Source organism: Crinia signifera, chromosome 4 (assembly GCF_055691185.1).
Source record: "Crinia signifera chromosome 4, ASM5569118v1, whole genome shotgun sequence".
In the NCBI taxonomy this organism is placed as follows: domain Eukaryota; kingdom Metazoa; phylum Chordata; class Amphibia; order Anura; family Myobatrachidae; genus Crinia; species Crinia signifera.
The window spans coordinates 285,300,288-285,831,210 of NC_139220.1; the positions used below are offsets into that span (position 1 = coordinate 285,300,288).

General features: G+C 45.6%; 5 protein-coding genes and 1 long non-coding RNA gene across 19 annotated transcripts; 3 read left to right on the forward strand and 3 right to left on the reverse strand.

Moving 5' to 3' along the window:
* Positions 1–36,461: 36,461 nt before the first annotated feature.
* GPAT4 (glycerol-3-phosphate acyltransferase 4) lies at positions 36,462–56,517 on the forward strand. Of its 2 annotated transcripts, none has more exons than XM_083184862.1 (13): positions 36,462–36,576; positions 38,308–39,135; positions 40,508–40,577; positions 41,709–42,000; positions 42,080–42,154; positions 43,537–43,626; positions 45,268–45,361; positions 45,440–45,555; positions 46,438–46,493; positions 48,071–48,156; positions 48,243–48,371; positions 55,357–55,436; positions 55,522–56,517. In XM_083184862.1, the coding sequence occupies exons 2-13, from the start codon at positions 38,971–38,973 to the stop codon at positions 55,628–55,630; spliced, it is 1,362 nt and encodes a 453-aa protein (XP_083040988.1). In that variant the 5' UTR covers positions 36,462–36,576; positions 38,308–38,970; the 3' UTR covers positions 55,631–56,517. The 2 variants fall into 2 exon arrangements, with proteins under 2 accessions (XP_083040988.1, XP_083040989.1); XM_083184863.1 differs by having other exon boundaries at positions 36,527–36,676.
* A 136-nt stretch (positions 56,518–56,653) lies between these two features.
* LOC146075538 (inositol polyphosphate-5-phosphatase A-like) lies at positions 56,654–111,096 on the forward strand. Of its 3 annotated transcripts, none has more exons than XM_083184866.1 (20): positions 56,654–57,505; positions 58,854–59,009; positions 60,239–60,322; positions 60,429–60,489; positions 68,698–68,787; positions 75,214–75,255; positions 75,351–75,451; positions 77,012–77,099; positions 96,297–96,360; positions 98,241–98,344; positions 102,220–102,272; positions 104,291–104,410; positions 105,885–105,963; positions 106,053–106,124; positions 107,041–107,115; positions 108,785–108,858; positions 108,941–109,052; positions 109,139–109,207; positions 109,288–109,344; positions 110,913–111,096. In XM_083184866.1, exons 5-19 carry the CDS (start codon positions 68,731–68,733, stop codon positions 109,339–109,341), a joined length of 1,164 nt encoding a protein of 387 aa, XP_083040992.1. In that variant the 5' UTR covers positions 56,654–57,505; positions 58,854–59,009; positions 60,239–60,322; positions 60,429–60,489; positions 68,698–68,730; the 3' UTR covers positions 109,342–109,344; positions 110,913–111,096. The 3 variants fall into 3 exon arrangements, with proteins under 3 accessions (XP_083040992.1, XP_083040993.1, XP_083040990.1); XM_083184867.1 differs by having other exon boundaries at positions 60,429–60,484; positions 68,716–68,787; XM_083184864.1 differs by lacking the exons at positions 56,654–57,505; positions 58,854–59,009; positions 60,239–60,322; positions 60,429–60,489 and adding an exon at positions 66,645–67,699.
* A 6,672-nt stretch (positions 111,097–117,768) lies between these two features.
* On the reverse strand, positions 117,769–126,742 carry NKX6-3 (NK6 homeobox 3). Its single transcript, XM_083184868.1, has 3 exons — positions 123,114–126,742; positions 121,215–121,384; positions 117,769–118,711 (listed from the first exon to the last, which is right to left on the reverse strand). Exons 1-3 carry the CDS (start codon positions 123,481–123,483, stop codon positions 118,481–118,483), a joined length of 771 nt encoding a protein of 256 aa, XP_083040994.1. The 5' UTR covers positions 123,484–126,742; the 3' UTR covers positions 117,769–118,480.
* A 4,668-nt stretch (positions 126,743–131,410) lies between these two features.
* ANK1 (ankyrin 1) lies at positions 131,411–405,365 on the reverse strand. Of its 9 annotated transcripts, XM_083184877.1 has the most exons (46): positions 404,976–405,365; positions 402,820–403,150; positions 257,443–257,544; positions 230,778–230,876; positions 230,588–230,686; positions 230,362–230,460; positions 224,362–224,547; positions 224,156–224,254; positions 223,959–224,057; positions 223,527–223,625; positions 223,242–223,439; positions 222,867–222,965; positions 222,626–222,724; positions 222,349–222,447; positions 219,778–219,975; positions 219,253–219,351; positions 213,906–214,004; positions 212,873–213,070; positions 209,434–209,532; positions 208,734–208,832; positions 207,566–207,664; positions 207,191–207,283; positions 200,796–200,868; positions 200,591–200,614; positions 194,357–194,450; positions 194,194–194,272; positions 192,631–192,728; positions 190,928–191,152; positions 189,985–190,139; positions 188,119–188,330; positions 186,896–187,100; positions 186,716–186,812; positions 186,403–186,631; positions 185,835–185,960; positions 180,436–180,555; positions 178,853–178,937; positions 176,414–176,488; positions 168,025–168,156; positions 166,206–166,379; positions 157,883–158,191; positions 157,719–157,791; positions 156,942–157,113; positions 154,347–154,430; positions 151,182–151,334; positions 148,541–148,708; positions 131,411–132,800 (listed from the first exon to the last, which is right to left on the reverse strand). In XM_083184877.1, exons 2-45 carry the CDS (start codon positions 402,943–402,945, stop codon positions 148,610–148,612), a joined length of 5,580 nt encoding a protein of 1,859 aa, XP_083041003.1. In that variant the 5' UTR covers positions 402,946–403,150; positions 404,976–405,365; the 3' UTR covers positions 131,411–132,800; positions 148,541–148,609. The 9 variants fall into 9 exon arrangements, with proteins under 9 accessions (XP_083041003.1, XP_083040996.1, XP_083040997.1 ...); XM_083184870.1 differs by lacking the exon at positions 148,541–148,708 and having other exon boundaries at positions 404,976–405,363; XM_083184871.1 differs by lacking the exons at positions 148,541–148,708; positions 404,976–405,365 and adding an exon at positions 404,461–404,672 and having other exon boundaries at positions 194,357–194,447.
* Positions 298,774–414,268, forward strand: LOC146075541 (uncharacterized). The gene is made up of 5 exons (XR_014473590.1): positions 298,774–298,980; positions 353,902–354,004; positions 391,286–391,463; positions 392,323–392,396; positions 413,460–414,268. It is a non-coding gene; the product is annotated as an uncharacterized LOC146075541 (long non-coding RNA).
* A 25,348-nt stretch (positions 414,269–439,616) lies between these two features.
* Positions 439,617–491,074, reverse strand: KAT6A (lysine acetyltransferase 6A). Of its 3 annotated transcripts, none has more exons than XM_083184880.1 (17): positions 490,827–491,068; positions 488,503–489,307; positions 461,606–461,714; positions 459,209–459,324; positions 458,308–458,389; positions 458,032–458,167; positions 457,650–457,933; positions 456,630–456,736; positions 452,702–452,817; positions 451,878–452,019; positions 451,118–451,279; positions 449,102–449,195; positions 448,667–448,898; positions 448,366–448,558; positions 447,303–447,836; positions 445,238–445,517; positions 439,617–445,122 (listed from the first exon to the last, which is right to left on the reverse strand). In XM_083184880.1, exons 2-17 carry the CDS (start codon positions 489,082–489,084, stop codon positions 442,592–442,594), a joined length of 5,700 nt encoding a protein of 1,899 aa, XP_083041006.1. In that variant the 5' UTR covers positions 489,085–489,307; positions 490,827–491,068; the 3' UTR covers positions 439,617–442,591. The 3 variants fall into 3 exon arrangements, with proteins under 3 accessions (XP_083041006.1, XP_083041005.1, XP_083041007.1); XM_083184879.1 differs by having other exon boundaries at positions 445,238–445,520; positions 490,827–491,067; XM_083184881.1 differs by lacking the exons at positions 439,617–445,122; positions 445,238–445,517; positions 447,303–447,836 and adding an exon at positions 447,838–448,185 and having other exon boundaries at positions 490,827–491,074.
* Between the last annotated feature and the right edge of the window lie 39,849 nt (positions 491,075–530,923).

Below are 530,923 nucleotides of genomic sequence, written 5' to 3' on the forward strand. Positions count from 1 at the left end.
TCTGACTCAAACCAATGCCTTAACATCTAGGATTAAAGATAATGTTGCAGAGAGGATGACTTTTGTTAGCACTTATTCCATTGCTTCAAAAAGGATCCGTGAAGTTATACTCAATCACTGGCACATTTTGCAACTTGACCCAATCATGAGCCACTTCTGCCAATCGACTCCTATGTTCTGCTATAAAAGGTCGAAGAATATTAAGGACACCATAGCCAAGTCTGACTTGTTGCCTCCTAAAACCAGGACATGGTTGACACCCAAAAATGGCAGCTTCAAATGTGCTAAGTGTGTGAATTGCCAATTCTTAATTGTTACTCCAACTTTCCAAGATCCACGATCTTCTAATTCTTATCCGATTAGACATCATTTGGATTGTGATAGCCGCTATGTGGTTTATGCCATCATCTGTACTTGCAAGCTGGTGTATATTGGCAAAACGATACGGACATTAAAAGAAAGGATTGCCATGCACCGCTCATCCCTTAAAAAAAGCTCTCATCTCCACTGATGCCACCACTCCCCCAGTGGCTAAGCATTTTTCTGAGAAAAACCATACTATGAAGGACTTTCGCTTTCTCCCTCTAGATCACATCCCCCCATTGAGGAGAGGAGGGGACCGTGGGACTTTGCTTTTACAGCGTGAAAGTTACTGGATCCACCAGTTGGACTGCATCTCTCCAAATGGACTTAACGAGGAACATTCCTTTCATTGCTTTTTATGATATGTGACTTATTTTTCATTTATGATATTATTATTTCTTGTTTTGCAATTTTTGCTTTCATCATGCACCTTCTTCAGTTATATTTGGATGTTATACAATCATGTCATCATTTTTTCATGTCGACTGTACTATACTCACCTGTGAACCAATAGGGGGAACTAACAGCGTGCGCTCCGTCCTACACCAAATACATGTCTGACCACACTGACATTGGATCTTAGGTCCAGATTCAGTGTGTATAGTCTGATACATGTAGCCCTGTCCTGCTACGCAATATACAGCTAAGTTGCGGCGGTGGATGATTTTATTTTTGTTTACCGCCGTCTCAGTAACTGTTATGCTTCAGGAGACGCACTGTTTGACAGTCTCCATGGTGACGCACGGCTGTTGGGGGTAGTTCCCTTCCAGTCGTCGCGTCGCGTGTGATGACGCCTACAGTGTGAGCCCGAGGTAGCCGCCCCTTGGATCCACGTGGTGACCGGCGTTTGCCGTTTCCTACGTGATGCTCCATAGGCTGCACTCTGAGCATGGCTGGTATGGACGTGTAGCGCAGCGATGTGATCCCGCCTTGATAGTCCAGGTATGTGCAATTAACCATGATTGTTTGCCCTATATATATCTGTATTGGGGAATGGTTTACTCATGCTCCTGATGACGGTGAGACCCCACCGAAACGGCCGTCGGGCATGAGTTTCCCACTTCCAAGATCTCCATGGCTGACTTCATCTCTGTGAATATAAGTATTACTATGCTTCTAACTGCTGTATCGCCTGTATGGAGACCTGTGGTGTCGTTTTCAACATATTGAATATAAAAGACTTTTTTCCTGTTTAAAAGGAATTTGGATGTGCTGGCTTCTTTCTTTACCTTATTGATTACCAGTATGTGGCTACAGCACTTGACCTATTGCTTCTGAAGGTGTGCATCAATGCTTTTTGACCTATATATGTGTATATATATATATATATATATATATATATATATATATATATATATATATATATGGGCATCAGGGTGTGCAGCATATGTATAATGGGCATCACGGTGTGCGGCATATGTATAATGGGCATCTGTGTGCGGCATATGTATAATGGGCATCTGTGTGCGGCATATGTATAATGGGCATCTGTGTGCGGCATATGTATAATGGGCATCTGTGTGCAGCATATGTATAATGGGCATCACGGTGTGCGGCATATGTATAATGGGCATCTGTGTGCGGCATATGTATAATGAGCATCACGGTGTGCGGCATATGTATAATGGGCATCACTGTGTGCGGCATATGTATAATGGGCATCTGTGTGCGGCATATGTATAATGGGCATCACCAGGGCTATTTTTGTGCAGGCTCCAGCAGGAACTGTGGCCATTATTCTAGTTCACTCTTTCTGACAAAATATTTGTTAGATGGACAAAACCATTTGCACTGCAGGTGAGGCAGGTGTAAAACCCCACCCAAATCTAATTATCTCTGCACAAGTAACACCTGCCTCACCTGCAGTGCACATGGTTTTGTCCATCTAACAAATATTTTCAGAAAGAGTGAACTAGAATAATGGCCACAGTTCCTGCTGGAGCCTGCACAAAAATAGCCCTGGGCATCACGGTGTACGGCATATGTATAATGGGCATCACTGTGTGCGGCATATGTATAATGGGCATCTGTGTGCGGCATATGTATAATGGGCATCTGTGTGCGGCATATGTATAATGGGCATCTGTGTGTGGCATATGTATAATGGGCATCACGGTGTACGGCATATGTATAATGGGCATCACGGTGTGCGGCATATGTATAATGACATCACGGTGTGCTGCATATGTATAATGGGCATCACGGTGTGTGGTATATGTATAATGGGCATCACGGTGTACGGCATATGTATAATGGCATCAGGATGTGTGGCATATGTATAATGGGCATCGCCGTGTGTGGCATATGTATAATGGGCATCGTGGCATATGTATAATGGGCATCACTGTCTCCCCTCCCTGCATCCTCCACCACTTTGTGACTACCCTCCCTGCATCCCCTGCCACTCTGCATTCCCCCTCCTACCCTGCATCCTGTGCCACCATGCCCTCCTCACACTCTGCGTCCTGTGCCACCCTGTGTAAGTCCTCACTCCCTTCGTTCTCACACTCTGCATCTCCCCTCCCAGCATTCTACGCCACCCTCTGTCCCCCCCTCCCTCCCTGCATCTTCTTCCACCCTGCCACTCTACTGTGTTGGGAGACCCCCTGTCCCCACCCCCTGTCTCTATCTCCCCAGCCCCACAGGCTGCAGAATAAACGCTGTACGCATGCGCCTATTCTGCAGCCTGAGGGGCTGGGGACATAGCCAGCAGCTCAGAGAGCCACTAGCCATACCCTTACAGCGGCAAAAATTGGGCGTGGCCTCGTTGAAATAGGCCACACCCCATATTGATAGACCACGCCCCCTAAAAAATCAAACGCGCCTTCGGCGCGCAACAACACTCCCCCCGTTGGGGCTGCTTCAAGATATTTCCCGGGCTGGTTTTAATTCCCAATCCGCCCCTGGGTGGGAGGCATTCTTCACAGGAAGTGGAGCAACAGAACACGAGGACATGCACTGAAATTAGAGGGAGGAAGATTCAGGGGAAATGTGAGGAAGAATTCACAGAAAGAGTAGTAGATAAGTCATACCTCCCAACTGTCACGATTACAGCGGGACAGTCCCGATTTCGGGTCCTGTCCCGCTGTCCCACCCGCGGCAGGCATTGTCCCGCTGCGGGGGGTGGCAGTTGGGAGACCCCCCAATCTAGTAGAATAGATGCTGTGCGCATGCGCACAGCGTCTATTTTCGTATGAAAATGAGGTCGCGGCTAATTAGCATAAGCCGCGCCCTCATTTGCATACGGCCCACCCCCTTTCCGGGCACTCACGCAGCTTCGCCGCGCGAGTGTCCCTATTTCATCACGGCAGAAGTTGGAAGGTATGCATAAGTGGAATAGCCTACCATCAGAGGTGGTAGACGCAAATACAGTAGTACAATTTAAACATGCTTGGGATAAGCATATTGATATCCTTACAAAAAAATAAGGATCAAATATGGTTTGAGGTAACATGTTTAAAAAAAGGGGGCAGACTAGATGGGCCAAGTTGTTCTTATCTGCCGTCAAATTCTATGTTTCTATGTTCCTAACTCCATGCAGCATATATATATATATATATATATATATATACAATATTCTGTGGGAAACGCACACTTTCCAATGTAATTCAGGCAGGGGTTCAAGGTCTGAACAAATAGATATAGTAAGCCAGCCAGAGAGACCCTCAGTCTCCTGGAACGACAGGACCAGCACACCCTTATATTAGATGCAAAAAGTGTATTTATTGAAGCATCGTGTCAATCATCATCAAAGAGATAAAAATTCATCATACTTAGCAGTGACTGGCCAAGGACTGAAGACAGCAGCATACAATCATGCACAAGTGCCCTATATATATATAGTCACAGTTCGGGTGAGCACACCACCATACCTCCCAACTTTAGCAGCTCAGCAGGCGGGGGGGCCCTAATTTGGGTGCGTGGCCTATACTCGCGGCTCTCCCGTGAGGCCACGCCCCCATTTTGCCGCTATGGGGGCATGACCCAGAGGCTCTGTGAGCCTCTAGCCATGCCCCCAAGCGTTTATTCCCCGCTGCTTAGCAGCTGACAGGGGGGACTCCCAACAGCCCCCCCACACCGCGGGACACTGCCGCCCGCGAGTGGGACAGCGGGACAGGCCATGACAATCGGGACTGTCCCGATAAAATCGGGACTGTTGGGAGGTATGCACCACAACAATAACTCACTTGGGGTGCCTTCACCTGGATACTCCCAGCAATGGGGTCCAATAATAGCGTGTTTGTAAGGCGGCACTCTCTTCAAAAACGATTCTCAGAAGCGGATGTATAATCGCGGGGCTCGCTGCGCTAGCCATGCTTCAGGATTGTTTTCCGCGTCCCCTTGCGGGGCCTGCTGCACTCGCCACGATTGGGGCTCGCTGCGCTCACCACGCTTTATAAAATCAACTCCACACAGCATATATATATATATATATATATATATATATACATACAATATATACACTTAACATCGGCACTCACCTTTCCTAGTTTTGGGGTGCCCTATGGCTTGTGACCACATTGTTTAAACAGACATTGGAGGGGCTCTGCACACACAAAATTAACTGATAATAAATAGTGGAGATTTGGTTCATGAATTGATCAATGCATTTAAGCCTGCAGCCCCCGTCAAGGGACCCCACTGTTCTGCAGGTCCTACCACTATCGCTGAAAATGGCTACAATATACATAGCTATCACATCAATGTTTGATACCAGGCATGCTATCTGGTCTGAGGCTCACAGCAGACTGTGCTTTTATAGGTGAGCAGCTACCAACACACCTGTCACTAATCATCTAGGGAAATGGCTAACATAAGCTATGAAATCTTAGTTAAAACATGGTGCATGAGAGAATGTGACCACAATAAGACTAATTAAAAAAATGAATCTAATAAACAATATATACACTTAACATCGGCACTCACCTTTCCTAGTTTTGGGGTGCCCAGTTAATTTAGTGTGTGCAGAGCCCCTCCAATGTCTATATATATATATATATATATATATATATATATATATATATATATATATATATACATTCTAAACCATGAATCAGGCCCCAGTAAGTATGAGAATCATGCAGAATATTACGTGGAACCTGTGGCATGTGAAAGGTGTCAACAGGACACTTGGATGCCGTTATCTCCTAATGACTAAAACCCATTTATCTCATTATAGGGTTTCTTGGTTATGTAACCAGTGTTACTGCATGTGGCAGTGACAGCTCCCCTTTAATTAGCTTCATTAGCTAATTATTACAACGCTGTCATCCTGTTTACGTTTTTTTTCTAACACACAGATGGAAACGTTTTCCTGCAGTCCCCTTATCTTCTCTGCACAGAGATATCCACCAAGGTTATTTAAATTAAATTGTACTCTCTTTTTAGCCAGATCTGCTAACTTGTGGCACATTGTTAAGCTGGGTACATATTAGTAGATATAGCTGCAGATCAATCGATCTGCAGCTATATCTACAGATGGATCGGGCAGTGTGTTTTCCATACACGCTGCCTGGTCCAACGGCACTGACATCCCGCTGAGCTGTCGATCACCGGCGGCTCCCAGCTCGGCTGTATGGGCAGTCGGCGGATCACCCGTTCACACAGCAGGATGCGACGATATATCTTTAGATATATTGGCCATCGGCTGTGTTGCACATCCGACTTAATATATCTGTAAACAACGCAGATATATCGATGGTACACACTGGCCGATGGTGCTGTTCAATCGAACGCCGGATATGTGGGCCAGTGTGTATGCACCTTAAGAAACTGTGAGTGGGGGAGAGGGTGCATGATTCCATCATTGCAGCCAAGGCCCTTCTATATAATAATAATAATAATTCAGTGCAAACTGCATCATCGTCCACCTGGTCGGTCCACTTTACTCGGTAGGTGGCAGGGTTAGCGCTGCTTTGGGAGTCTTGTCCACTTTGCATCACACAATTTTTGGTGAGTGTCACAACCACAACAGCATCATGTCTGTGACATTCCTATAACATGCACATGCTTCTGCTAAAGATGTTTACACATGTATACACATGGTGCGATTTTAGGCTATGTACAATTATGACTATACTGATGTAATGCCGGGGGGGAGCGAGGCGGCGGGCAGTATTTGTTATGCAGGGTGGGGGGGCTCACCTGCTCTGCTGCCTCCAGGTGGGGAACGGGGGCAGTGGGAGCCCGCGCTGGCGCCGCCACACACGAAGTCCCATGGGAGGTGCTGTGCGCTATCGCGCATGCGCAGCAGCCCTCCCGTGGCCATTTTGGATGCCCAGACAAGGGAAGAGCGGCTGGCCCATTTTTACGGTGTTTTGGGCCTGCCTACCGGGAAATGGCCCGGTTTCCCGGTGGGCCAATCCGCCCCTGGTATCCCTACAATACCAATTACAGAGCAAAGCAAACAAAAGGTAAAGATGTTCCCTCCAATAGCGCCTTTAATGGAAGATTACGTCCCTGTTAATAAAGGAACAGTCCTCTTCTCTGTAATCAATATGATTATGTACAATACCACACGCTCCTTTTAGTCAGATAATGTCTCCGCTTCTCCGCACAAATAGACAGGCAATATGAAATGATGGATCCATCATTAACAGGGATGTAATATTCCATTAAAGGCGCCTTTGGAGGGAACATCTTTACCTTTTGTTTATTTTTTCTGGCAATCCCGACCACACGGGGACGTGCATCGGCATCACATGCTGTATCCACAAAGTGCAATATGAACTATGTTTTTTACCAATATGGACTATTATCAGTAGTTCATATCGCACCATTAGTCACCGCTCTATCTCCAGTACATTTCCAGGTCGTTTCTGAGACCGTGAGTCTCAGTGGCAACTGTGACTTATGCTGCCCATACACTACACCAACTTCCATCCAACTAGTAGTTTGGTTGGACTGAAAATCTAGTACTGTATGGGAGCAAATGACAATTAGCAATTTGCTCACAATCCCAGGGAAATGAACAAAAACATTCAGTTAAATTGTATAAATCAAACAGATTCAGCTACAGCGTGCAGGACCGGGACCACGCACCCGTCCTCGCACTGGGGGGAGTGACATCATCAGACGGCAACCGCAACCAAGCGGCGTCAGCCTGGAGACAGCAGGGGGAAATCACCATGGAAACCACTAAACAAAAAAGGAAATATATACAATAATAAAAAGAGTACAGTATACAAACAGGTACATGCAATATATATAATATGATACAAATAATGATCTAATCAATATACTAAATATGCAAAAAGAAGCCTTAGCAGTTCTATATCTATAATCTATATAATATACAAAAAAATTACACTCAGAAATAAAACTATCAAACAGTATTAATAAAAAAAATTGGACCTTTAAAGCATGACACAGTGACATCTTGTGGCAATTTTCAAGGCTGCAGTCACTAGTATACAATACCATACCTCCCAAACTTGATGAAGGAGGAGTGCGCCCAAAATGTTTTGGGGTGTGGCCTATACTCACAACACTTCGGTGAGGCCACTCCCCATTTCTGCCACTGTGAGGCGTGAATAGACGCTGTGCATTTTGCTCAACCTAGTGGGGACGTAATACCATCTATAAAGTAACAAATCTCTACCCAGTCCTTATCAGATGAGGGAGAATTAAGGTCAGTTTCCCATGCACGCTCACTTAAGGTGCGTTGAGGAGAAGAGTCCCTAGTCATTAACATCAGGGTTGCCGACCCTCCCGCATTTAGAGGGAGTATCCCGCTTTTTGATCCTTTCTCCCGGTCTCCCGGCAATATGTTGGATCCTCCAGGCTTTTTAGCCTGCCTGGCAAAAAACAGTGATTGTGTATGCGCAAGTCACGAAGTGCAGGGGCTGACCTCGCGGCTGTCTGACTTCTGTAGGACGTGGTCATAGCCCTGGCAGTGACCACAGCAGCAGCGCAGCATGGGGCGGCCATGGGAGCTGAAGCAGCATGAGCAGCATAGAGGGAGCGGCATAGATAAGATGGTAAGCTAGCGGCTGGCTGCCTCGGTGCTTCTCTCCTGCTTACTCCCTCTGCTCCCCGCTGTTTTCTTTAATAGAGTTCCTTCCTTGGAAGATGTAGTGCTACTGTACTCTCTCAAAATTAAATTTGGATCGCTCCACCCATAACCCTGCCCCATTTATGCGCCGTAAAAAAGTGGCGGGCCATGGGCGGAGCTATGCAAATTACATTTGAGAGCTCCCACTCCCCGGTCTCCCGCAAAGGGGAGCTGAGTAGTCGGCAACTATAATTAACATATAGAGGAGGGATATTAAACCTTTTAATAGAAGTGTGATGATAGCATAGAGCTTCAAAAGTAGAGAGAGGTCTATTGGATAAAATATGCCCCTTTTTAGAGTGGAAATGCCTGATCTGTAAATATTGATAAAACAACTAGTCTGACTTGTCCTAAGGAGTTTGCCCTTGAGAGCCCCCCGGCAGCTCCCTGGGAGGCTGCTTACGATTTTGAATTTGAAAACATTTTGAAAAGACTGTCCGGACCCTGATTGGCTGAATCTCAGCCGCAGCAGGTTCAATCTGTAGGGTCCGACCCGATGCGCATGGGACTGCGCATCGGGGCACATGAGATGTCAAACATGTTCAATTTGGCTCGATTTCTCGGCTGGATCCATCTGGATCTGGCAAAATCATCCCAAATCGGACAAGTGTATGGGCACCTTTAGAAAATAAAATATTTTCATTCTCCTTGATAATTTATTCATGCCATGGACCTTTTTTAAGCAGTCAGTGTCCCCGTTATTGCATACAGGCTGCAAACATGTACATAATTGTGAAAAGGTTGAGATAACTTCATTGGGCATCTCTTCATTTCTGGACGGCAACGTTTCTTGCTGGCCTAGAAAATCTCAATTGTATTGGCACATACTTTCACAATTGCCTACCCTCCTGCATTCTGCAGGAGACTCACTGAAATAGTAGTAATCTCCCTGCCTCCCCGAACAGTCTATCAATCTCCCTCATTTCCCTTAGCCGATATTACAGGGTTGCCGACTTTTAGATTCTCCTCTCCGTGAGAAGCCCTGAGAGCAGACTTTCAGCAGCCGTTCCGTTGAGCGTGACGTCAATAAGCCCCGCCCCCAGGCAAAATTCTACTACCAACTATAATCTCCCTGAAACTAGTTTTCAAAAGTAGGCAGGTATGAATTAGGCCCTACTCTGCAGTGTTTTCGGGGGCCGTGTTTGCCATCATTAAGCCCCACCCCTTTCCTGTAAATGCTATTATTCGCAAGTCTTCCTGGAGGGGGTGGTACTAAATGACGCAATTTGTGTCATTTTAGCCCCTCCCCTTCCCCAAAAAGCCCCAAATGATGTATTTGACTGTCGGGGGGGGGGGGGGGGTGCACGGGCTGATGTGGGGCTAAATGTGGGAGGCTTGCCCACCCTTCTGGGTGAGTATGATTACATATATGCCCATATATATGGGACTAGACACACCCTTTGGGTGGAGCATGACATATATACTATCTATAATGTCTCTGAAATTAGTTTTTAAAAGTAGGCAAGTATGATACTTCCATATCGTCCCGGAACAGCTGAGAGGCTCCTGAGAATCAGGTGGCCCTCCCAGCCACCTGGAAAGGTAGGCAAGTGCCCCACATCCTTACTAGTCTCCTGCATCCCTCTCTGCACCCTTGTCAAATACTGGCAAGCGTGGAGATATTGAGGAGAAGGAAGGGCTAAAATTATGCAAATTGGGTGCGTCATTTAGCCATGCCCCTCTTCACAGACCCAAAAATCACACCATTTGGCTAAAATGGGGGTGTGGCTTGATAACATCAGAGTCCGTCCCAGTCCCCCCAAAGTTCACTTTGGTGTCTCCTCTCCGAACTTCTTGCGGAGTGGAGCAATAAAACGTAGGTAAATATATATTAGCGAAGTACAACTCTGAATCAAACCCATTGTTTTATTCTATACTAGCTGGAGTACCTGGCGTTGCCCGGGATTTTAAGAATGTTTGGTTACAAAAATCAATTTAAATATTAAACACACAGTATAGATCCGGAAGCTCTGGTAACAGCAAGAGTTGTGCGATTACGTTCTTGCCTTGCATTACTCTCTTGCTCAGATTCTGCAGTACTGGCAACAGCATGAGCTGCGCAATCAGCTTCCAGCCTAGCAAATCTTTCTTCTGGAGATTCCTCAGCTCTGGTAACAGCATGAGCTGTGTGATTACGTTCCCGCCTTGCATTTTTCTTTTCCTCAGATTCTGTTAGGCATTTCTGTATCCCTGTATATCACCACTAGGGGCATCAGGCACCTGTGGACTTGTCTCTCTGTCTCCAGACTCTGAGGAATCAGGTGCCTGATGATTGGAGACAATCAGCTCAATTGAACACCTGTGAGCGGCCTATTTAGTCCTCCTCAGACCAGCACTCAGGGCTGGTCATTGTTTCTATGTTCCTGTTGTGGAAAGGAGTGTTTCCAGCTCGTGTCCTGTACCTCAGCCTCAGCCTCCTTCAGCCATTGCCTCGTGTCCTGTGTTTCATGTCCTGTGCCTCAGCCCCCTTCAGCCATTGTCTTGTGCCTCAGCCTCCTTCAGCCATTGTCTTATGTCCTGTGCCTCAGCCTCCTTCAGCCATTGCCTCGTGTCCAGTGTTTCATGTCCTGTGCAAGGCACCAAAGCGCCCCAGGCAAGTCAGGGTGGGGGCGCCCCGGTGTCTGCCGCCCGGGTACCTGTCCTGCGGCAATGTAAAGCTGGCGGCGGCGGCAACGGGGGGTCCCTGCAGTCAATAATAAATAACGAGCGCTATCCGCCGGGCTATGCGGAAGCCCTGCGCAGCAGCAGCAGCGCCGGCCTAAAAGCTGGCGGCGGCGGCAGCGGGGTGTCCCTGCAGTCAATAAGAAATAATGAGCGCTATCCGCCGGGCTATGCGGAAGCGCTTCTGTTTTGGAAACACTGGCCGCACGCTGATTGGCTGAGATTCAGCCAATCAGCGTGCGGCCAGTGTTTCCAAAACAGAAGCGCTTCCGCCAGGCTATGCGGTCTCTGACTTTTGGCTCATACTGTGGAGAATAATGTGAATTTTGAATCATACCCTGTGGTAAAATGTAAATTTTGGCTAATATTGTGTGGCATAATGTGAATTTTAGCTCATATTGTGTGGCATAATGTGAATTGTGGCTCATATTGTGTGGCATAATGTGAATTGTGGCTCATATTGTGTGGCATAATGTGAATTGTGGCTCATATTGGGCCTTATTTTGGTTCATTCTTTCTGACAAAATCCTTCTTAGATGGACAAAACCATGTGCACTGCAGGGGGGGCAGATGTAACATGTGCAGAGAGAATTAGATTTGGGTGAGTTATTTTGTTTCTGTGCAGGGAAAATACTGACTGCTTTATTTTTACACTGCAATATAGATCTCACTTTGAAGTAAAATCCCACCCAAATCTAATTCTCTCTGCACATGTTACATCTGCCCCACCTGCAGTGCACATGGTTTTGCCCATCTAAGAAGGATTTTGTCAGAAAGAATGAACCAAAATAAGGCCCATTGTGTGGCATAATATGAATTTTGTCTCATATTGTGTGGCATAATGTGAATTTTGGCTCATATTGTGTGGCATAATGTGAATTTTGTCTCATACCGTGTGTCGTAATGTCATACATGTTAAGCCTGGATTTGGAGTGGACTTGACATTCTCAACACGCATGCAAAAGCGAAATTGTAAACAATGTAAACAATAACATAAAAAGGTATTTCCACAAATTACAACGTGTCATTCTAATCCATTAAATGCGCAGACACATGGATGGATCAATGTGTAATCTATGTCATTGTAAAGTAGCATCTAGGAAACCGCATATTATGGCTGTTTAGCTCCAATACAATTACCATACGGATTACAGTATAATATGACTAGGTACAGCAATCAGTAACACAAAGTATAAAAGCAGATATTATGGAAAGTGACGTACGCTGTACTATGTGGGTTAGAGACAATAGAGAATGTTGAGGTATTATCAAAGAAAAAAATCTGAACAGTAGGGCCGCGCATATGGTAATTACTCTGATTATCTTCTCCAGTAATTAGCTCATATGTGATCAGGGAGACTTGCAGAGGGGAGTTGAGGTAAAGGGCATCTTTATGCTAAGATCAGACGTCAATTGTGTCTTGATCCTATATAGACTGTAAGCTGTCATGAGTAAGCCCCTGTCACTCTTATCTATTGGCTCTATCTGTACACCAATGCTAATACAGGCTATACTATGGGGAGGGGGCACAATACAGGCTATACTATGGGGAGGGGGCACATTGCAGGCTATACTATGGGGAGGGGCACATTGCAGGCTATACTGTTGGGAGGGGGTGCAATACAGGCTTTACTATGGGGAGAGGGACACAATACAGGCTATACTATGGGGAGGGGGACACAATACAGGCTATACTATGGGGAGGGGGACACAGTACAGGCTATACTATGGGGAGGGGGCACAGTACAGGCTATACTATGGGGAGGGGGCACAATACAGGCTATACTATGGGGAGGGGGCACAATACAGCTATACTATGGGGAGGGGGCACAATACAGGCTATACTATGGGGAGGGGGCACAGTACAGGCTATACTATGGGGAGGGGGCACAGTACAGGCTATACTATGGGGAGGGGGACACAGTACAGGCTATACTATGGGGAGGGGGCACAATACAGGCTATACTATGGGGAGGGGGACACAATACAGGCTATACTATGGGGAGGGGGCACAATACAGGCTATACTATGGGGAGGGGGCACAATACAGGCTATACTATGGGGAGGGGGCACAGTACAGGCTATACTATGGGGAGGGGGACACAATACAGGCTATACTATGGGGAGGTGGCACAGTACAGGCTATACTATGGGGAGGGGGCACAATACAGGCTATACTATGAGGAGGGGGCACAATACAGGCTATACTATGGGGAGGGGGACACAATACAGGCTATACTATGGGGAGGGGGCACAATACAGGCTATACTATGGGGAGGTGGCACAGTACAGGCTATACTATGGGGAGGGGGCACATTGCAGGCTATACTATGGGGAGGGGGTACAATACAGGCTATACTATGGGGAGGGGGACACAATACAGGCTATACTATGGGGAGGGGGACACAGTACAGGCTATACTATGGGGAGGGAGCACAGTACAGGCTATACTATGGGGAGGGGGCACAATACAGGCTATACTATGGGGAGGGGGCACAATACAGGCTATACTATGGGGAGGGGGCACAATACAGGCTATACTATGCGGAGGGGGCACAGTACAGGCTATACTATGGGGAGGGGGACACAGTACAGGCTATACTATGGGGAGGGGGCACAGTACAGGCTATACTATGGGGAGGGGGCACAATACAGGCTATACTATGGGGAGGTGGCACAGTACAGGCTATACTATGGGGAGGGGGACACAATACAGGCTATACTATGGGGAGGGGGCACAATACAGGCTATACTATGGGGAGGTGGACAAAATACAGGCTATACTATGGGGAGGGGGACACAATACAGGCTATACTATGGGGAGGGGGCACAATACAGGCTATACTATGGGGAGGGGGACACAATACAGGCTATACTATGGGGAGGGGGCACAATACAGGCTATACTATGGGGAGGTGGCACAGTACAGGCTATACTATGGGGAGGGGGCACAGTACAGGCTATACTATGAGGAGGGGGCACAATACAGGCTATACTATGGGGAGGGGGAACAATACAGGCTATACTATGGGGAGGGGGACACAATACAGGCTATTATTCCTTCCGGATTCCAACTTCCAATCGCCCAATCGTCCAATTGTCCAATCATCCAATCTTTCATTCAATTCTTCAATCATCAATCCAATCATCTTTCCAAGTATATTCTTCAGTTTGATTATTCATGTTTACGCTTCTTATCCAATCTACACTTCAAGCCATCTTCAGATATCAACCTCGTGCTCCACCCACTACGAACTTTACAATAACTTTTATATATCCTTGACTTTGGTTATCGCATATCTTCAGTATTACCTTTGTGCCACTTTTCATCTCCTGTATTACAGTATCTTTTTTAAAACTGGTTTTCTTTTATCCAATTGCATCACTTCCTTCTGTCATTTATGCAAAAACCTTACATCAAGGCACCTAGCCTCTGTTACACTCCAGCTGGTGCCACTGCTAGCGTGACAATTTGTCTTTAAAATATCAGAACATACTATGCAACAAGGTATAAGCTACTATAGACATAGGTTGAGCTATACTATGGGGAGGGGGCACAATACATGCCATACTATAGGGAGGGGCACAATGCAGGCTATACTATGGGGAGGGGGGCATAATACAGGCTATACTATGGAGAGGGGCACAATACAGACCATACTACGGTAGAGGGGGTGTGGCACCCCACTGCAGTGGTGCCCCTGAACTGCCCCTGCACCCAAATGGAGTCCACAATGGTGGCCAATGCTGCAGGTGGGACCCTGTTCCTACTGTCCGGTACTGAGGGGGGTTAACCAGGCCAGCGAGCGCCCCAGCTCCCTTTCACATGCTAGGAGCCTGTCTTGTTCTTGATTGGCTGGCTAGAGAGCGCGGAGAAGAGGAGGTCAGAGGTGAAGGGGACGGCAGAGCTGAGCAGCGTGAAGGAGGAAGCATGCTGAGGGAGAGGAACGCGGCTAACCTGTTTTCGCAGAGCGGTGCACAGCGGGCGCCTGGAAGAGGAACAGTGTGCAGCTGGAGTCAGCAGGTAGAAGAGCGGTCACCGTTGCGAAGTCCAGGCTGGTGATTGACAGCGGGCGGAGACAGCGTCGGGCCACGTAGCTGAACAGAGCCGGGAGGAGAAGGAGACACTGGCCGCTCATTGATCCAGGAGGCGGCCACGGGCAGCAGAAGCCGCAGGCCAAGACCCGGGCGCAGGAGAAGTGTTACAGCAGGCACCCGCAGCCGCGTAGAGTCAGGAGAATCGTTACCGACCGGAGTCGGCATCTGTAGCATCAGGTACACAGGGTTCAACCACACTCAAGGTAACCTAAGGCCTCCCAGAGCACCCATTTAGGCCTCCGGCCCCCCTGTCACCTTGACCCAGCCCTTATGCAGGACAGTGTGTTATGCTCAGGTAACGGGACCCGGAGCAGGCTGTTCTGCATCACCCCTTTGTCAAAAAGAGACTGCCCTAGCACTACCTCCGCATCAGCCATTTAGTGAGGCGGGCCTGTCGCCCTCAGTCGCAGCCCCACAGACCCCGGAGTACAAAGGGGCTTCACACACCTGGTCCAAGAGAGGCCACTGAAGGACCTCATTGTTTTTAGAGAGTACCAGCAGGATCCTTGACCCCATCTCAGGGTACATTGTAGAGTAAGACTTCCTTACTGTCAGTCTGGCGCATTTATTACAATGAGCTGCCCCAGGTAACTGGAGCTTGCTTGTCCCTCTGTAGAGGTTGTTGTTCAGTTTAAATCACCTTGGAAGGCCATTGCATCCCCAGCAGGGAGTCACCCTATATAACGGGGACTTGCCTGCTTTAGGCAGCTGCCTAGGGCGCCAGGTTCAAGGGGGGGCGCCACCAAGTCTTCCTATAAAAAAAATCAAGGATGTCTACTTAATACAGGTGGCAGCTGTGAACTTCTAAGACCTCACCTCCTTACTTTCCCTTTAAGCATACTTCCCGACTTTGCTGCCCCCTCCTGCTTGTACTCTATTGTGGATGGCAAATGGGGGGCCTCCAGGGAAAGCAGGGGACTTGCCCACCTTCCCGGGGGGCTGGGTGGACCACTTAATTTTTGGGAGCCTCCATGCCATCGCAGAATATTAGGAAAGTATGCCTCAAAGGGTTGCAAAGTGGGCATTGGTGGCAGTATGGGGGGGGGGGGTGTAGGGTGAAGTTTTGCCTAGGGTGCAGAGAAGCCTTACACCGGCCCTGCTTGCCTGTACCCCTTTAAAAGGGGACTGTTGACTGGTTCTAGCCAGAATCATAGTAGTGTGCAGACTAAGGCAGGGCCCACCCTTCCCCTGAGGATTTATCTTCGTGGGACCTTTGTTTGAACTCAGTGACTGTGTATTGTAGCTGGGACTACAGTGTTAACATACACTTGTGTAAGGTATAACGCCACCTGGCAGACATTTAGAGGTGGGACAGTTTATTTACAGTAGCGTGTCTTATTTATTTACGTAAATGCTAGTCTTATTCTTCTTGACATAATTTTTCTCAGAGTGTCTTCTTTAATTACGTCATATAGTAATATCTTTCTGAAGTCATTGGGCAGTATTCAATGTGAAAGTTCTCCGTTCATGGAGAGCGTTTTATTTCGCTCTCCATGCACTCTCCGTGTTTTAGCGGAGATTCTCCGTGTTCCGGAGCCTCCTGCTCCCACTATTCAATGTGGCTGATGCTCGCCGCCACTCGCGGCGAGTCTTAACCCCTGCAGCGGACGAGCGTCCGCTGCAGGGAGCTTTCAGGGAGCCGGGGGATGGAAGCAGCCAGAGAGATTAAAGTCTCCCTGGCTGCTCCAGAGGAATGTGGAGGGGAGGTGGGCTCCCCTGGACCCAGGCAGCACAGGCTGCCCCCCCTATAGCCAGCGGGGGACCCAGTATTCACTGCACCCGATCGTGCATATTAACGATCGGGTGCAGTGAATATATGAATATCTAATGAGCGGCTCGAGCGCTCGGGCCCCCTGCTGGCTGCACTGTGTAAAAAAAAAATAAAGTAAAAAAAAAATAATTTTTTTTTTTTTAAATTAAATATATATTCATGTGCTATAAGCACATGAATAAAAGCAACATGTCGCTTCACAGAAAAAAAAACTGATTTTTTGACACCAACATTTTTAAAAAAAACCTTTTAGTTTAAAAGTTCACAAGTTCACAGATCTCCATCAAAAGATGGAGAATTGCTACACGGAGAGAGACGGAGAAAATCACTTAGAAAGACGGAGAATATTTCACATTGAATAGGGTTGCTCGCTTTTGGAGAGCAAAATGCTCCGTCCAAGGCGAACAAAGCACAAATTCTCCATAAAACACGGAGAACTTTTCTCATTGAATACTGCCCATAATGTTATGTCATTGCATATACAACAGGTGAATGCTATTGTCTTTTGATAAGGAATCATAAATGAGCATTGCAGATTAGCCATTGACTTTTCTGAGGTGTTCATTGGCTACTAAATTCAGACAGAAATCATTAAGTGTCTTTTCTTTCATGTGATGTTTGCATTAAGTCTTTGAAAGTATCGCAGCAATTGCACTACGTCTTTTATTAATAAATACTCATTGCTGCTAATCGTGGTTGCCATCTTTTCTTGGTGGGTTTTCCCCGGGGTGTCCCATCTCTTGCCTCCAGTGTCGATCATCGACTAACAAGGGCTGTGAAGAAACCCGCATTCCCTGCCGTTATCAGACCCAGGTACGTGGTGATACTGACCGCACTCACAGGGGGCTCCTGTCACAGGCTATACTGTGGGCCATACTATGGGGAAGGGGGCACAATGCAGGCTATACTATGGGGAGGGGGTACAATACAGGCTATACTGTGGGGAGGGGGCACAATGCAGGCTATACTATGGGGAGGGGGTACAATACAGGCTATACTGTGGGCAGGGGGCACAATGCAGGGTATACTATGAGTAGGGGGACAGAGTACAGGCTATACTATGGGGCAGTGGCGTAACTAGGTTTTGGGCCCCCCCCCCCTGCCGTTAAAAGGGAGTATAGGCCACGCCCCAAAATCAGGCCACGCCAGCTATGTCCTGGCTCCAGCGCCCAGAAAGTTGACGGTGACGTCACCGGCGCACTCGCACACTCGTGCAATGCATTCCTGGGACCGCTGGAGACCCTGGAGAAGATGCCGGAGGCCTGCTGTGGACGCCTGGGGACTTGGTAAGTATGAAAAGAGGGTTAGGGGGGTTAAAAAAATTTTTTTTCGAATGATTCCAAAAACCACGGTTTTTGGAATAATTTGGATAAGGGATGTACGGATACAGGCGGGATACTCAACCTGTACTATGGGTAGGGGGCAGAGAACAGGCTATACTATGGGAAGGAGCAGTCTACAGGCAGAGGGATCAATTAATTTACATACAAAAATTTGTATTATTCATACAAATTAATAGAACTGGCATAGCCGTTGTATTGCATTTACAAATTCGTATTCCGGAGGGAAATTTTCTAATCACTGGTATTTGACTGATTCGTATTTTCCACTGGCGTATAGATTTGTTATTTTCCAATACGAATTCGTATTTTAAATACAAATTTGTATTTTAAAATACAAATTCGTATTGGCAGCCTGCATGGATCATTCAGATCCGTGCAGGCTGCAGTGTAAAAAAAAATAGAAAAATAAATAATTTGAAAAAACGGCGTGGGCCCCCCCATGGCCGTAACCAGCCCCAGTCTCACAAAAAGTCCTGGTTTTAAAAAATCAGGAAACCAACCTAGTAGGAGTTTCCCCTAATTATTTAAAACCAGCACCAGGCCCTCAAAATACAGGGGGGAAAAATGAGTAGGGTTCCCCGTATTTTAAGAATATATACAAGTCCCCCCGGCCAAAGCCTTAACCCCCTGATCGGTTAGCCTGGGCAGGGGTCCCGGGGAAGCAGAGCATTTTGTACCTAATGCAATGGGTTACGTTGGAGGGTAAAGGCATGGCATCACTGCTGAACCCCTGTTATTTGTCACTGTGGGGGTACAGGAAATGCATACCTGCATACCTCCCAACACGACCATCTCCAGGAAGGACAGAATGCCCTGTTTCTGGACTTATCTCTTAATTTATTATTGCCGTCACCTGTTTTGAACAGGTTAATTGTGTTTAAGGTGTTTCAACACAGGTGATGGTAATCATACACCAAGAGGGGAGTCCAGGAACAGAGCAATGTGTCCCTCCAGGAGAGGGTCATGTTGGGAGGTATGTACCCTCCAACATGACCCATCCCATTAGGTACAACATGTTCTGTTCCTGGACTTCCCTGGTAATTTATGATTGCCGTCACCTTTGTTGAACTAGTTCATTTATAATTCTGTGGTTCTAGGGGGTTGGTCTTGCGCTCCACTATTGGTACTGTGCTTCGTGGTGCAGCAGATTCTGGGTTCTTTCGCCTATTGAACCCTGGGGTAAGTATTGCAATGTTTTGTGAATTGCGCACTCACTGGTGATGTTGTGGACCTCTTGTTGATGTTTAAACAAATGTAAGGCAACACTGTTTGTAAATAAAATTGTATTTATTAATACTTAAAAGGTGCATACACTCTGATGGTGCGGGGTTAATGGGGATGGTGGGTGTCCCTGTTGTAATATTGTCACAGGGACCTTCCAAGCTGCAGATCTCACTTTGTGTCTTCTGCAGAATGGTGTGGGGTATTGCAGCTGTGCTGCAGGGTTTGATTCACTCAGCAGGATCCCGATGGTTTGGCAATGCACGGGGTCTTTTCTCTGCTGATGTGTGGAGCCTGGGTGGGGGGTTATTAGGGTAACTTGCAGAGCAAATCGGGGTGTGGATGGGTAGCAGCAGGTCAGCAGGATCCCGTGGTTTGGCAATGCACGGGGTCTTTTCTCTGCTGATGTGTGGAAGCTATATGGGGGGTTGAGAGGGTAACTTGCAGGGCAAATCGGGGTGTGGATGGGTAGCAACAGTCCTTTGGTTTCAGCGGGAGTCTCTTGCAGGAAAAAGAAATGTCATTGAGGTCAAGGCAAGTGTATGGTGGTACCGGGGGCTGGCGTCCCTAACCCACCGGTGGTGCACCGTGCACTTACCCGATACCTGGGCTTGCTTCCTGCAGGGGATAGGAACCGCGTCTTCTCCTTAGGTGTTCGCCGGCGTCCTCACTTCCTCGCGATCGCCGGCAGTGGATCCACACAGCTGTTCCGGTTACTCGCGGCACTTCCGGGTTCGGCTTTGCGGCGTCGCCCGGGGTGTCGTGGGTCCCGTTTGCTGTGTGTGCTCAACTCCTCCTGGAGGAGACTGGTGTGTGGGTGAGTGGATGCAGGACTTGGTGTCCTTAGGTCCAACGCGTTTCGGCACGTTTGTGCCTTTGTCAAGGATGCAGTATGATTCCAATGTTCCTGTATTTCTACCCGCCTTCCTGTAATGTCATTGGATGGGGATACGTTTGTGGGCGGGGTTGATATCTGTCAGCTGTTATGCTGCTGGTCTGTATAGTGACACGGCCAGTTGTGTTGCGTTAGCGGGATTTGCTGTGTAGACCCGCTCTTGCATGTCGACTGTGTTGACATGTGTGTTGGATCAGACTAATTCAGTTGCCCAGTTGTCTGTATGCTCTATTACTGTTAGTCAAGCATTAAATAAGATCATATGAGGTCTCAACATCGGCTGTGATAAGAGTGCTAGGGTTGGAGTGCTTAAGTTAAAACAAAAAAAAAAAAAAATATAAATTTTTTTTTGTGATTTGAGCAGGTTATAGATAGGATGATGAAGGTTGGTGTGTGGTAGATGTGGTGACTCCTACAGACAGTATGAGGTTGGTATTTCTAACCCAAGGACAGTGGGTTAGCATATGCTATACGGAGATGGGTTGACCTGTTGCAATCCATAATATATGGGTGGTCGTACCTGGTGGTGGGATACTGAGACGTTGTTCTAAAGTTTTATAGTTATATTCTTAAATGGATGCTTGTTAGCGAGTGTGCATTAATGGAATTGGATACACTCTCATCTCTACATACCTGTGTGTACCCTAGTGTGGGTTATGTGACATGTACACAGTTGTGTATATTTTCTAGTCCTTCAATATTTGTACCAGTGTGTTCTGACCTATACCACGTCACTAATATTAAAGTCTAAGTTATGTCCTTTGGGTTTCATTGTTTGTAATTTGTAGATCCACCTTAATTCTTCTTTGTTTATTTTCTTGAAGTAGTCCCCCCCTCTCCAATTGTGTGGAACTTGGGTGATGGCAGTGAATGTGATCCCTGTGGGATCTCTATTGTGTATTTCGTGAAAATGTTGCGACAGGCTATGTTGTTCCAATCCTTTTTTAATGTTGCGGATGTGCTCGTACATTCTTGTCTTTAAGGGTCTTATTGTTCTCCCTATATACTGTTTATTGCAAGGGCATGATATTAAGTATACCACCCCTTTTGTGTGGCATGACATTTCTTGTTTAATGGGGTAGGTCTGTCCCGTGGTGTGTGACGTTATGTTTGTCACTTTTCTCTGTCCTTTTTTATCTGCTGTTCTACAGGCTATACATGTCCCGCAGTAGTGGAATCCCGGTGTTTGGGATTTCCCGTCAATTTTGCTTTGTGTGAGGTTTCTGGGTGGTATATGGTTGTGTACCAATTGTTTTTTAAGATCAGGTGCTTTTCTGTATACTATTTTCGGTTTCTCCGTTAGTGTCTCTGCTAGTACGTCGTCTTGTTTTAAAATGTGCCAGTGTTTGTTTACTATTTGTTTAATCTGTTTGGCTGAATCGTTATATTGGGTGATGAAAAATGGGCCTTCTTTTGTCTTGGTGTCTACTGTCTTCTGGGTTTTATTTATGAGTGTCGATCTGTCTACTGTCAATACTTTGTTGTAGGCCTCGTCTACTGTCTGCAAATTATATTTCTTTTCAATGAATTTGTGTTTGAGTTCTTGTCCTTGTTGTTTGTATTCTTCTATTGTGGAACAGTTTCTCCTGATGCGTGTGAACTGTCCAACTGGTATGTTGTTGATCCAGTTGGGGTGGTGACTGCTGGTAGATAAGATGTAGCTATTGACATCCACAGGTTTGTGAAATGTCCTGGTGGCTAATGTGTTATTATCAATGTATATTTCTAAATCCAGAAATTCTACCTTAGATTGGCTGTAATGTGTAGTGAAGGAAAGGTTGATATTGTTACTGTTGAGATGTTTGTTGAATTTGAGTAGTTCTTCCTCTGTCCCCTCCCATATGAACAGTACATCATCTATGTACCTGCGCCAGAGGACGAGATTTGCCCCGAAGTCATGCCCCCTCCATATGTTCTCCTCTTCCCACTTACTCATAAAGAGGTTGGCATAGCTCGGGGCAAACCTCGTCCCCATCGCTGTCCCCTTTACCTGTAGATAGAATTGGTTATCGAACCAAGTGTAATTGTGGTTGAGTATGTAATTGATGGAATCAAGAATGAATTTGGTCTGCTCCTGTGGTATGGTTTTGTCTGATTCCAAAAAGTGTCTGGCTGCGTCTATTCCATGTGTGTGTTCTATTATTGTGTAGAGGGAAGTGACATCGCTTGTAGCTAGCCACATTCCCTCCTTCCATTGTATTTCTGAGAGTGTCTGTAGTGTGTGAGTGGTGTCCCTGAGGTATGATTTTTGTATGCTGACATGTTTCTGTAGGAATGTGTCTATGTATCTTGACAAGTTTGATGTTATTGAGTCGATGCCTGATATTATGGGTCGTCCCGGTGGGTTTATGGTATCTTTATGAATTTTTGGTAGCTGATAGAAAACTGGTATTACTGGGTTGGTGGGGTTGATGTAGTCAAATTCTTTTTTGTTTAGTATGCCTAGGCTCAATCCCTCATTTAGTAGTGCTTTTAATTCCTCTTTGTATTTTGATGTTGGGTCTCCTTTGAGTGTGTGGTATGTTGTCTTGTCTCCTAGCAACCTGAGTGATTCTTCTGTGTATTTTGCTGTGTCCATGACGACAAGTCCCCCCCCTTTGTCTGCGGGTTTCAGTGTCAGTTCTTTGTTGTCCCTTATTGATATGATCGCTTCTCTCTCTGCTTTTGTGAGGTTGGGTTTAGTCTTGTTTTTGTTTGTGGTGTCTAATTTCTCCATATCTGAGATTACCATTTGTTCGAATGTATTTATGAGGTGTCCCCTTACGTAAGTCGGATTGAATGTTGATGGTTTTTTAAGAGTTGTGTGTTTGTAGGGGTCTTCCGGGATTTTGGGTGTGTATTGTACGGTCTCTCTGGCATAGTATTTTTTAAGTGTGAGTTTCCTGGTGAATGATTTGATGTCAAGGTATGTTTCGAATTTGTCTAATTTATGTGTTGGGGCGAATTTGAGGCCCTTTTGTAGGGCTGTTTTGGCAGGTGTGGTCAAATGCGTACTACTCAGGTTGAATATGCCTTTGTTCTCATTAGAGTTATGTGTTTGTTCTACTGGTTCTCCGTGGGGTTTCTTGGTCTTGTTGTGTTGTCCTCCTCTACATCCTCTCCTATGTCCGCTAGTTTTCTTTTCTGTTGTGCTGTGCTTCTCATGGGTGTTTGTGTCTGGCAGGCGGCAAGGCCTGCCTCTATGTCTAAAAAATTGATATCCCATTGTGGTTGTTTTGTGGCGTCTTCTTGTGTGTGATCTACCTCTATTTGTTGTGTTTGTCGGTCTCCTCCCCCTTTTCCTATGTCTCTGGGTCCTGTATCCTCTCCTCTTTGTTGTGTGATACACCCCATTCCTAGTGATTGTCTCGCTGTCTCTGCGTAATCTATCTGTTCTACTCCATGTATTGAAAAGGAGGAGTCCCCCTCTGAAGCACATGTTTCCTCAGAGTGTTCTTCCTCTGTCTCTATCTCTGAATCTCTCTCAGTGTTAGTGTGTATGGCTTTCATGTATTGTTGGTATGTTAATTTGACGTTGCTACTGGGGTGTCTGTATATCTTAATTTGAGTATTTGAGGGGTTTGTGAGGAGGTGTTTTTTGATGTTTGTTTTCTTGTTTTTATTTTTATTATGTGCTGCGGTCTGGTGCCTTATGGGTGATGTTTTATTCTTTTTGTCAGTATTCCTGGTTTTAATCCCCCATTTATCCCTGAGGAATTTGGATTTTTTCTTTGCTATTATGCTATCTTCTCCTTTGTTGAGTCTAGCTTTGGTAATCTGTTCTATGGTCTTGTAGTCTCCATCAGTCGTGTGGGGTTCCAATGTTTTGTGTAACTGATCTATTTCTGTGTCAAGTTGGTCTAGGTCTTTCTCGTGTTGTTCTATCAGAAGTTTGACTAATTGTATGGAGTTGTTTTTGAGAATGGTGTTCCATTTATTCATAAAGTCCTCATTGTCTAGGTTGCAAGTGGGTTTCTTTTTAATCTGTAAACCTTTTGGTAGCGTGTTTTGGTCTAGATACCACTGTAATGCAAAGGTATCCCACCACAGTTTGGACTCTTTGTTAAGTAATTTCTCTAATTTAAAGATACGTGTCTGTATGTCTTGTCCCTTTGTCAGTACAGATGCAGTCTGGTCAAATTGTGCAAAAGTGTTTTTGGCCCTATCTATTCTGTTATTCCTGAGGTCAAGGATTCCCATTAGAGTCTATGTTGGTTCTCCCCTTATGTGTGATTAGTGTCTGCTGCAAGAACCGTAGGCAAAATAAACAATTCTGTGGTTCTAGGGGGTTGGTCTTGCGCTCCACTATTGGTACTGTGCTTCGTGGTGCAGCAGATTCTGGGTTCTTTCGCCTACTGAACCCTGGGGTAAGTATTGCAATGTTTTGTGAATTGCGCACTCACTGGTGATGTTGTGGACCTCTTGTTGATGTTTAAACAAATGTAAGGCAACACTGTTTGTAAATAAAATTGTATTTATTAATACTTAAAAGGTGCATACACTCTGATGGTGCGGGGTTAATGGGGATGGTGGGTGTCCCTGTTGTAATATTGTCACAGGGACCTTCCAAGCTGCAGATCTCACTTTGTGTCTTCTGCAGAATGGTGTGGGGTATTGCAGCTGTGCTGCAGGGTTTGATTCACTCAGCAGGATCCCGATGGTTTGGCAATGCACGGGGTCTTTTCTCTGCTGATGTGTGGAGCCTGGGTGGGGGGTTATTAGGGTAACTTGCAGAGCAAATCGGGGTGTGGATGGGTAGCAGCAGGTCAGCAGGATCCCGTGGTTTGGCAATGCACGGGGTCTTTTCTCTGCTGATGTGTGGAAGCTATATGGGGGGTTGAGAGGGTAACTTGCAGGGCAAATCGGGGTGTGGATGGGTAGCAACAGTCCTTTGGTTTCAGCGGGAGTCTCTTGCAGGAAAAAGAAATGTCATTGAGGTCAAGGCAAGTGTATGGTGGTACCGGGGGCTGGCGTCCCTAACCCACCGGTGGTGCACCGTGCACTTACCCGATACCTGGGCTTGCTTCCTGCAGGGGATAGGAACCGCGTCTTCTCCTTAGGTGTTCGCCGGCGTCCTCACTTCCTCGCGATCGCCGGCAGTGGATCCACACAGCTGTTCCGGTTACTCGCGGCACTTCCGGGTTCGGCTTTGCGGCGTCGCCCGGGGTGTCGTGGGTCCATACAATTAGTCAAACTTCTGATAGAACAACACGAGAAAGACCTAGACCAACTTGACACAGAAATAGATCAGTTACACAAAACATTGGAACCCCACACGACTGATGGAGACTACAAGACCATAGAACAGATTACCAAAGCTAGACTCAACAAAGGAGAAGATAGCATAATAGCAAAGAAAAAATCCAAATTCCTCAGGGATAAATGGGGGATTAAAACCAGGAATACTGACAAAAAGAATAAAACATCACCCATAAGGCACCAGACCGCAGCACATAATAAAAATAAAAACAAGAAAACAAACATCAAAAAACACCTCCTCACAAACCCCTCAAATACTCAAATTAAGATATACAGACACCCCAGTAGCAACGTCAAATTAACATACCAACAATACATGAAAGCCATACACACTAACACTGAGAGAGATTCAGAGATAGAGACAGAGGAAGAACACTCTGAGGAAACATGTGCTTCAGAGGGGGACTCCTCCTTTTCAATACATGGAGTAGAACAGATAGATTACGCAGAGACAGCGAGACAATCACTAGGAATGGGGTGTATCACACAACAAAGAGGAGAGGATACAGGACCCAGAGACATAGGAAAAGGGGGAGGAGACCGACAAACACAACAAATAGAGGTAGATCACACACAAGAAGACGCCACAAAACAACCACAATGGGATATCAATTTTTTAGACATAGAGGCAGGCCTTGCCGCCTGCCAGACACAAACACCCATGAGAAGCACAGCACAACAGAAAAGAAAACTAGCGGACATAGGAGAGGATGTAGAGGAGGACAACACAACAAGACCAAGAAACCCCACGGAGAACCAGTAGAACAAACACATAACTCTAATGAGAACAAAGGCATATTCAACCTGAGTAGTACGCATTTGACCACACCTGCCAAAACAGCCCTACAAAAGGGCCTCAAATTCGCCCCAACACATAAATTAGACAAATTCGAAACATACCTTGACATCAAATCATTCACCAGGAAACTCACACTTAAAAAATACTATGCCAGAGAGACCGTACAATACACACCCAAAATCCCGGAAGACCCCTACAAACACACAACTCTTAAAAAACCATCAACATTCAATCCGACTTACGTAAGGGGACACCTCATAAATACATTCGAACAAATGGTAATCTCAGATATGGAGAAATTAGACACCACAAACAAAAACAAGACTAAACCCAACCTCACAAAAGCAGAGAGAGAAGCGATCATATCAATAAGGGACAACAAAGAACTGACACTGAAACCCGCAGACAAAGGGGGGGGACTTGTCGTCATGGACACAGCAAAATACACAGAAGAATCACTCAGGTTGCTAGGAGACAAGACAACATACCACACACTCAAAGGAGACCCAACATCAAAATACAAAGAGGAATTAAAAGCACTACTAAATGAGGGATTGAGCCTAGGCATACTAAACAAAAAAGAATTTGACTACATCAACCCCACCAACCCAGTAATACCAGTTTTCTATCAGCTACCAAAAATTCATAAAGATACCATAAACCCACCGGGACGACCCATAATATCAGGCATCGACTCAATAACATCAAACTTGTCAAGATACATAGACACATTCCTACAGAAACATGTCAGCATACAAAAATCATACCTCAGGGACACCACTCACACACTACAGACACTCTCAGAAATACAATGGAAGGAGGGAATGTGGCTAGCTACAAGCGATGTCACTTCCCTCTACACAATAATAGAACACACACATGGAATAGACGCAGCCAGACACTTTTTGGAATCAGACAAAACCATACCACAGGAGCAGACCAAATTCATTCTTGATTCCATCAATTACATACTCAACCACAATTACACTTGGTTCGATAACCAATTCTATCTACAGGTAAAGGGGACAGCGATGGGGACGAGGTTTGCCCCGAGCTATGCCAACCTCTTTATGAGTAAGTGGGAAGAGGAGAACATATGGAGGGGGCATGACTTCGGGGCAAATCTCGTCCTCTGGCGCAGGTACATAGATGATGTACTGTTCATATGGGAGGGGACAGAGGAAGAACTACTCAAATTCAACAAACATCTCAACAGTAACAATATCAACCTTTCCTTCACTACACATTACAGCCAATCTAAGGTAGAATTTCTGGATTTAGAAATATACATTGATAATAACACATTAGCCACCAGGACATTTCACAAACCTGTGGATGTCAATAGCTACATCTTATCTACCAGCAGTCACCACCCCAACTGGATCAACAACATACCAGTTGGACAGTTCACACGCATCAGGAGAAACTGTTCCACAATAGAAGAATACAAACAACAAGGACAAGAACTCAAACACAAATTCATTGAAAAGAAATATAATTTGCAGACAGTAGACGAGGCCTACAACAAAGTATTGACAGTAGACAGATCGACACTCATAAATAAAACCCAGAAGACAGTAGACACCAAGACAAAAGAAGGCCCATTTTTCATCACCCAATATAACGATTCAGCCAAACAGATTAAACAAATAGTAAACAAACACTGGCACATTTTAAAACAAGACGACGTACTAGCAGAGACACTAACGGAGAAACCGAAAATAGTATACAGAAAAGCACCTGATCTTAAAAAACAATTGGTACACAACCATATACCACCCAGAAACCTCACACAAAGCAAAATTGACGGGAAATCCCAAACACCGGGATTCCACTACTGCGGGACATGTATAGCCTGTAGAACAGCAGATAAAAAAGGACAGAGAAAAGTGACAAACATAACGTCACACACCACGGGACAGACCTACCCCATTAAACAAGAAATGTCATGCCACACAAAAGGGGTGGTATACTTAATATCATGCCCTTGCAATAAACAGTATATAGGGAGAACAATAAGACCCTTAAAGACAAGAATGTACGAGCACATCCGCAACATTAAAAAAGGATTGGAACAACATAGCCTGTCGCAACATTTTCACGAAATACACAATAGAGATCCCACAGGGATCACATTCACTGCCATCACCCAAGTTCCACACAATTGGAGAGGGGGGGACTACTTCAAGAAAATAAACAAAGAAGAATTAAGGTGGATCTACAAATTACAAACAATGAAACCCAAAGGACATAACTTAGACTTTAATATTAGTGACGTGGTATAGGTCAGAACACACTGGTACAAATATTGAAGGACTAGAAAATATACACAACTGTGTACATGTCACATAACCCACACTAGGGTACACACAGGTATGTAGAGATGAGAGTGTATCCAATTCCATTAATGCACACTCGCTAACAAGCATCCATTTAAGAATATAACTATAAAACTTTAGAACAACGCCTCAGTATCCCACCACCAGGTACGACCACCCATATATTATGGATTGCAACAGGTCAACCCATCTCCGTATAGCATATGCTAACCCACTGTCCTTGGGTTAGAAATACCAACCTCATACTGTCTGTAGGAGTCACCACATCTACCACACACCAACCTTCATCATCCTATCTATAACCTGCTCAAATCACAAAAAAAATTTTATATTTTTTTTTTTTTTTTGTTTTAACTTAAGCACTCCAACCCTAGCACTCTTATCACAGCCGATGTTGAGACCTCATATGATCTTATTTAATGCTTGACTAACAGTAATAGAGCATACAGACAACTGGGCAACTGAATTAGTCTGATCCAACACACATGTCAACACAGTCGACATGCAAGAGCGGGTCTACACAGCAAATCCCGCTAACGCAACACAACTGGCCGTGTCACTATACAGACCAGCAGCATAACAGCTGACAGATATCAACCCCGCCCACAAACGTATCCCCATCCAATGACATTACAGGAAGGCGGGTAGAAATACAGGAACATTGGAATCATACTGCATCCTTGACAAAGGCACAAACGTGCCGAAACGCGTTGGACCTAAGGACACCAAGTCCTGCATCCACTCACCCACACACCAGTCTCCTCCAGGAGGAGTTGAGCACACACAGCAAACGGGACCCACGACACCCCGGGCGACGCCGCAAAGCCGAACCCGGAAGTGCCGCGAGTAACCGGAACAGCTGTGTGGATCCACTGCCGGCGATCGCGAGGAAGTGAGGACGCCGGCGAACACCTAAGGAGAAGACGCGGTTCCTATACCCTGCAGGAAGCAAGCCCAGGTATCGGGTAAGTGCACGGTGCACCACCGGTGGGTTAGGGACGCCAGCCCCCGGTACCACCATACACTTGCCTTGACCTCAATGACATTTCTTTTTCCTGCAAGAGACTCCCGCTGAAACCAAAGGACTGTTGCTACCCATCCACACCCCGATTTGCCCTGCAAGTTACCCTCTCAACCCCCCATATAGCTTCCACACATCAGCAGAGAAAAGACCCCGTGCATTGCCAAACCACGGGATCCTGCTGACCTGCTGCTACCCATCCACACCCCGATTTGCTCTGCAAGTTACCCTAATAACCCCCCACCCAGGCTCCACACATCAGCAGAGAAAAGACCCCGTGCATTGCCAAACCATCGGGATCCTGCTGAGTGAATCAAACCCTGCAGCACAGCTGCAATACCCCACACCATTCTGCAGAAGACACAAAGTGAGATCTGCAGCTTGGAAGGTCCCTGTGACAATATTACAACAGGGACACCCACCATCCCCATTAACCCCGCACCATCAGAGTGTATGCACCTTTTAAGTATTAATAAATACAATTTTATTTACAAACAGTGTTGCCTTACATTTGTTTAAACATCAACAAGAGGTCCACAACATCACCAGTGAGTGCGCAATTCACAAAACATTGCAATAGTTCATTTATAAGAAAGGTGTGTCATCACAGTTGATGGCTGTAGATGTGTGCGTATCAAGGAAACTCACGGACACCTGTGCAGCTTCAATCAGGTGCGTATTTATTCCAGCTCCGGCTAACACTGACTGCCCGGCCAGCCGTGTGACCGGAAGTGATGTCAATACCTGGGTACTACAAAGACCAAGATGCATCAGATGCATCTACATCCCCCCTTTTAACTGAGAGGACACAACATGCATGGATATAACAATTGTGAACAACAATAAAGATAAAGATGCAGGAAAATACTAAATAACAAAGTCTTGGAACTTGGGATTGGGCTTGGACACCCTCCTGTACCTGGTGATGGTGTGCTGTGAACCCATGGGATTGTCCTCAACAGTTTGGGAGGGCTCTGCCACCGGTAAGGTCTCTGGTATGGAATTGTCCAAATTATGTGAATCATCACTAGCATTGGTTGAAGCAGTGGCAGTAACTGATGGACCCGGCTGTGCAGAGTCCTCTTCAGCTGTGCTCAGTAGGTGCCGGCGGTTGCGCTCATAAAAGGTATTGTTAGACTGCACCACATAACTATTAGGACGCTCTGCTGGACGCTGCACCACTGCTGTTCTATCAAAGCCTTGCTCAGTCTGTATGCGAACAGGTTGGCCTGGAGAAAGTGGTGGCAGGCGATGTGCCGATCTGTCGTAGGACGCCTTGGAGCCTGCTCTGCGTCTGTTGATGCAATCACTCACTTGGGATTACACTCTGGGCTGCAGGAGCTGCTTTGCCATGGGAAGTGCTGTGCGGGTGCGCCGTGCCAACAAACACTGTGCAGGGGAGGGTTACCCGTCTCTGTGTGTGTTTCTCAGGTTGAGTAGGGCTAGGTATATGTCTGAGCCATCTCGTGCACACTTCTCCATTAAGTGCTTTGCTGAGCGAACTGTTCGCTCCACCAACCCATTGGATTGTGAATAGTGGGGACTACTGGTGATATGCTGACAGTCCCAAGTATTGGCAAACTCTGCGAACTCTCTGCTCTTGAATTGCATGGCATTATCAGTGATGAGCTGCTGTGGAGTGCCATGTGCTGCAAAGTGCCTTTTCAGTTTTGAAATTACCATCAGGCTTGTGGTGGTGGTGAGGTAGTTTATTTCGAACCAGCCTGAGTAAGAGTTCACAAGCACCATGTACTCCTTCCCCCTCCATTCAAATAAGTCAGCTGCCAGGATGGACCAAGGAAGGTCCGGGATGTCGTGGAGCAGCATAGGCTCCCGTGGCTGATGTGGACGCAGTGCATTGCAAGGGGCACAAAGAGACACGGACCGTTCGATGTCACCATACATAGAGGGCCAGAACGCAGTTTCTCGGGCCCTTTGCTTGGTGGCTTCCAGGCCTACATGGCCCTGGTGCAACTGCTGGGTGTATGAGGACTGTAAAGCAGCTGGGATCACAAAGCGGTGACCTCGCATAATGACACCATCAACTATGGTGAGTTCATCCCTCATGCAAAAGAAGGGACGTAGACAGTGGGGCAAGTCTCTGGATGAGGGTGGTCAGCCATTGAGGATGATCAGCAAGACGCTGGAAGAGCTCATCTGTGCTAGTGGCTGCACGCAGCTCCTCCATCCGTTTGCAGGGGCAAACACAGGATTTTCAGAAGGGGGTTTCCAGAGGGGCGGAGCAAAGCACGGAGATGGATACTTAGGTGACCCAGTATATGCCGGGTCAGTTAAAGTATTATAGATAGACCAAATGTATATAAATAATAATAATATATATATTTATATATATATACACACACACACATACAGGGGCAGCAACAGCAGTGTAGATCCCTGGGCATAGCAATGTATTGGGGCCAGGGCAGGCGACAGGGGGGTCAAAGGGGAAAAGTGTGACGGGCCCCAGCAATCTCAAGGGCCCCAGAGCTTCCATGCCCCATCACAGCCGCTGGCCTGTCAGTGACCCTCGCGGCCAGGCCGTCTACTGTGCACCATCTGTGTGTGGCTGAGTCTGACTGACTCACTGTGAGACACTGCTGTCTACTGTGTGTGCGCCCTGCCGTTCGGTGCTCAGAGCCAACTACTCTGTGTGTGCACATGGCCTGTGGCCGCAGGCACACAGCCATACCCACCGCTGGCACTGTAGCCTCAGTCTCTGGCTCCTGTACTCAGTGGCGTAACTATAGCTCCGCAGCCCCCGCGGTGGCGGGGGGGCGCAGAGAAATTGGGGGCGCCACCAGAGGGGCTGCGGGGCTATAGTTACCCGCGGTCTGCGTCTCGCCCGGCTCTCTGTCGGGACCTTCCTGACCGTCACGGTCCCGGCCGGCTCCTGCTGCAATGAAAACTGACAATTAGAAAATGGCTGCCCCCATACTGCAGACAGTTTTCTGTCTGCAGTATGGGGGCAGCCATTTTCTAAGAGTCCGTTTTCATTGTAGCAGCAGGAGCCGGCCGGGACCCTGACGGTCAGGAATGTCCCGACAGAGAGCCGGGCGAGACGCAGACCGCGGGTAAGAAGGGGGGGCAGGTTAGGTGTGTGTGTGTGTGTGTGGGGGTGGGCGAATAAATGTGCGGCGGGGGGGCGCTAAATAGTTAGTTACGCCCCTGCCTGTACTTTATAGCACATGCACGAGTCGTCTGTTCCGTGCCTGCTCGTAGTGCTCGGTCGTCTTTTGTGAAAGTGACAGGCCAGCAGAAGGCAGCAGCCAGGAGCCAGGCCAACAGGACTGAGAACGAGAGAAGTCTGCACCTGAAAGCAGGATCTGGAGCAGCAAAAGGTTAAATGAGGCTCGTACAGAAGAGGGTTGTGTGGATTTGGCATTAGGTGGGGGCCCCAGAAATATAATTGTACAGGGCCCCAAGATTTCTGTTGCCAGCCCTGATTGGGGCCCCTAACTATCCTCCAGCGGTAGGGGTAGGGGGTGCTATGAGCGGAAGCTTTGATGTCCCGCGGGTGTTAGGGGGTATTATATCAACCGCTTAGCATTTAGGGCCTGGATCAGTAATTTCCACTAATTACCCCTTTACTGCACAGATGGTGGGAGATGGGGTGTGAGAAGGGGGCATTGGGCTGAATGAAGGAGCCCTGATACATAACTTCCAGGGTGGTAGAGGATGTTTAATACGCAGAGGAGGGGTGTATAGTGGAGTGGGCTTATTATTCACAATTTTCTGGTGGGAGGACAGCTTGCTTGACTGCAGATATCTCCAGTTCCCGGAAATAGATTTCTTAGATTTTAATGGAATTGAAAATTAGAGAATCCCACCTACCAAATGGTACTGGGACTGGGGGATCAGAGTTCAGGAGGCAGAGCAATCTGCCAACGAGTATATAAAACTACATACCAGGTGTGTGGAGCTGAAGCAGTAACCAGCTGCTGGAAGGCTGATATCTCTGGTTCTGAGAACAGTAGAGACAAGCTAATAGTGTCCATCAAAGGGGGAGAGTCCCAGCTTTTGGAATATACCCTTTAAGTCAGACAGAACCTGAAATATCTGACTGGGAAGAGCAATTAACAGGCTTGGATGGGGACCACTGCTTTGAAGTCAGATATCTCCGGTTCCCAAGAGCCGATTTTTTAAAATTTTTCTACCCATGGAAAGAGGAGAGCCTCAGCTTTCAGCCTAGGGTCCTTAGACTCCTGGGGGGGTTTCTGGGTACTTAGAAACCCCCCTGCGTGCGCTACTGGTTTGGTGGGAAGGACTTCCACAGCCATGACCTCGAACTCGTCCTCAGTGCTGCCCAAGTCAGTGGAAGGCAGGAATGCCCTGGACAGTGTGTCAGCAACATACATTTCTTTACCTGGCTTGTAAATAACATCCAAATTGTACCTTTGGAGCTTAAGCATCATGCTTTGTATGCGGGATGAGGCAGAGTGTATGGGTTTCTTCAGGATGGTGATGAGGGGTTGATGATCTGTTTCAATCACGACAGGATGGCCATAGATAAAGTCATGAAAACGTTTGCAAGCAAAGACAAGCGCCAACAGCTCTTTTTCAATTTGTGCATATCTTGTCTCCGTGTCGGTGAGGGCCCTGGATGCAAATGCCACCGGTTTGCGGTATTGGAGGCAGACAGCCCAAGGCCATTTTGTGAAGCATCAGCAGCAAGGACAACAGGATCATGCACATTGAAGTACTGCAAGACCGGTGGGTGTGTGAGCATGGTCTTGAGTTGGTTGACAGCAGCTGTGTGTGTGGGTCCAGCCAACACCATTTAGAGTCCTGATGCAGTAACTGCCGCAAAGGTGCAGTGGTATCGCTGTACTGTGGGAGAAACTTGGATAGGTAGTTCCTAGGAAGTGCTGGAGTGCCAATTTGTCCACTGGGAGGGGCATCTGCAGGACGGCAGAGACCTTGTTTGGGTCTGGCAGGATGCCCTTGTCAGTGAGGATGTGGCCCACGTATGCCACCTCCGTGACTCTGAACCTCCACTTGTCAGGGTTGAGCTTGAGGTTGAGGGCGCGAGCCCGTTGGAGTACCTGGTGGAGGCATTGATCATGCTCCTCTCTGATGCGGCCCCAGACGAGGATGTCATCAACGATGATGTCACAGGGGTAGCCAGCGAACAGTTGCTCCATGCATCGCTGGAAAACTTCGCTGCCGTGGTGATGCCATATGGTATGCGGAGGAAGACGTAGCGCCCAATGGGGGTCATGAAGGCAGTAAGCAAGGAAGAAGCTCTGTCCAGAGGGATCTGCCAAAACCCACATTTGGCATCCAGGGTGCTAAAGACGGTTGCACCTGGCATGTCGGCAATCACCTGCTCGATGGTGCGGAGTGGGTGGTAGGGGCGTTAAAGTGCCTTGTTTAGGTGTACTGGGTCAATGCATAACCGTACAGTCCCATCTATTTTTTGCAGCTGCTACCATTGCAAACACCCATTGTGTTGCTTCTTCAATTGGTGCAATGACACCCAGTCGCGTCATTCTGTGAGGCCCTTCTCCCTTAGCAGCTGTGCACGTACCTTGTCGTTTCTAATGCCACACACAATTCTGTCAAGGATGAGTTCATCTGTGAGTGTCCCAAAGTTGCACTTCTTTGCCAGTAGTTTTAGTGTGGAGGCGTATGATTGCACCGTATCGTCGCCCTTTTGACTCGTGCAGTTGAATATGTGCCTGTCCATGATGACATTCTTTACCGCCATGCAGATCTCCTCAAACTTAGCAAGCAAGACCTCAGGCTCCTCTCTGTTTTCTGTGTCTGCGTAAATGAATGCCTCTGATTTGTCCACGGCGTCTGTGCCTGTGAGGTTTAGCAGCGTGTATGCTTGTACCTTCTTTGACTTTTCTGATAAGCCCGCGATGCAGTACACGTGCCACTCTCTTTTGAAGCGGAGCCAGTTGTCAGCGATGTGTTCATCGAAAACCAATGGGTCAATCTTCCTCAGCCCATGTGCCATGTTGATTCCGCTTCTGACACCATGTAGATGTGTGCGTATCAAGGAAACTCACGGACACCTGTGCAGCTTCAATCAGGTGCGTCTTTATTCCAGCTCCGGCTAACACTGACTGCCCGGCCAGCCGTGTGACCGGAAGTGATGTCAATACCTGGTACTACAAATACTAAGATGCATCAGATGCATCTACAATGGCAATCATATAAGTAAAGGTGCCCATACACGTCCCGATGCGGGAGTGCGTTTTGAGCTTAAATAGCACGCATCACATCGCATTGCATACCTTGTGCATGCGTTGTGCATGCAATGCAATGTGATGAAAAGCAAGTACAAAAAGTATGTGCAGCACATACTTTTTGTACTGTGCGATGAGATGCCACGGGAGCGCGCACCTCAAAGCAAAGATCGCACCGCCGCATCGGGACGTGTATGGGCACCTTAAGAGGCTCCTACACAGGGACACGGACAGGAGCCAGGTTCTGCACTAAGTAGCCCATTTATCCTATGATATTTGCGGCTAATTAATACTTAAAAGCCACAAACATTAATTATAATTATAAATTAAGAGCATTGTGTCCCTCCTGGAGTGGGTTATGCTGAGAGGTATGTTATTATTATCATTATGCTCACACCTGCACTGCACCTAGGAACCTCTTGGTGGCGCGCACGCCCAGTTCCGTTATGTGTTGCCTAGTTCCGTTATGTCGTGCATCTCTATTGTTGTCAGGCCGTGCGCGTTCCCGGACCATCGTCCGATGACGTCGAAGTGGAGAGAGGAACGGGAGCGCGCAAGTTCGGTGACTGACTAGCGGGTGAGAGACGGAGGGGACCCGGGCCTGTGTGTGTGTGTGTCCATGTGGCCGACCTCCGGGCTGTGTGTGCGGGGGTCTGAGCACTGTGTGACGTAGACTGGTATGTATGTGCTGAGTGATATCCGAGGGGGGTACAAGACGTCACACCTGAGTGCTAGCCCTCTTGCCCAGTGTGCTGTGACCCTCCCTGTCTCCTCACACCCCATTGCCAGCTGTCACAGGTGTGGGCATTGGGGCACCAGGGCACTGAACAGCCGTCTGAGAGTGGCTCTGGCTGGTCACTTCCACTAGTTCCCTATCTGTAATGTCATCAAGTATTTTACTTTCTATGTAGAAATGTGCTTAATGCTTCTTGGCTGTCTGCAAATTTTTATTTTCTGCTTCACAAGAACCCAGGATGGGTCACACAAGAAGTCTAGATATATTTTTGGTACTTGTTTCCTAGAACGGCCACAATCGTGAGTGATCGTGGCTCTTAATTAAGGGACACGATCCTCACGATGTGGCCAATTTTTTACAATTTTTTCACTTTGATTGACAGAAATCGGGTCAATCGGTCGCGACCAATTAAAATCGGCCGCGATGCGACCGACCGATTGACCCGATTTTTCCATAGACTTCAATGTTAAAAAATCTTTTAACATTGAAATCGGTCGGTCTTGTGCCATTATAATGGCACAAGATGAGATGGACTTGATTAAGTCCATCTCACATAGGGAAAAATGATAAAAAAGGTGAAATGGGCCAATATGACCCATTTCACATTTTTTATGTGCCCGCCATGACCCCACGATAGACGTGAACCCGAAGCGTGGCGAGCGCAGCGAGCCCGCGAGGGGCGGCGGTGCGCGTCCTCCGACCTTTTCATTCCCCCTACTATCCACTAGGGCGTGGAGTGAGAATAGAATAGTGTGGCGAGCGGACGCGTATACCTGTGAAGTTAGACGCGTCCCCTCGCGGGGCTCGCTGCGCTCGCCACGCTTCGGGCTCGGTGGCTCGCTGCGCTCGCCACACTATTATATTCTCACTCCACGCCCTAGTGGATAGTAGGGGAATGAAAAGGTCGGAGGACGCGCACCGCCGCCCCTCGCGGGCTCGCTGCGCTCGCCACGCTTCGGGTTCACGTCTATCGTGGGGTCTAGCACACTTATTAACATTTGGGGGGGCAATTGAAACAAATCTGGTGAAAAAAAAAAAAATCGGGTGAAAAATCGGGTGAAAAATCGGTCGATCGGATCGGTCGCATCGTATGCGACCAAATCGCATGCGATGCGATCGATCCGATTTTTTATCTTACGACCACAACGATCTAAATCGTTGTGGCCGTTCTAGGAAACAAGTACCATATTTTTATTTAGTTTTACATACAAACATTTTATGCTGCTATTAAAAAAATACGTGGAGACCTAATGGGTGCCGTACTGACTATGCGCATCCCAGGTTACAGTAACAAGTCCTATGACTTTATAAAGTCTAATATTTGCATTTCGATGTGTGTTCATTTAGCCACAGGTTAGTGGAATTGTTGGTAAATAAGAGCTGACGCTCACCTGATGTACTAGCATGCATCGTGTGATGTCTTGTGACCTATTTTCCTTTGATACCACTCTCTTTCCCTTTGTTGCTGCCCCCTCCCTGCATCTATTTCTTGTTTTTCCACTCTTTTTCTCCTTTTGACCCTGAATCTTGGCTGCAGTCCCTTAACCGGCTGTCTGTGTCTGTCTCATTCAGGCTGGCAGTTACATCTTGCATTCCTGCCCAGGAGTAGGAGGAAGGAGGCTCGGCTACAGCCAGCGTATGCCCAGTGAGGGGAGGAATCCCACGCCCCCAGACCCTTACCACCGAGAGATGCCTATGCCAGCACGGGTTCATTTAAGACTGGACTGGAGAGTGGACTTTGGATTTGGGAGCCAGGGTTAAAGGATTGAACTTGGTCATGATGAGAAGGCATCACCGATGAGAGAAAACACTGTCAATGGTCTCCATCAAGAAAGGACAGGGATATTGGTGTTACAGACACACACATCATAAAAACCTAGCTGGTGGACCAAGGAGAATTGAACCACTGTCCACAAGCATCACATGTATGCTAACGTTGTACTGCCAGAGGGGACGCTGGAAACCTGGTACCACTGAGGACACATTCGAGCATCACTTATAAGCCATTTAAATCTGAATCTCGACTCCTGCTGAGGATGTGCACCTTATAAATTATTTCTAGTCCTTGGCAAGGGTGTGTCCTCGGGCATGGCTACCCTCCAGCGATCCTTATGAAGAAGTAGCAAAGCCAGTGAGCCCCCAAAAGACTGCCGTTTCTATTTTATTCTCGGTGTTGTCGTTGTCCCCCCGCCCCCCAACACAATCCCTGGCCTACCTCCTATTCGCTCACACATCATGATCTCCCTGCTCCCATTTGACAGCTTGCTATGTAACCTGTTGGGCCTGTCCCTTACATTGTGGTTTACCCTTCTCCTCGTCTTCATCATCGTACCAGCTATCTTTGGGGTCTCCTTCGGCATCCGCCGTCTGTACATGAAAACTTTGCTTCGCATTTTCACGGTGAGTCTACACGAGTTATATGAGGTTACATATAATAGGTAACATTGGGCCTTATTCTAATTCACTCTTTCTGACAAAATCCTTCTTAGATGGACAAAACCATGTGCACTGCAGGGGGCAGATGTAAAAATGTGCAGAGAGAATTAGATTTGGGTGAGTTATACCCCTTTCAGACAGAAAAGTCTGAAAATCCCGGCAAATACACGGCATTTCAAATGCAGTGTCAATTTGCCGGGAGCAGCCTGACCCCCCTTCACACAGAAGAACAAAATTACCGGGTTGAAAATTTCTACCTGGTAATTTGCTGAATAACACGGGTATTTCTTCTGTGTGAAAGGGTCAACACGGGTCATAAATCCCGTGTCCTCGACCCTGGTCATTTCCCGGGTCGGAGACACGGGATTTACGACACGGGTGTGCCCTTTCACACAGAAAAAGGACCCGTGTATTTAATGAAATTCCCGGGTGGAACTGCTTCACCCGGGTATTTCATTTTCTGTGTGAAAGGGGTATTATTTTGTTTCTGTGCAGGGTAAATACTGGCTGCTTTATTTTTACACTGCAATATAGATCTCACTTTGAAGTAAAACCCCACCCAAATCTAATTCTCTTTGATCATGTTACATCTGCCCCACCTGCAGTGCACATGGTTTTGTCCATCTAAGAAGGATTTTGTCAGAAAGAGTGAACTAAAATAACCCCCATTGTATTGCTGTGTATGGTATTTCTGTGTTTGCACAGTGTCAGTGAAAGGGTGTGAGGTTCTGTGCGTGCATTTGAAATAACTTCATCCCTGTAGCTGACCTGAAATGCAGCACAGTAATTATCTTCTCCTTGAAGTCTGTGTCATCTGACCTGCTGACCTAGAACTGAAAGTCTTTGCTGTGTACAGATGACGTGTGATAACGACACACATGGGATCCTGCCAATTAAAATGACAGGGCGGGAATGATTTGCTGCTTTATATTACTTGGCCCCAGAAGAGATTAGCGGGTAGAATTTTGATCATCTTTGAAAATTTTGGTGCAATCCGGCATGAGACCTCTTTTAGATTAGGGTCCCTACCTGGCTTATTAAAGGGTTGGTGACATCACTGGAGACAGGTTATGAACCATCTGTTCTATTGCTGTGAACGGGTCCCTCCAACCTGCTTACCTGTTCACACTGCATCACGAACCAGGTTGCTGAGGTGTGGGATGACCCGGGATATTTATGGTAGTAAAAATCTTGATCTTGGAACCCTAAATGTAAATGGCATTGTCGACTCTATGAATTTTGGCAAGTTACCGTGTACCTGTTCTGGTTGAACTCTACAACTGTACAGTTGTGGACACTTTCTAGGTTATTAATGGCATGTTTGTATTTCACGCAGTGGGCAACCTTACGAATCGAGCGCGGAGTAAAGGAAAACAGTCACGCTCTATATAAGCCTCTGACCAATGGTATGTGTATGTGTATGTGGTATGGTGTCTGCATAGTTCTTTCTTCCACTACGGCTTTTCTGTACGTCAGCATTTCTCACCATCTGACACCATACTGGTTGGGTACAGGACGTCTGCAATCACTGTGGGGTAAATTTACTAAGATGGGATGTTGCCCATAGCAACCAATCAGATTTGATCTATTATCTTCTAGACAATGCAAAAAAAAAATAACAAGTAGAATCTTTATGTTGCTATGGGTAACATCCCATCTTCATTAGAACTACATCTTAGTAAAATGACCCCTGTATGTATAGTGAGTATGTAGACCCCACAATACTAGCGGTGGAACCTCTTCTCAGAGCGTTTCACCTGTGCCAGTGATGGAACTTTAAACATGTCTCTAAATGTCAGGGTCACTCGTTGTGTGTGATCCGAATTTGGCCCCAGCGGTCAGGATTTGCGCATACTCGCCGGGCCATTTGCTGCGTGGAGGGTGGGTTGGGGGGGGGTTTCTGCAGGGGAACAGCCAGCGTGTTATGGTTCTCCCCATTAAAATGCTGGGTGTTCCCCTGGGAGTGCAAGCGGGCCGATGCCTGCCAGGGGCGGGCAGCTGACGTCACATGAAATCAGCGCCTCCCCTCTCTTTGGAAGTCAATTCAAACTGACTTATTTCCAAAGGAAAGAGACGACCATTGAATGATTTCTCTCCCCTCCGGTCGCTTGCGAGGGGATGTGTTCATGTACATCCCCTTGCATGGTACCGAGGGGTTGCTGGGGGCAGTTTGGGGCGGGTGGCCTTTCAGGGCTCGCTAAGCAGTGAACAACCGATGCATAGCGAGCCTTGCTGAATCAGGCCCTTAATGTCTACATAGTGATTGCATATTTCAGTTACTCCTATCACACTATCTTCCACTGATCTGACACTATCTTCGCTTGCTGTACTCTCTTTGCTAACCATCTGTCACTGTCTTCTTGCACTGCTGCTGCTTCTCTACCTCATCTCCATCTCAGTGCTTTCTCTGTCTTCTCTTTGGACAGCAGTTTCTCCCAATCCTCTCCCTTTCTGGTTATGGTCTCCTCTGTTTCTTCTTCCTTGCGTATAACACTTTCTGTCATTCCTTTTTAATTGTTCTCTTTCCTAATTTACAGGTATTATTGCTAAGGAGAGCACGTCCCTGGAGGAGGGTATATGGGAACTACGTGGCAATGGGCGATCTGGGGGTAAGCCGGAGTTCGAGCTGTCGGACATCTTTTACTTCTGTCGGCAAGGCATGGAGCGCATTATGGACGATGAGGTGACCAAACGCTTCTCGCCAGAAGAGCTGGAGACGTGGAACCTGCTGAGCAGAACTAACTACAATTTTCAGCACATCAGCCTCCGTCTCACTGTGCTCTGGGGGCTGGGCATGCTGGTCCGTTACACGTTTCTGCTGCCACTCAGGTGACTACATGGCGTGTGTGGTGCATATGTGCCAGCGTGGTCGGGAGACAGTCACTCACCTATGATTGTGCCTTTGTAGGGTCGCTTTGGCTGTTACGGGGATCAGCCTTTTGGTAATTGGAACTACAATAGTTGGATACCTACCTAATGGCCAGTAAGTAGAATCTTATGTATATGTTGTGTTGTATGTTCTGGTGCTCTTTTTTTATTCTATTACTAGCCAATGTAATGTAAATGGCTCATGTCTTTTTTTTTTTTTTTTTCTAGTATTAACTTCTTTATTTTTAGAACCCTATTTATATGCGCCAAGCGCCTTCCTCTTTCCACTGTGTCAGACTCCCTTGCCTCCAGCCCATTTATCTTCTGTTCTCTCCCTTCCTCCAGAGCTGCAATCCTGGCAGGTTTATCAGGCAGTTGGTCTGTAGTTTTCCACAATTGGATGTAGACCTGTGTGTGTCACTGAAATGCTCCACCCCTGGGCAGAACAGCACAGTATTATCTAGTGCAGGGGTAGCCAACTCCAGTCCTCGAGAGCTACCAACAATTAATGTTTTCCAGATCTCCTCACAGAATCACAAGTGAAGTAATTAGCTCCACCTGTGGATCTTTTAAAATGTGTTAGTCAGTAATGAGTGCACCTTTATACCTACGAGGTGAGCTGGAAAACGTGAACTATTGGTAGCTCTCGAAGACTGGAGTTGGCTACCCCCTGATCTAGTGATTATATTGCGCAGAGCATGGTCTGAGGGGACAGGTTAGCCTGTTTGTGGCTAGTAATAGGGTCAGGAAGGCCAGGCAATTATATTTGTTTTCCTTTATTCAGTGAGGGATTGGTACGGTTTCTCTCTGTAACAGAGGTTGGTACACCTACTGCTGCGGAGCTACACCTCCCAGCATGCCTTGCCACAGTGTTACTATTAGGACGTGCTAAAACTGTGGTAGGACATACTGGGATGTGTAGTTCCACCGCTGCTAGAGTTTTACAGGTTGCCTAACAGGGATTTATTCAGCAAGCAGCAAAAAGAGTGGAGACGTGAACTAGTGCAGAAGATGCCCATGGCGAGATGCAGTTAAAATCCCGGCGGTCGGAATCCCGGCATTCAAAATCCCGACCGCCGAAATCCCGACACTTTCTCCCTCCGTGGGTGTCTACAACACCCATAGAGGGAGAATAAATTAGTGTGCCGAGCGTAGCGAGGCATCGGGACCACTGCTTGGCGAGGGCAGTGAGCCCACAAGGGGGGGTGATCCACGTCCCCCCACCTTGTCGGGATTCCGACCGCCGGGATTTCATACCAATCCCCCCATTGCAACCTTTCGGTTTTGAGGTAACATTTATCACGTGCATGCTATAATATTCTACATAGCAGCTGATTGGTTTCCATGGGCAGCTTCTTCACTGACTCACTTCTCAACTATTTTCTCTGCTTCATGTATTGACTCAATTGTTGTAACAGAATGTTGTGCAAGAACCTGTAAAGAAAGACTATCGCCCCCTGGTGTCAGAATGTCTCATACTGTATACTGTTGCTTCAGGTATAAGGAGTTCCTCAGCAAACACGTGCATCTTATGTGTTACCGGATCTGCGTGCGCGCCCTTACAGCAATCATTACATATCACGGCAGGTAAGTTGCCTCCACTTACCTCAGAGAAACATGCAAAAACATTCCCTACAGTTCATGGTCTTCAGATTATCTGCATTAGATTAGAAATGAGTTCACTAAAGAGAATGTTTCCTCGACATCACTATTGTCAGACAGGTCCCCTATATTTCCCTATGTGTAATGTGAGGTGCAGGTTTCTTAGGGCAGTATTCAATGAAAAAAATTCTCTGTGCATGGCGAGAGATTTTTTCTCTCGCCATGAACTCTCCCTGTTCCGGAGCCTCCTGCTCCCACTATTCAATGGGCAGTATTCAATGAGAATACCTGCGAGGTGCAGCGAATCCTTTTTAGGATTCGCTGCACATTCGCCACGTTCCGGAGCCTCGCCGGCTCCGGTATTCAACGTGTCAGGGGCTCGCTGCCCCTGACTGGTGAATATGAGCTCCTGCCGCGAATGCCGCAGGGAGCCTGAGGACGGTGGCAGGCAGAGAGATGGAAGTCTCTCTGCCTGCCCCAGAGCGTATGTGGGGGGGAGGTGGGCTCCCCGGGTGCCAGGCAGCACAGGCTGCCCCCCGGGGGTGCCAGCAGGGGACCGTATATTCACTATACCCGATCGTAACGATCGGGTGCAGTGAATATATGAATATGTAATGAGCGGCTCGGCTCCGGCGCCCCCTGCTGGCTGCTGTGTAAAAAAAAAATAAAAAATTTTTTTTTTTTAAATTAAATATATATTCATGTGCTTACAGCACATGAATAAAAATAGCATACTCCTCTTTAGAATAAAATTCCTGATTTTTTTGACACCAAATGTAAAAAACAAAACTCTTTATTTTAAAAGTTCACATTCCACTTCTCCATAAAAAGATAGCGATTGCTACTCGGTGAATCATGGCGAAAAAAACCTTCAAATGTATTTGCCATGTGGTCATTGAATAGGGTGATTCACCGTTTTTGTCAAAAATTCGCCAAACAGCACAAATTCGCCATAAAAACATGGCGAATCAGGCTCATTGAATACCGCCCAATGTATTTAAGCTTTCAGGGAGCCGGGGGACGGAAGCAGCCAGAGAGATTAAAGTCTCCCTGGCTGCTCCAGAGGAATGTGGAGGGGAGGAGGGCTCCCCATGACCCAGGCAGCACAGGCTGCCCCCCCCTATAGCCAGCGGGGGACCCAGTATTCACTGCACCCGATCGTGCATATTAACGATCGAGTGCAGTGAATATATGAATATCTAATGAGCGGCTCGAGCGCTCCGGCCCCCTGCTGGCTGCACTGTGTAAAAAAATATATATATTTTTAAAAAATATTTTTTTTTTAAATTAAATATATATTCATGTGCTATAAGCACATGAATAAAAATAACATGCCCCTTTACAGAAAAAAAATCCTGATTTTTTTACACCAAAATTAAAAAAATTACCCTTTTAGTTTAAAAGTTCACATTCCAGCTCTCAGATCAAAAGATGGAGAATTTCTACACGGAGAGAGACGGCGAAAATCATTTAGAAAGACGGCAAATATTTCACATTGAATATGGTGGTTCACTTTTGGAGAGCAAAATGCTCCGTCCAAGGCGAAAAAAGCAAAAATTCTCCATAAAACACGGAGAATTTTTCTCATTGAATACTGCCCTTAGCCTGCGTTCTACCTCTTTGCAGCGAGAACAGACCCAGGAAGGGAGGCATCTGTGTGGCCAATCATACCTCCCCCATCGATGTCATCATCCTGGCCAGTGACGGGTACTATGCTATGGTGAGTGGTGGTATCTACAGATTACTGGGCCTGTTGTGATCAATAGTACGGTGTTCTAGTCCTTTCTCCTTGTTGTAGGTGGGACAAATCCATGGGGGACTAATGGGGATTATACAGAGAGCCATGGTTAAGGCCTGTCCACATGTCTGGTTTGAACGTTCAGAAGTCAAAGATCGTCACCTTGTGGCTAAAAGGTAAGGCAGCGAGGAGCTGACGATCTAATATACAGATAATAAAATTTTGCCTGTAGATTATACATATCTATAGCTAACCATACTATTCAGTTTATATACTAATATACCTAATCTCACAGTGTATATACTCCTATACCTACTGTACCTAACCTTACTATTCAGTGTACACTATGTACTTATATACCTAACCTCACAGTGTATGTGCTCCTATACCTACTGTACCTAACCTTACTATTCAGTGTACACTATGTACTAATATACCTAACCTCACAGTGTATGTGCTCCTATACCTACTGTACCTAACCTTATTATTCAGTGTACACTATGTACTTATATACCTAACCTCACAGTGTATGTGCTCCTATACCTACTGTACCTAACCTTACTATTCAGTGTACACTATGTACTAATATACCTAACCTCACAGTGTATGTACTCCTATACCTACTGTACCTAACCTTACTATTCAGTGTACACTATGTACTAATATACCTAACCTCACAGTGCATGTACTCCTATACCTACTGTACCTAACCTCACAGTGTATGTGCTCCTATACCTACTGTACCTAACCTTACTATTCAGTGTACACTATGTAATCATCTTACCCACTGTACTGTAGATTCTTTGTGCTTTCATATTATCTACTCCAGTGGTTCTCAAACTCCATCCTCAGACAGGTCACGTTTTCTAGGTTACCTAGCTGTACACAGGTGTATCACCAACTGTCCGATAAAGATCCACAGGTGACCAGGAAAACATGAACTGTGTGGTCCTGAGAACTAAGTTTGAGAACCTGGTCTATTCTGTCTCTTCATGGGCTCTGGTCACCTCACTGTCTTTCCTTCGTCATAGCTCCTAACAGTCCTTTCCTTTCCCCAGGCTGACTGACCATGTGCAGGACAAGAGCAAGCTGCCCATCTTAATATTTCCTGAAGGTAAGACAGGAGCCGGGCTTCCTCCTGCAGCCGGGAGTATACACCTTGCCTATAATTTTACATGTACGTCATGCTTCATCTATATGTAGGCTGCTAATTTTGTGGAGAAGCAAATATGGTAATTGCCATTTACTACTAATTAATGTTAATCAGTCCAGTTTAATCCTAGAAATGCAATTATTTTTCTACAGTACGGACGGTGTAATGGTTAGCATTACTGCCTCACAGCACTGAGGTCATGGGCTCGGTTCCCACCATGGCTCTAACTGTGTGGAGTTTGTATATTCTCCCCGTGCTTGCGTGGGTTTCCTCCAGGCACTCCGGTCTCCTCCCACAATCCAAAAATATACTGATAGGCTAATTGGCTCCCAACAAATTAACCCTAGAATGTCTGTGTGCGTGTACATGTGGTAGGGAATATAGATTGTAAACTCCACTGGGTCAGGGACTGATGTGAGTGTTCAAATATCCTCTGTAAAGCGCTGCGGAATATGTGTGCGCTGTATAAGAAACTTAATAAAAAAAATAAAAATGCAGACAATGTATATAGTTACCTTCCAGCCACTAAACACACACATTCTGATATTCATACAATACCGTCAGATAGCCATATAAACATTTGGATAGGGATGATTATACTTATCTGATCATAGTATAAGACAGAGCATTTACACACACACACACACACACACACACACACACACTCTCCCACCCCCCTATGTGCAGAGAATGCATAAAATCATGCTGATATGGTCAATAGGTTGAGTTATTTAGACCAACAGTATAATACATGTGATTCAAGTGACAGTATGTGGAGGCACCTTTTTAAGGGTAGCCAAGTACTAACTATGTTTTTCTTTTAGTGGCTATTTGTCATACTGCCACGTGTCCTTGTGTTTAGTTCTGTCACTGTGTGCATGTGTTGAATTTGTACGTTCTCCCCATGTTAGGGTGGGTTGTTGTCTGGGTTCTCCAGTGTCCTCCCAAGCAGATTTTTCGCTGGATAGCTTCTGGTTAAACTTGGTTTGCTGTGGACCTGCTTGTACCCATGGTTGGCACATGACATTGTAATGTCTTTTAAGCAGGTACAGATGTGTCTGGAATATGTAAATGAGGAATTAAGTATGTTTACAGTGTGATGAGCCGCAGGGAACGTGTTATCTTATCTGAACTATCCTGTGTTACTGTGTAAATAGTGTTCTGTAAACAGGCTGAGCCGCTATTAGAAATCCTTTAAATGTAGTGCTGAGAAAACATGTATGTGTGTGTGTGTACAATGTGTATTCTACACATACATGCACACCTATGTCATGCTTATGTTGTTTGTATTGGCATCACTGAGCCAATAAAAATACGCGGTGACATGTAACTAGAGACAACCTAACCAACTTTACACACTGTGACTTTGAAGAGGGGATTATATACTGGATGCAGAAACAAATGAGTACATTTGATTGGCTGTGGGTATAAAATAACTAGCACTTTTGTATAATCTCTCAGTCCAATGATTCACAGTCATTAAGGTCCTGGTATGTGTAGATAATGCACCCCTTACAGCCCATTCTCTCTACTGTCAGGCACCTGCATCAATAACACGTCTGTAATGATGTTCAAGAAGGGAAGCTTTGAGATAGGAGCCACGGTGTACCCTGTGGCAATCAAGGTGAGTTGAGGTGGGGTCCTGTGTAAAAGCTCTTACTGTATGTAGTGAATTGTGCAGCAGCTGACTGTTCTCCTCTCTCTGTATAGTATGACCCACGCTTTGGTGATGCCTTCTGGAACAGCAGCAAGTATGGGATGATCACCTACCTCCTAAGAATGATGACCAGCTGGGCCATAGTGTGCAGCGTCTGGTACCTCCCCCCTATGACACGTCGGGTGAGCTCCCACCTTCTATGTCTCAATGTATTTCAATTTGTGAACCGCTTTAATAGAATTTATGGATATCTGGCTGGGTTTGTGACCATATATAACATTCAAACCCCCTCAGCGCACTACCTACTGGAATATATCCTTGCAATTGATTCTGAGTTGGGAACAAAGTAAGAGACTTCACCTGGGCAAGCCATGTTGCACTAGAAGACCAAATACATGCATGTGTTTTTGCTTGCAGGGTAAATACTGGCTATTTTTGCATGTAGCCCACAAATGCCGGGCAGCTGTTTTTAGATTTCAGTTTGGGCACACCCCACCCAATTCTAAAGCTGGTACACACCTAAAGATTTATCTGTCCAATCTGTGTGGTGGCAACAAAAATCTGTTAATACATGGGAGCAAATGACAATTGAACATTTGCTTTGGAACACTGGAAAACAGACACTGGTTGTTACAAATGGATTTAACAAATGTGTCCGAGCAATCCTTATTTAAACGTTTTCCAAGTTTTCGGAGCAAATTGTTAGATTTGCTCCCATACTTCTAAAAGAGAGAGATAAAATCTGCGCTGGGGACTATACTTAATACTTTCAATAAACACTCATCTCGTAGGCTCTGGCCAAAAAACAAATAATATTCATGAATTAATAATCAAACCCATCATAGCAAATCTAATTATTAAACCATAATATTGCACTTTACTCCGGTTTTAAAAGCTTAATTTGTTTCTTTGCCAATGGCTTCCTCAGAGGTATAAGCATGTACTGCTGCTGTCCTCACTTGGAATGCACGCACGTGTTATTTCTATATTTCATTCTGGGCAATTCCTTCTGCGCCTGCGTTGTGTGCTCAAGCCGCCAACCCTTGCTCTGTCTTTGGAATGCACCCGCGTCGGATGCCGTTCTTTCTCCAGGGTGGATCTGTCATAATTGGTATTGCTGCACATGCGCTATGGTCTCTGCTGAACTTTTGTAACATAAATAGAAATTATATATATATATATATATATATATATATATATATATAATGTCCACTGGTAGTCGGCACTCACTATAATAGTGAACCCAGGTGCACTTCCACAATAGAAAATAAAAGTCCAAAATAAAGAGGCACTCTGATATGATGAAACAAATGAAGGCTGTATTGTAGCGCCAAGCGCTTTCGGGGTCCAAAGCCCCTTCCTCAGGGCACAGCAACAACAACCAAACATACCCACAAACCCCAAATAAATACCCTTACCTGTCCTGAAGCCATCCGTTTTCGATGACCTGCCGGAAGTCGTCATCTCTGCACTTCCGGTGACACGCAATCACAGCTGACGGGCTGCGTTCCACCCGTCTTCCTGTTTGCGTTCCACTGTCGCCAAGGACGCGAACAACCCGGCTGGATCCTGATGACGGGAGGAGTCCCGAAACGCCGTTGACATAGGCCATTAAACTTCTTTTGATGAAGACCCAGGAGTGACGCAGTTATTCCCTTGTATATTTGGAGCATATTGTGTTCTGATGTGCGTGCACCCGGGCAAACGTTTACATCAGCCATTACCTGTTGGCGGAGGAGTGCCAGACCACCACCCTTGTGTGTGTGTGTGTGTGTGTGTATATGTATATATATATATATATATCTATATCGATAGATACAGTTATGCGCAATATCAGGCAGTAGATGTTGCGTAAAATAAATCTCAGTCTACAGTTTATAAGTGAAGGTCATACTTCCTCCATCATAGACATATTTCAGAGTATGTTTAATTCTTTTGTTAGAGAGAATAAAAATGTCAGGATGACCAAGTATACCAAATTGCACATAATAGATACAAATAAGTGAATAAATAATAATTATAAAACCACCCTGAAAGATAAGTCTTTAGGGGTGTACCCAGCTGAAATCTCACTGCCCCACCTGCAATGCATCATGGTTATACCCAGGTGCACAGCTACTCGCTCGTTCTTATTTATTCCCAACTTAGAACCTGGACCCCGGTTGTGGCAGTTTCAGCATAATAACAGCAGCGACCTGTATCTTAAATTCCACATACAGGCAGAAGAACTGTTTATGGGTCACAGGGTCGACAATATGAAGGTCCACCACTGAAGGCCTTAGGTGGACACATGAAATAGGTCGACAGGCCTAATGTCGATGCAAGCATTAGGTCGACAATGGGAAGGTCAACAGTCAAAAGGTTGACATGGATTTATCACGTTTTTTGGGTACTGAATGTAGCTGTTATTCCACATGGACACCTTATCAATGTACCACATCCCCTCGCATGTGTCACTGCGCTGGCTATGCTTCAGGCACGGTGCCGGGTGCATTATTATATTCCTCCTCCATGACCTAGTGGATGGTAGAGTACGACGTGCCGCCTGCTTTGGAGAAAAAAAACATGAAAAACTCTTTTTGAGTGTCAACCTAATGCTTGTGTCAACCTTAGGTCGACCTTCTGACCCTGTCGATTTAATGTATGTTGATTTTCATTCTGTTGACCTAGCGACTGTATCCTGAAGAACTCAGGTTATTTATTGTTGAAAGATATTTTACCATATATTTACTACATTTGTCTAATGGTCAATTGTATAAAATATTCTTGTTCTAGGAATTTATCCAGTTTCAGTGTTGTTGCTCCCTAAATTGAACTGCAATGCTCCCCGTTTAGTACCAGCTTCATTGTTTACCCTCAATTACCCATAATCCTTCTCTCCTCACAGAGCCGTCCTATTCAGTTTATTGATATGTGATTATCCTCTCATAATGTAACAGGATTTAGATCATTTAAAGAGTTGGCTGGCACGATCCCGAGTCTGTTCATAACTGGCCCTGATGTGTAACAGAGTTTCCTAAATGTGGTCCTCAAGGCACCCTAATGATCCGTGCTCAGCCACAGGTGACTTCATTAGTACCTCAGACAATTTGAGTTAAACATCTGTGCTGAGCCAGGAATATCTTTATAACCTGGACCATTAGGGTGCCATGAGGGAACGCGTTTGGTAAGCTCTGTCTGTATTCCCCAATATTAGAACACGTGTGAGGATGAAAGACAGGAGGGACATACTACGTAGGGCATCTGGTTTACATAAATGCCAAGAAACCCTTTTTTTTTCTCCGCAGTAACCAAATTTGAGATCCTACAGGCATATCCAATGGCCTTCTTAAGGTGCCCATACACTATGCAATTTTGGGCCGATTTCACCCGATTTTGGCACTTTGGGCGTGAAATCGTTCAAAAATCGCATGTGTGTGACATTTGATCTGATGGGGGGACCCCTTTATTGGGGACCCCCAATAAAGGGTTCCCCCCTCCAGGTTAACACCAGCCCAATGTAGTCAAAATCACTTAGAACAATCGCCTAGTGAGTGTCACATATTCTATTTTTTTCTAGCATAAACAACGGTACTTGTGGAGTATCACGGCTCCCACGACCTTCATCGTATGCTGATCGTATGCTAAAAAATCGCATCGCATACGATCAAATCGCATGCGATGCGATCGCACCCGATTTTGCACTGAAATGCAGCAAAATGCATTGAAATGTGTATTAAACTTGTGAAATGCCCTCAAATGCCATTTTTCATAGTGCACCACCCCCACTATCAACGTCAACCCGAAGCGTGGCGAGCGCAGCGGTATGCGTCCTACGACCTTTTCATACCCCCACTATCCACGTCGGCGTGGAGTTGAGAATAGAAAGTATGGCGAGCGTAGCGAGGGGACGCGGATACCTTCACAGCTATACGCGTCCCCTCGCGGGCTTCACAGGTATCCGCGTCCCCTCGCGGGGCTCGCCACGCTTCGGGCTCGGTGGCTCGCTGAGCTCGCCACACTTTCTATTCTCCACGCCGACGAGGATAGTGGGGGTATGAAAAGGTCATAAGACGCATACCGCCGCCGCTCGCTGCGCTCGCCACACTTCGGGTTGACGTTGATAATGGGGGTGGTGCACTATGATAAATGGCATTTGGGGGCATTTCACAAGTTTAATACACATTTCAATGCATTTTGATGCATTTCAGTGCAAAATCGGGTGCCATCGGATGCCATCGTATGGCATCCGATGCGATCGCATACGATTTTTGAGCAAAAATGCTCAAAAATCTGTAAAAATCGTATGCCACTACATATGGCATACAATGCCATACGATGGGAGCCGTGATACTCCACAAGTACCTAAACAACTAAATTGTCCCATGAATAATAATGTGTATCTATTTTATTCTTACTGTTAAAAAACATTATTACATAAGAATCCCTTCAATCATATATGTTAAATATTCTGTTTTTATTCAAGACTTTGTCATGACAACAGTGCTCATTTGTACAATATTGTTACTAGAAATTACTATTGTAAGTTATCATAACTTACCAATTGTCCTCTAACTTTTAAAGCTAACACTTTAGTATTATGTACACTTATACTGTACATCATACGATAAAATATGCTTCAATTAAAAAAATAAATTAAATAAAAAGGAAATGTGTGCGGTTACCATCCTGGTCACTTCATTACACAAGAGCACTGAGCAGCTGGGAGTACATCAGACTTGGAGCGCTGATCCCTCCCCTTTTCTCCTCCTCCCATACGCCCCTGTCCAGACACAGATCTCCAGACGTGTTTGTTTGCTCTGCAGTGGATCAATCGGAAGGCAAATAGGCAAAGGTTCAACGTCCAGGACATATATCATTATTTCCCACAAAACTCCCTGATTAAATAAAATGAGACTTCCTGCAGCAAAAGTACATTCGTTATTACAATGAAATTATTAGCTACTACACTTTCAAAGTATTGAAATGTGTGTGTGTGTGTGTGTGTATATGTCTGTATGTATGTGTATATAATACACTCACACTCTTCTCCATTAAAAAAGCCATTTGGGATGATATCTCACTGGAAACAGTAGACACAAACACAAAGTTGATCATTCTGGTGTATTGGGGCACATGTAATAAGTCTGGTGATGAGATAAAGTGGAAGGTGAGAACGCACCAGTGGAAGGTGAGAACGCACCAGCCAATCAGCTATGTTTGAAAAATGGCAGTTAGGAGTTGACTAGCTGGTGCATTCTCACCTTCCACTTTATCTCTTCACCAGGCTTAACACATGTGCCCTATTGTTAGAAGTGTAGTATATTGGGGTGACTGGTAACACAGGTAATCACCCTGCAGCTAGTCCACTTCATTATGTTACTCTGCATAGAACATGTATGGTCACACAGTATAACAAGGCGATCTGTGAGAGGAGAACCGTGATGTGCAATGATGTATACTAGGACTGCCAGTGGATGAAGACTGTGTGATATAATTGTGTACTAATTGTATAGTAATATGACAAACAGTCCATACACTACATACACTAGGGCGACTTGTCCTAAGGACAAGTCAGCCCCGATTTCCCCGGCAGCTCCCTGGGGGAGCTTGATAAGATTTGGCACTTGATGTGCCATTTTTTACATGTGATAAATCGGATGTGATTTATCACATGTAAAAATCCTGAGAGCTAGCGGTCCGGGAGAGCGGGGACCGGTCCGAGGAGGGGGAGAGCGGCAGGAGCAGGCTGGGAGTGGGGACGGGTCCGGGGGAGCGGCAGGAGCAGGCTGGGAGTGGGGACCGGTCCGGGGGAGCGGCACGAGATGTAGCGGCAGGCAGGGAGCGGGGACCGCAGATGCAGAGCAGAGTTCCCAGCCAATCAATGGCCGCCCAGTCTTTTGAATAGGATTTCTTTCTATTCTCCCGCTGCGCCCCCGGTCTCTGCTCTGCCGCTACATCTCGTGCCGCTCCCCCGGACCAGTCCCCACTCCCAGCCTGCTCCTGCCGCTTCCCCAGACGGCTGCACATGATTTATCTTATGTGCAGACCGTCCAACATCCGGATCTGATCCGATGCGCACAGGACCGCGCATCGGATCAGATCAGATGTCATACCCTACGCAATTTGGCCAATTTCACCCGATTTCTCGGCCCAATCCTCCAGAATCGAATGAAATCGGGGCCAAATCTCGTAGTATATGAGGGGCTTAAGAAGGCCTGAAGAAAACTATACTTATCCGAAGATTCATTTTTCAGAAGAATGTGATCCAGTTAGATTATCTCTCTCTCTCTCGATCGATCTCTCTCTCGATTTCTCTCTCTCTCGATCGATCTCTCTCTCCATTTCTCTCTCTCTCTCGATCGATCTCTCTCTCGATTTCTCTCTCTCTCGATCCATCTCTCGATTTCTCTTTCTCTCTCTCTCTCTCAGACCTGTATTGCTGCACTGGACAGCTGTGTTAGTACGTAAGAGATGTAATTATTTCTATATCATATATGGTGTCCCAAGGGATCTGTATTGCCCAATGACCTAAACATATGAACAAAACTATGATACAATGACTTACAGTTCAAGACAATAGAGGACAAGTACAGGGTATATATACTTGGTTGCATCAGCAAATGACTCTGGAACGACTCTGTATTAGTGTGGCAGAATACCAAGGGATTTGGTGCTGTAGAAGATGGTTTTAATAAGAGATGAAAAAGCACATGAGTGAAGAGGGCCCTGCTTGTGAAAGCTTACATTCTAAAAGAGGGGCAGACAGATCTGGGTGCTACGGATGGGGTAAATAGTGAACATGGAACAGAAGGTTAGGAACGAAGAGGACAGGCGAGAGTGTAAAGGATGATGAGGCCAAAAATGTAAACGGAAGAGTGAGTGAGAGCTTTTTCAATACAGAAGGAGAGGTTGGTCAAAAGCAGGGGAGTGGTCAAGGAGAATTAGTAGAGTAGTGACCCTTGGATTTAGGAGCAAGGAGGTTATTACAGTCTTTTGTGAGGGAAGTTTCAGTGGAGAGAACGGAAGCGAGACTGGAATGGGTCAAGCAGTGAGTGGGAGGAATGAAGGGCAGTAAAGGTGGTTGTAGACATTTGGGAGATGGGAGCATGCTTGAAGGCAGAGGAGACAGGTGTATGGAGAGGATATTACCTGCCCCACTCTCACATTTAATCTTTGGCCTCACAGGAGAATGAAGATGCTGTGCAATTTGCGAACCGGGTGAAGTCTGCAATCGCTCACCAGGGTGGACTTGTTGATATGCTGTGGTAAACCTTGAATATTTATTACTTTTTATTATTGGTCATCACACTATCACAGCAGGTTGCTTATGCGCTTGTTTTTCCCCTGCAGGGATGGGGGACTGAAACGTGAAAAGGTCAAAGATGCATATAAAGAGGAACAACAGAAGTTATACAGTCGTATCATCTCTGGAAGCCAGGAGAACCGAAGTCGCTCCTGAGCCCTAGGATCAGGGAGCAGGCTCTTACCTGGACCACACTGCTGCTCCAAAGCCACGGGAAGAAGGCGCTGAGCCGCTCGATTCCAAGCCATGGAGGTAGAGCCGAGGGAACACAAGAAAAGGGAGCAAATCTGGATTTAATAATGTGTTATCAACTGAGGAACTGAAAGAGCGAGAGCCATAGGACAAAGCCGGTCCTTCTAAGAACGAATAGCTGTGTCCATGGGATCCGTAACACTCTCAATTACTGTTTCAGACAGTTTCTGAGGGGTGCAGTCCTCTTAAGTTTCCAATCCCAATAGTGGCCAGAAGGTCTGTTGAATGTTTTGGAACCACAAATTGTTTTTGTAGAACCTGAATGGTCATTGCAAAGTATGTTACATCGGTTAGACTTCAAACTGTTACAGACTGAAAGGCACCTGAAGCCGAGTCTTGCCCCACCATTGGATAGACAGACAGAACAGATTCCAAGTTCTGTAGTCCATTGGATCTTACACCAGGCCAAAGGTTAAAGGTCATATTCACCTGCAGGAATCAATGTTAGGCCAGCAATGCGTGGACCTCGTACAGCTGTTGTGGCCTAGACCCTCCAAGACCCAAATTAATTTCCTGAAATATGGCTTCTTTATGACTTCCCTGTACAGCCTGGTCCATAATCTCACTCATTTACAGTTCCTGCTAGTCACACAGGTGACTGGCTCCAAATATCCTGTAATCAAAACTGGGGGGTTAATGATGCCACTGTTGGAGACCCTGCCAGATACCATATTACATGAGACATGTGCCTCCCTTTTTATCTGTTACACCCTGTCCTGCATGGGCTTTGGGCCACGTTCCTTGTTTTGTTTTTATATAGTCAATGAAATAAAATATCTTAAGAAAAACAATTCTGTTCTCCCATGGTGAATGGTGTCAATAACCAAAGGTCAATCAGCTAGGACAAAATAAATGAAATAGGCCTCAAACTCTTTAGGGAGCTTTCTCCTTTCGCACGTTCTCCCCTCCACAGCCTGGGGCACGTGACCTTTTACAATGAAGGCCTGGTCGCTACAGTAGACTTGATTTATAATGCCGCTATAGCCAGCAGCTGCAGTTCCCTCTATGGGGGCCGATCCTTTCACATGTTGTTTAGATTAGGGGTGACCTAATCTATATATAAAAGGCTAACTACACCTCGCCTCTGAGGTGAAGTGCCACCAGTGACCACTAGAGAACCCTCGCTCGATCAAATTACTCCTAAAATATGTTATAATATGAAAGCAATTTTGGCAGGGACACTGATCTGTTTCAAACATTTTGGAAAATGAGAGAGTGAGCTGTGAAGACAGAAATCGGAGGTAGGAGCAGATAGGGATTGAGCATGGGGTGGAGAGTTTCTGGGCTAAAAATTGTCACCGCTCAAGTGAAAATATTTAGCGAAAGACGTCATTTTGACAGGCTTTTAACTAGTCAAGTATAAATGTCATAGTTGCCTACCCTCCTGCATTCTGCAGGAGACTCCCTGAAATAACAGCAATCTCCCTTTATCCCTCATTAGTCTAGCAATCTCCCTCATTTCACCTAGCCCACATTATGTAGCTGTTACATTTTTTGGGGAAAAAAGGAATGAGTGATGGGATACATTTACATTGAATCATTTGCACCATTTCCCAGCACTTTACCATCTACATTTGGATAGGTCATTTTAAAAGATTCCTCTCAGATGTAGCAGTACACACTGACGCTTCTAGGTGCCACGTTCACAATCTCTTTTCACAATCTCTCCATATTTGGAACTAGACACGCCCTTTGGGAGGAGCATGACACGCCCCCTCAATGGGGCGCTGTGCAAAATTCTACTACCAACTATAATCTCCATGAAACTAGTTTTAAAAGGTAGGCAAGTATGAAATATGTTGTTTTACTGTAATTTACCATTATGGGAAACTTTTTTTTTTTTTCAACAAAGTTATGGTCATGTTATTTTTCCAAACTCTTCTAACCTATAATATTAGAAGACAAGCTTTTATGCTTTTAGATCATGTAACAAAAAATATTTTTAATCCAGGGCCATAAATTCAGCGTTGATCAATTTCCTTATTTATTATTAACCCTTTGAGTGCCAAGAGAATCTGTCAAAATAGATGTGAGATTGCCAAGCAAACTTTTCATTAACCCTTTTAGTGCCGACGTTGCTGTGGAGAGCTTCTCAAAATATCTGTTAAAAATGGCAGCGCCGCTCACAGCGACTGTTCTCTCTTTGCGGTGCAGTATTTAACTAAACTTCAATGCATTGGCTTGGCTGTGTATTTATTTATGTATACTAAAAGAACAGTCAGTCGCTGTGAACGGCGCTGGCGTTTTTAGCAGATATTTTGAGGATTGCTCACAGCCTGGGCACTCAAAGGGTTAAAATTATCCTTTTATTTATATGGCTCCACAAGGGACCTGTAGCGCCCAATCGCAGAGTACATAAATAAACAAAACAGGACACAGGGACTTCCAGTTGGATACAATATAGGACAAATACAGGGTGGGTACATAAACATAACTACATCAGTAGAAGGCATTGAAATAAGTATCAGGGTGGCAGAAGGCCACTGGATTTGGGGCCATTGTGAGAGCTAACAGTCTAAAGGGGAGGGCCAGACAGACCAAGTGACACAGATGAGGTTGACAGAGAGTTTGGAACAGAGGGTTTGACTGAGTTGGCTGGGTTTGGTTAAGAAGTGGGTGTTGAGAGCCCCTTTGATGTTTTGTCAAGGTTGATAGCCTGACTGGTAGAGCATTACAGAGATAGGGAGCATCCGAAAGGAGGGAATCCCCACAGCCTGACCCTAACCCCCGCCCTGCAGCCTAACCCTACCCCCCTTGTTAGTGCCTAAACGTAATCCGCCCCACAACCTAACCCTAACCGTTCCCTTTTAGCAGCCTAAACCTAAAACACTTCCTTGGCGTGACACTAACATCCAATCAGTTTCAGTTGATAGCTGCTGATACAGTAGGTTGCTATGGATCACCTCACCAATGGTCCACTCTTTTAACTGCTTGATACATTATCCACATCGTCACATAAATGAAAACCAGATCTCTCCAAACCCATCTTGCTATCCCAAAATATGTTTTAATGAGGTCATTATAACCTACTGTTTTGGCATTTTTAATGACTGCATTTTCTTGCTAATTGTGGCCTTTAACGAAGAGTTTGTATTCATCTGAATGTGGAATCTTGTGTTTCTGAAAGGGGTTAACTCCTCCCAGCTGCTGTGAGGACAGGAAGCAGTCTTGTTTATTATAAGTGAATTTCCCTGCCCCCATCCATCCAGTGATAAAATGAAGTGTATAAAGCCACAGGAACTTCTGAGCACTGCCATTTCTGGAAACGATTGCCCGTCAGATGGTAATGTCATTTTTTTTGCCTTCTGTATATTAGGGGTTTGCATGGGACATACACACAGGACGACATTATTATATGTAAGTTTACAAACAAAAACAGACTGAATACAGTACATGCAACCATTACTGTAGAAGGATTTGCAACTGAAAAGGTCAATAGACAGTTCCACTGTTGTCATATAGTAGGTAACAGTAACCTGCTGCTGCTTAAAATTTACTTTGTAATACATGTATTTTGTGCCTTTGCCAGCCAATTCCATTACTGATCTATGATGGGCACTGTTATGTTTTAAACAGATTTGTATTTACATTTAAGCTGTCATTTTTTCGGAATAAACCGAACACCAGCATACAGCAGTGTTACAGTGCCACCCAGTGGCCAAATGACAATAAACAGATAGTTTACCAAGCACCAATGAGTACCATGTGCATTTTATAACCTATGTAAGTTTGATAGAGAAGGTGGGTTCCTATAGCAGCTGCACACCCAGCACCTGTGGTAGTAACACCCCTGGGCATTCCTGGACAGCCTCATGATTAAGGGACACTCTGGAGAGGCTGTGTAAGATTATTTGCAGTTGACACGGCAATAACTGATACCACTGCTGGTTTGTGGTTCTTCCAAAGTCCTCAAATATCCATTTTTTGGAGTCCCCTGAGCAGACGATCCTCACATGATGGTGCTTGTAGCATCCATGGTGGCAGCTATAAGAGTGGTTCTATTAATTCAGATAAACTTTGACCCACTATAGAAAAAGCTGCTGAAGGTGTGAGGTAGGTTGCTAGCATTCACATGTTATGTACCCTAACACATGGAAGTCCTGATACCTCTCATCTGTCATATAGACAAATAATGATGATCCTAGACAAGAAGCTAGTGCTCCTCTAGGCCAGTCTCCTTCACTGGAGAGTCAGCTGGCTTCCCCTAAGAACTTAGGATGTTTCCAATCTGGTGGAATAGTCGCCCATCAGAGGCAGGTCCCGGATGGCCTCTCTATGGTCAGTAGACTGACGTCGGAATTGCTATACCACCCTCAGAGACTGTAGGGGCTAAGACAATAGTACTAAATAAACATGATTGCAGTAGGCATAAAGCTATCCTTCCAAAGGCCTAAAGAACAGAAAGGCATGATAAATGGAAAAGGGCAGACTACAGTATATGGGCCATGAGGTTCTTATCCGCCATCACATTCTCTGTTCCACATGATTGTAGTTGTCTGTTTGAACCATCAGGTCAGCTCTTGCAGTGCGTCAGCTGGTGCAGAGAAGATCTAGCTTTGTAGTGTATACAATATACTTCCCAGGAGTGGCCAATCGGTAAGTAGGTTGTTACTATACCTGCTGCAATAGGTTGTGCCGTTTCTATCCTCCAGTGAGTGAGAGAACTAACTATAGATTATTCTCTGCCCCTTAAATGCTTCAGCAACAGACCGAGTGCCGCCATTGTGACCCTGATACGTTGAAGCAGACGGCGGAACTGTAATGTACGCTCTTTATTTAATCTACAATCATAAGTTATGGTATAAACACTGAATACAATATCACAAAAGTACTATACTTGGTGCCATAAAATATGACAGGTGCCATGCAGCCTTTATTTGTAAATGCCCAGTACCCACTTCCTTTTTCACACGGGGACACCTTGGGAATGTAGGACTTGCTGTCACATGGCTATCCTCACTCTTGCATCCCGTATGAAACCAGTAGAAAATTCTTGGGATAACTGCTAGTGCCAGTTACATATCCTGTCCCCGCTAGTGCCAGTTACATATCCTGTCCCCGCTAGTGCCAGTTACATATCCTGTCCCCGCTAGTGCCAGTTACATATCCTGTCCCCGCTAGTGCCAGTTACATATCCTGTCCCCGCTAGTGCCAGTTACATATCCTGTCCCCGCTAGTGCCAGTTACATATCCTGTCCCCGCTAGTGCCAGTTACATATCCTGTCCCCGCTAGTGCCAGTTACATATCCTGTCCCCGCTAGTGCCAGTTACATATCCTGTCCCCGCTAGTGCCAGTTACATATCCTGTCCCCGCTAGTGCCAGTTACATATCCTGTCCCCATTAGTGCTTTTAACCAAGAAAAAAAAAACACATTCCGCAAACTATGGTTTTTGGAATTATTGGTATAACCGATCTATAAGGGATACTCAACCTGTATTATGATCCGTGTCAGAGTGATCTATCGTTAGATATATTGCTTAATGTGTTCCCCATCTTACTCTGCATTCTTTGACTGGCTTGAGAAAATGTATGTGTATATTTATATATAATATATTCTGTTTGTAAATAGTTTTTTAATGTACACCTATTGCATACAAGCAGCATGGGGCCTAATTCAGACCTGATTGCATGGCAAATTTGTTCTCAAAATTGGCAAAATGCTTTTGCACTGCTGGTGGGGCCAATGAAACATGTACAGAGAGAGTTAAGCTGTGTACACATGGTGAGATTTTAACTATATAGTCAAAATCGAATCAAACTGGAATGGACATCAAACTATTTTCTGCCACATTCGGTGCCAATCTGATCCCAATGTGTGCTCCCATTTGGTGTAAATTGAACAGTAAAATAGACTGTGTAGGCAAGACTATATAATACAGATCTTTACTATTTAGTCCAATTTGAATGCGTTTTGCTTGCCCAATCAAATCGCACGCAAAATCGCTCAGCGTCAACACACTTTTAGTTTTGGGTGTTGGGTGTTCAAACTGGAATCTAAATTGCAGTGTAAGAATAAAGCAACCAGTATTTACTCTGCACAGGAAAAAAATAACCCACCCAAATCTAATGCTGGGTACACACCAGAATGATTTGGAATAAATCCTGTCAATTTTGCTGCAATTTCGACCGATTGTATGTAAATTGGGCATGTTTTGATCCAATGCACGTCCCCTCTGGTTGTTGGGTCATTTTGGAGATCCTACCTGCTGCAGTCAGGATTTGTCGAAGATCCCTTCTGCTGGGTACAGATCGTGAGCAGATGGTGTGCTCCATACAGATCGCGCGACCATTGATCATGATCGATCTGGTGTGCACCCTAAATAACTCTCTCTGCACAGGTTGTATTTTCTCCACCTGTACTGCACATGGTTTTGCCCATTTTGAAAACAAGTTAGTCCTGCAATCCGGTCTGAATTAGGCCCAATGGCAGCTATTCTCTGCCACACACGGGATATGCAGTTAGCAGGTCGACAATAAAAAGGTAGACAGTCAATAGGTCAACCACTATTGGTCGACAGGCTGCAGGTCTACACCTGAATAGGTCAACATACCTTAGGTCGACATGAGATTTTTTTTCTTCATATTTTACTATCCAAGTGGACACAAATTTATAATAGTGTGTGAGGCACCGAGCAAGGGGACGCATTACACGTATATGATGATGTCGACGTACGTCGTCGGGCACCCAAAAAAAGTGAAAAACTCATGTCAACCTTTTCGAAGTCGACCTATTGTTTGTGTCAACCAAAGCCATGCCATCCTTTTAAGGTGTTGACCCTATGAACCATACCCCACACACAGCTCCCCCTGCAGGCTGCTATAAGGGAATTTACACCTATTGCATAACTAGCAGCGATATCGGCCATTCTCTGGCACCCATAGCTCCCCCTGCAGGCTGATATAAGTGTATAAGGGTATGTACACCTATTGCATAACTAGCAGTGATATCGGCCATTCTCTGGCACCCATAGCTCCCCCTGCAGGCTGCTATAAGTGTATGTACACCTATTGCATAACTAGCAGTGATATCGGCCATTCTCTGGCACCCATAGCTCCCCCTGCAGGCTGCTATAAGTGTATGTACACCTATTGCATAACTAGCAGTGATATCGGCCATTCTCTGGCACCCATAGCTCCCCCTGCAGGCTGCTATAAGTGTATGTACACTTATTGTATAACTAGCAGCGATATCGGCCATTCTCTGTCACCCATAGCTCCCCCTGCAGGCTGCTATAAGGGTATGTACACCTATTGCATAACTAGCAGCGATATCGGCCATTCTCTAGCACCCATAGCTCCCCCTGCAGGCTGCTATAAGGGTATGTACACCTATTGCATAACTAGCAGTGATATCGGCCATTCTCTGGCACCCATAGCTCCCCCTGCAGGCTGCTATAAGTGTATGTACACCTATTGTATAACTAGCAGCGATATCGGCCATTCTCTGGCACCCATAGCTCCCCCTGCAGGCTGCTATAAGTGTATGTATACCTATTGCATAACTAGCAGCGATATCGGCCATTCTCTGGCACCCATAGCTCCCCCTGCAGGCTGCTATAAGGGTATGTACGCCTATTGCATAACTAGCAGGGATATCGGCCATTCTCTGGCACCCATAGCTCCCCCTGCAGGCTGCTATAAGGGTATGTATACTATTGCATAACTAGCAGGGATATCGGCTATTCTCTGGCACCCATAGCTCCCCCTGCAGGCTGTTATAAGGGTATGTACACCTATTGCATAACTAGCAGCGATATCGGCTATTCTCTGGCACCCATAGCTCCCCCTGCAGGCTGCTATAAGGGTATGTACACCTATTGCATAACTAGCAGGGATATCGGCCATTCTCTGGCACCCATAGCTTCCCCTGCAGGCTGTTATAAGGGTATGTACACCTATTGCATAACTAGCAGCGATATCGGTCATTCTCTGGCACCCATAGCTCCCCCTGCAGGCTGCTATAAGGGTATGTACACCTATTGCATAACTAGCAGGGGTACTTATGTAGTATCTGGGCTGCCGATTTTTTTAATTGTATGTCTTAAGTTAAGGCATACAATCAGATGCGATGCGATGCGATATCGCATCGCATCGCATCGCATCCGATATCGGATGCGATGACCCGATTTTTCCATAGGAATCAATGTTAAAATGATTCCTATGGAAAAATGGGTCCTTTTCATACCCCTACTATCCAAGTGGGCATGGAGTTGGATATAAACCTGTGGCGAGCGTAGCGAGCCACCGAGCCCGAAGCGTGGCGAGCGAAGCGAGCCCCGCGAGGGGACGGTATTCGTCCCCTCGCGGGGCTCGCTTCGCTCGCCACGCTTCGGGCTCGGTGGCACGCTACGCTCGCCACAGGTTTATATCCAACTCCATGCCCACTTAGATAGTAGGGGTATGAAAAGGACCCATTTTTCCCATTGAATTCCATGTTAAAATGGACTCAGTCCATTTTAACATTGATTCCTATGGAAAAATCGGGTCATCGCATCGCATCGCATCGAATCGCATGGTCGCATGCGATGCGATGCGATCTCCCGATCCGACCCGATTTAGAAATCGGCAGCCCAGATACTACATAAGTACCCTAGCAGGGATATCGGCCATTCTCTGGCACCCATAGCTCCCCCTGCAGGCTGCTATAAGGGTATGTACACCTATTGCATAACTAGCAGCGATATCGGCTATTCTCTGGCACCCATAGCTCCCCCTGCAGGCTGCTATAAGGGTATGTACACCTATTGCATAACTAGCAGGGATATCGGCTATTCTCTGGCACCCATAGCTCCCCCTGCAGGCTGCTATAAGGGTATGTACACCTATTGCATAACTAGCAGGGATATCGGCTATTCTCTGGCACCCATAGCTCCCCCTGCAGGCTGCTATAAGGGTATGTACACCTATTGCATAACTAGCAGCGATATCGGCCATTCTCTGGCACCCATAGCTCCCCCTGCAGGCTGCTATAAGGGTATGTACACCTATTGCATAACTAGCAGCGATATCGGCCATTCTCTGGCACCCATAGCTCCCCCTGCAGGCTGCTATAAGGGTATGTACACCTATTGCATAACTAGCAGCGATATCGGCCATTCTCTGGCACCCATAGCTCCCCCTGCAGGCTGCTATAAGTGTATGTACACCTATTGCATAACTAGCAGCGATATCGGCCATTCTCTGGCACCCATAGCTCCCCCTGCAGGCTGCTATAAGGGTATGTACACCTATTGCATAACTAGCAGGGATATCGGCTATTCTCTGGCACCCATAGCTCCCCCTGCAGGCTGCTATAAGGGTATGTACACCTATTGCATAACTAGCAGCGATATTGGCTATTCTCTGGCACCCATAGCTCCCCCTGCAGGCTGCTATAAGGGTATGTACACCTATTGCATAACTAGCAGCGATATCGGCCATTCTCTGGCACCCATAGCTCCCCCTGCAGGCTGCTATAAGGGTATGTACACCTATTGCATAACTAGCAGGGATATCGGCCATTCTCTGGCACCCATAGCTCCCCCTGCAGGCTGCTATAAGGGTATGTACACCTATTGCATAACTAGCAGCGATATCGGCCATTCTCTGGCACCCATAGCTCCCCCTGCAGGCTGCTATAAGGGTATGTACACCTATTGCATAACTAGCAGGGATATCGGCTATTCTCTGGCACCCATAGCTCCCCCTGCAGGCTGCTATAAGGGTATGTACACCTATTGCATAACTAGCAGGGATATCGGCTATTCTCTGGCACCCATAGCTCCCCCTGCAGGCTGCTATAAGGGTATGTACACCTATTGCATAACTAGCAGCGATATCGGCCATTCTCTGGCACCCATAGCTCCCCCTGCAGGCTGCTATAAGGGTATGTACACCTATTGCATAACTAGCAGCGATATCGGCCATTCTCTGGCACCCATAGCTCCCCCTGCAGGCTGCTATAAGGGTATGTACACCTATTGCATAACTAGCAGCGATATCGGCCATTCTCTGGCACCCATAGCTCCCCCTGCAGGCTGCTATAAGTGTATGTACACCTATTGTATAACTAGCAGCGATATCGGCCATTCTCTGGCACCCATAGCTCCCCCTGCAGGCTGCTATAAGGGTATGTACACCTATTGCATAACTAGCAGGGATATCAGCTATTCTCTGGCACCCATAGCTCCCCCTGCAGGCTGCTATAAGGGTATGTACACCTATTGCATAACTAGCAGCGATATTGGCTATTCTCTGGCACCCATAGCTCCCCCTGCAGGCTGCTATAAGGGTATGTACACCTATTACATAACTAGCAGCGATATCGGCCATTCTCTGGCACCCATAGCTCCCCCTGCAGGCTGCTATAAGGGTATGTACACCTATTGCATAACTAGCAGGGATATCGGCCATTCTCTGGCACCCATAGCTCCCCCTGCAGGCTGCTATAAGGGTATGTACACCTATTGCATAACTAGCAGCAATATCGGCCATTCTCTGGCACCCATAGCTCCCCCTGCAGGCTGTTAGACGGCGATACCAGAGGGCCATAACCGGTGGGAGCTATACAGTCATTTTTTAAATATAGGAAACATTTATGTATTACTTTCCTTACATACTAAGTCTGAACGCGCTAATCTCAAATAAGTTTTTACTATTCTGTAGTGAAATTCTCGAGGAAGGTTTAGGTATATTAACCATCGGTCTATCCCGTATGGTCACCGAATAATAACAATTTTAATAAATAAAGTTTATCATTGCTACTTGCACCCGTGGGGAGGTACGCGGTGCTCGGCCATGTTCCCGTGCGAAGCAGGGCCAGGTCGCTAGGTACCTATAAAAATTTCCCTTAAATAAGATGAACTTTTTACTGCCAATATCATGTTCATTGTGTTATTTATTAGTTATGCAGAGATGATGGATTAATGCGATGGGGACCACTCTAGCTTCCATGTGAAGTTTGATGGAACTTGGTATTTTCTGAAGTTCCAGTTGATGTCTAAGAAGGGTACAACAAAGCCCAAACCCCAGAGCGGTGCAGTCCCCTGGGTGGCTGCAGGGAGAGGTCCCGGTGTTGTCTGTGTAGAAGTGTGCGCTGTAGCTTTCTGGTACCTTGTTTTCTGATGGAGCCGCTCTGTTGGTTTTTGTCTCTGTATAGCGCTTGTGGAGGGTTTTGGGGCATGAACCCTACTGGTTGCGCTGCCACTTGATGCCTGTGTGGTCCTAGCTCTGGAACGGGCAGTTTTTTTTCCAGAATTATTCCCTCCTTTTCTTGTTTGTTTGTTTCTGGAGTAATGCTTTGCAGACTTCTTGTTACCCGTCGCCTTATTATGCTGCACAAGTTTCTTGGTATAGAGATGGGATTGTTTCTGTGGGGCACTAGATGACCTACGCACCCTCTTAGATGGTGGTTGGCTGTCCTCGGTAACTGTCTCCTTTCTTTTAGAGCCCGGAGCTTTTAGAGACGAGGTTGATAGACCGTTGGCATGTTTGTGGCGTCCAACTTGACCTCTAATGTGGGATTGTTGTGACAGTCTGTTGCTGAGATTTGGAGAGGCTGTTTGTCTCTGGCCACTGCTCACAACGAACTCTATTGTGCTCAGCGTAATCCCACTTGTACTTGGCTGCTGTTCAGGAGTGTGGTTACTGCGTTCAGGTACCGCCATCTTCACACCAGATCTCTAGTACTGTTTAGATGTTTCTGCTTTCTGGACAATGAGCATCCTTCACTCTGAATACCTGCTCAGGGCCCCCAGCTCTGTCTGTGCTCTACACTAGTGCTGACATCACAATGCAGTTATGCTAGGTCACAATGGAACTGCTGGGGTCAGGTTTCTCAGCTTAATGCCTAAGTTGAGTTAGTGGAAATATACACAAGCACAGCTTGTGCAATAGCTAAAGGGAAGTGCAGTACACAACTGTGCGAGGTTAACAGAAATGAATGCAGCAGCATAGGTTGTATGCGAGGCAGTAGGGCTGGTTCTGGCTTGGAGGTACAGTAATAAGGTGACTAGATGGGAAGACTACAATAGTCGTGGTTTACAAATGAAACCTACATGTAGAATTTCAGTTTCCTACTTCTTGTAACTTGACACTCTGTGACAGACTCAGCCACACAGGACACACAGAAGAGAAGAGCTGGAGGTTTGAGGATACACTGCAGGGGGGGCCGGAACCTGCAAATGTGTTTGGTGGGTGGGGCAGGTGCTGTATGTGACACCTGATCAGTGGGAGGGAGGTTTCAGACTGACACACCTGGCTCAGGAAGGAGGGAGATCAATGGATTAGCAGAATGGAGCTGAGATATATACATATATAAACAGAATCCGATACTGGGATTTGTAGACCGCTTTAAATCACGTTGTTGACACAGTCCAGATTAATGAATATCCTGCCAGTGATCCAGACAGGTTAATTCCTCTAAATACCACAAGTGTGCCTCCTATGTCATGCTTTGCATACGATTTACCTGTGTCCTCTGTTATAAACCTCGGCCAGTCTCTGCTTGTGCGTCTCTCCGTGTCTGACACCTGTCTGTCCCTTGTGATATCTTATTGTGGTGTCTGCTGTTCCACTTACCTCTGCATAGTCTCTTATACTATCTGTGGATATCCGTCCTCTTGTGTCAGTCGCCTGTACTATATACAGTACCTTTCCCAGGTCTGTTGTTATCTTTCCCCAGCATCCCGGGTCTTTTATTCCTTTCCTGTTACAGTGGTGGTCTCCCCTATGTGTCACTGTCTGTCACTGTGTCCCTCTGAGTGCATCGGCCCTAATGTGGCTGTGCCCCTGCTTTCCTCAATTGTGTTCTCTTTAAAGTGTATCCTCCTATTGTAATCTGTGCCTCATAGGTTCTCTCTCTGTATTCTGTCACTGTGCCTCAGTCTCTCTCATTGTATTGTGTTGCACTGTGCATCGCAGTCTGTCTTACTGTATTGCTGTCGCTGTGCCTGGCAGTCTCATTGTACTTGTTTGTGTAACTTTCCATCAGTGTCTCCTGTGCCGGCAGTCTGTGATCTCAGCCATGGAGAATCCAGGAGTCCTGCTCATCACCTCCAATATTGGTTCTATGTCCGATGAGGTGAGTATGAACCCACACCGACATGTTTCTGCTGTTTCTCTCAGACAAGTAGATATTTCCACATAATAACACTTCTGCTTCTCATACTGGTTAAGGCCAGTCATCCTCCACGGTGGTCATTTCCCATTCAGCCTATCCCCACTACGCTCATTTGCATATTGCAGCTGCCTTGGAATATTCAAAAGTTGATGCTCGTTTCCTGTTGTAAACCACAAAACATAAATCCTATACATAAACTTATTACCTACTCCATTCCTGACAAGTAGCTGCATTGTGCTGCTGATCTAAAACAACAAATGTATTAAGCTCATATATGGGTGAATTATTACCACCAGTTGTATTGATGCTGATTTTATGACCAGGACTTATACATTTGTATTTCAGTCAAGCTTTTTTTTCATCAGTAACCCACTTTGTATATATGTTTGAGCTTTATCTTATTAAGGACATCACATTATGGGGCAGTTGTATTAAGCCTGGTAAAGGGATAAAGTGGAAGGTGATAATGCACCGGCAGCCAATCCGCTGTTTTTAAAAAAAATAACAGGAGTTGATTAGCTGGTGGGTTATCACCTTCCATTTTATCCCTTTACTAGGTTTAATACAATCTGCCCCTGTATGACATTTATTATAATGTGCACCCAGGTCCCAAAATATAAGAATCCGATTCCTTACTAAGGCAATAATGATTATTTTTTGGCTAAATCTATTTCTTGAAGTCACCGGGACACCATCTTTTATAGGTGTCCACCCCAGGGATCATTAAGTAGATCAGTAAGTAGCACAGGCAGCACATATGGTGTAGTGGGCAGCCATTGTTGGCATTACTACTACACAGCACTGAGGTCATGGATTCGTTTCCCACCATGGGGAGTATTCAATCCCGAATTCGACTGACGGGACGTTCCGAACCGCCGGATTCGCATCTGTTTCCGACACGTACCGACTGTAACTTGACAGCCGGTATTCAATGTTCCGACTGTCGGAATGACAAGGCTTTGTCCAAAAAAGCTGCTAAATTGTCAGAATCAGACGGGAAGTCGACAGTTAGCGTCCATTTCCCACTATTCAAATTCGAGAAAAAAAAAGCAGAATCTGAAAGCCTTCAATACTGTCGTAAACAGCAGCACTGCAGGTGGGGCAGATGTAACATGTGCAGATAGAGTTAGATTTGAGTGAGGTGTGTTCAAACTGAAATCTTAATTTGCAGTGTAAAAAAAAAAGCAGCCGGTATTCATCCTGCACAGAAACAAAATTACTCCCCCAAATCTAAAGGCCCCCATACACTTGTGGGATATGGGCACTTTTCATGAGAATAGGAGGCATTGTTGCGACGAATCGCATGAAAAGTGTAATCTCACATGTCCTTTTTAACAGTGGCTGCCACAAGGATAGATTGGACCCCACATAAATGGATGGGAACGACTACCATACATGGTATGTAAAAGGCCCCACATGATGTATCGTATGCGAACCAGCTGCCTGTTGAGTTGGCGGGGTACCGCATGCAATACCTCACACTAGTGGATGGGGGCCTTAACCCTCTCCGCACATGTTACATCTGCCCCACCTGCAGTGCAGCATGGTTTTATCTATCTGCTAAAATTGCAGCCTTGCTAACAGGTTTGGGTACTTGTGTACTTTCACGGCTCCCATCGCATGCCAAATGTAGTGGCATGCGATGGGATGCGATTTTTGCAGTTTTAAGCATTTTTGGAAAATCGCATGCGATTTTTAACAGAAATGCATCCAAATGCATTGAAATTAGTATCAAACATGTTCAATGGCCCCCAAATGTCATTTTTGAGGCTGTACCACCCCCACTATCAACGCGAACCCGAAGCGTGGTGAGCGGCTGCTGTACGCGTCCTACAACCTTTTCATACCCCCACTATCCACGTCGGCGTGGAGTTGAGAATAGAAAGTGTGGCGAGCCACCGAGCCCGAAGCGTGGCGAGCGCACGCGGACACCTGTGAAGCCCGCGAGGGGACGCGTATACCGGTGAAGGTATCAGTGTCCCCTCGCTGCGCTCGCCACGCTTCGGGCTCGGTGACTCGCTGCGCTCGCCACACTTTCTATTCTCAACTCCACGCTGACGTGGATAGTGGGGGTATGAAAAGGTCGTAGGACGCATACTGCCGCCCCTCGCGGGCTCGCTGCACTCACCACGCTTCGGGTTCGCGTTGATAGTGGGGGTGGTACAGCCTCAAAAATGACATTTGGGGGCCATTGAACATGTTTGATACTAATTTCAATGCATTTGGATGCATTTCTGTTAAAAAATCGCATGCGATGCGATTTTTTACCATACGATGGACATCGTGGGAGCCGTGATTGTACACAAGTACCCAGGTTTGAATCAGGCTCATTCCGCAGACTTTACAGAGAATATTTGTCACATTAGTAACTAAATATACAGCATGTCCAGTTGTGTCTTTGATCAGCTGGGGAATTTGTGATGCTAACTAATTATTGTATGATCAGGATGGGGGAGAGGAAGGATTGCTGCTGACTGTACAAGTTCTAGTAGTCCCAGGCGCAGTTAGCAATACCCCAGGGATAGGATTCAGCAGCTCCGGTTAGTATTACTGTGTTGCTCACTGTTACATAGAACTTGGTTGTGATGTCTCCTGACAGCGCGGCCCTTCAGCTATGAGCTTGGCCCTATTGAGAACTCCACTTATGGTCATTGTATGAGCGTCCTGTCTCAGCATAGTCTCAGTGTACAAGGGTCCTTTGTGTTCGTGGAACAATGTGTTGTTTCTTTATATGACCGACTGGCGCTCTGATGATGATGATGAGCTTATTCAGGAGCAAGTATGAAGTATGTGTCGGGGAATAGTGTGAGAAACGTCTGTCTGATGGGTACAAAACCCTCCCAGCGTCATAGAGAATGTGGTGACCAAGCAGTGAGACCAGTCCTAGATGCTTTGCATGTTCCAAATGTAAATGAAGTGGTCAGGGTACGTTCTAAGCTAGGATCAAATCCTGATTTATAATCTCTATTGTTTTCTATCTGCCCCATGGAGACTTCAGAGAGCTTCATTAAAAAAGCCCCACGTTCGGTGTTCTGGGCATATATTGATTCTATCATGGTCCGTATCTTGTTACCATGCCCACGAGCATCCTTCATGCTGACCTGTACAAGTCTCCGAGGCTTAGCGCTTATTGTAGTTGCCTATAACACCTGGGCAGCGCCTTACATGCAAGACTTGGATACATTTGCTTAGTGTGATATTCCAGGAGCAACACCACATGAGCTTTTAGGGGTTTCCCATGTTTTAGTGTCATTGTTTCCTACTAGTGTACGTCCATTTACATTACAGGTCAACATGGTGGTTGTAATGGAGGGTATTGATCTTTATTGCTAAAGATTTAAGTGGTTGTTGGGGTGCAGTTTGGGTGGGAAAGGGTTGGGGAGTGGGGAATGAGCAGTGCCTGGACTACCAGGTTGCTTAGTAAATTCTGACCGACATCCTGTGTAGGTGGCAATTTTTGGGCTGTGCAGTATAGTATTTAAAATAGTGGAGTAGAATTTAACTTTGAATGTGGAGGCTCCTACCTGCCTGTGACACAGCGGCTCTGACCCTAGCGCTTACCACCCATTGCATCGCCCATCGCACCATGATGAAAGGTGCAAACCACATTCCATGTTGGGGAGAAAAAAAAAACCCTGACAGCAGCGGCGGTTATGCACACTAACAACTTTGGAACCTTATGGCTGGTGGGGGAGACTTACGCATGCTCAACCGCACACTCCCTTCTTCCGGCTTCTTTAGATTGCCTCGGCCTAGAAGTACAACAGAGCTGGCAGCAATTCTTCCAAATGGAAGCCATACCTGCCAATCACAGTACTGCAAGTGATTAGCAGATACACTGGTGATGCCCAATTTTTACTGGAGGTGGTTTACCTAGGCTGCCCCTAGGTAAAATCTGCCACTAGTTTCTTAATGTATGTATACAGTATGTATCTGTATATGTGTGTTTATATGTATGTATATACATATGTATATGCGTCTATTTAGCCCATCGCTGTAATGTGCTCAGTCTCTTCACTCCTGTGACAAGACTTCTGTGCATGCATATTGGCCATTATTCCCGGTAATATTTGCAATGCTTAGCCCATAGGCTACAGCAACACAATGCCATCTTCAGATGGCGGTAGGTGCATGGAGCCAATCTCCAGAAAGCTTCACATTCTGGAATTTGTAGATTTGGCAGTATCACATCTGCCATAGAAACCTATGGGGGGCTGTGGCTGCTGGTGATAATGGAGGAATCCCATCCGTCAGTAGTGTGAATATCAGTGCAGAGTCCCAGTACAGTATATAAAGCAGAGAGTAACGAACAATCGATTTGTAAAATAGGCCATAACTCGCCATTTCACATAAAACCTTCAGAAACCGTTGTATCTGATGTTAAACCATGTTGAAATGTAGGAAACTTAAAAATTATGTAAAAATATGTTAGAGAAGCATGTAATACAGTTCATGTGACATGTTTTGACCAATAGGGATGCTTTTGTAGACTCTGGTCCAGTTTTGCTTCTATTGACAGTGAATTTATTTGGTTTATGTACAGTTTCTTATAAAGCGCAGCAGATTCCGTTGCGCTTTACAATAGTAGACAGTGATAAAACAAACTGGGTAACAGACAGACTTGGAGGTTAGAGGGCCCTGCTGCAAGCTTACAATCTATAGGGACATAGGAGGGAAGCACAAGGACAGGCACCAGTAATAGCATAGCAGTCCCACCAAGTTACAAGTCCAGAAGGGAAGCTATATAATACATATGTGCCTCAGAGGGTTATGCGCGTAGAACTTAAATATGATAGGCTTGCCTGAAGAGGTGAGTTTTCAGGGAACGCTTGAAGGTTTGGAGGCTAGTGGAGTCTTATTGTGCATGGAAGGGCATTTCATAGGATGGGAGCAGCCCGATGAAAGTCCTGTAATAGGGAATGGGAGCTAGTGATCCGTGCAGAAGAGAGACTCAGATCTTGTGCAGAGCGGAGTGGCTGAAATGGGAGATATTTTGTGATAAGTAATGTAGCTTTATATGTGAGTAGATGTATTTTATATTGAATAGGAGAAGAGTTTGTTAGTAAAATCAGAGACTGAGCATAGACTGGTGAAAACAAGGTCAAGGCAGTGGCCCTCCTCATGAGCAAAGGAGTCAGACCACTGGGAGAGGCCGAGATAGGAGGTTAGAGAGGGGGGTTTGGAAGCATGCAGAGATTGTTGAATAAAACACATTCAGAAATTCAAATAGAACCCAACGGATCATTGAATTCAGGATGGAAAAAAAAAAAATCAATTGCTTGTAAATGATCTATCTGGAATAGAAAGACTATGGTTGATTTTACGTCTATGTTGATTAATTTGATTTATTGATTTTTTTTTTTTGTTGATTTACAATCAGTCTGTAGTAAGTTTACCTCACAAGGTGGAAACACATGCACAGGTCTCTAAACAATCAGTCTCTGTAATTCCATTTGGTTGTCTGCTATGTATAAAGCCTTATTATTTGCAAGGGCAGTGAATGTGAGGTTGGGTATGCTTCCAAGTGTGCCAAGTAGAAAGGTACCCACTTCTTGCAGACTGTGATCACGAGACTATATTACCAGAGTATTCCTAACTGGGAAAGGAGCCCTATAAACACAATGCTAGTATACCATGCATCTAAAGCAATCTAAGGGCTGGCTTGTGTGGGCTTATTACCTCTAATCTGCAAACAGAATGGCTGCATATTCATTATTTCATGTGCCTGAGATGTACATATGCACCTCCAGGGGTTATGTGGGGTGATTGCAGTGCTGTATCTAAACATTTTGGTGCCATATGCCAGAAAGTGAATTGGTTTTACTCCCCCACAAATGCAAAAAAGGCATAACCAAAAATAAAGGGTGTGTCATTGTGTGGGATGGATGTGACCACAGCATAGTATAAATTCACATTGTGTCCGTTATGCCGGCCAGTGCTAAAGGTATTGCCGTAAACAACGTTTTATTTTTGATTTTCCCGGTCTTAGGCTGCTCTGGGGCCACTATGCTTGTGGGGCCCCGAGCAGTAGCCCAAGAAGCCCATTGTGAAAGATGGCAATGACCAAAGTAAGACAGAGAGGACAGGAGAAGGACATGGGTGACAGGGCCATGACAGAACAGAGGGGACAGGGGAGATAGGTGTTGGGAACAGTTCAGAGATAACAGGAACAGCCCAGGGAGAAATTAGAAATGGTGATTAGTTTGTCTTCACCTAGTGTTACACCCTCAGTCAGTGTCATTGTCCTGTGTCCTGTAGGCAAACTTATGTCACTGTGAGGCAAGGTCAGGCTCACTGTACAAAACATGTGGTCATCTAGGCTTTGTGCGCTGACATCACATCCATTACATTTCCATATCTGAGGTTTTCTATCTCTCATACTAACAGCCTGGAGAGATTGAGAAGAACTGGCTTCAAGAATTCCATAAGGTATTATAAGAAAGACCATAGTGTGCCATATATATACAGTATATATGTCACCCTCGTCTCCATCCTCACCTGTATCTGCCTTCTCTGCCAATCAGACGGTTCAGGACCACCGGCCGGCCTTCATCGCTATTCATCTGCAGGAATTTGGGGGCAAGAACTACCATGAGAACATGGGCTCTGCTGAACACTTTATCAGGTAGCCACTAGAGGAACAGCTAAATCTAATGTATTGTTTGGGATAGAAGATGGTTCCACTATTGTCACCAGATTACGTCTCATAGAAGCAGGCCACTGAAAGCCCTCGCACCCCTACTCTTACATGGCTGTGAGGTAGATACATGGTTGGTGGTGCTAATCATGGCATCTAATGCTAATAATAAAATAGAGCACAGAATTATTTTGTAGTGACTACCCCCCCCCCCCCCCCCACACACACACACACATCACTGAATAGTTATTATAGAGCCTGTTAGTTTTACTGATCGGTTCTATTTAGGTAGACTGCCTGCAGTCCCAGCTAGAAATGAGAAGAACTAGGCCTTTCCTATGCAAGTATATCAATGTGAAGGCGAAGCCCCATCCTATTCCCACCGGTCTATCCTGATATACAGATGGGGCCTCTCTTGTTGTGGCTGCTGACGCACCATCCACAGGTTTCTGGTGGATGGCTTTCCATGGTCTGGGGACAGGACATGGGCGAGGGAGCGTCTCACGCGCTCGCCCGTCTATTTCCAAAAATGGGACGCACCCAATTCTGGCATACGGCGCAGGTCGACGGCGCAATGGGAGCCGCTCTGAGTTCCTCACAAATTTGTGTGGGATAACAGATTATGGTGCTGACCCAGAGATGTACGCTAATGCATTCTAATGTATGCTGCGGCTCTGCGGAGATATATACTAATGCTGCCTGGACAATGTTTGAGTGGCCGACCGGCAGCTTCTCAGATCCAAGTAACTGTACAAACTAGAGATGTGCGGGTTCGGTTATACTCAGATCTCAAAGCGAGAACTTATTGGCTATTCAAATCACATGACAGCCGATAGCGAATTGGAAAAATCGAAACTTGCGATAAGAAACAAGTTACTCGGAACCTGCACATCTCTAGTACAAACAACCAACGTCGGTCATAGATGTCATCTGGGTAACCCTATAGCTGAGGGATTGGTGACCACGGAAAATTGCTGTGATGCGTCTACATTTTTTCATACATCCCTGTTACCTCCCCCAAGTGGTTTCTGATTATTAATCATGTTGTAAAAAAATTCCTGATCGCAAGCAACATAGCTAAAGTACCGTGGCGTAGGCAGAGTGCCGCCATGGCGTATTGTACAGGGGGCTGTTAATCGCAGAATTCCATTAATATTGGCATTATGCACATCTCAGAATACGGCCCAGTGAGCGCTACAGATATTTATCAAACCTTCTAGATCGGAAGCTTAAAGGTGTAACAGCCAATCAATCAAAGTCTGGCTATTCTTTATGTAGGTTATTCTATAAAATGATAGGGGGACATTGACTAAGATGACAGTTCTATTTCAGATGGGATGTTGCTATGGGCAACCAATCAGATCCTATCTATTATTTTGTAGAGGGTCCTAGATAAATAAGACGTAGATTCTGATTGGTTGCCCATAGCAACAGCACGTGTGAAATAGAACTCCCATCTTTCCCCCCTAGAATCTAACTGGTTGCTATTAGCCATGTGTTGTTGTATGTCCTCTAAGTGCCAGGTAAATAACTATGGCTGATTTGCAGGAAGCTGATGATGAGTGAAGAACTGTCTCAATACAACTGCGCTCGAGCCTTCATAGATAACGACTTTGCCCAGGCAGAGAAATTCACAGTGAGTATATGTCCAATACCATACAGGGTAGTAGGCACACAGGGCAGAGGAATAGGGCAGTATTATCGGACAGGGCAGTAGGCACGCTAGGCAGAGGAATATGTGTGCAATATATAAATAACTGGTAATAGATAGATAGATGTACCTTCCTGTACTGTATGTATGAACTTTGAACGAGACATAACTTTGTTTTACCACAAGGTGGCAGAATTCTCTCATCTTTCACCATGAAGCTTTGTACTGCTGTGCCTGCTTACCTCTGTAGCCTTCTGTTACTGGTAGTGACATTGCAGTTCAACCATCATTAGTGGGATACTGAATTATTTCATTAACGTCACACACATTCAGGCCTTTCTTCTGCCCCCCCCGCAGTGCACATGGTTTTGTCCATTTGAGCAGGAATTTGCCTTTGCGAGTGAACCAGAATAAGGGCCTCAGTCTCTCACCGTCAGTAGAACTGGTAATATAACTAAATGAGTTCCCTTGGTTCTCTTACACACAGCACTGGCAGCTATTGTGGGCGTTAGGAGTACAGCCTATTGATTACCTATAAAGCAGAGACATTACTGAGGTCCTTGCTGGGAAGTCTGAATAGTTCTTTAGCCCCAGCATGTCTTTATATAAGATGGGCATCCATAGTGAGACATAAGAAAGACAAGGGACGTCATCACAAGAACAGAAATATACAATTGAAAGCACAATAAAAAATATTTTTATCTGCAAATCATAGGATATAAAGTCTTGTAATGACAATTATTACTTTCCCGACCTCACACTGTGCGGCCCTACCTAACACACATTAACCTTAGTCATTGCATTTATGAGAATGGAAAGGATTGTGGCCAAAATGCATTTCACAGGGTTTACTCTAAGCATAGGAAGCCTAGGGGCCCATTTATTATTGAAGCCTAGGGGCCCATTTATTATTGAAGCCTAGGGGCCCATTTATTATTGAATCTTGCATGCGATCCTAGGCTGTAAATGTACATAACATTCAATCCTTTTGTCCGAATATATGAGTCCCTGCCCTCGTGTGCCGGGGGGGGGGGGTGTCTGCTCCCATGGGCAGTGCAGACAGTAGCCCATCTCAGAATGGCGGTAGCACAGGGACCCATTGCGATGCTGCCCGATGTTGATACATCAGGCAGCATTGCATCCCCCATAGTAACATATGGGGGAAGCGGCTGACGGTGGTGCAGGAGGGATCACAGCCGGGATCGTGACTCCTGCTGCGGTCCCCCTTGAATACATTCAGGAGATACTTAATGTTTGTGGCTAACCCCTGTTTTGGGGAATTCGCTTCAAATATTATATGATAAATGGTCCCCCTAGGCATTTGCCACCAGGAGGTGCTAGCGGGTACAGGGTCTCTCCAGGAAGCTGCTGTAGCTTTACTGCACCTGCATTTGAGTGGTCCCAGCAATCCAGCACCTGTGTCCTGTCATACGGTCATAGAAATATGTGTTGAGTAATTGCAAGAAAGCCCTCTGTGCTGTATAGTTAGTGTGCAAACATACTGCACGATATATGGATGGAACATCGGCCAGTGTGTACCAGCGATATATCTGTGGACAGCGTCGTTCAGATATCTGATCGACTCTACAACGTAGTTGAAGGCAGATATATTAAAAAATGTATCGGCTCATCATGCTGTGTGTATGGGAAGATAATGGTGATTGACAGCTCAATTGGGCACCCAGTTGTGACCTCTGAATTTGGGGGCCATCTTTAGAGGAGCTGCCTGGTTATGCCTCCCTGTCAAGCCCTGGGCCTCCTCTACTCATTCCTCCAACTCGGGTGAGCCTGCACTTGTCTTTCATCACTCATAAAGGAGATCACTCTATGTAAATATGCGATTTAAGCAGCGAGCCCAAATGTTCCTTTTTTTCTAATTTACTTCAGGCTGCTGCTGAAGATATGATTAATAATAATGATTCATTATTCTGAACTACCCTGGCAAACACAGTTACATTATTTAAAGAGCAGAGAAGCATTTCAGCTCAAAGCCGACCAGTGTGTATGCCCTGGCGATGAGCGGTGATGCGCGCTCCCGCATCATCGCCGGGAAAGCCGTTCATCTGCTGGTATTACCAGCAGATGAGCGCATGGCTTTGAGGACGGCTTTGCATATCGCTGTGCAATGCAAAGCCGTCCTCTCCCCCCCGCTGACGATGCCGGGCAGGGGGAAAGTCGCTCAGTGTGTATGCACTGAGCGGCTTTCCCCCCATCGATGATAGCGATCTTCGCTGTCCATACACGCTGGGCAGAGTCACACAGTGTGTATGGACCATTCCATTCCATGGCATGCAGAAATCTGTGATCCCGATAACCATTTTTGTCTACCAACCAGCTAGCTGTTGTATTAGAAAATAGAAACTCAAAAAGCCGATCAGAAACATACTTAAAAGGTACTTAACCTGCTTTTGAAGAAAATAATAGACATATTTTATATGGGATTGCTGCTTTAAAAATGGGATGGTTTTCTAATTGCCTAAATTAGCTTTCAAGTACTGTGAGTTATAAACTTCAGTGAGTATTAACTCTACTTCACTGGTTATACTGCACAGAGAACATGGCATGTGTGCGAATCTGGCTTGCTGGATTGTTTCCTTCTTTAGAGGTAAGAGCCCATGTTGCTGGCAATAGCACTATTTATTTATTTATTTACAGTTTCTTATATAGCGCAGCAGATTCCGTTGCGCTTTACAATAATAAACAGTGATAAAACAAACTGGGTAACAACAGACAGACTTGGAGGTAGGAGGGCCCTGCTGCAAGCTTACAATCTATAGTTATAATAGGGTGGGAACACAAGGACAGGCACCAGTAATAGCATAGCAGTCCCACCAAGTTACAGGTCCAGAAGGGAAGCTATATAATACATATGTGCCTCAGAGGGTTATGCGTGTAGAACTTCAATATGATAGACTTGCCTGAAGAGGTGAGTTTTCAGGGAACGCTTGAAAGTTTGGACACTGGTTGAGAGTCTTAATGTGCGTGGAAGGGCATTCCATAGGATAGGAGCAGCCCGATGAAAGTCCTGTAATAGTGAATGGGAGCTAGTGATCCGTGCAGGAGAGACGCAAATCTTGTGTAGAGCGCAGTGGTCGAGATGGGAGATATTTTGAGATAAGTAAAGATATATAAGCTGGTGCAGTATGGTTAATAGCTTTATATGCGAGTAGAAGTGTTTTATATTGAATACGGTAATATACAGGCAACCAATGGAGGGACCGGCAGAGTGGATCAGCAGACGATGAGCGTCTTGCAAGGAAGATCAGCCTAGCAGCAGCATTTAAAATGGATTGTAGTGGTGAGAGTCTGTTCTTGGGAAGACCAGTTAGGAGACTATTGCAATAATCAATTTGGGATATAATGAGTGCATATACTATCTATACCTAGCTCATAACTGTGATCCTCACCTGTCAACTACATAAATGCGCAGACCCCGTGTTTTGGTTTGTTATAAATCATCTGGTTTTGGTTTGGATCTGGATTTCTTTTAAAAAAAAAAGCTAAATTCATGAAATTTAGACGTGTTAGTACCTATAAAGTCTTAACATCATTTCTAATGTAAAATAGGTCCTAAAATCAAGATGAAGGGATTAACATGCAAGGTTCATATTTTAGAACTGAGAACCAAACTTGTCTCAGGCAAGGAATCTGTTCAACTTGGGACCACAAAGTTCAGATGTGTTTTGTTTTCAGTAAAACCGAACTACTGATCTCTAGTAACAAGTTACAACATGGTGCAAAGTAAAGTTTGTCAGTATTTCCTATGCATGACCAACTCGTTTGCCCTCCCCTTTGGTTTGTGAAATCCCTGACATTCTAAAACAAAATGTGAGAATAATTAGCCTATATACAACTCGCCTGAGTGATATGACGCTGGGCTGTGCTCGTAAAACCGTTATCTGCTCCAGGTTTATCATTTCCAGCCTGATAAGCGAATCTGGCCTCATGACCACTTATCTGCAATGTAATGAGAGAATTGCACATTAAGGGACCTCAGCAAGTATTGTAGAACTGTTACAAAAGTCAGTTGATGGTAAGATTGTGTTGGACATAGGAGCATACTCCAGGTTCTGGATGTACTCTTTAAACCAGGGTTGCCTACCCTGCCGGAATGATCGGGAGGCTCCCGAAAATCAGATCACCCTCCCAGCCCCCCGGAAAGGTGGGCAACCCTCCCGGATACGCCCACCCCGTATCTCTCCCCCGTATCTCCCCCACGGCAGCGTTCATTTCCTGCGATTCGCGGCATTTCGGGAGAGGGACAGGGTAAAGAGGCAAATTGCATCATTTAGCCCCTACCGCTCCTCGAAGAACCAATAATTGTGGGATCTATCTATCTATCCTGTGTGTTTTTATAATTTTAAAACCAGAGCCCTTCATGATGAGACTCAGAGGTCAGATGTATCAAGCTTCAAAAAGTGATCAAATGGAGTGATAAACAGCCAGTCAATCAGCTCCTAACTGCCATGTTACAGGCTGGGTTTGAAAAATGACAGGTAGGAGATGATTGGCTGGTTATTTATCACTCTCCTCTTTATCACTTTTTGAAGCTTGATACATCTGGCCCTAAGGCAGTGATTTCCATACTGGGTGCCATGATATATATATATATATATATATATAATTTCACAATAAGAAACTTTTGGACTAGGGGTGTATTGAAAAAAGTGACAACTCAACTAAGGGCTTATTTATCATTAGTGGAGGCCTGGAAAAATAATCACTTTTCGTTGCACAGCGATAAGGACTTTTGTTTACCAGCAGATGATTGCACAGTGATCCTGCACATGCTCATACCCACAGTAGGAGATCCATCTACACACTTCCAAACAATAGTACCACTTATACACAGAATGCAACATAGTACCCCTTGTACACAGAAAAAATGTCTGACAAGTTGTGTCAGTCACTGCCGACTTGTGCAGATGTATTATTATTCTAATCTAGAAGCACTGTAGTGGTTTTTATTTGTGTATTGTGTGTAATCTGTGAGGAAACAGTTAGGGTAGGTGTAGAGATCAGTGAGTGTAGACAACAGTAAGGAAGGTTATAAGGAGCAGTGACTGAGGGTCGGTGCATAGCACAGTAATGGTGGGTAGTGAGCATGAATGGTCAGAATAGAGGATGGGTATAGTCATACTTGCCTACTTTTGAAAACTAGTTTCAGGGAGACTATAGTTTGTAGCAGACTTTTGCACAGTGTCCCATTGAAGGGCATGTCATGCTCCACCCAAAGGGCGTGTCTAGTTCCTTATATGGAGAGATTGTGAAAAAAGATTGTGAACGTGGCACCCAGAAGCGTGGGTGTGTACTGCTACATTTGAGGGGAATCTTGTAAAATGACTTACACTATATACAAATGTAGAGGAGCCCCAAAGCAAAGCATTTTAGTAAGAGCTACTATACTTGGTAAAGTTCTGGGAAATGGTGCTGATGATACAATGTAAATGTATCTGTCTCTCATTCCTTTTTTCACCCAAAAAATGTAACAGTGTAATGTGGGCTAGGGTGACATGAAGGAGATTGCTAGACTTATGAGGGAGATTGTTGCTATTTCAGGGAGTCTCCTGCAGAATGCAGGAGGGTAGGCAACTGGGTATAGGAAGCACTAGGCTGAGGAGTGCCTCTCCTGCCTTGTGCTTCCCCGCTCTGCAGATAGGTGTGTGCCAGTGGTGCGGCACTGCTGGCACAAGCCTACACACCTGAATGGGTGCAATACATCGTGGGTGCTAAAAAGCTGATGGCTGCAAATACGATTTATCTTATGTGCAGCCCGTCCGACCTCCAACTCCAGTCCGATAAGTATATGACCGCGCGAATCAGATCAGATATTATACACATGCGCTTTGGGAAGATTTCACCACAGTTTATGATGCAGTGAGGAATGGTCAAAGGAGCAGTTAGTGCGGTTTGTTGTAGAGAGCAGTAAGGGAGGGTGATAGTAGGAAGCACTGAGGGTGAGTGTATGGGATTAGTGAGGGTTTATCAGTGTGAAGTGCAGTAAAGGCCCCCATAGACTAGTGTGATTGCTCCCAATTTCACCCGATTCCAACGGCAGCGGCACATCGTGGGTGGTTCTTAGCACCCACCATGCATCGCATCAGCTTCCTTTGAACTCCTTTGGCAGCTCCCCAGGAGTCTTTCAAGACAAGTCAGATTTACGTATGGGGGCCTTTAGGAAGGATGCATGGGGAGCACAAAGGATGGACGCAAAATGCAAAGTAAATGAACAGATAAGAAATCAATCAAATGACCACCAATGCCTTTAAAGCCACATTAATCTTTCTAGGTACACCTGCACAAAGTCAATGATAGTAGTCAGGTGTATGATTATACCAATATTCTCACACCTTGACAAAGGGCTACAGTGACCCCGAAACTTTGGTACTTTTTTGTGTGTTCTCAATACACTTTTATGGAATAAATATCTCTGAGTGTCGCTGCTTTCTGCCTGTACTGTCCGCCATCTTTAGATGAAAGCACCGGAGAGGCTGTGGAGGTCAGACCATAATCTTTATACACTGGGGGTCATTCTGGTTGACACGCAATGCTGCAAATTTCGTCCTCCTATCGTCGTTACTTGACGCATGCGCAGAAAGCTTTTTGTGCCCTAAACCTGCAAGTCATATTCCAGAGGACAGCTTTTACCGCACGAGCGTCCATTGTTCAAATATTCCCGCATACAGTGTATGGAGAGTGGCGGGAATGCAATGCTTTCTGCATCCTCCCATTATAATGATTTGTTACTGCATACACTAGGTGTAGGGGGGATGCAGCCAATTGTTAACAACATTGCGCAGCCCAGCATTAATGAATCCATTTAGCTATGGAGGTCAGAATGTTGTAGTACGAGCTGCAGTGTATACTGACATCATAAAATGAGATCAATGAGAATTAGATAAATGAATTGACCCATTTGATTATAAATGCAAATCAATAGTTTGCTTTGTTCTACAGGCGCGATGTAATGGATCATGAATAAACAAAAAAACACATAATATAATGTATGAGGCAGGCGTTGTAGAGAAGAGGCGATAATCAGAGATATAAATGAGATCATTGTTTAAGTTATAAGAAAAATCAATGTGTTGCCGTGGAGACACATGGCTCCTCATATATACACAAAGCTTTCTGTGCCCCCAGTCCTGGCTCCCTCTCTCCATCTACTATGAGGGTTCTCCGCTCTGCGTCAGATCAGCTGGTAACATATCTGCAAAAGGTCCCCCCAGATCGTCATCACACGGAGCGTCATCACACAGATCATCATCATCATCATCACACAGATCATCATCATCATCATCATCACCACCACACAGATGACCATCACCACACAGATGACCATCACCACACAGATCATCATCACCACACAGATCGTCATCACCACCCAGGTGATCATCATAATCACACAGATCATCATCATCATCATCATCACACAGATCATCATCATCATCATCATCATCATCATCATCACACAGATCATCAGCATCATCATCATCACACAGATCATCATCATCGTCACACAGATCATCATCATCACACAGATCATCATCATCATCATCACACAGATCATCATCATCATCATCATCATCACACAGATCATCATCATCATCTCACAGATCATCATCATCACCCAGATCATCATCAGCATCATCATCACCACACAGATCATCAGCATCATCATCACACAGATCATCACCACACAGATCATCATCATCATGACACAGATCATCATCATCATCATGACACAGATCATCATCATCATCATGACACAGATCATCACACAGATCATCATCACACAGATCATCATCATCATCATCACACAGATCATCATCACCACCACCACCACACAGATCATCATCATCATCATCATCATCATCATCATCATCACACAGATCATCATCATCATCACACAGATCATCCTCATCACACAGATCATCATCACCACACAGGTCAAAAAGTCTGAAGAACACACAGTAATCAATGTAAAACATACAGCAACCTATGTAATGTTCTATATGTAAAATACAGTACACACATATAGATATAGAGCGCACACTTCAACAGATCTGCAATATGCAGTATATATAACATGTGAAATACATTTCAGTATATACATAATGAACCTCATTTATGGGGCTGATTCAGATTTGCTCATTGAGCAGCGAATTCGACCCCGTCTCCGATGGTGGGGGTCAGTGCATGCACATAGGTGCTAATGTGCGCGACTATAGAAATGCTGGGCAAGCCCTAGGGAACGCAGGCGGTACCCTGCCTGCTTAGGGCAGGTGGATGACAACATCAGCGCCCGCCCCCAATTCAGCAAAAACTGTGCTTTTCTGCTGCAATCAGAGGAGAAGTCATTCAATGTTGAGCAACCATCAAATTATTTCTCCTCTGTATGGGCGCTTGTATACACATCCGCTCACAGCGATGCCAGGGGATCCGGCGGGAGGGGGGGGGCACAGGGCAAGACCACCCATCATATAAAGGCCCGCCCTGCGATCACAATATAAATTATTATTATTATTATAATTTTATTTATAAGGCGCCACAAGTGTTTCGCAGCACCGTACAAAGGAACAATACAGGGAGACAAAACTTGGCATAACATTGAATAAATAACAAAAATACAGTACAAATAAAGAGCACCACAGTTCAATACACATTACAGCTTAAATGTAAGTAGTGAGGACCCAATCAACATACAACTTGAGGCCAATGATGGAGATGAGTATGAAGATGGTCACTGAGTGTTGGAGTAAAGGAGAGCTGTGAGTGAAATGAAATCGTATCCCGGAGATCTATGCTACCATCGCAGTAACAGTTTGGGTTGCCCCCTCCCTTTGCAGTTTGGCTGCGAAGGGGTGGAATACCACCGCCATGTTTTGCGTCACAGCGGCTGCTTGTGATATTACACAGCCGCCTCAAAAACTGTCCGGGCAAGCTTGCGTTGTGTGGACCATGTCCCCTAAATGCCACGTCACCACTCCCTCGCTGTTACGTTACTCAAATTGCAATTTCATCTTTCCAGGATGCAGTCACACTCTGAGGTTTTGCGCATGCCCGCTGCGGCCGCTGCGCATGATCAGAAGTTTTATAATCGCCTCATTGTGATTTTTTCTCTTCTACGACTGAAGCTGACTCAGTCCCATTATAATGGTCTCATTGTTCATGATAACAATGGGATTGTAGTAATTATCTATATTCTGATAGTATGAGGAGCATGATTGTAGTGCTGACTAAATGCTGCCTCTGCCAAGGCCGAATTATTCCCCTCTTCTGTCATTGGTATATTACATGCCTGATACTTACATGCACAACACAAGGGTCAGTGGATCATACAATTTATAATCAGCATATAATCCATCTGTGTCAGAGAGATCATCCACTTTCATGAAGCCCAACACACAGGCAGCCAGTCCTTCTCTATCATTTCGCACTTCAGCTCCCATGAGGAATGGATACTGGTGACACCGAAAGTAGTCACTCTAATGTACACTACATGCACTGATACCTGAGGCAGTCACTTCTATGTACACTGCATGCACTGATACCTGAGGCAGTCACTTCTATGTACACTGCATGCACTGATACCTGAGGCAGTCACTTCTATGTACACTGCATGCACTGATACCTGAGGCAGTCACTTCTATGTACACTGCATGCACTGATACCTGAGGCAGTCACTTCTATGTACACTGCATGCACTGATACCTGAGGCAGTCACTTCTATGTACACTGCATGCACTGATACCTGAGGCAGTCACTTCTATGTACACTGCATGCACTGATACCTGAGGCTGTCACTTCTATGTACACTGCATGCACTGATACCTGAGGCAGTCACTTCTATGTACACTGCATGCACTGATACCTGAGGCTGTCACTTCTATGTACACTGCATGCACTGATACCTGAGGCTGTCACTTCTATGTACACCATACTTGCCTACTTTTGAAAAACAGTTTGAGGGAGATTATAGTTGGTAGTAGAATTTTGCACAGCACCCTATTGAGGGGGCGTGTCATGCGCTCCAATAAAAGGGCGTGTCTAGTTCCATATATGGAGAAATTGTGAAAACAGATTGTAAATGTGGCACCTAGAAGCGTGGTTGTGTACTGCTACATCTGAGAGGAATATTTTAAAATGATTTGTATCCAAATGTAGATGAGCTCCAAAGCAGTTAGTAAGAGATACTGTACTTGGTAAAGTGCTGGGAAATAGTGCTGATGATACAATGTAAATGTATCTGTCTCTCATTCTTTTTTTCCCCCAAAAATGTAACAGTGTAATGTGGGCTAGGTGAAATGAGGGAGATTGCTAGACTAATGAGGGAGAGAGGGAGATTGCTGCTATTTGAGGGAGTCTCCTGCAGAATGCAGGAGGGTAGGCAGCTATGATGTACACTGCATGCACTGATACCTGAGGCAGTCACTTCTATGTACACTGCATGCACTGATACCTGAGGCAGTCACTTCTATGTACACTACATGCACTGATACCTGAGGCAGTCACTTCTATGTACACTGCATGCACTGATACCTGAGGCAGTCACTTCCATGTACACTGCATGCACTGATACCTGAGTCAGTCACTTCTATGTACACTGCATGCACTGATACCTGAGGCAGTCACTTCTATGTACACTGCATGCACTGATACCTGAGGCAGTCACTTCTATGTACACTGCATGCACTGATACCTGAGGCAGTCACTTCTATGTACACTACATGCACTGATACCTGAGGCATTCACTTCTATGTACACTGCATGCACTGATACCTGAGGTAGTCACTTCAATATACACTGTACCCACTTATATCTGAGGCAGTCACTCCAATATACACTGTACCCACTTATACCTGAGGCAGTCACTTCGATGTACACTGTACCCACTTATATCTGAGGCAGTGACTTTGAGGTACACTGTACCCACTTATATCTGAGGCAGTCCGATAAATACTGCATGCACATATACCTGAAGCAGTCACTTCAATGCACCCAAATACATCTGAGGCAGTGACTCCGATGTACACTGCACACACTTATACCTTAGGCTCTCTCTCCAATGTATACTGTACCCACTTATATCTGAGGCAGTCACTCCGATGTACACTGTACCCACTTATACCTGAGGCAGTCACTCCGATGTATACTGTACCCACTTATATCTGAGGCAGTCACTCCGATGTACACTGTACCCACTTATACCTGAGGCAGTCACTCCGATGTATACTGTACCCACTTATATCTGAGGCAGTGACTCTGATGTACACTGTACCCACTTATATCTGAGGCAGTCACTCCGATGTATACTGTACCCACTTATATCTGAGGCAGTCACTCCGATGTACACTGTACCCACTTATACCTGAGGCTGTCTCTCCAATGCATACTGTACCCACTTATACCTGAGGCTGTCTCTCCAATGTATACCTACCCACTTATACCTGAGGCTGTCTCTCCAATGTATACTGTACCCACTTATATCTGAGGCAGTCACTCCGATGTACACTGTACCCACTTATATCTGAGGCAGTCACTCCGATGTACACTGTACCCACTTATACCTGATGCTGTCTCTCCAATGTATACTGTACCCACTTATACCTGAGGCTGTCTCTCCAATGTATACTGTACCCACTTATATCTGAGGCAGTGACTCTGATGTACACTGTACCCACTTATATCTGAGGCAGTCACTCCGATGTATACTGTACCCACTTATATCTGAGGCAGTCACTCCGATGTACACTGTACCCACTTATACCTGAGGCTGTCTCTCCAATGCATACTGTACCCACTTATACCTGAGGCTGTCTCTCCAATGTATACCTACCCACTTATACCTGAGGCTGTCTCTCCAATGTATACTGTACCCACTTATATCTGAGGCAGTCACTCCGATGTACACTGTACCCACTTATATCTGAGGCAGTCACTTCGATGTACACTGTACCCACTTATATCTGAGGCAGTCACTCCGATGTACACTGTACCCACTTATACCTGATGCTGTCTCTCCAATGTATACTGTACCCACTTATACCTGAGGCTGTCTCTCCAATGTATACTGTACCCACTTATACCTGAGGCAGTGACTCTGATGTACACTGTACCCACTTATACCTGAGGCTGTCTCTCCAATGTATACTGTACCCACTTATACCTGAGGCAGTGACTCTGATGTACACTGTACCCACTTATACCTGAGGCTGTCTCTCCAATGTATACTGTACCCACTTATACCTGAGGCAGTGACTCTGATGTACACTGTACCGAGGAGAACAAAATTCCCAGACATTAAATACAGCTCAGAATGAAGTGTCTTAATGCTGGGATCAGGCCATCCAGTTACTGTAGATTTCCTTAGATCCCATTCTTACATGCCTCAAGGTCGACATGGGGTTAGGTTGACATGTTGAAGGTCGATAGTCAAAAGGTTGACATGGGTTTTTCACTTTTTTTTTTCAGCCGAGATGTGCTGACAGGCGGTATTTCATGTCCTACCATCCAGTAGGGTGTGGTGGGAGAAGAGACTAGTGTACCGAGCGTAGTGAGGCACCGTGCCCCGAAGCATGGCAAGTGGACGCGGGGTTTACTGTCCATGTCGACTGTGTTGAAATTCGGGTCAAAAAAAGTGAAAAAACCCCATGTCGACCTTTTGACTGTCGACCTAATGACCCTGTCGACCTAACCCCATGTCGACCTTGTGGTGTCGACCTAGAGACTGTCGACCTAATGCTTGACTGTCCAATGATCCCATTCCACCCTTAGATCACTCTGCCTTACGTTTCCTTACAGGTGGAGCACTGCTCAAACACATGGACCTTAGATCTAAATATTTCTATGTCACCCCAGCTCAAATCTCTGAACCCAAATCATGCACCACCACAATTTGACGTGAACCTATAAAAGAAATGAGTCCACACCCAGATACACAGCAGCCAGGAACGTCTCCGCCATGCGCGGTGCAGGTAGTGCTTGCCACCACACTGCAATGTCAGTGAGATAGGTGCAACAGATAATGACCTGTACATAGAAACTTTGTGCCCACCCTGAAGATAGTGAAGTTATGTAGTGTGTGTGTGTGAGAGGGAGAGAGAGGCAGGGGTCACATTTATCTCCCCTGCTGTCTACCATAGTTAATAAATTTAGCTCTAGATTAAAAGTATTGATCGTGTCAGGTTGATAAATACAGAAAGGGAGGGAGATAGAAAGAGGTGTGAGGTGTGTGTGTAAACACTGTATGCAAGATACAGATTAAGTCATATACAGAATGTGTTTTATAGTGGAAAAGAAAGAGTGCATTATGGTCATATTTAGCGTATGTATTGTCCGTGTTACCGATGCTTGTCCAGTTCTGTTCAGCTGGGAATTTGCAGTGTAACGAGTATGCAGGGCCTGATTAACCAATAGGCAGATTAGGCTGCAGCCTAGGGCATCAGGACTGGGGGGTAGAAATCACCCGTCCCAATGTACAGTGAGGGGTAAATACCAAATGGCTGTGCCAACGTAATTTACTGATTGTACAGCGCCAGCTGAGCAGTCTAAAGCAAATGTTTCCTTCCCACGCTACATGCCAGTTGTATAACCTTTGTTACATGCACATGGGCAGTATAACTGGGGAGTCCCTGAGTGCCCATATACAGGTGTTTAGCAGCATTACAAGGAAAGCTACATGTGTATCAGCCTAGGGCACTGGGAACTTCAGTCAGGCCCTGCATGTATCCATATAACAAGTGTAACATGTATTTGTATGTAATGCATATGATATTGTTACCGGTGTGATTTGTCTGCATCTTTTGGTGGTCGCAGATGCTGCTAGAAAGCCCTTCTCTGGTGTACATCCGTGCTTATGAATGTGAAGGGAATGAGACAAACCCACTATGTGATATGATAAACTAGTAGAAGAAATTGATAGCTCGCCCACTCTCCTAAAATCTGCGGAGACCCTCAGCTTTCCGGAGAGTGGTGTTTGTGGGTAGTGCCGCTACCCCAGAAGAGTAGGCAGATTCCCTGCATCCCACCCTCTTAGTGATAGGGACACAATACAAGTCTTAGGTTGGTGTGGAGAAAGTGGGAGTAAAATTATCCACCAATCAGGTTTGTATGGTAGAGTGGCCAGGCGGAAGCCACTCCTCAGTACAGAGCACATGGCAGCCTGCCTGGAGTTTCACAAAATGCACCTGAAGGACACTCGGACCATGAGAAACAAAATTCTCTGGTCTGATGAGACAACGATTAAAGTATTTGGTGTGTATGCCAGGCTTCATCTTTGTAGGAAACCAGGCACCGATCATCACCAGGCCAATACCATCCCTACAGTGAAGCATGGTGGTGGCAGCATCATGCTGTGGGGATGTTTTTCAGGGGCAGGGACTGGGGCACTAGTCAGGATAGAGGGAAATATGAATGCAGCAATGTACAGAGATGTCCTGGATGGAAACCTGCTCCAGAGTGTTCTTGACCTCAGACTTGGGTGACGGTTCATCTTTCAGTAGGACAACGACCCTAACGCACAGCCAAGATATCAAAGGGGTGGCTTCAGGACAACTCTGTGAATGTCCTTGAGTGGCCCAGACAGAGCCCAGACTTGAATCTGACTGAACATCTCTGGAGATTTCTGAAAATGGCTGTGCACCGACTCTTCCCATCCAACCTGATGGAGCTTGAGAGGTGCTGCCCCAAAGATAGGCGTGCCAAGCTTGTGGCATCATATTCAAAAAGACTTGAGGCTGTTATTGCTGCCAAAGGTGCATAGACATAGTATTGACAAAGGCTGTGAATGCTCATGTGCTTTCTTCAGGTTTTTTTTATTTGAATAAATTTGGTTAAATCTCCAAAAACCTTTATTCACGTTGTCATTATGGGGAATTGTGTGTAGAATTTTGAGGGAAAGGATGAGTTTATTTCATTTTGGAATAAAGCTGTAACATAACAAAATGTGGAAAAAGTGAAGTGTTGTAAATACTTTCCGGATCCACAGTGGAGTGGGACCCCAACTTTATAAAGTGAGGCATCCCTGGCCCCCACACATTCTTTTACTGAGCGCGATTACTCAAAATATGTGTGTATCTCACCAACGTACAGAACCTTGCCATAGGACCAGCTGTACAATCTAAGCAAGCCATGTGCCCCACCCTGAGGGTATCCATGGTTGTCCGCACACACACTATGCTATCACGTCACCCATGTCATTGGCAATGTAACTGTAACAGTACTGTACCATAGACACTAATAAAAACTAATATGTCTACCTGCAGATCCTACTAAACCATCTACCCCCTCATCTCTGCTCTTGTGTTCTGGGGTGTCTCATTGCTCTGTTCATGGTTCTTGGATATCTTTTTCTGATCACCAATATTTCCTGAACATTCCCTTGTGCTGCCCTTCCAGTTCCACACCACGGAGTGAGCTTTCACTAAATAATACTGCTTTCACATTGCAACCCTACTTTCAACACATTTTTGTAAACATTTCATAAAACTGGTCAAAAGCCAGTTAAACCCCTTCACATTGCATGTTGTAATCAGTATATTACTGTTTATATACCGTTTTTGTACCTTTCACATTTAACCCGTTTCACCCATAAAAAAAACGACTTCTTTGCAATAAAACTCTATTGTGCAATTCCTGCTTGGGGGCGGTGACAACATGCAGGGAGACAACCAATGACCCTTGTGCAGATTATCATGTGTAGTTTATACCGGTTCTGGGCCATTCAGACTGCAGGAAAAACGGCTCTGAACCGTGTAGGATCCTGCTTTTGAAAAGTGTTGAAATACCGGTATTCTCTAACCGGTAAATTGCCTGGGGAGCGTTCACACTGCAGCTGGTACCGTTTTAAAATACTAAATAAAACGGCAATATACCGGCTTACAAGTGCGATGTGAAAGGGGTTTAACACTCCTGTGTTTGTCTCATTCTCCCTCCAATCAGTGGACTCTCTTCCATCAGTTAAGTCTGTCTGTTTCAAATGTACTAAGCCTTGTAGGCCAATAACTAGAAAAAGATAATCTACCAACCAATCAGCTCCTGTTATTTTTCAAGCACAGCCTTCAACATGGCAGGTGATTGGTGGTACTGTATCTCTCTCCAAGGTTTAGTACATGTGCCCGTTATCTTTATTTCTCTTCCCTGGATAATGTCTGTGCTATATTGTTCTCTTTTGCAGTCAGTCAGTTTTATCTGCCGTCAGTTTCTCGCTTTTCATAATCTGTTTATTCAGTAGAAAGACACCTGTCTTAGGGGACATTTCACATGGGATGTTGCCCAGAGCAACCAATCAGATTCTACTTATTTATTTAGCACCTTCTAGAAGATAATAGATAGTATTTGATTGGTTGACAAAACAAAATCCCATGTGAAATACATTCTCCCATCTTAGTAGATTTCCCCCTTTGACTATTCCCTCTCCGGCAGCTGTCTCTCAAGCCCAATTCCCTCTCCAGCAGCTGTCTCTCAAACCCAATTCCCTTTCCGGCAGCTGTCTCTCAATCCCAATTCCCTCTCCAGCAGCTGTCTCTCAGGCCTTCTTCTCTCTCCAGCAGCTGTCTCTCAGGCCTTCTTCTCTCTCCAGCAGCTGTCTCTCAGGCCTTCTTCTCTCTCCAGCAGCTGTCTCTCAGGCCTTCTTCTCTCTCCAGCAGCTGTCTCTCAGGCCTTCTTCTCTCTCCAGCAGCTGTCTCTCAGGCCTTCTTCTCTCTCCAGCAGCTGTCTCTCAGGTTTTCTTCTCTCTCCAAGCAGCTGTGTCTCAGGCCTTCTTCTCTCTCCAGCAGCTGTCTCTCAGGCCTTCTTCTCTCTCCAGCAGCTGTCTCTCAGGCCTTCTTCTCTCTCCAGGCAGCTGTCTCTCATTCTTTAACTTGCTCTCGATTTATTTTCTCTTGCCATACTTTCCTCTCTAGACTCTAGACATTCTCCATCCAGCTGTCTCTTTCATCAGTCTGCTGTCCCTCTCTCCTGTCGGCTGTCTCTCCCTCACTAGATTGCCCCTATTTTCTTTCCATTCTGCTGTCTTTTCGCAGTGATCTGCTTGCTGCCTTTCTCTCCCTAGGCAGCACTGTCTCTTTCTTCTCCCTCCTGGTTATTAACGCTCTTTTGATAGGCAATTATTTGGTACTCTATATTTTTGCGACTCTTTCGTGCGAGACTCTGATTTATGAACATGTCTGTGAGTCTCTGCAACCCTCCTGTGGCGCATCACCCTGTTAACCCCTCCCCTGCCTGAGGATTATACAATATCTCCGTACCTGTCCGAGGAACCAGTCACCCCAACACTTACCTGCACCCCACTGTGCCAATTACTGCGTAATACAACTTTACCAGAATATAGCGCTTTACTATCGTAGCTGGATTCCCCACTTTTAACCCTTGGATCATGTATAAATAAACGCATCAATAGTTATATCCTGCTATGCAGCAGGGGGTTGCTGGCAGTAAAGCCTGATCTTCCATTTTTGCCACCTAGATCACGGTCTAAGGCAAAGGTCAGGGATCTTTTTTACCTTTTTCTCCAAAATATATTTAGATATGCCAACATTACCCCCTTCATTTGAAAGGAAGGGAACCATATCATTGTAATATACACTGTACCCCCAGAAATTGTTGATATATCCTGCTAAAATGGTGCACAGCCTGGCAGCCATTGATGATGAAGATGATGATGATTACCATGTAGGGCTGTGTGTGGTACAAAATTTGTACCGCACACAACCCTAACATGGTAATCTTCATCATCAATGGCTGCCAGGCTGTGTGTGGTATAGCCATTGATAATGTGATGTCCAGGCAACCATTAGTGTCAGTATTACAAGATGATATAGTGACAGTCTGTGCGTTAGACTAGACTAGAGGTGGGTATACCTTGACAGGAGCCTATAACCAGGCAGAGAAGCTCAGCACCGCAGCGGCAGCACAGACTGCGCGCTGCCGAGATGGCGCAACATCTACTGAATTCTACAGAAGAAGCAGGTGGACATGGAGGCAGGGCCTGGGGCATCACGCAGGGAAACATGGTATACACAAGGGCCTGACGCACTGCACTGCACTGCGTCAGGTCCTTGTACACTACACACAGCCAGGCATGCATATAGATTCATATACATGCCCAGCTGTGTCTCGGCAGCGCAACCGTCCATTACCTCCAGGAATTCCATTTTTACCCCATTTGGGGTAATTTACCGCTGTTTCCCGACCACTGGCCTAAGGCCTCATGTTCTGTAGAGGCTCAGGTTACTTTATCCTGTCTTTGTTTGGTTTATTTTTTTTAAATAAATAGGACACAATGGGGTCTTTGGGGTCTATTTACTAGAGAGAGAAAGTACCAGCCAATCGGCTCCTAACTGTAAGGATACAGGCTGTGGGGCAGATGTATTAAGCCTGGTGGAGAGATAAAGTGGAAGGAGTGGAAAGTGGAAGGAACTCCTAACTGTCATTTTTTTAAACAGCAGATTTGATGATGCGTGGTCACCTTCTAATTTATCTCTTCACCAGGCTTAATGAATTGGCACCTGTTTTGGAAAATGACAGGAGCTGATTGGTTGGTAGTTTATCTCCCTCAACTTTATCTCTCTCCAAGTCTTAGCACATAGACCCCTTGATCTGTATCTGGCAGGCAGCCTAAGATAAAGGTTTTGCAGAATGAGGGTAGTAGTAGCTGTGGAAGGTGACATCACTGGGTATCTGGCATTCTGTTACACTTGTAGGTATGATAAGATCTGCAAAGTTAAGGCACAGGAAGGCTTGGTGGGCCGCCATCCCTTACTGCTCTTGAATTCACATTCTGTGTGCTTAGTACTGCTGAGCTCCCCCCTCCTCCTCTGCTTGCTCCCCTCCTGTCCTGTCTCTGTGGTATCCCTCTCTGACACCGCTCCAGACAGCTGTTAAACGACTTAATCTCTTAAAAATAGTTTTAATTTTCTGCCTCCTATTGATCGCCGGCTCCCAATTAATCAGCCGAGTGGAGCTGTGAGGGTGGGAGGGGCCCTTGTGCCCCTTAGGACCAGGTGGGGGTTGGTGGGTTCACCTGTGTGCTTGTCCATCTAGCAGACTGTAGGAACCTATAGGTGCTGACTTTATTAACCCCTACAGTGCCTGAAATCCCATCATCGCCATATTACCCCTTCCTCCTCTGTCTACACAGTATTGTTTTATTAACTCTGCGTATATATGTTTTACTTGCAGGCACTTGGCTCTGTCTATTTCATACATGATTCCATTCATAGTGTTCAGATCTATGACTTTCAAGGTAAGAAATAAGGAGGTGGCATTGCTATAGTGTATGAGCGGTAACAGATGGCACTGTCTCTATATAGGCATTGTACGCTTGGCAGGAGTGGGGCAGATGCCCTGTGACTACCACTGAACTCATTCTATGCATGCTCAGACTGCCATCTGCCTCCAGCGGCTGGGTGGGTGTGATGGGCACTGATAGGCTGGCGGAGACCTGGTACAGTATAGGCATAGGGAGACAATTGCAAGTTCTTTGGGGTTTCCTGGTCATCTCTTTAATAAGGACCGCATATGAATTGTGTACACTGAATAGTAGGAATATGGTTTACCCTCTGTGTACATTGGGATTCTGGCATACCCTATGTGTACACGGTGTATAATAGGGGTCTTGTATACCCTACAGATGGGGCCAGGTTTAGTGTTGCCGCTAGACTGCTATCCACAGGTTTCCGGCGGGTGGGGATCTGACGGAATGGGACAGGACACAGGTTGTGCGCACGTTGAGACGCTAATGCGACCCATTCTCGGCATTGGACATGGGAACGTATAAGATGTGCGCTTGCCCCCCCCCCACTTTGGTGCTGGGTGGCGCACAGCGTGATGGGAGCCACTCTGATGAGAGCGGCCCCCTCTGTATGTCAGACATTCCCAACCTCGGTCCTTATGGCAGACTAACAGTGCAGGTTTTAGTGATATCCAGGATTGAGCACAGGTGAGTTAATTAGTACCTGAGTTATTTTGATTTAAGCATCTGTGCTGGATATCCCTAAAACCTGTAGTGTTGTGTTTCACACATCAAATACAGGGTTGTACTAGTGATTTGGACATGGTTACGTTCCAGGACGACTCAGCATTTGCAAGGTGAAGCTCCCCCATGAGACCAGTTAATAAGCTGGGCCACTGATGCCACATGGGGAGGGGGCGGAGCGGTGGGGGAGGAGGCAGTTCTTGGAGCTGACGCTACCTTCTCCCTATATGTAGTGTAATTGGGACCAGGGTCTCTTGACCCGCGTTACTCATTTTCATTGCCCAGTAACCTGGTTAAACTCCTCTTTTCCCCCGGGTCGGAATACAGCACAAATAAACCGGACCCAGGTTATTTGTGCGGTGTGAAAGGGGTATAAGTGTGATTGAGGACCATGGTTGGGAATGCCTGCCCTCTGTGCACACTGTGTAGAATGGTAATGTGGTATATACCTCTGTGTACACTGTGTATAATGGTAATATGGTATATACTGTACATTGTGTATAATGTTAATATGTATAGACCCCTGTGTACACTGTGTATAATGGGAATATGGTATATACCCCTGTGTACACTGTGTATAATGGGAATATGGTATATACCCCTGTGTACACTGTGTATAATGAGAATATGGCATATGCCCTGTGTACACTGTGTATAATGGGAATATGGTATATCCCCTGTGTACACTGTGTATAATGGTAATATGGTATATCCCCTGTGTACACTGTGTATAATGGTAATATGGTATATACCCCTGTATACACTGTGTATAATGGTAATATGGTATATACCTCTGTGTATAATGGTAATATGGTATATCCCCTGTGTACAATGTGTATAATGTTAATATGGTATATACCCCTGTATACACTTTGTATAATGGTAATATGGCATATCCCCTGTGTGCGATGTGTATAATGGGAATATGGTATATAGCCCTGTGTACACTGTGTATAATGGGAATATGTTATATCCCCTGTGTGTAATGTGTATAATGGAAATATAGTATATCCCCTGTGTGCAATGTGCACACAGGAAATCATCATACACTGTTTATACCGCCAGACGCTGGTTGTGGCACACACCCATGCATATCTTGGCCTCAATGTCTTAATGTCAGCAGCTTTTGTCTTCTCTTTGTCTCCCAGAAAGGCGGTTTGTGTCTCTCTCAGGCCATGCTGCATGGGTTAGTTCTCTTGAGGATTGTCCCATTGTGCACAAGGAGAGATTCCCACAGGACTTCTGGCCAGAGGTACAGACATGAGTACAGCGGGTTCACACCTTGCAATATTATATACAAAGTACCCACAGTGGTACCTGTGCAGTTCCACATGCTGACACGTGTATAACTTCCGGTATAGAAGTTACCTTCTCATAAGCTCCAACAGAGCCATTCATTTGTCCCGTCCTTTGCTTCCAGAACTATGTCTGGTAGGCTGCTGCTAGTAGTCCTTTATTAGAGCCTTGATTTCAGTTGGCACCATGGCACATGTCAGGTGCTCTCAGTCTAGCTGGGGCCTTTGCAATTAGATTTCTCATGGTTTCAGTATAAATGTATAATGTTAAGTAATGATAGGGGTTAGTAACCACAGCCTGCTCGCCCTTTACTGATTCCCAGCATGCTGAGCAATTTACTGGTGTGCTGTAGTTCCTCCTCCATCCCCTTTTCTGTTTTGTTGTGCATGACTATTTCAGAGGACTATCCAGGATATGGGTTTAGAGCAGGCGTGTCCAACGTTGGCCCTCCAGATGTTGTGAAACTACACATCCCAGCATGCTTTGCAATAGTTTTAGCATTCTCTAATAGCAAAACTGTGGCAAAGCATGCTGGGATGTGTAGCTTCACAACATCTGGAGGGCCAACGTTGGACATGCCTGGTTTAGAGTATGGCAGCCCACTGTTTGTAGGGCAAGTGGTAGGGAGGGAAGGCAATTTGTCACTCAATGAGCCTGTACAAATGGTAAGGGCGAGTGTTCAGTATCATGGTCCTTGACTTGGAGATAAAAGACAAGTGGCATGGATAGTGCCAATTGACTAGTGGCCACCGCTTCTTTGATACTTGTAACATTCTCTTTGGCCGCCTCCTCTTCCATCCTCTCTCACTGCCATTGAATTTGCCTCCTCTTCCAAAATTGAGGCCAACCGCCATGAAATCTTTTCATCCTGCCTTCCCTCAGAAACTCTGTTGCCTCTACCATCCTCTCCCTCCAGCAGTCCCACCTTGTGCTCCTTCCACCTCACCACAGGCAAAGAAGTCCTCTACCTTATCCTACCCTCTCCCCCTTTCACCTGCCCTGTTAACCCCTTCCCTTCTTGTCTTCCTCACCCCTCTCCCCCACTGCATGCTCTCACCATGCTCAATTATGCAACCTTTCACTCTCTACTGTCATCTTTCCCTCGCCATTCACACATGCTCTTGTCTCGTTATCTATTCTTAAAAACATGACATTGACCCTTCCTCATCCTCTAGCTAGCACTCCGCCTCTCTTCTCACCTTTGCCTACAAACTACTTGAGCGGCTTGTATACAGCCCTCTCACTGGTTACCTCTTTGGTAATTCCATCAGTTTGGCTTTCGCCCACCCCACTGAAACTGACCTGATCAACGTCACCAATTACCTGCTTTTCGCCAAAGCCAGGGGTCACGTCTTTCTACTTATTCTACTGCATATTTCTGATGGCAGACTGTTGGCCTCTCGGGCACTGTTCTGGCCTGGTTCACCTCTATGCCGATGACATGCAACTGTACTTCTCTCCTGACCTCTCCCCCTCTGTCCTCTCCCGATGTCAGAGCTCTCCCTGAATCTCTACATGGACAAAACCAAACTCATCATCTTTCCTCCATCCTCAGCCCCCCCCCCCCCCCTTCCCCCAATATCTCCATCACTGTGGACAACACCATCATCTCCCCCATTTCCTAACTCCACTGCCTGCATTCCACTCTTGACTCCCACCTTCCTTTGCCTTCCTTGTCCAATCCCAGTTGATTTCAGCTACACAGCATTGCTCGCACCAGGCCATTTCTCTCCCAGAGTGCCACTAAACTTGTTCACTCGCTGGTCATTTCACGGCTCGAATACTGCATCAGTCTTCTTACTGGCCTCCCACACTGCCAGCTCACTCTCCTCCAGTCTGTCCTAAATTCTGTAGCCAGACTTGTCTTCTTCTCCCACCTCTCCACTTGTGCCAAGCCCCTTCAAGAAAATCTATACTGGCTCGCAATTCTCTACAAAATCCTCTTCAAACTCCTCACCCTCACATACAAAGCCCTTTCTAACTCCACTGCTCCCTCTATCTCCAACCTAATTTCCGTGAACACTCGCTCCCGCCCACTCCAGTCAGCCAATGACCATCGCCTTTCCTTCCCTGGTCACTGCTCCCTTTCTTTATTAGACTCCACCTGACCTTGCAATACTTTTACAAAACATTTACTGAAAACCCACCTGTCCATCAAAGCATACCCTTCTGCATTATCTAGTACCAAGGCCACTCTGTACCTGCTTTCTCATGTCCTGGCCATCCCTGCCATGGTCATTTCTTGCCTTCAGATCTCCTTTCCTTCACCTCATGTCGCCTGTCTGTCTCTCCCTCCCACTAGACTGTAAGCTCCTTGGAGCAGGACCCTTTTTCCTCCTGTTCTCACAGCCCTCTTCTTGCATCTCAATTACAGCTCTCATACTCACCTACCATCTACAGTATACCTGCATCTTCTCTCACCTGTGTTCATCCATCTCTACCAACCATAACATGCCCCTTGGTAACATACAGACTGCTCCTCTGCTTCCCTACATCCCAGCTGTTCTGTGCACTGACTTGTGCTGCTGATTGTTACCTGTGCTCTGCTTTAGTTCTTCAGTTACTGTTATGTTTAGTCCTGTGTACCCTGTATTGTTTTAATGTGTGCCCTATGTACGGTGCTGCCATCCATTGTGGTACCTTAGAAATAAAATCTAATAATAAGGAAGGGTACTCTTTACCTAGCACGGCGCCCGCGATTACAATCGCGGGCGTCGGGGGTAAAAAATCGCGGGCATCGCGGGTAAATCAAAAACGGGTGCGACGCGATGCCCGCGATTTTCCCATAGGGATCAATGTTAAAAGTCAGATTGGTCGCGATTTTAGCGTTAATTGGCTCAATGCCCGCGATTTTTACATAGGAAACAATGTTAAATGGGCCACAGAGCCCTAATAGTCCCCCTGAAGTGTGAAATGGCCCCCACAATTTTTAACGCCACCCCACGATCAACGTGAACCCGAAGCGTGGCGAGCGCAGCGAGCCCGCGAGGGGCGGCGGTACGCGTCCTCCGACCTTTTCATACCCCCACTATCCACGTCGGCGTGGAGTTGAGAATAGAATAGTGTGGCGAGCGCAGCGAGCCACCGAGCCCGAAGCGTGGCGAGCGCAGCGAGCCCTGCGAGGGGACGCGGATACCTTCACAGGTAAACGCGTCCCCTCGCGGGCTTCACAGGTGTCCGCGTCGCCGCGGACACCTGTGAAGCCCGTGAGGGGACGCGTATAACTGTGAAGGTATCCGCGTCCCCTCGCGGGGCTCGCTGCGCTCGCCACGCTTCGGGCTCGGTGGCTCGCTGCGCTCGCCACACTATTCTATTCTCAACTCCACGCCGACGTGGATAGTGGGGGTATGAAAAGGTCGGAGGACGCGTACCGCCGCCCCACGCGGGCTCGCTGCGCTCGCCACGCTTCGGGTTCACGTTGATCGTGGGGTGGCGTTAAAAATTGTGGGGGCCATTTCACACTTCAGGGGGACTATTAGGGCTCTGTGGCCCATTTAACATTGATTCCTATGTAAAAATCGCGACCAATCTGACTTTTAACACTAAAATCGCGACCAATCTGATTTTTAACATTGGTCCCTATGGGAAATCGCGGGCATCGCATCGCACCCGTTTTTTAGTGCATGCGATGGTCGCGATGGGCGCCGTGCTAGGTAAAGAGTACCAAATGAAGGAACCAGGGGGATGAGGGTCCTGCCATGTGACCTTCCATGCTAATTGTATGGGTAAATAGATATTTATGCATACATATGTGTATGCCATTGTGTCTTTATATACATGACTAGTATGTGGCATAGTGCGTGCTTTAACCTGCTCCTGTTACATTTGCAGTTTGCATGGACCCGCAAAGGATTCATGAGGACACGGTGGCTGATGCACAACCGGTATGTATATGGCAGTGTCCTGCTAATGGCTTCCTGCTAATGACACAAGCTGCTGTAACACATGCACGTAACAACAGCCAAACCCTCCCCATTCTGTGGCTCAGATCAGTACGATTGTGCTGCAGCAGGTTGGCAATCACGGTGATAAATGTGTTTGTATTTGACTCATATCTCCAATAATGAGCAACCCTTGATCCTAATACTTTCCTGAGCTTGATGCACTGCAGACCTGTCTACTCGCTCCAGTGTACGAGTCAGAGCTTCCCTGGTGCCAATTAATTCTGCCCTATGTACAGGGGAAGGGGGGGGAGGCACACTAATCATTATGTTATTTTGAAAGGGGTAGAGATATTATAAGAAGGTTTTATTTTCAACAGTTTAAGTAATATTTTACATTATACCCATAATTCTATAATTTAGCAGATTCCTTGGACAAAACATTTCTCTAATACAGGTGCATCCTGTCTTATATATATATATATATATATATATATATATATATATATATATATATATATATATATATATATATATATATATATATATACACAAGGTAGCAGGGTCTGGCACAACCTCCAAACATACGTAATTCTCGGGTGCCTCCAAACGGGGATAGACAGCCAAAAAAGAACAAAGTGGCACTCCGGAGCTTTGAAGCTAATCGAATTTAATTAAGCAATATAACACCAACGTTTCAATGCCTACTTGGGCATTTTCATCAAGGCTTACAAGAATACAGACACAGTCCTACCTTATAAGCATCTCAGAACTCCACAATGCCGCGAACGGGACCACGCACCCGGGCGGCGGCGCAGGAGGAATGACGTCATTCCGCTGACGCTTCTCCTAGCGTCGCATAGCAACCCTGCAAACAGTGAAAAAAAGGAAAAAAACACATTAAGAGAATGACATTTAAAAACCAACAAATACACACGACATGGCATGATATAACACCATACAAGTTAAGGCAACCAAGTATGATGCCTGAATGACTAGAATGAATTAATAGCAAAAGCAAGTATGTTACTGCGTAATACGGGTATTCACTATCAAACCCAAAAAAGCAAAGAGCTGATGTGTGAACCACTAAACGCTTTGTTTGGTGAGGGCATCTAATACCCTAGCATAAAAAGTAAATAGCACAAGGAAAAAAAAAAATTAAGCAAAAATGTAAAAGAGACAAATAATTTTTCAAACAGTATTAACAAACCAACCTATTGGGATTTAAAGAGACAGTACGCTGATATCAGAATGGTCATTTAGCCCATTGGGGGTTACTGTCCCCAATCTAAGGATCCACCTAGCTTCACTTTTTAATAGGCCAAGACCCCTATTGCCACCCCTCAGGGACCCTGGCACATGATCAATCATGCGATATTTAAGTTGAGACATTGTGTGGGAGGCAGTGACCCAATGTAGGGCCACTGGTTGTTCACTTTGGCCAGTCAAGAGAGCATTCTTGATTGCTTACCTGTGGGCTGCCATACGTTCCTTGAAGGATCGTTCGGTCTTACCGATGTATGACAGCCCACAGGGACATACTATTTGGTACACCACATACCTTGTGTTACATGTAAGTGTGTGATTGATATGCATACACTTTCCGGTTTGTGGGTGAGGGAAAGTATTCCCTACCATTAAAAAGCGACAGGTAGTACAAGTACACCGAATATTACCTTTTTTGGAATTCCTAGTGCTCACACACTTACATGTAACACAAGGTATGTGGTGTACCAAATAGTCTGTCCCTGTGGGCTGTCATACATCGGTAAGACCGAACTATCCTTCAATCAAGAATGCTCTTAAAGTAATAGACCAATAATATTTCATCATTCATATGGCTTATTGACACATTTAAGATAATGTACTGTATTCTGTAAAAATCTGCATAAAGCCATAGGAATATAAAGGAGCAGGTTCCTGTAATTTCTTGTGCGTTCTCCATGTTGACTGACTGGTACACTGTTCTGTGACCAATCGCCAATTGTACCATTCTTTGTGCTGCTTTTTTTTTTAAGGATATTTGACCTTGTTAATCTTCACCTCTTCCACGATGCCTCAAATCTTGTGTCCTGTGACTCCTCCCCATCCGTGTACAGCTCCAATCGCAGAGGAGCGTTATACCATGTGCTGACCAGGTACCGGATATAACTTGGATGTGAACGAGATCATATGTTGAGTGAATCAGAAGTAGCGATTTACCTTTCCTGATCACTTTTTGAGAATCTCAATGTAATTCGATTATATAGAACACAGGTTCTCAAACTCTGTCCTCAGGACCCCACACAGTGCATGTTTTGCAGGTCTCCTCACAGAATCAAGTGAAATAATTGGTACTCTTTACCTAGAACGGCGCCCATCGCGGTGATCGCGACATCGCGGGCAGTACATAAACGGCCGCGACGCGATGCCCGCGATCACCGCGATTTTCCCATAGGGAACAATGTTAAAAAGCCTAATTGACCGCGATTTTGCATTCAATGCCTCAATGCCCGCGATTTTCACATAGGAATCAATGTTAAATGGGCTACAGAGCCCAAATAGGCAGAATTAACCCTTAAATGTCCCCCCAATTTTTGTACGCCACCCCACGATCCACGGCAACCCTAAGCGTGGCGAGCGCAGCGAGCCCGCGAGGGGCGGCGGTACGCGTCCTCCGACCTTTTCATGCCCTACTATCCACGTCGGCGTGGAGTTGAGAATAGAATAGTGTGGCGAGCGTAGCGAGCCACCGAGCCCGAAGCGTGGCGAGCGCAGCGAGCCCCGCGAGGGGACGCGGATACCTTCACAGGTAAACGCGTCCCCTCGCGGGCTTCACAGGTGTCCGCTTTTCGCCACGGATACCTGTGAAGCCCGCGAGGGGACGCGTATAACTGTGAAGGTATCCGCGTCCCCTCGCGGGGCTCGCTGCGCTCGCCACGCTTCGGGCTCGGTGGCTCGCTGCGCTCGCCACACTATTCTATTCTCAACTCCACGCCGACGTGGATAGTAGGGCATGAAAAGGTCGGAGGACGCGTACCGCCGCCGCTCGCCACGCTTCGGGTTGGCGTGGATCGTGGGGTGGCGTACAAAAATTGGGGTGACATTTAAGGGTTAATTGTGCCTATTTGGGCTCTGTAGCCCATTTAACATTGATTCCTATGTGAAAATCGCGGGCATTGAGGCATTTTAAAGTAAAATCGCGGTCAATCAGGCTTTTTAACATTGTTCCCTATGGGAAAATCGCGGTGATCGCGGGTACACGATTTTTATGTACCCGCGATTTACCCGCGATGCCCGCGATGACCGCGATTTTTTACCCCCGACGCCCGCGATTCTAATCGCGGGCGCCGTTCTAGGTAAAGAGTACCAAATAATTAGCTCCACCTGTGGATCTTATAAAATGTCAGTCAGTAATGAGTGCACCTGACCTGGAAAACGTGAACTGTGTGGGGTCCTGAGGACCGAGTTTGAGAACCACTGATATAGAAAATTGGGAGGAGAAGGACCATTGCTGACATCTAGGTTTATCTTACTGTTTTGGGGTAATATCACCCCATTATACCCTCCCTTCTGTCTCTGCTTTCAGTAGGCGACATCACACATGATTGTTTGAACTCTCTTCTTCCCCAGGTTACGGGATGACTGTGATGCTCCATTTTACTTGTTTGGAGATTTTAATTTCCGTTTAGATTTGAAAAGCCTCATCCAGGTGGGAATATCATTAATACGAGTGGCTGCAATGATGTCCACTGTGCTTTATAGATACTATGTGATAGAACACTGTATTGCCTGTTGTAGGCCCAGGGCTGGCCCCCGAGTGTCACCGGCGAGACAAATGGACAGACCATTGCCTATGAGCAGGATGGAGAGGTCAGACTTTCCCTATCACTTGTATACTAATCACTGTCACACTAACTTCCAAAGCTCTCTGATCATTTAAACATGTCATATAATACATTATTAAATAGTTTATTATTATTTACACTCATTGGGTAATATCTAATAGCGTCCGAATGCGGGATGTTATACGAACTCAGGTTTTTTTTTTAAGTAGCAATCATTTAGAAGGCATGAAGGCATGGTTAGCCCAGCTTCCCACACCTCTGGTGAACTCAGACACTACTACATAATGCCGCATAGGGGCGGATGTAGAGATTGTTCCAAACTGTCTGTAAGACCCAACCAGGACACATCTCCCAGCAGCCCCCTCCCCATTTGGAATATGGAGGGGAGACCACCAGGAGCTGCAGGGAGCACCAGACATCCCCAGTTGCAGTGGTTTTTGTATTTAGTTTATGTGCTGAAGTGTTTTCAGTACTTACAGTAACTCGCAGCCGTTATAGGATTACCATGGGTATGCATGCTCCCGATACCTGCGGTATCCAATAAAAAACTGGTTGCAAGATTTTCAGGGCTGCATAAAAAAGAAAAAGAAAAAAAAAACTGCTCAGGGCTCTTGGCAGTATTTTTTAAATATAAATTCTGCCCCATCGCTTTTCCAGTTATATATATGGAGAATTCTGTTCATTAAACAAAATAATTAAAGGGTAATACTAAAATAATGTGAAAAGGGTATGAATACACAGTTGTTCACATCACTATAGTTAAAGAATTGTTAACAAATCTAACTCTTTAGAGATCTTCATTTGGCTTCCTCCCATATCCCTCACCTTTAACCCCGCTTGTTACTCAGCCCTTCCCTGTTGCTTCCCTCATATATGTGTTTTCAGCACTCCTGTCCCCCCCTACTGATGTCTGCCATCTGGGCTTCTGCCATTCTCCTCAGGTTCAACTTATCATGAAGATGAAGATGTTTGAGCATCAGAACGCAAAGATTTTTCAGGATGACAGTGTACATATGGTGAGAAATAATCATTTCTCTAGGAAAGTAGATGACAGGGTGCTATAGTGTGGGGAGATGATAGCTACACAGAGAATACATCCTTTAGGTAAACAGGGAAAGATTATACAGGACATGAAACTCATTTAAAGCAAAAATACAATGAACTATATTCAAATCTATATACATTTCACATTTTAAACCATGCCAGACAAGGATACCTATATACTCATGAGTGACGTGGTATAGCTAACAATGCCAACAGTCATTAGGTTAACAGCAAAAGGTCAACGCAAGCAAAAGTTCGACACGTAAGAAAGTTGACATGACTTTTTCAGTTTTTTTTATGCCAATGAGCACATGGACCCCCAATTAGTATACCGCGTCCCTTCGCATGGCTCCCTTCACTCACCAGCAATGGTGCCAAGAGGGGGAGGAGGGAGTATTAATTACCTGGGCCCAGGTCTGATGGCCTGGTCAGGGGCCCTTGTTACCTGCCGGCAGCTGCTGTGAGCTTTGCTGCTGTGTGCTGAGCTGCTGTGCGCTGTGCTGCTGTGTGCTGAGCTGCTGTGTGGGTATTTACTCTAATAGGGTGTACACACGGTTCGATTTAATCTATTTTTCTCTTTGATTTTGCTTAAATAGGCAAAATCGAATCACAATCGAATGCTTTTCAGCCGCATTCGATGCTGATTTGATCCGATGCACGCTACAGTTTAGTTTATATCGAATAGAAAAATACACTGTGGAGGCAAAACTATATAGTACAAATCTGTGCAGTCAAACTCGAATGCATTTCCCGTGCCGTGCAATTAGATGCCGATTCAATCAAGATCTAATTGCATAGGAATCGCACCGTGTGTACACCCCTTAAAGGTGCATGGCCACCGGAATAGTACTTAAGCTCTTTAAGGCCCGCTCGCCAGAGGTGCCTTGCTTTGCCTACCGCTGCTTCTCACACTTTACCATTGCCAATCTGGATCCATGTGGATAAGTATGGAAAAAGTAAAATAAAAAACGAAATTCCCCCAAAAAACTCATGTCGGCCTTTTGGTAGGATAAATCAGAGCATTTAGGGTCAGCATTACCGAATATTACAGCGGTGACCTTGCCAAGATAACCTCAAGAATCTCCCCATGCATAAAGCACAACAGGTGATAAAGATGGGGCATTCAATTTCAATCAATGGAACTTTATTTGTTTTTTTATAGTATGTGGGACTGCTCGGATGGTAGCTATCTGAGGGGGAGATGGATGAAGCAGTGAAAAGAGTGGAGAAGTTGTTTTTGGAAACCAATCGGCTTTGAAGTAACATTTATCAAATCAATTCTATAACATTTATAGGTAGCAGCTGATTGGTTACCACGGCACCCTATCCAGTCTTTTCACTACTTCGTACATCTCCCCCTGAGATACTTCATTTATGTACACGAGTAATTACCATTTGTGTATACATTTATTATAGCAGTTGTGTTAGCTAAACCAATGTTAATGAGAACGCAGCCTGTCTACTCATATGGAACCAGCTACTGAGGGAAATCATATATCCAATAGGTCTATGGTCCTAGTTATAATGCAACCTACAAATGTTATACATCTAATAGGTATATGCTGATGCAAGAATTATAGTTTTAGATTACGCCGCCATTATGGAGATACTGTCACTCTACCCATACACTTTTCTCCCTAGCTGCTCAGATTTGACCATGAACCAATCCCCTTCCTGAATGACCTGACAGAGATCCAGATCTCCTTTCCACCCACGTAAGATATCTGCTGATTAGTTATACCTGGTGATATTACATACACATTATTGTCATTGGGACTTTGCGGTTTACGTTCCCAGTTACCCGTTCAGTGAAAATGTGATGAAACCCTCGGAGTTCATGGGTACGCGATGCCCAGCATGGTGTGACCGGGTCTTCATGTCTCATGCTGCCAGAGGTCTCCTGAGCAAGGTCAGGAATCTCGCTGTTCTGCTTTCTCTTGCTATAATCATATCTCTACCTCTGTGATCTCTATGTCATTGTCCTGTCCCCCTCAGGGCAAAGATGGAGAAGACTGTGTTCGGTACGGACGGATTGGAGGAAGTGTGTGTATGGGGGATCACAAGGTGAGGATGAGGAACTTTCTAGAATTGCATCTATATTTCATCTGCCACACAGTTAATGGGTCTTTTATTCTTCCATCTAGCCTGTGTTCCTCTACTTCAAAATGGAGTCACAATTAGAACTGCCTGAAAACTGACAGGTAATATGTTACTGCTCTCTCTGCACCCCATTATGAGAGAAACTTCTTCACTATGAGATATACAGTACGTACTAAGCCAAGGACAGAGATAAAGTACCAGGCAACTAGTAAGCCCGCTCGAAGCAAAAGCTTTGAAAGCTAGTCTGCTACCTTCTGTGTTTGTGCATGTGTGAGAAAGAGATGTAGTTTCACTCTCTGCCAGCAGATGGCAGTGTTTCGGAGACTCACAGACACTAGACATACAAGGGTGGATCAATAAGTATCTGTGTTTGAAGATACGTGGCGTTGCTGAGGAAAGTTGGTATCACTATCGTGTACTGCCATCTTTCAAACAACGCCATACCAAATGTCAGAATGATTCATAGGTTAGTTTTTGTTTCCACCATGACAATGCACCAGCTCCCTCATCCGGAAGTGTTGCAGCCAAATTGCATGAAGTACGCTATCAATTGTTTTTTATTTTCCCACGAGCCATGTTTTCAGGTGAGGGAACAGAAAGAAGTCGCAGGGAGCCAAGTCAGGCGAGTGCGGTGGATGCGGCGAAAATTCATAGCGCAATTCATGCAATTTGGCTGCAACACTTCCGGATGAGGGAGCTGGTGCATTGTCGTGGTGGAAAAAAAAAACTAACCTATGAATCAATCTGAAATTTGGTACGGGGTTTTTTGAAAGATGGTAGTACACGATCGTAATACCAACTTTCCTGTCTTGAAACACAGGTACTTATTGATCCACCGTTGTATTAATAGATTATCAGCTTGTAACTGCCCATTTATCAAGGTGTTTTAGCTATTTAAAACTCAATGGGGCAGATGTATTAAGCCTGGTGAAGATATACTGTGGAATTTGATAACAATCAGCCAATCAACTCCTAATTGTCATTTTTCAAACATAAACTAGGCAAGATACTGGTTTGGAGTCTTCCTCCCTCCAAACAATCCATAGCATAATTTTTTGCCGCTGAATGCAGAAGGCAACGGTAGAGTACCTTGGCTTGTGCACAGTCTACTGATAAACGCTCAGTTGCATAATAATAATCGATATGCATAAAATTCTGGACTTTTGGAATCAGGGTTAATAACAGTCCACTGACTGCCCACACACAGTGGTGACAACCAGAGGAAGTGACTTTGGGAGTGTATGCAGGTCCTTGTGATGTCACAACGGCCTGCGGTAGTCCCACAATGCTCCTCTGGGAACATTTTGAATGGACAGGTAATCATAATGGAGTCCCTTAAGACCTGCTCCTCCCTAGGGCGCCTTGTGGAAAATACGCCACTGACAGCTAAGTTTGAAAAATGACAGTTGGGAGGTGATTGGCTGAACTTTTCCTGATGCCCTCTGCCTGAATCCTAATCCCAGCAACATCACTGACTGCAATACAAAGTATCCTGCTTTACTAATATACTGAGCAAATACTGAGAGGCTGACTGCAGGCTACATATTGACTATGACAGCCACGTGGTTACCATGCGTATTAATAAATTATTACTTAGGGAATTTGACTGAAATGTGGCCAGATTGCACCCACCAATAAAAAAGGAACATCACTATTTTATTTCCAACAGAGGTGACCCTGTCTGCAAGGCCCTTCTACCAACAGACAAGAAAAGAACATGACTGTATATTATATTGAACATTTTATTTGACTTTCTTTCCTCAAAAAATGTTTTTTCGATTGTAAGCTCTGCAGACATCTGTAACAATTTTTATATTTTATTTAAATATTATTTAAAATGCAGCTTATATAAATTGCAGTTGTTGTACATAGTGTGCAGTGTGCTTGTTATTTCTGCACATCAGTAACAGGCATATACATTCATACACGCATTAAGCTGAAGGAGGTAATAGCCGAGTGGTGGACTCTGGGCGCGGTGTAGCGATAGGTTTATAGCCAGTGACAGATGGGCTGACTGACTGCTTCTTAATCTGCTGTCAGGTCCAGAGTTTGCCTTTCCCACAAAGTACATGAGCGTCAAGGACTGAAGAAAGTGCATATAGAGAAACCACCATAATGTGTGTGTAGGCCACAAAACCAAGACCTAGCTGCAATCGTTATCTGCTATCCATAGGAACATGAACACTAGTTAGGCTTTATAAATTCCGGAAGGCTAAGTAGGAAGATAGGCGCACAGGTTACACTGTAGAGCCAGAAAATGGAATTACTGAATAAGATGCTGGAATTGTACCCAACCCCTATTTCAGGCACAATATGCCATTTTTTACACTGCAGCCCTGGGTCTGTCCCAGAATTTGGAACACAAGTTCCAAACCAGAGTAGACCTGAAACAAGCCCTTTCACCCTGCGGCGCTGGCTAGGGTTATTCCTGAGTCTGCGCCATTCACACTGCTCAGGGGTGCAGCACCAGCGCTTGGAGAGGATCATTTCCTTGCGCTGGGAAAATGGTTCTCCCGATGCTGTGAACAGATCCTGAATTGAATGACCCGGGTTATCCTAGCTTTAACTACAGCTCACCCGGGGCTTGCTGGGTAAAACCCTGCAAGCCGCGAGGGCTGGTCACCCAGCTGACTGGTCCTTGGTGGACCCTTTTCCACTGACCAAAATCCCATCTTGATGCGCGTTGAATGTTATTGTGCAGTTGATCATTAGTGAATAAGGGCCAGATGTATCAAGCTTCAAAAGTGATAAAATGGAGAGTGATAAACAGCCAGCCAATCAGCTCCTGCCTGACATTTTTCAAACACTGTCTGTGACATGGCAGGCAGGAGCTTATTGGCTGTCTGTTTATCACTCTCTATTTTATCACTTTTGAAGCTTGATACATCTGGCCCTAAGAGGACAGAGTCTAGGGACACAGCCATACAACCTGGTGCTCTCCCTGTACATGAGTCACTGACTCTATCAATCTCCAGGCCTTTGAGTATGGGGACATATGAAATTATAGTGAGGGATGCTGGTTGGTCTAACGCTTTATGGAGCATGAGACCATTGGGTCGATTCAGTCCTGCTCGTAGCTGGTCTGAATTCTCACCCTCTGGTGATGGTTGGGGTCTGCGCATACGTATTGTCGGCAATGCACATGTGCAGGCTCCGGCTGCGAGTGCCTTTGCCTAATTTTTCTTCACCAAGGTGCTCACAGCTAGCCAAAGGTTCATAGGCGTGGCCACAAAAATGGTGGGTGCGCCCATTGGAATGCAGGTGTTCCCCTGCCTGCTTGAGGTGGGTGGATGGCATAAACGCCCACCCCGATTTAGTGTCGGTTACAAGCAGCCGCCAAGTGACTCCTGGGTCATGCGGTGGCAGTGAGAGGCGGGCAGAGGAGGAGAAATCATTTGATGATAACTGATCATCGAATGTTTTCTCCTCCTGTGCAGGCGCTTGTGAATGGATGTATACCCGTACACCTCTGCTCGCAGCCCTGAAGAGGGATATGTTATCATGTCTAAAGCAATGGGGATGATTCAGAGGGATGTACACAATGGCTTGAGCAGTGTATGTGCGGAATATGCTAATACACGAGCTGCTGTCTATTGTACAGGGGTGCCCACTGCCTGTGCCTCACGTCCACTGCCGGTGCCTCATGTCTACTGCTCATCTACAGGAAAGGAAACTTCAGACCTCTGAGCAAGTCAGTAGTATCTCAGAGTGTCTCCCCTAAGACACCTGGCCCTCTTCTGCTGCCAATGAACACCACATAGATATGCCCAGAAAGCTGTCCCAACACACCTTGGTGACCTTATCTAATAAATAAATGTTGGATCACTCCAAAAGTTACGTTTAGGTCGGTACTTATGTATTATCTGGGCTCCCATGTTAAATGCACCCCATATTTTCATACCCCTACTATCCAACTACGCATGGAGTTGATTTTATATAGCGTGGCGAGCGCAGCGAGCCACCGTGCCCGAAGTTTGGCGAGCGCATGTGATCTCATAAGAAAAACGGGAGCCCAGATATTACATAAGTACCTTTAGGTCAACTGTGTTGGACACAACTGGATCTAGAATGCTTTCCAAGAAGGACTGAAAGCTTGGACTGAGATCTGGAAGGCACGGCTGGGAGGTCATAAGCAAACTGGCTTCTATTGACTGCTGGCACCTTCTATGCTGGCAGGATGCCTGGGAACACATTGAAAGAAGACAGAAAATATTTACTGCACATAAATGTGTAATATGCCCTTCTTCCATGTACCTAAACCCCAGCTCAGTAGAATGAGATTAAATAAAAAAAACGGATGGAACCTGGAACCTGGAACCTGCAATGTAATGTTCTCTAACACCTTCCGGAAACTCATACACCAAGCATGAAACACTGTAGGTTGTTATTTTAAATGGTATGTTCAAAATTTAAGAAACCCATTGTCCACAACACACGGAATACACATGACAACTATAGCAGCAATCTAACCTGCGGTATACAGTAGAACTTCCCGGAAGCCACCTTTGTATCTGGGACACATGAAATATTTGCTTAGAAATGTAAAAAAAAACAATGTTTCACTAAATGGACAATTGCGTGTCAGCTGGGGACAAGGCGCACGCTTACAGTTTTAGTAATGGACTGTGAATTGAAAACTTCTACATCAGGTCACTGGTGTCTTAAGAATAAAAAATACTCATTATAGCGAAAGGTCAACATGAAAATAAATTCTAGCCTCAAACATAAACTCTGTAAATATTGACACATTGGGCCTGATGTAGGTGCGGTTGTAGACAGCAGCTAAGCTAACATATGGTAATGCAGCAGGAGGCGTCTGGTATAAGTAGATGTCTCCTGCATGCATGTATGATCCTATGCTGCTCCAAGGATGCAGCACTGGATCACCTGTGACACCATTGGCCGGCTTAGTGAACCTGAGGTTATGTAGACCAGTGCCGCAGCTCAGTCATTGAAGTCTGGAAATGTCCATTGGAATACAGAGACCCTGGCGTTGACAATGCAAAACCATCACACCTCCTCTCCGCCCCCTAAATGGCTACAGGCATTGATGATGCTGCTGCTAAGACAGCTGAGCCTGAGTGATGAGGAGGGACCTTGCTGCAAATCCCCCATTTACATCCCTGTGGGGGTGTGGTCTATGAATAGATGGCGAGCACATTACACAGCAATTATACCGTTCACACGGAGGAATGGCCAATGATGCCATTGCCATTGATGGTTGTCACTGATGGCAACAGTGAAAATGACTATCGATGGTAGCATACTATGTGATGTACTGTATGACCATCGCTTGATTTAACTATTGATGGCTATCCCTTTTATATGACTGACTGGCCCATGGTCATATCAGAACCTGGGGGCTGAGCTTTACAGTGTCGGGGGACAGCGCTATGCTCCGTGTCTCGGCCCCTTGGCTAAGAAAAAATAACTATTCGGTTATGCTTTGACATCGATGGAGGGAAACCATCTGGTTCTCTCCCATCAATGGCAAACTAAATTTGAATCATCGATGGTTGTTGAATCGATGGCCATCCCTAGTCAAACGCATTCACAGTGACCGTGCTCCCACTGCAGTATGGGACAGTCCCAAAAATAATGGTACTATCCCGCTGAAAGTAGAACATTTGGGAGGTGTAGTGTTTGCGTTGTGCTGCTGCATAGCCTCTTGCCAGAGATCCTTCATTCTCAGTTACTCCATTAGCAGCATTAATATTGAATCTTATCGGAGGTTCTATTTGTTTTGCTTATTTGTTACACCAGATTGTGTTTCATTTATCCTTTAGAATGACACTAAACATTGATAAACTATTACTACTCAAGGTGAAGTCCTTTCCGTATCTAAGTAACGATAAGCATACCTGACTTTATGGGAAAAGGCGGCTTCTACATATGGTTTGGTTCTAAAGGATTATCTGGAGGTTATACTGTAAGTGTGATTCATAACACTATCCAAATCAACAGCCCTAACCCAGAACCTATCTCAAGACTAGCCCAAGGCTAAAGGTGGCCATACCTCTACAGATTGACTGTCAGATTGGGCTGGTTGGAACAAAAACCTGGTAGTATCTGAATGACAGTTTTTGGCAGTTTTCCAGCATTTCAAAGCAAAAGGTCAACTGTCATTTGCTCTCATCCATTACCAGGATTTTGTTCCAAACAGCCCAATCTGACAATCGATCTGTAGATGTATGGCCAGCTTAACTCTAACATCTCACCCAAATGTCTTATGACTCTGATCCTAGCCCTTCTATCTCAGGGCCTGTCCCAACTTCTAACCCTTGACCTATTGTAGTGAAAAACACTCATCTAAAGCTGGCCATACATCTACAGATCGATTGTCAGAGGCTAACTAAATATTGTGACAGGAAAAAAATAAAATAAACCTGTGTAATAAACATAAGTGCTCATCACCTTCCTCTATTTGATGCAACGTGTATGTATGATATAACTATTCTGTTAGACCCATAGAGCCGTCAGACTGTCGGGCAGATCTCCTCTCATTCTCTGCCATGCTCTGGCATTGATGGCACGGCATCTGGCTATGTGCCTTGTTGCAGACGGGCTGCCGCTGCTGTGTCAGACCTGCTGGTGAAGAGCCCCCACAGCTAATTTACTCATTTTGTTATGTAACACTAGTAGCCAAACACACACACACACACACGTGTATAAATATATACTTGTATTTAATGAATAATGATGTCATCATTTACAATTGTCTCCATCATCACATGACACAATGAAGTCAGAATTTTGCAATGGTAAAACACCGGAATATGATGAATATTTTATTTTGCTCCATCTCTGCCCATGACAGCTACAGAACCTCCCTGGTGCCTTCCTGCTGTGTATGTAGCTCTGCCACCATCAGATTATAGACACGATATGGGGTAAACTTACATAGCAACCACATCAGATTCTATCAATTTCCAGGATGCAATAGAGCATGCATGGATGAACTGTGACCCTTCAGCTGTTGCAAAACTACACATCCCAGCATGCCTCGCCATCGTTTTAGCATTCCCTAATAGCAAAACTGTGGCAAGGCATGATGGGACTTTTAGTTTCATCACAGCTTGAGGGCCATAGTTTGGCCATGCCTGCAATAGAAGAAATGAAGCTAGAACAGAGTTGCCGACTTTAATATTCTCCTCTCCGGGAGAAGCCTGAAGAGGAGAGTTTCAGCAGCGGCTCGGGGGCGGGGCTTGAGCGTGACGCCACTAAGCCCCACCCCCATGAGGTTAAACATGTGACTTTGCGGATCTCCGTGAGGAGGGGGGGGGGGGGGGGGCAAAAATGGCGCAATTTTGCCATTTTAGCTCCACCACCCCCTCCTCTGAGACCCGCGGATTGCGGCATTTGAATGCCGCGATCTGGGGCGCAGCGGGGGTCCCCACTGAATCCGGGAGGGTTGCCCACCCTTCCGGGGGGCTGGGAGGGGGACACGATTTTCGGGAGACTCCCGGCCATTCCGGGAGGGTAGGCAACCCTGAGCTAGAATCTAATCCCCACTTTTCATTTTTAGAAGCTTTAGAAAATGTGCTATACCTATATCTGTAGGTCATATTGTACCAACAGACTAGTATTGCCCACCATAGGAGAACCTATGCTGTATAGGAATTGTTATTGGGATAGTGATTTGTCTTTTGTATATAATATTTCATTAACCGTAGTTAATGTCTGAACAGGTTGAAATATGTCAAAGCTGCGGTTGTGGCTTTCATGTAAAACAATGTGATATAAGTGTACGATCATGTAAAGGTCATTGCCTGTTGTCAGCGTGTTAAATGGCAGAATTTACACCTCTCTTTATCAGTCTCGGTGTCATTAAGATAAATAACCTCTCCCTGTTTCTTCATTCTCCTTCCACACCCTTGCATGCCCCAAACAGGTGTGTCTCACGGTCACCCCATTACCTCTTCCATCCACAGGTGTAATGGTCCCTGGCGCAGGATATGTACTTACCTTGTAAACCCCTACACAAATATCATTATACATGGCAGCTGCCTCTGAATTGTGGCTTTACAGCAGGAATGGGGAACCTTCGGCCCTCCAACGGTTGTTGAACTGCACATCCCAGCATGCCCTGCTACAGTTTTGCTATTTGGCCATGCTAAATATGTTGCAGGGCATGCTGGGATGTGTAGTTCAACACCAGCTGGAGGGCTGAAGGTTCCCCATCCCTGCTTTATAGATTCTAAAGTGAAAGATCCATCAGATTGCTTCTGCAAGTGGTACGACTCATAGCGACAGTGCATCGCATCAGACCTGCTGTCAATCATAGCATGAGGGGGGATCGGGGGTGACTTCTACAAGAGGAGAGGCGCCCTAGTGTATGTCCTACTTAACCTTGCACTTTAGAATCTATAAAGCAGGGATGGGGAACCTTCAGCCCTCCAGCTGGTGTTGAACTACACATCCCATCATGCCCTGCAACATATTTAGCATGGCAAAATAGCAAAACTGTAGCAGGGCATGCTGGGATGTGTAGTTCAACAACCGCTGGAGGGCTGAAGGTTCCCCATTCCTGCTGTAAAGCTTAAAGTGGACATCCAGCCACAATTCAGAGGCAGCTGCCATGTATAATGATATTTGTGTCATTTCTCGGATATTGCTGGTCAATCAATCAGTGTAAATAGCATAGGTTATGTAAGCCAATGATACAGTCATAGGAATATTGTATACTTAGAATAAGATGTCCAGTCTGTTAGATATTAATGTAATTCTGTATCAAGATTCACTGCCTGCAATGCAGATAGTATGGGTAACTGAGATATTGGGGTTCAGTGCAGGGTTCGGGTAATATAATGAAAACTTCAAAAGCTGCAGCCTGTGGAGTCTGAGGGTTCTCCCTAAGTCAATGACTGGCACAGAGGCAGCATAATAATGTACCAGCTCGCTGCATGAAAGTGCTCAACGCAGATGTTAGGGGAAAGGGACCCAGCAGTAAGAATGTGGCGTGTTCCATTGTCTGATGCACACTTCTGGCTTACTCGACTCCATCACTGTCACATGTGTACTGTGTCACCTATAGCATACAGGAGTCCATGTGTCTGCCTTACATGAAGCACAACATTTCCCCATCAGAGGTGGCAGAATACTGTGTACTCCGCAGCATGCTTGTCCATTATTTGGCAGTATGTTTTGTAGCTGATGTTTGGTTTTGTGATGTCTTTTAATAGTCTAAAGTTCTTTTCCGTCCCATCAAAGCTTCTGGATTTGTTGTGTCATTCCGTGTCACAGGTTGTGAGGTGCCAGGCTAAGCACAGAGAACGCTGCCCGGTGTTTCCTCAGTAACAGCCGAATCTTCTCATCATCGGAATCTGGATCCAATGGTTTGCTGTATTCATCATCCTCATTCTCAGAGGGTGTTAGGTCCCCAGGGGCCCGAGAGCCAAGGGAGGGTGGTCCGGAGGGTTCTACAGTGGTCTTTTTACGCCACTTTGTGCGTCGGTTCTGAAACCAGACCTGGGGGGATAGCAATATACATTATATTTGTTTACATTTGTTAATATAGTCATATTATATTTATATTTACCTTGCTAATGTCTATCTAGATAATTGTATCATATCTATATTTCTCATAAAGTCTTATCTATATATCTATATCTAATCCATCTGTCGTCTGTCTTATTATGCTTATCTATCGGTCTATCTAATATATCCTATCTATCTATCTATCTAATATATCTATCTATCTATCTATCTAATATATCTATCTATCTATCTATCTAATATATCCTATCTATCTATCTATCTATCTATCTATCTATCTATCTCTTATCTTTCTGATGATTTCCTATCTACAGAATATAATATCTGTGACATAAATATATCTATCACTGTCCTATCAGTGTTAATTTAATTGACAAAGGTTTTTTCTGTGACTAAAATGTGACGATAAAGAAAATTGGAATTTTTTAACAATAAAAATAATGTCTAAATATTCGTCATGTTGTCATGACTAAAATTGAATAGACGAAAATGCTGAATCATTTTTTGAGTGAGTGATTTGTTGGATTCTTTAATTAATAATCCTGTATTTTATACCGTTTTATCCATCCTCTCTGGCCCTAGATTTACTAACTTGCGCTGCAGCTGCACAACAGAATCACTCAGTCAGCCTCTGTAGCTGGCTCATTAGTTACCTTTAGCTGAATATTTATATATTATAATATGCATCCTTACAGCTTCAGTTTATTTAGTAGACTAGTACTGTACTACTTACTTGTATTAGGTAGGTTGTATTTTTCTTTAATTATTTAATTGAAAACATTTAATTAAAATAAAATAATTTCCTTGAATTGATATTTATGGAAAATAAATGACTGACTGTGAAGGAAATCACATTTGTGTTGCACTTGTTTTTTGATTAACAAACACATAGTAGGTATTCAAAATAAATGATAGAGAAATGATCTTCATCAAATCTATTACAGTATTAATAAACTGCAAAGCTATGACTAAATCAGTGACTAAAATTAGACGAAAATGTAGTCAAGATCCACTGACTAAAACTTATGATGGCATATATCTATCTATCTATCTATCTATCTATCTTTCTATCTATCTATCTATCTAATGATGGCATATCTATCTATCTAATGATGGCATATCTATCTATCTATCTATCTATCTATCTATCAATGGCATATCTATCTATCTATCTATCGATGGCATATCTATCTATCTATCTATCTATCTATCATAAGGCATAATCAGATACAAATAGATAAAAAGATATGGCATAATCGGATATCTATATATCTATCTATCTATCTATCTATCTCCATGTCTTATATCTATCTCATTTTCCATCTGTCCCCACCTTTGTACCCCCTGGCTGCCTATTTGCATAATTTATACCCCTAACATTTTCACAGCAAAACTTTTTTAATAGATATAATTGCCACTAGAGCAAATGATCACGCAGCACTATATATAAAAGCTATATGTGTACAATAATGTGCACTACTATAAACACGATTTACAAATAGACTACATTATAAATATGTTACTCGCTCGCTTAAGATAAATGGAAAATTGACAATAAAATGACATTCCACGTATACGTTATTTATGTTACAGCTGTATTATTACTATCCATTACAGGGATATACATTTTATATGTTTTACTCTAATTATTATTATTACTATATGTTGAATGAAACAGAAGCTGCTGAAGCATATTTTACTTAAGATAGGCAGAGTTCTGACATTAGGGTTTGGTGTCCAGTTATCCGAATCTCTTTTTTTGCCGTTCCCACTAGAGCCCAAATCTTCGGATCACTGTATCTTCTTACATGTTATCAGGTTCCTACCTTGGGCCAAATGTAATAGGGTGAGTTTCAGAAAGTGAGAGATTTTGGGAGAGTTTTCCCATGTTTTTTTTAAAGCAGCAATCAATTACACTGCAAAATCAGGTTGATTGTGCCTTGTAATTGATTGCTGCTTTAAAAAACATGGGAAAACTCTTCCAAAATCTCTCACTTTCTGAAACTCTCACCCTATTACATTTGGCCCCATAAGTCATGTGGCTAGGTACACCTAAGACACTGCATTCCCTGTGTGTCTAGTGATCTCTCAGATGTACTCCCACCAATACAGAATATTTTACTTGTACTTCAGGTTGAGATCCGCTGTTCTATTTATTTCATATATATTTAAATGTTTCTCCTATATACCTGTCTGTCATACTTCCTGTGTGTCTTATATCTTAAAAAAACTATTGTACTATTATAAAGTAGATTACATCTGAGAATCACCAACTTTAAAGTTATTTCTAACATTCACAGTGCATGTTTTCTAAGATTTTTCATAACCATCTGGCCACTAGGTGGCTCTGTTCTGTTTTAGGAATATGCCTGGCAGTAAAAACAACACATCAGCTCCCATTTATTTTTAATAATCATTGGAAAGAAATGCCTTCTGTATGTGGAATATTTTCCATGGAATAGAATACAGAACTCACCTTCACCTGGGACTCACTCATGCCCAGACTGAAAGCCAATCTCGCCCTTTCTGGGCCTGCCAGGTACTTTGTCTGTTCAAAGGTCTTCTCCAGGGCAAATATCTGATGACCTGTGAAAGTGGGTCTGGTGTGCTTCTTCCTGGTGGAAACTTCTACGCTCCCTGTGGGGCCTGGAGAACAATAAGGAACGTAGAAAATAGTATATGATGGTTTTTAATGGTAATGCAAACCTACTACCCCTACATGATAGAATGTAGAATAAATGCCAGCATTAAAAATCGGTTGATATAAGGAACAGAATAAAAGATGTGTAAGAAAAACTTTATTGTACTGAACATAAACATGTTGCTCCCGACTTTACAGCATAAAGATAATGTCCAAACTTTATCTGTGGTGACTGCAGATAAACACAAACTTGTCCCGTGTTTGTAAAGCTCATTGTACAATAATGCCGTTTTTTTCCCTTTTTAAAACGTTTAAGGGTGCACTGTGAATGCACCACAGGCAATTTACCGTTTTAAGTTAACTGGCATTTCGAACCGTGTAAAAAGCAGAGTCCTACACGGTTCCTTGCCGTTTTTTGTGCAATGTGAATGTGTGCAGTATGTCTGAAACGGTATTTCAGGCAAACAACACAAGCACAAGCACTGATAGCCGCCGCCCCCCCCCCCCCCCCCCGGACAACATATATCCCAGCACTTGCCCGATCATGGCTGGAACTTCCTGCAACATACTGTATATCCCAGCACTTGCCCGACCATGGCTGGAACTTGCTGCAACATACTGTACTGTATATCCCAGCACTTGCTCGGCCAAGGCTGGAACTTGCTGCAACATACTGTATATCCCAGCACTTGCCCCCCCCCCCCCCCCCCCCCCCCGTTAAAAGACCTCCCCGGGAGCTGGCAGGGGGTCCGTGCGGCGCGGAGGTACCTGTTAAGGGAGAGCCTGGAGGTCCCTGCGCCTGCGGCGCTGAGTATGATGCTGCCGGGGTCCCTGCAGTGAAGTGGAAATAACGCGCTATCTCCGCTGGAGATAGCGCGTTATTTCCACTTCACTGCAGGGACCCCGGCAGCATCATACTCAGCGCCGCAGGCGCAGGGACCTCCAGGCTCTCCCTTAACAGGTACCTCCGCGCCGCACGGACGAGCACCGGGGATGGCGCTGATCAGTGCATTACACTCTGCCTTGAAACGTGTTCAGATTGAAACGTTTCAACTGCAATGTGTAATGACACTGAACCTGCTTTTAAAACGTTTAATCTGGCCACTATTAAGGCTCTGACCCGTTTTAATTACCGGTTTAAAATACCGGTTTTTAAAACGGGTCTGCGATGTGAAAGTGGTATTAGAATTTGATTTTAGCAAAACGATGGTCCTGCTTTCATAACATTAGGAAGGGAATTTGCAAAATATCTCTCCATAACTGCAAGTGACATTTAATCCAACCCTCTTTGGTTGCTGCAGCATATGATATTCTATGTCCAGTTTGATGAACTTTACATGTAGAAATTTCAAATTAAAAGTATTAAGGCAGCATTACGATCAATCGGATTGACAATAATTTCTATACTGTAAACTTTTTCAAGTGTCATTCACATTACGCTGCAAAAATAATTAGTGCCGGCTGTACTGCATCTGCGCTGAGAGGAACCTCTGTTACACACATTCATTTATCTTTCCCTCATAACTGATAGGGACTATTTTTTAAGTGCACCCAACATTTGCTGTATATCTACTATTTTATAATGGTTGTTACCTACTGCATTACACTCCCACAGAAAGGAAAATAATCTAATTATATCTTTATTTCCCCTTTAGATTCCTTAAATGTTTAATCTCTGTGCCTGGTTTGTTACCTTCCCATCTTGTCTCTTTAGGTTTTCCATATGTTACTTACCATTACCAAGTGTCCTGTTGCCTGCTCTCCAGTCCTGCCCGATATCCATCCAGTCACCCTGGTTCTGATTGCTGTATGGGCTTCCACTTTTGGCAACAATGCCGCCTTGTTCTGCAAAACAGCCCCCGGTAGCTGAAGCTCTTCCATATCCTGGCATAGTAGGGTATGCTGGCAACATGCCACCATGTGGAGAGGGTAGCGGTCTCCCAAGAATGTCTGAGATGCCGTGCGGTGTCCCTGATGGAAGTTGGTATCCCAATACGGAGCTGCTCAGCTTGTGAAAGGTGGTGTGGGCAGGGAACTGGCAACCAGAGGCTTTAATGTTGGAGTAAGGGGGCAGCATAAAGGCCCCAGGATGGTGAGTCTCCATATCCTAGATTTCCTTAGATCACCTGCTCTCCCAATATGGCACCAGCAAAAAAGCTGCTGAAATTTTCACAAAGGGTCAGACCCATGGAAAGGTGCTGGGACTCACACCTCAATCTGGGACGTTCTGGTGGCTGACCGTCAGGTGGGTAAAACAGGATAGGGTGCCAGGGAGTCTGCTGCAACACCCAGAACAACTAGTCTCCAGGCTGACTTTTCTGTTGACCCTAAACTCTCACTTTCTCCTTATACCTCCCCACCCGTCACTTCTATCTATTTTTCTTTCTGTGTAGATTTTCTATTCACTTTGTCTGCGCTCCTAGTTTATCTTTTCTCTGCCCCACTCTTCATTTCTTTCTTCTCTCTGGTTTGCTGTCTCACCTTGTTCTCTCTCCCTGCCCCACTGTATGTACGTTCCTAACTATTTCTCACTCAGTCAATGTCTCTCTCAAACTCTCATTTCTCATCTCCCACACTCCTTCGGTGTCTCTCTAGTCCACTCTCTCTTTTTCTTGCCCCCTCTATCTTGTTCTCTCCCTCTATTGAGTTCCACTCCATCTCATTTCTTCTGCAATCATCTTTTCCTTTGTTCACTTTCCTTTCGTCTATTTCTCTACTTCTATTCCCCCGAGCTTGCTCTCCTTCGCTGCTGGTTTTCTCAGATTTTATTATATAAGTCCCCTCTAATACAATTTGCCTTTAGAATCCCCTTTTCTAGTCTCAGTGCTTCAGCGCCTCTACTTTCTTTCCCTGCCTTATAACCAACATTACTCACACCTTTCCCTTAATAGCCTCCTCTGTAATCTTAATAAGTTTCTGCCGTCTTATAACCCTGCTCTCCAATTGATAAGGATACCATGCAGGTGAGCCTACACTTCACATTGACTCACCTCCCCCCTTATCCCTATCACTCAGTTATTGGCCGAGGCGATGGGTGATGGCCAATTATTGGCTGTTCCCCACAGCCTTCACACCCTGCCGGATATTCCTAGATAAATTGAACTTTAAGATAGGGAATTAATGAGTTTGATTTTTCCACAGAGATGTTTGTCCACAAACTGACGCTGCCTATCCCCTCCACAGACAATGGGATTTATGGCAAGCTGAAAGATTGCAGCACTTGGTCTCTTATCGCCAATTTTGTGTTTTTATTATTTTAACTGTTTAAAGTTATATTTTTGTAAAAAACACTCTATGGGGGCCTGTTTTCACTTGCTGATTATAAAGCTCATATTTCAAGGAATTATATTCTAAAATTATCTTAACAACTAATAATCATATCTCAGCCAATTAAGATATGACAATTGGTGATAAGATGTAGTATATTGCATAAAAGAGAAGAAAAATAAATCTAGGAATGATGTGAGGTGCAAGTTTTGGGCCTTCTAATGTCGCTATTCATATACTGCTTGGTTCTTACAGTGCTGGGGTAAATACGACTAGTCCAGTATTTGGCTTGTGAGGGAGAATTGTCTCCAAGGTCATTGTAGAAATAGATTTTTTTTTTACAGGAAGCTAATGAGACTAAATAGAGCAATACCAGGGAGTTATTCCCTGACTAAGTGCCCGATTCAGGCCCGCTCACTGGGCTGCGAGTTAGCAGCCAGAGCGATTATTGAGCGACCTTGCATGGGCACGGTCCACGGTGCGATCACAGCCAGTGCGCTGTTTGCACATTGATTGTCAGGTGCAGGGCATTTGGGGGACGAAACATCGGAGTTGTCTGGGAGTGCCCCAGAAAACGCAGGGGTTGCCTGGCCGTTGGGCGGGAGGGTCGCTGATGTCAGCAGCGGCCTACTCCCCATGGCCATCGCAGGCTCAGCGCTACAATCAAGGGGGGAAACCATTCTATGATGAGTGATTGCGAAGGGTTCCCCCCCCCCCTATGTAAACCGCTGCTAATGTATACGCGGTTGTGCATGTGGGTGGGATTTCGCGTCTGCGTGGCGGCGTTGACATGATCGCTGGGCTCCGAACACTCACAGCCAGGCGATCATGTCTGAATTGGGCCCTAAGGGGTCTATTTAGTAAGCTTTAAAGAGAGATAAAGTGGACAGAGATAAAGTATGAGCCAATAACTTTTAACTGCAATGTTGCAGGCTGTTTAAAAAATGACAGTTAGGAGCTGGACGGTTTATCTCTAGACAAGGCTTAGTGAATAGACCCCATGTGGCTCTTTCCTAGCCTAAAGCTAACAGAGAGATAAAGTACCAACCAGAGAGTTCCTAAATGATAATTTTTAAAACACACCCTGTAACATGACAGAACTGATTGGTGGATACTTTATCAAAGGTTTGATAAAAATTTGCCTAAAGTACTTGTGAGATGTGAAAGCAGAGAACCGTATAGCACTGCACACTGAAGAAATCCGCATGTTTACAAACTTGTGGAGTGCAACAGAGGCCACTAGAGAGCCAGGATCTTCTACGACTACAAGAGTTTTCACCGACTGCAAGCTGTTGTTGGCACAGTCCCATTCCTGATAGATGAGTACTGTGGCCGAACTGTGTATAACTTCACTGAGGACAATATTGCTACCATGCTGACCTTATTTGAGGAGGACACCAGTGTGACTATGGTCCAGCTAGAGAAGTTAGGCATCTCATCGGGATCCATCTGCTTGATACTCCATAAAATGCTTAGCCTGACTCAAGAGCAGAACATGCTGGCCAGATTTAATGGCAGTTGCTCAAACTCTGTCTAGGAGACCATCAGTGGCGATTCATCCTGGTTGGAGTTTCAACCCAAGACCAAACAACAGTAGGCCCAGTGGACCCCAGTTGGAGGTGCACCGCCACAGAAATTCCAACATGTGCACAGCATGGCCAAGCAACTAGTGGCTGTTTTTGTGGTCAAGACTGGCTGTGCAAGAGCTCGTGCTCATGGTGCCATTCTTCATCATGACAATAACCTGACCACAAGTCCAGTAGTGATGGCTAGACCGTGAATCTATTAGCTCGGTCATCTGCTGTATAATCCAGACCTGACCACCTACAACTTCTTTGTGTTCCCACAAATCAAGTGCAAGATGCGTATGATTCATTTTCAGTCAGCGGAAGATGCAGTGGAGACCTTCATCAAGCATGTAGAAGACATATAACTGCTTCAAACTGGTCTAGCTTCTTCAGCAAGTGGTGAAAATGATAAAAGTGTTTTTGCATAGAGCAGTGCTGTCCACAAAGATACCTGTACATGAACGGTACCAGGGGCGGATTGGCCCGCTGGGAAACCGGGACATTTCCCAGTGGGCCGGCCCAAAACTCATAAAATACGGGCTGGTCGCGCCCCCCCCCCCCCCCGGGCTGGCTGGGCACTTTGCCCAAATCCAAAATGGCCACAGTAGGGCTGCTGTGCCCAGCCCCTGCTCCCCCTCCGCCTGGCTGCAGAAGAAGCTCCGCCCCGGCATCTGGAGCCAGCAGAAAGCAGCAGGTGAGCCCCCACATTACATACACCCCGCCCCCCCCCCCGCATAACATCTGCCGCCACCGACAACTTCCCCCCCCCCGCACATTACATACACCACTGCCCCTGCATTCTGAATCAATTTGCTTCCGGGTCAAATAATCCTACTCTGTGGGATATGACTGCCTTCAGCAGTGCAGCCTCTGAATGGGAATCTATGGGCCTAATTCAGACTTGATCGAAGGAAAAATTTGTTCTCAAAATGTGCAAAACCATGTGCACTGCAGATATTTAGATTTGGATGAGGTATTTTGTTTCTGTGCAGAGTAAACACTGGCTGCTTTATTTTTACACTGCAAATTAGATATCAGTTTGAACACACCCCACCATCTAACTCTCTCACATGTTACATCTGCCCCACCTGCAGTGCAGCATGGTTTTGTCCATTTTGAGAACAAATTTGCACTGCAAACCGGTCTGAACCTTGCAGAATACATACATTGAAGAGATGTATTAAACCTTCAATGAGACGTTGACCAAAGCAACTAATCAACTTTGAGCCACAGAATCATTTCCTTCTACTCCTATCCCTTTAATTCTCTGAGTATGATTAAAAGAATATGTGATATACATTTGCTTTGGTTCTTAGTTGGGCCACATCTGGACAACCCTGACATACCAGTATACATATCTCCCAACTTATTGAATGGCTGTAGCGAAGGCACGGGCCCAAAATTCGGGGGCGTGGCCTGCCAGGAAGGGGGTGTGGTCTGCAAATCGTGTCATTCTATGAGGCCACGCCCTGTTATGCCGCTGTGGGGCATGGCCCAGAGGTTCTGCGAGATTCTAGCCATGCCCCCAGTCATCTTGCTGCGGGAATAGACGCTGTACGGCTGACAGGGAGGTCTCCGAACTGCACCCTGTTGCGGGACACTGCCGGCCCTGGGCGGGACACAGAACATCCCCAAAAAACGGAACATTTCTGTAGAGAGCGGGACAGTTAGGAGGTATGCAGTATATACCAACCTGGCTCAGTGTTATGGGTGCAATTCAGACATGATTGCACATTTGCAACCCCCTGGAGCGAATGCCTTTGGCGAATTTCACACTCGCCGGGGTGTTAGCACAATTGTGGGCAGGAAGGGGGCGTCACATGACATCAGCACCCTCCCCCAATTCGGCGTATAGCGGTCATCTGAATAGTGAGTATAGACTTACTTTATAGAGCGAAGGCTGGAAAACTCATTCGTTGGTGAGCAACTATCGAATAATTTTTCCTCCATGCAGCCGCATGCCAGTGGATGTGAAGGAGTACACATCCGCTTGCATACTAGTGTGGGGATTTGGTTGGGGGGGGGGGAGGGGGAGGTTTTACCTGCTCACTAGGCAGCAAATATATGCAGCCTAGCGACCAGGTCTGAATTAGGCCCTATGTTTGAAGTTTTTTTTTACTATACATATTCCCAACATCTTCTCCGGTGCCTACCATAGCCGACGTGGTGAAGCCGACACTTCCTTCAATCTCCTAAACCTGCTCCTAGACTCTCATTGGCTACTTTCACAATGTTGGTCAGATCAAATGTTGGGAGTAGCGATGCCGATCCCGGGGGCATTATTTTCATGTTCAATCATTCGTGTCCTAACGTTCGTACGGGTCCGAATTCTGCACCGTTTTCAATGTAGGTGTGTGCGTGTGTGTTTCCCAAGTGTCTTTATTCTGGTAGGACATGAATGATTTGGGGTAAGGACTATTTGGTGACTGCGGAGACCGCGAGGAGCTATGTTCTGCTGTTTACGCTATGGCTGATTTAGAGCTGGACACAAATGCTGCCACTGCTGCTCCTCTGTACTCCGGCAGGTGGATCTTGTGTAAAGAGATGCCCACTGGAAGGCTTCTCTGATCCACTGATATTCAGAATGTCCACTGCATCCAAGCTTCTGAAGCCAGTATCTATGCATGGGAAGGTACAGACACCTGGGCGTTCTTTGTGCTCCTCATGCATAGCTCTGTGACTAGCCGTCTCTGTTTACAGCTCTCTGCAATACGCTGTACTGCAGGCCTGCTTTTCTCACACTAGTCCTCTCTCCAGATCTCAGACATGGGTGCAGCCATGTTGGAAGCAGTCACCTGACCATTCCTTAGCCACTCCCAACAGCTGACGACTGGAACTAATCACAGAACACTGATACATATAAGAGCCTGCACCACTCCCAAATTGCCAGTACAATGTTGTTTCTTGGTGGTCGCTGTTCTGAGCTCTTTGACCCCAGTGTCTGGCTGAAACCGATTCATCTCTGAAGTCCCCAATGCTGTTCTCCTTCTGGTCCTTGTCCGGTTCATCTTCAGACTTATTTTCAAGTCTCCTAACAGGATATTATTCTGGTTTGTATGAAGGACAACATACATTAGGTTGACATCTAAAGGTCAACATGGGCTTAGGTCGACAGGGTTGGAAGGTCAACACAAGCATTAGATCGACAATGAGAAGGTAGACAGTCAAATGATCGACATGAGTTTTCACTTTTTGTCCCAAATTTCGGCATAAGTCAAAATGGACCCCATATCAGTGTAGTGCGTCCCCCTGCATGGCTCCCCATTCTTCAGGCACAGTGCTCTGTCCTCACTGCGCTCGGCACACTATTGGGCTACTAATGAAATACTGCCTGTCGGCTCAAAAAAACATGAAAAACTCATGTCGACCTTCCCATTGTCTACTTGTGTTGACCTTCTGACCCTGTCCAACTTAGCTATGTCGACCTCCCTGAAAGGTGGGCAACTCTCACAGTTTCTGGGGGACCCCCGCTCCCCCCCTGTTCCCGGCTATCTCACACCTGACCTCAGCATTTTAAAATAACCGGATTGGCTAATCTCCGATGAGGGGGCGGGGCTAAAGTGTCAGAATCGCATCATTTTAGCCCAGTCCCCTCGGCAGCGATCGGCAAATCGGGTCATTTCCCACCATGGGGGCGGGGCTTAATGACGTTATGCTCAAGCCCCGCCCCCGGCTGACAGTACAAGTGATTCTTAAATCAGTCGCTGCAACGTTTTGTAATAAGGAGCAGTTTGGGTACTTCATAAGGTGTTGCACTAATAGAGCAGGGGTAAGAAACCATTTACCCTCCAGCTGTTGTTACACTACATATCCCCGGAGTTACCATGCCACGGTTTCTACATGTAAAATGATGGCAGGGAATGCTGACATATGTAGTTCCATAGCAGCTGGAATACCAATGTAATAAAGAATCAAAACACACCTACAGTATGTGCTAACAGACATCGTTGTCCTATCACTGATTGTATGCAGATGTTTGCTGAGTATTACATTACAAATGGAATAAATGTTCTATAAACGATAACTTTTTGTATTTTTCAGTGTACATTACTCGAGCTTTCTAAGTCCAAGCATATGCCAACTTTTGACTTGCAGGCCATGTGGGACTTGTAGTTCTATAACAGTGGAGGGAGAGCAAGCTGATAGGCCTAATTCAGACCTGATCGCAGGACAACTTTGTTCTCAAAATGGGCAAAACCATGCTGCACTGCAGGTGGGACAGGTGTAATAGGTACTGAGAGTTACATTTGGTGAGTTATGTTTCTGTGCAGGGTAAATACAGGCCGCTTTATTTTTACACTGCAATTTAGATCTCAGTTTAAACACACTTCACCCAAATCTAAAGCTGTGTACACACGGTCCGATTCTGGGTGCGGGTGTACGATATTGCCCGCCGATATGGTTAACAGTGGTGCCGATATGGTTAACAGTGGTGTCACCGGGACCGGCTAAACATGCAGGTCACTTGGCTATATCGACAAATTGTTTAGAAGACATCAATCATTGTTAACGATATGGAGTGTCCACACTAGATGATATTATGAATAATATTGCCCAGAAGTCCCTTCTGATATTGCTAATACTGCCTAGTGCAGCATTTTTCAACCACTGTGCCGTATTACACTAGTGTGCCCCCAGATCTAGAGATGCCCAAACCAGTTTACAGCCACCACCAGTTCAAATGTTATTTACTGGTCTCTTCAATGCATTTTATTTTTGTTACCTGTGGGGACCAGTGTGATTGTTTTTTTATATGCGGGCCAATAGGTTTGTTTGTTTTTCCTGTGGGTGCCAACGTGTTTTGCCCTGTGGGGATCTCATGGTGTGCCTTGGCAATTTTAAAATCTTATTTAGTGTGCTGCAAGGTAAAAAATAACTGGTCTAGTGTGTATGGGGTTTAAATCTAAAGAGCAGTTAGCCAAAATCGAATAGTGAAATCGAATCACACTGTGAGTCCACACCTTAGCTCTCTCTGCACATGTTACATCTGCCCCACCTGCCGTGCACATGGTTTTGCCCATTTTGAGAACAAATTTGCCCTGCGATCACCTTTGAATTAGGCCTGATGTCCTTTCCATTCTGCAACCTCTATTACAATAACCTTAGAATAAACATTCACTACAACAGTGCCACTGTGTGGTAATTCTGAATACTGAAAGTTCTCCCAGCACTTTGCACAGATTGAATTGCGCCAAGTAAGATTATATTGCATAGTATTTATTTCCATATGAGCAGTTATTGTACAATCAGCTTCTTATGCATATCAGAAATTGCATCTAAAAAGAGCGCTGGAGAGGTTGTGAAGGTGAGTGCGTTCTCTCTCTCTCCAGAGCAGGGCTGGAGGGACTGGACTAGGGATAACTGTAGTGGGGAGGGGGTAGGCTAAATCCTTAATATATAGAATTCTCCCCTCCCCCCCTAAAGCTGGAACCACATTCCTGAGTCAGGGGGGCAGTTTCATCCCCCTACCCCCTACCTCTAATAAATAACATTCTGCACTATATAAAGATATAGAATCTTTCTGCACTTTCAGCCCCTGATAATGAACATGCTCCACTGTATAATTATATTGAGTATCTCTATACACTCCTAGCCCCTGATTATTAACATGCTGCCCTGCATAATGATTCTGATTATATCTATACATTTCCATCCCCCTATTATAAACGTACTGCACTGTACAATAATGCAGACTACCTTTATGCACTACCAGTAGCTTGAGAATAAGCATGCTGTACTGTAGAACGGTGTCGAGTGCCTCTATAAATGCTTAGCCGCCTGAAAAAAAAAAAAAAAAAAAGAACATGCCGCGCTGTATAATGGTACTGAGTATCTACATACACTTTTGTAGCCCTCTTCAAGTGAAGACACGTCCCTGCATAACGATACTGAGTATCTCTAACATGTAGCCCTTTCGCTTTGAAGGAAATTGAACACAAATTAACTGCAACATGCAGAACCCTTGCCTGGTCTGCCCGGTCGACATTGTGCTGTGCCCTGTGGCCTGTAGGACAGTCCTTAGGCTGAGGGTTACTCCTATTGCTGTTTGTCGATGGGCAGCCAATATATTGAGAAGAACTGGGGAGGGGCTCCCTTTAAGCTGCGGAAGAGTGTATAGACATACTCAGCACTGATAAACATGTAGTATCTGAGACACAAGCATTTTGCAGCTGGGATAGGTGAAGGAGGAAAAGGATAGTGTCATCCACTTTCCAATCTGATTCCATAAATGCCCCCCCCCCCCCCCCCCGATGGACTTTAAGAAGATAGAGGGTCAATGGAAATGGGATCTGCATGGTGGGAAGTAGGGAGGGGGGCAGCTCTGTCCTCTTCCCCAATGTCATCTCATGCACATTACTCTGTAACATGCAGGGTGCAAGTCTTCATGCCGTGAGCATACAGGGGGGTGAGCGTCTGTTTCGGACTTTGGAGGGGGAGGGACGCCTCAGTTTTTTATTTTTCCGGGAAGGGAAGAGTCTGCTTATAGATGAGCAAGAAGAAATTCCTTTCTGTACTGATTGGTATTCTGTGGGGTGCAGTAAATGGCAGTCAGGTCGTTTCAGTAGCTTGTACTTGAGGTGTAGTTCTGAGGAACAGCAGCCGGGAGAGAAAGAAAGAGAAAAAATACAAATGAATGATTCCATTATAGATGTGACTAACACGCAATAAAACAATACATTGCTGTCTAATTCAATACCTGCTTGCAGTCATGAGTAAAATGCAGCTGTAAGGCTTCTTACTGACAGATCTTACTATATATAGCAGGAGTAATGGCGGAGGCTGGGCCAGTATTACAGTTGCTATTGTCTTGCTAAAGTACCAGCCGCACTGTGGCACAGAGCTGACAAATACGCTCTTCATAGTAATTAATCATGTTGTGTCTGTGTCCTTTTTCTGTCCTATCTCTTGTTCCAAGTGTGTCCTTCCTTTTCCGCTTCAATTACAAACCTTGTTTTCTGCAAATGAACCTTAGCCAGCCCTGTTCCTGGTATCTGTAGTGTTGTAGAGCACAGTATATGTATATCGCAGCACAGTACATCCCTATTTGTCTCAGACCTTGTCCGCATGCCCTCTACCCTTCCAAGCCCTTAGTAACACTTGTTTCCCAGAGGGACACCGTGTGAGAAGACACAAAGTACTCAGGCCCTGGCATACCTGGGGCCTCAGTGGTGGCAGCTTACAGTATAATGGGTTACATGGGGTAAGTGCCATCACCATGGGGCTAAGAACAACAAATCAATGCCCAAGTTTCCTCGGTGGCCCTGTCTGTTTGTTTCAAGGGTAGTCCAGACTTTCCCACATACCATGGTAACCCTAGTCTTGGTTTTACCTTCATAAGCTTGTATTGGATATTGCAGTCTCACCTGAAGGTGTTGTCCACCTGTATTTCCCCAATATAACCTCAGTATCTGCTGTTCTCTATATCAATCCACAGATACGGATTCCATTTTGACACTCTATGATTTAGCACAGTGACTCGTAATCACAGCGGGCTGTGGCATAACTGGCAGACAATGTCTAGGTCAACAGTCAAAAGGTCAACAGTCAACAGTCAAAATGCACAACGTTGACACAGAAATGGTCAACATGAGTTTTTCACTTTTTTTGGTGTCAATGTCAACACCTGAGCACGTGGACCCCCAATTAATGTACCAAGTCCCCTCGCAGGAGCCTCTCTGCTCTCCGCCCACTGTGCTGTTACCAGAGCCTGTGTGGATGGTAAGGTATGATAAAGGCGATCAAAGCTGCAAATTCATTAGCATACGTCTCTGAAGCATGTCCTAGTTTAAAGCCCCATACACTAGGTCGATTCACATGCAATTTGGGCTTTTTTCTTGCGAATGCTGCAATCAGTCGCATGAAAAGCGCCCAAATTGCATGGGATTGACAGCAGGTCCGATGCGACGCACAGTCATGTGTGCATTGCACTGGAGCCTGCGAGTCGCACCGGCTACAGAAGCATCTGTTGCAATCTGTTGGATTGCTTCCAAGCTGGGCAGGCTTGGCTGGAATCACATGCTATATATCGCATTCAAAAGGACCACATGCAATATATCACATGTGATCCTGTCCCCTGAAAAAGTCCACAGCGACTCAAGGGGGGATGGCGGGCGACTTCTGTATGGAGAAATTACATATTTCATGTTGTGTCACTAGAAGTTTTATTAATAGATTTATAACAATTACTGTACTGTATTTTTTTATTGCAGTTTATTATATTGTAAATCAAGTTAGAAAAAAGTTCAAATCTACAGGAAACTAGAAACTGACAGTGGGGTGTGACAGGAGTTTTCATTTTGCTCAATGGTAAAAGATATTAGAGTAACAAGCCAGAATTGCAAAATGCTGATAATAAGGGATTTTTTTTTGTAAATATATAACAAAGTATTGTGGATAACTGTATTGAAAAAAGATCAAATAGCCCAAAATATCTAGACATTTGGCATAGAATGATCCGGACCAAAATGTGCAAATGTAAAAGTGCCTGAAATTTGGGAGCAGCTACAGAATAGGCATGACAGCAAATCTCAGCAATCGTGTGTATTTTAATTGTACAGTACAAAATGCACAGCACACAAAATCGCAATGTGTATGGGCTCCTTTAGACTACATAAAGAGTCAGAGTACTGTAGCAATGTTTGTACTGTATGCCACAGTGACATTCAGAAAGGATATACTGTACAATGCTGCACTAAGGCAGAAATGTGGTTATTGATAGGTATTCTCTGTATCTCAGATGGCACACACTCTTACAGGCTAACTGCAAGCTTAATGAGAAATAAGGAAAAAGAGCCAAGTGACACTTACATTTAATTAGACTATCCAGCTATGGAAGGAGGGTGAGTAGTGTCACCTTACCTTCACTTCAGGGGCCTACACACGTGGCGATGCTGCAGAGCAATCTGAGTGATGTTATATTGCTTTGCATTACGGTGTGCTGAGCAATCTGTCAGGGCCGGTGTTCTCCGGTGAGAACACTGACCATCTGGCTAGATTTATCATGCATTAATGATCTACATCCCTACACATGGAGCAATGTAGGGTAATTTTTCTAAGCAATCTAGTCAAACTAAGTCAGATTGCTCAGAAAATGACAGAAATCGCTACGTGCGCAGGACCCATTAGTTCTACAACATGGAACAGGCGCTTTCCAGTCAAATGAATCCTAAATGATTTAAGCGTCACTGCAACATCAGCCATGTTGTTAAGAAAGAGAAGCAAATAACGCCAGACCACCAACAGCACATGGGGTGAAACGGTGGTAAAACTTTCTCGGCCATCACTGTACCTCATTTACCGGGGATACTGCCAGCGAGCCATGAGGAGCAGGGGCGGATTGGCCATTAAACTTACCGGGAAGTTTCCCGGGAGGCCGGCCAACCCTGAGGCCGAAAGCTGCAGGTGGCTCTGAATCCAGGTCACCCGAATAACAGAAAATATATCCCCCACTGTAATGCCCCTTCGCTAAGGTAATAGGTCGGGCCATGGCAGGAAACAAGGGGCCGGCCACTGCGGAGTTATGGGTAGCAGTGGCCGCGCCCGGAAGCAGTTCCCCGGCTCCAGCAGTGAGACGAGTGTGCTGCTCTAAGCTGCTCCTCCTCCTGGTCCCCGCATACAGCGAAGGAGCGAAAGGAGGCCAGCTGGAGACAGAGCTACAGTAACTCCAGCAGCAGCAGCAGCTCATCGGATGACAGCGGGGGACTGGGCATAGCAGGAATGGAGCCCTCCGTGAAATACAGCAGCTGGAGGAGCAGAGAAGTCCCTGCAAGCAGAGAAGGTAAGGAAATGGGTAACAGTGTGTTGTCTCTGTCTTCCTAAATTCCTACAGTACAGCCCCGCAAATCGCGGTAAAACGCCGTGGGGGGAGGGGCCTAATTATGTAAATCGTCTGGTCACTGCTCTGAGCAAACATAAATTCTGCTGCTCTGAGTGCCAAATTGTGTGTGTATGTGCATATATAAGTGTGTGTGTGTGTGTGTGTATATATATATACCTTGTGTGTATGTGTGTGTATATATATATATATATATATATATATATATATATATATATATATATATACACATATATATATATATATACATATATATATATATATACATACACACACACAGGCTTACATTTTTGCCGGGGGGTGCTCCCTTCAGTCCTGGCTTCGCCGCAGGGGGTCCTGGCAGCGCCACAGCAGGGTCCCAGCAGCGGATATGCCGTCAGCAGCGGGGGTCCCTGCGGAAGATGGGAACTAGCAGAGGTATTAATACTGCTACTAGTTCTTATCTGCCGCAAGGACCCCCGCTGCTGACTGCATATCCGCTGCTGCGGCGCTGCCAGGATCCCCGTGGGTGCTCCTCACCTTCCGTATACATAAGTGCTCAAAGTGGGCCGGTATACACCGGTATGGTATACCGCCACTTCTTCGAGCACTGCTTTCTTTTTTTATTGCCACGCTGAAGGCTTTGACCTCCCGAGTCCCCACCCCTTCAGTGGCTAATAGCAGCATGCAGGATGCGGGGCATGTGTGAAACCGAGCTGCTCCTGTCACTACGCAGGAGGCCGGGCAAGATGGCAGGGCCGTCCGGATCACTGTCCTGCTGATGCGGCGTGCACGTCGCCGTCCACATGGGATGCTCTGTGCGCTCTGCTGCTAGGTGGAACTACCATCGGTGGAGTGCACCGGGACCCTGATGTCAGCGCTGAGGCTGAGACCCTTCTCCTACCGCAGCCTAGGTCAGGACCCTGACGCCACCAGCACTGAGGCTGAGACCTTACTGCTGCCAGTGCTGTGGACAGGGGGACCCGCTGCTTACTTACTAGGTACACCTCTCCCTGTGCCCCTTCTCTCTATCTATCTATCTATCTATCTGTTCTCTCTCTCTCTCGCTCTCTCCTCTCTCTATCTTCTCTCTCTCTCTCGCTCTCTCCTCTCTCTATCTGCTCTCTCTCTCTGCACTAACTGCCCACTGGGGTAAGGAGGAAGAGATAATTGTGCCCAGTAGGTCTGATGTTTGGTACATACATGGGGGCAAGTGGACAGTAAAGCCCTGTACACACGGGGCGATATATCGCTCGGTGTCCCGTTTGCATCAGCGACCAGAGATGGTCGCTGATGAAAAAGAAACTGCTGGGGGAGCCTGGCAGTGGAAATCAGCTGGTCGCAGGAGCATGTTCCTGCGAGCAGCGATCACTTTGGGCAGAAAACGGGAGCGCGCACCCGGCAATATATCGCCGGTGCACACTCCCATCGCTGGCAATATGGTCGCTCAGTGACCATATTTCCAGCGATATTTGCAATAATCGCCCCCGTGTGTACGCACCATTAGTGAGTGCATATATGGCCATGGTTAATGGATGCTATCTGTGTTCTTTAAAGCAATGCAGGGATGCAGTTTACACACCACGGCAACTGCTGAAGCCAGGGGCTTAGATCCGCCATTGCCGGACACAGTACACCTGCCACCACCACTGCCGGAGCCTGCTGGAGTAGAGGAGATCCACAACTTCCAAAGCAGGTGAGAAATAGACCTGTCTGTCCTTGGAGGGAAGAGAGGGGAGTTAAAGTGATGCCTGGCAATTCTTTTAAACCATGGCACGCCCCCTCTTCCCCTCTACCCCTCTCCCAGCTCCTTCTCACCCTCATCAGCACTATAGGTGGCATCCAAAACTGACGGCATTCTCTTAATAATGGAACAACTTGCTCCCGGTGCCCGAAGAAATACATACAAATCCAATCCCCAGCAGTGCTGTCAATTGGATGCAATAAAATGCCCATCATTATGGTGCTGATCTGCGGTAAGGTCAAGGTGATTGCCCTGGGGGGGACTACGGGAACACTTTTGTGTCCTGAGTTCCCTAATGGCATTCCCACGACTACAGCGGATCTTAGCGCTCTATGGTATGGAGCTATTTTGTGTCTAGTGACAGTATGCATTTTTTGCTATACCGACACCTGGGACACACAGCGTGATCTCTGCCGCATGTGTCTAGTGAGCGTTGTCAGCCTGTCTCTCCGCATCCGTGACACGCATGCATTGAGTTGCCAAGCAACCAGCTGCGTGTCTGGGCGGAAGCAGGCAAGGATGACAGCTTCCGGCCATGACGGAGGGGTGCGCCTGGCGTGTCCTGAGTGTCGGAAGGTGCTTGTGTGTAAGTATATATGTGTGCACTTTTATTGTGTATATATTGCTGTAGGTTGGAGCTGACGAAACGTTCTCCCCCATATTTAATATATATGATCTTCTGTGATTGAACGTCTCCTGAGTGCCATTATTCCCCTGCTGGGGATTGGATTTGTATGTGTATAAATATATATATATATATATATATATATATATATATATATATATATTAGTGCGAAAGCACATTGGGCCAGATGTACTAAGCTTCAAAAGTGATAAAATGGAAAATGATAAACCACCAGCCAATCATCTCTCAACTGCCATACTCCATGCTGTGTTTGAAAAATGATAGGTAGGAGCTGATTGGTTGGTGGTTTTTCACTCTCCATTTTATCACTTTTCAAAGCTTAGTACATCTCGGTTTATCTGTGATTAAAAATGTTAATGTGGGGGGCGTGCGGTGGGGGGACGGAGTGGCGTTGAGGCGGTGTGGAGTCTCTAAGAGCATTACAGAGACCCTGTGCCCCTCCAAAAATGGCCATCACCACAGAGAAGAGATGCTAGAAGTACTCCTGCACCTCTAGCGGCTGTCTCCTTTGCTACGGTGGCCATCTTTTGTCAGAGACGCGGCGCTGATCCCCCCTGCAATGAAAAGATCTTCCCCCTGAAGCATGTAATCACCCCTGGCAACGAGCATGGAACCCCTGGCAGGGGCAGATTGGCCATTATATCTACCGGGAACTTTCCCGGGAGACCGACACTAGTGTGGCCGCTGCAAGTTGCGCATACGCACACTGACACAAATATAGTGACGGGGCAGAGGTGCTGCTCAGCCACTCAGTGGCAGGTGGCGTCACTGGAGGTGGGTGGCTGCAGTCAGAGCTAGTGGCCCCGCCTCCTCCTGCCCACTGTTCTATCTGAGGCTCTCTCAGAGCGGCGCTGTCCACTGCATTGCCCCTCCTCCACAACATGGACCATGCTGCCAATAATCAATAATGCATGATCACATAAATCTATAAAATAAAAATGAGTCCCTGATGGGTGGCAGCAGCGCACACTACTGTATGTGGGCCGCATCCTCCCACCCGCTGTTCTCCGGGACTCAGTCACTCGGAGAACAGAGGGCAGGAGGAGGCGGGGCCGCATATAGTAGCATTGCACTGTGGGGACTCATATTTTTAATTTATACATTATGTGATCATGGAATTATTGATTATTGGCAGCATGGTCCATGTTGAGGAGGAGGAGTCATGAAGCTGCTGCTCCTCTGCCCCTGTCCCGCCGACACGCTAATGCAGCTGCCGCTCCTCTCCCCCTGTCCCCACAGAGCCAGCCAAGAGCCTGCCGCTCCCCTCCCCCCCCCCCCCCCCCCCCCCCTGACTAGCCATGATGTTGCCCCCCTCTCCATCCAAGTCATGAAGCTGAAGCTCCCTACCACCAGCAGAGCAAAGGACCCAGTGTCAGCTCTGGACTTCTCTCCTTCCATGAATGCCTGATACCAGCCTGCAAAAAAGTAAGCATTACTATTGTAAGGGGCACTACTGGTGGCATTATGTATCATGGACTAAACTGGGGGCATTCTGTATAATGGACACTACTGGGGACATTGTGTGTAGAATGGGGGCATTAGGTGCTAACTGTATAAGTGAAGCATTACAGTAGCATAATGTGTAATGGGCATTATGGTTTGCAATGTAATGGGCATTACAATGTGCAGCGTAATGGGAATTACAGTGTGAGGCATAATATGTCATGGGCATTATGGTGTGCAACATAATATGGAATGGGTACTATGATGTGTAATGGGCATTACGTTGTGTGGCATAATGTCATGGGCATTATTGTGTGCTGCATAATATGTAATGGGCAATACGGTGTGCGGTATCATGTGTAATTTGCATTACAGTGTGTGAATTTGTAATGGATGCTACAGTGTGTGGCATAATATGTAATGGGCATTATGGTGTGTAGCATAATATGTCATAGGTATTATGGTGTGCAGCATAATATGGAATGGGCACTACGGTGTGCAGTATAATGTTTAATTTGCATTATGGTGTGTAACAATGTGTAATGGGCATTACTGTTTGCGGCATAATATGGAATAGGCACTACGGTGTGCGGTATAATGTGTAATGGGCATCACGGTGTGAATGTGTAATGGTCATTACAGTGTGTGAATATGTAATGAGCACTACAGTGTGTAATAGGCTTTAAATTTGAAGTAAACAAAACAAACCACAATGTGGGGGTTTTTTTTGTGTGTGTTTGGGGGGGCCCAAACCATATTTTTGTACCTGGGCCCACAACTCGCTTGATCCGCCTCTGGAGAGGGCAGTGCAGTGGACAGCACTGATCGGCGACGGCTGGGCCGGGGACTCATTTTTATTCTATTTAACATAACATGGCCTAGAGCAGTGGTAGCCAACCCTAGCCCTCGAGAGCTACCAACAGTTCACATTTTCCAGACAACTTAGCTGCTGCACAGCTGCACTCATTAATCGCTGACACATTTTAAAAGATACACAGATGGAGCTAATTAGCTCACTTGTGATTCTGTGAGGAGACCTGCAAAACATGCACTGTTGGTAGCTCTCGAGGACTAGGGTTGGCTACCCTAGGCCTAGAGAGTCAGGACAGTAGCCGCTTGGAGAGAGGACGCATCAAGTAGCAGGCAGGGTACTGTTCCACTGTTCGCCGGGGAATGCACTGGGAGGAGGCGGGGCAGCGGACTCTGGACTGACAGTCTCACTCTGAGTCTGTGATTATATGTGCGTTGGGGCGTCATGACGTCACCGCGCACATTACAAGAGGCTGGGGCCGGGTGGGAGGAGGAGAACGGGAGAAGCCTGTGTTGTGCAGCAGTTGGAGTCCTCAGTCATGGCTCCTGCTGTCCTGCCCTGAGTCCGCTCACAGCAGCAGAAGACTACTCTCAGCAGTTCAGTGGTTGTGGCATCAACTAACTGTATGTAACAGCACTGCCAGCAGCCCAGCATCACTGAATATGCAAAATTATTGTCTCTCTGCCAGGGCTGCATGTATGTGCATTAATACAGGATTACGGTGTGTGCACTAGCGTAAGGGAGGGATGGGATGAATGGGAACAGTATGTATGAGAGTGGCGGTGTTGTATGTAAGACAGTGGTGTATGTATGAGATTGGTGTATGTATGAGAGTGGCGGAGTATGTATTAGAACGGTGTAAAGTATGTATGTATGTATGTATGAGAGTGGCGGAGTATGTATGAGAGCGATGTATGTTTTAATACAGGATTACAGTTAAAAAAAAGTCTGCAATAAATTGCTTTGTTGGCTAGCATTAAAATCATAGGTAACACTAACAACGGTTCTTGTACGGCACTAGCCGTAGTGTAATCGTTAGTTGGGGGGGGGCTACCACCAGCAAGCCTGGCAGGCCATCGTTGCATGTGGTATACTATGTAATGGGTGTGTGACGTGTTATAGGCATTACGGTGTGAATTTTTGGCGCACTATCCCTGTTGTCCCTACTTTGCGAAAATTTGTAAAGCCATGACATGATGTGTAATGGGTATTACGGGGTATGGCATTCATTTTGCCTGTCAACAATGTATCTATGTATAGTGATATAATAATCCCGCCTACTGTTATGTTGGCTCCTCCCTTTATTGATTTGTTGCCGCCCACATGAGGCCACTTTCAGAAATTTTCCAGGGCCACTTTTAGTCCCCAATCCGCCCCTGATGAGGAGGGTGGGTGGCAGCAGCAGAGGAGCCGGTGATCCAGTAGCAGAGGCAGCACGGGAGCTGGGAGGAGACCCAGCTGGAACCAAGGATGCCGCCGCCAATCAGTGGAGGGGACCAGCAGAACCATTTCTGTGCATGTCTGTATGCAGGGAACGTGCAAACTCAGCAAGAAGTCCGGTCGCCGAGTGCTCACTCCTGGCTTTCCGAGCAGGGGGTGGAGAGGGGTGTTGCGGCCTGATCAGGGTCATTACCATGTGCCCATGCCCTGTGTTTCATGGGCGTTCCCATGAAAATGCAGGGTGTGCATATGGAAATGCGGTCGTGGCGTGCGTGCGGGGGGTGGACAGCTGACTTAACCGGATGTCAGCTGTCTTCCCATATCCCTGGTTTTCTTCACTCATATATATGAGTGGTCTAGACCACTCATGCATGGGCGAGTGCTTTCCACATCATTCGATGGTTGGCGAACATCGAATGATGGGGGAGGTTCCCACAGGCATGCGAATGGATGTTCACATAAACATAAGAGCGGCCAAATTTGGCGTGCGAATGGGCAGTGCGCACGGTCTATTCGCTAGGCGCGGTTTGGTACATACGCTTCGGCCCGTGCACGTGTTTGAGTGAAGCAATCTGAATAAGGGCCTATGTCCATAAGAGAGAAGCTATGTTCTGTAAGAAGAAGACATATCGGCTGACACTAATCATAGGTCTATATTTATCTCTGGGAAAGGTCTGCCTGTCCCTGTCAGTGTCACACATATGATCGGTGATGGGAGTAGTAGGACTAGCTTGCTGATTGGTTGGTTGGTTGGAGAGCAGAGATCACCGGCAGATTATCAGAGGATAAATCAGTGACAACTGGAAACTGAGGAGGCAACTTTCAGAAACACCCAAATATGAAAGTGCACAAATATTTCTGTATTTTTAGACCACAGGTTCTCAAAGTCGGTCCTCAGGAGCCCACACAGTGCATGTTTTGCAGGTCTCCTCAGAGAATCAAGTGAAATAATTAGCTCCCCCTGTTGATATTTAAAAATGTGTCAGTGAGTAATAAGTGCACCTGTCGGGTGACATGGAAAACGTGAACTGTGTAGGGTCCTGAGGACCGAGTTTGAGAACCACTGATTTAGACCATACTTTATGGTGTATTACGGAGAAGGGCCACGAGTAAAGGGATTATAGGTTTAAAAGCATTTGTGTGACAGTTTGGGCCATCTCTGGACAACATGAGTCAAATTCCCACCGAGAGTTTATATGTTCTCCAAGTGTTTCCTCCCAGACTCCACAGTCACACTGGTATGCTAACTGTATTCTGACAACATTCACCCCACAGCGTGTGTGTTTTGTGTATGGTTGTGTGTCAGGGAATCTTGACTGTAGCGTTACTAGGGCAGGGACTGATAGATAAACTAGAATAGTCTATGAAGATGCAAATGATGTAAGGCACCACTTTTCTACGCATGCACTAATTTCACTTAAAAATGCATGGTGTATAATAACTATTTATATAACTTTGTCCATAAAGCTGCATAATGTCAGCCTGCTGTGCAAATAATGCAGCTATTTTTGTGCTTCTGGGAAAGGAGAGTGCCCACTTATGGGTCAATATATGAGTAAGGCTTTCTTATTGCAAAAGGGTTTGGGATTCACACATCCACAAAGGTGACAATTGGATATCTGTGCACTGTTACTAAGGAAACTCTACGAACAAGAATGAGTGAGTCTGGAGCTACTAGATGTGTGTGGCATATACTGTAGCTGCCGTTACGTGCAGGATGAGCTCACGGCATCGACCCACAGTATTTCTGGGAAAAGTTTTTAGTGATAGAGTGGGCCTAAAGCGGTCGTACAAAGTGCTTCCATTTAGTTTTCTGTACATTTTACAAGAGACAGTCCATAATAGGAATGTTTGTTTCTATGTATGCGTTATATGGACAGTGTCTCCCACGCAGGGCATTCTGGGACTGAAGCGCTAAAACCCAGGAAACCGGTCTATGTGCAGGCTTTAGAGTTGGATAAGTACAGGCTTATTATTTTTATTGATACCAGTAAAAGGGAAAATCGAACTATCCCAGTGGGTAGTGCTGCAAGTGTTATAACCGCTTTCCAATGTGGCATTTAATGAACTTGTAATGAGGTGATAATTTCTGTGTAAAATCAGCCTTGTGTATACCCAGCACTAAGCACCCGGCAGAGCAGAGGTGCCCTTGAACAGCGAAGCTCTGGGCAGCTGCCAATCTTGTCCTATTATTAAAACAGTTCTCTGCGAGCTTATTGGCCGGTATATAAATACAGTACATACCGCTCACATTTCTCTTCAGGATGAAAATCCCCTTATACTGTACGTTTCACACAATGGCTCTCTCTGTGTTCTCTAAACCAACCAGCAAGCCACTATATTTGTATCTCTATGGTCTTTCAGAGAAATAAAAAAACATTGGCATAAAACTCTTTAAAGCAGTAAATAGCATAGAACATATACTGTAGTACGCAGGGCCGGATTTTTTTTTTTTTAGCTAAAGGTTTTGTGCATGGGAGTGGGGTAGTGCTTCAGCTTCACCTATCTGCCAATGTGACAATGATTAATGGTGCTGAGCATTGGGAGCCAAGCATGCAGTGCATTACTGGGAGTTGACCAAGTCCCATGACACCTTGCACCAGAGGACAGAGGCTGAGAGGTTTGTGCTGAGCTCTGATTGGTGGAGCTCATTACATGCTTCTCAGGCCCATGGAGAACAGCAGCAGCAGCTTAGTCATGGGAGGGTTTTTAATCAGAGGCAGCACTAGGACTGTGAGTTTTCCTACAGAGTAAAGTGCAGAGGGACAAACACAGGCTTTTCATGTGGTGTGTGTGTGTATATATATATATATATATATCTCCCCTGCAGTTACCGATTGACCAAGTTTATTCTGCCTTTACTCTGTGTTTTGACAGTGTAATATTCTCCCATGCAGTTTGCGGCCAGTAATGACAAGTGCTAGGGGGCCCCCCGGTCTAAAGTACCCCGGGCCCCCCGAAGGCTTAATCTGGCACTGGTAGTACGGCACCAGCGGAAAACTTTCCATATTCCGCCTCTGTCTATAAACTGAGAGGCCACATGTGGTTACATTTCTGTCCAGGGACAAGAGTACTAGCTTTAGGACCTTATTCTGGTCTGTTCGAAAAGGGCATTCGTTCACACAGGGACCGATGTTTTGTTAATTGCGCATGCGCATTTCTGCACATCTGCATACGCACACGCACTAGTCGGTTTGCTGGATGGGGGGGGGGTGGAGAGGGGCGTGGGGCGGCTCTATTAGCATATGTGAACGCCCAGCCTTATATGGGCGTTTCCATGAGAATGCTGGGTGTTCTCATGCTAAGGGAGCCATCATGCGGGCGCCGGGGGCGGCCAGCTGACATCACCAGATGTGAATTGCCCGCCCACTTCCTTCTGAACGTGCACACTTATGTAAGGGTGCCTCAGAGTACCCTTACATATGCGTGCACAGTCCACATCATTCGATGGTCGCTGACCATCAAATGATGTGGGTGTTCCCCTGCACACTGCGAATGGATGTTTATGTAAAACATCGTGCGAATGTATGCGCCTTGCGAATGATGTACCACCGGCGTACCACCATTCGCAAGTCGGGGTTAAGGTGGTCTCGCAAGGATGCGAATAAGCATCCGAGTGAATCAAACAGAAGAACCCCTTTAGTACAAAGCTCATTCCCTACCAAGCACCTACAGTACGTTAGATTTCCATTGCAGTGGTAGGACATAAGACTATGAAATCATTCTTTACCATGAACTCATACCAAGTTACTGCCCTGCGTATCACAGCCCCATTCCATCGGCGCTTGTGCTTCCTCTATAGTCAGACCAGAACAGTTAAAAGAGAAAGCAAATCTAAAAAGGAATAACTGTGGTAACACTGGCTACAGTATATAGGCACACACACTGGCTACAGTATATAGGACACACACATCAGTTGTGAGGTTTGTGGAAAGGTACAGGAGCGATGTATGACCAAGACAAGAGGACCATGATGAGGTGAATAACAGTAGGACAGAGATTGGTGCAAAATGACAGAATAAACCAAAAGCTTGAGTAGAAAAAGTGCTAAATATGAATAAACATTTCAGAGATCTGGGGATAGTACCAGAATGAATGAGAGGACACATGCTAGGAATGAATATATGATGCGTTTAGATCACACAGGGACTGGGGAAAGGTGTATAAATGAATGCAAGGGAAGGCAACTGAATGAATGAGAGGCCAGACTATGAAAGTGTACAAGAATGTGGTAAGATAGGACAGAAAACATGCAGTGTATATATATATATATATATATATATATATATAACCTCCAAATAACGGGCGTCACTCCGGGGCTTGTGAGTCAAAACAAGGTGAAGTTTATTTCTTCTAAATGGTTTACGCCGTTTCGGGTATTAACCCTTCGTCAGGACCAGAAGACAATTCAAAGTGCAACAACTTGTGGTCCTGACGAAGGGTTAATACCCGAAACGGCGTAGACCGTTTAGAAGAAATAAACTTCACCTTGTTTTGACTCACAAGCCCCGGAGTGACGCCCGTTATTTGGAGGTTGTATTGGTGGCTGCACTGCCACAGGGGAAGGCACCCGGGCCCCACGTATCACCAGCAAGCGGGGAGTGCCGGACACACAAAGGTTCTATATATATATATATATATATATATATATATATATATATATATATATATATATATATATATAATGAAATAGAAAGAGTGGCCGTGGTAATATAGGAGAGAGATGAAATGCAGGTAACAGAATAAATGAGTAGCCTCAATGACAGACCGAATGAGAAAACCATGCTAGGAAACAGTATAAGATGTGATTAAATAGATCCTACATATTGGTTATGTAACAGAACAAACAGGAATGACTTAACTAGGAAAAGAAGAACAATATGATGACACTGTAGGGCAGAACAGGAGTGAAGGTAGCAGAATTAACCCTGGCATGAAAGTGCCAGGTGTGTAGGACTGAGATTTGGAGGAAGGATCATGCAATTACATTGACATACTGTATGTGAGAGATACTACAAGGAGTGTAGAGATAGGAGTGGGAGATGTGCCTCTAAATGATTGCAGTATTATTGTGATGTAGCCTGTACTAATACAATAAGATGAATTAAAATAAAACCTTCATTGAGTAACTAAGATTTCAGATGCAAAGTTTCAAGACTGTAATTCTCAAAGCTTGCAGTTAATTATTCTTTAATTACCTAGTAAAGAATTTTACTTAATCCCACATTCACTTATTTTGCTCAGCATGATTAAAAAAATGTATTTCCTAGGACGATGCTAGGTCAGGATGTCAGATGGTCGGGGATAGATGAAGGAGTGCTGTGTTACTGGATGGAGTTCCTCAGAGACAAATAGGTCAATTTACTAAGACGTCTACAAATTCTGTTTCTCTATTTCATCCCAGAATCTGATTGGTTGCTACAGGCAACATCACCTCAGAAGGGAGTAAATAGATGGTTATAGGTACTTGGCACAAATCCAAAATACAGGTAGGACATATTATGAGAACGCTCCCTTATAAAACTATGGGCCTGATTCAAAGTGATTGCAAATGCACAGTCTTTCTTAAATGGGCAAATGTAACATGTGTAGATAGAGTAAGATTTTGGTGAGTTGTTTTGTTTCTGAGCAGACTAAACACACCCCACCCAAATCTACAAGCCTTTTGCATACGATGTATCGTAAGTGATCCATAAGTTATCCAAGCAAGGCCTGCTGAGTCAGATAAATCTGTAGTGCAGGCCTTGTGATCTCTGATACCATGCACTCGGGACCGCAAATTGGAATTTGGAGATGAAACACATCCAATTTACCACTGTTAATCTAATTTCTCCTCCTGATCCGTCAGAATCAGATGAAAAGTGTCCTAGTGTATGGGGGCCTTAGGCTGGTTTCACACACTCCGGCTCCTGCCGGACGGCGAAAACACGTACGGCCAGGAAGCCGTGCAGCACACACTAGTTAATCATGGCGGGGATGGCCACAGCCTGGCAGCCGTCCCTTCCAGTGGTGGGATCCGGCTGCAGCCGTGAGGCCGGGCCGTGGCCGTCCCATGTGAATGGACACAATAGTGTCCATTCACAACTAATGTGTGCGGCACGGCTCCCTGGCCGTGCGGGATTTCACCATCCGGCAGCAGCCGGAGTGTGTGAAACCGGCCTTAACTCTCTCTACACATGTTACATTTGCATGGTTTTGTCCGTTTGAGATATTGCTTTTGCCATAGACTCTGAATCAGGTATGTCAGTGTTTTGAGGTGTCTCTGATGATAATGGAGTTACTAGCTTATGAGTTACTAGCTTATGATGTTATTTCATGGTTGGTTAAGGTGAATTAACACAGATCTAAGTTAGCCAATTTTAGGGTTTGATTAGGGTTGTCCATGTTAGTTTAGAGCTGCTATTTTTTCTTTTAAAAGAAAATGTTACCTGGGGTTTCCCTGTGATTTGTATTACCTGGGCGTTTCCCAGTATTTTGGGTGTCCCAGTTTTGTGGTCTCACTGTTGCACCCGTTTAGTGCCGGCTCGTTTCACAATCTGTGCCCCTCTCCTCCCGTCTCCGAACTCTGACCTGAGAGAGTCAAACTCGTCCTCTGCCTGCCAGGGGCAGCCGGAATGGGAACAGAGGTTTAGGAGTAGGAAGGGCACGGAGGATAGGGGTTAAAGGTCACAAGTGGACAACAGAGGCAGACATGAAACAATGACACAAGAGGATAAAAGAACAATAAAATGGGACAGAGAAAAAGATGGTAAATGAAAAAACCAGCACAATATATGAGTATGGAAGACATGAAACAAGTCGACGACAGGGTTTCAGTTAAAAAAGAATGATAGTGATTTGATAAAATAATAGAATGCATTGTTCAAGTGGGATGCAGTAATAATCCCAGCGGATGGGTTGCCAGCTGCCAAAATCCCCTCTGCTGCCAGAACAACTGCACTGGAACTTTGACATGGATTACTATGCCAACAACGGAATCTCAACAGCCGGCATCCCGAACATAAGTCTTAGATGGCAATACAGGGATTAGGGTTAGGCACTAGCAGGGAGAGTTAGGCTGGGTGAAGGGGGGAGGAGGAGAGGGTTAGGGCACTTATACCCCTTTCACACTCGCAAGAATATCCCGGGTTTGATGCACATGAACGTGCATCAACCCGGGATTTATCGCAGTGTGAAAGGGTCTACAAAGAATATGCCGGGATGAGCATTCCGGGATTCCTACCCAGGTCCTGACCTGGGTAGGTTCTAGGATCAACACGGGATGCTCAAAAACCGGGATATTCTTGCGAGTGTGAAAGGGGTATTATGGAGCCCCTGTCGGGATCCTCTGTATCGGGATGCTGTGTCAGTCTTTTGAACATTGCCATCCCCACACAGCTAGGATTCCCAACAAGTACTTTGTTCATTTCCACACACAATTATTGGATTAAATCAAAACACAGATAAAACTGAAAGCCTCAAGCTAAATGGTCAACACTATTGTATGGATAGTCGTATGATGGTAAATTATGTGTCCATTTCACAGTAGCTCTTTACAAAGCGAACAGATGCCAACAGTCCTGTGTCTACAGCAACAAGTTGGCCCCTGATTGTGGACAGAATGCATCTGTTCACCACGGCCTGAGCGATAGGATCACCTCCGGGAACAAATAATGGCCCTAATACAAGAGGATCATAATTGGGCACTTTGCTTGTTTTTGGACCACACTTGTGATGCCGGTCACATGCTTCCTCCTGAAGCCATTATGTGATAAAAGGTTATGTTTTTTTTTGTTTCACTTTGAATATTTTACTTACCTTTAACAGCTGTATTTGTTTTTTTTTATGTTTGTTAAATATTATTACATGCTGTCTGAGAGTTGTAAGGGAGCACAAGTTGGACCTGATTGACTCGAGATTTATCCTATGTGCGGGAAGATCAATCTCTTGCAATGTCTTGGTTATACCCAATGGCACGGTATTGTGCATTGGGTCCTACACATCAGGCACATCAGATTTTGTCAGATAAATTGACCCAATCCACCTGAATTGGGTCAAATCTGACAAAATCTCACAAGTAGTACCCTCTGTCTTCTCCTTGCTAATACAATGGTTGCCTTCCCTCTGAGCTTAAAGAAAGCAAAATGGCATTGGCGCCTGTAATGGGGAGGGGCACACTGGCACACTGTTTCAGTGTATGAAAAAATGAGAAGCAGAATGCTGAGTGTATGCAAGTATGTCCTCCCCCTCCCCTCACGTTATGAATGGGGGTTCGGGATGACATGACCTGCTAGGTTGGGCCGAGCATCTCTTCACCCATAAAATGTGAGAGCCTTGCCACCAGTTCTTTCCTTACCCGAATATCCTGTACGTAGATGAATAAAGCTGTGACTGATTTGAGTGCTTTGCTTTTTACATTACTCAATCTGATACACTACACTGCAAGGGAATAGTAAGTCTCCACTGCAAGCTACTACTCAAGTGCCTGTATGGTGAGAAAAAGCTTAATAAACCTTGATGACACATGTAACTCAGTGTAATGGGGCGTACACACTGGGTGATTTACGCCCTATTTCTAATCGCTTAGAAATTAAGCATGGATCGCTCCATGTGTACACCCCAGAATTATGGCGATGCACGGTCCCACATGTCGCCATCACTGTCTATCCTGCAGTGTTTTGCCTGTAAGCATAGGCAAAGCACTGCTCCACACAGACCGCTCAGCACACATCGCAGGGGCACAGCATGTGTGCAGTGGTGTGTGCTGAGTAATCTGTGCTAGCCAGCTCGCACAAGATGGGGCACCTGTTGCCTCCTGTGTATGGGGCTTAAGGGGTTAATCCAATATCAGCAATGTTCTGACCCCTGTGGGTTAGTGCGGCAACTGACGCACTTTACAGCAGCTCGGACTCGCACAATTTTGCAGCCCCATTCAGCATTGTGCAAATTCGGGGTGACATCAGGCAGCAAAGGGTACAAGGTGCCGTGCAACAGCAACTCGCACCCTTCACCCACAACTGGATTACTCTCCGAGGCTTCTGCTGGTAAGAAGAGATGAATAATAAAATAACCGTATACTGTATAGCATACCTCTCGGTGCAGCACTGCGTATTTCAGGTAATTGGGAGTCTCACTCTCGAGTTCTTCTGGCTCTTGCAATGTTCCCTCAATGATCAAGTCCTCATTGTCTCCAAGATCTGAGGACTCTGGGGCTCCCACCCTGCGCAGGACCTTCCGTACTATCTGTAGGTGATAGCAGATGTCATATTAGCAGAAGGAATGGTACACAATACTGTCACTGTGCCTTTAAGTGCAATTGTTAGTATTATAACCACAGTTCTTGCTGAAAAACAAGGTTTACAGTCCATTCTGACATTCCTGGGCTTCTTGGGATCAGTCCACAACAATCACATCACAAACTAGGGTGACTGCAAACATGCCAAGTATTGCACATATCAGGCCTGATGAAATTGCATGTTCACAGAGTTCAGTGATTTTCTGGTACTGTACGCAGAGGTGTGGTTGCAATGGAGATACATAGTAGTACATTTACTAAAATGGGAGTTCTACTGAAGATAAGATTTTGCCCATAGCAACCAGACTCTGGCCCTTATTCTGATCGGTGCGGCCGGATCCAAATATGCGGCCAGGACCGTGCGTGCGAAACCCCGCCTTCCGTACGGATCGCCAACTCCGTCCGTACGCGGTAAGAAGCTGGCCGAACGGACCGCACGTGTATTTTTCATGGAATACGCCTCCTCCATCTCAGGGAACCTCCCCCATCATTCGATGGTCGCAGACCATCGAATGCAGGACCGAATGGTCCACCAGCTCCCGCAACCTCAGACCACACAGGCATTTTTCGGTGCAAAAGCAGGAATCTGGGCGGGCAGCTGACATCCGGCGATGTCATATGTCCGCCCCCTACACGTGCGTCACGGCCGCATTACCATGCGTACGCCCAGCGTTTGCATGGGAACGCCCATGAAACGCGGGGCGTATGCATATTGTAATGAGCCCAAATAGCCTTTCACGCCCCTCTCCACCCCCTGTTCGGAGTGTTCACATTTCATGCGGGATTTGGCCGTACGCCCCGCTCGCACATGCGCAGAGACGCCTCTGCACATGCACAGACACATAACATCGGCGGGCCGAACGCACGCGGATATTACCGCACCAACCAGAATAAGGGCCTCTATTATCTTCTAGAAGGTGCTAAATAAATAAGTAGAATCTGATTGGTTGCAATGAGCAATATTCCACTTTAGTAAATTTACTCCATAGGGCCTTATTTTACATTTGCACCCTAAGCGCATGCACGCAGCGAGCTGATGGCATGAAGTATCCTATATTTCTTAGATTTATAGGTATGACGCTGTAGTCAGTATCCTTGTACACTGTATCAACATCTGATAGATTAATCAGCTACTCCGTATAGGGTTGCTAAATACAGGGATTCTTATGTGTAATGGTATAGTGGATCCATTTTACTGCTTTTATACAGCAGCTAGTGTATTGATGTATCTAAGCTTTATCAGTTATGCAAGTGTTAGGTCTCATATCTGATCACTATGTATATGGTTAACAGATATCATTTACGTGATCCGGACTGCGGAACGACGGACTACAGATTGACAATACCATGGTCGACCATGGCTAGTTAGACGTCTATACTTGGTTGTTGGCGTTTAGATAGACAGTGACGGGAGATCGAAGGAAGGTAAGCACTGATGGGAACCTGGTCGACAGTAGCAAGGTCGACACGGGTTTTTTGTCTCTTTTATGGTGCTGGTCCACTTGGTTCCTACTATCAAAGAGGGCATAGAGAAGGAATATAACAGTGTGCTGAGCGTAGAGCGGCACTGCACCTGAAGCATGGGCAGCGCGCCATGGGAGGGGACACTGTGAACATACACAGTGTCCACGTGCATCTCGCTGACATTCGGCATCAAAAAAGACTAAAAACCCATGTCAACCTTGATACTGTCGACCAGGTTCCCGTCAATGCTTATCTTCCGTCGATCTCCTGTCTCTCTAAACGCCGACGTCCAACTATAGGCATCTAACTAGCCATGGTCGACCTGTAGTAGTCGACCAAGATATTGTCGATCCACAGTCCGTCGATCCTAAATACTATAACCATAATTTACTCTTGTGGATCGTCAATGAATCTGTATCATTGCTATGCTTATACTCCATAGATTATGGCAAAGACAAGGTTTATTTATATTATGTTAGTACACAGTGGGGGTATTCAATTGTTGTTTTGTTCTCCCTTTTTTTCACAACTTCTACAGTATATGTCGTGATATTAGTGTGGTTTTCAATTCTTCCCCTGACAGTTTTTTTGAACATCTTTTATTTCACAGTCATTTTAATTGGGCTTCCTATTTAAATGTTTGGTGATAATTTTCACACTTTTTAATAGTCGTCTAAACTTGGTAATTTTCCCGACTTTTTATTCACCTGGGTGTCGGGTGGTTATAAAATTGTTATTTATTTTTTCTTTAAAAATGACATTTTTATAGAATGAGATTTCCTTTTTTATAAAGGGTTAAGTCAGTGGTTCCCAAACTGTGTGCCTAGGCACCCTGGGGTGCCTCACGACACTTGCAGAGGTGCCTTGGGTTGGTGGACCAGGATCAATTCATATTATTAATGGTCAACGTAACAGGAAAAACCAGTGCTTGTGGCTGCCAATCATAATATATGTGGACAAACAGAAGCAAATCCTGTCCCTCACCAGATAACTGTGACATATAAACACAATGCACTTCATTTAATATTTTTTTTCTGAATTTCTCGATAAGAAGCATTTGGCCTAGGGGTGCCTTGAAAATATTTTGATGCTCTAGGGTGCCGTGATTCAAAAAACTTTGGGAACCACTGGGTTAAGATAAGTCTGTGGTAGGCAACAAGATTGTATACACACAGCTGGCAGAGTTTCCAGCTTGGCTTCATCATTCAGCCTCTGAGCCTTCCCTTCTCAGTAATAAGACATTCTGTAACTGAAGAGGGGAGCGCATAACCCCAAAATTCGCCTTCACAATCACTTATATTACATGCAAATAATACAGGTAAATAGCCAGGAAGAAACAGAATGTAATTACAGACAGATAGCACAAACCACGGGCAATTTGTCTGTCAGCTTGTGTAAAAAAAGATCCACACCCTTAAATAAATTGACACCATAACATCAGTCAAAGTACTAGAGCACGACACCCCTTTGTGGACACAATACAGGAGCACACCCACCTTCTTTGTTACGATGTTCCCCTGCTCATCTGTGAATTCCTCTTCCGTCACCTGCTCCCCAGGAATATCTGACACTTCATTTCCCTGAAACAAATGAGAATATACAGTAATACTATGGTTATAACACACACATATGCAGTCTCCAAACACTTCAGTTATTTCCCAAACTTAACTCAACACATACAACCTTTATGACAACACAAGCACTCTTGGAAATCAGCCAATAACATCACAACATTATCCAGAACCAAAAATGGATAACTGTACAGAAGGAAAGGTGACGGCATCTCAAAAAGTACAGTAGTAAAGATGAAATGAAAAAAGGTCATTTTATATCATAAAATTCAATGCTGATAAGAGAAATAGATGAGGTGTAGAGAGTATATACACAGAGATACAGACCAGAAAAACATCTTATAAATTGTATAAATGAGATATATACACTTTGGACTGCGTCCTATATACTGATATACAGACCAGAGACACGTCCTATGGTATAAATGAGATATATACACTGGGGGTGCATCCTATATACTGATATACAGACCAGAGACACGTCCTATGGTATAAATGAGATATCTACACTGGGGGCTGCATCCTATATACTGATATACAGACCAGAGACACGTCCTATGGTATAAATAAGATATATACACTGGGGGCTGCGTCCTATATACTGATATACAGACCAGAGACACGTCCTATGGTATACATGAGATATATACACTGGAGACTGCATCCTATATACTGATATACAGCCCCGAGACACGTCCTATGGTATAAATGAGATATATACACTGGGGGCTGCGTCCTATATACTGATATACAGACCAGAGACACGTCCTATGGTATAAATGAGATATATACACTGAGGGCTGCGTCCTATATACTGATATACAGACCAGAGACACGTCCTATGGTATAAATGAGATATATACAATGGGGGTGCATCCTATATACTGATATACAGACCAGAGACACGTCCTATGGTATAAATGAGATATATACACTGGGGGCTGCGTCCTATATACTGATATACAGACCAGAGACACGTCCTATGGTATAAATGAGATATATACACTGGGGGCTGCATCCTATATACTGATATACAGACCAGAGACACGTCCTATGGTATAAATGAGATATATACACTGGGGTGCATCCTATATACTGATATACAGACCAGAGACACGTCCTATGGTATAAATGAGATATATACACTGGGGACTGCGTCCTATATACTGATATACAGACCAGAGACACTTCCTATGGTATAAATAAGATATATATACACTGGGGACTGTGTCCTATATACTGATATACAGAACAGAGACACTTCCTATGGTATAAATGAGATATATACACTGGGGACTGCGTCCTATATACTGATATACAGACCAGAGACACGTCCTATGGTATAAATGAGATATATACACTGGAGGCTGCATCCTATGTACTGATATACAGACCAGAGACGCTTCCTATGGTATAAATTATATATAAACTGGGAACTGTGTCTTATATACAGAGATACAGTATAAAACAAGAAACAGGTGTATGAGGTGTTGCATACTTGCAATTAATAATACACTGAGATTACTATTTTATAAAGCGCCAACATATTACACAGCACTGTACATGGAGAGATTCAACCATACGATAGGACCCCGTTTACCTGGACGATCACTCTCCGACGCACCACCTTGGTGGTCAGTGTCTCCTCGTCGTCCTCCTCCCCTCCTTCACCCAGCTCCCGATCTAGCTCATTGTGCAGTCGACGCAGTACAAACTTTGCCGCTCCACGTACAATGTGCACCACATTCTGACAGCTCACCACAAAAAAGCCGATCAGGACTATGCAGACCCCCAATTCTGTCAGGAAACCCCACATTCTACCCAACTATGTCACCCACTTCTTCACAAGAAGGTTATGAGCTATGTTTTGATCCCTGGATCACCTTGTTGAAATAAATCTATGTTGTTCTTGTTCCCCAATGTGAGAGTTTTGCATATTCTGAACTTTTTCCTAACTATACAAACAAAACCTAGCCTGAAAATAACCCGTACTTTAATATGCCAATATATATATATATATATTTACAGAATAAGGATGATAACAATGTCTATAATTCACTATTATAAATGATGCTTTGAAAAATAACCCTCCCAATGGCTTATTCCTCTAAATATCTACTGATTCCAGGAAAGGGTCTTGCTGCCATAAATCCCCTGATCAGCACTTCTTTCACAATCCAAAGGTCAGTCCGGAAATCAGCAAATGCTTCTCCCCATGGTCAGTGTCTGGGGGCCGGGGGGAAGCCCCATATGCTAGCTCCCAGGAAGATGTCAGTCTGTGCGTCTGACCATCTCAGCTGTCTAATGGGAGGGTCTGAAATAAGACCTGATGGTGAAGATGGAGGGACATGTAATGCCTATTAAAAAGGGAAGGGAGGGGGTAGGAAAGAAAGGAGGTGGCAGTGGGGTGATGTATAACCTCAGAGCTGTACTGAAAGTCACCGGGAGACAGAAACTCTCACCACCTTAAATGTGTCTCTGAATGCCCAGGAGGGAGGGTTCCACCTGCAGCACATTTACCTCTCCCAGCAGACTGGCGCTGTACACAGTGCTCTGCTGTGTCACTCGTATCCTTGCACTTCCCTTAAACGTCGGGTGCAGATCTTCATATGCCAGGGGTGCACCATTATTATGGTGAAGAGCTCGCCGAGGAGTAGATGGCGCAGGGGCATCGGCACTCCAGTCCAGTACCCTGTAAATCAGAGAGATAAATATAGTATTGTGCTCTGTGTATGTTGGGGATGGGGGGATTACTGACCTCTAATGTACAGTGAGAATGCGGAACTATTTCTAGCACTACAGGAAGAAGCTTTGTGAAGCGGCTTATGCTTTCTGTGGGATCTTGTGGTTTAAGTACTATACAAGGGAAATCACATCAGCATACAGTACTGGTCTGTGACATTAATATGTCCTTAAGACTAATACTCTTCAATTTGGCCAGGCATATTAATATGTGATACTCTGTTATGTTCATGCAGACACAGAATATTACAGATACAGTATTGCTATTAGCATGCGGGCAGAATTGACTGTTATCTTTAACGAGAACCTTTTCCATGTATGTATGCCAGTAAGCAAGTGTTCTAATCATACACATATATATATATATTGTTTACTACCAAATGTACAGCACAGGAGAAATAGTAATCATGCCCCTATATGCTGGGTGAAGAATGATATGGCTGGTTACTGAAAGGGGTCACACCAGATGAACTCACCTGTGGCCTGTTACTGAGCTTTGTGAACTAGTCTGAGGGCAGCTGTGTTACATTGATAAACCTCTAAGAGATGACTTACCTCTCTACACTACCCCCTGTCACTCTGCACGTGGTGGGGGTCTCAGTAATCCTGGCCTGGACCCGTTCTGGTCCTGAAATAAGACACACGGACAGGTTGTTTAGAAACCATTGTCCAACCTCTCTCTCATTTGTTTTCTCCCACCACCATCTTTAACCTCTGACCTCCAGCTTCAGACTCCTCCTCATCCAGATCAGGGGAGCCCGAAGATGGACGTGGCGGGGCATCCCACTCATCCTCGGCTTTGCTGCATTCCAGGGATGAGTCTTCAGGAGCCACGAGGGATGGGGACAGGCCAGAGGCCCAGAGAGGAAGGTCAGGCAGGTCAAGCAGACCGTCAGGCTCAGCTGTTGCCATGGGAACTCCATCCAAAATGGACGCTTCGCTCCAATACTGCTCCAGTCGCAATGGGGAGGGTAGGGAGTAGTTGAGAGAGGCCGGGGAAAGCAGCTCATCCTGCGTCATGGGGTGACCTATGGGAGGGGAGGATGGGGAAGGGGGTGTCACACCCACTCACTCTAAATACAAGTAGTTGCAAACATTTCCTTACCTCCCACATCTATGAGTACCATTATATAGTCCAATGTCAATCCCCCATGACAACCATAGCACTACACAGATCCTACTATTATATATATATATACAGCTGCATAATTAATTACCAGGTCAAAAATCAGAATTCACTGTTATGGTCCATAAATGAAGATACAAAAGCAAGAAAAACAAAACAACCCCATTGCACTCTTCTCTTTCTCCAACCTTCATTACCTTGCTGTGCATGGAAGACTGACTGCCAATGTGATACCATCACATCAACATGTGTGTGAAAGGGAAGTTAGAAAGTGACATCATGACATGCAACTGTGACACGTTTAATGAGTCGGTTCTGTATTGGAACCTGTTGAATTCATGAAAATGGCATGTGATGAGTTATGTGTACGTTCCAGTCTTCCAAGGGTTAAAGAGTTAGGGGGGTATGCAATTTGGGATAACGGCTGTCGGCGGGGATCCTGGCCTATTTGCGGTCAGATCGACGCATAACGACAGACGGGATTCAATGTCCCGTTCTGCCGTGATCCCGCATTAATGATGTCATTAATGACAGCACTGAATAGGGAGCCGCCGCTATTTCCCACGTCAGAAATAGCGACGGCACATTGCATACCCCCCTAAGGCTTTTACTGTGCAGGTAAGGCAGCCATTTCCTGTGAAGAACTGACACAAAAGAGTGACATCACTGAAGTACTTCCTGTTGCCGTAATGTCACTGCTTTCTTGTGAGTAGAAGATCTTAATGAATTTGTATGCTGTACAGTATCTATCAATTTTGGATTTACCTCACACAGTGGCTGCCTGTGCTGTGTGTAGGTTTTGGGTGCATACTCAGTGTGCGCTAACAGTGAGCAGGATGTGTTTACAGGAATAAAACACATTTGCTTGTTTTGTTTTCTGTGTAAATAATACATAGAGGAATCGGCTGAAGGTACAGTACCTACTTACAGTGAGATATATTAGGGTTAGGTCCCTATATAGAGTGTATGAGACAGCCAGCTGTTTGAGCCATCAGGAGTGACAGCCGTCCTGCCACGTGTCACACCCTGTCTGCTACTTTTAGAAATATGAGACCCCCCACGAGGGGAGGGAGAGTGGTGCCTTAGCAAGAGAAACCCACCATACTATGCCTCCTCACACACTTGGTATTTAGACATCAGGATAATAGTAATCAGCAAAGAAACACCACAGAGATGTAACCAGTAGGGTGTAAAAAATAAAGTAGGCTATTGGCAGCACATCAGGGGATCCCTTCCGCCCAGCCAAAGCTTTACAAAGCACAAACCCACAATCTACACTGCCACAGATACACCACAAGTCACAACGCACATACACACAAACAAGACATACACATACGATTAAACACAGCAACCTGATCTCCATGTGCAAAGTTACACCATGAGGGTCATGTACAAAAAGAAAAAAATGTAGATCTGCAGCACTAAAAGGCCTGTCCATCTGTCCATCCAGCTTTGCGACATCATACATTTTCCTTTACGTCATTGACCCATAAATCTATAGGCAGTTGCGGCTGCCATTGGGAATGAAGGGATCGCAGCAGATATCAGTAATAGATTGCGGCGATACTAAGTATTTGTGGTTGCTCCAAAATTTTTATATGGGCCCCTTAACGTCTAATAGCAGAGACTATATATATATATATATATATATATATCACTTAAGCATAGTGGTACTCACATTCCTTGTTCAAATAACGACAGTGACTACTGTATTGTCATCACGTTTCTGTTAATTTAATAACCGTCATCAGTCATCCTGATGACGGTTATTAAATTAACAGAAACGTTGATGACAATACAGTAGTCACTGTCGTTATTTGAACAAGGAATGTGAGTACCACTATGCTTAGGTGATATATGTGATTGCTGGGCGTCAGGCTAGTGATTATAGGGGGCACCAGCTCAAGCTATTTTACATTCGATTGAGTGCCGGATATTCTAAATTGATTATATATATATATATATATATATATATGAGAAAATGGAAAGTACCTAACTGTCCGCGCCCTAGTAGTAAGTAGCAGCAACTCTGAAAGTCCCCTGTTAGCCGGGACTCAAGACAGATAGAGATACAAAAAGGGAACAGAGTGCGCTTAGAGGTGAAGGTACACAACTTTTTTCCTCAGTTATAAAATGTATTCAATAAAAAGCCAACACTTCGGCTTATATAGCATACACAATACATATAGTCATTTTAACAATTGACACAATGTACAATTTTCCAATACAACAGCAGACCCAACGCGTTTCGTCAGCTACGTGACTTCATCAGGGGCATTCGATGACTTAGTTGACTGCTTTTGGATGCTTTTGGATACACTAGAGGTTACTTCCTGGTCACACAGCCTTATCTGACCTGGATGTTGACATCTGCCACTGAGCGGGTGTACTCAGTGCTATTGGGACATAATACTGTTTGTTTGTATGGGCCAGTTTTAACAAGAGCGCTGTTAACTGGTGAAACATATATTCCTGCAAAAAAACATTCTCTGTACCCTTTTCATTTTTGAGATACTACATAAAGTGCAACTGTATCTGTGTCAACTAAGTCATCGAATGCCCCTGATGAAGTCACGTAGCTGACGAAACGCGTTGGGCCTGCTGTTGTATTGGAAAATTGTACATTGTGTCAATTGTTAAAATGACTATATGTATTGTGTATGCTATATAAGCCGAAGTGTTGGCTTTTTATTGAATAAATTTTATAACTGAGGAAAAAAGTTGTGTACCTTCACCTCTAAGCGCACTCTGTTCCCTTTTTGTATATATATATATATATATATATATATATATATATATATATATATATATATATGTAAATGTATGTGATGCTTTACATTACTTAAACCAAAGTTTGCATATAAACACAATTGTATCTGTTTTATACCCCATTCAGATTGCAAATACGGGTCAGACCCTTGTTTGCAATCTTGTTATAACTCGAGTCGAATTGCCAGGGTCCGATGTGTGTTGTGAAAGGGGTCATAGTAAATACATATCAGTGAACAATTGAGGACAACTCTGCAATAGCTTCTAAATCCTCAAAAAAGGAGATAGCAAATATGAATGTCCTCTAATATAGATGTACTGGGGGGGAAAAATCTCATCAAAATTGTAACATGTATTTATATGGAATGAAGACTTTTCTTTATACATCGGAATTGGTGAAAACATCCATCTTTGTAATGGTCGTTTCCAGCTGGAAGGAACTTACTATGACAGATAAGTCAAAGCAAAATGAAAGACCGTACATAAAAATGTGCAACAGATTCTTCTTTTTTTTTCAATTGAGTAAATGACCCCCGTTATGTATTGTCAGATGATCATTTTATATACATTGCTTCCCACTGGTCTCTTGTTTGTGATTGTAAGTTACATAGATAGCAAAATATTCTACTTCTCCTAAGTGGATAACAGACAGCAAAGTATACTTCACCACCAAGAGAACCAGGAGTCGCTGTAGGTTTGCGGTACACCACATGAAATTCAAAATATGTCCAATTAAATGAAATCTAAATTAGACATTTTTTATGTATATGTTTAATATTTGTACATGTGAGAGTGTGGTCCATATGAATATTAAAGGGTCACAGATACACACATCCCGCAGGATATGGGTGGGTTAGAGGATGAGAGGGGCACCTGGTCCTGACTGAAAGAGGTAGGACGGTAGCATGAGGAGGTCAGAGGTCAGAGGTGAACGGAGAAGCTCAGCAGAGGAGTGAGAGAGAAAGAGAAAGGAGAGAGAGGGTGAGACGTACACACATTGACTATAGCCCCCCCAGTACTTCTCCTAGGGGGTAGGGAGGAAGATGGGATAAGACATGGACCATACAACTTAGAGGGTTAGAAAAGGAGGCATAGATCTGGGTGTGCAGGAGCAGGCAGGCCTCATACAGGGGCTGATTCTGAGTCACATGCAGTTGCGGACAGTCGCAGAAGCCAGATTCATTAACTAATGCTAATGGCAGATTCCATTCTGCTTATGCCAGGGTGTGTGTGCATCTGCAGGCGGAAAGCTCTGTTGCCCATTTAATGTTACGCCAGTCGCCGCACATATTACTATTAGTCTTGCCACTTGCCAGGCATGCTCTTTGGAAGAGATCTGCCAGAACCAGGCTGCCTTTCCCCATACGCACCACCTACAGTCGCCCATGACCCAGCACTACAACATGTCAGGGTGTTTCCGTATGATCGCATTTTTGCTGCCTTGTCCCCGTCCTGAAACACTCAGACTTGTGGCGCCATATAAGTAAACAATAATAATAAAAGACGGAGTAGGGTGGACATAGGCAGAACGTATAGAACTGCACTAGCGCATGGACTGTATACAAATGCTCCAACTGCATCTGTGTCTGGAGATCTGTCTGACTCAGAGTCAGCCCCAGGGTATCTCTAGGTTACAGCTGTGTTAGTGAATGTGGAATCTGGAATGAGCCCCCTGATTCCGGTGGATGTGATCGTCCCTTTAAACTGGCCCCATTGCGTGCACACAGTGGCGGTGGTCACGTCACTGTCTGATCAAATATTAACAGGAACTTATCTTTTGAATTCACTAGAACAAATATAGGGCCTGATTCAGTATAGATCGCATATGCGACCCATAGCAATGCGAATGCAGTAGGAGGGGCATATCGGAGGTTATTCTAGTTCACAAATTCGCAGCTTTGTGTGTGCTTGAAACGCCGCCCACCAGCCACGGGAACGCTGGCCCCCACCTTGCACGTTGAGTTCCCCCACACGTGTGCAAATCCATTCACCATATGCGTGTAGGGAGGAAATCATTCGATGGTCGCCGACCATCGAATGATTTCTAAGGTACACGCAGGTTTGTGTGCTCCCTGTACAGGAAGAGGGCAGGCAGCTGACATCCGGTGCCGTCAGCTGCCCGCCCCGGGCACCCGCTTCATTGTCAAACTTCCATGGGAATGCCAGGCGTTTTCATGGTCGCTAAACAGGGGATGGATGGGACCTGAACAAGGTAAATCACCTCCTGCCCGCATATTCTATTGATGAAAACTGAGATCCGATTGCAGTTGTAGAGGAACATTGCGACCCGCTCCTCTGCGACTGCAGCCTGAACAAGTCTCAACTTATGCCCCTTTCAGACCGCACTTTTAAAACGGTAAATTGACGTTTTTTTACCGTTTTAAAACGGTAATGTGTGCGGTCTGAAAGGTCCAGTCCCACTTAACCGGTTAGAAAATGCCGTTTTTTCTAACCGGTTAAAATGCAGGGTCCTACCCGTTTCTGAACCAGTATTTTAGCGCAAAAATCGGCTCAGAAACGGTATTTAGGACCCAGCCAATGAGCTGGGTCCTAAATTCAGCACAGTGAATACTTAATGAGCGCTCATTAAGTATTCACAGCACTGGAGCCCCCCCCGCGCGTGTCGACACCCCCCGCGCGCGTGTCGACGCCCCCCGCGCGTGTCGACGGCCCCCCCGCGTGTCGACCCCCCCGCGCGTGTCGGCGCCCCCCCATGTCGACTTACCCCATGCCGGTATCTCCGTTGTGGTTCCCGGCACTGCAGCTCAGTATGCTCGGAAAGCACTTATGAAAAAAGTGTCTTTCAGAAAATGGCTGCCCCCCATACGGAAGACAGTTTTTTTAAACAGGGTTTCCTATGGGGCAGCCATTTTCTGGAAGACACTTTTTTCATAAGTGCTTTCCGAGCATACTGAGCTGCAGTCCACAACGGAGGTACCGGCACGGGGTAAGTCGACACGGGGGGGGGGGCGCCGACACGCGGGGTGGGGTGGGGGGGCGTCGACACGCGCGGGGGGCGTCGACATGCGCGGGGGGCGTCGACATGCGCGGGGGGCGTCGACATGCTCTCGGTCGACACGCGAGGGGGGGGGGGGGAGCTGCACGGAGGGGAGGGCTGAAGGCTGCACTGGCTTTGACCCTGTATTTGGAAAGTTTCCAAAAACGGGTCTGCCAGTGTCAAAAAATCGGCACTTAAACGGTAATATACCGTTTAAGTGCTGCGGTGTGAAAGGGGTTTTATCTGGCAGACCCGTTTTTGGAAACGTTTCCAAATACAGGGTCAAAGCCAGTTATGCGGTCTGAAAGCAGCATTATTTAGGCTGCCCGGCGCAGGTTTCCTGGGACACCGGCTGCCCCCATCCCTCCCATTGGTGCCTCTGCCTGTCAATCAGGGTGAGCTGTATACAAAGCTATGAATCGATCACAGGACCCGTCCTGCACATGCATAGAACGGGGCCTGCGCATGCACAGTTTCTCCGCCATTGGGAAACTGTGCTGCAGATCGCACCGGCTAACCATACTGCATCAGGCCCATGGTGTTTAGTAAAATGATGCCTCCTTGTGAATACAGGCTCGATCCGAAATTTAGCCCCAATGTGATACAGATTATGTAACCTGTGTTCCCATAGAGCATATGTAGAAGTACCTTTTAATAAGCATATATTAATTAGCAATGACTGAAAGAGCTACAAATAGCAGACATATTACATATTACATATTACATATACACAGACATCAAGCTCATTGACTGCAGAACTAACTGTTATTATTTACAGCAGTGGTTTCATGTAACCAACAACGGCTCAAGTTTTCTGGATCTCTGTAATCAGTCACAGGTGAGTTACTGTAACGTATGTTGCTGGATCTGTAAGTATCTCACCTGTTTACTCAAACAGACATCCTGAAAACATGACCTGTTGGGAAAATGTGTTGGTGTTGAAAACCACTGGTTTAAAGAATAAGTGTTAAAGCAGTAAAAATCCTTAATATGCTGCAATAGTTTTACATATAGCCCCAGAAAGAAACACATCTAAAACAATAATATAGCAAATAAGCACTTTAAGGTACCCATCGGGTCGTGTAAAACTGCATATATTATAGATGTGGATAAATTAGGAGAGATACGACACCAATGATTAACATACAAGAGTGGTGTCAAACTCATGGCCCTCCAGCTGTTGTGGAACTACATGTCCCAGCATGCCCTGCCAAAGTTTTAGCAATCCATTATATAAATTCTATGGCAGCGCATGCTGGGATGTGTAGTTCCACAACAACTGGAGGGACATGCGTTTGACACCACTGACCTACACCTTGCAGATTTGCCACCACCAGGGGACATCAGGATACGTTTTATGTGTACTTACAGTGATTTCTGGATGTCTCCAACTCTCTACAGTCCTCTATGTGGAACTGTAGCTATTTACTTTGAAATCAAACTTATTATGAGCATATGCCCAATATATCATCCCGGGTGTAGTTCCCATGTAAAGTGGTCAGCAATGGCAAATGAAGATATCTTACTCCCATCCCTCTCTCCATTGTACACACAGACACTACCGTAAGTATTCTAGTACTGGGGCCACCACCATTTACTCAAATAAGCAAGGTCCCAATATTTACACTTAGCAAGAACCTCTGCTTTGGTTCATATCTATGGGGATTATTTATGCAACCTGGAGCATCTACAAATGTTTATGCCCGATGTTTAAAATAGGAAATACTTTTACTACCAAGACAGGGATAAAATAAGCATTGCCTTTTAAATGACGTTTATAAACACGATGAGAAGCGCTATGTTTCACAAGCCAACACTTTGTAAATAAATGCCTATGAGCGCTGGAGAAGAGGAAACAGATGATCACCGGTTTCCTGACTGGATGAAAATGCGCTTAGATTCCTTGCTCCTCCGGCATCCATTTATAGAAGCCTTCCAGTACAAGTCTTTGATGATAAGTTCAAAGAATCTTTTGTATTGATCAAATTACAGGAGTCCCAGCGAGGCACCCTAACTCTGAACTCATAGGTGTCAGCATTATGAAACAGAATTTCACATCGACTTTTCGGCTTACCTACTCTATCTAATAATAATCAAAAAGCAAGACCAAATATGCCCTATATTTCATATGTTGTACATGTCCACTTACCTGGGGAGGACCCCCACGGGATCGTACCATTCCTTTGAGAGGGGGAAATGGATCCATCACTGTTTGTGTTACGGTGATCACCCTTCAGAGATCTACTTTGCCGCCCAGAGCCCTCCAACATGGTCACAATCTCATTGCGGTCAATGTTGCGGAGAGCTGTGTATAGGTCTTCCACTGCAGGATTTAATAATAGATTGTGCGCTATTAACAACTGACATCACGGTTCTTTCTATTACACAAAATGATGGACTGTTTTGGCTATGCCTAGTTCATGGGATCTTCAACTGTGGGGCCTAACCCAAATATATGGGTGAGGTAGCACGGATGGTGTAATGGTTAGCATTACTGCCTCACATCACTGAGGTCATGGGTTCGATTCCCACCATGGCCCTGTGCAGAGTCTGTATATTCTCCCCACGCTTGCGTGGGTTTCCTCCGGGTACTCCGGTTTCCTCCCATAATCCAAAAATATACTGGTAGGCTAATTGGCTCCCAACAAATTTACCTTAGAATGAATGTGTGTACATGTACATGTGGTAGGGAATATAGATTGTAAGCTCCAATGGGGCAGGGACTGATGTGAATGTTCAAATATTCTCTGTAAAGCGCTGCAGAATAAGTATGTGCTATATAATAACTGGTAATAAATATATATAATCACCACACTGTTTATGGTGGCTTAGAGCCAGCCAGGCCTGGCTTTGTCTATGGGCCACAGAGTGGGAGGAGGCCCGTAGTTTCCATATTACAGTAGGTCACATTTTCTTCTGTATCGGTAAGTTCCCACACTTGGTATTAATTCATAAATTAATATGTTTCTATAAGTAAACTGCTGTTCATGAGGAGACAAGTGGGGAAGCAATGTAAAAATGCATGATTAATATAATAGGGTGAAAAGACAGGTATTTATTTTGTACCGATGGAAAGTAACGGAGGTAGAGCAGGCGGAAATATATCATGTAGATCTGGGCACAGTTCTAATAAAGAACTATTTATGAACAATAATGTAATATACTGGAATATATTTTATTAAAAAGTAAACAAATTGGTGTTTCCAATGTCCCCCAGTGGCTGTTTGAGAACAGTAAGTACAATATTAATTCAAAACAGAACCAAGGCCCTAGAAAATGACTTCAAACTCGGTGTAGCAGAGAGGCTAAATAAATTGTAAACTCCTGGCACAGGGATACTGCCTATAAGGATACATTTTATAGTCCCGTCTGTGATTTTAAACAATATGATTTCGCAATTGCAGGGCTGCCACAAGGCCATGACTGGGGTCGCATACCATACACTGTATGCAAAAGGACCGCATAAGATATATCGTATGAGGTCTAACCGCCCGGGAGCAGCTAGTGGATGAAGGCCTTTAAGAGCTGTTGTTAGCATGCAGGAGTCCACCCCAAATTCCGGGTCCCTCCCCACGATGTGATTGCCAAATTTGGCAAGAGCATCAGTATTATGTGAGTGCTTTGCTATACAGCGAAGTGCTTGCATGTTAGGGGTAGCCCCCTGGCTGCACAGCCAAGCTGCAAAGCCAGTTGCTGAGCCGCCATGTTTTGGCCTCTCTATGTTTCTATATCATAACTACACACACAGGTGAAATCATTGTGTTGGGCCCAACCAATATTCAAGAATAGAAACTAGTGGTATCAGTGAGGCATTCTCATAAATAGTGGTTTAATCCTGGAGTATGGTGACTCCACCAAGTGCAGGGTATCCTTCAAATAGTCTTTGATCATACACTAATACACAGATGAAGCAGCCAAGTCTCACTGACAGCAGGGTGGCCGGCCGCCGCCGCTCAGAGTGTACCTACGCTTTGCGTTGGAACCCTGCCGTGATATCCAGAGTTCTAGTAAAGCTATGCTCTGCTCCAGCAAGGAGTTTGGGTTCTCCACCCGGATTCTGTTGATATCATCCATCTCAAACTGTAGCTCCCGGGCCAACTCTGCAAATAAGACAGTCCGGTTGATTGTACACTTTTATTATCAAAGAGATAAAGCAACGGTTCAGTAAATGTAACATACCAAACAAGGTAAGTGCATCAGTGACAATAGCATAAGCCTCTCTATCTCTTGTTACAAATGATGAAAGGTAACAGCAAAGTGTGAGAAGCAGTGCAATCATTTATATTATACGTAGACCAAGCACCTATACCCCAAGCAGTCCGGGGAGAAGTCTGTAGGCAAGGGGAATTTTCTACTGCAGGGCATATTAACTATACCAGGGGCTATTGTGGTCAGCAGATGGCACCTACGTGGCAGCATTGTGGAGGCACAAAACGATGCGAGGAGTCTGAAGTTACAGACAATTCAACTGATTTTTCAGACTCTTTTTGAATCACTGATCGAGAGATTAGAGACGTCATCAGCCTGATGCTCAGCAACCTAGAGTCACGACCCCATCCTGAGATTGTCGTGACCCACTTTGGGGCCAGGACCCGCTGTACTACACCATTGTTGTGGATTCTATGAAGAATATCAAGGAGACCTTGCATAATAAATACAATTTGATCCTTTCTAGTGTTTTATATATCGATAGTTAATCCAAAATATATGCAACAGTCTTATGTCTGGGGCTGAATTACAATATAAATCAGCAACTGCGTGTCACATCTCCCATTGAGGTAAAGTACCCCTTCGCGGACCATTAATTAAAAGCAAAAATGTTTAATAATGGCAATTATCCAATGATGCCTAGATAATGTCTAAAAACTCCAGTTGGAATTTTAAATAAAGTGTCTACAGTGCAGGCAGCAATTTTGTACTTTTTGTAGGTTGAACAGAAATCAGCCGACCAATTCTCTAGCAGTGCCTCGTTGTTGTGGTGTCAGCTGTCTCTATGGCATACTTGCCTACCTGACCCTCTCCTTCAGGGAGACAATTCTCTGCTCCTGGACTTCCCTGGTAATGTATGATTGCCATCACCTGTGGTGAGCTAGGTAATTGATAAGAAAGGCGTTTCACCACGGTAAGATTTGGTTTCCGATGTTCCCGATATAGGGACATCGGAAGCCAAATCGCATGTTTTTTTAGGGCTTGCGAGCCCGATGCGCTGCCGATGCGCGCTCCCGTGTGAGCGCATATCGGCAGCCAGATAGAGAGGGCAGGCAACAATATATAGTGCAGATCTGCACTATATAGTCTAAATTGTGCCCCTCTAGCATGCCGTGAGATGCGAGTCCCGATGCGATCTGATCGCGTTGTGACTCGCATCTCATGGCAGGATCTGCCGTGTGTACACACCATTAGATTTGTGTGAGTTATTTTGTTTCTGTGCAGGGTAAATACTGGCTGCATTATTTTTACACTGCAATTTAGATTTCAGTTTCAATACACCCCACCCAAATGTAACTCTCTCTGCACGTTACATCTGCCCCACCTGCAGTGCACATTGTTTTGCCTATTTTGAGAACAAATTTCTACTGCGATCAGATCTGAATAAGAGCCAATGACTGCCTCACTGCTTGTAGCTGTGTGTTAGGGACAAAAGCCCTGCAGATCAATGAAACCCAATCACAGACGTATACAGTATCTCCCACTATATTTCCAAACTACAAGTCCTAGCAGACAACCTGTAACATAGTAACATAATAACCGGTCCGGGGGAGCGGGGACTCACTCCCCACTCCCAGAAGAGGCAGTGTCTCACTGCATCTTCTCTCCCATCGCGCCTGCCCCTTCCGGTGATGTTCCTGCCTGCCCCTTCCGGTGATGTTCCTGCCTGCCCCTTCCGGTGAAGCGGATGTTCCGGCTTCTGCTACTGGGGGAACACCAGAAGGAGGAGCACAGGTTTAGCACAGCGCGTCCTCGGGGACCCCTTCAGTTTTAAAAACTGAGTCCCCGGGGACCGTTTTAGGGTAAAATACGCGCTATAGCGCGTTTTTGCGAACCCTGGTCTTTTTTCAGCCTTGATTATTATGTTACTATGTTACAGGTTGTCTGCTAGGACTTGTAGTTTGGAAACATCATGGGTGCTAAAAAGTACCCACAATGTGCCCATGATGGGTCAGATTCCGATATATCGTATGTTCAGCAGGTCCGACGCCCTGATCCGATCCGATGTGCGCGGGAACGCGCATCAGATCGGATCAGATGTCACAAACTTCAGATTTTGGGCCGATTTCACCCGATTTGTCGGCCAAAAGTGCCAAAATTGGGTGAAATCTGCTCAAAATCGCATAGTGTATGGGGTCCTTTAGACTAGAGACGTGTGGGTTTAGTTTTACTCGGTTCTACTTGGTTTTCCAATCGATAGCCAATATGATCCCGATTTGAGAACCGAGTATATCTGAGTAAAACCGAACCAGCACATCTCTATTTAAGACCCACCAAAATCTTGGTATTTTGTAGAAGTATCTTGTTCGAGTTTGTGTAGCTGTCCCGTGCGTCACTGAGAATCGCCCATTAAACACATTACCTCATCCTTACTAGACACATCACTCCGTCCACTCTATATATACGCCACTCCATCCATGTTAGGACACCCCTGTCTGTCCATGACAGACTTGTCATCTTGCCTATGATAGATACACCACACCATCCAAGCTAGATACTCCCCCAACCACTAATGCACTATTAGCCAGCGCTCTCTGTCCACTATAGATACACCATATTAGACACAGCTCTTTTATGCCAGATACACAATCCTGTCAGGTGTGGATTAAAAGGTCGACAGTAAAAATAAAATCATGACAAACTTGTCCACCTTTCCCTGTGTTGACCATTGACATGTCAACATTTTTCTTGTGTAGACAATGTCGACCTTTCTCATGTGTCGACTTATTATCTTATTATCGACTTATTATCTGTTGACTGATTGACCTGATCCCATCCTGTCCATGTTAGACAAACCACTCCATCCACTCTAATAGATGCACCAAACTGTCCAAAATAGGCAAATAAGCCAGATCATACCAGACACAACAATTACTGATGTAATTACCACTACTCTGAGTTCACTGTACATAAAAATGTTCCTAACAATAATCCCAAATATAGGATACCTAATCCCTCGTGATGCATCAGGTTCTTAACCCTTTGAGTGCCACCATCTCTGTGCGAGACGTGCAAAATATCGGCTAAAAATGCCAGCAACACTTACATTTGTTATATAGATTCAAATAAAAAATGTGTAAAAACCGGCGGGTGTGGGCGCAGCGGAGGAGTGCGCGGCCTGCACCTTTTATCTGCACCGGCCGCTGCTGTCTTGGAGGGCTCCTTTGGAATTGGACCAGCATGGCTCCTAATCTCTCCTGTGGTGGGAGACGCACAGTGGGGACTGTAATATTCAGCGGGTTCACGGGCACCCATTATCTTGCTGCGCGGGGGATGCTTTTTTTGAACCACCTGTGACACTCCACTTGGGACTAAGCGCCATCTTGAGAGCTCCATGCTGTGGCGTAGTCCTCCAGAGACTGCCCTGTCGTGCTCTCTTTATACGCTCTGCTACAAAATCGGACAGAGGTCCTTGGGATGGTGTTGCTTTGCTGACAGGACTCCATCTCATCTGACCATCCTTCTTCAACTGCACTCCAATGTGGGACTACTGTTTAATTGTATACCTGTCATCTGCTGGTGTTGGAGGTATCATTCTTGTTCCTATACCACGATGTCTACATCTCTGCAGTCCATACTTCAGGCCATTACTGCATCTACTCAGCGGCTCCTTCTTGCATTTGAACTAGTGGAAGCTACACTTCTATATCCTGTAACCATGGTACACATTCTACCTATGCCCCCACACCCTCTGGACTTTTCATCTCAGAAGGTGTTTTGTACCACGTCTGTTACTACTCCTACTTTTGTCGCTGGAGACTACTATACAGATGCAAGGGACAAATTCAAGCTCCAGAACTATATTCCTAAGTATCTCCTATGCATGTGTGTGCAATTTTAGTTACAGCCTTACCTTGGCGATATCTGGGCTCACAAACTACTTTCTCCTGAGACTTTACACTTCAACAAAGTAGAATATTGGCCGGACTAATATATGATATAGATTAGTCTTTTTGGTTCATTTTAGCTAAAATGGTAGCAGTCCTATCCTGTTGTCGCAGTTTAATTATGGCTAAGGGCTACTAGTATATTGCCTCCTGTTATATGATTATAGTTAGTGGGGGTTTTAGGGGATCCAAGTATGCCTTGAGTTGGGTTAGGTTATACAGGGTAGGGCATGGGTCCTCAAACTGCGGCCCTCCAGATGTTGTGAAACTACAAATCCCAGCATGCCTTGCCACAGTTTTGCTATAAGGGAGTGTTAAAACTGTGGCAAGGCATGCTGGGATTTGTAGTTTCACAACATCTGGAGGGCCGCAGTTTGAGGACCCATGTGGTAGGGGGTTATGGGGAGGTTTATTTGGGGTTTATTGGGTTGTTAGGGAGGTTTACTTTCATATTTAGGATGTAGTTTGTAGCAAGACGAGCTTTTCATTATGGTACAGATCTACCCCTTTTTTATACTGTATGTAGTTAGTGGAGAGGCTGCACTTATACACTTTAATGCTGTACTGTACCATTTCATCAATACCCCTGCCAATCTTTATTTTAGTTTACTCGAATGGCGCCTTCGGGTTATATACGATTTTGTCTATCCTATGAGCGGGTTATTATACTATGCTACAAACTCAGTATACTCGTATGTGATATCTACTACACTGTATTATTTTATATACTCAATGTGTGCTCTCTTGCCTCATATGTTTTTTTTGTATTACTATACAGATGTAGCAGGTCTCATCCTGCCGGGGGGATGGCGAAACTATCGTCAGTCCCGCCAGGGCGCATGCGTGCACGAGGCAGCGGGGATGGTCTGGCGAGAGCCGGCCAATAATGAGAGGGGCTCCATCTGTATATGCTCTGTCTTGCTACCCTGGGTTTTGTGTTACTTAAAAACTTTAATAAAATAAAAATTACTCAATTTAAAAAAATGTTTGCTTGCCCATTTTCAGACCAATTTCAACAAATTCACTTGCCACTCAAAGGGTTAATATGCTGCATTGGACATGAGGCATTGACATTGCTGCTGCTGGGACTTTATTTTAATTTGTCTTCATTCTAATACAATTGTGATCTTGTGAATGGCATTAGTATATATCTGCCGGCGTTTAAGGGCTTGTTTAATTATTTTGTGATCGCATTATGCATGGAAGGAGGGGGCTGAATTCTGGCTCCGCATGCTGCAATAAATATGTTTAATATGACTGAGGAATGCTGATATCTGGTTGGCTGCTTTTTGTTACAGAGCATCATCACTTTGCTAATCATGTTACTAAATTAGCCGCAAGCTTTCGATTGAGGTTCGCTGGTCTCTTTGTGGAAATGTGATCGTAGAAAATGCCTCATACAGGAGACAAAATGTGTTGATTGTCTATGAGGAGGAGATGCTATTTCATACAGAATAGTTACCAGGCTGCAAATTTTCACTTATGCTATTTGCACAAAATGTATGTATGTAATGTATTAATAAAAAAATATATATATACTTTATGGTTTCTATTTTTTTTTAAATAAATACTGACATGCTTTAATGGTCAGGGAATGCTGGGCCTGTGTCCAGGTGAGTCCATTTACACCTATAATGAAATTGTGGCAAGTAGCTAAAATTGCACTATGGACTTTGTTACTTAGCACCGCCGAAACAATAATCCAATGTACCTAATAGGGGAAATTTACTTAAGGAAATTTGTAAAAAATAGGTGTATTTGTATCCAGAAATACACTTATTCTTGACATTTACTATCCCGAAAATACGGCAATTCGTATTCGTATTGATGTGCTATCAATACGAATACGAATTGCCGTATTTTCGGGATAGTAAGGGGGATATTCAATCGCCGTCGAGCATCTCCCGTGGGGGAGATGCTCGACGGGCCCTATTCAATGCTGTCTTCCCCGACAGCATTGAACAGTGTTTCCTGGCAGAACGAGCCCGACATCTCTAGCTGTCGGGCTCGTTCTGCCGAGAACAGCCGGGAAGTGACGAGCTGCCGGCTGCATCTCGTCACTTCCCGGCCACAACTCGCGGCCACGCCCCCTTCTCGTCCCGCTGCAGGCGGGACATTGAATCCCACCTGCATGTTCTCGGTCGAGCTGACCGAGAACGGGACTGGGTCACGGCAGGCGAGCAAGCTCGTCTGCCGTGACCCGTAGATTGAATACCCCCCTAAATGTCAAAAATAAGTGTATTTCTGGATACAAATACACCTTTAGTAAATTTCCCCCAATGTATCTATGGTCTATGGCAGAGGTGGGGAAACTTTTTTGTGCCAAGGGCCGTTTGTATGGAGGAAAAAATCCTTCAGGGGCCATACTGTATGTAAAAGTGTCTCTTACAAATTGTCCTGCTGCAGCCGTCCCACGCTCCGGCGGCTGCCGCTGAATAGGACTGACCGTCATACGGCCCCCGGGCCTGAGGTTCCCCACCACTGGTCTATGGGATTGAAGGTGTCAGTGGACAACCTGTCTTTTTAAATGGACAGGAATCAAGGTCTGCTGTTCACAACCTATATTTGTGGACGTGTATAATGCCCCCCACATAGGAGATTTCTGAGAACCTCAGAAGAAGCAATGCTAATCAGGCTGTAAAAGGCTAAAAACCATCTCTAAAGAGTTTGGACTCCACCAAACAACAGTCAGATTGTGCACAAATGTAGATTTCAGACCATTACTACCCTCCTTAGTAGTGGTCGACCAATAAAGATTATGCCAAGAGCAAGGCTTTAATAGTTTGCAAGGTCACAGAGGACACCCAAGGTAACCTCTATGCAACGGAAGATCTCTATCACATTAGCTAATGTTAATGTTCATTAGTCCACTATCAGGAGGACATTCAGCAACAATGGTATGAATAGCAGGATTGCAAGGAGAAAGCCACTGCTCTGTCCATCTGCAATTTCCTAAAAGCCAGAAGGCTCTTGGAACAAAGTTCTATGGACAGATGAGACCAAAAGAGAGCTTTTTGGTTTAAATGAGAAGCACTATGTTTGGAGAAAGGAGAACACTGCATTCCAGCATAAAAACCTCATATCATCTGCGAAACACGCTGGTGGTGGTATCATGGTTTGGGCCTGTTTTGCTGCACCTGGCCCGTCCCGACCTGGCTTGCTATCATTGATGGGACATTATTTCTAAATTATACCAGAATGATTTAGAGGAAAATGTAGGGAAATCTGTCCATGAGCTGCATCTCAAGAGAACATTGGTCATGCAGCAAGGCAAAGAATCCAAAGGACCAGTTATTGGACCATAGAATGGTTAAAGAAGAATACATTTAAAGTTCTGGCATAGCCAAAATGTTTTTGAAAGGAAATAAAGCAAGAAGTTCATGGGAGAAACCCCAACACCATAACAGGGTTGATGCTGTGGGGTAAAATTCCTTGAAGCCAATGTTCAGGACTAATCAACAATTGCCAGAAATGTTTAGATGCAGTTATTTTTGCCCAAGGGGGTCAGACCAGATGCTAAAAAGCAAATGTTCACATACTTTTGCCACTCACAGATATGTGATAGTGGATCATTTCACTAAATAAAAAAATTAGCACATCTAATGTTTGTGTCTCAGTTGTTTGATGTGGTTCTCTTTATCTACTCTTAGGACTTGTGTGACAATCTGAGGTAGTTTGAGTTCAAATTTCAGCACAAATATAGAAACTTCTGAAGGGTTCACAACTTCCCAAGCACCACTGGAGCCTGGGATTGTACCAAAATGAAATGTGCAGTACACATCTATAGCTCCATAACAACTGGAGACCCACTGGTTGCCTATTTCCCATTATATGATTAAACTGATGAACCTTCACACAGCCCATAGAATTTGTACTGTACCCTGTGACTGAATTTGGCAGAGAAAAATGTACCAACAATAAACCAGTTTAAAGGCAAAAACAGAGCTTCAAGCTGCAAGAAGTTACAGCACCTATATCACATAACTACACTACTTATGTTTTACCAATACTGTCGCTCTGGAATACTGAAAATGCATTTCGTTGGTAGGCAGATCCTTTAAGCATAAGGATAAATAATGGACCATTTTCATATTTAATGTATACATATACTTTTAGTGAGTGCTCTATTTAAATTGCACTGCATCTTATATTTGATTTCTTTAGAGGTGTAGCAAAGGAAGGATTTATATCACTGTATTATCACTGTATTATGTATAGTTATGGGAGGGGCATATCTGGGTGTGTTGGTATGTAAGCTCACCGGCCCAGCTCAGACCCAGGTGCTCTGATATAACAGCCATCTTCATTTCAATACGATCTGTGCCACTGAGAGATCCTGGGGAGACAGGGAACATGGAGGTGACATTGGAAGAGTAAAGAAAAAGCAAAAGAGAATATTAAGAGCGGAGTGGAAAGAGATGAGAAAAATCTAATTGAGGCAAGAGAGTTGTATAGAACTAGAATGAGAGACTACTGTAAATGCTAATTTGGTGAGTAAGAGAGGAGGGTGAGAATGGAGTATGAGGGGAGGGTGGGAACAAGCAAGAAGGGAGTGTGAGCAAAAGTTACGGGTTTATTTTCTAAGATTCACTTTGTAAATCTCAGGGCTTCTTATCTTGGTCATGCCTGAAATTGGAAAGGCAATGCTTTTACTGGTTGTGTTTTGCTACTAAAAGAATTGGCCTTTTACATTTCTGAGTTTTAGAGCTCCATGCTTTGTAAATAAACCCCTAAAAGTGTGAGTGTGAGAAGACAGTAGTGAGATAATTGTGAAAAGATAGTAAGGGGGAGTGTGAGAATAGAGTAAGAGATGAGTATGAAGAGACAGTAATGGAGTAGTGTGAGAAAAAAGTAAGGGAGAAGTGTGAGAAGAGAGTAAGGGAGAAGTGTGAAAAGAGAGTAAGGGATAAGTGTGAAAAGAGAGTAAGGGAGAAGTGTGAGAAGAGCATAAGGGAGAAGTGTGAGACGAGAGTAAGATGAGCATGAAGAGAGTAAGAAAGGAGAGAGAGAGGAGAGTGAGAATATAGTAAGAGAGGAGTATGAAGAGAGTAAGGGGAATTTGATGAGAGTAAAAAGTGTAAAAAGAAAGTAAGGGAGGAGTGTGAGAAGAGTGTTAAGATAGGAGTATGAAAACAAAGGGACATTTGAGAAGAGAGTAACAGGGACATGTGGAGTGAGTAAAGGAGGCATGTGAAGAGAATAAGGGGTACATTAACTAAGATGGGAGTTTTACTGAAGATGGGATGTTGCCCATAGCAACCAATCAGATTCTATTATCTTCTAGAAGGCTCTAAATAAAGTAGAATCTGAGTCTTAGAACTCCAATATTAGTAAATTTACCCCTTTCTCATCTCACACCCCCCTCTTTCTCTTTTGTTCTAATCTCACACTCTCCTTCTCATCTCACCATCCCCTCTTACTCTCATCATCTAATTTCTCACTCCGCTCTTACCTTGACTTTGTTTATTACAATTCTCTCTCTCTTCTGTTCATCTCACATCTTACTCTGCTACTCATCTTACACTTCCCTTATGCTTTTGTTCTCTCATACTCCCTCCCCTCTTATACTCTAATTTTTATCTCCCACTCCCCTCTTACTCTCCTTCTCATATCACACTCTCCTCTTACTCTCTTCTCATATCACACTCCCCTCTTACTCTCCTTCTCATCTCACACTCCTATCATACTCTCCTTCTCATCTCACACTCCTATCATACTCTCCTTCTCATCTCACACTCCCCTCTTACTCTCCTTCTCATCTCACACTCCCCTCTTGCTCTCCCTCTCATCTCACACTCCCATTTTACTCACATAATAATCTCACACTTACATCTTATTTTCCTTCTCATATCACACTTTCCTCTTACTCTCCTTCTCATCTCACACTCCCCTCTTACTCTCCTTCTCATCTCACACTTCCCTCTTACTCTACTGCTCATGCCACACTCCTATCTTACTCTCCTTCCCATCTCACACTCCACTCTTACTCTCCCTCTCATCTCACACTCCCATTTTACTCACATAATAATCTCACACTTACATCTTATTTTCCTTCTCATATCACACTTTCCTCTTACTCTCTTCTCATTTTAAGGATAAAAGGTGTGTTTTGCAGGTAAATGTTACATAAAGACTGGGACAGGGGAAAAATAAGACAATAAGAGGCGTGAGGAGAAAAGGATGAGGCGTGATCAGACATGAAACATTCTCATTCCTAAAACAAAGACTTGGGACCTTGCTGTTACACCCGAATATTCTGCATGGGCTCACATCTCCCAGCATCTCTAGCTGTGTTATTTCCCAGTGTGTTTATTTTTAATGGTACATATTGGAATGCAACAAGAATAAATCTCCATGTGGATGAGCCCTGTCTATTGTATTGATAGTGGTTTTGCTAATAAGTTGATTCACTGGGTTCCCAATTGACGAGGTGCCAAGCTTTGCTCATTTATATACATTGTATCATAATAAGAGTATAGTATGCTTTAAGTACTTTCATTTATTTGTATATTAGTGTTCCTTTCTAAAACATTCCTCTTTAGACTCCCTGCTGATCCCATACTTTCCCTCATATACATGAATAATAGATAAGCTCCGTCTTCCCATTTGCCCATTTACCCTGCACCCGCATCTCACGCCTCTCCATTCTTATCACATGTTCTGCCCCCCTGAGAACCACCTACTCTCCCATCTGTCTCACCCCTTGTGCTGTCATTCAGAAGGCTGTACCGCTCTCTTAGAGCTAGTGGGGTCAGCGTCCTCCTCCTGTCCAGGCTGCCTGGGCCCTGTGATAACACAACTCAGTTTTACACCACTGCACAATTATACAAAATGGCGACACAAAGTGTAACAGCCACAACAAGCAGAAAAAGGACATAAACACAAGCACAACATGACACAATGTAAAAATAACAAAATCAGACAACACGCAATAACAAAAGAAATAGACAATAATACAGCAACTACACAATAACAACAACAACAACATAAAATGTGGCAAATGTACAGTAAAACAATATGCTTATATCGTAATAGCTATAAATGACAGCAAAATGACATAATGTACACAGACACGACACTATGACACAACACAAAGACAAATAGACAATGAATAAGTACTGAACAACTATATATAATTATATAGCAACAAATACAATTCTTCTACTTACACAAAACCATTAACACAACATTATGTCATGGTATCTACCCATGAAATTATAAATCAACAGATGGAACAAGCGGGAGATCCGCTTACATATAAGATCACTGGTAAAGGAAGCCTGGTTTTATTTGTAAATGTACAGACTTAGGGGGATATTCAATCCCCCGCCGCCATTCCCGACGGGGAAAATGGTGGCGGGGCCCTATTCAATGCTGCCTTTCTTGACAGCATTGAACAGGGATCTTGGCAGAACGTGCCCAACTGCTTGTGAAGTACTGCCGAGAACGGCCGGGATTTGACAAACTCCCGGCCACAGCTCGCCGGTTCCCGCCTCTTCTCGCGGCCATGCCCCCTTCGGCAGGCGTTACATGGAATCCTGCCTGCAAAATCTTAGTCGAGCAGACAGAGAACGGGACAGGGTTACGGCTGTCGGGCCAGCCCAACAGCCGTGACCATACATTGCATACCCCCCTAAAACTTTCTTTAGGTTGACCACTATTGTTTGACAGGCATAAGGTCGACACAACAAAAAACGTGTAAAAGGTCGAAACAAGCAAAAGGTCGCATTGGGAAATGTTGACGTAAAAAGGTGACGTGGTTTTTTTTTGTGTGTCTCTGTCGACATGTATAAGTGTACCACTTTGCTCGCCATGCTTCGGGCACGGTGCCACACTGCGCCCTCCACAATATTATATTCACTCTCCATGTCAACTTTTTTCATGTCAACCTTTTGTCTATGTCGACCTTTTTACTGACCATATCTCTCCCTAACAGGAAGGAGACCTATTAATGGGGGGAAACAGTTACACATTTTAAAATTAGAGATATGCTCCAGTGTTTAAAATATTAAAAAAAGACATATAAGTTTTGCTATAACAAAAGGTACATTTAATTGGGCAGACAGGTCCTGCGCCATCCACTAATAGCATGGTGGTTCATGTGCCTAGTACCTCCTGAGGGGTACAGGTAGGTTCCTATTCCTATTTACATCTGGGTTACATAAAAGGGAGCTTCCAAACTGGGGATTGACAACAATTCTGAGCACAGTACAGGTATAACAATCATCCCAGCTCTGGCTGAGACACACAGGATCCTGCCATACATCATACATACTGTCTCACCTGGGTGTATTGCGGCATTGTCACATTCAAATGGCAAAGGACTTGCTGGGATGGCTCATACTTCATAGATTTACGGAAGAAGGACATAGACCCACATGGTTCCCGGCTGCTGTCCCGCACCTTAGAAAACAAAGATATGACATTTTATTGAGGCAGTCTATAGATAGTGACAGCAGCCCATGTTACAGGGTATTATACACAGGGCGCATTGTGCCATGATGCATCTGAGACCACAACTGAAAAACATACTATAGGGTATATTTACTAAAGCTGAGTTTCATAGAAGTGGAGATGTTGCCTATAGCAACTAATCATATTTTATATTTTTATTTGTCTAGCATTTAGGCAATAATAGAATCTGTTCAGTTGCTATGGGCAACATCTCCACTTGTATAACACCCACACTGTAGTAAATATACCCATATGCATTGAGTCATCAGCTGATATATGGGTGTAATATCTAGTGTGGACCATTTAACACTATACATCAAATAATTGTTAAAGTAGAACTAGAACATTAAGAATTTTAGGGACCCACCGTAAGATGGTCACCTGGCCATGGCAGCTGGGCCCATTATATTGGGGCAAAGATTATGCTGAGAACCTCAATTTTACTCCATGTCAAATTGCAGCGTTCACTATAACTGTTCTTGTTCTCATTGTGTACAATGTGAACCTGCAGTTTATATATTTTTCTTTAAAGTAATAAAATCATAAACTGTTCATTAATTTATTTATTTTATTTATTTATTAACAGTTTATTAAAGAGCGCACACATATTCAGCAGCGCTTTACAGAGAATATTTGAACATTCACATCAGTCCCTGCCCCACATGTACACGCACACAGACATTCTAGGGTTAATTTTTGTTGGAAGCCAATTAACCTACAGTACCTGTATATTTTTGGAATGTGGGAGGAGACCGGAGTACCCGGGGTAAACCCACGCCATTTACCTATACATTTTATTTTGAAATGACATTGTAAAACATAGCCTCTTGCATGTACCTAACTATAACTGCCCTACCCCCAGCTGCAGCATAACCATACCCCTAGTGCCTAGCAATAACTGCCCCCCCCCACTGCAGCCTAAACATCCCCCTAGTACCTAACTATAATTACCCTCCTAGCTGCTACCTAACCATTCCACTAGTGCCTAACCATAACACCCCCCCCCCCCCCAATGTAGCTTAACCACCCCACGAGTTCATAAATATAACCGCCCCTCCAGCTGTTGCCTAACCAACCCTCTAGTAACTAACCATAACTCACCCCTGCAGCATACCATTCCCTTACTACCTAACCCAGTGGTTCACAAAATTTGCACCTCAGCACCCAGTGGTGCCTTGGGACAGCTGCAGGGGTGCCTCGGTTTGAAGTTCGAAGACGAACTGAAATTTTTTATGGTCAATGTAATAGGTAAAGCCAGTGCCTATAGCTTCCAACCATAAAATATGTGGACAACCAGATGCGAATCCTGTACCTCACCACATAACTGAATACCATGACTTAATTTAATATTTTTTTCTGAATTTCTTGCTAAGATACTTTTGGCCTAGGGGTGCCGTGAAAAAAAAATCTGATTCTATAGGGTGCTGTGGCTCAAAAAAGTTTGAGAACCCCTTGCCTAACCCCAGTACACACTGTCTGGATTCTAATGTTCTGTATCCTGAGTGCCTGGATATTAACTACATCACAGGTGCCGATTCTGTGGGTGCTCAAGGGCCCGAGCACCTACGGAAATTGATGAGCACCCACGGGCCTTAGTCCCACTTTTGCTAATTTGCGGCTGCGGCACCCACATTGCTAGACCCGCCACCTGGGAAACAGTATGCCGAGAACAGTGTATTCTGTCCGCGGAGTACCTGCACTGTGGGGGCATTTATGCTCCGTAATATAAATTGGTATTATTTTGTGGCCACACCCTTCCCCAGCCACTCCTCTATATTTTTAGCTTGAGCACCCACCAGCAAAAACATAAATCAGCACCTATGAACTACATCCTGTCCTAAGATAAAGCCTTGGATCACTCTGTGAAACCATTGCTCAATTGAGTGAGCCTGAGGACCGGAAATCTGCTTTCCTGACCTCAGTACTCCCAGAAAATGGAGGCAAAACACCCCATTTTTGGGAATGCTGAACTGCCAGAGATCTTGCAGTAGATGACTGGCACATACTCAGTACAGATCCTGGGTTTCTATATTACTCTGAATCAGGCCCAAGGTTGCGGGTGATCATATAATGTTTAAAAACCCGAATGTGGGTGTGCTCTTTATCTGCACAAAATAGTATTAGGCCCCAGCGTGTTTTATGGTTCAAAAATATCTTTAATGCCCAAGTAAGGTTTTACTGAGTTAGAATTAATCTAAAGGTCAATGAAAGGTCAAAGAATGAACACACAGTACGATCCCCAACATTGCCAATGCCAGCGAGCGATGGCAGCGCACAAAGAGGGGGGCATGCTTAATTCTGCATGACCCTCATTAACGATCCGCTCCCTCATCTGTACATGCACAGACAACAGAGGGGGTTGTTAACGATCCGCAAGAGCGTGCATCGGGCAGGGCATACACACTGGGCGATTATAATGAGTGATATATCTCAGAACGGCTAAAATGAGTGATATCGCTCGTTATATCACTCAGAGTGTATGGGGCTTAAGTGATGTTTCTATTATGCTATATGTATAGAGATCCATAGAAACTAATAAGAAAACAATCACCTTATAGAAAATAAAGGGTTCTTCACAGTAAGAGTAGTAATGCCCCTGCAGGGGCTGGAAGTCACCAAACATAGAGCTGTCACTTTAAAAATCCTTCCTGCAATAAATTAGTTTCTTTTGCTTCTAAAGCACAGCTTGTTAAAGCCTAAATTATTTATATGTTAATTGACTTTGTTCATTCTGAAATGTTAGCAGGCGTGAGGGCGCAGGAGAGGAAAAGGAGGGGGGGAGGGAGATGAGAAGAACATGAAACATTTGGGTCCTCTGCAGATTTGATAGCTACATTTGCATAAATTGCTCCAGAGGAAAGTGCCTGCAGAAACAGTGTATTCCTATACACGTACAGAGCAGCGCAGGTCTAGATGCCCTGCTCCGATGCATTGCATATAATGTACAAAAAGCCATCATCATTATCAGAGTGTACTTGCACATGCCCTATAGCAGCTGTAAAAGATACATCTCCCAACCAGGTATGTATGGCTCTGATTCAGGTTGGCTTGCAGAGCAGCAGTATTCCTGTCCCCCACTACACGCCGAATGACGCACTAATGGATGTCTTGCATAAACATCCATTCTCAGGCTTGGGTGCGGGCCCGAAATCATTCGATGACCGCCGACCGAAATCAATGATTTCTAAAGTTCTCACAAATCTAAGTCAGTCACTGCTGACTTAGATCTGCGGCGTCCTGTTTTGAGAACAGGGCGGGAAACTGACTTCCGGTTACATCCCCCGTTCGCATGGGTATGCCCAATGTTTTCCTGGGCACACCCAGCGGTTTCCTGGGTACAGCCAGGAAATGTGTAAAAGCCCTCTGCTTGCCTCAAAAACACCCCCCCCCCCCCCCTGCGAGCTCCTCAGAGACTATGTAAGTCTCCAAAGGCGCCCGCATAGAAGCCCTGCACATGCGCATAAGCGAATATGCACATGTGCAGAGCTTCACCATGCGAACGTATGGGTGAGCTCGCTGACCATAATCAGGGCCTATGTGTGTAATTGCTGATCTGCAGGAACCGCACTATGTAAGATCGTCCCTTCCCTCCCCAATTCTGTGTCCTGAGCATGTGAAGAGCATAACCATGCCATGCAAACTGCCAGGGTACCATCTATAAAGTAATTCATATTATTGGTTCTCCAGGCAGCTAGAGGGGCCAGAAAAAGCCCAATTGTCATTAGTGACCTTCACTCCTGCATTTTCCAAGCTGCTATACATGGGAACAGTTCACAAATGTGTACTACTGTATCCATCTGTAAATAGCATCTGTATAAGGTGAATTGCACGGTAATGTGTCTGTGAATGGTGCGATTTGTTTGGTTTAGTATCAGTTGCTGGTTTCTGTTTTTAAGGAATTGATCATTTATTTAAATTTAAAACATAACTTAAGTATAAGAACGCTACTACAGATCCACATTGTGGGCCACATTCTGAGTCGCACGCAGGTCTGAATGTAGCGAACTGCACATGCTTTTTAGTGAGCATACTCTTCTTTACGTATTCCTGAGTCAGCTGGTTCTCGGCCATTTCTGTGATACAGGAGTTTCTATGTATAAACTGGGTGGCAACTGAGCGTAAGGCAGAGAGCAGTCTCTGGAGCGTGATATTACAGCGTGTTCATGGTATCTGTACAACAGAGCCATAGGGTGTGATTTAATAGGATGAGAGATTCAGAAAGTGAGAGATTTGGGAAGAAATCTCCAGTTTTTTTAAAGCAGCAATCATTTACACTGCAAAATCAGACTGGTTTTGCAGTGTAAATGATTGCCTGTCCACTAATAGTGGTCAACCTATTGCTTGTCGACCTATTGGATGTTAACCTAACAATCCACAATGTGTTTCCCGAGGTGACGCCTATTTGTGACACATATTTTTCCATTTTATATTTTTAGACCATCATTTGATCAGTGGGCATCTTGTCAAGCCAGAATATATTTGAACAATGCCACTGTTATTCCATGTGATAATAATGGAATTTAACAGGGCGTGGAGGGGGGATTGTGCTTCCACATTGTTCAAATCCATAAATAATTATTTGCCTTTTTATAAACCCAGTGAAATTCACCAACATGGTGAAGTCTCCTAACAAGGGGCCTTATTCTGATCGGTGCGGATTTTACCGCTTGCGGACGTCCCGCCGATGTTGATCGTCTGCGCATGTGCAGAGGTCACTCTGCGCATGTGCAGGCAATTTCGCCGCACGTATTCTTTATACGCCACACAGGGGGCGTAGAGGGGCGTGAGGGGCTACTTAGCCTCATTACCCTATGCATACGCCCCGCGTTTCATGGGCGTTCCCATGCAAACGCGGGGCGTATGCATGGTAATGAGGCCGTGGCGCGTGTGTAGGGGGCGGGCATCTGACATCGCCGGATGTCAGCTGCCCGCCCCCATACATGATTTCACACGGACAAGTGTCCGTGTGGTCTTGGGTGGCGGGACCTGGTGGAGCGTGCGGCCCTGCATTCGGCGACCATCGAATGCAGGGGCTGCTCCCAACATGGAGGAGGCGTATCCCCGTCCACTTTCATGCGGACCGCCACATATCCGCATACGGACGGAGGTGGCGATCCGTATGGAAGGCGGGGATTCGCCTGCACTGACATGACCGCATATTTCTGATCGGGCCGCACCGATCAGAATAAGGCCCAATGAGTCTCTGTAAACAAGTCAGACAGTGTCACCTTAATGGGTAGTGCCAGCCGGTTCTCTTTGAATGCTTGGAAGGTAAAACTTCTCTGCTGCGTTGCTTTCCTCTGAGGAATCAGATTGCCTGACAGCTCCACAAAGAGTTGAGTCCCATCCAGCACCTATAGACAGAATGTCACAATGTAAATAAAGTCTTGTCCGTATGCCGCCAGCAAACGCTGACTGAGTGTCACTGGGCCACTGACAAATGTCGCCATGCCATTAAGAAGTCACAATAACATTGACACTACATCCTTGCAGCAAGTCCAACATATATTAAGACAGAGATATAACTGATACAGAACACCATACTGTACTTGTCAGCACTCTAACATATTGCCTGGTAGATTGCAGCGGCTCTCTTGCAGCTCTCACTAAATGCTTCTAATGTCAGGCCTCCTTCTGCGGTCATCAGCAGGAGATGTTTATTTCCATTGCCCCATGATAAGACAGATTTACTGGCTATCCAGATAGAAGCTTTGTGTCATAAGATAGGGCAAGGTAAATAATAAATGTAACTGTTGATATGAAGGCATGGCTGGAAAGAACAGGAAGGTTGCATACCTCAATGTCGCGGCTACGAGCCACCTCAGTAAAGTTCTCGTGTTGTTCTAGCGTCTTCTCCAGTTTGTCCCCAGTCATACAGTAGCAGCGCAAACGTCCTTCCCGCCCATCGGACATCTTTGCAAACACCACAAAGCGAGCGGTGTATGGAACGGCGCTAAGCTCCCGGTAAAGCTGGGAGGAAAAGGATACTGCTTCAGCGGTGCGGGGGCAGTCTGACAGCCAAAACCTGGAGGGATCAGAGAAAGTCCATTGTGGTGAGATGTTACTGGTAGACGGTTTATCTCAGAGAGACGTAAACTTCAGATCTTACCTGGCAGAGACATTGGTTGTAAAGTTGGCACATTCATTGGCATACACTAGTTTCGTAGTCCCAGTAATGTCTTCCCACTGAGCAGGAGCTGTTCCCCCTGGCAAAAAGCAGATGAAGATGTGAAATCAACATCTACAGTAGATAAAGAAAAGGAGTCTTGTTGGCACAAGTGGACGTTACCTGTTACACTGCAGAGGAGCCTCAAGCTGGTGGTATCTCCCTCACCACTGTCTCGAGGGTTATCTTTCCACGATGGCGGGAGGGGTATGCGTAGCCCTATTGGCCGATGAAATTTCCTACGCCGTGGCTCCACAGTGACAATGGGTCCAAATGTTGCTTGGTTACCGAGCAACCGAGAAACCAGTTCATCTGGCACCGGCTGAGCCTGAGAGGACATAAGTGTTCACATGTTACAATTATATTCCTTAGGGAAACGCAACCGGTGAATGAAATGTTTCTAGCCTTTCAATGTAGGTAAAACCGTGATACAGGCAGGGGAAAACGTACAGGGCCTTATACAGGTCTGCAACAAAGAGAGTAACTTTACACCTTGGCAAAACCATGTTGTACTTCAGGGAGGGCAGATTTACAATGTACAGAGAGATTTATGTTTGGGGCAGGATTGGGGGGTCTGTACAAGCTCAACTGTAAATTGCAGTATAGAAATTAAGCTGTATCCTGCATGCAAATTCAACCAGTATTTGCTCTGCATGCAATAATAATAGGTGCACAGTACTTGCATCGCTTGCACTGGTACTTGGTTTGCCCAGGTGCAAGATTACTACTACTTCTTTTGTCTTTACTCCAATCTTAGACTCTGCCCACACTGTTTTCCTTAATCCAGTGACACTTAGGGGGAAGTTAATCCCCCGCCGCTATTCCCGACGGGGGGAAATAGCAGTGGGGCCGTAATCAATGTTGTCTTTCCCAACAGCATGGAACAGGGATCTCGGCAGAACGAGCCGACTTTAGAAGCAGTCGGCCCTTTCTGCCGAGAACGGCCGTGGATTTTTGAGCTCCCGGCCGCAGCTCGACAATCCATGGCCTTATCTCGCGGCCACTCCCCTTTTAAGCATTCGGCAGGTGGGGCATTGAATCCCACCTGCCGATTCCCACCTGCCGATTCTTCGTTGAATGGGCCGAGAACGGGACAGGGTCACGGCTGCCTGCCCAACAGTCGTGACCCGGGATTGCATATCCCCCCCTAAGGGGTGAATTTACTAAAGGTGATGATGTTGCCCATAACAACCAATCAGATTCTGGCTGTGATTTCTCTATTGTATCCTAGATAAATTATACACATAGTCTATTTGGTTACTATGGGCAACATCAACTCTTTTAATTTTTAGAAGATTTAGTAGATGTACCCCTGAGACAATATGAGTAAAATAGCGAGTCCTTACTTGTAGTGACAGCTTCACTTTCTTGGTTACAGCAGTTGGGGGGAAGGTGGCTTGAACTAGGGGTACTAGTCGGCTTTTCAGGACTCCCCCTTCTGGTCCAATGAGTTCACAGTCCTGACATACCCGTGACATCACCACAAAGTACAGGGGGAAGTCTGTGGTGACAATACGGCAAAGGCGTTTCTTATGTAACTCTTCTTCACTCTCCAGCTCTGAGAGGGGGAACATAATGACGACTTTAATACAGTTATGTAAAACTAACTGCAATCAAGTGAAATCTACCATTGAATAGAAATTGGCCATTGCTTGAAAAGTGAGTACTGACAATAGCACAACATGGCTGCATTCAGCTGTATACAGGACATGGTTTCCCGCGGCACATCACAAATTACAGTGGGCAGTACTGATTGTAACCATCGTCCCAACCAAATGTTCTCTTCTGAGTCACCAGATCTGATCCGTTCATGTTTTGTACTTTGAGGGACCACACATTTTAAATTGGGCTAATTTGTCAATAACGGCCTATAAGTACACCAGATATGCACAGGGCAGCAGATTTATGCAGGCTGCCAATCTGGTCATTTCTACCAGACAGAAATGATACTATAGTACATGGTATGAATGTGTACCAAATATTTATGGTCAATCTGATTGCTAGGAGGGAGGAGGAGTGGGGTTACATATAGGGGTGATTCTGATCACCACGCTCCCCTGCAAATTCGCACAGGGGACCGATGGTGTGCAACTGCGCATGCGCATACACATGTATGGGCATGTGCGAGTGGGCACCTAGCAGTGTGAGCAGGGGGCAGCGGTGAGGGGGCAGATGACGTCAGCTGCTGCCCACTTCCCGCACAGGGCGATCGCAGATGTAAGACACCAGAGAGATGTTTTCGATCTGCGAGGGCAGGTAGTGCTGCAGAGAGTGAGGGTTAGTCACTAAAAAGGTGGGCAAGGTTAGACTATGGGGGGTGAGAGAGAGAGTTAGGCAGTAACAGGGAGAGTTAAGCATTTGGCATGGAGGGTGAGGGGGGCTGGGGGAAGGTAAGCATACTAACACGACCCCTGTCAGGATTCTCACCATTGGGATACTGATGTCGGTCTTCTGAACGCCATCTGTATGTATTCTATGACAGGAGCTGGGTGCTGCACATAATGTTACAGTGCAGCACCCGGCTCCTGTCACTGAGGGTGGTCAGTGCCTTGGTTTCACTCCACGAGGGTGCGGCCCGCATGCCACGGGATATCCAAGTGACGCCACTGTTCCTATGACATTCCCATGATGCGTCCACAGCACTCCTATGGCACCCCAATGACATGCTCACAACACTTCCATAACATTCCCACAATACAACTGAGTATTGGTCACAGCCAAGTTACTGCCTAGAAATGCCAACTTCGGAGATGGTCATGGATGGATGGATCTATTCATATGCACTATGACCTCTGTCCATGTGAAGATACCTGATACGGAGCCTGGATTCCATTCTTTTCTGCACGCGAAGCTTACTTGTGTGTGAGAATAAACCCCCAATCAACAGAAATGATTATTATTTTGTCAATGTAATAACTTATTCTTCCCAAATACATATTATTTTTAGGGATCTCTTTTGATAACATATTAAAATAGATTTTTATTTCAAGTACACTGTGGGGCAGATTCAATTATCTGCACGGGTTAAGTGCTCCAGGGGCTGCAAAGTGGAATCATCATGACGACCACACTCTGAGCCAATCACAGGCTAAATCCTGGGCCTAAAGCTATTTGTCTTCTAGTTTTCACAATTGCTGTGCCCTTTTTGCCAATTTACATCGACTGTAAGTATTTAGAAAAATACTAAATTGCCTCTGCCAGACATTTCATACCTTCATCCATCCCGCTCAGGGCCTCCTCCAGGTATTCCTTCCCATACCGGTTCTGGTGTTCCTTCCACACTGACCCATTATCACTGCGCAGAATGACCAGTTCCCGATCACCGCGACCAGCTGACGAGAAGTGGGGGATCTCTACCACCACTGGGCTGTGAGAAAGGGAGTGCGGGACATTGGATGTAGGCTGCATGGATAATGTTGTCTTTGTGCAGGTATGTAGACAAACACATGACACAATAAATACAGTTCTGAGTAAAGGATATTAGGTACTTGTGAGTTATCCGGGCGTCCGATTTTTTGATTGTATGCCTTAAGTTAAGGCATACAATCAGATGCGATGCGATGCGATATCGCATCGCATCGCATGCGACCATCGGATGCGATGACCCGATTTTTCCATAGGAATCAATGTTAAAATGATTCCTATGGAAAAAGGGGTCCTTTTCATACCCCTACTATCCAAGTGGGCATGGAGTTGGATATAAACCTGTGGCGAGCGTAGCGAGCCACCGAGCCCGAAGCGTGGCGAGCGAAGCGAGCCCCGCGAGGGGACGGTATTCCGTGTCCCCTCGCGGGGCTCGCTACGCTCGCCACGCTTCGGGCTCGGTGGCTCGCTACGCTCGCCACAGGTTTATATCCAACTCCATGCCCACTTGGATAGTAGGGGTATGAAAAGGACCCTTTTTCACATTGAATTCCATGTTAAAATGGACTCAGTCCATTTTAACATTGATTCCTATGGAAAAATCGGGTCATCGCATCGCATCGCATCGCATCCGATGGTCGCATGCGATGCGATGCGATGTCCCGATCCGACCCGATTTAAAAATCGGACGCCCGGATAACTCACAAGTACCGGATATTATAAAATACAAGACAATATTACAAGCGATGAAGCTTAACGAGTGTGACAGGGGTAATAGAATGTAGCTCCCACCTCAGAAACTGTGCTCCAGTAGGACCCAGGGCAATGATCCTGCTCGTCAGCCCCTCTTCCTCACCCAGTGGAGGTGGGCAGTTGAGCTTTTGCGGTTTCACAAGGCGGCATGTGATGCGAGTTGGCGCAGCACATGTCCTGGGTGGGATGATAACCCGCAGACCATTGTGACGGCTTCCACGCATAGATCCTCCCCGGGCATCTACCATAAAACTGACTAAAAACCTGCAAGAAACAAAAACCTGTCTTAGGAGTATATAACTACAGGCTCAGATCGTCATACATAATGTATGTGTATATAGCCTGGCGTGTAGCAGACAGTGTATTTGTCTCCATGGTTGCCAAATGCCATATGTATAATATGTATTTTGTTTTTCATCCTTTTTCATGAATATTCATTGTATAATCGTTCTTCTAGTCATCCAACAGTTATTTATAAACCAGCTTTATGACAACTACTTATTTCTGTATATACAAACACCATCTGTGATACAACACTTGTCAAGACTGAGTCTTTGCAACAACCATCCCACGCCTCTAAAGGCCCATACACACTGGGAGATTTTGAGCTGAAAGTAGCTCACTTTCAGCCTGTTTTACTGGCTGAGTAACCCACTTTCCAGAAGCCCCGTACACATAGAAACATAGAATTTGACGGCAGATAAGAACCACTTGGCCCATCTAGTCTGCCCCTTTTTTACTAGAACACCTATGCAAATACAGGAAGGACATACAAACTCCACACCCATAAGGCTCCTTTCTGTATTTTAACTCATGACCTTAGTGCAGTGAGGCAGTAATGTTAAACACTGTGGAGATGTTTTTGCTGTATATTTGGGCAAATTGTGTGTTCTATAGGGGTGTACACATGGGCTCGGGCTGGACGATTTTGACTAAGCGATTTGGCTTAGTAAAAATCAAGATGTGTAGAAGCTATAGGAGACAGAGTTCTGCCATCCCACGCCGCTAAGCCCGTGTGTACAGCCAAATACACTGTATGCGGCAGCTAGTCAAAATTGACTTCCCTGCATAGCCTATTTGGCCAGGTGATATCAATGCCATGGGGCCGTGCGATAACGATTCGATTTTGACTATATAGTCAAAATTGAAGGGTAAATTGCACCGTGTGTACACAGCATACCAGTTGCATCAGTTGCATTTATACAAATAACTGTAATTTAAAGTTGATTAAAAGGATTCTGTCACCTATATAATGCTGGTGCTGGTGAAATTATTACATATACTTTAGGGGTTCCCAAACTGGATGCCATTGCAACTTGGTGTGCCATTGGTTGTTGGTCCATGGCCAACAACCAATGGCTTCTCCCGGAGAGGAGTTTGAAGAAGTTGGCAAGTATGCTCTATAACACAACTGATGCTCAGGATGACATATAAACACAATTTGTTTAATATGTTTTTCTGAATTTCACAAAAAGAGACCTTTGTCCTAAGGGTGGCATTAAAAGAATTCTGATACTCCATGGCACCATGATTCCAAAAAGTTTTGGGACCACGGATTTATAGAAATTCTTTTTAGTTGCTGCCCTATACCATTTCTGTAGTTGCAGGTGCCCGTTAATTACTGTAGCAGACTCCACAGGCTGAAAGGGAACACATGTTTATAAGTACAGCATATATCATCTTTATTGTGCCTATGTTGTGTCGCATTAATACAAACAATGAGCGTTGTACTGCTTACTCACCCTGTGTGGACAGGACTTGCCACAGGACTAATGTTGTCTGATGTTTCAGTTGCTGGACTGCTAGGGATCAAGGACTCGTCATCTAACTCTCTAGACAACTAAATCCAAAGAGGGTAAAATTACAAGAAGAACTTACTAACCTATTATCTTATTATTTGCATGGTTAGTTTACATATCTTTATAATACAGGTTGAGTATCCCTTATCCGAAATGCTTAAGACCATGAGCATTTTGGATAAGGGATTTTTCCGAATTTTGGAATATTTTTTTTTTTCCATACTTACCTGGTGGTGCCCCGATGGTCCCCTGACGTCCACGGCGGCCTTCAGGATCCTCTTCAGCGGCATCTCCGGTCCCAGGTGTGCATTGTGCGAGTGGGCCAGTGACATCACCGGCGCACCTGCGCGCAATGCTCCCCTGGGACCGGCGATGCCACTGAAGAGGGTCCTGAAGGCCGCCGTAGACATCGGGGGACCTGGTAAGTATTAAAAAAAGGGGAGGCAGGGGATATTCTGGAAAAACACGGTTTTTGGAATATTTCGTTTTTTGGAATACACAGATAAGGCAGACCCGACCTGTATTACAATACAGCTTGGAACATTTGGGAAACTTCACAGAGTGAAAATAAGTTATTTATGTGCAAGATTTAGGGGGGTATTCAATCGTTGTCGTGCACCCGCAGCCATCTCCTGACGGGGGAGATGACTGCGGGCCAGGGCCCTATTCAATGCTGTCTTCCCCGACAGCATTGAACAGGGTTTCACCGCAGAACGAGCCAGACATCATAAGCTGTCGGGCTCGTTCTGCCGAGAAAAGCCGGAAATAGGCAAGCTCCTGGCCGGAGCTCGTCTATCTCCGTCATCAACTCACGGCCACGCCCCCTTCTCGCCGCTCGGCGGCCGGGACATTGAATCCCGACCGCCGAGCTCCAGTCGAGCCAAGCGAGAATAGGACAGGGGCACGGCTGTCGAGCTTGCTCGACAGCCGTTCCCCAAACATTGAATACCCCCCTAAATGTCTAAAAAATATTTTACATGCTGGTTCAATTTGTAAGTGCATATAGTTTAAGAATAATAGTTTCTTTCATTATTTTCATGTGTTAGTTGATCTTAGCAGATATATTGAAATTGTCTAACGTTCTTTATTTATCTTAACCCTTTGAGTTGCCGAGAGAATTTGTCAAAATAGGTGTGAAAATATCCAAGCAAACATTTTTATTCATCATAATGACCTGTAATGTTTACCTTATGTATAGGAAATATAATCTTCTTTTACACAACATTTTTTATTTGAATTTATATAACAAATGTGAGCGACGCTGGCATTTTTAGCAGATATTTTGCACATCTCTGTGAGATGTTGACACTCATTTTTTTTGCGTATGTCTCGCGGAGATGTCGGTACTCAAAGAGTTAACCATTACTAACATAGTGCCAGTATATTTTATTGCAGATGACTAATAGATAATAGCTAACTGGATGGATAATAGCTAACTTCTAGTTGGTTGCTTGTTAATAACCCTGAGTTGTTAAGCTGCTGATGTGATTTTGTTGTAGTAGTTACCGGTTCGTCGTCCTCTTTTTTAAGTATGACTGCTTCTGGGGTGACGCAGGGAATTCTGGGTATGGCAGGGGATCCAACTCTGTATAAGAAGGGAAACACATTACTGCACTATAGAAAACACAGTTAAGAGCACTGGACAATGAAATGAAGCATTGCTACTTACATATGGTCCAGTTTGGGTAAGAACTCCATGTCCGTATCGTCATCTGGCTCCCTGGGCCCCGAGGGAGGAAGCCTGAAATCTGGTGGCTCCTCTGCTAAAGCAAAATGTAAAGGTGGAATACAGACGCTGGCCAATCACAAGGGCAGTACTGTACGGCCAGACCAATGTGGGTGATACACAAACACACTAAACTCTTCTGACATAACTTTGCAGGGGGGGGGGCAGTTACACATACAAATAATATGGGTAAAGCGTGCACATAGGCAAGCACGCACGCACGCACACACACGCATACACGGAAACATGCAATAGAAGCACACGGACACAAGTGTGTAATCAGTAATGATCCACAAAGAAGCTTTTAGTATTGTGCATTATGTTAATGAGATGCATGATTGTGTTAGTGACTAAGGAACAGGAAGCCTTTATTTTATATGGTAGTCACACTCTGCTTTATCCTAGTAGAAACATTGTAATATTATGATGGTGGCCTATTAAGTTTAATAGTTATGGTAATGGTATGAGGAGAGGTTTCTAAGACGAATGCAGTGACTCAGAGGGGAGATAATATGATGTGAAATAATACCAGTGTCATTGTTATAAGGTTATTGTCTGAGGAAAAACTATTAGATTTATACCGATATATTTACACGGACGTGTCTCTGGAATTACGGATGTAATGTATAACTGCTATGAATCAAAGCCTATTGTACACCACAGTGCGGTTGAATATTTATTTCCCCAATGTTGCAACTGCAGAAGCCACTGCGGTACCTCATAGGGACTGGTTCTGGTGGATATATCTACAATGTCAATAAGACTACCCCAAAAGGTCAACATTCAAAAGGTCCACAGGGCCAAAAGGTTGACATGTAATAGGTCGACAGTGTTAAAATGTTGACATTTACCATGTCAAATTTTGACCCTGTCGACTTTTTCACCCTGTAGACCTATTGCCTATTGACCTTTTGGAGGAGACCTATTGGCTGTCTATCTAGACACTGTGGGGGAAATTTACGAAGATGGGAGTTCTTATATCACATGGGATGTTGCTATGGGCAACCAATCAGAATCTACTTTTTATCTAATTAATACCTTCTAGAAGTTAATAGATAGTATCTGATAGGTTCCCCATAGCAACATCCCATGTGAAATAGGACTCCCATCTTAGTAAATATCTATCTATTAATCCACACACATAGAGACAGACAGTGGGTAAAGTGGCTGCGATGTAGAGCAAAAAGCTCAAACAATAAAGCACAGCAGCGAGTCTATTAAGCATGCCATGATATCGCTGGCCCTGCTTTAGGACCTTATTCTGTTCTGGCAAATTCGCAGCCTTGCAAGTCCACCAAATGCCGCCTGCGAATGCCGATACGCAGCACCCCCCCCCCCCGCACACCGCGTTCGTATGCACAGGCTGTGAATGGATGTTTAATATAAGCATTCATTCACAGGCTGTGGGGGAACACCCACATCATTCGATGGTCGTCGACCATCAAATGATGTGGAAGGCACACGCACTTCTAAAGTTACTCTGAGGTAACCTTAGATGTACGTGGGCATTCAGAAGTAAGTGGGCGGGCAGCTGACATCAGGTGATGCTGCCCGCCCCCGGCGCCCATGTCACCGGGTGATTTCCATGAGAACGCCGCGCATTTTCAATGAAATGCTGGACGTTGCCATGGACACGACTATCCGTCGCCGCACCACGCGCCCTGGCCGCAGCCTTGGGTGTGTGCACCCAGCGAACAGTCTGTTCGCCATGGTCGCACGCACCCGGCGTATGTACATGCGCAGAAATGCGGCTGCGCATACGCAAAACATCGGTCCCAGTGCGAATGTACGGAACACAATAACACCCTTAGTGTACGATGACACCAATCTGTGCAAACAATGGATGTTACTTAGGAGACCGCACATTGGTCAGTTGCACTACAATTCTGCATTGTCCCTAGAATGACACATAATAAAAAATACATGCCCCCTAAAATATCATCTGTAAGCTAAGGAATGGGACAGATTTAATAAAGATAAATCACACATAAAACTTACATAGATTGTGTACTATATATTAATAGCAGCATACCCTCCAACTGTACCGATTTAGCCGGTACAGTACCGTTTTTTAATGGTCTGTACCGGCTAAATCGAACTGTACCGAATGTACCGATTTTTTAAAGCCGGCTCTTCCTTCTCTGGGAGTTGTAGTTCCAAGTGCTTGCTTCAACGCTGGCTGCTCTAGTTCAGGCAGCGTGAGCCGTGAGGGGGGAGACTACGTCTCCCAAGGTGCCCTGCGGGGGGTCTCAGCGTGCCCGACTCCCCCCTGCTAACATGGCTGTGGCCCTGCCCCTGCCGGGGGTTCTGAGCCCACACACATGTGCAGAGGTGCCGGGAATGACAGGCGCTGCTTTAACAGTGAGGGTATGCCAGCCCTGCTCCCTCTTGCTGTGAGCCAAGAATGATACGAGCACTCAGCCCTCCCGCTACCGCACATCGCCAGGGACTGATGCTGTGCCTAACTGGGGGAAGATAAGGTAGGCGGCAGCAGTAGTTCCCAGACAGGCTGTGTAAACTACACGCTGTGATATATATGAAGGCTGCAGCTTTTGTTTGACTTACAAAGAAAGACACAGCCTATGGCGCTGGGACTGGCTGGCTTAAAAAAAAAAAAAAAAGAAGCATAATGCACATTCGGAAAGGGGGTGTGACCACGCCCACTTTAACCCGTGGCCACACATCCTTCCCCGAATGTGTACCGATTTCTGCCCTACAGATGTTGGAGGGTATGTAGCAGTATTCGGATTACTTGCTTAATTGTTGCCACGTTTATTCACAATGAGAAGGACAATTAGATGTAAATTTGTGTATGTATATAGCATAACAATAGAGTATTACTATAAGCACTTGAGTTTTAAATGAATGCTAATTATATGTTAATGAAAACCTAATGAAACATGATAATTACTTAATGTTTACACAATGTTATTCAAAATCAACTACACTAAAAAATGTCTACTCCCATAGCGTAATAACTAAAGTAATTCTTCTTGGAGTACAAATAAATGGTGCATAATAAACAATTCTGTACCAGTACAATATCCATGGAAAATAAAACTAATTCTGAGTTAGTAGTTTAATAAGTGAATCTCTAGATGCATTAAAACATAATGAAATCAAAATGGTCAACAAAACAAATTTCTTAAAATGTTTTCTAAACTTAACTATAATAAGCATACAATGTACAACGCTGAAGTGCCAAAATAGCTATTTGCCCCCTCCCACAGCCCAGCAACAGTAGTTGCAGTCCGAATTCGGCCCACAGACCCCAGGGCACACTAATATGGCGTACACACGGTTCGAGTTCAACAATTATTTAATAAAATTTTGCTTATAAAAGCAAATTCGATCGAGAATCAAATGGAAATCGAACACATTTGATCCCGATGCGCACCCCCATACCCCACCTCCACCCCACGGGATCGAAATCGAATAGAAGAACAGACTGCAGGCAGGACTATATAGTGCACATCTGTAGTATATAGTCTACACTGAATGTGTACACGGCGCGTGCGATTGGATCCCAATCGGGATCGAATCGGGATTGAGTCAAAAGAACATTGCATCATGTGTACACCCCTTTAGGGATAAATTTACTAAAGCTTTTAAACATGAAAAGAAGTGATGTTGCCCATAACAACCAATCAGACACGGCCTACCATTCTTTAGGATGCAGTAGAAAAATGAGTCAAAATCTGAATGGTTGGTATGGGCAACACCACCTCTTTTTCAAAGTTTTAGTAAATTTACCCCTAACAGTCCAGGATTTAAGGATAGCCATACTTCAGCGCACAGGTGACTAAAGCTGGGTGCAACTGGAGCCATAATGGGCTGATATGTAGTTTTCGATCATATCAGGTATATCGCTCAGTGCATACAGCCAATATGCAGGTGCCTGCGATTGCTAGCCCGGTTGGCCCTGCTACACTGCCAAACGGGTGATAACGCTGGTGCCCTAGTTCTGTGTAAATAAAAGGATGGTGCGATATGTCGGTTCGTTCTTCATACTAGGGTGGCCAATCCCGGGATCGGCGGGATCCCAGGATTTGGCCCCAAAAAAGCTCAGACTGTTTCCGACCCCGGTATGCGGAGCGCAACAGTAAGAGGTCACGCTGCGCAGGCCATACCACCGACTCTGCTGCCATCCTGTTCCTGCGCCCACCCCTTCTCCTGCCTGCGCCCGCCCCTTCTCCTGCGCCCGCCTCTTCTCCTACTGCTGGTGAGGCGTTGCATTGCCCCGGAGGCACTGTGCACCTCTGAACCCACTGATGTTTGCTCCACTCCCAGCTGCCCGCCAATGGTCAGCCTGTGTGGGGTTGGGTACAGGGATACACGTGCGCTAGGGATGCCAATCCCAGGAAGTTCTTGTGTGTATTTGTCTATAGAGGCCATACTTTTACAAAGAAACTACATCTGCCATAGAACTGGATCAAGTTTCAATTGTGTGACAATGATACATCTAAAGAACCACCAAATAGTATTCCAGCCCCTACAGATGCTGACTGTGGGCATCTCAGTCCTCGCACAGATGAACACAAGGAAAGGGCTTTGTAGTGGCATCTGCATATAGTCGAGGATGGGAAACCACCAACAGACATGGACATCGGCCCTTAGATCTGCATGACTACAGTTTGGATGTGAACAGCGTAATGATCAACGTACCTTCATACCTAACAATAGGATATGACTGATCCATTCACCTGCATCTACAACACAAACCCAGTCCCTGCTTGGATGCTGAATGATCTGTGATAGTTTTCATTCAACAGAGAAGTTTACGTATAAATGAACTACAAGCAATCGCGGTACTGTACTTCACGGGATTCAGGGAACATGTCAATGAATGTAATAGTGTTAGACATACCCATAGATAGAATTATAATATTTAAAGACAAGCAGGCAGATGTTCTAAGCCCCGACGAGTGATACACTGGAGAGAGATACTGGGGCAGATGTATTAAGCCTTAACAAGAGATAAATGCAAGGATGATAAGGAGAGATAAACGTCCAGCCAATCAGCTCCTTACTGACTTTTTTCAAACACAGGCTGTAACATGGCAGTTAGCAGGTGATTGGCTGGACGTTTATCTCTCCTTATCATCCTTGGATTTATCTCTTGTTAAAGCTTAATACATCTGCCCCACTGTCCCAAACAACCAGCTCCTAACTGTCAGTTTTACACACATGGAGCTGGTTGACTGGTCCATTTTATCTCTCTCCAAGTGCATCTCCCCCAAGATCTGTAACAATTGTGAACAGTTTATTGTGAAATATTGATTATGATCAGTAAGTGTGTGTGTGTGTGCGCATGTGTGCTATAAAAAAACACGCAGGGGCCCGTATTCAATGAGAGAGGGTTAAACGGCGGGGATCGCAGAAAACAAGCGATCCTCGCTGTTAAACCCCGGCGCCAGCCGCTCACCCTATTCTACGTTCCGGGGAAATCCTCGCTGTCACAGGATTCCCCCAAACAGCTAATGCAGGGAGCCCACTGAATTTAGTCTCGCAGTTTCAGCGGCCGCATACGCTGATTCTACCTCGCGCCAAAAATGGAGCGAGGGGCAATAGGCGTATGCATGGGGGTCAGTAGAATACTGACCCTGTGAGCTATGACAGCGAGCAGACAGCACTGCTCGCTCTCACAGCTCGCCCCCTGCATTGAATACACCCCATGGAGTGAAGGTGTATGGGAAGGATATTCATTTTTATAAAGCCTGTTTGTAAAGGGCACCTGCGTCTTCCTTTTCTTTGTGTGTGACAACTTAACTAAGAATTTAGGAATATTAAATATTGGTAGAAAACCAATTAATAATGTGGGCAAAAAATAACATATAACATTTATGAGAATATAAATGAGATGCAGATCTAGATCGGTAAATGTGCACCTGTTACCTGCACGGTGGCTGCGTTCCCATGAGCCTCAGTTCAGCCAATATAACAGCCACATGTGTGCAGGTAACAGGTCCTCCATAAAGCAAGCTGGTAACTGGAGCTCTGCCAAGCTGCTCTTAAGATGTAATGAGAAGTAATTAAAGGAGGCAATGGGCTACTAATTAGGTGTCAGTGAGATGCTGTGGTTTGAGGTTGCTGAATCAATGTTGATGGGATGAATAAAGCTGAATGAGTGGGGCCAATAGGAGGCTTTTGGGGGGTAAAAAGTGACACAGTTCCTACCATGTAGAGGCAGGTGGGGGGTTCCTAGAAAGTAAGAAGAGCCAGAGATTTATCCAAAGCTTAGTACCAGGGTAAATTGAGGAGAAGTAAACTTTGGAGGGCAAGACTAAAGTTAGGGGTGGGGTAAACATACAGTGACACAGAAAGGCCAAGAGAGTCTCAGGAGAAGGATCTGAGGTTAGGGAGACAGATGGGCATCTCTCACCTTCATCCTCTGACACATCCAGCATCTCGTCAACAGTTTCTGGGAAGCTCATCCTGTGCCTTTCGTTGGCTGGCTGTAGGAGAGACAAAGTCACCAACTGTCCCTGAAGCCCTAGTGACTGCTATCACCTCTGCATTATCAGTGTCATTCATGCCACCCTTCTGCTCTCCCCTGATCAAGTCTCTATTGTCATATGATCTCACAGCCGGAACTAAAAGCTAATGTTCTGAATGCACACCGTGGCATGTGTCTGTGACTGTTGTGAAGGTTTGCCCACAGGCTATATAACTGAGAAAGGGACACTGGGGCTCTCTAAAATATATAGGCCAACTAGACGCACAACAAGAATCCAAATCAGCTTATGAACAAGGACGTTTTCTGTTCCCGTCCATGGACTTTGCCAACTACCTATTTTCCAAGTAATAGTCTGAAGTGTTCTAATGGGTTTTCCAACTTTCAGTGTGGATCCTAACATAGTGCAACTTTTACATGATAATATATTGTTGCACACTGCTGTCTGTGGCTGTCAGCCAGGTATGTATATCATCAGGGCAAGTGTTTATATCCATTGCTCTTGGATAGGACACAATTCTGTTCCTGACTGCATTTTATAAACCAGTATCCAGACTTTAGTTTTGTGTCGTATCTCAGTGTTTGTATGATGCAATAAATTTGCATTGTACACTAACAAAATATGTAATATATTTGCAGTTGGTGTGATTTTACATCCACCAGGTAAGTGATGACTGAAAACTCATTTCAACAACCTCACACTGGGTATGGATCATTGGGTAGACAGCAGCATGGTCTACACCATTAGGTCGACATGAATTTAGGTCGACATTACTGCAGGGTGGCCAACTTTCAAATTCTCCTCTCCGGGAGAAGCCCGGAGAGGAGACTTTCATTACCCGTTCGGGGGGGGGGGGGGGAGAATAGACTAAATCAATTATCTCCATGGAGGGGGCGGGGCTGAAATGACACGAGTGTCATTTTAGCTCCGCCCCCTCCTCTGAGACCAGCGGATTGCGGCATTTAAATGCCGCGATCGGGGGGCTCAGTGGGGGTCCCCCTGATTCCGGGTGGGTTGCCCACCCTTCCGGGGGGCCGGGAGACTCCTGGTAATTTCGGGAGGGTCGGCAACCCTGCATTACTGTAGGTCGATATGGGGTTTTTAAAAACATGTTACCGTTACGCTCAGAACACTATTTTATTCTCCCACCACGCCCTAGTGGATGGTAGGGCATGAAATACCGCCTGTCGGCACATGTCGGCTCAAAAAAATAATGTGAAAAACCCCATGTCGACCTTTTGACTGTCGATCTTCCCCATGTCGATCTAATGCTTGTGTCGACCTAATGACCCTGGCGACCTAACCCATGTCGACCTTAATACAAGTCGACCTAAATGCATATCGACCTGATGGTCGACCATCCTGCTAGACCTAGTGACCGTATCCCCTCACACTTAGGTGTAAATTTACGGAAAAAAATATGTTTTTAGATCAATTTTAAATCGATCAACAGGGACAAAATTAAAAATTTTAAAACCATGTCGATGTTGGCTGATTTTTGTGTAAAGTCAGTCAGTTTTTGTCAGTTCCATTCAAAATCCATTGCAAACAGACATAAACATCAACCAACCGACTACCACTTCCTGCTGATTTTCTATTGCATAAAACCTACCACATGCAAGAAGCTGCTGTGTTTCCTCTAATTATGGTTTGTGAACATCTCTAATGGTGGGATGCCTCCAATGATTTGCATACATCTCCGATGGTCTAGCGCACGAGTGGGACCCATTTTGTGCAAGTGCAGAACAGGTCCCACATCGTATACACGCAGTGCCTCTAAGCTGCAGCCCAGGCTTTGGCCGTTAATCCAAAGATGCAGGAGCAGCACTGCGTCCATCTCTGAATGAGGGCTAGAATTCATACAGCCAGTGAATAGAATGGTTGGTTCCCTACTTGAATGGTTGGTTCCCTACTTGTAATTTGCACCCGTCACATAGAGCCTTGATAGTATCATTAACATGTGAGCCAATTTATTGATGGACGCTATGGCGATTGCAGATGCTGAGGATGTGCGTAATAATGCAAAAAATCCAGCATCGAGGATCGAGATTCCCGCTGAAGCCATTACAAAGGTACAGCAGCTGCATACACATTCCCTGTGCATGCGTAGATCCTTCGATAGCACAGTCAGCAGCCTGACCAGAGATGTTGGGAGTCACATTGTCTGAGTACAGATTTGCAGGTGCAGCAGCGACATGCCCCAAGCATGGCAGCATCAGGCCCACGTTTTACCACTACTCCCATGTCAATCACTATGCATGAAGGTAAGCCCTTTGAGCGGCATCACTATTAGACTGTGGCTCATGTGCAGTGCAAAACATATGTATACACGGGATGCGGTCAATTTGCCGGCGGTCGGGATCCCGGCGTTCAGAATCCCGACACTGGAATCCCGACCGCCGAAATCCCGAAACTTTCTCCCTCCGTGGGTGTCCACGACACCCATAGAGGGAGAATAAATTAGCGCGCCGAGCGTAGCGAGGCACCGGGCCCGCTGCGTGGTGAGCGCAGCGAGCCCGCAAGGGGGGAGTGATCCACGTCCCCCCCATGTCGGGATTTCGGCGGTCGGGATTCCAGTGTCGGGATTCCGACCGCCGGGATCCCGACCGCCGGGATTACGTATCGGATCCGTATACACAATGGGCGGTATTCAATGAGCCTGATTCGCCATGTTTTTATGGCGAATTTGTGTTGTTTGGCGAATTTTTGACTAAAACGGTGAATCACCCTATTCAATGACCAGATGGCGAATACATTTGAAGGTTTTTTTCGCCATGATTCATCAAGTAGCAATCGCTATCTTTTTATGGTGAAGTGGAATGTGAACTTTTAAAATAAAGTGTTTTGTTTTTTACATTTGGTGTCCAAAAATCAGGAATTTTATTCTGAGGAGGGGCATGCTATTTTTATTCATGTGCTGTAAGCACATGAATATATATTTAATTAAAAAATATATATATTTTTTTTTTACACTGACCAGCCAGCAGGGGGCGCCGGAGCCGAGCCGCTCATTAGATATTCATATATTCACTTCAACCGATCATTACATATTCATGATCGGGTGTAGTGAATATGCCCGGTCCCCTGCTGGCACCCCCGGGGGGCAGCCTGTGCTGCCTGGCACCCGGGGAGCCCACCTCCCCCCCCCACAAACGTTGTGGGGCAGGCAGGGAGACTTCCATCTCCCTGCCTGCCACCGTCCTCAGGCTCCCTGCGGCGTCCGCCGCAGGAGCTCAATTCGCCGGTCAGGGGCAGCGAGCCCCTGACTCGTTGAATACCGGAGCCGGCGAGGCTCCGGAACGCGGCAACCCATGGCGAATGTGCAGCGAATCCTTAACAGGATTCGCTGCACGTCGCCGGTATTCACATTGAATACCGCCCAATGCTGCGAAACATCAGCATAGCGTCTGTGTTACCTACTTTTATAAGCGTCTTAATTACCTTACAGCTTTTGAACATGTTCTAGAAGTTAAACAGACCTGTTTCTTATACGTTTATTATTTATTTTAATTTTTTGGGGTTGTTTAGCCCTATGCACACACTAAATGACAGGGGTTGGGGGCCGATATAATTAACAATATTGGCCACGGGTCCAAATATTGCGTGTACACACTGTACGATATCAGTCACTGATATCGTTCAGTAATATTTCCGGGACATGGCTATATAACCAAATTGACCTTCATATTCAGAAGACATCAATCATCGTCAACGATGCGTGGGAGCAAGCATCGTTAATGATATTAAGTGTACACACTAGATGATATTGTGAATGATATCACTCAGAAGCCCCTTGGTTTTTCAGTTGAATTTCAAATGGTTTTGACTTTTGTAAATCAAAGTTGACCTTTAAATAATATACCCCTTAGTGCTATGAAGTCGGCTATGTATCTTTTGATGGTAGTAACTGTAGTTAACAGAACATTCAAATGGTAGATTTTGAGATTTCATTGGTCTAATCTGAGACAGTGCCAGTGACTGCCCAGATCTTGCCAGTCAGTTACCAAAAATGAGTCAAGCCGTTTTCACACTGGAGTATGTGTGAACAGGGAGAAAGCAATGTCAAATTCATCTACCTGGGCTGCACTGGATGCATTCAAACATCATTCATTCTCACTGTGGAACTGCATGTTCTTTAACAAGTGACCCTTGTTGAATAGATCTAGTTTGCCTAACAACTCAAAGGAGAGCCCATAAGGATTGGCCAATATCTCATTTGCATGCTCCAGCTGTAGGCAAAGAGGACTGCAAGGAGAGAATGGATTTGGTCGGAGCTAAATGTCTGGTATACGGTCACTAGGTCTACAATAACTAGGTCGACATCACTAGGTCGGCATGCATGAAGGTCGGCAGGGTAGTTAGGTCGACATGGGAAAGGTCGACAGTCAAAAGGTCAACATGGGGCTTTTCACTTTTTTTTGAACTGACATGTGCCAACAGGCGGTTTTTCATGCCATACCATCCACTAGGGTGTGGTGGGAGAACTAAATAGTGTGCCAAGCATAGCGAGCCATGCGAGGGGATGCCGTGCACTTTTTTAGTGTCCATGTCGACTGTGTTGACATCGGGACAAAAAGACTTGAAAAACCACATCTTGAACTTTTGACTGTTGACCTTCCCCATGTCGACCTAATGACCCTGTCAACCTAACCCCATGTCAACCTTCAGTCATGTCAACCTTCATGCATGTCATCCTAATGGTGTCGACCAAGTTGCTGTCTATCCAATGATCCATACCCTATATCTTTCATTTGTCTATATCTTTCATTTTCTATTAGATCAGGAAAAAAGCAGATCAAGTTTCCCTAAAATATATTCTTGTTGGGGACGAGATGTATGTAACAGTTGTCCACTATCATGCTCAGCAATGCCTGTGACAATGCCCCTGTGTCACAGGTGCCCTGCCACTGCTACTGCCCACAGTGGTGATAAGCAAGGGTGGATCAGGCCACTGGTGCATGGGGGATAATGCAGTGCTACAGCGCCCAGGAAGATGTTATATTTTCTGCACCGCCGTAAAAAAATAATAGAATATCATTGGCTGCTCGGGTTGCCGGAGGTTTCTTGTGCACCATTATTTTTCATTTAGATTACATGCGTAAAGTAATATTCCCCCCTGCTGCCACCAGGCATGGATTTGTATAGTTGAGAAAATCACTCAATCAGGAATGGAGAAAGGTAACCTACAGTTGTGAATTTAGAATGTGTATGCTGAAGTTATAATAATGTTTTATTGAGGTCACGCTGGGCCTGATTCCGATGCAGTGGCAATGCCGATGCAGCAGCGATCTTTATCAATGACAGAACTCTGAGGCATCGCAACTATAGTAGCTGCCCACAAGGGAACAGAGATTACTCTGTCAAAACTGCAATGCAGCGACAAAAAACATGGTCTGTCTGAATGCCTCCATGGCCACAGGCTTCATCGTTGAGATCGCAGCCATGCTACTGAAACCAGGGGCGTAACTAAACATTCGTAGGCCCCATAGCAAAAGTTTGTAAGGGCCCCCTATTTAGCGACTGATGGTGATAAATGTATGTAAAACATATTACTTAGGCAGTAAAGATGGGCCCCCTTCAGCTCTGGGCCCCATTAGAAGCTGCACCCCTTGCACCTATAGTAGTTATGCCCTTGAATGAAACATGATATGCCTGCATTTTTGTAGATGCTCCCTGTTACATCCCCCAAAGTGTTTCTTTCTGTCAATTCTAAATATAACTTTAATCTTATTTTAGTCATTTTATATTATTAAGAGTGCAAATTGAATGCAAAGGCAACAAGTACTGTACATAGCAAACCAATGAGTTGTAAATTAATGCTAATTATGTGTTAATGAAAACCAAATTAAGCATTTATTACTAACTAATTACTTATGTTTATAATATGCTGTTCAAAACCAGCACCTGGGGAATGGGTAAGCGTAGTAGTCAGTGCATCGGTGCAGAACAGGAGAGAGTGTAATACCACACATGTCTGTCTGCTCTCCCTAGGGTCCCCCCCATGCAGTACAGCCGGAGAATGCCATCTCAGGAAGGGTGGCCTAAGATCATTCAGGTTTGGGTATTCTCATGGCTTTAAAGTATTGGTTAGGAACCTATATGTCTTTACAAAGACATGCATATAAAATACCATATTTCTTTCAAATTTTTAGTTTCCAGCTAATGGGATATTATAAGCTTGCTAGGCGTTTTCAGCTCACACCGTGACTTCTCTCCCTAACAATCACCTAACCAATGACTTCCCTCCATATCACTCACAAGACCCTGTACCTTTCCCCATTTGTCTCTAGCCACTTTTATGTCACTCCGCCGTAAGACTCACCTGGGCCTGGGGTCCATCTGTCACCAGACTGAGAACATCTGTCACTGAGATGTATCCTAGTCGCTTTGCAATGGCCAATGGCGTGATCCCATTCTGTAGAGGCGTAGGGCACAGGAGGATAAAACAGGGCAACGGGGAAAAGAGTGGGGCATAAGAGGCCAAGAAGAGGCATTTGATGGGTGATGAGGCAGCGTGACATTAAGGCAAGACAGGAGACAAGAGAAAAACAGACCAGGGTGATAAATACAGTGATAAAAAAAGTGACAGACCACGAGAGGCCGCAACAACAGAACTAGGAGACTGTTTGTAAAACTGACTGACATGGGACAAGACATAATGACAGGGAGAGGTTAGGTAGCGGCTGGTGGCTCTTACCAAGCTGGCCTGGTTGGGGCAAGCTCCATTCTTCAGCAGAAGGGTGACAATGTCTGTGTGTCCCTGCTGTGCAGCCTGGTGGAGAGGAGTGAACCCCAACTGTAGATAAGGACACAGAATTAGGAAGAACGATTGATAAGTTGGGATATTCATACAAGGGTTATGCTGTGATATTTCCTGTAGAGCAGAGGTACGCAGTGCATTAATCTCCAGTATTTATTACAGATGTGTTGATGACATAATTCATGTTGCAGCAGAGTTGTCTGCAATGGCCCGTTCCATTGGCTTTGGAAGGTAGCCAGTAACACTATCAGTGTGCACCTGTACTAGCACTAGCAAAAGCTCTGGCACAAATCAGACTGATCCCTGCGTTCGCTCAACTCTGAATAGCCCATAGTTCCAACTACATGCCGATGACGCGCCCACAGTACAGTACACATAGCCGACATGTGAATGACCAGTCACAGCCTTTCTGCTGCAAGTGGGGATCCGCACACCCCTGATATGTCTGCAGTTGTTCTGGCTACAGAGCATGCACAATCACACAATCTGTCTGGAAGATGGACTAGCGCGCAATTCCGCCTCAGGCCTAGAGATACTGAATGAGACATGGAAAGTATGGAAAAGCAATACTTATATACTAATTTCTTTTGACATCAGACAGTCAGTCAGTTGCCTGTTACTGATCACCAGGTGCCAGTCCTGAGCATGTGTACTCTATAACACTAACACACAACTACTGACTGCACATTGCAAGTCATCACTGATGCTACTAGAATATGAAAACCGAGAAAAGAGCAATAATTCCTTGACTTGCAATGAGCTGTGACTGCATGCGGCACTTATCTATTGCATTAGTCATTGTATAGGGAGGAATACTCAGCATGGACAGAAATCCCTGAGTCATGTGGACTATGCTTGGGAAATGGATCACAGACCAAGATTGTTCTATCCCTGTCAGATTTATAGGCAGTTCTCATAAGCCATTTCTGCATGTAGCATCATGTAACACGTTTACAAAGCTGTGTTTGAGTGACACTAATGACTTCAATAGACCAATCAATAAATACAAGGTATAGTAGCACAAGTAGAACCCCCCCCCCCCCCCCCGACAGTCAGTCAAGAAAATGCTACCCAGAGTGTCAGCAGGACAGTGTATCATGCTCACCTTGGTGGAAGCATTGACGTTGGCCTGATTCTGCAAGAGAAACTTCACCAGCTTGATGTTCCCATAGTGACAGGCGACGTGCAGGGGACTGAATCCCATCTAAAGGAAAAGGCCAGTGGTTAAGTCACAAACCACAGGGGACACTGCACCACTGTTACCTTCCAATGAAACAGTCAAGAAAGCTGAGGCGTACTCTGCTGGCTACGACCAACGCAACACAACATATGGAGGTATCTCTGTTAAATCCCCTCCCACGCACCACAAGACTTTCTTCTAGTCTCCAGGTGTTCCCAGAAACTTCAAGCTGCTTATCAAACTGTTCCAACCTCTGTAGGCTATTCTAAGAATGGCCTCCCCTCTGCACAGTCCACACATAACTTTACATATGTTCTGTTCCTACATTCACACAACTGACCAAAGGCCAGCAATGCTTTGTGACTGGATCAGCTTCGTAATGTATGCTGACCAAATTGCAGTATGTAGTATTTATCCTCCAGTATAAAATTCATATTCCATATAAACTGCAACCTTGCAAGCAGGGCCCTTTTACCACTTTGTCTGTTCCAATTCTGATTTTCTTTGTTTACATTTTTTACTTTTTTGTTCATAGTGCAATGGAATAAGTCAGTGCACAATCTCCAAATAAATCTATAAATCTGTGCTCTGCTCTTTCTGTCATTCTGCAGCACAGAAGACTTACCCGCGTTTCCGCACTCACTGCTGCATCATGGGACACCAGAATCTCTGCTACGTTAAGGTGACCCTCCTGACATGCCAGGTGGAGGGGTGTGAGGGAGCTCTGTGAATGGTGAGAAAAGGTATAAACTAATAAGCAGGGTTATTAGAAATATCAGTTAATAAATGGTGTGGGTAATACTTAAAGTCACGACTTAGTAAAACACGTATGAGAGCAGAATGTGACCGGATGTGCTATTTTTAGTGAGGGCAGGTACAGTAGCGCACGCAGGGGGGGTTTCTGAGTACCCAGAAACCCCCCCAGGAGTCTCAGGTCCCCTCTTTCCATAGGTACAAGAATTTTAAAAATCTTCTGAGGGTATATTCCAAAAGCTGGGACTCTCCCCCTTTGATTGACACTAGCAGCTTGTCTCTACTAATCCCAGAACCAGAGATATCAGCCTTCCAGCAGCTGGTTACTGCTCCAGCTCCACAGACCTGGTATGTAGTTTTATATGCTCGTTGGCAGATTGCTCTGCCTCCTGAACTCTGATCCCCTAGTCCCCAATACCATTTGGTAGGTGGGATTCTCTAGTTTTTAATTCCATTAAAATTTAAGAAATCTATTACTGGAAACTGGAGATATCTGCAGTCAAGCAAGCTGTCCTCCCACCAGAAAATTGTGAATAATAAGCCCATTCCACTATACCTCCTCTTCATATTAAACATCCTCTACCACCCTGGAAGTTATGTATCAGGGCCCCTTCATTCAGCCCAATGCCCTCTTCTCCCACCTCATCTCCCACCATCTGTGCAGTAAAGGGGTAATTAGTGGAAATTACGGGGGAAATTTACTAAAGGAAATTTGTAAAAAATAGGTGTATTTGTATCCAGAAATACACTTATTTTTGACATTTACGAACTCGAAAATACGGCAATTCGTATTCGTATTGATAGCACATCAATACGACTACGAAATGCCGTATTTTCGGGATAGTAAATGTCAAAAATAAGTGTATTTCTGGATAGAAATACACCTATTTTTTTACAAATTTCCTTTAGTAAATTTCCCCCTACTAATCCAGGCCCTACATGCTGAGCGGTTGATATAATACCTCCTACCACCTGTGGGACATCAAAGCTTTCCCCACCCCTACCGCTGGAGGATCGGTAGGGGCCCCAATACATTGTTAGGCCCAGGGGCCTACACTGCTGTTGATGCCCATGTATGTATGTATGTATGTATGTATGTATGTATGTATGTATGTATATATATATATATATATATATATATATATATATACACAGTATATATATATATATAATTTTTCTTATTATTTATATACATTTGGTCTATCTATAATACTTTAACTGACCCGGCATATACTGGGTCACCTAAGTGTCCATCTCCGTGCTTTGCTCCGCCCCTCTGGAAACCCCCTTCTGAAAATCCTGCGTTTGCCACTGAGGTATGGGACAGAAATTGACAGAAGTGAGCTGATGGACAGAGATAAGTTAAACAGAAGCTGTGGCGGATCCAGTGGGGTCGGTTTAGCACTCCCATTGGTGGATGAAAAGTGCCATCCACCAATCCAAACAGTTTACTACTGCTACAGTAGAATGCATGACTACTGTTGGGAAGCAGACACAGGATGCTGCCCGACCATTCTGACCTGTTAAAATCATAGTCAGGGAGGACAAGCAGGGTCTTCTGTCTGCATCTATGCAGAGTGCAGCCATATTTAGTTCATCTCTGTTGAAGGAATGGGGATCACCTCCCTCTAAATCTGCTGAATATAGAAGATCATATATTCCAGTAAACCATGTGCTGTTTCCACACAGTAAAGCTGGAAACAACTGGAGTGATGTCAGCATGATATGTCGTTTCATAGCCTCATATTGCCTTCATTACTCTGTGTGTACGGTTATTGTGTGATACCAGGGTCACTAGTGACGGACGCCTGGTTTGATGTGCCTCACGATACCGCTAGCAACCTGTAGTATGCTAATAAAGGATGGAATATGATCACTCTGTCCTTCATTAACATCGTGCCAGTGAGTATGGGCAATCCCCAGTGACGGGCATCCGTTCTGATTTTGGAAAAATTGCTCGGCCATCCAGTGCACATCCAGCTTTAAAGCAGCTGACTATTTCTGGCCAGAACTTTATTAAACCGAGTCAAATAAATTCACCAGACACCACTGAGGTGATATAGTGATTCAGGCCACAAGATGGTCACTTCCACAAGGCTTCTTAAATGTAAAATGGCCACAGTGCAGTACACAATTTTGTTTAGTGGTTCTGTGCATCCTCTGACTCTGGGGAGCACCTCCAGCCTATAAATAGGTTAAATAAAGGAGTTATCTCTCCTCCCTTTTTGAGAGAGCTCCCTAACAACTTAAACTTAATGGGATCTGGATCTCTCTTAATTATTTACTCCATTGTCAACAATATTTAAATTAGTGGAGTACCCAGTGCGGAAACCAAACAAAGAAACCTTACTCTGGTTCTGTGCATCTCAATTTGCCAAGTGCATATACAGTACAGTACAGCTAGAACTTTTTGCCAAAGCCGGCAGATAGCAATATCATGTTTTATGTGGTGGAACAGAAGCAAATAGACTGAAATAAGAGAGAGGGGTGGTGAAGCATTCACGTATTTTGGGAGATATTCTATGATGCGGGGTTTGGTAAATGGCCATTTACACTCCATAAGTGCACATCTTCCAGATGTTATGTTTTGTCCTATACTTTTAATCAACAAACTGATCTATGTAAAATAATGGTTCATGTAATAAACCTCTAATGTCCCCTTATTCTAATAAAAATTTTAGATGTGCTTTACGAGTCTGCTGTGGAGATTGGCGTAAGGCAGGCATGTCCAAACTGTGGCCCTCCAGCTGTTGTGAAACTACATATCCCAGCATGCCTTGCTATAGTTTTAGCATTCCCTAATGGCAAAACTGTGGCAAGGCATGATGGGACTTGTAGTTCCACAAACAGCTGGAGGGCCATAGTTTGGACATGCCTGATGTAAGGGTAGGGTTAGTGCTAGGGGGCTGTAAATTGGCACTCTTGTCCTTGTATTCAGATACTTCCACATCTCTGAAAACCTTCTAGTATGTGCCTCCTGACAGCAGGAGTAAAGGTGCCCATCCACTAGTGCGATATGGCCCTTTTTCACATGATTTCAACCCAGCAGGCCAATAAATTGTGTGAAAAGTGCCATATCGTATGTGTTTTACCTCAGATTCCGATCCGATGCGTTGTCCCATGCGCATCGGATCGGGAAATTATCATAGCTCCCGCAAGAATTTGTCGGAGCCCGCAGACTGTGATCACATACCAATCATACCAAATACATAAGGGCAGCATACAATATCTGGTAGCCTCTCGGGAGCTGCTGGCTGAGTTGGTGGGTACCTCGCATGCAAGGTGTGCTGTCATTCACATGATGTCTTTACCTTGTTCCCCAGGTGCACATTTCCCTGCTTGCTTAGTAGCAGAGTCACCATGTCCACATGACCCTCCTGTGCTGCTAAGTGGAGGGGAGTGATTCCTTGCAGGGACTGAGCATTACAAGTTGCACCAAACTGCAGCAATGCGCGGGCTGTGTCTACAGAGCGTTGCTTTACCGCCATATGCAAGGGAGTGTATCCATTCTGAAACACAGGCAGAACACAGTTTAGTGCATTCATTTTTTTACTCTGCACTATCTGCTACATACTGTAAGGTGTCTGTATAACAGGTTTGTGCAATCACACAACCATGGGCATATATAAATACCGTTCCAGAGTAAACTGTGTAAATCAGATTGTACGAGGCTGGACTGAAAAGTAATGTCTCCATGGCTATAAGTTTTTTATTTGTGAACGCATTTGAACATTTTTTTTTGTACATGATAACAGTTTATCCTCTATGTAATGCACTATTCACTTTTGAACGTAGTCCCCATCCCTTTCCACGCATGTGCGCCAACGCTTGACGAGTTAGGCAAACCCGTCAGAGAAGAAAGCTGGTGGTTGTCGACACCAGGACCAAACAGCAGCTTTAACCTCGTCGTCAGTCCCTTAAGGTGCTCTTTCATCTTTGGGAAGAGGGTTGCAGCGCCTGCAGTTCAAGGAGGTTCTGCCACACCCATCATACAGCCCTAGCCTTGAGCCCTGTGACTTTCACCATGGAGACATTACTTTTCAATCCAGCCTCGTAACTAACAATGAAAGCAAACTTCTTATTGGTTGCTAGCTACAATATTGACCTTGCCTTTGGAACAGAACTTACAAATGTCCCCCAGGAACTTTACGATGAGGTGATTGTGGAATTACAGATTTGAGCAAAACTAACCGAGCATGTCACACGTTGTAATAATATTTTTAGAGATTATCTGCGCACTAAGACAAGCGTGATTCGGACTAGCAGCTGTTAGCAAGAAGTCAGGTGACCAACCTGTATTAAGAATGATAATAGACCCAATAGCAAAATGTCACACATATTTACCCGTGCGGTGCAGTGTGGAGAGGCCCCTTTATTCAGCAGAAGTCGCACAATGTTGAGGTGGCTATGATACACAGCTACATGAAGAGGGCTCAAGCCAGTCTTGATTAAGAGAAAGAGAGAGATCGATAGATAGAATATGGTTGAAAGGGTAAAAGAAATCCTCTATTTTAAAATTGGTTGCAAACTGTCATTACATTTAACATCACAGAACCTACTAAAACAGGAAAATTCATAAAAAAAATAAAAATACTGTGTTTCTATTATTACTTTGCTAAGCAAAATTTGTCCTATAATTAGCCGAATAATAGGAGTGTGACTGTAACATTTGTGTCCTCCGGGTATTGCTGCTAGGATATTTATTTTAAAGGGATGAGCAACCTGCAGACCAATTTGCTAAAAACAAAAAATTTGTTACTCAACATAAAATCCTTTTCTCTGAGTCTAAGAGAACACCAGAGTACAGATGTGTAGTGAGGAGTCTGGCACTTGAACAAGACCTTCATAAGTGGGATCTCACCATCTATACCCCGGCAAAGCAACAACTCATATATCTAACATATCTGCAGTACATATTGACATCTGGAAAACCACTCTGAGCTTCAGTGGATTTATGCGAAGTGCTGCGTCTTCTGGAGACCAAAGACCCCTGAATGTGGACTAAAGAATCACCTGTGAGACTGGCGATTGTTATCAACAGAATACTGTCCTTTATTGTAAACAGGCGGCCGTTCTTTAGGTGATGAGTCTGTAACCATCAGGCAAGAGAAAAGAGTCATGGAAGACAGGCCAATACACTGAGACAGATGGAACGATAGATGAGACAGCATGGATGGTGTAACGGTTAGCATTACTGCCTCACAGCGCTGAGGTCATGGGTTCGATTCCCACCATGGTCCTAACTGTGAGGAGTTTGTATATTCTCCCCTTGCTTGCGTGGGTTTACTCCGGGTACTCTGGTTTCCTCCCACAAGCCAAAAATATACTGGTAGGTTAATTGGCTCCCAACAAAATTAACCCAAGAGTGAATGTGCGTGTGTGTACATGTGGTAGGGAATAAAGATTGTAAGCTCCACTGGGGCAGGGACTGATGTGAGTGTTCAAATATTATCTGTAAAGCGCTGCGGAATATGTATAACTGTTAATAAATAAATAATAAATAAATGAGACCTGTTCTGTGTCTGAGAAGGTTATGTAAAACATTGGTAAATTAAATATGGCAAACTGGACTGCCTTGAAAGGGGAAGCTATCTTGCCAATGAGCCTTATACGAAGGTGAACTGGCGCCTTCGTGTTACTAAAAACCATCTGGACCAATCATTGCAGAGAACAACACTTGTCCTGAGGCAACAAAATTCTCTGGTGCATAGTGTCAAAACCATGCCCAGAAACGACATCCTGTGCACTGTGATTGTGACCTCTACCAATTGATAACTGAAAAGCTGAACCTCTTTGGTGATCTCGAGTCCGCCTGCCAAGATCTCAGCCCAAGAGCTCTCCTCGCAACCACTGTTAGCTCCAGCTTTAATGGCTGCCTCACTAATGTAAGATGCCCACACACTGAATTGATAAACCCTGAGTGAAAACCCTCTCTTAAATGGTCTGCCCAGTTTTTAACAGCTTTGTGCACATAGGGCACTACTATAGTGGGAATAAAGAACCATGCCAGGTGGCAAACAAATGTTTTTCAAAATGACATCCAATTTCCAGTCTATACTATCCCTGATTGAAGCAGCACCTGCAGCAGGAATAGCAATCCTCTTATACAAATGAGCAGAATACGCTACCTGGGAATATTACCATTTTGGGCTGATAATAGAATGTATGGGACATTTGAACCCACTGATATAGATATATAATATATATAATCCAGGCTTCACAAAGGAGATCACCAAGCTGAGAAGTTGGAAATGTGACCACCTGTTTCCTTGAAAAGGGAGGATTCTGAAGCCACAGAAATGTCAGCGTTCTGAATATGAAGAACCTGATTACCTGCTCGCCCTAAAACCACACGTTGGTCATTAACGTCATTACTTAAAAGAGTGCCCCAGCAACATGTTTTCTTTTCTTCCTTTTTCTATATTAACACAAGCGTCATCCATGAAAGAGGACAAATTGAGGTCTGATCCTTCCTAAGAAGAACTTGTGAATCCTGCTGAGGAACCCTGGTACCTGGTGTTTCTGTGCCATAGGCCCTGATTTTGGATCCACCATCTTGCCCAAGGATGAAAATAAGACCTGAACTAGACTACAGAGTGAGCCAATTCCTGGGTCCATGATGTATCCTCCAATGTAAGCTCAAAAGTTCAACCAGTGAACCCACTGGCTACATCTGGAGACTGAGTGCGCTCATCTTCAGAAGCTGGTTCTGCTGCATGTACACTTTGGTTCCCCTGTTAGCTGCCAGTGGTCTAGAATGCTCTGCCATTGCATGAGAAGGATACTATGCCACTAAGGAGTCTCCACCAATCTGGGCAACCCCCCAAGGAACAAAGGGCACTTGATCCTCCCACATACATTGCGCTCTATTCTGGAAGGTTCACAGGAAACTTTGTCTTACATTTTGAGCAGGCAAAGGATTTTGGCACAGAATAGCTTTTGGATGGGTTGCTGACAGAGGAACTCCTCTTCCCAAGCATGATGTCCAGAGAACAAAAGGACATGACAGTAGCTATCCCACACTAGACAATATATGAATATATGTACACATTAATATAGCTGTCTATGCCAAGGCAGCAGGAATAGAGTGGATGGTAAAACACTCTGCCCTCAAGCTTTTTCCTTGCATACTTAAACATCATACTCTCTACAGAGGCACCTAACCCTTGATTTGTCCACCGCCTTGTGTGATACAGCTGCTGGGATACTGCTCCCCCTGCTGTAATTAAACAGATATTAGAAACTCCTGGACAACATAAAAGGGTACTCTTTACCCAGAAGGGCGCCCACGATTTTGATCGTGGACATCGTTAGGAAAAAAAAATCGCGTCGGTTGCATCGCATGCGACCAAAAAATCGCATGCGATGCGACCGACGCGATGACCGCGATTTCCCATAGGGAACAATGTTAAATGTCCCAATTCACCCGATTTTCCTGTTCAATGTCCCAATTGACCCGATTTTCCATAGGAAACAATGTTAAATGGCCCACAGAGGCCAAATAGGCACCCTGAAGTGTGAAATGGCCCCCCCAATTGTTAACGCCACCCCATGATCAACGTCAACCCGAAGCGTGGCGAGCGCCGGCGGTACGCGTCCTACGACCTTTTCATACCCCCACTATCCACGTCGGCGTGGAGTTGAGAATAGAAAGTGTGGCGAGCGCAGCGAGCCACCGAGCCCGAAGCGTGGCGAGCGCACGCGGACAGCTGTGAAGCCTGCGAGGGGACGCGTATACCTGTGAAGGTGTCCGCGTCCCCTCGCTGCGCTCGCCACGCTTCGGGCTCGGTGGCTCGCTGCGCTCGCCACACTTTCTATTCTCAACTCCACGCCGACGTGGATAGTGGGGGTATGAAAAGGTCGTAGGACGCGCACCGCCGCCGCCGCTCGCCACGCTTCGGATTGACGTTGATCGTGGGGTGGCGTTAACAATTGGGGGGGCCATTTCACACTTCAGGGTGCCTATTTGGCCTCTGTGGGCCATTTAACATTGTTCCCTATGGAAAATCGGGTCAATTGGGACATTGAACAGGAAAATCGGGTCAATTGGGACATTTAACATTGTTCCCTATGGGAAATCGCGGTCATCACGTCGGTCGCATCGCATGCGATTTTTTAGTACATGTGATGCCCGCGATGGGCGCCCTTCTAGGTAAAGAGTACCCATAAAAGTAATGTAAATTTCAGGTGACTTGTAGAACCGACAATAATATACAGTAGGGAGTTCAATATTCATTATACTAAACTAGTTTTCCTAAGTAACAATTAAGTGATGAAGTCATAACAGTGATTATGGGCCAGATGTATCAAGCTTTAAAAAGTGATAAAATGGAGAGTGATAAACAACCAGCTAATCAGCTCCTTACTGTCATTTTCCAAACCCAGCCTGTGATATGGCAGTTAAGAGCTGATTGGCTGGTTGTTTATCACTCTCCATTTTATCACTTTTTGAAGCTTGATACATCTTGCTCTATCAGAGATGACATCAGGGGTGAGATTTAATAGGATGAGAGATTCAGAAAGTGAGAGATTTGGTGAGAAATCTCCAGTTTTTTAAAGCGGCAATTATTTATACTGCAACACCAGTTTGATTCTGAAGTGTAAATGATTGCCGCTTTAAAAAAACTGGAGATTTCTCACCAAATCTCTCACTTTCTGAATCTCTCATCCTATTAAATCTCACCCCAGAAGTCATCATTTATGCAGGTCTTATTTATAGGAGTAGTATACACTTGTGCATATAGTGCCCATAAGATAACAATAAAGACATCCTCATTAATGCTACCCCAATAACTGTGCAATCCTTGCCCACAGAATACTCATTCTTGGCTCTAGAGAAGGTAGAACCCCTGAGACGTATGGGTAGTGCTGCTGCCCTAGATTTTTTCATTTAATACAGTTTTACACTACTTATATCAGTGATGGCTAACCTTGATGATCCAGCTGTTGTTAAACTACACATCCCAGCATGCCCTGCATCAGTTTTAGCATGCCGAATAGCAAAACTGTAGCAGGGCATGCTGGGATGTGTAGTTCAACAACATCTGGAGTGTCAAGGTTAGCCATCACTGGCCTATATGATAAATACAGCCACATGCTGTCCCTGGTACATCATGGGCCTTATTCTGGCTCATTCACACGAATCAGAATATTTGCAGGGACTCCGATGGTGGGCGTATGCGCAGGGTCATTTCTGTGCATGTGCATACGTCGGGTGTGTGCGGCCACGGCAAACAGGGTGTTCGCTGGGCGCACGCATCCTAGTGTGCGGGTGTGGGGTGTCGGGACATTTGCATGAGAATGCTCAGTGTTTCATGGTTGTTCCCATGAGAACATGGGCATTCTCATGCAAATGCCCCGATGGCGCGGGTGCGGGGGGGGGGGGGGGGCAGCTGACATCACTGCATGTCATTGAGAATCACTTCTTTATGCGTGCACCTTCACCATCGAATGATGTGGGTGGATCCCACTAGGCTGCGAATGGCTGTTACTGTGTAATATCCATTCGCAAGGCCTTGCGAGTGAATCGCCCTTGCGAATGGGTGGCGGCCAGGCTACCATTCGCAAGACGGGGTTTGGTGGACTCGCAAGGCTTTGAATCTGCAGCCTTGCGAATCAACCAGAATAACCCCCTATACAGTATGTAGAACACAGACACTGACATTAACCATGTGAGGAAGCGTGAGGTCACCTTGCCAGCACTGTTGGAGTGAGCTCCTCTTTCCAGCAGAATTTCTGCAATCTGGATCTTCCCATATTTTGCAGCCACATGGAGGGGAGTGAAACCTTTCTGAGGAGAGAGAAGGAAAAGATCAGCAAGGACTCGAGCAATGCTGAGATGGAGCTCAGGAGAACAGTAACACAAGATTGGAATATTCAGCAGGCAAATAGGGCAATAGTGCTGGATAGATCTGTAAAAAACACTTATGGAAACTGCTGCTCAGTCCCAGTAGGTGACAGCACCTGTATTATACAACTTTTCTTAATTAGTGAAGGATCCCTGTGGAGCAGCGCTGCGCTGCTATGTGTGGCCCCAGCCCTAAGAGCTGATTGGCTGCTGCGTTATCACCTTCTATATGATCACTTCACCAGGCTGAATGCATCTGTCCCATTAAACATTACAGTATTGTGCAAGTGTATGGGCAAGATAACTGTCACAATTGGAGAGAATGGTGAGCAATGAAACAATTGTGAGTGGTGTGATACAGTGCATTACCTTGGTCATGGAAGTATGTGCTGCTTGGTTGTCCAGCAGAAGCTCTGCGGTCTGGGTGTGACCCCCTCGTGCACTCAGGTGCAGGGGTGTATGGCCTGCTGTAGTGGGGGGATCTGGGTGAGCCCCATGGGATAATAGCAAGCGTACCATTTCCAAATGCCCAGCGCGAGCAGCACAGTGCAGGGGGGTCTGGTCATCCTGTTGGCAATGATTAGTAAACATAAAATGGAAGATAAACAGGAACAGTATTAAACACAGAACACCGTTCATGCTGGGATATGGGCATTCATTAATGAATTACGACTGTTGAAACGTCCCGACAGTCGGAATCCAGGGCCGTTTTTCGCCCAGCTCAACTGAAACTTGACAGCTGGTATTCAAAATTCCGGCTGTTAAGTGTCGGAAAGTGGGTGTGTTGGCAAAAAAAACTGCACTGATTGTCAAAAAACGGCCGTGAAGTCGACAATCCGTGGCCGTTTCCATCAAAACAGATTTAAAGTCGCATCTGTTTTGTCAGAATCCGCCTTCAAAGCTGTCGAAAACGGCATTCATAGGCGATGGCCGCTAATTCTCCCGGCGGAAATAGCGTCCAAAATGGAATACCCCCTTAAATCTTTCCATTTTTGCACATTTCCTGTAGAATCCACAAACCTGCAAAAATAGGCTCAGAAATTCTGCGGAAACTTTTCGATGCTAAGGGATATTTCACTTCTGTGCTGAGCCCATTTCTCCAACTCAGCACTTGTCACATTCCAATAACAAAATCACAATTTGTTTTAACCAGTAACCACATAAATTATACTGTTTCAAAAAATACAACAGTAAAAATAACAATCACTCAATAAATGTGCAAACAGCAAAAATAATAAAAATCAAGTGAAATAATCTGGTAGCCCAACAAGACCTATCATTTAAAATATATATATATTTATTGACAGGAAAAATATAAAACAAAAACAATTCTTCACCCTATTCGAGTATGCATATGACATTCACATATAAAAAGAAATGACATGCGTACAATATAGTTATTTAAATACATCAATCATTGTCCCTTATTCAGATCTGATCGCAGTACAAATTTGTTCTCAAAATGGGCAAAACCATATGCACTGCAGGTGGGGCAGATGTAACATGTGCAGAGAGAGTTAGATTTGTGTGAGTTATTTTGTTTCTGTGCAGGGTAAATACTGGCTGCATTATTTTTACACTGCAATATAGATTTCAGTTTCAACACACCCCACCCAAATTTAACTCTCTCTGCACATGTTACATCTGCCCCACCTACAGTGCACATGGTTTTGCCTATTTTGAGAACAAATTTGTACTGTGATCAGATCTGAATAAGGGCATTATACACATTAAACAAACAATACTGTATGATTATCTAACACATTATAAAAGCAGCAAGACAAAAAGCACAATAAAATACAAATTGAGAAATGATATAATATATGCAATAAAGGTTAGGGGATCTAATAAAGTGTTATTCAAAAGGGGGGCCATTGTCAACCATCTTTAGATTATACCAGGAGGTACTGCGAAAGCTATTCTGCAACGCCTCTTTTAGAACTACAGACAGATGTATTGGACCCAGATATCAAAGAACTTTCTGACTATAATTTTTGAAAATGGAAAACCTATTCTATGGGGAATGTAATATTTCTTACACGTTGTCATTAGACAATGGGGGTTATTCATACCTGATCTATGCTCTGCAAAATTGCAGAGCCCTGCAATCAGATAGCCGCCGTGCCGCAAGAGTGAAAACCCTCCCTGTGCAAGGCTGTGAATGGCTTGCGAAAATCACAATGGTGAATAGCTGCAAATCCATCCGCAACTCACTCACCATCGAATGATTTTCCCGCTCTGTACGTAACAAATACATTACTCTGTCTGTGTAAACAGGCTGATCCAGGCCGGAGCTGATGTCACACACCATCCCTGGAAACGCCTGGGCTCTTCTGTGTTTTCCAGACATTCCCAGAAAATGTCCGGTTACTACCCCCAAATCAATACCTCCCAACATTGCAGAGTTAGAAAGAGGGACAAGGCGTGCACCTGAAATTTGGGGGGGTGTGGCCTAGCGGCAAGGGGGTGTGGCCTATACCCGCGATGCTCCCATGAGGCTAGGCCCTGTTTTGCCGCTGCGGGGGCCTGACCAGCAGCTCTGTGTGCTGCTAGACATGTTCCTAGTCCCTCTGGCTGCAGGAATGGTCACAGATGACAGGGGAGACCCCCATCACCCCCCCCCCATCACCCCCCCCCCCCCACCGCGGGACACTGCCGGCCCTGGGCGGGACACAGGAACGTCCCAAAAAAACAGGACATTCCCGCGAAAAGCGGGACAGTTGGGAGGTATGACAAATCATGGTCCCGGCGCCTGTACAATGCAGGAGACAGACACTGGCACAGTAGTGGGCAACAGATGCCGCTTAACTCTTGTCCTAAAGGTTGTTTAGCACCCTGAAGATTAGATAGAAATTGTATGATCCCACCGGAGAAATTTCCAACCCCAACACTATCATACATCTCCCCGGCCGACTTCGCCGGTACACTCTCAAGTCTCACCTTGGCTCTTGCATTCACTTTTGCTTGGTTTTGCAGTAAAAACTCTGCCACATCTGCGTGGGCTGCACGCGCTGCCATGTGCAATGGCGTTTCCACTTTCTGTGACACACATACAACATATGGTCATATTAGGATATATAATGGCTGTACAATGTTATTGACTTAGAGATATATAATGTGATGGTATAAGTGCACCACAGCTCAGTACATAGGTAGACACTTTTGTGTTATGTATAGCGGTTACTCCTGTCATGTGACTGTATAGTTAGGTTCTCACCACACTGAAGACATTGGGTGACGCCCCTTTCTGAAGTAGCGCTCTCACAATGGACAGATGTCCCATGAATGCGGCAACATGGAGAGGGGTGAGGCCAGACTGAAAGAGGGAGAGAAACATTATACAGGGGAAAGGAAAGCGAGAGTGTAAGAAATGAGCAATAAAGGTAGGAACTAAAAAGTGATGTCAGGGAGAAAGAGATAGAATCACAAGGAAAAATAGTCCACTGTGGCTCCCTCACTTCTGTCACAGCATCAATGGAGGCTCCGGACTTCACGAGAAGCTCCATGACTCTCCCATGACTCTTCTTACAGGCAATGTGTAGTGGAGTGAACCCATTCTACAGGGGGCGAGAAACCAGCATCAAAAGGTGGAGAAAAAAGATTGTACATTGGACATGAAACAGAAAGGAAGAGAGAAAGTGGAATAGGACGTACAGAATGGACACAATAGGAAGACATACTGACCGGGGACTGAGACGTCGTGCAAGACAGAAGTGGGAAGAAGGAAGAGGTTATATGGAAAATGTGGACAGAAAATAGATTGTCTATGAAGCATGCACAGAGGGTCATATGGTGAAGGATCGTGCATCATATTCCCCATCTCCATGACTCACCAGGGCTCTGGCATTGGGTTTGGCTCCCTTATCCAGGAGAATCTTTGCTACACGATGATGGCCACAATGAGCTGCCACATGCAGAGGGGTCAGGTGATCCAGCGTTATGTCATCAAGCAGAGCCTGGTACTGGAGCAGCAGCCGTACACAGTCCAGGTGGTCTCCCTGTGAGGCCATATGGATGGGAGACAGGCCATTCTGTGCGTGAGGAAAGTCTCGTTACACAAATTTAGTGTAAAGAGTTTTTGGGAATATCACCAATTTTTGTCTTAAGACCAGCAATACCTTTGTCTTGGCTTGTATCGGGGCTCCATGATCCAACAGAATCTCTGAGATCCGGACATGTCCGTTTCTCACAGCACAGTGTAGTGGGGTCAATTCATCCTGCAAAGAGATATAAAGCCTGATATCACACACACACATATACCCACATATAGCCTAAAGATATCACACGCATATACCTGTATATGCTGTTTATTGGGATTTACACTTTTTGCTTTAGTATATAGTACATGAGCACATTGAGAAAATGTACTCCTGAAGGCTTAGAATTAGTCCCTATATAATAATTATATTACATATCTATCTATATCTATCTATATATATATATCTACAGAGAGAGAGAGAGAGAGAGAGAGAGAGAGAGAGAGAGTTGCAGCAGACAGTAAAGCGTGTTCAGTTCCTATTCACACAAGAACATGCGTGCGCAGCTCTTACCTTAGTGCGTGCGTCTATCTGAGCTCCCCGATCCAACAGCAGCCGCACCATGATAACATTCCCGCGCCGTGAGGCGATGTGCAGAGCACTGATCCCATTCTGTAGGGAGTAACAGTAACACAGGTGCTAACTTATAACCTAAACAGCAATAGTCGCCATGAAGCAGCCAGAACAAAGATACTGCAGCCTTTCCTCACCTGAGGAGTGAAATTCACATTTGCACCCCTGTTCAGAAGGAGCTGGGCAACATTAAGGTTCTCGTAATGGGCAGCGATGTGCAGGGGTGTGAATCCTGTCTGTAACACAAACACAAAAATGACCCACAACCAATGGCATGAATGAATGCAAGCATATAGGGGAGACACTCCTCTACCGATGCTGTTGTAACGCCACGCTGTCTGACCTTTGACAATACGTCGGCATTGGGGTCATTCTGCAGGAGAACAGCAGCTGTTCGCGTGTCGTCATTCCGCGCTGCAATATGGAGAGCAGGGAGCCGGACTTTTCCTTTCATTCCATAGCTGATGAGGTGAGCTACCACATTCTCATGACCCTGCTGCAGAGCTACGGCCAGTGGGGTGAAGCCGTCCTGTGACAAAGGGAAGTTATTATTAAACGAGATGTCCCAGGATAGAATATGGAACCAATACATATAACAGAATGATTCATTGATTCATTATAGTTACTAATGGAACACCAAAGGGTTAAAAAAAAATATCTTGGCAATATTATCGAATTATTCAGAAAAAAAAATGCTTCACATCAAGACACTGCTTAAAAGGTCAGTGACCTATTTTTATTGAGACAAGGCTATCTACTGTGTTCCATCTCAATAAATATAGGTCAGCAATTCTTTAAACAGTACCCAGATGAGAACTGCCATTTAGCTTTTTTTTTTTTTTTTTGAATGACAAATGGAGGCCGAAGGCATATAAAGGTATACGATGCAGCATCCCTGCGGCCAGAGACACTTGAGATGTCAGTAAACGGCTTTCCAATGCTCCATCAGCTGCAGTGGCCGATGCTCATGCTTCCTGACATGTCATATATTCAACATTAAACAGGTTGAAGCTTCCATACAGGGAAACGGTCGTTAGGTCGACACACTAGTGATTGACATACATTGGGTTGAACACTGAAGGCTGACATGGGCTAGGTCGACACCTGCAATAGGTTGACATGCTTAAGGTCAACAGTGTCTAGGTCAACAGTCAAAAGGTCGACATGAGTTTTTTACCTTTCTTAATTTTTTTGCCGACATGTGCCGACAGGCGGTATTTCATGCCCTACCATCCACTAGGGCGTGGAGGGAGAATATAATTGTGTGCCTGAAGCATGGTGAACCATGCAAGGGGCTGCGGTGCACCGATATGCTGTCCATGTCAACCACGTCGACATTTGGGTCAAAAAAGTGAAAAACCCATGTCGACCTTTTGTCTGTCGACCTTGTGCTTGTGTTGACATCCCAACCATGTCGACCTTAAGCCTATTTCAGTTGTCGACCTAGCCCACATCGACCAATGTATGTTGACCTTCAGTTGGTCGATGCAATGACCCATACCCTCCATACACCCAGCAAACCATCAGCAGTTTAATGCTTCACTATGTTATAACTTAAACTGAATATTCTACCTAGAACAACGCTTTTTGAAGTCTATTCCCCCTGTCCCCGTCCCCGTCCCCGTCTTCTGCTTGCTCACCACTGTGGCCTTCTAATGCCTTTTACGTGGTACAAACGCCATTAAAAGCTTCTGTTGGTATGATGACTGCACACTGTTGATGAATTTTGGGGTATAAGAACAGGGACCTTTCATGCAGCATAGAAACCAATCATGACAGTAGCAGAATTAATATGCCACTGTTCAGCTAATTGGAGTGGAAACAATATGAATGTTGCATGTGAAGCTGCTTGTTCATTTGTCTTGAGACTCTAAAGTGAACAGTTCTCTACTGAGAGCTACAGACATAGAGCCGGATTCAGAGACGGTTGCAGATACTGTTGCAGATACTATCTCAGCTGCGATTCAGTACGCAGCAGCTGTGAGCTAATATGCAAAGGTCGCAGCTGCCGGGATTTGTATTGAGACGCCCACTGGAGGCATCGCAGATCTACCGCTTGTGTACAAAGCTGCAGACATATGATGCACATCGTTCGGCCTTTTGTGTAGCCCTATGGTCACCGCAAGATGCCGGAACCATTGTAACAACATACAGTAACACAGTCGCAAGCTGCACGCCTGCATGTGTCACCACTATCCTATTACCACCCACAAATGTCAGGCATATTATGAATTATCCTCACTGCCACAGCCATAAGACCATTGCAGCACATACATTGTGTGACAATAAATCGCGCCACAGTGTATAACATCGAGCAAATCTGCTTCCTCTGATCATTTATTCTCGCTGTATCCGCCATCACTAATCACTCACTGCTCGTGTGCCGTGCAGCTGTGAGACATGTGCAGTGGCAAAACAATTCACTCCATTGCTTTCAACATTGACTTTGGCGAACCCGAACGAGGTCCTTTGGGGCATATGTACCAGAGCTTGTAGAGTGATAAAGTGGAGAGAGATAAGCTACCAACCAATCAGCTATCTATCACTTTTCAAACACCGCTTACAAAAGGTCACTTAGGAGCGGATTGGCTGGTACTTTTATCACTCTATAAACCTTGATACATACGTCTCAATCTCAAACACCAAAGCTAAATGAACACAACCAAAGCCCTGCACAGTTAGCACCTGTATTTGGCACTGGTGCAGAGCTTTTCAAATATTCCACTGGATTTTATTAGCACATATACTGTAGTAAGTGTATAATGAAGGGACAGCCTGATCCATCAGGGAAGTCTAAGAAAATGTGGTACATTCACAGAGAGGAAACCTATTACAGTGCCACTAAGGGAAGCCTTTCATGTACGCATTGCACAGCCCAGTGTCATTATGTTACTCTGACCATCAAACAGCAATAGGAATAAATGGTGTATAAACCTGATTTAGCATTTTGAGCTGAAAGCAGCTTAGTTTACTCGTTCGAGCCTCTTACAGCTCGAAAGCCACCCAGTGCGTCCGGGGCAGCGGTGAGCGCTGGTGCTCGCTCCCGTATCCTCTCTGGCCACCGCCGCTCATCAGCTGGTATTATCAGCAGATGAGCGATGGGCTTGAATGGCTTTCCATAGTGTCCTGCTATGAAAGGTCATCCATCCCTTGGAAAATGTGTATGCACTGAGCGTTCTTCAGCCCAGTGATTTTCCCCATCATGCCCCATACATGCCCAGTGTTTATGGACCTTAAGTCTATGGCTACTCGGCCGCTGCACACAGTAATGTGTGAGTGTAGGGGGATCCATTGGATGGTGAGGGATTGCAAATGGATTATCCCATATTCCCATAGCTGCGATGCCATTGGCAGTCATCCATGGGAGTGGGATTTCACTGTGGCGGGGAGACGGCTAACTAATCACTGGGCTACAAAAAGTAGCTAGCGTACCAGCAAATAGATATGAATGACCCCCATAGTGCCTGATTCAGACATGCCCGTTATTGCATAGCTGCTGCAACTTTGTACACAGCAGGAGGTGTCTTGAGTAAAAGACAACCACTGCAAGCTTTTGTGATCCTTTTGTAATCCAGGTTACTCAGGATGTCCCATGAAATCACACAGACAGGCCAGAGACTCTGCATCCAAGGATGCAATCATTGGCTTCAGCATGCCCCACAAAATAGGGCTGACATACATCCATTGTTTTATTCCCTATTACTGCCCCCAAACACCAGCAGCATGTCATTCATTCTGCATCTTTGGAGCACTGCGAGCGACATTGCAGAAACAGACATGCACAAGTGCAGTGCAGCTCCTATGCATGCCCAGAGCTACAATCATTGGACATATGCTTCAGTATTTAATTTACATAGATCTCTGAATAAAGGCCATATCTTCCAGCAACACTTACCTTGTGTTTAGTATGGGATCCTGACAGTCACAATCTCAAACAAATTTCGTTAAGTTCTCAAACCATTACCCTTTCTCTAACCCACCTCTTTTGAAGCCAAACGCTAACCCTCCCACCCAGCAGCCTAACCCTAACCCTCCCACCCAGCAGCCTAACCCTAACCCTCCCTCCCAGCAGCCTAACCCTCCCACCCTGCAGTTTAACTCTAATCCTCCCACCCAGCAGCCTAACCCTAATCCACCCACCCCGCAGCCTAACCCTCCCATCCCGCAGCATAACCCTCCCAACCCGCAGCCTAACCCTAACCCTCTCACCCAGCAGCCTAACCCTAACCCTCCCACCTCGCAGCCTAACCCTCCCACCCCGCAGCCTAACCCTAACCCACCAACCCTGTAGTCTAACCTTAACCCTCCCACCCTGCAGCCTAACCCTCCCACCCCGCATCCTATTCCTAACCCTCCCACCCAGCAGCCTAACCCTAACCCTCCCATCCCACAGCCTAACCCTAACCCACCCACCCCGCAGCTTATTCGTAACCCTGCCATCCCGCAGCCTAACCCTAACCCTCCCACCCACAGCCTAACTCTAACCCACCCCGCAGCCTAACCCTAACCCTCCCACCCCACAGCCTAACCCTCCCACCCCGCAGCCTAACCCTAACCCTCCCACCCAGCAGCCTAACCCTCCCACCCCTCAGCCTAACCCTCCCCCTCCCACCCCACAGCTTAACCCTAACCCTCCCATCCCACAGCCTAACCCTCCCACCCAACAGCCTAACCCTAACCCTCCCACCCAGCAGCCTAGCCCTAACCCTCCCAACCACAGCCTAACCCTTCCACCCAGCAGCCTAACCCTTACTCTCCCACCCTGCAGCCTATTCCTAACCCTCCCATCCAGCAGCCTAACCCTAACCCTCCCACTCAGCAGCCTAACTCTAACTCTCCCACCCTGAAGCCTATTCCTAACCCTCCCACCCAGCAGCCTAACCCTAACCCTCCCACCCTCAGCCTAACTCTAACCCGCCCACCCATCAGCCTAACCCTAACCCTCCCACCCAGCAGCCTAACCCTAACTCTCCCACCCTGCAGCTTAACCCTAACCCTCCCACCCAGCAGCCTAACCCTCCCACCCAGTAGCCTAACCCTAACCCTCCCACCCGCAGCCTAACTCTAACCCACCCACCCCGCAGCCTAACCCTAACCCTCCCACCCCACAGCCTATTCCTAACCCTCCCACCCCGCAGCCTAACCTTAACTCTCCCACCCTGCAGCCTATTCCTAACCCTCCCACCCAGCAGACTAACCCTAACCCTCCCACCCAGCAGCCTAACCCTAACCCTCCCACCCCACAGCCTATTCCTAACCCTCCCACCCCGCAGCCTAACCCTCCCACCCCGCAGCCTTAGCCTCCCACCCCGCAGCCTAACCCTAACCCTCCCACCCCGCAGCCTAACCCTTACCCTCCCACCCCGCAGCCTAACCTTAACTCTCCCACCCTGCAGCCTATTCCTAACCCTCCCACCCAGCAGACTAACCCTAACCCTCCCACCCAGCAGCCTAACCCTCCCACCCCACAGCCTATTCCTAACCCTCCCACCCAGCAGACTAACCCTCCCACCCTGCAGCCTAAGCCTCCCACCCCGCAGCCTAACCCTAACCCTCCCACCCCGCAGCCTAACCCTAACCCTCCCATCCCACAGCCTAACCCTAACCCTCCCACCAGCAGCCTAACCCTAACCCTCCCACCCAGCAGCCTAGCCCTAACCCTCCCACCCCACAGCCTATTCCTAACCCTCCCAACCACAGCCTAACCCTCCCACCCCACAACCTAACCCTAACCTTCCCACCCAGCAGCCTAACCCTAACTCTCCCACCCTGCAGTCTATTCCTAACCCTCCCACCCAGCAGCCTAACCGTAACCCTCCCCCCCCCCACAGCCTATTCCCAACCCGCAGCCTAACCCTCCCACCCCGCAGCCTAACCCTAACCCTCCCACCCCGCAGCCTAACCCTAACCGACCCACCCTGCAGCCTAACCCTCACCCTAATACTTACCAGGATTGTGAGCATAAGGATTAAGCAGGGGCTATTACGAGTGCTGACGGGATTATGATACCATGATTGTGACTGTCAACATAGCCACCATCAGGATGCAAACTACATCTCATTTGCTCCAAAGAGTGTAACATGCAATATTGTCTTTATGGACCTTAAATGTGCTACAGTCACCAACATGTCCCGCTTCCTTTATGTGTTTATAACACACATTTTTGCATTTTAAAGGCTTCTTTAAATACTTCTCTTCAATGCACAGCAACATGTTTCCCAAATATGAGAAAATAGTAACAATGGCATCTAACAATTTCATTAAACTATGGACATTTGCAAGGATTCCGTTATCGCTATACACATATGTAGGACATACAACTTATGTTTTGCTGAGTACTGACCTCTGTAGCTAGGTTCTGATTGGCTCCGTTCTCCAGGAGGAATTTGACCACAGGGAGATGATTCTCTTGAGCTGCCATGTACAGAGGTGTGAAACCTTTCTGTGTTTAAGGTAAAGGAAAATCCGATGTCACATGACATTTACATTGTGACTTTCCTCCTATGACCAGTGCACATACATGTCTACCCATAAATGCACTTTCTACATCATTACACAGGGTTTATTACCTGTGACTGACTGTTGACGTTGGCCCCATAGTTAACAAGCTCCCGCACCACATCTTCTTGACCAGCCAAGGCAGCGATGTGCAAGGCCGTGTTGCCCTTCTGTACAGCCAGAGACAATGGGAGAGATATTATCTCAGACATGTACCGTATATTGTAACATAGTGAGTAAAAGAAACGGTACGGTTCTAACCTTTGTAGTAGTCTCCAGGATAATCTCCTTGTGCAGCAGCTCGCTCACCATTTTCAAGTGTCCTTCTTTACTGGAGAGGTGCAAAGCATTCAGCCCATTCTGCAGGAAAGAAAGGGTTACATTGGCATGGGCGGTGGTATAAGAGTGAGGTGTACGGTAAATCAGAGTCACTGGCAATGCACAGTAAGTGACATACTGCATGAAAGGGTTTAGGGCCTAGGTAGGGGTAACTCAGAGTGTCATGGGACACTTTAGACTGTTAAATATAAAATAGCATTACATTGAATTAGTTAAGAATAAAATCACACACAAAGCTAAACAGAATTATATTCAAAACATGAACCAACCACATGGGATGTTACAACTACTAGCTAATAAGAGAGGCTTTCCCATAATCTTACCATTCAGAGAAGCCACTCCTTATTGGTTAGTAGTGACAGCGTGTCATACAGATTGCAGCACTGAAGAGTTTGCACCTGTTGTCTAAATGTTTTCTTTTATACCGTCTGTTACTTTTCAGGTTGGCTTCAGCCTTTTTCTCCCCATAAAAGGTCTTATCGTGTACCCTACAATTTATTAAACACAGAGCCTGATTCAGACCAGCTCTCCTAGCAGGGTTCCTTTACTACTTCCCGAGCGTGTAAACTCCGCCCACTGGGGGAGCAAAGACACGCCCCCCTTCACTAACCAACCTTCACTGGCATGCAGATGGATGTGTACTCTGATACATCCATTCGCATGCGGGAGTACGTGCAAAAGAATCATTCAATTTTCTGCCCACTCGCCGATAAAAGTCAGTCTGATTATTATATGGCCCGGATATGGATGAAAATGGGATGGGCGCTGCTGTCACGTGACATCAGCCGCCTGCCCCGCGCAGGCTTCACCATACCTGCGTTCGCATGGGGGTGTCCAGTGTTTTTATGGGCGCACACACCATTTTTGTAGGCACGCCCAGGAAACGCTGGGCATTCCTATGCGCCAGCGCCCTGCCCGCCCCCCTTTGTGCAAACAAATGCCTCAGCGACTGTGATATTCGCCGAAAGCGTTTGCACATCGCTTCTGCACATACGAATATTTGCCGATACGCATGCACAGATCCAAAACATCAGACACTGGACCGAACTCGCTATTAAGCAAGCAAACCTGAATCACCCCCATAGTTAGGTGGCCAACCACTGTCATGATTCATATAGGAAAGGTATCTCAGGATAAACACTGCAAAGTTTCATTATTGAAGAGGGTGATCCTAATGTGGGCAAAGGCTGGAATTAGAAGGGAGGATTTACTCTTTCCATAATGCACATTGCAAGGGATCTGCCAACAGGTAAAGCTCGCCGATGGTATATCTTTAAGAGGCAATTCCACAGGATGCGAGTGATGGCCTGGAAATGCATCTAACGGGAAAATAGGCGCATCTGATCGCAGCGAAAATTGGTTCTCAAAATGGGCAAAACCATGTGCACTGCAGGTGGGGCAGATGTAACATGTGCAGAGAGAGTTAAATTTGGGTGGGGTGTGTTGAAACTGAGATCTAAATTGCAGTGTAAAACTAATGCAGCCAGTATTTACCCTGCACAGAAACAAAATAACTCACACAAATCTAACTCTCTCTGCACATGTTGGACCTTATTCTGATTGACTCGCAAGGCTGAAAATTTTGCATGCTTGTGAGTCCATCAGACGCCGTCCGCCACCCGCAGTGCCGGCTCCCCTCGGACGCAGGATGCACTGCTGCGAATGGATGATTTACATAATCATCCATTCGCAGGCTGCGAGAAATCATTCGATGTTCACAGACCATCAAATGATTTCTCCAGCGCTTGCAGTTCAGAGACACCTATATAGTGACTCTAAACTGCGGATGTCCTGTGCGAGGACAGGGCGGGCAGCTGACATCCGGTGATGTCAGCTGCCCGCCCCACCCCCCGCATGTCCATCACGGCCTCATTAGCCTGAGAACACCCATGAAATGCTGGGCGTTCCCATATGCACGGAGGACCGAATGGATCAGAATAAGGTCCGTTACATCTGCCCCACCTGCAGTGCACATGGTTTTGTCCATTTTGAGAACAACTCTGTACTGCGATCAGATCCGAATAAGGGCCTATATCAGAAAGTCACATACAGTTTCTGTGTAATAAATTAGAAGTATTTCCTAAAAATGACAACCCCGTTCTTTGTATTAACATACTGTGTAGCTAAGCAGTGTAAAATTATGTTTTGCCCTTTATACCCCCTCTTCTTAATTATTTTATCTTCACATTTCATTTTGTAATGTCGAAAAACTCAATAAAAACTCATTGTTAAAAAAAAATTATAAGAACATTGGGGGTTATTCTGGTTGACAAGCAACGATGCGATGTTCGCAGCGCTGCGTGTAATTTTTCACAGCTGGGAATGGATATTTTACATTGACATCCCACATCATTCGATGGTGCCTGACCATCGAATGATGGGGAATGTACACGCAAAACTAAGATACTCAAATGTGTCGTAATTTTACATGTATTCCTAAGGGGAAAATGGTGGGCAGCTGACCTCCGGTGCCCCCCGGCACCCACGTCACAGGGTGATTTCCATGGGAACGACCAGCGTTTTTATGGGAACGCCCATGAAACGTTCCCATGGGCATTACTACCTCCCGCCACCCCATGCCCCCCCGGCCGCAATGGTGAGTGTGAGCACCCAGCGAAAACTCTGTCCGCCATGGCCGCTCGCACCCTGCACATGCGCAGATAATAAACATTGTGCTCGCATGCAAATTCGCATATGCGCGCACAAACCAGAATAACCCCCATTATCTAAGTAAACAACAGTTTCAAAAATTCAAGTTAGTGATTCAAATATTGGTATAATACATTTCTTCTATAAGCCGAAGATGCTGCGGAGGTTGTGTCTTGGAGCGTGTCAGCAAACGCTTACTTTCCAAAAATAAAATTCAGGACAGAGTGTAATCATACACACGGCGCGCGAAGCCAAGCCACTAATCTATACAGATACAGCCTCATTTTACAGAGACCTGACGCCAGAGCACTGCTATTTTTACTTCCAGAACTGTGGATTCCCCGAAGACAATCTGGGCTGGAGTGGGGTAGTGCAAACGGAGGGGCTGCTAGGTGAAGGCGCCAAAAAGACAAAACAGTAGACATTTCAGTTTCTGAACTACGTGCCCAATTCAGATCTGATCGCTGGGCTGCAAATCTTTGCAGCCCAGCAATCAGGAAAATGCTGCCCCACACACGCAAATTCTGACCCATGTGCGCAACTGCGAATTCATTCACAGTCGTGCACATTCGTAATCACTCAACACCTAATGGTTTTCCTCTGCGCTGTCATGGGTGCGAGGAGAAGGAGGCCGCTGCTAATGTCAGCGGCCATCCCACTCAATACCCTGTGAACAGCCAGCATTGGCTACACATCGCTGGCTGTCTTCGCATGGATGGCTCGTGCATGTGCTTAGCGTACCATGCGCATGCACAGCCGTTTGATTATCGGCATTCGCAGCCCTGCATTCAAATCTTAATTGGACCCTATTGCCCACTAAGAATTACAGCTGAGAGTTCACAGTCAGACAGTGGTAAACTATTCAATGCCCCATGGCGAACTGTGACAGCGAGCAGTGCCTATTGCTCCCCATCACATCTAGAGGGTCAGTATCCAACTGACCGCCCAGCACTCGCCTTATCCACCTTGCTGGAAAAACCCAACGAGGTGGAAATGGCAAGTGTGGCTGTCAAAACGGCGAGGGTCGCTGCTATATGCAGCAGGCTCACTGCATCAGCGCTACCCTCGCCGTTCGGGGGGAATCATCACCGTCCTCTGGCGGCAAAGATTCCCCCGGAACATAGAATAGGGCGAGCGGCCGGCGAGGGAGTTAGACGGCGAAGGTGGCTTGTTTTCGGCAAACCTCGCCAAAAACAAAAAGCCACCCTTGCTGCAGAAACCCCTCACCGGCGGCATTGAATACCGCCCATTGTCTTGAGTAATAATAGTGTATTAAATAACATAAAAAGTACTCACAGTCCTGCTTCCATGGAATTGTAGCCAGCACACGTCACGTAGAGCTGGGTAGGTAAACTACGGTCCTCCAGCTGTAGAACTACACTTCTCAGCATGTCCTCGCACAGTTTTGTCTACTCCTGACCTGAGTTAGCTATTGTTACAGCTTTATGATGCATGGCTCATACCATGGTTCATGGTAATGTATATATTTTAGCTACATGTATTATTGGTAATAAATATTGTAAGTTGGGATTATGTGTTTGTACTAAATATATATATTTTTTAATTTGATGGTAAAACAAAAAGGAGAATCATGGAGATGCAATGGATCCACATAATAAACATGGTTACTCAGTTGTTAAATGTCTCGTAGGGGTTCTCTCTGCACTGGTAAGCTGGGTATACATTAACAGATCGACTGATCTGCGGATATATCTACAGACGGATCAGGCAGCGTGTTCTCCATTCACACTGCCCTATCCATCAGAACTGCCATCACACTGCCCACTGAGCTGTCAATCACCGGCAGCTCCCGGCGCGGCTTTACGGGTGGTCAGCGGACCGCCTGTACACACAGAACAATACACTGATATATCACTAGATAAATTGGGCATCGGCTGTGTTGCACAGCCAACACAATATATTTGTGAACAACGCCGTTCACATATATATCGCACATACACACTGGCCGATGGTGCATCGATATACCGGCTGTTCAATGAAACGACCGATATATCGGCCAGTGTATACACACCTTTATGCTGCCCATACATTTGTGAGATGCAATCATGCGATTTCAATAAATCACAGCGACAAATTGCATGGATCACACACAGATCACGTGTCACCCGACGCGATGCGCGGGCACGCTGGTCGAATCTCACATCTCAAAATATTATGTGCTGCACATACTATTTATTGCATCCCATGTGTGATTGCATGTGCGCTTTGCGATCTGCCACTTTATATACCTCCAGATAACCCAGCCCTTATTCCATCACCCGATTTCAGGTTGCAAGTGACATGAGATTTATCACATGATTGTATGCACATCGAATGCAAAAAAAACCACTTAAGATGCACAGGGAACTTCAAGGGAAATTGCAGCGCGATATCGCATTGCACTCAATCATTCATACTGTATGTATGGGCACCATTAGAGTCATTAAAATGACCCAGAAAGTAGCTATGGTCACCTAAGGTCACAGTAGATCACAGTGATCCAGCGGTGTACTGACTGTTAGCGGTTAGTGATCGGCCAGACTCTGCTAATTGGCCCTGAGAATGAATTCCCCTAAAAAGACCATTGAGACCTGAATCAAGATGCCCATATACTGTACTAAGGTGAGCCTGCTCCTTTGTATGATTAGGTGTGTGCCCATTATTTATTTGCTAGTTTAGCTATACTACCCAGAGACCAACACCTTTGGGGATGAGCTGCTGGCATGAGCTCAGCCTAGTAACAGTCCCTACAACAAGCAGTTACTAATCCAGTGGGGTTGCAGCCACAGCAGCATAGGTTCCAGAACACTGACAAAATAATGTTTTGCCCAATTCACACTAGTGTTCTGCTCGGGACACTACTGACTAGACAGGGTTCCTGTTGTGCCCGTTATATTAAACAACACTTGTATCAAAGCTTGGAGAGAGATAAATGTATTAAGCCAGGTGAAGTGATAAAGTGGCAGGTGATAACACGGCATCCAGTAAGCTCCTAACTGCCATTTTACAACCCAGTCTGTAACTTGATAGGAGCTTATTGGCTGGTATGTTATCACCGGCCACTTTATCACTTCACAGGGTTTTTACCGCATTTCTGGTTAAGAGCATCCCGCCCTCTAACTGTCATGTTACAGGCTATGTGGTAGATGTACCCGGCAGTGATAAGAGTGGAAAAATGTACTTTGAAGTAACATTTATGAAGTGTGTATAAAATTATACGTAGAAGGTGATTGGTTGCCATAGGCAAAATCTCCACTTCACTCATTTCACTGCTTATATATCTCCCCTAGAGTTTGATAAATGGCAGTTAGAAGCTGATATCATGATACTTTATCTCTCTCCACTTGATATTTCTCCAAGCTTTGATATGTATGCCCCATCATTTCTGGCATCAATTAGACTTCAAGGCCAGGGCTCTGTGGCGTTTGCCCCTTTGTAAGTAAAAAGAAGCAGGGAGACATCTATCTGCCTTGGTTCTTGACTTGCTGGCAGGAACAGTGAATGCATGAGGCTCAGCAGCTGGAACAGCACTCTGGGAACCACAACCGGCAAAGACTTAGCCATAACCCATTACTGTCACATAAAATGTGCCATGTATGATGTAAGTTTATATTAACCACAGCGGCACTTTGCACTGGCACCAGACACAGGTTTATGGAATCTATTCTACCTCAGGATATGAAGAGGATTCCTATCACACCAACAGTTATAGCTCATTAGCAATACTACAGACCACATTCACATCATGGCCACTGGGAGCAATCAGCAGAGATCGTACACGTTACTAACCAGCTCTTTCCAGCCATGATGCTATTAGACATACACTTATATATACAAATATATTCCTGGTAATGCAATTCTAATCATTGCATCCAGAGTGCCATTATCAGCAAGAAAGTATAATATGCAGTATATGGTGCCTATGCTCTATCACTTTGGGAACACTAAACTATAGTGTCAGTAACCAAGACTTGTATTGGTCCAGATAAGCCTGATGACTTAGTACATAAGCATATTATTATTATCACCATTCCCACATATGTTCCTAGACTTCTGTACTCAGCATCATGTCAACAGTCAAAAGGTCTACAATTATTTTGTACCGAATGTCGACATAGTCGACATGGATGCTGAAACGTAGCACCGCGTCCCCTGGCATGGCTTGCTGCGCTCGCCGTGTTATGGACACACTATTTTATTCTCCCACCATGCCCTAGTGCATGGTAGGGCATGAAATACAACTTGTCAGCACATGTCGGCTCAAAAAAAAAAGTGAAAAACCCCATGTCGACCTTTTGACTGTCAACCTAATGACCCTGTCAACATAACCCATATCAACCTAGACTCATGTCAGCCTAAATGCATGTTGACCTAATGACTGTCAACCAACATGCTGGTGACCCAATGACCGTTTCCCCTTGTGACACTGGTACTGTGCTTGATGAATCACCAGCCACATATCCTTTTCTGCTGGATTCACGGCAGTATTCAGATTATACACTCTTTCTTAGGCAAAAGGTTCAGTGTCCTATTCGGGATGCAGTCAAAATCCCGACGTTCAAAATCCCGACGTTCAAAATCCCGACAGCTATTGACAGACGGTCAAAATCCCAACATGGTCAAAATCCCAACATTTAAAATCCCGACAAGGTCAAAATACCGACATTTAAAATTCCGACAAGGTCAAAATACCAACATACAGAATGTAGACAGGTGAAAAAGTCAACATGACTTTCGGTCAACAGGTCGCGAGGTCGACATGGGTTTTTTCACTGTTTTTTGACCCAACATGTGCCGACAGGCGATATTTCATGCCCTACCATCCACTAGGGTGTGGACGGAGAATAAAATAGTGTGCCCGAAGCTGCGGATGACTTTCAACTGTGTCCATGTCGACTGTGTTGACATTCGGGTAAAAAAACTGTGAAAAACCCATGTCAACCTTGCGACCTGTCGATCGAAAGTCATGTTGACTTTTTCACCTGTCTACATTCTATATGTCGGTATTTTGACCTTGTCGGGATTTTAAATGTTGGGATTTTGACCGTCTGTCAATAGCTGTCGGTATTTTGGCCGTCGGGATTTCATACCGAATCCTCTTATTCAACTGTTGTTCGTACACTGGAGTTGTTGTAGTACCGTATGATTTAGTGCTATTCTGTAATATCTGGCTCAACTAAAGGGGCTGATTTGAGAGCACATCAATGCCACCGCTCATAGCACGTGTTCAGAGTATCGCTAGGTCAGCAAGTGTCTGATGCCTCTCAGAATACAAACCTGAGCATACTGTACCTCCACACATGACCCATTCCAGGAGGGACACAATGCTCTGTTCCTGGACTTCCCTCTTTATGATTGCCATTACCTGTTTTGAACAGGTTATATAATAAGAATGTTTCAACACAGGTGATGGCAATCATACATGAGGGAAATCCAGGAATAAAGCATTCTGGGGCAGATTTATTAAGTCTAGAGAAGTGATAAAGTGGAAGCTGATTGGTGTTTAAGCAGCACATGCGGTATATTTATTTCAATGGATCTCTACTAAACCAGGTCTATAGCAATAACCAAATCCCAGAACATTACTTTTACATTGCTGATCTGTGTTGTTCCTGTATGTCTAAATATGTGGTCCGGTTGTCTTATTTTCAGCTATCAACCTCCGCTTGTACTGAAGTCTGAACCGGTGCTGCTTTCATTCCTGACTTCAGCCTGTCTGTGACTTGGAACCTTGGCCATGAATTCCCAGTGCTGTCTTCCTGTTCTTCCTGCTGATGCTTATCTGACCTGGAAACTTTCTGTGCAGCCACACATTGGGGTATAGTCAATGCTTTCTGCGAGCTGTGACAACGAGCGGGGCTGCCTTTTCCTCCCTCACTAGGTTTTTGGAGTGAGGGGGAAACATTGTATGCGGGCGCTATGACAGCGGGACACGCGGCTAAATGCAGTGGGCTCCCTGCATTACCTGCAAGCCTCGCTGTTTGTGGGAATTCTCGCTATCCTCTGGCAGTGAGGATTTCCCCAGCGCGTTAATTAGCGTGAGTGGCCAGCGCGGGGGTTAAACCACGAGGATCCCTTGTTTTCGGCGATCCCTGCCATTTAACCCCCTTGCATTGAATACACCCCATTAACGGTTATGTATTACCAGCACCTGGGCTCTTTAATACCAGTTGCCTTGTAACCATGCTTGGCTGTAAGTCCTTGTTCTTTAGCAGAAGTAGCCAGCAACTTTGATGAGTTCATTATACAATTGGAGGTTAAATAAAACCTACTATGCAGTTGAGCGACAGCATTGAAGTGGGATCACGGCAGTCCGGGCCCAACTTTAGAAGCTGTCGGGCCCGTTCTGCCGATAACAGCCGTGGATTGTCGCGATCCCGGCCGCAGGTTGCCAATCCACGGCTGTTTTCGCGAACAAGCCCCCTTTGCGCCTAGCGGCAGGCAGGACATTGAATTATACTTGTCGTTTTGCAGTCAATCAGACAGCAAATGGGCCAGGATCGCGGCTGTCAGCGGGGATCGACAGCAATCCTGGATTGCATACCCCCCCATAGTGTTTGGCTGTATACATGTGGTAGGGAATATAGATTGCAAGCTCCACTAGGGAGCTTGTTTAGGGACTGCACTGCAGAATATGTGTGTGCTAATATAGAACGAGGGCCGCATAGGCTCAAGTGTATTTAAGAGCCTGGGAATTTGTAGGTTGTAAATAAAGTTATTGAGGAAGCAAGGTGCTGTGGGAAAAGTCCTCAGGCAGTCAGAGGTATGGGTATTGGGCTAATCAGGTAGCTTGTGGGAGGCAGCTTCTAGAGGTGTATATAAGGTGTAGTTTAGAGGTAGTACTTCCTCTTGGAGTCCGGATCCCCACCCTCCCTCCCCTTTCTTCTTTCCACTCTTGTGCTACCTGGTCTATGGGCTGTCCAACCAATTGATTCAAGGGGTGCTTTGTTAGATTGGAGCGTTGCAGTCGCTGCCATTGACATACACCTCTGACTGGTGCTGGTCTCAAGTGCTTTTCTTGGCCATCCCTTTTTATAGACAAATAAGGGTCATACCACTTCAATAAATATCGTGACCAGTTTAAACTTATGCCATGGTTGTCCAAGTCGTTATTTTAGTTAAGGTGTCCTGTTTTAGTTATTTCTAGGCACTTAAGGTTAAGTTAAGGTATAGGCCAACCAACATAATTCCTTAGGCGCATTATAAAGTAAGCCAAGCCCTGAACTACTAAAGACTATTGCTTAGTAAGTGGCTAACTGGTACTTGGGTACAGCATAGTATTGACAGGGAGCTGCCCTGTACCACTCATACCAACCTCCTTGCACTTGCTGCTGCTACTGCTGATGTTTCATAGTACATATGAATATATTTTTGTGTTATAGCAGAAAGAGATTTCAGCCATACTCACGTGTGATAGGGAATGTGAACCATGGACATGGAGACCAATAACGACAATCCTCTGGAATTTACCAACACGTCAGATGAAACAATTAGTCGAATTATTGTCGAGGGTGAGTCCGTTTTTGGACCGTGAATGCTGCAGTATAAGGCCAGCTGATATGCATTACAGCAGCTTGTGTACCAAGTTTTAGGCACTTGCCCTTCAGACTAGATGTAAACAAATCTTCCAGATGTCTCAGCATTTTTAATGAGAGGGCACCTGACTCCCTTTGGGGTTAATACATTTTGTCCTAGTAAATCTAGGTGCCTCTGAGCTTGCGATCAGGTGGAAAACACGGAACATACATGAAAAAGCTACACCAGAGACAGGGAATTTAGGAAAAACAGAAAAAGGCTTTAACATGACATCTTATAAAACCACATCCCTATACAATGACGCCATGGGCTGTCCTTGTTAATGATTCAGTAGATATAAACAGATGAGGCCGATGGATGATTATCCTGCAATTTATTCTATAGTATATAAGGGATAAAACACAAGGCCACTTGGTCAATCTCCATTACTAATTGGGTTTGTTAACCCCCAGTGGACATGAATGTGAATCTGTGCAGCTTTTTGACCATTTTCCATCAGGTAATGGATAATAAAGCAAGATGCCTGATGGGAAAATAGTCCGAAATGGCATATATAGCAGCTTCTATGTATAACAGGGGTTAATGCTGCGGAGCAGTAGGCATCAGAGGGTGGCACTGCTTTTCTTTCCATAATTGGCACTTATTAGGGAATATATGTATATTTGTGCTTATGAATCTTGAAGTACTTACACAGTTTCTATTGACAGCAGTTAAAGAGGGGGGACATAACGAGTCGGTGGCGTTACGACCAGGATTTCTGTTTATGGAAGTAGTATGATCTCTTGATCAGGAACTACTTTTTAAAACCTGATTTTTTAAAGGGCTTTTGAGTGTTGTCAAACACGTGAGACCCTCCTGTAAACTACCCCTGGCAGGAGTATGAGCGTGGCATACTTGCCAATATATTAAAATAGTTTCCAGGGACAAGTTGCTCCTGAGTCGGGTCATCTAAGAACGTCACACACGGTGCTGTGTCCTGAGCAATACAAGCCCCATCGTGTCATGGATTTTTAAAATCAATAACACATTTTTTTCATACTCCCCAGTACAGGTTGAGTATCCCGTATCCGAATATCCGTTATCCGAATTATTCCGAAAACCATACTTTCCAGAAAGTGAAAAAAAAAATTTTTTTTTGCTAAAAACTCACTGGGGACATATGTAACAGCACTACTGAGGACATGATATGTAACTGGCACTATATATGTACAAGAAAATGATTACTTGGCATTCAAATTCAGTATCTGAGATAGTACACAAATTTTGTTTCATGTTTTGAAACCTTGTTTTTTGAACAAATAAAATATATTTGTGTGTATTTTATGTGGTAATAAAATATATTTGTGTTTATTTTATGTGTTTATACAGCATAAATGCAAGATACTTCAAAATACATCATTGAAATATTAAAATATTCCAAAATACGGAATAATCCGCTATCCAAAATTCTCCTGGTCCCGAGCATTTTGGATACGGGATACTCAACCTGTAGTAACGTATAAATCCACAAAATAGTTCCAATTAAAAACCCTAACAATCCAGGTTTTCAGTATACCCATGACTTAATTTGTACCTCAGTCAAAATGAATGAAAGATCTGTGCTGAGCCATGGATATACAAAGCCTGGACTGTTTTGTTGGTTTGAGAACTGCATTTGTTGACCTCTGCATTAACGCAAGGAACCACAACAGTTCCGGTTTAGGGATATCCAGTACATGCTAGTGTAGATATGGTTTAATCAAACTGACGCTATCACCTGTCAGCGAATAAAATTGCAGGTTCTTCCCAGTGACGACTTGGTTAAGCATCCCTTATCCAAATATCCGCCATCCAAATTATTCCGAAAACCATAGTTTTCAGAATGTACTTTTTGATTTTGATAAAAACCTACTGTAACTGGCATTACTGAGGACATGATATGTAACTGGCACTACTGAGGACATGATATGTAACTGGCACTACTGAGGACATGATATGTAACTGGCACTACTGAGGACATATGTAACTGGCACTACTGAGGACATGATATGTAACTGGCACTACTGAGGACATGGGGCGGGATGTTGTAACATTCGCAGCCCTCTATCGCCTCCCATCGCCGGCCACCGCATTTTTAATAACGGCATATGTTCTAACATATGCGGTTATTAACGCAAGTGACAGCTCTTGCGATAAGAGCTGTCCCTTGCGATGCGGTGCCGGCACTGGACTTCCGGGTCTGTGACCTGGGAGTCCATCTGCGCAAGCGCAGAGTGACGCGCCGGCCGCAGAGCATGCTGGGAGGGAACCGTGACGGATCCCTCAAACAGCGCTGCGGTAAGAAGCCCATAGGCTTCTGCAGGTAATCGCCAGCTTTTGCTGGCGATTCCCTCCGCAGCGCTGGCACTGCGAAGGGGACAGAGAGCATACAGAAATGCAGTAAAAATCCAGATAACTGGGTTTTTACCGCATTTCTGTTTTAGAGAATCTCCCCCACAATATGTAACTGGCACTACTGGGGACATGATGTGTAACTGGCACTACTGGGGGCATGATATGTAATTGGCACTACTGAGGACATGATATGTAACTGACACTACTGGGGCCATGATATGTAACTGCCACTACTGGGCACATATGTAACTGGCACTACAGAGGACATGATATGTAACTGGCACTACTGAGGACATGATATGTAACTGGCACTACTGGGGACATGATATGTAACTGGCACTACTGAGAACATGATATGTAACTGGCACTACTGAGGACATGATATGTAACTGGCATTACTGGGGACATGATATGTAACTGGCACTACTGAGGACATGATATGTAACTGGCACTACTGAGGACATGATATGTAACTGGCAATAAATATGTGCAGAAAATGCTTAGCATTCAAATTGAGTGAGATTGTACACAAACTTTGTTTCATGTTTTAAAACCTTGTTTAATTCTCAAATAAAATAAAATAAATTTGCATGTATTTCATGTGTTTATAGAACATAAATGCAAGATACCTCGAGATTCCTCATTCAAATATAAAAATATTCCATATTCTCGTCCCAAGCATTTTGGGAAAGGGATTTTGGCTAACCTTCTTTGAGATTTTGACTATCTAGTCAAAATCGGTACTTGTGTATTATCACGGCGCCCACGAAATCGGCCGAAAATCGGCCGCAAATCGCATGAAAAAATCGAATGCGATTTTGCGGCCGATTTTTGGCCGATTTTCGACCGATTTTTCCAGCCGATTTGCATGCTGTTCCATCATTGCACATCTTGCACATCCCCGATTTCCATCGTAGTGCAATGCATGCAATATAGTGGCATGTGATGCATGCCATGCGATGCATGTGAAGCGATTAGATTTGTAATTGTACAATCACCCTGATGGGTGCTTACAATGTTAAATGCACCGCCATTGTTAACGCCACCCCCACTATCAACGCCAACCCGAAGCGTGGCGAGCGTAGCGAGCCCGCGAGGGGTGGCGGTACGTGTCCTCCGACCTTTTCATACCCCCCTATCCACGTCGGCGTGCAGTTGATTTTAGATAGTGTGGCGAGCGCAGCGAGCCACCGAGCCCGAAGCGTGGCGAGCGCAGCGAGCCCCGCGAGGGGATGCGGAATACATGTAAAGTAATCTGCGTCCCCTCACGGGGCTCGCTGCGCTCGCCACAATTCGGGCTCGGTGGCTCGCTGCGCTCGCCAAACTATCTTGCGAATCACATCGCATCGCATGCCACTTGCTGGCATGCGTTGCTATGCGATATTTAACTGTACAATCAGGGGCATTTTCCCGAAAATCACATTGCATACCATCGCATAGTACCTGGGGGTGTGCAAGGATGGAATAACATGCAAATCAGCAGGAAATGGCCGAAAATCGGCCGCAAATCGGCCGCAAAATCGCATCGCAGATCAAATCGGCCAAAAAATCTGCAGAAAATCGGCCGATAAATCGGATGCGATATCGGATGCGATTTAGATGAAATCGGGCGCCGTGATAATACACAAGTACCTCAAAATCTCCTGCCAATATTGCACCGTGTGTACACCCTTTAAGCTTAGATCAGTAAAATACTATTGACGGAATTTAAGCAAACATTTAAGAGCACTCGGAGGTACGCGGCGGCCCGGCCTGTAATGGCGGCCGCGGCAGTCAGACAGGTTGCTGGAGGGGAGGAGAGTGCATTGCGCATCTCTCCTACCCCTCAGTGTGCTTCCCTGTGACTGGCCGCCCGTCCGCCAATCAGAGCTTGCTTGCGGGCCTGCAGCCAATCAGGAGCCGGCCCGCAAACTTTGATTGGCGGGCAGCCCAGTCACAGTGAAGGGAAGGAGAGATACGCAGTGTGCTGTACTCTCCTTCCCTGAGAGAAGCAGCGGCGGCAGCTACACGGCAGGGGGACACTGGACTGTCCTCTCCCCAGCAGCAGCGTCAATGGTGAGTGTGCTGCTGCTGGGAAATACTATGGGGGCATTGCTGGCACTGTGGGGGCATACCATATTGCTGGCACTGTGGGGCATACTTGTTACTGGCACTGTGGGGCATTGCTGGCACTGTGGGGCATACTTGCTGCTGGCACTGTGGGGCATTGCTGGCACTGTGGGGCATTGCTGGCACTGTGGGGCTTACTTGTTACTGGCACAGTGGGGCATTGCTGGCACTGTGGGGCATACTTGTTACTGGCACTGTGGGGCATTGCTGGCACTGTGGGGCATACTTGTTGCTGGCACTGTGGGGCATTGCTGGCACTGTGGGGCATACTTGTTGCTGGCACTGTGGGACATTGCTGGCACTGTGGGGCATACTTGTTGCTGGCACTGTGGGGCATTGCTGCCACTGTGGGGCATACTTGTTGCTGGCACTATGGGGGCATACTTGTTGCTGGCACTGTAGGGGCATTGTTAGCACTGTGGGCGCATACCCAGTACCATGGGGTCATACCTGGCACCGTGGTGGCATTCCCGTTTCTGGCACTGTGGGGGCATACCTGGCACCATTGGAGCATATGTGTATCTGGCACTTTTGGGGGCATATGTGTATCTGGCACTATTGGAAGGCTAACGTGATCCGTTGGAATGTCTGTTGCTTCAGTAATAAAGATTTGACAGTGTTCTGTTATTTTATATGCTGTCCGCAGAATGGGCTGAGCTTATATTGTGGTCAAGTGGTTGCACTTTTTTTTCTCTCGTCATTGCCAGTATGACTTGCCCCTGTTAAGCCACACCCTTCAAATGAGGCCACACCCCTCTTTAGGCCACGCCCCCTAAATTTCACGAGGGGGTACTCATATATGAAAAGCCTAATCAAGGGGTATGGGAGACAAAAAAGGTTGGGAACCACTGCACTAGTAGATGTGACACAGCAGGAAGTAGGTCAGTTGAAAGGAATGTTTTATCATTTCAATATGTATTGCCTTTCAAGGGCTACCTGTAAGATGACATATTGGGAGGAATTCCACTTTGTTTTAGGGAACCAACTTCCAACTTTCACACTACTTTCTGTAACCAACAGAATCACAACACTACTGACAGCAGCCTATCACTGCCTCACTGACAGCCGCCCATTCCTGCCTCACTGACAGCCACCCATCCCTGCCTCACTGACAGCCACCCATCCCTGCCTCACTGACAGCAGCACATCCCTGCCTCACTGACAGCAGCACATCCCTGCCTCACTGACAGAAATGCATTTCTACCTCACTGAAAGCAGCACATCCCTGCCTCACTGACAGAAGTACATACCTGCCTCACTGACAGCAGCACATCACTGCTTCATTGACAGCAGCATATGCCTGCCATAAGGTCAGAGCTGGTGCAATAAATGTTATAAGCAATAGAAGACTGTATTAGATGCACAACAGTAGAAAAACGGGTAGAAAGAAATTAATTAAATATTTTCGCATAGAGATATTCTTGTATTTGTGTAAATACTAAAACCTCTGTTAGAACAGATTGGGTATATACATTGGTAAAGCTGTAAGAGTTAGGATTCATTAGGATACATACCCACTAGTGTTAATTTCATGTGTTAGCATCATCTAATTGCATCATTAACACCCGTAAAACCTAAGCAGCTATGCATATACTCAATACAGTTGTTAGAAGCATTTGCACGAATTGCAGAAGTTCTATGCACATACCTTTACTGAGGGAGCGTTTGACATTTGTATTCAGTCATATATTTGCTATTGGTGGAAAAGACTAATGTAACATCAATGGTTCCCTGACCTAATGCACAGAAAGAACCTTAATACTTTATAAAACATTGCAGGAGAAGGGATTGGTGGTATTGATTTCACGCCGGGTAAGACTATAGCTGTGTACACATGCATCGATTTTTGGCTATTTTCGATTCGATTTTGCTTATAGAAGCAAAATCGAATCCACATTGAATGGTTTGTAGGACACTTTAGATCTGCATTCGATTCGATGCACGCTCCCGTTTTCTCAAAATCGAACAGAAAAATCTACTGTGCAGCCAAGGAAATATGAATTTCGATCCAGTAAATCGAATATGTACAATGTACCATGAATGTAAATCGAATTCAATATAGAATTCGATATCTAATGCAAAGGTACAGATCTAATGCCAAATTGAATGGGAAGATCTAATGCCAGATCTAATAGAAAATCAAATCTAACATCGAATCAAATGCAAATCGAAGTGTGTGTACATAGCTTATCTTTCAATATTGTAAGACAAAATGTGGTGTGATATTGTAGAACAACATATATAATTAAAACACAGTTCAATCTGGCATTTGATTTCGATTTCTACTATACAATCTTGACTGGCAAGACTATTTTTCTTTTCGATTTCCACTATACGTGAACGTGCATTGGAATCGAATGTGCATCGAATGCTGCTAAAAGCAATTGATGTGCATTCGATTTTGATTCGATTTCTACTGATTTTGCTTCTATAAACAAAACTGAATAGAATACTAGTGCATATCTCACCGTGTGTACCCTCTATAAGTCTACCTGAGTGCGGGGAATCTTTAATAAGAAAGGAATGGGTGGCAGCTTCCTGCTAATGTAAAGTGACAACTGATCCGACTCAGCAGACCGCTACCCACCCGCCTCTCAGATCAGATTATTATTAATATTCACATACTGTTAGCTGCTCTTTTCTAACCAGTTAGCCAGGACTTCTATGGGGAAATTGTGGCAGTCTTTTAAGACACATTTAGGCAATTACAACCTGTTTTCCTCCATACTATATAAAATAAGTCTGTATGCATACACTGTACAGAAAGAAAATTGCACCAAGAAATGCTCTAGATCTTCTCTACCCTTCAATTACAAAACTTCATTCTGCAAACCCACAAAGAGCAGTGGGATATTTCTGCTAGTACCAGCAATGTTCCCTTTACGTTTAATAAAGCACAGTTTGCAATACAGATCATTGCGACTGACCCCAAATTGGTTGGACTGACAGATGATCAATGTTAGCTGGCAAATCTGCAATGAGGTCAGACTGAGGTATCTACACATTTCAGGGAAGTCAGCCATGGAGCAAGATGATCTCGGGTCACTGTCAGATGGCATGTGGGGCAAAGGTCAATGGTCGTGAGAGGGGGGGGGGTAAAAGTATAGGGTGGAAGGGTAACATAGATTATATGAAGATTTTCTGTAAAAGCTATAGGGTCATAATGGGTGCAGTAAATGTTCTAAGCAATAGAAGACTATTAGATGGCACAACAAAGTACAACAGGAAAAATAATGGGTAGAACTTGGTAAGTCAAGAGGTCATTTAGCATTGGGAAACCAAAGGCTGGATAGACGTATCTGTGCTATCAGGTGGATCAGGACAGCATGGTTCCGAAGGCACAGTGTTGATCGAGATGAAAAGGTCAGAAGGCACGGTGAGGTCGGGCAGAATACACGACCTGTGGGACAGGTCTGACCACATATCTCCCCCTCAGGATCACAGGACATATGAGGCTGGACCTTTCCCACACGCCCGATATTCTCCAGAAGACCCAAAGGTGCCGGCTGAACCTAAGTTGAAGTGCTGAGTACCGAGAGGTAGTGGAGGAATTACATATTATTCTGTAATGTGTACTTTGTTGTGTATGGTTCTGTGTGTGGAGAAAAGTTGGAGGACAGCTTGTTTAGCGTGTGGATGGAGTGGTAGAGGTTAGGCTACAACTGTACAATGGCTGGAAGACTGAGTGATGTCTGGAGGAATGAGTAATCATCAGGATGATTGGTAGTGCATAATTACAAAAACAGTATAATAGGCAGGGTTTCCACCAGCTGAGAAGTATTACTTGGTGTGGTAAAACAATGACACTGAGGGGTAGATGTATGAATTAGTGATAAGGGAGAAGTGATAAAGTGCCTGGTATCACAGGCCAATCAGCTCCTGACTGTTAAGTTACAGGCTGGGTTTAAAAAGGGACAGTTAGGAGGTGATTGGCCGGTGAGAAAGTACCAGGCACTTTATCACTTTTCCTCCCTTATCACTGCTTTATACATCTACCCCTGAGACTGGTACCTACAGCAGTATACTAGAACTAGTTGTGAGCTAGAACTATTATACTTTATAGATACAGGTGCGGGTTTGAGCATGGTTACAGATTTATTAAGGACAAAAATAGGTGTTATGAAGGTAGGTTTGGAGTAGGTGTTATAAAGATACATGAAGTGAAGAGCAATTGAAAAGAGCTATATTTATGACATTCCAATGCTACCATTTCTCAAAGCATCTTACAGGAATAAAGGTAATGTAGAACAGCAATATAGAACTAGATTTGGTGCAGAACAGTATTAAAAGTAGATGTGGTGCAAAGTGGTGGCAGATATGGTGCAGAACAGTGTTATAAAGTAAATGTGATGCATAGTAAGCGCTCATGATCAGGGCCTTGTCTCATGTGCTTTTCTTAGAATATATATATATATATAGATGTATAGAAGACCAGCATAGTAGTGATAGATGTTGTGTAGACAGAGTTATAGAACTAGATGTGGAGTAGACCAACATAGTAGTGGCAGAGTAGATGTGGTGTAAACAGCATGGCGGTGGTAGATAGAATATAGAACAGTGTTATAAAACTAGATGTAGTGAAGACCAGGGTAGTAGCAGTAGATGTGGTGTAGAACAGCATAGTCATGGTAGATAGAGTGTAAAACAGTGTTATAAAACTAGATGTGGTGAAGACCAGGGTAGTAGCAGTAGATGTGGTGTAGAACAGCATAGTCATGGTAGATAGAGTGTAGAACAGTGTTATAAAACTAGATGTGGTGAAGACCAGGGTAGTAGCAGTAGATGTGGTGTAGAACAGCATAGTCATGGTAGATAGAGTGTAAAACAGTGTTATAAAACTAGATGTGGTGAAGACCAGGGTAGTAGTGGTAGATGCGGTGTAGAACAGCATTCTAGAACTAGATGTGGTGTAGATCAGAATAATAGTGCTAAATTGGTGTGGGCCACAATTATAGCACTAGATTTGGTGCATAGTGGTGGTAGATAGAGTGTAGAACAGTGTTATAAAACTAGATGTGGTGAAGACCAGGATAGTAGCAGTAGATGTGGTGTAGAACAGTATAGTCATGGTAGATAGAGTGTAGAACAGTGTTATAAAACTAGATGTGGTGAAGACCAGGGTAGTAGCAGTAGATGTGAGGTAGAACAGCATAGTCATGGTAGATAGAGTGTAGAACAGTGTTATAAAACTAGATGTGGTGAAGACCAGGGTAGTAGTGGTAGATGCGGTGTAAAACAGCATTCTAGAACTAGATGTGGTGAAGATCAGAATAATAGTGTTAAATTAGTGTGGGCCACAATTATAGCACTAGATTTGGTGCATAGTGGTGGTAGATAGAGTGTTGAACAGTGTTATAAAACTAGATGTGGTGAAGACCAGGATAGTAGCAGTAGATGTGGTGTAGAACAGCATAGTCATGGTAGATAGAGTGTAGAACAGTGTTATAAAACTAGATGTGGTGAAGACCAGGATAGTAGCAGTAGATGTGGTGTAGAACAGCATAGTCATGGTAGATAGAGTGTAGAACAGTGTTATAAAACTAGATGTGAAGACCAGGGTAGTAGCAGTAGATGTGAGGTAGAACAGCATAGTCATGGTAGATAGAGTGTAGAACAGTGTTATAAAACTAGATGTGGTGAAGACCAGGATAGTAGCAGTAGATGTGGTGTAGAACAGCATAGTCATGGTAGATAGAGTGTAGAACAGTGTTATAAAACTAGATGTGGTGAAGACCAGGGTAGTAGCAGTAGATGTGGTGTAGAACAGCATAGTCATGGTAGATAGAGTGTAGAACAGTGTTATAAAACTAGATGTGGTGAAGACCAGGGTAGTAGCAGTAGATGTGGTGTAAAACAGCATAGTCATGGTAGATAGAGTGTAAAACAGTGTTATAAAACTAGATGTGGTGAAGACCAGGGTAGTAGTGGTAGATGCGGTGTAGAACAGCATTCTAGAACTAGATGTGGTGTAGATCAGAATAATAGTGCTAAATTGGTGTGGGCCACAATTATAGCACTAGATTTGGTGCATAGTGGTGGTAGATAGAGTGTAGAACAGTGTTATAAAACTAGATGTGGTGAAGACCAGGATAGTAGCAGTAGATGTGGTGTAGAACAGCATAGTCATGGTAGATAGAGTGTAGAACAGTGTTATAAAACTAGATGTGGTGAAGACCAGGGTAGTAGCAGTAGATGTGGTGTAGAACAGCATAGTCATGGTAGATAGAGTGTAAAACAGTGTTATAAAACTAGATGTGGTGAAGACTAGGGTAGTAGTGGTAGATGCGGTGTAGAACAGCATTCTAGAACTAGATGTGGTGTAGATCAGAATAATAGTGCTAAATTGGTGTGGGCCACAATTATAGCACTAGATTTGGTGCATAGTGGTGGTAGATAGAGTGTAGAACAGTGTTATAAAACTAGATGTGGTGAAGACCAGGATAGTAGCAGTAGATGTGGTGTAGAACAGCATAGTCATGGTAGATAGAGTGTAGAACAGTGTTATAAAACTAGATGTGGTGAAGACCAGGATAGTAGCAGTAGATGTGGTGTAGAACAGTATAGTCATGGTAGATAGAGTGTAGAACAGTGTTATAAAACTAGATGTGGTGAAGACCAGGGTAGTAGCAGTAGATGTGAGGTAGAACAGTATAGTCATGGTAGATAGAGTGTAGAACAGTGTTATAAAACTAGATGTGGTGAAGACCAGGATAGCAGCAGTAGATGTGGTGTAGAACAGCATAGTCATGGTAAATAGAGTGTAGAACAGTGTTATAAAACTAGATGTGGTGAAGACCAGGGTAGTAGCAGTAGATGTGAGGTAGAACAGCATAGTCATGGTAGATAGAGTGTAGAACAGTGTTATAAAACTAGATGTGGTGAAGACCAGGGTAGTAGTGGTAGATGCGGTGTAAAACAGCATTCTAGAACTAGATGTGGTGTAGATCAGAATAATAGTGTTAAATTGGTGTGGGCCACAATTATAGCACTAGATTTGGTGCATAGTGGTGGTAGATAGAGTGTAGAACAGTGTTATAAAACTAGATGTGGTGAAGACCAGGATAGTAGCAGTAGATGTGGTGTAGAACAGCATAGTCATGGTAGATAGAGTGTAGAACAGTGTTATAAAACTAGATGTGGTGAAGACCAGGGTAGTAGCAGTAGATGTGAGGTAGAACAGCATAGTCATGGTAGATAGAGTGTAGAACAGTGTTATAAAACTAGATGTGGTGAAGACCAGGGTAGTAGTGGTAGATGCGGTGTAAAACAGCATTCTAGAACTAGATGTGGTGTAGATCAGAATAATAGTGGTAAATTGGTGTGGGCCACAATTATAGCACTAGATTTGGTGCATAGTGGTGGTAGATAGAGTGTAGAACAGTGTTATAAAACTAGATGTGGTGAAGACTAGGGTAGTAGCAGTAGATGTGGTGTAGAACAGCATAGTCATGGTAGATAGAGTGTAGAACAGTGTTATAAAACTAGATGTGGTGAAGACCAGGGTAGTAGCAGTAGATGTGAGGTAGAACAGCATAGTCATGGTAGATAGAGTGTAGAACAGTGTTATAAAACTAGATGTGGTGAAGACCAGGATAGTAGCAGTAGATGTGAGGTAGAACAGCGCTACAGGCAATCGCAGTTTCAGAGCCGGCGGGGAGCTCTGAGTGATTAAATGTATAAAAATCTATAAAAATGTACCTTTAGTGCAGGCATGTCCAAACTAAGGCCCTCCAGCTGTTGTGAAGCTACAATTCCCATCATGCCTTGCCACAGTTTTGCGATTAGTGAATTCTCAAACTATGGCAAGGCATGCTGGGATGTGGAGTTTCACAACAGCTGGAGGGCCACAGTTTGGACATGGCTGCTTTAGTGGATATACACTTAGGTGTGGCATATAATAGGGTTACAGAGTTAAGTATGGAGTAGCACACTGTAATAACCATAGGTGTAGAGCAGGGGTGGGGAACTTCCGGCCCGCGGGCCGGATACGGCCCCCGCACCCAGTATGTCCGGCCCGCCCGCCTGCCTATATTACAGCCACCCGCCCGCCTATATTACAGAAGTATCATCCGCCCGGCCGCCTATATTTCATACCAGCCGCCGGGGATGGCTGCTGCTGCTGCCGCCGGGGAGATGTGCATAAGAAGCGCCCGCCAATCACTGCTGGCGCATCCCCTCCACAGCCACTGTGATTGGCGGGCGCGTCTTCTGCACATCTCCCCGGCAGCAGCAGCAGCAGCCATCCCCGGCGCCTGGTATGTAATATAGGAGGGCGGGCGGCTGATAATACATCAGTAATATAGGCGGGCGGGCGGCTGATACATCAGTAATATAGGCAGGCAGGCGGGCGGGCAGGCAGCTGATCAATCGGTAATATAGCCGGGCGGGTGGCGGGGGAGATATGCAGAAGATGCGCCCGCCAATGCTGCTTCTCTCACCCTCCCTTACCCAGTAACTGACACATCCAGGGGTTGTCATTTACCCCTGGATTCACCCCCAAACAGGTTAATGTGATTATGTCTGACATAATCACATTAACCTGTTTGGGGGTGACACCCCCCCTTCCTCCACACTGTCACTTTTTATGGTGTCTCTGCCCACATGTATATGTCGCTGCCCGTGTGTATAATGCCCACATGTATATGCCGCTGCCCGTGTGTATAATGCCCACATGTATATGCCGCTGCCCTGTGTATAATGCCCACATGTATATGCCCACATGTAAATTTTCTAAATGGCCCCTCGGTAGAAAAAAGATTCCCCACCCCTGGTGTAGAGAAAGGAAACGGTTACAGACCAAGGTGTTTAGTAAAGCAATTATTTACCTTAAAACTATGTCAAACATTGTTATAGGTTATAGTAGTGTAATGAGGTAGATGTGAAATAAAACAGAACAGAGTGACAGTATGCGTAGTAGAACTGGATACTACAGCTAGATGTGGCTAGAACAGCATTTTAGAGGTAGAAGTAAAGTTCAGATTGCTATAAAATTAGGTGTGGAACAAATTATTAGGGTTACATTTACTAAAGGTTCTAATAGTGGGGATGTTGCCCATAGAAAGCAATAGGAAAATGATGCAATCTGATTGGTTCCTATGGGAAACATCATCTCTTCATTTTTAGAACCTTTAGTAAATACACCATTAAGTAGGGACACACTGAACACCTTTGTGTATGTACTGTTGTTCAGATCCTTTACCACCATCTCCTCACCACTTACCGTCATTATTTGTATTCTTATTAAGTCTAGTGTTTCATGTTTGCAAAGGGTCATCTATTTTTCACTTTTAGAACCTTTAGTAAATGTATCCCGTATCGTGGCGCAATCACGTGTTATACATTTATATGTGGATAAAACAGTGTTATAGAACTTTGCTGTAGAACTTAAGTATAGTTATATAAAGTAACTGCAATAAAGGGGGTTATTCTGGTTGATACGCACCGCTGCTTCGTTCACAGCACTGCTTCGTCTGTATCGCTGCTTGGCATTTTTCGCCCGCCGTTCGCATATGCTGCTGCCCCCAATCTCAGTGCGAATTCCCCCACAGCCTATAGTGAAACACCCAAATCATTCGATGGTCGCGGACCATCGAATTGTGTGGAAGGTGCACGCATATCTAAGTGACTCTCAGGTCACTTAGATATATACGTGCACACTCGGAAGGAACTGGTCTAGCAGCTGCCCGCCCCCACGTCACAGGGTAATTTCCATGGGAACGCCCAGCGTTTTCATGGGAATGCCCATGCAACGCTGAGCGTTCCCGTGAGCGAATCCCCAGGTCCGCGGCCCCACGCCCGCAGTCTTGGGTGCATGCGCCCGGCAAACACTCTGTTCGTAGTGGCTGTGCATACCCGGTGAATGCACATGCGCAGAAATGCGCATGTGCACAACCAAAACATCAGTCCTCCATGCGTGCGAATCAACCAGAATAACCCACTTAGTATAGATAAGGAGGAAACAATGTTATAGATTAATGAAGTAGAAATTTGTTTTATAGCTCTATGTGGTGTAGAACAATAGAACAATGTAATATTCCTAAATATGGAGTAATGGTGCCCATACACTAGTAAGATTTATCTTCAGATCTGGCTGGTTGGAACAAAAACATGGTTATGGATGACTGACAGTTTGTCAGTTTTCCAGCATTTCCAAACAAATGGTCAGCTGTCATTTGCTCTCATCCATAACCATGTTTTTGTTCCAACCAGACAGATCTGCAGATAAATCTGCGTGTGTATGGCCACCTTAAGAAAGTGGGACAGATGTAGGAAAGGCATGGATGAAATGATTGACAGTATCTACATAAATATATTTGAATGATGTTTGTGCGTGTGTGTGCGTGTGCGCAGCTCAGCCCGAGAAGGGGTTAAAGGCCTATAAGTGTCCATTAAATTAAAAACATTTTCACTTTACAAAACTTTTGAGAATTGCATAAGCATAAACTTTCTCCCGTCCTTCGGTCGGCCTTAAGACTAGTACAGTATATTGTAGATAGACAGTCAATTGGTCAATACCAAATGGTTTACAGCCAATAGGTTGATAGGGTCAACAGTTCAACAGGTGAATGGTGAAAATGGACTTGTGTTGACAATTTAAAAAGGTTGACTTGCAAATGGTCAACACAGAAAAGGTAGACACGTAAAGGGTTATATTTATTAAAGCTTTAAAAATTAAAAGAGGTGATGTTGCCCAAAGCAAACCAATCAGATTCGGTCTATCATTTTCTAGGATGCAATATAATACATGATAGACAGATTCTGATTGGTTGCTATGGGTAACATCACCTTTTTTAATTTTTAGAAGTTTCAGTAAATGTACCCCTTTGTATTTTAGCCCTAATCCTAACCCTTCCTTTTTATGTTGACATTTTATGAAGTAAAACAGTGTATGATCAGTAGAGGTGGATGGCAGAAGCATTAAAGTGCTACATGTGGTTATAACGCTAGATGTGGCAGAAATGAGAGTTATTGCTATATATGGATTAGAACAGTGATAAGGAGCTAGGTGTGTACAAGAACAGTTCTATAGAGGTAGATACAGCATAGAACGATGGTAGAGCATTAGAGGTGGATAAAAACAGTGTTAGAGATTTAGATGTGGAGTAGAACAGTTTTAGAGTGGTAGACATGGAGTAGAACACTATTAGATAATTAGATGTGGAGTACAACAGTTCTAGAGAGGTACTGTAGAAATGGAGTAGAACAGTATTAGATAATTAGATGTGGAGTAGCATTGTTATAGAGAGGTACTGCAGATGTGGAGTAGAACAATGTTTAAGAGTTAGATATCGAATAGAACCGTTCTAGAATGGTAGATGTGGAGTACAACAGTGTTAGTTAGATGTGGAGTAGAACAGTTCTAGAGAGGTACTATAGACGTGGAGTAGAACAATATTAGAGAGTATGTGGAGTAGGACAGTGTTAGAGAGTTAGATGTGGAGTAGCACAGTTCTACAGAGGTACTGTAGATGTGGAGTAGAACAATGATAGAGATTTAAATATGGAGTTGTTCCTTAGCTAGATATGGAATACAATAGTTTTGCTAAGCTAGTGTAGTTTGTTGGATGTCTTGCTTTGGTAGATGAGGAATATGAATGTGGTTTGCATGTGATTCCAATGCGTTGCTGTGCTGTGAATGGTATTGTAAAGGTCTTGCAGTAGTTGTTGCATAATAGTGGGTTACAGTGGTATGTATTAGTGTTCATTCTAGCACCCACCAACTTTGAAAACCCATGCAGTTCCTCTTCCCTGCCTGGGGTGTCGCTGTCTGCTGTGGTGTTTCTAACCCAGGTCTGGCTTGCATATCAGTGCTGTATTTTGGAATTATGTTTGGTATATCATAGAATACATTGTGTATACGGGCGTATCATAGATCGTGAACATATTACACTTGGAGGTTTTGGTTAGGTCTGCACTGTACCTGGTTACAGGTATTTATATCCACTCCATTCCTCAGGTGATCCAGTGCTTTGTCCAGGTTCCCAGCCCTGGCTGCTCGCAGGAAGCTGGTCACTGCATCAGCCTAGAGAAAGAGATAAGTAACATTAGCATCACCATGATACTCCTACCAGGAATAGTACAATACACATACATACAGTTTATATACTCATATAAGGGAAATATTAACAGGAACATTGATTTAAACCTATAGAATGTGTGAGCATAACACCCCAGGAAGAAAGGATGAAGTCCCATAAAGCACAAACAGAAGGTGCGGAATAATAGGGTATGAGACGCTGGCCATCTGTAGGCTACAACTACTCTATACTGAAAAAATATTGACAGTGGCATAACTATAGTGCCGCAGACCCTGTGGTAGCGGGTAGGCGCTGAGAAAGTGTGGTCGCCGGGGGTCTGCGGGGGTTTGTTACTCCGCTGCCGTGTCTCTGGCCGAGACCTGCAAATTTACTTGTCTGCGGTCCCGGCTCTCCTCTTGGCTCCTGCTGCTATTAAAAACTGACCTTCATAAAATGTCTGCCCCATACAGCAGACAGTTTTTGAGAATGCTAGTGGAGGCGGCGGCCTCTTCTAGCATCCTTAAAAATGGTCTGCTATTAGGGGCAGCCATTTTGTGAGGGTCAGTTTTCAATAGCAGCAGGAGCCAGGAGGAGAGGAGTTCGAGGAGCGCCGGGACCGCAGACAAGACCAGTGTGGGACGCCGCATACAGAGGGGTAGGGCTCTGTAATTAGTTTAGTAATTAGAAGTTACACCACTGGATATTGGGGCCCATTTATCATATAATATTTACGGGAATTAGCCACAAATATTAAGTATTCCCCAAATATATGTAGGAGGGACCGCAGCAGGAACCCCTGATCCCTCCTTCCCCGCTGGCAGCCTCAAAGGATCGCATATTGCAATGCGATCCAAAAATAAATGGGCCACTGTGTGAGTTTATATATACAGAATTCTTTAATAATGACCTGAACATGTCACAAACCTGAAAGGTGCATGTAACTTATCACTTCATTTTATTGGTGCATGTAACTTATCACTTCATTTTATTATGCATCCAAACACTGGTCACTGCTTGGGGAACTCTGTCAACAGTCAATATGTATATGAGATGTGTTCAGGAGACTAGTACCAGAATCCCAACATCAGTGAGAATGCCTGTGCCGGAATCCCGACTGCCAGGATGTCAAACATATGTATGTGGGGTTGGTTAGGGTTATGCCTCGGAAGGTGGGTAGGTGTTAGGTTTAGGTGCTAGAAGGGTACTTGGAGTTAGGATGCCTGGGGGGAGGATTAGGGTTTGGCTGCAGGGAGGCAGGGTTTGGTCAGCATGTATGCAGAGTGATGAAGGGGAAGGGGAAAATCGCTGGGCTCTAAAACGCTCAGTGCTTACACACTAATTGATTTTCGCCCGTCCAATCAATTTTCCCCAGGGTGGACACTCAGTTACCCAACTAGTACAGTGCGACTCTCATCAGACCTGAGAACTGCAGAGCTTTCAGCTATAAAGATCTCTGCATCTACAGTGCACAGCAATATATAAGCACATAGGCGGACATTCATTACAGTGAGTGCACATATAAATGCTTAAAAGGTTGCTATAATCAGTGACTCGTCAGCGTCAAATTATCATATATCTAATAGTTTATAAGCGGTGAGCAGATGCCATGATCACATGCCAACATGTGGGAATATTTTTGGAGGGGGGCAGAAATGCCAGACATGCCCTTAGGAATGTGGCATGCACGGACAGGATGTTACGATCATGCTCCCCCTGTTTGCACACTGTCCCGGATACACAGTTGGGAGATAAGAATACATTAGTGTGGAGACCTTTGTGCAATAGATGGACAAGGGCTTGAAAAAAATCTGTGGCAGGTGTAAAGGTGCACGGTGAGATTTGGCTATGTGCAATTTGACTATACAATTTCCTTTGAGCTCCCCATATCCTAAAAAAACATATATTGACTATACACACTGTGCGATTTTGAGTATGTGAAGATTTTGGCTATGTAATGCTGGGTACACACCAGAGCGATTCCTGCAGTCATTCACGATATCGGTCAGTGATGTCTCCCGTCCCCCGCTCCGTACATGCAGTCGCTGACGAGATTGGCAGCTTGATCTACATCTAATAGCATACTTGCCTACTTTAGATTTCACCTCTCCGGGAGAAGCCCGGAGAGGCAACACGTCAGGGGGGCGGGGGCAAGGCTGACATCACTTGCCCCCCCCCCCCCCCCATGCCAGAAAATGCAGTGATTAACGGGCCGCAGAGGGGGACGGGGCTTAAATGCTGCGATCGCGTAATTTAAGCCCCGCCCCCTCATTGCAGACCCACGATTTACGGTAATTAAACCAGCGGGCAAGGGGGGAGCTGGGGCTATCACCAGAAAGTGGGAGACTTGCCCACCTTCCCGGGGGGCCGGGAGAAGGACCCAATTTTTGGGAGGCCCCCGACCATTTCGGGAGGGTAGGCAAGCCTGGTCGATAGTCAACACAGGTGGAGGTCATTAACGACCCGTGCCCATGCAGATCAATATTGATATTGACTGTAAACACTGGAAAGTATGCATGCGATATTGTTAACGATATTGCCCATATCAGTAACAATATATATCACCCAGTGTGCACCCAGCTTAAGATTTTGACTGTACTAGAACACTAGATTGTACACAATATAGTCAAAATTGACCTGCCTGCCCTGGTTATTTTTTCTTGCGATGCCAATCTCTTGGGGGCCACGCATCGGCATCATGTTACAGTATATACACTCAAACGGTGCGATATGTGCTAAGGTTTCTCATATCGCACAGAGATTATGCACCTGCAAACACAATTACATAGGAAAACATAAAAATGTTTCTGCAACTTTCCTAAACTATTAAAACCCATAATGCAAAAAAATGATATTTTCTACGTATTCCTGATAAATTTGCTCAAATTCCAAACATTTATATTCCAATATTTTTTACAAATTAGGCCTCAATTACAAAATTCTTGAGTACCATAATCCCAACATCACTGAGAATGCCTGTGCCCGAATCCCGACTGCCAGGATGTTGAATATATGTATGTGGGGTTGGTTAGGGTTATGCCTCGGAAGGTGGGTAGGTGTTAGGTTTAGGTTCTAGGAGGGTACTTGGAGTTAGGATGCCGAAGGGGGGGGGGGGAGAGTAGGGTTAGGCTGCAGGGAGGCAGGGATTGGTCAGCATGTATGTAGAGTGATGAAGGGGAAAATCGGGTGTGGTACAGGGGTCTGACAGTCTGAATCCCGACAGTCATTATCGCGATGTGCAGCAAATCCTGTTTAGGATTCGCTGCACAGTTGGGTGTTCCGGAGGGCTGGAGCATTTGCTGCCAGCCCTCCTTGTCGCCGTATTCAATGCCGCAGGGGCTCGCTGCCCCTGACGGCTAATTTTAACCCCTGCGGCGAGCCGAGGGACGGTGGCAGGCAGGGAGATGGAAGCCTCCCTGCCTGCGCCGGACACTGTGGGGCAGAAGCAGGGCTCCCGGGGACACAGGCAGCTGAAGCTGCCCCTCCGGGAGAGCTGGCAGGGGACTGGGGTAGGGAGCCGCTGCACTGGTCCCGCTCGTGCATATGTAATGAGCGGGACCAGTGTGAAGTGAATATATGAATATTTAATGAGCGTCTCCCAGCCCCCTGCTGGCTGTTATGTGTAGAAAAGTAAGCACATAAAAAAAAAAAATAGCATGAAACTTCACAGAAAAAAAAATACTGAATTTTTGACACCAAATAATACAAATAAAACCCTTTATTTTAAAAGATCACAGTTCAGTTCACCATAAAAAGATGGCGATTGCTACACGGTGACACACGGCGACAATCTCTTAGAAAGCAATTCGCCATCTGATCATTGAATACACTCACGGCGAATCACATTGAAAAACCCATTGAAAAACCACAGCGAATTACGGCGACTGTCAGATGGCGAATTGTCCATCATTCACTGTTCGCCGTTGGCGAATAGTGCATATTGAATAGGGCGAATCAGTTTTTCAGTAAAAAGATTCACCTTAGAGCACGAAAATAGCACACATTTGCCGTAGAACATGGCGAATCAGCCTCATTGAATACTTTCCCGTGTGTATACTCCTTAAGTTAGGCACCTTTTCTTTGACTATGGCCATCAATATTTTTGATTTGGGTGTGTTCATAAAAGATACATGTGGAATGATAATCACTGACATTATATACAAAGAGCACAAGATTTGTGCACAAATGTATCTCACGTGTTGCTAGATTCTCTAAGCTTCAAAAGTGCCTGACATATTTCAAACACAGTGGCAGGTATTCAATGCGGCCAACGAGGGGGTTAAACAGCGAGGATTGCGGAAACCAGCGATCCTCGCTGTTTAACCCCCTGCGCCGGCTGCTCGCTCTATTCAATGTTCTAGGGAAATCCTCGCTGTCACAGGACGGCGAGAATTCCCCAAAACAGCGAGACCCACGGCTAATGCAGAAAACTCGCTGTATTTAGCCGCGAGTCTCGCTGGTTCAGGAGCCGCATACACCAATTCCCCCTCGCTCCATTTTTTGAGCGAGGGGGAATTGGCGTATGAGGGGGGCTGCATTGAATACTGACCGGGTGAGTGGTGACAGCGAGACTGTGACATGGCAGGTAGGAGCTGATTGGCTGGCTGTTTATCACTCTCCATTCTATCACTTTTGAAGCTTAGAGAACCTGTCCCATTAATAGGACAATGGGTCTTAACAGGTTAATACAAATACTGACCACCTCTTACTGCATGGATGAGGAACCTTAGGCCTGCCAACTGTTGTTGAACCACACATCTCAGCAGGCTCTGCAACAGTTATAGCATGGCCACATAGCAAAACTGTAACAAGGCATGCTGGGATGTGTAGTTCCACAACAGCTGGAGGGCCGAAGGTTCCCGATCCCTGTCTTACAGCAATGTCTGTTCAGCTGCTCCCCTGCACTAATCTGGTGGTGAGAAGCTCAGTAACACAAGCTCAGTATACAGGTTTCCATGAGCAGAGGGGGGGCAGGTACAATTAAGTAGTCTCAATAAGTGATTGGGGAGATTGCTGCTCTAATTCTGTCTTTCACCAAATATCTGTGTCATACTTTCGTACAGATAGGCTGTGAAAAGCCAACATTGTATAGCAAACAAACCTATTCTGCTCTGTAAGGGACAAATCCCACTGTACTACAAACCAAAGTGCTTCTGCAGTGCTGTAAATGGCTATCTAACGCATTTATATACCTTCAGGGACTCCCAGATGCCAATAATTCGCCATGCACTTGTCTATTATGACAGATTTGGCCCATTGCTCCAGTTTAATGCTACTTCCACCCTGGACCAGTATCAATAAATATACCCGTTGTTTACAGAATACGGGAGGTGCCCAGTGTATATGACAATTAGTATCCACCAAGTACATGTGTCTGGTATGTACAGGGGTGTAGTCTGTGTGAATTGAATCAATTTTAAATACTAAACACACCATTTGTTTTGTGGATGTTAAAGTCAGTATAAGAAAAAGCCTCCATTACACATAAAACATGAAGTTCTATAAAATGACATAAAAATTAGATTTTAGCATGCACATGTAAATTAATATTCCATAAAAAAGTTAAAATCCATATAGAAATTAGAATCCATGTAGAATTTTCATGTGTGTCCTTTAGGGACTGTCCTGAGATTGTACCTACAGTAAATGGCACCATATAGAGAAAGTTAGTAGCAGGAAAGGGCAGTTTGTCCCCATTTCTGTGTGTGAGATATTGCAGAGTGTGTGTGAGAGTCCGGTGTGTCTCACCTGTGTGTAAGAATGTGCCGTGTCCCATCTGTGTGTGAGAGTGCGGTGTGTTCTATTTGTATGAGAGAGTGCAGTGTGTTCCCATCTCTGTGTGAGAGTGCGGTGTGTCCTATCTGTGTGTGAGAGTGCGGTGTCTCACCTGTGTGAGCCCCACCTGTGTGTGAGAGAGTTCGGTGTGTCCCACCTCTGTGTGAGAGTGCTGTGTGTTCCACCTGTGTGTAAGATAGTGTGGTGTGTCCCACCTGTGTGTGTGAGTGCAGTCAGTGTGTCCCCTCTGTGTTTGCATGATGTGACATATTGTGCTCCCACTCCTCCCAGCAGCTCCCTCACAGGTGCCAGTGTATTGTGGGCGAGATTTAGGCCACCCGGGGTCAATGGGCGGGGAGAGGGGCACAGGGCAGGCAGAGGTGGGGCGGGGTAGTAGGTGGCTGGCTGGCTGCACTATAGAGCCTGCCACAGCCGCTGCCCCTCGCTCTTACACAGGGCAGCAGGTGCCTGACAGCATGGCCATAAATAAAGTCCCAGGGGCCGGTACAGTGCAGGGGTGTAATTGTGAACCTTTAACCACCCCACAACCCACCTCCCACCGTATCCCCCTCCCTCACCACCCACTCTCCCCCTGTTACTCACAGGCCGTGCCCGGTGCCTGCCCGCCCGCTCTGCCATTCTGCAGCTGCATACAGACAGCAGCACCCCCCTCCCTCCCTCTCGGCTCACACATTGCGTCCCTCCCCCCGGCCTCACACTGCATGTCTCCCCCCGGCCTCCTATCTCTTCTCTGCCCCCTCTCTCCCTCCTTCTCCCGTCTTCCTATAACAGGCATCGTGCCCAGGGCTGCACACCCGGGAGCTGCTTCTGGGGCAGGTGAGGGATAGTACCCGGGGTGACCACTGAGAACTTGTGCAGGAATAAATCGGATCCTCCATCCATAGTGGTGAAATCACTCTAGGCTGCTGTGCACCAGCAGGGGAGATGGGCATGTGTGTGTGTCTGGCATTGGGTGCAGGTGTGGCACACTGACCCGAACACAGTGTCACTACTGTGCATTGGGCTGTGTATGACAGTGGTGTAGTAATCTAATAATAGATACTAACCCAACATATTTGCAGAAAAGTAAATGTTATCAAAAGGTATAAAATTAGATTATATGTAACATAAGCACTAAATATTTTTTTTAGCAGCATTATAATATCAGTCAAACAGTGGTGGGTAAATCAGGTGACACAGTGACACAAGTAGATGTTTTGTTGTAATGCAGTATATCAGTAATTGGTGGACAATGCAATAATAAGACTGGTACAACAATGGGATTAATGGGAAATGGAAAGCTAGTATGCTACCCTCTGTGTTTTGCATGTGTGAGAAAGAGATGTAGTTTCACTCTCTGCCAGCAGATGGCAGTGTTTCGGAGACTCACGAACACTAGACATATGCAGTATGTAGATGATAGTAATGTCACTTGTATACATAGAAATGGAAGACATGGATGGGGGTGGCTGCATTTAGCGGGTGTACAGTATATTCTAATCAGGGATAAATGCAATACTTGTATAGGGGGGGTATCAATGCTTATAGCGAGTGTGGCCAGCACATATACGGGACATAGGAGCCGATTCTGGATCACTCGTATGGTCAGGGTTTGCACATGTGCATTTCTGCGCATGGGCAAACCCTCACTGCGAATGGCCGCGGCGAGTTGCTCACTCGCACTGGGGAGGGAGAGGCAGTGGTGGCGCTGGGCCATGGGAACGCCCAGCGTTTTATGTCCCCATGAAAACGTTGGGTGTTCCCATGGGTACGCAGACGGGCCAATGCTTGCAGGGGGTGGGTGGCTGATGTCACATGCCCTGTCTTCGTCCCGGCAGCTGCAAATATAAGTCAGTTGAGATTCACTTATATTTGCAAAGGCATCGGCTGGAATGTGAGGGAATGGGTCTTCGTTACCAACCATGCGAGGGGAAACGGGGGTGGGGCGGCGACACAGGTGCTCGATAATACTTCAGATATATGCAGGGCCAGGCATGGATTGGGGCTCTAAAACGCACAGCAAGGAGCATGGTCACGGCTCACAGGGCATGGCGTCGTGGCACAACTCCAATTCCCTGTATGCGGAATAGTGTGTCAGGAGGCAGTTCTGCTATTCCGGCCACCATCCTAGTGTGTTCGGAAGCTAAGCTGAGCTTTGAGGCCAGACCTGCCCATCATTCCACCAGCCCTTCTGGCATTTGCCAGATGGCCAGTCAAGCCCTAAACAGGGCTTGCGATCCGAGTGAGCCATTAGTCAGGCTTTCCCAACCATGGTCCTCAAGGCACACCAACAGTGCACGTTTTGTAGATATCAAGGCTTGAGCACAGGTGACTTAATTAGTACCTGAGTGATTCTGATTAAACCATTTGTGCTGAAGCCTGGATATCACTAAAACCTGCACTGTTGGTGTGCCTTGAGGACCGTGGTTGGGAAAGCCTGCATTAGATGTACCAGTAGGGCGAGTCTCTCTGAGCTGGGGCGTGGTCCGTATACTGCTTTGCACTTCAGAAGATTATAAATCCGGAGGCATGCGGTCATTAGGTCTACAGTGTCTAGGTCCACAGTCAAAATATCGACACATGAGAAAGGTCGACATGAACAAAATGTTGACTCAAGTCGACATGAGTTTGAATTTTTTTTTTTAAGTAACTTGTTCATACTTTACCATCCCAGTGGGCATATAGGGAGAATAAAATAGTGTGCTGAGAGCAGTAAGGTACCATGCCCAATGCCTTGCGAGGGAACTCCGGTCGACATGGTCACGTATAAGTGTACCATGTCGACATAGACACCCAAGTTTTTTAAACCTTTTGTCTACTTTTTTCCATGTCAACCTTTTCCATTACGCCCTCTGCTTGTGACGACCTTTTGACCAGATCAAACGAATGCATGTCGGTCTTTTTTCATGTGTCGACCTTTTGACTGTCGGCCAATAGTGGTGGACTTTTTGACTGTCGATCTAGACACTGTCAACCTATGATCAACCTGTACCCAATCTGACAGCGTGGGGGTTGGGGCTTCCAGTGTAAATGGAGGGATAGCACCAGGTATCGAAGATATCGGCTGCGGTCTTTGTTTCATACATTTGGGGGATACTAAATATTTGCAGTTACCCCGAAAATGAGCGTTTTCAGGCAATAAGCTGCAAACATATATTAATAAATGGGCCCCCTAGTGAAGATTAGTACAGAAATACAATATCAGAGATACAACATCAGTGTCAGAGTGCAACAGCAGATCCCCATACCTTTCTTCACTCATCCGATAGAGACCCCACCATTTGGAGGCAAATCTCTCAGTTCCGTTCACTGTCCTTGGGACACACGGCTGAGTTTAAAAGGCCCACCAAGGGAAATCTATTGGTGAGCTGTATTTATCTCTATCCTTACCTTATCTCGATCTCAAGGGTATTCCCACAAATGACTATATGAATACCTCAATCTAAGAGGATTATGAATGGAAGTATCCCGTCAGAAAAAGCATAAGCATGTCTAAAATTTTGTCAAGTTTTTAATTGCATTAGAAAAATATAAAAAAACTTTTTTATTTCTACTTATTATAATTATTATTATTTAATTTGTACCACTTGCACATTAAATTCAGCTGGGGATGATGAATGTCTCATAGGGTTGTGTTAACCCGCAATCTGAGTAAAGGTGTGTACACACGGGAGCAATATTGTGTGAAATCGCTGGGAATATGGTCGCTGAGCGACCATATTGCAAGTGATTTCGAGCGCAGGTGGCGATAAATCGCCAGCTGCGCGCTCCCGTGTGCACTGCCTAATGGTCGCTGGTCGCAGGAGCATGCTCCTGCGACCAGCGGCTTTCCCCGTGATCGCTGTGCCGGGAGGTCAGCGCCGGGGAGATCAGCATTGATCTCCCCAGCCCCGTGCGGCTGCTCCCTCCCTCCTCCGTTCAAAGTGACAGCAGCAGCGTCTGCTGCTGCTGCGCTCCCCCTACGCCCCGTAGCAGTGTCTCCTTTTCATCGCTGATGAAAAGGAGACACTGAGCAATATGGTTGCTGGGGATATATTGCTAGCAATATATCCCCAGCAATCATATTTCCCCGTGTATACACAGCATAACATCAAATATCCCTGCTGATACATTTACATATTTTTTCACGTGGTCAAGTGCTGAACGGGTAATATTATTGCACCCATTTGTAATTAAGCTGTCAATATACTATGTTCTAAATATATCCATTAATAAATGATATTAAAATAAATAAGAGTGCCCCAAAAAGAGAGTCATCTTTTCCCTTCTATTTTTTTATCAGTGTCAGAGATACAAGATCATTTTGCAAGATAGAGTTATTTATATAAGATAGTATAATGGATATACAGTAGTACATTTCATGGACGTTCTGTGCTTCGCAGAAGGATAAACAGGGTTTGCCTGTAGGTAAACAATTAGGAATCCTGGCAGGTGGCAGAGATCAGGTCACATCACTGGTCTTGTAATGGGACACACATTGCAACTTCCATTATCACCTGTCCACAAAAGTACATTTCTAGGTATTCTTCTATACAACATTTCCAAGATCCTCTGACTCCTGATTTATTTTGGTATAAAAATGTAAACATTTAAATAAATAAACATAATTCAGACTTCAGAGATTGTTGTACCCTTCCCACGTTAGTGTCCCAAGCTCCACTGCACATTATTAATTTCCTTCAGCACCGCACCTATCCCATATTCTGTCAAAAAAGCACCATAGAATAGATCTGGGTTTCATGCATTACACTGATCTGGTATGAGAGAGTCTGAGCATTAGCAATACTATGTAATACTGGGGCCCATTTAAGAAGGATCGCATGTACAATGCGATCTGGGTGGAATCTTACTACCCAGGATCGTACTGTAATATGTGAGCATAACGTCCGGATGTACCTTCCTGCTCACGCAGGGACAGAGCTCTGAAAAGATCCTGTACCTGCGATGTGCTAAGCCGGGTGCCAGAGGGTCGGTGCATGCGCGGTTACCGCTGACCTTGCTGACCGCACTGCCCTGCCGACAGTGTAGTAAGTAGACCATATGCTACAAAAGGCATTCTGGGATGGCGGTGGCCCTGGGACCAATGCGACCTATGGGGTTTACTGGCGGAGCAGGAATGTCCCTCCTATATGCATTCAGGGGATACTTAATATTTGCATCTAAAGGTATTGCACCCTAATACACTCTGCATCGCAGATGTGATCTGATTCGATCCGATGCCCACGGGATCTCAGCCGTTCTATAATTGGCTGAGAGCTCTCTCAGCCAATCAGAGAACGGACAGTCATTTGACAGGTTATTCTAAAAATCTAATACCCGCCACTGCACTGCCCGTCCCACTAATGAAATCTATTATCACCTCTCGGCCCGCTAGCGCAGCGATCAGCACTTGCCGCCCGCTAGTGTAGCGATCAGCCCCCGCTGTCCGCCCTACTGCCTGCCCCACTGCCTGTCCCGGTGTCCCCCTGATGATGATCACCGCCCGCCCCTGCTCCTCACCGCCCGCTGCAGCTTCCCGTTACGTGATACTGTAAATCGCAAGCGGTTTATCACATGTAAAAAATAGCACATCAAGTGGAGAATTGGGTCCGACTTGTCCTTAGGACAAGTTGGACTAATGTATTGGGGCCTTAACCCCCAAAAATGTGTGTTGTCAGGGATTTAGAAGCAAACATGAAATGACAATGGGCGTCACTATCAGTTTACACAGATCTCCCAGTCTGTCCATACCTTCACCAGCATAAAATGCCTGGACCTCTAAGGCAGAGAGTATAAAGTCTTATTCCATCCCTCCACTGGGGAACACCAACGTCCTTCATCTTTCAAAAACCATTCCGGCCTCTCACTCTCCCACTCATAATAGAACTCCTCCAACAAATCTCTCCCCTTGGCTTCTACTCGATGTCCCATATTACCAGTTTGCGGTCCTCCTTATTGTCCTCCTAGAGAAGCACCCAGGCATCAAGGGCTTGGCTGACAGGTGGTAGGTGACTTTCCTAGCACCCACCCAGACCTTTCCTAACCACATATTTTTGTCAATAGTTTAACGCCTTTTTCACTCAATGTAAACCAGTTTAAACAATTTGCCTGTAACCTCACTGGAAATTCTCTGCCATAAAAGTGCTTCTAACAAAAGTCAAGTAGTACCACACAAAAGACCATAAAATAAAGTATTGATTTCTGTAGACAATACTGTCAGCAGCCCAGTTTGATTAAAACATATAGGGCCAGATGCACTAAGCTTCAAAAGTGATAAAATGGTGAGTGATAAACAACCAACCAATCAGTCTGACATTATTCAAATACAGTCTGTGACATGACAGGTAGGAGCTGATTGGCTGGTTGTTTATCACTCTCCATTTTATCACTTTTGAAGCTTAGTGCATCTGGCCCACAAGCCCTTGCCTTGCTGGTACTGGGGGGGGGGGGGGCAGATGTAATGTAGTAAGCCTGGTGAAGTGATAAAGGCGACAGTCAGGTGCTAACTGTCATTTTTCAAACCCTGCCTGTAACTTCACAGTTAGAGGGCCAGATTCTCTAAGCTTCATAAGTGATAAAATGGAGAGTGATAAACAGCCAGCCAAACGGCTCCTACCTGCCATGTCACGGACTGTGTTTGAAAAATGTCAGGTAGGAGCTGATTGGCTGGCTGTTTATCACTCTCCATTTTATCACTTTTGAAGCTTAGAGATCTGGCCCAGAATCTGATTCCATTTTATCATTTCATCAGACTTAATACATCTGCACCTAGGTTCCCAAAACTAGCCGAAAAGAACAGCATCAGTAATCTAGGCATTGCCATACCTTCCATACCTGCTGCTCCCCGATACCAATACAAATCTTCATCTGCCAGCTGGTCTGCTATTGGAAGTTACCCGCCACTACCTCACCCCAATATGTCCCTAATAAATGATGGCATATTACTAGATGCAATAGATAACGTGTCTCCTGAACAATTCAACTAAATCCTTTTTCAAGAAATATATAAAAAAAGGAAACAGCACTAATGGATAAAGAATCAAGGTTACATATAAATAAACTAGGTGATTCATCGCGCCCTACGGGCGCTCTTCACACCGTCTTTAGGGGCTGCGCCCCCTTAATTTGTGAACATTTGTATTGTGAGAAAGATGGTTAGAATTGTATGAAAGATGCCTGTATTGCAACTTGACTAATAGGTGAAATGTGTTAAATAGAGAGCATATGATGTGGAAGGGGGTGTGTATTGTTTTGTTTAATTAAAAAGCGGTTACAGAGTAAGATGTACATTGATAGTGTGGATGGTACAGTGACATTTGTGGGTGTGGGGGGGGGGGCTGTGTGTGCATGTTGTTTAGGTGTGCATACCTCCCAACTTCTGTGTTGGGGAAATAGGGACACTCCCGAAAAGGGGGCAGGGCGTATGTAAATGAGGACGCGGCTTATGCTAATTAGCCGCAACCTCATTTTTATACGAGAATAGACTATTCTATTAGATTGGGGGGTCTCCCAACTGCCACCCCCCGCAGCGGGACAATGCCTGCCGCGGGTGGGACAGCGGGACAGGACCCGAAAATCGGGACTGTCCCGCTGTAATCGTGACAGTTGGGAGGTATGGGTGTGTGTGTGCAATAGTATAGTAGGGTATTTTTGAGTCAGCGGCTCCCCACTGGCAGAGGTCACGACACAGGAAAACAGGAGGCTGGGTAGTGATAGGGATGTGTGGGCATAAGGGGTACTAAAGAGGAGGGTGGGAGATACTGAGCAGCTTCTGCCAGTGGGTGAGGGTACAGCGTGGCAGTACAGGAGTACAGGATGGTGGCCCTCAGTCAGTGGGAGTTCGGGTGCATGAGAGCAGGAGGCTGGGCTATGAGGCATGATAGGGGCATGTGGGCAAAACAGCATCAGCGACTCCCCAGTGGTGGAAGTTACGGTTCAGGAGAGCAGGAAGCTGGGTAGTGATAGGGGTGTGCGAGTATACGGGGGACTAAAGAGGGGCTTAGGGGTGCCATGAATTGCGGGAGGGGTGCGGGGGCGCAGGTGTCTGCGAATCGCGGGAGAGGGTCCGCAAAGCGTGGGAGAGGGCGTGAATTGCGCGAGGGGGGGTTGCGAATTGTGGGAGGGGGGTGACGTGAATCGTGGGAGGGGGCGTGAATCGCGGGAGGGGGGGTCTGGGAATTGCGGGAGGGGGGGGCACGGGGCGCGATGAATCACCTAGTTGGTTATATATTCTTGTAGAAGGATGGTAGGATGTTGCTGTCATTCAGAATGCATTTACATAAACAGTAATAGTAGCAGTAAAAGATCTGACTTAAAACACCTACAGTAAAACAGAACAGGTGTTATATATTATACAAATAATTGGTTGATGATGTCTAGGTTGACGTGCACATAGTTGTCACTGGAAAAAAATTGCCACAAGAAAAAATCAACACAGAAAGGTCAACACATGTAAATGTTGACATAAGTGTGGCACTTCATTGGTGTCCATGTCGACACATGAGAATGAATATGAAAACTTTCAAAAAAAGAAAAATAAATCTTCAAAAACTCATGTCAACCTTTTTCATTGTCGACCATAGCCGTGTCAGTGTTTTGCATGTGCCATTTAATCCTGGGGTTGCTGTGAATCACGGGGGGGGGGGGGGGGGGAAGGGAGAAGGTGAGGGGTCGTGGGCGGAAAGAGGGGTCGTGGGTGGATGCCGTGAAATGCGGGAGGGGGGGTTGCGGGGGGGTGTGGGTGGGGGGTTGCCGCAATGACAGGAGGGGGGGTCAGGGGGGGGGAATCGCGGTAGGGGGGGTCGCGGAGGTACCGCGAACCGTGGGAGGGGGGGCCCGGGGGGTTGGCGCGAATCGTGGGAGGGGGGGTCGCGGGGTGCCGCGAATCGCAGGAGGGGGGGGGTGTCACGGGGTGGGGCCGCAAATCACGGGAGTTGCGGGGGGTGCCGCGAATTGCAGGGGGTGTGCTGCGAATCGCGGGAGTGGGGTTGCGGGGGGTGCCGCGAATCGCCACAAGAAAAAATCAACACAGAAAGGTCAACACATGTAAATGTTGACATAAGTGTGGCACTTCATTTGTGTCCATGTCGACACATGAGAATGAATATGAAAACATTCAAAAAGTGAAAAATAAATCTTCAAAAACTCATGTCAACCTTTTTCATTGTCGACCATAGCCGTGTCAGTGTTTTGCATGTGCCATTTAATCCTGGGGTTGCTGTGAATCACGGGGGGGGGGGGGGGGGAGGGAGAAGGTGAGGGGTCGTGGGCGGAAAGAGGGGTCGTGGGTGGATGCCGTGAAATGCGGGAGGGGGGGTTGCGGGGGGGTGTGGGTGGGGGGTTGCCGCAATGACAGGAGGGGGGGTCAGGGGGGGGGGGAATCGCGGTAGGGGGGGTCGCGGAGGTACCGCGAACCGTGGGAGGGGGGGCCCGGGGGGGTTGGCGCGAATCGTGGGAGGGGGGGTCGCGGGGTGCCGCGAATCGCAGGAGGGGGGGGTGTCACGGGGTGGGGCCGCAAATCACGGGAGTTGCGGGGGGTGCCGCGAATTGCAGGGGGTGTGCTGCGAATCGCGGGAGTGGGGTTGCGGGGGGTGCCGCGAATCGCCACAAGAAAAAATCAACACAGAAAGGTCAACACATGTAAATGTTGACATAAGTGTGGCACTTCATTTGTGTCCATGTCGACACATGAGAATGAATATGAAAACATTCAAAAAGTGAAAAATAAATCTTCAAAAACTCATGTCAACCTTTTTCATTGTCGACCATAGCCATGTCAGTGTTTTGCATGTGCCATTTAATCGTGGGGTTGCCGTGAATGGGGTGGGGAGGGAGGTGGGGGGTGTCTGCGAATTGCGCGGGGGGGGGGGGCAAATTGTGGGAGGGGGGGTCGTGGGGGGTGGGTGACGCGAATCACGGGAGGGGGGGGTACCGCGAATCGCGGGAGGGGGTCACTGGGGTGCCGCAAATCGCCACAAGAAGAAATCAACATAGAAAGGTCAACACATTAAATGTTGACATAAGTGTGGCACTTCATTGGTGACCATGTCGCGGCGGGGGGGGGGGGGGGGTGGCGCTCACCTGGTGTGTCTGGTGAGTAGCTGTGTCTTTGCTGGGTAACATGGGGAGGCAGAGGGTGTCTGGCACTGTGGGCTCACTGGGCTGGTTCTCTGTCATGTGAGTCAGTCATGTGAGTCAGAGGCTCCACCCAGCGTTAGAGAGTCAGACACACTTTGAGTGACAGATGTAGCCAAATATATAAGAGATACATAATTAAATAATAAAGAATTGCTAATAAAGGACTTGTGGGCTAGGATATAAAACTAGTATATAAGCTATTTCATCTTTTAAGAAATGATGATTAAAAAGCACAATATAAAAAATTCAACCATGATAATAAAAGAAAAAAGCACAAGAGACCGGTGACTCTTCTGAATGCTAACGATCTGTGACTGACAGAACACCGCATGAAGCAAACTCCAGAATAATATGCCACAAATGTCACCTTACCATCTAAGGCAGGGGTGGCAAAAGGGTCCTCGAGAGCTATCAACGGTCCATGTTTCCAAAAATCACCTAGCTGGTGCACAGCTGTAGTCATTACTAACTGTCACATTTTCAGCTGCAGTCATTCTAGATCCACAGGTTGTCTGAAAACATGAACTGTTGGTAGATCTTGAGGACAGGATTGACCATCCAGCGAGGTGCGATATGTTGTTGTCACAGTGATTTAATGCCAGAAACGGTGCCCGAACTCGCACCCTTCGCAAGCTGAAATCAGCCTGAATTCACACAAAATTACTCAATGCCCTACGGGGCAGCGAGCACTTTTCCTGAAAGTTCTTGCAACCATAAAGTGTTTCCACTGCCGCCATGACACCCGCAAGATCATCGCTTATAATTGGATCTAACCCTAAAGGTGCGTACACACGGGTGCAATTATGTATGAAATCGCTGGCAAAATGGTCGCACAGCGACCATATTGCCAGTGATTTCATGTGCAGCCGGCGATAGATGGCTGGGAGCGCGCTCCCGCGGCCAGCCCTTCATGGTCGCTGGTCGCAGGAGCATGCTCCTGCGACCAGCGGCTTCCCCCAGCAATCGCCGGGCAGGAGGTCAGCGCCGGAGAAATCAGCGCTGTTCTCCCATGCCCTGCGACGCTGCTCTCTCCCTCCTCCCGTCACCTGCTGCTGCGCTCCTCCTCCGCCCCGTAGCAGTGTCTCCTTTTCATCGCTGATGAAAAGGAGACACTAGCAATATGATTGCTGGGGATATATTGCTAGCAATATATCCCCAGCAATCATATAGACCCGTGTGTACACAGCATTAGACAGGTCTTAATATTGAATTAAGCGCAACAGAATATTTGATTGCTATATAAATTAATGTTGTTAATTAAATAATGATACAATTCTCAGTTTTGTCTTGGATTCACTACTCAGTATCATGAAATAACTCCTACTGCACAACCATACCCTGGTTTGTACATAGAGTATATAGTTTACTATGAGCAAAATCTGTCATTTTGCATTAGTAAGACGTATTCTTTCTGTGCTGTATTGGTTGTTCTACTGCCTTGTAAACCTCTCGCTAAAAATATCTGTACAAACAAAAAATAAAATAAGGTAAAACAATGTCGAAAACTTATACTATACTATTGAACACATGCCTACTAGCTAATAAGGGGTACAAAATTATCTGGAGCAAAAAAAAAAAACAGTTTTCAGAACTTTATTGTAGTTTTCACAATTTTTTTTTAAGGGCAATCCTATTAACTCTTTGAGTGCCAATGTTGAGGCTCTCCCGTGAGGCCACCTCCACCCCCGCCCATTTCACGTTGTGGGGTATGAATAGACCCAGTGCACATGTGTCTATTCACGGCGACAGTGTGGGGACTTCCAAAATTGGGAACAGTATCCTTACCCAAAACTTCGGACAATCATATCTGTGTCAACAAGACACACCTACAGAAGCTGTGATGCTTCTATTATCCTTGTAATGCCCAACAAGTTAGAGGAGTATCCCATTATTACACTATACCCCTATGTGTATTCAAATCTATATAACGTTGCAATACATTATTTTAAAATATTTAAGACATTTGAAGGTGCATTTCAGCCCCTGGCTTGCAGCTGTAAATCCTTTGCAGCTACTACCAGTTAGTTTGGTTAATCTCAATGTCATATAGCACAATTTTAATCATATCTAAATATTATTGTCAAGGATCATTTAAAATTAATAACATACAAATATTTACCATTTGTTATCTGTGACATACGTGTGTCTCACAATGCAGTGTCACTGGGAACCACCCTTCAGCCTGCTCCCATGTGATAAGAGCGGGGTGGGGTGTGACGGTGGCAGAACCCATACAGAACAAGCAACAATTTATACAATTTAAAATAGTATGTGTTGTACCAGAATCTTCTGTGCTGGAGCAGAACATCTGGTGTGTATACAGTAATGGCAGTAACAGCTTTGGAACATTTATACCCCTTTTACACCAAAAATACCGGGTCGCACCTGGGTTTTTGGACCTGGGTGCAACCCGGCAGTTGTTCCCTTTTACACCGGCCTCCCCCGGCATTATGCCGGGTAGGGACCGCCGGTGAATTCAGGCCCTGAGCCAGCGCTCAGAGATGACATAATCTCCAAGCGCCGGGAAACCCGCCGACCGTCACCCCCGCAACGCCGACCGATGCGCTGGGGGCAAGCCCAGCACCCAGGTAAGCTGCTGGGCTGCTCCCAGCCTCCATGCGCCCCCAGCCTCCGTCCATGAGGTGAATGGATGCATCCATTCACCTCTGCTGCTGTCGGCATAGTACCGCAGACAGCAGCGGAGGCTGTACCTCCGGACTGACCTCTGCCCAACCTCCGGACTGACCTCAGGGCGCTGCGGTCCGGAGGTTGGGCCTACCTGATTGGAGGAAATGGGTCCCTGGGTCGGATAACTCGGGTTACCCATTTACACGGCCCCTGACTCCAGGGAAGCCCCGTGTCTGACCCTGCACATTTGCGGGGTCGGACATTGGGTAACAGGACCCGGTTTATTTATTTTTTGCCCGTTTACACCAAGCCCCGGCCCGGAGCGTCAATAATCCGGGTCGCGGCTCTGGTGTAAAAGGGGTATTACTGTCCTAGGTACACCCAAGTTGGGTCGACATGCATTGGGTCGACCACTGAAGGTGGACACCTTAAATAGGTCAACATGGCTAAGGTCGACATGGTTGTAAAGTCAACACAAGCATTAGGTCAACAATGGCAAGGTCACCATCAAAATGGGCAAACACAACAATGCCCCTTGCGGGCTTGCTGCGCCACGCTGCGGGCACAGACAGTGGCTTGCTACGCTTGTAACCTATTCTTCCTCTATGGGGGTTGTGGACCCCACGAGGGAGAATAGCCGTTGCCCATCTGTCGGGGTATTAACAGTCGGGATTCTGACATCGGTGTAATGACTGTCGGAATCCCGACTGTCGGTCAGTCATCCGGCACCGGATACAGCATACCTCCCAACATTACACCCTCCCGGAGGGACAAAATGCTCTGTTCTTGGACTTCCCTCTTAGTTTTTGATTGCCATCGCCTGTGGTGAAACACCTTTCTTATCAATGAATCTGTTCAATATAGGTGATGGCAATCATAAATTAAGGGAGAAGTCCAGGAACAGAGCATTGTGTCCCTCCTGGAGAGGTTAATGTTGGGAGGTATGATACTGGCAATGCTGCCCTCTGCTACGTACCACTAATATCTAGCTGGTCTTTGTCCTTTAGATGGCAAAGAAGGAAACAAGAAAAACAGATGACAGCTAGCTCATTTCCTGATACTGTGGGTGAGATTTAATAGGATGGAAGTTTCAGAAAGTGAGAGATTTGGTGAGAAATCTCCAGTTTTTTTAAAGCGGCAATCATTTACACTTCAAAATCAAACTGGTTTTGCAGTGTAAATGATTGCCGCTTTAAAAAAACTGGAGATTTCTTACCAAATCTCTCACTTTCTAAATCTCTCATCCTATTAAATCTCACCCTATATATCTAATGTCTAGTCCAGTAGCGCACGCAGGGGGGGTTTCTGAGTACCCAGAAACCCCCCCAGGAGTCTAAGGGCCCTTGGCTGAAAGCTGAGAGTCCCCTCTTTCCATGGGTACAAGAATTTTAAAAATCGGCCCTTGGGAACCGGACATATCTGACTTCAAAGCAGTGGTCCCCATCAAAGCCTGTTAATTACTCTTCCTAGTCAGATATTTCAGGTTCCAAAAGCTGGGACTCTCCCCCTTTGATGGACACTAGTAGCTTGTCTCTACTGTTCCCAGAACCAGAGATATTAGCCTTCCAGCAGCTGGTTACTGCTCTAGCTCCATACACCTGGTATGTAATTTTATATTCTCGTTGGCAGATTACTCTGCCTCCTGAACTCTCATCCCCTAGTCCCCAGTACCATTTGGTAGGTGGGATTCTCTAGTTTTTAATTCTATTAAAATCTTAGAAATCAATTTTTTACAACTGGAGATATCTGCAGTCAAGCAAGCTGTCCTCCCACCAGAAAATTATGAATAATAAGCCCACTCCACTATACACCCCTCCTCTGCATATTAAACATCCTCTACCACACTGGAAGTTATGTATCAGGGCCCCTTCATTCAGCCCAATGCCCCATCTCCCACCATCTGTGCAGTAAAGGGGTAAGTAGTGGAAATTACTGATCCAGGCCCTACATGCTAAGCGGTTTATATAATACCCCCTACCACCTGGGGGACATCAAAGCTTCCCCCACTCCTACCACTGGAGGATCGGTAGGTGCCCCAATACATTGCTATGCCCATGGGTCTACTCTGCTGTTGACGCCGTATGTATGTATGTATGTATGTATGTATGTATATATATATATATATATATATATATATATATATATATATATAATTTTTTTTATTATTATTATTTATATACATTTGGTCTATCTATAATACTTTAACTGAGTCACCTAAGTGTCCATCTCCGTGCTTTGCTCCGCCCCTCTGGAAACCCCCTTCTGAAAATCCTGTGTTTGCCACTGTAGTCTAATGATAATTTATTAAAATTTAACTCACATCCTTTATGTTCTGTGTAGGGGAGTTTGGGCGGCCAAGTTCCCAACCTCACATCATATCCTTAGTACCCCAACAATACACGTTTTGCAGGTCACCCGGCAGGTGCACAGATGTACACATTATTCAGACAAATTTTAAAAGATCCACAGGTGGAGCTAATAATTTCACTTGCAATTCTGTGAGGAGACCTGGAAAACCTGCACTGTTGGGAGTACTTGAGAACCAAGGTTAGGAACCACTGGTGTAGAAGAAACGGTACTTGTGTATTATCACGGCGCCCCCGATTATGCCCGATTTTTAATTGTACAGGCACCCAGATGCCTGATTCCCATGTTAAATGCCCCCCCCCCGACCACGCTTCGGGTTGGCGTTGATAGTGGGGTGGCGTTAACAATGGGGGGAATTTAACATTGTCATTACCCATCAGGGTGGGGATACAATTAAAAAATCGGGTCTGGGTGGGCATTTAACTTTGAAATTGCGTTGCATCGCATCACATGCCATTATAATGGCATGCGATGCGACGCGATATTAAAATTGTACACTCATCCCGGGAAAAGCCTCAAATCGGGTCCATCGCATACCTTAATTAGTGGTATGCGATGCGACGCGACGGGCGCCGTGATAATACACAAGTACCGAAGAAACAATATAATACTGTAAGTAAGCCAAGCCAAGTATCTTAAGTTTGAATTATAGTAATTCTGCCAAATACAAAAACACCAATATTCTGTTTTAAAGTTTGAGCATTGAATACATAATAATTAATGACCGTGCACTCAGTCACAAAGAGAGTTTTATTAAGTCCTTGGAAGCTAGCCTCTGGCATCCTTGTCATGTAGACAGTGTTACATCACCGTTTACACCAGTCATTGCTAGCTAGCATCACTCACCTTAATGAACATAGTGACACAAAGAGGTGGCTGTCAGCCTCGGTATGTGTCTCCTGTCGCCGTGTCTTGCAGTCTCTCCAGCACCTTCTGACTCTATAATAGACAAGAGCCTCTCTTGCTATCTCTGTCTGCAGCCTCTCTTACTATCTGGCAGACCAGGCACTTGTATAGCCCTGCTCTGATCTACTCCTCCCTAACTTTGTCTGTCTCCATGTCAGTACTTCTGTCCATTGCTTCACTTGTGTCAGAACATAGATATAACTGGATAATAGCTGAGCTAGTCAGTGGTTACAGCAATGTACAGCCATGCCATGTCACACACCGCAGTCATTACAACCACACATCTGTGGTTACCAGACAATTTATTCTCTATCTTGTCATCCTGAAAGGTGTCGCTAACAAACACTATCAAGGTGTGGAACTCCACTGTCAACACAACGGATGTGTGGTTTTACAATGTTCTTTATCCTTATGCTCTTTGGTTTTATTTGATTTACTGACATATCAGGATATTCATACATACTCTCCAGTTCCTTTATTATTCTTACTTATAAATTGTCTTACAGGCCTTTAACAAAAGCCTAAAACCATGACTGGATTGATGTGGCTAAATATGTTTTTAGAAGCGGGGTTACCCCAGGCTTGCCTACCCTCCCGGAATGGCCGGGAGTCTCCTGAAAACTGGGTCCGCCTTCCGGCCCCACGGGAAGGTGGGCAAGTCTCCCACTTTCTGGTCATAGCCCCCGCTCCCCCCTTGCCCGCTGATTTACTTACCGAAAATCGCGTTACGCGGAGAGGGGGTGGGGCTAAAATGACGCAATAGCTGCATTTTGCGTCATTTAAGCCCCGCCCACTCTCAGTGGCCCGCGAATCACAGTGTTTTCTGGCATGGGGGCGGGGCCAAGTGATGTCAGCCTTGCCTCTGCCGCCCTGACGTGTTGCCTCTCCGGGCTTCTCCTGGAGAGGTGAAATTGAAAGTAGGCAAGTATGGGTTACCCTGAAATAGAAAACAATCTGAGATATCTCCTACATAAGACACACTAGGGCCAGATGTATAAAGCTTCAAAAGTGATAAAATGGAGAGTGATAAACAGCCAGCCAATCAGCTCCTACCTGCCATGTCACAGACTGGGTTTGAAAAATAACAGGTGGGAGCTGATTGGCTGGCTGTTCATCACTCTCCATTTGGTACTTGTGTATTATCACGGCGCCCATCTCATCGCAGACCATAAGGCATGTGATGGTATGCGATGCGATGTCCCACGATGTTCCCCAATGTCAAACAATGTTAAAATTGTATGGCATTGTATATGGCATACGATGCCATACAATGCGATGTGATGCGATTATAAATTGTATAAGTACCCTAATGGGTGCTTACAATGTTAAATGCACCCCCACGCCACCCCCAGTATGAACGTGAACCCAAAGCATGGCGAGCGCAGCGAGACCGCGAGGGGCGGCTGTACGCGTCCTCCGACCTTTTTCATACCCCCACTATCCACGTCGGCGTGGAGTTGATCTTATATAGTGTGACGAGCGCAGCGAGCCCCGCGAGGGGATGCGCATTACTTTACAGGTATACGCGTCCGCTCGCCACACTTCCGGCTCGGTGGCTCGCTGCGCTCGCCACACTATATAAAGTCAGCTCCACGCCGACGTGGATAGTGGGGGTATGAAAAGGTTGGAGGACGTGTACCGCCGCCCCTCGCAGGCTCGCTGCGCTCACCATGCTTCGGGTTAACATTCATACTGGGGGGTGGCGTGGGGGTGCATTTAACATTGTAAGCACTCATTAGGGTGCTTATACAATTTAACATCGTATAGGGGGCTTACATCGCATCGCATCGCAGTCCATCAGGTGTATGGCATGCGATGCAATGAAAAATCGTGCAACTTAATATCGGGGGCGCCGTGATAATACACAAGTACCCTCCATTTTATCACTTTTTGAAGCTTGATACATCTGGCCCGAATTGAGAATACTGTAGTCCAGTGGTACCCAAACGTTCTTGACCAGGATGCCTTAGAATATCAGCATTTGTTCAAGGCACCCCTAGTCAAATGTTTCTTATGGATAAATAAAAAAATAATGTAAATTGTGCTTAACTGTCACCCTCAGGTTCAATTATGTGGTGGGGCACATAGCTGTGGTTCTAATTGCCCATACCTTTTATGATTGGCAGCCACCAGCACTGGTTTTGCTTATCACTTTGAGCATAAATAATTTGTTTTGGTCGTGGACCCCCAACCTGAGGCAACTTGCAAACATCCCGAGGCACCCCAGGGTTTGGGAACCACTGATGTAGTCCCTAGAATTCTTGGCCTGTTAAAACCTTGAGGAGATGGCATTAGCATGGCCTATAAGGAGAGCAGCACTGGAAAGGGATCTTGTGATTCTTCCTTGGCAGGCTCAGTGCTTCTTTTTATGTATTTTTATATGTAAGAGTGGCCTAATGGCAGTGGGTAGGTTGTGTCAGAGCTCGGAATTAAAGCCTTATAGGAAGATGTCACTGTAGGATTTTTGCAAGAGCAGGCTTGTATTGGAGCCTTTACATGTTTGGTAACTACCCTGCTAGTTATCTGGTATCACTGGGAATAGCAGTGATTAATAAATAATGATTAAACTGGCAAAGGTGTGATAGTAACTCATCAACTCACTACTTTCTCTGTCGTTAATGCTGTGTACACACGGGGGCGATAGGGGCTGAAATCGCTGGAAATATGGTCGCTGGTGACCATATTGCCAGTGATTGGGAGTGTGCCCCGGCGATAAATCGCCGGGTGCGTGCTCCCGTTTTCAGCCCCTTTCTAATCGCTGGTCGCAGGAGCTTGCTCCTGCGACCAGCTAATTAATTACCTCTGCGGCACCGCCAGCAGAGGTTCCTTTTCATCAGCGACCATCTCTGGTCGTTGATGCAAAGGAGACACTGGGCAATATATTGCTCAACAATATATTGCTAGCAATATATTGCTAAGCAATATATCTCCCCCCGTGTGTACGGGGCTTATGGTGGATCTCTGGCTGGACTATGCTTCTGACACTGGTCAAATGCTAGCAGCATGGACTATGCGTCACTGCTTTGGAACCATAGACACTGCAATCTGTCAATCATGCTACTTGATGTAAGATAATGGGAACATAGTCATAGCCCGGAGTCTTGTTGAGCAATATAGAAATAATAATACAGGTTGAGTATCCCTTATCCGAAATGCTCGGGACCAAAAGCATTTTTGGATAAGGGATTTTTCCGGATTTTGGAATATTTGTTTTCTCCATACTTACCTGGTCCCCTGGTAGTGCACCGATGGTCCCCCGATGTCCATGGTGGCCTTCAGGATCCTCTTCAATGGCATCTCCGGTCCCAGGGGTGCATTGCACAAGTGTGTGGGCCGCCGGTGATGTCACTGGTGCATAGAGTGTCCAACTCATCCCTTTAAACTGGGACACATATTAATTACACAGGTGTATGGCATGCGATGCAATGAAAAATCGTGCAACTTAATATCGGGGGCGCCGTGATAATACACAAGTACCCTCCATTTTATCACTTTTTGAAGCTTGATACATCTGGCCCGAATTGAGAATACTGTAGTCCAGTGGTTCCCAAACGTTCTTGACCAGGATGCCTTAGAATATCAGCATTTGTTCAAGGCACCCCTAGTCAAATGTTTCTTATGGATAAATAAAAAAATAATGTAAATTGTGCTTAACTGTCACCCTCAGGTTCAGTTATGTGGTGGGGCACATAGCTGTGGTTCTAATTGCCCATACCTTTTATGATTGGCAGCCACCAGCACTGGTTTTGCTTATCACTTTGAGCATAAATAATTTGTTTTGGTCGTGCAAGTTTGCAAGGCAACTTGCAAACATCCCGAGGCACCCCAGGGTTTGGGAACCATTGATGTAGTCCCTAGAATTCTTGGCCTGTTAAAACCTTGAGGAGATGGCATTAGCATGGCCTATAAGGAGAGCAGCACTGGAAAGGGATCTTGTGATTCTTCCTTGGCAGGCTCAGTGCTTCTTTTTATGTATTTTTATTAGAGATGAGCGGGTCCGGATCCCCGAGATCCGACAGATCCGAATATCGGGGATCCGGGCCAGATCCGAGCCGGCTCGGGTGTTCCCGTCTGAATTCCGGACCAATAACGAGGCCGAACGTCATCATCGCGCTGTCGGATTCTCGCGGGAGCGGGATCTTATAAAAGTGTGCTCCGTGACCTGACCTGTGCCCTCACTGCCCTGTGCTGTGCTCCGTGCCATGTGCTCCGTGCTGTGCTCCGTGACCTGCCCTCACTGCCCTGTGCTGTGCTCCGTGCCATGTGCTCCGTGCTGTGCTGTGCCCTGTGTTGTAGACTTGTGGCCTGAGCCCTGTAGTGTGATTTAACTAACTAGGTGCTGCAGTGCTCACACGCAGGGGCTGCAGTGTCCACTGTCCAGGGGCTGTCCTGTGGCCCGTGCCCTGATGTGATTTATTTAGCCCTAAGCCCTGTGTTGTGATTTATTTTATTTAGCCCTGAACCCTGTGTTTTTTTTTGTGATTTAACTAACTCAGTGCTGCAGTGCTCACACACAGGGGCTGCAGTGCTGCTGAGTAGTACACTGTGTACAGGGGCAGCATTAATACAAGGGGCTGTGTCCAGTGTGACGGCCTATATCTTATCCATTGTCCAGTGTCACAAGTCACTCACGACATATATCCTGTGTCCTGTCCTGTGTGACGACTGACGACATATCCTGTGTCCTGTGTGACGACATATATCCTGTGTCGTGCTGCAGTGCTCACACGCAGGGGCTGCAGTGCTGCTGAGTAGTACACTGTGTACAGGGGCAGCATTAATACAAGGGGCTGTGTCCAGTGTGACGGCCTATATCTTATCCAGTGTCACAAGTCACTCACGACATATATCCTGTGTCCTGTCCTGTGTGACGACTGACGACATATCATGTGTCCAGTGTGACGACATATATCCTGTGTCCAGTGTGAAGACATATATCCTGTGTCGTGCTGCAGTGCTCACACGCAGGGGCTGCAGTGTCCACTGTCCAGGGGCTGTCCTGTGGCCCGTGCCCTGATGTGATTTATTTAGCCCTAAGCCCTGTGTTTAGCCCTGAACCCTTTGTTTTTTTGTGTGATTTAACTAACCAACTCAGTGCTGCAGTGCTCACACACAGGGGCTGCAGTGCTGCTGAGTAGTACACTGTGTACAGGGGCAGCATTAATACAAGGGGCTGTGTCCAGTGTGACGGCCTATATCTTATCCATTGTCCAGTGTCACAAGTCACTCACGACATATATCCTGTGTCCTGTCCTGTGTGACGACTGACGACATATCCTGTGTCCAGTGTGACGACATATATCCTGTGTCCAGTGTGAAGACATATATCCTGTGTCGTGCTGCAGTGCTCACACGCAGGGGCTGCAGTGTCCACTGTCCAGGGGCTGTCCTGTGGCCCGTGCCCTGATGTGATTTATTTAGCCCTAAGCCCTGTGTTTAGCCCTGAACCCTTTGTTTTTTTTTTTGTGATTTAACTAACTAACTCAGTGCTGCAGTGCTCACACACAGGGGCTGCAGTGCTGCTGAGTAGTACACTGTGTACAGGGGCAGCATTAATACAAGGGGCTGTGTCCAGTGTGACGGCCTATATCTTATCCATTGTCCAGTGTCACAAGTCACTCACGACATATATCCTGTGTCCTGTCCTGTGTGACGACTGACGACATATCCTGTGTCCAGTGTGACGACATATATCCTGTGTCCACTGTGACGACATATATCCATTGTCCAGTGTGACAACATATATCCTGTGTCCAGTGTGACGACATATATCCTGTGTCCAGTGTGACGACATATATCCAGTGTCCAGTGTGACGACATATATCCTGTGTCCAGTGTGACGACATATATCCTGTGTCCAGTGTGACGACATATATCCTGTGTCCAGTGTGACGACATATATCCTGTGTCCAGTGTGACGACATATATCCTGTGTCCAGCGTGACATATATCCATTGTCCAGTGTCGTGCTGCAGTGCTCACACGCAGGGGCTGCAGTGCTGCTGAGTAGTACACTGTGTACAGGGGCAGCATTAATACAAGGGGCTGTGTCCAGTGTGACGGCCTATATCTTATCCAGTGTCACAAGTCACTCACGAAATATATCCTGTGTCCTGTCCTGTGTGACGACTGACGACATATCCTGTGTCCAGTGTGACGACATATATCCTGTGTCCAGTGTGAAGACATATATCCTGTGTCGTGCTGCAGTGCTCACACGCAGGGGCTGCAGTGTCCACTGTCCAGGGGCTGTCCTGTGGCCCGTGCCCTGATGTGATTTATTTAGCCCTAAGCCCTGTGTTTAGCCCTGAACCCTTTGTTTTTTGTGTGATTTAACTAACTAACTTAGTGCTGCAGTGCTCACACACAGGGGCTGCAGTGCTGCTGAGTAGTACACTGTGTACAGGGGCAGCATTAATACAAGGGGCTGTGTCCAGTGTGACGGCCTATATCTTATCCAGTGTCACAAGTCACTCACGACATATATCCTGTGTCCTGTCCTGTGTGACGACTGACGACATATCCTGTGTCCAGTGTGACGACATATCCTGTGTCCAGTGTGACGACATATATCCTGTGTCCACTGTGACGACATATATCCATTGTCCAGTGTGACGACATATATCCTGTGTCCAGTGTGACGACATATATCCTGTGTCCAGCGTGACATATATCCATTGTCCAGTGTGACGACATATATCCTGTGTCCAGTGTGACGACATATATCCTGTGTCCAGTGTGACGACATATATCCTGTGTCCAGTGTGACGACATATATCCTGTGTCCAGTGTGACGACATATATCCTGTGTCCAGTGTGACGACATATATCCAGTGTCCAGTGTGACGACATATATCCAGTGTCCAGTGTGACGACATATATCCAGTGTCCAGTGTGACGACATATATCCTGTGTCCAGTGTGACGACATATATCCTGTGTCCAGTGTGACGACATATATCCTGTGTCCAGTGTGACGACATATATCCTGTGTCCAGTGTGACGACATATATCCTGTGTCCAGCGTGACATATATCCATTGTCCAGTGTGACGACATATATCCTGTGTCCAGTGTGACGACATATATCCAGTGTCCAGTGTGACGACATATATCCAGTGTCCAGTGTGACGACATATATCCTGTGTAACGGGCTGTGTCGTGCTGCAGTGTCCAGTGACCAGTGGCAGTGTCCAGTGTCACAGGCTGTGTCCAGTGTAAAAAATCAGAAAAATAAAAAAAAGTATTCAAAAATTTTTTGGGGGGGAGGATGATGGAGGAGGAAATAGTGGGAGATCAGCAACCTGATAGAACTTCTGAAGCTGCTACCACCAGTCAGATTCATGATGGCAAGGTCGATGGTCAAAGGCCTAGAGGCCATGTAAAAGCAAAGCAGAAATCAAATTTTACAATGGTCCATAAAAAAAAAATTAAGTCACGTGCGGAGAAAAATAAAATTGGCAATATGCCGTTCACCACACGCAGTGGGAAGGAAAGGCTACGGCCTTGGCCTTTGTTTCTGACTGATGGTACAGCGTCTCAGAAGAATGATGGTAGCCCTTCTGCTACTACAAAAAAAAAGAATGAAAGTTTTTAAGACAAAGGCGAGTTCACAAATGTCACAAATCCCAGAGGAGAGTCTAAGTGTGTCCGTAGATGCCATATGTGAGCCGGACCTTTCAAATACTGTTTGTGAAGAGGAGGTTCATTCCACCATTTGCATGCCCTCTGCAAGTGTGTGCAAGAGCATCCCCAGTCAAGATTTTGACCTGGTTATTGAGGATGCTTCTGAGGAATTGGATGTGGATTCTGTTGGTGAAGCTGGCACACAGAGGGATGCGGATGATGACGATGTTGGGGATGATGTTGTTTGTTTTAAGGCACCGACGGAGACAGTTGTTGTCCGGGGTGTGGAAAAGCCCATTGTCATGCCAGGGCAAAAGACCAAAAAATCCACCTCGTATGTATGGAATTATTTCTACCCAAATCCGGACAACAACTGTCAAGCCGTGTGTGGCGTTTGCAAAGCTATTGTAAGTAGAGGTAAGGACGTGCAGCACCTTGGGACCTCCTCACTGTTACGGCATTTGCAGCGCATCCATCAGAAGTTTTTGTCAAAAGAAACTGTGAACAAACATGTAGCAGCCCGCCCAGCGTCACCGTCCTGCTCCCCTTTCTCTGTTAAATCCAAGGTCCTGCAATCTCCTCAAACAACTGCATCATCCCCATCCTCAGAGATTATGGGATTGGGAAGTAGTCCTGCACCCAATGTCATGATCCTGACTGAATCCTCTCCTATCCTGGATTCCTCAGAAGCATCCTTATCAGGTACACCTGTTGCTTCTGCTGCTGCTGGTGCTGCTGCTTCAAGGAAAGGGACCAGGAATGCTAGTCCTGATCACTTAGCCAAGCAACTGACTGTAAGTCAATCCTTTGAAAGGGGGATGAAGTATGCCAGCAGTCACCCCGTTGCACAGCGTATTACTGACGCCATAACAACTATGTTGGTAATAGACGTGCGTCCAGTATCCGCAATTAATTCTGTGGGTTTTACCCAGTTGCTAGAGATCCTGTGTCCCCGTTACCAAATTCCATCTAGGTTCCACTTCTCCAGGAAGGCAATACCCAGGCTGTACACGGACATTAAAAAAAGCGTTGTTACTGTCCTTAAAAATGCCTCTGTACCCACTGTCCACTTAACCACGGATATGTGGACAAGCGGAACAGGGCAAACAAAAGACTACATGTCTGTGACTGCTCACTGGGTGGATGTATTGCCTTCAGCAGCAGCACCAACAGCAGCAGCAGCAACAGCAACATCATCTCCCATTGCTATTCAGAGGCAGGCTACACTGTGTATCACCGGTTTCAGTAAAAGGCACACAGCGGAAAACCTCCTAGAAAAACTACGGGAAGTCATTGCGCAATGGCTTACCCCACTTGGACTCTCCTCAGGATTTGTGGTATCCGACAATGCCACCAATATTGTGAGTGCATTACATGTGGGCGAATTCCAACATGTCCCATGTTTTGCTCACACAGTAAATTTGGTGGTGCACCATTTCTTGAAAAAGGACAGGGGTGTTCAAGAGATGTTGTCCGTTGTTCGGAAAATTTGTGGACATTTTCGCCATTCTGCAAGTGCGTGCAGGAGATTGCAAGACTTGCAAGAAAAGCTAAATTTGCCCTGCCATCAGCTGAAGCAAGAGGTGGTCACGAGGTGGAATTCCACCCTCTATATGCTTCAGCGGATGGAGGAGCAGCAAAAGGCCATCCAAACCTACACCTCGACCTATGACATAGGGAGAGGAACGGGAATGCACCTGAGTCAAGCTCAGTGGAGAATAATTTCCGTGGTGTGCAAGATCCTGCAGCCCTTTGAGGCTGCTACACGCGAAGTTAGTTCTGACACTGCCAGCTTGAGCCAGGTCATTCCCTTGATAGGCCTTTTGCAAAAGCAGTTGGCGAAAATGAAGGAGGAGTTGAAGCACAGTGAATCTGCAAAATATGTAGGACTAGTGGATCACGCTATTAGTTCACTTAGCAAGGATCCAAGGGTCGTCGATCTCTTACAATTAGATCATTATATTTTGGTGACAATACTGGATCCTAGGTTTAAGTCTTACATTGTGTCTTTGTTACCAATGGGAACAAATCTGCAGAGGTGCAAAGACCTCTTGCTCCAAAATTTGTCAGCTGAAGCGGAAAGTGGCAGGCACACAACTTCTCCTTCAATTTCTACCACTGGGGTTGCGAGGAAAAGGCTAAATTTTCCTAGGAGACCCACTGCTATTCAGTCCGGAAATATATTTGACATCTGGTCCGGACTGAAGGAGCTTCCTAGCATAATGGACATGTCGACTGCTACTGACTATGATGCTATCACAATTGAAAGAATGGTGGATGACTACTTTGCCGATAGCATCGATATAGGTATGTCAGATTGTCCATTCCATTATTGGCAAGAAAAGAAGGCAATGTGGCGTCCTTTGCACAAACTGGCTTTGCTTTACTTAAGTTGTCCACCCTCCAGTGTATATTCTGAGAGAGTCTTCAGCGCAGCTGGGAACCTTGTAAGCGATCGGCATAGGAGGTTACTTCCCCAAAACGTGGAGAAGATGATGTTCATAAAAATGAATTTCAAATTCCACGAACTTGACCTCCTTCACCAGCACTTATGTCCTCCTAATACACACAGTCCTCCTGTATTGGTTGATTCCAGCGACGACGAATTAATTGTGTGTGAAGAAGAGGATGAGGCTGAGGAATCTGATGCTGAGGATGACATCTTGTAAAGCCAGTTTGTGCAATGGCCATTGCCATTTATTTTTCGTGGGGGCCCAAACAAACCAATCATTTCAGACACAGTTGACAGTCCCTGCCGCTGAAGTCCCTGTCGCTGAAATGATTGGTTTGTTAAACAGTGCATGTCCTGTATACTACATAAGGGTGGGTGGGAGGGCCCAAGGACAATGTCATCTTGCACCTCTTTCTGCGTCGTTTTGTTGGCTGTTGTAGCGTCCTAATTTTTTTACCTCTTTGGTGGATGAATGTTGGGGAGATGGGTGATTTCTCTCTCCACATCATCTATTATGGATGAAAATATGTCCTCATGGACATCCATGGTCTCATCCATTCCTATCGTACTTCTTTTTTGGATGGGATGTGATGGATGGATGGCTGGGTGGCAGGGCCCCAGCAAATCTTTTTCTTGCACCTCTTTCTGCGTCATTTGTTGGCTCTTTGTAGCGTCCTAAATTTTTAAATCTTTGATGGATGAATGGTGGGGAGATGGGTGGTGTCTTTCTCCACATCATCTATTATGGATGAAAATATGTCCTCATGGACATCCATGGTCTTATCCTTTCCTATCGTACTTCTTTTTGGATAGGATGTCCCGGATGGATGGATGGCTGGGTGGGTGGCAGGGCCCCAGCAAATCTTTTTCTTGCACCTCTTTCTGCGTCATTTGTTGGCTCTTTGTAGCGTCCTAAATTTTTAAATCTTTGATGGATGAATGGTGGGGAGGTGGGTGGTTTCTCTCTTCACATCATCCATTATGGATGAAAATATGTCCTCATGGACATCCATGGTCTTATCCCTTCCTATCATACTTTTTGGATGGGATGTGATGGATGGATGGCTGGGTGGCAGGGCCCCAGCAAATCTTTTTCTTGCACCTCTTTCTGCGTCATTTGTTGGCTCTTTGTAGCGTCCTAAATTTTTAAATCTTTGATGGATGAATGGTGGGGAGATGGGTGGTGTCTTTCTCCACATCATCTATTATGGATGAAAATATGTCCTCATGGACATCCATGGTCTTATCCCTTCCTATCGTACTTCTTTTTGGATAGGATGTCCCGGATGGATGGATGGCTGGGTGGCAGGGCCCCAGCAAATCTTTTTCTTGCACCTCTTTCTGCGTCATTTGTTGGCTCTTTGTAGCGTCATAAATTTTTAAATCTTTGATGGATGAATGGTGGGGAGATGGGTGGTGTCTTTCTCCACATCATCTATTATGGATGAAAATATGTCCTCATGGACATCCATGGTCTTATCCCTTCCTATCGTACTTTTTGGATAGGATGTCCCGGATGGATGGATGGCTGGGTGGCAGGGCCCCAGCAAATCTTTTTCTTGCACCTCTTTCTGCGTCATTTGTTGGCTCTTTGTAGCGTCATAAATTTTTAAATCTTTGATGGATGAATGGTGGGGAGATGGGTGATTCGCTCTCCACCCCATCCATAATGGATGAAAACATGTCCTCAGGGACATCCATGGTCTTATTCATTCCTAGACCGAGTGCGTGGCTTCGGGAGGAACACACGTGATTTGGTGAAGTGGTGAGGGAGGTAAGGGAAAACACACCTAGCCAGCCAGCTCAAACAAATTAACCTTAGCGGTGAATTGGGTGACAGATGTAGCAGACTAATTGACCCTACTACATAGATAGCGGTCTATAAGGGTAGACCTATATAGGGATCTCCTAACCTGGGGTCCTAGAGAGGTGGAGGCCACCAATTACCCCACCCCTGCCACCAATTACCCCACCCCCCTCCACCCATTAGGTGATGGATGAGGAGGCAACTGGTAATGCTCCCAGCGTTCAGAAACCACGTGACCTCACGCCAGATAGGGGTCTTGTTAGATATTAAACTGATATAATCAGATACTACCTTGCAGACTAAATAAGTGCTGCACGAAACGCCCACTGCTCCTTGGCTGAACATGAGGAAGAGTGCTCAATCAAGCCAAACAGGGGTTTTGGTACTTGATTGGATCTTCTACCAGAGGAGCGCAGCTACTAGTATAGCTTTGAACGAAGATCGGTCCTTCTCTATTGGGGAAGAATAGATGTCATCAGTGACATCCAGAGTATATCCTCCTTTTGGGATAGTATGGATGGATTGATAAATGTTTGGGAAGAAGTAGTCCCAACAGCTGCTGATGGTCAGTGTACTAGACCAAGTGCGTGCCTTCGGGAGGAACACATGTAATGTGGTGAAGTGGTGAGGGAGGAAATGGAAAACGTACGCCTAGCCTGTCTGATCAAGTTTGATAAGGAGGTATCTTCACAAACCACGTGACCTCACGCCAGATAGGGGTCTTGTTAGATATTAAACTAATCAAATGTTCTCTTCTCTTGCTAATGGTGTGGAGGTTCTAAAAGAGGAGTGCAGCTACAAGGGGGGGGGGGGGGGTTATTAAACTGCCACAATGTCTGCCCCTGTAGTGCTGCTCTGCTTCCGACATGTGCCAGGTTGGAAGTGTAAGGTCCACATGTATGTGATGCCCACTGCTGTCGCCTAGCTTAGTCATCCAGCTACATCGGGATAACCTTATGGCCCTACTACAGTAAATGAAAACGATTTTGTGAGCTGTGAAGTGATCAAAATTGTCTAGAAATGAGTGGAAACTAATGTTATTGAGCTCAATAACACTTTAGGGGCAAAAACAGGCCTGAAAACTATTATTTTAGCAATTTTTAGCATTTTTCCAAATAAATCCAGATCCAAAACCAAAACCAAAACCCGCAAGGGTGGTTTTGCCAAAACCAATCCAGATCCAAAACACGAAGGGAGATCCAGATCCAAAACCAAAACCAAAACCCAAAAAAGTGGCCGCCGCACATCTCTAATTTTTATATGTAAGAGTGGCCTAATGGCAGTGGGTAGGTTGTGTCAGAGCTCGGAATTAAAGCCTTATAGGAAGCTGTCACTGTAGGATTTTTGCAAGAGCAGGCTTGTATTGGTAACTACCCTGCTAGTTATCTGGTATCACTGGGAATAGCAGTGATTAATAAATAATGATTAAACTGGCAAAGGTGTAATAGTAACTCATCAACTCACTACTTTCTCTGTCGTTAATGTCCATGGTGGCCTTCAGGATCCTCTTCAATGGCATCTCCGGTCCCAGGGGTGCATTGCACAAGTGTGTGGGCCGCCGGTGATGTCACTGGTGCATAGGGTGACCAACTCATCCCTTTAAACTGGGACACATATTAATTACACAGGTTCTGTGGCTGGCTTTCACCTGGTTTTAAACTGCCTCACCTCAAGACTCCATTTCACCTGGTTTTAAACTGCCACAGAACCTGTGTAATTATTATGTGTCCCGGATTAAAGGGATGAGTTGGTCACCCTACTGGTGCACTCGCGCAATGCACCCCTGCCACCGGAGATACAGCTGAAGAGGATCCGGAAGGCCGCCATGGACATTGGGTGACGAGGTAAGTATGAAAAAAAATTAAATATTCTGAAAAATCACTGCAAACTGCAGCTTTTCAGGTGATATGCTGTATGAGTTGTAAATAGAACTATCTGGTAATCTGTATGAATGAATATCACCCAGTCTGGAACCATGATTCTGAGTCTGACTGAAACAAATGAGGCATATTTTTGAAACCAGGACCAGTCCAAGAGCTTTGTGCTGATTCTTATAATACAGGCATAGGCGTGCGCACATTGAGTGTTAACATACCCTCCAACTGTACCGATTTAGCCGGTACAGTACCGTTTTTAAACGGTCTGTACCGGCTAAATCATAGTGTACCGAATGTACCGTTTTTTGGGATCCCGCGCTGGTGTCAGTGCGGGTCGGGTGGGCACTGGCGCTGTATCGTCCATTGCGGGTCGGGTGGGCACTGGCACAACAAGCTGGGCCACAGAACGGTAACTCCTGCTGCTTCAGTGTTGCCGCCTTCTCCTCCTCCCCCCGCACGACCGGGACCGGTGCAAGCTTCAGCCAGCGCGCGTGTGCTACGTCGCTTGCTCTGAATGACACCCAGGCCAGTGCAGGAAGGGAAGCGCCGCTCAGTCAGTATAATAGGGCTTTCTGTGCAACTACATGTGTGGATGTATCGGTTACTTTCTCGTCGTGGAAATGATCCTTCACTGCAGCCAGCCACTCTTCTCCCTATGCTGCCCGTGCGCACGGCAGCACAGGGAGAAGAGTGGCTGGCTGCAGTGAAGACGACTGACTGAGCGGCGCTTCCCTTCCTGCACTGGCAGAGCAAGCGACGTAGCACACGCGCGGCGGCTGAAGCTCGCAACGGTCCTGGACGTGCGGGGGGAGGAGGAGAAGGCAGATGAACTGGTAAGACCAAGTGGGGTGTCTTGGGGGTGGATGACTGCTCTCACTATAACACTACTTCCACTCTTCGTCTCCTTTTCCTCAACTTAACTCAGTAGTCGCATCTGCACTGCTGGCCACTTGGAGCTGGGGATCCACTATAGTGGTGCTGTTATGGAACAGCAGATGGGGAACTGTAGAATATAACATCCGATGCTGGCTGAAAGGGGAGGTCCACAAGCAACAGGACCAGGGACACCATCAGCATAGGTAACCTGGGTACATATACATGGGGTGTAGTAGTTGGTGCACAGTACACATTCAGAAAGGGGACGTGGTTGCACCCCTTTTTTTTACCATGGCCACGCCCCCTTGTTAATGGCCATGCCCTCTTTCTGAATGTGTACCGATTTCTTATCTTCAAATGTTGGAGGGTATGTGTGAAGGGTGCACAGGCACCCCCTAATGCTGTGCCCCCACCCCCACACTTATTGCTGCTAGTAATACCAGCAATACCTTTTACCAAAGACTTTTGATTTTTAGACCTGTATTCCATTAAAATAAGCGCCCATCAATCAATTATGTGTGTTTTGCATTATTAATTGTATTACACCATTGTCATATCACTACATACCTGTGTCATCCAGATATGATTTTGACTTTATTTGCATATACTGTTACACAGAGTAATTAGAAGATTAAAACTGAAATAGGCAGGATATAATGGTGTGGCTGAGAGACAGTTTATATTGTAGTGAGTGCATGCCTGATTGGCGGTGTTAAGGCCCCCACATACAGCACGATATTCAGGCATTTTCTGAGCGATTCTAACAAATCGCTCAGAAAATGCCTGAAGATGCATGTAAATCGCTGTGTATATAGCCCACACAGCGATTTACATGCGCGCGCCCGCCGTTCTGAATCTGTCCAAGATTCAGAACGGACGGGCTGTACAATACAGAGCAGTCGCTCAGAAAGCTCCTGCTCATCTCCCGCATGTGTGGCTGCGGGCAGATGAGCAGGGCCGAGCGACTGCGGACGCCGCAGACCCGCCGCACCCCGCGCCGCAGAACCCGCCGCCGCCACCCCTGACCCCCCTCCCCCACCAGCTGTAGCACCTATCGCCACCCCCACCTCACCTCTCCTCTCGGCGGCAGCGGGGCGGCAGCGCGGCGGACATGTTTTAAAAAAAAATAATTAAATTTCAAAATGGCCGTGGCCAGCCAATCACGGCTCGCCGCGTCATTGCCCCGCCCCCTAGAGCTGGCTATATTAGCCAGCTTGAGACGGGGTAGGGGCAGTCAGTCCGACGGCGGAGAAGGAGAGAAGAGCTCCTGAAGTCCTGGGAGGCGCGGCCAATGCAAAAGAGCTTAAAAGGCCGCCGCCCCCAGGTGAAGAACACAGCTGAAGAGGCAGAAGCCCTGGGAGGCGGCAGCCATGCAAAAGAGCTTAGGCGGTGAAAAAAGAAGAATCAGATTAATAAAATATTTTAAAACCAGTGTTTGTGTGTTTTATTTTAATATTTCCTTTACAGGGGGGCTATAGGTACCGGCGGGCCTTTAATGCCCCACATGCTGGTACCTGTGGTTCTCCCAAGTACCAGCATGTGGGGCAGGCTTGCTGGGACCTGTAGTCCTACTGTAAAAGACAATATTACTGTTAAACAAGCTATCAACCCTGCACCCACCGCCCAGGGGTGCAGGGGATAGCCCCGGGCTGCAGCCTAGGCCTGGGGTGCCCTGGAGAGGGGGGACCCCCTTATTTGGGGGGTCCCCACCTCCCCAAAAACTCCCGGCCTGGGCTGACTAGTTAGGGTGGGTAATGCTTTGGCCACGGGACACCATCAAGCGTGTCCCCTGGCTATGGCATTACACCCCCTGCTAGTGGAGCCTGGTGCTGGTCTCCAAAATACGGGGGACCCCTATCCATTTTGTCCCCCCGTATTTTGGAAACCAGGGCCAGCTCAAGAGCCTGGTGCTGGTCCCCAAAATCCGGGGGACCCCACGCACTTTGTCCTCTGGATTTTGGGAACCAGGACCACTCAAAAAGCCCGGGGCTGGTCATGCCATTTTTTTATTTTACAAAATGATTGTCTGTATGACAGGACAAGACGCTGGACCCCGGACTTGGTAAGTATTTTTTTTTATGTCCGTTCCCACTGTACCACCAATGTTTAAAAGTTTGCATATGGGGGGGGGGGGTCGGTCGGTGCAGGGGGAACCACTAGCCACCAATGATTAACTTTTTTTTGGGGGGGGGGGGGGGGGGCAATATTAGGGGGAGGTGAAAGAATACTTATTAAAGAGTAATAAGTAATGTTCAGTAATAATAACATTTTTGTGATGAAGTGCAGTGTTGTACTTCACTTTCTGTGACAGATTTGAAATCTCCCGTGCTGAATCTCCCAATTTGAATCTCTGACACAAATCTCTCTGTATGTGGCTCATTGTCTGAAATGAGCCACAAGAGTGAAATCTCTTGTGCTGAATCTCCCGTTATGTATCTCTGGCACACATCTCTGCGTATGTAGGGCCCTTTAGACACACCCAATGGTGGTGTTATGCTGTGTACACACTGATACAATCTGCATAAGATCCAGATAAGATTTTGACTATATAGTCAAAATCTTATCTGGATCTCATGCAGATTGTATATAGTCTAAATTGAATGCAGATAGTGTAAATTGTATGCAGATAGTCTAAATTGTAATCGCATCTGGATCTTATGCAGATTGTACTAGTGTGTACACAGCATTAGACATGCCCAATAGGTGGTGCTAGGCACACCGCTTTGACAGTGCACTCCCTAATAAAATGTGCTGCGCACGCAGTGGTGTAGTTAGGTGCCATGGCGCCCGGAGCAAGGGCATGTTTTGCGCCCCCCCCCCTCCCCCCCAATATGTCATAGGTGAGGCTCCTGCGCAGTGAAAAGTTGGCACAGACCAACATTATACCACACACCGTAATGCCCATTGCACATTTTAGTGAACTTTGTAATTCCAATTACACATAAGCCCACACATGATGCCCATGACATACTATATAACACTCCGCAATGCCCATGACATACTATATAACACTCCGCAATGCCCATGACATACTAGATAACACTCCGCAATACCCATGACATACTATATAACACTACGCAATGCCCATGACATACTAGATAACACTCCGCAATGCCCATGACATACTATATAACACTCCGCAATGCCCATGACATACTATATAACACACCGCAATGCCCATGACATACTATATAACACTCCACAATGCCCATGACATACTATATAACACTCCGCAATGCCCATGACATACTATATAACACTCCGCAATGCCCATGACATACTATATAACACACCGTAATGCCCATGACATACTATATAACACTCCGTAATGCCTATGACATACTATATAACACTCCGCAATGCCCATGACATACTATATAACACTCCGCAATGCCCATGACATACTATATAACACTACGCAATGCCCATGACATACTAGATAACACACCGCAATGCCCGTGACATACTAGATAACACTCCGCAATGCCCATTGCATACTATATAACACACCATAATGCCCATTACACATTTGACACATAAGTGCCACTTACCTAGATGCTCAATGCCAGGGGCTTCATGCTCAATGCCAAGGGACTTCATGCTCGATGCCAAGGTGGACTGAATTTTCTCGTTGCCCAGGGGTGCAGAACTGTGCAGCGGCCCGCTCCCGGCCGCTGTGCAGCAAGGTGGGAGGATGGGTGCAGCAGGGTGGTAGGGTCGGTGGGTGGGTGCAGCAGGCTGGGAGGGTTGGTTGGTGCCGCAGGGTGAGTGGGTGCAGCAGGGTGGGATGGTTGGTGGGTGCAGCAGGGTGGGTGGGTGTGTGCTTGCAGCAGGGTGGGTGGGTTAGTGCAGCAGGGTGGGTGGGTGCAACAGGGTGGGTGGGTGCAGCAGGGTGAGCGGGTTGGTGCCACAGGGAGGGTGGGTGCAGCAGGGTGGGACGGTTGGTGGGTGGGTGCAGCAGGGTGGGTGGGTGTGTGCTTGCAGCAGGGTGGGTGGGTTTGTGCAGCAGGGTGGGTGGGTGGCTGCTTGCAGCAGGGTGGGTGAGTTTGTGCAGCAGGGTGGGGTTGTGCATCTGGGTGGTTGCAGGTGGGTGGTTGCAGGTGGGTGGGTGGTTGCAGCAGGGTGGGTGGGTTTGTGCAGCTGGGTGGGTGGGTGTTTGGTTGCAGCAGGGTGGGTGGGTGCGCGGGTGATGCAGGGTGGATGCAGCAGGGTGGGAGGGTGCACCTTACTCCCCCCTCCCCCTGCTGTGCTGTGCTGCGCTGCGTCGCATCCGCCGTCCACCCCTCCCTCCCCTCCTCCTGGCTCCCCGCTGTGTCCGGGAAAGAGACGCGCACTGCTGCTATGAATTTTACATAGCCGCCGCAGCAGCAGCAGCACGTCTTTCGCGGGGAGCGGGCAGGGCAATGGCGGAGGCGGGCGAGCGAGCTGGCGGTGCCGGCACAGCTCCGGCGCCAGGCTAGCTTCCGGGGCCCGGAGCGTGTGCTCCGCCGGCTCCGGGCTCGCTACGCCTCTGTGCGCACGCCTATGAATACAGGGAAACCCCAATGCAATTTTCCCTGGTGTCACTACTAGAGATGGGTCGGCTGTGAGCGAGCCGATTTGTGTGAATGGCTCTCTTAAAAGAGAGAGGGAGTCACTGCTCCCAAAGAGGTGAATGGTCATTCTTTTAGTTTCAGTTTCGTTTTCATACAATGCAGCATTTGCCTGAGCACAGCAATGCCACACATGGTAGCTTAGAGTAACTGTGTACTGACTGACTAAGGGCTGTAGTAGTTCAGCTCCGCAGAGTGCAATACACACCATGTCTGTGCTCAGCACTGCCACCTGTGGCAGCTGAGCTGTACTAACTCAGTCCAGAGAGTATTGCATTGGAGGCGGAGCTGCTAAGTGCTGCATCACAACAGGGGCAGGGCTGCTGCAGAACAATCTGGAAGCACCATAGGTCCCAGCAGAGGATTTGATGCTGCTGCTCACAGGAGTGTACCCAGTTAAGAAGCAGCATAGTATCACAGAAAGGTATGTAGCATGACCACACATTCTCACTCACAGACACACAGACTTTGGCTAGGCAGTGCACATGTTTTTTTTTTTCATGTGTTAGCTGGGCAGTGTGTAGCACCAGATTCATGAAGTAAAGATCATGGGCCAGATGCACTAAACTTCAAAAGAGATAAAATGGAGAGTGATAAACCACCAGCCAATCAGCTCCTGCCTGCCATTTTTCAAACACAGTCTGTGACATGTCAGGTAGGAGCTGATTGGCTGGTGGTTTATCACTCTCCATTTTATCACTTTTAAAGCTTAGTGCATCTGGACCCCAGTAAGCTGGACTCCATCTGTCTGTGGGGTGAATTTATGAAGCTTGGAGAAGTGTTATCTATCCCCATAAAGAACGTTATGAGCAAGGTGATAATGGTTCAGCCAATCAGCTACAATATGTAAATTGACAGGTAAGAGCTGATTGGCTGAACCATTATCACCTTGCTCATAACGTTCTTTATGGGGATAGATAACACTTCTCCAAGCTTCATAAATTCACCCCTGTGTCTCCCACTTGCTTTACTTCCTGGTGTAGGATCTCTATTACACCAGTTACCACGGGACTATGTAAAAACCGGACCCGGACTAGACTCCGGACCGCCGGACAGGACATCAAAATCTGCAGTCCGGAGCTTATAGGGTCCAGTCCGGGGGGTGTCCTGACCGGGGGGCGTCTTGTCCAGGGGGGTCCCTGTGATAGCTATCACCAGGGACATGCGGGAGGGGAGATTACAGCTACCCCTTGTGGTCCGGACAGTCTGGTTTTTGCTACATGCCGGACCATACAGGAAGGGTTATTCTAGTTCACTCTTTCTGACAAATTCCTTCTTAGATGGACAAAACCATGTGCACTGCAGGTGGGGCAGATGTTACTTGTGCAGAGAGAATTAGATTTGATGGGGTTTTACTTCAAAGTGAGATCTATATTGCAGTGTAAAAATAAAGCAGCCAGTATTTACCCTGCACAGAAACAAAATAACTCACCCAAATCTAATTCTCTCTGCACATTTTACATCTGCCCCCCCTGCAGTGCACATGGTTTTGTCCATCTAAGAAGGATTTTGTCAGAAAGAATGAACGAGAATAACCCCCAGGGAGACATTATTGTACTCCTCCTCCTCTACCTGGTTACAGGTGTCACAGTCAGCCCCCCGGACAGGACACCCCCCGGGCTGGACGCTACAAGCTCCAAAATGCAGAGTTTGATGTCCGGTCCGGTGGTCCGGGGGTTTTGTCCTGGTCCGGTTTTTACCCATACTCCAGTTACCACTAACAGCCGTGTGCTACATCATTGTCTGGTATCAAACGGACTGCCCCAATCTGGCTTAATTTACACACTTGTGTGTGTGTGTGTGTGTGTGTGGTGTTGAACACATTGAGGCCTGACATAATCATTTTAGCAGCTTTATCAGACAAGTGGGTCCAGCTGGCGGCATATGGGATCTTATCGGTGTTCAGCTGTTCTTCTGACTGTTGGTTACTAGCTGAATTGATATATTCGGCTTACCAAATTAACATATTGGGGGAAATTTACTAAGATGAAAGTTGTATTTCAAATGGGATTTTTTTTCAACGTGAACCAGTGAGACACCCAAAAGAACCGGATCTTTTCAATGAAAGCTCGGTTGGTCCCCGCTCTCTTTAGTGAGTCACTTTGCCCATCTCTAGACACTACAGCTCTGCTGTTGCCATGAAGTAGCTTGTTTCCTCTGCAGCAATGTTTATGTAGATGGCATGTTTCATAGTAACATCCACATAAAAACCCAGATTCTTATCAGAATATTACCCAGAGCATCTTTCTGCCTCTACCAGGTTGCTTTTTTCCCTATAGTGGATCCTAGTGCCACATGGCTGGGTACCACATGCATGCAGCCGTCTACATAAACAGCAACGTCAAGAACTCAGCGTTCGCTTGCTGAATATTTATATCCCAACACTTTACAGGTGCCATTCTAACTATATAATCTATGTTATTCACTTGTTGCTTTATTGTCTACAGTACAAGCATAGGAAGGAATGGCCCTGATACCACACGGCTGCCCATAGTTATGTATTGGCAGTAATCCCGTTATATTATAAACGGTTTTCTTGTTTGCTTACCACCTTGTGTGTCCTGGTCTTATGCCTTGTGCATGTTCTCTGCTGCAGTTATACGCCTATATATCCTTAACAATATCGATATCTTCCATATAGTTAACGATATATCGCCCAGTGCATAAAGGTCGCTTTGGGGGATTGGGGATATTAAACGTGTAAAAATTAGGGATCACCCTTGCTGGTGTATGGGCCCCTTTAGACATAAAAACATAGAATTTGACAGCAGATCAAGACCACATGGCCCATCTATTCTGCCCTCAATCCATGCACACAGCATTAGTGACCTACTGTACCAGTTTATTTTTGAATTGTTGGAGTACCTGGAGCTCACCCACATAAGCACAAGGAGACTATATAAACTCCACAGAGTTACGGCCATGGTGGGAATCAAACCGATGACATCGGTGCTGTGAGGTAGTAATGCTAACCATTACACCATCTGTACTGCCCTGACTTCCTGGCCTGCCCAGGCATACTCGGATCAGCAATGGCCGATAGTCAAGAGATGGTGGTACGATGATGAGCCTTCAGACACCAGCAAGAGATGTCTTTTTTTCTTCCCTGTGGCATGGTAATACCGTACAACTACTGTATGGGTCAGGCCATATAGTTGTTTTGTGTCCCTTGCTTATTTCCTTATATATATATATATATATATATATATATATATATAGATAGATAGATAGATAGATATTATTTTATTTATAAGGTGCCACAAGTGTTTCGCAGCGCCGTACAAAGGAACAATACAGGGAGACAAAACTTGGCATAACTTTGAATAAATAACAAAAATACTGTACAAATACAGAGCGCCACAGATCAATACACATTACAGCTTAAATATAAGTAGTGAGGACTCAATAAACATACAACTAGAGGCTTGAGGCCAATGATGGAGATGAGTATGCAGACGAAGATGGTCACTGAGTGTTGGAGTATAGGAGAGCTGTGAGTGGAATGTGAAGAGAAGTGGGCTTAGACGACAAGAGGGAAGAGGGCCCTGCTCGGAGGAGTTTACAATCTAGTAGGAAGGGGAGACAGATTACAAGAGGTGCAAGCAAGTGGGTGGTGGTTAGATAGCAGGATGTAAACATGCAAGGGGTCGGAGAACCAGCTGGTTTATGCAGTGGAAGGGTACGCTTTGATGAATAGGTGAGTTTTTCAGTGCCCGTTTGAAGCTTTGCAAGGTCGGGGAGAGTCTAATGGAGCGAGGGAGTGCGTTCCACTGAACATATAATGTCCTTATTTTTCTATAGTTTGTTTCTTTAATGCATACTTACCTACAGTAAGTATAGAGTCTTTTACTGGGAGATGCCATGTTACATACCTCCCAACATGACCCTCTCCAGGAGGGACACATTGCTCTGCTCCTGCACTTCCCTCTTAATGGGGGAGATTCTGTAAAGCAGAAATGCGGTAAAAAAACCATTTTCGGGGTTTTTACCGCATTTCTATATGCTATAAGGCGCCTCCGCAGTGCCAGCGCTGCGGAGGGAATCACCAGCAAAAGCTGGCGATTCCCTGCAGAAGCCTATGGGCTTCTTACCACATTGCTGTTTGAGGGATCCGTCACGGATCACTCCCAGCATGCCCTGCGGCCGGCGCATCACTCTGCGCATGTGCAGATGGACTCCCGGGTCACATACCCGGAAGTCCAGCACCGGCACCGAATCGCAAGGGACAGCTCTTATCGCAAGAGCTGTCCCTTGCGTTAATAACGGCATATGTTACAGCATATGCCGTTATTAATAATGCGGTAGCCGGCGATAATGGGCGCGGATGTTACAACATCCCGCCCAATGTATGATTGCTATCACCTGTGTTAAAGCACCTTTCTTATCAATTAACCTGTTCAACACAGATGAAGGTAATCATGCATTAAGTAAAAAGTCCAGGAGCAGAGCATTGTGTCCCTCCTGGAGAGGTCATGTTGGGAGGTATGATGTTATTGTACTCTATTGTATACTTTTGCACCCATACTGTAAAATGTACTTGTCTGTCTAATAATTCAGTCAGTATTTATGTCATCCCTCCCCGCCAGCTCTGAACACCTCTATGTAACTCCTCCTTACTATGTCTCTCTCAGCACCACCGTCCTCTGCTGCAGTTTCCTGGAGATCTGAAGAATTACAGTAATACTCCAGGGGATATTAACATAATAAATGTCTCCCTGTATAACAGTGCGTGTCCCCTCACATAACTCACTGCTTCTTCACACTGGATCAATGGGTCCCTCATCACTGTGTGCCCCACAGGAGTATTTCATAAGCAGAACTGTCACACTGCATTACTCTACGACACACTACCCTTCAGAAACCCTATATTACTGCTCGTTAACACCCTGCAGTGTTCCAGATCGCCCAACATGACCTCTCGTAACACCATTAAATTCACTGGTAAACAACATGAACTACAGTATTCTGGTAAAACCCTCTATGTAATCACATTCATGCTGTATTTGCTGTGTACAAAACAGATCACTGTAATGGCACAGTGTTTTGCTGTATATTATTATCCCTGTCACTGGTAACCTTGTACTTGCCCTGTTATTTACTCCCTGTCCCGTTCCCGCTGTGTCGTATAAAAGTCTGAGCAGCTCTTCATATTTCATTGTCGCTGTTTTCGGAAAGAAATTGTAAAAATGCTGCATTACCGTGTAAATAGAACGCGGCCCGGCTTCTACACGATAATATCGCGCCGCCACTGTTTTTAAAGCCTGGTAAACACACATCAATTCTGATCATCTAAAAGACTGTAAGCAAATGGACCCGTTCATATTCTGACAGACATTACCTCTGTGATAATGGGTCCTGGTGGTAATCTGGACAAGGCATGATTACCGCCTGTGTGAATGAGCCCAGAGAGGGAAACATCACATTCTATTGGCGTGGTAATGCGGTATTTTTACAGTCACATCCTTTCTGCATCTCTGAGATACCTAAAAGAGTTACAATAAATTTGCTGCTCAGACTCATGTAAGAAGAACAGACAAAAAAAGACACAAATATTCAGCAGCGCTTAGCTTCAAAAATATTACAGTATTTTCATAAAACCGATTGGATTGACTTCACAAGATTTAATAAGCAAAAAAAATGATCACATAATACGTTAAAAACACAGATAGCGAATGAGAGACTACATCTCATGCGGTATGCACCAATATACAGTAACTGGCCTCTGGAAATAAACGTGTCTCTGTATAGTCTCTGATACTTATGAAAGTGAATAGGAAATTACCATCCGCCTGTAGTGGGAGTCGGAATACCGACTTACACAGACTATTTTCCCTCGTGGGAGTCCACGACCCCCATAGAGGGAGAACATAATAGGTTGCAAGTGCAGCAAGCCCGCAAGGGGCTTAAAAGCACTCGGGCTCCTGGCGGTCGGGATTCCGATGTCGGAGAAATGACCATCCGAATCCTGACTGTCGGTGAGTTATGCCATACCCAGGAAGACATAGTATGTTTGGAGAGGAAGAGGAGCCAGGTGGCAGCATTGGGAATAGATTAGAGTGGAGAGAGATGAGTCAGGGAGGCCAGATAGGTGGATATTACAGTTGTCCAATCTGGAAGTGACCAGTGAGTGAATGGGTCTTAGAAACAGAGAATTGGTCAGCAGATAAGAACCAATTGGCCCATACAATCTGTCCCTTTCATAACATTATAGCCTCCAAACATATTTGATCCTTATTTCTTTGTAAGGATATGGGGTACTTGTGTATTATCACGGCGCCCATCGCATCGCAGACCATAAGGCATGCAATGCGATGTTCCGCGATGTCCCCGATGTCATACAATGTTAAAATTGTATGGCATTGTATATGGCATACAATGCGATGCGATGCAATTATAAATTGTATAAGCACCCTAATGGGGGCTTACAATGTTAAATGGACCCCCACGCCACCCCCACTATGAACGTGAACCCGAAGCGTGGCGAGCGGCGGCGGTACGCATCCTCCGACCTTTTCATACCCCCACTATCCACTTCGGCGTGGAGTTGATTTTATATAGTGTGGCGAGGCCGAAGCGTGGCGAGGGGATGCGGAATACATGTAAAGTAATACGCGTGCGCTCGCCACACTATGTAAAATCAACTCCACGCCGTCGTGGATAGTGGGTGTATAAAAAGGTTGGAGAACGCGTACCGCGGTCTCGCTGCGCTCGCCACGCTTCGGGTTCACGTTCATACTGGGGGTGGCGTGGGCGTGCATTTAACATTGTAAGCACTCATTAGGGTGCTTAAAAGCACCCGTTAGGGTGCTTATACAATTTTAAATCATATAGGGGTCTTAAATTGCATCGCATGAAATTGTGGTCTGTGATGCGATGGGTGCCGTGATAATACACAAGTACCGGATATCCTTATGCATATCTCAAGCTTGTATAAAAAGGTCTACATCTACTACCTTTACTGTGATGTCATTTTTCCTCAATTTTCCCATGTTCCCCCTTCCTCCAGGCTCCATGCAGGTCTTCGTATTCTAATACTTCTGTTTCTTTGAAGAATGTACTTAGTTAAAACCCTTGATGTCCTTTACTCCCACTTTTTTCCTTCTATGCTCTGAACTATACATATTAAGTTATTTTAGTCTTTCCAGGTAAGTTTTGTGATGTAGACCATGTACCAAGTTAGTTTCCCTTCAATGTACCACCCCTGATGTATTTATATCCTTCTGGAGTTATGGCCTCTGGAACTGTCTTTCTAATTTCTTTGTTACATTGCTTACTTGTCTTTAAATTCAACAGAAATAGTGACATCTAGATCCCTTTCCTCCTCAGTAGTACCCAAGATAGTGCTGCTAATATTATTTTTAGCCTTTAGGTTTTTAAGTCGCAAGTGTACAATTTAGAAATTTTTGGCGTTAATCTGTAATTGCCACTCTTGATTCCGTTACTTTACCTAGATAATCCAAAATTTGTTTTACACTTCCCTGGTATGTCTACCCTTTTTCATACATTTGTGTCATCTGCAAAAAGGCATATTTTCTCTACAACACCATTTGCAATGTCACCAACAAAGATATTAAAGTGCACTGTTAAAATACAGATCTCTGAGGAACTCAACTGGTAAGATTTCCGTCCTGTGAATGCACTCCAGTTACTACTATCCTGCAACCAAGATCTTATACATTCAAAGCTGTATTTGAGAATATATATATATATATATATATATAGTGTTTCAATTAATTTCCAATACTATTAATGTCTCAGTGATCTGTAGCCTGCCCTTTCTTGCTTCCACTTTTGTGCAGTGGTTCAAATCTTTATCAGTTGCCTTAATCGGCAAAGATGCTCGGAGGATTACATGTATGTTCTGATGGTCCCTCTGGTATGGAGGCAGGCCTAGCATAGCCATCTGGAAATTGTACCAGAATAAACATAAGAGGCATCTATTTTCCTAATATGCAACTATGCAGAACTTCTAAGGAATCTTTGAGGCTGGCTTTTTAACAAATATAATTATTCTAATACTTGTATAGAGCATTTTTTTCTTACCCCTTGAATCGGACATGATTTCTCCACCAGCATGACGAGAAGATATTGGATGAGGCAAAAGAAAATCCCCTTTTATGCTCCATTAAGGAAGGTTTGGCACCTCCTTCGTCGTAAATATTGCTTAAATGCCTTTAAATAGGTCATTTTACATTTTATATGGAGCGAGAGATTGGCAGGCATCCTGGTTATAAATGTCCAATGCCTGCCAGTTTTGATGGGCCTGTCTCCCTCCTCTGCTTGTCCCATTGTGCCCACTTAAATGCCATCCTTTATCACTAAATCCAGTACTGCTCCTACTCCTCTAGTGTGGAGTTTTTGGGTTCATGTTAAAATGCATGCAGAAAAGCTTTTCTACAGTAAGTTTCAGTATATCCTATTAACCCCAGAGTGCACCATCTTGCGGGTAGAACTATGTAATCAACAAGTCGCTAAGGGCTGTTAAAACAATTTTTTGTTTTTCCACCTCTTCTTGGGAGTCGCACCAATTTGTTAAATGTAAAGCGAGCCAGGAGCCACTGAAACAAAGGATAGTAACGCTTATAGACTATTACCCCTTCTCCACCCTGATCCAATAAGAGTTTTAAGTGGCTAACCCAGGCTGGATGTCAGATTTTCCCTCATATACATAATCTCAATGCGCCGGTGAGCCATCTCTTCATTGGCTTTTAACAGGGGTTAGGACAGTTTACCCACTAACAATGCAGACTACCCGGGTCCTTCACAGTTCCGACCCTGGTAGCTACCTTGTTTGGGTTTACCTGTGTTATTTTTCAGGGACCCTTTTCCACCGATCTGTGACCAGTGTAGAATCGGCATTAACTCGGGTTATTGCAGTATTGGAATGAACAATGTTGGATCTTGGTGGAAATAACTGCAGTAGCCAAGCATTTTCATAAAGTCCATATAGACAGGGGAAAGAACGTTCTTCCTTTGGTATAGAGCAAATCCTTTTGCAGCAGGAAAGCGAACAGACCTGTAAGGTAGGCAGATTGGCCCCTCTCAAGCTCTATTAATGTATAAACTATGTGGTCATCCTCCCATAAAATATATATATATTATCATCCTGGATGTTCACTCATTCTGAACATTCTATTCAATGACAGTGGTTTAGTGTAAAGGTCAGTACTACTGCATACCTCCCAACTTTTAGTTAAGCTGAGGAGGGACACAGGCGCGCCTGAAATTAGGGTGCGTGGCTTGCCGTGGGAGGGGGTGTGGCCTATAATTGTGCCGTCCCGCGAGGCCACGCCCCCATTTTACGCTGTGGGAGCATGGCCCAGAGGCTCTGTGAGCCTCTAGCCAAGCCCCCAGCCCCTCTGGCTGCGGGGATAGGCGCTGTGCGCATGTGCACAGCGTCTATTTACCGCTGCCCAGCAACTAAGGGGGGACTCACAAATGCTGCGGGACACTGACGGCCTAGGGAGGGACGCGGGAACGTCCCCGAAAACCGTGACGTTCCCGAGGTTATCGGGACGGTTGGGAGGTATGCTACTGAGACCCAAATATCACTGTCCTGAATAAGCAGGACATGTGACTGCAGCATGAAAGCATATCTAAAGTGTTTGTGTTAAAACATTCTAGCTGAAACAAACCCTTTTATTATTGGAATCATTATATTATCCATATTTTGTCACAAAACAGAGGTTCGCAGAGCTCCCCAGAAGCGCCTAATCATACCTGCGGCGCTATCCTAAGCAATGTCTGTCATCTGCTTTCCCAGCTGGCCCTCCTGCATTGCCATTGCGGCATTCTGTCACAGATGTCAGCCCAGTCACTGCACATCACTGCAGGCTGCACCAGGCCATTACATACCTCCCAACTTTTGTCGACCTCGATGCGGGACGCAGCTCCTGCGCGCCGGAAATTTCGGGGGGGGGGAGGCTAATTTCGGGGGCGTGGCCTATACCCGCGGCTCCTCCCGCGAGGCCACGCCTCGATTTTGCCGCTATGGGGGCATGACCCAGAGGCTCTGTGAGCCTCTAGCCATGCCCCCAGCCCCCTGGTTGCGGGAATAGACGCTGTGCGCATGCGCACAGCGTTTATTCCTCTGCTGCTTACCAGCCGGAAGGGGGGACTCCCAACAGCCCCCCCTCACCGCGGGACACTGCCGCCCGAGGGAGGGACGGCGGGACAGGCCCTGAAATCGGGACTGTTGGGAGGTATGCCATTATTTCCCGCCAGCTCTCTCCATGGACAGCGCCATGACACTTCCTGGTTCTGCTACAGCCAGCCAGGAGACAGATTCCAGGCAGAGTTCGATTTTAGCCAATCAGCACTGAGCAGGAGGTATAAAGCCCAGCTCAGGGAACAGAACGTCAGTGCTTTGTTGTCTGTCAGTGTGTAAGGAGCTCCTGCCTTGCTTAAAGATACAGTGCAGCTACCACCTATTGCACTTCCTGACTCTGAACCATCTAGCTATTCTGCATTGCTGGTATTCCCAGCCTCAAGCTACCTGGCTCTCCTGCATTGGCAAAATTCCCAGCCTCAAGCTACCAGGCTCTCCTGCATTGCTGGAATCCCCAACCTCAAGCTATCCTGCCCTGCTGGTGTCCCCAGCCTGAAGCCACTCAGCTATCCTGCCCTGCTGGTGTCCCCAGCCTGAAGCCACTCAGCTATCCTGACCTGCTGGAATCCCCAGCTCAAGCTATCGGCTACCCTGTCCTGCTAGTGCATGCTATCCTCGGCCATTCCCCTTAGCTCTAATGTGAGTGCGTCTAGCGAGGGGCCACAACCTGCTGCTCGGTTAGACTCTGCGCTCTCACCAAGGCGTTTAGCCAAGACTCACATTCTGCTAAGTACATTCACATTGCTGGCATCCATTCATAAAAACTATCTTGCATTGCCGGCACCCCCAGCATCCAGTCATATAAACTATCCTGCATTGCTGGCATCCCCAGCTTCAGTCATCTGGAATCCTTCTCTGCTAATATCCAGCTTTATGTCTTCCAGTATTCCTGCACTGCTGGTGTCCCCAGCTTCATGTCATCCTAGCCAAAGACTGTTAACCTGTCCCATCTTATTAGTAAGTCTTATATTAAACCCGCTAGCTTCTGTCCTTGCTACTCCAGCCCACTGGCAGCACTATGGACTATAAGAATAAAAATAATTGTGAAAATCTCTATACATTACTATGAAGACATTCACAATAAAATTTACATTTTACTTCAAATTATTATTTCAATATTTAAACTACAACTCCTGGTGGTAGCATGTAAGGGGCCCCTAGCACAGGGCAAGGACGTCCCACATGCCGGCTGTGTGTCCCCCCACACGCGCACACACGCGATGTGGTTGCAATCATATCACTATCATGTGAATGCTTTGCTATCATGCAAATGCTTCGCTATACAGCAAACCGCTCACATGCTAAGCGTAGCCCCCTGACTGCGCAAACAGTTCTGACGCACCTGCGTTGTAGGTGTGATCATTTACAGATTCGCCAGGGGATTTCCAATCAGTCCCCAATCCCAGGACTGACTGCATGCGCACAGCGTTTATTCCCCGCTGCTCAGCAGCCGACAGGGGGACTCCCAACAGCCCCACCCCCCTCGCCGCGGGACACTTAATGCCAAGGGAGGGGTGCGGGAATGTCCCCGAAAACCAGGACATTCCCGCGGTAATCGGGACTGTTGGAAGGAATGCTTTCCCAAAGCATAGGCCCGGCAGGCATCTGTAACTGCCACCTGCATGCACTGTGATGTCACACACACGAACTGTCTATATTCAGCTATAATAAGCATGCTGGTTGCCACCAGATACTTTATGATGGCAGCGTGTCTCCACATTTACTCTTTGTGAAGAATTGTTCTGGATTTAATTTTGACTAAAGACTTCAAATAAGGGTTTCAGGACATCTGAGGATACCAACCTCAGGTATCAACTTTTTTATGCTCTTTATTAGTGTGTTAAAAACATTTTATTTATGGTTTTGTTTACAGGAAATGGGGTGTTGTTTCTGCTGAGTTACATTAGTTTTTGTTGTTGAATTGATGCCTGATATTGAATGCATTATTGAACACTAAATAATGGCTTAAAAAAATGTGTGCAAATGCCACTTGGCACAAACCATGTGCTTATACTACTGTTGCTGTCTACAACGCATCTCAAGGTCTGCATATAAGCAGTTTTAGATTTCAGTTGTATATTATGCTTGTTTGCGACAATTTCTGCATTAGACAAACGTTTCTAAAAGTGTGTACACACGGAGCAATATGATTGCTGGCAATATATTGCTCAGCAATCATGTTGCTCGGTTGTGGATCGTTTTGTCGACAATACTAAGGTCGACAGTCATTAGGTTGACACCGTTGGGTCGTCAGGGTTCTAGGTCGACATGGTTCAAGGTCGACAGGTTTTTAGGTTGACATGGGTGTAGGTCGTCATATGCGTTAAGTTGACATGGGTTAGGTCAACAGGTCGTTAGGTCGACATGGGTTTTTTCATTGTTTTTTACCCGAATGTCGACACAATCGACATGGACACAGTTGGAGGTGAATCGCAGCCCCTCGCTTCGCTCGCGATGCTTCGGGCACACTATTTTATTCTCATACCACGCCCTAGTGCAGGGATGGGGAACCTTTTTTCTACCGAGGGCCATTTGGAAAATTTGAAAACCCTTCGGGGGCCATATAAAAATGATCAATTATCAGCATATACGCGTGGGCATTATACACAGGGCAGCGGCATATACATGTGGGCATTATACACAGGGCAGCGGCATATACATGTGGGCATTATACACAGGGCAGCGGCATATACATGTGGGCATTATATACACTGGCAGCGGCATATACATGTGGACATTATACACAAGGGCAGCGGCATATACATGTGGGCATTATACACAAGGGCAGCGGCATATGCATGTGGGCATAATACACAAGGGCAGCGGCATATACATGTGGGCATTATACACACTGGCAGCGGCATATACATGTGGGCATTATACACAGGGCACCGGCATATACATGTGGGCATAATACACAAGGGCAGCGGCATATACATGTGGGCATTATACACACTGGCAGCGGCCTATACATGTGGGCATTATACACACGGGCAGCGACATATACATGTGGGCATTATACACACGGGCAGCAACATATACATGTGGGCAGAGACACCATAAAAAGTGACAGTGTGGAGGAAGGGGGGGTGTCACCCCCAAACAGGTTAATGTGATTATGTCTGATTATGAGAATCAGATATAATCACATTAACCTGTTTGGGGGTGAATCCAGGGGTAAATGACAACCCCTGGATGTGTCAGTCACTGGGGAAGGGAGGGTGAGAGAAGCAGCATTGGCGGGCACGTCTTCTGCACATCTCCCCCGCCACCCGCCCGGCTATATTACCGATTAATCAGCTGCCCGCCCGCCTATATAACTGATGTATCAGCCGCCCGCCCGCCTATATTACTGATGTATTATCATCCGCCCGCCCTCCTATATTACATACCAGGCGCCGGGGATGGCTGCTGCTGCCGGGGAGATGTGTAGAAGACGCGCCCGCCAATCACAGTGGCTGTGGAGGGGATGCGCCAGCAGTGATTGGCGGGCGCGTCTTATGCACATCTCCCCGGCGGCAGCAGCAGCCATCCCCGGCGGCTGGTATGAAATATAGGCGGCCGGGCGGATGATACTTCTGTAATATAGGCGGACGGCTGTTATATAGGCAGGCGGCCGGGCCGGACATACTGTGTGCCGGAGGTTCCCCACCCCTGCCCTAGTGGATGTTAGTGCATGAAATACCGCCTGTTGGCACATGTCGGCTCAAAAAACAGTGAAAAACCCCATGTCGACCTAACCCATGTCGACCTAACGTATATGTCAACCTAAACCCATGTCGACCTTGTCCCATGTTGACCTAAACACCTGTCGACCTTGACCCATGTCGACCTACAGCCCTGTCGACATCCCCCCTGTCAACCCAACGGTGTCGACCTATGTGTGGTCGACAATACGTATACCATGTATACCATGTTGCTCAGTGTCTCCTTTTCATCAGCGACCACAAATTTTGAATATGTTTTTTAAATACATTGTTACATGATTTAGCGACAGATTGAATGTGAGGAATAAAGGACATTTCAGAGTCAAGGATGACCCCTAGGCAGCGAGGTTGTGGAGTAGGAGTGATTGTTGTGTTCTCAACAGTGTTAGAGATATCAGGTTGGCAACTACTCTTGGCTGGTGGGAATATGATTAATTCTGTTTTGGAAATGTTGAGTTTGAGGGGGCGAGGTGACATCCAATATAAAATGGCAGAAAGGCATTCGGAGACACAGAGCAATGATGGTGACATTTCAGGGGAGGATAGATAGATTTGAGTATCATCAGCGTACAGATGATCCTGAAATCCCAAAAAGTTGATTAGTTTGCCAAGAGAGAAGGTATAGATTGAGAAATGCAGAGGACCTAAGACTGAGCCTTGTGGTACTCCAACGGACAGAGGTAGTGAGGAGGAGGTAGATTCAGAGAAGGGAGCACTGAAAGAGCGATTAAATAGGTAGGATGAGAACCAATACAGGGCTGTGTTTTGAAGATCTAGGGATTGTAGTGAAATGGCCTTTAGATTTAGCAGTGGGCAGATCACTGACTACTTTAGTCAGTGCAGTCTCTGTGGAGTATTGAGAGCGAAAGCCTGACTGAAGTGGGTCCAGTAAGTTGTAGGAGTTAAGAAAGTGTGTGTGGTGAGTGTAGGCAGGTCTCTCAAGTAGCTTAGAGAGGCAAGGGAGCTGAGAGATAGGATGGTAGTTAGAGAGACAGAGAATTGTGTTTTTTTAGAATGGGAGTAATAAGCGCATGCTTGTACAGAGAAGGAAAGATACCAGTAGAGAGGTTACAGATTTCAGGTAAGTTTGGGATAAGCACAGGAGACAGAGCTTTACTGACTTGTAAGAGTATAGTATCAAGAGGAGAGTTAGTGGAGTAGGAAGATGAGAAGAGTATGGATACTTCATTCTCACTTGTGGGGTCAAATGAGGAGAAAGTGGCAAAGGGCTCAGGAAAGGAAGTGAGCAGGTCACTGGCTGAGGAAGAGCATGCTATTTTATCTTGTATTTTATCAATCTTGTCCCTGAAGACAGAAGCAAGTTCTTGTGCACTGATAGTAGCTGGTGGGGAGGGTGAGGGAGGGTAAAGAAGTGATTTAAATGTATTAAAAAGTAGCTTGGTGTTGGTGGCATGAGAAGAGATGAGAGATTGAAAATATGTTTGTTTAGCAGTGTCCAGAGCATTACGATAGGAGTGGTAGGTAGTCTTAAATGTGACAAAGTCACTTGGATTTTGTGATGTACACCACTGACGTTCAAATCTACATTATAGTTTTTGCAGGTGTCTTGATACTTTGGAGTACCACGTTTAGCATCTAAGCCTATGTGCATTGTGAGGTGTAGCTGGAGCAACTTCATCAAGGTCTGTTTGTAGAGTCTGGTTCAGGTGGGATACAGCTGTCTCAGTTGTTGCAGAGAGGTAGAAAGTTGTTGAAAATCAATAGCATTAGTATTTCTGCGGGTTAGAGGAGGCTTGCATGATTTTGGTATTATAGAGTTTGGAGAAATGGAGGAGGTTGAGAAGGTGATAAGGTTGTGATAAGAGAGAGGGAATGGAGTGTTAGTGAATTCAGAAACAGAGCATAGTCTAGGCATGAGGAGAAAGTGTGTTATCAATACCAATATTGAAATTACCCAGGATGATCAGATGTCAGAAGATAAGAAGTGGGGGAGACAGGCAGAGAAATTCGGTACTTGTTTCCTAGCACGGCCACAATCGCGGGCATCGGGTGTCATTTTTAGTGGTCTGCGACGCGACCGACGCGATGCCCCCGATTTTGCCATTGAAATGCATTGAAAACAGTCAAAATCGGGTCGGTCGCGTCGTATGCGGCTAAAAATGCTTAAATGGTCCAGACGCGATGCCCGCGATTTCCCCATAGGGAACAATGTTAAATGCTTAAGTTTACCCGCGATGCCCCCGATTTCCCATAGGAAACAATGTTAAATGGCTCAATTTAAGAAAATCATCATAGGGAACAATGGTAAATGGGCCAGAAACCCCCAAAAACACCCCTGAACATTGAAATGTCCCCCCAAAAGTAGTTCACGCCACCCCGCGATCAACGTGAACCCGAAGCGTGGCGAGCCCGCGAGGGGCGGCGGTACGCGTCCTCTGACCTTTTCATACCCCCACTATCCACGTCGGCGTGGAGGTGAGAATATAATAGTGTGGCGAGCGCAGCGAGCCACCGAGCCCGAAGCGTGGCGAGCCCCGCGAGGGGACGCGGATACCTCCACAGGTAAACGCGTCCCTTCGCGGGCTTCACAGGTATCCGCTGCGCTAGCCACACTATTCTATTCTCAACTCCACACCGACGTGGATAGTGGGGGTATGAAAAGGTCGGAGGACGCGTATCACCGCCCCTCGCGGACTCGCTGCGCTCGCCACGCTTCGGGTTCACGTTGATCGCGGGGTGGCGTAAACTACTTTTGGGGGGACATTTCAATGTTCAGGGGTGTTTATGGGGGTTTCAGGCCCATTTACCATTGTTCCCTATGATGATTTGGGTAAATTGAGCCATTTAACATTGTTTCCTATGGGAAATCGGGGTCATCGCGGGTAAATTGAGGCATTTAACATTGTTCTCTATGGGGAAATCGCGGGCATCGCGTCTGGACCATTTAAGCATTTTTAGCCGCATACGACGCGACCGACCCGATTTTGACTGTTTTCAATGCATTTCAATGGCAAAATCGGGGGCATCGCGTCGGTCGCGTCGCAGACCACTAAAAATGACACCCGATTGTGGCCGTGCTAGGAAACAAGTACCGAATTTCTCTGCCCCCGATTTTACACCCGATGACCACGATCATGATCGTTGTGGCCGTGCTAGGAAACAAGTACCAGAAATTCTTATTTGGGAAGCCCAGGTGGGCAATAGATAGGTGCAACACGCAGAGGGAAAGGGATGTAAACCCTGATAGAGTGAACTTTAAATGATGTGAATGTGAGTGATGGAACCAGTGCAACTGGGGCAGTAATATACCTACCCCACCTCCTCTACTATTACCAGGCCTGGAGGTGTGTGTAAAGTACAAACCACCATGTTAGTGGTGCAGGGGAGGTCGTGTCTGATTGTGGGCGGGATGTATTAATTTACATCGCCACCCTTCACCTGACAGCCACCGCGATGCTGCCACATATGTACAAACATATGCGGCTAGCATCGGGTTGCGGTGACAGAGACCCCCGCAATACCTGTGATGTGGTCTGCGGGGGTCTCCGTCACATCCCGGCGGCTGCCAGTGTCCCCCTGCGTCTCCTCCTCCCCCTGCAGCCGGATGTCCTCCCGACTGTGACACCTGCTGGGGGAGGAGGAGATCAAAGGAGGACGGGAGGGGGGGGGCGCGTGGACGGCGGGCGGCGATAGAAGCCTAGATAGAGGCTGGCGATACCCTGCCAGGCGAAGACGGGGCGGACGGGTATTGGTACATAGGAAAATGTGGTAAAACCCCTGTTTTACCGCATTTTCCCTTTAGTACATCCCGCCCTGTATGAGCCAAGTCTCTGTAATAGGCAGCAGACCAAGTTGCCAGAGATGAAGAGGTCGTGGACTGATATTAGTTTATTGCAAACAGAGCGTGCATTTAGTAAGGTGGTTTAGTTAGGTGATTAGGGCCTAGATTTGTGGACATATCACCAGCTAATATAAGCAGAAAAGCTACATAATTGTTAGTGGAGGTTTGTGAATATTTTGTGTAGTGGCAAGTGTTGGATGTTAAATTGCATGTAGAGAAGTAAGTAAAAAGCTCATGAGTGTTAAGAAGAGGGGAGTGAATAATGGAAGCAGAAAAGTGCACAGAGGGAAGGTAATATTGGAAGGCAAATGTAATATTAGTTATTTACCTTTCCTTAATGTTGCCTAAAGCAAAATGACTTACAGGTATTATGTGCAATGAAAGGTTTGTACAATACGCAGAATATGTGCAATGAAAGGTTTGTACAATACGCAGAATCAATATCAACAATTGCTGGAAACGTCGTTTCTGATAGATCAGATCTAGTGCGGAGGTTATTACACAGTCAGGAGATGCATGTTGAGAGGGGAAGGTAAATAGTCCTTTGTTGTTGAAACTTTCTTCAGTGATCTGTTGTATGGATAGATCAGTTTTCCTTTAGTATAGCATCAAAGTTCTTATTTCAATTTATGCTATCCATTGAAAAGATGTCCTTAGAATAGATGGACAAGCCTATCGGTCACAAGCTTCCCTGATGTTCATTAAATAATGGACTTCAAACACTGATTACACCTAGGACCCAGTAAAACCCTCCCCCAGCAATAGCTAGTAATAAAACTGTTTAAACAAACAAACAAACAAAAAAACAAACCAGGATACCAACTATGATTCAAAGCCTTTCAAAAGTCAGAAGATAGCAAACATTCCAGTTTTTAACAACCCATCAAATGCATAAGCAATCTATTACATAACTCCCAACATGACCCTCTCCAAGAGGGACAGAATGCTGTTTCTGGTCTTTTCTCTTAATTAATGACTGCCATCACCTGTTTTAAACAGGTTAATGGACAAGAAAGGCATTTCACCACAGGTGATGGTAATCATAAATTAAGAGGAAAGCCCAGAAACAGAGCCATGTGTCCCTCCTTGAGAGGGTCATGTTGGGATGGATGCTATTATAAAATATACATAGTTACATAGTAGGTAAGGCTGAAAAAAAGACTTGCGTCCATCTAGTTCAACCTAGGATGTTTATAAAAGATTGACAGATTATATTTCTCATATGTACCCATGGATGTTTTTAACCAATTAAACCGAACCCTGAGGCACTCCACTTAGTACTGGTATTGTATCTGATATGGCACTATTCACCACCACTCATGGGCCCTTATTCTGGTTGGTGCGGTCAGAGCCGCACACGGGGCTCCGACCGCACAAACCAAGGGCCGCCCACCCGACGGATCGCCACGGCCGTCCATACACGGACGGCTGGCGATCCGCACAAAAATGGTGGAGGCTACGCCTCCACCATGGTGGGAGCTGCCCCCTGCCTTCGATGGTCGACGACCATCGAAGGCAGGCCCGCACGCCGCGGCAGCTCCCGCAAGCTCAGACCACACGGACAATCGTCCGTGTGGGAGCTTGAAAGGGGGCTGAAAGCTGACATCCGGCGACGTCAGCTTTCCGCCCCCATGTCATGGTAATGAGGGCGTCATGCCCTCATTACCATGCATACGCCCCGCGTTTGCATGGGAACGCCCATGAAACGCGGGGCGTACACATAGGGAAATGAGGGGCTGAAGCCCCTCACGCCCCTATACGCCCCCTTTGCGGCGGACGAAATCCGTCTGCGGCGAAGGGGGCTGCACATGCGCAGAATGACCTCTGCGCATGTGCAGAACAAAAACATCGGCGGTACGGCCGCACGCGGGCCGTACCGAGCCGATTAGAATAAGGGCCTTTGTTCTCTATTACATAGCCAGTTCCCTACCCATCTGCAGATATTTTCACCCAATCCTAGGTCCTCCCTTTTGTTTATCAACCTCTTGTGTGGGACAGTATAAAAGGCTTTAGCAAAATCTAGGAAAATCACATCTACAGCGTTTCCATTATCAAGGTTTTTACTAACCTCCTCATAGAACCCTAGTAGATTAGTTTGGCATAAACGATTTTTCACGAACCCATGCTGGTTAGTACTGAGTAGACGGTGATGATCTAAATATTCCTGGATACCATCCCTTAAAAATCCTTCAAAGAGTTTACCCACAATTGATGTTAAACTCACGGGTCTGTAATTAGCAGGATCCATCTTTTTTGCCTTTTTTGAATATCGGCACTACCTCTGCTATTGTGCCTATTGCAATGCTTTCATTCCTCATCACCCAATTAGCCAATTAATATTTCATTGCAAACAGTAGAGGTAATCTGCAGGGATATTATAAGATAGTTCCATTTAGAGATAGAGTTGGAGAAGAGATCAAATCCAATTACCTAACACTGATTTGTAAAGGCATGAGCGAGAGTTATGCTGCCCATACACTTATGCGATCAGATGCGATGGGACATGTCCCATCGCATCTGATCGCATCAAGTGGTGCCTAGTGCAGCACCCGATGTCGCATGCCATCTGTGATGGACATCGGGTGCTGGGGGGTACTACCTGGCTGGTGACCAGAGCTGTCAGGCGGCGGGACTCAGCAGCGGCAGCATATGACTTTGAAATACTGGACGGCCCTCTGATTGGCCGAGGCTGCTGAGACTGAGAGCTCTCTCAGCCAATCAGCGGCCTCACATTCAGACGGCCACTGATTGGCTGAGAAAGCTCTCTCTCAGCGGCCTCAGCCAATCAGAGGGCCGTCCAGTTTTTCAAGTCATCTGCTGCTGCCACCGAGTCCCGCCGCCTGAAAGCTCCACCGCTCCGGTCACCAGCTCCCGCTAAGGTACCAGCTCCCACTCCTCGTTCGTCACCACGGGCCCCGCTCCCCATCCCTGCTCCGCTCCCGCAGCTGATTGCATTCGAGCAATCGCATGTGGTTAAAAACCACATGCGATTGCTCATGCAATTCGATAAATATTATGTGCAGCTCATAATATTTATCGATGCGACATTCGATGGTGTGCCTGCACATCGCGTCGTATGTCAGCTTAAAAATGCATGCAATCATTCGATTTATTGGCCAGATGTGGCCGAAATCGAATGATTGCATGCAATATCTGACATATGTATGGGCAGCAATAGAGTTGGAGGAGAGATGAAATCCAATTACCTAACAGAGATTTGTAAAGGCAGTTGCATGAGCGAGAGATAGAGTTGGAGGAGAGATAAAATCCAATTAACTAACACCGATGTGATAGATGTGTATAGTACACACAATGGGCCTGATTCAGGTTCACTCGCAAAGCACATTTGGGAACTTATTCTGATTCACACGCAATGCTGCGAAATTCTAAATTGCACTGAAATCTAAATTGCAGTGTAAAAATAAAGCAGTCAGTATTTACTGTGCACAGAAACAAAATAACTCACCCAAATCTAACTCTCTGCACTTGTTACATCTGACCCACCTGCAGGTCGCATGGTTTTGTCCATTAGCAAACCAAATGGGCTTTGCGAGTGAACATGGTCTAGGTCAGTGGTTCTCAACCTCGGTCCTCAGGGAGCCCCAACAGTGCAGGTCACCACACAGGTCAATCACAGGTGATATAATTAGCTCCACCTGTGATCTTTTAAAACGTGCCAGTGAGTAATTAGTGCACCTGTGTATCTGTGAGGTGGCCTGGAAAACGTGCACCGTTGCGGGTCCCTGAGGACCGAGGTTGAGAACCACTGGTCTAACCTTGACACCCCAGTTGCCATTGAACTACACATCCCAGCATGAAGGGCCGGATTTCCCACTAGGCCCGTGAAGGATGGGCCTATGGGCCGCACCTGCTGGGGGGAGGCAAGCAGTGGCGTGCATTTTTTTTCTTTAAAAAATATTGTTGCGCCGTGCTGAAAGTGTTCCCCTTCAGCACGTGTGAACCGGCACCGGGGATCGAGTACTGAATACCTGGCACCAGTGAGAGGCAGCCCTGTGATGCCTGTCGACAGCGAGCAGAGAAGAGATCCCCCGAAGCTGCTGATGTCCCCTGGGAGGTCACAAGTGGTCCTTGTTAGCAAGCTTCTGCTTCACAAATACAATAGTTTACCAGCTTCAGCTTCCAGGCAGAAGAGAGAGACCCAGCAGCCGATGGAGGAGGGATCCTGGGACCCGCCGTCATCCCCGGGAGATAAGTGAAGATGGCAGCGGCCGTCACTGAAGTTTGCAAGCAGCAGACAGAGAGGGAGACCTGAGTGCAGGTGGCTGCAGTGAGAACCCGGTGGCTAAAGACAGCGGCGAACAACGTGGAGTGGTGCCGCTGAAGATGCCTGGACGCGCTGGAGGATCGGAGCAGTCCACAGAGGGGAGGCTTACTGTCAGCCTAGGTAAGCCCCCTCTGTGCTGCTGTGTTGGGTGCACAGTGTGTGTGGGATGCTAAGGACTGCCATCATTGTGCACAGTGAGTGACCCGGGATTGGCAACCTGGAGTTACTTGTGCAGTTGACTTTGCGCTACTTTGGACAGAGCATCCTCTCTCATTTTCTAACCCCCATCCCACAACACCCTCTCTATCTAGAGTGTGTGTGTGTGTTATGGGGTGGGGGGCAAGTAATGTGGTGCCTAGGTCTGGCACCTAAATCCGCCCCTGCCAGCATGCCATACATCAGTTTTACTTTTTGGCCATGCTAAAACTGATGCAGAGCATGCTGGGATGTGTAGTTCAACAACAGTTGGAGTGTCAAGGATAGCCATCACTGGGGTAGGTCAATATTGACAAAAGGTCAACACATGCAGAAGACCGACATGCAAATGTTGACACAGGAAAATGTTGACATGGGTTTTCACTTTTTTTAGGGGGCCGTAGACATGAACACTGTACCCCATCCCCTCAAATGGCTCGCAGTGCTCCGAGCGCTATATTCTTCCTCTATGCCCACTTGGATTGTGAAGTAAAAATACCTTTTTTTTTTTAAATAAATCACGAAAACGTGTGTCAACCTTTTTTCCTGTTAACAATTGACATGTCAACCCTTTGCTTGTGTTGACCTTTTTCATATGTCGGGTTAAGAGTAATTAAAAATATCATAGGACTTCAGTATACATAGGGGTAAATTTACCTACATTTTTTTTATTAGTCGTGAGAATTTTTGCTTATAGCAACCAGTCTAGCTAGTATTCTCTCGAAGGCGCAACATAAATGATAAGTTGAATCTGATTGGTTGATATGGGTAACAGGTCTCACACTCTAGTAAATGTACACCATAGTGTGCCAGCAAATACAGTTGTTCAGTGTTTTCAGGTTTGCAATATGCAATAACACCTGACTCCCACTAGGTGGCGGCAGCAGCACTGATGGAGCTGTGGTCCTTGTTAGCAAGCTTCTGCTTCACAAATACAATAGTTTACCAGTAGTTGTACAGAATTAAGGATCCCCTTTTATTTGTTGCATTTGACATAATGTAAAGAATTTCAAGGTACCGTGTTTATGTGTGTGTCTATGTGGAAACATGACTGGCGTTTGCCATTGTTCCATACGTAGTCTGCAGAAAACTGATTAACCGTTTCTGCAGAATCGAGCAGCAGATTAAAAAAGTGGTGTTTGTCCTTTACATGGAAATACATAATTACAGTCTGCTGACGGGTTATTACTGTCGTTGTGTTATCAGCTATTACAGCAAGTGACTGCCTGTAGCCAGTGTCCCATTATATTATCCCCTCTCTATCTATAACACTTTCCATCTGATTGCTGCATTATCACAGCATGGGGGAGCTTCCAGAGGTGTATTTTATATCACTGCCTTAGTGAGTGCTGCTGGGAGGTGGTGCCGCCACTTAGCCAATCTGCGAGTGCTACTTACTACCACTCAAAGGGTGATTGCAAATTAAACGTGTTATTTTGGCTATCTCCTCCAGAACCCTTTACACCATAGTTCATAGTACAATATGCTTTCACATGAGCAATGCTACAGGATTTACCTGTTATTTATATGTCAGTCAATTACGTTCTGCTATATTTAAGTGGTTAGTCATTGGGTATTCCACTTCACTTACTTCTCATATCCTGTCTGCCTCCATGTAAATAGCTAGAACACTCTCTCTAACTGTTGGATGCGGTCTGGTATATTGGCCCTTGTTCACATCTGATTGCAGTACAAATTTGGGTACTTGTGTATTAGCACGGCACCCACGATTTCCATCTTATGGCATCTTATACAATTTAAAATTGTATACCATTGTATATGGCATATGGCGCCATATAGCGTGGAGTTGATTTTATATAGTGTGGCAAGTGGCCGCGTTTTACTTTACATGTATTATGCGTGCGCTCGCCACACTATATAAAATCAACTCCACGCCGACATGGATAGTGGGGGTATGAAAAGGTCGGAGGACGCGTACCGCCGCTGCGCTCGCCAGGCTTCAGGTAGGCGTTGATAGTGGGGGTGCATTTACCATTGTAAGCACCCATTAGGGTGCTTATACAATTAAAAATCTTATATGGGGGCCAATTTACATTGAAAGCAACCATAAGTGTGCTTATACAATTTAAAATCGGGTACTTATGTAGTATCTGGGCTGACGATTTCTAAATCGGGTCGGATCGGGCACATCGCATCGCATCGCATGCGACCATCGGATGCGATGCAATGCGATGACCCGATTTTTCCATAGGAATCAATGTTAAAATGGACTGAGTCCATTTTAACATGGAATTCAATGGGAAAAAGGGGTCCTTTTCATACCCCTACTATCCAAGTGGGCATGGAGTTGGATATAAACCTGTGGCGAGCGTAGCGAGCCACCGAGCCCGAAGCGTGGCGAGCCCCGCGAGGGGACACAGAATACCGTCCGCTCGGTGGCTCGCTACGCTCGCCACAGGTTTATATCCAACTCCATGCCCACTTGGATAGTAGGGGTATGAAAAGGACCCCTTTTTCCCATTGAATTCCATGTTAAAATGGACTCAGTCAATTTTAACATTGATTCCTATGGAAAAATCGGGTCATCGCATCCGATGGTCGCATGCGATGCGATGCGATATCGCATCGCATCTGATTGTATGCCTTAACTTAAGGCATACAATCAAAAAATCGGCAGCCCAGATACTACATAAGTACCTAAAATCGTATCTCATCTCATCTCATTGTATGCCATATACAATGGTATACAATTTTAAATTGTATAAGATCGGGTCCCATCGCGTCGCATCTCATCTCATTGCATACCATATTTATGGAGCCCACACACGCACCGATTCCTGCGTGCGTTGTGGGCTTAACTAGCACACATAGCATCGCATCGTATGCCTTGTGCATACGATGTGCATGCGATGCGATGCTATGCTAGAATAAGCTAGTACAAAAAGTATGTGCAGCACATACTTTTTGTACTGTACGATGAGGTGCCGCGGGAGCACGCACCCCATCGTACAGCATCGCACCGCCGGCAACGGTGCGTGTGTGGGCACCTTAAGCCTTATGGTATGCAATGCGATGGGCGCCGTGATAATACACAAGTACCCAAATTTGTTTGGAAAATGGGCAAAACCATGTGCACTGCAGGTGGGGCAGATGTAACATGTGCAGAGAGAGTTACATTTGGATGGTGTGTGTTGAAACTAAAAATCTAAATTGCAGTGTAAAAATAATGCAGACAGTATTTACCCTGCACAGAAACAAAATAACTCACACAAATCTAACTCTCTGTGCACATGTTACATCTGCCCCACCTGCAGTGAACATGGTTTTGCCCATTTTCCAAACAAATATGTACTGCCATTGTAAGGCCATTGTGTGGTCCCATGTTTAGGATAGAGTGCCTGATGTAGGCAGCAACTGTGGTACAGTATGCAAATGCCTCTGGGTCTGTATTGTCTCTGATCCTTTGCAATGTCTGGAGACGCAGCATCAGGTCAGTCTGCATGGACAGCCCAGCATGTCAGTCATACTGCCACTTAGGGGGCACTGTGGCCTTTGTTGCAGACAGAGATTGGCACATGCCGAAATCTGAAAACATCAGAAGCAAGCCATTGGGTTTGAATACATCTCTCATGCGGGCTTCAGGTTTGCCTCAAACTTACTTTACTTGTTCCTTTATAGGTAAAAATATCGATGGCCACCCATTGCATAGTTTAGCACCATCGATGGCAATAGCAACGATTGCCATCCCTAGCCACTGTCACTGCATACACATGTCATCGGTCTGTGTACTGTAGATAATTACACAGTATATTACCACGATGAACTACAGTGTGCATACAGAGAGTACTGGTACTCATCAGTATCTCTCACATGTGATTCATAGAGACCAACGCTGTTCTTGGTACAATGTGCAGAGAATACACAATATGATATGTGGCACCCGGCAGCGGGTCCCACTGCAGCCAGGCCCCATTAACTTACCCATGGCAACAAGTGGGTTAACTACCTTCCCAAGAGTGCCAGAGTTGGAGGGGCAGGACTTGCCCACGTGGAGCCAGCGGAGATTGGAGGAAACTGCGGGGGGAAGAGAGTGGAAGGAGACAGGAAGTGGCGGGGGTCAGAGGTCAGCGGGCAGCGCGCGGTGTGAGAAAAAAGCCCCGGCATCCCAGAGGCAGCCTGCGCAAGGCCTGAGGAGAGGGGAGAGTGAGTTCAGAGAGGCTGGGAGTCGCCGACAGCCGCACCGCACAGCGGGACCGCAGCAACCCCCGGCGGTGAGTGACAGCAGGTGGGGAGCGGAGACGCTGGCAGCCAGACAGCGCAGCGTACAGGAGAGGGGAGACCCCAGCGCCAGAGAGACAGCGGTGACGGAGGAAGGACAGAGCAGGGGGACAAACCCTCTCCCCGCTCTACAGAGACAGCGGCAGGTCACATCTCCCACATCCCGGCTGGAACTCCCTTCAGAGAGGAGCTATCTCGACCTGGCAAACCCGCAGCCAAACCGTGAGTCTGGCCCCAGTGGCCCTGATAGTGTAAACTGGCAGTTAGAGTGCCATATTGGAGCCCAGCGATCGCCCGGCCACCTGCTGGGGAAATAACTAGTCTGGCCTCAGAGGGTTATAGAGAGATTACCCTCCCATTGTGTACTAGGGAAAGTTAGACCAGTACAGAAGCGGAGGCCCCGGTACCCACTTGATGCCACCCTACCCACTACCCATCGACTGGCAGGGTCACTTGGTTAATTGGCCACACCGACCACCCAGAGGCTGATCTACCAGCCTTACCCCAGGAAGGGAGGGCAAATGCCTATAAGAGCCCGTACCTTTATCCCCAGCTCATATCTGACTTATCGAAGACACCCGGGGCCCAACTCCCAGGGGGCAGACGGGCTAATCTTCAAGTCTCTAGCACTATTTCAGAACAGAGGGATTCTAATGTATAGCCAGGAGCTCAGCGTCTATTACCTCAAAGCATGATTTTGTGGCATAAAGCCTAACAGGATGTTACTTGGTGTTATTACAGGCTATTGATCCGTAGGAAGGCCTGTCAAAGTTGAGACCCAGGCTACTGATCCGTAAGGAAGCCTATTTAGTGTTCTTCCAGGCTACTGATCCGTAGGAAGGCCTGCTAAGGGTGAGACCAGGCTAATGATCCGTAGGAAGGCCAGGTTGCCCCTCAGGGACATTTCCCGGAAGAAGAGTACTTTAATCCCTGTGCACGGGACGAGTCCTAGACTCTGATTCAGGACAGGAATCGGTACCATTGGTTCACGTAGTGTAGGTGTAGTATACCTGTTTAGCAAGAGTGAGTAGAGTGATTTAGGAGGGTAACCCTGATGTTGTTTATCGTAATGTAATGCGTGTTAAACAGTCTGATTCGTACCCAAGTATGTTAAGTAGGGTATAGCGGTTATATAGATGCTAGTTGCTAATGATGAGCAATAAATCTATATCTGTTCTTTAAATCGCATCTACTGTTGTCTTTCCAATACCCGGGATTAAAGATCCGAACCTGCCTGTGCATCACATTTGGCGTCATACGAACAGGATCCAGGGTACAATTGGGAAGCGATAAAGGATGGAACAACCAGCGGCACCAGTGGTGCCAGCGCCACCAAATGCAACGCAAGGAGCGGAACCCCAACAGGAACAGCCCGCACCACTGGCGGTCACGTCCATCACGTGTCCGTACTACTTCGGGGCCCCGTGGATGCCGACCTACAGCGGGGATGCAAACAAATCGTCAGGGGTGACATTCGCACAGTTTAAAAACAAAATAGGATCGATGCCCCGACTCTACATCCTTCAAGAGCAACAGACGGTAGAAATATTGATAGCACAGCTGACTGGGTCCGCCCTACGTGAGGTGATGTCATGGCCCCCGGAACATAAACAGACAGTGGAACAGATCCTAAACAGATTATTTACCATGTTTGAAACAAGAAATCTCCCGGAACTGAAGATGAAACTATACGGGAGGAAACAGCAACCTGGAGAAACGTTACGGGACTACGCCCTCAGTCTGCAGGAGGCTTTGAGGGCAATACAAGCTATCGACCCAGAAGAAGCTAAAAACTCAGATGAGACACTGACCGTCCAACTTATAGAAGGGGTGGGGAAGGAAAGTATGCGTGCGCAACTGAGGTTACTCCGTCGACAGATGCCTGGGAAATCGTTCAGGGACTTCAAAGAAGCCGCCATCGCAGTAGCTGGCACCGAGGTCAAACGAGAAGATGAAGACCCCGAGTTATTGGGTTCAAAGGAACAGCAGGACCTGCATGGGCCCACCACCACCAGCCAGGAAGGAGCAAGGACAAGCAAAGACATGGCTGCACAAGGCGGACAGAACCTCCAAGAAGACAAACTCCAGACGCTGAGCAGACAGATAGAGCAGCTGACGGCAGGAATGGCAGACATGAAAAGGGAGATGTACCAGAAGAACAGATCACCGACCGGCGATGATAGAGAGTCGGGGTGGAGAACCGAATGGCGTAGAGAAGCGGGAAGCCAATGGAACCACCCAAAGCAGTCAGACAGGCGACTGACAGATCCGACTGAGAAGCGAGCCCTGCAACACACCATCTGCGTTCTGAGAGGCCAAGCGGAGAAGAAAGTGCTTGCTACACAGGTACAAGGAACCGTCAAGTGGTTTAATGTCCGGAGTGGGTATGGTTTTATTTACAGGAATGACACAAAAGATGATGTCTTTGTCCATCGGACAGGCATAAAGAGAAGCAACCCCCGGAAATCTCGGCGCAATATTGAAGATGGTGAGGCGGTGGAATTTGATGTGGTGAAAGGAGAGAAGGGTGCCGAGGCGACAAACGTGACTGACCTCGGTGGTGCACCGGTTAAAGGAAACCGGTTTGATTCCAACCGACGTCTATTCCGCAGGCGTTTTTACCGGCCTAAGGGAGATAGTGCTACGGGATGTGGTAGAAGAGGCAGAACAGCGAACCAGGAACACTTAAGTTTCATATTGTCGCGTGAGGACACGGCCATGAAAAGTGGGGGTGAATGTGGCACCCGGCAGCGGGTCCCACTGCAGCCAGGCCCCATTAACTTACCCATGGCAACAAGTGGGTTAACTACCTTCCCAAGAGTGCCAGAGTTGGAGGGGCAGGACTTGCCCACGTGGAGCCAGCGGAGATTGGAGGAAACTGCGGGGGGAAGAGAGTGGAAGGAGACAGGAAGTGGCGGGGGTCAGAGGTCAGCGGGCAGCGCGCGGTGTGAGAAAAAAGCCCCGGCATCCCAGAGGCAGCCTGCGCAAGGCCTGAGGAGAGGGGAGAGTGAGTTCAGAGAGGCTGGGAGTCGCCGACAGCCGCACCGCACAGCGGGACCGCAGCAACCCCCGGCGGTGAGTGACAGCAGGTGGGGAGCGGAGACGCTGGCAGCCAGACAGCGCAGCGTACAGGAGAGGGGAGACCCCAGCGCCAGAGAGACAGCGGTGACGGAGGAAGGACAGAGCAGGGGGACAAACCCTCTCCCCGCTCTACAGAGACAGCGGCAGGTCACATCTCCCACATCCCGGCTGGAACTCCCTTCAGAGAGGAGCTATCTCGACCTGGCAAACCCGCAGCCAAACCGTGAGTCTGGCCCCAGTGGCCCTGATAGTGTAAACTGGCAGTTAGAGTGCCATATTGGAGCCCAGCGATCGCCCGGCCACCTGCTGGGGAAATAACTAGTCTGGCCTCAGAGGGTTATAGAGAGATTACCCTCCCATTGTGTACTAGGGAAAGTTAGACCAGTACAGAAGCGGAGGCCCCGGTACCCACTTGATGCCACCCTACCCACTACCCATCGACTGGCAGGGTCACTTGGTTAATTGGCCACACCGACCACCCAGAGGCTGATCTACCAGCCTTACCCCAGGAAGGGAGGGCAAATGCCTATAAGAGCCCGTACCTTTATCCCCAGCTCATATCTGACTTATCGAAGACACCCGGGGCCCAACTCCCAGGGGGCAGACGGGCTAATCTTCAAGTCTCTAGCACTATTTCAGAACAGAGGGATTCTAATGTATAGCCAGGAGCTCAGCGTCTATTACCTCAAAGCATGATTTTGTGGCATAAAGCCTAACAGGATGTTACTTGGTGTTATTACAGGCTATTGATCCGTAGGAAGGCCTGTCAAAGTTGAGACCCAGGCTACTGATCCGTAAGGAAGCCTATTTAGTGTTCTTCCAGGCTACTGATCCGTAGGAAGGCCTGCTAAGGGTGAGACCAGGCTAATGATCCGTAGGAAGGCCAGGTTGCCCCTCAGGGACATTTCCCGGAAGAAGAGTACTTTAATCCCTGTGCACGGGACGAGTCCTAGACTCTGATTCAGGACAGGAATCGGTACCATTGGTTCACGTAGTGTAGGTGTAGTATACCTGTTTAGCAAGAGTGAGTAGAGTGATTTAGGAGGGTAACCCTGATGTTGTTTATCGTAATGTAATGCGTGTTAAACAGTCTGATTCGTACCCAAGTATGTTAAGTAGGGTATAGCGGTTATATAGATGCTAGTTGCTAATGATGAGCAATAAATCTATATCTGTTCTTTAAATCGCATCTACTGTTGTCTTTCCAATACCCGGGATTAAAGATCCGAACCTGCCTGTGCATCACAGATACATAAAACAGGGAGAGCTTTCCATAGAGGACGCTCCCAGCACGTAATGCCAGCACAGCAGTCAGTGGGCTTTATAGAGATGATGTTCCCAGGTATCCGATCAGTTATGGAAAAAATAAAAGCCTATGGATAAATAGAAAGACAGACATAATGGTGTGTACATACGGTACATTTTGCCTTCCCATGTTGACGATATAGTCGGGATCGGATGCAGATCGCAAGGGTTTTAACCCTTCAGATCCATATCCGATGCCCGTTCACGTATCGCAAGGCAGAAAGTCTTGTCTGCCTTGACTATATAGTGCAGATCCACACTACATAGTCAGACTTGTATGCAAATCGGATGTGCCTTCAGATACTATCCACGATCCGATCTGATGGCACATCTGATCTGACCGTGTGTACACCAACGGATAAATTGACAGACAAAAAACCCAGCCGTCTCTCATCATGCTAACCTATTTAATGCTCACCTCTCTCTACCCCTCCTGCCTCACTCCTGTCTGCTGCCCCTCCCCTTTAGAATGTAAGCTCTAACAGCAGGGCCCTCTCCTCATGTGCTTTTGTTATTAATAATAATAATGGATAACAAGAAAGAGAGACATACATTGTATATGGTCAGGGAGCAGCTAAGGACTTAGATTACTGAAACTTACCCGGGCATACTCTGGACATAATGTATAGCAAAACATATCAAATATTAAGGAGTCAGTAACTGTGTTGTCCACTATCAAATCAGTTTATTGACTTATGTACGTTACGGCCTTTATATATCCAGCATAATGGGTTTTCTGATGACCTGGAAAAGATCTGCTAGAATCTGTGTGTTGGATGGAATTGCCTCTATAAAGTAGTTCTGTGCAGGTGCGCCAGAAGGGGAGGAGCAGGTGCTATTTTCCTGGGGCCCCCTTTTTGCTGCACGCCATTGGTGGGTGGCAGCGCACATATGCGGTTATTCAGATGTAGTTGGAGTTGCTTCCTGATGCGCCAAGTATCGATTATCTGTACTTTGCTCATGCACATGACCCATTCTGAGGATACTGTATGTGAATGGGTCCTGCACCACACGACAGCAGCCTACTCTCAGTGATTTACAGTCTGCTGTACTTTGGAGGGCATTGAGGGGGCGGTGACCGATTCCATTTGTGAAAACGGTGTTTAGAGGGAGGGAAGAGACTAAGAATCTCCGTTATTGGATGGAGATTTCATGGCCTCTGCAACGGGTGGCTTGTGCGTCCTCATAGGAGCTGATGGTGAACGAGTCATTTGATGCGGTGTCCTAGGATGCCGATTGGATCACTTCTGCAGCAGGAGGTATCTGCTTGTAATAGGAACTGCTTCCTTAGAAGATTCCCAGTGACCCCCACTCAACCCTGATTGTCTCTCAACATTTCCATCGAGATGCCTACAACCAATCGGGACTCAGCTTAGGCCTGATTGGCTGTAGGCACCTCCATGGAAAAGCTTAGTGCCAATCACGGCTTAGCGGATTCCCTATGATGGAGGTCCCTAGGAATCCCTGTCACAGGGACTCCATATGGGAGGAGCCACTCCATCATGGGACCGTGGAACTGTGAGTATGCATTTTAAAGTGTCCCTTGGCTGTGGTAGGAGACCACAGGCTGTTGGAGCCCGGTGCTGGTTCCAAAAAACAGGGGACCCCCTGTCTTTTTGTGCCCCATATTTTCGGAATCAGGTCCAAGAGCCCGGTGCTGGTTGCTTAAATACACTGTTCAGTGCTTACTTTGTGTTCTCTTTTTGTTTCATCGTAACTTAATTACGCATTACCTTAGATCAGTGGTTCCCAACCCTGGTCCTCAAGTACCCCCAACCAGTGGCGTAACTAGCTTTAGGGTGCCCCCCCCCCCCCCGCCGTTAAAGGGAGGGCGCCCACCCATGCACCCCGCCGCACCAACACCCGCCTCGCCGCCCATGCAAACCCCCCATCCCCCGAAATCTTACCTACGCTCAGTAGTACGCGCTGGTCCCGGCTCCCTTCTTCTGCTATGAGGACCACCACAAAATGTCCACCCCCATGCAGCAGACAGTTTCAAAGAACTGTCTGCTGCATGTGGCGGACATTTTGTTGTGGTCCTCATAGCAGAAGAAGGGAGCCGGGACCAGCGCGTACTGAAGACACTGACAGGTAAAGACTGCGGGGGATGGCGGCGGGGTGTAACTATAGCACTGCAGCCCCCAGCGTCCGCACATGAACAGTGCCCCCCCGCGGTCGCTGCCGTGCTATAGTTACGCCCCTACCCCCAACAGTGCACGTTTTCCAGGTCTCCACACAGAAACTCAAGTGACATAATTAGCTCCACCTGTGGATCTTTCTTTTAAAATGTGTCTGAATAATGAGTGCACCTGTACACCTGCTGGGTGACCTGGAAAACGTGCACTGTTGGGGGTACTTGAGGACCAGGGTTGGGAACCACTGCCTTAGATGGACTAAAACATAATACAAAAGTCCTACCCGGGAAAGGTCGGTGTATCAGACAGTCCTGCAAAGAATCCTTTCCCTGACTGTTCTAGTAAAGGTGTAACTAGCTATCAGGATGGACATGAGACCGCTTGCTGCCAGCTCCTAAAACAGCTGTAAGTAAAGATGGCATTGCCAAACTACATTGGTTTTGTCACCACAGCATCACATTGTATTACAATCAGTGCGGTTAGTCGTTACTTCTGGTATCTGTCACTGTAATATGTGCCTGCAGACTTGTCTCCCCGCGGATTCCCAATCGCACTAAATTATTGCTTGTTGCACTATCACTCATTGTCGCTGCAGTGGATCAGGAACGTGTCATATTATTTCACCCAAGGAGTGTAATGTCGCTATATAATCTAGTGTTACAATACATTATCTTGTGTAATGATTCCTCTAGCAGTGTGACAGCAGCCGTCTCTATCTCATTGGTTGTAGCAGCATCTCTGATAATAATAATCAGTGGGACCTAAGGATTAATTTGGGCAAGTTTGCCACCTAGCTCACCTCGGCCAAGCAGACAGTAGCTGTGATACATAGAATATAAATACAAAATAACAAAAATTAAATTGAAAGCAAAATACAGACTCTGGGCTAGATGTACTAAGCTTGAAAAGTAATAAAATGGAGAGTAATGAACCACCAGCCAATCAGCCCCTAACTGCCATGTGACAGGCTGCGTTTGAAAAATGACAAATAGGAGCTGATTGGTTGGTGTCCATTTTATAACTTTTCAAGGCTTAGTACATCTCGCCCATATACACCTACTGAAATGGGCCTAAATAAAAGATAAAAATAGAAAATGAAGCATATTCCTTGTGTAATTGACAATATTATGGCAGGCACATGGGAGGCATTTGGTGGGGTGCAATGGATAGCCTTAACCCCAGGTAAGTATGGTTTTTGGATTGTATATAAGATATAAAACAGTCCATTGAAAACGGAACTTTATGTGACTGTGGGCCGGATGTTCTAACATCCGCAGCCCTGTATCGCCGCGCTTCGCATTCATATGCGGTCATTAACGCAAGGGGCAGCTCTTGCGATAAGAGCTTCCCTTGCGTTGCGGTGCCGGCACTGGACTTCCGGGTCTGTTACCCGGGAGTCCATCTGCGCATGCGCAGAGTGACGCGCTGGCCGCAGGGCATGCTGGGAGGGATCCGTGATGGATCCCTCAAACAGCGCTGTGGTAAGAAGCCCATAGGCTTCTGCAGGGAATCGCCAGCTTTTGCTGCCACTGCAGAAGGGGGTTAGAGCATACAGAAATGCGGTAAAAACCCGATAACTGGGTTTTTACCGCATTTCTGTCTTAGAGAATCGCCCCCTGTATCTTTTAATATTTGTGCATTTTCAGGCAGTAGCGCAAAGGGGGGGGGGGGACACTTAACCCAGGCCTGGCCCAACAACACTTACAGGCACCCATCAGCCCCATGCAGGTGCCCCTCCTTGTGTTGTGCTAGCTAGGGGACTGGCCACACCTCCCTGCATTGGCCACGCTCCCTCCCATTATCTGGGCCCAGGAAACCTGTACTTTAGGAAGGTTACTTTGCCATTATATTAATCACTGTTAATCAGTCTCACGATACAATGAGGTAGCTACATAAACACACTAGGGGTGAAATGTAATAGGGTGAGAGATTTGGTTCTCTCTCGCTCTGATTTTCTCAGCTATAACCTTAATATCACTGACTCTTTATCCCTTTTTGGGGGGGATGTGCAGAGAGAATTAGATTTGGATGAGTTATTTTCATTCTGTGCACGGAAAATACTGACTGCTTTATTTTTACACTGCAATATAGATCTCACTTTGAAGCAAAACCCCACCCAAATCTAACTCTCACTGCACAGGTAACATCTACCCCACCTGCAGTGCACATGGTTTTGTCCATCTAAGAAGGAATTTTCCAGAAGGAGTGAACCAGAATAAGGCCCAATGTCGAAACTGCTTTCCATCCAAAAATGTATAAGACCACATTTTTAGAGATAAATTGTTAAAACTGAAAATAAAAATGAAACCATATTAGTACATTACATCCCTTTGCTTAAATAAGATATAGCTAGTACCAGCGCCCTTGGTTTTGGTTAGAACCAATCATGCAGTCAATGATGACCCCAGAACCAGATACACCCAACAAAACGGTCATGTGCTTCTCTGTAAATGTGATTCTAATTGTATTGTAGAAAATTTGTTTCAAATATTTTTCTCACAGTTCAGACAATTTTCGGTCATGGCATTCACTTGCGGTCTCGTGGTCTGTCCTGTGTATACATCCAACACCACGGATGCCGGGAGTAACCCTAACGCTGTCTGCATGGACTGGTTCATTAAAAAAAATGTTGTCCTGATTTTTCCACTGCCAGCCTAGAGATGGTTAACATTTTCTTTGTACATCATAATAGAGAGAAATTGGAACAGATCCCTTGAGCTTCAATCCGCCATAGATCCTTGGCAATTCCTATTTATTTCAAAATTCAGCTAAATGCAAGGTATGGGATAGAACACTTCCCAATTCGGGTACCTACACACGCAGTGGAAGTCTCCTTTTTTAATTTATATGACCCCCCCCTTAGAAGTTAATGCCTGATGATCATCAATCAATAACAGCCTAGACCAAATAAAGTATTAAGTGCAGTGGTGGCTCCGGGTGCCGGACGGCTCCCCAACAGTTAGGATTCCGTCGGTCATTACTCAGACGTCGGAATCCCGACTACTATCTCATGGGAGTCCACGACCCCCATAGAGGGAGAATAAAATAGGTGGCGAGCGCAGCTCACCGCCTTACCCGCAGCACGGGGCTTCATTGCGCTCCCCCCGCTGGTCAGTCGGGATTCCGACGTCTGAGTAATGACTGTCGGAATCCCGACCGTGTGGGATTTATACCACACCCGTGGCTCCAGGGGTGGGGCTGCAGTGCCTCCTGTCAGTGAGAACCAGATGGCAATGTTTGGCAGCATATCTGAATTTTGTACAATTATTGCGATTATTATTATTGTTTATTTATATGGCACCACAAAGGTTCCACAGCGCCTAACAATACATACATGAGCAAAAAAAAAAAAAATAACGAATTACAGTACAAGACAATTTAAGACAAGTACAGTAAATGGTAAATAAGGATAGTTACATCAGGGGACTGGACACTGAAGCAATCAGCAGGGTGTCAGAGATATATATGTCCTAAGAAAGACAGAGGGCCCTGCTTGTGAGAGCTTACATTCTAAAGGGGAGGGTTAGACAGACAGGGGTAACACAGAAGGGGAATAAGTGAACATAAACAGAAGGTTTGGATAAGAGATGGTCAGGTTTTATGCGGTAGGTTCGGAAAATGATCAGCTCAGTCTTCAATATTTTAAGTCTAAAAAGCGATGGGATTGAGTGAGGATAGAGGTAAAGAGATCAGGAAAGGAGAGGTAGATTTCAGTATTATCAGCATAGATGTGATATTGAAAGTCAAGTGAGTGAATGAGCTCACCCAGAGAGGACATGTAGAGATAGAGAAGATGAGGACATAATCTTGAGAGACACCTACTGTCAGTGGAAGAGCAGGAGAGGTGCAGTCATTAGAGGTGCAGCTGGGCATTTTCAAAACAAGTGCAAATACAACAAGCATTAATAGTGATAGCCCAAGTTTTTGCAAAAGTCAAAATGGTGATATTACGGCTGAATATCCAGATTAAGCAGCCAGGAGTTGTAAGTTGTGAGTATAAAGTGAACTCACTCGAAGCAGTCCTTTTGGTTTTCCAGAGTGTGGTTGTTTTCCATCCTTCTGTTTCACATCGGTGTAACGCCGGATATGTTTAAATTATGCTGCACTTCAAATATTGTGCACACAGCTAGACCATGCACACAGCCTATACCGGCCACAGCCTATTTTATGATATACAATGCTGCTGTTCCTCCTCTGGAGCTGCCACTAGTTGTGAGGCCCAAGGATGTGGGGGTTCAAATACCCAGATTTCCCCCATATTATATTTAGTAAACATAGGAATGCCATTTTAGCAGTTGCAAAGTAGCTACATAACTATCCCCGAGTCACAATGTTGCAGATTTTCCAATGCTGAAACCGATCACTACCGGCAAACTGCAATGATCAGAAATTTATGGGGGGGATTGGCAGAATGGTACATTGGCATATGGGCCCTGTACATGCCTACTCTTCCCAAATGTCCAGGACACACATGAATCACTAGTGGAAAAGTGGGCTAGTTGCTTGTTGAAATGATTTGTTCTGAATTTCTTTATCATGACCATAACGAAGCAGGATTGGCATCACATCCACCACACTATCCAGTTCAAGGTACCACGCTCCTTCCGGAGAGGCAGCCAGAAGATCTTGGCCCTAATCTCATAGCAATTGGGAAGCCACCAGCAGATTAAATAACAGTTTGGTTTGTATTTACAGATGTGTTCTGAGCATCAGTGCGGATTTTGCTGGCACAGGTATTATCATTAAATAATAAGCCCAGTGCTCTGAAATATAAGCATGCTATCTCTCATGTAACGATTCCTTGCAGCTAAGCAATGCTTTTCTGTGATTCCAGCATTTCTCTATCTCTCTTCAATCTTCACTTGATGAGCCCACAGGAATTGTGACAAATTTATGTCCATCTCATAAGCTGCTAATGAAACCTAAAGGACTCTTGCTTTAGTAAATGGCAGATGAACACTTCATGTTGTCAGAGGACACCGGGGAGCAAGTGTCAGACTTTTTTCTTTCCTGTGCTAATTCAGTGTAAATCCATACACAGATAGGGCACAAAGAGTAGATCTTGCATGGCACAATCAGGGATGGCCATCGGTGCAGTCAATATTGATGGTTACCATCGATGGTGATTCTGCAACCAGCCATCAATAGTCATAAACTGTGTGATGCATAACAATCGATAGTTTTAGCTATCGATGGGTAACCATTATGTTTGATGGAATGGCCACGAGCCAATCAGAAAATGGGGGTGGGGTTTCTGGGTGTCGGGGGGCAGAGCTATGCTCTGTGTTCCGACACCTTCAAAAAAAACAAAAGAAAAGAACCATCGGTCCTCCTTTGCCATTTATGTAGGGAAACTATTTGGTTCTCCAACATTGATGGCAAAAGTATTCAACATCAGCCATAAACCATCGCTGATTTCAAATCACTGATGGTCGATGGCCATCCCTAGGCTAATAGATCCCCCTCGCCCTGAATGAACTGCCCTGTAGCCCAGGGGCTGTAGCCGCCACTAGTGGCTGCCGTTAATAAATATACATATTTTCATACTAATATTAACCTCTTCAAACTGTAGGGCCGAGTAACAATTGTTAGGAGATGCCATATCTTAATATTGCTATTTTCAATGGCTGATTAAGCATGCCTCCAAACATTTCAAATTGGGGCAGCAGGACTCTCTTGCTCTCTTTGAGTGCCCCTCGGTGGTATCCAAATGTTTCTGCAAACCGGCACGAAAACATCATTGCAGCTTGCTACCCTTGCCGTTATCGAGTTGATATGACAACAAAAGGTGGTACTTATATGTTAGTTGGGCGCCCACTAAGCTATTTGCTTAGTTTTACGTGTCCCCTTGCGGGGCTCGCCACGCTTCGGGCTCGGTGGCTCGCCACACTATATAAAATCAAGTCCACGCGGACATGGATAGTGGGGGTATGAGCGTCCTAACTATAGTGGCCGCCCAACTAACATTGGGCATGCAAACAAGGCTTTTCTCATTGTGCCCATTAGTTTGGTAGGGCTTTGTGCATCTATACTTGCCCTTAATGAGCACGTTCAGCACACTAAAAATCAGCAATTGCATATTGCCCCCCAAGCTCCCATCACTTTAGACATAAAATTGGGAGTGATATTACATTTGAATTAGGCCTATGGTATCTAATGCAAGCAGATTGAATTTCTGCATCACATAAATGAGTCAGGCTAAGGAGAAGCTGGAGGCTGAGGCATTAGTGTCGGACTGGGCATGAAGGGCCCATCAGGAGAATGCAGAGGTAGGGGCCCATGCTCATGGGGTGTGATCAGCCACCAGAGTGGGTGTGGACAGCCATCAAGTTACTCTATCACCAACTTGGCCAACCCAACAATTTCTGGAAGATTATTTTGCCTCACTTCCTTTCCCCTGATATCTCCACCATCATCATGAGTGATTTCAACATTGCTATTGACAGCCCCAAATCTGCTGCTCATGCCTCCAAACGACTCTCTCTAAGCTCCTCTCTCTGCCTCTCCCAGTGGACTGACTCATCTACTCATCGGGAGGGCCATGGACTTGATCTTGTATTCACAAATCTATCCTCAGTGTCTGAATTTACTTACACCTTTCCCTCTCTCAGATCACAACCTTATCACCTGCATGCTTGCCTCCATTTCTTCAAACTCAATGTCACTGAATTATGACAATCTACCTCAAACCCTCATAAATAGTAATGCTATTCATTTGCAAGGACGCTCCACCTCTCTGCTACAACAGCTTTCACTACTCCTGAGATGGTTGTAGCACACCTGAACCAGACTCTTAAAATAGCCCTTGATGAAGTGACTCCAGCTACCCATCACACTCCACATAGGCCTACATGCCAACATCTACAAAACCTCTCACGGAAAGTTGAACGTAAATGGCACAAATCTCATAGTCCAATGGACTTCTGCACATATAAGACTATCTAGCACTTATCATAATCCCTGAACACTGCTAAACAAACATATTTCCAAACTTTCCTCTCTGCTCAAGCTTTAAACCCCAAACGACTCTTTGATTCATTTAAATCACTTCTCAACCCTCCCTCACCCAAGCCACCAGCCACTATTAGTACAAGATCTTGCTTTGTACTTCAAGGGCAAGATTGGTAAGATCTGAGATAAAAGGGTATGCTCATCCTCAGTCAGTGATTTGCTCAATACCCTACCTGAACCCTCTGGCACATTCTCTTCTTTTGATCCCATAAATAAAGATGAAGTATCCACACTTTTCTCTTCCTCCTACTATACCACTCCTCTTGATCCTATACCTTAACAATAAGCTCTGTCTCCTGTGCTCATCCCAAACTTAACTAAAATCTGTAATATTTCTCTCTGGGTGTGATTCTCTAAATAAAAAATGTGGTAAAAATGACTTTATCAGAGTTTTTACTGCATTGTGGGATGCATTAAAGACCCCCCCCACCTGGTTACTGCAACGGGGGGCATTGCCAGCAAAAGCTGGCAATGCACCATAGAAGCCTATGGGCTTTCCCGTGACCCACCGCCACCGCATACAGACCCCCGCTGACCCTCCTCACCAGGTGACCAGTGACCTCCTCCTCCTTGCACTGTAAATCATCTGCAAGGGGGAGGAAGAGGAGAGCCCGCCCGCAACAGCACCCAGCTGCTTAAGGGACGGAGGGCGGAGCCAGTGGGACCCGCTGCTCATCACAAGAGCTGTCCTTTGGCATAATTATTGCATATGTTAGTGCATATGCCATAATTATGTCTACGGTAGCTGGCGATGTGCGGCCGCGGATATTAGAGAATCCTGTCCTCTCTCTTTACTGGTATCTTTTCTTCACTGTTCAAGCATGCATTGATTACTCCCGTTCTAAAAAAAGCATAATTCTGACTTCTGACCCAAACTGTCTCTCTAACTATCGTCCTATCTTACAGCTGCCATGCCTCTCCAAGCTACTTGCCTACACACTTTCTTAACTCATACAATTTATTGCACCCACTTCATGGGGTCAATAAATTAGGGACCCACTTTTGTCCCAACACTCCACAGAGACAGCACTGACAAGTAGTGAAGGATCCGGTCACTGCTAAGTTTGAAGGCCTGTACTCACTTCTAGATCTCTCTGCTGCTTTTGACATTATTGCAATAGTCTCCTTGCTGGTCTTCCGAAATGCAGACTTCTCACCACTACAATCTATTTTGAATGCAACTGCTAGGCTGATCTTCCTCGCTAGACGGTCACCAAAATGCAGACACGGTCAAAACTTGACATTTAAAATGTCGACATGTTTTTTTTTTTTTTTTTTACTTCTCTAATGACCGTAAGAAACTTACTCCTGGTATTCGTCTATTTCTCATCAAACTGACAGCGACCATAAAAAAAACTATCCTATCCCAATAGATCTCCCCAAATCCATCCCCCATGTCTTTGGCCTTCCCTAGAATATCCCATTTATTTACAATGGACTGGACAGAAACATCACTTAAAAAAGAAAAACTGCAAAGCTCTTTGACACATGGTTGCCATATGTACAAACTTTGTCACCCCCCTTGAAAAAAAACCTTAACCCCTTCCTGACAGAGCTAGTTTTTGCGTTCCTGACAGAGCCATTTTTTTCAAATCTGACATGTCTCACTTAAGTGGGGATAACTTTTTTTTGCTTTTACTTATCCCAGTGATTTTGAGATTGTTTTTTCGTGACACATTGTACTTCAAATTAGTGGTAAATTTGGGTCGATACAGTCTGTGTTTTTTTGTGAAAAATACCAAAATGTCGTGAAAAAATGGAAAATTTAGCGATTTGCAAAATGTTAAATTTTCTGCTTGTGAGACAAATAATCATACCACTCAAAATAGTTAATAACTAACATAGACCATATGTCTACTTTATGTTTCCATCATTATTTCAACTTCCTTTTAATTTTTTTGGACACTAGGAGGCTTACAATATGAATAGCAAATTCTCAAATTTTCAAGAAAATTTCAAACACTGATTTTTTTAGGGACCAGTTCAGTTCTGATGTGACTTTGAGGGACTTGTATGTGAGACACCCCCATAAATGATGCCATTTCAAAAACTGCACCCCTCACAGTATTCAAAACAGCATTTTGGAAGTTTGTTAACCCTTTAGGTGTTTCACAGGAATTAAAACAAAGTGTAGGTGAAATTTCAAAATTTCATTTTTTTTGCAGATTTGCAATTTTAATACATTTTTCTAAGGAACACAGTACATTTTACTAGAGAAATGTGACTAAAAATTGATTCCCCCAATTCTTTTGTTTTCATAAATATCCTATATGTGGCCCTAGTGTGCACGTTGACCAAACCACAGGCTTCATAATAGAAGGAGCACCTACTTGATTTTGGAGACTCCTTTTTATGAGATTATTTTTTAGGCACCATGTAGGTTTCTAGGCACCATAAGATGCTAAAATTTAGGAACCCCACCACAAGTGACCCCATTTTGCAAACTACACCCCTCAGGGAATTCATCTAGGGGTATAGTGTACATTTCAAACCCCCAGGGGTTTCACCAATTGTGGTACAACTGGGCAGTGAAAATGAAAAATTAAATTTTTTACACAAAAATGCAGTTCTGGCTCAAAATTTTTCATTTTCAGAAGGAATGAAGGAGACAAAGCACCCCAAAATCTGTGCCCCAATTTCTCCCGAGTACGGCAATGCCTCACATGTGACCAAAAAATACCAGTTGGGTGCATGGCAGGACTCAGAAGGGAAGGAGTGATTTTTGGATTTTGCAGCTCAGATTCTGGTGGAATTTTGGTGGGTGCTATGTCGCATTAGCAAGACCCCCCAAGCACCAATACAGTGGAACCCCCCCACAAGTCACCCCATTTTGCAAACTACACCCCTCAGGGAATTCATCTAGGGGTATAGTGTACATTTCAAACCCCCGGTGGTTTCACCAATTTTGATACAAGTGGGCAGTGAAAATGAAAAATTACATTTTTTTACACAAAAATGCAGTTCTGGCTCAAAATGTTTCATTTTCAGAAGGTATGAAGGAGAAAAAGCACCCCAAAATCTGTGCCCCAATTTCTCCCGAGTACGGCAATGCCTCACATGTGACCAAAAAATACCAGTTGGGTGCATGGCAGGACTCAGAAGGGAAGGAGTGATTTTTGGATTTTGCAGCACAGATTTTGGTGGAATGAATGGTGGGTGCTATGTTGCACCAATACAGTGGAACCCCCCCACAAGTCACCCCATTTTGCAAAGTACACCCCTCAGGGAATTCATCTAGGGGTATAGTGTACATTTCAAACCCCCAGGGGTTTCACCAATTTTGATACAAGTGGGCAGTGAACATGAAAAATTACATTTTTTTACACAAAAATGCAGTTCTGGCTCAAAATTTTTCATTTTCAGAAGGTATGAAGGAGACAAAGCACCCCAAAATCTGTGCCCCAATTTCTCCCGAGTACGGCAATGCCTCACATGTGACCAAAAAATACCAGTTGGGTGCATGGCAGGACTCAGAACGGAAGGAGTGATTTTTTGGATTTTGCAGCTCAGATTCTGGTGGAATTTTGGTGGGTGCTATGTCGCATTAGCAAGACCCCCCAAGCACCAATACAGTGGAACCCCCCCACAAGTCACCCCATTTTGCAAACTACACCCCTCAGGGAATTCATCTAGGGGTATAGTGTACATTTCAAACCCCCAGGGGTTTCACCAATTTTGATACAAGTGGGCAGTGAACATGAAAAATTACATTTTTTTACACAAAAATGCAGTTCTGGCTCAAAATTTTTCATTTTCAGAAGGTATGAAGGAGAAAAAGCACCCCAAAATCTGTGCCCCAATTTCTCCCGAGTACGGCAATGCCTCACATGTGACCAAAAAATACCAGTTGGGTGCATGGCAGGACTCAGAACGGAAGGAGTGATTTTTTGGATTTTGCAGCTCAGATTCTGGTGGAATTTTGGTGGGTGCTATGTCGCATTAGCAAGACCCCCCAAGCACCAATACAGTGGAACCCCCCCACAAGTCACCCCATTTTGCAAACTACACCCCTCAGGGAATTCATCTAGGGGTATAGTGTACATTTCAAACCCCCAGGGGTTTCACCAATTTTGATACAAGTGGGCAGTGAACATGAAAAATTACATTTTTTTACACAAAAATGCAGTTCTGGCTCAAAATTTTTTATTTTCAGAAGGTATGAAGGAGAAAAAGCACCCCAAAATCTGTGCTCCAATTTCTCCCGAGTACGGCAATGCCTCACATGTGACCAAAAAATACCAGTTGGGTGCATGGCAGGACTCAGAAGGGAAGGAGTGATTTTTGGATTTTGCAGCTCAGATTCTGGTGGAATTTTGGTGGGTGCTATGTCGCATTAGCAAGACCCCCCAAGCACCAATACAGTGGAACCCCCCACAAGTCACCCCATTTTGCAAACTACACCCCTCAGGGAATTCATCTAGGGGTATAGTGTACATTTCAAACCCCCGGTGGTTTCACCAATTTTGATACAAGTGGGCAGTGAAAATGAAAAATTACATTTTTTTACACAAAAACGCAGTTCTGGCTCAAAATTTTTCATTTTCAGAAGGTATGAAGGAGAAAAAGCACCCCAAAATCTGTGCCCCAATTTCTCCCGAGTACGGCAATGCCTCACATGTGACCAAAAAATACCAGTTGGGTGCATGGCAGGACTCAGAAGGGAAGGAGTGATTTTTGGATTTTGCAGCTCAGATTCTGGTGGAATTTTGGTGGGTGCTATGTCGCATTAGCAAGACCCCCCAAGCACCAATACAGTGGAACCCCCCCACAAGTCACCCCATTTTGCAAACTACACCCCTCAGGGAATTCATCTAGGGGTATAGTGTACATTTCAAACCCCCAGGGGTTTCACCAATTTTGATACAAGTGGGCAGTGAACATGAAAAATTACATTTTTTTACACAAAAATGCAGTTCTGGCTCAAAATTTTTCATTTTCAGAAGGTATGAAGGAGAAAAAGCACCCAAAAATCTGTGCCCCAATTTCTCCCGAGTACGGCAATGCCTGACATGTGACCAAAAAATACCAGTTGGGTGCATGGCAGGACTCAGAACGGAAGGAGTGATTTTTTGGATTTTGCAGCTCAGATTCTGGTGGAATGAATGGTGGGTGCTATGTTGCACCAATACAGTGGAACCCCCCCACAAGTCACCCCATTTTGCGAAGTACACCCCTCAGGGAATTCATCTAGGGGTATAGTGTACATTTCAAACCCCCAGGGGTTTCACCAATTTTGATACAAGTGGGCAGTGAAAATGAAAAATTACATTTTTTTACACAAAAATGCAGTTCTGGCTCAAAATTTTTCATTTTCAGAAGGAATGAAGGAGACAAAGCACCCCAAAATCTGTGCCCCAATTTCTCCCGAGTACGCCAATGCCTCATATGTGACCAAAAAGTGGCAGGACTCAGAAGGGAAGGAGTGATATTTGGATTTTGCAGCACAAATTCTGGTGGAATGATGGTGGGTGCTATGTCGCATTAGCAAGACCCCCAAAGCACCAATACAGTGGAACCCCCCCACAAGTGACCCCATTTTGCAAACTACACCCCTCAGGGAATTCATCTAGGGGTATAGTGTACATTTCAAACCCCCAGGGGTTTCACCAATTTTGATACAAGTGGGCAGTGAACATGAAAAATTACATTTTTTTACACAAAAATGCAGTTCTGGCTCAAAATTTTTCAATTTCACAAGGAATGAAGGAGAAAAAGCACCCCAAAATCTGTGCCCCAATTTCTCCCAAGTACGGCAATGCCTCACATGTGACCAAAAAATACCAGTTGGGTGCATGGCAGGACTCAGAAGGGAAGGAGTGATTTTTGGATTTTGCGGCTCAGATTCTGGTGGAATGAATGGTGGGTGCTATGTGGCATTAGCAAGACCCCCGAAGCACGGTGAAATTATGAACCTAATATTCCATAGATGTGTGGTATATTTTAAAACACTCCTTTATACATAGGCCGGGTTTGTCGGGGCAAGTGTCACACTGGAAAATAGTTTGCTTTCTTATTCCCTTTTTATAGCAAACTTTGCACCTTTTTTGTGTCCTGCCCTTTTTTCCAGTGGAGGGGATTTTATCAGGAAAATGCTGCCCTGGTACAATACGGGGGCCAGTACTAGAAGTACTGGGGCCCTCTGCCTGCTGGTTCCCAAATATTAGGCCCTTTATGACTTCCTCTTGAAAGTGCATAAATGTCCCCCTCTGGCCGGTAGAACGGAATAGCACGTAAGCGTTATACAGTGCCATCTGGATGATATACACGGCCACCTTCTTGTACCAGATTTTTGTTTTCCGCAAGGCACTGTACGGCTTCAGTACCTGATCTGAAAGATCCACTCCGCCCATGTACCTATTGTAATCCAGGATACAATTAGGTTTGGAGGTGTGGGTACTGGTACCTCGTACAGGGACGGAGGTGGTACTGTCTCCGTGAATTGTTGTCAGTATAAGGACATCCCTCTTGTCCTTATATTTGACCAACAACATATTTTCGTTGCATATTCCCCTGCTTTCACCCCTTCTCATTACTTGGGCAATGTGCGTTTTTGGGAGGCCTCTTTGGTTCTTGCGCACAGTACCGCAAGCTGCTGTACCTCTTGAACCAAGGGCCTTAAACAGGGGGATGCTAGTGTAAAAGTTATCCACATAGAGGTGATAACCTTTATCCAGGAAGGGGTGCACTAAATCCCAGACAATTTTCCCACTAACACCTACGAGGGAGGGGGGGCATTCTGGCGGTTGAATTCTTGAATCCTTCCCTTCATAAACCCTAAACCTGTGGGTGTACCCTGAGGTGCTTTCACACAGTTTATACATTTTTATGCCATACCTTGCCCTCTTACTGGGAAGGTACTGGCGGAATTTAACCCTTCCTTTAAAATGTATAAGGGACTCGTCGATACAAATAAATTTTTCAGGGATGTACACCTCTTCAAATTTGGCACTGAAATGATCAATGACCGGCCTGACTTTGAATAGCCGGTCAAAGGTGGGATCATCTCTGGGTGGGCACTGTGCATTATCGGTGTAATGCAAAAATTTAAGGATTGTCTCAAATCGAGCCCGGAGCATGGCCATACGGTACAATGGGGTGCTGTACAGAACATCTGTACTCCAATATTGCCTAATTTCTGGCTTTTTTACTATGCCCATATGAAACACCAGACCCCAAAACGTCATCATCTCTACTGCATCTACAGGGGTCCACCTAGCAAATGATGACGTAGGGTTTTGAGCAATAAACTGCTGGGCATATAAATTAGTTTGGTCCACCATTAAATTTATAAAATCATCAGAGAAAAATAATTTGAAAAAGTCAATTTCTCTGAGACCTGTGGAATCAAATTGGATTCCTGGCATGGCCAAAAACTCAGGAACCTGGGGCTCAAAATTGTCTGGTGGTGGGGTCCATACTAGATCAATTATTGGGGGGGGAATCTCAGCTGATCTACGGGGGCGTCTTTGAGGGGGTCCCTCATCACCAGAGGAGGAAGAGGAGCTTAAGATGAATCCTTCAAATTCCCCGCTTGCCTCACTGGCTGTGTCAGAGTCAGAAGCAAGCATGGCATATGCCTCCTCCACTGAATACATTCTCCTGGATGACTGGGATGACATTTGGGAGGACATTTGGGAGGACATTTGGGAGGACATTTGGGATGCCATTTTTATTTTTGTGTTACTGGTAGTGAAATGTTTCAACACGTGTATAGTGTAGGGGGGGGTACAAACTTTATTTCAACCCGGGGGGTATGTAGTGTGTAGTGTGTATGTAGTGCAGAAAAAAAAAAATACTTTATACCAATAAAAAAAAAAAAAAAAAGAAGGGGTTAAAAATAAAAAATTGAAGGGGTTAAAAAAAAAAAAAAAAGGTCCTGCGCCAAAAATTGAGCACAGATGTTGGTCAGTAACGTCCGTCACTGAACAGCGCTCAAAGGCAACAGGAATTTGATCAAAAAAAAAAAAAAAATAGATCAACCCTGTGCCGAAAAAGCTGATCAGTGATGTACGTCACTGATCGGCGCACAGTGGCCACAGGACACCCACAAAATCACAGTGTGTGTAAAAAAAAAATTAAAAAAAGACCCCACAGCACTCACAAAAAAAAAAAAAGGTGATCAGTGATGCGACACTGATTACCAGTGAGGGACAGCAGGTGCACAACCTTTGGTGCAACTGACAGTGCAACTGGCAGCAACTGACAGGTATATATAAAAAAAAAAAACCTGCGCCCCCAAAAAGTTGCTGATCAGCACAGATATACTGATCAGCACAAAAGGGGGGGTAGCAGACACAAAATATACACTCTCTATCACTCTCTGTCACTATCTCTCTATCTTTCACTATCTCTCACTATCTATCACTCTAGGACACTGCAGCAGCAGCACTGACAGTTATATGTATAAAAAAAAACTGCACCCCCAAAAAGGGGGGGTAGCAGACACAAAATATACACTCTCTATCACTCTCTGTCACTATCTCTCTCTATCTCTCTATCTATCACTATCTATCACTATCACTCTATGACACTGCAGCAGCAGCACTGACAGTTATATATATAAAATTAAACCCCTGCACCCCCAAAAAGGGGGGGTAGCAGACACAAATCTCTCTATCTCTCTACCTCTCACTATCTATCACTATCTCTCACTATCTATCACTCTAGGACACTGCAGCAGCAGCACTGACAGTTATTTAAACCCCTGCACCCCCAAAAAGGGGGGGTAGCAGACACAAAATATAGCTCTCTCTGTCACTATCTCTCTATCTCTCTCTATCTCTCTCTATCTCTCTCTCTATCTCTCTATCTCTCTATCACACTGCAGCAGCAGCAGGAAGTCTCAGGAAGTCAGATCCAGGAAGCGTCCAGCACGCTACAAGCAGTGAGCAGGTGATCATGTAAGGTATTTGCAAGGATCAGGTAAGTATTAGCAAGGATCAGGTCGGTATTCACGGCAGACAGGCACGGTGACCGTTCTGCACGCTATTCCAGACCGGAATGGCGTCTGCAGCGCAGTCACCGTTAGTTTAAATGTCGCGCCTTGGCTGTGATTGGTCCGTGGGTCCCACGGACCAATCACAGCCTTGGGGGCAGGTGGGGTGAGGGTGGGGTGAGGTGTCATCGTCACCGATGACCCCCCCATGCCCCCTGACGCCCGGCGGTGATTGACACCTGTGTTACCGAGCGTCTGATTCGCTGGTAACACAGGAAAACGCTGTGAATGGCTGTTCACACTGAACAGCCAATCACAGCGATCGCCGACGGGGGGGCGGCATCGCAGCCCCCCCTGGGCATGCAGGGACATGTCTGCTGTCAGGGACAGCAGACATCGTCCCTCTGTCACTGCGTCTCGAGACGCAGTGACAGTTTAAAGTCATGACGTACATTTATGCCATGTGTCGGGAAGTACCTCCCGGCCATGACGTAAATGTACGTCATATGTCGGGAAGGGGTTAAATACTATCTCTCATATACCTATGTTGACCGTTTGCATTTTGACTTATTTTCTCTCACCTTTCCATCCTCCTGACCACAGGCCAACATTGCTGTGTCACCATGTAATTCAGCCCACCAAGATCATTTGGTCACCGACCATCGAATGATTTCTACAGCACTCGCAGATGTGAGACACCTCTATGGTGTCTTACATCTGCGAGCAGCCTGTGCGGGAAGCTGACATCAGCAGATATCAACTGCCCACCCCCAGTTCAAATCACCATGGGAATGCCATAGTCCTGGTAAAGCAGTATTATGTATAACATGTATGATAACAATAGTTAAGCAGATGATTTATATACCACATAAATGCACTGTACATGTGAAAAGGGGATCCCGGTACTGACCAGCCATTTTCTCAAATTCATTGTGCCGTATTCCATGTGGCAGGCATTTAACCCCTGCCCTGGCCGCTCACTGTATTCAACATTCAATGTTCCGGGGGAACCCTCACTGTCAGAGGACAGTGAGGATTCCCCCAAACAGTGAGGTTCGTGGGTTAGATGCAGCAGGCTTCCTGCATTAGCCGTGAACCTCGCTCTTTTAGCGGCTGCACACGCAGTTTCCACGTCGCTGTAAAAACCCAGCGAGGTGGAAACGGCGTGTGCAGGGGTCAGTTGAATACTGACCGTCTGAGCGGTGACAGCGAGCAGTCAGCATTGCTCGCTGTCACAGCTCGCAAAAAGCATTTAATCCTGCTCATTGAGAACTGCATGAGATCTCGTTAATGTGAAATAAATGCATTTGTAAAAATAAATCCAACTATCTAAGCTCTTACCACTGGGATGACCTAATTATATGAGAGTGAATAAAGGCAGAGCTACTGTGCCATTCCAGTCACTGTGTGTAATTCCGAGGTGATCAAATATAGCGAAATATATATATATATATATATATATATATATATATATATATATATATATATATACACACACACATATACACTGTGTGTATATATATATATATATATATATACATACCCTCCAACCTGACCCATTCCATTAGGTACAAATGCTCTGTTCCTGGACTTCCCTGCTAGTGGCAGTTACAGAGGTTGGACTCCAGCACAGTCCAATATTCAAAGAGGGGGGTCACATCAACTGCCAGTGAGTCCAGGACAGTCATGTTTGAGGTGGCATTAGGTGTGGCTCCCCTATTTCAATATTGCACAGTGCTGCAGCCCAACCTCTGTAACTGCCACTGGCAGGGAAGTCCAGAAACAGACCATTGTGTACCTAATGGAATGGGTCATGTTGGAGGGTATGTATATAGCGCTGGGGTGCCTACACACTGAGCGACCTCTGCTTCATTTCTAAGCAAGCTAATCAGATTGCTTAGAAACAGGGTTACAATTGCCCCGTGTATGTCACATTAGATTTTTGTTTGGATCGGGGGGGGTTGGTTTACTCATGTGAGAATTTTCCGGGCTATGCTTCAGTGCCCATACTGGAAAGCCCGGAAAATTCTCGGGATTACTACTACCTGCGGTTTTTAGTGCCGGGCAGCGCCGATGAGCTGACCCGTGTGAACGAAGGCTGGCTGCAAACGGACACGAATAAGGTCCATTGTGCTTTCAGGAAGCAATTGGCTTAATATACTTCACCAGCTCCATCCAATCACTTCTAGCAGCATTACAGCTCACTGCTTTGCTGGACTGTGTTCTGCTGCCACCAGGGGGAGCTAGTCTGCATCATACACCTGTAGACATGTTACTTGTTAACAAGCATCTTGTGTGCAGTGTGCTATGAAAAAGCTTCACCCACCCCAACCAATTCCCATTCCCTGCAAAACGCTCATCTCCATCGTTATGTGTAACATCTGCAAATAATGTGTTACTTTATTAACCTGATATGTGCTATTTAATTGTTTAAAATATACAGGGATTGTAGTCTGTTTAAATGGGGAAAAATGCAATGTACTCACCATCGAATGATGTCTCCTGCCTTCACTAAGAAAGGTTAGCCTACTAACTTTTCTAGTGCCCGCTGTCCTCCAAATTTAGGCCGGGTGCCAACGTCATGTGACGTCAACCACTGCCCCAAGCAGGCATGGCCATGCCAGCATCTTCAGGGTTACGCCCAGCATTTTTAACAGGCGTTACCCTGCTGCAGCCCCTGCCTGCCCCCGGCCCTCCCTTCAAAGAACGAAAGGCCCTTCAAAAGGATATGTAATGCTGCCCATACACTTTTGGAATTGGATCCTGTGCTAATATTACCTATCGCTGCACGTAAACCAGTCAATCAGGCGAAAAGCAGACCAATAACCATACTAAATCCACCTCTGAACTAAAAATAAAACAAAAAACATACAAAAAACCCCACAAATGACCTACTGAACCATGGTGAGCTAGATCGTGATACCCAAAAGTTCTCATCTAACATCACTTGTGTATTAGCTATGTACTGGCAGTAGGTATCCACTGTGCCCACTGCAGATTTGCTCTGCTCACTGGTAACGTGGATCTATTTCACCTCACTCACACACACTAGCATTTTCCCTGTCGGTGGGTTTTACAGTTATCAGTGATGTATGTTCATGACATATCTATTGTGGGTGCACACATGTCCCCAGGGTAGAGGGTGGCACACTGCACACCCTGCACCCAATTACCATATTTCCATGCCTCCCAACTGTCCCAATTTTCATTGGACAGTCACATATTTTGTGTGAGTGCCCTGTGAAGCCACACCTCCTTTTAATCACGCCGCACACCCTTTTCGTTGGTATGGCTTCCCCGCGCAGAAGTCTCAAGAACGTTGGGAGGTATGTATTTACATCACTGGTGACAAGTGAATTTATCAAAATAGGTGTGGAAATTGCCAAGCAAACTTGGTACTTATTTCCTAGCACGGCGCCCATCTTATACCATCGCATACCTTAATTAGTGGTATGCAATGGGACCCGATTTTCGGGTCCTAAGAGCCGCATTGTACAATTGTATTATCGTATCGCATCGCAATCTATTACAATGGCATGCGATGCGATTTATAATTGTACAGGCACCCTGATGGGTGATTACTATGTTAAATGCACCCCCATTGTTAACGTCACCCCCACTATCAACGCTAACCCGAAGCATGGCGAGGGCAGCGAGCCCGCGAGGGGCGGCAGTACGCGCCCTCAGACCTTTTTATAACCCCACTATCCACGTCGGCGTGGAGTTGACTTTATATAGTGTGGCGAGCGCAGCGAGGGGACGCGGATAACTTCACTACTGCTCTCGCCACGCACCGAGCCGAAGCGTGGTGAGAGCAGTTGTGAAGTTATCCGCGTCCCCTCGCTGCACTCGCCACACTATATAGAATAAACTCCACGCAGACCTGGATAGTGGGGGTATGAAAAGGTCTGAGGATGCGTACCACCGCCCCTCGCGGGCTCGCCACGCTTCGGGTTGTGTTCATAGTGGTGGTGGCGTTAACAATGGGGGTGCATATACAATGAAATCATCGTTTTGATCGCATGCGATGCGATCAAAACTATGGCATAAGAGTAAAATCGTGGGCGCCATGCTAGGAAACAAGTACCTATATTTATTCATAAAAATGACATGTAGGGGGAAATTTACTAAAGGAAATTTGTAAAAAGTAGGTGTATTTGTATCCAGAAATACACTTATTTTGGACATTTACTATGCCAAAAATACGGCAATTCGTATTCGTATTGATAGCGCATCAATACGAATTGCCGTATTTTCGGGATAGTAAATGTCAAAAATGAGAGTATTTCTGGATACAAATACACCTATTTTTTTTACACATTTCCTTTAGTAAATTTCCCCCGTAATGTTTACCTTACTGTATATAGGAAATATATGTTTTTTTCTCCACAACAGTTTTAATTAAAATTTATATAACAAATGCAAGCGACACTGGCATTTTTAGTGGCTATTTTTAGAGATGTTGGCACTCAAAGGGTTAATTTTCCCTGCTCATAATGCCAAGTCAGTCATTTGTACTACAATAAGTCACTGCATTTATGTTTTACCTCCCTAACTTGCCACAGTATAATATGATTTTGTTTGTCACTTTCTCCAGTCACTGCAGTGTATTGTATGACCTCCTTAAGTTGTTGTAGTATTGAATGGCCTCTATCAGTCTAAGGGCCAGATTCTCTAAGCTTCAGAAGTGATAAAATGGAGAGTGATAAACAGCCAGCCAATCAGCTCCTACCTCCCATGTCACAGACGGTGTTTGAAAAATGTCAGACAGGAGCTGATTGGCTGGCTGTTTATCACTCTCCATTTTATCACTTTTGAAACTTAGAGAAGCTGGCCCTAAAGCTGACCATACATTTGACGAAATACATGCTGTTTGGTCACTTTGTATGCGATTGCTGAGATCAATCGCATGAAAAGCCTCCAAATCACATGCATTTAACAGCAGGTCCAATGCCATGCACAGTCCTATGCAGGTCAGACTGCAGTCGCATTGGCTGCAGGAGAGTTCTGTCAGATCTCAGGCAAGCCAGGCAGGCTTATCGGCGATTGCATGCGATACATCGTATGCAAAAACACTGCTTATGATATATCGCATGCAGTGTACTGAATGACCTCCTTCAGTTGCTTTATACTATATGACCTCCTTTCAGTTGCTTTAGTGTTTTTTTACTAGTGTTTTATTACCTTCTTTAACACTTTGACTGCCAAGGGAATTTGAAATAGGTGTGAAAATTGCCAAGCAAACATAGGAGATATAATCTTTTGGTACTTGTTTAGTTTCATGGTGGCAGTTACGTAGTTTACGTAGTGTTGTATTGAGAATACCAATACAGCATTATGCTGCCTACGTAAACTATGTAAGTGCTTCTGGAGCCCTGAAACTACACAATGGTTAATATCCCCACTATCCACGTCATACCCCCAGTATCCATGTCGGAGTGGAGTCGATTTTACAAAGTGTGGTGTGCGCAGCGAGGGGACGCGGATACGCGTCCCCTCGTCGGGCTAGCTGCACTCGCCATGCTTTGGGCTCAGTGGCTTGCTGCGATCGACACACTTTATAAAATCAGCGTTCAGCCCCCCTCCTCCGGCACTGGCAGCGGACAATGTACGCAATTAGTGTAGTGCCGCTGGGGAGCAGGGAAACCATGTGATGCTCCCCCAGAGGCAATACGCTGACTTATGTACATTGTTGGCACCGGGGAGTGACTGCCGGAGGAGGAGGACTGAAAGTTGCTGCCGAGGTGTGACCGTCGCCCGTGGGGATCGCCGACCGGAGGATGGTAAGTATAAAACCAAGCACCCACCACCCTGCTCCCTCTGCCACCGACCACCCTGCTCCCCCTGCAGTTTCACGGCGGCGGTTACGCTGAAAACGTAGCTTAGGCTACGTTGAAAACGTAAACAAGTACCAATCTTTATTTACACAACATATTTTATTTGGATTTATATAACAAATGTGAGCGACATCGGCATTTTTTAGCAGATATTTTGCACATCTCACAGAGATGTTGACACTCAAAGCGTTAACTACCTAGTGTACTGTATGACCTCCTTTCAGTCTCTGCAGTGTAATATATTGCCTTTATTTCAGTCGCTGCAGAGTACTGTATGACTTACTTTATTTGTTTTGTATTGTATAACATCAGTCATTGCAGTGTATTAAATGACCTATTTCAGCCATTGTTGTATTATATGACCTACTTCAGCTATTGTTGTTTTGTATGACCTCCTTCAGTCACTGTAGTGTAGTGTGAAATTGTTCAGTCGCTGTAGTATTATATGACCCTTTAAAAATAAAATTGACTCCCTTTTAGGTGTCATAGTAATATATGACACTGCCTTCAATCATTATAGTATTGTATGAATTCTTTAGTCACTGTAATATTGTATGAACTCCTTCATGCGCTGTAGTAATGTATAAAATTGTTCATTCACTGTATTATTGTATAACCTTCTTCAGTCTCTGTAGTGTAGTGTGAAATTGTTTAGTCACTGTAGTATTACAGTATATGACCTATTTTTTATATCTTTTTATGTAGATTCTATAATCCAAAGGGGGAAGAGATAAAGAAGGAAGAAAAGGGAGAATGAGGCGAAGTAGGCAGCTTTACACTGCAATCCACAACTGTACAAAACCAAAAGGTACTGAAGGTACTGAGATAACAATGACAGCTGAAGAAAAAAGTCTGCAGATGCTGAAAGCAATGTGGTTCTGTAACAGAAGAGATGTGTCAATCAGCTCACGGAGATAGGGTTGGTAGTCATTCAGAGGCCAAATGTAAGGGGGATCATCTCCTTCAGTCACTGTGATATAGTGTGACCCATATTTACTAATTATCCACAAGAAGCCTAAACCTGCGATGTGTAGGAAGCGATTATTTCACTTTTGCTTTGGGAGCCATGGACACTCACAGCATATCCTGTGGAATGTTGCCAGAGGCTACAGCAGCTAAGGCCATCTTCAGATGGCGATACTTACCACAGCTAAACTTCAGAGTGCATAGTATTTTGGCGCTTGGTAAATCTGAATGCAGCACAGTCCACATATGGGGGCTGCAGCTACTGTCGGAAATAGAAGGAACAGGGCAGATATGAAGATATAGGGCTAGATTCTCTAAGATTCAAAAGTGATAAAATGGAGAATGATAAAAATCCAAGCAAATCAGCTCCTATCTGCCATGTCACAATGTAAAATGACAGACAAACAATGTGTTTGAAAAATGTCAGACAGGAGCTGATTGGCTGGCTGTTTATCACTCTCTATTTTATCACTTTTGATGCTTAGAGAATCTAGCCCATGGGTCTTCAAACTGTGGCCCTCCAGATGTTGTGAAACTACATGTTCCAGCATGCTCTGACAGTTTTGGCATGCTCTTATAGGAAAAAATGTGGCAATGCATGGTGGAACATGTAGTTTCACAACATCTGGAGGGCCACAGTTTGAAGACCCATGATCTAGCCCATAAGAAAATGGGTGAGATTTAATAGGATGAGAGATTCAGAAAGTAAGAGATTTTGATCTTTTTTAAAGCGGCAATCATTTACACTGCAAAACCAGTTTGATTTTGAAGTGTAAATGATTGCCACTTTAAAAAACTGGAGATTTCTCACCAAATCTCTCACTTTCTGAATATCTCATCCTATTAAATCTCACCCATTATGTCATTATCTTCAATGTCATCATCATCATCAATGGATAAAAACCACCAAGCCTATGGGAAAGAGGGCGGATATAAAGTCACATAATAGATGGCACTCTAGTCTGTACCCAGTTAGTGTTATTTCATTCAGTGGCTGCAGTTTAGCTTTTCATACTCGTTCCCTACAGTGATATCCTATACCACACAACCTATAAAGAACATCTGGATGGTGTTATTTCTGTCACGTCCTTCAGTACAACTGTAATGGTGTCTCAGGTGGGAATTGTTGTAGCGTTTCCCTCAGTTGCTGCATTATTCATTCAGTTACACTTATGCGTCACTGCAGTATTCCTGGGTGTAAGAAGTGTGTGTCACACAGGTGACTTGCAGTGTTTCCTCAGTCTTTGTTTAGTCACTTCCCTGCCGCAGGCCATGGTCTAGCTGTGTGTGACTAGTAGTAACTGCTATGTGTCACTGTTTTTTATCACCATTACTCTGGTCTGTCACTGTTATGTCTTACTGATGTGGTGTCTTAAGGGCCTCATTTATATTTGTACGTACAGTATCTAAAATCAGATGGTTGCGGAGATGCACAGGCCCAAGATATGCTGCAGCATTTGGTGAGGAGAGCAGAGGTGGCAACTGGTACTGTTTTCCCAAATGGGGGCATGTCGTTTTGTATTTTGTGGGCAGGATAAGTCCAGGGATGCAGACTTACCAGCCAGCCTGATTAAGCTCCAGCGTATGCAGACTGACTAATGTTTAAAAACATCACAAATTGCAACCAATGGTCACAATGGCCTTGATGGCGCTCCTAGGCCATGTCCTTAAACGCAACACTCAGATCTAGAAAATTACATAACACTAATTACAGTAATAATGTTTAACATGACACTGCAGTGACATAATACTAATTATAGTAATAATGAGTAACATCGTGTAACACTGCAGGGACATAACGCTAATTATAGTAATACTGAGTAACATCATGTAACACTTCAGGGACATAATACTAATTATAGTAATAATGAGTAACATTATGTAACACTGCAGTGATATGACACTTATTATATGAATACAGAGTAAGATAGTGTAACACTGCAGTGACATAAAACTAATTACAGTATATTAATACTGGGTACCATTGTGTAACACTGCAGTGACATAACACTATAGTAATAATGAGTAACATTATGTAACACTGCAGTGACATGATGCTAATTATAGTAATACAGGGTAATACTGTGTAACACTGAAGTGACATAACACTAATTATAGTTATACAGAGTAACATTGTGTAACACTGAAGTGACATAAGGTTAATTATAGTAATACGGAGTAACATTGTGTAACACTGCAGGGACATAATGCTAATTATAGTAATACAGAGTAACATCATGTACAGTAACACTGCAGCGAGATAACACTACTTATAGCAGGTCTGCCTTCAGAAATTGTGGGGCTCAGGACTGACAAAATAGGCAGGGCCCCCCTTCCTTTCTCGAACACCTGGAATGCCAGGTGAGTCCTCTGGTGACCGCAGCACTGGCCGTACTACTCAACCTCTACATTGCGTCAAGGGAAATGGGAACTTTGTTACTTTAGAAACTCCAGTCCTGGGCCCCTTTTCTGTCTGGGTTCGGGACTGGAGTCCCCACAGTCCCCCCCTGATAGCTGCCCTGAATTACAGAAATACAGAGTTACATTGGGTAACACTGCAGTGTCATAACACTATTTATAGTAATACAGAGTTACATTGGGTAACACTGCAGTGTCATAACATTATTTATAGTAATACAGAGTAACATTGTGTAACACTGCAGTGACATAAAACTAATTCTAGTAATACTGTTAACCGTACCACTGCAGTGATATAACGCTAATTATAGTAATACAGAGTAACATTGTTTAACACTGCAGTGAGATAACACTAATTATAGTATAGTCATACTGTGTAACAATGTGTAATACTGCAGTGACATAACGCTAATTACAGTATAGTAATACTGTGTAACAATGCAGTGACATAACACTAATTACAGTATAGTAATACTGTGTAACAATATGTAATACTGCAGTGACCCAACGCTAATTATAGTAATACTGAGTAACATTGTGTAACACTGCAGTGACATAAAACTAATTCTAGTAATACTGTTAACCGTACCTTTGCAGTGATATAACGCTAATTATAGTAATACAGAGTAACATTGTGTAACACTGCAGTGTCATAACACTAATTACAATATGGTCATACTGTGTAACAATGTGTAATACTGCAGTGACATAATACTAATTATAGTAATACTGTTTAACCGTAACACTGCAGTGACATAACACTAATTACAGTATAGTAATACTGTGTAACAATGCAGTGACATAACGCTAATTACAGTATAGTAATACTGTGTAACAATGCAGTGACATAACGCTAATTACAGTATAGTAATACTGTGTAACAATGCAGTGACATAACGCTAATTACAGTATAGTAATACTGTGTAACACTGCAGTGACATAACGCTAATTACAGTATAGTAATACTGTGTAACAATGCAGTGACATAACGCTAATTACAGTATAGTAATACTGTGTAACACTGCAGTGACATAACGCTAATTATAGTAATACAGAGTAACATTGTGTAACACTGCAGTGACAGAACGCTAATTATAGTAATACAGAGTAACATTGTATAACACTACAGTGACATAACACTAATTATAGTAACAAAACAATCAGGATTATGACAATAAAGTGTTACACTATATTACTCAGTATAACTGCAATTGGTGTTATGTTGCAGCATTGTTACACAATGTTACTCAGTATTATGATGATTAGTGTTATGGCACTGCAGTGTTAGTATATGCTACTCTGTACCACAATCATTTGTTTTATGGCCCTACACACTGTGTAAATCAGTACTATAATAATGATCTATAAACATGTCTAGTGTCCGTGTGGCAACGAAACTCTGCCATCTGTTGTCAGCAAGTGAAACTACATATACCAGCTTCCAAGCATTTGCTTTGTGCGGGCTTACCAGTTAGTTATATTACTGTAGTCTTGTACTGTTTTCCTCTGCACCACTATAATTAGTGCAATGTCAATGTGGTGTTTAATTATCTTACTCAGTACCAAAATAATTAGTATCACAGTACACAGTATGTTAATCATTTCAATAACAATTATTATGTCACTGCAGTGTTATTAGGCACAACAATAATTCATGTTGTTTTATTGCAGTGTTATGCTACGTTTATCAGTAACACAATTAAGTTGTCACGTATGTGCTACATAGTGTTTTGTCACTAAAGTGTTAATACAAATGACAACAGTATATGGGAGAGATTCTCTAAGAATCTCCGCCCCCCTTCGCAGCCCATCGCAATTATAATTATCGCATATGTTCTAATATATGCGATAATTATAGCAAAGGACACCTGGCGCCGGGCTCTTCTCCTCCCTGCACCCGGAAGAGGATCGGTGCAGGGAGGAGGTCACAGGTCCGGGCAGCACAGCTCTGTGCTGCCTGGACACAGGTGAGGGGGCGATGCGGGGCGGCGGGGGTCCGTGCGCGGCGGCGGGGGGTCGAATTTTCTGGCGATGCCCCCCTGCCGCGGTAACCCGGCGGGGGATGCTTAGTGCATCCCAAAATGCGGTAAAAACCCAGATAACGGGTTTTTACCGCATTTTTAGCTTAGAGAATCTCCCCCTATATGTCTCTACAGGGTTACAAGGTAAGGGGTGTACACATGGACTCGGGCTGGGCAACCTTGACTAAGCGTTTTGACTTAGTCAAAATTTAGCTAAGCCATTGGAGATCGACAGCCGTCACCCCCAGGTGCTTATCCCGTGTGTACAGCCAAATACTCTATTACCCTATGGACCCTATTCTGGTTCATTCGCTCCCCTGCATGTTCGCGCAGTGGTGTACAACTGTGCATGCGTATAAACCATTATGCGCATGTACAGCCGCTCGCACACAGCACTGCAGACGGGGGGCGTGGGCAAGCAGTCACGCCCATGGGGATGCCAAGCCTTTCATGGGCGTTCCCATGAAAACGCTGGACATTCCCATGAAAACGCTGGACATTCCCATGAAAACGCTAAACGTTCCCATGGAAATTCGTGATGTTTATGCTAAACATCCATTTGCATGCCTGGGGGAGGGGGGGGGGATCGCGGTGTGTGAGAGGGCATGTTTGGCGGACTGGAAAGGCTGCGAATTTACAACTTACCTGCCTGCACACTCTATTCGGCCGGGCGATAGCAACGCTGCGGACCCGTGCATAGCTATCGCCCACAGTGTACCACAAATTGCACCATATGTACACAGCTTTACTGAGGGCCAGATGCACTAAGCTTTAAAATCGATAAAATGTAGAGTGATAAACCACCAGCCAATCAGCTCCTAACTGCCATGTCACAGGCTGGGTTTGAAAAATGTCAGGTGGGATCTGATTGGTTGGAGGTTTATCTCCATTTTTTTTACATCTCGCCCTGAGTGCCATAACTGTGTTACTACAGCTGTTTTACCTTGTCTACTGTAAGAGGTAGTGTTATATTACTGCAGTGGTACCACAATACTGCAGTGTAAAGCCCTGTACACACGGGGTGATTTCTGGTAGGAATATCGCATGATCCATGCTACCTTTGAGAAATCTTTTTATAGCGAAACGCATTAGTTGGACACCAACCCCAGAAGCAGAAGCGGACTACAGGCTCCAGCAATCATCTGTGACCTTTTATCTGCCCGAACCAGCCTGAATGGACCGGATACAATCTCAGTTTGTTACACCGACACCCAGTGGCAAGCCCCACTCTCTGCAAATGGACTCTCCACTCTAAGGGACAACAAAAGGGAAATTTATAATTCCATCAGGATCCATCTCTCCCTAGACCAAGCAAGGTGGACGGTAACTATAACTCACTCTGTTTACAGAGGCGGTCCTACTATAAATCTACCAGGCACCATAGGAACAGACAGTGTATTAAGCCATATCCGATTTCTGCTTATCTGCACCAATGCACCTTTTTAATAATTCTCTGTATTATATGTGTGGCCATGTGGCCTATAAAATTGTGATACTTTTTAATTTTTATTATAAAATTGTGAAGTCAATCCAACCAGTATATTAGTTTTTATTCAATCAGTGCTGCATATTCTGTTTTTTTCAACGTGTTCACTGAGGCAATTAGGGCGCAAGAGGAAAACTAACTAACAAGGACAGAACAGGCTGGGATACCCCGAAGGTGTGGGGATATGCCCCCCGGGTGCAACAATGCACAAAGGTGGTAAATATACAGTGCTGGTGCAACAATGCACAAAGTTGATATATACACAATACTGGGTAAATGTGGTAAATACACAATAACCCCGGAACGGGAGGACCCAAGGAGGTTGAACCGGTCCCAGAGTGCAGCAGCTGCAACAATGCAGAGATGTAATAATAAACAATAAACAGAAAAATCTGCAGGGAGAACCCCTGACTTATCTGGGAAGATGGAAGGACCATAGATGAATACTACAGGGACTGAGGCACAGGTACAGGCAGACAGGGAGCTCTGACTGGAACCAGGAACACACCGCTGTAACACCAGGAACGCAGGGTACAGGACGCTATATCCATCTGTGCGGTGGAAGTCCGGGGCGTTGCTTAGCAATGTCCAGACACTTCTGCCCGGCGATCGCCAGAGATGCCGCTGTCCCTGCGCCTGCAGCGCCGGAGCTGCCAGGAAAGCAGAGACACAGCGGCGCCCTTACTGGCGCCGAACAATGTTATTGTAGTATTACACTAATTTAGCCTGCACGACAATAATAAGTGTTAAGTCACTGTTGTGTTACATTATGATGAGTACCACAATAGCTTGTATTATGCCATTACAGTGTTACACTAGATTCATCTATATCACAATGATTAAGGTTGTCCATGCAGTGGTAAAGCACCTTACTCTGCACCATAATAATTTCTTCTACGATCCCCATGGCAGCCATACTTAGGGATATTTCCCCTTTCCTCAGCTTAGACAGGGTGATTTTTTTCCACATAGGCTCCGCCCACCTCAGGTATATATGCCTACTCCTCCCCTTCCTCTATGTCTTTTTTCCTGTCTCCTATTAGTTTAGACAGGGCAGGGTGTTATTTTTATTTTCAGGGCTCACCTAGCAGGGGGGAAGAAGAAGATGCAGGGAGACCTGTTTCAGCTCTACCCTGCACTTATGGAGATACGTATAACGGCGTATAGGAGAAGTCACCTGTCAGCGGCGATGTCTCCCCGTCTGTCAGGGTAAGGTCTGGGTCTGCAGGGCGGCGAGTCACATCCCCGCTCCAGCGGTCAGCTCGACACAGCGTCTGACGCGTCTCCTCTGTTTCTCAGCACAGGGAGACAGCGGTACATGCCGGCAGCGTCACACGCCGGAGCGCGTGTACCGGAAGTGAGGTCTCCGTTATTGCGCCCAGAGGGCGGCTCAATGAGGGGCATTTTAACAGGTCTAGTGACCTGCGTTACAGAGTACTTCCGGGTATACAGCTGGGGATAAAAATCAGGCAGCCCATGCTGGTTTACTCAGTTGTTCATGGTCTCTGTATGTACTGGAGTATCTGCTGTGGCTGCGCATCATGGATCCTTCCCCCCATAAGACTGATACTGCTCTAGCGAGGTGAGCCTGCAGATTGTTTTTTTGTGCATTAGGAAAATATTTTATTTTTAGTTAGTAATAGACATATATATATATTGCAGTGTGCCTTCTTCTCCAAGCAAGAAATGTTCTTCCAAGAAGAAGCATACTACAATCAATTGTGTCACCTGTGATAAAGTGTTACCTGGTTCCTACAAAGGCAACAAATGTGGAGAATGTACTAAAACTCTGACACAGGACAATCAATCAGAAATGTTATCCCAGCTGATGGATTGGATGAAGAAATCCTTTGTGACTAAGGAGGAGCTTACTCAGTTACAGTCTTCTAAGAGGTCAAGGTCTCAAACGAGCTTAGATTATGATAATAGATCTGAAGATAAGCAGGAGGAGGTCTATGTTTCTTCAGGTGAAGAATCAGGGGAAATTAAAGAGGAGAGCTCTTTTAATTTGGAGTTAGTTCAAAGCGTGTTAAAATACATACATAAAGCTATTGACTATAAGGAGCCTGATAAGCCTGTGGATAGTCAGGATATTCTGTTCGAAGACCGTACTAAGGCTGGCAGATTCTTTCCATTTCATCGGGTGATGAAGGAGCTGATTGCCAAAGAATGGTTGTCAGTAGATAGAAGATTGGGTAAGATACCCAGGATTGAAAAGATGTATCCATTTAAAGATGAGCAGCTATTAAGCTGGTGCGAAGTTCCTAAAGTAGATGCTGCGGTGGCGGAAGTTACCTCTAAGACCACGATTCCTTTAGAGGATGGTGCTTCCTTTAAGGATACCATGGAGAAAAGAATTGAGAATTCATTGAAGAAAACACACATGGCATCATCCATTTCTATGAGAGCAGGTATAGCAGTGGCGTCGTCAGCTAGAGCGCTCAGATTATGGAGTACTGAAATGCACAAAGATATAGAAGAGAAAATATCTAGGCAGTACTTGTTGAAAAGCCTGGTGGGTTGGGGAGCGCATATTGCAGAACACAACATTCAAGGAGGTGGTCTCAAGAAGAATCAGAGCTGACGTCGAACGTGAGAGAAGCTCTAGCAGTATGGAGAGCTATTTGTCAGTTCAAGTCCCTGATAGAAGGCAAGCATCTCAAGATCTTCTCGGACAATATATCGGTGGTAGCAGACCTCAATCATCAAGGGGGTACGAGAAGCAGAGACTTGATGGACATTATGCAAAAGATAGTTCCTTGGGCGAGAAAGAACTTGATATCCCTTTCAGCACTGTATGTGCCAGGAAAGGAGAATATAGTGGCAGACTATTTAAGCAGGAAGGAAGTTCTACCTGGAGAATGGGCGCTGAAAACTTCAGTCTTCCAGAAGGTCGTAAAGAGGTTTGGGAAGCCAGATATAGACCTTATGGCCTCTCATGTGAATCACAAGGTAGAGAGATTTTACTCAAGGTTCTATCTTCCAACAGCGACAGCAACAGATGCGTTCTCAGTCAAATGGGATTGTCAACTGGGCTATGTATTCCCACCGGTCCAGATGATAGGTCGAGTACTGAAGAAGGTGCAGGAAGACGGAGTGTCAGTAATAGCAATATTACCATTCTGGCCGAGAAGACCTTGGTTTCCTGCAATACTCAAACTAGCGATACAAGAATCGATGATCCTCCCAATATCTTCAGATCTCTTGAATCAGGGACCTTTACATCATCCCAATCCAGGGATATTCTGTCTCAGGGCTTGGAAGCTGAGAGGCAATTCCTGATGCAAAATGGCATGTCTGAGCAAGTGGCTGATGTTCTATTGAAGGCCAGGAAAGAAGTTTCTTCTTTGGCCTATTATAGGGTGTGGCGTAGATTCCTGCTATGGAAGAATGATTCCACTCTCATTTCACAGACTGATACAGCTCGGATCCTACAGTTCCTGTATGAGGGGTTCCAGATGGGCCTGGCAGTCTCCACGTTGAAGTGTCAGATATCAGCCTTGAGCGTATTGCTAGACCGCAAGTTGGCAAAAGAAGAGATAGTGATCAGATTCTGTAGGGCCATAAAGAAGATGCGGCCTCCCAGAAAATCTATGGTAGTACCTTGGGATCTCAACATTGTACTAAATGCCCTCATGCAAGCACCGTTTGAACCTTTGTCACATGCAGAGCTCAAATATCTGTCCTGGAAAGTCGTTTTCCTGGTAGCGATAACATCGGCCAGAAGGATTAGTGAAATCCAAGCCTTATGGGCAGAGGAACCTTACCTGAGTATGTTTCCAAATAAAGTGGTGTTAAGAACACATCCAGACTTTCTTCCAAAAGTTGTATCCAGATTCCATTTGAATCAAGAGATTATATTACCAACATTCTATGATGATCCTGCTAATCCTGAGGAAGAAGAATTGCATTCTTTAGATTTAGTGCGAGCTATTTCGCTTTATCTACTAAGAGTTGAAGAAATTAGGAAAACAAAACATTTGTTTATTGTTACGGAAGGAACAAACAAAGGGTTTGTGCCTTCTAAACAAACCTTGGCAAGGTGGATTCGAAGTCTCATCATCTTTGCCTACGAACAAGAGGGAAGAACTGTTCCACAGATCGTAAGAGCACACTCGACAAGAGCGATGGCTGCCTCATGGGCTAGGAAGGCTCAAGCTTCCCTCGCCGACATCTGTCAAGCAGCGACCTGGTCGTCTGTGCATACCTTCACTAGGCATTATGCCTTACACATTCCTTCCGCTCACTTCGGGGGAAATGTACTGAAAAGTGCCTTAAATAAATAATATTGCATTGATATGGTCTCCCGCCCTTTTTTGCTTTGGTATGTCCCTAAGTATGGCTGCCATGGGGATCGTAGAAGAAAACATCGAATTATACTCACCGATAATTCCTTTTCTTCCTAGAGATCCCATGGCAGCCACAAAAAAGATCCCTCCCTATGTATTGGATGATTTATTTCCGAGTGAGTAGGAGACATTCAAAAGACATAGAGGAAGGGGAGGAGTAGGCATATATACCTGAGGTGGGCGGAGCCTATGTGGAAAAAAATCACCCTGTCTAAGCTGAGGAAAGGGGAAATATCCCTAAGTATGGCTGCCATTGGATCTCTAGGAAGAAAAGGAATTATCGGTGAGTATAATTCGATGTTTTCTGTTATATTACTGCAGTGCTATAACATATTACTCCATACCACAATAATAGTGTCATGTCACTACAGTGATACACAATATTATGCTGCTTTTACATTGCCTAAACGTTAAAGACCCGGTATTTCAAAACGGTATTAAAAACGGGTCTGAGCCACCTAACCCCTTTCACATTGCAGGTGAAAACCCTTTAAAATAGCATTTAATACCATTCACACATTCAACCTGTTTAACCCCCAAGGAATATGTTTCAAGCAATGGAAATAGAGCCGTTCACACTGCCAAAAAACGGCTCTGAAACAGGTAGGACACTGCTTTTTAAACATTTAACAAATACCTGTAAATACCCTGGAGCTTTCACACTGCAGCTCTATCCATTTTAAAAGGCTAAAAAACCCGCAATTTACCCTTTAAGTGCTGCAGTGTGAAAGGGATATTAGTTCCACAATGTTAAGTACATCAGTGTAAGCAGTGTTATTGTTGAGCAATATGTTGCTCAGAAGTAAAATAAAGTTACATCACAGCAGTGTTACACGGTTACTTAGTACCACAATAGCTCGTGTAACATCACAGCAGTGTTACATTATGTTACTACACAGCACCAGAAAAATTTGTGTTGTCACTTCAGTGTTAATTTTTTTTTATTCTGTGAACAATTAGAGTTATGTCACTGCATTGTATCACTATGTTACTCTACATCACAAAAATATCTGTTGTGTCACTGCAGTGATACATTGTTACTCTGTACCACAATAGTTTGTGTTATGTCATTGCAGTGTTACACGTTGTTATTCTGCATCATAATAATTTGAGTTGTGTCACTGCAGTATTGTACTATGTTACTCTGCACCACAATAATTAGTGTTTTATTACTGCAGTGTTATAGTATGTTAATCCGCACCACAGTAATTAGTGTTTTGTTAATGCAGTGTTACACCCCAGAAGATGTTGCCACACTATATAGTTGTATGTTACTGCAGTGTTACACCCAGGTAGATGTTGGAACTGTATATGGTTGTATGTTACTGCAGTGTTACACCTCTGTAGATGTTGCCAAGGTATATGGTTGTATGTTACTGCAGTGTCACACCCCAGAAGATGTTGCCACACTATATGGTTGTATGTTACTGCAGTGTTACACCTCTGTAGATGTTGGAACTGTATATGGTTGTATGTTACTGCAGTGTTACACCCAGGTAGATGTTGGCACGGTATATGGTTGTATGTTACTGCACTGTTACACTTCTGTAGATGTTGGAACTGTATATGGTTGTATGTTACTGCAGTGTTACACCCCAGAAGATGTTGCCACACTATATAGTTGTATGTTACTGCAGTGTTACACCCCAGAAGATGTTGCCACACTATATGGTTGTATGTTACTGCAGTGTCACACCCCAGAAGATGTTGCCACACTATATGGTTGTATGTTACTGCAGTGTTACACCTCTGTAGATGTTGGAACTGTATATGGTTGTATGTTACTGCAGTGTTACACCCAGGTAGATGTTGGCACGGTATATGGTTGTATGTTACTGCACTGTTACACTTCTGTAGATGTTGGAACTTTATATGGTTGTATGTTACTGCAGTGTTACACCCCAGAAGATGTTGCCACACTATATAGTTGTATGTTACTGCAGTGTTACACCCCAGAAGATGTTGCCACACTATATGGTTGTATGTTACTGCATTGTTACACCTCTGTAGATGTTGGAACTGTATATGGTTGCATGTTACTGCAGGTTCACTCCCCAGAAGATGTTCCCACACAATGTGCTTGTATGTTACTGCATTGATACACCCCAGTAGATATCCCACACTATATGCTTGTATGTTACTGCAGTGTTATACCCCAGTAGATGTTCCACACTATACGATTGTATTTAACTGCAGTGTTACACCCCAGTAGATGTTGCCATACTATATGTTCGTATGTTACTGCAGTGTTACACCCCAGTAGATGTTGCCATACTATATGCTTGTATGTTACTGCAGGTTTACACCCCAGTAGATGTTGCCATACTATATGCTTCTATGTTACTGCAGGTTTACACCCCAGTAGATGTCCCCCACTATATGATTGAATGTTACTGCAGTGTTACACCTCAAAAGATATTGTCATACTATACGGTTGCATATTACTGCAGTGTTACACCCCAGCAGATGTTTCACACTATATGGTTGCATGTTACTGTAGTGTTACACCCCAAAATATGTTTCCACACTATATGGTTGTATGTTACTGCAGTGTTACACCCCAGCAGATGTCCCACACTATATGGTTGCATGTTAATGCAGTGTTACACCCCAGTAGATGTTGCCACACTATATGATTGTATGTTACTGCAGTGTTACACCTCAAAAGATATTGCCACACTATATGGTTGTATGTTACTGCAGTGTTAAACCCCAGCAGATGTTCCACACTATATGGTTGCATGTTGCTGCAGTGTTACACCCAAGTAGATGTTGCCAAACTATATAGTTGTATGTTGCTGCAGTGTTAAACCTCAGTAGATGTTGCCATACTATATGCTTGTATGTTACTGCAGTGTTACACTCCAGTAAATGTTGCCACACTACAGTATATTTTTGTTTGTTACTGCAGTGTTACACCCCAATATATGTTGCCATACTATATTCTTGTATGTTACTGCAGTGTTACACCCCAGTAGATGTTCCACACCTGGGGTAGCCAACCCTAGTCCTCGAGAGCTACCAACAGTGCATGTTTTGCAGGTCTCCTCACAGAATCACAAGTGAAGTAATTAGCTCCACCTGTGGATCTTTTAAAATGTGTCAGTGATTAATGAGTGCAGCAGCTAGGTTGTCTGGAAAATGTGAACTGTTGGTAGCTCTCGAGGGCTAGGGTTGGCTACCACTGCTCCACACTATATGGTTGCATGTTGCTGCAGTGTTACACCCCAGTAGATGTTGCCATACTACAGTATATTTTTATTTGTTACTGCAGTGTTACACCCCAGTGGATGTTTCCATACTATATGGTTGTATGTTACTGCGGTGTTACACCTCTGTAGATGTTGGAACTGTATATGGTTGTATGTAACTGCAGTGTCACACCCCAGAAGATGTTGCCACACTATATGGTTGTATGTTACTGCAGTGTTACCAGGGCCTGTGCAAGGCACCGGAGCGCCCCAGGCAAGTCGGGGTGGGGGCGCCCCGGGGTCTGCCACCCGGGTACCTGTCCTGCGGCGCTGGGCATATATAAAGCTGGCAGCGGCGGTGGCAGCGGGGGTCCCTGCAGTCAATAAGAAATAACGAGCGCTATCCGCCGGGCTATGAGGAAGCGCTTCTGTTTTGGAAACACTGGCCGCACGGCGCACGCTGATTGGCTGAATCTCAGCCAATCAGCGTGCGCCAAGTGTTTCCAAAACAGAAGCGCTTCCGCATAGCCTGGCGGATAGCGCTCGTTATTTCTTATTGACTGCAGAGACCCCCCGCTGCCAGCTTTATATACGCACAGTGCCGCAGGACAGGTACCCGGGCGGCAAGGGGGGCGAAATACCGCCCTCCAGTGGCCGGCGCCCTAGGCAAATGCCTAGATTTGCCTAGTGGTGGCACCGGCCCTGAGTGTTACACCTCAAAAGATATTGTCATACTATATGGTTGCATGTTACTGCAGTGTTACACCCCAGCAGATGTTTCACACTATATGGTTACATAGACACATAGAATTTGATGGCAGATAAGAACCACTTGGCCCATCTAGTCTGCCCCTTTTTTTAAACATGTTACCTCAAACCATATTTGATCCTTATTTTTTTGTAAGGATATCAATATGCTTATCCCAAGCATGTTTAAATTGTACTACTGTATTTGTGTCTACCACCTCTGATGGTAGGCTATTCCACTTATCTACTACTCTTTCTGTGAAAAAATTCTTCCTCACATTTCCCCTGAATCTTCCTCCCTCTAGTGTCAGTGCATGTCCTCGTGTTCTGTTGCTCCTCTTCCTGTGAAGAATGTCTCCCACCTGTACCTTGTTAAAGCCCTTGATATATTTGAAAGTTTCTATCATGCCCCCCCTTTCCCTTCTCTGCTCTAAAGTATACATATTAAGATCTTTTAGTGTTTCCTGGTACGTTTTGTGATGTAGGCCATGCACCATTTTAGTTGCTCTTCTTTGTACAGTCTCTAATGTATTTATATCCTTCTGGAGATATGGCCTCCAGAACTGAACACAATACTCTAGGTGAGGTCGTACCAATGACCTATACAGTGGCATTATTACTTATTTCTTTCTACTGCTGATACCTCTCCCTATGCAACCCAAGCATCTGACTTGCCGTCTTCATTGCTTTGTTACATTGCCTACCTGCAATACCTGTTCCACACTATATGGTTGTAAGTTACTGCAGTGTTACACTCCAGTAGATGCTCCACACTATATGGTTGCATGTTGCTGCAGTGTTACACCCCAGTAGATGTTGCCATACTACAGTATATTTTTATTTGTTACTGCAGTGTTACACCCCAGTAGATGTTTCCATACTATATGGTTGTATGTTACTGCAGTGTTACACCTCTGTAGATGTAGGAACTGTATATGGTTGTATGTTACTGCAGGTTCACACCCCAGAAGATGTTGCCATACTATATGTTTGTATGTTACTGCAGTGTTACACCCCAGTAGATGTCCCACACTATATGGTTGAATGTTATTGCAGTGTTGTACCTCTAAAGATAGTCATACTATATGGTTGCATGTTACTGCAGTGTTACACCCCAGTAGATGTTGCCAAACTATATGGTTGTATGTTACTGCAGTGTTAAACCTCAGTAGATGTTGCCATATTATATGCTTGTATGTTACTGCAGTGTTACACTCCAGTAAATGTTGCCACACTACAGTATAATTTTGTTTGTTACTGCAGTGTTACACCCCAATATATGTTGCCATACTACTGTATATGCTTGTATGTTACTGCAGTGTTACACTCCAGTAGATGTTGCCATACTATATGGTTGCATGTTAATGCAGTGTTACACCCCAGTAGATGTTGCCACACTATATGGTTGTATGTTACTGCAGTGTTAAACCTCAGTAGATGTTGCCATACTATATGGTTGTATGTTACTGTAATGTTACACCCCAATAGATGTTGTCTTACTATATGCTTGTATGTTAATGCAGTGTTACACCCCGGTAGATGTTCCACACTATGGGCCTTATTCTAGTTCACTCTTTCTGACAAAATCCTTCTTAGATGGACAAAACCATGTGCACTGCAGATGTAAAATGTGCAGAGAGGATTAAATTCGGGTGAGTTATTTTGTTTCTGTGCAGGGTAAATACTGGCTGCTTTATTTTTACACTGCAATATAGATCTCACTTTGTAGTAAAACCGCACCCAAATCTATTTCTCTCTGCACAAGTAACATCTGCCCCACCTGCAGTGCACATGGTTTTGTCCATCTAAGAAGGATTTTGTCAGAAAGAGTGAACTAGAATAAGGCCCTATATGCTTGTATGTTTCTGCAGTGTTACACATCAGTTTTCTCCCTCTGTCTGTGGGCCAGCCGCAGTAATGTATCTTATTATACAACCAAATTCAATAACAAAATTTCATGCTGCAGGACAAGATTTTTTAATGAACTTGATGAGTCGGAGAGGGGGAATATTCCCACTACTCCCACTATAGCGGCTGCTGCTGAACATCTCTACTCATGTTCCAATATTCTGGAGATTCGCTGCCAGCCACTGCCTTGAGCAGCCTACTGCACCTTTCACATACACTTTACACAGGAAAGCACAATGATGCCCACTCAGAAATATATTTACTCTGATCACTGTTATGTAAGACACAACTCAGGCTCCAATGAGCATTATTTGCAGAGAACATGGATTGGCTGATATTAAGGGATGTGCCGGCTTACATGGTGTATTGTACTAGCCTTTGAAGCTGTGTTTTACATTTGCCGTCATGCTCTGGCTTATCCTGTACAGCAATTCTGTAACCGGTCACAAGAGGCTTCTACATGACAGCACAAAACACTGGCAAAAGAGCCTGTGACTGTGCGTAAGCAGGCTGGCTGCACATCTGCATTTGTAACTGATCTGCAGTGTGACAATATGTCGGTGTCAGTGCAGTGTAATGTCACCGGGTGCCAAAATAGACTGTTTAGGCCAGTGGCGTAAGTTCGTCCCAGTTGCCCGGAGGCAAGATGTTTATTGCCCCCCCCCCATACACACACAAAACCTTTTATAAAATTTATATTGTATGTCTGTTATGAAATATAACAGGCATATATACAGTATAACTATATCTAGAGAGATAGAAATGGAACACATATTTCAGAACTCCAGCAGTGATGTCAATGGCCTTCAATTAATGGATTTAAAATTGCAGGGGAGGAGAGGTGCCCCCTTGAGAGCAGGAGCCCGGCGGCAGATGACTCCATTGCCTCCCAGAGTTCTGCCTCTGGTTTAGGCTTCTTTGACTAGTGTCACACAGTGATACTCACACTGGCTATTTTCACTGCAGCTACTCACTGTACCTGCAGTGGCATAAGTTTGTTCCAGTTGCCCGGAGGCAAGATATATATTGGTGCACACACCCCCCCCCCCCCACACACACACACACACACACACACACACACAATAAAATAAAACCTTATATTTATTTATTAACAGTTTCTTATATAGCACATACATATTCCGCAGCTCTTAGAGCTTAGAATCTATATTCCCTACCACATGTACACGCACACACAGATATTATAGGGTTACTTTTGTTGGAAGCCAATTGACCTACCAGTATATTTTTGGATTGTGGGAGGAAACCGGAGTACCCGGAGTAAACCCTCGCAAACACGGGGAGAATATACAAACTCCGCACAGTTAGTGCCATGGTGGGTATCGAACCCATGATCTCAGTGCTGTGAGGCAGTAATGCTAACCATTACACCATCCGTGCTGCCCTAAAATATATATTTCTGTTAAGAAATATAGATAGATAACACATATATTTCTCAGAAGCAATATCATTGGCTTTTAAATAACTGATTTATACTTGCATGGGGAGGAGAGGTGCCCCCTTGGGAGCAGGAGCCCGGTGGCAGATGACTCCATTGCCTCCCAGAGTTCTGCCTCTGTGTACCTGTCCATTTTCCACCAGAACCATCTGGGTTAGTAAGTCCCTACAGTACAGTTTGGGAGGTCCGGCCTGGGTCCTTATTTATTGCCTGGGACTCAATGAAGCTGGTAACTGAGCACAGACCTGGGCTACAGGGAAGGGGTAGTGGATGTGGGGACACTCAGCAGTTACAGCATTCAGAGGGACATTTAACCCCTTCCCGACATTTGACGTACATTTACGTCATGGTCGGGAAGTACTTCCCGACACATGGCATAAATGTACGTCATGACTTCTAACTGTCACTGCGTCTAGAGACGCAGTGACAGTTAGGTGATGTCTGCTGTCCCTGACAGCAGACATCCCCCCTCGCCGCCCAGGGGGGGCAGGGGTGCCCCCCCCGGTCGGCGATCGCTGTGATTGGCTGTTCAAATCTGAACAGCCATTCACAGCGTTTCCTGTGTTACCGGCGGCTAAGCCGCTCGGTAACACAGGGATCGGTGGTGATCGGTGCTGTCAGGTACAGCACCGATCACCACCGATGTGCAGCCCACCCCTCGCACCCGCCGGGCACTCACCCGGCAGCAGCAGCGGCTCCCACGGCTCCCCCGGAGCGTCTGGAGCGCACGCAGCGCTGCCCTCCTCCCCCCTCCCCCCCGCAGCAGCAGCAGCAGCATCAAGCTGCTGAAAAAGTTCTAAAATAAAATATATGCACTGAAAATATATGTATATATATATATATATATATATATATATATATATATATATATATATATATACACACACATATATATATATATATATATATATATGTGTGTGTATATATATGTATATATATAAATATATATATATATATATATATATATATATATATATATACATATATACACACATATATATATATATATATATATATATATATGTGTGTGTGTGTGTGTGTGTATATACCCCACCGATCGCCAGCCCCCCCCCCCCCCCTCCCACCCGGCAGCCCCCCTCCCTCCCACCCACCCGGCTGCCGCAGCGCCAGCACCCCTCCCACCCCCCCGCCAGCCGCAGCGCCAGCCCCCCTCCCAAAGCTGGTGACTAAAATGGGGTCACTTGTGGGGGGGTTCCACTGTATTGGTGCTTCGGGGGTCTTGCTAATGCGACATAGCACCCACCATTCATTCCGCCACCAAAAATCACTCCTTCCCTTCTGAGTCCTGCCATGCACCCAACTGGTATTTTTTGGTCACACGTGAGGCATTGCCGTACTCGGGAGAAATTGGGGCACAGATTTTGGGGTGCTTTGTCTCCTTCATTCCTTGTGAAAATAAAAAATTTTGAGCCAGAACTGCATTTTTGTGTAAAAAATTACATTTTTTTACACAAAAATGCAGATCTGGCTCAAAATTTTTCATTTTCACAAGGAATGAAGGAGACAAAGCACCCCAAAATCTGTGCCCCAATTTCTCCCGAGTACGGAAATGCCTCATGTGTGACCAAAAAATACCAGTTGGGTGCATGGCAGGACTCAGAAGGGAAGGAGTGATTTTTGGATTTTGCAGCACAGATTCTGGTTGAATGACCCCCGAAACACCCATACAGTGGAACCCCCCCACAAGTGACCCCATTTTGCAAACTACACCCTTCAGGGAATTCATCAAGGGGTATAGTGTACATTTCAAACCCCCCGGGGTTTCACCAATTTTGATACAACTGAGCTGTGAAAATGAAAAATTAATTTTTTTCATTTTCACTGCCCAGTTGTACCACAATTGGTGAAACCCCTGGGGGTTTGAAATGTACACTATACCCCTAGATGAATTCCCTGAAGGGTGTAGTTTGCAAAATGGGGTCACTTGTGGGGGGGTACCTAACTTTTAGCATCTTATGGTGCCTAGAAACCTACATGGTGCCTAAAAAATAATCTCATAAAAAGGAGGCTCCAAAATCAAGTAGGTGCTCCTTCTATTATGAAGCCTGTGGTTTGGTCACCGTGCACACTAGGGCCACATATAGGATATTTATGAAAACCAAAGAATTGGGGGAATCAATTTTTAGTCACATTTCTCTAGTAAAATGTACTGTGTTCCTTAGAAAAATGTATTAAATTTGCAAATCTGCAAAAAAAATGAAATTTTGAAATTTCACCTACACTTTGTTTTAATTCCTGTGAAACACCTAAAGGGTTAACAAACTTCCAAAATGCTGTTTTGAATACTGTGAGGGGTGCAGTTTTTGAAATGGCATCATTTATGGGGGTGTCTCACATACAAGTCCCTCAAAGTCACATCAGAACTGAACTGGTCCCTAAAAAAATCAGTGTTTGAAATTTTCTTGAAAATTTGAGAATTTGCTATTCATATTTGAAGCCTCCTAGTGTCCAAAATAATGAAAAGGAAGTTGAAATAATGATGGAAACATAAAGTAGACATATGGTCTATGTTAGTTATTAACTATTTTGAGTGGTATGATTATTTGTCTCACAAGCAGAAAATTTAACATTTTGCAAATCGCTAAATTTTCCATTTTTTCACGACATTTTGGTATTTTTCACAAAAAAACACAGACTGTATCGACCCAAATTTACCACTAATTTGAAGTACAATGTGTCACGAAAAAACAATCTCAAAATCACTGGGATAAGTAAAAGCAAAAAAAAGTTATCCCCACTTAAGTGAGACATGTCAGATTTGAAAAAAATGGCTCTGTCAGGAACGCAAAAACTAGCTCTGTCAGGAAGGGGTTAAACATGCTTGGGATAGGCATATGACTATCCTTACAAAGAAATAAGGATTAAAAAGGGTTGAGTTTACCTGAAGGGTAAAAAAAGGGGCAGACTAGATGGGCCAAATGGTTCTTATCTGCCGTCAAATTTTATGTTTCTATGATGTTATAAAGCATCAGAGTGCATGTGTTAGGTTTTTAGGCTGACATTGTTGTGTTCCTCTCCTACTGTGGCCTCCAGCAACCATTTACTGTTAACAGCATGAGAGGAGATGAAACCTATAACTTTGGACCAGTGGAGGTAGTGGGAACTACACAGGTATTGTCCACTAGATGCCAATGTGGGGTCCCCAGTAGTAGTAATACTGCCAAAAGGTGCAGTCACTATGGGGCCTTGAGGCGACAATGAAACACAGAACTTGATGGCAGAACAAATTTACTGTGGCACGGAGTCTGCCATTATTTTGAGAGAATCTCTTTATTTTCCTTATTGAATATTTTCTTAGAATTATTTACTTATATAACTGAGTTCCACCACCTCTAATGGTGAGCTGGAACATTTTAACCTTCACATTGGCCCAACACAGTAATTCTCTCAGAAAAGCATTCTAATTGTTGGGGGATGCCAAAAATCCTATAAAATACCACTGGCCCTGTCTCTGCCTATTGGGGGTAGGGGAGGGGTAATTAGGTGGCATAGAGAAATTAGTTCCCCCACCTCTGCATGACCACTTTAAGCTCTGGTCTCATCATTAGCAATGTGTTGGCCAAATACATTATTGGATTCTATTACTGTGGTCTAGGGTTACCACTCATCCGGGATTACTCCGGACAGTGCGGTAAGTAAGCCCGTGTCCGGAGTCCAGTCGGGTGGTGTTCCTGGGCTATTCCGGGAACAAGGCACACAGCAGCCATCACCTCACTAGTCTCCTGTCTGGTCCGACTAACCACAGCGCTGCTGCTCACTACTGTGATCATCGCATTACACCGCTCGCTCGTGCCTGTGACAGAAAGACATGCAACGTGCTGTCACTGTGTGTGCACGCAGCCTAGAGCTGGCCTGGGTTGGTGAATCAGCCTTTACATAAGTACTGCATAAGTCAAGCGCAGCCCGGGCTGGCTTTTTCCAGGGCATGCACGCGCTGTCCCTGTTGTCAACACGCCAATTTTTTTATTTTATTTAACTTTTACACATTTTTTAAGACCGGACCATGCACAGATCTCATGGTTCTGGAAATTCGCCTGTCAGAACCTGGTCTGCATGTGTAGCGAGTTTTAGTAAAATTTTCCTGTTTTTGCATCTTATTAAATATGCGATTTGTATACTTTATAATGGGAAAACATCTGGATGCAAGTTCCGGCAGTTACTAAAAATCGCACCTTCAGAATGTGCAATTTCGTTTCTTGCTGCATTTAGAATCTCATTATGCCATTACAGTGTTACACTAGATTCATCTATATCACAATGATTAAGGTTGTCCATGCAGTGGTCAAGCACCTTACTCTGCACCATAATAATTTCTGTTATATTACTGCAGTGCTATAACATGTTACTCCATACCACAATAATAGTGTCATGTCACTACAGTGATACACTATATTATGCTGCTTTTACATTGCCTAAATGTTAAAGACCCGGTATTTCAAAACAGTATTTAAAACGGGTCTGAGCCACCTAACCCCTTTCACATTGTAGGTGAAAACCCTTTAAAATAGCATTTAATACCATTCACACATTCAACCTGTTTAACCCCCAAGGAATATGTTTCAAGCAATGGAAATAGAGCCGTTCACACTGCCAAAAAACGGCTCTGAAACAGGTAGGACACTGCTTTTTAAACATTTAACAAATACCTGTAAATACCCTGGAGCTTTCACACTGCAGCTCTATCCATTTTAAAAGGCTAAAAAACCCGCAATTTACCCTTTAAGTGCTGCAGTGTGAAAGGGATATTAGTTCCACAATGTTAAGTACATCAGTGTAAGCAGTGTTATTGTTGAGCAATATGTTGCTCAGAAGTAAAATAAAGTTACATCACAGCAGTGTTACACGGTTACTTAGTACCACAATAGCTCGTGTAACATCACAGCAGTGTTACATTATGTTACTACACAGCACCAGAAAAATTTATGTTGTCACTTCAGTGATAATTTTTTTTTATTCAGTGAACAATTAGAGTTATGTCACTGCATTGTATCACTATGTTACTCTACATCACAAAAATATCTGTTGTGTCACTGCAGTGATACATTGTTACTCTGTGCCACAATAGTTTGTGTTATGTCATTGCAGTGTTACACGTTGTTATTCTGCATCATAATAATTTGTGTTGTGTCACTGCAGTGTTGCACTACGTTACTCTGCACCACAATAATTAGTGTTTTATTACTGCAGTGTTATAGTATGTTAATCTGCACCACAGTAATTAGTGTTTTGTTAATGCAGTGTTACACCCCAGAAGATGTTGCCACACTATATAGTTGTATGTTACTGCAGTGTTACACCCAGGTAGATGTTGGAACTGTATATGGTTGTATGTTACTGCAGTGTTACACCTCTGTAGATGTTGCCAAGGTATATGGTTGTATGTTACTGCAGTGTCACACCCCAGAAGATGTTGCCACACTATATGGTTGTATGTTACTGCAGTGTTACACCTCTGTAGATGTTGGAACTGTATATGGTTGTATGTTACTGCAGTGTTACACCCAGGTAGATGTTGGCACGGTATATGGTTGTATGTTACTGCACTGTTACACCTCTGTAGATGTTGGAACTGTATATGGTTGTATGTTACTGCAGTGTTACACCCCAGAAGATGTTGCCACACTACATAGTTGTATGTTACTGCAGTGTTACACCCCAGAAGATGTTGCCACACTATATGGTTGTATGTTACTGCATTGTTACACCTCTGTAGATGTTGGAACTGTATATGGTTGCATGTTACTGCAGGTTCACTCCCCAGAAGATGTTCCCACACAATGTGCTTGTATGTTACTGCATTGATACACCCCAGTAGATATCCCACACTATATGCTTGTATGTTACTGCAGTGTTATACCCCAGTACATGTTCCACACTATACAATTGTATTTTACTGCAGTGTTACACCCCAGTAGATGTTGCCATACTATATGTTCGTATGTTACTGCAGTGTTACACCCCAGTAGATGTTGCCATACTATATGCTTGTATGTTACTGCAGGTTTACACCCCAGTAGATGTCCCCCACTATATGGTTGAATGTTACTGCAGTGTTACACCTCAAAAGATATTGTCATACTATATGGTTGCATGTTACTGCAGTGTTACACCCCAGCAGATGTTTCACACTATATGGTTGCATGTTACTGTAGTGTTACACCCCAAAATATGTTTCCACACTATATGGTTGTATGTTACTGCAGTGTTACACCCCAGCAGATGTCCCACACTATATGGTTGCATGTTAATGCAGTGTTACACCCCAGTAGATGTTGCCACACTATATGGTTGTATGTTACTGCAGTGTTACACCTCAAAAGATATTGCCACACTATATGGTTGCATGTTGCTGCAGTGTTACACCCAAGTAGATGTTGCCAAACTATATAGTTGTATGTTGCTGCAGTGTTAAACCTCAGTAGATGTTGCCATACTATATGCTTGTATGTTACTGCAGTGTTACACTCCAGTAAATGTTGCCACACTACAGTATATTTTTGTTTGTTACTGCAGTGTTACACCCCAATATATGTTGCCATACTATATTCTTGTATGTTACTGCAGTGTTACACCCCAGTAGATGTTGCCACACTACAGTATATTTTAGTATGTTACTGTAATGTTACACCCCAGTAGATGTTGCCATACTATATGCTTGTATGTTACTGCAGTGTTACACTCCAGTAGATGCTCCACACCTGGGGTAGCCAACACTAGTCCTTGAGAGCTACCAACAGTGCATGTTTTGCAGGTCTCCTCACAGAATCACAAGTGAAGTAATTAGCTCCACCTGTGGATCTTTTAAAATGTGTCAGTGATTAATGAGTGCAGCTGTGTAGCAGCTAGGTTGTATGGAAAATGTGAACTGTTGGTAGCTCTCGAGGGCTAGGGTTGGCTACCACTGTTCCACACTATATGGTTGCATGTTGCTGCAGTGTTACACCCCAGTAGCTGTTGCCATACTACAGTATATTTTTATTTGTTACTGCAGTGTTACACCCCAGTAGATGTTTCCATACTATATGGTTGTATGTTACTGCGGTGTTACACCTCTGTAGATGTTGAAACCTTATATGGTTGTATGTAACTGCAGTGTCACACCCCAGAAGATGTTGCCTCACTATATGGTTGTATTCTACTGCAGTGTTACCAGGGCCTGTGCAAGGCACCGGAGCGCCCCAGGCAAGTCGGGGTGGGGCGCCCCGGTGTCTGCCGCCTGGGTACCTGTCCTGCGGCGCTGGGCGTATATAAAGCTGGCAGCGGCGGTGGCAGCGGGGGTCCCTGCAGTCAATAAGAAATAACGAGCGCTATCCGCCGGGCTATGCGGAAGCGCTTCTGTTTTGGAAACACTGGCCGCACGGCGCGCGCTGATTGGCTGAATCTCAGCCAATCAGCGTGCGCCCAGTGTTTCCAAAACAGAAGCGATTCCGAATAGCCCGGCGGATAGCGCTCGTTATTTCTTATTGACTGCAGGCACCCCCCGCTGCCGCCGCCGCCGCCAGCTTTATATACGCACAGCCAGGGCCGGCGCTACCCACTCAGCAGCTCCTGCAAAGCAGGGAGGCGCCATGCTGGAAAGGCGCTGTCTCCCTCCCTGCTCTGCTAAAGCTGCCTCAGCCCTCACTGTCACTGCCTCCTGCACGCCGCCCACGGGCGGGCGGCAGTATAAAGATTTGCTCCCTGCACCGCGAGTGCACACAGCCTGCATGCCGCCCGCAGTGCATGTCTGACAGCGGGCGGCAGTATGGAGAGGCTGAGCAGCTCCCTGCACCGCGCACACACTGTCCTCCTCCTGCGACCTGCCCCCTCTTCCTCACGGACACTTGCGCTGAGGCATGTAGCGCTGTCTGTGAATGCCTGGATGACATGTCATGTCCGGATCCACCCCCTACCCATTGCTCCCTGTGCCACTCAACTGTCAATCAAATTACGAACAGGCAGCAGCGCCGCCTCCCCTTCCTTCCCTCTTCTCAGTGTGCTGTGCCAGTGCCACTGCCAGTCCTCAACACTCCGCACCCTCTATCTCCTCCCCTCTTCTTCCATCTCCTCCTTCTTTCCCCTCCTTTCCCCCTCAGTCACGAGTACTGCTTTTGGATCGCATTGCGCACACATTGCATGCATGTCGTGCGATGCGATCTAGCCCATAACGTATGCGATTCTCGCAGCGCATATGGGCACCTTTAGTGCCAGCAACATTTTACGGACACAGCACTGAGATGTCGTATGCATACATGTACCCGAGATCCTCCATAGGATTACGCTCCCACAATCGGGCTGCAGCTTGTTGCAATGGCAATGTGAAATGGCGCAAAATGTATGGTTTGCAGGAGGGCGCCGGACACCCTAGCACCGGCCCTGCGCACAGCGCCGCAGGACAGGTACCTGGGCGGCAAGGGGGGCGAAATACCACCCTCCAGTGGCCGGCGCCCTAGGCAAATGCCTGGATTTGCCTAGTGGTGGCGCCGGCCCTGAGTGTTACACCTCAAAAGATATTGTCATACTATATGGTTGCATGTTACTGCAGTGTTACACCCCAGCAGATGTTTCACACTATATGGTTACATAGAAACATCGAATTTGACGGCAGATAAGAACCACTTGGCCCATCTAGTCTGCCCCTTTTTTTAAACATGTTACCTCAAACCATATTTGATCCTTATTTTTTTGTAAGGATATCAATATGCTTATCCCAAACATGTTTAAATTGTACTACTGTATTTGAGTCTACCACCTCTGATGGTTGGCTATTCCACTTATCTACTACTCTTTCTGTGAAAATATTCTTCCTCACATTTCCCCTGAATCTTCCTCCCTCTATTGTCAGTGCATGTCCTCGTGTTCTGTTGCTCCTCTTCCTGTGAAGAATGTCTCCCACCTGTACCTTGTTAAAGCCCTTGATATATTTGAAAGTTTCTTTCATGTCCCTCCTTTCCCTTCTCTGCTCTAAAGTATACATATTAAGATCTTTTAGTCTTTCCTGGTATGTTTTGTGATGTAGGCCATGCACCATTTTAGTTGCTCTTCTTTGTACAGTCTCTAATGTATTTATATCCTTCTGGAGATATGGCCTCCAGAACTGAACACAATACTCTAGGTGAGGTCCTATACAGTGGCATTATAACTTCTTTCTTTCTACTGCTGATACCTCTCCCTATGCAACCAAGCATCTGACTTGCCTTCTTCATTGCTTTGTTACATTGCCTACCTGCAATACCTGTTCCACACTATATGGTTGTAAGTTACTGCAGTGTTACACTCCAGTAGATGCTCCACACTATATGGTTGCATGTTGCTGCAGTGTTACACCCCAGTAGATGTTGCCATACTACAGTATATTTGTATTTGTTACTGCAGTGTTACACCCCAGTAGATGTTTACATACTACAGTACATGGTTGTATGTTACTCATAGTTGCCTACCCTCCTGCATTCTGCAGGAGACTCCCTGAAATAACAGCAATCTCCCTCTCTCCCTCATTAGTCTAGCAATCTCCCTCATTTCACCTAGCTCACATTACACTGTTACATTTTTGGGGGAAAAAGGAATGAGAGACAGATACATTTACATTGAATCATCAGCACCGTTTCCCAGCACTTTACCAGGTATAGTATTTCTTAGTAACTGCTTTGGAACTCATCTACATTTGGATATAAGTCATTTTAAATTACATTCCCACGCTTCTAGGTGCCACGTTCACAATCTCTCCATATATGGAACCAAACATGCCCTTTGGGTGTAGCATGACACACCCCCTCAATGGGGTGCTTTGCAAAATTCTATTACCAACTATAATCTCCCTGAAACTAGTTTTCAAGAGTAGGCAAGTATGATGTTACTGCAGTGTTACACCACTGTAGATGTTGGAACTGTATATGGTTGTATGTAACTGCAGTGTCACACCCCAGAAGATGTTGCCACACTATATGGTTGTATGTTACTGCAGTGTTACACCCCAGAAGATGTTGCCACACTATATGGCTGTATGTTACTGCAGTGTTACACCTCTGTAGATCTTAGAACTGTATATGGTTGTATGCAGGGCTATTTTTGTGCAGGCTCTAGCAGGAACTGTGGCCCTTATTCTAGTTCACTCTTTCTGACAAAATATTTCTTAGATGGACAAAACCATGTGCACTGCAGGTGAGGCAGGTGTAAAACCCCACCCGGTACTCTTTTCCTAGAACGGCGCCCGCGATGTCCATCGCGGTCATCGGGGGTAAAAAATCGCGGCCATCGCATGCACTAAAAAGTCGGGTGCGACGCGACGGACGCGATGCCCGCTATTTCCCATAGGGATCAATGTTAAATTTTTCAATGGACGCGATTTTTCACTTCAATGCCTCAATGGACGCGATTTTGCCATAGGAAACAATGTTAAATGGGCCACAGAGCCCAAATAGCCACCCAGAACTGTGAAATGGCCCCCACAATTGTTAACGACACGCCACGATCAACGCGAACCCGAAGCGTGGCGAGCGCAGCGAGCCCGCGATGGGAGGCGGTACGCGTCCTCCGACCTTTTCATACCCCCACTATCCACGTCGGCGTGGAGTTGAGAATAAAATAGTGTGGCGAGCGCAGCGAGCCACCGAGCCCGAAGCGTGGCGAGCGCAGCGGATACCTGTGAAGGCCGCGAAGGGACGCGTTTACCTGTAAAAGGTATCCGCGTCCCATCGCCACACTATTCTATTCTCAACTCCACGCCGACGTGGATAGTGGGGGTATGAAAAAGGTCGGAGGACGCGTACCGCCGTCCCTCGCGGGCTCGCTGCGCTCGCCACGCTTCGGGTTCGCGTTGATTGTGGGGTGTCGTTAACAATTGTGGGGGCCATTTCACTGCTCATGGTGCCTATTTGGGCTCTGTGGCCCATTTAACATTGTTTCCTATGGCAAAATCTCGGCCATTGAGGCATTGAACTGAAAAATCGCGTCCATTGAAAAATTTAACATTGATCCCTATGGGAAATCGCGGGCATCGCGTCGGTCGCGTCGCACCCATTAATGTAGTGCATACGATGGCCGCGATGGGCGCCGTGCTAGGTGAAGAGTACCCCCCACCCAAATCTAATTATCTCTGCACAAGTAACACCTGCCTCACCTGCAGTGCACATGGTTTTGTCCATCTAAGAAATATTTTGTCAGAAAGAGTGAACTAGAATAAGGGCCACAGTTCCTGCTGGAGCCTGCACAAAAATAGCCCTGGTTGTATGTTACTGCAGTGTTACACCCAGGTAGATGTTGACACACTATATGGTTGTATGTTACTGCAGTGTTACACCCCAATAGATGTCCCACACTATATGGTTGTATGTTACTGCAGTGTTACACCTCTGTAGATCTTGGAACTGTATATGGTTGTATGTTACTGCAGGTTCACACCCCAGAAGATGTTGCCATACTATATGTTTGTATGTTACTGCAGTGTTACACCCCAGTAGATGTCCTACACTATATGGTTGAATGTTACTGCAGTGTTGTACCTCTAAAGATAGTCATACTATATGGTTGCATGTTACTGCAGTGTTACACCCCAGCAGATGTTCCAAACTATATGGTTGCATATTACTGTAGTGTTACACCCCAGCAGATGTTCCACACTATATGGTTGTATGTTACTGCAGTGTTACACCCCAGTAGATGTTGCCAAACTATATGGTTGTATGTTACTGCAGTGTTAAACCTCAGTAGATGTTGCCATATTATATGCTTGTATGTTACTGCAGTGTTACACTCCAGTAAATGTTGCCACACTACAGTATAATTTTGTTTGTTACTGCAGTGTTACACCCCAATATATGTTGCCATACTACTGTATATGCTTGTATGTTACTGCAGTGTTACACCCCAATAGATGTTGTCTTACTATATGCTTGTATGTTAATGCAGTGTTACACCCCGGTAGATGTTCCACACTATATGGTTGTATGTTACTGCAGTGTTACACCTCGGTAGATGTTCCACACTATGGGCCTTATTCTAGTTCACTCTTTCTGACAAAATCCTTCTTAGATGGACAAAACCATGTGCACTGCAGGTGGGGCAGATGTAAAATGTGCAGAGAGGATTAAATTTGGGTGAGTTATTTTGTTTCTGTGCAGGGTAAATACTGTCTGCTTTATTTTTACACTGCAATATAGAGCTCACTTTGAAGTAAAACCGCACCCAAATCTAATTCTATCTGCACAAGTAACATCTGCCCCACCTGCAGTGCACATGGTTTTGTCCATCTAAGAAGGATTTTGTCAGAAAGAGTGAACTAGAATAAGGCCCTATATGCTTGTATGTTACTGCAGTGTTACACATCAGTTTTCTCCCTCTGACTGTGGGCCAGCCGCAGTAATGTATCTTATTATACATCCAAATTCAATAACAAAATTTCATGCTGCAGGACAAGATTTTTTAATGAACTTGATGAGTCGGAGAGGGGGAATATTCCCACTACTCCCACTATAGCGGCTGCTGCTGAACATCTCTACTCATGTTCCAATATTCTGGAGATTCGCTGCCAGCCACTGCCTTGAGCAGCCTACTGCACCTTTCACATACACTTTACACAGGAAAGCACAATGATGCCCACTCAGAAATATATTTACTCTGATCACTGTTATGTAAGACACAACTCAGGCTCCAATGAGCATTATTTGCAGAGAACATGGATTGGCTGATATTAAGGGATGTGCCGGCTTACATGGTGTATTGTACTAGCCTTTGAAGCTGTGTTTTACATTTGCCGTCATGCTCTGGCTTATCCTGTACAGCAATTCTGTAACCGGTCACAAGAGGCTTCTACATGACAGCACAAAACACTGGCAAAAGAGCCTGTGACTGTGCGTAAGCAGGCTGGCTGCACATCTGCATTTGTAACTGATCTGCAGTGTGACAATATGTCGGTGTCAGTGCAGTGTAATGTCACCGGGTGCCAAAATAGACTGTTTAGGCTTCTTTGACTAGTGTCACACAGTGATACTCACACTGGCTATATTCACTGCAGCTACTCACTGTACCTGCAGTGGCGTAAGTTTGGCAAGATATATATTGGTGCAACCCCCCCCCCCCCCCCCACACACACACACACAGATATTATAGGGTTACTTTTGTTGGAAGCCAATTGACCTACCAGTATATTTTTGGATTGTGGGAGGAAACCGGAGTACCCGGAGTAAACCCTTGCAAACACGGGAGAATATACAAACTCCGCACAGTTAGGGCCATGGTGGGTATCGAACCCATGATCTCAGTGCTGTGAGGCAGTAATGCTAACCATTACACCATCCGTGCTGCCCTAAAATATATATTTCTGTTAAGAAATATAGATAGATAACACATATATTTCTCAGAACTCAGCCACAGAAGCAATATCATTGGCTTTTAAATAACTGATTTATACTTGCATGGGGAGGAGAGGTGCCCCCTTGGGAGCAGGAGCCCGGTGGCAGATGACTCCATTGCCTCCCAGAGTTCTGCCTCTGTGTACCTGTCCATTTTCCACCAGAACCATCTGGGTATAGTAAGTCCCTACAGTACAGTTTGGAAGGTCCGGCCTGGGTCCTTATTTATTGCCTGGGACTCAATGAAGCTGGTAACTGAGCACAGACCTGGGCTACAGGGAAGGGGTAGTGGATGTGGGGACACTCAGCAGTTACAGCATTCAGAGGGACATGATGTTATAAAGCATCAGAGTGCATGTGTAAGGTTTTTAGGCTGACATTGTTGTGTTCCTCTCCTACTGTGGCCTCCAGCAACCATTTACTGTTAACAGCATGAGAGGAGATGAAACCTATAACTTTGGACCAGTGGAGGTAGTGGGAACTACATAGGTATTGTCCACTAGATGCCAATGTGGGGTCCCCAGTAGTAGTAATACTGCCAAAAGGTGCAGTCACTATGGGGCCTTGAGGTGACAATGAAACACAGAACTTGATGGCAGAACGAACTTACTGTGGCACGGAGTCGGCCATTATTTTGAGAGAATCTCTTTATTTTCCTTATTGAATATTTTCTTAGAATTATTTACTTATATAAGTGGTTATAACTGAGTTCCACCACCTCTAATGGTGAGCTGGAACATTTTAACCTTCACATTGGCCCAACACAGTAATTCTCTCAGAAAAGCATTCTAATTGTTGGGGGATGCCAAAAATCCTATAAAATACCACTGGCCCTGTCTCTGCCTATTGGGGGTAGGGGAGGGGTAATTAGGTGGCATAGAGAAATTAGTTCCCCCACCTCTGCATGACCACTTTAAGCTCTGGTCTCATCATTAGCAATGTGTTGGCCAAATACATTATTGGATTCTATTACTGTGGTCTAGGGTTACCACTCATCCGGGACTACTCCGGACAGTGCGGTAAGTAAGCCCGTGTCCGGAGTCCAGTCGGGTGGTGTTCCCGGGCTATTCCGGGAACAAGGCACACAGCAGCTATCACCTCACTAGTCTCCTGTCTGGTCCGACTGACCACAGCGCTGCTGCTCACTACTGTGATCATCGCATTACACCGCTCGCTCGTGCCTGTGACAGAAAGACATGCAACGTGCTGTCACTGTGTGTGCACGCAGCCTAGAGCTGGCCTGGGTTGGTGAATCAGCCTTTACATAAGTACTGCATAAGTCAAGCGCAGCCCGGGCTGGCTTTTTCCAGGGCATGCACGCGCTGTTGTCAACACGCCAATTTTTTTATTTTATTTAACTTTTACACATTTTTTAAGACAGGACCATGCACAGATCTCATGGTTCTGGCAAATTCGCCTGTCAGAACCTGGTCTGCATGTGTAGCGAGTTTTAGTAAAATTTTCCTGTTTTTGCATCTTATTAAATATGCGATTTGTATACTTTATAATGGGAAAACATCTGGATGCAAGTTCCGGCAGTTACTAAAAATCGCACCTTCAGAATGTGCAATTTCGTTTCTTGCTGCATTTAGAATCTCATTAAATATTTGATTTCGGAAAGACGTGCGATTTCGGCCGTTTTTGCCGAAAAAATTGACAAACAACACGTTTTTCGCATTTTATTAAATGTCACCCTCTGTGAGGTTACCTGAAAACATAACGACTGTGTTGATTGGGCAACTGGAGTCTATTTATCATTGGTCGAAATAGTCTGGAAGTAACTAGCATTATTTAACCCACATTGGATCATGGGTACACACCAGAACAGTTTAATAAAGGTCAGAGCGAAATATCCTTCCTTCCTTGGACTGTGCAGCACCACTTGGGATATCGTCCAATTGGACACGTGGCACCACTGGCTGGGCTACATCGCATACAACTACCGGCACCCACATATCAGGTAGACCAGTGATTTTCAACCTTTTTACTTTGCGGCACACTAAATAAGATTTAAAAATTGCCAAGGCACACCATGAGATCCCCACAGGGCAAAACACATTGGCCCCCACAGGAAAAAAAACAAACCTATTGGCCTCCATATAAAAAACTATCACACTGGTCCCCACAGGTAACAAAACTAAAATACATTGGACCTTTACATGAAAAGAAGAGACCAGTAAATAACAATTGAACTGGTGCTGGCTCTAAACTGGTTTGGGCATCTCTAGATCTGGGGGCACACTTGAGAACAGCTCAAGGCACACTAGTGTGCCACGGCACAGTGGTTGAAAAACACTGAGGTAGACACACTCAGTGATAGGCCTGATATGACATCCCAATTCGGCTGCTATCATCTCTGTGTCTACTCGGCTTGCTGTGTGCACATTCAGACCGTGTCACATTATACTGCCGGCATTCTGAATGCAATAATATAGTTATACCACACACATTTCCATAAAGGCCTATTGTAACTCATAACATACAGTAGGTGAATTGGAAAATTAAAAATAAATGATAATTTATCAAGTCAAGGCAAGAGAAATCTAAACATTTTCCTGCATTCGCTCCTTACAATAAATTTTGCAGCTAAATTTGGAGCCCATTCTCCAGAGAAAGCCGCCATTTTCCCTGGGTTTATGGCTGATTGTCCTGTCATAAATGGAGCCTCTGGTAATTCTAGTGCAACGACATGCGTGAAAGGGCCATAAAATCTATTAGTCATTTGACATCTAGGAATTATTTGGCAATGAAAGTAACCATATAGTGTCCCTGGCTTTGTATGTTATGAAGCATCCATCTGTATACATTGGTTGCTGCCATTTTTGAAGGGATTAACCAGCAGACCTAGACATGTAATTCAGAACAAAAGCTATTCCCTCTTCAGACTTTTAATTACATTCTGTAGGGGGCAGACAGCAAAGGGGAGCGGTGGATAATTCAATATTGATTATATTGAGCACAGTCTGCTAATAGAGGAGAGGGATATAACAAAATAATTAATAATGAGGCCTAAGGGTCTGAGTAGGGGAACACAATAGAGCTTAATGCTAACCCCCTTCCATTCTCTACTGGTGGGCCTGTAACATCTGACCATCTGTATAGGTAAAACACCAAGGGAGTGTTTAGTGGAGTGACACAATTAATCATGTAAGCAGAAGTAGCCTGGGGTACCATAATATAACCCTGAATAATACTGGGATGGAAGGTGCAGGTCTAATACGAGTATTCCGCTGCATGTATGTGTCACATTAGATGAACCTACTTCACCGCTCCTGGTTTTAAAGCAATATTTTATTAATGTTCTGCCTCAGCAATACACTGCAATGCTGTTTACAGCAGATATTCCTAAGAGTAACCCCTGCTGCAGGCTTTACACTCATTTTATCCACACCATAGCAGAACAATGCTGTCATATTGCAGTGTTATGTCACCCTATGTCAAAGAAATGTCTCGTGATATTGATCTGTGTCGCGGAAGTTTCATCGTCGCTCGCTTTCTGTTACTGCAGCATTTTTATTGGTTATAGACATTGAAATTGTGCTCGAGCAGCGCAGCCATTTCCCGTCTATTGCAATATTTTCAGCTTGCATTTCATCAGAGCTGTCAAACATGAATTATTATCATTTATTTATATACATAGTGGCAGCATATTACGAAGCTCTTTACAGAAAATCTTTTGTCTTTTAGTCATTTGCTGGACTCCTTGTACCAGTGACGACAGTGACAGTAACCATTCTCCACTGCACATACTGGTGGCCATGCAGAGCTGAGCGTGTTCATATATAGCATATTGGGATGGTGGTCACAATGCTGTAGGTGCGCAGTGGATGTGAACTGACCACCAAAGACTGGGATTTACCAACCACTAGCGGCGGTACATACCGCCACCCATTGCAACAAAGCTTATGGCATATGGCAAATGTTCTGAAATATGCGGTTAATAATGCAAAGGGCAGCGCTCATGGTAAGAACTACCATTGGCAATGGCTGCTGGTCTCGTGCGCAGCGTAATGTTGGCAGCCACTGGGAAAGCTGGGAGGGATCTATGGGGTAATGCCAGCTATAACTGGCACTAACCCTCGCATCGGAGCCTTCAGTACATTCGGAAATACGGTAAAACGTAAAAACTAGGTTCTTACTGGAGTTCTTCTTTATGACATCCCACCCAAATGACCTTAACCAGGATGCTGGTTGCAAATGGTCAACACATGAAAAGGTCAAGTTTTTCACTTCTTTTTTGTAAATTTCGCCACCTGAGCAGGGTGACCTGCCAATAAGTGTAGCTTGTACCCATATATCTGGCCTGGTGTATTGCTCTACTATCGCTGCGCTCAGCACACTTTGCCATATCCAATCGGAGTGCGTGTGGATCGTAAAACATGAAGAAGTCCAAAAAATTGCAAAAAACATGAAAAATTCATATTGACCTTTTAGGAAAGCCTAACCCTTTTCTCCCACAGCCAACCCTAAACCTCTCATCCCACAGCTTAACCCTCTGCCTAGTGCCTAACCTCACAGTGCCACAGCCTAACACTAACCCCTCCTCCTCCAGCCTAACCCTTCTACATATCTTCCTAAACCTAACCCTCCCCTACTACTTCCTAACCCTCTATGGTTTAAATCCTTTTAATATAACCTTATATCTCGCTTTCAGAAGTTGAAAAGTCAACTTGTGTTTTTATTTCATGGTAAGTTTAAGTTCAACAGTAATTTATGATAGTATTCTTAATATTTATAATTGTCATCTGAATTTGCACGTGCACTAGGCAATAAATTAGAAGCGGAAGCATATGACAGATTGGAGCCAGATTCTAATTAGACAAAGATGTTTGTGATGTAGCTTTCTCTGAATCAATGTGATTGGTTAAGTGGTCTGTTGTCAATTTAATTGATGAATTATGTCACTAGCCTTTCTATGTAACAGCCCTCAACTAAAAATAAATAAAAAAAACCTCTTATTACAATGAGCGTTTGTGAGTCAAAAGAGTCATTCACATTTAGGTCACGTGCAGATATTTTTTATATTTACATGAGAACTTAGATCTGACATTTAATGCTCCACATCGAAAACCATAAAACGTGATCCCAAGGCGTACAATGCAAATGACAGAACATGTTGGCCCGGCACGGTGCAAACCATTCCATTTTCACTCATTTGTGACTGGCAGTTGTCAATATTTTTTGTACATTTTTTGTCACAGCACTACAGGAAGACATCACACAAACATGTCTGCCTACTTATGAGACTAAGGTTGGCTGCGGTTGAACAGATCGACAGCGTCTTCAGTAGGTCGACCCCTAAATGGTCGACATGTAAAAAAGGTCAACACATGTCGAAGATTCGAACCGGTCGACCATATACATGTAGACTTTTGACATTTTGACAGTTGACCTATGATACGTAGTGTCATCCACTACAGAAGAAAGAAGGTAATCTGGTAGAGTGGCTTATACTGCTTGAGGTTAGGAATAGCCCGTCGATGTGTTAATCATCTATTGTCCGTAGTCTTTAACTATCGTGTGTGTGTGTGTGGTGGTGGTGGTGGTGGGGGCGGGTTGTTGGTTGTTTGAGTCTCCGCATACACAAAGGAACTGTAACTGCTTTTGAATTACTTAAAACTGATGGGATTGTTGTCCTCCACTATCAATGATGAGACTTTTTACCAAGAGGAGAAAACCATTGCGGATTACAAACCATCAATGGTCAATGGCCATCCATACCAGAGGTCCAAGAGGACATCCCAGAAATGTAGGATAGTATATGTATATCTTTACACTGAACTGAGCGCTTTTACCCTTACAGTAGGTACATTGTAGCCCTTGGTATTTCCAAAAACTAAAGGAAGATAGCAATGTCCTTCCTAGCTTATAAAGTCTAGGACTAAACTGGTTTCCTGCTAAACAAATGCATATTTACCTAACAGTACAATCAGTTAAAACTATTTCTAAAAAAGAAGAGCTGGAACAGGTGTGTTCCCATCAGTGACAGGGTTATCTCTCTGCTAGGAATTACAGCTATCATTCACAATTCAGTTACTTAAGAATTGTTTTTATTTTATTTTTTCAGATTGAAATGATCCAGTTTCAATGAACAGTTTTGCCTAAATAATCGCTGCTGCTTTAATTGTACTGCTAACTTGCTGAAATGTCTGCAGCTTCCGAATCCTGCACTTTATCTTATTCCATTTGTTCCTTTAGCACTTTCAAGGGGTTACCAAAGTGATTATCTTTCTGGGATGACCCTTGTTGCTTTCACTCCTCTGCCAGCAAAGTACCGTAGTGGCCAAGCCTGAGAAGAATTTGGAAAACGCTAAAAGTCATAACTCAAAGTTCTTGTCAACTCTACTGGCCAACCCAACAGGAGCAGTAACCTCAAGTAAGTGCTGTCCAAGTAGGAGACTCCTATTGGCAGGGTAAGATAGAACAGACTCATTGTATTGTTAGTATATTAATGATGTTGAACAATAGGGTCGTGCTTGTCCATACAAAGGAGCATAATCACCCTGGCATTAGAACACCAACAACCATATCCTGATTTAACCATTTCCAGGATTTATGGCTCTCATGCCAGAAGTTATCCTTGATTGTCTTGAGTGTCGGTCAGCTTGATGCCACATGATCCCAAGTTACAGAAGCTCCTTTAGGAGAACCGCTGAATACTCACGACAGGGGCAAACACTGCTGAAAAGCAAGATTGTTATCTTTTAAGATTTGTGGACACAACCTAGTCTACGAATCCCTTATTATATTTTCCTTTCAGGGGTATCCCATGCCAGTATGACACCGAATGGCCCTATGTCTGAGCCTGTACGGGTCTACAGTGATATGAGACTCTTCCAATCTTTCTCCAATGCGAACAACATTGTGGGATCTGGCATATACTGTATGGCAGATGTTGCCCACACTTCTATAGACACTATAATACATCCTATTGGCTATATATACACTGCCATTATCCTCACCCCCGCTGCTTGCTGCAGCATTGTGGTATTCCTGCCCAGAATCATGTTACGCTCTTACAACATGCAGAATTATCTTTACTGCCTGCCAATGCCTTCCATGGTTCCTACTTTTTATTTTCATATTTAATATAGGCCACGGTACTAGTTATTTAGCAACTTTATAGTAGATAGACATATTCCAGAGTCCGATAACATAGGACACCTTGATTGTTTTTTAGAATGCTTTTTCACTGTTTCAATGGTTATATAATACCCTTTTCTTTAATACATAAGGATGGCTGGCAGGACGTTGGCATAAAGGAGACCTTCAATGGTAGCCCCATGTGTACGGTCACAACAGGGGTGTGGTAAGTATACTTACCTTCTCTCTGTCCCCCCTAACCCCTTCCTGGACAATGCCTTACCCTCCCCTCTGCAGCCTAAAGGTGGCCATACACACGCAGATTTATCTTCAAATCTGGCTGGTTGGAACAAAGACATGGTTATGGATGAGAGCAAATGACAGTTGACCATTTGCTTGGAAATGCTGGAAAACTGCCAAACTGTCACTCATCCATAACCATGTTTTTGTTCCAACGAGCCAGATCTGAAGATAAATCTTACTAGTGTATGGGCACCTTAACCCTCCCACCCCATAGCCCAGTGTGGAAACTTAACCCTCCCACCCCACAGCTTAACCAACTTTCATAGTGTCTAACCCCCACTCTCTGTAGCCTAACCCTAACCCACACCCTAGTGAGTAAACCTAACCATTGAGAACAACGTAGTACTCTAGCGCCAGTGTTCTGGATGTGATTCGGGATTCCGGCACCTGTATTTTGACTTCCAAAATCCCAACCGCTGATATGTTAACTGCATCCCCTTTAATTAGCTACTAACAATGACTAGCTTATTATGTTTCACCTGATGTCACATTAACTGATATGCTTATTGTTACAAGTATCATTATTATTATCGTTGATTTGTAATGTGTTACGGTGCCCTGCGGTGCTAGCAGACTGGTATAAGCAAATAAAACAAGAAATCCAAGTTAGTCAAAATAAATAGATGGAAAAAAAATGGTTGGTAGAGACTTGCTCATGTGAGCTAACAATCTAGGGCAGGCGTTGGGGAACCTGTGGCTCTCCAGCTGTTGTGAAAGTCCCAGCATGCTGTGCCATAGTTTTAACACTCTTCAGATTGTGGCAAGGCATGCTGGGACTTGTAGTTGTACAACAGCTGGAGAGCCACAGGTTGCCCACGCATGGTCTAGGCCAGTGGTAGCCAACCCTAGCCCTCGAGAGCTACCAACAGTTCACATTTTCCAGACAACCTAGCTGCTGCACAGCTGCACTCATTAATCACTAACACATTTTAAAAGATCCACAGATGGAGCTAATTAGCTCACTTGTGATTCTGGGGCAGATGTATCATAGCAGCGCTTATCGCGCCGCTATAATACTTCCTGCTGTGCCTCATTAACGAGGCGAAGCAGGAAGGGACATCGACAAGATGTATTAACATCTTGTTTGCTGAAGCGGGGGGAGCGCAAACTCCCCTTTCCGGCGATGTCCCCTCCTGGAGATAGCGCATCAGTTTACACTGATGCGCTGTCTCCTGTCCCCCGGCCGGCTGCACTGGGCATGCGCGGGATCTCGCTACTCACGCGAGATCCCCAGCGCAGCCCAAACCTAACAGCAGGGACAGCGCTGTCCCTGCTGTTTAGATAGGGCTTCAACAGCCTGATGCTGGCGAAGCCAAAACCAGCAGCGGGCGGAATGGTCAGTGATGCTGACCGTTCATACATTCGGCCTGCTATCATTTAGATAGCAGCGCCGATATGGACAGGGGCGCATAGCGCCCCTGTCCTTTACTGCATCTCGGCTCCTTCATACATGGGGGAGAAGCGGTATCAGTGCACATAACGTGCGCTGATACCCCTTCTCCCCCATAACGCCCAGTCATACATCTGCCCCTCTGTGAGGAGAGCTGCAAAACAAGCACTGTTGGTAGCTCTCGAGGACCAGGGTTGGCTACCCCAGGTCTAGGCTATGTGACAGTGATGGTTAGGAGATGGGTCAGTGCAGTGTCAGTGCCCCTTCACCATACAGCAGGTACCACCATTATCTATGCCAGCAGTTGGTGCCAAGTATTTCCATATGGATTCCCCTACACTTGCATCTGTAGTATGATTTCCCAGTAATATACAGTATTAAGGAAGATGGTGCATGACGCTGGAATAGTACCAGAGGCATTATTATCTGCTGTGCCAGCTCCATCCACCAAAATACGTTGTCGGAAAGATGGGTCTGCTGGAACAAGTTCAGAATGGGCCGCTGCACAGACACACTGGCAAGTCTATCTTGGGTGAAACATCTGAACTAAGCTCTGGTGGATCTGGGAAGCCCATAGAGGGTTTGACAGATGGTGTGTCCAGAAGACCAGCAGACTGCAGAATTTATCACACATTAATGCAGAGGCCAATTCTCTATAAGGGCTTGCCAATATTAGGGCTGATCAATATTAGGGCTGTCCTTTTACAAATATCAGATACTTGCAGACTGTTTACAGCAATAACCAGAGGACTAAAATGCATGCAGAGCTCTCCTAAAAGCTAGCAACATCCCATTGTTACCACGGTGGAAGCTAATAATGCAGTCAATACATACAGTATATTGGTTTTGATTCAGAGTTGCTGGCAAATTTGACACCTTCCCATTTTTCTAGACCAGTGGTTCCCAAATTCTGTCCTCAGGACCCCACACAGTTCACATTTTCCAGGTCACCTGACACTCATTACTGACTGACACATTTTAAAAGATCCACAGGTGGAACTGATTATTTCACTTGATTCTGTGAGGAGACCTGCAAAACATGCACTGTGCGAGGTCCTGAGGACCGACTTTAAGAACCGGTGATCTAGATAATAGGACCCCAGGACCACAAACAGCCCATGTTCTCGAGGTCACCCAGCAGGTGCACAGGTGCAGTCATTACTCATTAACACATTTTAAAAGATCCACAGGTGGATCTAATTATTTCCCTTGTGACTCTGGGCCTTATTCTGGTCTGTGTGGCCGGAGCCGAATATGCGGCCAGGACCGTGCGTCCTAAACCCCGCCTTCCGTACAGATCGCTCACTCCGTCCGAATGCGGTAAGCCGCTGACCGCACGGAGCACGAGTGGATTTCTCATGCATACACCTCCTCCATCTCTGGGAACCTCCCCCATCATTCGATGGTCGCAGACCATCGAATGCAGGACCGAGTGGTCAGGCAGCTCCCGCGAGCTCAGACCACTCGGGCATTTCTACGTGCAAAAGCAGGGATCTGGGCGGGCAGCTGACATCAGGCAATGTCATATGTCCGCCCACCCTACACGTGCGTCACGGCAGCATTACCATACGTACGCCCAGCGGTTTCATGGGAACGCCCATGAAACGCGGGGCGTATGCATATGTTAATGAGGCCAAACAGCCCTTCACGCCCCTCTCCTCCCCCTGTTCGTAGTGTAAACAATTCATGCGGAATTTGGACGTATGTCCCTTTCGCACATGCGCAGATATGCCTCTGCACATGCGCAAACACAAAACATCGGCGGAACGAACGCACGCGGACATATCCGCACCAACCAGAATAAGGGCCTCTGAGAGGAGCCATGTGTGATGGTCCTGAGAATAGTGCATGAGAATCAGTGATGTGTTTTTCAGGCAAACAAATTTAGAAACACATCCTAACAGCAAAAGATAATCTGAAGGATAAACCTCTTCCATGAGATACTATATTTTATATTTACCATCCCTTAAAATCGGAATAATAACTAATTTGTCTATAATGCATAGATCTTTTACGGGTTCTCCAATAAGAAACATTCCCCTCTTCTAGCAAGCGCTAATGTCCTTTTTGAGACCCTTATCATATAACTTGGTCTTAGAACCTAAACACACTGGTTACCAGATATCCAATTCTTCAAACTGGTATAAAAGATAAATTGTACACGGTACAATTTTTTTTGACCAATTTTGATGACCAATTTCCCTTGAACCCAGTGTCCTGGACGAAAGATGTTGATGAAAGACGAAAGATATCCAAATTGAGCTGCATGCACAGTTGAAGAACACCCTTGATGATCAACTGGCGGGTATGCGCATCATCATTCTTAGTTCGTCGCATAAACACTTAAAGATATTTTGACCAATATCGTTCAGAAGGGCCAAAATAAACAAAATTGGTCAAAAAAAAAATGTATAGTGTGAATGCACCTTGAGAATTACAGTACTTACATAGAAACACAACAACAAAATGAGCTCACAACTACTTGGCAAGCACAAAACTTAACATAATAGTTGTAAAATTGGAATGTTCAAAGGGACAAACCAGCAGCCCAAATTAATAGATTAGAAACAAAGAAGGCTAATCGTCAAGTAATTGTTCAAAAATTAGGAAAATACGGGAAAGTGTTCAGAAATTAATATTTCTCCTTACGGAGGTAGAAATAGCCAGGAGCAAATTACCACATTTATACAAAAAGAAAAAAAATTCTAAAAGCTCCTTAGTGGAGACTGTAGCCCATATTGAATCACAGGCTAAAAATCCACAGTTTTTGGCCATTTTTTTGGTGAAATCGATGCGCCCTGCCAATACCTGTGCGTATATCGGCGAAATTGCTTCAAAATCACGTGGTTTACCGAATTCATGGCCATTTTTGCACATTTTTTATGCCATTTTTGCCCATGCCGATTTGCCTCCCCCCCCCCCCCCCCCCCCAAAAAAAAAAGTGAAATGGCATGGGTAAAAATGTACTCAAAAACAGGCGAAAATGCCCGTGACGAATCTTTGCCATTTTTTTCACCTGGTGAAAAACTCAGCCAAGATTGAATATGCCCCTTTATCTTTGCCCAAACAAAAGTCAAATGGGCAGGTACAAAGCCGCATGTACTGGTCTGGAATCAGAATTAGATTCTAGTGCTGGAAAGCAAGGCTGGCTGAGATACATTCATCAGTACAAAACTGGTCATACCGTCGGCAGCTCAGTTCTGTGTACACTAAGGTAGGGATGAGCCACTAATGGTAGAGTAGACTCTCCCCAAACTTGGTCCTCAAGGAGCATTAACAGTTCATGTTTTCCAGGTGACCTGTGGATTTTAAAAAATATGGCAGTTTGCGACACACAGTGCTCCTGCCGGGTAACCTTGAAAACGAGACCTGTTAGTGCTTCTTGAGGACAGACGGCCAGATGCACTAAAGGTGCCCATACACCCGCTATGGGCTGGATCTCATCGCAATGCATGCATTTTGCATGCATTTTGCGTGCAATGTGATCCACGGGCAAAACAGTATGTGTAGCACATACTTTTTGTACTGTGCAATGTGATGCCTGCGGGAGCGCGCATCGCATCGCACCGTGCATTGGCACCTTAAGCTTCAAAAGTGATACAATGGAGAGTGATAAACAGCCAGCCAATCAGCTCCTACCTGCCATGTCACAGAGTGTGTTTGAAAAATGTCAGACAGGAACTGATTGGTTGGTTGTTTATCACTCTCCATTGTAGCATTTTTGAAGCTTAGTGCATCTGGCCCACAGTCTGGGAACTATTCTGAGAATAATCGATGACAGAATGCAGCATGAAACTACAGAAACTAGGTACATGGTCAGTAGCACAGGCATCTGTCCTGGAAGTATATGGCGTGGCCTGGTTTGTGTGAGGAAGTCGGGCCAGTGGTAGATGATCAGGGTAGAAGTACAGACTGAGCATGAGACAAGGCAAAGACAAGAAGCTGTCCAACAGCTAGAACAGCTACATCAGCAGAGCAGCATCCCCCAGAGGCAGGAGCCCAGAGTGCATTACCTGACATTTTCTATTAGAATAATTTTCTGTAACCTTCTAAATCCCTAAAGGCTTTAATTCGCTTATGAGTCATCCACAAGGAAAGGAGAGATCCATTGTCCTGCACCATGTAATGTCCTCCTGTGGAGAGGCTGGTGCAAAGTTGAATGCAAGTCATCTGTAAATGCTCCCACATTTCATGCATGGAATACATTGTCCCATATGTACACCCGGTTTGGTACATGGTCATCATCCTCATTGAACACTTACACCACACTGCATAGCCTGCAATTCCACTGACACGCCATCACTGAACTCCCTTCATGTGAACACCCCATTACCCCTCCATACCAGAGATGCAGCTGATTTGCACATGACTCACTATGCCCTACACTCCCCTCCAAAAACACACTCAGTGCAAAACCATGTGTCTGTATTTCAGCTGAGGTAGACCTAGATGCCCCGGTTACTTCTTATGGGTGGTGCAACGAGACATTATAATAATGAAGCGCTAGCTAGCCACCTCTGATTGGCTGATTTCAGACTGACCCCTCCAGCTGACACCAGTTCATTAATTGGAGCTGCTGTATTATATGATGTTGTGGTCATCTGGTTGATGCCTCGCTCCCTGTATTACTTATCCTAGTCTTTGAAAAATTAACATTACAATCCTATTTCTCACTTTAACGCTTTCAATCAGAGGCTCTCTGACCACGATACAGTCACAAGCAAATTATTCCTACTGAAAGTGGCTCTTCATTATATGGTATTTAAGTACCCATAGTCTGTCTGAGTTAAATTAACTGTTCAGCATAACCTACAAACATCTCTTAAACAGATTTAAGCCAGACCTACACGCATGGGACCTCACATTGTTATCATTTTGTTGGAGGAGGTAATATAGAGAATCTTCTGATCTGTCCCAGGGACAATGACCATAGATGCAGTGGGTGCAGCTGGTATGGGGCCCAACTTCCCTGTCAAAGTAACGATATCGATTTTTCACCATTGAGTGGTACATAGGGACCCTTACAAACTTTTGCTATGGAACCTACAAATATCTAGTTACACCACTGCTCGGGGAGCCTTTCCCAGACCCTACAGCACTCAATTAACTACCTCCATAAACCATGGTGATGTTGTAGATAACTCATGATTAATGGTAGACTACATGGAGAGGTGGTAATCCCAGATATGTAACTCTACTCTTACTCCTCCGTATTGCAGAGTTTATTGGATTGCCGCTGATACTGCAATCACAAACAATGGGGTATTGATTGAACACCACTTGTTGGATTCACCTAGGGATGGCCATCGACTATCGATGTTCCCAAAACATCGATGGTTGGGACCTAGTGCTCGATGTTTTGGGCATCGATAGTGGATAAAAACGGTGAAACCATATAGCGCTACCCTTGTATGCTATATGGTTTCACCATTTTTATCTTTGCATATATTGTCACAACTTTTGAGTGTTTAATTGACAGGACACTTGGTGTTTATCATAAACTGCTGTATCTTGTTAATCTGCGCTTTTTTGGATAATAACCCTCTTCTGGAACATCGATAGTGGATGTTAGAATAGTTTTATGACATCAATGGATGGCTTCCAATGGTAAAAGTTGTGGGCGCATGCGCACTGCGTGCGCAGAGTCATTGCGTCCAGCGGCATCACTGCGGGCGGCCCGCCCCGCCGGAAGGTGCGCGCATGCGCAAAAGAAACTTAAACTGGATTGATGGCTAACGTTTCTTCTGCGCATGCGCGTGGATCCCGGCCGGGCAGGCTGCCCGCAGCGACCCGTCCCTTTGCTCTGCACATGCGCGGCTAAGCGATGGCAGGAACCATCGATGGTGTGAGGTAGAATGGTTTATAGCCATCGATGGTTCCTGCTCTAGAAGCCATCGATGGCAACCATCGATGGGGGATGTGCCGATGGCCATCCCTAGATTCACCCCCTACTTAATGTACACCCCTTGATTGCAATAACATCACTTTCTGTAAACTGATCTTCGGTAGCCACTCCACCCTTACCACCATTCTCATCCCTGGTTCTTCCTGGACACTCATAACATCTTCATAAGACAATGTAGCCCATGAATCACAAATTCTTAAACTGCTGCAGATGATGGCATTGGGGCAATAAAGCACTCTTCATTCAAGACCAAATGTATACCAACTGACTGGTTCCCATGTGACTCCTGAGACACTGCTCTCAAACAGAAATAGATAAACATGCTTTAGCCAAGCCCCCAGATGCCTTTTTTTGGGAATAGACAATAGAGCACAGCGTCTATATACTGCTGCTCTTCTCAGAGCAGCTCTGGGCAGGGGGGATAACCAACTGCGCCCCCACCCACCGCACGACAGTGCCGGCCCCGGGTGGTAGGCGCGACTGTCCAGTGAAAATCCGAAAAGTTGGGCATTATGCCTTTAGTAAATACACCCCTAAGTAGGGACATACACCTTCATGTACGAACCATTGATCGGCTCCTTTAATACCATCTCAAAACCACTTACTGTTCTAATTGGAGTCTAGTTATTATTTCATGTTTGCAAAGTGTCATCTACCATCTGTCGCAATTTGGCTTCTAAACAAATAGAAGAATTGGAATAAAACAACAAAATCACCCTGACCGATTAGTGTCATTGAGCAACATAGCAGCGTCTGATGGGCTTATTCTGGTATTTTACTAATGAATATCTTCAACTCCATAAATAACAAGCACGGGCAAGAGAAAAGACATGAAAGCGGATCAGAACCTCAGAATGAGCTGATCTTTATGGGCCGCTCATGCGTATTGTACACATCACATACAGGAATACGGGAGCCTGGAAAAGCTGAATTTATTAAAGCTTAGAAAGCTCAGAATATTTGTATGGGTTTTGTAGAGCGATTTGAAGGAGGCAATCAGCCAGTATTACAAGAACCACGCTATACTGTAATTCTCATTGTGACTCAGTTAAGATAAGTCTGCAACTTAATCAGGACAATCTTAAAAAAGGAGCCAGGGGGCATTTGCACTGTGCCCTCTTGTAATGAAGCTCCGGCATTGAAAATATTTCTGTCTGAGCATCTAAAGACCTAACAAAAACGAGACTCTTGTTTCAAAGAGTATGTGTGAAATGTAATAGGATGAGAGATTTAGAAAGTGAGAGATTTGGTAAGAAATCTCCAGTTTTTTTAAAGCAGCAATCATTTACACTGCAAAACCAGTTTGCAGTGAGTGTAAATGATTGCCGCTTTAAAAAAACCTGGAGATTTCTTACCAAATCTCTCACTTTCTGAATCTCTCATCCTATTAAATTTCACCCTAAATCATACCTCCCAAATTGTCCAACACTGAAGAGGAACGTGGCCCAGCTATACGGGGGGCGTGGCCTATTCCCACGAGGCCACGCCCCCCATTTTTGCCGTTGTGGGGTCATGGCAAGCGGCTCTCTGAGCTGGGGAGATAGTGACAGGGGGGATTCCCAACTGCAAACCCCCCCCCCCCCCCCCCCCCCTCCGCCCACCACAGGACACTGCTGGAAATCGGGCGGGATGAGGGAACATCCCGAAAAAACTGGATATTTGAGTTGGGAGGTATGATAAATGTCGACATTTCGAGACACTTAGATGATCAGCAGCACTCCCTCTGTTTGTAGTCATGGTGCCCTATTTATTAACCTAACCCAGAGGTTCCCAAACGTGGTCCTCAAGGCACCCCAACAGTCCAGGTTTTAGGTATATCCATGACTCAGTACATATGGTTAAATCAGACTGACTGAGTTACTAATTAAGTCACCTGTGGCCAAGCATAGTTATAGTTAATACCTGGACCGTTCGGGTGCCTTGAGGACCGCGTTTGGGAACCTCTGACCTAACCACTTAAAAATCATGTGGAGGTGGCAAGATTTAAATAAAAACAACTATTTAACAAAGTATGTATGCAGGAAATATCAGTGACCAGGAAATGCAACCACTGCAGATAGTTGTTCCCGTTATTTTCGGTGTGGACTGTAGTCTGCCCCAAATGATCGCGCTGCAAACAATGCAATTTATTAGTGACAGCCCCATTAGCTAACACCATCTTCAGATCTTTGTATTCCACCCTTGTACTGTAGCTGGTCGACCATGTAGGAAGTGAGGCCCTTTGCTATGGGAAAATACTTCCCTCAGGCAGACTTTTTGGGAAAATGTTGGCACAAACAAGCAAGCCACGTTAAATAGCTCCAATAAAACACAATGAGAATTAAATAGTAGGCGCCTCAATCCTAACCCCTTTATTAGCCTGATCTGAACCAGCAGCAAACTTTCACTGTAAACTTAAGGTCATCTCGGACCTAATCCTAGCTTCAATAATACCCAGAAATCATTTTACCAGAGCTGAGTTCTTGCCTTCCCAATGCCACAAATAGCAGAAAGCCTCTCACACTAGAACTTGTGATTGTTGAGGCTTCTTTTGTTGTTCTGCTGGGTAAGAAATAAACATTCAATCCACTAAGACCAAGCAGAAGCTACCCACAAAAGGATGTGACGGCCCTGTAATGTGATTGAGGCATAATAATATCTACAATCGTCATGAACCTAATGATACTTTCCTTTTGGAATCTAGGTGCAGATGCTCGCACAAGCTGTGCTAGGAGTGAATACAGGTTCATTTATCATAGACAAACATATAGGCCAGCAGGATGCTATTTGTAGAGCAGACATTGCCAGTAATCCCACATCACAGATCATTAGAACCTCTGGGTACTTATCCAGCACCACAGAAAGGAAACAAGAGGTCAGGCTGCTGTGTCACCATTCCAGCACCTCAACAATCAGACATTATTTACAGATTAGTAATTGGGAAGAATAATGACGAGCCAATGCTGAGGATGGGACAGGTATGATTTATGACGGATGCAGGAGAGCACAGGAAGCACATTACTCCTCATTGCACACTCAGCACTCCTCCGTCTACTACATCATTTCACTCACCTTTTTCTTACGGTCACGTGATCGACTCCTTCTCTTGCGGTCCGATTCCTCCTTCTCTTTCTGCTCAGCCTGAGCCTGGGCTTCAACATCCTTGATCTTTTTTAGCTGTTTGGCAGCTTGTGCCATCTTGACCACCTGTAATCCCCTCCTTTGTACTCAGGGTGCCCACACAAAGTGTCAGGGAAGAAACACCCCCCAGGTTGGGGCTGATTATTGCAATTTGAACCACTAAGAGTTTCTTTCTCACAAAAGCCAGTGTGGCACGGCAGGGTTTAAGTGCCAGCTCCCTGGGCAAGTCACACTCAGCAGGATAGAATCTGTTGATCCATACCTGTAAAAAAACACAAATATTTATTTATTAACCGTTTCTTATACAGTGCAGCAAGTTCCGTTATGGGGCATACACGGTGCAATTTAAGCCCCATTTCTAAGTGATCTGACTATGACGCTGTGTGTGTGTATGCCCCATAATGATATCTATGTGCGGCTCCACGCGTTGCTATTCCAGGGCTAGAGAGTTCAAGCATGCCTGAAATATCTAGTCATCGCTCGTGTTCTCTCTATTGAGATCTATTGACAGATCGCTTAGCACACAGTGCTGGTGCAGCACTATGTGCTGAGCGATCTGTGCTGAGAGATCTGAGCAATTCAGTGTCGCTCAGCACAAATCTTAACTCGTCCCGTGTGTAGGTAGTTACAGGCAAAATGGTAGGAAGGCCCTGCTCACAAGCTTACAATCTGTAGGGAAATGTGATACTGTACATAATAAATACACCAAATCTAAAAATGAACTACAACACTTACAATAAATACAAAAATAATACACCTTTAAACAATACAAGGAACAAAATCCTAAATTATATCACTTATAAATTATAATACACAAACAAGAATTAGCCCATTGCCAGAGATGTAAAAAGGACATTGTATAATGAAGCTGAATACACAATAGGCTGGTGTATGTGTCCTGCACAAATCATGTAGACATTACTGACAGTCACAACTCTACACCTGTCCTATAAACAGTGTGGCCTTTTACAAACACATCGCCCACTGCGTTCTGCAGACGTCTGCCCCATTGGGACACAAACATCTCTCTACCGTCACATAAGCAGCACACAATCACTGCAGTGCTAAGTCTCTTTACTTTCCCTTACTGTTACCTTCTCCCTTTCTATCACATCCCTTCTCCCTGCACCCACTTTCCTGCACCCCTGCCCCAGCCTCCTAGAATAGTCACCCTCTCTTCTCCCCTCCACCTGCTCATGCCACATGCATCCCTCTCTCCCTGCACATATTCCAGCTCTTCTGTCATCTATCTCCCATTATCCCTAACAGGCGTCCCCTGGACCCTCTCTTTCACACCAGGAGAGCAGCTGTTGACATATTGTACTTAATATATCTCTCTTACCCCTATACCTGCAGTCCAGGCTTGCAAGGGTATACAGTCTTATCACCTTCCTCTTCATCGCCCCCCCCCCCCCCCCCACCCCCCATTTCCCTCATTCTCAATGCCTGCAGGGCAGAATTTCCAGCACATAGTCTATTCTACTAGATGCAATTCTAAGCACATACCCCTGACCTGGTTATGTTTCTTCACTCTCTCCATTCATCCCACAAGGTGCAATGCCCTGTACATACCTCTACTTGCTTCCTCCCCTCTATCTGTCTTTGCTGTGGTAATAGAGCATCCTGCAGGCTGTGTGCTGCTGGTCCTCACACTGCAGTGTTGCTGATGCAGGCGAAACACATCGCTTCCTCCTGCATGCTGGTCACCTTCCTGCACTCTCTCTCCCCCCTCATCTCTCCCCCTTTCAGCAGTAAGATGGTAGATGCACAGACTGCATACAGTAGTCAGCGTGTGTATGTCTGGAGAGCTAGGGGGCTCTGCATGAAGATCTGCGTGTATGTGTGAGTGTGTGTTACAGGGATTTCTCTATGGGTATGAGTACATCTGCACAAACGTGTATTTTAAAATTCATGTTTGGTATGCATATATAATTAGCTGAATGACTACACAGAACCATCCAGTATCTGTTTTTATGGAAAGGTACATGCAACTGTAAACACACAGAAGGCATAAATGTATGTATTAGCCCTCTATCGCTGTCTTTGGGAGTTTTATTTTCTCTGCCCACCATCACTCATGCTGTTACCTTATTCTCTGTGTCTCACATGTTCATCCGCACCTGCACCCTCTCTGTACTGTGTGCTGGGTCTGCCTCGCATATCTGCAGGACAGCAGCAGCAGAAGGGGACAGAGTGTGTGTGAAGAGACAGGGAAAGTCTACACGGAGAGAGAGGGGATGCAGGGAATAGGAATAATGTGCGGATGCGGAGAATAAGGGAAGAGGGGATAATGTTACTGACGATGTAGGGAAGATGGGATAGAGAATATAGGGAAGAGGGGATTATGTTAGTGAGGATATAGGTAGGAGGGGATCATTTTACTGAGGATACAGGGAAGATGGGATAGAGAATATAGGGAAGAGGGGATGATGTTACGGAGGATACAGGGAAGAGGGGATAATGCTCATGAGGGCACAGAGATTCAGTGTAAGGGGGGGTTATGTGCGTGAGGATGCAGAGATAGAGGATAATTTTAGTCAGGATAAAGGGAACAGGGGATGTTGGTAAGAATGCAAATACAGGGCAGAGAGGATAATGCTAGTGAGGGTACAGAGAAGACGGGGCATGGATAGTGAGGTTTCCGAGGTAAAGGGAAGATGGGATCATAATAGTGAAGACACAGGGAAGAGGGAATACTTTGTTAGGGTACATCTTTACAGGGAATATGGGATAATGTTAGTGAAGATACAGGGAATAAGGGATAATGTTAGTGAAGATACAGGGCACAAGGGATAATGTTAGTGAAGATACATGGAATAAGGGATAATGTTATTGAAGATAGAGGGAATAGGGGATAATGTTAGTGAAGATAAAGGGAATAAGGGATAATGTTATTGAAGATAGAGGGAATAAGGGATAATGTTATTGAAGATAGAGGGAATAGGGGATAATGTTAGTGAAGATACAGTGAATTTGGGGATAATGTTAGTGAAGATACAGGGAATAGGGGATAAGTTAGTGAAGATAGAGGGAATAATGTTAGTGAAGATAGAGGGAATAGGGGATAATGTTAGTGAAGATAGAGGGAATAGGGGATAATGTTAGTGAAGATACAGGGAATAAGGAATAATGTTAGTGGTGATACAGGGAATAAGGAATAATGTTAGTGGTGATACAGGGAATAAGGGATAATGTTAGTTAGGGTACAGGGAATAATGTTAGTGAAGATACAGGGGGCATAATGTTAGTGAAGATACAGGGAATAGGAGATATTGTTAGTGAATACATATATATATATCTATATATATATATATATATATATATATATATATATATATATGGGATAATGTTAGTTAGCATACAGGTGTTAGTTAGGGTACAGGGAATAGGGGGCAATGTTTGTCACGATACAGTGAATAGAGGATAATGTTAGTGAAGGTACAGGGAATAGGGGTAATTGTTAGTTAGGGTACAGAGATACAGGGAATAGGGGATACTGTTAGTTAGCATACAGGGAATAGGGGATAATGGCCCTTATTCTGATCGGTGCGGCCGGATCCGAATATGCGGCCAGGACCGTGCGTGCGAAACCCCGCCTTCCATACGGATCGCCAACCCAGTCCGTACGCGGTAAGAAGCTGGCCGAACGGACCGCACGTGTATTTTTCACGGAATACGCCTCCTCCATCTCAGGGAACCTCCCCCATCATTCGATGGTCGCAGACCATCGAATGCAGGACCGAGTGGTCCACCAGCTCCCGCAACCTCAAACCACACGGACATTTTTCCGTGCAAAAGCAGGGATCTGGGCGGGCATGAAACTCGGGGCGTATGCATATGGTAATGAGCCCAAATAGCCCTTCACGCCCCTCTCCACCCCCTGTTCGGAGTGTTCACATTTCATGCGGGATTTGGCCATACGCCCCGCACGCACATGCGCAGAGACGCCTCTGCACATGAGCAGACACAAAACATAGGCGGCACGAACGCACGCGGATATTACCGCACCGATCAGAATAAGGGCCAATGTTAGTTAGGGTACTGGGAATAGGGGATAAGTTTAGGACACAGAGATACAGGGGCATGGTGATAACGTTTGTGAGGATACAGGGAAGAGAAGGATAATTTAGTTAAGGTACAAAGATACAGGGAAAAGGGAATAATCTTAGTGAGGTTGCTGATACAGGGAAGTGGGGATAATGTTAGTAACATTACCAGGAAAGGTAGAATTATACTCACCGATAATTCCTTTTCTTCCTAGAGATCCCATGGCAGCCAAGACCTTGGGATTTCATCCCTCTCCCTTCAGATAGACAGGCTGTTTTTTTCTAGGACCTCCCCCTTCCTGCATAAATGGGCGCACCTCCCCTCTCTCCTTGTCTTTTTGAGTGTCTCCTTAGCTCTCGGTCCTGAAAAAAACACAAGGGGAGGGCAAACTAATGGCTGCCATGGGATCTCTAGGAAGAAAAGGAATTATCGGTGAGTATAATTCTACCTTTCTTCTACGATCCCCATGGCAGCCAAGACCTTGGGATAATACCAAAGCAGAAAAAAAGGGGGGGGACACATCAATGCTGAATAATAATTTTTTTATTCACTCATGGTGCTATGGATAACCTTTTCCCCAAAGTTTGATCGTGACACATTCAGTGCGTAATGCCTGGAAAACGTGTGTATCGACTTCCAGGTTGCTGCATTGCAGATATCCTTCACCGAAGCCTGCGCCTTCCTTGCCCATGAGGTCGCCATGGCCCGAGTGGAGTGTGCCTTTATGATACCTGGAACTTCTTGTCCTTCTTGTTTGTAGACAAACGAAATGAGCTCGCGGATCCACCTTGACATGGTCTTTTGAAGGAGACATCCTCTTCTTTGCCCCTTCTGTGATTATGAATACATTTTTTGACTTTCTTATCTCCTTGACTCGATCCATGTAGATCGTGATACTTCTCACTAAGTCAAGGGTATGCCATTCTTCTTCCATTTCTCCCTTTGGTTCAGGGTAGAAAGCTGGAAGAGTTATCTCTTGGTTGAGATGGAAGGTACTTACTACCTTAGGTAGGAAATCGGGATGTGTGCGTAACACCACCCTGTCCGGAAATATTCTTAAGTAAGGCTCCTCAGTGTAAAGAGCTTGTAACTCACTGATCCTTCTAGCGGAAGTGACAGCCACTAAGAACAATATTTTCCAGTTCATATACTTCATATGGACTTCCTGTAAGGGCTCAAATGGTTCTTTTGTCAGAGCTTTCAATATCATATTGAGGTCCCAGGGAGCTACCAATGACCTCACTGACGGGCGTAGTCTTTTGACTGCGTTGCAGAACTTTCTTATCAGGTCCTCTTCAGCCAATTTTTTATTGAGTAGGACGCTGAGAGCTGAAATTTTAACTTTCAATGTGGATGTTGCCAACCCTGAGTCAAAACCTAAGTACAGGAACTGCAGGACCTGGGCTGTGGATGACTGTTCTATGTCAATAGCCGACCCTTTACAATGAATAAAGGCTTGCCAGACTCTAATACACCAGCGATGAAACCTCTTTCCTGGCTTTTAATAGTAGACTGACCACTTGGTCCGACAGTCCTCTGCTTTTTAGTAGCCCCCTCTCAATTTCCATGCCTTCAGAGCTAATTTTCCTGGATCTTGAAACAGAACTGGACCTTGGTGCAGTAGGTTCGGTATGCTCGGCAGAGTCAGGGGTTCTTGAATGGCTAACTTCAGGACTGTGGCGAACCATGACCTTCTCGGCCAAAATGGCAGGATCACAATTACTGTCACTTGATCCTCTATAATCTTTTTTAACACCCTGTGAATCAGTGGGAAGGGGGGAAAAACATATCCCAGACGAAAGTTCCAAGGAACTGAGAAAGCGTCTACTGCAGATGTCTGATGATGATAATACCTTGAATAAAATGTCTCTACCTTTTTGTTGGAGTTTGATGCCATTAGTCTATGTCTGGCTTCCCTAATGTTGCAGTTATGTGCTGGAATACCTTTGTATCCAGCTCCCATTCTCCGGGTGAGATCTTGCTTCTGCTCAGGAAATCTGCCACTGTGTTGTCTTTCCCTGGAACGAAGACTGCGGTCAGTGAGAGAACTTTTTCTTCTGCCCACGTCATAATCTTCGAGATAACTGACATGAGGTCCTTGCTTCTTGTCCCGCCTTGGTGATTTAGATGTGAGACCACTGTGAGGTTGTCTGAAAAAACCCTCAAATGTTTTCCTTGAACTTCCCGATAGAAGTGCTTTATCGTTCTCCACACCGCTTCCGTCTCTCTCCAGTTGGAAGACTTGAGACTCTCTGCCCTTGTCCATGTCCCTTGGGTCGTTTGATGCGCCATGTGAGCTCCCCAGCCCGACGAACTTGCATCGGTTGTAACCACTAGGAATTGAGGAAGGGAAAGAGACACCGCTCTTCTCTCTATTTCTGCTTCTTTCCACCATCTGAGCGACTCTTTTACTTGCTGTGACAGTTTTATATTTGTCTCTAGCGCTGTTCTCTCTTTGATATAAGGAAGAATGGCCCATTGGAGGGTTCTGAGCCTCCAGTGAGCCCAAGGTACTGTCCCTATAGAAGACATCATCATACCCAGCATCTTTAGACATGTTCTTAGAGGTACATGACTTGATTGTATCAGTTCTTTGGCACTCTGTCTTATCTTTTGACATCGCTCTTTTGACAGTTTGACTTCGAATTTTCTGGAGTCTATTATCAGCCCTAAGAATTGAATGGACCTTGATGGCTGCATCTGGCTCTTTTGGAAGTTTATTATCCAACCGTGTTCTTCTAATGATGTAATCACTATTGCTAGATCTTCCTGGATCTTTCTTTCCGATGATGCTGCGATTAGTAGATCGTCCAGGTACGGCCAAATACGAATATTCTTCATTCTTAGGGATGCTACCAATGTGATCAGGACTTTCGTGAAGACTCGAGGCGACGTGGCCAATCCGAAAGGAAGACATGTGAACTGGAAATGTTGTTTCATTACACAGAATCTTAGAAACCTCCTGTCTTGATGCCTGACTGGGATGTGGTAATATGCATCTTTTAAGTCCAGTGATACCATAAAATCTCCCATCTCGACCCCTGCTAGTATCGATTTTTGTGTCTCCATTCTGAATTTTTTCACATTCACGTATGAGTTCAATTTCTTTAGGTCCAGGATGGTGCAATACCCTCCTGTGCTCTTTTTTACTAGAAAGAGATTTGAGTAAAAGCCTTTCTTCTCCTGTTGTTCTTCTACCGGTTCTATAGCTTTTATGCATAACAATTGGGATATAATTTTCTGTAATTCTTTCTTTTCTAATCGAGCTTTTGGTTCTCTCGATGTCCAAAAGCGATTTCTTCTTGGAATATGTAGGAATTCTATCGCGTATCCATCTTGCAGAATCTTCAGTACCCATCTGTCTTGAATGGTATTTTCCCAAACGCTCGAAAACTGGAACAGACGAGCTCCTACACAAGGACCACTGTGATTGTCATTGCCTGGGCCCTCTCCTGAAGTTCTGCCGAAAGGACTGCTTAGAAGACTGAAAGGATCCCCTTTGATTATACGGTCTTCCTGGTCTGTAGCCTCTTGCCGCTCTATATTGAAGCTTTGCTGGATTCTGGAACTGAAATTTATTTCTTTTCTCCTGTGGCAATCTGAGAGATTTTCCGCCTGTTATCCTGTGTATTAACGCATCTAGTTTTGAACCAAATAGCTGTGATCCCTCGAAAGGAAGAGAGACCAATCTATTTTTTGAGTGTGCATCTGCTGACCATGACCTTAGCCATAATGCTCTTCTCGCTGATACACCTGCCGCCATCGATCTTGCAGCGAACGAGACTGTATCCAGTGATGCCTCACAAATGAAGTCTATGGCTTTTTGCATCATCTATAGTTACTTAAGCAAGTACTGCTTGGAGATCTTGTCTTCAATATCATTATGTAGCGACGCACTCCACAATCTCAAAGCTCTGGCTACTGAGGCCACCGATACTCCTGTTTTTAGTGACACAGCCGCAGAAAAATGTAGTTTTCGGAAGGAACCCTCCATTCTTCTGTCCATAGGGTCCTTGAATGAGGCCCCGTCTTCCAGCGGAATGGTCGTTCTTGATGTTAGTTCGGCCACTGCCGCGTCCACCTTTGGCAGCTCACACCACTTTAGAAAAAGGTCGTCCTTCACCGGGTACATACGGTCGACTCTAGATAGTTTACCTTGTCTTTTCTCAATATTGGACCACTCCTTAGATATCAGGTCTTTCATCACCTTGTGGACCGGGAAGTTACGGCCTTTTTTAGATCTGTCTTCGAATAAGATATCTTCTCCTCCGCTACCCCCCTCCCGCGATTCGCGGGACCCCCGCTACCCCCCCTCCCGCGATTCGCGGGACCCCCGCGACCCCCCCTCCCGCGATTCGCGGGACCCCCGCGACCCCCCCTCCCGCGATTCACGGGACCCCCGCGACCCCCCCTCCCGCGATTCGCGGGACCCCCGCGACCCCCCTCCCGCAATTCGCGGGACCCCCGCGACCACCCCGGTATCCGGACTATTGTTAGACAGCACTTACATCGACAGCCATTACATCGACACCATTAGTTCGACAGCTCAATAGGTCGACATGGTTTTAGGTCGACATACCATTATGTCGACATGTCATTATGTCGACAGCTCATTAGGTCGACAGCTCATTAGGTCGACAGCTCATTAGGTCGACATGTTTTTAGGTCGACACTGCCATTAGGCCGACAGTGTCTATGTCGACAGTCAAAAGGTCGACATGGGTTTTTTCACTGTTTATTGAGCCGACATGTGCCGACAGGCGGTATTTCATGCCCTACTATCCACTAGGGCGTGGTGGGAGAATAAAATAGTGTGCCGAGCGCAGCGAGGCACCGTGCCCGAAGCATAGCGAGCGGCTGCGGTACACTTCAAACTGTGTCCATGTCGACTGTGTCGACATTTCGGCCAAAAAAACAGTGAAAAAACCCATTTAGACCTTTTGACTGTCAACATAGACTCTGTCGACCTAATGGCAGTGTCGACCTAAAAACATGTCGACCTAATGAGCTGTCGACCTAATGAGCTGTCGACATAATGCCATGTCGACCTAATGGTATGTAGACCTAAAACCATGTCGACCTATTGAGCTGTCGAACTAATGGTGTCGATGTCATGGCTGTCGATGTAAGTGCTGTCTAATATCCATCCCAGACCCGACCACCCCCTCCCGCGATTCGCTGGACCTCCGCGACCACCCCCTCCCGCGAAACGCGGGACCCCCGCGACCCTCCCGCAAATCGCGGGACCCCAGCGACCCCTCCCGCGAGCCCCCTCCCGCGATTCGCAGGACCCCTGCATCCTCCCCTCCCGCGATTCGCCGGACCCCTGCGACCCCCCCTCCCGGCATTAAAAGGGCCCCCCGCGACCCCCCCTCCCGCGATTCACGGCAACCACCCCCCCCCCCACTGTGATTTGCGACCCCCCTCCCGCAATTCGCGCCGCCCCCTCCCGCGATTCACGGAACCCCCCGTAGCGCCCCCCTCCCGCGATTTGCGGGCCCCCTCGGCACTTCTCGCGATTTGCGACCGCCCCCTAATTCACACATTCGGGGACCCCACCTCCCGCGATTCATGCCCCCCTCACGCAATTCACGGCACCCCCCACACCCCCCTTCCTGCGATTCGCAACCCCCCACGACCCCCCCTCCCGCGATTCACGAAACCCCCCGTAGCGCCCCCCTCCCGCGATTTGCGGGCCCCCTCGGCACCTCTCGCGATTTGCCACCGCCCCGTAATTCACACATTCGGGGACCCCCCCTCCCGCGATTCATGCCCCCCTCACACAATTCACGGCACACCCCATACCCCCCTTCCTGCGATTCGGAACCCCCCACGACCCCCCCTCCCGCGATTCATGCCCCCTCCCGCGATTCACGGACCCTCGCACCACCCCCCTGCGCCCACCCTCCCTTGATTCACGCCCCCCTCATACAATTCACGGCAACCCCCCACACCCCCCCTCCTGCGATTCGGAACCCCCCACGCCCCCCCCCCTCCTGCGATTCATGACCCCTCCTGTGATTCACGGACCCCCGCACCACCCCCCCTTGACTCACGGCACCCCACGCGCCCCTCCCGCAATTCACGGACCTCCGCAACCCCCCTCCCGCAATTCACTAACCCCGACAACCCCCCTCCCGCAATTTGCGGACCCCCCTTCCCATGATTCAAGCCCCCCCGCTCCCCTGCCCACGATTTGCGGACCCCCGCCCCCTCCCGCTAACCGCGGATCCCCACACACCACCCCCCCTCCCACAATTTGCAGACCCCCCAGACCCCCTTCCGGCAATTCCACCCCCCAGCGGACCACCGCGGCCCCCGCTCCCGCATTTCACGTACCCCCGTGACAATGGGGGATCCTGTACCACCACAAGCAGGTACCGCCCCTAGGTGGGAAATCCGGCCCTGGCTGCCGCACTGCAGGTTTCCCCACTGCCCTCTGCACCAGCGCCACAACTTTTATCAATGTCTTGCCCACATACCACTATTATTTTTTTTTTTAATAGAGTATTTTTATTTTGCAGGTCGTAAATACAGAACAGAACAGCAGATCAGACTTTGTGCACGTGAATCGGTCAATCCAAGTCAAGCATATAATGTTAAAACGTACATTGCATTCACATACAGTGTCAACATCTAAATATATATCAAAATACATTGTAGAATCAATTGAATAAAAGAAGAGAGAGGAGATGATATCGCCCTTCTGTTCTGACTGAGTAGCAATATTGATTTTCTTTGTTGATTTTGAAATAAACCTTAAGAGAACTAACAATAGAAGAGGAGAGGAGAGAAATAAAGATGAAGAAATAGAGAAAGAAGAGAGATCATTAGTCACGAATGGGTGCACATATTAGGGGTTCAGTCCCATTCAGGGTGGCAGACCAGTGTACACTCATAGGTTGAGCAGTTCTTAGATGAGTATGAGCGATATGGTTATCAGCGTCCACAGTCAACACTGCACCCAAGCCCCACACCATCAAACATGTGCAGAGTGCGGAGACTCCAGCCACCTGCCCCATATCTTGTCAAATTTAGGGAGGGTGCCCCGAGACATGTATACATATTTTTCGTGCTGTACTGTGGTGTTAACCAGAGCTTTCCATTCCATTACCGTGGGTCCCAGGCTAGCCATCCAATGCCTAGCTATAACGACTTTAGCTAGGGAACACAAATTGGTCACGTATTGTCCTTCCGTATTATTTAGTGACGTATTTGCTTTACTACCCAAAATACACATCTTGGGAGTCAGGGCTTGCCCAGATATTCCCGTGGATGTAATGACCGACCTAACCGTCACCCAAAATGAGTTAACCAGAGGACATTCCCAGAGGAGGTGCCACAGGTTCCCCTGTGTGGAGCCGCACTTTGGGCAGGCCGAAGAGGCCCGTCCACCGAATTTAACCAGAGTAGATGGAGTGAGATACGTTCTGTGTATGATAAATAGTTGAACTTGTTGAAATCTTGCGGAGACCGTGGCATAACGTGGTGACGCCAGTGTCTCCTCCCACTCCTCCTCCTCAAAGGCACCCACATCAATCTCCCATTTGGTCTTAAGGGCGGGGAGCGAATCTTTATGTAAGAAGGATAGTAGAAATGAATAGGCCAGAGAGATGGTCTTGACCTGTCCGAGATTAGCCAGGAAAATCTTTGCCGGGGAGGCTAGCAGCTCAGGGGGGCCGTTGGTAAACTGGGTATTTAAGGCGTGGCGCAGCTGCAGGTACCTAAAGAAGTGCACCCCGGGCAGCCCAAACTCCTCCCTTAGCTGCTGGAAGGACTTCAACACAGCTGCCTCATACAGTTGTCCAATCGTCACCACTCCCCCAGACGACCACAGACTCCTACCCGACAGACAAGCAAGTTCAGGTAATTTGGTAGAATGCCAGAGGGGAGCTCCAGGATCTATAGCCGTGTATCCCATCAATGATTGGGCCTCCTGCCAGATCTTGATGGCTTGAACCACCAGAGGAGGGGCACCCCGGGGTATCCTCCCACCCAATAGTAGCTGCATGGGTGTGATGTCGGGATATATTTGGTGTAGGAATGTGGTCGGGAGCGAACTCTGATCAGTGTCTTGCGCCCAGTGCCTTAGATGCGAGAACTGGCCAGCATAATAGTACAGTCTGAACTGTGGTAAAGCCAGACCCCCATCTGTCCGTGGCCTAGTAAGAGTGCTGATACTGATTCTGGGGCGTTTATTGGCCCATATCAATGAAGACAGTAGACTATTTAGGTGTCTGAAAAAGGAGGCAGGCACGTACACCGGGGACTGGTTTAGGACATATGTTATTTTAGGCTGTAGGATCATTTTAACCAAATTGACCCTGCCAATAACGTTTAGGGGCAACTTGGTCCATACCGACAGTTTGTCTTTGACAACGGACAGCAGTGGATCCAGGTTCCTAGGTATAAAGTCCTGACTAGTATTAGTGATAATAATCCCCAGGTATTTGAAGTGGGATACCCAGCTAAGTGGGAGAGGCGTGTCCATGGCCAATGGTGGTGGGCCTCGCAGGGGCATTATGGAGGACTTGGACCAGTTCACAGTGAGACCGGAGAAACTGCCAAAGTCCTTCATCAGTTGCAGGGCGATCGGTACAGACAGTCTATAATCTTTTAAAAAAAGAAGTAGGTCATCAGCATAGAGTGCCACTGTGTCCGTCCTCTGACCCAATTGGAGCCCAACTATGTCTCTGTGTGTCCTAAGAATGCAGGCAAGCGGTTCAATAGCTATAGCGAAAAGACCAGGGGAAAGGGGGCATCCCTGTCTAGTACCCCTTCCTAGCGCAAAGGGAGGTGAGACATGGCTATTGACAGAGACCCTGGCCATCGGGCGGATATATAACAATTGGACCCAGCTTAAGTATTGTGGACCGAAGCCCATACGTTTCATTACCTGCCATAGATAAGGCCATTCAACTGAGTCGAAGGCCTTATTTGCGTCGAATGAAACAATGGCAGAGTACACTTCCTCAGCATGGGTGGCCTGAATATGTGTGAACAGCCGTCTTAAATTAATACCGGTGGACATACCTGGCATAAAGCCGGTTTGATCCGGGTGAATAATGGACAGTATTACACTATTTAGCCGAATAGCCAGGACCTTCGCCAATATCTTAACGTCTGTGGTGATCAGGGAAATAGGTCTGTATGAGTCAGGGCGCTCAGGGTCTTTCCCGGGCTTAGGTATAACTACTATAACGGCCTCAGACATAGAGTCCGGTAGGACATTAAGGTCAAAAAGATCGTTAAATAACTTCAAAAGTTTAGGGGCAAACGAGTCTAGGTGCGTCCTGTACAGCTCCACTGGGATCCCATCTACCCCCGGGGCCTTACCCCCGGGGAATGACCGGATCGCTGTCTCTATCTCAGTAACTGTAATAGGTGCCTCGAGGGAAGATCTAGCCTCCTCGGACAGTGAGGGTAGGTCAATACGGCCTAAATAGTCGGTGAGTTCCCCCTGCGAGCATCTTAGGCGTGAACGGTACAGCTCCTTATAGAAGTCAAGAAATACATCTGCTATTTCCCTCGGGGATGTCCTCATTACCCCATCAGAATCAAATATTTGGGCTACAGAGTTGGCAGGGCGGTCCAGGTAAACCAGGTGAGCCAGGAGGCTGCCTGTTTTGTCAGCATTCATGTACAGTTTGTGGGATTTGAATAACAGGCTACGAGCGTTACGGTCCTCCAGATGGGAGACCCAGGTACTCTGCGCTAGCTCCCATTTTACCCTGGACTCCTCCGATCCCTCCTCTAAGTGTGTAATCTCTGTGCTCCGACATTCGTCCCCCAACTCCGCACCCTTTGCTTTGTGTGTTCGTTTAACAGAGGCAATTTTAGATATAAGGGTGCCCCGCAGGTAAGCCTTGAATGCCTCCCACACTATCGGGGCAGGGGCTGTGCCTGTGTTTATGTCAAAGTACCCGTCCCACAAAGACTGGAGGTCCGGAGACTCACCAAGCTGCAGCAGCCAGGAGGGGTGCAACTTCCAAAAGGACTGTCCCCTCTGGCATTCCATCCCCACCGTCAGCATCAGAGGAGAGTGGTCTGAGACGCCCCTCGCTTTATAGCAGATATTTTGGAGTCTGGGCAGTACTGAGGGAGTAACGAGGGCCAGGTCAATACGTGAGAAGGAGTGGTGAGTCTTAGAAAAGCAGGAGTACTGGGCTACCGCAGGGTGCCTCATTCGCCAGGCGTCCCTATAGCCAATTGACTCTACGTATTTAGCAAAGGCTGTGGGGCGGTCTTCAGTAGGGACGGAGTCAGGGGGCCACCATCTGTCTAGCCGTTGATTCATTAGTTTGTTAAAATCCCCAAGACATATGACTGGTGTATCAGGAGATTGGGCCACATAGGCAGCCGCTTGTTTTAAAACATCATAGTTAAAGGGGGGGGGGACGTAGACCGCGAGGATAAAGAAGGGCTGGGAGTATAATTTGCATTGAAGAAAAACGTACCTGCCCAGTGGGTCAGTTTTCACGTCTAGTAGCATAAATTGTACAGACTTGTTTATTAATACTGAGACCCCTCTGGAATGAGTAGTGTGGGAGCTGTGGTATGCCCATCCCACCCAGGGCTTGCGTAGTGACATTAGTCTGTTTCCCTCGAGATGGGTCTCAATCAGGCAGGTGATGCCCGAACCGTACTGCTTAACCATCTTGAGCACTAGGGAACGTTTAATTCTATCGTTCAACCCCCGGACATTCCAGGCTAAAATATTAAGTTGCGTCATATTGAGTTATAGGGTGCGGGCCGTAAGGAGCTGTTGTGGCAGTGCCTCCACCCTGTGGACCTGAGTAAACTACAACCATCACCTGAATAAACATCGCGCCCCCCAATGTTATGCATATTGAGTCAGAACCCCTAGCATGACTAATAGAAAGAAAGAGAAAGAAAAAGCAAGAAAACATAGAAAAAACAATCCCAACAAAATACACCCCCTCCCTGTATACCTCCCCCAACCTAGGCATACTTATATCCCTAACCCTAATAACTAAAGAGACCGAGAAAAGGTCACAATATCTACCGAACTATGGGAGCAGTCAGTTAATAGCTACCAATACGAGCATCGGGGCCCCCTGGCCGTATATTACCTACACTTGCCTAAAACAACATTTATGCAGAAAGAACATACACAGCATTTGTCAAAATTCCCCCCCACCACCCCCCCTCCCCCCCCCCTCCCCCGCATAAGGCATAGCAAATCAAGTCAAATGTAACACAGCTCTAATCATATTCACGGTAGTCAGCAGCATCGGCACCACTCTTGTGTCTTGGGATCTCCTGGAGGGCTCATAGGAGATGAAAAGAAAAAAGGTGGCTAGGTAGGTGAGGATCAAGTCCTGCTTCTGGCTGCTGCAAGGTATCAGGCCGGGGCCATCTGGCGAGCACCAGGCGCAAATCTATCAAGCCAGGCTGCCGCCTCGCGAGGGCTGTTGAAGAATTTGGTCTCTCCCTCCGCCACCACCCGCAACCGGGCCGGAAACAGCATGGAGTATTGAAGGTCTAGTTCTCGCAGTCTGCGCTTCACGGGGACAAAAGAGGCCCTCTCCTTCTGCACCTCGATGGCGAAGTCGGGAAATGTAGAGATGGTGGCGCCATTTCTAATCATAGGGCCTTTGGTGCGGTTCAGACGCAGGATCGTGTCACGGTCCTTATAATGTAGGAGTTTGGCTATAAAGGTCCTGGGTGGAGCCCCCGGAGGTAGTGGACGGGTGGGGATTCTGTGGGCCCTCTCGACAGCAAATTGGGAGGTGAAGGACTCTCTGCCGAATGTCTCAATAAGCCAGGCCTCCAAGAAAGCCTCTGGCGTGGCGCCCTCCTCCTTTTCCGGCAGGCCTACGAAGCGGACATTGTTTCTCCTCAAACGGCCCTCCATATCCATTAATTTATTTTGGATGCTTGTGACCTGTTGTGTCAAGGTAGAGACTGTGGTTTTCATAGGGTCGATTGCGTCTTCAACCGTTGAGACCCGGGTCTCTACCTCCCCCACCCGCTCCCTGATGCGCTGCACATCCTGTCTAAGGAGGGATAGATCGCACTGTACCTTTTCCATTTTATCAGATAAACGTTTCTCAGTGCCAGCAATGGCCTCCAGGATTTGTTGGAGAGATGGGGGTGCAGGAGAAGTATCATCAGGAGGGGCTTCAGAGTCAGCTGAGTTGCCAGGGTTCTGCCCAGAGTCCCCCTGGGGTGCCTGTGGGCCCTGCGCCTCTTGTCCCCTTGCAAATTTGGCTAGCTTTGCTGCCGAGGTGCTATGATTCTGCTTCACCATGATTGAATATTGCCGGGGTGTTAATCCCGCTCCTCAGCAGAGGCAGGCTCTATTGATGCAGATTGTAGTGCCAGCTCAATGGGTGGGGTGTGAGAAGATATAAGCTACCCTCACCAGGGCACACAGTACAGGGCAGTGGGAGGTCTGCAGTGATGTGCCCCGGACAGTTGCAGCAGGTATAGGATATGGAGTCCCAAAGAGGGGCTACTGCAGGCCCGCTTCCTTATGTAATTGTATGTGGCCTGCTGAGCCTAAAATGGCGCCCGCAGCACAGGGCGCACCAGACAACAGGAGGGTAGAGACAGGCTGTTTCCTCAACACTGGACGCCGCTCCAGGCGAGGGGCATTAGCTGGTGTATTTTACCCTCACCAGGGCAGACAATGCAGGGCGGTGTCAGGCTATAGCGGTGGTCCCTGGGCAGGTCAGCTAGTTGGGGACGTGAAGTCACGCTGGCAGGGTTGCTGCAGGCTGTGTGGCTATGTGAGCGCTGCTGAGCCCAAGATGGCGCCCGCAGCGCGAGACTCACCAGGCTCCGGGCAGGCAGATTCGGGATATCCTCCCCACAGTGGGTGCCGCACTCAGGATGATGTTGCCGGCGGGTGAGTGTTCCGGAGGAGTCACCCCCTCAATGCAGCCTCAGCAGCGGGCGTCCGGGCGGAGGTACGCTGTGCGGCGGGGGGAGGCAGGCCGCAGTCCTCTCTTCGGTCCGGCGGGCTGGTAACGGCGCCGGGACCAAGATTATCAGGCGGGCGGCTCGTGCAGGGTAGGGTGAAGTCACCGGGCAGCTGCTGGCGGTGTTTTCGGGTGTTGTCCGAGGCTCAGGATGGGTAAACGGATGGGCGACCAGGGAGCTCCGTTCATGCACGTCCTACTCGCTCGCCGCCGTAGCCACGCCCCCCCCCCCACATACCACTATTATACAGCCTCCTGCTCTCATGCACGCTCACTCCCTCCCAGTGGGAGGAGACGCTCACCCACTGCCGGGAGCTGCATACTGTCCCCCACCCTCCTCCAGTTCTAGGGATGCCCATCGACCATCAATGATTTTCAAATAATCGATGGTTTATGGCCGATGTTGAATACTTTTGCCATCAATGTGGGAGGACACTGCCCTGCCTCCTGTTCTCCTGCCCCGTAACTTCCGCCAGTGGAGACCCGCTCACCCTGTGTTGCCCACATTCCCCTATCATGCTTTACCGCCCAGCCTCCTGCTCTCATGCACCCTAACTCCCACCCAGTCGGAGGAGACACTGACTCCTGTATTTCTGTGCTGCCACGCTGGACCCTCACCCACTGGCAGAAGCTGCACAGTGTCCACCACCCTCTTTAGTCCCCCGTATGCCCACACACCCCTATCACTACCCAGCTTCCTGCTCTCCTGAACCGTAACTTCCACCACTGGGTAATCGCTGACGCTGTGTTGCCCACATACCCCTATCATGCCTCATATCCCAGCCTCCTGCTCTCATGCACCCTAACTCCCACCCAGTAGGAGGAGACACTGACTCAGGGCCACCGTCCGGTACAACTGTGCTGCCACGCTGGACCCTCACCCACTGCCAGAAGCTGCAATACAGGGCATCTTTCATACAATTCTAACCATATTTCTCACAATACAAATGTTCACAAATTAAGGGGCGTAGCCCCTTACGCCGGTGTGAAGAGCGCCCGTAGGGCGCGATGAATCACCTAGTATATATATATATATATAGATATATATATAGATATATATATATATATTAATAAATATCCATATAATCCTGAGCGAATACAATTATATTCTCTGGTCCATATAGAAACATAGAAACATAGAATTTGACGGCAGATAAGAACCATTTGGCCCATCTAGTCTGCCCCTTTTTTACCCTTCAGGTAAACTCAACCCTTTTTAATCCTTATTTCTTTCTAAGGATATTCATATGCCTATCCCAAGCATGTTTAAATTGTTCTACTGTCTTAGCCTCTACCACCTCTGATGGGAGGCTATTCCACTTATCCACTACCCTTTCTGTGAAGTAATTCTTTCTAACATTTCCCCTGAACCTACCTCCCTCCAGTTTCAGAGCATGTCCTCGTGTTTTATTACTTGTTTTCCTTTGAAGAAAATTTCCCACCTGTACTATGTTAAAACCCTTGATATATTTGAAGATTTCTATCATGTCCCCCCTTTCCCTTCTCTGCTCCAAACTATACATGTTAAGATCTTTTAGTCTATCCAGGTAAGTTTTGTGATGTAGGCCATGAACCATTTTAGTTGCCCTTCTTTGTACACTCTCCAATGTATTTATATCCTTCTGAAGATATGGCCTCCAGAACTGGACACAGTATTCCAGATGAGGTCGTACCAATGACCTATAAAGTGGCATTATTACGTATACATATCACTATAAAGCAACCAGTTTCAATACCTTGTCTTCAAGAAAACGACAGTTTGGCAGGCACACACTCAGCTTCCTCTCAGCAGCAGCAGAAAAGATCTGTAACAGCGCCATTCTCCTTGCTGCGCCCAGAATATATAGCCCTTTACAGCTGCAATCACTCGTTTGTAATTAGCCATTGCCGCCCAGCCTGATCGCTGCCGCAATGTATCCTGGTAGCTGTAGTTCCGTTTGTGCGCTAGAGCGTTCACGCTCGTTATGCGCGTTGCATTATGGACCTTGTAGTCCTCTGTATAGGAATTTCTGTGCTCCGGCCGCCATCTTGCGGGATCCACCGCACGGGATTATGGGACCTGTAGTTTTCCGGCGTCCGCCGCTGGCGTCCCGGAAGTCTGTGTACTGGACACAGAACTTCTTTCTCTCTGTTCACGCAAGCTGTAACCAGTATTCTCTTGCGTGCGGACAGCATGGAGCTCCCTCCGAGGGCTTTTATCCACCTCTGGGACCCTGGCTCCAATCACCTGAACAGGCTCCGTTTCTCAGGCACACTTTCAGGTTAGTCTATGGGCACGAACCTTGTCAGGTCACACTCCCATGTCGCTCACTTCCCCCAGAGTGAACCCTGTATTTGAGGCAAGCTCCTAGAAAATAAAACAACCTACTCTGCCTAGTCTAACTGTATAACTAGGAGACAGGAAAAAAAGACAAGGAGAGAGGGGAGGTGCGCCCATTTATGCAGGAAGGGGGAGGTCCTAGAAAAAAACAGCCTGTCTATCTGAAGGGAGAGGGATGAAATCCCAAGGTCTTGGCTGCCATGGGGATCGCAGAAGAAAAAGGTATAATGTTAATGGGCAGCATGGATGGTGTAATGGTTACATTATACATTACACTATATGGGTTTGATTCCCTATCCTGGCCGTGCGTGGAGTTTGTATGCTTGTGTTTCCTCCCACAATTCAAAAATCTAATTGTAGAAAAAGAAGTGTAAATATAATTTATACCCTACCTACCTACCTGTAATTGTCTGGATCTGTGGGAAAAGCTAATTGAACTGTATAAAACAGAAAAGGGATATAAAAAGATATCCAAGCAATTGAGAATGCCAATCAGCAGTGTTCAAACTGTAATTAAGAAGTGGAAAATGAGGGATTCTGTGGAAAATTGTTCGGGATGCAAAGAAAAATCCACAAATAACTTCAGCTGTAATACAGGACTCTGTTTGTAGTTGTTTCGACAATAAGGAGGCATTTGAAGAAAATGGGTTGCATGGTTGAATCGCCAGAAGAAAGCCATTACTACGCAAATTCCACAAAGCATCCCACTTACAATACTCCAAACAGCACAGAGACAAGCCTCAAAACTTCTGGAACAAATTCATTTGGAGTGAGGAGACTAAAATTGAACTTTATGGCCACAACCATAAACATTACATTTGGAGAGGAGTCAACAAGGCCTATGATGAAAGGTACACCATTCCTACAGTGAACACGGAGGTGGATCACTGATGTTGTGGAGATGAGTGAGCTACAAACTCACTGGAAACTTGGTCAAAATTGATGGCAAGATGAATGCAGCCTGTTATCAGAAAATACTGGAAGCTGTGCAAGCGACGTACTTGGACGTTCCAACATGACAATGATCCAAAACACAAGGCCAAGTTGACCGGTCATTGGCTACAGCAGAATAAAGTGAAGGTTCTGGAGTGACCATCTCAGTCTCCTGATCTCAATATCATTGAGCCACTCTGAGGAGATCTCAAAGTGCAGTTCATACAAGACAGACCCAGAATTGCCAAGAAGAATGGGCAGCTTTTCCATCTGAGAAAATAAAGAGCCTCATCCACAAATTACTTCAAGCTGTCATTAATGTTAAAGGGGGCAGTACACGGTATTAAGAACTGGGGTATGTAAACTTTTGATCAGGGTCATTTGGGTAGTTTCTGTTGTCATTATGATTTAAAAATAGTAAACAAAGTAATACCGCTTTCAGACCGCACTCCGAACACGGCATATTGCCGTGTTCGCGGGGCCTAAACACGGGTCACGGTGCGGTCTGAAAAGGGCACCACGGGTCGAGCAACACGGGTGTTCAACCCTGGTATTGACCAGGATTGAACACGGCTATGACCCGTGTCAACTGCAGTATGAACGGGTGCCTGGGTCGAGCGACCCTTGTCCCGTTCACAGTATGGAGGAGGCAGCACTGTCAGCTCCAAGTACTGCCTCCTCCCAAGCCCCAGATGACGCGCCGCCGCCCAGCGCCGCCCAGCACCGCCCCATGTGACGTCACCGACTCGGCAATATGTCGTGTCGGTGTCGGAACTTTCAGACCGCATTGCCGTGTTGCTCTGGGGATGGGACCAGTGTCCTAATCCCGTGTGCGACACGGCATTTGCGGTCTGAAAGTAGTATTAGTTGACTATAAATGGCTTCACCCAACCACTAACCATGAGTGAAAGAAAAGTTTGTGAGTTATCATTCATATTCTCTGACAAATGGGCAGAAAAATCACAAATTCTGCTAGGGTATGTAAACTTATGAGCACAACTGTACTTGCAAATACAGTATACTATAAAATAGTAAACATTGAAGTGTGATGACAAATGCATCATTTTGCTTTAGTTTGGAACATTGTGCATTACACATACTGTACGGCAAATTACTAATCATTTGCTGCTTAAATTATGCATACTAATTATGATAATTGAATTTTAAAAAGGTAGTAATAATTAAAGATAAAAACCCTTTGATTAGCCATTCACCATATGCAACAACATATACAACAATGTGTTATGTGTAATATGTATCTGCAGTATTAGGATTACAGTATAGTATGTCACAGACTGTACTGTAACTTGTGCCAAAAATGTGTTGTCAGTGAGATGTAATACACCAGTGTCTAAATTTTAAACCTGCTGTGTACAGGATGCCACCATTAAATATACCACAGCCGGAAGACAGGTGCCCGAACCTCTAAAAGGATCAGAATGCCCATGTTGGAATACCTACTGCCAGCTTACCAATTGGTGAGTATATGGGGTGGACTAACGTGCAGCCGTGGAGAGGATGTGGTTAGGTTTAAGCACGGGTTGGGATCATTTGGTCTATTGCATTATGGTCGAAAGTCATTAGGTCGAATCCATTAGGTCGACATGCTAAATGGTCGACATGACTCTAGGTCGACATGGGAAAAGGTCAACATGATTCTAGGTCGAAAGGTCATTAGTTCGACAGGTCATTAGTTCGACAAGGTCATTAGTTCGACATTGTCTATGTCGACATTCACAAGGTCGACATGGGGTTTTTCACTGTTTTTTTACCTGAATGTCAACACAGTCGACATGGACACAGTTTAAAGTGCACTGCATCCCCTCGCATCGCTCGCTGCGCTCGCGATGCGTCGGGCACGGTGCCTCGCTACGCTCGGCACACTATTTTATTCTCCCACCACGCCCTAGTGGATGGTAGGGCATGAAATACCGCCTGTCGGCACATGTTGGCTCAAAAAACAGTGAAAAACTCCATGTCGACCTTGTGAATGTCGACATAGACAATGTCGAACTAATGACCTTGTCGAACTAATGACCTGTCGAACTAATGACCTTTCGAACTAGAATCATGTCGACCTTTTCCCATGTTGACCTAGAGTCATGTCGACCTTTTAGCATGTCGACCTAATGACTGTCGACCATAATGCAGTAGACCAAATGACCGCATCCCTTAAGCACATGGGGGTTAGGGTTAGACTATACGGAGGGGAAGGTTAGGGTTAGGTTGGGACACAATGAAGGGGTGGTTAGCTGCAGGGGGGAGGTAGATTTAGGTGGCAGGGTACGGGAGTTGGAGTTAGGCACTAGCAGGAAGAGTTAGGGTCAGGCTGCAGGGAGGGAGGGCTAGGGTGCTGCACGGAAGAGTTAGGGCTAGGGGGTAAGGAGGAGAGAGTTAGGTTACTTATGGAGCCCCTGGTGGGATTCTACGTACCGGGATGCCAAAGTTGTTTTTTTAACCGCTGGCATCCACACCTCAGGGATATCATATGTATCCCGGGTGTACATACTACTGTAGGGATAAGGTCATTAGGTCTACAGTAACTAGGTCGACAAGCATTGGGTCGACACCACTAGTTTGACATGGGTTAAGGTCAACATGGGTCTAGGTCGCCGTGACATTAGGTCCACACTAGCGTCAGGTCGACATGGGCTAGGTTGCTAGTCAAAAGGTCGACATGGGGGTTTTCACTGTTTTCTTGAGCCGACATGTGCCGACAGGCGGTATTTCCTGCCCTACCATCCACTAGGGCATAGTGGGAGAATAAAATAGTGTGCCGAGCGTAGCGAGGCACCGTGCCCAAAGCATTGAGAGCGAAGTGAACGATGCGAGGGGATGTGTTGCACTTCAAACTGTGTCCATGTCGACTGTCGACATTCAGGTAAAAAAAACCAGCGAAAACCCCATGTCGACCTTTTGACTGTCGACTAGCCCATGTCGACCTAACGCTAGTGTCGACCTAATGTCATGTCGTCCTAGACCCATGTCGACCTTGTGGTGTCGACCTAATGCTTTTTAACCTAGTTATGGTCGACTAAACGATCCCAACCCCTAGTGTATTATTGCACTGAGTGCCCATGGCAGTGGCATCAATAACCCTTCTGACACCCAGTGCAGCAGCATGAATCCATGAGCATGGCTTCAGTGGAGGGGCGTGACTTAGTATCTCAACCCCTGATTCCATCACTCTGTGGGTCCAGCAGATGCATGTTGCCCCTGGAGACTGCTGTGGCTGCAGATACAGCTCCAACACTCATTTGCAGGTCTAGTGATCTTTAAAACCAATACTGACCATTAACCATCTCCCCCACATCATTGTGCACCATTAGCAAGGGCCAGTGTCACCTGTTTCCCACTACTATGTTGTCGTGAGCAACAGTAAATGGGAGATTCCGCCCAACATTCCCATCATTGGATACACATGGGGAGATATTTGGCAGTTCCAGGTAATACAAAGGACAGGACAGGGTTAAAAGTGCTCCTGGAGAGGTTATGGAACTTATTTCCCTCTGCCACCTCATTCCCTCCATCCATCCTACCATAATACAGAGCCGTGGCCAGTGATAGGGCCATGATCCTATCGCACTGTAAAAGAAAGTCAATCATGACAAAGTTTCCCTCTTCCCTGGTAATGATCAACCCCACCTGCTTTATTCTAGTTCACTCTTTCTGACAAAATCTTTCTTAGATGGACAAAACCATGTGCACTGCAGGTGGGGCAGATGTTACTTGTGCATAGAGAATTAGATTTGGGTGGGGTTTTACATCAAAGTGAGATCTATATTGCAGTGTAAAAATAAAGCAGTCAGTATTTACCCAGCACAGAAACAAAATAACTAAGAGAAACCAAATCTAAGAGAAAAAAAAAAAAAAAGCTGCATGAAGACAATGGGCCTGCAGCACATAGTGCACAGTACTAACGTGGGGTACTATGAGCAGTACTATGGCTGATGCATGCAGCGATTGACTGATGCCATTTAGGGGTGGAGTCAGCCTGTTATTCTCACAATGTGGATGCGTTCCTGTTGTTGGGAATAGATGAAGCCGGTATCCCTGTCAGAGGATGGAGATTTCCTTGTCTATTGGTTGCTCCTGTGGTGGCCAGGCTTGTGTGGCCCCATGGCTCATGCAGCCGGACGATGCCGTCATAGATGATCCTTTGTTGTGTCTTAGTCAGAATGGGCAGACAAAAAAAAGAGATGGTTTAGACACTGCTATGAATGGTAAGTAGTAGCATAAGTTTACCTTGAAATAAGGGAGCATTCCAATGAGGGGAAAATAGTATGGTGAAAATCATAGGGGGATACAACTTCTGTATGTTCACACCCAGTACAATTTGCCACCTTGCTCAGCTTTAGTGAAGCCAGATGCATAATGTGAGACTACCCGTCAGTCACCTTCAGTAAAGACAGTCCCATTGGGAGGTGTTTTCTCCCTATGGGACTGACAGTCCGGGTTATGATAGGCAGAGACCTGGATTCCTATAGGAAGCCACTCTCTGTCTTGCTGCGCAGTTATAGCTGGCTTCTATGGTCTGCAGCCGATGCATAGAGATCTAGGTTATATGTATGCCCAGTACAGTCGCTGATACTGTGCATGCACTGGACCCGGTGCCGGATAACTGCATTGAACAGGCGTCAGAACCCTGGACAGCAGCACAGTAGCGGTGGGGAGACATGGAAGCCGGCCAGTGGCAGCCCCCTGCTATGGTCAAGTCATTCTCGATATATAGGAACCTATTTATCTTTTTTATGTGGTACCTGAAAATATTAAGTATTCCCCAGGTATGACCGATATTTGTCACCTTCCTCCATATCCCAAAGAATCGACCTTCGGTTTCTAGGGGGTGGCTATGGTGTACCAAGCTGCAGAATGTGATTCCTAAATTCTCATTGCCACAAAGAGTGGTGATAAGAAACAATAATTTGGGGGTCTAAAAAAAATAATGCATTTTCCTTATATAAACAACACTCACACAAAAATATACTAAAAGCTTGTACCTGAGCCAGATGAACAGTACATGTCCTATTAGTTACCTGAGCAGGTCATAGGGCTCCCTTCTTCAGACACAATGGCACATTAGTGAAAGGCATTTCTGTGATACATCTCCCTCACAGTTTATACATCCAGACCGGTTTGTTTTGGATGCCAGGTTCCTCGCAATGCAGGGTTTGGACTTGTTTGAATGGACATTGCGTAAAAAGTCAGAATTCCTCCTTCTCTCTCGACGCCGAAAAAAAATAGGGTGGTCTGCACTGGTTCTATGGGCCTGATTGCTGGGTTGGAAAGCTTCGGAGCCCAGCGATCTGGTAAACACCCCCATGTACATGGCTGCAAATACAAGGGGAAGTCCATTCCTTATCACTTACCATCAAATAGTTTTCTCCCTGTTCGCAGCCACAGTCTACACTGCAATGGTTGTGGGGACATGGAGGCCGCTACTAATGTCAGCAGCCCCTCCTTCTAATAGCCGGGCAATGCAAAATTTATAATGGGGGCCTCCCCCCAGGTCTTTACCATATTAGAGGATGCAGCTGCAGGAGGCCGCCTTCACTGTCTGTCCCACTGAATGCATCCGGTCCAGTGAATGTGGTGGAGCCACCTGGCTTTCCAGAGTCTCTCTTCTGGATCCAAAGATGATGATGTCATCATCTTGTGAGTTTCAACCAAGCAGGATGCAGGGCTAGCATCAGCAGCCGGTCAGACGTGTAGTGCGCGTGGACTTGCGAGATGATGACGGTATCATCTAGCGAGTCAAAGTGTGCATCATCATTGCTCAATCTCCGCCCGCATTCTTCCCCCAGCCCACACATGGTGCGACGGGGGGGATACAATGCAGTGCACGCTCCCGCACGCATCCCATCGCACAGAACATAAAGTATGTGCTGCCTGAGCTTTTTGAACTAGATTGCATTTAACCCATCCCCTGCAATCTAGTTAAAAAACGCTCCATGTTTGGTGGTGTAAGAATTTATCCATTAAAGCTCTAGACAAGTTATTTCCCCATCTTCATGTTTCTTATTGGGAGCATCTTGGTATTGAGTCCCCTGAGGGACTCTTCGCTCTTCCCTAATATCATTTTCTGATCTTATGTTGTGTATACACGGAGCGATATGGCAGGGTGCTGACAGTGAGGGGTGACTGGCAGTAGGAGTAGCATGTTGCATCCAAGATAGTGGAGTACCCCTTTTACACCGTCGCTGACCCCGGTCCATGAGGCAAAAGCCTCGTTGTAAAAGGGGTATTACTTTTCATACCAAAGAGTGGGGCAAAAAATCATTCCATAGTGAGCGACCATTGTATGAATTTTTCTCCTGCGTGCTGCCGCATGTGAGCGAATGTGTAAGCATGGTAGAGCGCGGCGGGTGTGTGTGTGTGCGCGCGATTTAGCGGGTGGCGCATACCTGCTCGCTGGGCAGCAAATATACGCAGAATAGAGAACAGGTCTGAATTGGGCTAATAGGGTATTAATTCCAATCGCAGTGTATACAATAATATAGAACGGGGAATACAATGTGAAGGTTAAAAAAATGCTTCTGCCCTTTGTGGACATTCTGGACATGGTTAGAGTGGCAGCAGGATACAGTTCAAAGTAGCATTACAGGGCCTCCCCGTGTGGTCCAGATTGTTCCAGTATTTATTACACCCCCAGACCATACAGGGAGGCTTTATTCTCCCCCTTCACCTCTCCCTGGTGACAGGTGTCACAGCAGCCCGGACAGGCACCCTTCCACTTTTTCTTTTTTTTTTTCAATTTAAACAATGCTTGATCAATAAATATAGGTAATACATTTACACTGTACTAATATGGCAGCAATACTTTTTCTTTTCTCAAAATAAAATAAACATAATTATCTTATACCGCTCTCACACTGCCATAACTTTTCAAAAACCGGTATTTTTAAACGGTATTTAAAACGGGTCTGAGCCTTCACATTGCAGTAGATTACCGTTTTAAATACCGTTTAAGTACCATTCACATCAGTCAACCTGTTTTATCCCCTGAACACGTTTCAAGGCAGAATGCAGGGGACAGCCTATCACAGGTCTGTAATCTGTTGTTTTTACTAAATACCGTTTCAGAGCCATTCTCGCTGCATAAAAAACGGCTCTGAAACGTGTAGGACTCCGCTTTTTAAACATTTTGAAATACCGGTTATCTTTAACCGGTAAATCAACTCTGGAGCGTTCCCACTGCAGCCTTAAAGGTTTTGAAATGTGAAAAAAAAACAACCCGGCAATATACCGTTTAACAAGTGTGATGTGAAAGGGGTATTATTCATTTAATAAGGGGGCCTGGCACCTGGAACCCACATCCCATGTACACCAGGAAGGTCCCTACACTATTTAGTAGTGGTCTGGCTATCTCTGGACTGATGCTGACCAGCACAGAAGAGAGATGGTCTAATGATCGTCAGCAGTTTGAGATTTCACTATTCAAAGCTCTTGGTAAAACAGCCAATGGTTTGGATGTTGTAATTGCAGCGTTAGAACTCATTGATAAAACCCCACTTCTCTCACTCTCTATTATTTCATTCAGTAACATCAACATTTTTAGAATTCTCTTCAATAAAATAAAAATAGGAAAAAATTGAGGTGGGGGGGGGGGGGGGTTCACAGATGGACAATTAACAGCCTGAAACATAATGTGGATAACATTGTTCCCAGCTTCCGTTTCTATCCCTTGGTTTATCCGTCAGTTCTGGGCTGTTGTGCTGCGTGCAGCAGCCAGGCTCAGCCACTTGGGACTCTTGTCTCATAGTGATTTGATCCTCAGAATTCACAGTCACTTCTGAAAGCTGAGCCAGCGAATAAAACTAGGACTAGCACAGTGGTTAAACGCACTAGCTGAATAGCAATGACACACGCTGGAGACCCAGATGCCATCGTCAGGTCCTTAGAGAAAGGAAGTTGTCGCTCTGGTTTCCAAGAACTACAGTACTATAGAGTAGGCAGGAACACAGAGCTAGAAATACACTGCGTACAGCACTGTCAACATGTTAAATGATATGCAAAGTAATACTACTAATAATGGAACTAAGGTAGCTGAATCAGCAGGAAGGTGGGAACTACAGCCAGCACCTGAGAACACAGCTTCTCCCTATTACTCTGTACAGAACATACCGGTCTACTATTGAAAAAACATTAGAGATTGCGGCTGCAACACATATGTTTGACGCTGAAAAGGTGTGTACTGCTCTGTCTGAGGAGACTTTAAATGTGCCCTATGTGTTATGGGCAGCCAATCTGATCTATTATCTTCTAGAAGGTTCTAAATAAATACGTAGTAGGTTCTCCAGAGCAACATCCCATGTAAAATAGTCCTGTCTCAGTAAATTTCCATCTAGGTATTAAACAAGTGCAACACAAATACTATTTCCTTCACAGCAGGTCATTTGTTTTCTGCAAATATCAATTCAAGAATACAATTGTTTCTTAATTAAAAATGTTAATTGAAATAATTAAAGAATACAATAAATCACTAGAAAAATACAACCTGCCTGATGCAACGAATACCCCTTTCACACTGCGGCTCTAAAACGGTATATTGCCAATTTTTTTGCCTTTTAAACCGGTTAGAGCTGCAGTGTGAAAGCAGCAGTTTTAAATTTCCGGTTCAAGAAAACCGGTAATTTAAAAAGGGTATAAAGAAGGATCCTACACGGTTCAGACCCATTATATGTACAGTGTGAACCGGTATATTGGATCCAACAACAGTTGGTACCAGGGAATGGGTGGTATTGTACTGTATTATGGATTACCGTTTTTGTACCTTTCACAATGGGTTCAATATGAAAGGTACAAAAATGGTAATTAACCAGTAAAATACCATTGCATGCAATGTGAAAGGGGCAAAACTTACTCAGACCCGGTTAAACAAACATTTCAAAATCCGGGTCAAAGCAGGTTTTGCAGTGTGAAAGCAGTATAAGTGGAGTAGTAGGATGCATATTATATTACATAGCTATTTAGCTAAAGTTAACTAATGAGCTAGTTACATAAACTGAGTGATCCTCGTGACAGAGTTGTTACAGAGCCGCAACGCAAGTAAATCCTGTGCCAGAGTGGATGTATAAAATACAGTATTACTAACTAAGAATCGAATAAACCAGTCTCGAAAAACACAATCTGGAGCTGTCCAGATGAAAATGATACAGCATTTTCGTCTTGTTAATTTTTTTCAATATTTAGTCAACATTTTCGTTATTAAGAAATTCTTATTTTCGTTATACTGTAGTTACATTTAAGTCACAGAAAAACCCTTCGTCAACTGAGTTTTAGTCTAAATTTTCATTTACAAAATTAACACATAAGATATATTTTGTACATATCTTCTGTATACTGGCCCTTATTCTGGTTCACTCGCAAAGGCAAAGTCATTCTCAAATGGAGGTGGGGCAGATGGAACATGTACAGATAATTAGATTTGGGTGGGGTTTTACTTCAGATATCTATATTGCAGTGTAAAAATAAAGTAGCCAGTATTTTGACTGCACATGGTTTTGCCCATTTGAGAAGGAATTTGCTTTTGCGAGTGAACCAGAATAAGGGCCATTGTCTGGATTTTACTTGCTCTTTCCACCTCTCTTTCTCCCAACTCTCTCACCTCCTCTTTCTTCTCTTTCTTCCCTTTTTACTCCATTTCCCCCTCATCTGTCTATTTCTCTTATCAGCACTTGATTTTATTATATAGATCATTTTTAGAATGACCTGAATTAATTTTTTATCTTTACTACTGTACTTCTTATACCTCACTTCCTCTTCTCTGTATGAGAGGGGAAACGACACACACAAGTTTTATATACATATACACACGGGCACTAGGTAAACATGCATTAGGTCAACCACTGAAGGTCGACACCTGAAACAGGTCGACATGGTCAACCGGGTTGGAAGGTCAACAGTCAACACGAGTTTTCGTGGTTTTTCTTTGATCCGACAGGTGGTATTTCATACAATACATCCACTACGTGGTGGGAGAATATAATAGAGCACAGTGTGTCATGCACAGGGACACGGTATACTTTAATAGTGTCCATCTCGACATTCGGCACAAATAAAAAACCCTGTGAAAAACCTTCCCGTCAACTTAATGATTGTGTCGACCTCCCAACCCTGTCGACTGTAGCTATATCTACTTCAGGTGTCAACCTAAGCTCTGGGGGCCTTCAGTGGACAACCTAATTGGGTCGACCCAAAGAGATAGAGATAGAGATATATATATATATATATATATATATATATATATATATATATATAGCAACACAGACGGGTGGCACTCCAGAAATAAATACAGTAGTCAAACGATCAGGTGATACAACGTTTCAAATGTTATTGCAACATTTTTCATCAGGGTGATGAAAAATGTTGCAATAACATTTGAAACATTGGATCACCTGATCGTTTGACTACTGTATTTATTTCTGGAGTGCCACCCGTCTTATATATATATAATTTTTAGGTTTATATCATACAAGGTCAACTGAAGAGTGGCCTTTTCCGTGTCAGATTTGGCCTCTATATTATGGGCATATGCTGCAGAGCCCACACACAGCCATGTTGCCATCACATGACTGCGCCTTCTGTAGCTCACACTACGGCCCTCTCTCTCTCTCCCCTAACGCGCTGCATATTAGCTTGCAGACCACAACAGCCGAGCAGAACGATCCATAACTTGCTCTTTGATGTCTTGCCAGCTTTTTATTCAGGTTCTGGCTCAGCCATTTCTTAGGATATTTATAGCAGCTGATCAGTCACAGAGGGGGAGAGGAGACATGCACGCACTCCTGCTGCAGCCCTTCACCCTTGCATCAAACCTCACCGTTCACGTAAAGGACACGGCAGCCTATATCAAAGCAGCTCTCTGTGATCTTCACCATTGTCATTTATTCTCTGCATTTTCCTCTGCGCTGCCTAGCTGGAGAGCAATCAATACACCTTAGAGGATGGAATATAAATATTTATGCCTGTAGTGAGGCGTAGGCCCTGACCTAAACTTGCTACATAAACCTGTGGTTTCCATACATGTTCCCACATTACACGTTATCACTAGGTCGGCCCCAAATTCAGCCATTTATGGTCTGGTGATGAGCCCCTCTACCGCATTGTGTCTTCCACTTGTACGGAGAGGGAGGATAGCAAGTACCGAATAGCAGGTGATACCGGGACGGGTGCATTGTGTGGGTCATGGGGCTGACCAATATTAGGTCGACAAACATTAGGTCAACACCTGAAATAGGTCGACATGGTTGGAAGGTCAACACAAGCAGTAGGTCAACAGTCAAAAAGTCAACATGGGTTTTTAACTTTTTTTGTATCCCAGATGATGATACAGGTAGAGTATCCCCTATCCGTGCATCCCGTATCCGAATTATTCCAAAAACCGTGTTTTTGGAATAATTAAAAAAAAAAAAAATTGTCCCCCCCACCCCCAACCCTTTTTTAATACTTACCAAGTCCCCCGACGTCCATGGCAGGCCTTCAGCATCCTCTCCGGCGTCTCCAGGAGTGCTTTGCGTGAGTGCGCGCCGGTGTCGTCACCGGCGCGCCTGGGAACTCGCGCAAAGCACTCCTGGGACCGCTGGAGAGGCCGGAGACGTTGCTGAAGTCCTGCTGTGGATTACAGAGGACAACGTGGATGCCGAGGGACCACCGGGCACCACCAGGGGACAGGTAAGTATGCCTAACACACTTTTATTCCAAAAACCGGAAAATCGTGGTCCCGAGCTTTTCAGATAAGGGATACTCAACCTGTATATCCTGCTAGTACACAGCCTGGCAGCAATTAATGGTTATAGATCTATAGTCTATAGATTGTAAGCTTGCAGCAGGGCCCTCCTAGTCTGTCTGTTGTTACCTAGTTTATCACTGTCTACAATTGTAAAGCGCAACGGAATCTGCTGCGCTATATAAGAAACTAGCGGAATCTGCTGCGCTATATAAGAAACTAGCGGAATCTGCTACGCTATATAAGAAACTAGCGGAATCTGCTGCGCTATATAAGAAACTAGCGGAATCTGCTACGCTATATAAGAAACTAGCGGAATCTGCTGCGCTATATAAGAAACTAGCGGAATCTGCTACGCTATATAAGAAACTAGCGGAATCTGCTGCGCTATATAAGAAACAGTAAAGGAATCTGCTGCGCTATATAAGAAACGGTAACGGAATCTGCTGCGCTATATAAGAAACTGTAAATAAATAAAATTACCATTAATGGCCGTGTGGGATACAAAATTTGTACCACACACAGCCCTACATGGTAATTATCATCATCATCAATGGCTGCCAGACTGTGTAGCATACTAGCAGGATAGATAATCAATTTCTGGGGGTACAGAGTATTACAATTACGATTTCCTTCCTTTCCATACACATACCCAGCGGTGTTTCGGCAGCACGACCCCCAGGAATTTAATCTTTACCCCATTTCGGATAATTAACCCCTGTCCCCTGACCAGTGCCCTAGTATGGTATGCCATGTCAGCACACGGCATTGTCAACCTAATGCTTGTGTCGTCTTCCAACCATGTCGACCGATGCCAATGACGACCTATTTGAGGCGTCAACCCAATGACCGTATACCTTGTGAATCTCTGGATCTATAGAAAGCCCAGTGAGATCATGGAATCTACATCAATGTAATCTCAGCTTTTTGACATGTATTTTGTCCTCATGGAGGAAGGATGAAGCTGCAGCTGTCTGTAATGGAATAGGTATGGAAATATCCTGGGATTATACAGTTATTGACCACTCACCCAAGACTAATGAGGCACCATAAACATTGCCACAGGCTAGGAACAGTGTGATAGGAAATAACGGGACACAAGAATCCATTAAACTTACAAAATGTCCACTCGACTGTACGCAAAACTACCATCATGGTATGTACCCTGAGATCTACATACCCACAAGTCTTTACTGGGCACCTTGAAAAAAAAAAAATCAAGATGACCATTAGCAAGATAGAACTTCGGGCCAGATGCACTAAGCTTCAAAAGTGATGAAATGGAGAGAGTGATAAACAGCCAGCCAATCAGCTCCAACCTGCCATGTCACAGACTGTTTGGAAAAATGTCAGTCATGAGCTGATTGGCTGGTTGTTTATCATTCTCGAAGCTTAGTACATCTGGCCCTTTGTGAACAAAATAGTAATAAAACAAGACTGGGTAGTACCAGACAGAAATGGGGCCTAATTCAGACTTGAGCACAGGACAAATTTGTTCTCAAAATGGACAAAAACGTGTTGCATTGCAGGTGGGGCAAACGTAACATGTGCAGAGAGTGACGTGAGGTGTGACTTATGGGGCTGTGACATGCTGGCAGAGGGGAGCAGCCTCTGTGACAGGAGCCTCTCATACACTGATGGTATGGCGCGAGTGTGTGGCACCTGCTCCTCCAGGTCACCACCTGTGCCGGCAGGTTACAGATCGTGCTAGCTGCCTTCTTGTGGGGTGTGAGGGCTGCATGGCCCCTGCTGTACAGCATGTGGGTACTGGGGAGTGGGGCACAGATGACTCTACTGGGTGAGAGTGGCATGGTGAAGGGATACAGGCACACTGAGCTGGGGCAGGGGAGCTGAAAATACAGCATGGCTTTTCGGGGAGAAATATGGGGCATGTGGAAAGGAGCGAGGTGCAGATTGGGGGGGGGGGGGATATATAGATAGATAGATATACATTCACACTTAGGCAGCAAGCTTGTCGAGTAGGGCCGATTGATACATTTATCACTGTTGATGATTTGACAAACTGGTAACTACTGCTGGCCGGTGGAATTATTAATCTGTTCAGGAAACATTACATATAAAGTAGCTACAAGACATCCAAGCTCAAATAGCAAAAAGTCCATCCATATCACAGACCAGTACAGATGGTGACCAGGGAGGATAGGTAGATGTGTGCACCTTTCAAATGAAACTGCTCTCCATCAAAACGGTGAAGTTTGATTAGAAACCGGAGGGCCTAAAAACTAAGCCTTGGAAAGAGAAAGTGGGTAATATACCCCTGTCCACTTTGTCTATCTCCCAAGACTTTGAACATAGACCATACGGCACCTTAACTCTAAAAAGGGCAGGTTCTTAACTGCTGGCAAATTCTAGGTTTGTATGATGTTGAAATGCAGATGACCCAAGACAAAGCTTTGCAGTACTCTGATAGGAGTCGCAGAGGTGGTGGAAACCCTTAGTGGAGCCATGCCAAGTCGGCTTGGCTCCACTATGGTAATCCATGTGCACATGCATGGTGTGCAAGGAAAAAAAAAATCTGTCATGTGCCCATTGCACATGACAATGTGTGTCGTGAGCACCAACATCAGTGTCCCTTGAGCCTAAATTGCAAAAACCCCACCACTCCTATTCTTCTGTAGAAGAATGCTTCAAACATCGTATCTTGGTAAATTCCAACCATGATTGGCCTTTGCCATCTTATTTATACACCTGCTCTACCATGTTCTACCTATACAATTGAGTATCTGATCAACACAAACACTAAAACTCAAAATGTTGATGGTAAAATCGGTTATTAATTTAACCAATTTAGCCTTAAATCAAATGCTTCCAGAATTTCCTTGGGAGTGTATGGGAAAGCATAAATAACATTTCCAAAGTAACATGGAGATCATAAAGCAGAAATATGAGGGACACAAGGAACACAAGGAACACACACACACTCTGGGCTAGACACAGCACTAGTGATGCAATATCGAGATGCACTAAAATCAGCGTTCTCCATGTATAGCCCAGAGTATGCTGGACAGTCAGGAATGTCAAACAGCTGTGAGGAGGCCTCTGCATAAAGCTTGGTTCTCTGCTTCCTCAATGGAAACAATCCCTCACCACAATGCATGGGCCCAATGATTGCAGAACAGGTGAGGTTTTTAGGTTTTCTAATGCAATCTCTCAGCTTATAGTGCATGGTTGGTGTAATGGCTAGCATGACAGTATCGGTCATGAGTTTGATTCCCACCTGAGTGCACTTCATATAATCTGGATGCTTTATTTTCCTCCCAAACCTTTCCCTACCAAACATATACTGTTGGGATATGCCAACATGCTGGTCACTTACCGTATATATTAGAGTATAAGCTAACTTTTTCAGCACATTTTTTAATGCTGAAAAAGCCCCCCGTGGCTTATACTCGATTGAGGGTCCCACTTACCTGTTCTCCGGTGCAGTGCGGGTATTCTACGGTCTCTCCCGCTCATCTGTGGGCAGTCCGATGACTGCTATCACTGCTCTTTCCTCCTGCACGCCGGCAGCCTGTGTAGTCCATGCCATACTGGGCAAGACCTGTTCGCTTCTGTGTGCTGGTACTTGGGGTGCACCGCATCCTTGTCAGATGAATGGTTGCTGATTGAGCTAAGGTTTTTGTACTTATAAAGTTATTGTTGATACCATATTTTTTTTGTTGTTGACCCTCTTTTCCACTTAGAGCTAGTTTACCCGTAGCTGCTGCATTTCCCACCCAAGGCTTAATACTCCAGTCAATAAGTTTTCCCAGTTTTTTTGTGGTCAAATTATACTCAAGTGTATACAGTATTTGCAAAATAACCAACTCCGGGGGGAGAATTCGTATTATGCCTGTGTGTGTGTCAATGAAGCTATCACATTTTATTAAGCGCATTTGGGATCATTAATGAAAGAACCGATGCACAGGAATTATTAATTCAAATCAGGAAAAAAATATATATATATTCTACCAGTAATACTGCTGAAAGCAAGCATCTAATTGGCTTACTGTACTGTGCCCCAGCTGCAGAGGGCTGTGTTGACCTTAATTTCATGCTTGGACCAGAAGTCCAGCCACTGCAAGTCTCTGATCATACCCAGCTTCTGATGTAGGATACAGGTTGAGTATCCCGTATCCAAAATGCTCGGGACCAGGAGAATTTTGGATAACGGATTATTCCGTATTTCGGAATATTTTAATATTTCAATGATGTATTTTGAAGTATCTTGCATTTATGCTGTATAAACACATAATATACACACAAATATATTTTATTACCACATAAAATACACACAAACATATTTTAATTGTTCAAAAAACAAGGTTTCAAAACGTGAAACAAAATGTGTGTACTATCTCAGCACTGAATTTGAATGCCAAGCAATCATTGTCTTGCACATATATAGTGCCAGTTACATATCATGTCCCCAGTGATGCTGTTACAAATGTCCCCAGTGAGTTTTTAGCAAAAAAAAATATTTTTTTTCACTTTCTGAAATGTCCGTATTTCGGAATAATTCGGATAACGGATATTCGGATACGGGATACTCGACCTGTATTCTAAATCAAAGAGTGATTGCAGAAAGTGTTGTGTGCAGGACACACGTGGGCAGAGGAATGGACTTATTCAGAGATGCACACACATTCCCAGTGCTGTACATAAATCTTTGGTGGTTACTATTCACCACTGACCATAAGCGAACACACACCCAGGATTATTTATAAGCAATAAAAACACATTACAAACAGGATTCCAAAATGTCTCAACATAATTTATTTTTTTTTAACGTTAAAATGTACAGTTTTTTTCTGAAAGCACTTACTAGAAAGGAGAGGGAATGGGAACTTGGGGTGAAAGTATTATTACATACAAACCAGACGGGGGCAGTCAGTACCCCACAACGTCAAGAAAAGGCCGGAGGAAAGGAAATTAAAAAAAAAAAAAAAAAAAAATATTAATAATAAAATTACAATATGAGGCAGGAGAATAAAACCATTTAGAAATAGCCATTATTAAAACCCTAGAAATGTACCGGAGGGAAGAGATGTGAGTTTGTATACATATCATACGGACTTTGCCTTCCTATAACCATTAGTAAGGAGTCACAGTGTCAATAAATAGCTGGCAGTCTGAGAAACTGAGTGTCCTATGCTGTATGTAACTGGACTGCTAATCGCGTTGTGTGTGAATGTAGGTAAGTAGATGTCGCAGTGCAGTCCTCTGGAAACTGGAAGTATGTTACTTTAATATTCACCATGACCAGTTAAGTGTGACCAGGCAATGATACTGTGATGTCTGTCTATTCAGGGGATATGCATAAACTGTCATTCGCACGCACGCTCACACGCGCGCTCACACACACAACTTCCAGCTGACTTGCGCTCGGATAAAATACCTTATCTTCACTCTGCATTAACGTAATCAAAGTCCAATTTGGTACTACGTAGTGGACACAACGGACAAACGGCATCTGGCATAACCTCTCACACAGGTCGATAGTTGGTAATGCTGCCAGAATATTATCACACTATGCTCAAAAAAATGATCAGAGTATTTTTGGGGGTCACAAGCTGTTTCCGATGGACCATTTTCCCATGCTGGTTATTAGCATGCAGCACCTGAGGTCAGCGTTATACATACAGCACGAAGCAGACTATTCCACAGCGCACAACACACGTGTTTATAACTTTACAGTGTAAACCAGACTAGATGTTGCAATTCTATTGTTTTGTGTGAGCCATTTATAGATGGCACTACTTCTGTCGTAAACATCCATTTATATCTTCATGTATGTATACGTGTCCCTCAGTGTGTGTGCGTGCACGCATGTATGCTTTCAATTCAACCATAATACAGATTCCATGGACAGTCACATCTCTCTCTCCACCATCCGATCACACCCGCCAGTGTTATGTTTGATAAACAATTTTAAATAGATCTATTGGTTTTCACACAGGCAAGAACAGGACATTGTTATAAGTATGGCAAATTGGTCTATGTATTCTTACATAATCAGAACCGGTCACAGCTATATAAAAGACAACATGGCAAGTGTGGAAGAGGATGGAAGAAACATGGAGGGAGGAAGAGTTGGATAGGAGCGTTGGTGATGAGGGAATATTAAATATCTGTACAGAGGCACTGGTCTTGTGAGGGAGTGGGTTACATTTACCCAGCCACTGTCATTTTGTACATCTGCCTCCGCGGGCACACAAAGTGGCAGGCACACATTATTGCTATGACAAGGTGTCCATCAACACCAGTGTCAAAAGCATCGACATACTATATAGTAATAAGGATTTCCCTTTTAACACTATGCGGGAAATGTGGCAATGGGGTTAAAACCCTAGCCTGCCCTCCATGGATCTGAACATATCAGGCGGAGAGTGACAATATATATTATAATATATACATAGGGTCTCTAATCTAAATATTTAAACACAAAATAAAATGTAAGAGTATTAAAAACAAATAAACAAATGAGATGCTGCCATTTTACACATCTGATTAATAGCGAGAAATTTCCACCCCAATGCACAAGCATATACACACTTATGCAATGCTTAGGTGTGGGGGGGGGGGGGGGGGGGCTGTCCTATGCCCACTCAATGATGCCGATCGGTCCAGGACCCATTATCCTCCAGTGACCAGGGCTCTGAGCACAGATTAAGGGGGGGACAAATGCAATACTCATCAAGATGCACAGACAATAATATGACCATCAATTTGATGACATACACAAACTCTTCCTATACACCTCCCTTACATCTGCGGCAATAAGTGCTTATTATTAGGGTAAAAGAAGAAAGACGTCAGCCGGTGAGGTACACAACAGAGGAGCATTAAGTTACGGAGGAAGGTTATGTGTGTAAGATATACATGCTATGCCATAGGCCAAAGCAACCTACCACAGACCACAATTAGTTGCAGATGGAGAATGTGTGACAGAAAATGCCCTTATTGCTTTAGGCTATAGACCATAGCATGTACTTAAGCCAGTTAGGCCCGCCCCCACAGTTAAGGGTTGCTTCCCCCGTAACGGTTGGAAACGGGAGATTCTAGATTTCAGTCATAATGCTTAAATGCTCTTCTGCACCCCAGCAGGTGGTTTTAAAAGTTTTTCTCCCTTCGAACCTCATCGTAGAGATTGAAAATGATGAGCAAAAGAAAAGAGATAGCGGATGCACAGTTAAAGTATACAGTGGTCGCGGCTGTAGGGAAGCCTGCGACGGAATAAGGCTACAGGGTTACATTTTTTTTTTTGTCTTTACAATTTGTTTTCTTTTAAACTTGAATTCTAAAAACAAGATTTGTCACTTTCCTATTTCCGTGCGAATATCCGCTAAAACCGTTTGAATCTGCTATTTTTTCTTTTTTTTTGTTTTCCTTTATATTAAAAAAAGAAAAATTAAAGGAGAGGGAGAAAAAATAATAATAATAATAAATTCCACCGACACTTTCATATAAACTGGAGAGTGAGAGAGAAATGGAGAAAAAGAAAAAATATTTTTTTTTCCTACAGAAAACCCCACAAAAATTATATTTTTTTGCGAGTGGAGGGAGGGGGGAATAAAATAACAATAAAAAAAACATAATATTAAATCTACAGCAAAGGGATAAAAGGTAGAGGGAATAAAAGTCCTGTCAGTATAAAAGGCCGTATTTATAGTCTGCAAGAGAAAACGAGGGGCAGGCGGGTAACTTCGGGTGACACCGGTACCTCCCTCATCTCCTCATATAGGGCGAGTTGAGAGTTTGTTTGGGGACAGCTGGGGAATTCATATAGGAGTGGTGTGGAGGAGGTGTGTACATCATATTTCCATGGGGATTCGGCTGCATAGGTTGTTGGGTATAGGCTTGGGCACCCATCATGCCCATGCCAACCTGCATGGGGTACTGTGATGTCTGGTTCATATAGGCTGCATTGCTATGATATGAGCTGTTGACCATAGGCTGTGACATGCGGTACCCGCCCATAGCATTGAGTTGGTTCATGGTGTTGACATTGTACGGTGATGTGGGCATAAGATTGACACCCATGTTCATACTTCGCTGGACGGTGAGTGCCCGGGTGGTAGGCTGCATACCAGGCGTGCTGCGCCCATACATCTGCTGCTGGTGAGGGGAGGGAGCAGCGGGCAGTGGTGCAGATTTGGAGCGGATGGAGATATGTGCCTTGGCAGACATCTGACTCTGAATACGCTGGCTATGTGGGATGCCAAGGTTGCCTGCTGACATGTTACACTGGAGTAGGTTCATTGAAGGAGGTGGGGTCATGGTGGCTTGTGCTTGGGGATGAGAAGAAGTGAGCTGGGACAGGCCTGAATTAGAAAGGGACACACTGTTTGCATAGGAGGTGACGGCCTGCGCGTGGCTGTAAGGCATAGGATGGGTGTCCATGATCGTGTTGGTAAGCTGCTGCAACTTTGCCAGGCTAAAGGTAGCTGAGGGCTGGGAGTAGCCACCAGCCCCAAAATCACCTGGGTATATGCTGAGATTGCTATTACTCTGGTCTGGAATCTCCATGATCATTGGTGAGGGGCCAAAGCTGTTGTTCATACTGCACTGGGACATAGAGGGCTGCTGTTGTTGTTGTTGTTGTTGCTGCTGCTGCTGGGGGGGAGGCTGTGGTTGGTGTTGCGGTAATGGAGGTGGTGGAGGCGGCGGCGGTGGTGGCTGGTTGTTGTTGCTGCTAGGAGGACGCTCTGAGGCACAACTGTGTGGTGATTTGATGCTACAGGCCTGTGTGGTTTGCAGCATGCTTGCCATTCCAGCCATTTGTTGGCTCACAGCACACCCATTCTGTGCCATGCTGGCAGAGGAAGGCAAACCCCCAGCTCCATTGTTATTTCCACCACTGGCATAAGAACAGCTGCTTTGTGAGGAAATGCTGCCGCCCCCCATGCTGGAGTCATAACTGCTGGGATTTTCATAGTTTTCGGTCGTGCTCTCAATACTGCCCAAGTCACTAAACCCACTATCAACCACCTGCTGTGAATGGTCTGATACTGAGGGAACATCCATCATTGGACTGGTCGTTTCCAGGTTCTGCATAGAAGGAGCAGAGAGGGAACCTGCATCTGGACTAATCTGGGGGTACCCGCCTGTTCCACTACTCTCCAGGGCTGGAGGCACACTGGGACTGTTAGCTGACCGCACAGACTGACTTGGGTGGGAGTGAACAGAAGATATCGGACTGTCATGGGCTGAGGGATGGCATTCATCTGACAAACCCAGCTGTGGGTCCTCCTCTGCCTGTGTAAAACTTTGTAATGTCTGGCAGGCCGTCAGAGTCTCATCCTCACAATCTCCATAGGTGCCATCATCACGCTCACTTCCTTCTTCCTGTGTTAATGACTGCACTGCCTGCACAGTCTCTAAATCTAGTTCTGTGTGTGGGATTTCTTCTTCCCCATCCTCCTCCTCCTCCTCTTCCTCCTCTTTAGGTTCTTCATCTACCTTTTCTGAGCGGTCTTCTTCCTCCTCTTCTAGGCATGAAGGTTGATCGGTCCCCCCCAATGCTTCCTGTTCACACTCAACCTTCTCTTCCTCTTTACTACTTCCAACACAAGGCTTTTGTGGTTCAGACTCTTTAGGGGCGGGGACATGTTCCAATTCTTCCCCTTCATCAGCCTCCTTAGCTCCTTCATCTTCATCATCTGCATCATGGTCTTCCTGCTGATTTGCTGCAGCTACTGCTACCTCTTTTTCATCCAGCACTCGCTCTTCCTCATCCTCTTCTGGCTCTACTTCCTCGACAACAGCTTGGGGCTCTTCAACAGTGTCCCTCGGTTGTTCTGGAGATGTAGAGGGATTTTCAGCTTCCCGGGTAGAGCCGTCACTACTGCTGGCACTACTACTGCTGCTTTCAGAGGGGGATGCTGGCTGCACAGTAGCAATTACAGGCTCCTCCTCTTCATTGGCTTTTTCAGCTACTGTTTGTGCCTCCTCCTCTTCTTGTTCCTTTATCTCGGGGACTTTGTCTTCCGCAGGAGCCACTTCCTCTGTTCGTATCCTGGGTTTGCGTCCTGGCCTTGAGGGAATTGAAGGTGTAGGAGCTGGTGCAGGTGGTGGATTCCTATTGAGCTTGAATCCTGGTTTACGTCCTGGTCGTTTTTTCCACTGGAGAGGTTTCCTGCTTTTACCCTTGGGCCAACCTTTCTTCTTCTTTACAGGGGCTGGATTAGCAGGATCAGGCAAGACATTCGCTTTCTCTGGAGCTCGCAGGGTTGAGACTGGTGGTTGTACAGATGACCCTGAAATGACATACAGAAAGTGAGGCCACATGACATGTCAGTCAAAATAGGACTACACCATATTTGTATAGGAAGGAAAGATTATTATTAGTGTGAATAAACATTGCAGTCTAACCTTGCAGTTGCTCACTGTTTAATCTCCTCCTGCTGCTTAGTGGGCGGCTACGTCTTAGCAGGGTGTGTGGGGTGAGGTAGGGGAAATAGCCTGGTGGGAATGGGCCACCACGGCCGTTGGCCTCCTCTTCGGGTTCTAGTCTTGGCATCGGACGTTCGGCATCCGAGTCGTCGAATGGCTCATCTAAAACCTGGGTGGTCTCAGATATGGTTTCCGTCACTACGCTACTGTTGTGATGGTGCTTGCGTCTTCTCACGCGACGTTTCCGATGAGGTCCCGGCTTCTGGGACAAAGGAGAGAGAAGTTCTCAGAATAAACCTTACCACAACAGATGTGTGTGAGTAACTTGGATAAGTTTGCTAAAACCATCAGCAAACAAACTGTAGCTGCCACAATTTACAACTGATGGTGCAAAACTGCGCACATTGCACAGGAACACAAACCATCGACTTGCAAGTTCAATACAAATGCACAGCACAATGTCTCGGGGTCAGCACCGCAGCCTTTGTAAGCTATTCAACTCACTATCCAACTGTGACCTTTCAGGGCAGGTTATTATCGGACAATGACCTGTTCTGTAGCGTGTGCTGTGACATGGGGCCTAATTCAGACTGGATCACAAAGCACATGCTGTACTGCCCCCCCACTATAAACGTGAACCTGAAGCGTGGCGAGCGGCGGCGGTACGCGTCCTACGACCTTTTCATACCCCCACTAACCACGTCGGCGTGGAGTTGAGAATATAAAGTGTGGCGAGCGCAGCGAGCCTGAAGCATTGCGAGCCCCGCGAGGGGACGCGGATACCTTTACAGGTATCCGCATCCCCTCGCGGGCTTCACAGGTATCCGCGTCCCCTCGCCACGCTTTATATTCTCAACTCCACGCCGACGTGGATAGTGGGGGTATTAAAATGTCGTAGGACGCGTACCGCCGCCCCTCGCGGGCTCGCCACGCTTCGGGTTCACGTTTATAGTGGGGGGTGGCGTGGGGGTGCATTTAACATTGTAAGCACCCATTAGGGTGCTTATACAATTTTTAATCGCATCGCATTGCATTGTATGGCATTGTATGCCATATACAATGTCATACAATTTTAAAATTGTATGACATTGTACAACATCGCACAATATCATATGCCTTATGGTATACGATGCGATGGGCGCCGCTATAATACACAAGTACCGAAAACACTAATACTGTATGCTTGGGTCTAGGCCAGTGGTTCCCAAACGTTTTTGAATCACGGCACCCTAGAGTATCAGAATATTTTTCAGGGCACCCCTAGGCCAAAAGTTTGTTACCAAAAATAAAAAAATAATTAAGTTGTGCTTAAATGTCATCTTAAGGTCCAGTTATGTGGTGAAGAAAATGATTCACTTCTGTTTAGCCACATATTTTATAATTGAAAGCAGTTATTCTGCCTTTTACATTGACCATAAACAATTTCAATTGGTTCTGGACCACCATCCTGAGGCACCCCTGCAAGTGCTCCGAGGCACCCCAGGGAGCCACGGCACACAGTTTGGGAACCACTGGTCTAGGCCAAAATGTTCAATACAATGGAAACGTTAAATGCGTTTGACAAAATTCTAAAACAAATGATAACTGATTCACTTAAGGTGCCCATACACTGAGGAGATTTAGTCAGATTTTGGGCGATTGCGACCAAACGGCCTGTTAAAATCGGCTTTCCCTGACATGCTGTCAGTTCCGATGCGCGGTCCCGTGCGTATCGGACCTGACCAGGTGGTCGGACCTGCTCCCATCCGACCGGCCATCCTGGGACCTCCCTCCTGGCGGCGAGGCGGGCGGGAATCAGGGACGCATGCAATCCATCACAACGCATCGCATGTGTCTCTGCCGCCGGGAAGGTCCCGGGTGTCCGTACACTGCTGCGAGACATCTCAGTAATGTATGGGCACCTTAAGAATCAGACATCACGGTGTCTCAGAGAGGTCACTGCATCACGGAAATTTGAGGAGTTAAATCCCAGAGCCCACACAATGGCTACGACTACTGTGCATAGGCAACAAGAACACTTAAGGGCATTGATGTGGTTGCTCACCTTGCGTTTGAGTGTGGGCTTTGTAAGTATAGGTGGGGAATCTGAACGCAGACTGTGGTTCTCTTCCTCATCATTCTCCTCATCGTCGTCCTCTTCCTCCTCGCTGCTCTCACTAAACCGTCTCAATTGGGGGCGCTCATTCTCATAACGTTGAGCGAGTCTTTCCTGTTGCTCCATAAAGTCCCTTCGTAGCACAGAATCTGCCAACCGCTTCAGCCTTCCCCTCCGAGAGCCGGAGCGCCCTCGTTCACCATTACGCCTAGGAGGTCCTGGGGCCTCTCTGGCCAGTAACTGCAAAAGGTCTGCACTGCGGTTGGAAGAGGAGCAGGGTGCTCGCCCTCTTCGTCCTCGTCTCCCTCGCCGGCCTCTACCCGATGGTGGATTGTTAGTGGGCAACAAGTCCTGAAAATGACGGGTGTTTGTGAAACAGGGCACTGGAGAGGATGAGCTGACTGGCCGCGGCGGGCTTTTCTTTTTCTCCACAGGGCAGGTGTCTCTTTCCTTGAACTCCGCAATGCTTCTCAACATTGGCTGCTAAAGATAAAAATGTACAGATGGTGAGCTCTTTAGCGAACATGACACAAAAAAGTGGCAATTATTAGCCCAGAATGTGACCTCTTGCATATAAAAACAAAAACATCTATTTATTCTCGGATATAACATCCATGTAAAGGCAGCATGTTTTCATGCGATGTCCACGGTGATGCTAAGCAGTGCACTTATGACTATTTACTTCATCCCAGAACATGGCTACCAGACTCCATTATCTGTGGGTGGCAAGTGAACGTTACCATTACTAGAGATACCTGTGTTTTGGACAGGACACTACGGAGCGGGTACAGCCACGACACTCGTGTTGTACTAAACCATTCTCTTAGATAAGCTGAAACGATGTAGAGAATTGAAATTACAAAAATGGAAATGTAGAATACTTGCTACATCTATTTTCCAACCCTAGAAATTAATACACATGGAATTCCATTTCTGAAAGGACATGCCACCACGTAAGTACAGGGACCTTCACAACCGGAACATATAAATATCCACATAAATGGATACTCACATGATTTTCCTGGACAGTCTGCCTTTCACTCTCCTCTTCTTCAGACTCCGCCTCATCGTCTGACACAACAGAGTTGGTGACTATGACCGGTGTCCATCTTAATGCCTCTGGATCCACCTCCACCTGCCGAGGTCGGGCTTGCAGGCGGTCCATGTGTGTCTGGATTTGTTGTTCTCGATGCACCAGCACAATTCTAGATAAATTAAACGTGGCACAGAAGACACGGGTTAGTGCTGAAGTAAAAAAAAAAAAAAAAAAAAAGATGGGAAAAGATATAAAAAGAAATTAGATGAAATCTTACCGATCCCCTCGCAGTTCCAGCATATGCAATTGTTGTAGTGTGGCAGCAATGTCCTGAGGGCAGATGCCAGTCAGTTTAGTAAGTTTCTTGATACTCAACTGGCGCTCCTTATTGTAGTGCAGAGTCTCCAGTACAACGCTCTTCCAGTAAGCCATGTAAGACAGACGGCCCAGATCAGAGAGAGGCTTCTCTGGAGAGCCGGCCTGACCCTCCTGCTTGGACAGGAGGTAACCTGAAAGAAAAAGAAACCGTTAGGTGTGGCACCAGCAGTCAGCGAGGGGTGGTTAGAGCTGGTCAAGTATATGTCTATGGTAGTATTGGCCAGTTGTAGAACCTTTGCCAGAGTTCTCAATCAGTGTAAAGACAAGCTATATAGTGTCACTTATCACTGCAGTAGACACTCCCCCCTCCCCTCCCGTAGTCTCCTCTCCTTACTGAAGTCTATGAGGAAACGGCCATATCCTTTTCTCTGGTACTGGGGGAGGATCATGATGCAGGACACGTTGTACTTCTGCTGGCAATGCTTCTCCTGAAGACAAACGAGAGGGACACAGCAATGTGTTAGAGCACAGTACACACAGCCAGGAAAGGAGGAGATAGAAGCACCTGCTGCAGAACACCTGAAATCCTTCCCTGCAACTGTTATAATGTATACGATCACTGCATTAAAGTTCTGGACTCAGTCTACCCCACCACCACCCCTCATTCTCTTAATAGCAGTGGGAGACATTGCACCACTGATACATCATAGGGGTGTATTCAATGATTTTTGCAAGCTGAGACAGCGAGCAGTGCTGACTGAGCGCCATCAAAGCTCGCCCAATCAGTATACAACTGACCCCATGCACACGCCGTTTACCCCTCGTGGAAACGGCGTGTGCGGCCGCTAAAACAGTGAGGCTGCGGCTAAAAGCAGTGGGCTCCCTGAATTAGCCACGTGCCTCGCTATTTGGGGGAATTCTCGTCATCCTCTGACAGCGAGGATCCCCCTGATACGCAGAATAGGGTGATCATCCGGCGCGGGGGGGTTAAACGGCTTGTTTGATCCCTGCCATTTAACCCCCTCACTGGCCGCATTGAATACGGCCCACAGTGTTGTCCTCCTGAGAAGCTGCATCTGATCACCATTTCCCTAATAGGAAGTAAGCAGGAGCCAGAATGTGTGTGTATGCTACAAGGTTTCACAAGGGTACAGTCAGTTCTGTCTGCCCCATTTCCAAGATGGCTTGGTCAGCAAAATAAACTGACAGCACTTACTAAGGGATTTCCATATACACTGTGTCAATATCCATATTGCAGTGCAGATTCTAGTCTTTTAAAGAGGAATTCTGGGTTTTTTGCCCCAATGCTTTAAGAAGGAAAAGTAATAATGTCACATCTTGAATTTCCATTTTAAAGTTGTAGTCTGAGAATAGCTAGTTTATTGCTAGAAGATTCCACAGAAAAACCAGGGTGCTAGGACTCTCCTCACATTGTGTGTGTGTGTATCCAGTTACTGCTCTATATGACGGGCATTCTAAGGTTTGTGCATGACAGAATAATGCCACACCAGGCCCACTAAAGCCTTCCCTGTGCATCCCAAGCCAGCACTCACAATTCCATTCTGCCCCCTTGTGGCAAGAGAACCAACTCTACAGATCCTTTGCTTTTGAGTGTTTAGCTCTGATGGGAGGGACAAGATCCCAGACATTACTATTTATTTTCAGATTTTCCAGGGAATGGCAGATTACATGTGTGTGTCATCAGCTCTATCAGAAATCCTTCAATGCTACAAATCATAGGTATATTCTCTACATCCCAAGCACAGAGCAACATCACAGGTAGGCTGAGAGACTACACAGCAGTTTCAGAAAGGAAACCATTACAAATACATATTCAATGGGACAGTAACATCTGTACCAACATTGGTTAATGCTGCAAACCTGAATTAGGATTTTTTTTTTAAATACTGCATTAGACTAGTGAAAAAAGGGGCATATGCAAAAAAATAACCCCAAGAGCATTCTCAGGACTGATAATAAAACAAAGCAATCTTCGTGACCTACATAAAGAAACAAAACAAATATAGCACTAGATATCCAAAACGAACAGATGTTATATAAATTTGTTAAAATCGGATATTTCCACAATGCAATGCTGCCCGCGAGAACACCTACAGCAGAAGTTTTCTGCACATCAATCAGTGGAGACCAGAAAGACCTCCAGGACAATGGAGAGAACAGAAGGTGTGGTCACCCGCACAACTGCTTATACTGATACAGTCTGATAAAGGTCACTGTGACACAACCACATTGTGATTACTCTTCCTAGTAGGCCATCTGGAATAAACCCCACAAAACCATAAATCTGCACAACCTAATTTCTAAAAACAAAAAAGAGCCGAGCAAGGGGCTGCCGCGTCCCGCAGAGAGGAGACATTTATTTGCCCTGCGTGTGAAGTTGTCCGCTTACCTTGGAGAAATATCCAACTAGGTGACAACCTTTAGCATCATTCTGAGTTAACACATAGAAGAGGAAGGGTTCCACATCATAATACAGGGTTTTGTGGTCGAGGAAGAGCTTGGCCAGGAGGCAGAGGTTTTGGCAGTAGATGGTGCTCACCTTTCCATCCACCTGCAGACAGAATAATAGTTCTATTGATCATCACCAACATTATACACTACAGCACTTTTCTACCAACAGAACATTTTTTTTACATTGCATGTGTGTGTGTGTGTGTGTGTGTGTGTGTGTGTGTGTGTGTGTGTGTGTGTGTATGATCAAATGAGCGGACATGTGGTACCCAGGGGGAAAACTATTGAGAACCACTATCCTACCGGAAACAATTGTACAACTTATGCGCGCAAGGGTCTATATTGTGTAGTATAGATGTTTCAGTACTACTTCTATTGTGACAGGATTATCATACTTGATTAATGGTAGTGTTCTGCGTGTGTTGTCGGACAAGAAAGGGGAACAGACTGATGAAATAAGACAAGCACAGACAGTTCCAGGGCATGAGATCAGGACACGGATGTATGACTGAAGGTGCCCATACACGTTACAATTATTGTTATCGCATCTCAGTTTTGCGATGAGATAAGATCTGCGCAGCACATACTTTTTGTACTAGATATATACAATAATTGTAATGTGTATGGGCACCTTAAGTGTATAGGAGAGTGGGCAGTTGCTGACAAGGGGATACTCCATCAGTTATTGTCCCACTTACCTCAAAGACAGAGAGGTTGTCCTTGCGATAGATTTCGTTGGCAGGCGGGTGGAACCAGCCGCATTTTTTCATGTGCTGCTGTAGCATGTTTTGACTTTTCATGTAACGGAGGCAGAATTCACACAAGTATAACTTGGGGAGCCTGAACCGGAGACGGAAGGGTAAATGTGTGTACAATGATACATGTATGAAGACAACGGGAAAAAATACATTTGGTGCAGAATTCAGCACCAGGGCAGCAGAGAGGTTTTAGTGGTGGATCACAATTCACTAATCTACACTACATGACAGCAGTCATAGGTTACACATAATGGGGCAGATTATTAAGCCTGGAGAAGAGAGAAACTGGAGCTAAAGCAAGGAGATAAAGCACCAGCCAATGAACTGTGTGAAAATGACAGCTGGGAGTTGATTGGCTGGTCCGTTATCTCCAGGCTTATTACTACTGCCAACAATGTGCTATGTATAGCATGTCCCAGGACCCTGGGGCCACGCTCCATTGAAACAATGCACATTACCAGGTGGAGAGAGAGGCACTTACGGAATACATATATACATATATATATATATATATATATATATATATATATATATATATATATATATATATATATATATATATATATATATATATATATATATATATATATATATACACACATACATACATACATATATACATATATATATATATATATATATATATATATATATGTTTTTTAATAAAAAATCTCCATTAGAAGAGCATATTAAAAAACAACAACAACAAAAAAAAAAAAAACGATTGGGACTATTAACCTAATTTGGGCTATAGTATAGCTCACCTTGTGTACTCCTGTGGGTACGGAGAAGAATACCACGTCTGAATCTCGTATTTGCCAAACTCTATGACTGATGGGCAGCGGACCTGCGGGTCAGGGGGGCCACTGACGCCAACTCTCTGCAACAGAAACCAGCAACCAAAATGATGCCACAAGAAACCTTATCACACACAGACATTCTATAGGAGTGTGCGGTAAGAGATGCTTGGGTACTTGTGAGTTATCCGGGCTCCCGATTTTTTGATTGTATGCCTTAAGTTAAGGCATACAATCCGATGCGATGCAATGCGATATCGCATCGCATCGCATCGCATCCGACCATCGGATGCGATGACCCGATTTTTCCATAGGAATCAATGTTAAAATGATTCCTATGGAAAAAGGGGTCCTTTTCATACCCCTACTATCCAAGTGGGCATGGAGTTGGATATAAACCTGTGGCGAGCGTAGCGAGCCACCGAGCCCGAAGCGTGGCGAGCGAAGCGAGCCCCGCGAGGGGACGGTATTCCGTGTCCCCTCGCGGGGCTCGCTACGCTCGCCACGCTTCGGGCTCGGTGGCTCGCTACGCTCGCCACAGGTTTATATCCAACTCCATGCCCACTTGGATAGTAGGGGTATGAAAAGGACCCCTTTTTCCCATTGAATTCCATGTTAAAATGGACTCAGTCCATTTTAACATTGATTCCTATGGAAAAATCGGGTCATCGCATCGCATCGCATCGCATCCGATGGTCGCATGCGATGCGATGCGATGTCCCGATCCGACCCGATTTTAAAATCGGACGCCCGGATAACTCACAAGTACCGATGCTTGTGTGATGTGGGGAATATAAGAGGGGAATACTGTGTTCACCAATTTCTAATTACAACTGGGCTAGACAACATTAAGAGATTTGCAACAATTAGAGAGAGAGCAAAGTCTATATGGCTTTGATGCAATAAAACGGCTGAATGTTTCCAAGGCAGAGCTAAACGGTTCCATACAAGCAATGCTCAAGACCATCATTAGTGCTGGATGTCAATTACAAAATCTCCAGTGCTAAAACAGTTCCTGCGGTTTATTAAGCAACTGATACAACTCCCTTTAATAGGCACACGGTTTCAAAGTACTTAATGCCTGGCTAGCAGCACCAATAAACAGGTTGTATTATATGCAGGGACCAGAGCATTAAAGACTCACTGACCTGACTGATGTGTGACTGGCTTTTTCCTTCTCTCACCAAACTTTCCTCCAGCTGAATACCCAGGGTCAGAGTGGTCCCAGGACTCCAATACAGCTGCTTACACATGGCTCAGGGATATGGGAACGGGGGCCGTGGGATCCAAAGGAGCTGTTACACGCCTCCCATTTTTTAATCCTGTGATTCTAGCACTTGTTTGTCTCTCCCTTCCCCTGGGCTCTCTCCTCCCTGCTCCCTCCCCCTTCTACCTGTGCCTAGGTGATGGTAGTACAGAGTTCTCCTGTGGGTATAATCACACCTGTGATCAGCCACAGGGACACTTCAATTAACCTGACGGATACCGGAGTAGTGACCTAGAACCTGAAACCTGTTACAGCTGACAAGCGGTCAGTCCACTGGCTGCAGGATATACTTCATGTACAGTGCAATTCTGTGCACAGTGGCTAGAACTGAGGGGCAGTGGATAATGGCCTGTACAGGGATGTAGAAGTGCTGGGATAACCCATGAAGGTTACAATAACCTTATTGGGATTATTCTGTAAAGGCATGATACTATACCAGCTTAGTGTACTTATTGCAGGGGACAGATAGCATGTTAGAAAAGACCTTACAGAGAGCTTTCTTTGTTTAAGGCCCATACACACTGGGCAATTTTGAGCTGAAACCAGCTCAGTTTCACCGGTAGAGCGGCTTTCATCTCAAAAGCCATCCAGCACTAATGCCCACTCCATCATCAGTCGCTCATCTGCTGGTATTATTGTTATGGAAAGCCATTAACCGTGGCGAAAAATAAATAATCTGTAGTATAAAATACTGGAGGTTTCCAAGGCGCAAAGGAAACAGAAAAGCAGCTCAATATAACCTAGGACTTGTTCAACCAAAACAAGTAAAACAATGATAAATAAAACAGGGGTAAGGATATATTCAAGCGCTGTTTGTGTGTGTTCTCTTCAATTCTCCCGTCCCCGTGAGTCGATATGCGGAAAAAGGAAAAGAACACAATGTGTAGAACTGTATTTATACTTCAAAACATACAAGGGAAATGGAAATAGAACGTACCACACTCACAAAAGGAGTGTGTATTTCAAATACGTAAAGGTATCTTTTTTTCTCAATGATAGTATAGCCTTCACCAAGTCCACCCTGGTGTCCAATAGAAATAAATTGGGCGTACGTTTTCACTCACAAGATAAAGATGTTATAAAACATATAACTGTTTCTTTTTGAGGCAAGCGTACCAATAACTCACAATTGGCAGGAATTTTCAAAGCACATCTGGGTTTCTTTTGCTTGAAAAAAATTATTTTAATGCCAAAAAATTATTAAAATACACTTAGACCATAGGTACACTGTAAAAAATCCAAAGGTGGGTGATAGATGTTGATTGAGACTCACACTAAATAACACCAAATATATAGTGTGAGTCTCAATCAACATCTATCACCCACCTTTGGATTTTTTACAGTGTACCTATGGTCTAAGTGTATTTTAATAATTTTTTGGCATTAAAATACATTTTTTTCAAGCAAAAGAAACCCAGATGTGCTTTGAAAATTCCTGCCAATTGTGAGTTATTGGTACGCTTGCCTCAAAAAGAAACCGTTATATGTTTTATAACATCTTTATCTTGTGAGTGAAAACGTACGCCCAATTTATTTCTATTGGACACCAGGGTGGACTTGGTGAAGGCTATACTATCATTGAGAAAAAAAGATACCTTTACGTATTTGAAATACACACTCCTTTTGTGAGTGTGGTACGTTCTATTTCCATTTCCCTTGTATGTTTTGAAGTATAAATACAGTTCTACACATTGTGTTCTTTTCCTTTTTCCGCATATCGACTCACGGGGACGGGAGAAGTGAAGAGAACACACACAGACAGCGCTTGAATATATCCTTACCCCTGTTTTATTTATGAAAAATAAATAATCAGTCACTTGGCAGAGGAGAATAAAAAAAAAAAAAAAAAAAATCGCTCTGACTAATTTTCAGCCCATCGATTTTAGCGATCATCGCTGTGCATACAAGCTGGGCAAAAACGCGCAGTGTGTATGCAACTCAGTCCATGTACTGTAGTAGACAAAACATCGATATAGATAAATATACCCACAGATTCTACATTCCAAGAAGTTTGTTAATCAAATTCTGGTGCCACAATAGTGATCAGATGCGCTGGTTGGTTGGAATCCCTGATTTAAACACTCAAGTACAGGTTTTGCTTCCATTGTTGCAAGTGGTCAGGAAGTGTCATATCGGTTAACAAGATTTAATTTGGAAAGAGAATAGAATTCATCTATATATAGAGGGGGACCCCGGTTACTTAACTGGAGGCGTTGCTCTTTAAAAAAAAGTGCTATTCCCTCTGGGGCCCAGAGAGTCACTGTAAACTTTCTGCCCTACTTCACATAGTGTTTCATGAAGAACACATAGGAATCAGTGCTTTGAACTGAAGGCAACTACATGAAATACTATGGATCTACCAAATGACAAAGGCAAAATTAAATACCAATTTAAAGTACTACAGTAGCTGTTCAATTAAATTCCCTTGATAGAAATTCACCTGCCTTGCTCAATGTTGAACCATGTGCTAACATTCTGTTCTAGATCTGCATTGGACGAGGAAACATGCTTCCAATCTACAATCCTCTTGGTTTGCGATGGATATTCAGGATGAAAAGGTTTTAGTGGAGGCAACTAAGGTCACTCCTATGGGCTGCACCCCCCTGCACAGGTGTGAGGAGCACTTACCTGCAGTGCCTGCTGTTGAATATCTTCAAACAGTTCCATTTCTTTTTCAGAAACCATTCCTGGGCGATCTTCCCCATCCGCTTTGCATTCCCAACCATCCTGATTGTCTGGTGGTAAAGAAAACAAAAGCTGGTAAACTTAGAGAATGCCAGGACCAAAGACTAGGGGGGTATTCTATCTGTGCCCATATTTCCAACAGGTGAAAATATCAGCACTAGCCTATTCAATGCTGCAGTATCCGACAGTAACGCTGCAGTTTCGGACAGCATTGAAGTCTGTCAGTTCAGACTTTTTAAAAAGCCGTCTTTGCTGATCCGCAGAGTATCCGATTCTCAACAGTCGAAACTTTCAATTCCGACTGTTGCGTCAGTGTCGGAAGCCAGTGGAAAAAAAAAGGGCCGGGATTCCGACAGTTGGGACGCTCCAACCATTGGAATCCCGGATTGAATACCCCCTACATGTCCAATCTGCTCATTGCTATGGCCTCAGTGATCAATATTAAACAAGATTTATACAAATAAAATAATTACTGAAGCACACCTAAATAAATAAAAGCCGCACATACACTACGAACACATATGGGTTGATTCAATTCAGCACGCAGTGAATAGCGTCAGACGGCAGCCGTTCAAACCAGCTAATGCCACCTGAGAAAACTACTGTAGGTCGGCGATGATATTTTGTTCCGTAGCACAGCGCAAATAGCATCGCAATGGGGCACTTAAGTCAGAAAATGCTGGTACATGCGACTTACCACCCGCAAGTACCACCATCCTCTGGCTTAGCAGGGCGCTGCTTAGAACAGCCCCAGGAGATCCCCCCTGGAGCTGTTCACTGTGCTGAGTACTAGCTCCATAAATACAAGGACACGTGCCAGGAAAACTAAACACTGAGCGCATGTCACTCCAATGAGGCTGCAAATTGCAAACACTTAAAAAGCACTGGGTGCAAAGTTTAGTGCAACACATTAAATAGTATCTTACAGACACACACTGCCAACAAGTACTATCAGTTTCTTACCCCAGTCTGTCTGTCCAGACTTCCGTGGTCCCCTCTTGCGTGAACGCTGTAACGAATAGTCCAACCCCTCTGCTCGTGCTTTGCGGCCATCAGGAGAGGGGGTGAAGAACTTTGTTAGCCCGTCGATAAGACCTTTTGTCTTCTTATTAAAGGGTACAGCATGGTCTCCACATGAACGCTCTGAGCTCCTGCCATCCTCCTCGGACGACGACGTACAGGAGGACATCCTACGCTTCCTCCCTCTGCCTTGGCTGCCACGTCCTTTTCCAAAAGGGGATTTAGTCCTACAGGGTAGAATAGTCATCACGTTTTTAAAATGAATAAAGATTTGAAAGTGATCAGTGTTCCATTACATAGGTACAAGGCTGTCTGTTCTGCTTACGTTGTGTTCGGCTTCTTTAAACGGTTCTTAGGGCGCCCAATGGGGTTAGTGTAACGTCTGCGGATTTGCGCTGCCTTCTTGTGAAGTAACTTCCGTCCTTTCTTCCGAGGCCGACATATCTGACATATCCACATACCTGTGATTGGAGGAGACGTTACAAAGGAAGTGGAATTAAGTGTTTGGCTACAGCTTGGGAATACAAAGGCCGAGTACACAATAAATACGGTAGTATAGAGAAGGGCAGGGCACAGAACAGCACGACCATCCCAATCTTACCTTTCGGCATTCTGGTGAGAGGTGGCTCGCAGCACTCCATGTGAAAACCACGATCACACGAGTCACAAAATAGCATATTGTCCTGGAAGCACAGGTTTAAAGATCAATAAAAACAAAACATAAAGTAGACCCAATATTTTACAGTTAAACCAAATACAATATGTTATTATGCTGTAAAGTTGGGAACTCTACTTGTTGTTGAAATCCTGAGGCGGTTGCTCACTGTACGCTGCCATATTTCAGTGAAAGCCCACATTCAGAGCTTAGATAAAGTGTTGTAGAAATAGATGTAGACTACAACAGATTACATTTTCCAACCTTTACATACCAAACCCTTATAATTGGCTACAAATAGCTTTCTCTGAATGTGATCATAGCTCAATTGTATATATGAGAATTTGCTAAGTGCCACCCATTTTCAGTCACTAAAGGCTGACTTGGTAGAACATAAATCAGCACATTTGTTATGATCATACTGCATCAGTACTGCAACTTTTGCTGCCAAGACAATATAATGGTGCGTACACACGTACAGATTTTCTGTCTGATCTATCTGGTGGGAACAAAATACTGGAAATGTATGGGAGTATATGACAATCAAAAAATTGTTCCCAAACGCTTGAAAACAGACAGTGGTCAGACAAATTGTTTAAATCATTCTGATATAACAAATTTATCAAAGCATAGATTTCTTTCTGTTTTCCTACATTTGGGTGGAAATTTTTGATTGTCGTATGCGCCCAAACATTTCCAGGTTTTTGTCCCCACCAGATAGATCAGACAGAAAATCTGTACATGTGTACGCACCTTTACATGCAGCATGATGAGCAATGCATTTCTTTTTTAACTTTTGTAATATACTCAACATTAAAGAATTTTAGTATGACTACAAAAGACTTACAGCATTTTTGCCCTGGTCACGGCACGAACTGCAGGTCTTGCATTCGATACACTGCCAGCGCAGGGCTTTAACACGCACTGTGAGTTCTGGAGAAAACTTCAGACAGGAGGGGTGACCTACAAAGGGGTAAGAGGAAGATCACACTTGTGTAGAGACTCACACCAACATGTACACATCAATAGTTGTTTGCAAAAATAGGTACTTGTTTCCTAGCACGGCGCCCATTGTATGCCATCGAATACCACTAATTAAGGTATGCGATGGGACCTAAGAGTCGCACTGTACAATTTTAATATCGCGTTGCATCGCTTGCCATTACAATGGCATGCGATTTGCAATTGTACAGGCACCCTGATGGGTGATTACTATGTTAAAATGCACCCCCATTGTTAACGCCACCCCCACTATCAACACCAACCCGAAGCGTGGCGAGTGCAGGGAGGGGCGGCAGTACGCATCCTCTGACCTTTTCATACCCCCACTATCCACGTCGGCGTGGAGCTGATCTTATATAGTGTGGCGAGCGCAGCGAGCCCGAAGCATGGCAAGCGGAATACATGTGAAGCCACGCTTCGGGCTCGGTGGCTTGCTGCGCTCGCCACACTATATAAAATCAACTCCACGCCGACGTGGATAGTTGGGGTATGAAAAGGTCGGAGGATGCGTACCGCTGCGCTCGCCACGCTTCGGGTTGGCGTTCATAGTGGGGGTGGCGTTAACAATGGGGGTGCATTTAACATAGTAATGACCCATCAGGGTGTCTGTACAATTAAAAAAAAAATCGCATCGCATGCCATCGGGTCGCAATCAAAATGATGGCATAAGATGAAAATCGTGGGCGCCGTGCAAGGAAACAAGTACCCAAAGATATAACATTTAGTAATGCCGACATTCAAAAAACTGCGAGTACCCCAACGTATGCTTTTAACCCTGGTGCTGTGCACATTTCAACTACAAGTCCCGTGAATAGGGGAACTTACGCCTCCGGATGTACAAGCAACTGCAAATTTAATCTAGTTGGGCCTTCAAATAGATGAATGGGACTGTAACATACAGGAGCTAAAGTCTGACGGGACTATATAGTCCAGATTGGTAGAAAACATAGTACATAATCGCACCATGTGTATATAGCTTGCGCTGCCGTTGCAAGCCCCGTGGGTCATTTTTGCAAGAAAAAAATAGACTGCAGGCAGCAAAATCTTGACGGGAAAGAACACAATCTATAGCACAGCTTAGTAAAAATCACACATAGCGAAAATCACAGTGTGTATTGTCAATATTGGTGGATAGTTCACAGTGTGTATGCACTATCTGGCAGAGTATAAATTGTGGGAACTACTGTTGGGCATAAGCTGAGAAGAGAACTATAGGTGCAGTCTAGCCTGACATACTGGTATGCAAGAGGTCTAGACTAACTAGTGGCATGGTTTAATTGACAGATCTGTGGTTCCACAGAAAAGACACCCGGTAACTAACAGCCACCGCATAGAACTATAACCAGCCATGCAGCAGGTCACAGTGGAGCAGATTTATTAATCATGGTGAAGTGATAAAGTGGTGATATAGCACCAGCCAATCAACTCCTGATATTTTTCGAACACAGCTGATTGGCTGGTGTGTTATCACCTTCCACTTTAATCAACCAAGCTTAATACATCTGCCCTATTACACCTCCTTCCAGACGTTTATACAGAGAGAGAAAATAGGCAGACAGGAAACCGTGAGAAATGGGGACAGGACAAATTGTAATGATATACTAGCAACGCCAAAATATACCCTCCCCTGGCAAGTGGAGTAGCCGGGACACTAATAGGAATCAGAAACCTAGAGGGCACATATGGGATGTGTCAGGAAGAGATACTCACAACTATTTCTCATCCCCAGTAATGTGCATGGGGACAGGGAAGTACATATATGATTAATATTTCAACACCCCCCCCCCCCCCCAATCCTGCTGTAATTGTAGAGGTATACACCATGGGCCTCCAACAAAGTACATTTCAATATAAGAAAAGTGGAATTACATAAACTGGAAAAGATACAAAAGCTCCCACAGTCTTGTTTAGTTACAATGTAAGCATTTTATTATTACAATATATATGTGGGGTTAAACTGCAGTAAATACTCCATGTTCTCCAGATCATGATAACAATGCACAGCCAATGAGGCTCCTTCTGCCTTTATTAGTGTGACACCATGTGGCAAACTAAGGGTATTACACCACGGACATACTAGAGGCCAACAAGCAGATAAGTGGGCCTGCAGAGGAGATGGGCACTTCAACTAACTTTTTTGGAGCACTTTATACCTGTCCTGTAAGCACAATGGAGGCAGTAACTATATGTGCTCAAACAAATATACATAAGAATGCCTAACGAACTTGGAGTATAGACTCACCGCTGTTTCCACAGTCTGCACATGAAATAAGTTCTTCTGGTTTCTTCTCTCGATTATGTTCCTTTGTTCCCAGACAAAAACTGCATATTGGTATGGGCTCTGCGACTGGCTGTTGGAGACAAGACCCACACAATCACAGGTTAGAAGTGTTGTCGTCATTTACAGGTTAGAAAAACTAAACACAGGAAATAGAGAGCGAGCAATGGGCAGAACATTCTACATGGCACAAACGTGTCCAGGGCAGCGGTGTCACGCAGGCGGTATACACTCGTTAGGTCGACTCACACCTAAGGTCGGCATGCATTTGGTCCACCAAGGGCGACATGGGCTTAAGTTGAGCCCTCAGAAGGTCAACATGGGGTTAGGTCAACAGGGTCATTAGGTCGACACAAGCATTAGATCAACATGGACAAGGTCGACAGTCAAAAGGTTGACATGGGTTTTTTACGTGTTTTTTTTGAGCAGACAGGCGGTATTTCATGCCCCACCATCCACGAGGGCTTAGAGGTAGAATAAAATAGTGTGCCGAAAGCATGGCGAGTGCAGGAACACATGTAAGGGGACAAAGTGCACCGATATGATGGTGTCCATGTCGACATGTGGGACAAAAACGTGAAAAGTCAACCTTTTGACCTAATGCGTGTGTTGATCTAATGACCCTGTCGACCCAATGCAAGTCAACCTAAGTTGTGTCGAACATGGATGGAATCGCACGGCAAGCCGCCCGACATGCATGCAATTTTGACTATATAGTCAATGCAGCCCTGTGTATCTGGCTTCAATGTGTGCTGTGCGGGTGCACAAGGTTAGCAAACCTGTGCAATCTGCATGCGATCCCAATGCGATTATGACTATATAGTCAAAACTGTATCATGTGTACACAACATAAATGACTGAATGGATTACAACAGGTAACCGAATATTCCAATGTTGCCCAAATCGCAGAAGCACAGACATCTATATACACCATGACAACCTAGAGACTGATCAGCCAGTCACAAACTAATATTTGGTATGGGTACAATTCATCTGTAAGTACTGGCCGAGCTCCCAGCTGTCCCCCAGTCATAGCAGATGTTCTCCATCTGCAGAGAGAAGAGCTGAGAACCTGAGCCGGGACTGCGGGAATATGAGCTGCTTGTTTATCAGGAGACAGCTCACACTGATACGTGTGCACTCACATCCCTAAGACTACACACACACACACACACACACATTTCTATGCGTGGTCAATAAAAGCAAATTTCTTGCATTTCTATTGTATAGATCTGTATCAATGTCAAAGCATTAAAGGTGCACACACATGGACAGATTTAAAGTACAATCCAACGTCATATACAATTTCCCTTGAAATCCAGAACACTGCTGGCCAAACAATATCATGCGCGCACACACACACACACACACAGAACAACTGAGTCAACGATCAGAGTGTATACATCATTTCTTCTGTGGAACTACAAGTCTCAGCTCAGTTTTCTATTCTAAGTTGCTTTATCTGGCTATTTCACTCTTCTTGAGATTGGGTGGGCTGCACAAATCTATTTAAAACCCTTGTAATGGCTGTGTCTATACAGTAGATATTTATTTGGAGAAATCTACTCCTTGGGACTGTATGAACTATGGAGACAAATATTTTTGGGAATTTTGTGTTAGTCTGACTTGTCCAGCATCACGCAAAAATGAAAGAATAAACCTGGATGGCAGCTTTATTATTGTATAGCTTAGTCACCCACAAAGAAACGGAGTTCTGTATTATATCCATGTTATATCAGGGAGAGGAACACTATGCACGTGCAGTGTGCAGGCTCCTCAAGCCAAAAATTACCATAAGCATATAAATATCATTTTTAGGACAAATTGTCACAATTCAATTGTTGTTTGGGTGCACATGTATATCTTACCCAAACAGTGAAGGTGCCACCCTTGTACACAGAAAGAGAAAGGCAGGTGGTGGGCAGGATAAATCAAATAAATAGAGTGGCAGCTGATTGGCTGAGAACGCTCTCATGTCTAAACCGGTCTAAAGTCAGGCAGCACGGATGGTGTAATGGTTAGTGTTACTGCCTCACAGCACTGAGGTCATGGGTTCAATTCCCACCATGGCCCTAACTTTGCTGAGTTTGTATATTCTCTGCCCATGCAAGCCTTTCGCTTGCGCGAGTTTCCTCCGGGTACTCCGGTTTCCTCCCACAATCCAAAAATATACTGGTAGGTTAATTGGCTCCCAACAAAATTAACCCTACAATGAATGAGTGTGCGTGTACATGTGGTAGGGAATATAGATTGTAAGCTCTACTGGGGCAGGGACTGATCTTTCAAAATACTCTCAGTAAAATGCGCTATATTTGTTAAATCCTTTTTTTTGGGCATCCAAACTACTTGGAGTAATATTAATATTCTTCCGACAGGACGGCTCCATATCGAAAGAAAAGTGACATGTGTACGCACGTTCGATCGATATGCAGCCCGTTCCTGCGATCATTCCTCCCAAAAGCAGCACGCCCATCTTTTTCTTGCGATTGTTTGGACGGGAGTACATCGGACGTCGCAAGTAAAATTGTACATATGTGTACGCGCAGATCGGTCGTATGTTTTGGACGGCCGAACGTGTATTCGGTCGATCGAACGGTCGCAAGAAAAATGAAATTGTACATATGTGTACCCAGCTTTAGTGCTGAATTTACACATCTGGAGGCTGCATTAAAATATGACCTCTATAGCAGCTGGGCGCCTCACCAGCAGAACAAGTTGATTGATGCCATCACAAAATGGTGATCAAAAAAACTAATGATATGAGGCATTATCAATATCTATTTCACAGGAAAATCCACATACATATTGAATCTAATCAGACAACTTATCTTGCCTCATGAAGTTGCAGTATACATGTAAATCCAATAGATGGCGCACCAAGACAAATACTATAGATCATATAGTAGCTACAGTAGTTATGCTATTTAAAACCTGTGTTCAAATAGGGTTAAACAGCAAAGGTTTGGGGCTCTACAAGGTATTAATATTTGTTTAACTAAAGTGAACTTAGGGCGATAAGGAGAGTTATGGTAGACTTACCTTTGTTAACTCCCTTTCCTTGAAGTCCATGGGAACCACAGGGGACATCGGGGTTGTAGGCGGATCCAGGGGGTCCGAGGCACCAATCAGCGAAGCTCTTAAAGATTTTACCCAGCATGCCCGGGCCCTCTCCCCTACAACCCCGCCTCCAGGCTACTGCCGCCAGTTTTTGGTAACAAGCCGAGAGCAGGAAGCGGAGAAGAGAAGAGGACAGAGAACACATATGCCCAGAACTCATACATACATAGCATGAATATGGAATGGTCAGAACGGGTCACAGTATCAGAACATCACGTAAAGGTGAACCTCAGTGGCAAATTTAAAAGGGTGGGCGCCCTGTGGTTCCCATGGACTTCAAGGAAAGGGAGTTAACAAAGGTAAGTCTACCATAACTCTCCTTTTCCTTGTCAGGGTCCATGGGTCCCACAGGGGACATCGGGGATGTCACAAGCCGTAATTAAGGGAGGGAATTTGTCTGAGGAGTTAACAGAACCCGACGACCGAAGGAGGCATCCTGGGAGGCGAACGTGTCAAAGGCGTAGAACTTAATAAATGTCTGAACGGATGACCACGTTGCAGCCTTGCACAGCTGTTCGGCAGAAGCACCCCTGCTTGCTGCCCATGAAGGACCAACCGCTCTAGTAGAGTGTGCCTTGATAGCAACCGGAATGGGCCTGTTAGACAGAAGATATGCCTGGTGTATAGCCATGCGGATCCAGCGGGCAATAGTTTGTTTACCCGCTGGCCAACCCTTCTTGTGAAAGCCATATAACACAAAGAGGGACTCTGATTTCCTGACCGATTTAGTGCGGTCGATATAGATGGTCAGAGCTCTGACCACATCAAGCAGCTTTTCATCAGATGAAAGGTCATCTGAGGTGAATGCAGGTACCACGATTTCCTGGTTGACATGGAATTTTGTCACAACCTTGGGTAGGTGGGAAGACTTTGTCCGTAACACTGCCCTGTCACTGTGGAACACTAGGAAGGGTGATTTACACGATAGTGCGGATAGATCCGACACTCTGCGTGCGGAGGCAATGGCCAGGAGGAAGACAGTTTTGACTGTCAGCCATTTAAGCTCCACTGATGAAAGTGGTTCAAACGGTGGTTTGGTTAAAGCTTGAAGCACTAAAGATAAATCCCACGGGTTCGTGGGAGGGACAAAGGGAGGCTGTATGTGTACCACTCCCTGTAAAAATGTGCGAATGTCAGGTAAGAATGCAATTTTTCTCTGAAACCATACTGAGAGGGCTGAGATTTGGACCTTCAGGGAAGCCAATCTAAGACCTAAGTCCAATCCATTTTGAAGGAAGGCCAATATCCTGGCTGTTTTGAAAATCTTGGGATCATATTTATTAGAATTACACCAAGAAAAAAAGGAATGCCAAGTCCGGTAGTATATCTTTGAAGATGCTGGCTTGCGAGCCTGGATCATTGTCTTAGCCACCTTTTCAGAAAAGCCCTTGCTCTTTAATAGGGCCATTTCAAGAGCCACGCCGTCAAAGACAGGCGCTGAGGGTCTGGGTGAAGACATGGCCCCTGACTCAACAGATCTTGACGAAGAGGCAATGGCCAGGGGGGCTGGTGTGACAGTTGTTGTAGGTCCACGTACCAGTGTCTGCGTGGCCAGTCTGGTGCGATGAGAAGGAGGGTTCCTCCTTCTTGCCTGAACTTTCTGATCACCCTGGGGATCATGTTTATCGGAGGGAACGCGTATGGGAGGTGGAACTTCCACGGTACGGACAGAGCATCCGTGAAGTAGGCCTGAGGGTCCCTGGTCCTTGCCCCGAAGCATGGGACCTTGAAGTTGTGTCTGGACGCCATGAGGTCTACGTCTGGCGTGCCCCAGACTTGTGTCAGGCTGACAAACACCTCCGGGTGTAGGGACCACTCTCCCGGGTGGATATCCTGTCGGCTCAGGAAGTCCGCTTCCCAGTTCAGGACTCCTGGGATGAAGACTGCCGACAGGGCTAGGAGATGTTCCTCTGACCAGGTGAGGATCCTGGAGACCTCCCGGAGAGCGGCGACACTTCGTGTTCCTCCCTGGCGGTTTATGTATGCCACCGCCGTGGCGTTGTCCGACCTGATCTGAACTGGTTTCCCCTGTAACAGATCCTGAGACTGAAGAAGGGCATTGTAGGCTGCTCGAATCTCTAAGACATTGATGGATAATCGAGATTCTGGTTCGGTCCAGACGCCTTGCAAGGACCGGGATCCTACTACTGCCCCCCAGCCTCGCAGGCTGGCGTCTGAGGTTAGCACTATCCATTCTCTGAACCAGAATAGTCTCCCCTGGTTTAGGTGGTCCATCTGTTCCCACCACAGGAGCGAGTCTTTGACCTCCTGTGTTAGAGTGAGAAACGTCGACTTGACGTGTTGTGGTAGGCCATCCCATTTCGCCAGGACCAGGCCCTGGAGCGGACGGGAGTGGAACTGGGCCCATTCGACCATGTCGAATGTAGACACCATCCTCCCCAATATTTTCATGGCCCAGTGAACCGATACTCTTGGTTTCTGAGCAAAGATCTGGATTCTCTGAATTAAGTCCCTGGCCTTGTCGTTTGGAAGAAACAGACGCAGGGCTCTGGTGTCCAGTAAAGCTCCCAGATGCAACATTCTCTGGGAGGGGATCATGGAAGATTTCTCCCAGTTGAGGAGCCACCCGTGAGCCTGCAACACGGAGATCGTTATCTGCAAGTGGGATGTTAGGACCTCTGGTGACTTGGCTACAATCAACAGGTCGTCCAAGTAGGGGAAGACCCTGATCCCCTGCTTGTGTAGAAGTTCTGCCATTATAGCCATCACTTTTGTAAAGATCCTTGGCGCCGTTGCTAGGCCGAATGGGAGGGCCTGAAACTGGTAGTGGCTCTTCAGAATAGCAAAGCGCAGATACTTCTGGTGAGCCGGTAGGATGGGGATGTGGAGATATGCGTCTCTGATATCTAGAGAGACCATGAAGTCCCCCTCCTCTAGGGCCAAGATGATGGTCCTCAAGGTCTCCATCCTGAACTTTGTGACTTTTACCACCTTGTTTAGGGCTTTGAGGTTTAGAATGGGGCGGAACGTACCATTTTGTTTTGGCACCAGAAACAGGGTTGAGTAGAAGCCGAGGCCTCTCTGGTGCCCTGGCACGGGAACAATGACCTGCGACCGAAGTAAGGTCCGTAGGATGACCCTCATGTGTTCTGCTTTGCAAGGGTCCCTTGGGAGACCTGTGCAGAAGAACCGTCTTGGGGGGGGGCTTTGAGAAGGATATGGCGTACCCCTGCGACACTACCTCCCTCACCCAGGCATCCTTTGTGGAGGATAGCCACTGGTGAGCGAAGTACAGGAGTCTGCCTCCCACTTGGGGGTCCGCCTGTGGGAGGCTGGCCCCGTCATGCGGAAGGCTTGTCGGCCTTGGGAGGGGCCTGTCTGGCGGCCCAAGGCTGCTTGGGCTTGGGTTTGCCAGCCTTATGAGCGGGGGAGGGTCTGGTATAGGACTGTCCTCTGGCCTTGCCTTGAGGGCGAAAGGGCCGAAAGGACTGGGTCCTAGGCCTTTGCGGTAGAGCCGTAGGGAGGCAGGCTGTCTTAGCTGACGCCAGGGAAGCCACAATTTTATTTAATTCCTCCCCAAACAGGTTCTCCCCTTTAAAAGGTAAGAGTTCCAGAGTCCTTTTGGATTCTAGGTCCGCCTTCCATGACCGAAGCCAGATAATCCGGCGTGCTAGCACTGAACTGGCGGAGGCCCTGGCAGCTAGAGTGCCTGCGTCCGACATAGCATCCATAATATATGTTGCTGCATGTTTGATGTGTTGCATACACAGCCTTGCATCCTCCGATGCAACTGGGGCCAACTCATCCTCTATCACTTGTAACCAAGGAGAAATGGCCTTTGCCGCCCAAGTGGCCGCAATTGTAGGCCTCTGAACTGCCCCTGTATAAGAAAAAGCTGCCTTAAGAGCGTTTTCCAGACGCCTATCTGTCTGGTCCTTCAGGGCTGACCCTGAAGCTACCGGGAGTACTGACGGTTTAACCAGTCTGGACACGTGCGCGTCCACTGTGGGAGGGATTTCCCATGGAGTACAGTCCTCTGGAGGGAGCGGGTATCTAGCCAACATCTTTTTAGATATGTTGGCTCTTTTCCCCAACGCCTCCCATTGATCTCTCCTGATTTCTGATAAATGATCAGAATGAGGGAACTGGGCTTTAACTACCTTTTGCTTTTTAAAGACGTCCCTGGTCTTGGCTGTGGGTTCAGGTTCATCTGCATCTGACAGAAGAACCTCCCGGATAGCATAAATAAGGCCTGCTATGTCAGGGGTCTCAGCCTGAGAAGCGGGAGTATCAGTAGGCATAGGGTCGTCCTGATCGTCATCAGGTATGATGTCATCCGCAGTATCAGGATCTGCATTATCGGGGTCATCCCCGCCATCGTCTGAGTCAACAGAACCATCCCTGGTTACCGGTAGTAACGGATTTATCAAGGATCTACTGGGTTGTGCCGCATGTGGCAGTAGCTTCTGCATAGCTGCCGTAGTCTGCTGCAAGGTCTGCACCGTGGTCGACAGAGCATCCACCCATGGAGGGGGGGGGCTGTACTACAGGGGGTGCTACCGCATTAGGAAGACGATCCACCAGGGTGCCCAACAGTTGTTGAAAGGCTGCCCATGGTGGCTGGGGTGCCCCTGAGGGCTGGGGATGGTCAGGAGGTGTAAAGCAATTGACACATAGTCCATCCTGGATGACATCCATTCCAGACAGACCTGCAGCGCAGCCCTTGCAAGACAAGAGCAAGGGAGATTCTGTCTGGTTGCGCCCCCGTTTGGACATAGTGTGAACACTCCCAATAGGGGGTAAAGCAGTGCACAGTAGGTAACTCAGTAGAAGAGGACCTAGAGTGATCCACTGACAGTATGTGACCTCTGAGGTAAAAACCTCCTTAGAAGTAAAGTGGACAGTTTGAGAGAAAAACTGACAGAGGAAAAAGAAGTGCTAGCACAAAGTCACATACACACTATATTAGGCAATATAGATAAGCTAACACACCCTATATCAACCTCAGTACTCTATAGAGCAAAGGGGGAATGAGGGTGGCTGTGAAAGGTACTACTTAGCCTGTAGCCGGTTTCACAGGGGAGAGAGATGTGCCCGTCCTCTGAAGACCTGCGTGCTGCTGTAATGGCGCTGGTCCAAGAGAGGGGGGGCGGGCACAAACGGAGTCAGCTATGGACGGCAGATCTGCGAGGAGATTGGCGCCAAAGCTGGGGGAGGGACTGCAGGCCAAGCGCCACCTCCCCTTGCTGGACTTCCCCCACCGGAGCGTAAGAGCCAATTATAATGGGTCCCCCCCAGGCCCAGCCTGCCGCTCTGTCCCCGGTGGTCTAGTGGGATCCCTGGCCGAAGCGAGTGCCCACGCCAGCTACCGCGGGCGTCTCCCAGCGCGCCGCGGCAGGACAGCGATTTGTGCTTCCTTAGGAAGCCTTACCTGCTCCTGGTCCGGCCACGCTGTCAGGGGGGAGACGTCCGGCGGTGCTAGGCGCTGACGTCACCCCCGCCGTCTGCCTCAAGATGTTCTGAGGAGGTCGGCGCCGGGAGGAGTGAGACGCTCACTCCGCTGTCACTCACTGACAGCGGGGAGCGTGTTCTGCCGCGAAGCGGCTTCTCCCGCATAAGCGGCAGATTAAAACAAAAATAAAAATAAAGCTTCTTTTGGAATCACCTCAAAAAAAGGTGATTCCTGCTGAATACAGGTGCGTCTGCTTCCTGCAGGCACCAACAAAAAACTGGCGGCAGTAGCCTGGAGGCGGGGTTGTAGGGGAGAGGGCCCGGGCATGCTGGGTAAAATCTTTAAGAGCTTCGCTGATTGGTGCCTCGGACCCCCTGGATCCGCCTACAACCCCGATGTCCCCTGTGGGACCCATGGACCCTGACAAGGAAATTTAAAAATATTGTAAGCGGCACCGACAGCCGCCGGGCACCCGATGGAGCAATTCAATTGTTTCTCCGTTCAGGCGCAAACAGCTTTCCGGCTCTGGCATTTCAGCATACACTTCCCAGGGGTGGTGAGCTGAAATTAGCTAAATGTGACCTGTTTGAGCACTGAAACAGTGCCTTTCGCATCACTCCCGGCACGCCCCCCCCCCACACACACACACACACACACTTTAAACGGGAGATTGTGAGTGCAATTAATTATTATCCTTAAGGCGCGTACACACTTGACCGGCCGGATCCATCGGTAAGTGTGTACCAACAATATATCTGAACAGCGTTGTTCATAGCTATATTGCGCCGATATAGCAGCGCATTGCTCTGTGTGTACGGCCGATCCACCGACCACCTGCACCGGGAGCTGCCAATGATTGACCGCTCAGTGGGAGGGTGCATGCAAATGCATCCGCCCATATGTGATGTCAGTCCCAACCGATTGGGCAGTGTGCATGGAGAACAAGCTGCACAATCAGTCTGTAGACAGCATTAGACTGGGCTGTAAGATTGCCCATTGAAATGGATTTTGGAGTTCACATTAAAAGAAAAGAAAACTGGATTAGATGACTGTTGCAGCAACATGCTCAGAGCTGTAGGCACATACAGTATGTCTACAATATGACCGTCTATTTTGTGCAATTTAAATGTATTTATGCAAGAGGCGTTATAAAAGCGTATACATAAATACACTATGGACCTGATACAGAGTGGATCACAAAAGCAAAATCTTTCTTAAAATGGGCAAAGCCCCATGCACTGCAGGTGGGGCAAATGTAACATGTGCAAAGTTAGATTTGAGGGAGGTGTTGAAACGGATATCTATATTGCAGTGTAAAAATAAAGCAGCCAGTATTCACCCTGCACAGAAACAAAATAACTCACCCAAATCTAAAATGGCATTTACACAGGGTGATTTTCCTTATTTTTTTATTGCGCTATATAGCAATGGGGATGCACGGTCCCATCGCCCATTCAGATCTTTAGCACACGCAGTCCAGATCTAGATAGAGCGCATGCATGTGCTAAATAAAGAACTGGTTAGCAAAGATCGCTCCGCATACATCGCTGTCTGTGCAGGCGGACTAGCCACCAATGTGTGCGGAGCAATCTGTGGTAACTTTATTGCTCAACAGCACAAGTTGCCCGCGTGTACGGGGCTTAACTCTCTTTGCACGTTACATTTGCCTCACAAGCAGAGCACGTGGGTTTGCCTATTTGAGAAATAGTTTACATTTAAAATCAACTCTGAATTAGGCCATATGTAATAAATAGGTAAAAGGTCTCATGCCAGCATCACAGGGCTAAGAAAGTTCCCATCTGGGGTCCCATATATTGCTCAGAACCAATTCAGTCTAGGAGCTTTTGAAGAGCCCCAGCACTTAATAGAAAAGGAATAGTATACTGTAACATTTTACACTTAACCAACTTATTTGGTTGCTGGAAAAGCATGTAAAGGACAAAGGGGTTGATCCAATAGTGAGCACTGAGTAGCGTCGGCAGGGAGCTCCGGCAGCTGTTCTAATCAGCGCACCGGTAACTGCAACTAGTGGATTTCTGCTGTCACTCCTCCTAGGAGGAGAGTAGAAATCTGACCAAACTAGGTTGGCAATGCGGTTTTAAGCCCTAGCACGACGCAAACAGCATCATCGCAGGGCATTTAAGGAAATTGCTGGTACTAACGGCTAAATACTAGTACTGGCATTCGCTAACTTAGCAGCGCTCTACATTAGAATAGCTCTGGGAGCTCCCTCCTGGCATTATTCAATGTACACCGTGTAGAATTTACCCCATAAAATCTAATAAATGTTCAAGTCTTCTTCAACATAACATGGCAATTGCTCACCACTCATCGCACGCCAACGACAGCATTGCTGTGGCGGTACTTCTTTACTTTCACGGCGCCAGCATGGCGCCGTGAAAGTAAAGAATTCATCGCTAAATGGTTCACAGTAGGGATGGCCATCGGCACATCCCCCATCGATGGCTTCTAGAGCAGGAACCATCGATGGCTATAAACCATTCTACCTCACACCATCGATGGTTCCTGCCATCGCTTAGCCGCGCATGTGCAGAGCAACGGGAAGGGTCGCTGGGGGCAGCCTGCTCGGCCGGGATCCGCGCACATGCACTGAAGAAACTTAAGCCAACAATCCAGTTTAAGTTTCTTTTGCGCATGCGCGCACCTTCCGGCGGGCCGTCCGCCGCAACGCTGCTGGATGCAATGACGCTGCGCACGCAGTGCGCATGCGCCCACAACTTTTACCGTCGGAAGCCATCCATCGATGGCATATAACTATTCGACCATCCACTATCGATGCCCAAAACATCGAGCACTAGGTCCCAACCATCGATATTTTGGGAACACCGATAGTCTATGGCCATCCCTAGTTCACAGCCCCATGGTGATGTTCATTCATGTAACCTTATGTACCACATAGAAGTGCTCTGCCTCAAGCTCATTGCTGCTAATAGAACCCCAATGAGACGATGTGGATGCACAGCTAGAGTGCGATGCCCTGCCCATCCCTTACAGGGACTTCACCTGGAGCCCATTTACAGTGGGACAAAAAAGTATTTGGACAGCCACCGATGGTGCCAGTTGACGTACTTAAAAAGATGAGAGGTCTGTAATTTCCATCATAGGTACACATCAACTGTGATGTCAACCCTAAGAATTAGAATTCCCTTTACCTATGGTCACCTGCAGGACTGGTAACAACCCCACAGTCACTACTATTACCGGCTCCACATTTTCCTGTCACTGCAACATTTATCCCCACCAGGCAGGGTTCTCTACAGACTTCCACACACCGTGCCTCCTCTGCAGTCCCTATCTGTAGCCATCAGACATCCCAAACCACTGTATCTACCTTCACAGTAACCTAGGAATGCCAACTTCTGCTTGTTTCAGAGAATTAAATTAAGTTAACTTGCAGGCATAACATAACATAACATAAATGACAGCCATGCATTACTTATTTATGGAAGAATCCCACAGCCAGTTCTGTATCAAACAAGATCAAGCACAGCCAACAACAATTGAGCACTGTGACAGGGTCAGAAATGTAGAAACTGGTAGGAGGTCATCTCCCCGTCTCAGATGACACCAGACTGCCCATATAGAAGCGTTAGTTCAGACAGAGGAAGCGTGTCACTGGTCTGACACCCACAAACACAGCAAGCGAAGGATATAAATAATTTATAGACCCTACCAATGGTGGCATCACCTGACTGGGGAGACAGAAAGGTACAGTCCTGCGCTAGTGTATAACCGGTCACATGACAGAGCTGTAGTGAGAGCTCCATTCAACCTCTCTACATCTGTCACTGCCCATTGCATTGCACCTCTTTCATGTATGTATGTATGTATGTATGTATGTATGTATGTATGTATGCATGCAAGCACACATACAATATCCTAATCTCGCACTAATTTACAAACCAAATTAATCTGGCTGCCAGTTGTCCTATAAATTCCCTGACTCAATGAAGGACAGGCGCCAAACAAAGGTCACGGTATTTGGAACCGTATAGGTCTCTTCAGTAACACAGTAAGAAATTGTCACTCAAAATAATTTATTAGACAGTCCATAAAAAAAAAAAAAGTGTTACATTCTAAAAGTTCTTCACATTCAGTGGAACAAGTTCATAGTTGTACAGGTACTATATAATATGACATAATATATATCCCACAAATGACAGGCTGGCAGAACGGTCCTGGAATAGAGATTGCAACATATTGCATTTTGTTTCTAGATTCTATTTACTCTACCAGAGCAGGAAGCGCCCATACAGGATGAACGGGAAGGTGTTTTCCTGTAAATGTTTACCTGGACAGAGAATCCTATTCATCCCATACTACTTCATAAGAACTCTGCTATTCATAATTACAGGAAGACCAGAGCTTTATACTACGGAACAACAGAAAGCCACAACAGCCAGACCCTTACGTTCATCCTAAACTTGGCTGAGAACCACTAATAGCCGACACTTGCTGGGGGTCCCTGTGGATTGTGGTTTATATGCACTTCTGCTGTCCAATTATAGGGAATCTAGTTCTATGACCTGAGTTGATAACATTCAAGAAGTTGCCTGTCCTACAAGAGGACATATAGAGGACTACTTGTTAGGCTACACATTGCGTTTTGGCAGGACCCTTTTAAAGAGACGTGTTCGGCAGGAAGGAGCCTGCACATTTAGATCAATGGCTTCTTTTGTGCTCATCCTGCATCTTTGAAAACTGGTGCAGTTCCTCTTTCCTGCCCTGGGTGTCGCTCTTTGCTGTGGTGCTTCTAGTACAGGTCAGGTCTGTATGTAAGTGCTGGAACAGACTACAGATGTGTAGGAAGCACCACAGCAGAAAGCGACACCTCAGGCAGGGAGGAGGAACTGCAGGGTGTTCGAATAAACACTTTTTTTTTTTTTTTTTTTAAAGCGGCCTTGATAAACCAAAGTCTGGGCCTTTGTAGGGTGTACACCATATCTATCTTGTGTCCAGAGACAGTCTTATTATGCCTGCAATGAAATTAATAAATGTTGGTGGTGGTGAGGTGGGGGCAGTATGGCAGAATCACTCTGCCTGAGAGCTTAGCATGAGGCAAGTATAGGACATATCTACTGGTGTTCCAAAATAAAGTTTTTTTTAAAACTGCAGAAAAAAAAAAATCTGAACAGCATAAATTCCCAATATGTTATACTACGAATGTAAGACCACTGAAAGCCATAAACACACAAGAAAGGTACACGTAGCATCCCTGGTGAGCAGCTGCTGGTACAAAACACTGGCAGAGCAAACTCCCATAGGTCATATTGTAAAGCTCACCATTGAGAGAGGGGTTGGAAGACCCGCACCATAAATTTACTGAGAGTGATATTTTTATCTAGTGGGTGGTTAGATGCCCACCTGACAGGAATTTTATCCAAATATAGTTCCTGAATGGCTAGGGTGCTGTCCCCTGATTTGGTATTATACAATGTGAAGAGAAGAAAGAAAATAAATCAGGTTCAACAGGACGCACTCCTCACCCACATGTCTCTGAGACTTTTTATAAAATCTTACCTACAATTAGGTGTATATTTTATTTGTGTATCTTCACACGTTGGGCCAACAGGTCATATTTACACAGGGCTGTGGAGTCGGAGGAAATTTCGAGTACCTGGAGTCGGAGTCGGCAAACAATGCAACGAAAATTATAATTAATGACTTATCTACTGTAAGAATAAAGACCAATGCATGCAGTGCCTCACGTAACCGCAAAACGAACACGTTAAGTGACCGTGAAAAAGCATGCTTTTCATATGCTTCACTATATGGCACGCAACGCACAATTCGGAGCACCAATACTTATAAATGTATTCTCCCTTGTAGTTTACAACTTATTTCCAACGTTCAATAAGGTTTTCAATACCTCGTTGGTAGAAATCACCTGGTGTAGACATCTTTTTACGCGGATGAAGATCTTGTTTCATGCACGGGGTCGTTTGTTTACCTTGGCTAAGCCATTCCTTACGCTGGTTCATATTGATGTACAGGCACCATTTTTCGTCGCCAGTAACGATTCGGTAAATAAACCGTTCCTTGTGACCATGAATTGAACGGTGACGAGCAAGCAAACCTGCAGAGATTGTGGCCCGTTGATTTTTGTTGTCGTCACAAAGCATGCGGAACTCATGCTCCACACTTATGAACCTTTCCTATGGTTTTTGTTCCCAAAACAACCAAATAATGTGGTTTTTATCTTTGAACTGGTAAAGTTCCTGTTCCTGATGTTTATGCCTACTGCTACTATCCAGCCATTTAATTAATACATTTTTTTATAAAACTTTGTTTTCATTGTGTTTGTCCTTTGCTTAAACTGTTCAATACAGTAGACTGCTGGCTTCCCAGCCTCCAGTTTTTGTAGTAATGATAGGTATGTTGCCTTTCTTTCCTTCAAGTAATGTATCAAATACATTCGCATTTTAATACAGAGGAGTCGGAGTTGAGGAGTCGGTGTCAGAAGTACGAGGAGTCGGTGTCAGAAGTACGAGGAGTCGGAGTCGGGTCGGAGTCGGAACATTTACCTACCGACTCCACAGCCCTGTATTTACATTAAACAATTTATTCTCAATTTTATTAATTGTCTTATACCTTTATGTAATGATTCCCTTTGAAAGGGATTATAAGTAGCGAAATTATTAAAAACAAGATAAAGATATAGAGAAAGAAGTTAATAAAAGATTAAAATGAATCTCTGTGTTCTGCTGTAAATCAATTGCTTTTTTTATTGCAGGTCCAGAAATATTCAAATCTGTGTTTGTTCGTGTAGTAATAAAGATAATCTCACTGTCTGTTGTGTTCTGCGTCTTATTCACACTTTATTTTATTGTATCAATTCCTCCTTTAATAGTTTGTGTCTCAAATGTCACACTTGCAGGAGTTTATAGGTGTTGTAGATACAATGTATTTTTATGCTGTGCAGAGATCTCTGTGTAATAATCTGCCTTTACTTATACTCCTGTATGTAGGGTGCTGGTCCTCTGGGTTTGCCTCAATCGTTTCACTCACATGTAGTTCCAGGGGGAGGTGGAGTTGATTCTCCGCTCCCCACCTCCATTATTCAGGCTCAGTCGCGCTTCGTGCGCTGGGTTCTGCTTGTCCCCGCCCTCACAGCATTCAGGCGCCATTGCTCACAGCACCACATACGGCCAGCGCTGCAGGGGAGAAGTGCACCAGGATTCCTGCTGCTCTACACACTACAGGACCAGGTTTTCTCCCTTCTACTAATGTAACCACGCTACTTTGGTGTTGGCTCAGGGTTTGTCTGCTTCTTAGCTGTTTTAGGGAATATTAAGTAACACTGCCTAACTATTTCTATAATCAAGCCTGTTCATTGTCAGTATTGTGGCCTGATTATTATGTCATAAAAAAGGACATCAAAGCCCTCTGCTAAACCCCCTCGAGGGGATGCACCAAAACTGGGGGCTTATACATGTAATAGCTGTAAGGGAAATATTCTTCCGAGGCCCAAGACAGGCCAGGTCTGTGTGACCGCTGCACTGCGTGCTTGTGAGACAGACACGTCATCAGGGTCAGTCTCACAAGCTGGACCAGAATGGGTGGCCTTTCTTCAGCGATGAAAAAGCTAGCCTACCTAGTTAGCCACAGCTAGGGCACCCGCACAGCATACTGAGACTGTGGCGGTGCGAGCTGCACCGCCTAATATTCAGGTCCCTCAGGCTGGGGCGGAACCTGCTTGGGTGCAGGGTTTGTCCTCCTCCGTACAGGGGTTAGTGCAAGTATCTACCTCCCTTCAATCTATTTTAGTGGCACCTCATCTAAACAAAGGGCCGCCCATCCACCGCTCCTGGCTCATAGGCCTGGAGAAGGATGTTAAGGAGACGGATTCTCCTAGGGAGGATCGCATTACTCAGTCCATGTTAGACATTGTAATTAAAGCAGTTTGTTACTCACTTAAAATTCAAGAGGACCATCAGCCTGCAGTCCCTGAGACCCCGGTCTTTAAAAAGAGGAGGAACTGGCAGTGTTTCCTTCTAATAAAAATTTGGAGGAAATCCTATCAGAAGCTTGGGCTCACCCAAACAAGACATTTTTGGTGTCCAAGTGCCTCACCTCCTTCTTCCCATTTAATCCAGAAGATTGCCAGAAATGGAAAGACCCTCCACAGGTCGACGCCCACGTAGCGTGCCTGGGAAAAGCTACTACCATGCACATTCCCACTGTGGCTTCTCTCAGAGATCCCACAGACAGGAAGATTGAGCACTGCCTGAAGGCTATCTTCACGAACACAGGCATCTTGGCCGCCTTGGCATGGGTGGCTACAGCAATTGGCACCTGGGCTGATGAATTACAGGACATGATAACGTCTGGAACTCGCCGCTCAGATCTATTGTCCCCTGTGGATCTGATCAAAGAGGCATCCTGTTACTTGGAAAAGGCTGCCTTGGATGCTGCGGCCCTCTCATCCAAAATATCAGCATCCTCCGTGGCCATGAAGGAAGTCCTCCAAGTACTGCTCTGGGCGGAGAAACTGATGGCAAGGCATGCTGGGAGGTGTAGTTTCACAACAGCTGGAGGGCCGCAGTTTGGACATGCCTGCTCTAGTGGATCACTGGGGCCTGACCCAGATAGACTTAATGGCCTCCTGCATCAACCACAAACTGCCGTGTTATGGGACTCGCAGCATAGATCCAAGTGTACCTGGTAGATGCTCTGTCCGCCCCTTGGCCGTTCTCCCTGGTATACGTTTTTCCCTCAAACAGGAACTGGCTGTGGCCATTCTCGTGGCACCTTACTGGTCTCGCATGGCCTGGTTCACGGACCTTCTAGCCATGTCTGTGAAGCCTCCCCGGCAACTGCAGTTGCAGCAAGACCTGTTGTAGCAGGGTCAGTGTGTACACCTGAATCGGAAACGTTTGGCTTAAACGGCGTGGCTCGCGAGATGTAAATCCTGAGAGCAAAAGGTTTTTCTCCTGCAGTAAATCAAAATTATGATTGCGGCAAGGATGCCCTCCTCATCTCGGGTCTATTATCGTGGCGCTCTTACTACACCTGGTGTGCTGCTAGAGGTTTTGCATCTCAGGAGATACATCTCTCTAAGGCAATGGATTTCTTGCAGTCAGGCCTGGATCTCGGTTTACGTCTTCAGAAAAAAAGTTTTCCAGGTAAAAAACAAAATTCAGTTTTATGTGCATACAAAAACAAATTAACAAGATGATAAAAAGCCAGAGGGTACGTGGCCTCCGCTAGTATGGCAAATGCGGTCATGTTCTCCAACAATACTGCCAGGTCAGGTCTCAGAATGCTTTGAATGGAAACCTAAATATTGAATAAACATCTGCTGAGAGATCAGGGGTATATTTACTAAAGTGCTAATTTTCGAAGTAGAGCTGTTGAACATAACCAGATTCTACTTGATTATCTAGCACCCTCTAGAACACAGGTTCTCAAACTGGTACTCAACTACCACACAGTTCATATTTTATAAGGTCACCTGTGGATTTTTAAAATGTGACATTTGGTGGTACACAGCACTCCTGCTGTGTTACCTGGAAAGCCTGCCCTGTGTGGGGTCCTGAGGACAGAAAGTTGCGCGGCTTGGGGAATTTGCTGCAAATTCCCATGGTTTTGGAGAAGTCACTGAAAATTTCACCCAAAAAAACAGGGAAATGGCATGGGGAAATGGCATGTACTCAAAAACAAGCTATACTAATAGGCGAATCGTTGCGCCCTGCAGTTTTCAAAACCCTTGCAGTTCCCCTTTCATGTCTGGGGCGTCGCTGTCTGTTGTGGTGTTTCTAGCACAGTTTGGTCTCCATCTCAATTCAGACCAAACTGTACTTAAAGCACCGAAGTAGATAGCGACACCCCAGGCAGAAAACAGGAACTGCATGGGTTTTGAAAGGTGCAGAGTGGTAGAATGAACAAAATTGTCATGTACCACTAACAGTGCTTTCACAACAGTGGCTGGGAGCACCGAGCATTCCCTGGCCGCCGATTGCAGGAGTAAGGCTGGTTTCACACACTCCGGCTCCTGCCGGACGGCGAAAACCCGTACGGCCAGGTAGCCGTGCAGCACACAATCGTTATCATGGAAGGGATGGCCACAGCCCGGCAGCCGTCCCTTCCAGTGGCGGGATCCGGCTGCAACCGTGCGGCCGGGTCGTGGCCGTCCCGTGTGAATGGACACAATAGTGTCCATTCACAACTAATGTGTGCGGCACGGCTCCCTGGCAGTGCGGGATTTCACCGTCCGGCAGGAGCCGGAGTGTGTGAAACCAGCCTTATGACAGGAGGACAGTCAGGGGCTGGCTGTGAGGAAAGCAATGGGTGGTTCTTGCTGCTATTTCCTAATAAACACCACTCTTTTAGCTACTTGTGCTCATTATTTACACACATAATTCTGGATCAGGACCTACATGTTGCATTAGGGTCAAAAAAGTTTAGAATTCAGGAACCAACAAAGACGCAAAGTACATCCTAATGTTATGTGCCAGCAGTAAATGCTTTCAGTCTCATGGGCCATCCATGACATCCCTAGAACATGTCAGCCCAGTAACACACAAGAACACTTGTGCTGTACGCTCAGTATCTTCCTCTATTGGCGGGAAACTGGCTGTGGAAATACCTGCCAACAGCAAATAGGAAAACAAACGGAGTGAGATTCAAGGCCCCACCCAAAATCACCATATGCCTCCCATTATGAGCATTCTGGGAGACAATAGAAAAGGAAAGAATAAATGTCCCCTTACAAAAATTAGACCTCCTAAGTGTTTTAATTTCTGAAACGTTTTTCCCTTTGGGATTGGTGCTCATGTGTCCAATGTGTACCTAAAGATTGCATAGGGCAGACAGTTCAGACCATCTTTAATAGGGGAATGATTTGTTCATTGCCAAGCCATAACGGCACTGCCAACTCGACATGGGTCCACCTTCAGATCTGCCAACACTTCTGCAATGTGACCCAGCACAGGCTAGATGGGCCAAGTGGTTCTTATCTGCAGATATTTCTATCCCGCTCTCTTTACATCTCCAAATCTCTCCAAAAGTATATTTGCTTAATTATCACGATATACACTTCAACTTATATAATACTAGCAACCCAGCCTTGCATGGGTGTATGGTAGAGCACCGCATTCCTCCCCGCTTTATATACTGACGCACAAGCTGAGCCTCGAGCGTGCATGGCACACGTCAATGATAAAATGGATTCACTAGAATAGTTATTGCTCAGCTGCCATATGGGATAGGCTGATGGTTAATATACCTAAATCTTCCTCGAGAATTGCACTACATAAATAGTGAAAACTGCACAAAAAAGCATCCAGTGGTATTTAAGATTAGTGCATTCGGTACTTGTGTATTATAGCGACGCCCGTCGCATCGCATACCATAAGGTATGCGATGCGACGCAATATTGTACAATGTCATACAATTTTAAAATTGTATGACATTGTGTATGGCATACAATGCCATGCGATGCGATTATAAATTGTATAAGCAACCTAATGTGTGCTTACAATGTGAAATGCACCCCCACTATAAATGTGAACCCGAAGCGTGGCGAGCGCTGCGAGCCCGCGAGGGGCGGCGGTACGCGTCCTCCGACCTTTTCATACCACCAAAATCCACGTCGGCGTGGAGTTGAGAATAGGAAGTGTGGCGAGTGCAGGTATCGGCATCCCCTTGTGGGCTTCACAGGTATCCGCGTCCCCTCGCTGCGCTCGCCACACTTTCTATTCTCAACTCCACGCCGACGTGGATAGTGGGGGTATGAAAAGGTCGGAGGACGCGTACCGCCGCCCCCCCGCGGGCTCGCTGCGCTCGCCACGCTTCGGGTTCACGTTTATAGTGTGGGGGTGCATTTCACATTGTAAGTACCCATTTGGGTGCTTAAAAGCACCCTTTAGGGTGCTTATACAATGTTTCATCGCATAGGGGGCAAAAATCGCATCGCATGCCATCGGGTGCATGGCATGCAATGCGATAAAAACATTGCGCGATGTACATCGGGGGCGCCGCTATAATACACAAGTACCGTGCATTCAGATAAACAGAGAGACAGGCTAGCTACATCAGTCTGGTGTCATTATACAGCGTATGTCAGTCAGATCTAGGAGCAGGAAGATATATTAAAAAGACATTCGCCCACTAACCTAGGTGAAAAGAACTGTCAAAAGATCACATACAATTAATAAATAGACAAATCAACTACAAGGTGTAGATTTACTAAGGAGCAGACAGATGATCGTTGGCTTGGATTCCCTCCAATCCTTTGTGCCATATTGCGTTTATTTTAAGTGTTTCACATTAAAATCTAGTGGCTATATTGTAGCAAGTCTCGCTGTTGCCAGCAGGCTATTAACATCAGGGCCTACAAGGGATGTCCCCATCTCTCGCCGTTACTAGCAATCTAGTGCTATGGACTGAAGTACATTGCAACAAAACTCCAACAGAAATGTCACAGGGCTATATAGAACATTATGGCATTATACTTACAGCACACTATTTTGGGACACTAAGTTTCCCGAATGTACCCAACAGGCTTCAGGTGTCTCAGCCTGTCTTGAGGCAGTGCCACAGAAAGATCCTTATGGTTGATATTACCCCAAAACAGACTTGTACAGCACATGTACCATTAGCACCAAGAATATAGTAAGCACTAACATTTTCCAGATAATCCGCTAACGGGAGGAACCCTACAACTCGGTAACAACTTCTGATTTTCCTAGCATTGCGCTACAGGAGCTTTATTGATTTTAAAAACAGAATTTTTACAGAGAGTAACGCCAATGGGCAAAAAAAAAAAAAAAAAGGAGATATATCTCCATCTTTTCTAGGGGTCTTCTAGACCACCACCTTCCACTCGCTGCCAGGTACAGCTACCTGATCAAACCAAAATTTAGATTATCATAGCCCAGAGCAGATCATGAATTAGGATACAGACATGGGGTGCGGGAGAAATATCCACTAACTGCTGTCTACATCTCCATATTCTGTATGTTCCCGGAGATCGCCAACATAAAAGTTCAGTTTTATTGGATAAGAAGTGGCAGGGACACACACACACACACACACACACAAAAAAACACAATCTATAAAATGAGGATTCCAACTTTTAAATAATTGTTTTGCCTTCATCTACCATTCAAATGATAAAGCATGTACAACAGACAAGCTCTGATTGTTAGCTGCAGCTTAGTCAAGTCATACACATACCCTGCTGTACGTAACTAGATAGATCGCTCTATAATTTATCATCCTCAATCATGTAGCCCCGAGATGCTCTGGCATTCAAAACAGAACTGTGCCCCATCCGATGGCAACACGGATAAACAAGAAAACCTCGTATGCATCCCTGGCTGAAAGGTACTTCCACCTAGTGGACAAGCAATGCATTTAATGCAAGTTGCCCCCATGGACATAAATCCAGACTATGGAGAGCCATAAGTCACATCACACTGTAGTTAAAGGCTACAAGAGTGATTACATCCCCCACATAAGTCAGTGTACTAAAAATCCATAGTAAATAGACCAATTCCTTATAAAAACACCAATACTGTTTGCTGGACCTTCACTATAGCAGGATTTATTTCCTTACACGATGGACCCAATGCCGGGAACCTTCATTTGTACCTTTAAACATATAAAACTTGTTACATAAACTTGTCAATACTAGGAGCAACAGATAGTAGGAGGCAGTTGCCATGGAGATAGAGACAGCATTGCTTAACATATGTCTGGAAACAAGGCACCAATATGTTTATGTTTGTCAGATAAATGTATGTTGGCCCACAATCATAGCTCAACATATTTATACTTCTAAGGAGTGAATTCAACTGCTTTTTTTTTGTAGCCACAGCTACATGAATATAAGCCAGGGGTTGACAATTTTAAAAAAAAAACTAGGAGCCAGGATGAAAGTGTAGGAGCCAGACAAGCTTATGGGTGCCTATACACGGTGCCATGTGCACCATACAGTTTATTTAAATCGCATCACATACAGGGGTAGATGAAGCAGTGATAAGGGAGGAGAAGTGATAAAGTACCTGGTACTTTATCACTGGCCAATCAGCTTCTGACTGTCCCTTTTTAAACCCAGCCTGTACCTTAATAGTCAGGAGCTGATTGGCCGGTGATAAAGTACCAGGCACTTTATCACTTCTCCTCCCTTCATAAATCTACCCCTTAGTTCCAAACGCATGTGATGTGATACAACCGGGTGCGTTTTGAACTTGGGCAACGCAGACCCATGACCAGATTCTGCTTCCTCTCTTGCCAAAGAAAATATGGTAGACGGGAAGCAGAATATGGTCGCCATCGCGACCGGATTTTGTCGAGCCCTGACATAAGCCAATCATTTATTTGTTCGCGAGCGCCCAGAACTTATCCCATTTTGCACCAAAAGACACAGGGATTAGTCACAAAAAGCTGAAAAGGTCCAACCAAACTCATGAACGGTGCTTGTGACTTTAGTTAGTGACTGCGATAAAAAAAAAATAAAAAAAAAAAATAAAAAAATAAAAATTAAAAAAACAACACTAGATTCCCTCCCACTAATAAATTCAGAGGATACAGTTTCACATTGTTAGTGAAGGTACATCAGTTGGGTATGGTATAACAGACCGACAGTTGGGATTCTACAACATGGGAATCCAGACTGCCAGGAGCCCGACAGGGGGACGAGTGCATTCAAGCCCCTTACGCAATGCTGCGGGCCCTCGCCACCTATTCTATACACCTTTATGGGGGTCGTGGACCCCCACAAGGGAAAATAGCCTGTGTAAGTTGGGATTCCGACTGTCGGGATACTGTCGGAGTACCGATGTTGCAGAAATGACCATCGGAATCCAGACTGTCGGTGACTCATCTGGCACCTGTACAAAAACTGATGGACCACCAAGTCTGACAGCTCTCAGTCCAATTGAATTATGACCCATCCAGCCAAAGGGAAATATCAAAAATCAACAACACCAAAATACATCATTAAGGATTTGACAGCATTTCCAACAACAGAATTAGATGCTGGTGTAATAGGTGGATTGAAGTCAATACAACTTGCCCTTTGGTGCATTTACACCCCATACACACCCAGGGGCAAATTAACTTAAACTTCTAGAAGCAAAAAGGGGGATGTTGCCCATAGCAACCAATCAGATGTGAGTTATTTTTTTCTATTGCATCCTATAAGATGATAGACAGGATGAAGTGGCTGCAGTGAACAGTGCTGGGAGGGAGCCAGTCTAATCAGCACACTGCTACGTTGGAGATTGCCAGTACTCGCAGGTGTTTTGTCGTGAGAACGGTCATTTTCCAATTTGGTTTCTACAGTGACAGAAAATCGACACAAAGTTAAGGTCGACATGTAAGTGGTCGACACAAGTTTTCATGTTTTTTGGGTGTCTATGTTGACATAGGTCATCATGGGCACAGTATAAGTGTACCACTGCGCTCGCCATGCTTTGGGCACGGTGCCTCGCTGCACATTTTGAATGTCAACCATGTGCATGTTGACCTTAAGCTTGTGTCATCCTGGTCATTGTCAACCAATAGTGGTTGACCTAGTGATTGTCATTCTAGACATTGCCGATCCAGGGACTGGATACCTTCCAACTTAAGTGCCCCTCGGCAATGCTGTTTGCGCAACGTTAGGGCTTAAAACCGCATGGCCTCCCTAGTTTTACTGGATTTCTGCTCGCATCCGTCCTAGTCGGAATTAGCGGCACGCCGATTACAATAGTTGTGGGATCGTATTGAATCGACCCCCAAGGTTACGAACACAACTTTTCCACCAAAAACGGTTATCCAACCCAGGTAATTGATCATGGTTTTAAGCCATTTCCGAGTGGTTTTAAACCCCATTTACACTGCAGACTGGAACCAAGTTACTGGTGGATCTTCTCTCTGCTGAGGCATGGAGATGACATCATCTCTAAGCGCCAGAGAACATGCTTTTAGCACCTCCAGGGTTGGATTCCCGGGAAACTGGACCCAGGATGTTTTTCAGAGACCCTTTTACGCACAGCTGCGAGACTCAAGTACCCCAATCAATAACCTGGGTTATGGTGGCAGTGGAAAAGGGGGTTACAAATGCCTTATATGGTCATTACCATAAGGGCTGGCTGGCACATTAGTCAGGTGACGCAGTCACGTATGGCTCCATCACGCAAGGGCACCTTCACCGCCCGACCAATGGTACATCATGTCAGCCCGCCTGTGCCTGCCTCTGTCCACCTGCCTGCTCCCACATCCCAGAGCCATACAACAGGTGGCTAGGACAGATCGGGAGGGCAACAGACAGAGCTGGCAGAAGTGCCTGCTGCTGTGGCACCGGGCACAGACAGGAGCAGGAACAGTGGCATCCAGCAGCCAGGGATGGAGATCTCTAGATTTGTGTTTTCACAGTGGCTTAATGATAGTGTTCGTACCGTGTAAAAAATATAGGTACTTGTGTAGTATCACGGCTCCCACTATGGGCATCATACAGGGAAAAATCGCATCGCATGCGATGCGATGTCATTTTTCACTGAAATTATGGACATGAGTTGAAATCATGTAAAATGCACCCCAAATGTCATTTTTCACACTGCACCACCCCCACTATCAACGCCAACCCAAAGCGTGACGAGCGCAGCGAGTCCGCGAGGGGCGGCGGTACGCGTCCTACGGCCATTTCATACCCCCACTATCCACGTCGGCGTGGAGTTGAGAATAGAAAGTGTGGCAAGCGCAGCAAGCCACCGAGCCCGAAGCGTAGCGAGCCCCGCGAGGGGACACTGATACCTGTGAAGCCCGCGAGGGGACACGGATACCTGTGAAGGTATCCGCGTGCGCTCGCCACACTTCGGGCTCGGTGGCTCGCCACACTTTATATTCTCAACTCCACGCCGACGTGGATAGTGGGGGTATGAAAAGGTCGTAGGACGCGTACCGCCGGCGCTCGCCACGCTTCGGGTTGGCGTTGATAGTGGGGGTGGTACAGTGTGAAAAATTACATTTGGGGTGCATTTTACATGATTTCAACTCATGTCCATAATTTCAGTGAAAAATGACATCGCATGCGATGCGATTTTTATCAAAAATGCATAAAAACCCGGTAAAATCGCATCGCATGCCACTACATATGGCATGTGATGGGAGCCGTGAAGGTATACAAGTACCAAAATATATAAGTGTGCTGATCAATAATCACCGTGATCTCGTCTCAGGTCTCCAAACTTGTCCCAAGTTGCTCATATGTCAGTGTGCAATTTAAAGAGAAAACCACTATTAGAATTAAAATAGAAGTTTCATTACAGTGCATAAAAATGAATTAGAATCTTTATGCACTTTAATAAACTCCTATATCTATAGACAGACACACACACATATTATATATGTATACACACACCTTTCATCACCCCAGCCACCCGCTATCTCTGCCTCCCCAGTCAATTTAGTCACTTGCTATCACTCTGTCCACCATCTCCCTGTCACCCGCTATCTCAGTCACCCCAGCCTCCCACTATCTTCATATACCCTTGGGCGAACTTTTGGTTAACCAAAACACTTCCTTGCGAAACCACACCATTTTTTGTGACACACCTTTGTCGCATGCTGAACCTTTAAGATTTTGGAGGCACCAAAATCTTAGATTCGCTTTCCAAAATAAAAATGAAGCTTGGGTCGGCACGAATTACTATGAGGAGCACTGCTGAATAATGCTAGGCAAATAAAGCCAGATAAAATGCTTGCCAGCCTGAAACTCAGATTTCATAGGCATTAACTGAAATCACACCATGTATGGCCACAATATATCTGTTCTTCCCCTGAGGTGGGGACATCTCCCAGTTCCTCAGCTGAGAAGGAACGCTGTGTCAGTCAGGTGGCATCTGCAGTGCATGCACTGCCCAATGCGGCCGACTTGCAACTGCAACATGCTGGACTATCGGGCCTGCCCAACCGATTGATATTTTTAGATCATCAACTGCCTACACTGTACAATTATGTGGGTGTTCACCCAGGTAATCGTAGTGAGTTTTTCCCAGAATTAGTAATGCCAGAGGTTCAGAAAGTTTATTTCTGATGTGGAGTAATCCATTTTCTGGGCTGCACAATTAAGGGGTCAACCAATTTGCCAAGAACCAACCGTAATATTACTGGCTACAATTGGTTCAGCCGCTTCATTGTATGTTGTGCAAAAATAATCAACTTTAAATGTCATTTTGAGAACCTAGTAGCGACATGTGCTTGCAGTGATAGGTACCTAAATGATATACACAGCATGTAGATGAAGTCAGAAAAATGGTGCCACCATTCAGGAAATGCTCTTTTGCAGGAGCTCTAAACCGGCAAATAGGCATTTACTCACCTTGTCTTTTTCGTGAGACAGTAGACACACTGGTGGAAGAGAGGCCAACGATTCCCATCCCTGCTTGCCCTCTGACTGCTTGGAATTCAGTTTGTACAGCGAACCATCCTTTACAATTCTCCCATGGCCCAGTGCTCGCTTAACTGCAAGCCTTAGCTGTTGATGGAAAGCTGAAGCTGCACCAAAGGCTGTCCCAACATCCCGCTGACTCCGCAGAAAGCGTTCAATGCTCTTCAGAGAAGAGCCCCCTGGCTCAGAGAGCCCTTCTAATGCCTTTCTCAAGAGCCGGTGCCAGTCCACACCCTCTGGTCGCCCTGGGCTCCTACCAGTCTTAGGTAGTGACAAGCGGCCTGGGTTATCAGGGTCCTTGTAGGAGTTCTGCCCTTTGTTGGTAACCTTAAGCACTGTTCCATCCTTAACACTGAGTTCCAGCTGCTCCAAGACAGTGTGGCGATCAAGGCCATGCGAAGTGGACACAGCATTGCAGACGCGCTCTTCTGATGGGCGCTGCTTCTGTTTCTTCACCTTCCTGATGGCCTCCAGGATCCATTGCGTATACAAAGGATTTGCCAACTTCACCATGATGACTGTATATCCATAGAGGTTTAGCCTTGGTCCTGGAGGGAGGAAAGGAGGCTGGCGCTGCCCGCAGGCTGGCTCACCATAGCAAACACCAAGCTCCCGTCACGCTAGTTGTACCAAAGTCTAGAAGTCTTGGTATGTTGTGGCAAAGTACAGGACAGAATATAACCTGGAAGACTTCTGTTATACCAGGTGACGAACAATGTGACTGACGGTCTCAAACCTGAGAAAAGAAAGGAAGTTGGTTAAAAGATTTAATAAATACCACTTCTATTCAGGAGCAAACTTCTTTATTTTTTTAAACACACATTACCAGCAAAAATATTGCCTCAATCTACTAACATAATGGAGTTAGACACAAAGTAATAGAGAAAGAAAAAACAAAAACACATTACCATGTCATTAGTGACAACCTACTATACCATGTTATTGTACAGGATGAAAATTAAGCCTACTTTGAAAGCAATGTGAATTTTGTGTGCAAGTATCCTACTTACAGTGTGTGAGCCGATGTAAACACAAAAACCGACATGAAGATCACCGACAAGTTGTGATCCTGGCAGACTAGTTGGGCCAAGGCTTTCTTATCCGACATCAAATTCTTTGTTTCTATTTTATCTAGGAACAAAGTTTTGCTAATAAACCCAAACCAAATAGTGAACGATGTGGAATGAAACAATTTCTCCAAAATTGACGAGCGTTAAAATATCCATACAGCCAATAACAAGATGGTGCAATAAAATCATATAGCAGGTAACAATGCTTCTTTATAGAGGCACCTGTTACTCACCACACACATAAGCATGAGGCTGTGATCTATAACCCCTGTACGGTGCTACCGGTACCTTGTCTCAATATGAGAATAAACATTCACCACAATAACATCACTGACCTGCACCACAGCACTGTAACATACTGTCATCTACAGTGAGGATACACATTCAGGTCTACATCAAGATCATATAAATGATTAAAAAACGAAAAATGGACCAAAACAGTTTGGCTTTGTTAATCAGACACCTACGCAAACACTATTGCAAAATGATACCATACAGCACACATGCAGCAAGACAACACAAGAATGACATTAAAGTCAGTGGGATGAGGCTCAGACGTATCATTTTCTAATTCACCATATATGCAAACATTGGTAGTGTGTAACCATAGAGCTACTATAGGAACTGCAAGTTTCAGCATACTATAGCAGGATATGCTGGGACTTATAGTTCCAGGAGAGTCACATGTTGCCAGTGCTGTATACAAACACAGAGCTGCTGTGTGGGCATTATGGGCTGTGTGTACAGCGCTGCTCAGCAGCATGTGTACATACACTGAGGAATTAGGAGCTGCTCAGACACAATAGTCTGTAACACATACACTATATAATACTCAGTGTCACCTTATGGAGCAGCATGCCCAGTCTGGGGACATGGCAGATGCATACAGCGGCACACCAGTCATGTAACGGCCACTGCACATAATTACACCCTGCAGCAGAACGATACAGACAGTCGTATCTTATGCCCTACATCAGCCGGAGCCACTGCTCCCTTAGCCGGCCTCAGAATGTACGCAAGTCCGCGGCTCGCTTTGGCGGTGTAGGCCTTAGGCCAGGGCCTGGCAAGAGGTCGGAAGGCGGCACTGGGTGGAGCCGGGCGCTTAGAGAGACAGCCACCGTAACACCGGGAGAAGCAGTAGTCGGAAATAAACGGTGAAAGAGCGAGATGAGGGTGATCTCTTACCGGGAGTCCCAGGAGGCAGCAGCGACGGAGCGCGGAGACACCCCGGGCTGATGCAGCGGCCATCTTGAAAGCTGAAACCTGGGGAGGTATGGCAAAGCTGGGAACAGCGCGGTGGGTGGACGGACAGTTGCTTAGAAGAGCGCGGGGGGCGTACAGACAGGTCAGTGAAACAGCGCGGCGGGACAACACACAAAAAGACAGAACAGCGCAGGAACACGCAGCGGGAGGTGAGTGGAACAGCCGGAACAAGGGGCGGAGTTGTTGTGTGTATTTCACGTTGTGGGCGTATCCTCAGTGCATGTAAACCGGTCTCTGCTACATCAGGGCGGAGCTGCGAGTACAGCAGGTCAGGGAGAAAACCAGTCAAGGAACGGCGGCTGAAACTGAGTGCTGATTGGTTGTACTACGTCATCGGCGGGCGGGGTCGTGTGGTTGTTGTTGGACGGATTCAGTGAGTCAGAGAGGGAGGAGCGGACGTGAGTGGAATAGCAGCTCGCATTTGCTGATGGGAAAGAGCGGTCTGGGGAAAAAGGCGCTCGGGTTAGCGGGCGAAACCATGTGACCAATAACGGGCAGGGCTGCCGAAGTAGCCATGTCAGTTGTGGGCAAAACAAAAGGCGTCCATCTTATTAACCCATTCTTTCCCTTATACTTGCAATGTTACCCCACATAACCCCTCCCTTCATGCATATGCAAGCTATCCTTAATATTAGTATGCAAACAAGACGTATTTGCATATTAGTGTGTTTAGAGCCAGGGAGAAAGGTATATGCCACCACCTTTCAGTGTTCTCCTCTCAGACATAAGGCTGGGGTTGTTATAGATACACCATTATGCACAGCACCTTCATATGTAAGCTTCTCAGATATTTTTTCATGCCTTTATCAGAAATAATACTTTGGTATTTTGCTGACTGGCACCAATTTCCAAGAGTGGCAGTTTTATGTTGGAAATGTCCCTGTTTCCCAGTATTGGCCATCAGCATTACACTGCCCGCTACCATCCCTGCCACTGTGCTTGGTACATGCATTGTTTTACCATCTGTTCGTATTCTCTGGAGTTTAGAAATCAACTTTTATTGCTAAGGAGTAATTAGAATGCAGGAAAGTGCAGCACTGCCTCACACTGGGTTACCATGACACGAGCAGACTGTGGGACTCGGCAGCAAAATGTCCCCACAACATACTTACAATGATGTATTTACAGAAGGACCTGGAAACCTGTTGTTTGTAGTACAAGAAGTCCCAGCATGTAATGCCAGCCAAAAGCTGCCACTGTATGCTGTCAGGAATACTTTAAAACTATTTCCAGTCAGTTTGCTACTAAGGATTTGCATCTGGTCATGACACATGCACTACAGCCCTATCTCCCAGATATTTCGGGAGTGTAGGAAACTAGGAACATACTGTTTAAATGGCATTGTACATTACTCATTGGTCAATATGGAAAACTGATGACATTTCCAAGCTCAGAAAGTTTCCATTGGCAAATCACGAAACGTTGGGGCTATGGGTCTAATTCAGAGTTTATCGCTGATCAGCAAATTTGCAGATCGAGCGACTATCGAATGACTGCACATTCATACCATGTGCATTGCACATGCGTGAGGGGACATAGTGATAGAAAATGCCTATGGATTGTAAACACAAAGCTGCCGTAGCTTGACTGACAGGAAGGTGACGTTTGGGGCAGGTAACCGAATGTTTTCTGGGAGTGTATGAAAAAAACGCAGACGTGTCCAGGCATTTTAATGGAGGCTGTGTGATGTCAGCTCTGGCCTTGTCTCAGTCGCAGAGCTGTGGAAGGGTCAGACTTAAGGCCCATATACACTGGGAAATTTTGATCTGTAAGCAGCTCAATTTCACAGTTTGAGCTGCTTTCAGCTCAGAAACCATCCAGTGTGTATGAGCAGATGACCACTGTTCATCTGTTATTACCAGCAGACTCAAAGACTTTTCATAGCGTCCTGCAATTGAAAGACGTTCACAGTGGCAAAAATCACAGGGCAGTGGTAAAATCGCTTATCGATTTTAGCGATCACCGCTGTGCAGACAAGCGAGGTAAAAACGTCCAGCGTGTATGCACTTTTACTCACAATTGCACAAACTGGAAAAATCATTAAATGATTCATGAAATGCACATACCTCCCTCCCAACATTGAGCAATACAAATCGGGAAGCCAGCATGGTACTGCCACGCTGGGTCCCAAAAAGGGGCGTGGTATCAGGTAAAGGGGCATGGCTTCACGGAAATGTCTGCAACCATGAAGCCATGCCCCGTTTTGCCACTGGGGGGGGGGGGGGGAATGGCCAGCACTCTCAGAGCTCCTCAGGACTTCGAACTGCCCCCCCCCCCCCCCCCCCCCCCCACCACGGGACACTATTGGCCCCGGGCGGGATGCGGGATAGTCACCAAAAATCATGACTGTCCCACGGATATAGGGAAAGTTGAGAGGTATGATTGAATATGGATTTGTGGGTACATAGCGTATAACAATCCATTCGCAGGTTTACAAGGGGTGGGTTTTCTTTCTGTCTGGGCGGTGGCTATATGCTCACAGTCATCTGCAGCTTTGCAGATGAGCGATCGGGTCTGAATCAGGCCCTATGCCCAGAAATCACTGATAGAAGTATATGAAAGTGGGTCATAATTGTGATGGGGCCCAGGCCATACTTGCCTACTTTTGAAAAAGCCTGTCAGGGAGATTGCGAAGGTGGCACCTAGAAGCACGGACATGTACTGCTACATCTTAGAGGCACGTCTTACATCCAAATGTAGATTAGGAAAAAGCATATCTAAGGTTGCTCTGAGCAACCTTAGATCTGCGTGCACGTTGCACATCACTCAATGGTTGGCAACCATCGAATGATGTGGGTGTTCCCCTGCAGGCCAGGCCACTATTCGCAAGGCGGGGTTTGGTTGACTCCCAAGTATGCAAATTCACATCCGAATGAAACAACCAGAATAACCCCCTCTATACATTATTAATGCGGTGAATGACTATACTAGCTGCAAACGTCTGTTTTTTAAAGGAATATCTACATAGTGTATAGAGGCCCATTTCCAGCAACCGTCACTCCAATGTTCTAATGGTACATTGTGTTTGATAATCACATTAGAAAACTAATGGATGATTAGAAAACCCTTGTGCAATTATGTTAGCACAGCTGAAATGGGTTTTCTTGTTCGGCTGGGTACATACCTAAATATTTATGTGTCCAATCTATCTGGTGGGAACAAAAACCTGGAAATGTATGGGAGCAAATGACAATCAAATATTTGCTCCCAAATCCTGGAAAACAGTCAAAAACAGTTGAGTGTATAAATCTGTTAAATCAGATTGATTTAACCAATTTGTCTGACTAACCGTTGTCTGTTTTTGAGTCTTTGGAAGCAACTTTTGTATTGTTTTTTTGCTCACATAAATTTCAAGGGTTTTGTACCCAACAGATAGGTTGGAAAGATTAATCTTTAGGTGTGTACTCAGCTTTAGACAAGCTCTAAAACTGGTCTTTCTTTGAGCTAGTTGAGTATCTGGAGCATTACATTAGTGGGTTCGATTATACTCTCAAAATGACTAGAGAAAGAGAACTTTAGGTACTTGTGTAGTTTCACGGCGGCACTTCCCTGCGGATCGCATCATATGCAAATCATATGTAAATCACATGCAATATTTGCATATGATTTGCATGATCCGCGGTGTGATTTAGCACACCCCCACTATCCATGTCAGCGGTACGCGTCATCCCGACTTGTTCATACCAACACTATCCTTATCAGCGTGGAGTTGAATTTGTAAAGTGTGACGAGCGCAGCCAAGAAACTGAACATTTCCTACAACGGTGTGTTCTACTCCCTTAAGAGAACAGGCTCTAACTAGAGTAGAAAGAGAAGTGGGAGGCCCCAGTGCACAACTGAGCAAGAAGACAAGTACATTAGAGTCTCTAGATTGAGAAATAGATGCCTCACAGGTCCTCAACTGGCAGCTTCATTAAATGGTACCCGCAAAACACCAGTGTTGACGTCTACAGTGAAACAGCAAAGAAAAAAACCCTATCTGAGACTGGCCAATATAGAAAAAGATGTATATGGGCAAAAGAACACAGACATTGGACAGAGAAAGATTGGAAAAAAGTGTTATGGTCAGACAAATCAAAGTTTGTGGTGTTTATATCACAGAAGAACATTTGTGAGACACAAAACAAGTGAAAATATGCTGGAAGAGTGCCTGACATCATGGGTGAGATTTAATAGGATGAGAGATTCAGAAAGTGAGAGATTTGGGAAGAAATCTCCAGTTTTTTTAAAGCGGCAATCATTTACACTGCAAAATCAGTTTGATTTTGAATTGTAAGTGATTGCCGCTTTAAAAACCTGGAGATTTCTTACCAAATCTCTCACTTTCTGAATCTCTCATCCTATTAAATCTCACCCAATATGTCAAACATGTTGGAGGTAATGTGATGGTCTGTGGCTGCTTTGGTGCTGGTAAAAGTGGAAGATTTTTTACAAGGTCAAAGGGATTTTGAATAAGGAAGGCTCTCGCTTCATTTTGCAATGCCATGTCATATCCTGTGGACAGCGCTTGATTGGAACCAGTTTCCTCCTCCAACAGAATAAAAACACAAAGCACACCTCTAATTAATGCAAGAGCTATTTAGGGAAGAAACAGGCAACTGGTATTCACCAGATTTCAACCCCATTGAGCTGTTGTGGGAGCAGTTTGACCTGTACTCTAGAAGTGCCCATCAAGCCAATCCAATTTGTGGGAGGTGCTTCAGGAAGTTTGGGATGAAATTTCTTCAGATTACCTCAACAAATTAACAGCTAGAATGCCAAAGGTCTGCAATGCTGCAATTGCTGCAAAAGGAACCTTATTTGCCGAAAACAAAGTTTAAAGGACAAAGTTATTATTTCAAATAAAAATCGGTACTCTTTACTTAGAAGGGCGCCCATCTCGGCCATCTCGGGCATTGAATGCACTAAAAAATCAGGTGCGATGCGATGTTAAATGGGCCACAGAGGCCAAATAGGCACCCTGAATAATGGCCACCCGAATTGTTAACGCCACCCCACGATCAACGTCAACCCGAAGCGTGGCGAGCGCAGCGAGCCCGCGAGGGGCGGCGGTACGCGTCCTACGACCTTTTCATACCCCCACTATCCACGTCGGCGTGGAGTTGAGAATAGAAAGTGTGGCGAGCGCAGCGAGCCACCGAGCCCGAAGCGCGGAGAGCGCAGCGAGCCCCGTGAGGGGACGCGGATACCTTCACAGGTATCCGCGTCCCCTCGCGGGCTTCACAGCTGTCCGCGTACCCTCGCGGGGCTCGCTACGCTCGCCACGCTTCGGGCTCGGTGGCTCGCTGCGCTCGCCACACTTTCTATTCTCAACTCCACGCCGAAGTGGATAGTGGGGGTATGAAAAGGTCGTAGGACGCGTACCGCCGCCCCTCGCGGGCTCGCTGCGCTCGCCACGCATCGGGTTGACGTTGATCGTGGGGTGGCGTTAACAATTCGGGTGGCCATTATACACTTCAGGGTGCCTATTTGGCCTCTGTGGCCCATTTAACATTGTTTCCTATGGAAAAATCGGGTCAATTGAGGCATTGAACAGGAAAATTGGGTCAATTGAGACATTTAACATTGTTCCCTATGGGAAATCTCGGGCATCTCGTCGGTTGATCGCACCCGATTTTTTAGTGCATTCAATGCCCGAGATGCCCGAGATTTTTTACTAACGATGCCCACGATCAAAATCGTGGGCGCCCTTCTAAGTAAAGAGTACCTAAAAATCATTATTTCTAACCTTGCCAATGTCTTGACTAAATGTTGTATTCATTTTGCAAAACATTTAATTAACAAAAATGAATTTCATCTTAATCACGAAATTGTCTGGATGACCTCAAACTTTTTTAAAAAGTGCTATCATTGCAACTTCAGACTTGTCTGCTTTTGACCCTGTATTTCAGGGAGCTGACTGTGGCAGGAGTGTTACGTTTCTGTCTAACATGCCTAAAGGTTTGCCACAGATGGTTTTTCTATCGATGCCTGAGATCTGATGATTCTCTGCCATTGCTGGCTGCATGTCAGTAATGTTTCATATTTATTTTCCAAGGCAGGGGACACAAAGCTTAGTAGTACGTTTATTTATAAGGCGCCACAAAGTGTCCGTACATAGCAAACAAAAAACAAAGTACACGGTAACGTACAGGGTGTGTTGATAAAATACAGCATAAATAGGGTAGCTGGTAGAACTAAAATCAGCATAAATTCTGAAGTAGGTGTGGAAGGGAAGAACCGGGCAGGAGCACTGGTGAGGTAAAGAGGTAGGATGAGTACGTGAGGAAGGAGGGCCCTACTCATGAGTTAACAGACTAAAAGGAGGTGGGTGGACGAACGAAAAACAAAAGGATAAGTAGGAACGGATGGAGGGGTAGGGTAGGCAGGATAGGAGGAGCAAAAGAGGTTAGGAGGTTAGGAAGGCTAATCGGAAGAAGTGGGTTTTGAGGGAGCGCTTGAAGTAGATAAGGGAATCAGAAAGCCTGATGGGTGGCGGGAGGTTGTTCCAGTGCAGGGGGGCAGCGCGAGAGAAGTGTTGGACACGGGAGTGTGAGGAGGTGATTAGGTGAGAGGTCAGTCGGCGGCAGAGCGAAGAGGAATCAGTGAAGAGAGGTAAGGAGCGGTGGAGGAGGAGAGAGCCTTGTCGGTGGTGGTGAGGAATTTAAAGAGAACCCGGAAAGGAATGGGGAGCCAGTGAAGAAATAGACAGAGGGGGAGGCGGAGGTAGAGCGGCGGGAGAGGAAGATGAGCCTAGCAGCAGCGTTAATAATGGATTGGAGAGGGGCGAGAGGTAGCCCAGAGAGAAGGATGTTGCAGTAGTCAAGGCGGGAGATGACAAGAGAGTGAATGAGAATTTTGGTCGCGTCAGTGGAGAGGAATGGTCTGATGCGCGAGATGTGAAAGCGGCAAGACTGTGAGTGAGCACGAATGTGGGGGGTGAAAGAGAGGGAGGAGTCAATGATGACACAGAGGCAGCACGTTTGGTCGGTCGAGGTGATCTCGGTTTCACCAATGCTGATGGAGATAGTGGGAGAAGAGGGGATGTTCGGGGGATGGAAGATTAGAAGTTCAGTTTTAGCCATGTTTAGTTTCAGGAAGCGTTGGGTCATCCAGGCTGAGATGGCCATGAGGCATTTGGGAGACCTTGGACAGGAGTGATGGGGATAGGTCGGGGGGAGGAGAGATAGATTAGGGTATCATCAGCATAAAGGTGGTAATGGAAGCCATAGAAGCTGATGAGGGTGCCCAGAGAGGTGGTGTAGAGGGAGAATAGGAGAGGGCCAAGGACTGGCCCGTGGGGAACACCGACTGGCTGCTGGGTAGTAGGAGAGGAGGAGCTCGGAGTGGAGATGGAGAAGGAGCGATCGGAGAGGTATAAGGTGAACCAGGAGAAGACCGTGCCAGTGATGGCAAAGGAGCGGAGGGGGTTGAGCAGAAGAGGGTGGTCAACAGTTTCAAAGGCAGCCGACAGATCATGCTGGATGAGGATAGAGAAGAGGCCTTTGGATTTAGCCGATAGTAGATCCTTAGTGACTTTGGTCAGGGCAGTTTCAATGGAATGTAAAGGGCGGATTGGAGGGGGTCTAGAATGGAGTTATCATTAAGGTGGCTTAGGAGACGATTATAGGCCAGACGTTCTAGGAGCTTGGAGGCAAAAGGGAGGAGGGAGATGGGCCTGTAGTTGGATGGAGAGTTTGGGTCCAGATTTGATTTTTTGAGAATTGGGGAGACAAGAGCATGTTTGAAGGAGGAGGGGAAGATCCCAGAGGATAGGGAAAGATTAAAGAGGTGAGCCAGGTGAGAGCAGACCGACTGACTGAGACGACAAATAATATTTGAGGGGATAGGATCGAGTGGGCAGGTGGAGGGAGAAGCGGATTAAAGGATAGAATGGACTTCAGCAGCAGTGGTGGGGTAAAATGAGGACAGGGGTGGGAAGGAGGGGAGTGGAGATGTAGGAGGGAGAGGGTGAGGTCATGGCAGCAGTGATGGCAGTCCTGAGAGAGGAGATTTTGGTTGAAAAGTAGGTAGCAAAATCAGCGGCTACGATGGAGGACGGAAGAGCTGGAGGAGGGGGGGGGGAGGAAGGAGTTGAAGGTGGTGAAGAGTCTGCGGGGGTTGGATGATTGGGAAAGGATGAGGGACTTAAAGTAGGATTCCTTGGCCAGAGCAAGGGCAGAGCTGAAGGAGGAAAGAATGAATTTGAAATGGAGATAATCCGTGAGGGAGCGTGTTTTCTTCCAGAAGCGCTCAGCACTGCCCTGTAGCTTAACCCTGTACTCTAAATTAAACTTCTAATCCCCTTCTATTTTTCTTAAACGGGGATGACCACTGATGGGTGCAAAACTATATTAATCACCAATAGCACCATTGATGGTGGTCATCTGTTGTTAATTGACCAATGGCTATCAGTACTGGAGGCTTTCAACACAGGGCTGGAAGTTCTTGTGAAGGAAGAAACATTTTTAGGTTGGGGTCCTCATTTCTCTAGGGATTGAAGCCCTGGACTGACCAGTTTTGGGGCTGTATGGCAGGACAACGCCAAGCTGTTTGTCTTTATGATATAGCGTTATTACCTCGGCTGGCTCAGCTTAGCACTGGTTTTTGAAAAGTATGGGGAATCTCACACTGTCCACCCCACCATTTTCTAACACCAGTCCAAGATGTCTGGGGCTGGTTATGGTTTTGGGTGGGACTCCACACTTATTTATTTTCTATTATATTCAGTTTGATTGGCAGATACAGCAGGCAATAAAATGTAGAGTTTTGATATAATCTGTATATTCACATTTTTCACATCCCGATACACCATCTATATGGTAATGGCGGGTTTTGGAACCAAACTAAAGCTGATGGTTAGGAAATTTACACCCCCCCCCCCCCCTGAAATTTGACCACTGTGTCATTAAAGTTCTAGGCAACATGCATGGTATAATACAAGGTGATTCAAAAATTTGTAGGAAATGGGAAAACTGAATACTCCAGTAAAGGTGCCCATACATGGTACAATTATTGTATGCAATTTGGACTAGATGCAATCTAGTCCAAATTGCATACAATAATTGTAATGTGTATGGGCACCTTAGGTATGTTCGGTACATATCCTAAAAGATTACAGATAGCCCACCTCACCCATACATTACTAAAGTATTCAGTTTTCTCATTTCATAATCAGTTTTTGAAACAAAAGGGTTTACTGAGACTTTTGAATCACCTTGTCGTTAGCATCACTGCCGTATTGTGCTATTGTTATGAGTTCAATTTCTAAACAAAACACTGGGCCAAGGGACTAATTCAACATGGATGGCTAATATCAGAATTCACAGTAAACTGTGAGGAATAAGCCCAGCAGTGGCGTAACTATAAAAATTTTGGCAGCACCCCCCAGTAAAGTTAACCCCCCCCCCCCCACAGCCGCCCATGCCCCCCCCCCCCCCCCCATGCCCCCGTGCTTTACCCTCCGCTCTCCTTCCGGGCCAGGGACCCGCAGATTTTGTCTGCAGTCCCGGCTCCCCTCCTGGTTTCTGCTCATATAAAAATGGACCATCACAAAATGTCCACCCCCCATACAGCAGACAGGTAAATCTGTGGGTCCCGGCCTCAGCACTGATGCCCCGCAGACCCCCAGCGCTCGCACTTGCACAGCGCCTCCCCGCTACCACGTGGCTATTGTTACGCCACTAAAGTCCAGAATCATCAAAAGGACTTTGCCGTCTGTGCAAATGTGAGTTACTCTGAGGCTTCCACTAATCTGCTACTAAAATAAGGTGTAAGTGGTTAACACTGATGTCACAGACCATCCTCAAGAACCCGTGGGTACGCCTGTGTTTTCCTAACTATTCCCAGAAAACAGCAGCTCACCACAACTTACTTCAAAATGATCTTAACAAGCTAGATGAGTGGGCTAAAAAGTGGAAGATGAGGTTCAGTGTGGATAAATGCAAGGTAATGCATCTCGGGAGACGTAACCAGTGTGCAAGTTACAACCTAAGGCATTAGGTACTTTAGCACTTGAAAAGGATCTAGGAGTCCATATAGACAATAAGCTGGGGTGCAGTGTTCAATGTCACATTGCAACAAAAAAGGCCAACAGAATTCTAGCATGTATTAAAAGGGGCATTGAAACTAGGGACTCAAAAGTGATTATGCCACTGTACAAGGCATTGGTTAGACCTCACCTTGAATATGGAGTACAGTTCTGGGCCCCACACTATAAAAAGCACATCATAGAATTGGAAAAAACCCAAAGAAGAGCAACAAAGCTTATTAAGGGAATGGAGAATTTGAGCTACGAGGAGAGATTAAGCAAGCTGGGACTATTTACACTAGAGAAGAGATGTTTAAGGGGGGACATGCTCCACATGTACAAATATATCAGGGGCCAATATAAGGAACTCTTAAGCACCCTTTTTACTGCAAGAAAGGAATCTAGGATGTGAGGGCACGAATTGAGATTAGAGGAAAGAAAATTTCGTTCCCTCAAAAGAAAAAAATTCTTTACGGTCAGAGCAGTCAAACTTTGGAACTCTCTTCCTGGAAAAGTGGTGTCGGCAGATACAATAAATACGTTCAAAATAAGGTTGGACAAGCATTTATTGGATAAAAACATTAAAGGGTACTAATAAGAATCATATTCTGTCTTTTACAAGGGATAAGCTATTAAAACGTAGGTTGAACTTGATGGACGCAAGTCTTTATTCAGCCTTATCTACTATGTAACTATGTAACTAAATGTCAGCTTCCTGTCAATCAAACTGTGAGGGGATTGTGTTTATGATCCTCCTGCATTTTCTGTCACTATTTCCTCTCGCACACGCACTATGCATACGGTACACATGCGCGGTTATTCCATAATCTCTTGATTTTAAAATTCTCTATTTAGCGATCCAGTGGCGTAGCTAGAAATTTTTCTCCCCTTCCCCAAGGTGATGGACTATGGGCACCGCTTGCTGAGCTGACAGGCCCGCTCATTTCATATGCACGGGGCAGGGACCCGCTCATTCAATATGCATTGCACTGGGTCCCTGCTCATTACATATAGAGGGCGGGACCAGCTCAGCACTCACTGCTGCCTGGGTTGCCTTTCAGTTCAGCCAGTGGCGCCCACCACAGACCCTGCTGGCGCCGCTCCCCCAAGCCGCCGTGTGGTCTGCCACATATGTAGCTAAGCCACTGGTCCGTTCATGTGATGTGCTACTGCTCATATGCGGCAGCCATCTTATCAATCCTACAGTGCAACTGTGTGATAAGTGGCATAATGGAGACACCAGTCTTCCACTTAGCTTCAGAGAGACCTACAATATAAAGGTGTTACAAATATCCTGTACTACTACTGCAAGTAGTATACTAGTGAGCTGTATCTGGACTGATCATAGAATGACTCTAGGTTGACAGTCATAAGGTCCACCACTATTGGTCGACAGTCAAAAGGTCGACAGGGTTTAAAGGTTGACAGACAATAGATCGACAGGGTCTAAAGGTTGACAGTCAAAAGTTTGACAGGGTTTAAAGGTCAACAGACAATAGGTCAACATGATCAAAATGTCGACATGCATCTTTTTACTAAATTTTGAGCCGACATGCGCCAACAGGCAGTATATCATGACGTACCAGGGCGTGGAGGTACAATAAAATAGTGTGCCGAGCCATGCGTGGGGACGCGGTACACTTAGATAGTGTCCATGTCGACATAGACACCCTAGAAACATAAAAAATGCATGTCAACCTTTTTCCACATCGACCTTTTCACCCTGCCGACCCTGTGACTGTTGACCATTAGTGGTCGACCGTATGATTGTAGACCTAGACACTGCAGTTGTTTTATACCATAACCCTGTATAGAACCCCACTAAGCTGGAGCTCCGATACATGAGAACCAGTGTGTGTACAACAGTGAGTATGGCTGTACCTGTTATATACCACTGGCCATATCATACTATAGACAAAAAAGGGTGTTACACACACAGCGCTCAATGTATAACCTTAAAACACAATGGAGATATCACCATTTTTTTCCAATAGATTTTGCATTGGAGATTTCTCAGTCGAATGATAATATCTGAAAAGATAACCACCAATTCTCACATAGTATGTGAGTAGGTGGAATAGAGGAAAATCATAGTGCAGATTATCTTTGGTTAAAAAGAGGTTTTAATACAAGTCTGCACTTACAACAAGTAGACTTTTTCACAGCATATATGATATAACCCTCAGGCAAAGCTGCTCGCAATCAGATGGAACAGGAACAAAACAACATCGATAGGTCCATATACCAGTCCGGAACCAGATGATGGAAAATCTCTGCTGTAACGCCTTATGGATCGCCAGACAGCCTCTTCTTCCTGGGGGGTCTTCACATAAACACTCAACGCGTTTCGATATTCTTCTTCAGGAGTGTATGCTTTATGGAGGTCCTACCCGGGTATTTATACCCTGGAGATCCCCGCTATCACCTGAATCAGGTGCGTTGCACTCGGCACAAAGCCGGATGTCCGGGTCCGGAAAAACCGGAAGTGGTCATAAGCAGTAGGTAAACGTCAGATAGAAGATGGCTGTGCGTGTCAAAGTTCCGTCCTTTGGAATGCAAATACACAGACCACTGTAATTACACTACAGCAAAACCATCTTCTACAACATTTCATAAACATTTCATATAACATTTAACACATTATATTAGGGAAGCGGGCTAATATACATATTAGTAAAATACCAAAAGGTAGACTATATAAAATTTAAACATTTTAATGTTACGAAAAATATAAAAAATATTATATACAAAAGAGAAATATTTCATTATATATACCCAAAAAATATATTATCTTCATAAAAATATTTTATTTTACCTATAAAAAAGGGGAGTTTATATTTAGCCATCTTCCCAAATACTTACAATAAAAAATACATACAGTAAAGAACAATATGGATTGTAATTCCTTTATATTGATCTAGAGGAAAAATAGAGATATATGAGTCCACAAATCAACATGATATTTACATGACCGATAAGAGGAAAAAAGGGTACCAAGAAAGATGAAGAAAAAGGGACAAGAATCAAAAGGGGATAAATTAGATGAGAAACGGTTTTAGCTCGAATTCACTATTGAGTCCTTGTGGGACCAAGGTCCTCAGACGGTGGATCCATCTCATCTCTGTTTGGGAGAGTTTTACGTCTACCCCACAGGATCTCCAATTGGCTGAGATCTGTTCAATTCCCCAAAAATTTACTATTTTACATGGATTTGAGTTATGGTGAGTTTTAAAATGAGCAGGCACTGTATGAGTTACGAGGCCTTTTTTGATATTATATGTGTGCTCTGCGAGCCGGACCTTCAACTGTCTGTGTACACACGGGGGTGATAGGGGCTATAATCGCTGGGAATATGGTCGCAGGCCATATTGCCAGTGATTTGGAGTGCGCACCAGCGATAAATCGCCGGGCGCACGCTCCCATTTTCTGCCCCATTGTAATCGCTGATCGCAGGAGCTAATTACCTATGCGGCTCCCCCAGCAGAGGTTCCTTTTCATCAGCAACCATCTCTGGTCGCTGATGAAAAGGAGACACTGAGCAATGTATTGCTCAGCAATATATTGCAAGCAATATATTGCTAGCAATATATCTCCCCACCCCCCGTGTGTACGCACCTTAACAGGATTTAATCGCAGTATATCAATAATCGGCCGCCGTGCGACTTCGCAGACGTGTGATCAGGTCTGATTTACCCCCAATCTTGGAAAAGATCTTAATGAAAGAGCTGTGATAATTGACATCCCGAGGAACTAGCCAGGTCTGGATAGCTTGAGATTTAGCAGCATCCATATTTAAACTATTAAAAGAACTGGGGTGTATTTAAAAAAAGGTAGGTTTTTGGTTGCCCCTAGCAACCAATTAGGTTCTAGCCAGATCCATAAGAAACAAGACTGCTACAATTGTGGACCTTATCAAATCTTCAGACTTTGGCCCTTATTCTGATTGACGCGTACTTTACCGCATACTTTCGGATCGCGTCTTTACGGCGTCTGCGCATGCGTGGAGAACGCAACGCGCATGTGCCACGCCTTGACTCCGTACCAGTTCGGCCAAATCCCGTCCAAAACTGTTCCCCGCAATCAGTCGGGAAATATGGGCGTATTATGGGCGTCATGCGGAATGACACATGGGCGTAGTTTCAAAGTGGGCAAAACGGGGCGGAAACATGGGCGGACACGGGGGAGTACACTTATGTTGGGGGGCGTACATTCGGATACCACTCCGAATGCACGCGATCAAAAAGGGCAGAAATGTGCGGTGTCCACAAGTGTACTATTGCTTTGCGGACACCACTCGTTCATGCGGTAGGCGAACGGACCGCCTAATGACTACAAGCATTAACACCTGAACCCAATAGAATCGACTCCTTTACTCATTACTCACTAATAGGCCGCTTGTCAGTGCTTTAATTGAAACCATTGCTGCTTCAAGGAAACCTTACTAATCCCCCACATATGCTGTACTTGTCAGACACTTTAAAACTGCTAACAATGGACATGACTGAATATTAATACTATCAATACACATGTGTATTCGACATGTACTCATGAAACCACACATTTTTGGTAAAGTAAACAAATTTATTTCTATACATGTCACAGTCAATGCCACTGTGATGCAATGACCAAAAAATACAAAATCCAAAAAATAAACAACATGGCAGGAATGTACCAAAATAAATAATAATACAAAACAAATATAATTGCACACAGATGGACTCCAGCACCTCCTATGTGCCACTGCACATGCAGCCAGTGGGAAATGAGGAGGCTGCTGGCCCTTCTACAGCAGGGCAACCTGCACCTGACCATTCTACAGCAGGGCAACCTACACCTGGCCCTTCTGCAGCAGGCCAACCTGCAGCTGCCTCATATGCACCATCAGCAGAATCATTTGGAACACAACCGGGGACTTCACAAGATAGTACCATGGCCATCACTTCAAGTACAGCTGACAGTAATGGCAGGCAAAAGAGGGCAACAGGGGCACCAAAAAGGACATATGAAGCAAGGGCTCATCTGGTTACCCTCAGCACGTGATTGGACACAAGAAGCTGACACACACAGCACAATGGAAGATTTGGGACCACATAACGGTGGAGATTAATGCAGCCACAAGTTCATTTGCGACCACGTTTGGCCTTGGTAGGCTCCTTGGCCTGTGCAGCAGCTCTTCTGGCACGGGCAGATGCTGGGGCAGGTGGAGCAGATGATGTTGAGGGGTTGGCTGGTCTACCCCTCCTGCCAGCAGGGAGTGTTGCCGGTGGTAATGCACCAGAAACGGATGACATTAGGACCCTGTTGCTGGTAACCAGCTCCACCATAAGCTCATTATGGTGGAGGAGGAGATCATTTTGGCGGGTGGCTTGCTCGGCCAGCACCTGAGCACTTGCAGCCATGGCCTGATGTGACTCAGCCATGGCCTGCATGCTCGCAGCGATGGCCTGCTGGGTGCTGACCAAGCTCGCCAGGATCTCCTCGGTCCTACGCATCCGTTCTGATGCCAAGTCTCCCTGCTGGTTGATGTCCCCAAGCATGTTGGCCAAGGCGGCCAAATCGGCTTGGGCCGATGGCTGCTGCTGCACAGGCCTACCCCTGGGGCCAGGTGGCACGGACTCCTCCACCTCCTGAGCAGAGTCGTCACCAAGCGGTGGGGTGTCTGTGGAAAAAGATAAACACAATTAGGACACATTCTAAGATAATTACTTGCACAAGTTTATGGCATGACCAATATTTACCTTCAATAAAAGACGCAAACACTTCAGCTGGGGCCTCGCTATCCATCGTGCTCACCCCCCTGATCTCCTCAACTGATATACAGCTCTCGGCCATCAACTCCAGGGGGGTGAGCTCTAGCCCTGATGGCATGGGCCCGGCCCCAGATGTCTGGCTGTGTTCCCACCGCTTGGTCATCTTCCTCTTCAGGTTGGTTTTGAAGTCCTGCCACCTGCAATGTAAGTTGACATATTAATACATGTCACTCCAGATGTTAGCTGTTGCAGCCATTGCTCTGTGCTACATATTACGACATGTGATTAATGTCCAAAAGATAATATTACATGCAACTATGATATCAACCGTTACAATACACATTCACAATCACCCTACTCTAACTCTCAACGAAATAACATGGCAATAATGTCTGTGTATCGTAACAACCTCACGGGCCATTTGCAAAATCCATCTAAGCATCAATTCAATCATTACTGGGCTATTACTGGGCACATGTATCACAAAACAACTTGCCTCTTCTTCACATGGTCCGTCTCACGAACTTGTGGCGCTACTTCATTAATCTCTGCCGTTATCTGTTCCCAAATCTTCCATCTGCGTGTGTGTGTCAGCTTCTCCGATGGACACTCAATCCAATCACGTGCTCGGGGAACCAGGATGGCAAGCTCCTGTGCTTCATATGCCTTATTTTTTTTTGGTGGTTCCTCTGTTGCCCTGGCTCTCCCCTTGCCACGTCCATGGCCACGCCCCCTGTCACGTGTCGCTGCACTTGAAGTGCTGGCCATGGTACTACCTTGTGAAGTCCCCGGTTGTGTTCCAAACAATTCTGCTGATGGTGCATATGAGCCAGCTGCAGGTTGGCCTGCTGCAGAAGGGCCAGGTGTAGGTTGCCCTGCTGTAGAATGGTCAGGTGCAGGTTGCCCTGCTGTAGAAGGGCCAGCAGCCTCCTCATTACCCACTGCCTGCATGTGCAGTGGCACATAGGTGGTGCTGGAGTCCAGATGGTCAAAAAGTTGCTGCAGCTCTGGGTCCACCTCTGGTTGTGATCCAGACATGTTAGCAACAACATTGTCACCTTCTAATACACCTTTATATACTGTTTGTGTATCCTGTTTGGCGGACATCAGCGGCAGCTGCGTTCCGTGCGTGAGCGTACGTCGCTGTTTTTTCGCGCCGCATACGGTGGCGGAAATTCCATTGTGTAAAACCTGGCGAAAGTTCGACATGAAATACTGGTCACCAATGCTAACATTGCATAGAATCTTCTGATACACCTGTGACTATTGCACAATACACATGCTATTTGCTAGCATGACATGACATTTGATTCATGACTACTGTGGTATTGTGGAGTTTGATTGCAAGCTAAAAGTAGCCCAATCCCTTAGATAATCCAGGCCACAAGTCATGCAATACTCATCTCTACTGTTATAGACCACACATGTGAGAGGCCTATAAATAGTGACTTGCTGCTAGAATCATTTGTCTCCAGATCTGGACTTGTCAGGGTCTAAGGTAAGCTCTTCCATGCTCCTTGTAGATATGATATCCATTAACAATGTAAGTGTATGAATGTATGCACCATTGCCTCACTGACTACAGATTGTTGGGCCAGCAAAGTGCGTGTAGCATTATTGCAACATGTCACATGTTCACTATTTCACTCACAGGTCTTAAACCTGTGTGGGTTCATCTATTGCAGGACAACATGTCCCAGCAATAGATGAAATGTCTCATAGTACATGATGTCGGCAAAAAATGCTGACACCTTTATCTGTGTGTTTAGGACGGTGTGTATTGAGTTCATATTATTGTTACATCATTATAGAGTCAAATGGATCTGCGGGATTTCACGGGGCGGCCATCTATTGTACGTATTGAAGCCTACAAATCTATTTGTAGTCGGATATGGCCATTATGTGCATAGGTGCATCAGTATTTATGTTCATTTCTTTATAGGTTGCTGAAGCAATGATGCGCTACATGGAGAGGAGGCTAAGGGCACTTGCGGCTCTCCCCACTCGTCGCCCAAGGAGGCCAGGACGTGCTAGAATCTATCGCACACGGGTGACTCTGTTTGCTATGCCCGATGATGAGGTACTTACTAGGTACCGGTTACCGCCACATGTAATTCTGGATCTGCTCACGTTAATTGAGAGCGATCTGGAACCTCTACACGGGATCACGACAGCAATTCCGCCTCACACACAGCTGCTGGCGGTGTTGCATTTCTGCGCCTCAGGATCATTCCAACAAGTAGTGGCAGTACTTGCTGGAATATCTCAGCCGGCCTTCTGCCGAATCCTGAGGCGTGTGACGTTGGCCATGTTCAGGCGCAAGGGGCACTTCATGGCCATGACATTTGCCACCGAGACCCTGCGCAGAAGCCAGCAGGCCTTCCATCAAATTGCTGGCTTCCCTAATGTGATAGGGGCTGTGGATGGCACCCATGTACCATTTGTGCCTCCATCTCGAAGTGAGAAGATATATAGGAACCGCAAATTGTTCCACTCACTGAACGTGATGGTGGTATGTGGCCCATCCATGGAAATTCTCGCCTTCAACTCAAAGTTTCCCGGAAGTGCCCATGACTCTCATGTCATCCGACAAACCGGGATATGGCAAAGACTCCAAGAGCTGGAAGGCCGTGATGCGTGGGTTCTGGGTGACTCCGGTTACCCATGTACGCCCTGGCTACTTACGCCGTACAGCTCCCCAGAACCGGGCCCACAGGAGGCATTCAATCGGGCGCATGTTGCCACCAGGCAAGTGGTGGAGCGCACAATTGGCCTTTTAAAGGGTCGATTTAGAGTGCTCCACCGCACTGGTGGTGACTTACAATATGCGCCTCAAATGGTGTCGAGGATCGTGGGCCTGTGTATATTTTTCCACAACATTGCTGTGCGGCGTGAGATACCCTTTGATGAGTGGGAGGTACCATCTGAGCCGCAAGATCCGCCCATGCGCCCATCCCGCGCCCCTGAATGCCGGAGGGGATACCAGCTGCGGGACTCTGTGGCGCAAAGATACTTCAGGTACATTTTATCTAGTTGACAGAACACACCAATTTTAGTAAAAATCACCCCTTCAAATAAGTACAGTGTGTTAGTTGTCAGTGTTACAAAACGAAAATTAGCCAGCCTGCCCTCCTAATGGCAAAGAAATAGTAGATATTTATCATATGTGCTTAGTTTTGGGGGAAGTTCAATATAGGTGCTCATTATTATACCTTGTACAAGGGATCTTATGTGTTTGTTATATCTTCATTATTGTAGTTGATACTATCCCTGATGACTGGTGAGTACATTGATTTATTCTCTAATGTGTTGGGGATTTTTTCCTGTGTTGATGTATGATTTGTTTGCAGATATATATATATATATATCTATATATATGATATTTGAATTTATTAACATGTTTAAACATTTCAAGGAGCAGGCAGGCAGGCAGGCAGGCAGGCACCCAGGCAGGCAGGCAGGCAGGGCTGGTGTATAATGCTGGTCTCAGGATACCTGCAAGTATGTGTATGTGTCTTTTAAACATAAATGTACGCATACACATAGATGCATAGAGTAAGTAATGCTAACTACAGCTATGCGTTGCTAAGCTATAGCACGCGTTGCTTGGCGGAGCGAGGCGTCATTGGATTTGCTAAGTGCATACACACTGTGTTTTATATATATCAGATTTGTTCATTGCCATACATCAGCACTACTGTTTTGAAGGCATGCGAATTTGTCACCATTTGTGTTGGCGCAGAGACGCTGTTCATGTAAAGATGAACAATAAAGTTATTAACACAAATAACTGTGATAAACCAATGCCACCACCTGATTGGTTGATTGATGCCATTGTTAACATGGCGGAGACACGAAGGGCAGACCCCTTTTCACCTGCGGAGCTGAGGGTTCTGGTCTCCGTCATGGAGACAAGGCTGGGCCGTGCGGGGCCCTTTATCAGTAACCGCCATAAGCGGAGGGCCTATGCTGCGGCAGGGCGCCGTATTTACGCCCGCACTCGGGTGCGGAGGTCCATCGGGCAGCTCGAGAGGCGGTGGTCGGACCTCCGCAGGCGCCAGCCCCAGCTGTTACAGCAAATCAGGGGCGAAATAGCTGATTGTGAGTATTTTAGCTATGAAATTTCGCACTTACAACATAGCATATATAAACAATAAAATGTGTCTCATGATAAGTGGGTGTCCATGGGTTTAAAAGTCCATAGACTGTTATGTGTGCTTCTTCCTGGTTAACATGCAGTCATGTGGCTTTTATATGTAATGACATAGCATTGAGGATTCTGATGCATACAATGTGCCAGATGTAATATGTGTTACACATTGATAAATGCCAGGGTTGTAATGTTTGAACAAATTACTAACAATCACATAATAATTTAAATGTCACATTTTGGAGTCCATTAACAGTAAGGAGCTACTTTCCAGCATCGTTTGCCATCATTATCACCCTTCCATGTATGTCTTGTTATGGATTAATACATGTGCCCCAATGACCCGACATTGACCATGATTTTTTATTCTACCACACAGCACGAGCCCGAGCCCGACAGGCACGTGAAGAGGCCGAGGCAGCCCTGGCCGAGGAGGAGGCCCAAGACCCTGAGGAGGAGGTGGCGGCAAGGGTGGAGGAGGAGGAAGTGGAGGAGGAGGAAATGTTGGAGGAGCAAGTGGAGGAGATGGTGGAGGAGATGGTGGAGGAGGTGGAGGAGATGGTGGAGGAGATGGTGGAGGAGGTGGTGGTGGAGGAGGAGGTGCCTGAGGCGGTGGTGGTGGAGGAGGTGGAAGAGGAGTTGGTGGCAGAGGAGGAGGTGTTGGTGGCGGAGGAGGAGGTGGAGGAGGTGTGGTGGTGGAGGAGGAGGAGGAGGTGGAGGAGGTGGTGGTGGTGGAGGAGGTGGTTGTGGCGGAGGAGGTGGACGAGGTCATGGTGGCGGAGGAGCTGGCGGAGGAGGGGGCTGAGGAGGCCACGGTTGCCCCAGAGGATTCCGAATCCGAGGGGGAGGAGGCGTGCCAGGCCCCAGAGTCCCATCAGATCGGTATGTTTACATAATGCATCATTCATGAAGTAGTTGTACTGGTATTTGTTATGTAGCACTGGTGATTAAAAATTTTGTTCCAATACTATTCATATAGACCCCAAAGTGGGTAGCTACAGATACAGGTACCGGTTAGATGGGGTGTCCAAGGCATCCCTTTCATCCAGGACACCTCTGAATGACACAGGTTTGTGGGATGGGTTGGAGCTCCATTTTGACTGCCACATCACCGTTGTAGTTAAACAGGATCCTGGAGTAAAGGGATGAGTGGATCATTTGTGGATTAAATTCACCTGCTGCAAGCGTTGATTATGACCCAATCAAATAGTGGAATCTATATTTGTGGTGAATGTTATTTATAAACTATAGGATGTATGCTATAAATGGAGTATGGCCCAGCCTACCTTGGAATGGAGTCACAAGTTGCCAGTGTCCCAGGAGGCTCCTCTACCTAAACACCCCCTGTAGTTCAGATTTTTTTTTGCCCCGCACAGAATTGTAGGTTGGTTTAGACTGAATTATGATTTTGAGGATGTGTACTGTGCATTCCTGACATTTGCATAACTCCCATGCCACGAACCATCACTGAACTTAGACTGAGGAGATTGTGACAAGTTCTTATTGACGGAGCCCATTACATGCTTGTCATTGGTTAGTCATGGGTGGGTTGTGACTGAGAAGAAACACTATGACTGTTATGTCTTCTGCAGAGTAAAGGGTAGAGTGAAAAAAACACAGTATGTAGCAAATAAGTTTGCATGTATGTATATATGTATGTGTCATATCTATTTATCTATGTGTGTCTCTATCTCTCTACATATATATATATATATATATATATATATATACACACACATGTCACCTAGCATTTGTGCAATGTATGTAGCAGTATGTGAAATGTATGCATGAAAATCATGACTAATTTTTGCCCCTTTGACATGCCCACAGATGCCACAACACCGGCAGATGAGGGGATTCGTGGGGCCCTGCTGCGGATGGGCCACCACTTAAGACTACTCATCGCGGATCTGCAGGACCTGCGCGATTTGCTTTTGTAAATTTTTTTCTTTTGATTTTGAGATTTCATTGTTAATCATAATAAATTATTTATGCAAGTTGAAAGTTGTTGGTTTTCTTTGCACATTACACAGTATATGTGTAGATTGTTTATAATATTTGACACAGGGTCTAATACAAACCATTGCACTTGAATTGCTGTAAGGGTTAATGTGTGCATCTAATTGATTCCAATTCCAAATAAGCATTTTTTGATGAGGATAGGTAATTGAATAAGTGGGTCATGTGATGTATTGCAGAATATACATAATAGTGGGTTGTTTGGCGTAAATACTCCGCTTACGGGCGGTAGCACCGCTTGGCTCCCGTTCGGATGCGGTATTCCCGAGCATACTCTGTAATACTCTGTAATACCGTGCAGAAGCGGAGTGTTTCTCCCGCACACGCATGGTTTGTATGTCGTCCGTAAACACGCCCTGTTCTTAAAGAGTGAGTCCGTCCGAATGCGGAGGACACGTGGGCGTTTCTACGGACGATGGCCGCACGCGGCAAAACACCGTGGCGTGCGGACCGCTCCGTAAGAATGCGGGAATATCCGCACCGATCAGAATAAGGGCCTTTGCCTGTACAGAAACTTGGCTAGATGAAAATGCAGCACCTATCTTGGAAGCTGCAGTTCCAACAAATTACTCCATCATTCCCTACCCAAGACTTAACCGCAGAGGAGGTGGAGTGGCCATCTGCTTTAAAAACGCATTTCAACGTAAGGTCCACCCAATGGAAATAACTCACTCATTTGAGTGCATTGCTGCCCGGAGTTCTACAGAATTAGGTTTTAGAGTGCTTCTCATCTACCACCCCCTGGAGATGGAAAGATATTTCTACAAGAATTTGCAGATCTTGTTGCTGGACTAGTTCTGGAGCACCAAAGATGGCTGATCCTTGGTGATTTCAACGCATGGGTCGATGATGAGCTATCATGTCTTGGTCAAGACTTTCTGTGTACAATGAATGCTCTGGGCCTTACACAGGTCATTACTTCTGCTACACATAAAAGTGGCCAGATTCTTGATCTTGTCTTTCAGATTGGGTTAGAAGTCTATTACCTAAAAAATAAACCCAGTCACATGGTCTGACCACCACTCAATTTGGTTCTCAGGCATTTTTCCTGAGCTACTAAAGGAAGCAATTGTTAGACCACTTCTTAAAAAAAAAAAAAATTAGACCCGACTGCATGAGCAGATACAGACCTTTCTTTTCTAGGAAAGGTTATTGAGAAAGTGGTAGCAACTCAACTAGAAACTCGCCTGTCAGCCTTATATTTATGATCCATTCCATTCAGGATTTAGGAGAAGACACAGCAATGAAACAGCCCTGGTATGTGTGCTTAATGATCTTCTGATGGCAAGAGACAGAGGTGACTGCTCAATCCCTATCCTTCTGGATCTCTCCGCAGCTTTTTATACCGTGGACCATGATATTGTAATTCAGCGGCTGAAACATTTCTGTGGGTTGGATGGGACAGTTCTTAGCTGGTTCAAATAATTTCTCACTGGTAGGTCACAGAGAGTTTCATCTGGAGTGTATTCATCATGACCAGTGCCACTTCCATCTGGTGTCCCGCAGGGTTCCATATTATCTCCCATGCTGTTTGCTGTTTACTTGCTACCACTTGGTGAAATAATCAGACGTCATGGCCTGGTTTACCACTGCTATGCAGATGATACACAACTATACCTGTCCTTTGCTCCAGGTACTGAGAACCCATGTGCTCAGAAGATCTGCCTAAAGTCATTACTGCATTTGTATCATTGCGCCTTGACTACTGCAATGTCCTCTACCTTGGTCTCCCAGCAAAAGAATTGCACCGCTTGCACATGGTACAAAATACAGCTGCCAGGCTATTAACCAATCAGCCCCATAACACCCATTCTGTACTCCCTTCGCTGGCTGCCTGTAAGATGGCAAATCATTTTCAAGATTGGCTTATTGACTTTTAAAGCTCTACATGACCAGAGCCCAAGATACCAGCAGCAGCTTCTGATTCCTTATTATCCCACTCGATTACTGCGATCGGTTGATGACTACTAAAAGTACCCAGAATTTCCCTGAATTCATCTGGGCTTTCAGCGCTGTGGCTCCAACCCTATGGAACTCACTTCCCCGCTCAGTTCGAGAAGCTTCCACTCTGGAAACATTCAAAAATAGACTCAAGACTTTTCTGTTCACCCAAGCATTTCACTAATATTCCTTGTTAAGTTGTTAAGTTTGTTTTGTATTTTGTGCTGTAAAAGGCTAGTGTAATTAATAATAATCTGCCAAAAGGTGCTAAAGATAAATGCTAGGTAGAATTTGATGGGTTGTTATGGGAAACATCTCCAGTTCCAAAAACCTGCACAAGTAAATATACCCCTTAGTTCCCTAAAAGAATAGTTTAAATAAAGTCAATATTAGCTCAGATACATGAGTTCCCATGAATAGAATATCTTTTATGTTGGGTCCCTGCCCAGTTCTCTGTAATAGTGCTGGCTGTGAAGGATCCCCTCTCCGAGACACATGGAAATCTTGAAGTTGCTCAACTGGATATGAATGAGAAAGGGGAAATCTTGTGTATTATCTACACTTTGATAGGTGTATAGCAAGGTAAAAAAAATATGACCAATGACAGATGGAGCATAATCTCCTCCAATTCAATGCTTACTTGAGGAATGGGTAGATGGACATATCTGTAGTCCATACACATATCCCGCCTTACCCTCCAAGTGTTGATCCCTTATGCATGAGATATTATTAGTGACAAAAGTGGCCAAATAGTGAATTATTTCAGTATTCAGTATTATTTATTAATACACAAATGTTTAGAAACATGTTTTTCAATTAGGGGAAAAATAAGTGCCCCCTACCAGAGTGACCGGCTGTTATCAGCATGTAGTGCATACTTGCCTATTTTTTTAAACTAGTTTTGGGGAGATTATAGTTGGTAGTAAAATTTTGCACAGGGCCAAATTGAGGGGGCATGTCATGCTCTGCCCAAAGGGCATCTAGTTCCATATGTGGAGAGATTGTGAACATTGCACCTAGAAGCGTCAGTGTGTACTGCTACATCTGAGAGGAATCTTTTAAAATCACTTATATCCAAATGTAGATGAGCCCCAAAGCAGTTAGTAAGAGCTACTATACTTGGTAAAGTGCTGGGAAATGGTGCTGGTGATGATTCAGTGTAACTGTATCTATCTCTCATTCCTTTTTCCCCAAAAATGTAACAGTGTAATGTGGGCAGGGTGAAATGAGGGAGATTGGTAGACTAATGAGGGAGAGAGGGAGATTGCTGCTATGCAGTGGCGTAACTATGGAGGGTGCAGGGGGTGCAGCTGCTATGGGGCCTGAGGACCCAGCAGGCAATCCCCTGCTCCCTTTACTTTTATTTACGTAGCGCTGAACAGGAAGGGTTAGTTCCCCTTCGTCTGTACAGCAGTGTCTGCTGTGCCGTCCCACCATGCCCCCTCCCTCCTCCCCCGTCCATGCCGATGATTTGCTTAATGAAGGGGGAGGTGGTCCAGCGGATCCAGCCTCCATCCTTCACCCCCTCCCCTCTATGATGCTGCCGCTTGCCGGGGCTCAACAAACGTCACTATCAAGTGACCAGCCCCAGCGTTAAACCAGCGACGCAGGACTTGCGCCACTGTTGCCATGCCAATGCTGTGCGCGGGAGCAAGAACTGCCTACAGAAGATGATTTCTGTAGCAGAGCTGGAGACAGGCTGCAGCGTGTGAAACCCGGCGCTGACGACAGAAAGTCCCGGCGCTGACGAGGGGACCCGCCCGCAAAGCTGCAGGTATATAGCACCATGTATAATTAAGGGGAAACAAAGGGCAGCCTGTATTGTGGTCGTGGAGGGGAGAGGATCGGATTGGGGCTTTAACCCTTGCTCTCCGTCGCCACCCCACCTCTTCTATTCTCTTCCCTGCTCTCTCTCTTCTTCCCTAGACCCCCTCTCTCTCCTCCCTCCACCTCTCCCCCCCCCCATATCTCTCCCCTGCACTCTCCCCTACACCTGGGGGGGGGGGGGGGGGGGGGCTTTAAAATTTTTTACTATGGGGCCCAGAAGACATTAGTTACGCCCCTGCTGCTATGTCAAGGAGTCTCCTGCAGAATAGGCAACTATGATGTAGTGCTGGGGTTCTGCAATTGCCATGACAGACCCACACACACAGGAACACTCTTGGGTGGGATGGGGATCACCATAAATGAAAGACATAAACCTTACAACACCAACATTTCTTAACCCACATGGGGTCTTTATCAAGGCTCCTATAGCATATACTGATCCCAACAGTACAGTCTATCAGGAAGAGTCCTAAGCTGTGCAGTAGTCCACTTAAGTAGTCCTGGATTCAGTGGCGTAACTAGATACATGTGGGCCCCATAGCAAAAGTTTGTAAGGGCCTCTATTCATCACCTAATGCTGAAAAATGTATATAGCGCTGATACTTTGACAGGCAAAGTGGGCCCCTCTCAGCTCTGGGCCCCATAGCAGCTGCACCCCCTGCACCTATGGTAGTTACGCCCTTGCCTGGATTCCCATGGTTTAGGTGGCCTTTATTATCAGAGGGGCAATTCTATGTCACCTTCACCCAACACAAAACTCTAGATGCTTGTTGGAGGCCCTTATTCCTCATTCGAAGCAGGGCTGTGTTCGCATTTCTGCACATGTGCATACGCAGACTGTTCACCTGGTGCATGCCCCCAGGACAGCGGGCGGGGGGGGGGGGGGGGAGAGGGGCATGTGCCTGCGTGTGGCCCCATTAACATATGGGAATGCCCAGCATTTCATGGGTGTTTCATTGAAAGATGTGGAAGGTTCCCCCTGCCCTGCGAATGGATGCTACTGTGTAACATCCATTTCAAGCCCCTGCACACGAGTTGCCCTTGTGAATGGGTGGCGGGGTTTGGTGGCCTCGCAAGTCTGCAAATTCCCTGTGACACTATGCAAGCAGATGCATGTTAAACATCCGCTCACATGTGGCCGCACAGAGGAAAAATCATTCGGTAGTTGCTCACCATCGAATAATTTTTCCTCTCTTTGCAATTTAAAGTAAGCCTGGACTTACTTTTATCCCGCACTGAGAATCTCGAAATGGGGGCGGGCAATGATGTCATGTGACGTCAGCCATCTGACCCGAGCAGACATGACATGCGTGCATTTGCCGAGGTACACCCAGTGTTTCTATGCTGCCCGCTGTCCGCACAGATGCCCGCCCCCCCCCCGCTAGCACGGCGAATGTACCCACTGACCATCAAATGATTTCTTAAGCACTTGAAAATCTAAGTCATCATGTAGTGTTCTAGATTGGTTACTAGCATTGCTCAGTGTGCTGAGGGAAAAAATGTCTTGTTTTACTTACCCAGTAATTAACCCCTCCCTCATGCACCTGGGAAATGCTACTGAACTAATTGAGCATCTACCACTATCTGTATGTATGTTGTTAGAGGCAGAAGGGAGCCCATATTAGGAGGAGATGTGGGTGCTGATATGCCACATGGAGTAGTCTGGGGTTGCTCCAAGGTAGGTAGCTCTTAGTTTGGATATATCAAGTAAGGAGCCATTATCATGTGGCTCCTTGCTGGTTAATCGTAGACCCAATTTAGGGTAACGGTGGTGTGGGGTGCGGTGCTCCTGGACTGGATGGGCTGGGTGGCTTTAGTGCGGCATGCCCTTACATTCTATTAACACTTTTCCCTCACTAACACTATCTCTATTCTATTTTAATTACATTCATTTATCTCTCTCTTTTTATATAGCTTCGGCTTCCTATCACTAATTATTAACACTTAGTATATCACTGGCATGCCGCGCTGGGCTTCCCAGCTTATGATGGTTTTTTGGGGTGCCGCACCCTGCACCTAGATATAGCGCTAGGGACCCCCAATATACAGAGAAGCCTTGACGCGGCTTGGGGGCATAGCATACACCTGCGCAGGTATATGTAACCAATATCTCCGAATTCTATTATCATGTAGTGTTCTAGATTGGTTACTAGCATTGCTCAGTGTGCTGAGGGAAAAAATGTCTTGTTTTACTTACCCAGTATTTAACCCCTCCCTCATGCACCTGGGAAATGCTACTGAACTAATTGAGCATCTACCACTATCTGTATAAATCTAAGTCACCCTCTGGTTATACGTGAACAGGGCGGGCAGCTAACATCCGGTGATGTCAGCTGCCCGCCACTGACACCTGTGTCATGGTGCCATTTGCATGGGAATGACCTCCTAGAAGAGCAGCCCCTTAGCATTCTTTACCTTTCTCACAGTCTGATAGATGGCTGGACCTATCCACCAATCAAAGTGCTGACAGCCATCCACGGTATGGAAGCATGTGGTGGGACTGCAGGAGGAGCAATTTATGATTTTTGGATGAATAAGATTCCCAGTGCGTTGGCACTGTTTGTGAGTCTTTTGCGATAAACAGGGCTGTGACAACATAAAGCTCAAATGAATTAGTACATTTAATTGGGGGGTACGAGTTGTTAGGTGGACAGTGTGGGTTGATGGTAAAAAGGTCAACACATGAAAATAATGAAAAATGTTGAAACAGAAAATGGTCGACATGAATATTTCACTTTTGGTGTCTATGTCAACATACTGCGTCCTCTCATACTCACTGTGCCCGGCACACTATTTTTTTACTTCCTTTATGCCCACTGGGATGGTAAAGAATGAACAAGTCGGTTCATTGAAAAATGCATGTCGACCTTTTGTCCATGTCAACCTAATGCCTGTCGACCTTTTCCATGTGTAAAACTTTTGACTGTCGGCCAATAGTGGTCAACCTTTTGACTGTCGGCCAATAGTGGTCAACCTTTTGACTGTCAACCTATATACTGTCAACTTAATGACTGCATCCCTTTACTTGTACTACAACACATAAATGAACCCTTTGAGCGCCAACGTTGCTGTGAGAGATCCTCAAAATAGATGTAACATAGTATAAGGCATATTGGAGCTTATTCTGATCGGAGTGGCCAAACGTGCGTACGTTCGCCATTAACGTACGCTAGCCGTACGCGGCCGTTAGGGTTAGGTCCACCCACAACTCAGCCGCATACGTACGGGCAGAAATACCGTAGAAGGGGAGTGGCGTACAAATGAGCGTACGGCAACGTACGCGGACGGCCCAGCCTTGCACTCCGACAACTGGCGTACAACTGAGCGTACGGCGCCGTTTACGGACGTCTCTCGTCCGTCTTCCCACCGACTTCTTGCGTAGATCTGAGCGTACGCCAGCTTGCACGGACGGGTCCCTATTGTTTTCAATGGAAAACTCAGCTTATGTCACCGCTCGTGAGAGTGAGCGTACGTCCGTGTACGCTGCCATACCCTTCACATATATGGACCTGCAAATCTTGCCTTTCAACTACAATTCTGACAATTGATTAATTAATCTATTTGTTAATCTATTATTGTTTTCTATTAACTCAATTGTCTACCTTAATAAAGACCTAATAAACCAACATTTGAACCCTCATTACATGTATATTTGTTATGTTCTAATGTGGCATTTTAATCACTATCTATGTGTCCCCATATTGCTGTTACTTTTAAATCAAGTTATGTTGGTGTTTCTGTATATGTACTAAAGGGTTGGGATCGTTTGGTCGAATGCATTATGGTCGAATGTCATTACATCGAATCCATTAGGTCGAATTGCTAAAAGGTCGACATGATTCTAGGTCGACATGGGAAAAGGTCGAAATGATTCTAGGTCGAAAGGTCATTAGTTCGACAGGTCATTAGGTCGACAAGGTCATTAGTTCGACATTGTCTAGGTCGACATTCACAAAGTCGACATGGGGTTTTTCACTGTTTTTTTACCTGAATGTCAACACAGTCGACATGGACACAGTTTAAAGTGCACTGCATCCCCTCGCATCGCTCGCTGCGCTCGCTATGCGTCGGGCACGGTGCCTCGCTACGCTCGGCACACTATTTTATTCTCCCACCACGCCCTAGTGGATGGTAGGGCATGAAATACCGCCTGTCGGCACATGTCGGCTCAAAAAACAGTGAAAAACCCCATGTCGACTTTGTGAATGTCGACCTAGACAATGTCGAACTAATGACCTTGTCGACCTAATGACCTGTCGAACTAATGACCTTTCGACCTAGAATCATTTCGACCTTTTCCCATGTCGACCTAGAATCATGTCGACCTTTTAGCAATTCGACCTAATGGATTCGATGTAATGACATTCGACCATAATGCATTCGACCAAATGACCGCATCCCGTACTAAATTATGTTCATAATTACTTTGTCCACAATGTGTAACATGTATACCTACCCTGATGTTATGTGTGATGTTTTAATCTAACAACATTAAACATTCATGCATTTTCACTATGTGTTATTTTACTCAAAAACACACACATTTACACATCAATCATTACCCCTCACCTCAAATTACAAGTATAACTTACAGTACACATCTGTATGTACCTACCCTTACAAGCCCTCTAACATATTTCTGATTAAAAACACAGGCAATTTCGAACTGTACATAAACTTTTATTTATAACATAAATAATAAGGGGGGGGGGGGATAAAAAAAAAGTAAATGCGGGCCTCCAGAAGGCCAAACAGGATCTGGAGGTACAGGAGGGTGAGAACGATCTCCCGCATTAGGGCTGCCACCTCCTCCTGCTGCTGTTCAGTGTCTGTAGTGAAGGGATTAAAAAAAAAAGGTACTTATGTAGTAACTGGGCTGCCGATTTTTTGATTGTATGCCTTAAGTTAAGGCATACAATCAGATGCGATGCGATGCGATATCGCATCGCATCGCATCGCATCGCATCGCATCCGATATCGGATGCGATGACCCGATTTTTCCATAGGAATCAATGTTAAAATGATTCCTATGGAAAAATGGGTCCTTTTCATACCCCTACTATCCAAGTGAGCATGGAGTTGGATATAAACCTGTGGCGAGCGTAGCGAGCCACCGAGCCCGAAGCGTGGCGAGCGAAGCGAGCCCCGCGAGGGGACGGTATTCGTCCCCTCGCGGGGCTCGCTTCGCTCGCCACGCTTCGGGCTCGGTGGCTCGCTACGCTCGCCACAGGTTTATATCCAACTCCATGCCCACTTGGATAGTAGGGGTATGAAAAGGACCCATTTTTCCCATTGAATTCCATGTTAAAATGGACTCAGTCCATTTTAACATTGATTCCTATGGAAAAATCGGGTCATCGCATCGCATCGCATCGCATCGAATCGCATGGTCGCATGCGATGCGATGCGATCTCCCGATCCGACCCGATTTAGAAATCGGCAGCCCAGTTACTACATAAGTACCAAAAAATAATATGTTAACACACACATACTGTACATAGTAAATAACATTAATTCAATTACTCCTTCTTGAATGTATGTATGCTGAGACCCAATTGGTAGTTTGGTTTTGGGGGACTGTCCTCTAACCTCACAATTAGGCTGTGCTATTTAAGGGTTATGACATTGTTGTGGCTTAAGCCAGGGGTTCCCAATCTTTTTTGATTCACGGCACCCTAGAAAATCAGACTTTTTTTCACGGCACCCCTAGGTCAATTTTTTTTAATTTTGATTGGGTTTATATGCGATTCTTAGTGGCAGTTATGTGGTAAAGGGCAGGATTTGCTTCTGTTGGTACACATTCTATGATTGCCAACTACCAGCACTGGTTTTGCTCATAAATAATTAACCACTAATAATTTGAGTTGGTCCTAGACCACCAAGCCGTGGCACCCCTACATGTGTCCTGAGGCACCCCAGGGAGCCACGGCACACAGTTTGGGAACCACTGGCTTAAGCACTCCTTACTATTTAAAATTTAGGACATTGCTGTACAAATTATAGGCCTACAGCAGTGGCAAACGCAGGATTTTCAGAAGGGGGTTTCCAGAGGGGCGGAGCAAAGCACGGAGATGGACACTTAGGTGACCCAGTATATGCCGGGTCTGTTAAAGTATTATAGATAGACCAAATGTATATAATAATTATAATTATATATATATATATATATATATATATACACACACACACACACACACACACACACACAGGGGCGTCAACAGCAGTGTAGACCCCTGGGCATAGCAATGTATTGGGGCGCCTACCGATCCTCCAGCGGTAGGGGTGGGGGAAGCTTTGCCCCGGGTGGTAGGGGGTATTATATCAACCGCTCAGCATGTAGGGCCTGGATCAGTAATTTCCACTTATTACCCCTTTACTGCACAGATGATGGGAGATGAGGTAGGAGAAGGGGGCATTGGGCTGAATGAAGGGGCCCTGATACATAACTTCCAGGGTGGTAGAGGATGTTTAATACGCAGAGGAGGGGTGTATACTGGAGTGGGCTTATTATTCATAATTTTCTGGTGGGAGGACAGCTTGCTTGACTGCAGATATCTCCAGTTCCCAGAAATAGATTTCTTAGATTTTAATGGCATTAGAGAGTAGAGAATCACACCTACCAAATGGTGTTGGGGACTCGGGGATCAGAGATCAGGAGGCAGAGCAATCTGCCAAGGAGTATATAAAACTACATACCAGGTGTGTGGAGCTGGAGCAGTAACCAGCTTCTGGAAGGCTAATATCTCTGGTTCTGGGAACAGGAGAGACAAGCTACTAGTGTTCATCAAAGGGGGAGAGTCCCAGCTATTGGAATCTACCATCAGAAAAACTCTAAGTCGGAGAGAACCTGAAATATCTGACTGGGAAGAGCAATCAACAGGCTTGGATGGGGACCAGTGCTTTGAAGTCAGATATCTCCGGTTCCCAAGGGCCGATTTTCAAAATTCTTGTACCAATGGAAAGAGGGGACCCTCAGCTATCAGCCTAGGAACCGTAGACTCCTGGGGGGGTTTCTGGGTACTCAGAAACCCCCCCTGCGTGCGCTACTGTACAGCTATGTTTGTAAAGCATGCATCCGCATGGCCTCACACACTATTAACAAAACAATCTCTACATTTATGTTGCACATCATGCTGTGAACTGGAGTTACCCAACACCTGGAGCCACATTACTACCACACCACTAATGTCGGATATCTCATTGGATGTACTGTTATGTCAATTATTCAAGGGGTGAGGCATGGCCACACTCAAAAAAACCACCAAGGGGACCCTTGTTCCTGGAGAAGGACAGGACACACCCAGGGGCGTAACTAGGTTTTCAGGGCCCCCCCGCTGGATGTTTTTTCGGCGCCCCCCCCCCGCCGCCGCCCGCCCGCCACCCGCCACCCGCCACCCCCCCACCTAACCTGACCCCCCTTCTCACACTTACCTGTCCCCGCAGTCTGCATCTCGCCCGGCTCTCTGCCGGGACCTGCCTGACGTCACGGTCCCGGCCGGCTCCTGCAATGAAAACTGACTCTTAGAAAATGGCTGCCCCCATACTGCAGACAGAAAACTGTCTGCAGTATGGGGGCAGCCATTTTATAATAGTCAGTTTTCATTGCAGCAGGAGCCGGCCGGGACCGTGACGTCAGGCAGGTCCCGGCAGAGAGCCGGGCGAGACGAAGACCACAGGTAACTATACCTCCGCAGCCCCCCCGGCGGCGCCCCCAATTTCTCTGCACCCCCCCGCCACCGCGGGGGCTGCGGAGGAATAGTTACGCCACTGGACACACCTCATGGTCGCCCTGCAGTGATATGTTGCAACTAATGTTGATGTTGGATACACATATGTGGTTGTTGTGATTGTTTATGTGTAGAAATGTGTAGGTAAACATTAGACACATTATTTACTTACGGCTACTTGAGCCATCCTGGTCGCCGCTGGTTGGCTGTGCGGTGGTTGGGGGGATCAGGAGCAAGGGGATGGGATGGGAATTTGGATAGAGGTAGTGGGTGTGAGTGGGGATTGGAGAGGTTTGGGGGTGGGTGGTGGAGAGGTGTAGGGGGGTAGGAAATGGGGTGGGGAGGGGTGGGGGTGGGGGAGGGGGTTGGGGAGGGGGTGGGGGAAGGGGATGGGGAAATTGTGTGGGACCAAGCTTAAAGCCATTGTCTCGGCCTCCTCTTCCTCCTCCTCTTCCTCCTTCTCCTCTTCCTCCTCCTCTTCTTCCTCCTCCTCCTCTTCCTCCTCCTCTTCCTCCTTCTCCTCTTCCTCCTCCTCTTCTTCCTCCTCCTCCTCTTCCTCCTCCTCTTCCTCCTTCTCCTCTTCCTCCTCCTCTTCTTCCTCCTCCTCCTCTTCCTCCTCCTCTTCTTCCTCCTCCTCCTCTTCCTCCTCCTCTTCCTCCTCCTCTTCTTCCTTCTCCTCTTCTTCCTCCTCCTCTTCTTCCTCCTCCTCTTCTTCCTCCTCCTCCTCTTCCTCCTCCAGGGCTGCCTGGTCCCGGGCTGCCTGGTCCCGGGCTGCCTGGTCCCGGGCTTCCATGCGTGCCCTTGCCCGTGCTGAAATGTTCATGTTGATGGCATAGAAATCGAAGATTGGGTTTCATAAAAAAGGGGGAAAGAAAAATTCACATTAGTCATGCTCATAACCTTCAAAATTATCATTGCTGTGATATTTCAGACATTTATCATGCAAACTAATTGATATCCTACACCCAAAAACTGAGTAACTACTTAAACCCCCCCCCTATACACCCCCTATACACCCCATATACCCCCCATATACCCCCCATATACACCCCATATCCCCCCCATATACCCCCCATATACACCCATATACACCCCATATACCCCCCATATACACCCCATATCCCCCCCATATACCCCCATATACACCCCATATACCCCCATATACACCCCATATCCCCCCATATACCCCCCATATACCCCCATATACACCCCATATACCCCCCATATACACCCATATACACCCCCATATACACCCCCATACTCAGGAACATATTTATAAAAAGTACACAAAACATTGCTAAAAAACGCTGACATACTAGTAATCAAAACTTACATCGGGCAATATGGCGGCGAAGGCTGCTGAGAAACACTGGCTGGCGCCGGCGCAGGTCTGACCAGCGCCGCTCAACCTGCCCCAGGCTTCTGCGGACGCCGGTCGTCGAGAAGATCAGGCGGCGGGCAGCAGTATACGCCCGCCGCTTGTCCGCATTGCTAATATATGGGCCCCTGGGCCCCAGGTGACGGTCCATAACGTCGACCAGGGCCAACAGCTCAGGGGTGGAAAAGGGCCTAGCTCGATTACAAGTCATATTGGCAATGGCGCAGTTATTAATTGCAGGTACATATATCACTTTTGGTGCTTGCTGATTGGTCAAAAAAATTGTTTGTTTGGTATTAACTTTATTAATCCCTCTTACATTAACAAACTGGATGCGAATAGAAACTTACGCGGACCGTTCCGATATACACACACCACAACCAACAGCATGCATTCAATGTAGAGATGAACTGTATTTACAGTGTGCGGAAAATAATACCCGCAACTCTCTACTTATAACTACGCTGCTTAAAGGGGGCACGATACACCGATTTCCATGGAGAGGAGTACTGTATTTACAGGGTGCGGAAAATAATACCCGCAACCCTCTACTTATAACTACGCTGCTTAAAGGGGGCACGATACACCGATTTCCATGGAGAGGAGTACTGTATTTACAGGGTGCGGAAAATAATACCCGCAACCCTCTACTTATAACTACGCTGCTTAAAGGGGGCACGATACACCGATTTCCATGGAGAGGAGTACTGTATTTACAGTGTGCGGAAAATAATACCCGCAACCCTCTACTTATAACTACGCTGCTTAAAGGGGGCACGATACACCGATTTCCATGGAGAGGAGTACTGTATTTACAGTGTGCGGAAAATAATACCCGCAACCCTCTACTTATAACTACGCTGCTTAAAGGGCCACAATGCGACATGTTGCTGTATGACAATTTCATACACATTACATATGTAAGGAAAGCATTGTAACGTGATGTTTTGAAATGTGACTCACAAAGCATACACGAACTCCAACAGATACCAGCTGACAACACTCATCATTGGAATGACAGGTGCACACATTTCACGATGTAGCCCACAATGCTCCCCAACCTGTGTATGTGCATATACAGGTGATTGATCAGGTGCGTTGAGACCTGCGTAATGTAAGCGGGAATTATCGGCGGGAAATATCGGCGTAAATTTGCATCTACATTGCGTGGAAAAATATACGCCCCCTTGTTCATGGCGGGAGATTAACATATAAATATTCAGTCAGATGCAGCCCACAATTGCTGCAAACATGTCTGACTCAGACGATTCCGCAGCTGAGGACGCTCTGCAGAGAGCTACAGCACAATCCCTGCTTGATGCACTGAACAAGAGGGAACAGGAGCGGAGAAGGAGGGCCCAAGAGAGGAGTAGCCTGCAAGATCAAGCGGGCCCCTCAGTAACAGGCCCTGTTGAACCTCCACCAGCTCCACAAGGGCCAAGCAACCAGCCAGAACAAGAGGTTGCATCTCTCCAAACAGGTGTGACCCAGCAGGTGCATGGTGAGAGAACTGGGGCCACCAGAAAACGTGCTGCAACATCTAGGGTGATGACTGAGCAGGATACCACCACCAGAAAGAGAAACCCTGCATTTGTAGAGGCCGAAATGCGAATTCTAGTGCCCAGGGCACGCGAATGGATTGAATTGGCAACCAGGAAGCCTAGTGCCAGTGCAAGGAGAAACCTTTGGGAGAAGATCACAGAGGAAGTGAACCAGGTGGCACCAGTGGTCAGAAATTGGGACGCGGTGAAGAAAAGGTTAGTGTGTTTGTCAGGGCAATTTTGCAGCAGTCTCCAGCAGGAACTGAGGCCCTTATTCTAGTTCACTCTTTCTGCCCAAATATTTCTTAGATGGACAAAACCATGTGCACTGCAGGTGAGGCAGGTGTTACTTGTGCAGAGATAATCAGATTTGGGTGGGGTTTTACACCTGCCTCACCTGCAGTGCACATGGTTTTGTCCATCAAAGAAATATTTGGGCAGAAAGAGTGAACTAGAATAAGGGCCTCAGTTCCTGCTGGAGACTGCTGAAAAATTGCCCTGGTCTTTGTCCCCCTGATGTCATATGTGTGTACATATGTTACATGTATGTTTTGAGACTAATAGAAAGGTGTGTTTGTAGATAGTGCTACACTTCAATGTCACATGTGAACACAACCATGTCTAATAACCCACATTGATATATGAAACATGCACCATTGGTGTGATGTGAGGTTATGGGCACAGTTCTGCTCATGTGAAGTATGTGATGGGACAAGAGAAAGTGTGTTTTTGAAAGAGTTGTTGTAACATGTTCCATATGATGCTACTGAAACAAGAATGACCAAACTGTGCACATGTAGCTGGTGAGAAACTACACATCCCAGTATGCCATTCCATAGTTAAATTACTCCATAATAACCACATTGTCAAGCTATGGTGGAATGTGTAGTTTCACACCAGGTGGAGGTGCCTAATTTGGCCATGGATGATGTCATTTCTGCATAGTGATGTATGTATGTGCATTTAGTGGCCTAATGAATGAGATGAGACACTGAAATGCCTCCTAATTTAGACATGAATGTGTGTGTGGGACACATATGGCAAAAAAACATAAGAGCACCCACACTAGGAAATGTCACGTAGCTAGGGGTACCACATAGTCCCTTTAATTCCGGACACATATTAATTACACAGGTTCTGTGGCTGGCTGACTTCAAGACTCCACTTCACCTAATTTTAAACTGCCACAGAACCTGTGTAATTAACATGTGTCCGGAATTTAAGGGACTAGGTGGTAACCCTACACGTAGCACAGTGGTGCACATATCTCATGGTGATATTTGTATTTTTAAACTTGTAGGTGGACTGACTTCAAAAGTACACTGAAGAGGAAGATGACTGACCGGTACAACCACAGCATGTCCACCGGGAGAGGTCCTATGCCTGACCATTTGGAGTATACCCCCCTGGAGCTGGACTCCATGGACGTGATTGATGTGGGGGAGATCAGGGGGATCTCCAATATGGACAGTGAGCTCCCGGCGGAGGTCTTTGCTGCTGCTTTTGATGGTAAGTCACAGTAATGCATTGTATTTAGAAAGATATTTTTTATTGCGTATATGATGGTGACATTGTTTTCAATTCTTATCCTAGCAGAAGCAGAAACCCCGGATGTACCGGCAGCATCTTCCTCTGCAGAGCCACAGGTGGAGCAAGTGGTCCAGCCTCCACCAAGACGTCGCCCCCAGCCCCAGCCACAGGAGACATGGGATGAGAGCCTGTTGGTGACGCTGGAGAGGATCGAGCAGCAAGGGGTGGATGCTGCGATCCGTCAGCAGCAGGTGGCGGATTTTCTGGCGGAGTGGAAGGCCACAAACAAGCTGCAGGTTGAGGCCTTGAACCGCATTAATGAAACTCTGGCGGCTGGCATAGTAAGCATTGGCCAACACCTCTGCCGCCAGAATGAACTTCTTGCGGAGCAGCTATCCACCGCCAGGTCCCTAAGGGACAATCCCCCATCTGCTGCCCCACCCCAAGCTGCTCCCCAACCTTCCACCTCTGCTGACCCTCCTGTGTCGACTAGGGGAAGACGCCGAAAGCCAGCTGAGCCAAAGGCCCCTGTCCCCAAGGCCCCATCTAAAAGGGGCAAAAAAGGGCCCAAATGAGACCTGGTTCACTTTCTCTGTGGTTGGAGCCCAAAGGTTTAAATTGCACTGGACATCCGCTTCCTGAGTTGGCCATCGATCCATTTGCGTGCCATGGGCATGAAAGTTCGTATTTTGACCTCTACAAATGCAGGATATTTTTTTTTGGTGGTGTGTATCTTGCTTAGTATTCACCCTGGTTGTTGCAGTACGTATTCTGGTGTCCCCATTTCTTTCACCATTGCATTTGCAGGGTAACACATGTTTGGAGATATGCAACCTCTTGTTCTGGCAGTTTTTTTATTTTTGTGTCTATTTTATTTGTTTATTTGATTTCTTACATTAAAGTGTGAAATAAGCTGTGATGCTGAACAGCAAATACATTTCTTTTCCAAATTAAATCAAAATTGTGGTCTGTGTAATTTCTTGTGTGAAACAAATACTAGATTTATGTGTACTTACTGACCAGGGTATTTTTGAACATTTGATGAAGTGTGGTAGAAGTTTCCCATGTGTAACCCTCTCCATGGCCATTACCATGTTCCTATCCAACTTTTCCCAGCTAATTAGTTTGTGTCAGCACATGTGCAGAGCAACTTCATAGGTGAGAAAGCAGTTTGTGTGCAGGTGAGGTAGCTCCTACAGTAGTAGGTAAAAGCAGGTCCAGAACAATGCTTTCCTCATGGAGTGGGTGAGGCAGAGAAACAAGGGTGAAAAGGTACATTTGTGTAGGAATGCATATGTGTCCTCCCTAAAAAAAGATGTGTGAATGGGCCAAACATGATAAAATAGCTTGTGAACAAACATGCATAACTTTTTAAATATATATGATTTGACAGTGTCATAAGCAGATGTAGGAATCCTTTGTTAGAGAGATGTGAGTGCAATAATGTGATTGGTGGCATCTTACATCCAGAGTGTAGTCAAATCCAATTCATAGCAGATAAGATAGTGGTACAGTTCAGTATTTTGGGTACTATACAAAGATTGTGTGCAAAATAGTGGTCATGGCCTTCAAACATTGCTGAAACATCCTTTGTAGGTGTTAGATGTGGTTTATGTTATTGTATCCTAAATAGAAAACCTATGTTTGTATTAGAGTGAACACGTTGACACATGTCGACTTGTGTAGATTGAGTGTGCTACTGTGTAAAGTCTATGAAAGCACGTAGTGAATGTGTCTAACTGTTTAGCAAATCCCTACCTTAGCGTATATAAGCAGGTCTTAAAAAGATTCTTACCTTAAATTAAACAAACGTTTAAATGTGGAGAAGTATAGAAAGAGAAGCTTCCAATGTGTTTGCGTGCTGTATGTGTGGCTTGCAGGTAGTGAAATCATGCTTTGGACTTAATAGACTGTTTGAGTAGTAATTAGCGTTAATTAGCAATCCCAGGCGCACGCTGGCATGCGGTATCTGTAGGGGTGGTCTGAGCTGGCGGTTGCCGGGCGCCTGTCTGGTGTCCGAAATGAACGGTGCTTTAGGCGATCGTGCGGTAGTAGCACCGCTCATTTTTGGTGCACACCCCCGTGTACGCCCATATTTACGCCCATTTTCCCTCATTATTTCGGCCGCTCCCATCAACACGCCCCTA

Bases quoted from the DNA above. Each gene is read 5' to 3' on its own strand.
- LOC146075538 (XM_083184864.1), top strand. From the start codon at position 67,667: ATGCGAGGCAGTAGGGCTGGTTCTGGCTTGGAG. The intron at 102,273-104,290 runs GTATGTATATGG...TTTTTTTTTAAG, and splicing joins CGGTGGCTGATGCACAACCG to GATATTTGACCTTGTTAATC. The intron at 104,411-105,884 runs GTACCGGATATA...CTTCTTCCCCAG, and splicing joins TTATACCATGTGCTGACCAG to GTTACGGGATGACTGTGATG.
- GPAT4 (XM_083184862.1), top strand. From the start codon at position 38,971: ATGATCTCCCTGCTCCCATTTGACAGCTTGCTATGTAACCTGTTGGGC. The intron at 42,155-43,536 runs GTAAGTAGAATC...CTGTTGCTTCAG, and splicing joins GGATACCTACCTAATGGCCA to GTATAAGGAGTTCCTCAGCA. The intron at 45,362-45,439 runs GTGAGTGGTGGT...TCCTTGTTGTAG, and splicing joins GTGACGGGTACTATGCTATG to GTGGGACAAATCCATGGGGG.
- ANK1 (XM_083184877.1), bottom strand. From the start codon at position 402,945: ATGGCACAAGCTGCCAAACAGCTAAAAAAGATCAAGGATGTTGAAGCC. The intron at 224,255-224,361 runs GTCAGACAGCGT...TTTGTGTTACAG, and splicing joins ATGCCGACGTATTGTCAAAG to ACAGGATTCACACCCCTGCA. The intron at 180,556-185,834 runs GTGACACTGTCT...TTGTTTTCTAAG, and splicing joins GGCTGGCACTACCCATTAAG to GTGCGGGACAGCAGCCGGGA.
- KAT6A (XM_083184879.1), bottom strand. From the start codon at position 489,084: ATGGTGAAGTTGGCAAATCCTTTGTATACGCAATGGATCCTGGAGGCC. The intron at 458,168-458,307 runs GTAAGATTGGGA...CTCCAATCACAG, and splicing joins TCTCACCAGAATGCCGAAAG to GTATGTGGATATGTCAGATA. The intron at 445,521-447,302 runs GTGAGCAACCAC...CCTTTGTCCCAG, and splicing joins AGCCCACACTCAAACGCAAG to AAGCCGGGACCTCATCGGAA.
- NKX6-3 (XM_083184868.1), bottom strand. From the start codon at position 123,483: ATGGAGACTCACCATCCTGGGGCCTTTATGCTGCCCCCTTACTCCAAC. The intron at 121,385-123,113 runs GTAAGTAACATA...ATTGTTCTCCAG, and splicing joins CAACAGGACACTTGGTAATG to GCCCCACAGGGAGCGTAGAA. The intron at 118,712-121,214 runs GTGAGTTCTGTA...CTATCCCCCCAG, and splicing joins TGAGTGAGTCCCAGGTGAAG to GTCTGGTTTCAGAACCGACG.